This window comes from Mus musculus, chromosome 1 (assembly GCF_000001635.26).
Source record: "Mus musculus strain C57BL/6J chromosome 1, GRCm38.p6 C57BL/6J".
NCBI lineage: Eukaryota > Metazoa > Chordata > Mammalia > Rodentia > Muridae > Mus > Mus musculus.
This window is the reverse complement of record NC_000067.6, coordinates 177,962,728-178,539,443: the sequence shown is the minus strand read 5'-3', so window position 1 is coordinate 178,539,443 and position 576,716 is coordinate 177,962,728. Positions and strand designations below refer to the sequence as shown.

The 576,716-nt window shown below is 42.5% G+C and overlaps 6 protein-coding genes, 4 long non-coding RNA genes, 2 other non-coding genes and 2 pseudogenes across 31 annotated transcripts in view; 4 read left to right on the top strand and 10 right to left on the bottom strand.

Moving 5' to 3' along the window:
* Kif26b (kinesin family member 26B) overlaps positions 1-10,319 on the bottom strand; it is a 403,733-nt gene extending 393,414 nt beyond the window's left edge. Inside the window, exons 1-2 of the mRNA NM_001161665.1 lie at positions 9,819-10,319; positions 8,654-9,055 (exon numbers count right to left, since the gene is read on the bottom strand). Of these exons, the coding sequence (NP_001155137.1) occupies positions 8,654-9,055; positions 9,819-9,881 (465 nt within the window). The 5' untranslated portion in view covers positions 9,882-10,319. The remainder of the gene's footprint in view (positions 1-8,653; positions 9,056-9,818) is intronic.
* Positions 10,320-21,405: 11,086 nt separating this feature from the next.
* On the bottom strand, positions 21,406-25,212 carry Gm39709. The gene is made up of 2 exons (XR_865764.2): positions 24,994-25,212; positions 21,406-21,745 (listed from the first exon to the last, which is right to left on the bottom strand). It is a non-coding gene; the product is annotated as a predicted gene, 39709 (long non-coding RNA).
* Positions 25,213-25,504: 292 nt separating this feature from the next.
* Gm31289 lies at positions 25,505-35,348 on the bottom strand. Its single transcript, XR_373745.2, has 3 exons — positions 35,009-35,348; positions 26,111-26,288; positions 25,505-25,601 (listed from the first exon to the last, which is right to left on the bottom strand). It is a non-coding gene; the product is annotated as a predicted gene, 31289 (long non-coding RNA).
* A 19,582-nt stretch (positions 35,349-54,930) lies between these two features.
* Positions 54,931-133,426, bottom strand: Efcab2 (EF-hand calcium binding domain 2). Its single transcript, NM_026626.3, has 7 exons — positions 133,311-133,426; positions 101,958-102,042; positions 83,556-83,628; positions 64,483-64,562; positions 63,717-63,759; positions 63,553-63,619; positions 54,931-58,131 (listed from the first exon to the last, which is right to left on the bottom strand). Exons 1-7 carry the CDS (start codon positions 133,339-133,341, stop codon positions 58,016-58,018), a joined length of 495 nt encoding a protein of 164 aa, NP_080902.1. The 5' UTR covers positions 133,342-133,426; the 3' UTR covers positions 54,931-58,015.
* Positions 133,427-148,519: 15,093 nt separating this feature from the next.
* Positions 148,520-148,625, bottom strand: Gm24919. Its single transcript, XR_003949190.1, has one exon. It is a non-coding gene; the product is annotated as a U6 spliceosomal RNA (small nuclear RNA).
* A 51,927-nt stretch (positions 148,626-200,552) lies between these two features.
* Hnrnpu (heterogeneous nuclear ribonucleoprotein U) lies at positions 200,553-218,336 on the top strand. 4 transcript variants are annotated; one of them, NR_149827.1, is made up of 17 exons: positions 201,629-202,491; positions 203,286-203,397; positions 203,489-203,562; positions 205,418-205,557; positions 205,798-205,897; positions 206,335-206,447; positions 207,088-207,351; positions 207,490-207,609; positions 207,967-208,095; positions 208,183-208,351; positions 208,598-208,852; positions 209,098-209,279; positions 209,505-209,576; positions 214,131-214,201; positions 215,428-215,478; positions 215,731-215,824; positions 216,249-218,336. NR_149827.1 is itself a non-coding variant. In NM_016805.3 (14 exons), exons 1-14 carry the CDS (start codon positions 201,873-201,875, stop codon positions 210,088-210,090), a joined length of 2,403 nt encoding a protein of 800 aa, NP_058085.2. In that variant the 5' UTR covers positions 201,629-201,872; the 3' UTR covers positions 210,091-212,710. The 4 variants fall into 4 exon arrangements, 1 of the variants encoding a protein (NP_058085.2); XR_003956224.1 differs by lacking the exon at positions 215,428-215,478 and having other exon boundaries at positions 200,553-202,491; XR_003956223.1 differs by having other exon boundaries at positions 200,553-202,491; positions 214,131-215,824.
* Cox20 (cytochrome c oxidase assembly protein 20) lies at positions 216,751-221,349 on the bottom strand. 2 transcript variants are annotated; one of them, NM_025511.2, is made up of 4 exons: positions 220,236-220,291; positions 217,585-217,699; positions 217,439-217,502; positions 216,751-216,963 (listed from the first exon to the last, which is right to left on the bottom strand). In NM_025511.2, the coding sequence occupies exons 1-4, from the start codon at positions 220,272-220,274 to the stop codon at positions 216,828-216,830; spliced, it is 354 nt and encodes a 117-aa protein (NP_079787.1). In that variant the 5' UTR covers positions 220,275-220,291; the 3' UTR covers positions 216,751-216,827. The 2 variants fall into 2 exon arrangements, with proteins under 2 accessions (NP_079787.1, XP_017177451.1); XM_017321962.2 differs by lacking the exon at positions 217,439-217,502 and having other exon boundaries at positions 216,873-216,963; positions 220,236-221,349.
* Positions 221,350-223,547: 2,198 nt separating this feature from the next.
* On the top strand, positions 223,548-232,908 carry LOC115487370. The gene is made up of 2 exons (XR_003948789.1): positions 223,548-224,051; positions 229,681-232,908. It is a non-coding gene; the product is annotated as an uncharacterized LOC115487370 (long non-coding RNA).
* Positions 232,909-239,065: 6,157 nt separating this feature from the next.
* Gm46174 lies at positions 239,066-256,064 on the top strand. Its single transcript, XR_001779565.2, has 3 exons — positions 239,066-241,636; positions 251,681-251,812; positions 254,813-256,064. It is a non-coding gene; the product is annotated as a predicted gene, 46174 (long non-coding RNA).
* Positions 256,065-272,124: 16,060 nt separating this feature from the next.
* Gm8023 lies at positions 272,125-273,248 on the bottom strand (annotated as a pseudogene).
* Positions 273,249-286,845: 13,597 nt separating this feature from the next.
* On the bottom strand, positions 286,846-352,027 carry Desi2 (desumoylating isopeptidase 2). Of its 2 annotated transcripts, XM_030243714.1 has the most exons (6): positions 321,421-322,329; positions 320,901-320,990; positions 301,460-301,532; positions 296,739-296,832; positions 294,962-295,103; positions 286,846-290,209 (listed from the first exon to the last, which is right to left on the bottom strand). In XM_030243714.1, exons 3-6 carry the CDS (start codon positions 301,524-301,526, stop codon positions 289,976-289,978), a joined length of 537 nt encoding a protein of 178 aa, XP_030099574.1. In that variant the 5' UTR covers positions 301,527-301,532; positions 320,901-320,990; positions 321,421-322,329; the 3' UTR covers positions 286,846-289,975. The 2 variants fall into 2 exon arrangements, with proteins under 2 accessions (XP_030099574.1, NP_077244.1); NM_024282.3 differs by lacking the exons at positions 320,901-320,990; positions 321,421-322,329 and adding an exon at positions 351,487-352,027.
* A 14,709-nt stretch (positions 352,028-366,736) lies between these two features.
* On the bottom strand, positions 366,737-556,289 carry Catspere2 (cation channel sperm associated auxiliary subunit epsilon 2). Of its 15 annotated transcripts, none has more exons than XM_030255583.1 (24): positions 555,740-556,289; positions 536,401-536,449; positions 524,243-524,316; positions 523,460-523,529; positions 521,703-521,767; positions 499,111-499,135; positions 492,447-492,524; positions 468,891-468,915; positions 461,912-461,989; positions 442,748-442,854; positions 440,568-441,060; positions 435,343-435,820; positions 427,842-428,296; positions 426,272-426,330; positions 423,171-423,246; positions 416,632-416,684; positions 399,017-399,067; positions 398,002-398,035; positions 397,854-397,933; positions 390,462-390,561; positions 384,896-384,982; positions 382,643-382,800; positions 369,557-369,610; positions 366,737-367,292 (listed from the first exon to the last, which is right to left on the bottom strand). In XM_030255583.1, the coding sequence occupies exons 10-24, from the start codon at positions 442,828-442,830 to the stop codon at positions 367,139-367,141; spliced, it is 2,415 nt and encodes an 804-aa protein (XP_030111443.1). In that variant the 5' UTR covers positions 442,831-442,854; positions 461,912-461,989; positions 468,891-468,915; positions 492,447-492,524; positions 499,111-499,135; positions 521,703-521,767; positions 523,460-523,529; positions 524,243-524,316; positions 536,401-536,449; positions 555,740-556,289; the 3' UTR covers positions 366,737-367,138. The 15 variants fall into 15 exon arrangements, 12 of the variants coding, with proteins under 12 accessions (XP_030111443.1, XP_017177231.1, XP_017177237.1 ...); NR_160909.1 differs by lacking the exon at positions 555,740-556,289 and adding an exon at positions 547,860-548,046 and having other exon boundaries at positions 366,739-367,292; XM_017321742.1 differs by lacking the exons at positions 369,557-369,610; positions 555,740-556,289 and adding an exon at positions 547,860-548,241.
* Positions 394,502-396,286, bottom strand: Gm8010 (predicted gene 8010; annotated as a pseudogene).
* On the top strand, positions 511,305-511,411 carry Gm25312. Its single transcript, XR_003949340.1, has one exon. It is a non-coding gene; the product is annotated as a U6 spliceosomal RNA (small nuclear RNA).
* Positions 556,290-576,716: the final 20,427 nt, after the last annotated feature.

Below are 576,716 nucleotides of genomic sequence, written 5' to 3'. Positions count from 1 at the left end.
ATGGACACTTGAGTCTGTGCCTACTTGATTCCTTCAAAGTTCAGGGCTTACCATCATCCTGAAAATTCTTACTGTTTGGTTACCATGATGCCATATGCTCTCCCCTACTTTTTGTCTCCCTCTTTTCTAACCTGGGCTGTGGGAAGCCACATACGCCATTACAAGGTGGCGCTGGCTACCACTGGCCACCACGCATAAGTCTGGGTAAACAACCAATGTGTACATATGCAGTAAAGTTTTTCACCAAGTCACTGCCTGGCCCAGGCATGATAATGAGGCTCTGCAAGGTACTGAGAGAGAATAACCAATCAGATGAGAGACATGCAAATGAGGTATGATAATGAGGCTCAGTGAGGTACTGAGAGAGAATAACCAATCAGATAAGGAACATGCAAATGAGGTAGAATGCATAACCAATCCGGGTGTGAGACATGCCTCTCCTAGGCCTATATAAGCAGCACCAGTTCTGGGCTTCGGGTCTTCTTGCCTATGCAGTATAATGCTCTCCCAATAAACGTGTTGCAGAAGGATCCTGTTGTGGCGTCTGCTTTGCTGGCGAGTCGGGTGCTCACACTGGGCTATCTTCCTAATGCTTTGGGCTTCCTGTTCCTTCGAGGCCAATGCTTATGATTCATGCTCAGTTTACTAATGTGCCCACCTCAGATACACAGAGCTCATACCATCTGTGCATTCATTTCATAGCCTTTTTCCTTGTTGCAACTCCAAGATCCATGTCTCCACATCCAAACCCACTCTAAAGACCCCAGCTGGACCCTAGAGAATGCAGTTGCACCCTAGAGACACCAGCTGGAGCCTAGAGACTCCAGCTGGCCCCACTGGACAATTTAACCTCAAACTCTAGATAACTCCAACAAGTTCTGTTACACATAACCACTCCCACCCCCAGTAGCAAACTCTACTGTGTTATTAATGTGTTAATATCTGTGTTCTCTATCTGATGCACGGAGAATGAATACTTCCCGTGCCTTATATGAGCACCCATATATGCAGAAATCACGTCTTTCCTAACATCTCATTCATATCACTATCGCTTCAATTCAGTCCCCATAATTCAGCCATACCACTGTGGGAGACGCCCTAATGGGACTCTGTGACACTGGTACACAAGACACCCTGTCTCACAATACACAACTGATATTTCAACCCCCTTCTGAATACCTTCCAATGTCTGCCCATTGCTACAGAGAAAATCCTGATTCTTTTTTCCCACAAGGCTCCCAATTCCCTCCCTTAACACCTCTCCAGCCCATTACACACACACACACACACACACACACACACACACACACACACCAGAGAGAGAGAGAGAGAGAGCAGTATATCACTTAAGTTCTCCAGTGTATGTAACCCCCTTCACCCTTCCCTCTACCTGGAACATCTCCGCTTCAGTGTGTTTCTATCCGACCCATCTTTCTAAAGTCATTTCCTACCCATCCCCCTAAACTTCCTGAGCAATTCAATTGCCCTCTTGATATGCTGCAGTGTGACTCTCATGGTGTCTGTCTCTAAGAGCAAACTGTGTATTGCTCCAGGCAGGAATTTTAATACTTTTTCATATTTTATTTATAATATGATATAATACTACACTGGTACATGAATGAGAATCAGAAATGATCATTGGTATATGACTATCAAAGAACAAAACAATAAATAATGTATTATCAAGTTGAATCCAGTGGCATTTTTTTAATGCAGTACGACTGAGTCAGCTTGACAGCAGGAATTCAAGGAGAGCTCATGACCAGGAAAACAGTGATGGTGGTTTGCATTAGAAGTCCTTGGTAGGGCTGCACAGACAGCTCAGTGGTTAAGGCTGCTGGCTGCTCTTCCAGAGGTCCTGAGTTCAATTCCCAGCAACCACATGGTGGCTCAAAACTACCTATAATGAAATCTCATGCTCTCTTCAGGCATGCAGGTGTACATGCAGATAAAGTACTCAGACATTTTTAAGTCATTATTATTATTATTATTATTAAAGAACTTGGTAGGTTATGGTACCTGTTCCTTAGATGGTTCAGTCAGTGAAACCCTGCCCTAGAAGGATAAGAAGCTGAGTTTGAGTAAAGCACCCAGGCACAGTGGCAGGCGCAGGCCTGTAACCTCAAACCTGGTAAGGCAGGCACACGCCTGTAACCCCAGGCCTGGAAAGACAGGGGCAGGAAGTTCCACTGTCAGTCCAGCAGAGCTGATGAGCTTTGGAATGAGAGACCCAGGTTCAAAACCTAAGTCAGAAAGAGGCTAAAAAAAGACACCTAACATTGACCTTGACCTCTGACCCTCCTCACCCTTTCCCACACATGGACACAACATAAGGCACTAAACAAAGTGGAAATGTCTGAGGAATATTTGCCTGCAAAGGCTGGGAATGCAGCATAAGCCCACTGTTCTATAATACTTAGTATTTAGCTCTCTGACCCAATGGGAGATCTTCTGGGTATATAATGAACTATATAGATCAATTTCTTGTTTTCTAAAATATTGATCTGTTCAGTTTTCCCCAAATCTTTTAATAAAACACCCATTTCCCCACCACTGGTTGAAAACACTACTACAATCACAGACCAAATTTTCAGTTGTACTTAGGACAACTCCTATATTTTGTTTTCTATTGAATATTTTTCTGTTTCCTGTGTGCCAATACTACACCATTTAATTATTAAAAATTAAAATAATTAATAAAAATAACCTTTGCAATGTGTTTGGTCGGGATAGACCTTAGCTACATAGTGAGTTCAAGACCAAATGGAACACTTTTTCAAAAACAAAAAGAATAAAACGTTAATTAAGGAAGTAAAGAGAATCCCTCTGATGGATGCCTTTCTACTCATAATTCAATGGCCATTTTTCTTCAGAGGGGTTTCTTGAGAAGGCCCAGAGACAACAGCCAGAAGGATGATATATGCACACTGATGTGATGATGTTTCGATAAACATTCCAAACAAAACTAAGGATCCCAGATGTATCCCACCTTTGGCACCTTTACCAGTGGATGTAATGATGATGGTTCCTTCACGCTGATGCCCAGAAGTGAGGAAGTTCACCAGAGTGGCCATTCAGCGAGGAGTTCCTCAACCCAATGGGACCACTCAACAGGCTATAAGGAAAGGAAGGGTGCCTATGAGCTGACAATGGTAAAATAATACTGAAGGGAAGAGAGACCCCACACCACTCGCCAGCTTGGGTAATCTCTGGGGACAGAGTGGCAGGGAAGGCTAATGTATGCATGTGACCCTGAGTATCCAGCTATTGGCTCCTTTTCTTGGGTCAGGATGTTATGTGTGTAAGTGTACATGCATGCATAGGCGTGTGCTATGTACATGTGTGTGACTGACCATAATAACCACAATAATCGCCTATAACTCCAAGACAAAGAAATCACACGCGTCTTTATTTGGCTATGAAACTGTCTGTCAATCTTGGCACACTGTTCGGCACACAGAGTCAATAACTGTCAATCATCCATCATTGCTCTCACCATCGTGTTATCAGCAGATGATTGGTATGGTCTGTGACACCAAAGAGCAACTGACCTAAATTTTAATTGCCTTAATCATTATAAACCCTGACAAACTACCAGCCTCAGACATTTAAAAATCACATTTGTCATGTAATAATCTTGTCTAGAATGGGGGTGGGGGTGATTACTAGCCGGGGAATCTTTCAAATGAATTAAGTCACTCCCAAAACTGACCATGTTGGTATGGCTCTTAAAAGTCTAGCAAAATGAAATGTTGAGGAAGAGATTGGGCTCTGCCTGGCTCCACTGGGAATGTTTTGATAAACTCTGGAAATGGCTCTGAGGGTCTTAAATGATAAATGCTCCAGGACTTCTCCATCATTGTTGCTAGGCATCAGCTGTTCCTTTATTTCAAAGAGCCGGAAGACAAGAAGGGGCACTGTGAAATCCAGTCTTCTGGAGATACCGTGGCTATCACAACCATGAACTCAGAGCAGCTGTGACTACCTGCCCAGGACTTATACAAGGCCAAGACTGACAGAATTCAGGCCATCAACTGAGGTAGATGATTTCAAAGCTCTCCCTCATACTAGGGAGCTGTTGGCAGTGGGTAGTGGTAGGGAAGGGAGAATGTGGCTGCTGGTAGGTTTCCCATGCTCCGGTGGATGGCCCCACAGCCAAGCACATATGGGCAGCACTGACTGGACTTAGTGGTTGTCAAAATAAATAAATAAAAGAGGGTGTTGAGTTTGGGATGGGACTGTGTTGGGGAGAGGAAAAGAGTGGAGAGCTAACGGGAGGCAAATACGATCACATCCCACTGCACATGCATTTGAAAATGAGGGGAAAGTTTGCACATATGCCTGTGCACCTCTTGTGCCTCCAGAGCCCCGAAGAGTGCTGGAGCACCCCCCCCGGAAATGGAGTTATAGACAGCTGTGAGCTGGAAATTGAACCCCTGTCCTCTGGAAGAGCACCCAGTACTCTTAAACACGGAGCCATGCTTCCAGTCCCCCTGCCCCCTGCCCCCAGTAAGGAAATGTTTTTTTAAATACTTTCAAAATGAAAAGGATTCTGAAAGTGCTTTATAAAGAAGTGTTCTTAGAGTAAGGGAAATTTGTCTGGAATTCCTTTGTTAGAAATATTAGTAAATATTTCAAATGTAAAGTCTAGTTTATCTATACAGAATACTACAATGGCTTTAGGAGGTTACTTTTAAATGGGGTTATTTTTCATATTCCTGCCTCTTTTGGAACTGGCAAAATACAGAAATATTTATTTATATCTCCCAAAGTCTAGACTTCCTTGGGCTCTGGCTATTTAGAGCTCACGTTTGGTGTTTTTAACCCGGCAGACATTCTTCTCTTTCATCCCTGTTATTCCTGGGTCACCCTTCTCAGGATATCTGGCTAATCTTGCTGATATTTCTGGGGCATAGATGGAGTCAGAATATGTGACTGAGGAGAAAAAAAGTCAGATAGGACCGTAGTTCTGGACCTTTCTCTTACATAAGAGATTTTCTTTTGTGAGTATGGAAATGGGCAGATGTCAGATAACCTTTGCCCAACCTGGAACATTCCTGCTTTCTCCAGGGAATTTCCTCAGGCTGATGTGCCGTGGGCTTTCCACAGTCAATTCAAAGGTTCTGTCACAGCTATCAGAATGATCTAGGTTAGCTCAAAAAACGGAGAGGTTCGTTCCTTGGCTGCTCTTTCTGGCTCCCTGCCTTGACTGTCTATAAAAACGGGAAAGGCGTGCTCACCACGATGCAGGAAGTGTTTTATATTTACACAGTGAAACATGACAGTGGGAAAAGGACAACCCTCACCTAAAGACCCAGCACTTTTCCACAGCCCCACTCTTCTGTTTTATCTGAGCACTTCCACTTAACCAACGCTAAAAAAGAAAGGTTATAAACTGGCAAGCACTTTCTTACTGAGGCAGTAAAAGTCAATCAGAAGAGTTTACGGCCGACACCAGGATGGCACAGCTCCTTGCCCAGTTCAGTTGCTCCTGAGAGGGTGAATTCAGAGCAGAGGTTTCACTTTCTGGGTTTTGAGATAACCTGCAACAATCAGGTTTATAGCTCAATCTGCCTCTTCTTTTGATGCCCTCTCTAGGAAACTCAAGTTACTACTATCACCATCTTTCTCTCTTCTTGCTTCTGTCAACATTATCATCCTTTACCCGGTTACCCAGCTACATCCAAGTCTCATAATGGCCTAACATGAAGCCCTATCCTCCAGTGTCATAGAACTAACTGGTCTACCCGGAAGCCCAGAGCCCAGTCTTCCAGACGCCATACACTCTCGGGCATGCTGAGACTCAGAGCAACTCTTGGAACACCAAAGGCAGTCTTCAATCTGAGGGGACATCCAGATGCCCCTCCAGAGGCTGTCTAACACTTCATCACCCCACCTCATCCAGCTGTCCCCAAAATAAATGGAGGGCAACTCTCTAGAGCTTGCTACCAGCAATAGAGCATGTTGAGGGAAATCATCTGACAGCAGAGGGATGAAGAAGTGAACTCATCAGATTAGAACGTGACCGTGGGCATTACAACATCCTGATTCTATAAACCTTAAACCCCCGGGATATTGTCTACTAGATAAATGTCAATTTCATCTCTCTCTCGGAAGAAAAGAAGCACTTTTTGAACCTCGCCTTGTGACAGACACTCCAACCATCTGAACCATTGGTTTTCCATTGCTGTGTTGATGGGAACGTTAAGAACGGGATGAGATTCTAAAGAATTAATTTTTAAAAACACATTGTATTAAAATGTGAAACTGACTCACTAAGATTGCAAAATAAATCGGTCGGAAAAAAAAAAGCCAAACCCATTCTTAAGTAACGAATTTCAGGGCCTGCTCTTCTGCCTCTGACTTCTGAATGACTATGCAGAAGGTTTTTCATACTACCTAATACGATTTAATACTCTATTTGTGAAAATATTCCCCAAATATGGTTAAGCATCTTAAGTGAATTATGAAAATGACTTTTGCTAATTATCCCTCAAAAACATGTCTTTATCTTCCCAGACTCTTGTTCTCCGGAGCGAATTACACGTTGGGGTCACAATGACATCCCTTATTCTACTGAAACTTAACTCTTTCAGGGCCTGCAGGCTACAGAGGTTCCGCTCATAAATCAGCACTTACAGTTTGCTCATAAAGCTAGCACTGAGAAGAAATGCCTTGTCTCCATTGGACAGGACCCACCACGCAGAGGGCACCAGACAACGTGGCATTTGTTTGATTACAATGCTGCAAACATTAAAGATGTTATAGAAATTGTATCTAATTAGAAGGTGACAGCGACTACCATTTACACAATCCCCAAAGTTACCCTTCCCAAAGACAATCAGTAGGTGGTTCATATTAAGGCTCCATAGCTCACTCGCTATCAATGAGCTAGCCCAAAGCATCCTTGTTCCTGGCTAAACCCTGCAACTCTGGCAACTGTGTATGATGTTCTAATGTGTATAGATCAGTGACCGTCCCCAGACTCACAGCTCTCCTCTCAATGCCCCTGGATCATAGAGCAAGCACTGAGACTTGGCCTGTCCAGGACTTGGCTGCATCTGGAGCCATTGCCCCCTCTACAATATGATCAGTTTCACATCACTTTAATTTCATCCAATAAATAAAATCTGAACATTTATGGCACTGCCCTCTAAGCAGTGTGAAATGAATTTTCCAGGTGGCTTTAACAAAAACAAAGGCCCCCGTCTCTCGCATGACCCCATAAATCACCAGGCATGCGCATGCAGCTAAGCTTCAACCTTTGTTTCTTCCTGTCTGTGTTCCCGCACCCCTTCCCTTCTTGAAGATACGAGTTGGTGCTTCTTTACTCTTGCACCAGAGGAGCAAACAACAACACGAAGAACCCCTATGAGCATGTGACTTCAATGTTCTAAGATAATTTTGGTGGCCTGTGACTTATTAGGATTACAAATATCAGCCACTGTCACATCTCAAGCATCAGGATCTCTCAAATGTGTATCCATCAAGCCTCTCTCACCCCATTCCACAGTCCCTTCTTTGCAACACTTGACACAGACGAGGATACATGATGGACTGTGGATTCATCAGAAGATAAGCTCTCCTCAGAGAAGGATAGCGTCCAAGAGGACCTGCCGTCTCAGGGGCTGTACTTTGAACGGGGTGGGAAATCAAGTAATATTAATGGAAAAAAAGAAACTAGGTCTGTGTTTGGGGAAAGGTGTTAAATCAAGACAGTGTAAGGCTGAGAGAGGATCCTGGCCCTGAGATTTACTCTTGCGGTGTCCTGGAAGATTAATGAAGGAACGACAAAAATGCCAAATTGACAATAACCCAGAGTTAATTATTCTCGAGATTAAGTTCTAGATTTATAAAACCAATTCTCCCGGGAGCGACTTTTCCCGTTTTAAATTTTACAGCAGTCTATGGCTGTCTGTGTAATTGAAGCCTGGTATACAAAACATCCATGTGTGTGCATGGATAAGCAGAAGAGGCAAGCAGATGTGGCTACTCCTAAGCCCTGCTATTCGGAATCACAATATTTCATTTCAAAAGTCACAAAAAAATAAACCAGAAAATGTCATTGAGCAGTGTCAGCAACCTCCCCCCCAGTAATGCGGTTTTCTTGATGTTTTTCTCGAACCACTGATAAAAACTCTTTGAAGTGGATGAGTAAATATTATCATGTGATAGTACTTGGACCCAACTGTGCAAATACAACTGCATTGTGTTCCGCTCTGGGGGCTCCAGGCCGGTCAAACCACGCAGACGGGGTTGCTATGGAGGAACCAATGTGCTTATTAAATAAGCCCAGGAGCAGGTCAGGATGTAGCTCAGCTCTTACAGCGGGCCACCTCTTAATCTTCCTCACTTAGACACATGGAGTGTTAAGAGAGAAATGCTGGCTTTGGAAAATATGTTTCTGTGATGCAGGGAAGGTAGAGCCACAAATAAGCCATTGGAACCTGGAACTCGCAGCAGCTGGCTGTTAGTGCCCCCTTTGGCATGCTGCTGCAGACAGGGTAGGGAGAACCTGTATGGCTAACCCACTGGGGGCATCCCCTGGCGCCGCGAAGCCGGGTGCTCAGCTAGGGGCCTTACACCCGGGCGCCTCGAGGCAGCATCCTAAGGTGGGGCGCATCTTCCCGCAGAGCACCCCGCAGTAGCTCACCTTTCCCGGGAGGGGTCCCGGCAGCAGCAGCTTGAGAGCCTGCCTCTTCAGCTCCACCAAGCGGGCGTTACAGTTCTCGCACCAGACGCCGCGGTCGGAGCCGGGGGAGGAGCCGCCGCCGCTGCCCGAGCCAGGGGAGCCGGTGCCGAAGCCGGGTGAGCCGCCCAGAGAGCCGGGCGAGCTGGTACCAATGCCCGGAGATGCAGGTCCCGGAGAGCCGGTGAAGGAGCTCGGGGACGAGGTGCCCGAGCCCGGGGACGGGGTGCCCGATGAGCCCAGCGCAGAGCCTGCTCCCTCCGGGGTGGGCCGGCTGCCGGCGCGCGACTCCTCGTAAGCCTTGCGGTACCAGCTCTCAGGAGAGCAGGGCGCTGAGGGCTTGGTGGGCGAGCACATTTCGTTCACCTGCCGGAGAGACGCGCGGCGTCAGGCCCTGTAGAGCCATCAGTCCCCCGTGCGGCGGAGGGCTGGTGGGGGGGGGGGGTCGCCGTCCTGCCCGCACTGATGCAAACCTGCCCTCCATCTATCTCCATCCTTCAAGTGACCAATCCTTAAGGAAGTCCTGTCCCACCCACCCTCGCCAGAGTGACCCGCACGCAGGTCCCCCTCCATTCCTCCTGGGGTCAGCACAAGAGCTTGCGGGGTGTGGATATCCTGCAGCTTCTGCGAGAACACCCAGAAATCCAGCGCCCTACTCTTTCAAACCCGGTACCCACCCCAGCAAGGGCCTAGGTACACAGTCCTAGAACACCCTATCGCAGGGTGGGTGACTGTGACTTCTGGATGTTTACTCATTCGGGGAACAGCCCCCACCCCAGGTCCTGCAGGTAAAGCAAACGGGCTCCCCGCTCCAGGGCAGCGATCCGAGGGAAGAGCAGAGGAATTCCTGGGAAATGCTCCCCCTCGGCTTAACTCTGTCTGCAAGTCCCGAAATACTGCAAAAGTTAAGGGTGTGAGGAAAGGGAGGAACCAAGGGCTGAAGACATTCCCGTAGCCAGGCGAGCTGCAGACCCGCCTCCATGCACGCACGACCCCGCCGGCCGTGGGGACGCCGGTGCACCCGAGAGCTGGGGACCCTGCATCCGCCGCCGGCTCCCGGGAAGCAGAGGACACCCACTCAGATGAGTCCCTGGAAACGCATCTCCTCGTGGACACCGCCACAACTTACCCCGTATTTCTTGCCCCTGGTGGAGACCGCAAGCCTCTCTTTATTTCCGGCTACCGAATTCATGGTGGCTCTTCCAGAGGAAAGGGTCTAAATGTTCCCACAAGGCTACATCCAAAAGGTCTGCCAACCCAGACGCGTCCCCCCTCGTGGTAGGGGTTGGTCCTCAAGTCAAGATTTCTTAATGGGGGGTTGGGAAGAATGAAAGCAAATGGACCCCAGAAGTAATAGCACCAATTTGCAGGAAAGGTTGGAACGGCTGGTGGTTCTCAAATAATGGGTCTTCTCATCTCTCTGCCTCCTCCAGCCACGCGTCCTCTCTTCGCGGTCACATCCAGATCGCTAGCATTTTCCTCCACCCGGCCAGCGCGCGTTCTCCTCTAGCGGGGCCGAAACGGAGGAGGACGGCGGCGAGGACGCAGGGAGGCTGCAGGGAAGGTGGGCGAGCCCTCGCCGAGCCGAGCCGGCGGTGGGAACTTGCCTCCTTCCCCGAGCTCGCTAACTGAGTTCAAAGAAATTCTCCCAAAATATAAGGATCCAGACTCGGGGAGGAGCCACGGCGTGTCGCCGAGCCAATATGCGCCGTCCCGTTTTCTCCTGACAGTTGCGCGCAGGGCAAGGAGAGGGCGGCTGTACGCGGCCGGAGAGCAGCCCGCGGTCAGGACGCGTGTGTCCGTCCGGGAGCAGCGCGGAGCCTAGGGAACCTCAGCCCCGCCGCCTCGGAGCCCGCCGGGCCGCCGCCGCCGCCTCGCCTGCCGCGATCCATTTACGGCGCGGCGCTTGGGCCTGGCATCGCCAGGCGCAGCCGGGGCGGGGGTGGGGTCGTAAATCTGGCTCCGGGCGGGGAAGTTGCTGGCGAGGGGCCCACAGCCCCGGGCTCCGGTGCTATCCAGCGCGCGAGCCTGTAGCTCGGAGTCGGCCGAGCTGCGCTGAAACGCAGCACCCAGGCCTCCCCGCCCCCCTCCCCGAGAGCTGGTCTCTTCCTGGCAAGGCGTGCAGGTCTGCCTTTGAAAAGCCGTGCAAACGGATTGAGTCACAAACAAGTCCGCAAACAGGCCGGGACCAACCCCCCCGCCCTTTGTTCTCCCAGACCTGCCTGGCAAACCTTGTCTTGATTCGCCCTCCTAGCCCCAGCGGGCCAGGGGACCCTCCTCCCCTGGACCCCGATTTGAGCACCGGGAGCCTTGAGCCCCCCTTCCCGCGCCCGCCCACGGGCCCAAGCCCCTGTTAATGAAGGGAAAACCTCCCGAGACCTGCACAGGTGAGCCCGAGACCCAGCCTGTAGCTGCCAGGCTGGGGAAACTGAGGGATTGGTCGCGCCGAACGCGCGCGGAAGGACTGCGCGGGCCTGGAGAGGGGGTGTGGCGCGAGCTGATCGACCTCGGGGACTGGGATCGTCCCCTTGCCCCTTTGCACGGTTGCCTGCCAGCACCCGGACCTGTGGGATCTCCAGAGCACCCAGCTGTCGCCCGCTGTCTGATTCCCGTCCCCCGCCCGGCGCAGCGCCCAGGAGCGCAGGAAGCCGGCGTACGCCGGGCTCCACACGTGGCTGCTCCGGGGTGTCATTTTTCATTTCCCGGGAGGACATTTCTTCTGGTGAGCCGGCAGGTCTATTTTGTTGTGACCTTTAATTAACACCCCACGAGACGCCTCCTGCGGGACCAGCCGGGCGCGGAGATCACGTGTGGTGTAATGGCATCTGGGTACCCCGGAAAGACCTGGCCTGGGGCTAGGCGGGGGCAGGAGGACATTTCGGGCTTCCCTAGTCGCTGTCTTCCTTCAACATATGCAAGAGAAAGGAGGGGGCAGAATACAACAATTGGGGTGCTAGAACCCGGGGCAACGCCCCCCCCTCCTGTCTTCCTGTGTGAACCTTCGGCGCCTCCCGGGCATCGCCATCCCCGCCCAGCGCCCTCTGCAGCTGGTGCACCCCGGATATTTCATAGCCTCTAAAGCGAGGCGAGAAGGTCAAAATGAAGATGTTGAGAACACTGTGGAAGTTTCCATTACGTTCCTACTTCCAATTTCAACGCGATCATATCTGCCGAAGACCTTAGGGGGACTGGTAGCCTCCAGGCAGCCCAACTGCAGCCGCATCTGTATTCTGCCTAGGTGCCGCGGAAAATATCGTCGCCATTAGCTACGCGCGGCTTATCAGCCTCAAAGCAGCATGTGGCCAGGTGAAATGGACGAGCCCGTGAAGCCCGAAGTGGGAAAGGTGGGGTGTCGAAGGGAGAGCCATTGCGGAGCTGCACGATTCGTCCTGAAGAATGATGAGCCCTGAGATCTGATGTGCATCTCAAAATATCTTCGGTCCCCGGCGTTTGATGGGCTCGGAGCGCCCTCTGTTGGTGAAATTTTATAGATGGCGGCTCCTCAAGAGAGTTGATGTAAAATCTACATACAGTGAAATGCATAAAATTTAAGTGTAAAATTCCATGAGTTTCTATAAATAAATACATACACGAATATATCTATATATGTATATATATACAATATATATATACAATCTAATATATATATACAATCTAATATATATAATATATATATAATATATATACATACACAATCTAATATATATATATATATACAATCTAATATAGTCCCCAAATTAAGGTGTAAATTCTTCTCACTGACCCGCCCCCCCCCTTCCCAGCAGTCCCACCCCACATTAACAATTAGCAGTTACTGTTCCGGCCTCCATCACCACAGTTCACTTTTGACTGATCTTGATTTTTTATTTTTATTTATTTATTTATTTATTTTTGGTCTAGAGAATCCGAATATCTTTTGTGTTTGGCTTAACATGGTTTGGGGTTTCCTGTTACTGTTTGCATGGGTCTGTTTCCTATTTTGCTGTCTTACACGCCCCCCCCCACTTGCCTTTCTTTTTAATTGAATAATGTTTTCATATTCTCTGGTCCTTTGACTGAGCCCCTAGCTCTAATGACTCTCATATGAATCTTTGACTTAGCCTGGGCTGTTCAGAAGTAGCATGGCAGACTTCATTAAAATGTACACTTTTGGCAGTCCCAAGTCTATTTTACCTCTGTCCTTTGAGCTAATGGTTTAAATCTACACATTAAAAAAATCCTCAATATGATTGTTTAAATTATGTGTTAAACAATCTGTCTTCCCATAGAACTATGAAAATATGGTTCTGTTCATGTATTTACCCAGGTTTTTTGTTTGTTTGGTTGGTTGGTTGTTTGGTTGGTTGGTTGGTTGGTTTTGGATTGTTTGTTTGTTTGTTTGTTTGTTGCAAGTCTGGATTTTTCTCCTCCTGGAGAACCAAAATTCCAGCTAAATTCTTTTCTTTCAGCCTGGAGAACTCCCTTTAGCCTACCTGCCTGGCTGCCTGTCTTCCTTCCTTCCTTTCCTTCTTTCTTTCTTTCTTTCTTTCTGATTTATTTGTGTTTATTTTATAAGTGTTTTTGCCAGGGTGTGTGTGTGTGAGAGAGAGACGGGGGGGGGGGGGGAGTGCCATGTGCACAGCGGGTGCCTGCAGAGGCCAGAAGATGGTTACCAGATCTGGAGCTGCAGATTGTGAGCTGTCATGTGGGTGCTGGGAACTGAACCCAGGTCCTCTGCAAGAGGACCCATCTCTCCAGCCTCTCCTTGCTGCAACAAATACTCTCAGATTTGCTTATCTACCTTGCCTCTCCATTTAAGGACTCGATTAACTGGATGTAGAATTCTCAGTGGTACTTTTAGTGTTTTTAGAACGACTTCTCTGCCTTCGACCTGGGTAGAGGTGACCTGTCGTCGTCATGGGTGTTCCTTGGTCTGGTATGTGTTCCTTTTTTCCCTGGGTGCTTTGAAGATCTTCTCTTTACATTTTTCTTTCTTGGGAGTTTGACAAAGATGCTTCTGGGTGTGGGTCTGTGTTCATTCTACTTAGAGTTTGCTGAATTCCTAGAACCTGGAAGTGTGTATTAGTTACTATTCTGTTGCTATGACAAAATACCCTGACCAAAGCAACTTTAGAAGGAAGAGAGGCCATTTTGGCCTATAGTTTCTGAGGAAGTTATGGGGAAGGCATGGTGGTGTGAACAACCGATAGATCACACTTCATTCCCACGCAGGAAGCAGAGAGAAAAGAAGTGAGGCCAGCACACAAAGCCTCAAACCCTCCTCCCACCCCCAGTGATGCCTTTTCTCCAGCAAGGCTCCACCTTTAAAGGTTCTATAACCTTCCCAAACAGTGGCACCAACTGGGGATCAAGTGTTTAAATACATGAGCCTATGGAGAGCGTTTCTCATTCAGTTGACCATAAAGTTGATCTATAAAATTTTCACCAGGTTTGAGACTTTTTTTTAGGTATTTTCTTCATTTACATTTCCAATGCTATCTCAAAAGTCCCCCATACCCTCTCCCCCCCACTCCCCTCCCCCCCCCACTCCCATTTCTTGGCCCTGGCATTCCCCTATACTGAGGCATATAACGTTTGCAAGACCAATGGGCCTCTTTTTCCACTGATGGCCGACTAGGCCATCTTCTGATACATATGCAGCTAGAGACACGAGCTCCAGGGGGTAACTACTACTTATTCAAATCTTTTTTTTTTTAGATTTATTTATTTATTATATGTAAGTACACTGTAGCTGTCCTCAAATAGAAGAGGGCATCAGATTTTGTTACGAATGGTTATCAGCCACCATGTGGTTGCTGGGATTTGAACTCGGGACCTTCGGAAGAGCAGTCTGCGCTCTTAACCACTGAGCCATCTCACCAGCCCTATTCAAATCTTTTTACCACCCCATTCTGTGTCTTTCTGTCTTGCTGGGACTCCAATAGTGTGTATGTTGTCCTCATGTTCTTAGGTCATGACACATGGGTTACTGGCTCACTTTGGGCATATTCTCCCTGTTCTACAGGCCAAATCATTTCCATCGATCCATTATATGTCAACTGGCTCTTGTTTCTGCTGTTTAACCACTTGTAGAAGGAGTATCTTAGGTCTGTATGGATGTAGCGCCTGTCAATAATAAATCTGATCGCCTATGGGTTAGGCAGAAAATAGAAGGTGGGACATCTGGGAGGCAGAAAGAATTCTGGGATAGAGCCAGGTAGGAGATTCACTCTGGAAGATATGAGGAGCCTAGTACTTGATACCTGAGCACAGGTAACCAGCCATGTGGCAGTGTGCATATTAAGATAAATGTGTTATCTTAAGTTATGATTCTTGTCATAGAAGATCCTAGCTAAATGGCCAAGGTATTTGTGAATATATTTTGAGTCTGAGTCTTATTTCTGGGAACATGGGGTTAGGAGGTAGAACCAGGCCCCTAAATTCTACTCTGGTGGACATTTCCCGTGTGTGTGTGTGTGTGTGTGTGTGTGTGTGTGTGTGTGTCTGTGTGTCTGTGTGTCTGTGTGTCTGTGTGTGTGTCTGTGTCTGTGTGTGTGTCTGTGTGTGTGTGTCTGTGTGTGTATGTGTGTGTGTGTGCACATGCGCCTGTGTATGTATGTATATGTGTGTGCCTGTGTGTGTCAGTGTGTATCTGTGTGTATGGCTGTGTCTGTGTGTGTCTATCCATTTTACTTAAATTATTTAACATAGAATAATTTCATTTTACCCTTCCTTTGTTAGGGTAGCTCTATTGAGTTATTTCCTTTACAACTAATAAAACCGTCCTGATACTTGTTCTTCATAACTAAGATGTGGCCCTTCTGGGGTTTCAGTAGAAAGTGCCACAAGTTTTCCAAGCATGTGGAACTTGAGACTGAGCTCAGCTCCCCTGCAGCAGGGTAAAGCACTGTTCACTCTCTCGCCATCTGCATGTCATCTTTCCTAAACTTCTTGGAGATCTTCTCTGTTCCAGAATGCCAGTTAAAAATCAGAAGGAATGTATGGCAGTCTTCAAGGTAGCCTCCTGTGGCTGGCTCTGCTCCAGGATTTCCCTGCTCTCTTTCCATCCAGACACCCCTGAACCCCAGCAAGTACAATCTCAAACCATGAAGAGTGTTTTACTCTACAGCCAAGCCACTGGACTCAGCAGAACCTTTCTCCTGGGTACTGAGTGCCCCGGGATCTGCTGATTGTTCTTCTCAGGAGCTTTAAATTGGTTTGTGGTTGGTGTTCTTGTTCATTTTTACCATTGTTTTTGTTGAAAATCTTGATTTTGTATCTAAGGTGCTTGCTCCATAATTCTATTGTCAAGGGTTTCTTCAGCATACCTTAAGCCTTTAGAATTCTTCCCCCACCCCCCACCCCCGTGGTGAAACCCGAGACCTCATACTCACTGGACAAGTGCTCCACCGCTGAGCCACACGCCAGCTGAGTGTGGCTTACACAGTTTCAAGGGGAGACTAGCCAAGACTAGCTATAGTTTCACTTTCTCTTAAACTGAAGATTCCCAGTGATACAACTAAACCTTTGCAAAGAGGAATGGGCCAGACCTATGCCGTGTTTCTCATTTCTTCAAATTCAAGGATGTTGGTAGTATTTCTTCAAGATTTAGCTTGCATTTAGTGACCCTTATGTCAGGAATGAAAAGTAACTGTACATTGGCTTGTAACAGCACATGCCTTCTATGAAGAGTAGTTAATTGAGCCCATTGACACCGTTGGGTGAGAACAGGGTCGGTCTCTGGTCCCTGTATGATCACAAAAATACAAAGGAGTGAGAATGGGACCCATGATCCGCCTTGCTTGTTACTTAATTATTAAAGGCACATAAACTTCCTCAGGAGTGCTTCATGGTGCATTCGTATTTCACAGCATTCAATTTAGCTTCCTCTTTGTTTATATCTCAAATATGAATGGCTCATAAAATTTATAGCCAACATACATTATGCCGTTGTGCGTTGGAGAGCCTAAAAGTACACGTCAGAAATAAAAGCCCCAGATCAGCCTGGCAATTCCTAGTTGCTACACAGAATATAACAGATTCCACTCCTTTTTAATATCTTTCCTTTGAACTAATTTCCATTTCAGTCCAGCCAGCAACATGCCAACGGAGCCAGTCGAGTGCCTGTGCCAGAGGCGGCTGGGTTTCTCCTTGAAAGATAATTAAAGCAGCTTACACTGTCCATGTGGCATCTTGATGAATATGCAGGCAATATTTGCATATGATCTACTGGTGTTCTGGGGCCATATGACCATGTGTGCGGGCTGCCAAGCTGATGATTTTAATTTGTGAGTTTGGTCACTACTGTAGTGGAAGAGAAGAGTCGCTATCCTGTGAGCTAAGAAGGCTTTCCACTCTTAGAATATTGTTTCAACAGTTAATTACATTACCCTTAGAAATTCTTTGGGTGCTAAATTCCAAATCCCCCCCCTCCCCAGTGCTGGGGATAGAACATAGGTTTGTCCAAGCTAAGCAATTATCCTACCTGTGAGGTATGCTTCCAGCCCAATTCCCAGCCTTGACCTTAGCCTGAAATTGCCAACTCGGAAGACAAAGGGGAAGGGGAAGAAAATGTGAGCAAATGCCATGTAAATATAGCAGTCCTTCTTATCAGATGAAGAGCTGTCACTTAAAGGTAAGGGACAGTGGGACACTGAGGGTCAGCCTGCCAACCTCAGGACCTGCCAGCCCTGGGCTGTGGCTCTGAGGATCACAGGAAGTCATCTGCTTTGAAAAAGTATAACAGCATCCTATGTGTCATTGTTTACAGGAACCAAGGAAGAAAAGTAGCCCAAGTCAGCTTGGATAGGATGTTGGGGGGGGGGGGAGGCATGCTTGTGATGTCTGCACTTGGAAGGTGAAGGTGTTTGGGGTTATCCTTGGCTACATGGTGAGCTTGAGGCCATGTTGAAATGAAGCAGAAGGGAGAGGGAGGGAAGGAGGGAGGGAGGGAAGGAAGGAGGGAGGGAGGGAGGGAGGGAGGGAGGGAGGGAGGGAGGGAGGGAGGGAGGGAGGGAGGGAGGGAGGGAGGGAAAGTAAAGAAACAGAAAAGCTGCAGAAGTTCAAGATACAAATAAAACCAACTCACTATGTGGCTAACAGACCGGAACACCCTCCTCTAGGACAAACCTGGAAACATTCTTATATAAATAAGACGTAGGACATCAGAGGAAGTGGCATTCCCAGTGGAGGGATCACCAAAAACTGATGGGGGTGGTGGCTTTGAGCTGGGGCTTTTAAACTCCAGGATTGAGAAATGCAAAGGGAAGACTTTAGACAAGAAGCCAACACCCAGAAGGAAATGAAAGGGAGACCCAGCTGAGCCACAGGCCAATGGGAATACATAAGGGCAAGATGCTCCCTGTATTTAAATTTGTCAAGTTGGGAATTTTTAACTTGAGGCAATGAAAAACTCACAGAGGTTTTGAGTAAGTGAGAGTCTCTGCTGAGGACACGTTGTCTCTTTGAGCTGGTAGTGTTTTAAAAGGCAATTTGAAGTGAGAATTGGTCGAGAATGAAGGGTTGAGGGGAGTGAGGTTACGATTCAGTGATTAGAAAACAACCTAACCCGAAAATGGGCCCCTAAGCATGTGGAGTGACAGTCAGCAGCACTGCCACTCAGGACTCAGAAAGCCAACGTCACAGTGAGCTAGGCTTCACATTAGAGCAACCATAATCCAAGAGACAGTCAGCAGCGTTGTGGGTGAGAATGTGGACAGATGAGAATATTTGAACAGTTTGGTGGTGTCTTAGCTACAGTTTCTATTGGTCCAATATGAAATATGAAATATTATGGGGAGGAAAGGGTTTATTCAGCCTACACTTCCACGTTGCTATTCATCACCAAAGGAAACAAGGACAGGAGCTCACACAGGGCAGGAACCTGGAGGCAGGAGCTGATGCAGAGGCCATGGAGAGGGGCTGCTTACTGGAATGCTTCCCCTGGCTTGCTCAGCTCAGCCTGTTTTCTTATAGAACCCAGGACCAACAGCCTAAGGATGGCACCACTCACGGTAGGCTGGGCCTTCCCCTCTTGATCTCTAATTGAGAAAATGCCTTACAGCTGGATCTCATGGAGGCATTTCCTCAAGGGAGGCTCCTTTCTCTGTGATAACTTGAGCTTGTGTCAAGTTGACACACAAAACCAGCCAGTACGGGAGATAAGTAGATATCACAGCCATCTTGGAAAACAGTTTGGCAGTTTTCAAGAAGTTAGATGTAAAATTACTCTATGTCCATTAGTTCCCCCAAGTATCCACTTCATCACAGATTAAAGATGTTCGTCTCTACAGGGATTTGTCCAGGAAAAGTTCTAGGGACAGTCACTCATGAGTAGCAAAGGAGGGAAACAGGCGCAGCACCCTTACCTGGTAAACAGATGGACAGACTGTGACATAGCAAACGATGGGATATTATATGTCAATTAAAGAAGAATCAACATATATGCTACAACATTGGTGAACCATAAGAATTGTCAAGCTAAGCGAATGAAACCAGAGGGTAGTATGTGATTCCGTTGGCATGAAATGTTCAGAGAGGTCTGAAGGCCAAGTCACATAGCAGTTGCTTGGGACTGGGATGGGATCAGAGATGGACCAAGGAAAACGTTGCAGTGTATAAGTGAATGAGAGTAGATTTCACGTGTACACATAGCTGAAGAACTAGGGAGGGGGCGTGTTTTTGGGTGGTGGTGATGTTGGTGCTGCTGTTGTTGATTTTAATGAGATGGGAGAGGGAAAAGAATTAAGAATACGGGACCACTCAAGAGTCATCAGCACTCCGTCAGATGAAAGCTGAGTGGAGGGGCCTGGAGGAGTCCAAATGATTTCCAGATTCTTAAAATGAGTAAGAGGGATGAAAAAGGCGGAGGAGGGAGGTGGTGTGCTTGATTGAGAAAAGACAATGAGCCAGTCGTTTGTTCCTCTGAAGCAACCATGTCAGGATTGAGCTGTGTGGTCATTTCAGGAACTCCAGTGTCCAGCCCCAGCCCCATGAATGCTGTCTTCACAAGGACCTTGGGACTCTGAACCCCAACTCTGGGAAGGGTGTCAAGACACCGGCTGACTTCTGGTAAGAATAGAAGAGTCCTTTTTAAAAAACTGAGGATGTGTAATTAATTTAAAAGTTGTGATTTCTATAAGGAATTGCAGAGAAAGCCCTTTGTGACCAGGAGGAGGGGCAGCTGCCTCCCATTCAGCCACATGACCCTCAAGAAGCAAGAGTGGAAGTTCAGGCTGTGGAAATGAGAACCAGGAGAGACAGCCATAGGGTGGTAGATAGAGAGGCACATGCAAGTAGGCTGGAGACAGCTTCTAGAGTCATTCCAGAGCTAGAATCCAATGGATAGACAAAGGAGGAGGGAGTCACCTGAGGACCTGCTAAGGACCTAAAGGGACTTGTAGAGAAGGTAGGAACCCAAGAATTGCTCCAAACAGGACTTAGAATCAAGCCAGTGTTTGTAAACAGGGATGCTGTTGCTTGTACCCTTTATTTTGTGTTCCTTGAACCAAGAACCAGCAGAAGCAGGGCCTGTGGTAGAGCAAACACACCTATTGTCACTTCTCACTTTTCTCAGGGTCACAGACATCTGCCGTCACACCTCAGTCTGCCATGACATCTCCACCAACCCACAAGTCTTCTCCATTCAAACTGCACTAGAAAGTCAGCAGTCCTGACCAACACTCCTGTGGCCCCTTCAACCCATGAATTAAAACTGTGTGTGTGTAGGAATGGATGGGTGGGTGGGTGCATGGATGGATGGATGAGAGGATGGATGGGTGGATGGATGGATGGATGGATGGATGGATGAGTGGATGAGTGGATGAATGGGTGGAGAGATGGATGAGTGGAGGGATGGGTGGAGGAATGGATGGGTAGGTGGATGGATGGATGGATGGATGGATGGATACATGCATGCATGGATAGGTGGAGGGGTAGGTGGAGCAAGGGAGGGATGAAGGGAACAGATGGATAGAAAAAGTCACTTATTGCTGTATGCATGCATGAATGAAAGACATCCATCCAGTTGGGAAAGAAAAGAGATGGAATAGCTTGATGCTCCTGGGTAGGGGAACAATAGCAATTCTTTCAAGTTCCTTTATTTTCACACTTACTTATGTAGACTATATGTGTGCACAAGCATGTGTATATGCATATGTGTGTATGTGTGTGTATATGCATGTGCGTATGTGTGTGCATTGTGTGACTGTGCATTTGTGCCTGCATGTATGTGTGCATGCATGTGAATGTGAGTGTATTCGTGTATGTGCATGTATGAATATGTGTGTGCATGCACACATGCTGTAGTGATGTGCATGCTGGCCCATTCCACAGTTTCTTTGAGAAGGCAGAGGTGTATCGAGTTCTAATCCTCCTTATTACTTTTCCAATATTAAAATGTTTACAGTAAGCCAGGCATGGTGGGGACTGCTTTAATCCTAGCACTTGGGAGGCAGAGGCAGAAGCAGAGGTATACAGGTCTCTTCAAACTCAAAGCCAACCTGGTGTACATAGCCAACTACAGGCCATCCAAAACTATGTAACTAGACCCTGTCTCCAGAAAAAAACAAAAAACAAAACAAAACAAAACAAAACCACAGGATTTAAATGTAAAATTTCATTTTAAAACAATAGCACAGATAAGTGTCAAGAAATTGAGAAGTTAGAGTTTCCACAGCAACTGAACTACTATTAAATAAATGAAATTAAGCATTTATATTACCCTTGACATTCAGCCATATGCTAAGCAATCACTTTATTGGTTTATAATTCCTTGCGGCCACCTGTGAGGGAGGAAACAGTCTCATTCCCACACTGAGAATGGAGAAACCTAATCCCCAGAGAATCGTGGTCCTGCTGTGTGCTTGCCAGGCAACTGAGGCTCCAGGGAACAGCAGGCAGCAGGGCAAGATGTCGTGGAATCCTGGAATCGTTGCTAACTGCCTCCTAGGTCCTGCTACTGAGTTCAAGAACAGCCGAAGAGTGAGTGGGAAGAAACCACTACGGCCTCCAATCAGTCCACTCCATTGTATTCTCCCGCGGCCAAGTTCACTGCCTCCACAGAACAAGGAACATACACTGTGAAGAGAAGAAACAGGAGAAGGAAGCAGAAGAGGGAGGAGAAGAAAAGGAGGAGGTGGGCAGAAGGGGGTGAGGGTGGAGGAGGAGAGGGAAGGTAAGGAGCTGTAAACACCTGGGTCCTGCAGTGAAGGTGCATGCTTCGCATCCCAAACCTTTGCACGGTTTCACTTTTAGGCAGCTACAAGACTTCATTATAAGCCAAAAAGATTTACTTTGGTAAAACTTTCCCCATAGGGAATTTTAGGGGAATCTCAGCTGAAAAGAACACAGGTGCATGGACTCAAAGCTACAGTTCTAACACAAGGCCTAGAGCAGCGTGAAGCTTGCAGCCAGCACTGACTCTGGGCTTAGCTCTCCCCTCTCCCTCTCTCCCTCTCTCCCTCTCTCCCTCTCTCCCTCTCTCCCTCTCTCCCTCTCTCCCTCTCTCCCTCTCTCCCTCTCTCCCTCTCTCCCTCTCTCTCCTCCCTCTCCTCCCTCTCCTCCCTCTCCTCCCTCTCCTCCCTCTCCTCCCTCTCTCCCTCTCCTCCCTCTCCTCCCTCTCCTCCCTCTCCCCCTCTCCCCCTCTCCCCCTCCCCCCCCCCCCTCTCTCTCTCTCTCTCTCTCTCTCTCTCTCTCTCTCTCTCTCTCGGGTCCCCTCACTGTGTTGCCTAGGGTGGCACTGGAATCCTGGGCTCAAGCAATCCTCCTGCCTCATCTTCTGAGAAGCTGGGGTCACAGTTGTGCCCCAGTGCCTAGTTTTACCTGCCGGCTTCTAAGGCTTCAGCTTCTAAATGATCGTTAAGAAGAAATGGGAGAAGCTGAGACAAAACAAGCAGACTTTCGCCACCACCCTCTCAGTGGGAATTTAAGTGTGAAAACTAAGAAGGCCAAAGGATAAGAAAGGCCAAAGCAGGAAAGTGGGCTGGAGCACACGTCTAAGAACTGGGTTCAAACTCCCAATCTTCTAGCAGACATTTAGAAAGTGGTTCTCCCTAAAGAGAAACAAGAAGAAATAGGGTTGGAATGTCAGCATGGCTCCGTGGGTAAAGGCACTCTGTTGCCAAGCCTGACAACCTGGATATGATCCCATTGCCCACAAGGTAGGAGAGAACTATTGCAAGTTGTCCTCTGACCTCCACACAAGTGCGGGGTCATGTGTGCCTATGCGAGCACACACACACACGCGAATGAATGAATGAATGAATGAATGGTGTAATTTTTAAAATTTTTATTTTATCTTTTACTTACTTTATATCCCTCTCACTGCCCTTTCCCAGCCACGCCCTCCCACAATCCTTCCCCCCTCCCCTTCTCCTCTGAGCAGGTGGAGATCCCCCACCCTGGCATTTCAAGGCTCGGAATTACCACGAATTTTTGCTCCTGTAAGGCCGGCCCACTTTCTAGAAGACTCTTTCCCCAGCTCATTTCATGCCAGTCTTGTCCATTGCTTTGGGACTGTGTTCAAGGTTCCCCCTAATCCTTAACATGTAGCCAGCATGGCTGTCCACACATCTGCCTGACAACCCCCTTTCCCTTCTAACTATATTGCTTCTTAAAAAAAAAAAAAGTCAACAGCCACCATGCAATGCTAGGATACACAGTGATTGTGAATTAGAAATGTTCAAGTTTAGAGATGAAGTGGCCATTTAGAGGCTACATACCTCCTGCATGAGATCATGTGTTCCCTAGTCAGAGGCCACCTTAACAACCTTCTAAGTCTCTAGTACTCATTGTGTGGCGCTTGTTAGATGTGTGTGAAGGAAATTTCTGCATCATAATTCAGACTTTTGGAAGGGGGTAGTGTTGGGAGGCAGAACCCAAAGTCTCATGTGTCCTAGGCAAGAATTCTGCCACCGCATCACTCTCAACCAATGACATATTTTGTTTGTATTTTTTTCTGTGAAATTGCTTAGCAGAAACTTAATCTACAATATTACATTCTGCTGTGAACATTGGATACAGCCCATTGGCAACTTCAGTCTGTAATCACAGGAACTTAAACACTTACAGGAGGCTGATTGGGGCTGGCGAAGTTCATCATTTCAGTTGGTGAACTGCTTGCTGTGCGAGCATGAGGGCTTGTGTTAAATCCCCAGCACCCATATTAAAAAAAAAAAAAAAAAGACATGGTGCTTATAACCCCAAGGCTGGAGAGGCAGAGAAGGACAGATCTCCAGTGTTCCCCCAACAAGCTAGCCTAGTCTACTAGGCAAGCCTCAGGCTAAACAGAGGCCCTGTTTCGATAAAACCAAGTGGATTGCTCCTGAGAGTGATCATCTGGTTTCTACAGACGCATGTGTGCTCACACAAAATGAAGACTAAAGCAGGCAGACCCTAGACTCTGTAGGAAGTCTTACAACTCTGATTAAAAGGGCATCGCTGAGTTCATTTCTTGAAGTAAGAGCAAAAACAGAGATGCATTTAGTGGGAGGGGGTTAAAATTAGGAGCAATGGATTCAAATTAATGAACGCGCAGGCAAGAGTCCTAGATGGAAATAATGCCTATTTATAAGACAGTGCTGGGCTTGTCGTGGACAGTGAGGAAGATGATTTCAGTCAGCCGGCTTTGGCAGTTGCTACCTAGGGGCTCTTCTAGCGCAGTGTTCAACTCTCTGCCAGTGCCCAGCATCAGGGTTCAGCAGATGGATTTTCAGAGTGGTGTGTACTAATCAACTGCCATGTCCCCGCTTCTACTCTCTCCTGGGTAAAGTTCACATACTTGTTTTACTTCCAACTAGGCGAGGGCCCCAAACACAAAACGGTTAAATAATATGCTCAACCTCATAAGAAAGCAAGGTGTTCTAAATTAATTATCAAGTTGATAGAGATTGGAATCACCTGGAGAAGGATCTCGGGGAGACATTTCTGTGGGAGATTGTCTTGATTGCATTAGTTGAGGTAAGACGACCTACCCACTGTGGGTGATGGCAGTCCCTAGCCAGAATCCTGGTCTGTATAACTGGAGAAACCTAGCTGAGCATGTGTTCCTTGCTCTTCTTCCTGACTGTGGCTGTAATTTGGACAGCCGCTTAAAACTCCCATTGGATTCACAGCTCTGCCTTGATGGATACCTTGTACTGTGAGGCAGAACAAACCCTGTGAGTCAGGGTATGTTATCACAGCAACTGAAAAGTGATGAAGACAGACTCAAATCCAGATCACAGAAAAAAACAAAAAACAAAAACAAAATAATAACAACAACAAAAATACCACGCTTCTTTCTGCCTGCCTTTCTTTTGGACCCACAGACCCCAGGCAAACTTTACCATATTCTGTGACTGGCTTATTCCACGTAGCATAGTCTACTGGGTTCAACCATGTCGGCTGGTCACTTGCAGGAGAATGTGGCAAGCCAGATGAGGGCTGAGAGAAGTAAGGAAGTGAGTATTTTCCCAGGATCCAAAGCCTGAGCCAGAGTCGACTATCCTGTGAAAAGCTGAGTTAGCACATCAGCCCATGTGATGTTCCACTTCCGGTACGTTCCTCCATGCCCTCGGAGCCCGCCCCCCCCCCCCCCCCCCCCCCGCCAGTTCCTGGCTCTTAGTGGGCTGGGAGTCTGTGGCCCTCAGTGAGGCTCGGGTGTCAATGGAACCAGTGAAACACTGCCCAATGGGAAGGGGATCTGGGTATCATCCTCCCTCCCTCCCTCCCTCCCTCCCTCTCTCCCTCTCTCCCTCTCTCCCTCCCTCCTGAGTAAGAGAAACAGAAGACAGCCAGAGGAGATGCCCTGGGAGAACACACGAGTGGCCCAGGGCACCCTGGCACACACCAAGGAATGCCTGGAGCCCTGGGAACCGGAAGGGATAGGAGAGATCCTCCCCAGACTCCAGAAGCATCATCGCCTTGCTCATACCCGAGGCTTGAATTTCTGGATCTAGATTTTGAGAAAGAAAGTTTGTTTACTCTTAAGATATCAAGTTCATGAGTTTGATATTTCTTGATACCTCTGGAAGCTGTGGGATGCTGACATGTTGGCCAAACCCAGACCTCAACAGCTCCCTCCCCACGCCTATGTGACCTGCCCCCTTTTTATGTGCCTCAGTTATTGATAACTGATTGGCTCTCCTCTCTCCTCTCACCCATCTCTTCTGCTTTGCAGCTTTCCTGTCCAGCCTCTCTTCATCGCACCAGGGAATGGCTGAGCCCCCTCACCACCACCCTGGGAGCCTGCATTATCAATGCTGGATTTATACTTGGCCCTGCACCGTGTGACAGCCAGAACTGCTCATTTGGAGTAAAAGCCAGGAAAAAAAAAATAAGCAAACAGCTCCGCATCGTGTCATTACCGAGTCGCAGACACCTTCACCCTGCCCTCCCCCACATCTACTTTCTCACACAGGTCATCATCTCTCCTGATACCCAGTAATTTCAGTCATTTTCTACCTGCATTTCTGTTCATCTCCAGAGAATCCTCATTTACTAATGCAGGAAGGTCTTTTCTGAGCCTGGGTGTTACAGAGTCGCTTGTCCTGGGAGACGGTGGGGTGGTAGGGGCAGGTAGAGCTATGGCAGCTCATTTGCTACCCCATTCCAGCAGCAGAGAGTAAGCAGAAGAGACAGCCTGAGAGAAAGAGATCTAATTACTTCCTTCCCTTAGAGCCTGGGTCATTCCTAGCCTTCTCAGGGCAGGGCTCCTGTCACTGAGCCAGCAAAGAGCCTAGTGGGTAAGAATAAGATGCCTTAGGCTCAGGCAGGATGCATACAAGTTCAAGGACAGCCTGGGCACCCTAGTGGTACCCTGTGGAGTCGGGTGGAAGGATACAGCTCAGTAACAAAATGCTTTCCTATCGCGTGTAAGGCCTGTGATTCACTCCCCAGCAGGACAAGCAGCAGCAAGAATGAAAGATTAAATCAACCTGCACTAAAGCATGGGTCCTTGGACAGGAGACCAACAGCCACACAGGCCTCTGCAACACTGTGAATCACCCTCCCCTGTGGTGTGAGCCCATGCACAGAAGTCCTCTCAGTGTCCCTTAAATTCCTCACAAAAGAATTGCATACATGATAGATTAAAAAAAAAATCGAATCACAGCAAAGGCTCACTTCTGAAATCCCCTGTCCTGGCTGTGCATCCTCTGCCCAGCCTCTCCTCCAGGCAACTGTTTGGCCCTTCTGGAGCTGCTTTTCTGAACTGTATGTGCTTAAGCAGCAGTTTCATGATTTACCGTTTGAGAATCAGCTCTTTACTCTGTGTGATGGAGCATGAAGGCTTAGCATTTGTCACACTCCTGACTCCCTCCTCACAGTGATGGCATTTATAAAAATAAGAATGGGCTCTCGTTTACTGGGCTGTCGTAGGTGGGGCCAGCACTGGCTGCCAGATAGATGTTGGTTCTCTTTGACATGTCTAGTCACCCTTCCATCCCTGATGCTTGTCCCTCACTGGACTCCTGGACCCCTCTTCTAGCTTCTCCTTCCCCCATCACCCCCTCTTTGTATCCTTTACTGATGCCCCTCTTCCTGTCCTTGACAGAAAGAATTCTGCAGCTTAGTCTGCCAGCTACTTTTCCATCCATCCTCCATCTTAGTGGCTTTCCCTATCTCATGGTTTTGAGTACCTGCTGGTGATCCCCAGATTCTTATCTCCAGCCCTGAGTACTGCCCCACTCCCCACCTCGTGTCCAACTTTCTACTTGATATCTGTACTTAGTTGCTAAATGGGCATCTTTAACTTACCACATCATTAACTTATCACCCAGCTCAGAATGATCAACCTTGAAGGTCACCCCTGCAAGCCGCCTCATCCCCTCCCATGGCACTTCTGTACTTTCACGTACGGGTCCAGTATCAGAAGTCATCTTTGGCTCCTTTTTCTTTCCTTCATCCATCCCATCAAGAAATCCCAGTGGCTCTCCTCTCAAACTGTCCCCACATCTGAGCATTTCCCAGGACCCAGCTACCACAGTGTCTGTAGTGGATCGATGGCTCCATCTGCTCTTCGAATTCAGTCCAGGTCCCATTCAATAGCTAAAGGGAGCCTTCTAAAATGTAAGTCAGATCACTCTTTCTCATCTTGTATATTGTCCAGGTCAGTCCTGCCAGAGCCTCCAAGCAGCTAGGACTGCAGGTACGCTGCAGCATGCGGGACCCTGGCATCTCTCTGAATGACTCTGCCATAAAGTACTACAGAAGAGGTGACTTATGGACCCGCTACTTACTGTCATGTTTCTAGAAGTTGGAAGGCCAAGATCATCCAAGGTCAAGATCCAGCAGTGTTGGTGCCTCTAAGGTCTGGGAGGGAAGGGGCTGTTTGAGGCCCCACCTCCTGCCTCATAAATAGCTATCTTCATTTATTTCGATTCATATCATCTTCTTCCTATATGTGTTGTGTCCATTTCTCCCTTCTTATACAGACACCAGTGATATTAGGCTGAGACAACAAAAGCCTCGCTCAGTTATCTTTATAAAGCCCTAGCTTCAAATATGTTGCTGTGTTAGTCAGTTTTCCCTTGTTGTAAAAAGTACCTGAGATATTCAGCTTATAAAGCAAGGCTTAGCTGGCTCGGCTTTAGAGGTTTGTCTTTAAGCCTTTTAGGTTTCCAGTGTGGGTGCACCATGGTGATGCCAGGGAACATGTGATGGAGCCCAACTGTACCATCATTGACATCCAGGAAGCCAAAGAGAGAAAATTAAAGGGGCCGGCGTCCCATATCCCCTCCAAGGGTACTTCCCAGAACACCCTAACTTCCTCCAAACAGGCCCCACTTCTTAAAGTCCCTTTAGCCCTATAACACTAAGACCAAGCCTTTAACCACCCTATACAACTCAGGTAGAGCACACCTGGATATATACTGAAAGGAATCTAAGTCAGCATACCACAAAGACATGGACCATCAGGTCTTATTGATCTTCTATTGAACAACTATGTTATTGATGGTGTACTATTCACAATAGCCAAGATGTGAAACCAGACTAATGACCCAACAACAGATGAATGGACAAAGAAAATATGTGTACTAGCTGGTTTTGTGTGTCAACTTGACACAAGCTGGAGTTATCACAGAGAAAGGAGCCTCCCTGGAGGAAATGCCTCCATGAGATCCAGATGTAAGACATTTTCTCGATTAGTGATCAAGGGTGGGAGGACCCATTGTGGGTGGTGCCATCCCTGGGCTGGTAGTCTTGGGTTCTATAAGAAAGTAAGCTGAGCAAGCCAGGGGAAGCAAGCCAGTAAGTAACATCCCTCCATGGCCTCTGCATCAGCTCCTGCTTCCTGACTTGCTTGAGTTTCAATCCTGACTTCCTTTGGTGATGAACAGCAACGTGGAAGTGTAATCTGAATAAACCCTTTTCTCCCCAACTTGCTTCTTGGCCATGATATTTTGTTCAGGAATAGAAACCCTGACTAAAATAATATGATATCACACACACACACACACACACACACACACACACACACACACACTGGAGTTATAGTCAGCTGTAAAGAAGAAAAATTATGTCATTGCAGGAAAATGGATGGAACAAGAGATTGTTGTGTTAAGGGAAATAAACCATACTAAAAAAGACAAATATCAAGTGTTTTCTCCCAGTTCCAGAATTTCCATTTAAAAAGACATGAAAGTAGAGGGAGTCTATTTGAAGATAATAAGGCTACCAACAGAAGAGAGAAAAAAAGAATTGGTCATTGGGGTTAAATATGATCAATGTATATTGTGTATATGTGTAAATGTTATAATAAACCCATTGGTTTATACAAATTCCATACACTAATTTAAAAATATACCGCATATGGTCGAAGAAGTGGCTTAGTCTAAAGTACCTCCCAGAAAAACATGAGGGACCAAGTTGGATCCCCAAAACCCATGCATGGGGGGAAAAGGCAGATGTGGTAGCACACACTTTGATCACATCACTGGAGAAGCAGGGACAGGCAGATCCTTCGGCTTGCTGACACTCTAACCTACCCTCTTCAGTGAGCTCCAGCCCTGTGAAAGACCCTGTCTCAAAGGACAAGGTGAAGGGGCTGGAGAGACAGCTCAGAAGTTAAGAACACCTACTGCCCTTCCTTCAGGTCCCAGCACCCATGTCTGGTAGCTTATAGCCTCCTGTAACTCTAGCTCCAGGAGATACGGTTTTCTCCTCCGGCCTACGTGTTTGCTACCTGCAGACATACCAGAAGAACAAAGGTTTCTGACCAAAGTCCAGTGTCTTTGCTTATTTGAGCAAATGTGGAAAAAGTCAGGCATGGCAAGGTGCAGAGAAGAATCAAGAATTAAGGAAGCCATCAGTTGTAGTGGCACAGGCCTTTAATCCCAGTACTAAGGAGACAGTGGCAGGTAGATCTCTGATCTCTGTGAGTGTATAAGCCCAGCATGATCTACAAAGTGAGTTACAGGCCAGCCAGAGCTGCATAAAAACACCCTGTCTCAAAGAAACAAACAAAGCAAAAAAGGAACTAAGGAAGTGAAAATTAGATCAAGAAGGGGATGCTTCTGTGGAGTTCCGTCTGGGTGTGTGGGGTGTGTTTGGAAGGTGGGTGATACTTGGAATGAAGCTCAAGGCTCATGCATGCTAGGCAAGTGCTCTTCCACTAAGTTACACTCCCAACCATGCTGATAACATGAGGGAAGAAACTTTCTTTCTTTTTTTAATATTTTTTATTAGGTATTTTCCTCATTTACATTTCCAATGCTATCCCAAAAGTCCTCCATACCCTAACCCCCCCCCCCCACTCTCCTACCCACCCACTCCCACTTTTTGGCCCTGGCGTTCCCCTGTACTGGGGCATATAAAGTTTGCAAGTCCAACCGGCCTCTCTTTCCAGTGATGGCCGACTAGGCCATCTTTTGATACATATGCAGCTAGAGTCATGGAGCTGACACAAAGTAGCAGAAGCAAGGCTTGGATTCGGATGGCCTGTTCCCCTATATCAAACTGTGTCCAAAACACTGCCCCTGTTCAGCCAAATGGAAACCTAGGAATTCCTCCTTAGCAAGATGAGCTTCCTCTTACTTGCAGTAACAAAGATTACTCTTGTAGCTCAAAAAGTCTAAAATGTAAAAGCTGTGCAGAATACAGCTGTTTCTCTGTTCCATTACTTGTTTATTAAACCATCATAAAAAGTTAAATTTTGAAAATACACTAAAAATAGTTGTTCCTTAACTAATAAAATATGCAGTTTTTCAAAACTGAAGAAAAAAAATGTAGGAGGCTGGAGAGATGGTTCTGTGGTTAAGAGCATTTGCTGATCTTCCAGAGGACCCAGGTTTGGTTCCCAGAATCCAGGTCTGGTGGCTCACAGCTCCATGAGACCCAACACACTTTTCTGGCACTGAATGCCAGTGGTACATGCATAAACACTCAGGCACATAATAAATAAATAAATAAATAAATAAATAAATAAATAAAATTTTAAGAAAACTGTAATTAACAAGAATAATTCTAAATTATATCTGCTCTAAACATATTTGATCTGGCTGAACATCATTTCTACCAATAATTCCTTCCTCTGTGTGTGTGTGTGTATGTGTGCATGTATGTGTATGGTTTTTAAAATTATTTTATTTATTTACATTCCAGACATTTCCCCTATTCCCAGTCCCCCCTCCCACAGGTCCTCATCTCATTCCTCCTCCTCCTTGCCTCCAAGAGGGCGCTCACCACCACCACCAGGCCTCCCCCTTTCCTGCAGCCTCAAGTCTCTCAAGGATTAGAAGTCTCTTCTCCCACTGAGACCACACCAGGCAGTCCTCTGACCAGCTCCTGGTTGGTGGTCCCTGAGAGCTCCCTGTGGTCCAGGTTAATTGAGACTGCTGGTCTTCCTATGGGGTTGCCCCCCCCTTCAGCTTCTTCAATCCTTCCCCTAATTCAACCATAGGAGTCCCCAACTTCAGTTCAAAGGTTGGGTGTAAGTATCTGCATCTGTCTCAGTCAGCTGCTGGTAGGACCTCTCAGAAGACAGCCATGCCAGGCTCCAGTCTGTAAGCACATCATGAGATGGATCCCAAGTTGGGCTGGTCACTGGACCGCCTTTCCTTCAGTCTCTTCTCCATTTTTGTCCCTGCAGTTCTTTTAGCAGAAACAATTCTGGGTCAGAAATTTTAACTGTGGGTTCGTAACCCATCCCTCTACTTGAGGCCCTGTCTATCTCCCCAATGTTGGGCATTTTGGCTAAGGTCACCCCCATTGAGTCCTGAGAGTCTCTCACCTTCCAGGTCTCTAGTACTTTCTATAGGGCCTCCCCACTTGCCACCCCCCCCCCCAAGGACGCATATTTTCATTCATTCTTCTGGCCCTTTGGGCTTCTCTCCTGTTCCCCACCCCCATTCTTGATCCTGTTTCCTTTTCTCCCTCTGCCTTCCACCCAGTTTCCTCCCTCCCTCTGCCTCCTGGGATTATTTTGGTGGGATTGAAGCGTCCTCACTTGGGCCTTCCTGCTTGTTAAACTTCTTATGGCCTGTGGGTTGTATCCTAGGTATTGTGTATTTTTTGCTAATATTATCCACTTATCAGTGAGTACATATCATGCATGTCCTTCTAGGTATGGGTTACCTCACTCGGGCGGGCGGGTGTTGTCACCCATGCCGTGGAGACGACTGAGGTTGTGTATTCAGTCTTGTGTACACCAGAGACACACCCAAAACCAGACGCTTCAGACACAATGAAACCTGAATCAGCAAAAAAGCACCAGGCGAAAGTCCGGAAGAGGCCAAGTTCTGGTTAGATCTGGACTGAGTGTCCCATGTCATTTAATTCACAGTTTCTGAAATGTTGAAAGCAATGCCAGTATTCCTTTAAATGTGAATGGTAGAATACAATATGGCAAAAGAGATGCTGTGCAAGGGGGTATCTCAGGAGCAGATCACTGGTCTAGCATGTAGGAAGCCCCAAATGCCACCCACAGCATGGCAAAAGCAAGCACAAACACAAAGCTATGCAGAGACTGGCCAGGGTTATGGCAGATGCTCAGACATAGATGGGCTGAACATATAGAATCTGTTGACCAGACATTTTTACTGTGACAAAGAAATAAGCTCCCCAATTTTTCATTATTACTTTCTGAAAAAGGAATTTGGGACCAGCTAACCTTAAAGGTTACACTCAAATTTATGTTGGTTATCATCATTACAATCATCAGAAGCAAGATACTATCTTATTGAAATATAGCTATGCCTTGGCAAAAAAAAAAAAAGTTCATGTTTTTTTTCTGCTTGGTAAGCATAAATACTCATTATAATAAATTTTAAAGCTACCCATTTTTTTCCATTATCGATCACTCTTGCCATCTGGAATTCTCAAACTGCCAGTAATAGCCAGAGGCATGAGTTGGTCTCTGCCTGCACGTCTTTGCCCCTGGGCTGTAGGTGCCTGAGGTATATTCAGGATTTTCATTGGTTGCTAAAGCCTTAGATGGTCACATCTGGGGTTCTCACTGCTCTTCAGAGGATGCTGCAGGGGTGAACTTCAAAGACCTTCAGGCATCTGAGCCACCTGCTCATGGATACTTATTGTGCTCTCTCTCTCTCTCTCTCTCTCTCTCTCTCTCTCTCTCTCTCTCTCTCTCCTACATTTACCATTCACAAAGAGGGTGCAGCTTAGGGGTTCAGCACATGTTTCCCATGCCTGAGGCTCCAGGTTCAATCCCTAACAATTCTCAGAACAAGCATGTATAAGGGTCAAGTGTGGTGGCGCACACCTTTACTCCCAGCACTTGGGAGGCAGAGGCAGGTGAATTTCTGAGTTCAAGGCCAGCCAGAGCGACATAGAGAAGCCTTATCTCAAAAGACCAAAACAACAACAAACAAACAAACAATCAGCATTACCCACATCTTCCTAGAAGAGGCTGCCCTGCAGTTTCAACCTCAGGCATTTCCCTTCATCTTTTTCTCTTACCGCTTTATGTCTGATCGCAGAGTCTTTCAGATGCCAGTGTGAAGGCGGTATGGAGGAGCCATGGCAGACAGGGCAGGACCGACCCTCTCATAGACTTAAGTGCTGGTAATTCTTGGGTACCAGGACTGAGGCTTTGGTTTGATTAGCTGTGCCCAGCCTGGTGACCATCATTCTCCACGTGGGGTATATTTTAAACTAAGTGAGGGGTTGGGGTACAGCTCAGTGGTATGTCGCTCACGTTGCATGCACAGGGCAGTGGGTTCCATCACTAACATGGGGGGAAAAACAACCATGTGGTTGTACTTTAATTTCTCTATCGCTTACTTATATATGCCAGACACAGTGACAGTCTTTGCAAACACTGCCCAGCCCTGACTACCTTTAGGAGTGTCTCAATATCAGAGGAAAAAATAAAGAAGAAAATTTTCTTTCCGGGGCTTAAAGGCTTTTACATTGATATTTCTGAATGTCATATAAAAATCTTCGCTGGCTTTGTAAGTATTAGCCTCAAGAAGAGAAGTAGGGGGAAAAAATACCCTGGCACTATCAGCTCACCGTCAGGAGCTGCAGAGCCAGGATTTTATTACACAGCTCTTCCCAGGCATTTAGTTGACAAACATTTCTACAAGACCAGCTTTTCTACCACTTCGACAGCATTAATCTCCATATATATAGTTCAAGACAAAGAAAGGTCTTAACCAGATACTCAAGGAGACTGAAAGCCTTAGGAAAATAAAAACAAAAGTTTTTAAATTTATGGTACAAAATATACAGAAGAAACACGGACACTTTCTCCTTGCCAGGGAGGATTTATGACTTTGAACTCTGTGTCTGTTTGAAGAAGCCTCAGCCAGATCCCTACAGTGCCGTGCCCCCCGCCCCCAGAGATGCTCTCTCTGAAACAGCCCCACTGCTGCTATTTAATTCAGAGCTTCTGAAAGATTGGAAACCTCAGTGTACCTTAAGAGGGGACTCAGGGAATAAAATATGATACAGTCAAGCATAGAACATTACACAGGGCAGCAGTTTGGGAAAATCCCACCGGTGCTCTGCAGCCCAGGTCACATGCCAGCTCCCTTGGCTTATGTGCCTGTTCTGGTCTGAATGCAAAATGCCTCCCACCCTCACTCCACGCTCATGTTTGCATACTCGGTCCCCAGCTAATGGTACTGATTTAGGGGACCGTAGAATCTTTAAGTGGCATCACTGGTAGATGTAGATCACTAGAGGGGTGTCTTGCCCCTGCTTCAAGATTCGACTGCTACATACAGGGCATTAGCATGTACTTTACCTGCCCTGCCCTGCTCTGCTCTGACTTCTCACCACAGTGGACTGTGTGTTCTAAAACGGTGAGCCCAAATGGGCTTCATCCCTTGTTTCTGTCAGGTATTCTGTCCCAGCAATGAGGGACAGCACGCTGCTCCACAGCACTTTGCCAACACTCACCCTGATGCTGGCACATTGGTTCTTCTCTCCCCCTCACTAGACCACGGGCCTGGGGATAGAGGGAAGCACAGTGGATTCGTCTCTGATCCCACTGCACAGTTTGGTGCACCATGTTCAGGGAGGGAGCCTGCCAAGGGACAAATAAAGGCACAAGATTACTGACAAATGGGAGAAGGCATACAGATCACAGCTAGCAAAGGACTGAGATAGAGAAAAATGAATCCATCTGTGTAGATTCCCAACTGCACCTCACGGCTCATATGCACCCTCTGGTGTCTCTGAAGAACCACTTCCCAAATGGACAGCGACTCTGGAAGATTCGGGACTGCGGTACATAGGGAAGCAGGCTACCCGGGCCTGATCTGGGGCACAAGTCCCTTCCGCTCGACTCGAGCCCCGGGCTACCTTGCCAGCAGAGTCTTGCCCAACACCCGCAAGGGCCCACACGGGACCCCCCACGGGATCCTAAGACCTCTGGTGAGTGGAACACAGCGCCTGCCCCAATCCAATCGCACGGAACCTGAGACTGCGGTACATAGGGAAGCAGGCTACCTGGGCTTGATCTGGGGCACAAACCCCTTCCGCTCCACTCGAGCCCCGGGCTACCTTGCCAGCGGAGTCGCCTGACACCCGCAAGGGCCCACACAGGATTCCACACGAGATCCTAAGACCTCTAGTGAGTGAAACACAACTTCTGCAAGGAGTCTGGTTCGAACACCAGATATCTGGGTACCTGCCCTGAAAGAAGAGAGCTTGCCTGCAGAGAATACTCTGCCCACTGAAACTAAGGAGAGTGCTACCCTCCAGGCCTGCATATAGAGGCTAACAGAGTCACCTGAAGAACAAGCTCTTAACAGTGACAACTAAAACAGCTAGCTTCAGAGATTACCAGATGGCGAAAGGCAAACGTAAGAATCCTACTAACAAAAATCAAGACCACTCACCATCATCAGAACGCAGCACTCCCACCCCACCTAGTCCTGGGCACCCCAACACAACCGAAAATCTAGACCCAGATTTAAAAACATTTCTCATGATGATGATAGAGGACATCAAGAAGGACTTTCATAAGTCACTTAAAGAATTACAGGAGAGCACTGCTAAAGAGTTACAGGCCCTTAAAGAAAAGCAGGAAAACACAGCCAAACAGGTAGAAATCATTAAAGAAAAACAGGAAAACACATCCAAACAGGTGATGGAAATGAACAAAACCATACTAGAACTAAAAGGGGAAGTAGACACAATAAAGAAAACCCAAAGCGAGGCAACGCTGGAGATAGAAACCCTAGGAAAGAGATCTGGAACCATAGATGCGAGCATCAGCAACAGAATACAAGAAATGGAAGAGAGAATCTCAGGTGCAGAAGATTCCATAGAGAACATCGACACAACAGTCAAAGAAAATACAAAATGCAAAAGGATCCTAACTCAAAACATCCAGGTAATCCAGGACACAATGAGAAGACCAAACCTACGGATAATAGGAATTGATGAGAATGAAGATTTTCAACTTAAAGGGCCAGCTAATATCTTCAACAAAATAATAGAAGAAAACTTCCCAAACATAAAAAAAGAGATGCCCATGATCATACAAGAAGCCTACAGAACTCCAAATAGACTGGACCAGAAAAGAAATTCCTCCCGACACATAATAATCAGAACAACAAATGCACTAAATAAAGATAGAATATTAAAAGCAGTAAGGAGAAAGGTCAAGTAACATATAAAGGAAGGCCTATCAGAATTACACCAGACTTTTCACCAGAGACTATGAAAGCCAGAAGAGCCTGGACAGATGTTACACAGACACTAAGAGAACACAAATGCCAGCCCAGGCTACTATACCCGGCCAAACTCTCAATTACCATAGATGGAGAAACCAAAGTATTCCACGACAAAAACAAATTCACACAATATCTTTCCACGAATCCAGCCCTTCAAAGGATAATAACAGAAAAGAAGCGATACAAGGACGGAAATCACGCCCTAGAACAACCAAGAAAGTAATCATTCAACAAACCAAAAAGAAGACAGCCACAAGAACAGAATGCCAACTCTAACAACAAAAATAAAAGGAAGCAACAATTACTTTTCCTTAATATCTCTTAATATCAATGGACTCAATTCCCCAATAAAAAGACATAGACTAACAGACTGGCTACACAAACAGGACCCAACATTCTGCTGCTTACAGGAAACCCATCTCAGGGAAAAAGACAGACACTACCTCAGAGTGAAAGGCTGGAAAACAATTTTCCAAGCAAATGGACTGAAGAAACAAGCTGGAGTAGCCATTTTAATATCGGATAAAATCGACTTCCAACCCAAAGTTATCAAAAAAGACAAGGAGGGACACTTCATACTCATCAAAGGTAAAATCCTCCAAGAGGAACTCTCAATTCTGAATATCTACGCACCAAATGCAAGGGCAGCCACATTCATTAGAGACACTTTAGTAAAGCTCAAAGCATACATTGCACCTCACACAATAATAGTGGGAGACTTCAACACACCACTTTCATCAAAGGACAGATCGTGGAAACAGAAACTAAACAGGGACACAGTGAAACTAACAGAAGTTATGAAACAAATGGACCTGACAGATATCTACAGAACATTTTATCCTAAAACAAAAGGATATACCTTCTTCTCAGCACCTCACGGGACCTTCTCCAAAATTGACCATATAATTGGTCACAAAACAGGCCTCAATAGATACAAAAATATTGAAATTGTCCCATGTATCCTATCAGACCACCATGGCCTAAGACTGATCTTCAATAACAACATAAATAATGGAAAGCCAACATTCACGTGGAAACTGAATAACACTCTTCTCAATGATACCTTGGTCAAGGAAGGAATAAAGAAAGAAATTAAAGACTTTTTAGAGTTTAATGAAAATGAAGCCACAACGTACCCAAACCTATGGGACACAATGAAAGCATTTCTAAGAGGGAAACTCATAGCTCTGAGTGCCTCCAAGAAGAAACGGGAGACAGCACATACTAGCAGCTTGACAACACACCTAAAAGCCCTAGAAAAAAAGGAAGCAAATTCACCCAAGAGGAGTAGACGGCAGGAAATAATCAAACTCAGGGGTGAAATCAACCAAGTGGAAACAAGAAGAACTATTCAAAGAATTAACCAAACGAGGAGTTGGTTCTTTGAGAAAATCAACAAGATAGATAAACCCTTAGCTAGACTCACTAGAGGGCACAGGGACAAAATCCTAATTAACAAAATCAGAACTGAAAAGGGAGACATAACAACAGATCCTGAAGAAATCCAAAACACCATCAGATCCTTCTACAAAAGGCTATACTCAACAAAACTGGAAAACCTGGACGAAATGGACAAATTTCTGGACAGATACCAGGTACCAAAGTTGAATCAGGATCAAGTTGACCATCTAAACAGTCCCATATCACCTAAAGAAATAGAAGCAGTTATTACTAGTCTCCCAACCAAAAAAAGCCCAGGACCAGATGGGTTTAGTGCAGAGTTCTATCAGACCTTCAAAGAAGATCTAATTCCAGTTCTGCACAAACTATTTCACAAAATAGAAGTAGAAGGTACTCTACCCAACTCATTTTATGAAGCCACTATTACTCTGATACCTAAACCACAGAAAGACCCAACAAAGATAGAGAACTTCAGACCAATTTCTCTTATGAATATCGATGCAAAAATCCTCAATAAAATTCTTGCTAACCGAATCCAAGAACACATTAAAGCAATCATCCATCCTGACCAAGTAGGTTTTATTCCAGGGATGCAGGGATGGTTTAATATACGAAAGTCCATCAATGTAATCCATTATATAAACAAACTCAAAGACAAAAACCACATGATCATCTCGTTAGATGCAGAAAAAGCATTTGACAAGATCCAACACCCATTCATGATAAAAGTGTTGGAAAGATCAGGAATTCAAGGCCCATACCTAAACATGATAAAAGCAATCTACAGCAAACCAGTAGCCAACATCAAAGTAAATGGAGAGAAGCTGGAAGCAATCCCACTAAAATCAGGGACTAGACAAGGCTGCCCACTTTCTCCCTACCTTTTCAACATAGTACTTGAAGTATTAGCCAGAGCAATTCGACAACAAAAGGAGATCAAGGGGATACAAATTGGAAAAGAGGAAGTCAAAATATCACTTTTTGCAGATGATATGATAGTATATATAAGTGACCCTAAAAATTCTACCAGAGAACTCCTAAACCTGATAAACAGCTTCGGTGAAGTAGCTGGATATAAAATAAACTCAAACAAGTCAATGGCCTTTCTCTATACAAAGAATAAACAGGCTGAGAAAGAAATTAGGGAAACAACACCCTTCTCAATAGTCACAAATAATATAAAATATCTTGGCGTGACGCTAACTAAGGAAGTGAAAGATCTGTATGATAAAAACTTCAAATCTCTGAAGAAAGAAATTAAGGAAGATCTCAGAAGATGGAAAGATCTCCCATGCTCATGGATTGGCAGGATCAACATTGTAAAAATGGCTATCTTGCCAAAAGCAATCTACAGATTCAATGCAATCCCCATCAAAATTCCAACTCAATTCTTCAACGAATTGGAAGGAGCAATTTGCAAATTTGTCTGGAATAACAAAAAACCTAGGATAGCAAAAAGTCTTCTCAAGGATAAAAGAACTTCTGGCGGAATCACCATGCCAGACCTAAAGCTTTACTACAGAGCAATTGTGATAAAAACTGCATGGTACTGGTATAGAGACAGACAAGTAGACCAATGGAATAGAATTGAAGACCCAGAAATGAACCCACACACCTATGGTCACTTGATCTTCGACAAGGGAGCTAAAACCATCCAGTGGAAGAAAGACAGCATTTTCAACAATTGGTGCTGGCACAACTGGTTGTTATCGTGTAGAAGAATGCGAATCGATCCATACTTATCTCCTTGTACTAAGGTCAAATCTAAGTGGATCAAGGAACTTCACATAAAACCAGAGACACTGAAACTTATAGAGGAGAAAGTGGGGAAAAGCCTTGAAGATATGGGCACAGGGGAAAAATTCCTGAACAGAACCGCAATGGCTTGTGCTGTAAGATCGAGAATTGACAAATGGGACCTAATAAAACTCCAAAGTTTCTGCAAGGCAAAAGACACCGTCAATAAGACAAAAAGACCACCAACAGATTGGGAAAGGATCTTTACCTATCCTAAATCAGATAGGGGACTAATATCCAACATATATAAAGAACTCAAGAAGGTGGACTTCAGAAAATCAAATAACCCCATTAAAAAATGGGGCTCAGAACTGAACAAAGAATTCTCACCTGAGGAATACCGAATGGCAGAGAAACACCTGAAAAAATGTTCAACATCCTTAATCATCAGGGAAATGCAAATCAAAACAACCCTGAGATTCCACCTCACACCAGTCAGAATGGCTAAGATAAAAAATTCAGGTGACAGCAAATGCTGGCGTGGATGTGGAGAAAGAGGAACACTCCTCCATTGTTGGTGGGAATGCAGGCTTGTACAACCACTCTGGAAATCAGTCTGGCGGTTCCTCAGAAAATTGGACATAGTTCTACCGGAGGATCCAGCAATACCTCTCCTGGGCATATATCCAGAAGATGCCCCAACTGGTAAGAAGGACACATGCTCCACTATGTTCATAGCAGCCTCATTTATAATAGCCAGAAGCTGGAAAGAACCTAGATGCCCCTCAACAGAGGAATGGATACAGAAAATGTGGTACATCTACACAATGGAGTACTACTCAGCTATTAAAAAGAATGAATTTATGAAATTCCTAGCCAAATGGATGGACCTGGAGGGCATCATCCTGAGTGAGGTAACACATTCACAAAGAAACTCACACAATATGTACTCACTGATAAGTGGATATTAGCCCCAAACCTAGGATACCCAAGATATAAGATATAATTTGCTAAACACATGAAACTCAAGAAGAATGAAGACTGAAGTGTGGACACTATGCCCCTCCTTAGATTTGGGAACAAAACACTCATGGAAGGAGTTACAGAGACAAAGTTTGGAGCTGAGATGAAAGGATGGACCATGTAGAGACTGCCATATCCAGGGATCCACCCCATAATCAGCATCCAAACGCTGACACCATTGCATATACTAGCAAGATTTTATCGAAAGGACCCAGATGCAGCTGTCTCTTGTGAGACTATGCCGGGGCCTAGCAAACACAGAAGTGGATGCTCACAGTCAGCTAATGGATGGATCATAGGGCTCCCAATGGAGGAGCTAGAGAAAGTAGCCAAGGAGCTAAAGGGATCTGCAACCCTATAGGTGGAACAACATTATGAACTAACCAGTACCCCGGAGCTCTTGACTCTAGCTGCATATATATCAAAAGATGGCCTAGTCGGCCATCACTGGAAAGAGAGGCCCATTGGACTTGCAAACTTTATATGCCCCAGTACAGGGGAACACCAGGGCCAAAAAGGGGGAGTGGGTGGGCAGGGGAGTGGGGGTGGGAGGATATGGGGGACTTTTGGTATAGCATTGGAAATGTAAATGAGCTAAATACCTAATAAAAAATGGAAAAAAAAGGGTGTAGTGAGAATTTTGTCATTTTTGTTTTTAAAAACACAGGAATATTATGGGGATGTGTTTTTTTATTAATCCCAGGTGTGGAATATGGGGCTGCTTCAGATTGCTCATTGACTATGATTTGCCTCATGCTCTAGGTGTGTGATTTTGCCAACAACAGAACATTTCTGTGAGTGTATGGTGTTTGGAATTCTGGGGACTCTTCAGAGGTACCCAAGAAACAAGGAGAGCTGTTGTTTGTTAATTGGTGGCTGTTGGTCTTACTTTGTTAAGTGGTTGTGCGCAAAGAAGGAAAAAAACAAGAAGAAGTTAGATATCCTGACATTGAAGATCAAACTTGCCCCAAAGAACACCCCTAATAAACAGGAAGTAGTCTAATGATAATGCCACCCCATTGTGCCTCTATCCTTCTTTCTCTCCTACCTAGTGTTAGGCCATTGAAAGGGTAGAATAAGGGTAGAGAAGGGTGGGAGAGAGAAAGAACCCATAAAGTCAAAAGAACAGCCACAAAAGGGGAGATCAGTACAAGGGAAAGTGGTTTTAAAAGATAGGGTCGGACCCTCTAAGACTATAGTCTATGAGTTGTGCATGCATGGATAAAGGCAAACATATAGTATATCGAGGGTTGTCTGACAGAAGGTCAGAGAGAGCCAGTAGGAGATAAAGCACTGGAGGACAGTTGCCTGGGAATTGTGGGAGGGGTCTAGGAGAGAGATCATGGGTCAATGATCTGGTGGTGGGCAGACCACACTGAGGACCTGGGTCAGGAGGGAAGCCTAAAGTGATTCATACAGGACACTTTGAGGAGAGAGCCAGCAGAGGGCAGTGCAGAGTCAACAGGTGCCCAATTTGCAGACAAGAGTCCCCTTGTGCATCCTCAGCTGTGACTGGAAGGTCTGGGGGGCTCAGGGCTTGCAAAAGGAGAAGAATGAAAGAGACCAAAACGTTACCACATCACCTTCTCCAGCATGGAGGCTGTGGTCATCAACTGTTCTGAGTTGGGGTTTTTTTGGTTCATGGTCTCCACCTAGGTCTGTGCCACCCCTGCACCACTGCCTGGTGGGTGCATGCACGACTAGAAGCCGTAGATGCTGGCCATGTAGAGAGATACTAGCCTTCTGGGGGGCACTAGAGAGCAGCTGTTTAGAAATACTTCTGTTCCATATATCAGATGAATTATGTTGCTAGATTAAGAAAATCTTGAGACAGTGACACACAATTGCAATCCCAGCCCTCAGGGTGGTTGATCTAGTGAATGGCCCCCATAGGCTCATATATTTGAATACTTGGGTCTCCAGTTAGTGGAACTGTTTGGGTAGGATTAGGGGATATGGTTTTGTTGGGGGAGGTGTGTAACCAGGGGACAGCCTTGAGGTTTAAAAGGTGCTTGCCATTCCCAGGGTTTGCTTTCAGCTCACAGTTGTGGATCAAGCTGTGTGCTCTCAGGTGTGCCTTTGTTCTGCCTTCACAGACTCTAACCCCCTGAGTCCACACATCAGGTTAAATGCTTTCTTTTATAAATTGCTTTCATCAGGGTGTTTAATCATGGCAATAGAACGGTAACTAAGACAAAGACCTAGAATAAATGGCCTGATTCACTCCGGTCAAGCAGGAATCAAACTCAGACTTCTGTCTGGATTACAAGTCTGAATTCAATGGCAACCTTTTTAGAACTTTTTAGAAGGATACAGAAATTTTAAGTTTAGCACATATAATTTGTGCACGCAGCTGTTTTTGTTGTTTTCTTGTTTGTTTGTTTGTTTGTTTGTTTGTTTTGTTTGGCTGGTTGGTTGGTTTTTCTAGACAGGGTTTCTCTGGTACTCATTCTGTAGACCAGGCTGGCTTGGAACTCAAATTCACCTGCTTCTGCTTTGAGTGCTGGGACTAAAGTCGTGTGCCATCACTGCCAGCTGAGCAATTTTATTTGTAAATGTATATTTTAACATATAAGTAAAATTTGTAAAATCAAAATACTATATATTATATGTATGTTACATATAATTAAACATGTCAGAATATATAAGTAGTAAGTTAATTGTTTAACTTGTTTAGGGAGAAATTGCTCCAAATTATAAACTCTTGCTGTACTGTGTCTTGTGAGATTATACTCAATCCTTGTTTTCTTCTATCCCCATGGGATTTGAAACTTGTTATCAATTTTCAAGCAGCTCATTAAATCAAGTGCAAACACTTGACTTCCACACACTAAGAATACAGAGGTGCTGTGCCAGAAATAGCCATATAACCGTTAATTCAAACACTGTGACTCACAACACAGTGAGGTAAGAAGATCACCAAAGTGACTCTGGTAGCATATGACCAAATGGGAATTTATAAGGGACATTGATGATGTCAGTGTCAAGACACATAGACAATGTCAATGTACAACTATCAAACTAAGGTGCATGTTTTTAAAAAGAAATCAAGAAACATTTATTTTTTAATTTCTAAATTATATTGGGTATAGCAGCTCACAGGCCAGCTTGGTTTAAAGAGAGTTCCAAGCCATCCAGAACTATATAGTGAAGCCTTCCCCCCTGGCCCCCCCCCCAAAAAAAAAGAAAAAAAGAAAAAAGAAAAAAGAAAAAAGAGAAGAAACAAAAAATCAAATAGTTGAGGCTGGGAAATTATTTTTACTTAAAGAATTCCACTGCGGGTAGGGGGATACCCAAGAGTCCCCACCCACTCAGAGGAGAAGGGAAGGAGAGATGGGGAAAGAATTGTGGGAAGGACTGACTGGGAGGGAGCAATGAATGGAATGTAAAGTGACCAAGTAAAATAATGATAATAATAAGCAGTTGTTTGAATCAAAGAAAGAAAGAAAAGAAAGGAAGGTTCCCACTGGGTGTCATAAGTCTGTCTTAAAGCTATCGACGGAGCTCCTTATAAACTGTCGTCTATGGCAGCTGGCACGCCCAGCCTGTGGCTCACTAACTACGAATACATTTGTAGATCATAACATTATGTCTCAACATCAAAAGGTGGGCCACCTCTGTTATGGCAGCATAAGGTGACAGGCTGATGGAGACGTTGTATTGGCTAGATCAAGCTGGCCACACCTGGGGCTGGATAGTAACAAAGAAATGGTCCAGACACACTGAGCCCCCTGGAGGAAAATAATTGAAATTGATCCTTGAAGTTGATTTATTTAAAAAAAAAAAAAGAAAGAAAGAAAGAATTGATCAAATCCCAAGATATAAGGGTTGGTCTACAGAAACACAGGGAATAGCTGGGCATCTTAATGCCACAAAAGCCTAACCAGATAATTCCAGAAATGGAGAGAATTCTTCTACATGAAAGACTAGAGTAACTTTAATTTTTTAATTTTTCCAAACCTTTTTTTTGTTTTGTTTTGTTTTGTTTTGTTTTGTTTGTTTTGTTCGAGATAGGGTTTCTCTGTGTATCCCTGGCTGTCCTGGAACTCACTCTGTAGACCAGGCTGGCCTCAAACTCAGAAGTTCGCCTGCCTCTGCCTCCCAAGTGCTGGGACCACCACTGCCAAACCTTATTTTTAATGACGGTTCTTAAAAGCTTTAACCTTCCTTGTAGCCCACCACCCACCAGAGGTAGTGGGAAAGAAATACATGGGAAGTGGACCTGTTTAGGAAGGTTCTTTGGAGCAACTCCTGTCTGTGTTGTCTGGAAATCAGCAGTTCAGTTTACAAGTTAGCAGGCAGTGAGTGGCAGTTCCATCTACTCACAAACACTTTACAGATACACCAGCAGTTAGTCCAGTTTGGTAGAGTTGGGTTGCTAACAGCGGTGGCACGACCTAGCAGAGACCACCAGGCCTCAGCCTCTGCTGGAGTCAGCAGGAGGGACCAGCAAGAACACCAGGAGACATTCTTGGCTGTGCCTCTCTCAGGGAAGTGAAGATCAGCAGACTTGAGACCCACAAGCATTGCACAGCTAGCTGTACCAGCAAGCCAAGCTCTGTCTCCATTGCTCCGTGGAGTCCTATTTATACCCTCCAAACATCACATGTCCTCCACGTGCCTTGACTCAGCCCTGGTCTTGCCTCAGCATGTGCATCGAATCAGCCTGAGTCCATCCCGACAAATGGAGCTCAACTACACACTGTAATGGCGGACCAATACATGTGTGTTGTTAGCAAAGAATCCTTCATCACATGTCCTTTCACGTGTTTGCATTAGCAGAACATCCTATCTCCTGTGTCTGCTTCAGCAAAACGTTCCTTCACGAGTCTGCCTTAGCCTTTCACACCTGTGACTACTTTAACACAATGTTCCTTCACGTGTTTGCCTTGGCAAAACACCATCCAACCAACTTTCCAAAGATACCTTAAGTTTCTGCTTCAGAGTAGGAGAGAAACAGTACAGCAAAAGAGAGGGAAGTGTCCAGGAGTGACAATGGCTGACCTTGGTTGGATCCTGATTGGAATAAAGCAACAGAAAGAGCACACTGTGAAGTCAGGGGTGGGCACTGGAACAGTGTATCTCAGGGGACACTGAAGAATTCTTCTACGTCTGACAGCTTCTAGTCAGCTAGAGAAAGGGAAAGAGCTCCCTATATAGCCAAGACGTCTCTCAGTTCTTACAGACAAAAATGAAGTAATGTCTAGAATTTGTTTTCAAAATAATCTGCAATGTGAGGCTAGAGGTGAAGAGAGACTAGATGAAGGGTGCTTAGCCATATATGCATGGGCTGATGTAGGCGTTCATGTCCTCTCACTTATTCTTCTTGGATTGAAGCTTAGCAAAAAGCCTTGTTTTCATCACCTAGTGATCACTGCCCTGCAGAGATATTTCCATAGTAACATAAGCATGTTTATACTCTACCCATAGGCTTTCCACCTTCAACCCCACCTTACCATCAGGGAAGCATCCATTGTCCAGAAAAGAAACTTTGAGCCAGCTGGGCACTGTCCAGTTGTGTGTTCAGTCTAGATTCTTCTGCCTCTTTTTGCTCTGCTCTGAGTCCACCCTCCATGCTTCCCCCATCTAGAGCAAGAATTTGCCTTCTTCTACAATTACCTTGTTTTAACTTAAAGCATTAGTATGCCCTAGGATCCAGACTCCTCACTGTGCCTGCCCACCTAACTGCAGAGCACGTAGGGTCCTCTCTCTAGCACAGATGACTTGAAGCCAACAAGCCTTGCCCTCGGACTATTGGCCTGCTGCTTCCCTTCTGTGGAGACTAATCTGGTTAGTCAGCCATGAGTCATGTAAACTTTGCCTTCCCTGCTTCCTGTTTAGCTGTTTTTCCAGAACTGCAACTTCCTGGAGGAAAGAGAGAGGCTCCTAAGACCAGGAAGTCAAAAACCTCACAACTGGAAACAAACAAACAAAATCCTGGAAACTTATAGGATTCATAAGGTTCCTTCCCCAATGTTATACAAACTGTAAACAAACTGAATTTGCTCAGGTCTCCCCAGAAAAAGTCACCTACCTCACTGTTTTTGTTTTGAAGACCCTACTGGGTTTTCTTCCTTAGTTTTGTGGTTTTGTTGTTGCTGCTTGCCCAACAAATGGGGATTTAAAACAAAATGATAAACCCTCCTACCACTGGGATTGAGTCATTGATTCCACTGCTTAGAACAAGATTAGAAGGTAATCCTGCCCCCACAGAAAGTTACCCTTATGTTGGATCAAGCCGTTAGGCAGCTGCTCCTGTTGGACAGACAGTGGAATATAATGTCCTCAACTGCATATGCCGTGCGGGTGCCACCAGCAAAACCCAGGCTGTGAGAACACAGGCATGTCTTGGACTCTTCAAAACACTCCAAAGGAGAAAAGGTAGTAGGAAATGAGAACTATGCATTAATGGCAGCTTTAAAAAAGTTAATCCAACATAATAGTGCCTTTTACTTCGTGTGTGTTCTTTACATTAGTGGGGAAAACGATTACTTCAACACTAGCTGGTAGCTGATAACAACTACCAAGAGTGACCACAGTGTTGTGGTCACCATGGCTTAATTGTGAAATGTTCTCCGTAGGCTCATGTGTGGGAACACTTGGTTCCCTTCTGGTGGCTTTCTTTGGAAGGGACCTTCAGGAAAGGTACGTTGCTGAGAGATGTAGGTTGCTGGACACTGGGCCTAATGGATTGGCGACCACCCCATTTCTACCTCAGTCTGCCTGCTTCCTGATGTGCTGAGATGCAGGCAGGCTACGCCACATTTGCGTGCCTTTGCAGCCATGATGCACTGTCACCTTAAACAACGGCCACAATGAGTCTTAGCTCCCTTAAGTTACTTCTTGTCAAGTATGTTATCAATGAGAAGAGGAACTGAGAGCAGTGGTTATTTTTAAAGATTTATTATATTTTAGATGTGCTGCATTTTTAAAATATACCTATTGAAAAAATTATGGGCAGAATCAAATAGTCTTATATTTGTTTTAAAATAATGAAGGGGTGACATTATTAAAATGCAGACTGGGTTGGCCTTGAGCTAATAGCCATTGGAAAGGTGAAGATATGTGAGGGCCCACCACACTGTTGTTTACCAATTCAGCATAATAAAACAGTTTATAAAATCCTATACACTTTAGCTTTAAAGGGGGAAATCTTCTCTGACAGAATAATTTAGTTATTTTTAGTGCTCTATTTTTACTTCTGTTAGGGAGGAAGAGTAATTCTCCTCTCCTTTGCCTCTCCTCACTGACCATTCTTGAAGGTAAACTGTGTTTTGAATCTTGAAGAACCAAGTCTTCTCAGGCAAACATGGAAGAAAGAGCAATTTTCAACAGCCTTTGTTCCTACTGACAGAAGCTGTGTGTCTGAGGAGAGCATGTGGAGTCCCTGCACTGGAGACAGGAAGACCTTGGAAGAAGACTTGTGCTTTCATCTCAGAGGGACTCCCACTCCAACCTAGGGCCCATAAGAAAGCCAGAAGTCGAGGACAGGCTGCAAGATAAGCTGTTGGGAGAGTGGAGCCTTCCTTAACGTGGACTGGCTGCCACACCTGTCTCAACTGTGCTGTCACCGTAGTCTAAGAACCGTAACTGCAGTACTTTCTCATCCAGGGGAACTCACTTTGTCTGAGGACATCAGGACTGCTGAAAAGGAAGAGTGGGCGATGGAGGACTGGGTAGGCCTGGGGGTATGGTCTAGTGAACCCCAGGTCTGTGAGCTCACTGTGTATCTCTTGTACTGAGCTTTCCTCTGTCTATAACCTGAAGCTGCCTCCAAGTTCTTAGACCATCCTGGCTGTAGAGTGTCATCTGCACGCTGACCCTTCACAAGCCTGTGTGATCAGTTAGCTTCTCCACATTAACTCACCCAAACCATACTCTTGTTTCCCCCCCAAACCTTAGCTGCCCTGCCAAATGCTGAAGTCATCCTTCATCTACCCTTTCCCCACGAAGGCCCAACACGTCAGGATACCCTTTTCATTCTACCTTCCAAATCCTATCACTTCTCCAGTATCTGAGATACCATCTTGCTTGTGCTAACTCAGTACTATCCAGTGCCTTCTCTTCTCATAAAACACATATGGAGCTCTCTTCCTGGCTACCTGACCCTTTTTTGTGCTGGGCTCTGCTTGCCTCTCCGTCTTAACCTCTTACTTCTCTCACTACTTGGGTACCACAGCCAGGGCGGCCTCTGTGATGTTCTTTCAGGCTCTTTAATGTCTTCTTCACAGGAAATGCTAGGATTTTTGATCTCACTCTAGGTAGAATAATACCTTTTCATTCTCTAACCACTCATCTTGTTTTATTTTTTTCCATATTGTTTGCCCTTATGTGACATATATTGATTTACATGTAATTTGACTTCTGAGATGAATTTGGGTTCTATAAAGTCAGGAACTTTGTATACCAGAACAGTTCTTAGCAGATATTGTTAAATAAGCATTGAATGACACAAATGCATTTTTCATAAAGATCCAAGTTCATGAAGTTTAGGGAAACAACCTTCATTCTAAGAAATACTATACCTGTACCTGACATTATATAATTGAAAAATAACTATCAAATACAGAAAATGTTTCCATTCATTTATTTAGCATATTTGTACTGAGCAACCTATGATGAGAGATATCTCTTACTGAGTCCCACATGAAGACATCAAATGCTCAGAGTGACCTTCCAAGGCAGCTGTGATTCTGACATTTTGTTGGTGGGAACAGATACCAGTAGATGATGGACTTTTACCAGGTCACATAACCTGTATCTGGAACAGCTGGGATTCAAAGGCAGATCCACTCTTTACCCTAAGCCATAAAGCTCTTTAGCCTTAGCCTCAAGCCATCTCATTATAGAATATTCCCTTCCCATCTGGAATTGGCAGTATTGCCAACATGAGCACAGGAAGCATTCGTGGCTCATGTCACCTCCCTCAGGAAGCCCTTTGTGCCACAGGCAGTTGGCTGCTGGCTGCTCCAACCCAAAGCATTTGTTAATGTGAACAACTAAGTACTGCTTGGTGTGTGTATCCTACTGCCTTCTCCCTAAGTCTGCAGTCTCTCAAGCACAAGGCTTGTCTTTCCCTGGAGCCTAACAGAGCAGCTGCCACGCTATGGGAGTCAGTGAATGTTCCATGAGGAGACTCCACCCTGCGAGCTGCTGATCGAGCAGATGGCCAGCTGGCCCCTCACTCTGCTCAGCCTTTCAGGACCCTTCTTGACTCTATATTTGCATATGCATTCTACACTTCCCATTTTCTTACATGAGTTTTTGCAACATTTCTGTGTCACAGAGGCTTCATTGCACTAACTGTCTCCTGGTGGTAACTGTTTTGAAAGATGATGTCTCTTGTAAATTCAGATTCTGCTGAAAACAAGCCTTGTGAGATCCTATTTCCCAGTGATCAGAGAAGTCCTTGTCTGAGGAAACAGTCAGGTTGAAATTTGATGCTTCCCAAAGCAATCCAATTAGATGCTTCAGTACAGTGCCATGAGTCTTTAAAAAGCTCCAGTAACATCAGAATTCAGCTTTTGAAGTGGGGGTGGGAGTGGGGGTAGGATAGTGTACATACCTATAATCTGATCTCAGAAGGCTGAGGCAGGAGAATCATAAGTTCCAGGCTAGCCTGGGCTACACAGAAGACTGTCTCAAAAAACTACATTTTAGGTAAGTATACATGAACATGTTAACTGTTTGCATTGTATTAATTTCTAACAGATTACATAATAACACTGTGGTTTGGGTCTGCAGTAAACACTTGTTTATTATTTCTCTTCCTCACAAAGACTCTGATTTCTTACCAGAGTATTTCCTCCTTCAGTTGAATGTGGTTGCTAATGATATCCTCAGGTGAGGTCCAGTTACCATCTGTAACAGATGCTAAGAAGCAAGGCTGTCCTCAGCCTGCACGGGACAGGCAGGTCCATGTAGATGGTGACTGGGACACTCTTGTTCCCTGTTGCTTTGCCCTCCATAGCCCTGTGGCTCCAGTCTGGCCCAAGCCTGCCCCACATGGCCCTCTGCAAGTACAAGCTTGAAGCCCTGTGGACAGCCCTTCCTCTGCTCATGTGTCTTCCCTCAGGTCCACCTTGCTTCCTGCATGTCTGTTGAGAGCCCTGACAGGCCCACTGTGATACTCTGAAGAAGTTATAGAGCCAAGTGTTAATACTGTAGCCATCTATAGAGCATTTTAAGCTTCACACTGTTTATTCCAAAGAGCCATTTCCCAAGAGAGCCTAAAAAGTGGCATGTGCCAACCTGCAGGGGAACACAAGAGAAAATACTAGACTCTGTTTCTATTTATATACCTTATATGTCAGAATCAGGTCTCGCTGACAGCTCCAGTGAGCTGTGGGTCAAAGATGCACATTCAGGGAAGGCAGGGCAGATGCTCTATAGGAGCTCCATGGGGTCCACGCCCCTGTTCATCCTTTACCTTGCTTACTGACACGTAACTACTAAATCTGTGATGTCTAGATAAGTGGAGAATTTACAGAGATTGTCTAGTTTTGATGAGAAGAACCTGAATAAATTGTGATTGGCTAAAGACTCTCTCAAAGTAACCTTGAATGAAGGCAAAAGTGATACTGTAAGCACAGTCAGCTTTAAGAAAGTGGTGGAGTGTACTGGGAGTGCAGCCCAGGGGTATAAGGCAAAGCTAATAAATCTACTCCTGTGAGCTCTTTGCCAGCTGTGATACAAGATTAATAATAATAGTATAATCAGACTTAATAAGTAATAAAAGAAATGTAAAAGTCATGGATCAAGAAGACTACCAGAAACAGATTTGCCTCCACAATCATTATCAACTTTGCCTGCATGAGCATCAGGCTCTGAACGGGCAACCAGAGCTGAAATACAGCTATGACAGATAGCAAGACATTTAAATACTTAGCATTTGAAACATAGAAACAAACTTTGGCATGCTTTAAAGCTACATGGTAGTGACATGATACTTAACCCATACTTAAATGTCACAAATAGCAGTAAATCTTTTCACAACTTCTTTCTGACTAGTTGAAAACCTTATAAACAGCATGGTAAATTTGATATTTGGACCAGAGAATTACATACTATCCTGATTTTATGTTCTTTTATTCTCTTGAGTTAGGAAGGTCTCTTGTATCCTAGGTTGGCCTAGAACTCACTACATAAACTTCTGGTCTTCCAGCTCCCTGCAACCCCAAGAACTGGGATTGGAAGCATGTCCCACCATGCCTGGTTTACATGGGTTGGAATCCAGGACTTAGCATGCTAGGTGAGCTGCACCCCCAGCCCCAGCCCCAGCCCCAATGAATGTCTTTTCTCATTAGATCAAGTGAATGACTCACGCTGCTATAAATGTACTATGATTGATAGCAATACAGAAATGGAGGGAAGGAGGGAGAGGGAGGGAGGGAGAGCAAGCCTTCTAAACCCTCCTACTTTCAAGTCCTTAACACAAACATAACAGATGATCATTCATAGTGCAATGACAGCAAACCTCTTGGTATCGCTCCATCAGCACCACCCTCATCCCACAGATGAATTTTCCTTCGGCTCCCTATTTTCCCACACTCCGGCTGTTTGCACCGAGGCAGCAGGTCTCCAGCTCCACTCCACCCCCTCCCTGCCTGCCTAGCTGGTTTTCTATAAATAACTGACTCCATCCATTAGAGCTTTTAAAGAATTCTCGCTTTATGATATCCATCATCACACCAGCCCTACATGGTAATTCTTTCCCCTCCCCATGTGAAGATGCAGAAGCTCAGCAATATTGGTGTCTGTGCCAGTTACACGCTCTGTAAGGCAAAGGCCAATTCCGAATCCCACCTGTGTGTATTCTTCTTCCCAGGGTAGAGGTTCTTGCATTTAAGTGTGCCTGAACCTCTCCCTCAGTGTCCATTACAAATGAAGATTTGGGAGCTATGCCTCCAGAAATTGTTCTGAGGATCTATCTGATCATCCTTGCCTACATAATTACTTTCTAACAAACACCCACCCCCCAGGAGCTTCTGAAGCAAGAAACTGACAGTAATACTTTTAGAAATACTGGAGACAACATGAGTCTGGAACAGGTCTGAATGTACATGACCAAGAGGCTGCTTATTCACACTGTAGCATAATGATGATGGTCTCCAAGAAATGTCTGTGTAAAAGGTGCTTTCTTATGTGGAAGAGTTAGAAAAAGAAAGGAAAAGAAGAAGACAGACAGGAAAGAACAATCCAAACATATTCTGGTCCATAGAAACAGGCTGTCCTTGACAACCAGTCACACTCCCAATTAGCCTGTCATCTCAGACAGTCCTTTTGGCTCTCTTAAGCCACGGGGCTTGTGATTATTGGTACCTACAAAGGAGGAGTCTCAGCCTGGGCTCTCTCGTTTCCAGGGTGCCATGCAGAGCAAGTGAGGTGCCTGGTCCCAAATGAATCATAGGCAAAGTGGGATCAGAGTGTGACCCCCAGACACACAGGCCCTGAGTCATGTAGCTTCCCTAGCCGAGAAGGCAGCTCTCAGAAGGCATGCAGGGCCAGGGATCCTGACGAAGCCAGAGGACTCGGATGTCCTAGGAAAACAAACTTTCTGCAAAGAGCCCAGTGTTCTTCATGCCAGGAAAACAGCATTGTGGTCCAATTTATAGGTTGGGCAAGGGGGGTTGAGTTAAGAGGTAAAACGCCCATCCAAGGTATAAAGGAAAGTATTGAGTGCAGGTGTAACTCACAGGTAGAAGCCTTGTCTAGCCTAGACTAGGCCCTGTATCCAACCCCTGGCACAGTGACAACAGCGCTCCTCTGGCAAACATGGGTATTTATTCTGCAACAGAGGACTAAAGCACACTTCCCTTGGTGTCTTGTGTTGCATTCTTTGGTGACCTTTAAAAAATGATGCTGAAAATAAAAATTACAGCTCCAAAAGGCAACCAAAGAGGGTGCTCTGGAGACAGGGTGTAGAGTGAAACAATAATCTGAACACTTAAAAGTTCTAGGTGGGAGCAGGGGTCCGATGTTAAGGCATCTTCTTCACTACCTTCTGTACATGAGCCTTTCCTTGAAGCAAGAGAATGAGGCAGCTCTTGGCTATCAAGTTATATACTCAGAGCCAGCTTGGATGACCCAGTCAAGTGCACACCTCATGCATTAGGCACTGGTGTAAGCTCTGTGATTGCATGGTACACTGGTTTGTACCATGATTCGCAGCTGGGGAGACTTCCACTTTGACAAGTATTTCTCATGTCTGTCATGTGTCGCCATTACAAAGCCTGACTGTGAATTACCACACCCTCCCTAAGGCCCCAGCCCTTACCTAAATGCTCAAGGCTCACTTCATCTGCAGATGGGGACCCCAGTATCCATGGTTCAGTGAGTGGCATGTCAATTTCCCACTTGGACTTTCCCTGGAGAAAACCTTAGTGTTCTAGGAAAGTCTGCCTTGTGAAACTGTTGAAGGAAGGGGTACTATTATTTTCACAGACCCTCCCAGGACTGTTTGATATGTGCTGGTGTACACAGTCATATTTTAAGGGTGTATATGCACATGTGTTGTCCAGAGGTTACACTCAGGTGTTCCTCAGGAGTCACTCAATGTTGGGGACAATGTCTCTTACTGGGACTGAGGTTCACCAATTAGGCTGGTTAGCCAGTACGTTCCAGGGATCTTCCTATATCTGCCTCCCCAGTGCTAAGATAACAGGTACCCAGCTTTTTATGTGGGTGCTGGAGATTGAACCCACACCCTCACCCTTGCTTATCATGCGCCTTTACCCACTGAGCCATCTGTCCAGCCCGCAACAGGGATTCCATTATCATTGTCTTTAGTTTCTGAAAGGGGTAACCACATGTGAATCATACAAATAAAGGCATTATAGGAGTAAAACGGAGAAATGTCAATGATTATATTGCAATAGCAGGTGCAGGCTGGGTCCACCCAGGGCAAATGGGGACATATAGCCATTCTACTCATGAGAAAAGTGACAAAAAGTAAGACACACAAAGCAGAGTCCCAGCTGACATGAAAAATTAGTTTTGTTGTGGTGAAGATTCAGCATCACAAAGCCTACAAAGGCTGATTAATGCAGTCCCTTATAGTTACAAAACTTCTTTGCCACTCCCTCATAGTAATGGTAACTACTTCACTGGGTCATCAGGAATTTTAAATGAGTAGGTTAAGTAAAACACTTAACAGTGCCTGACAGATAGTGAGAGATGTATATACACTGTATACTATTACTAATTAATAATAACACAGAGAAATGCTCAGTAATAGTACAGAGAAGTCAAACTGCAAGCAGAGCATATTGTTCTCAGGAATGACAGGCCTTCTCACCACACACTGTTTGCCCTTTGGAGTCTTACAATCTTCCATGCAAGTCTACTCCTAGCTGGATTTCCCTCCCACCTTTGCCTACAGACCATCAAGGTCACTCATTTCTGCTGACTCATCAATCTTGATCTTTTTTTTTTTTTTTTTTTTTTTTGTCTGTTCATTTCACCATCTTGACTCACTACAACACTCTACATATTTTGCTTCTGGGCCAGTGTTACTGGACAAAATCCTTGAAAATTCTTTTGTAGATTATTCCCCAACTCTCTCATTTCTCACAAAGCCCCAAAGCCCTTCAGATTTCTATCATCTCCTCTAGCTCTATAACCTACTATCTTCCTTCTCATTCATAGAGACAGTATAACTGGGTGCAGAGGTTCAGGCCTAGAATCCTAGCACTAGGGAGGCAGAAGCAGAGAGGTCACACGTTATAAGAGCTAGAAGCCACTAGGCAGGGACTATATACATTAGTTCATGTCCATGACCAAGGTCAAGACCTTTGTAGCCCTGGATCTCTGCCCCTCTGAGTGTCCTCTGCTCCTCTGCCATGTCTCAACTCTTGAAATACAAGCTTGCAGCATTCTTGCACCGTTTACATCTTCCAAACCCCTCCCCTCTACCTTCTCTCTCTTCACCACTCGACACGTGTCCTCCAGGCTCTTCCTCACATCTGTTTATTCCTGAAGTCACTAACTCTCCTGCCTGCCACTTCACAAATCTGCCCTGAGAGAGGTTCTCAGTGGATGTGTTGGTGCTGAAACTGAGGGATTTCCTCATCATCAGCGACCTCACAACTCTACCACTTCTGACTTGGTTCCTTCTTCCTTAAGAGACTCTACTGCCATGGATTCTCTTTCTTCAGCTTTTCCTCCTTTCAGGGCTTCTCCCCATGCTCTGAGGGGTCCTCTTCTGTACTCCCAGTTCTGTCCTGGTCATCTTTTATTTTCTTTCCAGAACACCGTGTGCTAACAACTTCAAAGCCTGTGTCTCTAGCAGATGTCCCCTTATTTATCCACTTGATCTTTTTATCTTCTACCAGCTCTTCAAGCTGGAGATGACCACAGTCAAGCCTATTAGCCTAAGCCTTGGGCATCTTATCTGAATGGCTGATATTATTATTTACCAAGTGTTCAAGCCAGACACTTAGGATTTGTGCTTGACTTTCCCTAGCCCATCTCTCACTGCCAACGAAGCAGCCTACCAGCTGGTCTCCTTCCCTCTGGCCTTGACCCTTCAAAGTATTTCTCAGGCTATTTACAACTCCAGCTCCTTTCTCTCTGATTCTCAGAGAAAGTTCACGTTCAAACACTGAAACCTTAACCCCAATTAGCTCATTATCTCTTAGGATATGGTTCTTATTTCAACCTCTCATCTCTCATCAGGTTCCAAATATCTATCAACCATACTTTCAATCCCAGATTCTTGCGTTTCAGGACACCTCTGGGGGTTTGATCTGCTGTCCTGCTGCTGACATGCTCTGAAGTAAACTGCTCAAAGAATGACTATTTGTCAAAACTTAAGAACTACTGAGTTTGTAAGTCATGTGTTACCTCTTTGAGTCTGCCCACCAGAAAGCACCCTCATCCCACCAGGCTTCTTTTGCTTCTTTTGTGCAACCTTCAGTCCCCTGAATGTGTGGTTGCTCATTGACTTACTTGCAAGACTCCCTCACTAAACTGTGACCTTGATTAATTAGAGGTTTATCCATCTTTCATCTCCAGCTTCCACCACATTATCTAATGATACTCAGCAAATGCTTTACCCATTGAGCCATCTCCCCAGCCTGGAAAGTAATTCTTATGAGAGGACTATTGTAAAAGGAACAGGCCTGACCCCTCCTCCCAGCCTCTCTGCTCTTGCTTGCTTGTGCTTCTGTCTGGCTAGCTGTACCTTGGTGAGATGCATACACGGGTGGCCCTAGCTCAGCCTGTACAATGCTGCCTGGACCTTGACCATCTATAACTGTGAGCTAAATGAATCTCTTTCTTCTGGAGTCAGCCCTTATCAGATACTACATTCTGGTAACAACAGATGAATACACGCAGTATCCAGGACAATATTCCCATGACAGATATTCTGAATAGGTGAGAATTCTAAAGAGCAAAAAAAGAAGTTGCCATTATCAGCTTTCATTCAGTCTTCCTTTCTCTGGATCCAATTATCTCACCTCCTTTAGCTATTCCATAAATGGCAAAATGCTGGATGAGCAATTTTCAATTTTACTCAAAGTTATTAGACTCTCAAATGAGATTTGTAATTGGCATTCATAAGAAATCAATTATTAATAGTTATTCTGGTCGCTCTCCCTCCATATTCTGCTTGCTGAAGTGTTTACTGCTGCTCTGAAAGGCAGCCATCACCAAGCTGCCACTCACATCTAGTCTGTGGCCATCCTGCCCTGCAAGAGCTTTCTATGGCAAATGTTAGGGGGTTAGGATCAATCTCACTTTCTAATTAGTTTCAATGTATCATTGGCCTAGTTGTGGAAAATAAGCAACGATACATTTAACATTAAAATACTGTACAATTCCTTTGAAATAATTAACTTGTCCTTCCATAAATCTGGTCATACTAAATAAATTTATGTTTTAAACTGATCATCTCTAGTAAACAAAATACCTTGAAACAATTATGTCATAAGGCACTAAATGTAGAAATTATACAATAAAATGTGAAATTAATTAGGACAAATTTTCAAATTATCATTTCAACTAGAAATTGAATGTTTACAGTTGTCTTAAAAGGAGAAAAAAGAAGTCTTTGCAGCATTTAATTTTCATCTACCACCATCATTGTTATGTAGTCCCTATAATTAATGGTGTTTGATTCGGGATCAATTGCAGCAGACAACATTTCTTCCATTTCCTCTTGGGAAAAAGGCTCACCTGGAGAGACAAGAAAGGATAGCATGATTTTACAGTCAGAGGTTTTGCTCTCCCCACTAGTCCTCTATACTGCCTTGCAACTATGTCCAGTTTTTTCTTCACTGGAGCTGTACAGCAACACTTGAGAACCCAGGAGTTCAAAATGCATGCTGCCACACATCTGCAAGGCTGTAGACTTGTTGCCCTGCTGAGACCTACAGAATACATCTCTTTAGTCAAGGCAGCAGGAGAACACCATGAATATAGTTGTTTAATTCACTTAAACTAAAATGATTGAAATTGCAAAAGTATTTGCTGGAAGCTAAAGTTGTATAAGTGAGCATAACTATTATCTTTATTAAAACTATGGGGAAATAATTAAAAGTTAGCTATTGCTGAAGAGAGACCAGACACTTGACTACTCTATCAGGACTGCCTCACTCTCGTTGTCTTAACCCTGCCATGGACAAAACTCGTCAAGCATCCTGAAAGTCCTCCTTCTTTCAATCTGGGCTTGTGTTGATGCAATGAAATCAGAAGTTGGGGAGAAAATCTGGGCTTTAGTTGGACTCAGGTAACATCTGAAAGATACCTTGGAAACTGGCTTCACAAGGTAGGACCCAAACTTCAGGAGAACATTGAAAAGGCTACAGACTGTTTAAGACACAACTATGCTCAGTGTTGAGGGAAAAGACAGGGCATCCTGGCCATCACCAGATGTCTGGGGAAAGTCTTGTGCTCACTAGACACAGCACCAAGGCTTGAGGAGAGTTGCTTTCCTTATGAGCCTAGGTTACTTCCCACTGTCTCCAGGACTTCCTATGTTAGGATTCAGCTACCAATTACAGAACTTATGCAGATAGGGACTCTGTGTGGCTTTTGTCTTTAAATTTTGTTTTTTTCTTCTTGTTGTGTTCTGAGACAGAGTTCTGGCATGTCCAAGAGTCAAACTTCAAACTCATGCTCTGAAATGCTGAAGTGGCAAACTCTGGCTGTTATCTGACTGGCTGTGGGGCCGTGAAAGGCGCCTGTTTTGGTTGAGAAAGGCTTGCTCTGGAGACCCAGTAGAAAACTCTACAAGGGACAGAACAGTGAGCCACATTCCCAGAGACGCTTGCCTGCATGGGAACCACCCAATGCCCCGTCTCTCCCTGCCCTTTCCTCTCTTCAGCCCTGGGGGTGACTGAGCTACCCCAGGGACCTCCACTTTGTTCTCTGCTCTTCCACAGTGTCCAGCGGTGTCTGGGATGCCCGAGACTGAGAACCTGTTATCTCTGGCCTCTGTGAAGCCCAGAGACCTCGGTCTGCCCCTTGTCCACTCCCCACGGGCTGGGGTCTGTGGCTTCCCACAACCAGACACCCAGTCCTCTGAGTCTGCCCACCCAGAGCACTGGAACTAGCTCTCTCCCGCTCCCTTTATTCCCCCACCCCTGCTGCCCTACAAATGACAGACACTAAATCCACTGCTACATGTACCTGGATGTAAGTGTCAAAGGGATGCTGACAATGGGTGCCACTTCAGTCCCAACACCCAGGGTGAAGAAGATAGTGAGCTTAAGGCTAGACTTAGCTTAGGGTGAGCAGGTTGCTTAACCTTTCTATCAGTCTACACAGTACAGACAATAGTAACACTCTCCACCCATGGGCTTGGTTTAAGGATTAAATGTGTTATTCAAATACCACTTCCACAAACATCTGACACATCCCAACATGTATTTGTTTTTAAAAGACTTGAGATCTTCCCTGCTACTAAATACGTTCTGATGCAATATACATCCTGGACTAACATGGATTCTGTCTTGTAGGCACTTGATTCAGTATGTTTTATGGTGTTTACCTTACAATCTCCTGGGCATTTAAAATGAGCATTCTCAAACTTAAAGATGTGTTAACTGCTCTGCAGATACTATGAAAGGATTGTAGAAGTAACTTTATAGTCCCAAAACTTGTATGTACTTAAAAAAGTTTTTAGAATTTTGAGAATAAAAACGTCACTTCTTAGCCAGGCAGGCCTGGTGGCACACACCTTTAATCCCAACATTCAGAAGGCAGAGGCAAGTGGATCTCTGAGTTCGAGGCCAGCCTGGTCTACAAAATGACTTCCAAGACAAAGAGTGATACACAGAGAAACCCTGTCTCAAAACAAAACAAAACAAAACAAAACAAATCACTTCTTAAGCAATCAACCATTTTCCTGAATTAAGCAACGGTAAGCACAATTAGAAGAAGACCATGCTATATACAATAATGATGATACATTAAGATATGATGGTGCATCTTACATGCACCTAACAAATGTACTGGCACATACAACATGGAAAAAATTAAATAATGTTGAATAAATAACTGAAACTATTTATGATCTCGGGGGAAAAAAAAAAAACCCCGATGCAGGCTCTGTCTATTAGGACATGCCACAACTGCCCTGGAAGTACAAGAACTCTGGATGTATGCTGTGTTGTTTGAATGGGAATGGCCCCCATAGACTTGTATTTGAATGCATGGTCACAGGGAGTGGCACTGTCAGGAGGTGGGTTACAAGGGGCTGACTTTGAGGTCTCAGATGCTCAAATGTGGCCAGTGTGTTTCATTCTCTTCCTTCTGTCTGCAGATACAGATAAAAAATTCTCAGCTCCTTCTCCAGCACCATGTCTACCTGCATGCTGCCATGTTCCCACCATGACGATAATGGACTGAACCTCTGAAGTATAAACCAGAACTAATTACATGTTTTCCTTTATAAGAGTTGCTGTGAGCCAGGCGTGGTGGCGCACACCTTTAATCCCAGCACTTGGGAGGCAGAGGCAGGCGGATTTCTGAGTTCGAGACCAGCCAGGGCTACACAGAGAAACCCTGTCTCGAAAAACAAAAATCAAAACAAACAAACAAACAAAAAAGTAGCTGTGGTCATGGTGTCTCTTCACAGTAACAGAAACCCTAGCTAAGACATACACCTTCCTGAAAATTCTCACAAAGGACCTTCCTATGAACCACACAGCCTTGTTGTCCCTAAACACAGTGCAGTCAGTGTCTAAGTTCACGGATTCAGCCAATAGTACTACTGTCATGATGATACTCATGGGCCATGGCAAGTCTTAGTGTTACTTTATACTCATCTCCCATCTTTGTCCCCTGCCCTCTATTGGTCGCCATGGCCCAGGGTGCTGTGATAGTCTTACGGCAACAGTTCCCTCTTCCCATTCACGCCAGGCCAGGCCATGGCAGAGAGCCTTGGGATTGTTCAAGGAGCCCCTAGCTCATCTCCTGCCTGAAGCTTCCTTACTCAGCCATAAACTGACCAGCACCAGAACCACTTCCCACAGTATCACCACACTGAATGACTCTTCTCTACCACCCAGGGATGACCCACACTCAAGGGCAGGCCTCTACAATTCAGCCCCAAGACATCCACCCCCATGCCTTTCCTACTGGGGCCAACAAGATCCCCAGGGCTGCCTGAGCTCACCTTCTTCCACATGCCTGGCTGCCTTCCTTCCAGATTTTGTTCCTATTCCTTGATCCATTTCCCTCAAACAGTCCCCCGCCTGTCTTCATTCAACTACCCATTGGTTTATCCGTAGCTCCACTGTTACTACTCGTATGTTGATACCCATGGCATGTGAGGGAGCTGTAACATATAAAATCTTATTAAGCCTGCCCTCAATCTCAAGCAAAGCACAGTGGCTCCCATCTGTAACCCCATCTAGGAGGCTGAAACAGGAGAGCTGCTGTGAGTCTGCTGTCAGCCTGGGACGTGTACGAAATGCCAGATTCACCTGAGTTACAGAATGTAACCCTGTCGAAAAGTAAAGCAAAAACAAAACAAAACAAAATCAGATCTATCTTCTCAAGGAAGCTATTTTCTCTATGGCCTTCCCAGGCTAAGCTTCCCAGGCTAGTTTAAGCTTGCACTGATCTTCTGAGAGTTATTTTTTCTAATGTCTCATATCTATCTAGTTTACATGTTACCTTTGCTTCCCTAATAAGACTGTAATATGTTCAAGAAAGGCATCAGATTCCAGTATCCTTACCACCCACTGTGCTGTAAAAACACTAAATACACAATTGGCACACAGTAGGAGTTACTGAACCTCTTTGGCTGTTTTTATTAACTTTATGTGACACAATATAATTTAGGGTTTGTGTCCCTTCATCCTTAGGATTTGAAAGTCATAACACACTGAAGTGAACTGCTTAGATGATTTTAACACTGTACGCTACCCTGAATGGCATCTATGATTTTCATATTTCTCCCCTCTCATTCCTGTTCCCTAATGGTGAATTGGGTCAAAATGGCCAAAGCAGGTACATAGAGTCAAACTGCTGCCTATGTCCATGTTCTCAAGTGATGTGTGACAGCTGCACCACTCAGGACTCAGCCTGAACAGAGGAAGCAGAACTCCTCCCTTACTACAGGAGTGATGGGGTGACAACAGCATTAATGACTGCCCAACAAGCCACTTACAGTCAGGGGAATACATAGATAGACTGACCTAAAAAGACAGAGTTTAAAGGAAACACATAGGTATTCGTGGTGGAGGTCCCATTATCATAAGAAAATAGCTTTTGTGTGAATTCACATCCAATTTAGGCTATATTGTTTCAACCTTACCACCTAAAAAGGGTTTTTAAAAGAAATTTTTGCCAGGCAGTGGTGGTCCATGCCTTTAATCCCAGCACTTGGGAGGCAGAGGCAAGCAGATTTCTGAGTTCGAGGCCAGCCTGGTCTACAGAGTGAGTTCTAGGACAGCCAGGGCTACACAGAGAAACCCTGTCTCGAAAAACCAAAAAAAAAAAAAATTATACACTTTAACTCAAATCTTCTATTTAAAAAGGCATTGGTTTATGATTGACAGTTCATGTTCTTTAAGCTGCTTATCTTTTATTCAGGAAATATTTTAAGTAAATAAAGTAAGCACAATTTATGCAAGTAATCATTATACTTCTATTATTCAAAATCAAATACTAAACCAAAATAATAGAAATAATAAATAACTATGTAACCAAACAATTGTTTTTGAAGTACCATTTCCTATAAATTTTGCATAATTGTTAAAAACTTATTGAGGCTGAAGAGATGGCTCAGCAATTAAGGCGCCATGCTCTTGCAGTGAACCTGAGTTCAGTTACCATGTAACTCCAGCTACAGGGGGCCAGATGCACAGACACACACACACATGCACATGCACAGAGAGAGACACACACATGCACACACATGCACACACATATAACACAGAGAGAGAAAAAGAGAGAAACAAGAGATTTAAAAAATAAGCATCTTTAAAACGTATTGATCTTTGCATAAATTACCCTTACAAGAGATAAAGCCCTCGTTGCCCACTTCTGGTACATCCAAGGACAGCTACAGTGTACTCATATAAATAAAATAAATCTTTAAAAAAAAAAAGAAAGAAGAAGCAGAAAGAGATAAAGCCCTCCTACCTTCCTCAGTCATGTACTTGACAAGTTCATCCTTAGTGAGAAACCCGCGTTTAGCTGGATCCAAAACCTGAGGAAAGTGGATAGCATTTATTGTCCTTGTTGAATAAATCCTATATGATGAATTAATTTATCACATATACATGAATAATGTAGAGCTCACCCACCTCGAAAGCTCGCAAAAGGATATCTTCAGCAGCTGGTCTGTATCTGTAATTTTACAATAAAGTCAGTTAATATCAGCATATTTATCTCAGTCTCTATGATAAATGACTGCATAAAACAAAACAAAAGCTACTAATATCTTAGGCTAATGGCACTTCCCCCAATGACATTTCTTTGGATTTCTGGATATGAAAGTCAGCAGTACCTACTCCCCAGGAATGTTTGATATTACCTACTAGCAATATTTTATTGATATAAAAAGAAACTTGTTTAGAGCCAAAACCTCTACACTCAATCAACTGTGGTGTGTGAGCCAATGCTATACTTACACTAGAAAAGTAACTGGTGTTAATTTTTATCTTAAAATGATAATTCACAATTAAATGTTGTTCTTTTATGTAGCTCCTTTGCTATGTAATTATGCCTTGCTAAGATCAATAAATACTAGCATGGTTGGTATTTCTAAGCTTATCCCTAACCCAGCCTTAAGTACACTGAAAGGCTAGAGGAAGCCACCTGAGACACATGCTGGGTGAATAAAAGCTGCAAATCCAAGTGCTTTCTTTTGAAACAGGATCTTATTCTGTAGTCCAGGCTGGCTTGGACTATGTAACTAAGGCTATCCTGAAATTTGCTGCCATCCTCCTGCTTCATCCCCATAAGTGCTAGAGTCACAGGCATGAGGCAGCGCGTCTGGCCAAGTAGAATGTTTTCACATTAGTGTCATTCTGGTCATTATTTGCCTTAAAATTGGATTTCCTTCCTTACCTTCTTTCTACAAGGGCTCTGGTCATCACTGGAATAAATTTTTCAAATCGAATGTAGCCAGTGGGTTCTTCTTCCTCTATCTAAACAGTTAAAAATAGTCATTTATTCACTCAACAAATATATTAAGCAACTACTTTTTTTTCAAACCCTGAGCCAAATGTTGAATTTGATGAGGAGGTTCGGGGCATGCATCGTGCTCATGGCACTTGTTTTTGCTAGGAGAGACACATATAATTCAAAATACCACAGCACTAGCAGCTGAGGATAGCGCTGTGCTTGCCATGCAACCAGGGGCACCTGAACTCAATCCCGGGCGCCCACATTAAAAACAAGGTGTGTAATTGCACAGTGGATTATCACTTACAGTTAACCTCTGGCATGTGCATGCATGTACACACAGCAAACAATACCAAGTATCCAATCTGTTTCACTGAGGGAAAGACCCTGTCTTTTTAGGATGACCTAAAACTTGCAGTGATCCTCCTGCAGCCCCACAAATGGTGGCATGTCAGACCTGAACCACCATCCCTGGCTTGAATGTCTAATTCTGGATATGTACAAACATGCGGAGAAGGAGTGTGGGTCTAGAGGAGCACACAACACAGGAAACTTCTCTGGTCTGGGCATCAGGGAAGTCACTGAAGAAAGTGCTGTTTGCTCTGGTTTTCAAGGACAAGAAGACTAAGGCTGGAGTACAGATTCCAACAGGCTCAGTTCTTCAAGGTGATGCTGAAGAGTGACAAGGCCTTATCATTTACAAGATTTCCATTCCCTGTTATCCCGAGAACAATGTAAAATCACTGACAGTCTCATGGGTGGGTGTGTATTGGAAAGAACACTGTTGTGGGTGAGGCAGCTTCTTCAGATATAGAAAGATTGTGCAGACAGGAGTGAAGGCCATGAGGGCAGTAGATGTTATATCCAGGAGACCTTTGAGAAGACTTGACAGGGCTGACTACAGTCACATGTTATGGATAAGGGGGTACAGAAGTCTAGGATGACCCCCAATTCTGACTGTTTTTCTTTGAAATGAAGAATAGTGACTAAGATCAAATGATTGCCAATCAACATCTCAAGGACCAACCTACATCTCAAATCATTCTTATACTTATAAAGTGCTTACCTGAGTAATAGAACTTTGTTCTGCCCACTCTAAGGTAAGAGAATACGAATCTAAAAATGAGAGATTTTGGTATCCAGCATTGTAGGATGAGAAGGAAACAGGTCTTTTCACCTGCAGTTCAACTATGACAGACTGACTAACAAAGCTCTATTGACCTAAACTTCCGTGTCAGGCAATTTATAAGGAGCTATAAATTTTGCACTCTCTTTCAAAAATGCTATTAAAAGGCTCATAGATCCCAATTCAACAGATGAGCTTTAAGGAGATTTATTGATTCAACAAAAAATAAATCTATAAGTTGCTATTAAGTGGGAAGCCCTGCCATTCAAATGACAACTCTTTTTAATGTTCATATTAAGAGTCATACCTCATATGAGTAGAGTCTTCAGACTCCAGGATCAGAGAGTCAAACCTATCTAGAGACATCATGTTTCATAATTTCTGTACCCATCTGTACTGGCTAGTTTTGTGTCAACTTGACACAGCTGGGGTTATCACAGAGAAAGGAGCTTCAGTTGAGGAAATGCCTCCATGAGATCCAACTCTAAGGCATTTTCTCAATTAGTGATCAAGGGGGAAAGGCCCTTTGTGGGTGGGACCATCTCTGGGCTGGTAGTCTTGGGTTCCATAAGAGAGCAGGCTGAGCAAGCCAGGGGAGGCAAGCCAGTAAAGAACATCCCTCCATGGCCTCTGCATCAGCTCCTGCTTCCTGACCTGCTTGAGTTCCAGTCCTGGCTTCCTTGGTGATGAACAGCAGTATGGAAGTGTAAGCCGAATAAACCCTTTCCTCCCCAACTTGCTTCTTGGTCATGATGTTTGTGCAGGAATAGAAACCCTGACTAAGACAAACTGGTACCAGCAGAGTGGGGTATTCCTGTGACAACCTGACCATGTTTTGGGGAGGTCTGTGGAAGGACTTTGGAATTTTGGGCTTGAAGATCCATTCGTTGTTAAGAGCTCTGTCAGATGTTTTGTAGGAGCTTGGAAGATAATGTTGAGAACAGTGCAGAAGATGGAGGCCTGGCTTGTGAAATTTCAGAGGGAAAATTAAAGACTCTTTTCAGGGCCATTCCTGTTTTGATTGTGAAGATTCTGTAGTTCTGGTTAGCTGGGGCTGAAGAATCAGCTGTGATTAACAAGATACCAGAACTACTAAAGCAAAAACTTTGCATTACTGGGACTATTGATGCTGGTTAGCTGGAGCTAAGAAATTAGCGGTGATTAAGAAGAGACCAGCATCATTGAGGTGACATTTTCTGGGAAGTGTTTTCTGAGAGCACAGTGGCTGTGTTCCAGATATAGCCAAAGTTGTACATTGTGCTGTGGCTGGACTTGGTAATGTGTAAGGGTCACCCAGGTGGTACTGGTTTTGAAGGCATGAAGGAGTTGAGCAGAGCAGCTGAGGCTTGGCACTGTGAGAGGCCATGGAAGGCCATTGGTGAAAGTGCAGCCTCAGTTGCAATTGATGGCCCAGGACTGAAGGGGTCATGCAGTGTTTTGGAGATGCCAGTACCATGAGATGACCACCAAGAGCAGCAGCAGCAGTGGATTACAGGCATCTGGAGCCTAGAGGATGACGCGTGTGCTACAAAGGGCATGGCTGGAGAAGTGACCCAAGCCCTTGGAGGAGCCCAGAAGATCGTGAGTTGGATCCCAGACATTGGACGGTTGGAGATTGACTTTTGCTTTTGATTGTGACTGTGCCCTGATATTTTCCCTCTTGAAGGAAGAAACTGTTTTAGTGGAGCCCACAGTTAAGAGACTTTTAATTGTAAAAAGACTTTGGATTTTAGAAGATATTGGACATTTTAAAGGGATTGACTTTTAATATTAAAGACTGTGGGACTTTTAATGTTGTTTAGATCTTGGGGGTGAATAAGAAATTAAGGGTTGAGGCTTACTAGTGATGTGTTTGTGTGTCAAGTTGACAAGGGGTCAATTGTACTGGCTAGTTTTGTGTCAACTTGACACAGCTGGGGTTATCACAGAGAAAGGAGCTTCAGTTGAGGAAATGCCTCCATGAGATCCAACTCTAAGGCATTTTCTCAATTAGTGATCAAGGGGGAAAGGCCCTTTGTGGGTGGGACCATCTCTGGGCTGGTAGTCTTGGGTTCCATAAGAGAGCAGGCTGAGCAAGCCAGGGGAGGCAAGCCAGTAAAGAACATCCCTCCATGGCCTCTGCATCAGCTCCTGCTTCCTGACCTGCTTGAGTTCCAGTCCTGGCTTCCTTGGTGATGAACAGCAGTATGGAAGTGTAAGCCGAATAAACCCTTTCCTCCCCAACTTGCTTCTTGGTCATGATGTTTGTGCAGGAATAGAAACCCTGACTAAGACACCATCAGTATGTGAACAATTTCTTTAGAACCCTCTAAGGGCTGAGGTGAGCAGTTTGACAATTCATGTTAATGCAGCTGTGTTGTACTTGGGCAATAGTCTGAAAACCCAACACACAGAAACTTAAAAATTAAATATCTGGCACAGGTGCAGCTCAATGGTAGAGTGTTTATGGACTCTGTGGTTTAATCCTTGGAGCAGACTTTGTAAAAGTCAATCTCTTGTGTCTCCTAGAAACTTCAGAGACACTATACTCATGAAGTTTCACCAACATGGCTGCCTACACATGACCTGAGCAAGGACAACACCAACAGATATGCTAACATGGAAGAGACAAAGTTGAAGAAGCCTCAACCCTAGACAAAGCACTACAGGCACCTAATGACATTCTGCCACCCTCACAGATCAGTGCCTTGCTCAACCATCGTTAGAGAAGCACCCTTCTGGAGTAGATAGGAACAAACAGAGAACCACAACTAGACAATGTGCAGACAGTGAGAGACCTTGGAACACGCAGTCCTAAGTGGAATGTCTCCATCAAATCTCTCTCTTCAGGGCTCAGGGAACTCTGCTAAAAAGGAGGCAGGAGGAGTGTATGAGCCAGAGGAGATGGAGGCCACCAAGGCAACAAGGCCCTCTAAACACAGCAGGGCTGACACACATATGAACTCAGAGACTACGGCAGTTGCACAGGGCCTGTGTGGATCTAAGCCAGATGGGGTCTTGTGCTGAGAGGGGAAGTGGACACAGCACCCATCCCTAACTTATACACATCTCTAACTGATAACCACTCACAAATGAAAAATGAGTTTTGTTCAATGGAGTCTCACTGGAGATACAAACCTCTCTTAAGGATGGGCTCCATGCCCAGCAGTAGATGGCCAACACAAAACGAACTCAATGGCATTTTGGGAAGTTTCTTTTTTTTTTAACCTTACAGGTCATATATATATATATATATATATATATATATATATATATATATATATATATTACAATTTCTGATTGTTTTTTGTTTTTATTATAATTTTTAGATGCCCATTTGTTTTCTAAGGAAAGAGAGAAAGAAAGGAGTGCCAAATGAGGTAAAAGGGGGGGGGGGTGCAGAGGATCTGAGAGGAATCAGGGAACCACAAATCATAATCAAAATGTACTGTTTGAAGAAAGTTCTATTTTCTCACATACACAGGTAACTGAGAGATGCTGAAAATGGGAGAAATGGGCATCCAGGGAAGAACATGCTAACTGCTTACCCAATACCACATGGTCAGGTGGTCAGGCCTGAAACATGCATGCCAGTAACATCATATGCACTGTATTTATATATTTAGGAAAGCATATGTATGTAACAACAATTAAAGACAAAGAGGTCATAAACTTAGAGAGAAAGGGTTGGGTACATGAAGTGTTTAAGACTCTAAACTTTAGAGAGAGGAAAGAAGGGGAAATGATGTAATTATAATCTCAAACAAATAAAAAGAGTCTGTCCCAGAAGATCATTTATAGAGCAATAATTTGTTTACATTTATTTATCATGTATATGTGTGAGTGTGGGCATACTTGTGCCACGGAATAAGGAGGTCAGAGGACAATTTGCAGGAGTCAGTTCCCTCTTTCCACCATGTGGAAGGATAGGACTCAGGATCAAGCATCTCACTAGCACACAGTGAAAATATTAAAATTAACAGCTTGATTTTCCCTTCTTATTCCTTCAGAAATTGTTCCAGAGTAGGACAATTGTTTTCATGTCCGCTAATCCTTCTATGTCCCCTAAACAGCTCTAGAACAGACGACAGCTACCTTTACAAAATCAAATCCTTTATCTTACAACAGAGCTTCATCAACCTACTAACTTTAGTATTCCAAAGTGCAGTTCTGTAACTCCATCTGAATTATATTAGAGCTGACAAATGACATATAATATGTTCCTTATGCACCTCCCTGGGTCTCTCATCACTAACAAGCCCTCGGTGATGAGAACATTAAGGTTAAAACTCTACAGATGATTTTTGAGATTTTTTTTTAAAGTTTTTTAAACTGTCTTATTGTTCTATTGCTGTGAAGAGATGGAAACTCTTACAAAAGAAAGCATTTAATTGAGACTTGCTTACAGTTTCAGAGGTTAGTCCATTATCATCATAGTGGAGAGCATGGCAATATATAGGCAAATACCGGAGAAGTAGCTAAGCTACAACATGATCCACAGGGAGGGGGAGGGGGAGGGGGAGAGAGAAGGGAAGGGAAGAAGAGAGGGAGGGAGAGAGGAGAGAGCACACACACACTCTCTGGGCTTGGCATGTCACCTTCAATGACATACTGTCTCCAAGACCACACCTCCTTCAAATCCTTCAAATCCTTTCAAACAGTTCCACTCCCTAGTAACTAAACTTTCATATATATGAAACTATTAGGACCATTCTTATTCAAATCACCACATTAGTGGTGAATGTTAGAGACAAGCTCTAAACAATCAGAATAGCAAAAGCAGGTATAAAGTTTTTCTTTTCTTTTCTTTTTTAGATAGAGTCCTGCTATGTTACCTAGGCTTGCCTTAAAACTCTTAATCCTCCTGCCCAAGCATCTCTAGGTTGATATTATAAGTTTTTGCCATCATGTCTAACATAAATCTTCTTCAGTTTAAAGAGAAAGGATTATACATACACACACAGACAAGCACACACACATACGCACAAACGCACACACACACACACATGCATGCACACACACACACACACACACACACACGTACACGCGCGCGTGCACTTTACAATTTAAAAGTAAGAAAAGGGCTGATAAGGGACTCTGAGGGCGACAACATTTACTGCAAAAGGCTGGTAACTGGAGTTCAGTCCCAAAACCCCAGGAAAGGTAGAGAGAAAGGAACAGACTCCACAAAGTTGTCCTCTGACCTTCATATGTCCACCATGGCATACATGTGCATGCCCAAACACACCACACATATATACATGCACATAAGCACATGCACACAATTTTTCAGTCCATTTTAAATGTTTCTTAGTCCATTTTGAAAATCTAAAATTCTTTCCATGACTCGACACTGCCCTCTAGAGGCCATATCTATATTTCTCTAAATGTAGGTAAGCAATGACATTTAAAACATGACTATTCTAAATACGACATTCATGGAATGTTTCATGAGTGACAAGAACTATTTTATTATAAATGATTTTATATTCAAATAATTAATTTTATTTTAGTATAGTTTTTAACAGAAAGTTGCAAAGATAATAAAAGAATTTTCACCTGCATTCCTATTGCTTTAAATTCTTTAGATATTTTATTGAGGCAAGATTGACAAACTAAAATTATACATATTTAATGAATACTTTAATATACATATAGAGTGAAATTATACATATAGAGTAAAATACAAATAGATGCTTTAATATCCATATAAAGTGAAATTATTACTACAACTCAGGTAATTAGCATATTTATCACCTCGCTGATTTCCGTTTTTTTCTATAACAAGAACAATTAAGATCTATCTTATTTGACTCACTGTGAGTTGTTTAATGTCTACCTGATGAAGCAGTGTGAGTTTTATGAGATAGGATATGACTGCTTTGTGAACCCTGAGAGTTGATGATAACAGTAACACTACCCAGAATACAAACCCTTCTGCTCCTATGCTGTGCAATGAGACCTTTCTTAGAGGGCTCCGTGTAGAAGCTCCAGGCGTGAGTACACCTCACTAACCACACAAACCTGCTTCTTCGGAAGTGTGGCCTTGCCTCGCTGTTTACTGTTGCTTCGTTCTGTTTGTATGATGCTAGAGTCTGGGGAAATGGACCACTCTTAAGGCCAGGCCCCGTGCCCAGCAGTACAACACAAGCAAACTCAAGGGCATCTCTGGACATTCTTTGTCTCATAGTGCTTTGTTAGGGCCTGCCTGCCTGCCTTCCACTTACCTGACAAGTCTTTTGTGTATATATTATGGTTTCCCAGTTCTGTGGGTTTGGGATTCCTGTGTGTTGAGCATGTGTATCTCTGCATCTATAAATGTTTCTTGTGCTTTTTCTTTGGGTGTTTTTCTTCTGTTTGTTTATTTTATTTTACTTTATTTTTCATTGTATAAGCCTGTTAGTTTTCTAAGAGAGAAAGGGTGTGAGTTTTGAATAGGAGGGGAGGTGGTGATCTGGGAAGAATTGGGGGACAGAAAACCATATCAGAATATATTGCATAAAAAAGTCTATTCTCAATTTTAAAAAGTTGACTAGAACTATGTTTGAGCTATGATCTCATTAGTTCATTAACATTCAAGAAAATCTTCTCACAAAATAAACAACCAAAACAGACGTAGAGATCAACATGAAGAAAAAGGATCCTACACAGAGAACTCTGGGAGACAGGAAAGAAGAACATGAATCCAAGAACAAAACAAGTGCCTGGAAACCCATGCCATCAGAAGCAAGAAACTCAGTAAAAACATTACAAGAGTAAGCTAGGAAGGCTGCAGAGAGAAGACAGAGATGGAACAGTCTGGAAGCACACAAATGACCTGAAGAATTCTAAGAGATAACAAGAAGGAAAACAGGTACATAAAAATCAACGCCATAGCTGCAAGGCCTTTTTCTGCAGCAAAGGGATGTAAGTCACTGGTTTGAAGGCCACCAGGTCCTTAATACAAATGAAAGTGCATCTACATCCAGACAAACCATTATGAAATTTCAATTTCTAAAGACAAAGAGAAGAAAAGCAGTCCTCTCCTCCAGACAGGAACTTTTAATTAAGAAATCACTGGGACTGGAGAGATGGCTCAGTGGTTAAGAGCACTGACTGCTCTTCCAAAGGTCCTGAGTTCAAATCCCAGCAACCACATGGTGGCTCACAACCATCTGTAATGAGAAGACAGCTATAGTATACTTACATATAATAACAAATCTAAAAAGAAAAAGGAAGGAAGGAAGGAAGGAAGGAAGGAAGGAAGGAAGGAAGGAAGGAAGGAAGGAAGGAAGGAAGGAAATCACATACAAAGGATGGATCCAGACTATCTCAACAGCATCACCAGGAGTCTAACAACACACAGTGCTTGCTGTGTATTGATGTTTGGTTGGCTGGCTGGCTGGCTGGCTGGCTGGCTGGCTGGATGGTTTGCAGTACTAAGGACTAAACCTAAAGCTTCAGGTGTATTGGCAAGTACTTCATTCTGGACTATACCCTCAGCCCTTTTTGGTTTTAGTTCTTATAATTTTTTGAGACTCTAAATTCACTCTGTGATCCATGCAGCCTTAAACTTGAAATCCTTCTGCCTCAGCCTCCTGATTAACTAGAATTACAGGCCTGTACCACCAAGCCTAGCCCCAAACTCTTAACAAAATTCTATCCCCAGCAATAAAAAAATTAAAAAATAAAGAAGTCTCAAAAATATTACCTCCTTTCTAAGAAGTTATCAAAGAATGTGTCAAATATGAAAGAAATGAGAAATAATACAGAGTCTAGAGGGGAAAGAGCAGTTCCCAGAAACCCCTCCTGACAACTGTGTAGCACATGCAGAGGCTAAGCACCCACACTAGAGGGTTTTACTAAGGACATGGCTGCACTGAGGACCATCAGTATTACAACCCCTGCTATGATGCCATCATTTTATCCAAGATCAGGATTCTGGAAAAAGCCTGACCCAAGTCATCACTGGCGCATCTTTAACACGTGCTGAACAGCTTCTGCTCACTCTCCTGTGGTTCTCCTTGGTGATGGCACAGCCTTCCCTGTATTCCTAAGTAGATGTACTTTAACCTAATCCTAAAATCCAGAATGTAAGGCCAACTGAGCTTAGAAACAAAAACTAAGCATGGCTGACTCCTGATCATGGTGTTCTGCACATTTGACACCCAGTTCCCATCACAGCTCCTCTGGGTAACAGCAATACTGTCATAGTTACTATTCTATTGCTACGAGGAGACACCTTGACCAAGAAACTTAGAAAAGAAGCATTTAATTGGAGGCTTGCTTACAGTTCCATAGGGTTAGTCCATGATCCTCATGGTGGGGAACAGCGGCAGGCAGGAGGCATGGAGCTGGAGCACTAGCTAAGAGCTCACATCTGATCCCAAGTTGCAGGCAGGGAGAGAAACTGGATCTAGCACAGGTTTCAAAACTCACCTCCATGCCCCTATGACATACCTTCTCCAACAAGGACATACCTCCTAACCTTCCTAAATAGTCTATCAACTGAGAACCAGACATTCAAATAAATGAGCCTATTGGGCCATTCTCATTCAAACCACCACAAATGGCTCCTGTGAAAATGTTTTTCTATTTAACCTCTGTTTCTAAGAAATATCACCAGACAAGCTCTACTGCATGCTGACATTCTCCCACCTCCTCTGGCTCTGGCAGTCCCACCAAGTCTCTTGAATGTCTATAGCTTAGTGTTAGCTTCTTAGAGTATCCACAGGACCACACATGACATCCAAAGGGACATAAAGGATACGGGCAGTGAGATGGCCTTCTAAGTAAGGCTGACTCGTTGCTTTATAGGCCAAAGTGGGATGTAGTGCTGTGGACACAGATTATCTGTCTCTGGAAGTCCAGTGATAAAATTTTTATGAGAGGTAACTGAGAACATGCTATAGAGAGGATCATTCTTGCAGGAACCGACATGTCAGCATCCTGACAAGAAGGGAAGAACAATGTTATAAAGCAGCAGCATTTACAAGTGGTACTGAGGCCTGTGGGAGAAGGAGAAACTGGGGTTTTGTTAAGCAGTTGCTAGATGTTAAGGCCACATGGCTCCCTGGCAGCCTATAAAGAAGCACTTGCCTCTTAGAGTAAAAGGCAGACTCTGTCATACATCAATTAAACAGAAGTGGTATAATTCCATGAAGAGGGGTAATAAATAACTTAGTACTGTTGGATATACAAAATTTTTGATGCATATCTTTATTTTTTAGGACATTTTAAAAACATTAAACCATCACTGATGCTTAATCATCAAAGTCAACTTGCTTGTATTAAGAATCACACTGGAAGACAGGTGATAGTTCAGCAGTTAACAGCTCATAACCAAATATTAGAAATCATCTTGGAAACGCCCCTGTGGGTGTGTCTATCAGAGTGCTTCCAGAAAGGGTTAATCAAAGAAGGAAGACCCACCCTAAGGGTGGGCGGCATCAAAGGGACAAGGAGGCTGGGGGTAATGTGACCAGCTGTCACATGTTCCTGCCACCTTCATCCCCTTCCACGATGGACTCCAACTGTGCACCAAATGAGCCTGTCCTTCCTCAGGCTGTTATTGTTAGGTATTTTGTCACGACAAGAAGAAAAGTAACTTATAGACCATCCTTAGCCAAGGCTTCAAAAACAAACAACAAACAACAAACAACAACAACAACAACAAAACCAGGCTGTGGAAAGGCACATGCACTCCAGTTTAGCATCCCTGAAATAGAAAATGCAACAGTTAAAGAGGCATTTACATCATCTGGCAAAACAGGTTCTTATGGCCAGAGTCCTGGCTGCAAAGGCCTGGCATGTGGCCATGTTAGAGAAACCAAGCTGCAGGCCCCTTTCATGATGCTGACTAGGCAAATTCTCTGGAGGCTCTAGGCGTGCACCCATCCCTTTCTAACAGTAGGTGGCACTGTCGTGCTGCAGAAGACTCACCCTGGGCAACAGGCACCCCTTGGGAACTGCCACATCTCTCCTACAAGGTAGACTGAGAAATTGAGTTAAACTCCAGCATAACCCAGCTGGGGAGGCACTGGGCCTAGCAGGGGAAGAAAGTAAGTGCATGCTGAAGGGAGAAATGAAACCAGCTAGTGTGACTAGGAGGCAAGTGTCATGGTGAACAGAGGGCTAAAATACAAGACTGGGGAAGTAATATTGCCTCAGGTGCTTCCCATGACACAGGGCCCTCCCCTCTGGCAAGGAACCCAAGTGGGAAAGACTTGCTACCAGGGTGGTTCTCAGGGACCTGGAATAAATAACTGATAACTAAACAGCACATGAAACAGAAAGGTCCATTTTCTCCTTAGCATGGACTGACTGGGACAGATATGCATGAGCCAGATTATGTCCCTTGGAAGATGGTAGAGGAACAACATACTGTCCACTCAGGGCATCAGGGACATCAGGGACATGCTGCTGAAAACAGCCTAAGCAGCGCTCAGCTCCAAGATGCTCTCCTTGTCAGGGAAGTGTAACTTTAATTTTTTGAAGTGCCTAGTTTTAAAAAAAAAAGATTTATTTATTTTTATTTATATGAGTACACTGTAGCTGTCTTCAGACACACCAGAAGAGGGCATTGGATCCCATTTAGAGATGGTTATGAGCCACTATGTGGTTGCTGGGAATTGAACGCAGGACCTCTGGAAGAGAAGTCAGTGCTCTTAATCACTGAGCCATCTCTCCAGCCCTGAAGCACCTACTTTAAATGCTTTAACTTCCATTTTAGCCCACCACCCACCAGAGGTAGTGGGAAAGAAAGGATACAGGGAAAATAGACCTATTTAGAAAGGTTCTTTGGAGCAACTTCCATCTGTGTTGTCTGGAAATCAGTTCAGTTCACAAGTTAGCAGTGGCAGCTTGATCCACTCGCAAACACCTCAGGGATACATCGGCAGTCCAGTTCGGTAGAGTTGGGATAGCAAACATGAATCAGAAGAGTAGCACTACACAGCAGAGACAGCCAGGCCTCAACCTTGGCACAAGTCAGCAGCAGGAGGGACCAGCAGGAATGCCAGAAGTTCTTGGCTATATCTCACTCGAAGATGAGAGATCCACAAGCATTGCATACTAGTTCTATAAACAAGCCTAGCTCTGCCTCCATCACTGTCTGTCGAGTCCTATGTATGCCCTCCAAACATCACGTGACCTCAGCATGCGTGTCTGTCTCAGCTGACATCACTCTGCTAATCAGCCCAAGTCCACAAAAGCAGCAAGAAACTGCAGCACACCACCAGAAGTTTTTTGGCTCATTTCTCTCTATGGAGTCCTGACAAATGTAGCTCAACTATACAATGTAAGGCAGACCAATACATGCACGTCATTATCAAAGAATCCTTCATCACGTGTCCTTTCACATGCTTGCTTTACCAAAACACTCTTTCTCATGTGTCTGCTTCAGCTAAATGTTCCTTCACAAGTCTGCCTTAGCCTTTCACCTGTGTCCACTTCAGCTAAACATTCCCTCACATGTTTGTCCCAGCAAAACACCATCCAACTGACTTCTCAAAGAATGCTTAAGTTTCCATTTCAGGGAGGTTCACTAGATCACTGGGTACACAAACCTGCGCTGATTAACGTCTACAGGCTGATGTGCCAGCCAGCTCTCTCTGGCCCAAGTAATGGAAACCATGTGAAGCTGTTTAATCACAGAAGCTACGAGAAAACCAAAAACTGAAGTACGATGCTATTCTTGATTATCAACTTGACTATACCCAGAATTAACTAAAACCCAAATGGCTGGGCACATCTGTGATGAGTTTTTTGTTGTTGTTTGTTTTTTGTAATCATTTGAACTGGGAAGATACACTTTTAATCTGGATCTTTGATTTAGGAAGCTAGAACTTTAATCCACATCTTTTGAGGTGGGAAGACCTACTTTTATGTGGACCACATGTTCTGCTGGGCAGCAAACATAAGGGACATGGGAGAAGGAAGCTCTCTTTTTGCCTGCTTGCTCTCAACCTTGCTAGCAAGTCCATTCCATTGCTGGCATTAGAGCCCACTTCTTTGGGATTCTGGCATAGACTGAAAGACCAACTGAGACATCCAGCCTGATGGACTGGACCTACTGGATTCTTGGATGTTCCATTCATAGGCAGTCATTGTTGGATTAGCTAGACCATAGCCCAGCTGAAAGTTATTCTAATAAATATGATATGTATATATTGAAAGACTCCGAGAGGAGCCCCTCGCTCTGGCCTCGGGGATAATAGCGGACACCCAAGAACTCACGAGAGACCAAGCTTGATGCAAACCACATGAAGCTTTATTCGGGGAAAGCCAGAGCTCTGGGGACGACTCATATCCCACACAGGGGTAGAGGAGTTGACCACAAGGGGAAAGGGGTCCCAGTTTTTATAGGCCCTCAGGGGGGAGAGAAGAAGTGGGGAGTAGGGGATTTCCAGATCTAAACAATGTCTATTCTCAAGAAATGGGTATGGGAGGGGTACAAGGAAAGAGTCTAGTGCAGGTGTAGCAACTCCGGATTGGCCCCGGCTGTGGTTGCTGGGGAGATTTTCTGACTCTATCCCAGCAACCAATATCACAAACACCTGGCAATGGGCTTCATCAGTGGGCACACACATGGGTTCAAGGAGTGGCCAGAGCATTGTGCACCTCTATTTTTTCTAAATCAGTGAAGCTAGTTCTGCTAACAATGAAATCTATTTTGCCAATCTCCAGGCTTCTGTGACCTTTTACATTCTGTCAGGATCTTTCATATTATGTGTGTGTGTGTGTGTGTGTATATATATATATATGTGTATATATATATATATATATATACAAACATATATAAACACGCAATTATTCTGTAAAAACATTGAAACTTTTATCTGAAAATTAAATTCTCTTTCATGTGCATGAAATTTGCATCTCTAGCTTTTAAATTTCTCAGCTCTCTGCTTTCTGAAGATCAGAAATCTCCTGAAATAGATCAGTTTTTAAATTCTTCAACATTGATTCATTTGTTTAATATATACATGCATTTGTTTAATATATACAGATATGTATGTATATATAGTTGATATGTATATGAATATAGTATGTTATCATATACATGTATATATGTACATATAGTATATACATGTACATGCATATGTGCATTTATGTACATGCATATATAGATGATATGTATATGTGTGATATGTATGATATATACATATCATATATATGACATGTATGATACATACATATCACACATATATGTATGTATAATATAAACATATCACATATATGTATGTATATATATATATATATATATAGAGAGAGAGAGAGAGAGAGATTCTACAAATTCTGTTACTCTACAGAATACTGAGTAATACACAAAGAGATGCTGAGATATGTTTTCAAGAGCACAGAACATTAACAAAATAGAGGGGCCCAGAAAGACACTGCTTTCCACCCACAACAGGCAAATGTGGAGGAGAAGGCGGCTGAGGATGTCTCCCCAATAAAAAACACAGTTCTATCTTAGTCCTAAAACCTAAATCAATAGTCAATAACACAGGGCATTTTTTGAGACATCTTTTACCTTTCCTGTGTAATTAGTTTAAATTCTCTATAATTCTATTCAAGTTAGAATTCAAAGAACATAGATCTTTAAATAGTCTCTCTCCTCCCAGCTCCTTCGCATTGATGATCCTGGATAGCTCTGACTTAATACCAAGGGCAAGGCTGTTGAGTAACAACAGTGTGCAGTAAGATTCACACTAGCCTTCCTTGTCACAGCTGCTGGCTTTTATAACATCCTATACAGACAGGAATTACTTAAGCAAGCTGCTAATCTTAGAATATTAAACAGATGAATCAATGTTGAGGAATTTTAAAACTGATCTATTTCAGGAGAATTCTCATCTTCAGGAAGCAAAGAGCTGAGAATTTTAGAGATGTATCTGCTCTAAAATTCAAACAGATGAAAGCTACAGAATTTAACTTTCAGATACACATTTCAATGCTTTTACAGACTAATTGTGTGCGTGTGTGTTTGATGATCTAGGTAGGGTTTTTCAGATTCCTAATACATATTAAAACGCACATTCTCCTTTCCCGATCTTCAGTCTCACTTCTTTTCTGTTTACTGGGTACACACTCATTCTTTTTTTGTTTGTTTTAGTTTGATTTTCTAGAGACAAGGTTTTTCTTTGTAGCCCTGGCTGTCCTGGAACTCACTCTGTAGAGCAGTCTGGCCTTGAACTCAGAGATCCACCTGCCTCTGCCTCCCAACACTGGGGTTGACTCCCTCTCTTCCTCCCAGTGTTCCTGCCTTTCCCAGCACCAGCTCCAGCTTAATGAGTAAACCATTTTAAACCAGTCATCTGGAACAAGAACTTTGGGTGGGGGGTAGGTGGATTCACAGGAAAAACAGGCCTTCTCCTCATTTTTATTCAAAAACTTTTAAAATTCTAAAGTAGAAAAAAATGTTTTCTTAGAACTTAGAATTTCTTACTAAATATTTCAAAATAGTAATGAGAAGCTGATGCTACTGCTATGGTTTGTGTCTGAAATCTCCCCACAGGCTCATGTTTCCCACCCTTGTTACCTAACTGGTAGCACTATTTGGGGAAGGCCATGGAACCTTTAGAGAGTGAAGCTGGTAGACACAGGTGGCCAGAGGTGGCCCTTTGAAGGTTACACCCACCCTTGCTTCCAGCTTCTCTGGCACACCATGACCTGAGAGGCTCTACCACGCTTTTCTGGCCACAGTGGACTGGAGCCTTCTACAACAGTGGTTCTCAACCTATGGATGGTTACCCGTTTGGCAAACCTCTAGCTCCAAAAAAAATTTGCATTATGATTCATAACAGTAGCAAAATTACAGTTATGAAGTAGCAACGAAGATAATTTTATGGTTGGGAGTCATTAAAACATGAGGAAATGTATTAAAGGATCAGGGTCACAGCACTAGGAAGGGTGAGAACTACTGCTGTTTTAAAACCATGCACCAAACAAGTCTTTGCTCCCTCAGACAGTCTCTGTCAGGTACTGTGCTCACAGCAATGTGAAACAACTAAGAGTTGCCAAGGTGCTGCTGTCTGAGCAACAGTCCTCCTAAGTTTAAACTACCTGCCTTTTACAGTGTTTGAAAACTGGTTTGTGATATATTATTTAATGTATCTTTGAGATAACTCTGAAGTAGGCATTACTATGGAGAGGTTGATAGTCATAGAAATGAAGTGGCTTGCCCTGTTCTAGAATTAACTGCCTTCCCCATCACTCTGCACACTTAGGACTCATAAAGGAAAGGCATCTTTAATATAGCACTCATGCAGCTCTGGCTAATGTGCAAAGAGGAGCTGGCCCTGAATCGACAATTTGACTAACTTACACGATCTTACAACGCTTCTGCATCTCACATATGCTATTTTCCTTAAACCTCTTTACGGTCCTGACCTCACGTTCCACTTTAAACAATTTAAACAGAGACAGGAGAATGCAAGTCTGACCACTTGGACAGATGGGAGATTTACACAGCAAACGTACTTCCAGAATTATTCTCACTATTTCTTAAGTACACCAGTGTTGCTCTTTTTGAACAGTTGCTACCCAGGTTCACCTTGTCCATCTGGCAGAACTGTGCTTTTCCTGATAAGAGCACAGAGCCTTAATGGCAGGGTGGTTGTGACCCTGTGCCACCCCTTGAACTGCTACTTAGAAATATGTTCTTTGAAATGGGATGAGCCTAATGGCCAGTTCTAAATCAATTTTCTTCTTTTGCTATAGAAATAGAGCCTAACTGAAGGTCAATCTTGGTAAATTAATGTTGGATAAACTTTTTAAAATGTATTTATTTTATGTATATAAGTGCTCTGTCTTCTGACACACCAGAAGAGGTCAGCAGATCCCGTTACAGATGGTTGTGAGCCACCGTGTGGTTCCTGGGAATTGAACTCAGGACCTCTGGAAGAGTAGTCAGTGCTCTTAACCACTGAGCCATCTCTCCAAGCCCTGGAGAAACTTTCTTCACATCCCTAAACTTCCATTATAGTACAAGTTTTTCATTCCTACAGTTTCTAACAAGTCTGGTGAGTATAGCTCTTAACTTATAGTCATATTGGAGGCACTCCTTTAGCTAAATTCCACTTTGTGTAACTTAATATTTCCTAAGCAAGCTTATTAGTAAATCCTTTGTAGCATCAATTTTACTACTTCAAGTTTATCTGCATCAACCTAAAATTCCAAACTCCTTCTTTTTAACATAGCATTGAATAAACAAGGACTCTACCAAGTATAAGGAGCAAGAAGACAGGACAAATTCTACTTCGTTGCTTTTCTTTCTCATTCCTTGTTAATATTCCAACAACCTCTCACTGCCCCCAAGCAAAGAAAAGCAACTCTCTTACATGTTTCTCCAACTGGTGGTCTAGGCAGCTTTTTTCCCCCCCCGAAGGTCTCTCTTTGTTCAACTAAAACTTTCATTTCATGTTCAACCAGAGATCTTTCTGGAAAGCAAAATGGAGTATGAAGCTCCAGGGGCATGGACTGTCCATCCACGCTTCCTTTCTCCTAGCCTCAGCTCACACAGCAAATGATTACAAGAGACTTTTGTTTTGGATTAAGCTCCTATACTAGGTCCCAAAACAGACTTAAAAAGAAAAACTGGAGTCACCCATAATAAAGTTAAACACAGCCAAACAGAATTCCCCGCGAAAGCCAGTTTCAATGGGCAAGATAATAGAATCCTTCTGTTTTAATCTTTGGGGGGAAGGGGAGGACTTGCCTGGAGTAACTTGTTAATGATTCTCCTATTGTTTAGCATCTCTCTTCCCTGCCTTATAAGGAAAGTAACTCAAACCAATCAGATCTTTGTTCCCTAGGGTTGAGGAAGGCAGAGCCACCAGTCTCCTCTGGTCAGAAATGCTTACCCATTTCAATTAATCTATAAACACAAAGAAAAACCAATCAAAATCTTTTAACTAATGTGGTTAATTTTTGTTGTTATTATTATGAATAATAGTAACTTTTAGAATTTTAGACTGATTAATATTCTTATTAACCAGATTAAAATTGAAGGATTTTATTTTCATGCCCATTGAAACTGGCTTTCCCTGGGCAGTGGTGGCACACACCTTTAATCCCAGCACTTGGGAGGCAGAGGCAGGTGGATCTCTGAGTTTGAGGCCAGCTGGCCTACAGAGCGAGTTCCTCTGTGCCAGGACTGCACAGAGAAACCCTGTCTCAAAAAAAACAAAAAAAAAAGGGCTGGTGAGATGGTTCAGCGGGTCTTGCTGACTGCTCTTCTAAAGGTCCTGAGTTCAAATCCCAGAAACCACTTGGTGGCTCACAACCATCCATAAGGAGATCTGACTCCCTCTTCTGGAGTGTCTGAAGACAGCTACAGTGTACTTACATATAATAAATAAATACATCTTAAAAAAAAAAGAGAGAGAGAGAGAAACTGGCTTTCCTGGAGAATTTGTTTGGCAATGTTTAACTTTATCATGTGTAACTCCATTTTTTTCTATTTAAGTTTATTCTTTAGTCTATTGTTATTGTTGTTGTTGTTATTATTATTTGTTCTGAAGCTTAGTTTTATTTCCTCAAATAAATAAAAACTAGAGTCTCTCTGTATACCCTTGAACCAACATTATTATTAAATACACCTGTTACTGGTCTTTCTCCACGTGATCAGACTTCTTTGTCTTCACTGGCTTATTTTCAACTAATTTAAAAACTATCAATAGTTGCCTTCACAACTTGATCAAAATGCTTACGGGTTCCATTGGTTGACTTATGTGCACAGGTATTCTAACACTCTCAAACAACACCCTCAGTAAGTTAGGGCAGTTTCAGTTTGAGGTAAGGGTTTTTGGGTTAGTTGTTGGTTGGTTGGTTGGTTGGTTGGTTGGTTGGTTGGTTGGTTGGTTGGTTGGTTTGTATTACAAGTTCTAGAGTCAGCTCAGTGACACTTTCTCAACCATGTACCTACCTCTGCAATGAAATCATGCAGCTCTCCTTCAGTCGGGCAGCATCCTAATGACCTGATAATTGTCCCAATCTCTCTAGAAAAAAAAAAGTTGTGAAAAGTTTTAGAATATAAATTCTGGAGAGGCAACTGTAGTATAAATTATCAAATAATTGTTGAAATTATTTCAGATTACAGGTAACATAGCAAAGCACCTCACTTAAGTACTGGCTCACAAATACATGAGAAACTTCCTGGGAAAAGAAAAGGTTGCAAGAAGCAAAGCAGCCCAAGGTTTTCAATAACTAGCAAATCAAGCCCTGACTAGTTCAAAATCTCAAAGCTCCAGAAAAGGAATAAGGACAAAATGAGGGGAGGAAGAAACAATGTCTGCCACTTGATGGCTGGTTTTAACTGTTGTTTAACTCTGATAGAGAAAGAAAGAGAATATAGGTTAACCATTTAGTACATTAATACACTCCAGCACAATCTAACTGTAGCCTTGCACTGTGGTAGCTTGGGGGCTACAGGAGGAAGAAGAGACAGGCTGGGTTAAATTTTCCTTCACTCTGCTTATACTCCTACTTGTTTCAGTTGAATTCTGTTCTCTTATCTTGCAAAAGCAAATGCTTACAAAGCTATCTGTAGAAAGTTGACTATGTTTGCTAACGAAAGAATGTCCCAATGGCTACCCACATCTGCTTTTGTAAACACACTTAAACTACAATAGAAACATCCTTTTGGTGTTCATGAGACCCAGAGACCACCCTCACAAGGTCTGTGCAGACAGGAATCTTCACATTGTTACTCAAACTATAAAACCTGTAAGAAACTGTGGGATGGAATCAGACTTTGCAAAACACTAGCTTTGGTCTATGTCCACTGCACTAGAAAGTTTGGAAGTTCTGAATAGAAAGATCTACAACAGTGTTCTGTCATAGGAAAGTGAAAATGGGCCTGGATACGATCTATTACTCCTTGAAGACAGAAAAGTATATGAAAAGGATAGAGCCCCTTTTTCTTCCTCTGGAGACATCAATGAAGGCAGCAATGTGAACTACTGCCTCTACTATGCTAAGAGCCAAGTTTGTAACTCATTGGTTGAGCACTGGGCTTGTGTCTTGGGAAGCATAAGTGTCTGTCTCTCTGAAGATGAGTAGCATGCCCAGCTAAATGCCCAGCTAAATGGCAGACAGACACATGGCCAGAGAGAGTAGCTCACTAAGAGTTACCTTTAGCGACATTGCAATGAAGGCAATGCAGAGGGTGGCTGATAGGAAGAGAGAAGGGGAAATGAGGAAGGGACAAGAAGGTGGTATTTAAACGCCAGGCTTTCTAAATGTTTCTGTAGATAGTAATGAAGTGAGATGAATCTATTTCAAGAGCTCTCCATGTGTGAGGCCCTTAGTTCAAATCTGAACACCAGCAGGGATGGAAAGTACCCAAGTCCATGTGGTGGGAAGAAAGGGCAATCACAGTAGATGCCCTGGTGACTCAGAGCTTCCCTTGTTTCCCAGGCTGGATACACAGAGCCTAAGCAATCCTCCATGCTACTCTCACACAAAGCACTGGTGAGAGAGGAGTGATGGGAGCCAGGAGCCTGGGAACACAGCAGAAGGGGCCAGGTGGGCACCGCAGAGCTCCAGATGGCTTCTAGACGGGCTGAGATGCTGGCCGTAGTGAGGAAATCAGGCTGCTGATGCTACAGCCCCAGGAACAGTGATGCTCCTGGGGATGAGAAACAGAGAAAAGAAAACTCAGGCAAGAAAAGGGTCAGGTCTTTGCACTGAAAGAGAAGGAGGCTTAGGAAGAAAGAAAATTGAAAGGGAGATGTAGGAAAAGGCCAAAAGAGATGAAAACACCAGATGTAGCAGCACACACTTGCAATCCAAAGCATTTGGGAAATGTAGGCAAGAGAATCAGCAGCTCAAACCCTCTCCTACACAGCAAGTTCAAAGCCAGCCTAGGCTACATGAGACCCCCATCTGAAAGCAAACAAAAAAGAGATGAAAATGTAATTTCAAGAAACACAAAACAGAAGTGTCAACAACGAGGACAGAGTTCAGAAAAACCAGCAAATGAAACAAAATTCTGAGATAAAAAAGCATCGTGGGAGGGTCATCTAAGGAAGGGAAATGGAATATAATGCTATAAGTGAATAAAGGTGGAATTACAAGGATTACATGGGGTGGGGGAAGGGAGGACAGCATAGAGGAGGGAATATGGGGGTGAACAACTAACATTATAAATACCTTTAGAAAAGCTATTTGAAAATCTACTACTGTAGAAACTTCCTAAAATATATACATGTATAAAAGGAATTTAAATAGAGTCACTATATTATGGGGGAGACAATACCACAAGTAGATATTATTTGTTGCCAAATAAAATTTTCAGTATCAAGAATGGGTTACATCTTTCTGAGTCACTAGCCAAAGGGGTCCCACAGGCTCCCCAAACACCACAGGCTATTTCCAACTTGATGGTAAGATGTTATTGCTGAAGACACCACACACTTCTACCATAGAAAGTGGAGAAATCTAAGTGGTACTCAACTAGAAGATTCACCCTATTGGCTAGTGTTCATAGTGTTAGAAGATTCTAAGCACAGCACCAGAAATCTCATCAAGCTCAATCTCACCCGGCTACAAACCCTGTGAGCTTTAGTGATGACCTGCCTTCAAGATGTGCTTGCTCATTCAATAGTGGCATGAATGTTATGGAATTAACCAATCACTTTTTGGGGGGGGGGGCTTAAGGCCCACTCAAGTCATGGACCCTCTGGAAAACCTACCTCTATTATTTTGCTAAATGAGCATATTCAGGAATAAAATGATTCCTAATGATATATTGGTATGCCCTATGTCTTAGTTAGGATTCTATTGCTGTGAAGAGATGCCATGACCACAGCAACTCTTATAAAGGAAAACATTTAATTGGAGCTGGCTTACACTTTTAGAGGTTTAGTTCATTATCATCATGGTGGGAAGCATGGCAGCATGCAGGCAGACATGGTGCTGGAGAGGTAGTTGAGAGTTCTATATCTCGATTAGCAGGTAGCAGGAAGAGAAAATGCCACTGGACCTGTCTTGGGACACACTTCCTCCAACTAGGCCACACCTACTCCAACAAGGCCACACCTCCCAATAGTGCCACTCCTTATGAGTGTATGGAATCATTTTCATTCAAACCACTATGCCATAGACCAGTGAATTATTCTCAACCTTCAGTAGAGAAGCTTCCTGCAGGAGATGGTCATTAATGCAAAGACAGACAGCAAGACAACATGCAGAGAGGGAGAGGACTTGGAGGACTCAGTCCTAAATGGGCTCTTTGTTTCACCCGTCTGTAGAGGGTCAGGGATCCATGTGGAAAGGGGTGGGGTGGGGCTAAAGAGTAAGAGGTGGTGAATGATTTCTTTAAAATAGCATTTTCCAGACACAAGAGTCAATGTGCACATAGGAACTCACAGAAACTTTGTCAACATTTCCAAGACTTAGACAGCTCAAACCTGACAAAACTCCCAATACAAAAGAGGGAGAGTGAGCACAAGGTGCCACTCCTAGCAAAGAAGCCATTCAAAATGATGGCTTTGGATGAGGGGAATCAGTTTTCTCCAGTGAAATATTCTGATATACCCAGTAAATACTGAGTCTATAGCCATACTCAGTAGAAGATAGCTAACACAAATGAGATCTATGGTTTTTTATGGCTTTTTTTTTCTCTTACAAGAGAGAACATAAAGATAGGTGGGTAAGGAATAGAATTCTAGTGAGAATCTGGAAGTAATTGGAGAATGGGAAAAAAATAAAAATATACTGTAAAGAATAAATACCAATTACTAGAACACTACCCAATTCATTCTATGAAGCCACAGTTACGCTGTGTATTCTCCCTTACAGATGGGACAGTTTCTGTCTAGTCATGAACTTGTCATAACTTCCTCTCCTAGAGGACTTCATGAGAGGTTTTATTTTTTCAACTTCTATCATGTTTAATGTTCCAAATAGACTTTAAAAACTGGTTGAGTGCATATTACTTTTAGCTTCAGAAGATAGCATGTATATTTAAGAGGCATTTAACTATTATAAATTATTTTTGATAACTTAAAAAATGTTAATATAACTGAGTTGTATATTTTAAAATAAATTTTATTAGTAAAAACATCAATTACTAAATAAAAGCAATAGGTAAAATGATATAAATATTAAAAGTTGGCTGAGCCTATTTCCAACAAGTAAGATTTTTAGGTCAAGTAAACTGACTGAAAATTATTTTGTTTTTAATTTTTCTTACACTTCTTTGTTGATTTATTGGGGAGCTGAATGGGATGTGGGAAGGGTACAGGTTAGAAGTGCGTGCTACTGTCCACATGTGGAGGTTAGAAGACAACTTATGGGAGTCAGTTCTTTCTGTCCACTGTGTGGGTCCTGGGGATTGAACTCGGGTAATCAATATGGTACTTGGCAGCAAGTACCTTTACCCACTAAGCCATCTTGCTGACCCTGAAAATTATTTTAAGAACCCACTTAAACCTATTTTGGGGGACAGAGGATTTAAGACAGGGTCTTGCTATAGATCTGGCTGTCTTGGAGCTTAGTTACGTAGACCAGGCTGCCTTTGAACTCACAGAGATCTGTATCTATCTGCCTCTGCCTCCCAAGTGCTAAGATTAAAGGTGTGTGCCACTACACCTGGCTCCTTCAACCTATTTTTAATGAGCTGGGTATGGTGGCCCATACGTATAATTTCAGCACTCAGCAGGCTGAGATATAAGATTACTACAAATTCAAAGCCAACCTAGTCTACATAGCAAGTTTTGTCATAGTCAGGGCTACATAATGAGACCTGGTCTCAAAAAACAAAATAGCAACAATGTAAACCTATTTTTGTAAGTGCACATAAACATAGAGGCCAGAGGTCTATGCCAGCTATCTTCCTCTCGCTCTCTACCTTAGTTTTGAGATAGGGTCTCTCACTGAACTGGAACATACCAGTTGACGAGCCTGGCTATCAGTAAGCCCAGAGAGTCTCTTGTCTCTGCCTCCCCAGTGCTGGAATTACAACAGTCACTGCCACATCCAACTTTCTATTTAGGTGCTAAGAATCCAAACCTAGGTCCTCAGTCACAAAAGCACTTTTCTACTTAGCCATCTCACTGCTCCAATCAAACCTTTTAATATCATTAAAATCATTAAGGCACTTTTAAATTTTATTTGTATTTTGAAAGAGTCTTTTTATGCTATCCCTGAACTCAAAGCAATCCTCTGTCTCAACTTTCTATGTGTTAGGATTATAAACATGTATCATTGTGCCTATCTAATATTTAAAACTTCTTATGATAGGTATGGTAGCATACACCTGTAATCCCAACACTAGGGAGACAGGAGGACTGTCATGAGTTCAAGACCAGCCTAGTCAACACAGTGAGATTCAGGCCAGCCAGGATTACATAGTGAGGCCCTATCCCCCCCCCCAAAAAAAAACAACAAATGCTGTAGAAACAGGCAACTCTGGGGTGTTATTTGTTTGTTTGTTGTTTTTTGAGGAAGGGTTTCTCTATGTAGCCCTGGCTGTCCTGTAACTCACTCTGTAGACCAGGTTGACCCCAAACTCAAATGCAAATATCTGCTTGCCTCTGCCTCCTAAGTGCTGGGATGAAAGGTGTGAGCCACCATGCCTGGCTTGTTTGATTTTTTATAAAAGATTTATTTACTTATTTTTATGTGTCTCTGTGTATGACTGTGTCCCATGCATGTGGATACACAGGAGGTCAGCTGAGGGAATTAGATTCCCTGAGTTAGAGTTCAGGTGGGTGTGGGCTCAACATGAGCTCACTTATTGGTTCAGTATGTGTGTTGGTCCAGTAGGTGTGTGGTCCAACACGAGTGCTGGGAACCAAACCCAGGTCCTCTGCAAGAGTGCCCTTAACTGCTGAGCCGTCTCTACTGCCTGACCTCTTTAAAACAAGTTAAAATGATTTTAATATCAGCTAGTTTTTAACAATGGTTTCAGAACGCTTTTCTAAACTGGCTTCTGCACATCAGTCACTGATATTGTGGCTACTGCTATTTCAAACAGCTGATGCAGGAGCCTGTAGACAAGTTAATTTCCTCCATTGACTAGAGTGGTTAGAACCAACTCACTTAGTAATCTACTATGCAAATAAAGCAGAAATCAACAAAAGTCTTATTTAAATTTTTTAAAGCTTTTTAAAATATTATTTTCTTCTCTATAAATCGTTTATGGGATTTTTAATAAACTGACAAATGAAACAACTATTTTATATAAATGTTTTAAAATATGGAAACTTTCATGTATTTTATTCAAATGCATAGATTCCTTATATTGATAAATACAAACCAGCTCTAAAGGCTTTTAAACAGAAGAATTTATTTCTTCATGTATACCATTCAGAAAGAAATGTCACTTAGACAAACAGGTCATGAAGAGCAACCCAACAGAAGAATGGGATGGGTTCCTGATGGACATTCAGTGGGTGTAGTACCCCACTGCTGACACGGGGTGGCAGCAGAGCCACTGAGCTAGACTGAGTCATCCATAAGGGCAGTCAAGGTCACAAACAACAGAGAGGACAGACCAGGGACATCTGATGCACACACCACCACCACCACCACCACCACCACCACCCCCCACCCCCCCACCCCGCCCATCCCCAGTGAGAACAGACAGAGGGCATCTGATGCAATTATGAGGGGCAAAAGGTGCAAAACCGTTTACCCTCTATAATATAACTGCTGTTACACTAAGTATCAGTAAGCAAAACACAATTTGGAAATTTCTAGAACAAAGCAGAATTTTGGAAAATGGGTTCCCATTCATTTAACAAACATTTACTGAAGACTGCTATGCCGGGTACTTACAGAAGAGTAGAGAACAAAACGAAGACCCTGCCTTCTTCCCCTATGAGGGCATTTTTCCTAGATCCAAGTTATTTTAAAACCAAATAATAAAATAAATCTAAAACAAGGGCAGATTTTCTGTTCCAAAATGGCCTCAAAGGCCTTCCTAATCAACTGAAGAGCCTGTAAAAGAGAAGAACAAGGAGTTTCTGCCTCTTATTTGCTGCAAAGCTATTTCTTCTTAGTCTCTGTGCTAGAAGTTACAGTCCCAAAAAGAGCGCTGGCTCTGTAAAAACCCGGACACTGCAGAGACAGAATCAGTAAGTTAATGACACAGCTACTTTTGCTCAGTGCTGTGACTGCTGTGGGGATGAGAAGGACGAGCCCCTGTTCTCGCCTTGGAGCTTACTACTGGGAGGAACAGAGCACAAACATAACTGAGCACAAGCTAATTTTAGTCAGTGATAAGGGCTCTGAAGAAACCGCATCATCATTGCTGCTTTTGTGCCTGTATTAGCTTGCTGAAGCTACCTTGAGAAAGTATCACACGGTGTGGGGGTAGGGCATGGAAGATAAACACTGTCAGCAACTTCTTTTCTCACGGCTCTGAGGGCTGGAAATCTGGTTTCACCCCAAAGCCTCCCAGCTTAACTTGCAGAGAGAGCCCTTGCTATGTCCTAACGGGGCATCCCTCTGAACACAGACACCCTGGCATCTCTCCTGGTATAAGCCAGTGGTAAGCCACCTGCCTGGCATGCACAGGGTGAGAGAGCCAGAGAGAGCAATTAGGCCTCTCTCTCAGCACCGGTTTTAAATCCAATCATCTCTGTAAACACCTGACTTGCAGATAAACTCACATTTTGAGCTAGCAGATACTAAGATTTTGAAACACTTCAAGTCCAGTACAGGCAATAATTTGCGTCTTCATTGTTGTTGTTGCTGTTATTGGTGGTGGTAGTTAAGATCTCAAAAGCACAGCCAACAAAAGCAGTGATAGGCAAATGGAATTATGCCAAACTGAGACTTTCTGCACCAAAGAAAGAGACGACAGATGAAGAGACGAATATAGAATAGAGGAAATATTTGTAAATGATGTATCTGAAAAGGGATTAATATCTAGAAAATATGATGGGTTTGAACAACTAAAAAGTCTCTGGATTAAAAAAAAAGCTAATGATCTGAACAGACATTTTCTAAGATGAGATATACAAATGGTCGACAGACAAACATGAAAATATGTCCAGTGTCACTGCTTACTAGGGAACTGTAAAGCCAAACCACAATGAGATATCACCTCACCCCTCAGAATGGCAATTAACAAAACACTGAAAAGTACAAATGCTGGGGAGGGGAGGGGAGGGAAGGGGAAGGGAGGGGAGGGGAGGGGAGGGGAGGGGAGGGGAGGGGAGGGGAGGGGAGGGGAGGGGAGGGGAGGGGAGGGGAGGGGACGGGAGGGAGACGAACAGACTATTGATGGGAATGTAAATTAGTGCAAGACTAAAACTGGAGATACTGCCATAGCTAGGAGGAAGAGGTTGGAAGACAGACAACCCAGGGGTCTGGTCTCTCTGGCCACTCTGTGGGACCCAAAGATTTCTCTCAGGTTGTCAGGGCTACTACACACAAGTGTTTCTCCCTGTTGAACCATGTCACCAGCCTTCTGTATAAGAATCTTGCTACTTTACTAAAATTCATTTTTCTTTGCAATAGTTTTCTTATCAGTTCTTCTGGGTTCTCTAGATATTTAGTTTTCTTTCCTACAAATAGTTTTTCTTTCTCCTATCTTTTCTACCTCCTACCATATCATGTCCAGTACTTATGTCCATGTCACTGCTTGCCCAATTATGTTAATATTAATTGACAATGGTTAATGTAGATATCCTTATCTTGTTCATAACTTTAACAAAATGGCGCACTTGCCTCCTCTCTAAGGAAGAACCTCAGCTTGGGGCTAAGGAAGCATTCTCTAGTGACTGCTTTATTGAGACTTTAGAATTATCAACATGTGCTGAATTCTGTCAAATGCCTCTTAACTATCTGCATACTAATATGATGTGCTACATAAGTAAATGTCCAGCAAAGTAATACTTTTACATTTCTAGGAAAAACACAATTTGCATTAATGTGCTACTAAATTTTGTTGCTTGTATTTGCAATTTTGTATAGCTATGCATAAGAAAGTTGTGTTGTAGTTTTATGCAATCTTTATTAGGCTTTCAGTGTTAGAATTATATACACTTTGGAAAAATAATTCAGTAGTTTTCCTTTTAGTCCCATCTCCTGAAAGAGATAAGTTCCATAAAGACAACATTTTAAATTTTAATATGCAGCCATCTGGACTGAAGCCTTTTAGCAGCAGAACCCCTTGAAATCCTGGCTACAGAAAGAAGTACATCTAGATTTTCTAGGATCTGTCTGGTTGGCTTTTTACTTCAATTGATTTTCTTAAATATGTATTTTATTCTTCTATGTGTACATGTGTGTGTGAGTGGGTACCTGAGGAGGCCCGCACAGGGAGCTGGAGTTACAGTGGTTATAAACCACATGGGTGGGTGCTGGGAACTGAACTTGGGTCCTCTGCAAGGACAGGACAATCCCTTAACCACTGAGCCACCTTTCCAGCCCTTTTCAGTTGACTTTTTAAATATGTTTTTGAGACTATAATTACATTATTTCTCCCTTGTTTCTTCCCCCCTTGTTCTCTTTCAAATTCGTGTCCTCTTTTTTCTTTGTTGTTACAGACACACACACACATCCCTAATATATAAAAAATACAATCTGCTCAGTCTATTTAATGTCACTTGTATGCATATTTTCAGGAGTGGCCATTCGGCATTAGACAACCAGATGGTGAGTCCTCCCTGGGGAGGACTACTTCTCCCACTCCCCACTCCTCTCATCTGTGGTTCCTTGCCTTTGGTTGAGGTCTCTTGAGCACCACCATTTCCAGGTAAGCATGTCTGTAGGTGCTGTCCTTGTTCAGGACATGTTTAGGCAGCCATAATGGTGAGAAATCATGGGTGAAGCTTCTGTGGCATTTCTAGGAGACACAATCTCTTGACAAACTTGCTGCTCTTCAGGCTCTGGCAATCTTTCTGCTTCCTCCTGCAGTGACCCCTGAGCCTTAGGTGCAGGAGTTCTGTTAGAAACTTATCAGTTGGGACTGGGCTCCACAACTTTGCACGTTGACAAGTTGTGGTTTTCTATACTACTCTCCAAACTAGGAAAGTAAAAAGTGGCCATTCCTGAAGGTGGGAGGGAGAGCAAGACAGAATGGAATAGCAGGGTGCAGGTGCTCTGACAAAGGAAATGGGAAAAACGAGAGGACTTCAATTAGGGAAGGAGGAAAAGGATAATTCAGGAGGGAGGAAAGTAAAATAACAATAAGGATGTCTGAAAAGGAATCACACTAGTATCTACCTAAAACTGCCAACAATACATGTAAGCTGGTGTCTAAATATAAATACATAGTTTAAATGAAAATTTCCCATCTGGGCTGATAATAGTTCCCTCAAGAGCCACACATTACTTAACAAAAGCCCCAACACCACACATGAGAAGTCCTCCTTTGAGTTATCAGGACTGTCCAAGGGATTCCCAAAGCATTACAGACTATCGCTATTGCACTCCCTTAGCTGCCTCCACCCACTAAGGAACTATCCAATCCAAACTTGCTAGATTTATACCAATGTTTCTTTCCAATTTTATAACTAGGTCTTACATGTGATTTTTTTTTCCTTTGAGTTAGTTTGTATACGTAGTGTGTGGGAGGGATCCAACATCATTTCTTTAAAAACCCTATTCGGTTATCCTTGCTCCACCTTTACTGGAGATCAGGTAAAGAACAGTCTCAGTTAGTGTGGCTCTGAAGTAAATTTTCAAAACAGGAAGTAGGCATCCAACCTTCTTTTCTACTTCCAAGGCTGTTTTAGGTCACACCAAGTCCCTTGCAGATAAATCATAAGCTTTAGAACCAGCTTGTCAGCTCAGGGGGAGAAAGGTTGGTAAGGACTGGGGCTGTAATTCAGTGAGTGACACAGTGTTTACCTACCATTCACAAGGCCCTCCATCAAATTCCTAGCCTATAAGGAAAGGAGGGGATGAGGAAGGAAAGAAAGACTTGCTAATAACTCCACCCAATTTGATATGTGCCTCAAGTGGCACATCACCTTGCCCCACAGCCCACTGACAGACTCCATTACATAATCTACTAGACCACAATCCCAAATCCCCATCTATCTCTGAGGGAGTCTGAAAGTTAGAACAGGGCTACCTGCTCAGGCATTAATGGCTAGCACAACCAGAAAGGAATGGTAAGAAACCACAAAGTTCCAACTGCTAGTCTAGAAATGGGGTCAGAGTGCCTATTGGGCTTAACTACCAAGCCAGGGTTTTGGGAAGTAACTATACCACAGAGGAAGCAAGGTCCCTGTCAAATCCATGGGCCTCTGTTAACGGTTTCTTCCTGTACAGATTGCTGCATTTTGTGATGTTTGATCTGTCACCCCAGGCACAACTGATTGAACCAGAGGTGGCTACTTAACCCTGAGGTTACACGTCTCTAACAGCCTTCTGGAGAGGCCTCCGAAGTCTAGCATGAGCTCTGCTCTGCAAAGGCACCCTCTGCAGAATATTAATAAGTGATCAAAGGAGGATTTCCCTTTTCTTCTCTGGAAGTTCTGAAACAAGACATACAGAGGGCTACACTTGAAAGAGGAGTAGCAGAGCAGGCAGTAAGCAAGATCCTAAGACTGCAGAAGCCATGAGTAACAGGCAGAAGGGGGAAGAGGCAGGCAATAGAGACCTGGCAGTAGCAGGGAAGACCCTTGAAGTAGCTGTCACCAGCATGTTAGCTGAGCAAAGCCTATGTGCAGCCACAACAGTGACATGGAATACAGAGTCCCTGAAGCCTTTCAATGACAACAAATACCAACCCGGGGCCCATGAAGCTCAAGTGCCACTGAAGTGAGTTTTCCTTTTTCTTTCATGTGTGTTTGTTTGTGTGTGTGTGTGTGTGTGTGTGTGTGTGTGTGTGTGAGAGAGAGAGAGAGAGAGAGAAGGAGGAAAAGGGAAAGGGAAAGGAAAAGGGGGAGACAGACTGACAGACAGGTTAAGTGAATACTCCAGTGTGAATAGGCTATCTTGTAGGTTAAAAAATAATAAGATAACTTGAAGAAATGCAAGGGATTTTTAAAATATTGATTTCCTTATCTTTTATAGTAAAAAGCTAAATGGTATTTTCTATATTTGAAGTAGTTCATGTGCCTAGAGTCTCCTAAGAGCTTTTCTAAACTTAATGATGTCTTACATGACAAACATTTGAGACTCCACAATTTCTTCCTTCCTTCCTTCCTTCCTTCCTTCCTTCCTTCCTTCCTTCCTTTCCTTTTCTTTCCTTTCCTTTCCTTTCCTTCCTTCTATCCTTCCTTCCTTCCTTCCTTCCTTCCTTCCTTCCTTCCTTCCTTCCTTCTTTCTTTCTTTCTTTCTTTCTTTCTTTCTTTCTTTCTTTCTTTTTTTTTTGTGGCTTTTTGAGACAGGGTTTCTCTGTGTAGCCCTGACTGTCCTGGAACTCACTCTGCAGACCAGGCTGACCTCGAACTCAAAAATCTGCCTGCCTCTGCCTCCCAAGGGCTAGGATTTAAGGCGTGCACCACCACTGCCCAGCGAGACTCCACAATTTCTTTAATGGAAATTAATTTGTTGTTAATTCGATTGCTTTGAGACAAGGTCTTATGCAGCCAAGCTAGTCTAGAACTTATGAGCTGAGGATGACTCTGGACTCCTGACCTCCAGCGTTTACCTTCCAAGTGCTTTTGATCACAGATGTGAGCCACCATGTCCCACTCAAGCAAAGTATTTTTATTTTTAAAAAGCATGCTCTTATGATCATATATCTCGAGCCCACTACTCATCCTAAGTTCTACTGACAAACTAAGGTACAATTCTACTAAAGTTCACCATGGGGGACTAAAGGGAACCTCAAAGTCGGCTCAAGATACCCAAGACCAAGTTTTCAGCACAAAAGAGACTTATTTGCCCCAGAGGGACAGAAGAAGAAACCAGTTCGAAATGTTTCAGGTAGTAACAAGCAACCCACTGTTCACTTAATACTCACAATATCAGACTTCTTTTCTATATATTATGACAAAAATTAAAATAAAATCTTTCAATTTGTGCACAACAGAGAGAAGAAGAAAGGAAAGAAGCCACCAAAAAGGTATCCAAGGCAACCTAGGTCAGTCCTGTGGGAAACAACTCCACACTTTCTCTCTGAGGCAGTCAATGCCCTGGCTTCCTCCTAAGAGAAAAACTTTCTTACTGTGGAATGCAGGCCCTCTTACTACCACACAAACACTTTTTGGGGGCTTGAGGGGTGTCTTTTGAGTTTGTTTCTTTTAACCAAGTTCTTACTCTCCTGTCCAGGCTGGCCTTGAACTTGTATCTCTCCTTCCTGCCTGGGATTACAGGCATGAGCCGCTTCTCTCCACCATTCAGTCTATAAAATACTGCCTTCAATCCTTAACTGTTTGAAGAGTAATAAACCATTTTATAAATCGATAGCTCTTAATAGAGTATTGAACTTCAACATAATGCAATAGATCAGAAACCAGTTCAAACTGGATCCAGTCATACAAAAGTAAGCATGTTATACAGTAGGCCTAACAATTCAAACAGCAAATTTAAACTGTTTAGTAGGTTAAAAATAAGCATCTATTTAGCCTTTCCCTTTTAATCATAAGTCACAATAAATTTCAGACAGATCAACTGCACTTATAAATGGAGAGAGAGAGAGAGAGAGTTGGCCCTGCTCAGCACAGCGTTCCCAGGGTCTTCCTTGAGGCTGGTATGCAGCCAACTTGGAAAACACTACTCAACGAGAAAACTACCTCGACTTCCAACTTGGCTGCTCACTCTTGTGCAACCCTCGGCAAGGTTTTTTGTGTCTGTCCTTCACATCCAGTTTACAAAGGTTTTCAAATGACACCAGACGCATGAGGATACAGTTCCATGTAACTCGTATAAGGCGGCAGGCAGGGCAACATACGAATTTGCAAGTCCAGTGCTCAGAAGCTGAGGCAAGAAGACTGCAGTGAGTTTGAGCCCAGCCTAAGTAACACAGTTACTTGAAGGCCAGCCTGCACTACAGAGTAGGACTGCCTCAAAAGGAAAAAACTAGCATAAGGAATCAAGTTTAAAGGCTGACATCATCCATGTCACTATTCATACTACTTAGCATTCATATTTTAATGCCAAAAGCAATGCCTATTCTCTTAAAACCCATCTTTGTTTAATAAAGTAGACTAAGTTATAAGAACATACACTTTCCCTCAGGGTCTCAGTTCAATTATTTTAATTTTGAATGGGGGAAAGCTGCAGGCCATAAACACACCCCTTCTTCCTAAATTGGCCCTTCTACCAAAAAGGCCTGGTGCATCCTTGCTGCATGGGATGCGGGGGTTCCTTTCACTCTCACTGTCAAGAGCACAGAAGGCAAGAGACAAGCCCAGGGATCTGCGAGAGGCTGCGACAGGGGAATGAGAACATGCTCCCAAGCACAGCCAGAGACTTGGAACTGAAAAAGCCACCTATCTCCAAAACCAGAGGTGCCAAACCTTCACACACAGCTAAAGACGTTAACATGAGGTGATGGATGCAAAGCTCCTACATGTCAGTTACAGGACAGCTGGACTGCCAGAGAGCAAAACTTAAGCAAGTGCTTTTCTCTCTTCCCCTTTGTCTCACAAAGCTGCGGTAGGCCAGGGGTGTAGCTCAGCAGGAGAATGCTTGCCTGGTGTACATAAGGCCTTGGAATCTGTCCCCAGAAACCACAACCAGACAGACCCTAAAGCTAGGCCCTCCCTGACTTTTCTAACAATACTTCTCTCCTGGCCCAGGAAGAGAACTATCCATATTCAAGGAGAGATCAGTGACAAGAACTTGTCCATCATAATTTAGTCTGCCTAATTGCAAAATAGTGCTACAAGCTCCATGCTACTCATCAAACCCTGGAACCAACACCATCCCTGCCCACTCATTTTCCCAAAGGACACATATAAGGTTCAATACTCTGTGAGCTGCCAGGCCACCCTCTAAGTTCCCAGCCTCACTCTGCCCATGACGGTTAACCTTGACTATCATTTTGATAGGATCTAGAATCAACTAAGGGACAAGCGTCTTGAGCATCTGTGGGATAAGATGAGGTCAGCTTCTGGTCACACCTGTGAAGGCTAGCCAAGGTTAACCAAGGCTAACCAAGGCTAACCAAGGCTAACCAAGAACTTTCTACAGGCTGGCTTCCAGGACTGACCAGAAAGTGAGCTGAGCTTCATACTTCTCTCTGTGTGCTTCAGGACTATGGATATAATGTGACGAGCTGCTACCTCAATCTCTTGCCGCCACGACATCCCTGCCATGACAGGTTGTACTCTCAAACTCTGAGGCAAATAACCCCCCCATTCCTCTGTTGAGGGGCATCTGGGTTATTTCCAGCTTCTGGCTATTATAAATAAGGCTGCTATGAACATAGTGGAGCATGTGTCTTTCTTACTAGTTGGAACATCTTCTGGATATATGCCCAGGAAAGTATGGCAGGATCCTCCGGTAGTACTATGTCCAATTTTCTGAGGAACCGCCAGACTAATTTCCAGAGTGGTTGCACAAGCTTGCAATCCCACCAACAATGGAGGAGTGTTCCTCTTTCTCCACATCCTCGACAGCATCTGCTGTCACCTGAATTTTTGATCTTAGCCATTCTGACTGGTGTGAGATGGAATCTCAGGGTTGTTTTGATTTGCATTTCCCTGATGATTAAGGATGTTGAACATTTTTTCAGGTGTTTCTCAGCCATTTGGTATTCCTCAGGTGAGAATTCTTTGTTTAGCTCTGAGCCCCATTTTTTAATGAGGTTATTTGATTTTCTGGAGTCCACCTTCTTGAGTTCTTTATATATATTGGATATTAGTCCCCTATCTGATTTAGGATAGGTAAAGATCCTTTCCCAATCTGTTGGTGGCCTTTTTGTCTTATTGATGGTGTCTTTTGCCTTACAGAAGCTTTGCAGTTTCATGAGGTCCCATTTGTCAATTCTCGATCTTACAGCACAAGCCATTGCTGTTCTATTCAGGAATTTTTCTCCTGTGCCCATATCTTCGAGAGGCTTTTCCCCACTTTCTCCTCTATAAGTTTCAGTGTCTCTGGTTTTATGCCCCTCAATAGAGGAATGTATTTTAAAAAATGTAGTACATTTACATAATGGAGTACTACTCAGCTAATAAAAAAATAAATTTATGAAATTCCTAGGCAAATGGTTGGACCTGGAGGGCATTATCCTGAGTGAGGTAACCCAATCACAAAAGAACTCAAATGATATGTATTCACTGATAAGTGGATATTAGCCCAGAAACTTAGAATATCCAAGATATAAGTTACAATTTGCAAAACACATGAAACTCAAGAAGAACAAAGACCAAAGTGTGGACACTTTGCCCCTTCTTAGAATTGGGAACAAAACACCCATGGAAGGAGTTACAGAGACAAAGTTTGGAGCTGAGACAAAAGGATGGACCATCTAGAGACTGCCATATCCAGGGATTCATCCCATAATCAGCCTCCAAACGATGACACCATTGCATACACTAGCAAGATTTTGCTGAAAGGACCCTGATAGCTGTCTCTTGTGAGACTATGCCGGGGCCTAGCAAACAGATAAGTGTATGCTCACAGTCAGCTATTGGATGGATCACAGGGCCCCCAATGGAGGAGCTAGAGAAAGTACCCAAGGAGCTAAAGGGATCTGCAACCCTATTGGTGGAACAACATTATGAACTAACCAGTACCCCGGAGCTCTTGACTCTAGCTGCATATGTATCAAAAGATGGCCTAGTTGGCCATCACTGGAAAGAGAGGCCCATTGGACATGCAAACGTTATATGCCCCAGTACAGGGGAATGCCAGGGCCAAAAAGTGGGAGTGGGTGGGTAGGGGAGTGGGGGGGAGGGTATGGGGGACTTTTGGGATAGCATTGGAAATATAAATGAGGAAAATACCTAGTTAAAAAAAAAAAAAAAACCCTCCCTTTCTTGAGCGCCTTCTGTTAGGTACTGTTTTAGCAAAACAAGTAACTACCAAGCCCACTACAAGTAAGGTGCTAGAGGACAAATTCAATTCTATCTCCATCTTTTTTATCAAACAGGCTTATACACAAAATTAGAGTACAAAACAAAACTTCATAATGTCTTATATGTTAATATGAAGACATGAAACTTGTTACATTGATTAATCTCAGACCGTGAGGTATGAGAAACTAAGCAATGCATATGGTAACAACTTATAAATAGTCTCATATTGTTCATTCCGTTTGACTTGAGTCTGAAGCACTTGGGCCCCTGGCTAGTACAGGAAATGACGGATGGCCTGGTTTGTAAACAGTTCCTTGCTGTGCTTTAGACTCCCCCGCTGTTTTGCTGGCCTTAGTAGTAGAAGCTCTTGAGACTATGAACCCATGAAATAATCCTCACTTCTCCTGGCCTCCTGGGAGAATGGACTCCTGGATTTCCTATACTGAATTTGGCACAAATCCCACAATTTCTGCTAGTCTCCTGTGTGATTTCCTCTACCTTCCACCAACACCCCAAAATACATAGGCAAGGCTGCCTTCAAATTCATAATTTTCCTGTCTCTAGGACTTAAGTGTTACCCTTACAGGTGTGCTCGGCCACACCTGTATTCTACCCCAGCTCTCCCAATATTTATCACGTCTTTCCATTTCTCATGTTCTGTTTAGCCCATTTTTATCTTACTTGGGAAGTGTATCACTCTATAAACATAACTATTCTTTGTAACATGTAGCTTGATAATACACATCTGTTTACTTTTTATATTTTTTAATAGTATGTGTATGTGTGTGTACTATAGCATTACAGAATCTGTGGTGTGTCTGTGTGTGCACAGGTACATGCAATCAGAGATCAGGAGAGGACAGCAGGTCTCTTCTTCTATGGTTTCTTTATTCCCTTGCTACAGTGGGGTCTCTCTCTGCACTTGAAGCCTGCTGTTCAGCTAGACTGACTAAGCAATGACTTCCTGGGATCTGCTTGTCTCTGCCCTCCAGTGCTGGGGCAGAGGTTTGTGTAGCCATGCAGCTCTTACATCAGCAATGGATCCAAACTTGAGCTCTCATGCCTGCATGGCAAGCACTCTGACAAACTGAGTCATCTCCCCAGTTCATACTTGTGTATTTTAAAATGCAAATTCCATTTGCTCACTAAATAGAGATTTACTGAGTACCAAACATGTGGCATCACTAAAGCTATAATGAAGTTCATCTTACTCAGTTCAGTACAATGAAAATATAGTCTCTCCACTAGACTACAAAGAATAGGAAACAGAATTTATCTTGAAGTGGTAGTTAGCAAAAACATAGAGTATAAGAAAATAAATAAATAGCACACCAAACTTAGTATAGTGCAAAAAAAGGAGAGAACATCCCCTTCTCTTTATGAATTGTATCCACAATTTAGAATTATAAATATTTATAGAATTATAAATATGAATATTTCCAAACCTCACATCTACTGTATTATTCGATTCATGGTCGAACACTTCAAATGCGTCTTTGATCTTCTTATGAAGTTCTGCAATTAGTGCCTCTGAAAAAGACAAAGGAAAGAAAATCACTTTAATTATTAACTCAAAACAAAAATCTAATAAGCTAACTAGAAGTTTTTTGGGGGTTTTCTTTTTTTTTCTCCGAGCATCCACCCATCCATCTGTCTGCTGTGAGACAGGTCTCACTATCTCCAACATAGACCAAGCTGCCTTTCAATCTCAATGCACAGACTCCGGGCATGGACCATCCTGCCTGGCTAAAGCAGAAAGCTAAATGAGGAAGAACCTGAAAGAGTCCTCCTTGGTCTCCTTTATAAATCACATGCCATGTTAACTCCCTGAAGAAGTGCAAAGAATAGATCTGACAAAAGCAAGCTAAGAATGGAAGGGGCTGCTCTGGCACACTCCCTCTTGCTGAAAAACTCATGGCACCAAACTCATGGCACCAAACATTTTGTGTGTAGGTAAGGATGCATACATGTTTGTGAGAGAAACAGAGAAATAGGGAGGGAGGGAGGGAGGGAGGGAGGGAGGGAGAGAGGGAGGGAGGGAGGGAGGGAGGGAGGGAGGGAGGGAGGGAGGGAGGATATCACTATCAGCTCTGACAACTTATTTTTTGAGACAAGTTCTCTTAGCAAACCTAGAGCTCACTGTTTCAAATAGATTGACAAGCAAGCCCCCAGAATCTGCCTGTCTCTGCCCACCGCCCCCTACCCCCACATACACCACTGCAGGAGATATAGATATACTGCTGCCCCTGGCTATTATGTGTTGCTGGGGATCCAAATTCAGATCCTCTTGTTTGTACCAACCTCTTGTCATTTTTGTCACTGAGATATCTCCCTACTGAGTAATCTCTGAAGCCCCTAATTTTGATCTTAAATACAGAGTTCATATACTACAAAAAGCCAACACAGATCTAAATGGAGACTTCCAGCTACTTTCTATCTAATGTAGTTTGGGGGCCATCCTAGCTCAACAAGAAATGCCATCTATCTATTAGTAGTAGGCCTGCTCATGATCTTGCTCTGTTCTTGAGGCGGACTGAAAGTGAGCAAGAGGCATATAACCCACCTGTGCATCCTTTGGGGGGCTTTAAACAAGTGTGAGATTAAAGCCCACTTCCATGGAATAGTGAAGCAATCAATAAGCATTACTGAGAACTTACTAGGCTCTACACATTCAAGGCCATAGCAAAGAGACAAACAGATAAAATTCCTGCCTCACAGCTATTTTTACTAGATATATATATAAATGTCTACATATTTGCCAACATGTACAGTAGGACCTTAAGTACGGGGTGGGGGGTAATTAAGAGATATGAAGAATCCCAATGAAAATGCCCACCTCGGTGACAAGATGACAGGGACAGACTGTCAGACGGGAAGAGCCAATCTGTAAATATCTCCAGAAAGTTTTCAGACAGAGAGAACAGAAGTGCAGAACAGCAGGCTAAAGAGCAGATGGCTGTGAGCTGCTGTGTGAGGAGCTGAGTCCTTTCCTCTGGATACAGTGGAAAACCACTGGAAAGTGCTAAGCATTGTGGTGACCTGCTCATCTTTTCATCTGCCACTGTGCTGAGAAGACACTGGAAAGGGAAAGGTGCTCAGAGACAAGTGCCAGAGGTGGCTGCAGTATTATGTACAGTGGCCACGCCCAGAAGGGGTACAGGGGACATGGACAGAATGAGAGGTCTCAGTTACAATTTGAAGGCAGTTTCACTAAGATGTGCTGACAGAGCTGATGCAGGAGTAGCGAGGGGTGAGACTGGCTTCAGAGTGTTCTGATGAGTAAAGAAGGGGCATCGAGATGCACAGCTCCGTGACAGAGTAGAAATGAGATCCCCCTTATAAAAGGGGGCATCATCAAGGCTCGACTTTTTACACTGATACAGCTATGTAATCAGGTCTCAAAGTTTGCAAAGCAATGCATACGACAGGACACCCAGAAAGGAAGAGAAGGATAAGGTCTGAGCATAGTTTATCACAAAGATAAAACCACCAAACATGGGATGAGACCTCATACCTCCCCCCCACACCTTAGGTAGAAGTCACAGGAAGGAATACTAAGTTAAAAGTCAACAGAAAACATGGGATGTTTGTGATACTCATTCTCCCTATTCTAATGTAACCACTAATCTTGTGGCCGTGTTTTCCTCCAGGCTGTCTTTGTCCACACCCTTTTGTACGTGGCAGTTCACGTCATGGTTCACTCACTCGAGTAGTTACTGGTAAGTAGTGGGGTCTGGTTCCAGCTCATTCTTAGAACTAGAGAAACCAAGGCTTGGTGAAGTTCAGCAGCTCACCCAAGGTCAGAGTTTATTTAGGGATTGAACTGGATGGAACACAGGTCTTAATGACTTGAATCCTGTTCCTCTGTCACTCCCTCCATCTGACTATTAGCATTCATAACATAAGAACTATAACCTATAGTTCCTTCAGGTAAATGTACTTTTCCAGATTGCAGCATAATCTCCCATCTTTAGCAGCACCAGAGGAATACAACAGAATTTATTAACATAATTAAATTTTACTATAACATGGCAATAAAAAGCTTGCTAATTTTATAAACAAAACATGAATGTTGCTTCAGTACTTAAATTTACATTTCTCTGATTACATGTGAGTCTCACTAATGCTCCATGTGTTTGCTTGCCACCTGTTTTCAGTTATTAATCATCAGCTCAAGTTCTTTACTCAGTCCTTACTAGGACCTTCTATTATCCCTTACAGTTTCTGCTTGGAAGCAGACTCAGCCCCTGTTAAAAGCACTTCGAACAACTTTCAAGGTCACTTGTTTAATTTGGTTTTATAAAACAAGAGCAGATACTCTTTCCAGACATCAAAATCATCCATTCCCAGAAGCAGGGCAAAGAAAATGGGAGAGTTTAAATTAGCTTAAAATCGCCTAAATATCTCTGCCTTCTCCACCCAGAACTAGTTACTCTTGATATTGTGCTTTAGCCTTTCACTCAAAAATAACTTGTAAGTATTCTTCCTTTTCAAAGTTATTACATTAGATACTTTTGTGACTGCTTGATATTCAAGTAGAGGTCTTTACCAAAATCAGTAAGACCCACCCCTACATGTGGACCTTTAGGTTACTCTCCTTATTAGAGTAACTTACTTAGTGAACATGCTTGTCTGGCTCATGTCTGTGCATTTGTAGTCCACTCCAATGAAATTCAATGATGGAGGAGGCTGGGGAGATGGCTTAGTCTGCAAAGTTCACTGAAGAGCATGTGGACCTGAGTTCTATCCCCAAAACCCATATAAAAGCTCAGGCCATCACCAATTCTTGTATTTTCAGGGCTCTGGAGGCTGAGACAGGACACTCCCAAAGGCTTGCTCACGAGCAGTCTAGCTGAATCAGAGAGCTCCAAGCTCACAAAAGTGGACAGCAATGGAGGAAGACACCTGATATTGACTCCTGACCTATACACACACACACACACAAAGAGAGAGAGACAGAGACAGAGACAGAGACAGAGAGACAGAGAAATTGGTTGAAGTATATGACATATGAGAAAGGTCCCAGGTGACCTAAAACTGACTAGATAGCAGAGGATGACCTTGAACTTCTGATCCTCCTCCCACCACCTCCTGCGTGCTGGGAGTAGAAGCATGTGCCACCACACCCAGTTTACAGAGTATAGGTATCTGATCCAGCACTTCATGCATGCTAGGCACATACTCTACCAACTATCCTCCATCCCTAGTCCCAGCAAAGTTCCTATTAGTAATATCCATAGGAAATCTGAAAGAGAGCCCACTGTTGCCACTCTGGAAAGAAATTCAGGGAGCTACTGGAGAAATGGGTTGATAGTCCACAAACCCAAAGAGCCTGCATTCATCTTGAAGTACAACCAGTTGGGACTGAGGGGCTGGTGGCTTACAAGGTAGTAACTCATGATCACACATAGCAGCCACTTTTGTCCTTGGGTAGCTGCAGTGCCCTTTGAGCAGCAAAACAAGCTCACTGTATTGCTCTGATATCATGTACATGTGTACAGACTAAATATTATTATTATTTTGATAGGCATTTGTTTGTTTTGAGACAAATCCTCACTATATAGCCCAATGAGATCTGTAACTCTAACAGCTCTTGCATCCGTCTTCTGATTGCTAGGATTACAGGTATGGGTTACCACACCCACCATTGGTTTTCTTGTGAAATCATTTTTTAAGTTATAGTTGTCAGTTACAAATTTATAACTTTAATAATTGCATTTTAACATTTTCAAAAATGCCTTCCATTTTTAGGTGAAGTTTTTTATTGGTAGAATACTATCAAAAACTGAGAGACTTGTACAAAAAAATGTATCAAGAAGTGCATCTCCAGACAGGTATGGTGGCTCACCCCTTTAATCCCAGCACTTGGAAGGCAGAGGCAGACAGATCTCCATGAGTTTGAGGTCAGCCTGGTCTACAATGTGAATTCCAAGACAGCCATGGCTATATAGTGAAGCCTTGTCTCAAGGGAAAAAATTGAATTTCCACCATGGGTAGTGGCACACATTCGTATCTCAATACTCAAAAAGGTGGAGTCAGGGAGATCAAGAGTTCATAGTCCTCCTCAGCTAAACAGTGAGGGCTTATCTTTTTTTTAAAAATAGCTTTAAATGACTTTATTTTTACTAAAAGTGTGGGGCATTTTCAGATCCGAGTACAGGTGACCACAGAAGGCCTCTAACCTCCTGGAACTCAAGTTACAGGTGGTTAGGAACAATCTGATGTGGGTGCTGGAATTCAAACTTGGGTCTTCTGAAAGAGCAGCAAATGTTCTTAATCACTGACCCATCTTTCTAGCCCAGAAAATAAATTTCAAAAAATAAGTAAAAGGAATTGAATATTTTAGATATTGTAGCCATTTGGAAGGTTTTTTTAATTCAAGGTCAGTCTCAGCTACACTTTGAGACCCTGCCTCAATAGCTAAGGAGGGCTGGTAGGACAGCCCAGTGGGTGAAGGTGCTTACCATGGAAGGCTGACAGCCTGAGTTCAGTCTCTGGAACCCATTTAATGGTGGAAGGAGAGAGAACTGACTCCCCAGAGCTATCTTCTAGCCTCTATACATATACCACAGCACAACCTCAATAACAATTAGTAAAAATGACAAAAATAATAAATTAGAGACAGGGAGATGTAGCTCAATAGTAACAGGCTTGCCTAGCATCTGCAAAGCAAGATAAATAAAAGTTTATCTCCACCACTGCTCAACAAAAGGTTATCAAGTCACTTATTTACTTCCAAAACCTCTTCTAGTTATTATTCCAGTATATTAACCAGTACTATTTTCCATGGTTATGCTTTGAGTGATAAACCACTTGTTGCCCAGAGGTCATCACTTTAAACTTTTTCATGGTCCTATGGCTCAGCTATCTGAGGGACTCCAGACTCACCTCCTGCCTTTTTGCCTATGGTCACCTTTCCCACGCTACTCCTCAAATAACCACGAGCTATAATCTGCTCCCCAGTGCAACTAGAAACTTCCTACTCATAGCTCATCTTTTCCATTTTCTTCAATTAAGAAACTTTCAAACACAGAGAAGAGTTGAGAGCTCAGCAGCGCCCTGTGCTCACCACCGAGACAGAAGAACTGTTAAGACTGCCATTTGTTTCTATCCTCCCTGCTATGTAAGTCAGGCACAATGACCTCAATACTGCAACATTCATCTCCTAAAAATAAGGACAAACTCCTATATCATCTCAAGCTATTTTAATATCCTCAAAAATAACCAAATTCACTATAATCATCTAGTGTCTGTTCCATATTCAAATGTCTCCATCTGTCCCCAAATGTCTTTGCTACTTCCTTTAACCTAAAATTTCATAAAAGTTTATGTACTACATTTAATGTGTATATGTGTGTATTTTTCTACAGTCTATCGTTCACATTCCTTCTCACACCTATGAAATGAGCTTGTTGTCGACAGTTCTACACACTAGCTTACATAATGTTCCCTGTAACCTGGACTTGACTGATAGCTTTCCTTTCCATTACTGATCCATCAAAATCCATCCCTTCAGGGAATGCCACCTACAGTTTCTCACTGATTCATTGCTGTCAGTTGATTCCTGATATCTCTCTCTCTCTCTCTCTCTCTCTCTCTCTCTCTCTCTCTCTCTCTCTCTCTCCTTCCCTCTTTCTCCTTTCCTCCCCCTCTCTCCAAGGTCCCCCCTCGCCCCCTTCCCTCCACCAAGTTTATCATTCCAACTTCCAACTCATTCAGTTTACAACAAGGCATGTCCAAAGTTCTAGATGACGACAAATGCTTCCTCATTCTATTTACTAAACACTCTAAAACATGTCCCCATTTCCCTTCCATCTGCACTGCCACCACTTGAGTTTAGAGGCTCACCACTTCTGAATGGATTAAAGTCATTTCCTGCCTCTCTGCCATTAGCTTCCTTTCCCATTCCACTCCTTAGCTTCTCTCCTCTCTTCTTTCTCCCTCCTTTCTTGTTGTCTATCATGGATTGCAGAACAAGAAAGCTCTTGTCACATTGTGATTTGATCTTCAACTTCCTAATCCCTGGACCTTGCAGGAAATAAACTCCAGTTCTTTATAATGTAGCCAATATTTTGTTATAGGAGCACAGACAAATAATCTAGACTATGTTAATGTAGAAAATTAAATCTTTGTGAATGCTTCTGGGAATATAAAATGGTACAGATGCTATTTAAAAAACAATATGGCAACTCCTCAAAAATTTAAACATTTCATTTCCATTGCTCCAACAATTCTGACTCAAAATCAGGGATTAGAATTTCCAACAGTCAAAAGATAGACTCAATCCAAGTACTCAGTCAAATGGAGAAATGAAATGGGGGCGACACATTCAATGAAGACCATTTGTTGCAGGATGGTTTTGTCATTTTGGCATTGGCATTGTCAGCTATTTAGAGCATGGAGAATGTGTAAAAATTATTTTCCATCACCTCTGATTGGTTAATAAAGAGCTGATTCAGCCTATGACTGGGCAGAAGAGAACAGAGTGGGACTTCCAATCTCAGTAGTGAGGGAAAGAGTCACTGGCAAAAAAGAGAGGAGAAGAAGAAGAGAGGAAAAGAGGAGAAGGACCAGAAGGATTTGCCATGAGGGCGCTATGAGAGAGCAGTCATGAGGACACACATGGAACAGAGCAAGCCAAGGCTTGACTCAGATTCAGGTAAAGGACTGGGAAGTAGGCAGTCCTAGAGGGTTACAATAGATGAGTATCTGTCCAGCATGGTACCTATAGCTTGTTAATAGATGTATTAGGTCTACATGTCATTTATTCGGAAGCTAAAGTGGGCTAGAGTGGGCATAAAAAATGGGGCAAATTCCTAAACAGAACAGCAATGGCTTGCACTGTAAGATCAAGAATTGACAAATGGGATCTCCATAAAATTGCAAAGCTTCTGTAAGGCAAAGACACTGTCAATAAGACAAAAAGGCCACCAACAGATGGGGAAAGGATCTTTACCAATCCTAAATCTGATAGGGGACTAATATCCAATATATACAAAGAGCTCAAGAAGCTGGACTCCAGAAATTCAAATAACCCCATTAAAAATGGGGTTCAGAGCTAAACAAAGAATTCTCAACTGAGGAATACTGAATGGCTGAGAAGCACCTGAAAAAAATGTTCAACATCCTTAATCATCAGGGAAATGCAAATCAAAACAACCCTGAGATTCCATCTCACACCAGTCAGAATGGCTAAGATCAAAAATTCAGGTGACAGCAGATACTAGTGAAGATGTGGAGAAAGAGGAACACTCCTCCACTGCTGGTGGGATTGCAAGCTTGTACAACCACTCTGGAAATCAGTCTGGGGGTTCCTCAGAAAATTGGACATAATACTACCAGAAGATCCAGCAATACCTCTCCTGGGCATATACCCAGAAGAAATTCCAACTGGTAATAAGAACACATGCTCCACTATGTTCATAGCAGCCTTATTTATAATAGCCAGAAGCTGGAAGGAACCCAGATTTCCCTCAACAGAGGAATGGATACAGAAAATGTGGTACATTTACACAATGGAGTACTACTCAGCTATTAAAAACAATGGATTTATGAAATTCTTGGACAAATAGATGTATCTGGAGGATATCATCCTTAGTGAGGTAGCCCAATCACAAAAGAAGTCATTAGATATGCACTCACTGATAAGTGGATATTAGCCCAGAAACATAGAACACCCAAGATACAATTTCCAAAACACAAGAAATTCAAGAAGACGGAAGACCAATGGGTGGATACTTCATTCCTCCTTAGAATAGGGAACAAAATACCCATGGAAGGAGTTACAAAGTTTGGAGCTAAGACGAAAGGATGGACTATCCAGAGACTACCCCACCCAGGGATCCATCCCATAATCAGCCACCAAACCCAGACACTATTGCATATGCCAGAAAGATTTTGCTGAAGGGACCCTGTTAAAGCTGTCTCATATGAGGCTATGCCAGTGCCTGGCAAATACAGAAGTGGATGCTCACAGTCATCTATAGGATGGAACACAGGGCCCCCAATGGAGAAGCTAGAGAAAGCACCCAAGGAGCTGAAGGGGTCTGCAACCCTATAGGTGGAACAACAATATGAACTAACCAGTATCCCCAGAATTCGTATCTCTAGCTGCATATGTAGCAGAAAATGGCCTAGTCGGCCATCACTGGAAAGAGAGGCCCCTTGGTATTGCAAACTTTATATGCCCCAGTACAGGGGAATCCAGGGCCAAGAAGCAGGAGTGGGTGGGTAGGGAAGCAGGGCAGAGGGAGTGTATAGGGAACTTTGGGGATAGTATTTGAAATGTATATAAAGAAAATATCTAATAAAAATGCTTTAAAAAAATAGAACAATCTAACAAGAGGGCTGGAGAGATGGCTCAGTGGTTAAGGGAACATACTGCTCTTCCAGCAGACCTGAGTTCAATTTCTAGCACCACATCAGCTTTGGTGGCTCACAACCACCAATACCTCTAGCTCCTCTGTCACCTGCATACACACACACACACTCACAAATTAATTAAATAACTAGTTAATTAATTAATTAAAAGTAAGTAAATAGCCGGGCGTGGTGGCACACGACTTTAATCCCAGCACTCGGGAGGCAGAGGCAGGCGGATTTCTGAGTTCGAGGCCAGCCTGGTCTTCAAAGTGAGTTCCAGAACAGCCAGGGCTATATAGAGAAACCCTGTCTCGGAAAAAAAAAAAAAAAGTAAATAGGGTCTAGAGAGATGGTCCAGTGGTTAGGAATGCTTGCTGTTGTCCCAGAGGACCTGAGTTCAGTTCTCAGCACCCATATCAAGCAGCTCACAACTGCCTGTAACTCCAGCTGACTTCCAAGAGCATGCACACACACAGGTATGGCATATGCTTGCAAAGACATACAGACATAAATAAAATCATTTAAAAATAAGTCAGTAAGTACATAATTCGAATAGCCTAAGACAGGGTTCTTATCTATTCTATAATTAAGCAGTAAATTGAAAGAAGCATGTATTTCTTCCTAACATGGAGAGAAGCCACACACCACACTGCAGCCAAGTCATCACTGTATACTTATTATATGCATATACTTTTATCTTATGTCCAAGAGCTTCAGTTTAAGATACAAACAGATCCACCTACACACAACGGTGCATGCAGATAGTCTATAAAGAAAATCTGGAGGCAGAACTGCTTGGGTCCACATGTTAGAAGCTAGTCTAGGCAACATGGCAAGAGCATGTATGGGGGAAATGCAGCATGTATTTTGCACTGTCAACAGTGAATGGAGTACAGAAGGACTAACCCCAAACTGTCACAAACTCTTCCAAAACCTGAGTCTACAGAAACTCCTCTCCACTCAGTGAGGGTTAAAATAAACTTGACTTACGCATTTTTCCTTTTCATTCTTTCTCTTTTCTTTTTAAAAATGATTTGTTTTTATTTTATGTGCATAGGTGTCCTGCTTGTTTATATGTGTGTGATGGTCAGATTTCCTGGAACTGGAGTTATAAATAGTTGTGAGCTGCCATGTGGGAGCTGGGAATTGAACCCAGGTCCTTTGGAAAGCAGCCAGTGCTCTTAACCACTAAGCCAACTTTCCAGCCCCTCTTTCTCTTTTCTTAAATGTGATCACTCTATGTGATCCAGGTTGGTCACAAACTCTTAGGTTCAAGTGATACTCCCATCTTATCCTCCAAGTACATGAGCATACAAGGCACATCTAGCCTAAACATCATTTAAGAAAAAAAGAAAGAAAAGGGGAAAAAACAATGTAAGAAATAATGGTCTGTAGCATCCCTTTTTTTATTTTTGTTTTTTCTTCCTTTAGAGTCACAAAATCCTTCAAAAACATTAATAAGGGACAGAAATGATGGCTCAGTAGTTAACAACACTTGTTGCTTTTGCTGGGCAACTAGGTTTGGTTTCTAGAACCCACACAGTGACTCAGAACCATTTGTAACTCCAATTCCAGGGGATCTTTCACCTTCTGCTGGCCTCTGTAAACATCAGGCACTCACACTGTACACAGTCAACATGCTTTAATCCTAGCACTCAAGAGGCAGAGGCAGGTGGATATCTGAGTTAGAGGCCAGCTTGTCTACAGAGTGAGTTCTGGGACAGCCAGAGAGATACACAGAGAGACCCTGTCATGAAAACCACATTTTTAATTATTTGTTTATGTGTGTTGGTGTTTTCCCTGCATGTATGTCTGTGTGAGGGTGTCAGATCCCCTGGAACTGGAGTTGAGAGCTGCCATGTGGGTGTTAGGAATTAAGCCTGGGTCCTCTAAAAGAGCAGCCAGTGCTCTTAACCTCTGATTAACCATCTTTCCAGTCCATTAAAATTGTTTTTAAAAGAAGAAAGAGAGGAGAAGGAGGAGGGGGAGGAGGAAGAAGAGAAGGAGGAGGAAGAAGAGGAGGAAACAGGGAAAAGCACATTTTAGAGTTGCATTTCAATATTCAACATCTTTTCATGATTAAAAAAAATCTAAAAACTAGGAATTTCTTAACATTCTTCAGCACAATAGGAGCCTTTATGGAAAACCTAGAACTGAAGTCAGACTTTCTAGTGAAAGGTAGTCTGTATGCCTAAGAATCAGTGTGGACAAACTGTCTCCTGTGTATCGACCTGGCATACACGTTCTAAGTGAGAGCCTCACTTTCTCTCTAAGGATAATTTGATCCAAGTTTACAGCACTGAAGCCAAAAGCAAGCAGCTTGGGGAATACTAAAGGCAAAACATCTTTTTACCTTGTTTTATTTTCTCATGATATTGTCCACGCTACCCACCAGCTAACTTCCAGCTTAGCAAGCCCTGCTGCCTCAGCCTGAGTAGCCGAGCCTTACAGACAAGTAACAGCACAGACAATACCCCACTCACTTATTACTGACATTCTGGGCTGGTCCCTCCTGCTGACTTGTGCTGAGGATGAGGCCTGGCTGTCTGCTAGGCCATGCCACCACTGCTGATTCAAGTTTGCAACCTCGACTCTACTGAACTGGATTGCCGGTGTATCTGTGAAGTGTTTGTGAGTGGGTCAAGCTGCCACTGCTAACCTGTGAACTGAACTGCCAATTTCCAGACAACACAGATAGGACTTGCTCCAAAGAACCCTTCTAAACAGGTTCCCCCCACCCCTGCCCACCAGCCCCATGTATCCCTTCTTTTCCACTACCTCTGGTGGGTGGTGGGCTAAAAAGGAGGTTAGAGTGTTTAAGAACCATCATTTTAAAAAGGCTTTAAAAAAACTTGATGTTATACCCAACAACCTCCTTTGGCCTCCACATGACTATCAGAGGTGTAAGCACCCTCACACATCCATGCACATACACTACACACACTCATATATACAGACATATGCAAATAAAATTGAATTTTTAAATACTTCTTGCTTCACATTTGTGTAAATACAACATGGTAAGTTGGTACTGTCTGTGTGATGCTCTCTTTTGTAATTCCAACACTCAGGAGGCTGAGACCCGAGAATCACTGAGTTTAAAGCCAGCCTGGACCACAGAAAAAGAGGGCAGGAATTTTGACTATAACTACAACTAAGTAGAAAAATGTGGTTTTTAAAATAGACATATTCACAAGGCAGTCTTTGTGTTGTTGCCCCTCCCGTATGTGTGTTTGTGTGTTTGTGTGTTTGTGTGTGTGTGTGTGTGTGTGTATGAGGAGAGAGAGAGAGAGAGAGAGAGAGATTCCAGCCACAATCTATCTTTCTTTCTTTCTTTTTTTTTTTTTTTAAGAACAGAGTCTCAAGAAGCAGGCTAGGCTAGCTGCCCAATGAGCCCCAGAGATCCATCTCTCTTTGCCTCCCCACTCCATCTCCCATCATTACCCAAGTGCTAAGATTATGAGCCTAAGCCAAGAAGCCTGGCTTTTTTTACATGTGAATCCTAGGAATCACACACTGGCCCCTTCAAGTAGCTTACTGACAGCTATCTCCCCAGCCCACAAAGTCTTATTTTAGCTTTAATTCATTAGTCATAGAAATAAACAATACCATAATTCATAAGTTTGCTAGAAATACCAACTTCTTGCTAGAGAAAATGTTTAAACTATAACTTTAGCATATATGAGAACATGATTGATTCGTAATAGAATTATACCTATTTAACTCATTATTATACCTAATTTAATTCCAGAAATATTAAGTTAATTAAATAAAGTTAAAACTGTAGGGCTTGAGTTTTCAAATAACTATGTAATTTTGCTGAGCTTGAAGGACAATAGCAACAATTATTATTTATTCATTAATTTATTTTCAGATAAATGGCATGTTCAGCAAATGTTCTAGTAAATGTTACTTTACATAGGGTTCCCATTTCCAAAAACTAAAAATAAAAAGAGAGAGAGAGAGGTGGACCACGTGTGCATGTAAGCACTATTATATGCTGGCCAGATGCTACAACAATACCAGAACTCCCAGTTAACCTAAGTACTACAGCAAGCATACAGTTCATGTCAGGCTGTTTTCTACTTTACACATCTTAGTATACTGGTTTTGGCCAAGAGTACATTTGTATCTACTTTGGAAAAGAAAGAATCTTAGTGTTTTTAATGTCAGCAGACAGGTCACTTCTCAGTTCTTGCTACTCCCTATCCCCATGCATCCCCAGGTGCTTACTACATCCTAACTCTTACTCGAGTGTCTCAGATTAATTAATTACTACATCCTAACTCTTACTCGAGTGTCTCAGATTAATTAATTACTACATCCTAACTCTTACTCGAGTGTCTCAGATTAATTGTCCTTTGTACTAACTTAAGCATGGTTTCTCTTTTTAAAACAATTCAGAATATTTTTTAATAGGATGATGGGCTAGTGAGGTAGCTCGGTGGTAGAGTGCATGTCTATGGCTGAGGCTTTGGATTTGTTCTCCAGCACCACCAAAAAAGAAAAAATAAAGAGAGAGAAAGAAGGGGAATGAAAAAGCAAGAGAAGAATTAAAAAGTACAATTATACAACACAGTTGCAGAAAGGGAACTAAGCATGAGGAACAGTTTGGTGGTTTGCTCCTGCATGTCCCTTCAGTGAGATATTGCTGGAAAAGAGAACCCAGCAACATTCAGGCAAGTTTAAGCTTTTTAGTCAGCCACCCCAAGGAGGCTGGATCTTATCTAAGAGCAACAAAGCAGCTGGAGAGACTTTAAGTGAGTATCTGTGGGTCCCATATATGGACACTAAAGAAAAAGATTTGAGGGGCTAGGAAGATGGCTGAGCAGCCAACAACACTTGCTGCTCTTCCAGAGGACCCAAGTTCAGTTCCCAGCGCCTACAACAATCAGAGCTCAACTGCCTGTGACTCCAGCTCCAAGGGATCCGACACCCTCTTCTGGCTTCCATGGGCACACACACACACAGCATCAGCATCAATATTGGGGTTTTTTTTTGTTTGTTTGTTTGCTTGCTTGCTTTTTGAGAAAGACTCTTAGTATGTAGCTCTGGCTGGCCTGGGATTTACTATGTAGACCAAGCTAAATTTGAATTTACAGAGACCAATCTGCCTCTGTGCTAGGATTAAAGATGTGTGCCATCAGTCCTGGCATATATATTTAAGATTTTTTTAAGATTTATTTTATCATATCTCTGTGTGTGTGTGTGTGTGTGTGTTTTCTTGTGGGAGCCAGGGGAATTGGAGTTCCCTGGACATAAAGAGACAGTTGTGAGCTGTCCAACCATGGATGCTGGGAATCGAACTCAAGTCCTCTGCAAGAGCAGTATGTACTTTTAACCGTTATGCCATCTCTCCAACCCAATACAGATAGAATTTTTATAAAATTATTTGAGCTGGGGCTGGAGAGATGGCTCACTGGATGTTCTTCCAAAGGACCAAGCTTATATTCCCAGCACCAACATGGCAACTCATAACTGTCTGTAACTCCACTCCCAGGAGATCCTCACACAGACATACATGCAAGCAAAACACCAATGCACATTTTAAATAAAGTAAGAAATATAAATTTTAAAAGATTCTTATTGAGCACCTAACTTCTCAAGATAACTCCTGCTGCTAGAAGGTAACTGAGCTGGAGGAAACAATGCTGTAGGCAGAGAGACCTGAGGACAGTGAAGAGAAAAAGTATCAAAGGCATTGTCCCTACTTTGCCCTGTGTCACCAGGTCACAGTGGACTTGTTTGCCTGCCTCGCATTGCTGGTGCCCCATTAGATCGTACAGTCAGTTAAATGGAAGCCTGACCTGCTCACATCACTGCTGTTTTCCCCAGGCCCTCCATCGCACAAAGCAGACACATGGAGGCTATTTATCGCTCAGTAACGTTTATGGCATGAATGATTAAGTGTTGAAAAAGTAAAAAGACCCAAGTTATCTTCATTCTAAATCAAAGTCTTGGAAAGGCCTCTGCTTACAAATAACTTTTTTTTTTTTTTTTTTTTTTTTTTTTGGTTTTTCGAGACAGGGTTTCTCTGTATAGCCCTGGCTGTCCTGGAACTCACTCTGTAGACCAGGCTGGCCTCGAACTCAGAAATTCACCTGCCTCTGCCTCCCAAGTGCTGGGATTAAAGGCGTGCGCCCAGTTACAAATAACTTCTAAAAAGTAACTATTGTGTGGAAAGCTAGCCTTAAGGAAAACATAAGATGATGGACCAGAAAGCTCAATTGGACAGGTATGGCAACCGTGATGAAAATGAAAAGTAGTATTTCTTGAGCTGATTGAAACCCAGAATTGAATACAAGTGTTTCTCTAAAGAAATTAGCTAGAAAAAAAAAAAAAAAGAACCCACACAAATGAAAGGTTATTAACAAAAGAAGAAAAGGCAGATGATTAAAGAATGTTTGAGGACAAAAAGAAATTGACTAACATAGCAGTATACAACCCCATCCATTCTCCTCCCTTGCTTTGCTGCTAAAGAGTTGTGCATAAAGTGTCCATCTGGTTATGCTACTCCTCAGCCTTCAGCAACTCCCTGGTGGCTGTAGGCTAAAGATGTCAGACAGCCAAGAGAAGTTCTAGTAGGCCAGTCCCTGTGAGGAACCCCGGAGCTAACTTCAGATATTGAGCAGCTCTGCTCCTGGGACAGAATTCTGGTTCTGTGGGTATGAGAGGGTGGCAGGGAGGGGGTCCAAGAATCTCTTCCCCAAAGCTTCCTCGGGGGATTCTGATGAGCAGCCAAGTTTGGGAACCATAAATATACCATTGCATAAAAGAACATCAGACTGCAACCAGAAGGATCCCACAGTAAATCAGGAGCTTACATTATTGGCTAAGGGAACTTGGGCAAATTATGTTCCTTAAGGACTGTAGAGAGTTCTGCCTTCCTTCTCCATGCTGGGAATCAGGCTCAGGGGCTACCACTAAACTTCACTCACACCCTAAAACTTTTCTTCTAAAATGGAAACTATTCCTTACATCAAGAATTCTGTACTAATTCCTCATTTCTCCCCTGCCAGCTCCTAACACAATTAATGCAGTCTCTTCCAGCAAATCTCCACTTCCCCTTCTTCCTTCCCTCATTTTCTAGGTTGTGCCACCTACCTGCCCTCTGGAATTCACTAATTCAAGTGAGAACTTATAAGGTACTGAACACCAAAGATAGTAGTGAACAAAGTAGACAGATATGTGTTACCATTCTAATGGAAAATCAGACACTAAACAAATGACACAAAGAATTGAATGTGATCAAATCCTTATACTGAAAGTTGTTTACATTTTACCTCTACTATACATTTCAATGCCATTAAAAGTTCATCTTTATATCTCCTGTATTCAGTAGTATCCAACATAAGAGGAAGAATTAATAAATCCATCTAAAAAAGAATGATTATGTAATGGAGGAAGGTCCTAGAGAAGACAAGGTAGATGAGATCCTAGATATGAATGGGGATGATAGCTTTGAACAACAGAAGAAACAGATTATCTACCAAGATGGCTATGGGAGGGTAGGGCAGAGGTATGGCTCTGTGCTACAGCACTAGCCTAACACATTCAAGATTCTGGGCTCCATCCCTGGAATACAAAAACAAAACTAATGGCCTTCCTACTTTAAGGAATGCAGAAAAAGGAACATTCAATGAAGATAGGTTTTAAGGCAACAATGGAGCTCATAGAAGCCTATTGGCTACCATTTTTAAACATAAAGCAACATCATCCATGGAAAATAAGAAAGTTAAGGTTGGAACAGAGGCTTAAAGGTAGATATTTCTGCCATTCCCAAACCAAAAGAAGGCTAGAATGCATACCTTCCAGGTCTGTAGTCACCTCTTCCCTTTCCCCTCCTCTTCCTCTTCTTCCTTCTCCTCCTCCTCCTTTCTTCTTCACTCTTTCTGAACATCCATGATCTCAACACTACTCCTATTAAGAAGGGAATCCCTATTGTATAAAACTCTGACAGAAAATAGTGTCTACTTCTCACTAGAGAAGACAAATAAAGTAGATATGCCCTCTCCCAGGTCGCTGACGACAATAGAGTAGGCATGTGACTTAGGCTGGGTGGGACAGATGTTTTTGTGCAGGACTGAATCTCAAGAAGATAATTTTAAACCAGGAGGTAGTGGTGGATAGCCTTAATTCCAGCACTTGGAGGGACTGGGGTGAGAGCTGTCAAGAGGCAGGCAGATCTCTGGGTTCAAGTCAAGCCTGATCTACATAGAGTTCTTGGACAGCCTGGTCCACATAAAGAGACTCTGTCGAAAGAAAGAAAGAAAGAAAGAAAGAAAGAAAGAAAGAAAGAAAGAAAGAAAGAAAGAGAGAGAAAGAGAGAGAGAGAGAAAGAAAGAAAGAAAGAAAGAAAGAAAGAAAGAAAGAGAAAGGAAGGAAGGAAGGAAGGAAGGAAGGAAGGAAGGAAGGAAGAAAGAAAGAAAGAAAGAAAGAAAGAAAGAAAGAAAGAAAGAGAGAGAGAGAGAGAGAGAGAGGAAGGAAGGAAGGAAGGAAGGAAGGAAGGAAGGAAGGAAGGAAGGAAGAAAGAAAGAAAGAAAGAAAGAAAGAAAGAAAGAAGAAAGAAAGAGAGAGAGAGAGAAAGAAAGAAAGAAAGAAAGAAAGAAAGAAAGAAAGAAAGAAAAAGAAAAGAGGAAAAAAGAAGAAAAAGAAAAGAAAGAAATGCTGAAAAGGAGCAGCGTGGAAGTGAAAGTCACTAGAGTTAAAGAAAGGAGGAAATGGGTGTCCTGGATAAAGTCCACATGGTTACTGAAATGATTACCAAAGTCACCCAAAAGGATGATGGGATTTAGAGTGAACAGAAAAACTAACAAAGAAATGACAGCCATTGGTCAACAGGAGTAATCTAGAGAGATACTGAAAAACATGACAGTGCAGAGTGACAAGGTGACTGAGGTAGCGTAGATACCAATGTTTGCTGTCATATGCAGAGTTTAGATTTGAACACATATTTAGATATATCCACATATGTGCTATGAAAACAGAAAGAGGACTACATGGGTGACATGGGTACGGGAATGGAAGAGAGTAGAGAAAGAACAAATGAGTAAGACTCAATGATGTGCCTATAAAAAGGTCATAAGGAAACCCAAGGTTTTGTAAACCAACTGCAAGTTTAAAATTAGAATTTCCATGATGATGTGAAGAGCAATAATTTTTAATCGAGTTGTATTGCAGTAGTGCATAAATGTAATCCCAGAACTGGGGAGGCAGAGGCAGGAGGATTGCAAGTTTCTCCTTAGCCTGTACCACTTAGCTTGGCTCAAAAACATATTTAAAATGTTTCAATTGGGAATAAAATAACTAACTTAAGGTCTTGAATTAAAGAAGACAAAAAAGAATGAATACCTTTCTTCAAGATCCCAACAGCAAATGCTAGGATACAAACAAAGGAGTGAGATGGACATTTTATAAAACAGTGTTTGTAAAGATGCTTGCTTATGGTAGAAAAGTCTGAGGCCCCAAAGAGCCCATGAAAAGTGCTCAGGGGAAGTCAGTAGAAGGATGAAAAAAAAAACAACAACAACAACAACAACAAACAGAAACAGTGGGGCTGTGGAGAGAATGGAATGGAAGAGATGAGCTGACAAGAGATAGAAAAAAAATGGAAGCAGCTTGCTCTTCCTTTTGAATCCCAAAGTTTAAAAAGTTCCCAACATTTGCCTACCTCGGCTTTATGAACTATTAACTAACTCTTGGGTGCCTCTTCCCTTCCCCTTTTTTAATGTGATGTCTCTATGGGTGGTAATCTTTGCCATCAAATACTGGGGTGGTAAGGAATAAATAACTGGTCTCTTTAAGATTATAGTTCTTCACACTTGAGAAAGGCTGTTCTCAAAGAGTTGTTAAGTAACTGCAGCAAGAAATCTCTCTCCTGGACCTGCTTTTGATCACTTCTGAGCTGATGCTCAGCAAGGCCAGGAGCTGGTGCCACTGGAAGCTGTTTTTATGCAGCACTGACACTTCATCTGGGCTCACCAAATAGCTAACAGAATGAAAGTCTGGCATCTCTGCTCTCACCCAGTGTCTATTTCCTTCAAAGAAAAAGAAAAAAAAAAAAGAAAGAAAGAAAGAAAAGAGGGGAGGGGGACTGAGGCCTTCTGCCAACAGGCATACAGTGAGCTCCAGAGTTATGTCAGAGCCAGGATCACTCAGCAAAACTATGTCCAGAAGTTGTGTGAGGAAAATGTTTGTAGATTGGAGCCTGTTGATGTGGGGTAACCGGTTGCACATTAATAATTAGCTAATCCAAGGACTATGACTAATTTATTCGTTTACTTCTGAAATATTCGTTGCTTAAAATATTTTACTAAGTTTGATTAGCTTTCCTTTCTGTTACCATTCTCATCTGCATTTTTTATGTTTTTAATTTATAAATAGTTTAAAGTTTGAAAATTATTTTGTAGATAGTCTAAAAAAAAAACCTATCCTCACTAAAAATATACTTGTGTTCTATGTTGCTGCCATCCCCACCTTAAGAGAAATGTGGTCCAGATGAGCCGTAAGATTAACAGGGCTGGTTTCTATCTTGTCATAGTTTGCTATTTTACTGTAAATGGCTTTTATAAATTTGAAAGAAAAACTTTCATTTCTGAAAAAATTTATCAAGCCTAAAAACAGTGTGCAGTCACAGACATCTCTATAAAAAGATGTCTGTCAACTGTATTTCTTACTTTAGAGGAAAGATTGTTGCAGTTTTAGCTCACTGTCAGCTATTTCCAAGGGCTTTTTTTTTTAAGTATGGTGTAAAAACAGTCATAAAATGTTAAAGGTCTTCTACAATCCAGCTGATTTCTTTATGATTCAATCACTCCAAGAAGTCAGTTTAACAGCTTTCTTTACATCCCATACTAGGAAATTTAGCAAAGCCTTCCTTTAAAGAATAAAACTAGATGAAAATACTTTGAAAGGCATTGAACGTCAAGAAAAAGCATAGAGTTGAGTCAAGGTGGCACATACCTTTAATCCCAGCACTTGGGAGGCAGAGGTAGGTGGATCTCTGTAAATCTGAGGCCATCAGCTTGGTCTAAGGAGTGAGTTCCAGGACAAACAGAACTGCATAGGAAGAGGAGGAGGAGGAAGAAGAAGAAGAGGAGAAGTAGGAATATAGTTTTGTTATGGATATTTGTTTAATGATTGAATAAACGTAAAGATCCTTATTGGTTTTCAAAATTTTTAAATCAATAATATAAAATTTTGAAATAGCAAATACATCCAGGCATAGAGGCACATGCCTGTAGTCCCAGCACTTGGGAGGCCAAAACAGGAAGATCATGAGTCTGATGGCAACCCAAGCCACACAGTAAATTCCAGTCTAGCCCAAGCTGTTTAGAGAGAACTTGACCACCAAATAAAGATAAATAAACAGAAAATAGCAAGATGCTGCCAAATAAGCCCTTCTACAACCAACTACGTATGCACACATGTATGTTTGTTCACTGATACAAGGCCCTGCTATATAGGCCAGGCTGACCGAGAACTTTCTGTGTAGTCCAGGCTTGCCTTAAACTTAGGATACTTCTGCTTCAGTTTCCCAAGTACTGGAAATACAAATTCAAACTACATCTACATGCCTTGGAAGGCAAGCAGTCTGACACTGAGCTATTCCCCCAGCACTCTGTATTTAATCAAACAAGTCCTTTAACTAGGCCACTTCTTCACCTGTAAAATAAAATAGCATCCCATACAGCTGTTATGAAGATTAAATAAAATTAAGCCCATAAAATAATTAACATAAAATTTGATCATAGGGAACAAGCCCTTGGAGAGTGTGACCAAAGTAATAATCAGAAAGACTAACACCCAACAAGAAACTAATAGAAAATTCAGCTCAGTCCTTAATCTCCAAAGGGAGATGAAGGGGTAGGGAAGAGGGCCAGTCATCCATGAGCAACTATAATCAACCACACCTACACAGTGAGACCACCATGAAAACTCTAAAGAGTTTTGGAGAACTCCTGGACTGACAAACGTATCCACAGACCAAGAAGACAGTGTACCCCAATTGTTCAGGGACTGAAGATCCTGGGCTCAGAGTCTTAGCAGGCCTCTTCTTTGTGTCTTTTATAAAAGTCTAGTAAACATAATCAGTGTTGCCATCAGCTCTGAGATCGATTACAGCAAATTAGCAGAGTGAGAAGGGAATGGGAGGAATGCTCAACTTGTAGCCAAGTCAGTCAGAGGGATGGGTAGCCTCTGCCTGCAACTCGCATATTTCCATGGGAACAATGCTGTGGGCTAACACTTAACCAGTATAGTCTGCACTAATTCCAGTAGTGCCGGAACACCCACTGGTGTCCACAAAGAACTAGAGAGCTGTTTGGTATAGAAAATCCATACACTTGGCCTCAACAGTGCTGGGGAATAGAAATATTTTAATTTTGGGCAATCAGAATACTAAGAAGACTAAAAGTGTATTTTAACAGGTTTAAATCAAATGGGGGCAGGAATTAAGCTTAATTTGGAAAGAAGAAATTAATGGGACTCTACATAGAGAAAGCAGTCCTAACCAAACAGAAGTCAAATCACCAAAGGATACAAGAGAGTTTCAAATAAAAATGCAGCCGAGATTTTTCTGATACTGAGGTGTCTGTGTACATGTTCAAACACTTAACTAGGTGTCCAAAACCCTAACCTGCAGAAATGAAGACAAAATAATAAGTCCCAAGAGAAGCATTTACCATGAGAACTGTTCAAAGTATACGAGGGAGAAGGTGAGAAATGCCCTGAAGGTTAATTAACTGGAAAGTATGTGTTATTGTCCTGCTTGACTCAAGTAATGCCAACATCTATTTCACACACACAGTGTTTAAAAACAGCCAAGGAACCAATTCTTGCCTGTTTGGAGGAGGAAGTTCTTAATGATTCATATTTTATGAATAACTTTTCCCAAAGAGAATGTATTAACAAACATCCGACCAAAAATTTAAATCAATCATCATTTAGTTTTATACACTGAGCTTTTATATGAAATGCTTATTGGGGGCAGTAAAACACAAGCCTTGCGTGCCCTGAGTTCAGTACTTAACGAGAACACACGCACACACGCACGCACAGACACACGCACACACGCACACACACGCACGGTACTAAAAATCCACTTATAGTAGGTCCAATCTAGTTTAAAAGGAAAACAGATGAGCTACAACAAATCATAACAGGTCAGTGCTGAAACTCAGCGAGGAGCAAGTGGTTCTGTAGAAATTTGAGTAGCCTCCACCTCAGACCTGAGGCCAGGTCCTAGATATTCAAAGTCTGACTCATACTATCCGAGGTGAGTATGAGGGACTAAACCACCAGCCATAGACTACACATGGTGGGACTCATGGCTCCAGCTGCATATGTAGCAGAGGATGGCCTAGTTGGTTATCCCTATAGCTCTCCTCCTAATAGTCTCCTCCAACTCCAAGAAATCTAGACCCACTAGACTAAAGTCTCTGCTAATTTCTGTTAGCACCTGTCCTTGTTTGGTTTCTGCTGCTGTGATAAAGACCACGACTAAAGCAACTCAAAGAGGAAAGGGTTTATTTGGATTACATATCAGGGGTCACAGTCCATTGAGAGAAGCCTAGGCAGGCCAGGACCTGCTTGCTTGCTTGCTTGCTTGCTTGCTTGCTTTCTTCCTTTCTTTCTTTCTTTCTTTCTTTCTTTCTTTCTTTCTTCCTTTCTTTCTTTCTTTTTTTATTAGATATTTTCTTTATTTACATTTCAAATGTTATCCCCTTTCCTGGTTGTTGGGAGCCGCCCTCACATTTGCCATTATAAGATGGCGCTGACAGCTGTGTTCTAAGTGGTAAACATAATCTGCACACGTGCAGGGGCAGTTTTCCCGCCATGTGTTCTGCCTTTCCCGTGATGACAACTGGGCCGATGGGCTGCAGCCAATCAGGGAGTAATACGTCCTAGGCGGAGGATAATTCTCCTTAAAAGGGACGGGGTTTTGCCATTCTTTTTCTCTCTCTTGCTTTCTTGTTCTTTTTCTTGCTTTCTTGCTCTTGCTCTTGCTCTCTTGCTCTCTTGCACTCTTGCTTTCTTGCTCTCTGGCTCCTGAAGATGTAAGCAATAAAGCTTTGCCGCAGAAGATTCCGGTTTGTTGCGTTCTTCCTGGCCAGTCGCGAGAACGCGTGTAAGACCTGGTTTCCCCTCTGAAAGCCCTCTATTCCCTCCCCTTTCCCCCTGCTCACTCACCCACCCACTCCCGATTCCTGGCCCAGGTATACCCCTATTCTGGGGCATAGAGCCTTCACAGGACCAAAAGGGCCTCTCCTCCCATTGATGACTGACTAGGCTATCCTCTGCTACATATCCAGCTGCATATGTTCCACCATGTGTACTCTATGACTTGTGGTTTAGTCCCAGTAAGCTCTGGGGGGTACTGGTTAGTTCATATTGTTCGTCCCATGGGGCTGCAAACCCCTTCAGCTTCTTTGGTCCTTTCTTATAGCACTCAGCACCACCTGTCCACGAGTGCCTGCCCACAATGAGCTGGGCCCCCACATCAATTATCAATGATGAAAACCACAGGCTTGCCCACAGGACAATTTGGTGGAGACATTTTTCTCAGTTGAAGTTCCCTCTTCCCAAATGATGTTAGCTGTGTCAAGTTGACATAAAAACTTGCCAGCACGGCTTGTTTTTTTTTTTTTTTTTTTGTGGTCAGAATATATTGTGTGAAAATAATTTCATATTCAATAAAAATTAAGGATAAGTTAAAAAGCCATTCCCCTTTTAACTGTTTTCGACCTGTGTCACAGCAAGAGAAAACAGAAGCCTATCCACTTTTAGCTTTTCTCCATACTCTAGCCTCATTGACCATTTAAGAATATAAATCCAGGCTGGTGAGGTGGCTGCGGTGGTTTGAATAAGAATGGGCCCCATAAAGATCCATATATTTGAAAGCTTAATCATCAGGGAGTGGCAAGAATTGAGAAGATTTACAAGGTGTGGCCTTGTTAGAGGAAGTGTTGCAGGATACATACTTTGAGGTTTCAAAAGACCAAGCCAGGCCCAGTGCTTCTCTCCTGCAGTCTTCAGATCCAGATGTACAACTCTCACTTCTCTAGTGCCTTGTCTGCCTGCTTGGAGCCAGCACGGCTTTTTAAAAGATATTTTCTAAAACTGTATATAATAAAAAGTCCAAAGGTCAAAGTAAATTTTCATACAACATATAGATGAATAGATTCACTAATAACATTGAGCCCTAGGTATGAAAAATTCATCCCATACTTTGTGTTTCTCATCAAACCCACACTTAAATTTCACTATGTGAAATAATAGTTTTCTCAGAGAGAATGGGGAAGATGTGAGAACTGACCGATGGACACTAAACTACCATTACACAGGTACAAACTGTGCTGTGCCAGCACACAAAGCACTGACTACAGCATCAAGTCTATATTCCAAACAGCCTAGAGGAAGGGGCCTGATGTCATAGCAACAGATGAAAGAGGAGTCAGGTATAACTGACCTCTTAAGGCAGAAGCCGTACTGTCCCCATTTTAAATGCTCCAATGGTTTCCTGTTGATCTAAGATCTACCTCCTATGGCCTGTTTTCAAGGAGGGCTTCCCTGCCTCCGCTATACACCGGTTTCACCTCTCACCCTCCCCTGCCCATCCAGCCACACAAGCCTACTTAGCTTCTCTCATAAGCCAGTTTCCTTCCTGACTTACAGCTTTTTTATGAGTTTTGGTTTTGTTTTGCTTCAAGCTTTTGAATTTCAGCACATGGAAATGTCACATTCAAAGCTCCCGAAGAAAAAAGAAAAATTACATCTATGTTCCTTTGCTGTAGCCTTGAGGTTTTTGAACAATTTATCCTATATGTAATTAAATAATTACATAATTCTGTAATGGTTCTCTCAACAGTAAGTAATCCCAAAGAGGACAAGGCTGACATCTTTTTACTCCTCACTGAGCACAATGCTAACACAGCAAGGGCATTCAGAGCTCTAATGACACATGAACTTCTTGCTACATGTTCTGTCACTGAATGGAGTAGTTCTGCTACACTCATTTGACATGTGAATAAGTTAGAATACTGGGGTCCCCAACTCATGCATTTTACTGTAGAGTTCATATTCTGAGCTACGAACAAGTATTATTTACTAAGTGTAGGATGAAGAAATAATACATGCCCAGGCTAGAATGTTGCTTATAAGACTAGCAAATAATTCACCCCCCCCAAAACAAAGCATGCATAAAGGGTGCTACTAACCATGTGCCCAGAAAAAAACATGAAAGAAAAAAAGACTGCCTTGTTTGCTTTGCTAGAGAGTTCTGACTATTCTAAAGCAATGCAAACAAGAGTTCTGGGTAAATAATACACATCCAGATGAAAACCGGTAAATTGGTTATAATTAGAGATTTTTGCAGTAATCCAATAAATGCAGAGAAATGTGCCAAGAAACTGAAGGGCTAGGGATGTGGCTCTCTTGGTAGAGTACTTGCCTACAGTCTATAAAGTTCTGGTTGGCTTCCCCCAGCACTGCATAAACTAAAACTATATAACTTGGAATGTGCATGAAATATTAGCACTTGGGGGCTAGAGTCAGGAGGATGATAGCGTCAAGGTCAGCCTTGGCCACCCATCAAATTCAAGGCCAGCCTAAGCTATAAAACCCTGTTGAAAAGACAGGGAAAAAGACAGACAGACTGACCAATGCATTCTGCATTTTATGGCTTATCATTTCTCTGCCACATACGAAGCTGGCTCCAAATACAAGGAAGCTATAAATTTCTAATGATGCAAACTCTTTCTGAACCAATCAGTACTGACAATATAACAAAGAAACCCAAAAATACTATTTTAGATCAAATGAAGCCAGAGAGTCAACTATAAGTAACGTGGGCATCTCAGCTAAGGCCATCAACAGAAACAGACATTACTGACAACTGACAAAACTGAATCCAGGATGTGCCATTTACTGTATGGTAATCATCCCGTGTCACACCATCCATCCCCCATCAGCTATGCCAACGATCTTCAAGTCCTGTCTTTAAGTAAAAGAGATTTGAAGTGTATAGAAGGGTTAACTTTTAAAAACATTTTCTTCTTTAATTGCCTAAAACAGGAAGAATAGTTATTAAATGGCCTCAGAGATCTGCACAAATAATGTATGTATGATCAACAGTGGGCCTTAGGTTTGTTTTTCTTGCCCTCAGATTTCATGACAAGCACATACTAGTAATCACCAGGCCCTACAAAGCAAAGTGCTTCCTGCTTTCTCAGCATTCTCATGCCAGGCACCGAGGGTACTGGAACCATAATGAGGAATAAGAAGACACCATCTACTAGCCGTGATGCTGCATACCTTTAATCTCAGCCCTAGAGAGGCAGAGGCAGGCAGGCAGGCAGAGCTCTGTGAAGTTCTCAAAGTTAGCCTGATCCACACAGTGATCTACATAGTGAGCTGTAGAACAGGTGGGACTACTGTCTCAAAAAAGGAGAAGATACTATCCTCACCACAACATAAACAGGTATAATTCTTTTTGCTTTATTTTTGAGGAATCTGAGGCTCCTTAGGTTTAGCACCTAGGCTAAGATCAGATGATTGTAACTTGGGAAAGATAACATACAAATTCAGGTCTCCCTCCAAAGCTCACCTTTGTTAACTGTACTATCCCTCAGTTTTTAGCATATAATCAACACTTACTAAGAAAAAAAAAATAGTGCAGGGCGTGGTGGCGCACGCCTTTAATCCCAGCACTTGGGAGACAGAGGCAGGCAGATTTCTGAATTCAAGACCAGCCTGGTCTACAAAGTGAGTTCCAGGACAGCCAGGGCTACACAGAGAAACCCTGTCTGGAAAAAACAAACAAACAAAAGTACACACATATAAGTTCACTTTTAACTTCTCTATTTCCAATTTGCTCTGTGTGTGTGTGTGTGTGTGTGTGTGTGTGTGTGTGTGTGTGTGTATTATATGTATACAACTATGTGCATGTGTAGAGACCAGGAGAGGACACTGGTATCACACATACCCTGTCTTAGTCTTTTCAGAAAGTGCAGGGTCTCTCACTGAATCTGGAGCTAGGCTGGTAGCCAGAAGCTCCAGCCGTCCTCCTACCTCTGCCCCTATATTGTAGAGATTTGAAGAGCACACGCAGCAATGGCCTGCTTTTTACATAGGCCCTGAGACGCAAACTCGGGTCCTCCTGCTTGTGTAGCAAGAACTCTTACCTACGAACTATCTCTCCAACATCTTAATTTAGATTTCTAAATGTTTTGGTTTCAGAGTAGTACCATACAGAGAATTTAAAAAACACACACACACATACACAAAATGTGTTAAACCTCTTGTATAATTAGACTAGTCATTTTTCTAAGTAATGATATCAAAGAGTGAAAAATATCAAGTAATAATTTAGTATAGACCAAAAATAAGTTTGAAAGGGGATCTGTTAGAAAACTGACACAACTTCTAAATCTCTCTGGTCTGCCTAAAGTTACAATTCTATACCTAAGCAGTTGGTTCCCTGGCTCCAACTACAAACAGAAGAGCCTTCTGGTACTGTGTAAAATTCTCTAGGAGACATGAACACTGGGATTAAAAGCTCCAACCAAATGACAACCTCATCAACTATCCACTTAAGCAAACAAAACAAACCAGAAAGGAAAAAAAAAAAAAAAACTCAAACAAAAAATGCTGGGGAAACTTCAAAGAAATGATAAAACTTCAAAAAGAGAAGCTTTTTCTATCACATTTTAAATACTCTTTCAGTACAAAAAAAAAAGATAAATGACTTAAAATTAACTTGGTTTTAAATTTTTTAATTCATTTGCTATTTAGCTAATTACAGAAATCTAGGAAAAAGAAAATTATGCTGTTCAAACACAAAATAAGCTACAGGGAAACATAACATCAACATATATAACCACACAGAAAGTATTTTTTAAATACATGAAAATCCCAAATCATTCTTTTTTCCTTTTCTTTTCCTTTCTTTTCTTTTCTAAGTTTTGGGTTTTTTAGACAGGGTTTCTCCCTGTAGTCCTTTGTAGGCTAGGCTCTCCTGGAACTCAGAGATCCGCCTGCCTCTGCCTCCTGATGGCTCGGATTAAAATCCTGTTTCACCGCCAGGCCCCAGGCCATTCTTAATCCATATTATCCACTTGACTGGATACCTCTGGATGTATTTCAGGGGCTTTTCCAGAGACAACCGGATCTTGAGGGCACCAACCTAATCCGTTTCAATCCACTGATAGATTCAAATTTGAACAGAACCTTGAAAAGTAAGCTCTCCTAGAGGAAGCAGGACGCTGGACAGTGTGCCTTGAGGATCTTATCTTGGCCCTGGCTCCCTATTGCTCCTCTTGGCTTCTTGTTTTCCATTTCTTCCTCTCTTATCTCCCTTACTGATAACCTCCCCTTTGGGGAGGACAAAGACAATGCCTTCTTCATCTCGCTATTCACTAAAGTTCTGCCCTGATGTAAGGGCTAAAGTTAAGCTTTAAACCCCACTCGCCCAAGGACAGATAACTCCCAGGAATGCAGAGGGCTGTTGTTTTTGTCAGATAATGAATCCCTGTTCCCCTTCAATAAACAAAGTTTGTTGTCCCAACTGCACAGGATGTGCTTGGTCACATCCAGGCAGGAGACGCACAGGCAGGAAGGAAGTCAGGATGTATGCTTGCCCCAGTGAACCAAGGTGGAAAGTAAGGAGTTTCATGAGCCTGGCCTAACAGGCACCTGAAGGATGGAATTCATCACCATTTCTGTAAGAATCCCACATAGGGACATGGCCAGTGTCCATCTTCCTGGCCAGTATTTAATAAAGCTTACTTCAGTTGGACAACCATGGATTCCATCTTCCTCATCACAATTTTCAGGTTTAACATTCACCAGACTACTTTCCATGAAGCAAGCATTAAATATATAAGAAATTGAATATATGAAATCCAGCTTTCAACAGCCATTACTTCCACAGTTAGTTGCAGACTGAACTGTTTTTTCTCCTAAACTTACACTAAACATTAAAATATGTTTTGGAAACTAAAGAAACAGAAATTCTGTCTGTCTCTGTCTCTCTCAAGCAGGGATAACAACTGTAAAAATCAGGCTGGGTGTGGTGGCACACAGTTTTAGTCACAGCACTCACTCAGATGCAGACAGGTGCATCTCTGGGAGTTCCAGACCAATCAAAGCTACAAGGTGAGATCCTAAGTGTTGTGTGTGTGTGTGTGTGTGTGTGTGTGTATAATTTTACATTGTAAAAACTTGCAGTATACTCCAATGCTACCCTAAATAAGTCTTTAACTTAAAAAGAAAAGGAGGGGTCTGGAGAGATGGATATTTGTTCCCACTGTGTTAATAACACCTATTGTGTCTCTAGTTGTGGTGTGTTTCAGCTTTAGCATATGCATTTATCCAAGAGTTCTCTGCTTGAATATTATAAACAAAATTAAATAAAGTCAACCATAAGTTAAGAGGTGGAACAAGCAACCAATTGACAGAGAGTAAACATAGGATTATTTAAAAAAAAAAAAAAAAAAAAAAAAACAATGTCTGGGACACTGGCTGAGGAGCAGGGTCAGCTGGGTGCTTTCTCTGCTTCTCTGAGCTAGCAAACTTTCACCACAGATTCTGGCTCCCGGGTTTTCATTGGTAAAACCAAATGATTTAGATTTTGTTTAAAAAACAAAACAAAACAAAAAAAAAACCCAAAAAACAAAAAAACAGATGGCTCAGAGGTTAGAAGCACTACCTGCTCTTCCAGAGAATCCTGGATCAATTCCCAGAACACACATGGCAGCTCACAACCATCTGCAACTCCAGTTCTGGGGGATCCGACACCCTCACAAGGACATACACAAAGGCAATACACCAATACACATAAGGTAAATTAATTTAAAAAATAATTCATCCCCTAATGATTTTCTCCTTTACTTTTTTTGAGGGGGGTAATAAAAGTATAACTAAAAAAAAAAAAATACTTTCTGGGGAAGCTTTTTTTTTTTTTTTACCTAAAACTTTTTTTTTTTTTTTTTTTTGAGACAGGGTTTCTCTGTGTAGCCCTTGTTGTCCTGGAACTTACTTTGTAGGACCAGGCTGGCCTCGAACTCAGAAATCTGCCTGCCTCTGCCTCCCAAGTGCTGGGATTAAAGGTGTGCACCACCACCCCCGACTCACCTAAAACATTTTTTATACAACATATTTTGATCATATTCTTTCCCTTCCCCCAACACCTCACCGACACTCCCTGCCCTCTAACTTCATATTCTTTGTAAAAACAACAACAAAAAAGTAGAATAAAACCTTCCATTTCTAAAATAGCACCACAAAAATCTTGATACCTTAGTAGAGTTAAAACTCTATACTACAATGCCGACTTCTGAGATTAATTTTACCATCTATAAATCACAGGTCATCAATAAGATCTCTAGCTGCCAGGAGTGGTGGCGCACGCCTTTAATCCCAGCACTCCGGAGGCAGAAGCAGGCGGATTTCTGAGTTCGAGGCCAGCCAGGTCTACAAAGTGAGTTCCAGGACAGCCAAAACCAAAAAAAAAAAAAAAAAAAAAATCTAGGGTCTCAAGTTTCCCTGCTGGGTTCCTGTAATCACCATGACAATGGACTAAACAACTCGTGTAAATATTAGTTGTTAACCTAACTACTGTGTTCCAAACCAGAGGGTGGGGGTGGGGGTGGGGGAATACAAGAGGGAGGGGAGAGAGTCAGCAAAGATGGAGTGTTACTTTCACTTTTTTTGCAATGTTTGCCATTTACTATTTTAGGGCTTGCTTGACTATTTATTTAGCGGTGATGTTGTCAATTTATCACGTAATGGCTGTTGAGTCACAGATCCGATTTTAAGTCATTCGGCTGGGTTAGCAACAATTCAAAAGGTCTTGCAGTTCAACATGAAACATTAGTTTTTCGGGTCCCCTGAGGCCTCTCGGGTACCCGGCCGGTCTGGGCGGCCCGACAAGTCCCGGCTGGGTTTTCTTTAAAGTGATTAAAGTGCGTGTTCCTTATGCAAGGCTCTAGCGCGACCCGGGCCGCTAGGGCCCAGTCTGACCTGGAGGCTGCGCTCCGCCTGGCGGAGGAGGAGGCAAAATGGAGGCGGCTGGGGCCGGGTTGGGCCGGGCTGGGCGGGGTTTCGGCACAGCCGCAGAGGATCCCGCCAGGTTCTAGTCGCAGCTCCAGTCCTCCATGAGGCCGCCCTCCGGGTTACCCACAGCCCACCCAGACCGCGGCTGGCGCCCTCACGGGGAGGGGAGGTGCCAGGGACAAGGACGCCATTATGAACCTCCCCGGCGGGGGCTACAACAGCCCGCGCAGACCTCTCGAGGGGACGGGAGGGCGGACGGTGGGGACGCGGGCTGGCGCCGCTTTTCAGCCCACTGTCGCCACGCCGAGGGGCTCAAGATGTTGGCCGGGGGGCGCTTCCTCAGGCGCAGAGGCGACGTCGTGGCACCCCAGGCAGGGTCCTACCTGTCCCTTCCGCGTCCCTTTCCTCCGCCATCTTGGTGCGGAGCCGGTCGCCCGGGAGACATCCAGCACGAACCCTGCGGGACCCCGCGGGCGGAGAAAGCCCCTGGATGCACGGTGGCCCCCCGATCCCCGCCCCCACCAGAACCGAGGCCCGCGTTCTTTGGGCCTAGGGGCGTCATTTATTAACAAGGCTCCGGAACCCGCCTGGGCCTGATTGTGACTGTCAAGGACGTAGTGTGCCTTGCTTATTTCTTTATTCATTTCTTTAATTACTTATTTTATTCAGCTTTTTTTTTTCCCGGCCGTCTCAGGTGCGCCCCAGAACCGGGCGCAGACCTGGCGGCCCCTTACACGGTCCCTCCCCGAAAAGCGTCCGCCCACCCCAACCCCACCCGAGCCAGGCCTTGTGGCTCTCTGGCGTCACCCTCTCCTGAGCGGAGCCACTCTGCCAGTCACGGAACTGGAGCGAAAACGGACATGGGCCAGTGCAGGAGGAAGCCCAGCCTTTCCCCGGGATCGCAGAGAGAGAGAGAGAGAGAGAGAGAGAGAGAGAGAGAGAGAGAGAGAGAGAGGACTTGCTGTAGAAAAACATGTGCAAAATAGGCGCAAACACTGCGTCGCCAAGGCTGCAATTTCTGATACAAAATAGTGTTCTCATAGCAACAAATAAATTGACGGTCTGTTCTCAGGGATACACACATTTTGTATGTTGATGGTGCAATTTGGCATGACCTTCCGATGAGAATTTTGAGTACTGAGAAACTTGGCTATCGCGTGTTTTGTTATTTGATGGATAAGCTCAGAATACTAAGATTCTCCCTTAAATGAAACCCCCCCAAAACAAACAAACAAACAAACAAACAAAAAAAACCCAACAGTTTTGAAATGTCTAACAATGTGACTCAAATTAATATCTAGTTTTAATCTTTAATGATAATTTCATGGTATATGTGTACTTATTTAAATATTTTTGTAAAAGTAACTAAATGTAGAGGCCTTTGTTTTGTCTTGATTTTTCTTTAATATAGTTATTTATTCACTTTACATCTCAGTATTTTATTTTTTATTATTAGTTTTTATTCATCGAAGTTCTGTAATCTCAGTGAATGAACCCTCAAAGCAGGCCAACTGTACTCTTCATTAAAATATTTTTTTCTATAGGCAATAAAGATTTGATGAAGTGTCTAACTACAATTTGAATAATCAGAAAATGGTGCATATCAAGCAAATTTCCCCAGCACTCAGGAGGCAGAGGCAGGCAGATTTCTGAGTTCGAGGCCAGCCTGGTCTACAGAGTGAGTTCCAGGACAGCCAGGGCTACACAGAGAAACCCTGTCTCAAAAAAACAAAAACAAAAACAAAAACAAAACAATAAAACAAAAAGAAAGAGAAAGAAAGAAAGGAAAAGAAAGAAAAGAAAGACTTCCAAGATGAACTCAAGCATACAGTAAATTAATCACCCCAAAATATGGAAGAGTAATTTATATTAATATTTTATTTATTTTATATTAATATTTTATTTATTTTATATTAATATTTACATTCTGTGTGTTCCCCTTACTCTCCCTGAAGATGAAGGACTTTGTAGCAAGTATGGGAAGGAAGAGAACTGTCCCTTCCTGATGGAAGGTGACCCTGAGCATTGCCTGCCCCTTATCTTTACCTCCTCTTCAATGGTCCCATAGGCAAAGTTTTCAAAATGTTTATAGTGCTTTTATTTTATTTACTTGTTTCTACCACATACATTTCCAGCCAGTAACGTTGTTCTATACACTGGGACATTCTGACTGGAATTGTGTGTGAGAGATGTGTGTGTGTGTGTGCGTGTGTGCGCACGCACCTGTAGCTTGTAGTTTGTGTCTTTGCTTTAGTGTTTTGTATGAGGAAGGATTCTCTTTAGGTGCTCAGACTGGTCTTAAATTCCTGGGCTCAAGTGATGCTTCTGTTCAGCCTTCATGAGTTTCTAGAACTTCAGGTGCACACACTGACATCTAATCTGAAATAATATAGGTCTTAAAAATGAAAACAAGCTAGTGTTCTCAATGACTTTTCCAAGCCACTCAGATTCAATGAACTTACTGTAAGACAGATTTTCCTCTTGCTTTATATTTTTGTATCAATAAAAGTATTGGCAGCACATGGTAAAAAAATGGAATCCTTACATAAGCATTTGTTCATAGACCTAGTTAACATTTAAAAGTTAAGCAAATTTCTCTGTAACTCCCCTCCTAACATTTTGTACATTCTACTAAACTAATAAAGTATTTCATTTTAGTTATTCTAAATCATATTAGTTTGTACTCCTTTGAGTTCTTCTTGAAAATTTAAAACAATACCATCAAATCAGGTGAGGAAGTTGGGAGATGGAGGCAGGAGGATCAGGAGTTCAAGGTCACCCTCATACAGCAGTGAGTTCAAGGTCAGCATGATGATGGAGATTTTACTCAACTGTAAAAGGTACATGCTTACCATTCATAAAAGCCTAGGTCCAATCCCCAGCACCAATAAAAAGAAACTACAACCAAAAGGCTTGGACCTTAGGTAGTTAATACACTGTTGATCTAGGTTTAGCATTCACACCTATAGTCACAGCATTGGGAGGCTGGGATGAAGATTTCTGAAAGTTCAAGGTCTGCCTGCGCAATAGTCTAAGACCCTATAACAAAAAGCCAAATTAAAAAAAAAAAAATACTGCAGGGCAGGTAGTAAAAAAGAAAGAAAGACCAGGCAGTGGTGGTGCATGCCTTTAATTCCAGCACTTGAGAGGCAGAGGCAGGCAGATTTTTGAGTTCAAGGCCAGCCTGCTCTACAGAGTGAGTTCCAGGACAGCCAAGGCTACACAGAAAAACCCTATCTCAAAAAAACAAAAAAACAAAAAAACTACTCCCTCTCCAACTTTGAAGACAAGAGACACAACTTACCCATATTTACAGTACCTAGCCTCACTGGAGCCTATTTTAAGTATTTAATTTTCCAACTTGGTTAATGTACGCTTATTTTTTTTTCAAATCTACTTTTAATATGGATTCTTAAATACTTTAACCTCCCTTCTAGCCCACCACCCATCAGAGGTAGTGGGAAAGAAAGGTTATTAGGATACGGGGAAGTGGACCTAAACAGAATTGTTCTTTGGAGCAAATCTCAGCTGCGTTGTCAGGAAATCAGCAGTTCGGTTCTCAGGAGTCAGCAGTTGTAGCTCTATCCACTCGAGAACACTTCACAGATACACCGGCAGTAAACCAGCAGTGACGGCACTGCCTAGCAGACATAGCCAGGCCTCCTCCAAATTGGCAACGGGAGTGACCAGGACCAACAGAGACACTAGGAGAGGTTTTCTGCCATACCTCTCACAATGAAGTGAAGATCAGCGAAGACTTGAGACCAACAATGCATTGGTTTGAACAGCAATGGTCCCCGTAGGCAGGCTCGTATACTTGGGTGTTTGGCCATTAGGGAGTGGTTGCTAGATGACAGACATTAGAAGGTATCACCTCATTGAAGGAAGTGTTTCACTGGGGGTCTGCTTTAGGGTTTCAAATGCTCAACAAGGCTCAGTGTCTCTCTTTTCCTGCTGCCTGCCAATCTGGATGTAGAATTCTCAGCTACCTCTCCAGAACCATGTCTGCCTTCAGGCAACCATGGTTCCCGCCATGAAGATAATGGACTAAACCTCTGAACCTGTAAGCCAGCCCCAATTAAATGTTTTCCTTTGAATTAGTTATTGTAGTCATGGTGTCTCTTCACAGCAGTAAAACGTCAACTACAGTAGAAACCTTTGAAAAGTTTTAATAAGTTTGCTAGGAAATCCACCGTTTTAAGTGGATTTCATATATGAAGGAACATGGGAAGATCAAACCCCATCTCCCTCTTGAGATTCATCTTCCACTCAAAAGCGTCTACTCCCCCAGTGTTTCGAAAACACACAGGGGATGGGCTAACCACAGTGCTTATCACTGCTACAACCTGCTGCCTATATGCCAGGCGTGCGACCCATCTCATCACGGCCCTGGCATGCAGTCTATCTTATTTAATACAGCTTGACATCTTTCATCTGGCCCTTCTTGGTTCCTACTTTGCCATAATCCAGCCTCACTAAGCAGATGTGACCTCCACACAAAGGACAATGAGAAAAGGGCACCTACTACCCTGATCTAATCCCAGCTTCCTCATTGTGGGCACTAATCCCTTCCTTGTGTGATTAATACCAAGAATGTTCACACCACCCCTACAAATAGTCAATATCCTGATTCTGTGATCTCAAAGGCAAAGTCTTATCAGATGATGTCTGAGAAGGCTAGGGGTATCACTCAGGAGCATATATTCCAAATGCTAAACGTGCCAAAATACTGGGTTTGCACCCAGAACCACATACTCAAGTCAGCACAATAAGGATTGGATTCCTGGTGGAGCTATATGTTAAAGGTCGTTCTTTCCAGGCTGGAGATGTAGCAAAGCTGGTAGACTGCCCCTGTAGCATGGACAAAGCTCTGAATTCGATCCCTAGGGTCTCATAACGCAGGTGCGGTAGTGTCTGAGCACTAAGGAGGTAAAGGCAGAGCAGTGAGGAGTTCACCGCCATCATTCCTGAAATTCAAGGCCAGCCTGGGCTATGTGAGACCCTGTCAAGATTCCTAAGGAAGTTATGTGAAATAGTTCATATACAATGTCTTTTAATCTTTATGAGGTTGCTCACACTCCTGTTTTACAGGTGAAATGATTTGTATCTTTTAGCCAGGCAGTGGTGGCACATACTTTTAACCCCAGTCCTCCCGAGGCAGAGACAGGATCTCTGAGTTTGAGGCTGACCTGGTCTAGAGAGAGAGTGGCCAGGGTAGCCAGAACTACACAGAGAGATCCTGTCTTGGGGGTAGGGGTGGGGAAGATATCTTTATATAGATGGTATGCTATGGTATTGTAGATAGCTATGTGTCTGGAATGAATTACAGCTCATCTGGACTCCTCGTTTTTATGTGTGCCGTCGGGAGATGCAACTTAGTAACCAGAATACTTACAGAAGAACATTAAAGGTGAAAATTCTCCACAGGATTAGTCACCTCTCCTTGTGGGTTTTTTTTTTTCTTTTAAAAAATCTGCTTCAAAACATGAAGCAAAACATCTGGCAGAATCTCTCAGAAACACTGAAGGAAGCACACAGAGCCGTGCAATTTTTTTCTGTCTGGCCAGACGATGATTTAACTAAAGGTCTGGCCAGACTGTGGCTTCTCTCTCCTCCCCACCTTGCTGCTGACTGACATCTCAGGCCTCTGTCATGAAGGAGAACCAAAAGTTATAGCCCTGGACAAGAATATTTTCAGAGACAGGATCCTAGTATAGCTGCCCCCCCTCCCAGGGGCTCTGCCAGAGCATGACGAATACATACGTGGATGCTCGAAGCCAACCACTGGACTGAGCACGGAGGACTTAGGGGAAGGACTGTGGGAGCTGAAGGGGTTTGTAACCCCATAGAAAGAACAACGGTATCAACCAACCAGAACCCCTACAGTGCCTAGGGACTAAACCACCAACCAAAGAGTACACATGGAGGGATCCCTGGCTCCAGCTGCATATGTAGCAGAGGATGGCCTTGTCCGACATAAATGGGAGGAGAAGCCCTTGGTCCTGGCAAGGCTAGGTGCCCCAGTGCAGGGAAATGCCAAGGTGGGGAGGCAGGAGTGGGTGGGTGGATGGGGGAGCACCCCCATAGAGGCAGGGGGGAGGGGAGGAGAATGAGATAGGGAGTTTGCAAAGGGAGAACTGGGAAGGGGGATAACATTTGAAATGTAAATAAATAAAATAACCATAAACAAACAAACAAATAAATAAATAAATAAATAATTTCAGAACCTGAAGTAGCATCATCGTTCTGAGACAGCGGGCACAGAAAGATAGGCTATGGGCACCTTGAAAGCAAGCCTTGCAGAAACCAAGGCCTCTGGGAACAGGAACGGCCCTAAGCAGCCACGCTGCCAGCCTTTCTTCTCTTGTCAAAGCACTGTTCTTTCCACTTCTCTCTAAAACACAGCCCTGACACAGAAAATGGCTCTTTAATTCATTGCGTATGCAGCCCTAGCCCCTAAGCAACACTTGTCAAGGACTGTTGCCTAAGACTCTGTCCTTTATGTGCTGAGAATGAGACTCTAGTCTCCCGGAGCTGCTGCTCTGCTCTCACAGGTGAAGCCCAGAGAGAAATGGGGGAGGATGCTCAACATCCATGGGAACCAGCTGCTCCTTTCCTCCCCAAAACTCACTCCAGCTTCCCACTTCAATAAAGACATCAGGGCCCTATGAGACAGTAACAAGGGGTCTGGCAAGGTGGATCAGAAGGCAGAGGCACAAGCTCCCAAGCCTGATGACCTAAATTCAATTCCCATAACTTAGGTAGCCGAAGAAAAGAAACAACTGCTGTAAGTTGTTCTCTGGCCTCCACAGGAGCGCCTCCTGCGCGCGCGCGCACACACACACACACACACACACACACACACACACACACACAATTAAAAAGTACTTAAAATTATTTTTATTTTTAATAGTAACAAGTCTGGGGTTGTGGCTTAGTGGTAAAGCACTTGCCTAGATGCTTTGCGTTTGATTCTCAGCACAGCAATGAAGAGGAGGAGGGGGCAGGGGGAGGGGGGAGAGGGGGGAGGGGAGAGGGAGGGGGGAGAGGGGGAGGGGAGGGGGAGGGGGAGGGGGAGAGAGAGATGAATAAGACCACCTCTGGGTGTGGTGGGGGGGGAGGGGAGAGGGGGGAGGGGAGAGGGAGAGGGGGAGGGGAGGGGGAGAGGGAGAAGGAGATGAATAAGACCACCTCTGGGTGTGGTGTGGCATGGGCAAGGGAGAGATGACCCCTTGCCCCTTGAAGCCTCTAGCAGGTAGGAGAGCTAACTCCAAGATCATGAGAGTGGAGTGCTGGCCCTACCCCCTCACTGGCTGCAGCACTCAGGAGAGGGGGCATGAGAACAGGAGAGCTGGCCCTGCCCTCTGCAGCATTGGATGAGCTAGCTGGGGCAGTGCTGGAGAGATGACCCTGGGGGTTTGGGTGCAGGTGAGCTGGTGAGCTGATCAACTCAGGTACCTCCTAGGCTCAGATCCAAGACTTTGTGTTGTCCAACCCCAGCATCTACTCCATGGATGATTTGCTGAAGTGTGTAAAAAGGCTGGTCCTGCTGGTCCAAAGTTGCAGGATCTCCATGACACAGGGCAACAATAGAATATCTGAGAGAAGTCCCAGTGAGCATCCAGTATAGTGTAGCAGAATCCAGAGGCTTTGAAATAGACCAATGCTTCATTGCAATGAACATTAGCAAGTAAAAATGAGTGGACAAAAGGGTATAGTGTGTAACACACTGTGACACACTGTAGCTTCCATGATGAGATGGTGGTCTTTTGTTTGTTGTTGTTGTTTCTTAATTTTTATTTATTTTTTATTTTCTTTTTAGGGAGAAGTTGCAAGAGCAGAGGAGGGTTAGAATTTCATTGCTATGAAGAGACACCATGACCAAGGCAATTCTTACAAGGGACATCATTTAATTGGGGCTCGTTTACAGGATCAGAGGTTCAGTCCATTATCATCGAGGCAGGAGCTTAGCAGCATCCAGGCAAACATGGTGTAGGAGGAGCTGAGAGCTCTACATCTTGTTCCAAAGACAAACAGGAGAAGAGTGGCTTCGAGGAAACTAGGATGAGAGTCTTAAAGACCACACCCATATTGACACACTTCCTCCAACAAGGCCACACCTCCTAATAGTGCCACTCCCTGGGCCAAGCATATACAAACCATCACAAGGGTGGATATGAATGGATGAGGAGATGAGTGAAATTGGGATATATGATGTGAAAGTCAGCAAGAATCAATAAAGAAGGAGAAGGAGGAAGAGAAGGAGGAGGAGGAAGAGAAGGAGGAGAAGGAAGAGAAGGAGGAGGAGGAGGAGAAAAAAAGGAGGAGAAGAAAAAGGAGGAGGAGAAGGAGGAGATGACAATGTCACCACCTCTGGGCTTGAGAGATGGCTCACCACTTAAGAGCCCTTATAGCTCTTCCAAAGGACCTGAGTTTGATCTCCAAAAGCCACATCAGGCAGCTTACAACTACCTGTAACTCCAGCTCCAAGTGATCAGATGCCCTCTTTTAGCTTCTGTCCGTACCTGTGCACACCTGGAGTGCTCGAATGCGGGCACTCGGGCACACACACACACACACACACACACACACACACACACACACATAAAAATGAAATACATTTTCTGTTTAAAAAGTATAGTAGTTAGCAGACCTTAAAAATGAAGGGTAGTGGCTGACCCAAAATTGGAATAAATGTTTATGATTGGCTACACAACGGCTTCCCCCTCTAATGTGAAAGTGTTAAGTAAACCCACACTGCTAATTGATTATGTATTGTTTTGTTGATTGCACCTCTTTGTGGAGGGGATAGATAGAACAGCTTTTGTGGTGGTTTGAATGTGCTTGGCCCATAGGGAGTGGTACTGCTAGGAGGTGTGGCCTTGTTGGAGGAAGTGTGTCACTGGAGGAGTGGGCTTTGAAGCCTCACCCAGTGCAGAAGAGACAATCCTCTCCTGACTTCAGTTGGATCAAGATGTAGAACTCCCTGCTCCTCTCTTGCCACTCCTGCCTGGATGCTGTGATGATAACAATGAACTGAACTTCTGATCCTGTAAGCCAGCCTCAATTAAATGTTGTCCTTTATAAGAGTTGCCTTGATCATGGTGTCTTTTTACAGCAACTGGAACCCTAACTAAGACGGCTCCAAAGCCTCATATATTTGAATGGTTGGTCCCTATTTAGTGGTACTGTTTAGAAAGAATTAGGAGGTGTGGCCTGGTTGGAGGAGATGTGTCACTCAAGGTGAGGTTTGAGGTTTAAAAGCCCAGGCCATGTCTAGTCTCTTGATCTCTGCCTTCAACTTGTGGATCAGATATAAGCTCTGAGATATTGCTCCAACAGTATGCCTGCCACCTGCCTACTGCCATGTTCTATGACCACCATGATGGTCATGAACTCAGCCTCTGAAACTGTAATTAAAACCCCAATTAAATGCTTTCTTCCATAAGCCTTGGTCATGGTGTCTTCTGATAGCCATAGATCATGTTAACTAAGACAAGCCCCAAACTGTGATCTTTGAAATAAAGTTTTATTTATATTGACATTTGTATTGAGAAATAGCAAACACTCCAAGGAAAACTAAAACAATGTGTCTCTTGGGGGCAAAGGAATCCAAGGGTGTATTCCAATACACTGCTCACCGGCTACATCACTTTGCTTTGGTTTTATTTGCTTGCTTGTTGGTTCCACAATACTAGGAATCAAACCCAGAGCCTGGAGACTCCTAGGCAAGTGAGCTGTGACCCTGAGCGATGCCCCTAGCCCAGCTATAAAGATTTGGATATATAACTTTTTTCTAACCTATAACCTCAGTTTCAAATACGGATGCAGTCTACAGCTCTCCCTTTACATGTAGCTGGGTTTAATGTCTTTGGACTCTGTCCACATGACCCTCACATGACTCCAGGGCCAGGAATACTAATGTCTGGAGCACGTGTAGTGTTCTGGGAACCGTGCCAGCATTTCACATGGATAGCCTTGCTTCATCATAGCAAGTCTTATAAGGCATTCCTCATGTTAAGGTGACTCCTAAGTTACAGGTGAGGAAACCAGGGGAGAGAACACAAGGGGCTTCTCCAAGAAGAAAAGCATCTCTGTTTACCACTCAGGCCCTAGATCCTTTCCTGAAATTCTGCTCAAAATCTCAATCTGGAATTCTCTTCTCCCACACAAAGCCCCCACCCCCATGTTTCAAGCCTAGGGAATTAGCCTGCTACCCTCTCAAGGAGAGTGCATTATTCATCCCACAGGTAAAGAGAGATGCTCTGAAGGGACTAGATATTGCAGCCTTCCTAACTTCCACATTCCTTGCTGCCCTTAACTACAGCTAAGTACCTATTTGCTAACATTTGGAGGCATTGAAACTTCGGGTCTACAGAAAGGAACTGGTATGATAAGACTTGCAGGCATTATCAAAGTTCTGGGATCTTAGAAAATCTTCCCAGGCATGGCCCCTGACTCATAACGTTCTTAACTCTCTAAGATGGTAAGGAAGTGTCCTGGCATGTGTTTGTATAGCTCTTCTCCCTGCTAGCTCAGGATTGCTAGGACTACGATTAATTTCTCTACCCTAAGTTTGTGAAATAAATAATGATAGAGCATGAGACTCTTGAAGGACAAAGGGAAAATATTTTAGATAATAAAAAATATAGGCATATACTGCACAGTGACAGAACCTATGATTACAGCGATCCTATAAGATTATAGTACAGTTTGTTATGGTTTGGATTGGATATGCGGTATCCCCCCAAAGGCTTGTGTGTTAGAAGTTTGGTCACATCAGAAAGAAGTCTGACTTAACACAGAGATGAACATTTGCTGTGTCCTAGCAATGAGTAATGGTGTAATACAACCCACGATGACTAGGATGATAACATCATAATACTGGTATAAATGAATCTACAGCATGCCAGCAGGGCAAAGGCATTACGAAACAATTATGTATAGTACATAATACTTGTTTATACTTGTCGAATACTTGATAATAACAAATACACAAACATCACTAGTTTGTGTATTTACTGTTATTTTACAGTGAACTCCAACTTATAAAAAACAGTTTATGGTGAAACACTATGGGTTGTATTTTGAATGAGAAACGTCCTCTGTTGGCTCATCTATTTGAACACTTGCTCCCAAGCGATGGCGCTGTCTGGGGAGGTCATGGAACCTTTAGGAGGTGGAGCCATGAGGGAGGAAGTAGGACAGTGAGGGTGGGCTTTGGGAGATTATAGCCTGGCTCCACTTCTGCATATCTATATCTCCTGCGTGAGGATGAACGCAAGATCATCCAGCTTCTAGCTCTCACTGCTACGTCTCTTCTTGTCTGTTACTATGCCCTTCCTGTTACTATAAGCTCTGTCCCTCTGGAACTGTAAGCTGCCTTTGGTCATGGTGTTTATCACAACAACAGAAAAGTACCTAATGCATGTCCTATCAATAGAAGTCTTGAGTTTACTCCCTCTCCTCTTCCTCCTTTGTCTTCTTCTCCACCACAGAAAAGCAAAACGCCAGTGTATAATAAGGTCTGAGGAAGGCACATGCCACACAATGAAATGAAAGCCCAGTTGTCACACCTTAACAGATGTCTGGATTGTGACAGGATGCACAAGGGATTGTGTCCCTGGCATTAATGTAGCAATAGATAAGACACATATACGAGTAGTGTTTTATGGTCCTGGGTTCAAATTTGAGTTCTACTCTGATGCATGCTACTTCTGAGCCCCTTACCACTGATGCCCAAAAACAAATTTGTGTTGTTGGGGCTGTTTGGACACAAGGCTTCAGATAGTCCAGACTGGCCTTCAAGTTGATATACAACTGAAATTCCTTCTACCTCCACTTCCCAAGTGCTGAGATTACAGGGGTACCCCCACATACACTGATTTTTTTTTTTTTGTTGTTGATTTAAGTATAATAAACAACCCGGTACTAAAAATGGAATTTCTGTTAGACACTGTGGCACTCACTTGTAGTCCCAGGTGGTGGTTGGGGGTGAGAGTGGGGGTGGGGGTAGGGGGTAAGGAGGGGTATAAAGGGCAAGAGGATCATAAATTAATTGTGTTTTTGAGCCTGGGTCTCACTATGTATCCCAGGCTGGCCTGGAACCCAATCTGTTGACCAATCCAAGATCTGCCTGCATCCACCTGCTGAGTGCTGGGACTAGAAGTGTGTATGGCCACACTGGCAGGATTGTAAACTTGAGGGCAGCATTGTAACTTTGAGGGCAGCCTGGATCTCATGCTGAGACTGTCTCACACACAACAAGGAGATTTGTTACAGTGTTCTGGACTTGAGACAACCAACTATCACTTTTCAATTTAAACTTGAGCAGAAAAGTGACTTAGTGCAACACTTTACCTTAACTGTGGAAGCCCAACCCAAGATTATGGCCACTTAGCACATAGGAATCAGTTGAGACTAAATAGAAAACCTTTCCTAAATGATTTTAAATCCTATCCAGAATGAAGGATCATAAATATATTCTTTTAAATGATTTTTTTCTTTAAAAAAAAAGATTGTGAACTCTTCCTTTGTGTGTTCCTTATTTTTATTTTTTATTTTAAAAAGAAATTTATTTATTTATTTTAATACTTTTTTAAAGATTTATTTATTTTTATTTATATGATTACACTGTAGCTGTCTTCAGACACACCAGAAGAGGGCATTGGATCCTATTAGAGATGGTTGTGAGCCACTATGTGGTTGCTGGGATTTGAACTTAGGACCTCTGGAAGAGCAGTCAGTGCTCTTAACCTCTGAGCCATCTCTCCAGCCCCAATGTTCCTTATTTTTAAAGATTTTTTTAAAAAAATTTATGTGTGTGAGTATTTTACCTGCATGTATGTATACACTCCACATGTGTACAGTGCCTACAGAAGTCATAAGAAAGCTTTAGATCTCCTTGAGTTGCCATATGGCTGCTGATAGCCAAACCCAGGTCTTCTACAAGGGCAACTAGCATTCTTACTCACTAAGTCGTCTCTCCAACCCATGTTCCTTAATGTTAAATGAAATGATCTCAAAACATTCTTAAGACAGCTCTAATCAATTAATTAATTTTTCTTGAGACAAAACTTCGCCATGTAGCTCTGGCAAACTTATACTTGCTACACAGCAGAGGGTGGCCTCAAACTTGCAATAGTCTCCCTACGTTCACTCCCAAATTTTGGCATTACAAGTATATACCACCAGTTTTAATCTCATTTCTGTTGTCGTGATAAAATACCCAAGCAAAGCAACTTTAAGGAAGAAAAGGTTTATTCTGCTTACCGTGGATGCAGTGGAACATAGAGGAGAAGTCAAGGTGACAGGAACTGAGACAGGAAGTCACAGCCACAGTCAAGAGCAGAAAGAAGAAATGCCCATCTGCTCAGATCCCCTCTGTACTTCACACAGGGCTGTCGGTAGCTCTTTAATAAGTGTTCTTTGTTGTTTTCCTCTTAACCCAGTGAGCTCGCAAATAATTGAGACTGGACTATTGCATTCATAAACAAGTTTTAAGGGCACAACAACTAAGCAGTGTTACTCTATCTTAATCCTCTAAATTAATCCGGCTACTTCCCAGTCAAAATCCTAGTGATATTTGAATTTTAGTATTGATCTGGCTCTCTGGGCTACAGGTGTTTTCTCAAGGTCTCTCTTGAACTCTCTCCCTATGGCTAATCCCCACATCTTCTCTCTCTCCTTCCTCCCTCCCCCTAGCTGGAAGTGTCTCTCCTGCCCAGTCACTGGCTAATCAGTTTCTATTGACAAAACAGAGAATAAATGGGGAGCAAGGCTTACACAACATTGAGACAGGAGATACTTGGCATAAGGATTGCAACCAGATATAGGGGCACAGAAATCGGCATTTGAATGGTGCAGCCCTCAGTGAGTGGGTCTTCTCAGCTCAATTAAACAATTAAGTAAACCCCACAGATATACCCACAGGTGATGTACACGTACTGGAAGTGAGACTCTCTTCCCCCAAGGCTATGCCAAGTTGACAAAACAAACTATCTCAGGGCTCAGCCATTAAGAGCACTGACTTCTCTTCCAGAGGACTTCGGTTCAATTCACACAGCACCTACATGGCCGCTCACAACCCTGGCTGTAACTCCAACTCCCCAGGATCAGATGCCCTCTTCTGTCCTCAGCCAATACCAGACACACAGATGATACACAGATATACACACATAGGCAAAACACTCAAACACATAAAATAAAACTTTTTTTTTAAAAAATACATGCTGTAGCATGTATTTGTTGGCTAACCACTCTATGCTCCCAATAGGTCACACGGGCATACCTGCCCAAGAACTATCTGGATTCTTGAATAAAGGACACACACACACACACACACACACACACACACACACACACACACACACTAGTTAATTTTAAATATGCTTTGACTAGCTCAAAGGTTGAGTAGTCTAATCCTCCCTGTGGCTTGCACACATTTCATTCCAGTACTCCTGGCTTAACACCCTCTAATTCTATATTTTCTCTTTGTTGCCTAGGCTCCTTCTGGGCAGCCCTTCCGGGAGCCACATTCCTTCTCACCTACTTTTCGGATGACTTGCCTTCTGCAGTGCTAAATCTGATCCATCTCCCTCCAAATCATGATAATTCCCTTTCTTCCTTTCTTCCAGTTCCTAGCCTGTGCAAACCTCCAATTCCCTCCTCAGTCTACTTGCCCAACCATTGGCCATTGGCTCTTTATTAACTGACCAAAAACCAATTGGGGTCAAGGACCTTCCGCATTTAGACACACAGCTTCCCAATTTTGGGTGCCGGATTACTTCAAAACATTAAAACCAATCCCCACAGAAAGTAAGACACCTAATTTACTACCTACTCAGTTATCTCAGGAAGTGAAAGAAAGGAACACCATTTAAGCAACTGTTTCTGTGGTATATGATGCTGACATCTGAGACATGGCTATTCCAGCCAAAACTCCATGTATGAGTTTTAAATGTTCCTGGCTGAGAGCTTCCTGTTTTGTAGCCATCCTCCCTTTCAAGTTACTTAACTTTCCTTATTGCTGTAACAAAATAGCTCTTGGATATTTCCTTAAGAAGGACAGATTTTCTTAAAGGCCCACCATTTCAGAGGGTTCAGTCAGTTCTGGTGGGGATGCCCTGGTAGAGCAGAGAGAGTGTTCACATCACTGCACAGGGAGGCAGAACAGGAACGCTTGCTCTCCGCTGGCTTTCTCTTTCTCCCCTACCTCAAGTATTCAACAGTACTTATAGCTCTCTTAATTTCAGAAAGTCATAAGAGCTAATACATGGGGTCCCATGTGTTCCATCATATGTAACATACAGGAAGACTTTTACCATTCACAACTACACTAGTTAACCCTGCCACTTAACAATCCAGAAAGCTGTGCCAAGAAGTGAGGTCCCTCCTCCAAAGACCAAATGCAGGAAACCTGACTCCAAGTTTTATACTATCAGCTACTCCACTCCCGTGTGTTTGTAACCCTGATTTTCTTAATTCCCTCAGGACTTTACAAGTACTTTTCAAATTCTTTTTTAGAAAAAATAATGTTCATGAATTTGTAAATCAATTTTGTCCTAGTCCTTCTGTAAGATTTTTTTTCTTTTTAAATATGGAATGTTTCATAAATTGGCTTGTCAACCTTGCCAAGGGCCAAACTAATCTTCTCTGTTTTGTTCTAATTTTAGAATATGTGCTATCAAAGAGAGCACTCTAAGGAGCTTTTTTTTTTTTCTTATTCTTTTTATGGCACCCAACAAATTCATTCCTGTATTCTTATCAGAGAATTTTTTTTTTTAATTTGAGACAGGGCCTTACTGTGTAGCTATGACTGTCCTGGAAGTCTTTGTGAAAGAACAGGTAGGCCTTCAATTCACTAAGATCTGCCTCCTACCCTCGGCTCAGAACAAATTTTTTTTATATTGCTATTACTTTAAGTTATAATACACACCCATCTATCGTAATCGCTCTCTCTCGCGCTCTCTCTCTCTCTCTCTCTCCACCCCCCCCCCCCCGGGGAAGGAGAGGGGAGGGTGTTTTAAGATAGGATCTCACTCTGTAGACCAAGCCCATCTTGGTCACAGCAATTCTCCCTCTATTCCCCCAGTGCTGGGATTTACAGCACACGGCATAGTACCCATACCTGGCTTTCCCACTGTCTTCCTGATGGCCATAGAATAAGATTCTGATGGCTTTCTCAGGAAGTAATTGTGTCCATGGCTGAAGAACCCTAGAAATAGAGAGAAAAAGAACCAAGTGTTCCAAACCGCATTTGAAAGGGAAGAGACTGGGTGAGAACTTGAGCTTCTGCTTTTGGTTGGTTGGTGTACTGGCTAGTTTTGTGTCAACTTGACACAGCTGGAGTTATCACAGAGAAAGGAGCTTCAGTTGAGGAAATGCCTCCATGAGATCCACCTTTAAGGCATTTTCTCAATTAGTGGTCAAGGGGGAAAGGCCCCTCGTGGGTGGAACCATCTCTGGGCTGGTAGTCTTGGGTTCTATAAGAGAGCAGGCTGAGCAAGCCAAAGGAAGCAAGCCAGTAAAGAACATCCCTCCATGACTCTGCATCAGCTCCTGCTTCCTGACCTGCTTGAGTTCCAGTCCTGACTTCCTTGGTGATGAACAGCAGTATGGAAGTGTAAGCCGAATAAACCCTTTCATCCCCAACTTGCTTCTTGGTCATGATGTTTGTGCAGGAATAGAAACCCTGACTAAGACAGTTGGTTTTGTTTTTTTATGGTTTGGGGGTGTTGTTGTTGTTGTTGTGTATCCCTGGCTTTCCTGGAACTCATTATGCAGACCAGGCTGACCTCTCCCTCACAAGATCTGCCTGCCTCTGTCTCCTAGGTGTTGTGCACTACTATAGCCACCAAACGGCACAGCAGTTTTTGAGTCAACAGAGGTTCTGGAGAGGGAGTGCCTGGCACAGTGGGTACAGTTTTCATCTGCCTGCCATGCCAACTCTCAGGGTTTCAAATGACAGAACAAGTGTTAGCCCAGCTCTCCAGCCTACCACTGGAACTGGCAGAGAACGTAGGGAATAGTTACCCTCCTCTTTTAGCTGTTTACCAACCTAGGCTTGTAGGCATCTGCACCTCAGACACTTTAGACATTGATTGTTCCTGTTATTGAGTGTGGTGGCACACATTTATAATCCTAGCACTTGGGAGGATGAGGCAGGAGCCCTGCTGTGAATTTGAAATCAGTCTGCTCTACATATCAAGTTCCAGGCCAAACTCTACCACCCACCTACTGAGACCTAGTCTTTCCTTTTAATTATATAAATACATAAATCCTTTGTCCTCTACCTAAAGATTTTTTTTAAAGACCCGAATATTGCTGTACTATACCTGTGTTAGTATCAACCTTCAACATTAAGAGGTTTGTATATATTATTGCAGACAAATAGTAATTTATTATCTTAGTCTGTTGATTTGCATGTGTATGCATATGCATGCTCTCTCTGCTGTGGAAAAAGGCAGACTGAAACTGAACCGGAGATGGGTTAATTTCATGCAAATGCATAGTCAGTTCTCTCGGGCTCTTTTTATGTAGCAGCCATGATCACGGCTTCCCATGATATGGAAGATTGAATTTCTGTTCTTGCTGTGTTTAGAAGCTATTTTAAACTTGGCAAACTGACTTACTAGGGAACCATGTGAGTGTTGCTATTTTTAAATAAATAATTGTCCCTGAAATCCACTAACAGAAAAGCATGGTCCCTCTTTATTGCACATGTTTTGGGGTTTGTTGTTTGTTTTTGAGACAGGGTCTCATGTATCCCAGCTATCCTTGAACTTGCTATGTAGCTAAGGATATACTTGAACTTCTGATCTTCATACCTCTATCCCCCAAACTAGGAATTTACTGCCATGCCCAGTGTTGTAAGCCAATGGTTATAAATAATAATAAACACTAGGCAGGCATGGCCACTCATGCCTTTAACCCCAGCACTAAAGAGACAGTGGTAAGGGGGACTTCTGGGCAAGCCTGGTCCTAGTTTCAGATAGAACTACATAGTAAGAGCATCTCAAAAAGAAGTAATTCTTACCGAATTACCATATTCCTGGATTATATACTTACATAAATCTTCTCAGTTAATCCTCACACATGATTCTGTGTTGGCATAGACTTCTTGTCTTACTATACACATTAAAACCTTGCATAAAATTACAACAGAGTGGGCATGCATGACAGTCAGTCCCGAGTTCAAGTTCTAGCCTTGCCTCTTGTTGGCTAGATCATTTAGGCAAATCATTTAACCCCCTCTGAGTCTCATTCAGCTTTTCATCTGTTAAAATGAAGACAATTCTTCCTTTGAGGTTTTAATGTTCGCTGAGTTTCCAGTATGTTAGGCATTCTACAGAGTCTGGTGCAAGCAGCCACACTATAAAGGCAGTTACTGGAAGAGATAATTCAGTAGGTAAGAGTGCTTGCAGCCAAGCCTGATGACTGGAGTTGCCCACAAGGTGAACAGAAACAAGTGACTTCTGAAAGGGGTCCTCTGATCTCCACATGTGTGCCCCAAATAAGTAAAATAAACAAAAACTAATAAATAAATAAATAAATAAATAAATAAATAAATAAAATTTTGAGTCAAAGCCTCACTATATAGCCTCTGCCTAGCCTAGAACTTACTATGTAGACCAGGTGGCCTCAAACTCATGGAGATCTACCTACCTCTGCCTCCTGAGTACTGGGCCTAAAGGTATATTCCCTCAAGTCTTACTCAAGTATTTCTTTTTTGAGATGAAGTCATTGTAAGTAGCCCAACACACCACAGAAAATGTGCTGTTTTTAAAAAGCAATTTCTGGGACTGGTGAGATGGCTCAGTGGTTAAGAGCATTTGCTCCTCTTGCAGAGGACCAAGATTCAGTTCCCAACACCCACATGGGGACTCACAACTGTCTGTAACTCCAGTTCCAGGAGATCTGACACCCTCTTCTGATCTCTGTGGGTGCTGATAGGGGGTGTCAACCCATGCCTTTAATCCAGGCCTTTGGCCAGCCTAGTCTGCAGAGAAAGATCTAAACCAGCCATACCACTTGAGACCCTTTCTCAAAAATAGAAAAGAAGAGAAAACAAGGAAAGGAGAGGGGAGGGGAGGGGAGGGGAGGGGGGGGAGGGGAGGGGAGGGGAGGGGAGGGGGGAGGGGAGGGAGGGGAGGGGAGAGGAGAGGAGAGGAGAGGAAAGAAATTACTAGTTTTTGTTTTTATTCTGGTTTTTCTTTGTGAGGGTATTGTTTTTGTTGTTGTTGTTGTTGTTTTGGTTTGGTTTGGCTTTTTACATCCTGGGGAAGACTTTTTGAAGAGTTTGGGACCTCTTCATAGTTCCTTGAACTCCAACCTGGACAATTTCAACTTGAGTGCCGTGAGGTTGCCGCAATAACCCGGTGTGGCATTTGAACAACTGTCAGCTCTTCTAGTGGGTCCCTTTGCCCCAGAGGGCCCTCAGATGGCTGCCCTAGTGTCCTGTGTGAAGGCTGGTAGTCATTTCACAGGACAGGTGTGGCTTTTCCTGCTGGCCTGGACACAGCTTATGAAGCAGCAGCCCAGAGCTGACCTGTGAGAAAATCCCTCCTGGCTCCATCTGTCTGTGTCTTGTTAACCCATCAGAGATGGCATCCAGCCTGCTACACTCTTAGCAACTTAGGTTGCTATTGGATAGCTGTATTAGATGTTGGCTGTCCATCTAAGGTGAAGTTAAGAACTTTTGACTACTTAGGCTGCTGAGAAAGGAGGCAAGAAGTCTTACATATCCTGAGAAACATCACAAGGGAGAGACCGTTGCACCAGTGAGTTAGGAAGAAATTCCCTCCGTTTCCCAGAAAACATCATATATAGTCTAAAAGTAGACTGAATGCTAGACATAGCTGGATGCCCAGAACTGGGGTAGAGAGACAGGTAGATCCTGGGAGCTTGCTGGGCACACAGCCTCGCCTCAGGTGAGCTTCCCGTTCAGTAAGAGGTCATGTCTTAAAAGAAGGGATGGAGGAAGACATCTGGCATCTCCTCTGACCTCTGCATACATTTGCTGGGGTGCACAGCCCTGTCTCCCCATGACCCCTACACACACCATAAAACAAATAGTTTTATATGACAATTAAGTAATTTTCTCTTAGTTCTCCAAACACACTTAAAAATGTATGAGCCAACTTCTATTGGGTGCTGGCATATTTCATGCCTTTACTATATAATATACTTAATATCTGCAGAATGTTGTTGAGATTTCTGTCTCTGGCACTCACAGATGCTAATGGGCCCCCTCAAGTGTTGTTGGGTGTATATTGGCTCTCCCACTCCTCGAAGGACTTGGGCTTTCACTTTTTACTTCTGGTACTAAAGATAGAACCAGGGTCTCATACATGCAAGGCAACTGCTCTACCACTGAGCTAACTCAGCTCAGGCTTCCATCCTCTGGCATGTCATAAATCACATCCCACAGCCTCTGTCATAGTGAACACTTCACAGCAGTTGCTGGGACAACAAAAACTGCAACAGTGTTTAACATGTCAAAACTGGAAATGTTTCTCAAATAAGTAGCATGAAGTTTTCCAAACTGGAGAACTTTTGTTTTGCAGCATAAACTGAGTAAAACTAAAAAAAAGAAAAAGAGAAAAAAAATGTTTGGAGATGGCTGATATAGTTGGTCTCTTTCTCTTGCTTATAATCCCAGCTCTCAGGTGGTGGAGGCAAGATCAGAACTTCAAGGTCATTCTCTGTTCGTAGCAATCTTGAAATCAGCCTAGGCTACAGGAGATCCTGTCTCAGAACAAAACTAACAAGTAAAAAGGGGCAGGGAAGCTGCTCAGTGATGGGGCACTTGTCTGGTGGCCCCAGGGCCACAGGTTCAAGTCTCAGGACTAAAGAAAGAAAAGAGACAAAAATGTTAAAGAGCTTAAACATCTGGACCAGTGATTTGGCTTGGTAGGATAAAACAAGAAAACCAGGCACTTGCTATGCAAACTTGGCAACCACTTTGACCCTGGAACCCACAGAAAGGTAGAAGGAGAAGAGGAAAATATATTAAATGAATTCCACAAAGTTGTGTTCTAATCTCCATGTGCAAGCAGTGGTGCTCACACCCATCCACATTTCACATACACATACACATAATAATAATATATACATTTTAAAAACAAACAAGAAAGCTCTTATTTGGGTCTGGGTATGTTTGGGACTGGGTTTGGTGTGTCAGGTTTATAATAGGAGCTCTCAGGAGGCTGAGGCAGGAATATATAACTAGTTAAACGTCAGTCTGGGTTACATAGTGAGGCCTTGTCTCAGACATCCTCTGTCTGGTTGGCACACCCTTTAGTCCCAGCACTCAGGAGGCAGTGGCAAATGGTTGCTCGTGAGTCCAAGGCTAGCCTGGTCTACAGAGTGGCCAGCCTGGTCTACAGAGTGAGTTACAGTCCTGAGAGCCTAAAATCTCGATTGTCTTATGTATCAGGTTACTTTTCTGTTGCCATGATAAAAATACCATGACCATAAAAGTGACTTATGGAAGAAAGAGTATTGGTTTCTTGTTTTGATTTTGGGTTTTGGCTTGCAGTTCCAGAAGGGTAAGAGGCCATTACGGCAGGAAGGCATAGCAGCAGGCATCAGAAACAGGATGCTAAGGGATTCCCCAACTATAAACATGAAGCAGAAAGAGCAAATGGAAACTGGGGTGAGGCCGGGAACTCTCAAAGTCTCTCAGTGACAGACTTGCTCCAGCAAGACTGCAGCATCTCCCCAAACAGCCCCACCAACCGGGGGTCAAGTGTTCAAATAGAGCTCACAGAGAGCATTTGTCACTCAAGCCACCACACCTTGCTTTGAAAGCCTACCTCTCCTTGATGCCTATACACCTGGGCACACCTTTTGAACTGGTCCAACCAATAATCCAACTCAGCCTGAACAACTGGTACTTGTCTAATGTTTGGGCTACGTAGCACCCCAGATTCCTTTGTATTAGGGATCACCGTCCAGTTAATGAGTCACAAGATGAGGCCAAGTGTCCCACACTCTGATACCAAATGTCCAGCTAGTTACTCTTCCAGCCCAGGGAATGAACACATAGTTTAGGTGTCAAATGTCTCCCAGAGGCCAGAGATCAAATTTTCAGGCTGTATGGTTTGGCAACAGGCCCCTCTACCCACTGAGCCATCTTGGAGGTAAACTTCTAGTTGAAAGGTGGTAAGTTAACTCATTGTGTCCAGTAGTGAGAATTCTGGAATTTTGGCTTCTGAAACACATAGACACACACAGAGAGCGCAGTATTATAAGAATATGCTTTGTTTTCGTTTTAATCCCGGCTACAGGGATATGGGGCTGCTTCCCAGCAGCTGACTATGATTTGTTTCCTGCTCTAGCAGAGGCGTGGTTTTGCCAGCTGCAGATTGTTTCTGGGATTATGTGGCATTTGTAATTCTGGGAATTTTTTAGAGAGGATATATAAATGCTAGGAGCCCATAGGTGGAGTGGGTGGTTATTGGTCATTCACGGGGATTGGCTGCAGTTTGTTTGCAGCCATGCTCAAAGAAGAAACAAGAAACAAGATTTAGATCTTTCTCTTTCTCTCTCTCTCTCTCTCTCTCTCTCTCTCTCTCTCTCTCTCTCTCCCTCCCTCCCTCCCTCCCTCCCTCCCCCCCATCCTTCTTTCTCTCCTATCTATCCTATCTAGTGATAGGAGATGAAATCTCTGGGATAAAGAGCAGGGGAAAGAACCACAAGATAGTAAAAGTCCAGCTACAGTGTCCCGTGGGAGTTTGAAAGCCACCACCCCCATTTGTCAGCACAGTACCAGGAAATGGTTCTCTCTTCTCTGGAACATACTTTGTGACTTTGATATTTTTGTCCATTTCAGAATATTTTTTTCCTTTCTGGAGCTAAGCATGGTGGCATACCCAGCACTCAAGAGGCAGAGACACGTAGGTCTCTGTGAGTTCAAGGCCAGCCTGGTCTACATAGTGAGAACCTGTCTCCAAAATAAATTTAAAAGTGAAATAAAAAGAAATAAAGAAGATCAGATCATCTTTCTCTTCATTTTATAATCTTATAGTCAACTAATTATTTTATATTCTCTTACCTGGGCAATTTTTTTAAGATTAATTTTATTTATTTTTAATTATGTGTGTGTGTTTGGGTACCTTCAGAGGTCAGATCTACTGAAACTAGTTTCTGGGGATTGTGAGCCATCCGATGTGGGTGCTAGGAACTGAAGTCAGGTCCTCTTCAAGAGCTAAATGCTTAATCTTAATTACTGAGCCATCTCTTGAGAATTCTCGCCTCCAATAGTATTAGTTAGATGTATATACTGTTTCTATCTTCATAATGCTTGTTTTTAAGATTTAAATTTTTTGCCCATTGAGGTTTATGCTGTAATAGCAAATTTATAAAGGCATCATATCTCAAACACATTTCTTTACTTTGGAAGAGTGAGGTCCAGGCATAGTGGTTTCATGCCTTTAATCTCAGCACTCAGGAGGTGGATGCCTGTGACTCTGATCAATGTAGTGATTGCCAGCACCAAAATCAAAACAAAGAAAACAAAATGAGTCAACCAGCCAGCCCCCCACATTCTATTCTTTGATTTTATTTTTTAATGCATTTATTTTAGAGAGTGAGGGCTGGTGGCTATAAACTCTTGCCACATGTGACTTTGCAGAGCTCCTATGCAGAGGACTGGTTCTCACCTTTCACCATATGGGACCCAGGGATGGAACTCTGGCATCGAGCACCTTTACCCACTGAGCCATCCCACCAATCCCTCATACATTTTCTAAACTGGTATAGAGACAACTTCCCAGCTTCCTGCCCAGTGACTCTGCCCTGCCTCAATGCTTCTCCTGAAACTGCAGTGAAGAGGAGTCCTGAATGGTTTTAGACTGCATTGCTTTTCTCAGACTGTCCCCTCAACTCCACCCTCCTCTGCTGTGTCCGCCATTTGGCCATTAGCGACAGGCATAGAAATTCAGAAAGATAAGCTTCATTGTAAACAGTCACTTAAGAGCTTTCTATCTGTGGTTAAAACCTGTAGCCAGACTCCTGGGTTCTGGTTTGCCACTTATTTACTATGGAACCTTAGGCAATTAATTTAACTTCTCCTTCCTTATCTTTAAAATGAGGATAATGACAGCAACTTATGTTCCAGGGTTATTTTTGAGGTTTGCAGCTTTGAGATTGTTGGCAGATACACAGTGCACATGTTACTGCACATGAAGCTCATTTCTGTCAGCTGGGCTTTGCTGTCAGGACATGCCCACTGTTAAGCAACAAACAGCCCAGAGAGTCTGAAGTTAGGATTTTGATCTTGACTCTAAAGACATTGTTATTCAAGCTGCCAATATTCTATTCATATATTTGAGAGGGACCCAAGTCAACTATTACCTCATTGCTGTGTGTACAGGCCTGCAATCTCTTCTACTCAGAGACTGAGACAGGAAGATGTAAATTCAAAACTGGCCTGGTCTACAGAGTGAGTTCTGTCTGGGTGATTTAGTGACGTAGTATTTCAAAATAAAGAGCATGGGGACAGGAAAAGATGTCTTAGCAGTTAAGAGTGCTGTCTGCTCTTCCAGAAGTCTTAAGTACAATTCCCAGCAACTACATGGTGGCTCACAGCCATATATCCTGGTGTCTTAGTCAGGGTTTCTATTCCTGCACAAACATCATGACCAAGAAGCAAGTTGGGGAGGAAAGGGTTTATTCAGCTTACACTTCCATACTGCTGTTCATCACCAAGGAAGTCAGAACTGGAACTCAAGCAGGTCAGAAAGCAGGAGCTGATGCAGAAGCCATGGAGGGATGTTCTTTACTGGCTTTCTTCCCCTGGCTTGCTCAGCCTGCTCTCTTATAGAACCAAGACTACCAGCCCAGAGATGGTTCCACCCACAAGGGGCCTTTCCCCCTTGATCACTAATTGAGAAAATGCCTTACAGCTAGATCTTGTGGAGGCATTTCCTCAACTGAAGCTCCTTTCTCTGTGATAACCCCAACCTGTGTCAAGTTGACACACAAAACCAGCCAGTACACCTGGGATCTGATGTCCTTTCCTGGCATACAGGTATACATACAGATAGAGCCTCATATACATTAGATAGATAGATAGATAGATAGATAGATAGATAGATAGATAGATAGATATTTTTAAAAAGATTTAAAAAAAAAAACAAGTAAAGGCTGGGGTATATAGTTCAGTGGTTGTCTTAGTCAGGGTTTCTATTCCTGCACAAATATCATGACCAAGAAGCAAGTTGGGGAGGAAAGGTGCATCCAAGATCACATCCAACTCTGTCTGATTCCAAGATACTGATACTGATATTGATAACCAAGAACTTGTCCTTAGGGATGAGGACAGGAGAAAGAGGAGAGATTGGAAGAGATGGGGGAGGGGAAACATGGAAGTATAGAGAAAGGAAGGTTAACTGGGAGGGGGATATTTGGAAAATTAAACACAAAACCAGAAGTAGGTGTCTCCAGTGCAGCTGGCTTTGTGGCCCTCAAGACAATTGAAAATAAAGAACAAATGGTCTTAGAAACCATTTTAGAAATATCATGGCCATGTTGGTAAGAATCGAGTTAACAATCATCAGTCACCAACTGTCTATGAAGAAATCAGGGAGTCTTTACAGACATTATTTCTGCTATGAATATACATAAACTTGAGGAGAAATATTGATAAAGGCATAGAACCTAGAGAATAAGAGCTTCTAACACATAGGATTTGTATACTTCTGTTGAACTAATGACCCTAGAAACCCTTCAGTAATAAATATCCTCATCTGTCTTAGTCAGGGTTTCTATTCCTGCACAAACATCATGACCAAGAAGCAAGTTGGGGACGAAAGGGTTTATTCGGCTTACACTTCCATACTGCTGTTCATCACCAAGGAAGTCAGAACTGGAACTCAAGCAGGTCAGGAAGCAGGAGCTGATGCAGAGGCAATGGAGGGATGTTCTTTACTGGCTTGCTTCCCCTGGCTTGCTCAGCCTGCTCTCTTATAGAACCCAAGACTACCAGCCCAGAGATGGTGCAACCCACAAGGGGCCTTTCCCCCTTGATCACTAATTGAGAAAATGCCTTACAGTTGGATCTCATGGAGGCATTTCATCAACTGAAGCTCCTTTCTCTGTGATAACTCCAGCTGTATCAAGTTGACACAAAACTAGCCAGTACAGTGGTAAAGACTTGCTTAGTGCAATGGCTATTCCTGTTTGTCATCTTGACTATATCTGGAATGAACTACAATCCAGAATTGGAGGGCTCACCTGTGATCCCGATCTTGAGGCTGGCTTAAGGAGCAATAGTGCTGGATTTTTATTTTGTTTCATTCTGTGTACTGCTGATCTTTTAGTAAAGAGAAAATTTCAGGCCCTGGAGAGATGGTTCAGCAGTCAAAAGCACTGGCTTCTACAACCCACATCAGGAGGCTCAACTATAACTCCAGCTGTGGGGTACCTGATGCCCTCTTCTGGCCTCCACTGGCACCCACATACAAATAGCAATCGCTCATACAGTCACATATGCATACATATAAATAAAATAAAAATATGAGCCAGACAGTGGTGGCACACGCCTTTAATCCTAGCACTTGGAAGGCAGAGGCAGGCAGATTTCTGAGTTAGAGGCCAGCCTGGTCTACAGAGTGAGTTCCAGGACAGCCAGGGCTACACAGAGAAACCCTGTTTAGAAAAAACAAAAACAAGCTGGGCATGGTGGTGCATGCCTTTAATCTCAGCGCTCGGGAGGCAGAGGCAGGCAGATTTCTGAGTTTGAGGCCAGCCTGTTCTACAAAGTGAGTTCCAGGACAGCCAGGGCTATACAGAGATACCTTGTCTCAAAAAAACCAAAAACCAAAAAAAAAAACAAAACAAAAACCACACACACACACACACACACAAACCACAAAAACGAAAAACAAAGCAAAAAGTAGATAGTATGGAAAAGTTGCTTTTAGAATTTACTGTTGATCTTAAATAGGCATGGGGGAGTATCTGTAGGACAAACCAGATTACCCAAGAAGTCAGCTGTAAGAGAGAGATCTGTGGATTGGTCAAGGGTAAGAACCATACACAGCAGAAAAGATGAGTAAATGGGGAAGAGCTGCTGAGTCAGCTTTCATTACTGTAATATGCACCTGAAACCATCACCTCCTGAAAGACAAAAGGGCATGAGGAATGGTGGGGCACACACCTGTGAGCCCAGCACTCAGAAGGTAGACACAGGAGGTTGAAGTTCAAGCTGGCCTGGGCTACTCTCTCTTTCAGATAGCATGGGAGAGGGGAGAAGAATCATGATTGCTCACATGGTCTAGGGGGCGCTGGCCAGCGATCCACTGGCATCACTGCTTTGTGGGCCTGTGACAGTCAGCCCATCACAGCAGGAGTAGTGGAGGGACAAAAATCCTTTACCTCGGACTGGAGAGATGGCTCAGCGGTTAAAAGCACTGACTGCTCTTCCAAAGGTTCTGAGTTCAAATCCTAGCAACCACATGGTGGCTCACAACCATCAGTACAGCTACAGTGTACTCATATATATATCAAATAAATAAATACATCTTTTTTAAAAATCCTTTACCTCATGGCTAGTGAACAAAATGAGAAGAGTGAACTGAAACTCACTAGCCCAGAGGAGTTACCCTCATGTGATTGGGGAAATTATCTCGGTCATTCAAGAACTACTATATGGGGGCTGGAGAGTGGGCTCAGCCATGAGGAGCACTTGTTCCCAGCACCCACATGTTGGCTCACAGCCATTATGACTATAGGTCTATGGGATCCGATGCTTATATCTGGGCTCCTTTGGCAGCAGGCATACATGTGGTGCACAAACAACTTTACATGCACACAGGCAAAACATCAATACACGTAAAATAAAATAAATCTTAAAAAAAGAATTGCTATATGATGGTGTCTGTCCTCCTGAAAGGCAACCGTCCACAAGACACACATACTGACTTTGAAACATTCACTCAGTGGAACCCTGAACACTGATGCCAACTCCTTGGTCTTCTGTTTATGGTTTGAATATGCTGCCCCCAACAGGGTCTTGTACCTGAACACTTGCTCCTCAGCTTGAGGATCCTCTGGAAGTTGAGGATTCGGGACTGTAGCTAGCAGGTGTGGTTTGCAGTGGTGGGCTTGATGGTGATGCCCACATCTGGGCCAGAGTCAGAGGCTTAGCGTTTCTGGCCACCAAGATATGAACCATCCCTGAGGGAGGTTCCCACAGCCACAGATGGGGCCACACCATCCACCACACAAGAGTAGCACGTGCCTTAACTGCTCAGCCAGCTCTTCAGTCCCAAAGCCAGTTTTACAACAGCTAAAAAAATAAAATTGCACATAAGCTTCAATCAGAAGAAAACAAACTGCTAACATAAAGAAGAAAACAAAAACAAGCACAAAATATGCCTTTTGCTCACCTGAATATATCTAGACCTCAGCTTCTTTATTTAAAATATCAGTTTGTTTCACTAAACTCTCTAAAGGTGATTTTCCCATTTAAACTTTGTGTACACGTGAGTTTGTTTATTACATATATGAATGTCTGCTATTTATCAGATACTTATTTAGATGCTACCATGTGGCCTTTGTGCAAGATACAAATAATCTCTGACCATTGCATTGTGACAGTCAGTGGGTGTCTTTAAGCTACTTGCACACTATACCTACAAGACAAGTCACTTTAGCATCTGTGTTCTGGTTCCTCTGGTCACCATAGAGAGTTCATAATGCTTTAGCTTGACAACCACAGCTAATATGTACGTTGAGTGCTTGTGTAGATGGTCTCACTCAGTCTCACAGCTGTTCCATGAGACTGGGCTTCCATTTCTTTGGGAAAAGAGAAGAAAGACATTCAGGGCTGGGGATATAGTAGTAAAGAGCTTGCTCCGAATGCACAGGGCATGGGGTTCCATCCCCAGCATCACAAGAAAGAAAACAAGAAAAAGAATCAATGACATGATTTGCCCAACTAAGAGCCAGTCTTCAAACTCAACTTAATCAGACACTTTAAGAATTAAATAAAAATATTGAACATTGTTATCAGTTGCATACAACTTCCTTCCACAATAAAGGTCACTAGACAGAATAAAAACAAAGCTCTAAATAGATTGTGTGCTATCTCTAGACAGACCTAATAATCTTTAAAGATTTACTTTAATTATATGTATGTGTGTGAGTGAGTTTGTGTGCATGTGAGTATGTGGGTCTGTGCATGTGTAAGCAGATCTCTGCAGAAGCCACAGCTATCAGCTTTCCTTGTTGCAGATATTTCCAAACTGCTTGACATGGGTGCTGGGAACCAAACTCGGGATCTCTGAAAGAGCAGTTTGTACTCTCTCTTAGCCACTAAGCCATTTCTTCAGCCCCTAAAACTAATGTTTATCGCTTACTTCATGTCAGGAACATTGCCAGGGACATTTATGGCCTACCAGGAATCAAGTGGTGGCCTCTGTGCTGGTGACACAGAGGTCAGTAGGACAGATAGAGAAGAGACAAGGCAGCTGTCTTGGGAGAACTAGAGTAAAGTTAGCATTAAGCCTCAGCAGCCAACAGAACTCCCCTGTTTTCAGTAAGTCTCTGCCCACCCCTTCCTGGTTGGTTTACCATCTTAATTAGCTGAGGCTTTGCCCTAATCAATATTGTTAACATCGTGTCTTTTTTCCTCAGTCTTAGAAGAAGATAACTACCATGAAAGGACTGCAGAGAGCTGATGAGTCTGGTTAGCAAGGAAAGCTACTGCCTTACGTTCAGGATCTCTGTGATGGAGAGAGAGAACCACTCACCCAGGTTGTCCTCTGACCCCCACACAATACCATGGTGTATACACACACACACACACACACACTCACAAACACATACACACACATACAAACACACAGACACACACTCACACATACAAACACACAGACACATACACACAGACACACACACATACAATCACAGACATGGACACAAACAAACACACACAGAGACACAAACACACACAGACACACTCACACATACAAACACACACACACAAACACACACACACACACACACAAATAAAACAAAACAATTTTAAATGAACATAACTTATGTAAACTATGTCTTGACTTTTCCAGTTATCAAATGTGTAAAGTAAAATTTTTTCAGGGTGACTACAGTGGTTTGAATAGGTATGACCATATAGACTTGTGTTTGAATGCTTAGCCATAGGGAGAGGCATTACTAGAAGGTGTGGCCTTGCTGGAGTAGGTGTGGCCTTGCTGGAGTAGGTGTGGCCTTTTGGAGTAGGTGTGGCCTTGCTGGAGGAAGCGTATCACTGTAGGATCAGATTTTTGAGGACTGCTATGCTCAAGCTACACCAGTGTGACTTAGGGTCTCCTTCTGCTGCCTTCTGATCAAGATGTAGAACTCTTGGCTCCTCCTGCACTGTGTCGCCTACATGCTGCATCCTGCCATGATAAGGGACTGAACCTCTAAATTCTTTATAAGAAGTTGCCTTGGTCATGATGTCTCTTCACCGTAATAAAACTAAGACAGTGACCATAAAGTTTCCCCACAGTCTCTCTCCACCCTTCCCCCATCAAATATGTTGTTGTTTCTCCTGTCCCAGCATGGGTGCGGATGGGGTGGGGATAAACCTAGGGCTTTCTTTGAGCATGCCAGGCAAGCCCTTCACACTCTCTTTTATCCTTTTGTTTTTTTTGTTTTTTTTTTCTTTTGTTTTTTTTTTTTTTTGGCCTGGTCTGGTACTTGATATGTTCTTCAGGCTGACCTCAAACACCAATCCTGTCTCAGCCTCCTGTGTGCTGCAATTACAAGTATAATAATTAATTTGTTTCTATCTGTAATTTTGGTCCCAGTTAAGAACTATTTCTGGGCTGGAGAGATGGCCCAGTGGTTAAGAGCCTTGGCTGCCTTTCCAGAGAACCTGGGGTTTTTAACTCCCAGAACCTAGATGGTGACTCACAACCATCTGTAACTTCAGTCCCAGGGGATCCAATGCCCTCTTCTAGCCTACTTGGGTACTGCACATGGGCAGAGCACAGATGCACACCCATGTAGAACACTCATACAATAAATAAAATATTAAGAACCATTTCCTTTATCTTCCTCAACTATTTAACAACTATCCACCCAGTCTGCTGTGTCTTCTCTCTCCTGTCTGACACAAAGGCCTGCAGGAGGATGGCCCTTGGAGAAGGTTGTTCTCTGAGGACATGTTAAGAAGCCAATCAATAAAAGCAGTTATTGGAGCACCAAAGACTTGATAAGTGGGGCAGGAAGAGTTAATGGAGGGGCAGATGGTCCATGATTATGAAATGTGTACAAGAGAGCAAAGCCATAGAGACAGAAACTAGTTGCTAGGGGCTTGAGGGAGGGGTGAATGAGAGTTGACAGCTCATGGATATCAAATTGCTTGGGGATGGTTAAAGTATTCTGGAATTAGAGTCAGCAAGATGGCTGAGGAGGTAAAGGAAGCTAACACTGAACTTGACAATCTGACTTTGAGCCCAGGGCCCTCTGTGGTAGAAAGAGAGAACTAATTTCCACAGGTTGTCCTCTGACTTACACACACACACACACACACACACACACACACACACACACACGGGGGGTGGGGGGGTGGGGAGAGAGAGAGAGAGAGAGAGAGAGAGAGAGAGAGAATGAATAGAGAAATAACTAAAGAATAAACCTAAGAGGCCAGCAGAATGGCTCAGTTGGTGAAGTGTTTGTACCTGAGCCTGGAGACCTGAGTTCAACCTCCATGACCCACATAAAGGTGGAAGGAGAGAAGTCATTCCATAAAATTGTCCTCTAATCTCCACACCTACGCCACGGCATGTATGTACCCCCAACATATGAAATCAAACATACAAAAATATTTAATTAACTATAGTCAAGCTATTCTAGAATTAGATAACACCGAGTTTAATCCCAGCCTTGGTTAGACGAGACAGTGACATAAAATATTTAATTTTTAAAAATGACATGTGTGTAATACAGGTAATGAACACACTGAGATTGTTAGATAACAAGTGTGCAGTGTAGATAGTTAAGAACTAATTGGATTCATCCAACTCAAAAAGTCATTTAGATTCCAAAGAAGGGAGCTGGAGAGTTGGCTCAGTGGTTAAAAGCAGGCTAATCTTCCAGAGGACCTGGGTTCAATTCCCATCACCCACATCCCAGATCATAATTGTTTGTGATTCTAGTCCCAGAAGACTCAATGCCATTTTTTTTGCCTTTATCGGCACCTGGCACACATGTGGTACACAGTCATAAATGAAAGTGAAGAAAAAAAATACATAAAAAAAATTTAATGAATAGATAGATTCCAGAATAGGGGGTGCTGGGAGTGTAGGCAGAGTTGTCGAGCTAAATGACTCTAATAGGAGAGGGAAGGTTCTAGGGCAGAGATGAGCTTGCTATTCCAGGGTAAAGACCATGTTGCAGTGTGGTAAGATCCATAGGCAATACAGAGCTTAAGGCATGGGGTTCAGTAGAACCCTTTGTGGGGTGCTGATTGAGCTTTCACCAGCCCGAGCCTGAGTTTAACTCTGTCATCTCCTGACAGCTCCTCGGAGACTTTGCAGCTGGAAACCTTTAAGTTAACAAAAGAAGTGCAAAATCACCACACCTCAGATCTCAACAGATTCTGTCTCTTTCAGGTGCTCAATACACACTCAGTAGGACCGGGGTGATGCTCAGTGTTTGAGCTCAGCGTGCATAAGACCCTAAGTTCCATCCTCAGCACCAATCACACACACACACACACACACACACACACAGAGAGAGAGAGAGAGAGAGAGAGAGAGAAATAGAATGGAGTCCATGTGAGTGCTTGGCAGTGTGAATGCACGCAACACAGTGTAGGTGCCCTTGGGGGCCAGAAGAGAGCATTAGAGACCCTGGAACTGGAATAGCAGGCAATTGTGAGCCTCCCGATGTGGGGAGAACTGAACCCAGGTCCTCTGCAAGAGCAACAAGTGCTCTTACCAGCTGAGCCATCTCTCCATCCCCACCCCTCAATACCTTGCCTTTGGCAGTCTGACTTTGCAGCATGTTAGCTGTATAATCTTGAAGTTACTTCCTATCTCAGCATTCTCATCCGTGCGATGGGGCCCACGGTAGTATTTCTCTCACAGGAAGACTGTGATGAACTTTAAGAGAACGGACAGACAGTGCTGTCATGTGTTAAGAGAGATTTGTGCTGCTTTTTTTTTCCCAAGAACAGGAATTCTGTGAGTGGGGCTGTATCTAACTTCCTGGAGGCTTTGGGTTTCATCCTCCTCCCACTTGAGAATGTGCATGCTCGAACATGCAAACATACATACACGCACACGCACACATTGGCAAGGAAAACATACATACACGCACACACACACATTGGCAAGGAAAAAAATGTATGGGCTCCAGAGAGAAAGAATCCTATCCCTGTGAGGTATAGACCTGCAGTTTATCAGATGAGCAGTGTCTCCAGCCCTTAGCTCTTTCTGTTGTAAAGTGGGTGTTATGATGGCAGCCCCAATTCCACAGGCTTTTGAAAGAATAAGTGTGCTGACTGTGTGCCAAGCCCCCAGCACAGGCTGTGATGAACCCAACCACTGGCTCGCTTTGGTCACATAGCTCTTTCTTCTGACTCTCCTCCTGCAGCTGGCAGGTGGCTAACATGTTTCTCAACTAGGAAAGAGTATATTTATGGAGTCGGTGTGGCTCTGCCACAATCAGTTCCTCTCCCGCTTCCTTCTAAGGCGCTCTGCACTTTAAAATAAATGTCATACACTTTTGCAATTTTCTGTTCTTTTCTTTTTTTTTTTTTCTTTTTTTCCTAGATGAGGTTTCTTGTAATTTTCAAGCAATATAAAATCAGAGAAATGATCCTAGTGGCTCTCCTCTCCAGGGCTCATGACTCCCCTTCAATAACTATCCGTTTGAAGCAGGTGAAATTCTGTCATGTTGTACCTGCTTTGTGCACGGACCTCAACTAGATTATTTTTTGGGGGGGGGGAAGCCCTCAGATATAATTTTATCTATGATAGCTCAGCTTTTTATCTTTATTAGAAACATGTAGGCCTGGTGTGGCAGGGGCATGACTGTGATCTCAGCACTCAGGAACCGGAGGCAGGAAGATCAGGAGTTCAAGGCAAGTTTCTACTCTATAACAAGTTCAAGGCCGCTGGGCAGTGGTGACGAATGCCTTTAGTCCCAGCACTTGGGAGGCAGAGGCAGGCGGACTTCTGAGTTCGAGGCCAGCCTGGTCTACAGAGTGAGTTCCAGGACAGCCAGGTCTGCACAGAGAAACCCTGTCTCAAAACAACAAAAACAAACAACAACAACAACAACAACAAAAAACCCCCACAAGTTCAAGGCCATCCTGGCTACATTCTGTCCTTAAAAACACACAATAAAACAACTTGTATGCATATGTATCACTGAAGGTCCAATGCAGTGTGGTAGGCCTCACCCTGTACTACTGAACTACAAACCTTAACTTCACAAGGAATTTCTAAAATTAATTTTCAGATGTCTTTATTTTATGTGAATGAGTGTTGTGTTTAGCCTGCCTGTACATATGTGCACCACATGTGTGCCTGGTCCCCTCAGAGGTCAGAAGAAGACACTGAAACCCCTGGAACTGTAGTTGTAGGTGGTTGAGCTTCTATTTGGGTGCTCCAATCAAACCTAGGTCAACTGAGAGAGAGAGCAGCCAGCGCTTCAAACAGCTAAGCCATCTCCCAAGCCCCAGGAATATTTTTTAATTTATTACAGCATATTAACATACCTAAAGTAAAATTATGGTTATTGTTTAATACCATTAATGAAGTAGCAGTTGTCAAATTTCCTTGATATTTCTTGTAAGTTAGTTTTTCTTACATTATTTTTTATATGGATGTAAATGTGTATGGGGATGTATATGCCATGGTACATGCATGCACAGCTCAGAAGACAACTTTGTTTGTTTGTTTTTTGGTTTGTTTGTTTGTTTGTTTGTTTTATGAGACAGGGTTTCTCTGTGTAGCCCTGGCTGTCCTAGAACTCACTTTGTAGACCAGGCTGGCCTCAAACTCAGAAATCCGCCTGCCTCTGCCTCCCAAGTGCTGGGATTAAAGGCGTGTGCCACCACGCCTGTCTGAAGACAACTTCTTTTTTTTTTTTTAATTATTATTTATTTATTATATGTAAGTATACTGTAGCTGTCTTCAGACACTCCAGAAGAGGGCGTCAGATCTCATTACAGATGGTTGTGAGCCACCATGTGGTTGCTGGGATTTGAACTCCAGACCTTTGGAAGAGCAGTCGGGTGCTCTTACCCACTGAGCCATCTCACCAGCCCTGAAGACAACTTCTTAAAGTTGGGTTTCTTTCACTATAGGATCCAAGGATTGAACTCAGATTGACAGATTTGTGCAGCAAGTACTTTTATCCTCTGAGCTGTAGCACTTGCCGAACGAGTGAAGTACCAGCACCATAAAAAAACAAAACCAAATCCATTAATTAATAAAAAAGAAAAGAAAAATGATGGTCCAAACCAGATCTAGACAGCACAGTCATGTGATGTCTCTCTGGATTCTTTGTTGTTGTTGCTGTTGTTTAAGGGGATGGTGTTTTGAGACAAGGTTTCTCTGTCTAATGGTCCTGGCTTTCCTGGAACTCACGGTCTCTCTTGTTTCTTATATTCTGTAGGTTTCATGTCCTTTTTCCTCTTTGAACTTTATTGTTGAAGAACCCAAGTGGGCCCCGCCCACCCACCCTGTTAAGTTTCCTACCTTTTAAATTGTGTTACTTGCTTTCCCCTGATTGCTGAATTGTATTGTGGAGACTTAGGCTGTAGCCAAAAACTGTAACACCATGCATGACCCAAAAGCAAGTTGGGGAGGAAAGGGCTTATTTGACTTACACTTCCAGATCCCAGTCCATTATTGGAGGGAGGCAGGACAGGAACTCAAGCAGGGCAGGAAACTGAAGGCAGGAGCTGATTCAGAGGCCATGGAGGAAATGTTTCTTACTGGCTTGCTTCCTCTGGCTTGCTCAGCCTGCTTTCTTATAGAACCCAGGACTACCAGCCCAGGGATAGGTCCACCCACAATGGGCCCTCCCCTACTAATCACCAATTGAGAAAATAAATGCCTTACAGCTGGATCTCATGGAGGTGTTTCCTCAACTGAGGCTCCTTTCTCTCTGATGACTCTAGCTTGTGTCAAATTGACACACAAAACCAGCCAGTACAGGAAGGCATCCTGAGCATCAAATGTATGAATAAAATAACAGCTGCAGCATATTGAGACATAGCAATTATGGTGATTTTCATAAGCATTCAGAAAAAGATCCCTTGGTCACCTCTGGAGGATGTGGAGATACAACTTTTCATTCCAAAAATAAAGAGTCGAGCATCAATCCAGTGTGTCCTGGATGCACTGTAACTCTGGGCAACTAAATAACTCACCAGGAAAGAGCCTGCTCCTTAGAGAAGAGGAATTCAACTGCTAATGAAATAAAACCTCCAGCAAGGACTGTCAACGGTAGCTACATTCACAATTAAGATGATGGACAACGTTATAAAGGACTATTCCAGGTGGACAACACCTGAAGCCATTGATCACCTTGATATCATGGGAGGAAAGATAGTATAGGCTCTTCCTTTGATGCGCTAGGAAGTCTGCGCTGAATCAGCATCCCCAGCCAGTAAAGGAACATGACAATCAAGTGTGAGGATCTTACTTCAATTCCTGAGATCAGAGTGATGGAGGGTGTGAACAGACTTCTACACGTTGTACTCTGACTTCCAGACCCCAAAAAGTAAATATAGTAAGAACTTTAGATAAACCAAGATCTAAGCCTCCATATGTAAATAACAGTTTCAAAATTGTTGGTGCCTCTCCCTCAAACAATTAAATAAAACGGTCGTTAGAAATCAACGGGCATGTGTCAACCCAGGCACATCTTAACAGTGAGAATGACCCATAATCCCGTTAAGTAAACCCAGGCCTTCCCCCTCACTGTGCTAAGCGGTGGAGGAGGGGTAAGGAGCAGCAACTGCCGGGCAGAGAGGCATGTGTACTTTGGGACGCATCCATCCGGGTTATTTCCCTTATAGACCTTTTACCCTGTCCTTCCGGCTGCAGAGCACAGTCCTCCAGGCACAACATGCTTAGGTAAGCTTCCCATTATTGAGTTACTTCCCCCGCCCCCGACTCCCGACACTATTAATTGTTGGGTTTTTTTCTCCACTCACAGTTCCTGACACTTTATTTTTCTTTTACTTCATTCATCCATCCACTGTGTTGCTGGGGATCCCTGAGCTATGCCCCCATGCCCTATCCTCATCTAGAAGGTAAACCTGTCTTCTGTACATGACCTGGCTTTCCAAAACGGCAAGCATCTGTCGCGGAAGCAAGCGTCACGAGTCCCTCCCGTGCGGCAAGCCGGGTGGAGGTGGCTGTGCCTGGCCACCGCGCGCACGTGACGCGATGTGGACGCGCGCCCAGAGCGGCGCGCTGGGCCCCCGCGCATTTGTCAAGTGGGTTGGTGCCTGGCCCCGCCTGCCGCTCTGGGCTCGCAGTTCCCAGGAAGTGCAATGTGCGCACCGCCTGTCTCACGATTCCCCCGGGCCTGTGCGTATTTATAGTCCTAGCCCTGAAAGCCTAGGCCTCCTAGGCTTGCTCCTGACTTCCCTCCAGGATCCTGTTCCATGTCCCCCCAAAAAGACCACGCGGATCCACAAAGCACTTGAACAGACAATTGCACGCACTCCTAAATGCCCATCTCAGAGATTACACACCAGTCCATAGGGCCTAGCATATTGAATCAATCAGTACTGCTGTTCCACTTAAGAACACTACCGTGCATACACTATTACTGGGGAGGGAGGTGGGCATGCCACAGGAGTTTTGGAGGTCAGAGAAAAGCCTTTGAAGTCGATTTGCTCCTTCTACTGTGTAGGGCCTAGGGATCGAACTCAGCATTAGACTTGGCACAAGCACCTTTGCCCTATGAGCACCAGGAAGATTTCAAAACATGGTGGATTCTTTTATCTTTCTCTCTTTCTTTTCCAATGCATGAAAGGCCTAATAGTGCTCTTAAAATAATTTTGAAAAAAAAAATTATTTGATTCCTAAGAATAAAATTCACATCGTTTTCTGCTCTTTGGGTTACTAACACAGCCGGACAAATTGGTAAGAAAAGATGAATCTACAGTGTGTCCTGACCTTGGCCGTCACTTTTGTCATTCTCATGGAAATCCGGAGTCACTGTTCCCTCTGAGTGATGAAATAAAAACAAAGTTCTGAGATTCCCCGGATTTGCCCTTTTCTGTTTTCTTTTTTAAGGGGCTAGTGTTGGAGACACCGGGAACAATCTTAGATTTCTCAGCTTTACCAGATAAATCCAAAGGGTACTTAGCTGTGCAGGATGAAAGCTGACAGACCCCTCTCCTTGTTTACCTTCGGCTCAGAGGAGAATAATTATTCCAGAGTGACATTTAATACAGACCCGTGGTCACTGATACTGCAACCGAAAGCTTCCCCAGCAAAGTCCAACAGCATTATCTAACTTTTAAGTCCCAACTGAAGGGCAGAGCTTGGACATTCTGGTAAATAAAAGACCTGTAGGTAATCTCTTGAACAGGGGGGCACAATGGAGATGATGGGGGGGGCATTTGGAGAATGGGGGAGACTGTAGGGCAGTTGGCCAAACGGCAAAGCAAAGAGAACCTTGTATATGCAGTCAGCATGAGCTCTCTAGGCCCTGGAACATCCAAACAACAGACTATCTGTGAACAATAGTCCTTACATATGTGCAGCCTAGTGCAATCTAAACTCCTGGGAATGGCTTCTATGTTGCTATCTCTAAGCAAAGAAAAGACTGGGATGAAGTGAAAAGACAGAATTCCTTTTGTTATGTTGTATCAGCAATTATCTCTGTCTTTGTAAGTTGCCTTACCCAACAGCTTTTTTTTAGAAGTTCCCCCATGGCCACTACACCAACCCCCCCCCCCCCCCCCCCCCCCCCCGTTTGCTGCTTTGCTAGTAGTGCTAACCAAGATATTATTAAATACTTCAAAATGTTCATTATCTTGTTGTTTTTTAAAACTTGACTTGATGCCAGGCAGTGGTGGTCCATGCCTTAAATCCCAGCACTTGCGGAGGCAGAGGTAGGTGGATCTCTGTGAGTTCAAAGCCAGCCTGGTCTATAGAGTGAGTTCCAGGACAACAAGGGCTACACAAAGGGCTACACAAAGAAATCCTGTCTAGAAAACAAAACAAAACAAAAATCAAAATACAAAACCCCTTGTTTTAACAACCATGGTGTGATAATGTTAGGGCTTTGCTTCAAGCCAATATAATGATCCTTGAAATTCAAGCTAATATTTTAGAAGCAACTGTTGCTAAGAAATTTTTCCTAGAAAATTTAAATTATGGGGTTGGATCAGTTCTGCAAGCATGGGGACTGAGTTCAGATCTCCAGCACCTATTAATATACAGGCATGGTAGTTCGTGCCTGCAACCCCAGTGCAGGACAGTGAGTTCCTTGGGGCTAGACAGACAGACAGACAGCCTAGCCATCAGTGTCCTCCAGCTTCAGCTGGAGTCCCATCTCAGAAAATAAGATGGAGCTGAATGTGGCTTTGTAATCCTTTAATCCCTCTACTCAGGAAGCAGGGGTAGAGGCAGATACCTCTGAGTTCAAGACTAGCCTGGTCTATCTAGTGAGCCAGCCAGAGCTGCACAGTGAGAACCTGTTTCAAAGAAAGAAAGCTGGAAAAGCCACAAAGGAAGACACCTAACCTCTACATTTGCTCGCGCGCGCGCACACACACACACACACACACACACACCACACACGCACACATGTGCGTGCACACGCACCAAATCATCATCCATTAAATACTGGCTATGGTTCCCAGGTCGTTTGCTCTGGAACAATGAGGAGGCTGCATGCATGTCAAGCCCACACCCCGACCACTGTTTTGATTCCAGTGTCCTGATACACTGTTTCACGTGCTAGGGATTGTTTGTCCCCTGGATACATGAAAGACTCATGGCTCAACTTCATTCTTGTTATAAGCAAACAGCTAGATGAGAAATTACAGAGCAATGCTATAAAAAACCGGCATTGAGGTCCCAGCTCTGCTGTGGAGGTGGGAGGAGAGGAAAACCAAGAAAAAGGAAAGTTTCCCTACATTTCCTTAAAAAGCAGTAGTAAACCGGCACAGGATCTAAGTGTATGATCCCAGCACTTGGGAGGCAGGGGCAGAAGGAGCAACAGTTCCATCTAGAGACTGCCATATCCAGGGATCCATCCCATAATTAGCCTCCAAACGATGACACCATTGCATACACTAGCAAGCCTTTGTTGCAAGGACCGTGATATAGCTGTGTCTTGTGAGACTAGGCCGGGGCCTAGCAAACACAGAAGTGGATGCTCACAGTCAACTATTGGATGGATCACAGGGCCCCCAATGGAGGAGCTAGAGAAAGTATCCAAGGAGCTAAAGAGATCTGCAACCCTATTGGTGGAACAACATTATGAACTAACCAGTACCCCAGAGCTCTTGACTCTAGCTGCATATGTATCAAAAGATGGCCTAGTCGGCCATCACTGGAAAGAGAGGCCCATTGGTCAGGCAAACTTTATATCCCCAGTACAGGGGAACGCCAGGGCCAAAAAATGGGAATGGGTGGGTAGGGGAGTGGGGGGGGGGACGACATTTGGGATAGCATTGGAAATGTAATTGAGGAAAATACGTAATAAAAAAATTAATTAATTAATTAAAAAAAAAAAGAAAGTCAGCTTCAGCTGCGTTGTGAGTTTGAGTTCAGCATGAATGCACGAGGCTTAGTCTACAAACAAAACAAAGAACTAAAGCCCAAGATGGAGAAATACTGGGCTTCATTTAATTCCTCAACTGTGGCTGGATCATCCTTACAAGGAGCTGGTTTTCTTTCTCCCTTTTCCCTTTGCCCACTACAGCCTGACACCTCTGTGGATCTCACGGCGAAATGCACAAGTAGCCCAAACTGCCCTATCGCTGTGCTGTTTTCCAGTGCAGGGAGTTAATTTATCATTCTCGTGTTCAAAAACCAGCTGGTATAGTCTTGTGAGCCTGTAATCCCTAGCTTTAGGAAGTGGAGGCAGGAGGATCAGGAGTTCAAGGTCACCCTCAGTTACTTGTACCCAGTCTCAAAACAAAATAAAACAAAACAGGCTGCACCTGGAGGCCCTGCCAGTATTCTCAGCTACTTGGGAGGCTGAAGCCACAGGATCCAAAGCTCCAAGGCCAGGGTAGGCAGTTTAGAGCCTATCTCAAAACAAAAAGCATCATCAGGGTCGGGACTCTGTTCAGTGACAGCGTATTAGCCTAGCATCTTTGAGATGAAGGGATTGATCCCCAGAATCACTGTAAAAAACAGGGAAGGAAAGAAAAAGAATCTATCTATAATAACTTGATTTGTTTTTCCCTTAAAATAATTTGTTTTAAGCAAGGCATGTTGGCTTACATCATCCCAGCAGCACCAGAGAAGCTAAAGCAGGAGGTGGCAAACACGGTGGTAATGCATGCCTATAATCCCAGCACTCAAGCAGATTCCTGAGTTCAACACTAGCCTGGTCTAAAGATGGAGTTCCAGGACAGCCAGCTACATAGAACCATTAATAATAATAATTAATAATGATGATGATAATTTTATTATTACTACTTATTTTTATTTACACATATGTAGATACTTTTCATGCTGAATTAGTTAATTTCTAAATAAAATAACCTTAACATATACCAGTCCATACATTGTTCTATGCCTGAGAGCCAACAGTTTTTCATGTCTCTGAGTGCCTGAGGTAGTTTTCTATGCAAAAATGTCAGCTTTTAGAGCTGTAAGGAGTGAAATCTCAGGCTCCAACACCCTCAATTTACCAAGGAAGGAAGGAGACACAGAAGACCCATCACGGTGCTCCCAAATGAGCAGTGCTCCAGGCAGAAACCCCAGCACCTCCCTTAGTTCGACACCACAATCATTAGGTCTGGGGGTGGGGGGCGGGGGCTGTGTTAATTACTAATTAATTCTGTCATCTGGATTTTTGTTTGTTTTTCCTTTTCTCAAACTTTTCACATACAAGTTCTAGGGATTCTCTAGTGCATAATGATAACAAACAACAAGAGAATACCCTTAATTTGTAGAAACATTACATATGATAGGGAAAATCATGCAGTAGAGGGCTCTCTTCCTCTCTCCTCCTTTCCTTTTTGGAGACAGTTGTTATGCAGCCCACACTAGCCTTTGAACTCATGGTGTGATCCAGGCTGCTTTTGAACTAGAGATTCTTAGACCTTGGTCTCCTTAGTTTGGGGATAACAGGTCCCATGGGGCCTGGTTGAGACTCTGAACACTCTCTCTCTCTCTCTCTCTCTCTCTCTCTCACACACACACACACACACATTGCTGAATCACTTGGGAGATGGGCTCTGGGAATACCCGTAGTGAATCCTTTTGATTAAGCGAATGGAGGTGACACTGTTCCCTATGCAGGAGTCACAGTCTGCATAAAAAAGAGAACGTGCAGGGCAGTGGTGGCGCACGCCTTTAATCCCAGCACTTGGGAGGGAGAGGCAGGTGGATTTCTGAGTTCGAGGCCAGCCTGGTCTACAGAGTGAGTTCTAGGACAGCCAGGGCTACACAGAGAAACACTGTCTCGAAAGAGAGAGAGAGAGAGAGAGAGAGAGAGAGAGAGAGAGAGAGAGAGTGTGAGCTGAGTTTGTACTCATTCTTTCTTCCTTCAGACTGTGAAGCCAAAGCAGCTAGCTGCTTCCAGCTCCAGCTGCCTTCATTTCCCTGTCGCTGTGATGGGCTATGTCTTGAAATGTGATCCAGAATAAATCCTTTACCAAGACATTATATATCCCAGGATGCTCTGGACCTTGCATTAAAACCTCTTGTCTCATCCTTCGAGAGCAAAAACTCCTTAAAATATCCAAAGTGCTCTTTCTCTCCAAAGGGTTTGGCAGTGATCAGCAACAGCAATATGTGATACTTCTGAAGATAACATTGAATTCCTGGTGCTGGAATGTAGCTCAGTGGTAGGGTGTTTGCCTAGCATGTGCTCATGGGGCCCCGGGGTCAATCCCCACACCAAGAATAGGGACCACTGAAACAGTGTGTTACTGAAAGCACTGGATGATCTTGAAAGATTGAATTGTCAGTTTGTATGTACATTGATGAGAAGAATAACAGCACATGATGTTTGTTGACTGCTCACTGGGTACCAGGTATCACTCTAGTATTTTATGAACATTGACATCAGTAATTCTATTCCTCAGTCATGTTGTCACCCTCAAGCTACAAATTCAGGATGCAGGAGACAGAAGCAACCTGCTTGCAGTGTCCACAAGAACAACCAGAATAAAGCAATTGCTAAGTGACTAAGGGAGGGACCTGGGATGCGCCTTTCTCTTTGGATGCTGATTGCTGCTGGAGCGGTTGGTGGTCATGCTGTGCATGCATGTCGGAAAGCTGCAAGTTGCAAGTTGTAGAATTTCTTTAGACATGCTGTTTATGTTTACCCACAGTACTATACCGCCTTTGGAAAGCATATCTGTGCATTATGTGGGGCAGAGGTCATTGATGATATTAGTCGGGGTTCTCCTGTGAAGCGAATCAGTAGAATGAATATGTATTAAAGGTGGGATTTATTAGATTGGATCACAGATGCAGTCTATGAAATCCAACAGTGACCATCTTCACACTGAAGAAGTCAAGAACCCTAGTGTATGAGGCTGGTACCAACTTTTCCTGCTTGCTATCTCCTTCTCTCTCATATCCAGCTAGTTCCTTTCCTTCTGCTCTTTTCTTTTAAATGCTCAGCGTGAAGCCCAGTCACGTGCATGCCAGGCAGGTAGCTCTATCACAGAGCCTCAACCACTGCACATGGGATGGCCTTTGAAAGTCTTCCTACCTGGACATGGTCTTAGATTTCCATGGCAGATGCTAGCTACTGCCATGATTATTCTAGTCAATGGTCAACATTTCAAAAAGATGCTATGTGTATGTGTCCTGTATACAACTCAGGCGTGCTTTTCCCACATGGACAGGTGACTGGGAGAATGGATGATTAACAATGCATGTACAGCTCCTGATTCAGGTATAACATTCGAGTTGTGTTGACTGGCTCTGTTATATCAAAAAAGAAGACATTTGTTCTAGTGTTTTCTGCTGTCTCGTGAGTTTGAACACTTGATCCTCCATAGTGATGGAGTTTGGGAGGTAGACCCTTTGGGACATGTGACCTACTGTGATGGTTAGCTTTAAATATCAGCTTGCCACAGCCTAAAATTATCTTAAGATGAAAGTCTACATTGAAGAACTATTTACATCTGGTTGGCTTGTGGAAGGTTGTCATGATTATTAATTAATATAAGTGGTATCTTGCCCACTGTGGGCATTCCCTGGTTTGGGGCCCTGGACTGTATAGGAGTAGAGAAGGCAGAGTGTAAAAATAAAACAAGGATCAAGCTGGGCATGGTGGCACACAGTTGATACCAGCACTTGGGAGGCAGAGGTAGGTAAATACCTGTGAGTTGGAGGCCAGCCTAGTCTACATAGCAAGTTCCAGGACAGCCAGGGCTACACATAGAGAAACCCTGTCTCAAAAAAACATAAATCAATAAATAAAACAAGCAAGGATCCTCTTTGGTCTTGACTGCCCCTAAATGATGGGGTGTGCCTTGGAACTGTGAGCCAAATGAACTCTTCCCCTGATTTTTTGTTTGTTTAGTTTGCTTTTTTTTTTTAACTTTATTTATGTAATGTATGAGTGCTCTGCCTCATATACATCCGCCTGCCTGAAGAGGGCATAATATCGCACTATAGATGGTTGTGAGCCACCATGTGGTTGCTAGGAATTGAACTCAGGACCTCTGGAAGAGAAGCCAGTGCTCTTAACCACTGAGCCATCTCACTGGCCTGGTTTCTTTTTTGTTTTGTTTTTTTAAGCTTTATTTTATTTATATGAGTATACTTCAGATATACCAGAAGAGGGCATCAGATCCCATTACAGATGGTTGTGAGCCACCATGTGGTTGCTGGGAATTGAACTTAGGACCTCTGGAAGAGCAGTCAATGCTCTTCACCTGCTTTTAACCACTCAACCATCTCTCCAGCCCTCCACCACTGCCACAGGCAGACTCAGACGGAGTCCCTCAACCTAGGGGAGAATCAGAATTCCAGTACTCAGGTGGGCAAGGAGTCAGTGAGTGACAAACAGACACGAATACAAGAGAGTGCTGAATTTGAGTGTAATTTCTCAAAGTGAGCATCAGACGTATATTACAGAAGAAAACAAGGAAGTTAGGTGATACATCAGCCAAGATACACTGAGGTCATCTGATGCATAATATACTTTACAGAAAATAAAGAAATGCATACATATAAAGATTGTCAGGAACCAGGCAGTGGTTACAACTGAGATAAAAGCAGCCCTAACTAAAGTCAGCTATTCTAGGAGTCAGGTGCGAGGGTTTCAAACCCTAGTCACAATTCTAGTCTATTGTATAACCCACCACCAGGGGTCCCCTAGTAACAGCCTAACTATGCTATTCCTCTGATCCTTGTGGAAACTTGCACCAGGGGGTTCCGCTCTTGCTAACCTTTTCATGAATAATACATTACTCTAGTTCCTCTTTAAACCACAACCCACCTTCTTCTTAGACCATTGTAAATTCCTGCATATGGGAGTGACTTAGCAGTTATTTTAAGTATCAATGGGGAACCCTCCATTTATCAGAGGAGCCCACCAACTTTCTTCTATTATGTAATGTAGTCTGCCATACAAGACTGTAATGATAATTCTAAGTTTACTTTGTTGAACTTGCCCTGAGATTTCTAACTCTTATCCAGTAAAATACTGAAAGAAAGCACACAAAACCCTCCAACTATTGCAAGGGCAAATCTGGACCACATCCATGTTACGGGATGCCAGTTTCCATGAAACTTTTTGCCTCCGGACTGCGGCCAAGCTTTTGGACTTGTCACACAGACTCCACTGGAGTGGGTGTGACACACCACCACGCCCTCCTCCCCCCTCACCTCTCCCACCCTTTACTCCCGTTGCTTTTTGTCAAGGTATGTCATCACAGCAACAAAGCAAAACCAGAACATCAACCTGGCGGAAGTGGGCTGCTGAGGCCGAGCCTTGAGTGTTACTCCGCCTCTGATGCTGGATGGGTTTCTCGGATTCTGGATCGGCTAGGGTGTGGGGAGCCTGTGCTGTGACCGCCACAAACTGTGTCATGCCTTCCCTGATGCTGTGCACTGATGCGTTAGCCAAAATAAAACCCTTCCTTCTTGAAGTTGCTTCAGTCAGGTAGTTTGTCAACCACGACAAGGAAAGCAGCAGGCAACACTGTTTTGTAGACGGAGGCTGTGAACATTTGTGCGTGGGGGTCCGTGTACCTTTTCAGCTCTTCTCAGGAGCTCCTCTGGTTGACTCCCTGCAGCACTCGGTGACTTTAGGTTGGTTTCTGACGAGCTGCCAAGCTGTTCCCACAGCAGCTGCACCATGTTGCTTTCCCATAAGCACAAGGATTCTGATTGCTCCCCATCGCTGCCAGCACTCCTCATTTCTCCCTACCCTCTTTCTTCTAGCTAGTCTAGTGGATATTCAGCGAGCATTTCATGGTGCTTTTGATCTGTATTTCCCTGACTACTAGTGATGTTGAGAATCTTTTTCTCTTTTTTGTCTTTTCTGAGATAAGATCTAGATATGTAGTCCCTACTGAGCTACATTCTCATGGCTATTTGTTTTTTTTTGTTTGTTTGTTTTGTTTTGTTTTGTTTTGCGTGAGTGGTTTTGGGTTTGTTTATTTGATTGGTTTTAGTTATTTGGTTTGATTGTTGTTGTAGTTGTTTTTAAATTTTATTTATTTATTACATACACAGTGTTCTGCACATATATCTGCATGTCAGAAGAGGGTGTTAGATCTCATTACAGATGGTTGTGAGCCACCATGTGGTTGCTGGGAATTGAACTCAGGACCTCTGGAAGAGCAGTCAGTGCTCTCAACTTCTGAGCCATCTCTCCAACCCAATTATTGTTGTTTGAAATAGTCTCATGTAGCTTAGGCTGGCCTCTAACTCTTGACCCTCCTGACCCCACCTCCTCTATGCCAGAATCCCAGGCTTTTGCTACCATACCTAACAATGGATTTTTCATAGATACCCAGTAAAATATTAAATAATCAAATGCTTGTCAGAAGTAAATATATATGCAGTCTTGTGTCTCTCTGAAACCTACCATGCTCAAAACCCTGGGTTCCATCTCTACCACCATCTGCTGAGTGTGGTGGTGCACGCCTTTAATTCCAGCACTCGGAAGGCAGACACAGATGGATCTCTGAGTTTGAGACCAGCCAAGGCTACATAGTAAGACCTGGATTCATAAAAAAAATAAATAACAAAATCTAATTTTTACGACTAAACCTTTATAACTGGAGCCAAACCTTTCACAATAAAATTCTGGAATCTGAGTCGAGACTGAAGGCCAGAATCGAGATCAAGATATATCTGCTCCAAGGAGCACGAGTTTGGTGGATATTAGCTGGGAAATTACTTGGGAAATTCAGGAGTTGTTTTCATCTCTTCTTTTCTTGGAGAACTCTTTGAGGCTGCCCAGAGGCTCAAGTTCATTGCTAAGAGGGTTGACTGGTGTTAGCATTCCCAAGCTTCTATGAGAGTAGTTATCTTCTTTCTTCCTTTTTTACCCTCTCTTCCTTTTGACAGGGTTTGATGGAGCCCCAGGTAACCTTATACTAAGTAGCTGAGAATGACCTTGAACTCCTGATCTTTCGACCTCTACCACCCCGATGCAGGGGATGCTGGGGTTATGGGTATGTACTACCCTTCCAGGCTGATTGGTGCTTCTTCTTCTTAACAACATTCCAAGAAGCTCATAGGGACACACCTTTATCCTTCCCACTCAGGAAGCTGAGGCAGACGGATGTCTTTGGCTTTGAGACCAGCCAGTTTCAAGCCAGCCAAGGCCCATGGGAGTAATTTGAACATATTCTTGGAGAAGGTTCACAAGAGTTATTCAAGGTCATTGCTAATGTGGTCTTCACAGCTCGGTTTTCCCGCTCACTTCTTGCTTCCTTACCCACAGGCCTCTCTGCTTGCTTGTTGTTGCAGTTTCTGCTTTCAGCGCTACTGTCTTCAGGCTCTCCCCGTTCACCAGGAATTCTGGGTACTCTGCTCACTGTGGGGTGTCCCTTGGCAATTCCACACTGCTGGCTAAAGCCTCTGCCCTTCCAATGTGGTTAGTCCCCTCAGAGTCACTTCCATGTGAATAAGCTAGCTGGAAGTGTGCACAGCCACTTCTGAAGCTCTAAGCAAGCCTTGCTATCTCTGCAAAGAGTTGGCTTTCATTCCTTTTCTATTGTAGAGCAAACACAAGACCTTTTTAATGGTGTTGGGTTCGTTTTTCTAAGCTGGTTTCCTGACACTCCCGCCCTTCTCTACAGTCAAGGGAGTTCCTATGTTTTTGTGAGTGGGTGGGCCAGTGCTATTCTGGGTCTCTCTTTCCCGGCTGCCAACAGAGCAGGTGTTTTTCATAGAACACTAGCACTGCCAGGATCCTCGCTGCCTCTTCTTTGTATTTAGCACTTGTGGCGGGGCTGTCTGCTGCTGCTTCTGCCTGGGCTGGCATTTTATTACTTGAGTCTTCTTTTCTCATTACATGAGAAGATGAAAGTTCTTGGGGCTGACAAGATGGCGAAGAAGGTAAAGGCTCTTGCCACCAAGCCCAGTGACCTGAGTAGATCCTCAGAACCCGTGTGGTAGAAGGAAATTAACTCCTATAAGTTCTCTTCTGACCCCCATGTGCTCCTATACACACACACACCAAATAATCTTTTTAAAAGATTTATTTATTTTATGTGCATTGGTGTTTTGCATGTGTCTATTTGAAGGTGATGCCCTGGAGTTTCAGACAGTTGTAGCTGCCATGTGGGTGCTGGGAATTTAACCCAGGTCCTCTGGAAGAGCAATCAGTGTTCTTAACTGTGGAGCCATCTCTCCAGCCCCCTCAAATAATTTATTGAGAAGATGAAGAATCGGTCGGAAAGACATGCAGCATTCTTCTTGGACTTAACAGAGGATAAAGACTCCCCAATCTTTTCTCCTCCTCCTCTTCCTCCTCCTCCTCCTCCTCTTCCTCCTCCTTGTCCTCCTCCTTCATATATAGCCAGGCAGAGGGATAGATGCATGCTTCTGGTTCCAGACACTTTAGGAGTTTGAGGCAAGAAACTAGCTTGAGCCCAGGCCTTTGAAACTAATCTGGGCACTATGTCGAGTCCATTATCATAAAAAGTAAAGTCACAACAGAAAACTCTGCACAGGTGTCTTAGAAATCAAGTAACTATGGGGTACTTGTCTGACTCTTAGAGCCAGCAGAGCGCTTTAACTTCATACGTTATTTGGTACTGACAATAATCTTATAGAGTAGGAAGATAGCCCAAGTGGGGGCCTATGAGTTTTATCCTCAGCATATTAGTCAGGATTCTCTAGAGTAACTGAATTATAGAATGAACCTATATATGTAAATAAAAAGGGATTTATTAAAATCAGGCTGTGCTCCAGCATGTCCAACAATGGCTGCCTATGAACATACAGTCCAAGATCCCAGTAGTAGATTAGGCAAAGAGGCTGGATGTCTCAGCTGGTCTTCAGTATACTCTGAAATCCCAAAGATGTGTGCTCTAATGCCCATGAAGGAATGGACTTGCTAGCGAGGGCAAGAGCAAGCAGGCACATAGCAAAAGCTTCTTTCCTCCATGTCCTTATATGCTGCAGCAGATAGCCCTGGAGATAATTATATTTGATGTTAATTCCGTTCTCCAGGGCAGGGTAGCAAACAAGGAATGAGCCAACACTTGGGTGATTTCCTGTAAACCTGCTTCCACCTTAATTTGTAAAATAAAGGTGAGCTGATGATTGGGCAGATAAAGGGAAAGTGGGGAGAGAGAGAAGAAGGAGAAAATTGAAGAGGGGGGGATGCAGAGGAGGAGGAGGAAGAAGAAAAGCAGAGCAGAAGCACAAGGCCTGGAGAAACCGCAGGTTCTAAGGGGTCTCATAGATGTGGAAGATGGTAGTGTAGCGGTAGATCTGCCAATCTAGGTGCACAGCATGTATTCATATTAACTGAGTTGTGTTTTCATTGCTGGGGCATATCTGGGTTGGAGATTTACCGCAAGACTTATATAGCAGAAAGTGTGGCCCAGATTAGAAGTGGTTCTTCCCACCCCAAAGATCTGGATTAGAAATGTATCTTCTCGGGATGGCTCAGTGGGTAAGAGCACTGACTGCTCTTCCAGAGGTCCTGAGTTCAAATCCTGTCAACCACATGGTGACTTACAACCACCAGTAATGAGATCTGACGCCCTGGTCTGCATCTGAAGTCAGCTACAATGTACTTATGTATAATAATAAATAAATCTTTGGGCCAGAGCAAGCAGGTACTGAGCAAGTGGGGCCAACCACAGTGAGCAGAGGTCCTAAAAATTCAATTCCCAACAACAACATGAAGGCTCACAATCATCTGTACAACTACAGTGTACTCACATATATAAAATAAACAAATAAATCTTTAACATAGAAATGTATCTTCTCGCCGGGCAGTGGTGGCGCATGCCTTTAATCCCAGCACTTGGGAGGGAGAGGCAGGTGGATTTCTGAGTTCGAGGCCAGCCTGGTCTACAGAGTGAGTTCCAGGACAGCCAGGGCTACACAGAGAAACCCTGTCTCGAAAAAACAAAAAAACCCAAAACAAACAAACAAACAAACAGAAAGAAAGAAAGAAGGAAGGAAGGAAGGGAGAGAGAGAGAGAGAGAGAGAGAGAGAGAGAGAGAGAAATGTATCTTCTCACCAGGCAGTGAGGCAGAGACAGGTAGATTGTTGGAGGCCAGCCTGGTTTACAGAGAGAGTTCCAGGACAGCCAGAGCTGTTGCACAGAGAAACCCTGTCTCAAACATACATACATACATACATACATACATACATACATACAAAGTGTATCTTCTCACTTCAAATGATTTAACTAAGCAATTAAGCCATTTTGGGGCTTTTAGTTGATTCCAGATATTGATAACCAAAATAGCCATTGCACCCAGGTTTCACATAGTGGAAGGAAAACTGGACTCCCTCCAGTTATCCTCTGACCTCCACACATATGCCATGACATACACACATGTATGCACATATACACACATACCCAATAATTTTTTTAAATCTTTTTTTTTAAGATGGCCAAGTAGGCTAGAGGTATAGTTGTTCAGTAGTAGAGTACTTGCCTTGTGTACAGGCAAATCTAGGTTCCTGTACCAATGGGGAACAAATAGTCTCATGACTTGGGAAGTAAAAGCAGGATGATCAGGAGTTCAAGGACAGTCTCCAATACTTAGCAAGTCTGAGGTCAGTTTAAGATGCATGAGGCCTTAAAGCACTTGGGAGGCAGAGGCAGGCAAATCACTGTAAATTGGAGTCCAGCCTGGTCTACATAGTGAGATTTGAGATAGCCAGGGCTGCATAGAGAAACCCTATCTCAAAAAATAGGAAGAAGAAAGAGGAGGAAGAGGAGAAGGAGGTGGAGGGAAAAAAGACACACAGATACAAATGACAAGGTTGTAGGTCTGTTGGCAGAGTGCTTGCCTAGCATGTACAAAAACGAAGTTTCCACCCCTGACACTGAATACACTGGCCAGGGTGGCACGTGACCAAAATCCCAGCTCTCAGAAAGAGGAGTATCAGAAGTTCAAGGTCTCATCCTCAGGTACAGAGCGTCTGAGACCAGCTTGAGTTACTGTGTAAAACCTTGTCTCAAACAAACAAGAGGACATGACAGAGTCAAGGTCAGACAATGTTGGTTTCTTTCAGTGGCCTCCTGAAGTGTTGTCAAAATGTGTGTGTGTGTGTGTGTGTGTGTGTGTGTGTGTGTGTGTGTGTGTGAGAAAGAGAGAGAGAGACAGAGACAGAGAGAGAGACAGAGAGACAGAGAGAGATGGAACTAACCATATAGGGTAAAAGAAAACAAACAAAAAACTATCACACAATGAATAATAACACATTGAAAAAGGATTTGACTTTGGGAGTGAAGGTAGGGTGGGCTTAAGAGGGGTTGGGGGAGCATGGGAGAAGCTTCAGTATACCAAAATACATTGTATGCATGTTTGAAATGCTCCAAAAAATAATAAAGACACTACAGAAAGAAACATAAACAAAGAACAAAATGGTCAGAATAAGACTGTATGTTTTGTGACAGTGGAATCAGGTGAGAGTCTGGCTTATGAAGAGAGTGGGTTGGAGTGGGTTGGTGATTCTAGGTCAGAGGAGGATGGCTCCTTGAAAATGATCAGAGACAGAAAGGACCAACTTCTGCTGAGTGTTGTGGGAACTGAGGAGCTGTTTTGAAAGATGTAATAGAATTCCCACCATTTAGCTTTATCTTTTCTATGCAGCCAGAAGGAAAATGCCCTTGCCCCAAGAATCCAGAAGCTGATTTCTGGAGCAAGTGACTGAATAGGTCAAGACTCAGGCATACGTGCTGGGGAGGTGACTTCCCATGCAAGCATGACAACCTGGGGTCAGATCCTGAGAACTCATGTAAACAGCTAGGAGAGGTGCTCCTGCTAGTGCTCCCAGGGGCAGTGAGGCAAAGATAGAAGGATCCCTGGAACTTGCTGGGCAGTCATTCTAACAGGTTTGTTAAGTTCTGGGTTCAGGGAGGGCTAGAGAGATGTCTCAGCAGTTAAAAACAGTGGCTGCTCACCTAGAAACTGTGGGTTTGAGTCTCAGCAGCCACACAGCGGCTCATGACCATGTTGAATTCAGTTCCAGGGGTTCTGATCCTATAGCCCCCTCTGGCCTACTCAGGCACCAGGCATGCAAGTGGTAGATAGGTATACATGCATGCAAAACATTCATACACATAAAATATTTTTAAAAAGGTGGAAAACAAGACACCTAGTGTTCTACACACACACACACAAAGCACTTACATACACTCACACACAACACTTGCATATACACACATACAGAGAGAGCACTTGTACAAACACACTCACACATAGAGCACCTGCATCACACACAGAGAGAGAAAGAGAGAGAGTACTTGTACAAACATACACACATAGAACAACTGCATCATATACAACACACACAGCACCTGTATCTCACACACCTACACACACACAGTGATAGTGACAATGGTGAGACTCAGGGATAGGTGACATTCTAGAAAGCTAACAGCAACAGGAAGAAGTGCATCTCAACCCATCACCATGCTCCCAAAGTGCTGACATTAAGTATTCAACAGTCTGTCCTGCCCTCTGAAGGAAGGGTGAGCCTTCCTTGAGGGAATTATTCCGTTAAAATTCTGAATAGCTGGCTGGGGCACGGTGGCCCTATCACCCTGACTTGAAGTTGACATTACCAAGTCTTCCTATGCTTCTTTCAGCTGTGGCTGTGAGTCACTAATGTTCAGTGTGAATGGCCATGTAAGGAGGCCTCTTATGTGAAAGGAGAAGCTAAGTCAGTGGGACGGAAAATGCAGACAACCAAGACAGTGCATGAAATGGACAAAAAGTTTCAGTAATCAATGAAATTGGACAGTCTCCTTAAAAGGATCAGATAACAGCAAAAAAAAAAAAAATTCATGAGGAGACCTCTCATGATAGAGAAAAACGAGCAACAGTAAGAAAGAGTTTTAAAACAAATAAGATTTAATCCTGGTAGTGTCATATACAATCAGTAGAAATTTAAGAACTGAAACACCAGGAGGAGAAAAGCATTAAAGAAATGATAGGAAAAAATGTTCCTAGAAAAGGAGGCCGGAGAGGGGTACGGGGGACTTTGGGGATAGCATTTGAAATGTAAATGAAGAAAATACCTAATTAAAAAAAAAAACAGGAAAAAAAAAAAAACAGAAAAGGAGGCCAGAATTACAAATTCAAATAGCCTACGTAGGAAAGTGCTCAAACACATTTGACTAAGTTATCTCCCATCACAGTTAAGAACACTAGCGCTAGCTGGGCAGTGGTGGCACATGCCTTTAATCCCAGCACTTGGGAGGCAGAGGCAGGCGGATTTCTGAGTTCCAGGCCAGCCTGGTCTACAGAGTGAGTACCAGAGCAGCCAGGGCTATACAGAGAAACCCTGTCTCGAAAAACCCAACAAAACAAACAAAAAAGAACACTAGAACTAAAGAGTAGTATAATTAAAGGTTCTTTGAAGGGGGTATAAGACCTCATGTACACAGCTATCCTTCAGTAGCAATAGGAGTTGGTTCTGAGACCTCTGAGGATACCAAAGCCATTGAGTCAAATCCCTCACATCAGATGGAGTGGTATTGTGTCTTTACCCTTCCCATATACTTACCTCTAGATTTCTTAGAGTATGTGCTTTATCAATAATTGCTATCCTGTACTTCCTAGAGGATAATGACCAAAAGTCTATATGAATTCAGAACACATGCCACTTAAATTTTTTTTTCTAACCTGTGCTAGGTTGAACCTGCAGATGAACTCAGAGGCACAGAGGAACAAGTGTATAGGTTCTGGAATAAGCAGACCAATAAGGTCTCAAGAATGTCAGAGGGGCTAGAGAGAAGGCTCAGTGGTTAAAACAGCATTTAGTGCTCTTCCAGAGGACTTGAGAGTTCAGTTCCTGACAAGCACACCAGGTGGCTCACAGCACATGCAAGTCCAATTCCAGGGATCCACCATCCAATTCTAGTCTCCTCTCTCTCTCTCTCTCTCTCTCTCTCTCTCTCTCTCTCTCTCTCTCTCTCACTCACACACTCACACACACACACACACACACACACACACACAGAGGGGAAATGGGGGAGGGGAAAGGGAGAGGAAGAGAGAGAAACAGGGAGAGGAAGAGGAGACAGAGGCAGAGACAAAGAAACTTAAAAGAACATTAGAAACATGCAGACAATGGCACAAAACCTTCAACAGTTTGGGAAAATAATTCTTCAACCTAAAATTCTACTTCACTTTTAATCAAGTGTAAGTGCAATTTTATTCCCATGTACATTCCCCTGAAGTCACCAAGGAAGGACAGTGTTCTGCCCAGGTGACGGATTAACCCTGGAAAGAGTAAGATGGATTCCAGAGTCAGGAGTGAGAGGCTGGGACATCCCTTGGCTCACAACCTCCTTCTTCCATATTGAAGGCCAGCAGCCACACCCCCATTCTTTCTCACCTTGTATTCTTGACTCTTCTTCACAGTCACATCTGATCGTAGCCAGGAAAACTTCCCTTGCTGTTTGGCATTTTCTCTGGTTTGGGTTTTTAGACATCTTTATAGTTCTCCATGTTTAAGGACTCAGGATTAGACTCCCAGAGAATCTTCATATTTCATGGTCAGTAATGTTCATTTCACCTGCAAAGTCTTTTCTGCCATGCAAGACATTAGTACCCACAGGTTCTGGGGAATTGGAACACAGACATCTAAGAGAGCTGTTCTCCTTTCTATCAAAAGTATCATTTAATATGTTTCAGTTTTTTCCTTTAAAAGGGAAATGAAACTTAAAAGAGTAAAAGCCTACAATAAGGGTGTGAATCCTGGGGAAACGCCAGTTCATTTTTTTTTAAAGATTTACGTTTTATTGAGTTTGGTTATAGGTGTGTGTTTATATATCTATGTGTGGGCCAGTGTGGCTGTTGATGAGGTAAGAAGAGGGATTCAGATCCCCTGGAGCTAGAATTACAGGCAATTGTGAGCCACCATGTGGGTGCTGGGAACCGAACCTGGGTCCTCTGCAGGAGCAGCAAATAATCTTAAGCACCGAGCCATCACTCCAGCACCCCACCTTTGCATTTTTATGTATGTGTGTGTTGGACTGTGATGTAAAATGTATTTCTAACTGATCAAAAATATTTGAAGGGGCCAGGTGTGATAGTGCATGCCTTTGATCTCAGCACTTGGGAAGTAGAATCAGACAGATTTCTACAGAGTCTACAGAGAGTGTTTCAGGCCAGCCAACCAGGACTACATAGAGAGACCCTGTCTCAAAAAAAAAAAAAAAAAAAAAAAAAGCGGGGGTGGGGGTGGGGGTAAGAAACAGGAAGTACGAATTACTGCAAAACTGAAAACAAACTGCTCCCTAACTCCTGAGAGTATTAGGAGAAGACGGGAAAGATTCCATCTGGAGTATACCCTGAGCTCCTCAATAGGCCCACCAGTCAATGTATCCTAGAGTCAGAGTGTGACATTCACTATTAAGGCTAGTAGATCTTAAATCAAAATTACCTAAAGGTCCTTAATGGTCCTTAATAAGCCAACATACTTAGAAGAGAAACATGCATACATGCTATGAATGGTAACACTCAAACTATATTCTCTTTCTATAAATAGTATTCCATTTATTCTCATAGTAATCAAATACCAAGCAGGACTGGGAAGATGACTCAGCAATCACAAGCACTTGCTGCTCCTGCAGAGACCCTGGGTTCAATTCTCAGTACTTAATGCATCATTAGTACACCAATCTACAACTTCAGTTGCAGGGAATCTGGTGTCTTCCTCTGGCCTCTGTAAGTATGACCTGTATGCGCACAGACACGCATGCAGCCAAAACAACCCATACACATAAAATAAAAATAATTCTATAGGAGAAATGGCTCAGTGGTTGAGAGCACACTGACTGCTCTTCCAGAGGTCCTTAGTTCAAATCCCAGCAACCACATGGTGGCTCACAACCATTTGTAACAGAATCTGATGCCCTCTTCTGGAGTGTCTGAAGACAGCTACAGTGTACTTATATATAAATAAATCTTTAAAAAAATAATTCTATAGAAAAAACAAGTGACTATGCATATGCTCTTATCAAAACTATGCTCTTAGCCGTAGAAGCAGGAATCAGAACGGTGTTATCCTCTCTCTCTCAAAGAGAGAGGCATAATCATAAATGAAATCACATGAACTGTTCATTTTCCTCTCTGACCAAAGGGCTGGGGCTGTAGCTCAGTGGAGCAACATAAAGCTAGCATGTGTAAAGTCCCAGGTTTAATTCCAAGCAGTGCCAGGGGTTGGGGAGGCACCTCGCTTGCCTAAATAAATATTCTTTCTGACCAACTTTTCCCCAAAGCCATTACCTTAAAATATTTCATAAAGTTAATAGCTTTGGGGAAAATTCAATACAGTGGGCTAACCCAGGACCTTTGAAAACCTGATAAAGAAATAAACACTATAGGCTATTTTTATACTCGTATGATATTGAAACATGAATCTGCTGTATTTGCCAATTAGTGATAGGATCCTTCCTATATAAAATAGAACACGATTTTGCAAGGATTTACTTAATCTAAAAACTCTATGTGAATATCTTATTCCCATTTTGTGGATGATGAAACTGAGGTAGAGAGGAGTAGGAAAATATTTGTGTGAGGGGATATTATTTGGGACAGTGTCTTATTATGTAATCCAGGCTCATCTTAAAGTCGAAGCAATCCTCCTGCCTCAACCTCTCGAAAACTGGGATTACGATTACAAGTATGCACAACCATGCCCAGCTTTTTTTTTTTTTTTTTAAATCTTGGGAACCTAGCCTCGGTTTACAAACCCAGTAAGTAAGTAAGTGCTCTGAACCTAAGTGAAACCTCTGTGCAGAAGTCAAAGGCCCCAGTCACGTGGAAGCTGAGGGATATCTCCAGGTTCTTATCCAGAGACTGTCACCTCTCTGTCCCTTTCCTTTTTGCCTACCACCGGAAGCCAGGGTTCTGGGACAGGAGTGCTCAGCAGTGCAGAGTGTGTACTGTTCTCACAGTGGGCCTGAGTTCAGTTATCAGCGCGCGCGCGCGCACACGCACACACACACACACACACACACACACACACACACACACACACACGAACATCAGGTCATTAACTCCAGCCCCAAGGGAATTGGACACGCTCTTCTGGTCTCCCTGGGCACCTACACTCACATGCACATACCCCAGCAGACAGACACACAGAGCAAATGTTTTACCAATGACCAAAACCCCAACTAGATTCTCTGAATGACAGCAGGGTATGGTGACACAGGCATGGGGGTTTTGTACTTGGAAGATAAAGGCAAGAGGATCAGGAGTCCAAGGTCACCCTTGGCCAAGTAGTGAGTTGGAGGCTAGTCTAGGCTCTAAAAGATCTTGTCTCAAAAAAATTTTTTTCTTGATGTTTAATAATCACTCTATTTAAACTGAGTTTCTTTCTTGATGTCTCTTTATTACCATGGTGATATAGAACACTGCTAATTTGGACCTTAAATATCTTTCCAATTTTATATTTGAAATTCAGTTTGGGTGGGGCATGGTGGAACATGATTTTAATCCCAGCATTTAGGAGACAGAAGCAGGCAGATCTCTGAGTTTGAGGCCAGTCTGGTCGAAAGAAAGAAAGAAAGAGAGAAAGACAAAGATAGAAATAGAGACAGGAGGAGGTGGGGCAAGGGAAGGGTGGGGTGGGGAGGGGGAGGGGTAAGGAAAAGGGGGAGGGGACTGGAAATTCCAGTTTCAGGAATTCGCAAATGAACATTCAGTATTTCTCTCTCTCTCTCTCTCTCTCTCTCTCTCTCTCTCTCTCTCTCTCTCTCTCTCTCTGTCTCGGATCAAAGGCCCAGACATATTTCTTTAATATATAACCAGACTCTGAAGACATGACAAAGGGGGAAAATGAGAAATGAGTCCCGCTTTGCAGCCCATCAAATTTCCCAGGAATGGAAGAAATCACAGCCGGTCTCTGATAGACTCAAATCTGTGCCTAAAGCTTAACTGGCCTCCATCTCTCAGCGTGTTACTTCTTGCCTTCCCCTGGAGGCAAGAAGATAAATTCCCTCTGCTCCTCCCAGGCAGGCAAGAATGAGGATTCTGTTTACAAAGTACTTAATTAGCTGGTGATATTACTCATCTTAATTTGAGAGAATTAGCTTCAAACTCATCCACTGTAGGACTACTGGTCTACCCTACACAATACAGGCCAAGTTCAGTGTTCAGTTTCTGATGGGGAAGAATAGAGCAACTAAACTCTTCTAAAGTGAAATTGCGTTCTATGTCCTTTATGCACATCACCTGCCACCCATGTCTTTCTGTTGGTCGTTTCACTATCCAGGCAGGAGTGCACAATCATACCAATTCATCCCTTTACCAGGAAAAAAACTCTCTTACTCGATGGACAGTTAGTGATGTTATCTTCAATTTTTAAAGCCTAACATTAAGGCTAGAGAGATGGCTCAGTAGTTAAGAGACTATACTGTTCTTCCAGAGGACTCAGTGTCCACACTGGGCAGTTTACAATTGCCTGTAACTCCAGCTCCAGGGTAATTTGATACCTCTGTTCTCCATAGGCATCTGCACTCCTGTGCAATATGATAATTTATTTATTTATTTATTTATTTATTTATTTATTTATTGGCTATCCTGAAACTCTCTCTATAGACCAGGCTGGCCTCTTACTGAGATTCTCCTGTCTCTGCCTCCCAAAGTGCTGGGATTATAAAAGTGTGCTACCACACCTAGTAAAACTATTTTATCTTAAATTTATGTGTATGAGTATTTTGCCTGTGTTAGTGCGCCATGTGCACCCAGGGTCCATAGAAGTCAGAAGAGGGTCAGATCACTGGAGTTAAGGACAGTTGTGAAGCGTGTTGCTAGGAACTGAACCTGGGTCCTCTATAAGAGCAGCAAGTGCTTGCGATCACTCCTCAGCCTGCCAGAAAATACATCTCAAAGCATTACGCTGTTTTTAGAACTTTATCATTACTTATTTGTTTGTTTGTTTGTTTATCTATTTATTTATTGAGACGTGTCTCACTATGTAGACCAGGCTGCCCTGGAACTCACAGAGATCCATGTACCTCTACCTTCTGTGTGCTGGAATTAAAGATGTCTGCCACCACATCTGGCACACACTCCTGTATCTTTAAAAATAAGTTTGCATTACATGTTTTGGTGTGTATGTTAACGTATATGTGGGTGGCAAGCACCTTTACCCGCTGAGACATCTTGCTGGCCCCCAGTTTAAATTTTTTTGTTGTCTATAATAATTACAATGCTTTTGCAGAAGTAATAGGAATAGGGAACCTGACTGTCCATTTTCCTTGGGGGAGCGGGGGACATGTTTGAATCCTATGGAAAAGATAAGCACCCAGGAGTCAAGAACTTCTAGCTGGGCTCAGTGATGCATGCCTTTGATCCCAACACTCAGAAGGCAGAGACAGGGGGTTCTTTGAGTTCAAGGTTATCTTCGCATGCAGAGGACAGCCAGGCCTACACAGAGATACACTGTCTCCAGAGCCCAGGAGAATGGGGCTTGGTGTTGCTTTCTAATCAAAAGAAATGTCATTTCTTAAGCAGTCAATAGTGGAGTCTTCTCCATAGAGCTATCAAAATGAAGTTGCAAAGCCTTTTAATAAATAGTATATTGTCACTCAATTTCAGGAGCTGTAAACAAGACTTTTCCATCTCCCTTCACTCCGTTGTCTATTTGGTAAATAAATGGTAACCGGATGAATAGTATTCATTTCAGCATCATTTGATAGTTTAGAGCTTTCCTGTGTGTGACTTTTAATACTCTGGAGTAGTTAGGACCAAAGCGAATGTCGTTTTCTAGGTTAAAAGACAAAGTGGGAGGAGGGAGAAGGGAAGAAGGGAGGTTTTAGAAGAGGTTGGCTCAGTGTAGAATGTACTTATGTAAGATTGTCCATACATAACAGTGAATATACACAGTTAAAATGCATTGTTTTACATTTATTTCTTTTCTGTTGCTGCTGTTGGAGATGGTAGAGGGTGTGGCGTGTAAGTGCCGCAGCTGGAGTGTGGAGTTAGAGGATGTGCTTCATAGGCCATTCTGCCCCCTCTACCATAGAGGTTCCAGGGATCACACTCAGGCCAGTGGGCTTGTGGTGGCAAGTATTCTTACCCATGAGCTTTTATCTCACAGGCCCTCATTTAACAGAAAGAATTCTAAAATAAAATAAAATAAAATAAAATAAAATAAAATAAAATAAAATGACAGGCTGGAAACAGGTTTGCCTGAAGTTGCCTGGCAGTACAGGGTAGAGCCACTGGCTGAATGATCTCTGAGGCATACGGTCTCAACCTTCCCCTCAACTGGGATCCAGAGCCCTTCCGTCTAGCAGTTAGTTACCCACCATGAGAAGGCTGGTCAAAGAGAAGGACAGCCCCAGACACAAATAATTGCAAAACTATGGAGCAAGGATATTAGGGAGCTTGTGGAGCCTAAGAGAAGGTATACCTCATGCAGGTGGCTTGGAGTGGAGGTGAGGGCTGGAAGAATCGTTCTGGAGGAAGGGATGACATCAAACTCAAAAGCATTGTGAGGCCTAGCCTCAGAACTTCTTAGAAGTTTATATAATAGGATGCTACTCATATCTATACTTGGTAAGAATTTAACAGACAGTACAGCTAGTGTCTTTTTTAGAGTCCGTGTTGCTATGATAAAACACCATGACCAAGAGCAACTTGGGGAGGAAAGGGTTTATTTCAGCTTACAGATGCAGCACATCATGAAGGGCAAGGTAGGAACCTAGAGGCAGGAACTGAAGCAGAGGCAAGAAAGCTGCTACTGGCTTGCTCAAAATGTCTTGTCTTGCTAAGCTTGCAGGCTTATATAACCCAGGGCACCCTCCAATCCCCTTCTAGCCCACACTCCTGTAGGGAGGGTCAGCCTACATCAATCATTAGTCAAGAAAATTGTCTAATGGGCTGGGCATGTCTTGCACGCACCGGACTGGCCAGCAGTAACAGGATCCTTCTGCACAAGTTTATTGGGAGAGCTTGATTGCAGAGGCGAAGAGACCCTGAGCCCAGAACTCGTGCTGCTTATATAGGCCTAGGAGAGGCGTGTCTCACACCCGGATTGGTTATGCACTAGCCTCGTTTGCATGTTCCTCATCTGATTGGCTACTCTCTCTCTCTCTGGTCCTCACAGAGCCTCATTATCATACCTCATTTGCATGTCTTACATCTGATTGGTTATACTCTCTAAGCCTCATTATCATGCCCAGGCCAGGCAGTGTCTTTGCAAAAAACTTTACTGCATATGTACACATTGGTTGTTTGTTCAAACTTATGCGTGGTGGCCAGCAGTAGTCAGTGCCACTCTGCAACGGCACATGTGGCTTCCCACAGGCATGGTATCACAGGCCTTTTAATCCCTGCACTCAGGAGGCAAAGGTAGGTTGACCTCTGTGGGTTCAAGGTCAGCCTAGTCTACAATGTGAGTTCCAGGACAGCCAGGGTGGACTTGCTTGCTGGATACTGTTCAGATGAGCCAAATTTTAGCACTGCCAAGTTGAGTAAGGTGACTCACGCCTGTAATTCTAATACTTGGAAGAATTGCCACAAGGGTGAGGCTGACCTGGCTACAAGAGAGGCTCTACCTAAAAACAAAACAAAACAAAACAAAACAAAACCAAGCAATAAAAAAGGTGTGTGTGGGGCCACTTGACAGGACATTCCTGGGAATGTCCGTTGCTAAAGATGCCTCCCGTGAATTTGGCATTTGTCTAGTGAAGGAGAGGAAAGGGCCCAGTTCAAAGGTGAATGCAAATGAATTATCCTGAGGCCAGATTCTGGGTTCTGTATGGCCCCTTCCCCTGTAAACACTGTGCTGTGGCACTCCAACAAAACATCCAGGAAATTAACTAGATGTTTAGGCTTGCTCAGGATAGGCAATCCTGTCAGAGTCCACCCTGGGGTTTTTCAAAAAACCCCAGGAAGCTTAAGCAATTTTTCTTCATAGTCTCTTATCTTGTGTTAAGACTAAACTGATGGATCTGTCTGTCCTGACTTTGGCCCTTGCATCTCACTCCTTGTCTTAGTTAGGGCTTTACTGCTTTGAATAGACACTATGACCAAGGCAACTCTTAAGAGAACAATATTTCATTGGGGCTGGCTTACAGGTTCAGAGGTCCAGTTCATTATCATCAAGGCAACATAACAGCATCCAGGCAGGCATGGTGCAGGAGGAGCTAAGAGTTCTACATCTTCATCTGAAGGCTGCTAGCAAAATACTGACTTCTAGGCAGCTAGGGTGAGGGTCTTAAGCCCATGCCCACAGTGACACTTCCACTCCAACAAGGCCACACCTCCTAATAGTGCCACTCCCTGGGCCAAGCATATACAAACCATCACACTCCTCATATGTTAAAGAGCTTCCTAATGGTTATGCTAGTGTTCTCTAGAGGCTCAAGATTGAGAAAAGATCTTATATGCATGTATGTGTAGTATATGTGTGTATAATTATAAATGCAGTTAGGTTGACATGTCTGTATGATGATGGGAAGGCATCTCAGTTCAAGTTGCTGGAACCAGCACCAGCAAGATGGTTTAGGTAATAAAGGCACTTGCCACCAAGCCTGACTACCTGAGTTTGATCCCCCAATCCCAAATCATGGAAGGAGAAAGGCAACTCTCTCAAGCTGTCCTCTGCCCTCTACACATATGATGTGGTACACATGAGCCACCCCCCATATATACACATGTGCTCACAGCATAAATAAAATATAATAAAATTTTTAAAAGCTGGAACCCTAAAGTAAGGAGTACCGATAATGTAGCCTAGTCTGGTACTGAAAACCCCAAATCTTCTGGAGTCACTTTTGTGAGTCCAGCTGAAAGGCTGGAGAAGCTGGGGTCACAGAGGACAGCACGGGTTCGGGGGGGGGGGTGAGCTCACTCTTGACTTCCTCTCCTGCTTAATTTCACCCAGGCCACCAGCCTATTGGACAGTGCTGCCTACAGGACAATACTTCCTGGTCTTGTCTTGCTTTTTCCTTTTTTTTTTTTTTTTTTTTTTTTTTTTTTTTGGTTTTTCGAGACAGGGTTTCTCTGTGTAGCCCTGGCTGTCCTGGAACTCACTCTGTAGACCAGGCTGGCCTCGAACTCAGAAATCTGCCTCCCAAGTGCTGGGATTAAAGGCATGTGCCACTACTGCCCGCCTCTTTTCCTTTTTCTCTTTTCTTTTCTTTTTTTCTTTTTTCTTTTCTTTTCTTTTCGACAGAATCTCATGATCCCAGGCTGCCTTCAAACTCCCTATGGAGTCAAAGATGACCTCGAGCTTCTTCTGTTCCTCCTTGTCTCTACCTCTCAAGTACTGGGGTTACAGGTGTCTACCACTATGCCCAGGTAGTTCAGTACTTGGGTGCTTATGATTAAATGTAAGGCTTTAGGCATTGGAGGCAAGGCACTCTGCCAATTGAGCTGCTTCCCCACCCCTTGGGTTGAAATCTTTGATACAGGAAACAGAACTTGAACACATGATTTAACATCTCAGCTTCATCACTTATTAAGCCTTGGGCCAGTATTTAAAACACCCTGATTCTGTTTCCTCTTTTCTTTTTTCTTTTTTTTTTTTTTAATCTTTGTAAATTGAGGAGGTTAACATTTCCCATCTTGCAAGATTGCCATGAAAGTCAGAGCTATTTTGTGCAAAATGCCTGGTACCCAGCAGGTACTCAGCTATACCAGGTAATAATCACAAATGAATCAACTCAGACGAAGCACGTACGAGTCACTTATAGAGCATTATTGGTGTGACTGGATGGAGCGGTTGAGAAGGAAGGAGTTACACAGGGGCAGAGTGTGCATGGTGTCTTGGCAATTAGGACAGAGTTCAATTTTACCCCTCAACCCCAGGTAGCTTTTCTGTGTGATTGACCTCGGCATGCTCAACCACTGAACACCACCACTAGCCCCTCTCCCCCAGCTTTTGATGAAGGACTTACTTAACAATCACTTAGCAGCATTCTGAATATAAAATATGAATACAGGACGTGATCTTGGCTAATTACTGCCTACTAGTGAATGACATACAACTGGCTTCATGAGTGGGGAGGGTGACATTTGAGGAGGGCAAACATGTGTGCAGAGCTACACCACAGGAACCACGCAGCTGGCCAAGAAGCCTGGCTTCTATGTGGATGTCTTCAGGTCTTACGGCATCTCAGTTACAGCATGCCTCTCTCTCCAAACTAGTGTTGCATACATCTTTTTTTGGCTGCATACTATATGGTATTGAATACACAGCAAATATCCAATAAATACTTGTGTAACTTTAATTTTTCAAATACCTATGTTTAATGATGGTTTTAAAACGCTTTAACCTCCCTTGTTATAGCCCACCACCCACCAGAGGATGGAAAAGAAAGGATACGGGGAAGTGGACCTATTTAGAAATGGTTCTTTGGAGCAATTCCCATCTGTGTTGTCTGGAAATCAGTGGTCCAGTTCATAGGTTAGCAGCAGCAGCTCGATCCATTCGCAAACACTTCATAGATACAGTCCAGTTCGGTAGAGTCAGGATAGCAAACACAAATCAGCCATGGTGGCACTACTTAGTAGAGACAGCCAGGCCTCAGCCTCTGCTGGAATCAGCAGGAGGGACCAGGGCCAAAAGGAACAAGGAGAAGTCCTCAGCTGTGCCTCTCTCAAGGTATCCAAGATCAGAGAAGACGCAAGACCCACACGCGTTGCACAGCTAGCTCTATAAGCAAGCCAAGCTCAGCCTTTACCCATGTCCATTAAGTTCTATTTATTCCCTCCAAGCATCAGGAGTCTTCCATGGGTCTTGCCTCAACATGTGCACCTGTCTCAGCTGACATCACTTTGCCAATCAGCCCAAGTCCGAGGAAGTGGCAAGAAACTGCAGCACACCACCAGAAGTTTTTTGGCTCGGTTTCTCTCTATGGAGTCTCAACAAATGCAGCTCAACTACGCAATGCAAGGTGGACACAATGCATGTGTGTCGTTAGCAAAGAATCCTTCATCACGTGTCCTTTCGCGTGTTGCTTTAGCAGTACATCCTTTCACCTGACGTTCCTTCGAGAATTTGCCTTAGCCTTTCATACCTGTGTCCACTTTAACAAAACGTTCCTTCACGTGTTTGTCACACGTGACACATGACAAACAAAAACAAGCAAAAACACAATCCAAATGACTTTTCAAAAAACCCTTAAGTTTCTTCTTCATACTTGTTACACAGATTGGGAACTGCAGACACATACACGTATTTGTCTATCAATGGATCTGACATACTTTTATCCCCATTCCTGGGGCCAATTTTCCATGTAGCCTGGCAATTGAGTCATATCTAATTGCTGCTTGGCCTTTTGGCTAAAATCAAGTGTTGAGTCACAGCTAGACTATATATAGCTGTATCCTTGCTCTAACTGTTGTCCCAAAGAAGTCTGTGAAGGAAATATGTTATACAGGCGACTGGCTGTGAAGGATATTGAAAAGTGCTTAGTGTGACTGAAGAATGAATTTTCATTTTGCTTTCATTAGGCTAGATTTAGGTAACTATATGTGTCTAGTGGTTATTTTATTGGCCATCTCTAGTCTTTGAGAAGCGTTGAGACAGGACCTCCTGTAACCCAGACTAGCCTTAAACTCACTATGTATCTGACAGTGCCTTCACCTTATGATCCACCTCCCAAGGGCTGGGGTTATATACATGCGTGACGTCCTTCCTGCTGTCTCTTGTGGTGGCCAGCTCTTGTGCTTTTCTACACCACAATCAACTGGTATATGACAGATAACACTTTTTGATAGTGTTTATAGTTGGCGGGCTTCTCTAGTAGTCTTATCCCAGCACTTGGGAGGCAGAGGCAGGCTGATTTCTGAGTTCGAGGCCAGCCTGGTCTACAAAGTGAGTTCCAGAACAGCCAGGACTATACAGAGAAACCCTGTCTCGAAAAACCAAAAAAAAAAAAAATTAATTTTTTTTTAATGCATGAGTATTTCATCTGCATGCACACCTGAATGCCAGACGAGAGTATCGGATCCCATTACAGATGGTTGTGAGCCACCATGTGGTTGCTGAGAATTGAACTCAGGACCTCTAGAAGAACAGCTAGTGTTCTTAACTGCTAAGATGTCTGACCAGCCCCCCAGGGATAATGCTTTTTAAAAATGGTTGCAGCAGGGAGCAGTAATGCATGCTTCTAATTCCAGTGCATAGGAGGCATAGACAGCCAGCCTTGGCCACAGAGACCCTTCAAAAAAAAAAAAACCAAATAAACAAATCATTTTATTAATTGGTTAAATTATATTGGACAGATAGGTTTCATTTCTGTACCGTTAAGTTTCAGATGAACAGGAGGAATACAGGGACCACAGCTTTACTGCCAGAGCACCAGTGCACCAGTATATATAGTTTCACATTTTGGTGTGCTTGGTTTTTGTAAAGACAGGGTCTCAGGTATCTCCTACTGGCTTTGAACTTTTGTAGCCAAGGATGACAATGAATTTTATTGACTGAGTTGCTTAGTTGCTTAGCTTGAGACAGGGTTTCTTTGTGTAGCTCTGGCTGTCCTGGAACTGGCTTCATAGACAGGGTGGGGGTGGGGGTGAGGGGATGGGGGTGGGTGGGTGGGGTGCCTCTGCTTCCTGAGCGCTGGAGCCAAACTTGGGTGTCACCACTGCCTGCCTGGCTGACACTGAATTCTTGATCATCTTACCTGTATCTCCCAAGTGTTGAAATTATACACATGTACCACCAAGCATAGCTTGGGTGCAATCTACACAGGAAGGCCCCAGTGTAGAAATTAAATTCTATATAAAAGTTTCAAGAACACAACATATTTAATGCCAGAAAACAAATCATAATTTTTTTTCTTTTCTTTTTTGAGATAGGGTCTGGTATTCAACCCAGATAAGCCTGGAATTTACTAAGTAGCCCAGGCTAGCTTTTAACTCTTGATACTTCTGCCTCACTCTGCCAAGTAATAGAACTACAGGTGTTTTCTTTTTTTACTAAATCCCAGCCTTTTGTTACTACCAGTTTGTAGACAAGTCAGCAGGTATACAAACATGTTTAGAGTGGCTGAAAAAACAGGGAGAGGATCAAAGTGCATAATCTAGCTGGGTGCTGGCTGTCTTCCTCATCTGTAATTAAAGGGTCTCCAAACTGGTGGATCAGATTTGCAGGGGACAGAGGCCTATCTTTATAGTACAACGAGGGGAACTTCCATGAAAATCTAAGGCTTACTCAAAGGTCAATAGAAAATACGGTGAGTAGCAACACAAGGCCCGCTCTATATGGCTGTTAGGCATGGTGGAGTACAGCAAGCCTCTTTCCCAAACCTTGCACCACTGGTTGGGGAAGAGACAAAAGAAAGGCTCTGGCCTCGCCCTTGCGGAACTTAAAATAAGTCCGACTGGCAAGGCAGGACTTGTAAAATTTAAAAACGCAGTTAAATGGTGGAAAAACTAAACAAAACACCACCTTTGCATAACAATCGCCTATGGGTGTTCTACAGGGCAGCGGTGGAAACTTGAAGAGTTTTTTAAACCTAGAGCCGGAGGGACAAAAAAAAAAACAAAAACCAAAACAAAAAAAAAAAAACCCAAGAAACAACAACAAAAAAAACAACCCGAAAACCAAAAAACTAAACTAAGATGGAAGAAAGGAGGTTGTTCTCGAGTGGAAAATGCCAGGTGAGGACTGAAGGCGGGTGGAGGAGAGCCTCCGCCAGGACACAGAAGGCAGAGCGCCGGTGGAGCGCGGCGGCTCAAGAGCCGGAAAGGCCGGCGGCCACTGCGGCGGGTCCGTTTAACCGAAAGGTGGCTTCTAAGAGCCTCCATTTGCGCGGTCCGGCCCAGCGCGGAGGTCGCGCAGTGGGGGCGGGGCGGGGCCTGCGCGCGCAGCCGCTCTAGCGGGCCTCGCCTCGGCAGGGGGCGGGGCGCCTATATTACGTGCGCGGCGCCGCCCCTGCGAGAGGACGTTGCGTGCTCGCTCGCGCCGGGCGAGTCTCCGCGTCTTGCCTCGCGAACTCGGTGAAAGGAATTGGCGCCGTTCGACACCAGGCGGGTCCGTTCTGCAGCAGCACTCAGCCATCTCCAGCCGCAGCCGCCGCCCGGGCCGACCAGCAGCAGCCGCCGCCGCCACAGGCCGAGGGAGCCAGCAGTCAGCGGGGAACCGGGGCCCTCAACATGAGTTCTTCGCCTGTTAATGTCAAGAAGCTGAAGGTGTCGGAGCTGAAGGAGGAGCTCAAGAAGCGGCGCCTCTCCGACAAGGGCCTCAAGGCCGATCTCATGGATCGACTCCAGGCCGCGCTGGACAACGAGGCAGGAGGCCGCCCCGCCATGGAGCCCGGGAACGGCAGTCTCGACCTAGGTGGCGATGCGGCCGGGCGCTCGGGAGCGGGCCTAGAGCAGGAGGCCGCGGCTGGCGCCGAAGACGACGAGGAGGAGGAGGGCATCGCCGCTCTGGACGGCGACCAGATGGAGCTGGGCGAGGAGAACGGGGCGGCGGGGGCGGCTGACGCCGGCGCGATGGAGGAAGAGGAGGCAGCGTCGGAAGACGAGAACGGCGACGACCAGGGCTTCCAGGAGGGGGAAGACGAGCTCGGCGACGAGGAGGAGGGCGCGGGCGACGAGAACGGTCACGGGGAGCAGCAGTCCCAACCGCCGGCAGCGGCGGCGCAGCAGCAGCCTTCCCAGCAGCGTGGTGCCGGCAAGGAGGCCGCGGGCAAGAGCAGCGGCCCCACCTCGCTCTTCGCGGTGACGGTGGCGCCGCCAGGGGCGAGGCAGGGCCAACAGCAGGCGGGAGGTAAGAAGGCGGAAGGTGGCGGGTGAGTGTTGCGTGATGGGTGCGCGTGGCGGTGGGGACCGTGCCCCAGGCCTGCCGGGGCCCCTCGGGGCGAGCGCCGCGGGAGGGTGGGGGCGGGGGAGCCCCGGGAGGCTCTGCTCGCCATGCCGGCGGCGCCTCCATTATGTATGTCGGGCGCCGGGGTGGGGGGAGCGCTGCAGCTGCCGCGGTGGGGGGGCCGGCCGGGCGGGAGCGCCGGCCGCTGGGGCGCTGCGTGCGCGCGGTCCGGGCACATGTCGGCGGTGGGGGGAGGGGAGAAGCCCGAAGGTCCCGGAGCGGGCGGGCTTTGGCGGCTTAGCGCCGCGGTATTGTGCAAGGAGCGCAGGGGCTCGTGGTGACGTCACTTCCGGCGGCAGGCGCGGGGAGCGGGGCGGAAGCTCAGTACAATGCGGCGGCGGGGCACGCGGGCTCGTGTGGGGGAGGGGAGGTGGGCCCAGGCTTCCCCCCCCCTCGTTTGAGCGCGGCCGGCGCACGTGGGCCCGGGCGGTGTCCCGCTTTTTTTTTTTTTAAACTCTTTTTAAAAAATGCTTTCTGGAAGGTTGCGGTAGGCTGGCAAGTTCAGTCTTCAGACTGCGTCACTGTGTCCAGTCCAAGTCCAGACTTTTTTATTTTCATTTGTCGATTAAAAAAGTCAAAGAATCAGTCAGAAAAAAATAATCAGTAACAGCTCTTGAGGCTCGAAACACAAAAGGTGCTTAACTGCATTATTTAGTTTTCGGCCTGATGCTTTAAGGCGGTGTTCTGTGTCGTTATAGGAGACGGCAAAACAGAACAGAAAGGTGGAGATAAAAAGAGAGGCGTTAAAAGACCGCGAGAAGATCATGGCCGAGGGTATTTTGAGTACATCGAAGAAAACAAGTACAGCAGGTAGAGGCTCCTCACCCAGTTTTAACAGTCGCCCGCTCTTTTTGTATACAAGGTGGGGAAAGCTTTATCAGGAGACAATTCTGTCTTTCAGAGCCAAGTCTCCTCAGCCACCTGTTGAAGAAGAAGACGAACACTTCGATGACACAGTGGTTTGTCTTGATACTTGTAAGTGAGGCGGACTTTCCCGCTCTTTGCTAGTTTTCAAGTGCAGTGTTAACATTGGTTTTAAGTGTTAGGAAAAATGTGTTGATCTTAAAGTGGAAAAAACCAGTTAAGAAACTTATTTTAAAGCAGGAAGGTAGTAGCTTAATGCTCAGGCTACAGTAGTTTAATATTAATACCACTTCAGTTGTATTGATTTAACAAGCTCTAGTAATTGGTAATATTTACGAGTTGAAACTTCTCAGTACTTGGGGGATGTAAAACTAAATAATTTTTGCTCGGCTATCAGAAACTTGTTTTTTTAAAAACCTGCCTGTAACTTGTCCTTAGATTACATGATTTAGTTTTTTCTCGTGGAACTATGTTAAGTGAGCTATTTGGGCTAGTTGAATACTTACTGATTTTCCCATTAGCACACAAGTGTATTCCCTATTCTAAGGATTGTAATATTAACTTTCAATAACTGCTCTTTTGTTCTCAATTCCAGTTCAGTAGCTGCTGCTTTAACATAAGTTGATTTCTTCCAAAGACCTGGGGCAGCAGCAGTGGGCTATCTGAGCCACTAGCTTTCTTCAGCAGCGAATGGTATCAATGGCAGCACTGTAAATATGCTACTTAACCCAGTTGGGTTGCAATTGAATATGAGGAAGTATTGCAAACCATGAAATGGGCTTTAGCTGTCAGATTTGTATTTTTATCCTTTAAAGAAGTCAGTTTAGTATTTAATAAGAACATATCTTTTGGTGTGAGCAGAACAAAAAAAGTACAAATCAGTGCTTAGTTACAGGATTTCACTTGGTAGAAGGGGTTAAAAGCTTGGATTCTCATGTTTTCCCTGTACAAATTGTTCAGAGCCCTGAGAGTTAAGTGTAAAACATGGCTGCTTTCTAACTACATACCTTTTACAGTCAGTTAATGACCTGAAAGAAAGGAGAAAACAACTTTTTTTTTTTTTTGGAAGTTTTGGTCTTTACTGAAATGTAAAATACTTTGAAATTCTTAAGGTAGTTATAGGAATGATTCAAGAGAAGAGTTAACATTGCTACTTAAAGGAATTTTGAGTCCAGTCAGATAATATTTGTAATATACGAATTTTAATTCTGTCAGCAGTCAGGAATTTTATGAACAAAGCTTAAGGAGAATATCAAACTGCAGATAAGTTCAATAAAAATGAACCACTCCCTAATTTAAACATTAGTTGCCAAGTGAGAATTCTGAGAAGCTGCCAGTTAATGAGCCCTTGTCACCCAAAGATAGTAAGGTTAAGACTGGATTTGTATAATCCAGGCAATAGTTAATTCCTAGTTGTGACACCTTTTCAGATTGGGTAAAGGAACCTTAAAAGGCTACACATTAACATTTGTTAGACTTCCAGGTTTATGGGTTCAAGCTGGCTTAGTGACAACTTTTCAGAATTAAGGTTCTGGAACCCTAATGTTAGTTTACAAAGCACAGAATCAGCAGCTCTCTTTAAATATTTGGTGGCTTCCCTTCAGTTTTTAATTGTCACTGGTAATTCTACCTGGTTCTGGCTTGCTACACTTTGATTTCCTGCTGTCCTCTACTGCTTGCCTCTAAAACAAGGTAAAGAGCAGAGCAGGTATGTATTAATGTTGCGTTGTTTAAATCATTTAACATACTTTAAAAGCGCTGCAAATTTTGGCTTTAATTGGCAATTGACTTAAGTATATGGTCAGTGAAGGCTGCCTTGGGGGAGTGGGGCTTAAAATGAGAATAGGAAGGAAAGCATGTATTAAAAGTTCTGCAGTAATAAATTAGATGGGAAAAAAGACTAAATTATGTCTTCAGAGCTGAAATAGTTTGGATATCAAAAGGATAATGTGTGATGTAATTTCAGATAATTGTGATCTGCATTTTAAAATCTCGAGAGACCGTCTGAGTGCTTCTTCCCTTACTATGGAGAGTTTTGCTTTCCTGTGGGCTGGAGGAAGAGCTTCCTACGGTGTGTCAAAAGGCAAAGTCTGCTTTGAGATGAAGGTAAATGAGTTTTGTGACTTTTGAGAACCTATTTGTATTCAGTGGTTATATAGGTCAAAAGGAACTCTGAAATAAAAGTGGGTTCTCAACAGACTTGGTTAAAATTTTTTTTTTTTTGATAATAATACAGTTAGTCTACTTACAGCCCAAATGAAGTAAGCTAGAGTTCAAGGGGATTGTCTTGTGTTTTACAGCTAAGTCATGGCAGTTGTCTGATTTTTTTATTTTATTTTTTTTTAGGTAACAGAGAAGATTCCAGTAAGACACTTATATACAAAAGATATTGATATACATGAAGTTCGGATTGGCTGGTCACTAACCACAAGTGGAATGTTGCTTGGTAAGTTTACATTTGAGTATAACATAACATTTAGGATCTGGTTATAGTATTACGTGAGACCTAGAGTATGTTGTAAGCCTTGACCTGGTTTTACGCATTCAGTATTGATATTTTAAAGCTATCATATACAGGCAAGGATAGGGCTATTTTTGTTTTTTTCCTTTTGTAGGTTTACAGACAGTTGAAATAGATTGCTTTTGACATGCAGATTTTTTTGTCTGTTTTGGTTTTTCTATGGCAGGGTTTCTCTGGGTGTCCTGGAACTCAATCTGTAGACCAGGCTGGCTTGAAATCAGAAATTCACTTGCCTCTGCCACCCAAGTGCTGGGATTAAAGGCGTGTGCCACCACTGCCTGGCTAGATGGTCAGTTTATGTATCCAGCCTGACCTTATGTCACTTACGCATCTGTTATATATGTTCCCCCTCCTCCCCCAAGGTGAAGAAGAATTTTCTTACGGGTATTCTCTGAAAGGAATAAAAACATGCAACTGTGAGACAGAAGATTATGGGGAGAAGTTTGATGAAAATGATGTGATTACATGCTTTGCTGTAAGTTACCTGTAAATGTCGTTAGCTATGTGTGTAAAAGATTCTTACCAGTGTGGTTAAATGTATGCTGCTGGCTCTAAGTTACAACAAGAGAGGCTTGGGACAGGCTCAGTGGTTGGGTTTGTGGTGTGTAAGGTGAGGGGACCTGAGTTTGGATATCTTTCACTAATGTAAAGGCTTGAGATTCATCTGGGAGGGAAGAAGCAGCAGCTTCAACTAGCTCCAGCTTTAGTGACAGGAAGTTGCCTAACATGGAACCTTGGACACACAAAAGCAGTTGAAACTGGGAAAATAGAAGACTGTTGTTTGAAGGATCATTAACACATTTTAAAAGGAAAAAAATTGGTCTGAAAATATGTATCTAAGGCCTGATTCTTGGGATTTGTTGTTTATAACCATTAGTTCTTAGCATTAACCTAAACATGGTAACATGTGTGTCTTGGTGAGTTGAGAGACCTTACAGGGAGTTTAAAACTGATCTTTTTTAGAGCTGAAGCGATGGCTCAGCAGTTAAGATTATTGACTGTTCTTCCAGAGGTCCTGAGTACAAATCTCAGCAACTATGTAATGCCTCAAAACTATCTATAATGGGATCTGTTGCTTTCTTCTGATCTGATTTTTTAAAAATTCTATTCAACAGAACTTTGAAACTGATGAAGTTGAACTCTCTTATGCGAAGAATGGACAAGATCTTGGTGTTGCCTTTAAGATCAGTAAGGAAGTTCTTGCTGACCGGCCACTATTCCCACATGTTCTCTGCCATAACTGTGCAGTTGAATTTAATTTCGGTCAAAAGGAAAAGCCATACTTTCCAATACCTGAAGACTGTACTTTTATCCAAAATGTCCCCTTAGAGGACCGAGTTAGAGGACCAAAAGGACCTGAAGAGAAGAAGGATTGTGAGGTAAGTTTTATTGTGTGATGGTGTGGATTGTGTTGCAGTTGACATTAGGAGAAGGGTAAAAAATGAGTGGGTTATAGATTTGTTACTATTTACTGCTGAGAGACAAAGTCGTGATGGCGCTTCTTTTTCTCACTGTAGGTTGTAATGATGATTGGCTTGCCAGGAGCTGGAAAAACTACCTGGGTTACTAAACATGCAGCTGAAAACCCTGGGAAATACAACATTCTTGGAACAAATACGATTATGGACAAGATGATGGTAAGTAACAATTGAAATGAAAGTGTTGAGAAGGCGTGGGGAGTAGAGCAAAGGGCGAGCAAAACACTATACCCTGGCTTTAGTCTTCAGCACTATGACAAATAAACAGGGTCAGAAATTATCCTGGGTTAATGTTGGCTTGTGTTTTCATTTATTTTAATATCTTAGAGGAAATGATTTTTGCTAAAACAAATTGGGAGTACTTTTTATATCTTCCAGTGACTGCTTTTTCATAAGTCATTAACAGCAGTACCAAAAACTATGTATTTTTTGGTTACTATTGAAAGGATACAACTGAGTATTTATAAAATGATGCCTGGTTCCTGTAGTTCTAAGCTTTTTACAATATTTTGTTAGGTGGCAGGTTTTAAGAAGCAAATGGCAGATACTGGAAAACTGAACACACTGTTGCAGAGAGCCCCACAGTGTCTTGGCAAGTTTATTGAAATTGCTGCCCGTAAGAAGCGAAATTTTATTCTGGATCAGGTAAGTAGTAGCTTTGAAGTTAAAGAGAGAAATCAACTGATAATTGGTAAGGTGTAACATTAACGTCTTTAACATTTTCCCCTCAAGACAAATGTGTCTGCTGCTGCCCAGAGAAGAAAAATGTGCCTGTTTGCAGGCTTCCAGCGGAAAGCTGTTGTAGTGTGCCCAAAAGATGAAGACTATAAGCAGAGGACACAGAAGAAGGCAGAAGTAGAGGGGAAGGACCTACCAGAACATGCTGTCCTCAAGATGAAAGGCAAGGAATTCACTTTATTTTTACTGTCTTAAGTACGGTTTGGGGATTTATACCTAGAAAATATCTTCACACTTAGAGATTATATTAATCTGCTAAATAGAAACTTGTATGGTTATTATACAAAGAATGTGATGAAGGCCGTGACCAGATAACTGAAAGTTGAAAGAATTAAACACATTCAGAGATAAAGTTTATAGAATTTACATGTTCATAATTGATTTATAAGTTTGACTTGATTCCCTGTAGGAAACTTCACCCTTCCAGAGGTTGCAGAATGCTTTGATGAAATAACCTATGTTGAACTTCAGAAAGAGGAAGCCCAAAAGCTTTTGGAGCAATATAAAGAAGAAAGCAAAAAGGCACTGCCACCAGAAAAGAAGCAAAACACTGGCTCAAAGAAAAGCAATAAGAATAAGAGTGGCAAGAACCAGTTCAACAGAGGTGGTGGCCATAGAGGCCGTGGAGGATTCAATATGCGAGGTGGCAATTTCAGAGGAGGAGGCAAGTTAATTTTGCCTGTTGGTATTTGGAATTTGAAAATGAATGAGTTTATTTTTTAAGTTAAATAGGAAGTTAGTTTCTTTGATAATTTGCTGCCATGTTTGACTAATACACAATGAGGGGAGTGTATTGGGTATACTTAAAACTGGGCATTGCTTACTTTTTCATTAATGATAAGAGATAACTGTATGAACTCTTCCTTAAATGTGTGACAGCTAAACTAAACCCTTTGTGCATTTATTTAGCTCCTGGGAATCGTGGTGGATATAATAGGAGAGGCAACATGCCACAGAGAGGTGGTGGCGGTGGAAGTGGTGGAATTGGCTATCCATACCCACGTGGCCCTGTTTTTCCTGGCCGAGGTGGTTACTCAAACAGAGGGAATTACAACAGAGGTGGAATGCCCAACAGAGGGAACTATAACCAGGTATTGATTTGCCCTGAAATGTTGTAGATGAATGGATGTTGGGAGTCTTAACTGGCGGCGTTGACATAGTTGTGAAACAATTTAGTTATTGGACTTTGCTTTTTCAGGTCATTAATAACAGCAGTGAGCTTGGGGAATAAGGGTTTCTGCTTACCCCTCCCTAAAAAATAGCCAACCATTGCTTGAGAGCTCTTAACAGATTTTTTTTTTTTTAAACTTTCATAGAACTTCAGAGGACGAGGAAATAATCGTGGCTACAAAAATCAATCTCAGGGCTACAATCAGTGGCAGCAGGGTGTAAGTAGTTTCTTAAATGCTTACATAAATTATGTGTTATGTTTACAAGATTGAGACGGAAGTTCTTACCTAGGAATTGAAGAGTTTTATACTTTAATAGGACAAGGTGTCTATAAATTGTTACTGTGTTATTGTTACTGTAACCATGGATAGGCTGGATTTTAACATTACTTTAGATAAAGTAATATTTAATACATATGGTTGTTTTACTACATGGTCATTTTTAATAGTTTTAATTACATAAACTAACCCTAAGTCTTGTGTTTCCTTTGGTAATGTGTATTGGTAAATAATATGGGTAATTGGTAAATTAAAATTAAGTCTCTGATCTGATGTAGAAATTAAGTGTGATAAATTTGTTTCCAGCAATTACTCTGAATTAGATCATTGTCATTTCCTAAAAACAATTTGAGTGGCTTATTGATGTTTTTTTCTTTAAAAACAAAATTTTCTCTTACAGCAATTCTGGGGTCAGAAGCCATGGAGTCAGCATTATCACCAAGGATATTATTGAATACCCAAATAAAACGAACTGATACATATTTCTCCAAAACCTTCACAAGAAGTCGACTGTTTTCTTTAGTAGGCTAACTTTTTAAACATTCCACAAGAGGAAGTGCCTGCGGGTTCCTTTTTTAGAAGCTTTGTGGGTTGATTTTTTTTTTTTTCTTTTCTTTTTTGTACATTTTTAATTGCAGTTTTAAAGTGAATCGTAAGAGAACCTCAGCATTGTGCACGATAAGAGAATGTGTCAGTATTTCAGGGTTCTACATTTTATCTGTAAAATGTGACTTTTTTTTTTATCACAACAAAAGTAAAATGTTGCTTTGTACCTGGTGTCTTTTATTAAGCATTTACTCCCCCATTTCTCACAGAGAATAACAGTCGGGAGTCATTGTCACAATAAAATAGCAATGTTAGCAGCCAGATTCATGGAAGGACTAAGGGGTCCTCATGAATTGCATTAAGATTCTGTACTGCTCATGATACACTCCATCCTCTCTAGACTGCCTGCCGGGTAATAGTGGACGGGTAATCTCTGACAAAACGGGAAGGCTATTTTTTTTCTGTTTGACAATGGAATTGGCATAATTGGGAATGAAGATAAAATTTGGAACCAAGATTGAGAAGATGGAGTGTATGTAGAAGGGCTGTTCAAAAATGTAAACTTGGTTGCATTATATGTGGAGGCTCAAACTTGTGAAGGTTAAATACCATAAAATTTTCCATTTGTTCTGCATTTTGATTCTGAAAAGAAAGCTGGCTTTGCCCATTTCTTATTAAAAAAACTTGTTGTAAATCCAGTTGTCTAATGGGATCTATATGAAGTTAGCTATGTCTGTATGCCCTTCTCCCACAAATACTGTATTACTAGTGTGCTTGTAGTAGTTAACTCCACCATCTTTGTAAGCTAATGAAATTGTGAGTCACCCATTTATATCTTAATTTTTAATCATGTCAGTTCTTGAATGGGTATCTCCTTAGCCTGCTGATTTCTTTTTCTTTCTAAAGAAAGTGGGTGGAGAAATTAATTTAGACGTTTGTTTGCAATAAAAAGAATTCATTTTACTCTTGTTTGGGATTCTCGCCATCAAGGTCTAAATCCCTTTATAGTATGACTCCCAAGAGGAGAAACTTTAAGTGTGTGCTTTCTGGACAGCTTATTCTTTACTCTGTACTTCGGAACATTTAGGTTTTAAAAACTTAAATGTATACTGATGATTGATTTTATAATATAAAGTTGAATTCTTCCCTTCCCCTCCCCCCAAGACTGCTTTTAACATTTATGAGGGGCAAAGGTACTGGCTGGGAGAAGTTAATGTTCAGTTGACCATGTTTATGAAATGTGAGTGGCTGTCCTCACCTGATAATAGACATATAATACATGAAACTTTGGGAACAGATGCTTTTAGAAGCCATCATGCAAGCCAGTCATTGATTTCACTACTACACAATGCTGCTAACTTAACTAGCTATGTGATAAATTAGATCCCCTAATTGTAATTTTATTGGGTTTGCACAGAACACTTAAATCTTGTAAAGGAGCCTCACTGTGTGAAGTGAGGAATCAGGAGTCAAACTGTAGAACTAAAATTAGAATTTAGTCTAGTTGTTAGTGTTTATAGCCTGCTTCTGGTAAGTTCAGGTTTTCCTGTATTATTAATTGCTGTAGAACTTTGTTTTAAATCAGATTTTTTTTTTAATACTTTATTATACTCTAGGAATTACTACAGGCTAGTTTCTGCAATCAGGTTGCCTCAGAAATAACACTACAAAGTAGTATCTTCTCGGCTTAGTTAACTGCTATAAACCATTGGTATGAGTATCTGCCCTACATACGTAACATTATGATTATATATTCCTAACTCTGGGAGTAATTCAGTTCAGTGGTTATCCTAATATTTTAATCTGTGCCTTTCAAAAATCTTGTATAGACCTAGTACTAGAGACGCATGGCTACAAAAAAGGGTCAAATGACAAAGTAGAACATGATACATGCATTGCCTGAAAAATTGGATGGGAGGGAAAGCTTGCTATCTGAAGTGATCTCACTAGTTACATCTGTACATGAAAGTTTTCTTTAATGGAAAAGAGGCAATCCATTCAGAGGGGGAAAAATGGCTTAAGTTTTTGAAAGAATCCCAAATATTGATAGGATCAGAATTGACTTGATAATCAAGCTGGGCATGACAACACAGGGGCTTTTAAAAAAGATACAAGCTGGAGGGCAGCCTGGGCTATATTCTATATTGTGAGGTGTTCTCTCTGTAATTAAGTACCAGCAGAGCCAAAAGCTGGGGAAGGTGGCTGCCATTGTAGATCAGTGGTAGAGCACTTATTATCAGCACCTAAGAGGTAATAAATTAGTTAACTTTGTTACTGAGAAAATGGTGTAGATTAATAGTAGCAAAGAGGCGTTCTCACTAATGTCTATAGACTATTTTAATGGCAAATATTTTAATCACATTTCAATGGCATTTTAGGTAGTATGCACTTGGGTGTGAAAGACTAGTTCTGTGTACATCAATGTGAATATAATTGATTTTTTTAAAATGTAGAATAAGCTTAAACTAATTTCTTTTTTACATAAATGTAATATATTTTTTATTAAAGTGAACAAAATTTGTAGCAGATAACTACACTCCAGCTTTCATTCTTAAGCTGTTTTCCATAGACAGATTAGCAACAGTACTTTAACCTAAAGCTACTTTTGGGTAAACTTCATTAAGAGTCTTTCTTTTCCTTCTCTATATTAAATATTCTGGTGCCTGGGTCAGTACTTGGCAATGCTTGATAGTTTTGTGGTTTGTCCAAAACACTCCGTTGCTCTCATGGAGAGCCTTTTCCTTGTATGATTTTTAGCTTGGCATTTGAGCAAATAGAGTAGATACAAGGCATGCTTCAAATAAAAGGAAGATGGAAAGTTCTAGGCAGTTTGAGTTACAGGGTTTTTTGTTTTGTTTTTTGCTTACTATTAATACTTGGTATGGGTACATGTTCATAAGAGAAGTATTCAAAGAACTTTGTCTAGTTGACCGATATTGTCTCATCAATCCTGTCACTAACCTTTTTTTTCTGAAGACCTTGGAGCTGTAGTGCTTATTGAAGGAGATAATGCAGCATTGGTATAGAACAGTGGATAGAATCAGGAATTCTTAAGTGGATGCTACTTTATTTGCAAATTCATGGGTTTGATGCCAAATAGGTTGAAAGAACGAACTTAGGAATGATATAGCATTACATCCTTAACTCCCATAGCATAAAAGTATAGGAGATTGAATATTGAAATGCTCTAGAATTTCACTTAATTTGTAAGGTGGAATTCAGAAGGCAAAATTATATATAATCACTTAGAAAATGAGTCATCTTACAAACCCAGTGCTGGTAGGCTAGTATGTGTTGAAGATAGTGATAGGTAATCTGTTTGCTACCAGGACATTAGCCTGTAGTTACCTTTCTGCCTAAATACAAACTTGGGAAAGAGGTCTTTATGACAAAATTTAGTATATACCTGAACCAAGAGAAGTGAGTGTAGAGGTTTACTTTTTAACTTAGCTGAACATGCATATATAGGGTAGTGTATATTCTGTAAAAACCTCCAAGAGGTTCTAGGCATTTATTTCTTTGGACAACTGAACACCTTGTGTAGCAATGGCATAATTCTATATCAGTATAAGTTAATCTATGAAATCTACTTGGGTTTGAGTCTGAATTAACAGCTGAACTGCTGTTGGATTATTAGTTAACCTGTTTTCCTTTAAGACTGTCTTTGAGATGATAGAAAATAGTTTATCCACTTAAAAGTCTTAACATTTTAACACATATTTGAACAAGTTGATACTGGCCAAAAATTGAAGCCAAATCAAAATTTGATGGGAACTGAGATGCTAAAGGCATACCTAAATGCTTCCAGTTTGTCAGCTAAGTACTTAGCTAATTGAGATGGAAGAATCATGGACAATAAGAATTCAAGTGATCCAGCATACTACATTTTCTTGTTAGCTTAGAAATAAAAGCAATGTGTTGATTTAAATTTCATCTCCTTTTTCTTAGTCTGTCCATGTGAATGTGCTGTGTGAAGAGTAAAAGGGGCCCAACTAAATGTGTTCCAGTGATTCTAATAGGTATTCAAATTAATTGCTGCTTGTATGTTTACCAATTACTGCTAGGTTTCCAGGACCACCTTATACAAAGCTATTGGCAACCAAATGGACAGGAAAATCCTCTGAAGGATTTTCTAACTTTGCCTTTGTATATCAGAAGTAAAGTGTAAAAGACTATAATCAAGTCTAAGCTTTAAAGACATTTACCCTCAACAGTGATCTTTAAGGGGACTTTTCTGCCCTTGCTTACCAAATTTTTTTTTCCTGTCTTGACCAGACTGGTAGTAAAGTGAATAAAAATGAGATGAAGAAAGTCAGATGCTGAAGTTAATGGGAAACTTGGTGTGAGCTTTGGTTATGCCATCCTCAGAGCTTTTACTATTGTAAAACATAGATTAAGTCTAGGTGAAGTCCATGAGAGGACTTGTTTTCATTTCAGTTTTGATGGCAACAGTTTGGGTTTGTGCAGTAAAAATGGCTGTACCCTCAAAAGGCAACCCAATGGCTTTCTAAGAGTAGGCAGCCAAAGGTTCATTGAGAAAAACAAAAGTTGTAGGAAATCTATTAAATATGCTTTAAATTTGAGTGGCAAAGCATGTTGTGTCTCCATGATAGAGAAGCATTTGTTAGGGAACATGTTTCCTTACAGCACACGCAGGTTATTCTCTTAAGGAGTATGCCATAAACAGGTAGTTTAGACACAGTAAGCTTTGTTACAGTTAGAAATGTTTTAACATTTAATTTTAGTCAATGTCTTCATTAGAAACTGGAAGGGTAGAGTTAAATATAGTGTTAAAATACAACTTTTTACCTAGTAGTACTTATGCTATAAACTGTAATACATTGGAAAATATCCTAATTTTTCCTTGCTGCAACAGCTTTGTTCTCAAATAGTTTAAAATATTAAAAATTGAACTTAATATAACATGTATTGTAGTACCAGTATTTGGGTGGTAGTAGTGGATTCTGGCTATTCTATTGACCTGATATAATAATTACTAGAACATTAACCTGCTTCAAAATTGATTTTAAAGGACTGTTACAAGTCAGACTTTGAAAATTTGTTTAATTTTCCTATTTACTAAGGTCTGCGTACCCAAAGAATAGTATATATTTAACATGATTTCTAAAGGGGTGCGTTGACACCTGTCAGATTTCTATCTAGGAATAGAAGGATTCAAACCCTATTTGATCCTTAGCTCTTTGCTGAAAAGTGCATAAACAGGAATCCTGAATTTATTATATAGACCTCCGCATTATATAATCGAAGCAAAGGGAAACCATCGATGGAGTTAGAGGTACGTAGACTATAAAGAGATGCTTGCAAATCAAATACTGGTTTTAGCATAGTTGCCAAACTCAGTAAGTCACAAGTCCAGAAAAAAGCTGTTCCTATTAAATCTCCCTGAGGTCCTTTTACTAAGATAGAAAAATAAGGAGTCAATGAGGGGAGGGGTTGAGGGAAATGGGAAAGGAATTATAGCCTAGGAATGGTAGATAGCTACCCCAGAACTTTAAAACTACTAACACTACAATTCTATTTTAATCAGCTTTTTGGCTGGTACCTACTGCTATACCACCTAGTATGACATTTCGGGATTATCGGGACAATGACAGAAGCGGTGTACATGGAGGGTATAGAAGGTAGGTTGAATTTTAAATTTTCAGTGTAAAAGTTTGGGTTGGGGTGGCCATATTGTCTTATTTTAGAATTTACCTAGTAGTATGTTGCTATGGAACTCAATTATGCCTGACCTTATGAGAAACACAGGGTTTATGTGGTACATAGGCTGTGACCAGTGTTAGCTACCACAGAAGATACAACACCCAGAAGTTTCTGGTGTGCAGGAGGCTCAGCTTAATTGTGTAGATGGGATGAGAGTAGGTTGAAATACGCTGGATATGGCTCACACCTATAATACCAACACTAGGATGCTGACCTAGGCTAGGTTACAGTGGAATTGTCAAGTACAATATTAAAGGGTTCAGTGGTCAGGGGATTATATATATAATGGCATGTCCCAAACAAGTGAAGGAAACTAAATGCTTTGTGACTCTCTTTATCCAGTTGTGCTGCTGTGAAAATGAGTAGTGAAGATGTTTCCAGCCAAGAGAGGTCTCCCTTTCATGGTAAGATATAACTGCAGAATGGATGATAAAGCTGGAAGGAATTAAAATACCTGCTTTTTCATAGCGATATGGCTAAGACCATAAAAATAAGTACACTGTCCACACAAACTCAACAAAATTGTGGTTTCTACCAGATGAGTAACTTTTCAGTGCCCACCACTGACAGTTACACAATTCTCTACACCCTGTCTTTACTGTTTGAAGGATAGGTGAAGAATAGAATTGTCAAGGTTGGCTCATCTTGACACAAAGTTCTAAGGCCAGTAATGGATATATATCCTTGCTTGGGTTTGATTTCTCCTTCAGGCTGATGGTACTTTTTTGTGAACATGTAATTAAGCTGACACCTTGGGAGGGTTTTACATTCCATGTTTTTGGCATGGTCTAACAAACATACTGTACTGGCAGTAGAGAACAAAAGGATTTCATGTAAAACAATACAGTTTACACACGTTTGAGTTTTTTAATCTATGGTTGATTTACAAGTTGTTTGGGTTTTAAAGCTGATTGAAGTTGCTTAGCTGCTGTTGTTGGTCTTCATTTTTCTTTCAGGATCAAGGTGGGTGCTTTCATATAAAATCTTATTTTTTATTCCTTCTCTGGCAATTCTTTCCTGGATCCTCTGCTTAGCGAAATTATACCTACAGTGGAACCTTGTAAGAATGAAAAAGAAAGTAAGCTACTAGTTCCTATATATGAGCAACCTAAGGAATTTTAATTCACAGATTTCCAAAATGCTTATAAAGGACTATCCCAAAACTAAATTTAAAGGTGTTTATACAAATGTTCTTTATAACTACATAAAACATAGATTTCTGTCTCCTTAGAATAATTATACCTGTTGTAGAACAAACACTGTAGGAATCTCTTGGGTCTGACTCACTCAAAACTTAATGGAATTCTGCCACTCGTCTGTTAAACATTCAATGGGTAATAATGGAGGTTTATATATTGCCATAGTTTCCAGCAAAAAACAAAAACAAAACAACTGGTGACTCATACCTTTAATCCCAGCACAACTACACAGTGAGAGACCCTGTCTCAAGTGCGCGTATATACACATCCATGTTTATTGAATGAGTCCTGTTACTTTATCCTGACTTTAACTGCAATATCCAGCAAACATACCAGCATCCTAAAGTCACCAGGATAAATCCTCCTACTCCAACATCACATGATCTTCTAATTCTACCTATTGGAAAAAGCATGGTCAGCATAAATTCTGTGTAGAAAACATTATAATAGAGCTGTTTTAATTTAAGGAAAATACTCACTGGTCACCAAGAAATGTCCAAGTCCAGTCACAATAGATCCTAATGAGCCATAGAGTATAGATTCTCGAGCACATGGAGTGTTCTCAACATCTAAAATACCTAGGAGCTTGAAGGGCTAGGATAAAATGAAAAAGAATTTAGCCTGAACAAGAAAATAGTTAGGTTCCTATTCAATTTTTAATTACCAGTCAGCCAACTTAAAGTGTTCTAATCTGCCACTTCAGGATTTACTTCAGCATTTGAAATAATGAGCACAGTGATTAACCTCTAGCATGAAGTGACCAGTCTTCCAAGGACATGTCACTCAGCACTGGCTCAGAGATGGGGGTCAAAACATTTTTCACACTCTGTTCATGCAAGTCTTAGACATCTGGTGGTTTGTGACTGTAATGTAATCCCAGCAATCAGGAAACCACAGCAAGAAGAACCACAACTACATTGCTGTGAATTGGAGGTCAGTCTGAGCTTGAGGATGCAAGACTACACATAACTTATATGACAGAGCATGTGCGAAAAGAAGCCATTCTCTATTTGTACCCCAGCCCTGGAAGCACAGATGTTTTCTGCAATGCCACTCAATGCTTCTAGAGGATGACTGCATAAGAGATGAAACGTAACACTGGTGGGGAATGGAGTAAAAGACATGTTAGGTTCGGTTAAAGATAGGGTAGAGCTGCACTCCCCTTAGCTCAAGGATCTGCCTGAACGTGTGTAACCTGGCTTTCATTAAAGTAAAATTGTTCTTTCACTGATGACTTGCTTCTCTTGTTTTTAATCATACACCCAATCAATCATTGTGGGCTGTTCTCATCATCAAACTCTCAAATAAGAAACTACAGGTCTACTGGGGAGTTCACACCATCTCTGGAAATTACTCCTATGCCAACTAGCATCCAGTACATGATGAACATGGAGACATTCTGGTAGCGTTAGTGAAACCAGTTGTACCTATGTACCTACCACCTGTATTCTTGCCTAGTTCAGATAGCTTAAAATTGGGTTTCTTGTGAGAGATTCCTTGCTTATCCTATCACCTACATGGTGGTTTCATAACTCCAGTTCAAGAGAAAACTAGGATTCAAGTTGACTGTCCATCCTTTTCCATTAAGTGTGTCATTGCAAAAGGAGACCTGGTTGGCATTAAATCTTTCAAGCTTCCTGTGGCAAGCTCATCAGTGGTCCTAAAAGCCAGTTTTGTATTGTACTCAACCAGTCTCCCCCCCCAAAGGACTGCTTTGTAATCCTTTCATTTGAAAGGATTTTAAATTTGAAAGGATTTTAAATTCTGTAAGTTATATCTGTGGGTGTCTGACTTGGGCTGCCACAAGAGCTCCAGAGACTTGAACAGAGGTGGTAAATAAGCACCTTTACCTTCTGAGGATTGCGCTTGCTTCCACATCTTAAGTCCTAATACTACCATTTTTCTGTTGCCTTGCAAGACTATATTAACTAGATGCTCCTGATTTTACTTGAGTACCCACACGCTCATGGCCACTGTTTAGGCAAAGATACACTTAGATTCCATCTCACCGGGAATCTTGAGAAAACATTTACAGTAATTGGCTTGCTGTTCCACTGGCCTGGGGATTTGGCAGTAGCAACGTTCCAGTAGCAGTGTCCCCTCCTTTTACGGATTTAACATTTGTGACCTGTTATCAGCTGAATACCATTTATTCGACTCCCTGTTTGTGAGACTATTCATCTGCTTATTTGGTCTTAGTCGGTTTTGCAAACCGACCAAAGTATCAAAGTATTTTCAAGTAGTTTCTCTTGCTTCCAAAATCTTTTCTGAGACAGGTTTTAGGTTTACTTTGTAGCCCTGGCTATCCTGGAACTCACTGCCTCCTAAGTGCCTGGTTAAAAGGTGTGCCCATCCCAAGCCTTCATGGCTTTATTTTTCAGAGCAGAGTCTTTTTGTCAAACCCACTGTTCAATTTCAGCAAGTCTAGATGAGCTATGAAGCAAACACTACATTTGACCTTACTTGTGCTAGCAAGTTTTCATTTGATAGGTAGTGTTTTAGTTGTTTAACAAAAGACATCTTTAGACACTTGACCATGGCTTAATTAGTCTCCACTTGGGACACCTTCCTGTAGCCATTCTATCAGGCCTAGCAGTTCATGGCCAAACTGCAGTTTTATCCCGGCTGGCTTAAATGGATGAAATTCGACTGTCCCGTTACCCCAGTAGGATGTCGGCTTCATGCAGAGTGGAGATTTCGTCTTTTTTAATAAGAGGTCAAACTGCAGTTCTCACATTGAACTAACAAATCTATACCTTACCTGTGAGTGTGCGCTCCTGTGTTGTGCAAGGAAAAGGACTGATTCACTTGCTGGCCCAGAACTCACCCCTGCCTCAGCCCTCAAAGTGGAGATTACTGGCATGCACCATCACGCCCAGCTCTCCAGAGTTTTCATTTCCCCTTTATTAGCCCTTTCTACCAAATCCAATGCTAGTTTTGGATTAGTCTCCGTTTTCTGACCCTGCAGGCCTGCTCTTCACTAGTTTAACTGGCAATTTAGATATATCCGGGATATGAGGACTAGATCGCTGATATACCTCGCGGCTATGGGATGGGTCTAGGAAACCGGGTCGCGGCCTGCGCACTGCACACCTCCCCCCACCCCCCCTTGCCCCATGGCGAACATTACCTTTTTCTCCGTCTCGTGGGGCTCCGGGGCGGCCGCCATGGGCACCAGTCCTCTCCATCGCCCCGCCCAGGCCCGCGACGGGAGCAACACGGGCTCCGCCCACCCCATCCCCGCGCGGCGGCGGCCATCTTAGGGAGCGTTCCTGGGGCTGTCCGGAAGCCCGCCCTGGCACACTCCTTTGTTCCATGGAACCGGCCACACTGTTTTCCAACCCGCAACCGACCATGAGGAACGCGAGTGGTGGCAACCTAGAGAAGCGCCACCGGTTCCTGTCTCGCAGGCAGGGTGGCCCGAGTCAAGGAGCACCGAGAAACTCGCTTCCCTCAGCCCCTCCTCCGCCTTAACCGCCATTTCAACCGTTGTGCGCGTCCCCGTGCTGGGCGCTGAGGGCGGAGCCGGGGCCGCGCGTCGCGCGCCGCTTTGTCCTCTTAGAGGGCGGGAGTCCGGGTTTGACGGCCCCCGCACTGCCGGAAGTCGCCTGGCGCTGTTTCCGCGGGCCTCGTTCCCAGCTTGTCCTTTGTCCTAGCTTTGGTGACCTTGACAACCTCCCGCACCCCCGCCTCGGTCCCTCGCGGCGGCCTTCCAGCGCCCGCCAGGCCCACGCCCCTCCCCCTCCGGCCCGCAGATTTAGGTTAAAAATAGCGCGCCGCTCGCGTGGAGGAGACTCAGGACAAAATGGAGGCGGCCGCTACCTAGGGGGCATGCGTCAGGCGGCAAGTGCCTTCCTTCGGGAGGGAGGCCGTGGGTGACGCGACGGTGACATAGCGGGTAGAAACCCAGACCGTGGGTCGTTTGGGTCCAAGTGTCAGCCAGTTCAGCAGGCGATGGCGACTCCGTTTTCGGGTTAATGTCCTGGCCCCGGCCTTTTGCCTTTCTTTGTTTACCTATTTCCCGATTTGGCCTCTTCCGTTCCAAACGGCCCTTCCCCGGAAAATGTCCCGGCCTGTCATTGTGCAGAGTCATGCCGCCTTTCATGTAACGTGCTGCACGCTACTTGCCCGTCAGTGTTAGCTGGGAGGGTCTCATCTTAATTACCATGCGGACTGCTTACTGTCTTATTCTTCATGCTCATTAACTGCTTTTCGCCAATCCCAGGGGGTAAAAGTGATTTATATTTCTCTTTATGCGTAGTAAGTTGTTTTTTGTTTTTAAGGAAGCTGAACAGTTACAAAGTGTATAATGCTCTAATATTACTAGGACTAGAAAAGGAACTGTTATCTTGACAGTTTGGGATACTCTACTGAAATTCTTGGCTAGCCAGGCTTTGAATTTTTGTCTGGAAGGTAATATTTAAGGTTGTAATATTCCATAAAGGAGAGAGGAATTCTTTTGCATTCCTAATTGCGGTATAAAGGACGTAACGGGAAAAATACCGAGGAAATGGCGTTACCGTTTTACTTGTGACTGAGACGTTGCTAGAGTATACTGAGTTGGAGTCCATTTCACTTGTTTGAAAAATGTCATGGATTCGATAAAGTTTCTTAATTTAACGAAAATAGAATATTTTTCAGTTTTGTCTTTTAACAGTTAATAATGAAAAGTAACAAGCTCACCCTTCTCCTTCTCCCTGAAGGTGTGGATGAAAGAAAACGACTTTGAAGAGAATAGAGTTTATTCTGTAGTAAAATGTAAATGATCATGACCCAAGGACAGGATTCAAACTGCCCCCAAACCATATTCAACATAAAAGTGTTACAGTCTTATGAGTTTTATATGGTAACAAAAGAGATAAGACACTTCAGTTTATGGAATGTCTCTGGCTATTGGCCTTAGATTTCATCTGATGACATTCTCAGTCTTTGGGATTGGTGGAAGTTAGTGTTCTGTTTATACATTCCAGAAGGACAGTCACAAGGATAGATGCTAAGCTATACATAGAAGTGGGCAATGAATGGCTATTAAGGAGGCCAAGGATAGCCTAAGATAATTTAGCTCCAGGCTTGCAGCATTCCAGGTCTCTCCTGTCACAGTAGAATCAGCCTTGTAGAATTTTTAACTAAGGATTGGGGTGAGTGGTTGTGTGGTTTCCCCCTCATAGGAACTATAGTTAACAAAGGAGTTAACTGTTGTGTTCTTCCAATCTGTTTTCCTTCTCTTAATTAAAATTATTATGCAAATACATTTTGGAGTCATTTAAAATAACATTAGATGCAGATGTGTTGGCTCTGACCTAAAAGCCCAGCATTCTGGTTGAAAGAGTAGGTTTCTTGTGACTTCAAGGCCAGCTACAAAGTGAGGCTCTGTCTCACAAAAAACTGATAATAACAATGGAGGGTTTGAAGGTATAGCTCAGTGGGTAAAGAGTACCCAAGGCCTTGTTTTTGATTTGATACCCAGAACTGTTAATATATGCACAAAAAAATTTTAAAACCTACCAGAATACATGGATACATGGAGTAAAAACTAAAGCCTCCAATCTCCTATAAACATCTTTTTTACATTAACCTGATATGACCGAAGTGGGCCTGCTGCACCAGCGGCACTGTTTTCTACCTTTGGTTATTCTTGACCTGTGTGTGTGTGTCTGTAAGCACCTGGAGGTCTACTCCCTTCAATGGCTGCACAGTGTCCCCTTAAGCTTTTTGCTGCTGAATGACGTTTCTTTAGAAAGCTGCACATTTTTCTACTAATCCAAACCCAAAAAAACGTCAGCAAACATCTTTGAGCACACGCTAAAGATTTTCTGTAGAACACATTTCAAGATGAGGAAGCTGGCTCAAAAGCCTTGGACACGTTGTTAGGTCCTGCTGTTGTCCTCTCAAAAATGTTGCCCTTGTGATTCCCATGAATAAGCATGAGAGTGACTTTCCTCACTGATTTTTAGAATCACCTTTTGTAATGTTTGATAGTTTCTGGATCTGATGGAAGAATTTAAACTTCCCTATTACCAGAATAATTGAGTACTCTTTCAAGTGCTACTTTGTGCTTTAATCTTTTTATTACCTTTAAGTGTGTGGGTGTGTTCTACAGTTTAGGTGTGGAGATGAGAAGATAACTTGCAAGGGCCCTTCTGTCCTGTTATAGGGTATCTGAAGAGAACAGCCCAAGACCTGAATAACTTGAATGGAGTCTTTATTTAACCTTGGGCAGGACTGCTCCAAGCGAATTATTGGGAAGTATTGTGGAACTCCAGTTGGCTTGATTTTTTTTTTTTAATTTTTTTTTTTTTTTTTTTTTGGTTTTTTGAGACAGGGTTTCTTAGTGTAGCCCTGGCTGTCCTGGAACTCACTCTGTAGAGCAGGCTGGCCTTGAACTCAGAAATCCGCCTGTCTCTGCCTCCCAAGTGCTGGGATTAAAGGCGTGTGCTACCACTGCCTGGCGTGATTTTTATTTTTATTTATTATTTTTTTAAAGATTTATTTATTTATTATATGTAAGTACACTGTGACACTCCAGAAGAGGGAGTCAGATCTCATTACGGATGGTTGTGAGCCACCATGTGGTTGCTGGGATTTGAACTCCAGAGCTTCGGAAGAGCAGTCAGGTGCTCTTACCCACTGAGCCATCTCACCAGCCCCATGATTTTTATTTTTTAAGGGGGAAAAAATGCAATTGTGACATATACAGAAATCGAGTATTGCTTACAGAAGTAGAGAGGTAACAGTTTATGGTCAGGCAGGTAACATTTAGCTCACAGCCCCATTATACAGGAATTTGGGACTAGTCCAGAGACCAGTTTTATCCAAGATAATTTAGCACTTAAAAGTATTCTTAAGAATATTTTGTCCCTTTTCCCTTTCTGCCACGCCATGCCATCCAGACTGAGGAAGACCCGGAAACTCCAGGGTCACGTGAGCTGTGGCCATGTGAGCATAGGTAAGCACCGCTGCAAGCACCCAGGAGGCTGTGGGGAGGCTGGAGGCATGCATCACCACAGGATCAACTTGACAAATATCATCCAGGTTACTTTGGGAAAGTTGGTATGAGGCACCAGAGCTCCTGCCCAACTGTCAACCTAGATAAATTGTGGACGTTGGTCAGCGAGCAGATGCGGGTCAATGTAGCAAAAAATAAGACTGGAGCTGCTCCCATCATTGATGTTCGATCAAGTTACTACAAAGTTCTGGGCTCGGATAGCTCCCCAAGCAACCTGTCATCGAGAAGGCCAAATCCTTCAGCAGAAGAGCTGAAAAGAAGATTAAGGCTGTTGGAGGTGCCTGGGTTCTGGTGCCTTAAAAGCCATGCTGGAGGTTAATTATATGCTAACATTTAAAAAAAAAGAATATTTTGATGAGCTGTTGTAACTATAGCTCTGTAGCCTACTACAATTCTGCTCTGTGGACTGTAGGAATTGAATCTAGGTCTTTGGGCAACAAGCTGTTGAGCTGCTTCGCCACCCCCACTTATTCCTTTCATAAGACTCAACTTCAACAGTAAGCTTTCATGTGCCTAAATAAAATGGGCTGCTTAGTGCTAGGTAGAGCCTTGCTTAGCATGAGTGATGTCTTGGGTTGCATCCTCAATACCACAAAAATGAATAGTAGTTATGATTATTTTCTTAATTCACAGCTTCTCTTTCTAACTCTGTAGAACAGTTTTCTTCTAATCCAGTTGCTTTGGCAATCGTGCTTATGGAATTTTCGGTTATCAAATATTTAACTTTTCCTGTAGAGTCACACCTGCCAATATATTCTCTCACAGTTCTTTTGAAAAAAGGGTTTATTTACTTACTTATTTGCAGGCATGTGTGCTTTGTGATGTTAATACACATACTGTGGTGTGTATGTGGAAGTTGGTTCTGTCCTTGCACTATGTGTGAACCCAGGTTACCAGGTTTGGCAGCAAGCTCCTTTACCAGCTGAGCCATCTGGGCAGCCCTTCAGGTAGTTTTGAATTGATTGTGTTGCTAGATGCCAAACTTTGGGTTTGGCAGTTATTTATTTAGTGGGCTTGAGATACATCTTCTGCTTTCGTGAATTTGAGAGTCACTAATAAGAGATTTGGTGTTCTTATGTTTCTGCCTTTGTAGCAGATTATCCTATCCCCTTCCTGCTCTTGTAGCTCAGTTGACATGTCCTCTCCTGTCCCCAGCTCCTCATATTATTTCTTTGCTCTGTATCCCTGATATCTTGACTGTAATGTATTGTGGAGAAGTTCTTTTCTAGTCATGTTTATTTAAGGTTCTAAGTGTATTTCTAGAAAAAAAATAGATATTCACACAGTAGAAAATTTGTTACAATTTCATTGAATAAATCTATGCCATTATTATATGTGTAAGCTCCTTCTAGCTGCAGACCCTTGGATTTGATCTCTTATTCATAGCCTAGAATGTTTGAACCTTGTGGTCATGATAATTATTTATTTTTTCTTATTGATATATTTTTCTTTTCTTTTCTTTTCTTTTTTTTTTTTTTTTTTTTGAGACAGGGTTTCTGTACATAGCCTTGGCTTTCTTGTAACTTTCTCTGTACACCAGGCTGGCCTTGAACTCAGAGATTCATGGATTTAAAGGTGTGTAGCAGGTTGTAAAAAAATTTTGATTGTATCTGATCAAGTTTGTCATCTGGGCTTATTTCCTAGGCTTCTGATGTCCTTCTCAGAAGGTCCTGTCCTCTACCTAGATCTTGAGGCATTTTGCCTAAACTTTTCTTTTTAGCAGCTTCAGAGCTTCAACCTTTACATTCAAACCATTGATCCATTTGGAATTGATTTTTATACAGTGTGAGAGATAGGAATCCACTTCCATTCTTTTACATGTGAATATCTAGTGTTCCCAGTGCCATTTGTTGAACAGGCTACCTTTACTCCAATATATATATAAATAAAAGATAACTGGGGCTAGAGAGATGACTCAGCAGTTATAAGCACTTGCTGTTCTTAGGATCTGACACCCTCCTCTGGCCTCCACAAAGACACCAGTAAACATAAAAATTATCTTTTGAAATATCAGTGGTAAGTTGTGTGGGTTTATTTCTGAATCCTTTCTTCTGTTCTGTGTGTGTCTACTTATGTGTCAACACATGTCGGTGTAGCCCAGGCAGGGTTGGATGAGGCAAGAGGCTTATTGAGATTGAGGCAAGTTTGGGCTACAGAATGAGGTTTAGATCAACCTGGGCTGAACAGGGAGTCTCTGTCTTTAAAAAAAAAAAGGGGGCTGGAGAGATGGCTCAGTGGTTAAAAGCACTGGCTGCTTTTCCAGAGGTCCTGAGTTCAATTCCCAGCAACCACATGGTGGCTCACAACCATCTGTAATGGGATCTGATACCTTCTTCTGGTGTGTCTGAAGACAGCTACAGTGTACTCATACATTAAATAAATAAATCTTGCTTTAAGGAACTTTATTTTAGGAAGAAAATGAAAATAAAAAGTTTTAATGTAGATTTAAGTACAGGAATTAAGAAAGGCATGGTTATTAAAAAAAAAAGGATAGTTGCACACAAGTACAAATTTGAGCGGAGAGAAAGGGCATTTAAGTAACTGAACAATAACAGCACATGATTTTGGTGACCTTTGAAATTATATTGTCCATATCATTAAAAGATTGAGTAAAATGTTTCAGCTTGCTTTTATTTGGTAAATAAGGCCATAAAGTAGTTTATGAAGTGCACTGTACAGGCTTACAGGCTGTCAAAGTCAAAGCATAAGTCAAAGAGAATCAAAGGACTCCTTGCTGTGCCCAGGTCATGAGGAAGCCAGGGCACATATTTTTCTGGAAACATGGTTGGTACTTTTGTCTGTGAGACCTTCAGAAAAGCACAAGAATGAGAAATGGCACAGCGTCATACCTCTATACCTTAAGCACCGTTCACTAATATTATTTGAAATATCTCTCAGAAATGAGTGCTGAGAAAATGTCTAGTCATCTTCATAGCAATTTTTGTTAGCTATATAGATTTCTTGGTTCTCTACAGGCACAACTTAAACTAGATCCTGGGCCTGTTTTCTCCTTCCTGTACCCCTTAATGCTATGATGGCGCCCACACGTGGGTCCCTGAGGAGAGCTAGTGTCTCCATGGACAATGTGGAGTACCTTGGTACCTCTTCTTGACTAGCTGTGAGGAGCATTAGCTGTGACAGTGACAGGCATGGTGGCTTGTTCCTGCCACCCCAGCACTTAGGGGCCTGCAGGAAGATCATCATACGTTTGAAACCAGCCTGGGCTACAGAGCAAGATCCTGTTACAAATAAACAAATATCTGGATATAATAATAGGTATTTTACTTGCAAATTAAAAAAAATTCCTAGCCTAAGACCTGTGCAAAATTATAAAAATATAGTCTTAATATAGTTAAAATAAAACAAGATTATTTTCAAAGTAGAAACAGGGACATTGGGGGTGGAGAGCAGGGTGTGACATGTGATGTCCTGGATTAGGTTCCAGAACCAAAAAATCGATAAGCAGATCAACAAGGTAAAGTTAGAAATGTAATTTTAAGGACTGGAGAGATGGCTCAGCAGTTAAGAGCACTGACTGCTCTTCCAGAGGTCCTGAGCTCAATTCCCAGCAACCACATGGTGGCTCACGACCATCTGTAATGGGGTCTAATGCCCTCTTCTGGTGTGTCTGAAGACAGCTACAGTGTACTCATATAAATGAAATAAATCTTTTTAAAAAATTTAAAAAAATGTAATCTTAGGAGTTAGATAAGCCTCCATTTTCCCTAGCTCGGGTGAATGGTATTATAATGTAGATTAAGTCTGGATAGTTTTATTTCAGAAAATTCACATAAGCTGTCAAGTTGACAGGATAACCTAAAGCTGTCCTCCCTTTAGCTTCAGCAATGACCATTGGGCCTATTTTATTTCATCTGTCTCCATCACGTATGTGTGAAAAAGAGGTATGTGTTTTGGGGCAAGGGGAGTGAGTATCTGTGAACACTGTGGCCAGCAAAGTTGATCCAAGGGAGGCAAGAAGGTGGTTTGATTCAACAACACTAAGTAGCCTGTGCTGGCTCAGACTTTGGGACCCTGAGTGGTTTATGCTAGGTATATTTACAGCACAATTAGGTGAAAAGTTTCCTCCTGATAATTAACACAGTCTCATGTGTACAATAAAGCGTACAATAAGCTAGGTAACGATTAGATGTTGCTGGGCTGGAGAGATGGCTCAGCAGTTAAGAGAACTGCCTGCTCATCCTGAGTTCAATTCCCAGCTTCCACGTGGTGGCTCATGCCCGTCTATAATGAGATCTGGGTTGCATGCTAGAACGCACTGACCTCCCTCAGTACCTGTGTTCTTAGCAACTGTTGATAATGTCAGATTAAGCCATTTCTTGTGTGATTACTTCCATTCCTCCTACATTGATTAACTGGAATCTGTAGTGGAGAATTGGGGTTACTGTAAAGCTCTTTCCAAACACAAACGGTGAGTCTTTGGGGTGAGAGGAGCAGTGTTAGAGCCACCTGAATGTGTGAGCATGCCAGACAAGCACTGGTGTCTCTCCTTAGCTGTTCTTTTAAAAATTTATAGCCGGCACAGGACTTTAATCCCAGCACTCAGAAGGTAGAAGTAGATGGATCTCTGACTTTGAGGCCAGCCTGGTCTATAGAGTGAGTTCCAGGACAGCCAGGGCTACACAGAGAAACCCTGTCTTGAAAAAACCAAAACCAACCAAATGAAGACAAAAAACAAAACACAAACAAACAAAACCCCAAACCATTCATTCATTCGTTCCCAAGCCTTTTTCCTTTTGGTCTCCATTTATTAAATTCTGAGGTTATAAAGGTTTATGACGTTTTGTTCCAGGCTGGAGACATAACTCAGGTGGTAGAGTGCTTGCCTAGTTGCAAAGCCCTTGGGTTCCATCTCCAGCACTGACAGGCAGGGCATAATAGTGCCTGCCCAAGAGCCCAGCAGTTGAGAGATGGAGGCAAAAGATTTCAGAACTTCAAGGTCATCTTTGGCTATGTAGTGAGTTTGACAATCTCCCTTACCACTTTGAGCACAGATGCAATTGGGCAACAAATTGTGCTCCCTAGTGGGCAATCTGTTTATTATACTGTTTATTGGGTGTGCAAAAGCAACTAACAAAACTCCACTGAGTATTTGTGTTTCTAAAAGATTCTACAATTAAATGTTTTTGTTTTTATGCACGTGTGTGTGTGCTAGTGGAATGTGGTGTTCATTTGAGTGCCAAGGAGCCAAGATGGAAAGGTGGAGGTCAGAGAACAATTTGAGACGGTTCTCTTCTTCCTCCTTGTGGGTCCCAAGGATAGAACTGGCAGGCTTGGCAGGGAGTTTGTTTTCCCACTCACACATCCCACTGGCTCCAGATTCTGCAAATTTTTGTCAAGAATTTTTTTGTTTGTTTTAAAATAAAACACAGGTGTGGCTAATTGCACACAACCAACTATATAGCTGTTAGGCCCTCTTACAGAAAATACCCCTGTAATTACCACCTGGGTCAAGAAATACAATTTGACAGCTTTGAAGAGGACCTGTGCTCTACCAAGCACAGGTAGGCAGCCATGCAATTAACAAATGTATTTATAACTCCTGAACCAGGAGAGGGAGCCCCTTCCAGAGGGAGGCTCAGGACTGGATGTCACCAACAGCTGTGACAGTGGGATTCCAGCAAGACTTCTGAACTGTCAGGCACGGGGAGGAGGGAAATGAAGAGGAGGAAGAGAACTCCTATGAACTGCTGCCAAACTTCGGTCAGCTCCAGAAACACCCAAGGAAAAGGCTAAGGAGCAAGGGGATGGCAGACTTGGTGATTACTCTTGCTTGGGACTCTGGGATGACCTGCTCCTTGGGGATATTTTTCCTGCCTGTGCCTCCCCAAGAGTCTGGGAGGTTTGCAGGGACTGGTGGGTTTCTCTGGCCGACCTTAGACTTCATCCAGATAAGACTGCTTGCATTGGTTAAGCATTTCAGCCCTTTTCATGCACATCTGTTGAACTGACTTATAAACGTGCCAACCCTTTACAGCACTTAGTTTTCCAAGTAGCAGAACCTGCTAAGCCCCCAGGAGACCCACAGCTTTCAGATACCATGGTTGATAATCCAGTGTGGAATGAAAATGTTCTGACTCTGACCCTAAGTGTTCTGATGTGGAGGGCCTTTTGGGGTGCTGCTTGGCAGGAGTCTGACATTGGCCAAGGACAAGGAAATGGGCTTCAGGCAGGAATCTGACATTGGCCATGACAGGGATGTAAGCTAAGGCCGGAATCTGACGTTAGGGCATGATAAGGAAGTAAGTTTCTGCAAGAATCTAACTTTAGGCTATAATAGGGAAGTGGGGTAAGGCAGGAATTTTAATCCTAGGATGCAACAAAAGAAGTAGGCTTCAGGCAAGATCTTGGGCTTGGACGAGGAAGTGGGCTCAAGTATTTTGGTCATTATGTTTTTTTTTTTTTTCTTTTTAAAGATTTATTTATTTATTATATGTAAGTACACTGTAGCTGTCCTCAGACACTCCAGAAGAGGGAGTCAGATCTCGTTATGGATGGTTGTGAGCCACCATGTGGTTGCTGGGATTTGAACTCCTGACCTTTGGAAGAGCAGTCAGGTGCTCTTACCCACTGAGCCATCTCACCAGCCCAATTTTGGTCATTATGACAAGTCCTTTTAAACAACTGTCATGGGAGTATGGGACTTTACTTTCTGCCTTGTTAGTTCCTTATTGTACTGCTTGCCCAAAATACTTGCATGTAATTAAAATGGTATAAAGAGTGGATTGGGAAAATTAAATTTGCCTTCAGTCTCAGAATTGACTGGGGTCATGCTACAATGTTGTCTTTTTTCTTTTTACTCCTCACTCCCACGCTGGAGAACCTGTTGACTTACTGAGCAGGCTTAGTCATTCTGTGCTTTCTGGATTCTCCTTGAAGACCTCACCAAGCAGTTGCTTCAGACTGGGTGAGTTGAACCTCCTTCACCTGGAGCTACAACTCTATTGCAGATCACCCGCAAGTGGCTATTCACATGTGTCAGAGAACATCACCCAGCTGGAACTCAGTGGCCACCAAAAACATCTCCAGAATTCTGATGTCTCTGCCTTAGTTAGAAGATACCCCAGCATTGCCCAACTCAAACTAAGTGATGTCATGCTAACGATTCTGACTGTGCGATGGTTTGTCCAAGACCCCTATAGGTTCCCAGTCGATGTTTGGGGAAATGGTCCAGTCTTGCTGGAGGAAGTTCATCAATTGGAGCAGGTTTTGAGAGTTCCTAGCCTTGTCCCACTTGCAGCTCACTCTCTTTGCTTCCTACTTCTGAAGATGTGATCGCTCAGCTTGTTCCAGAGTTTTGCTGTCCCCACTATTAAGGACTCTAAACCCCTGGGAGTGTAAGGCAAAATAAACTTTCCTATAAACTGCCTTGGCCATGGTGTTATCCAAACAGCAGAATGCTAACTAATGACAGACTGCTTTCTAGAGTTCCCCAAACAGAGCTACCTGCAATGCTTATCAGGCACCAACTGCTCCTGTTAATCCAGCATGCAGGAAGGCTTTGGCCTCAAGATGAGCCAAGAGCTTTTAAGGTAAAGAATGCAGAATTGCAAAAGCCCATTGTTTAGGAAGTATAAGCACAGGGTGTGGCCTCTTTTCATGCAAATGTAGGAATAATTACAATTGATAAAGCACTTGGCTTTATTGTATCAATAAAAGTGATAAAACATTTCATTACTGGCTTTCCCTTACCCTTAGTTATACAAGTTTTTAGAGAACCACCCAAGGGAGATCTCTCTCTCTCTCTCTCTCTCTCTCTCTCTGTGTGTGTGTGTGTGTGTGTGTGTGTTTGTGTGAGTGCACCAGAGTTTGACACTGGATGTCTTTCTGTTTTTGGCTTTTCGAGACAGGGTTTCTCTGTGTAGCCCTGGAACTCACTCTTTAGACCAGGCTGGCCTCGAACTCAGAAATCCACTCTACCTCCCAAGTGCTAGGATTAAAGGTGCACGCCACCACTGCCTGCCTAAAAGTCCCTTTTAAAAAGCCCAAGCCTGTGGTTCCTACTGTGGTCTGAATGAGAATGTCCCCCACAAGCTCAGTGTAACTTGAATGCATAGTTCCCAGCTAGAGGGGCAGATTGGGGATGCTTGGGCTTGTGTGACAGAAGAAGTGTGTCACTTGAGGTGGCCTTTGATTGCTTAGGGCCTACTCTTCATTTGTTCCCTTGACCAAGCCAGCTCAGCCAGTCAACAGGTTCTCAAGGGCAGGAGAGAGGATTAAAAAGAAAAAAGACAATTAGACCACATTGTAGCAGGGCCCCAGCCTTTTCTGAGGCTAAGGCATGTTTATTTTTTCCCCCCATCTCCTTTTATACCATTTTAGTTACATGCAAGTTTTAAGGTTGGCTAGCAGTTGAGGAACAAGCAATACAATAAACACAAATAGTCAAGCAGCAAGCACAGCAATAAACAAAGTCCCGCGATCACTCCTGAGATTCCTGTTTCTCAGGGCTTTTCAGGATGGCCAAGATATCTGAGCCTGCTTCCCTGTCACATTCATGCCTGAAGCCCACTTCTTTGTTCTAGCCTAAAATCAGATTCTTGCCTGAGCTTATTTCCTTGTCATGGACCAATGTCAAATTCATGCCCGAAGCCTATTTCCTTCTCCTGGCCCAATTTCAGATTCCTGCCAAGCAGCCCCAAAAGCTCTCCACACTCCCCCTGCCACTTGAGGTTCAATATGCGCCAGCCATGACTGCTTCCTGCTTCCTCCCACCAGAATGGTGAAGTGCTCTTGCCCATCTGGGACCTTAAGGCTAAATAAACCCTTCCTCCTATAAGGTGTCCTGGTCATGTCTTCTTATTTCAGCCATAGAAAAGTAACGAAAAAGTAAGTAAAAAGTCAGGGCCAGCTGGTGAGATGCCTCAGCAGGTAAAGGTCTTCATTGCCAAACCCAATGACTTGAATTCAATACGCAGGACCCACCCACATGGTGGAGAAAGAGAACACAGCACCCTCTCCCTGCACACAATATGTCACGTGTGCATCCAACACACAAAAGAAAACATAACTAAAAACGTGATGTGTGACACAGTGATATGAAGTGCCTGTATTGGCTTGGACTTCAAGGTATGTCCTGGAACTCACTCTGTAGACCAGGCTGGCCTCAAACTCAGAAATCCGCCTGCCTCTGCCTCCCAAGTACCTGGATCAAAGGTGTGCACCACCCCTGCCCTGTGTAATGTACTAGTATCTGTACTAATGTACAGTGTCTGTTTGCTCTTTGATGGACTCACACATGCAAGCAATACATTCCGATGATGTGCACCTTCAACGTCCTCCTCCCACCCCTACTTGGGAACCTCAACTCTTCTGTTTCTCCCCAGTCCCCCCAGTAGGGGCCTCCTGAAAGATCCTGACAGAATGTAAAAGGTCACAGAAGCCCTGAAATTGGCAAAATAGATTTCATTGCTAGCAGAACTAGCTTCACTGATTTAGAAAAATAGAGGTGCACAATGCTCTGGCCCGCTCCTTGAGCCCGTGTGTCTGCCAATGTTTTGATCCTTCCTTGAACCCATGCATGTGCCCACTGATGAAGCCCATTGCCAGGTGTTTGTGATATTGGTTGCTGGGATAGAGTCGGAAAATCTCCCCAGCAACCACAGCCGGGCCAATCCGGAGTTGCTACACCTGCACCAGACTCTTTCCTTGTACCCCTCCCATACCCATTTCTTGAGAATAGACATTGTTTAGATCTGGAAATCCCCTACTCCCCCCCCTTCTCCTTTCCCCCCTGAGGGCCTATAAAAACTGAGACCCCTTTCCCCTTGAGGTCGACTCCTCTACCCCTGTGTGGGATATGAGTCGTCCCCAGAGCTCTGGCTTTCCCCAATAAAGCCTCATGTGGTTTGCATCAAGCTTGGTCTCTTGTGAGGCTTGGGTGTCCGCTATTGTCCTGAGGTCTGAGCAAGGGGCTCCTCTTGGAGTCTTTCACTCCCACTTCCTATCCTCTCCTTAATTTTAATTAATTACATGATTTTTGGTTTTCTGAGAAAAGGCTTCTTCTCTGTGTAGCCCTGGCTGTCCTAGAACTCAGTCTGTACACCAGACTAGCCTTGAACTCAAGAAACCTACCTGCCTCTGCCTCTTGCTGAGATTAAAGGCTTGCGACACCGCTGCCCGGCCTTATTTTTACTTTTTTAAAAATAATAGTCCAGCTGGTCGTGGTGGCACACGCCTTTAATCCCAGCACTTGGGAGGCAGAGGCAGGCAAATTTCTGAGTTTGAGGCCAGCCTGGTCTACAGAGTGAGTTCCAGGACAGCCAGAGCTATACAGAAAAACTCTGTCTCAAACAACAACAACAACAAAATAATAATAATAATCCACTAGGTCCAATCATGCTGCCTGTTGGAATATTGGCTGATCTTGTCACCTTGGTCTTGGTTACAATAAGCTCATAAGTGCAGTAGGTCTGTTCACAGCAGTGCTGTCTACTCCCCAACTCTTACCTTCTTCCTTCCTCCTCTTCTGCGATGTTTCTAATCCCAGGGGTGGAGTGGGGGTGGGTGCATCTTGATATAGAAGTCCCATTTAGGGATAAACACTCAAAAGACTTTTTTTCTTAGCCTTTCGGTCAGTTATGAGTCTTGCATTAACTACTGACCACTGCAGAGAGAATTTCACTGGCCAAAGCCAAGGATAGCGCCAGTCTATTGGTATAAGTATAAATATTTCAGAAGCATTTGACATCATGTCATGTAGTAAAACAGTAGTCGTAGTTTCTTTCTAGCCATGGACTTAAAAAAAGGATGTATCTTAATTATGTGAATACACGTGTGTTGGACTGATTCTGTATATATGTGTACAAGGTCCAAAGAGACCAGAAGATGGGAGAAGATGCCCTGGAGCTAGAGTTATGGGTAGGCAAGACACCTGATGTGCTGCTGCAAACTGAAATGAGGTCTCCACAAGTGTATCACATTACTGTTGAGCCATTTCTCCAGCCCCAAGCCATGGGTTTTGGACCAGCTTTACAACTCTGGGCCTGAATTCCTTCCTGTGGAATAGTCCTTTCTGCCACTCTGCCTCTCTGCTTCTGCCTCTCTGCCTCTCTGCCTCTCTCTGCCTCTCTGCCTCTCTCTACCTCTCTGCTTCTGCCTCTGCCTCTCTGCCTCTGCCTCTCTGCCTCTCTCTGCCTCTGCCTCTGCAATGCTGGAATCTTTTCTTCTTCCTTCTCCTTTTCTTCCCCTTCCTCCTCCTCCTCCTCCTCCTCCTCCTCCTCCTCCTCCTCCTCCTCCTCCTCCTCCTCCCCCCCCTCCTCCTCCTCCTCCTTCTCCTCCTCCTCCTTCGTTTTTCAATAGGGATTCTCTCTGTAGCCTTCTTGGCCTTAAACTAGAGATGTGCTCGCCTTTGCCTCCTGAGGGCCAGGATTAAAGATGTGCACTGCCCCCCCCCCCGAAAACTCTTCCTATTTTAAAGTTATATATTTAAATTATCTTACAAAATAGTAGTGGGATTCCATAGAGTTTGGAGTTTGTTGGTGTCTTGTTTTATTTTTGTTTTGAGACAGAGTCTTGGCTGTGTGGCCCTGGCTGACTTTGAACTCACAGAAGCCTGCCTGCCTCTGTATCGCAGGTGTATACAGGGCTTTTCTACAGCCTGAGCTCTTGTCCACTCTCCTAGCCCCTCCTCTACTCTTTATAGTAGTTAATTTTATTCCAAGAAAAAAAATGCATATGGAAGTCACTTCTGTTATAGGAGTCTTGTTTTGCCTATTTCACCACCAGGTGGCGCCACAGCACACTTACCCGTTGCTGCTTAGATGGACTTCCTCCTAATTTACTAAATGGGGCAAGTTCAGTTACTTAAAAACAAAGAACTTGTATTTAGTTGCATCATGAAACCCTAAACATCCTAGAGAATGTAATGAAGACTAAAAATAAATAAACATATTGGTCTGGTGTAGGGGGAAACATTGGAAAACTGGAGAAATGGAAGGGGGGGGGGTCATCTCACTGTTGCTTTATGAAGTTCACTTACACCAGGAAGATGTGTAGTTTTCTTTGCAATGATCCTTTCCCAGAGACTCCATCATGGTTTTCAAATGTTATTGATTGAAAATTTTAAGGCACTGTGTGGTATCACAAGCCTTTAATCCCAACGCTAACAATGAAAAGGCAGGCAGATCAGTATGAGTTCAAGGTCAGCTCAGTCTACATATAGAGTTCCAAGCCAGCCAGGACTACATGGTGAGATGCTATCCCTAAAACAAACAAACAAACAAACAAACAAACAAACAATAAAATCTCTTGGACAATGTTTTTTTGGATCACTAAAGTGTGGGGGTTTAACTCAGAAGAGAGTCCTGAGATAGAGGGTACAGACAAGTTCTGCTAGTCTTCTGTGGAGATTAAAAAAAAATCCTTTCATGAACAGAGATGTACAGGGCAATTTAGGGTCAAGGGTCAAATGAGTTTTCAGGCTGTGAGTGCTGTGCTCCAGGCTCTGAGATGGACAGAGGCTTAAGAAGCCTCCTGTGATCCTCAGCCACAGAAGCCAAGCTGTGGTTCAGGCCAGTGACAGCCCTGGCAGAGCCCCTGGAGGCTAATTTGGGCCTTTCATTCTCATGGAGCCTCCAGTAGGCATATGACAGCAGTTTTGCTGTGGAATGGTCACTGGGATCGTGGAGAACATACCAAAAAGACCAGAGAGAGTGGGGAAAAGAGACCAGTTTTCACCTTGAACACTTGACGTGTCATTTAGAGGCTTGTCTGAGCTTCCCACGGTGTGAGTAAGCATCAGCAAAGGTGAATGACTGAGAGGACAGACGATCCACTCTGGGATGGGTCTACTGCGGGGAACACTGCACACTTGATGCACATGTGCAACCTTGTGTCCACAGCTGTGCTGGCTGTGGGATTGCAAAAGGACTCTTGGCCTGGTGAGCAAACCTGCTCATTTGGTTTCAAGGGAATTTGTTAGTACTACAACATGGGAGAAGAGAGACAGGTAATTTGTGTCAGGGTAGGCAGGGGAAGTGAGAGCATGCGCGTGCGTGTGTGTGTGTGTGTGTGTGTGTGTGTGTGTGTGTGTGTATTATGAGGGAACAGGGATGTAGCTATAACCCCACCTCATCATCTAAGAATGGGTTCAATGTCCATTGGAACAATTTGAATTTGCCCTCCAAGGCTGTCCTTTCATGGAGATTGGCTGACCTCACACCAGGTAGCTCTCACCTGCTTGGGTGTTGACTGAACTCCCCCCCGCCACACACACACACCCCTCCTATGATGTATCTCTGATCACAAAAGACGCCCTCTGTACTGTACTGTCTCAGTGTGACACCCCTTCAAGCTGGTGCCCAACAAGCTAGTGTGGGATTGGCTGTTGTTGACTGTGTGGTGGCTAAACTTGGTAATCAACCTGACAGGATTTAGATACCATTTAGCAGCCCTGTGAATGCTACATCCACTCCAGTAGTGACTCGAGTGACAGGCCTAGAAACCTGGATGCAGTCCCAAGGTGAAAAGTTCACAGAAACTTAGCCTCCTGGAACCTTGGCATTCCCATAGCATGTATGCTCCAAACCTGTCCCTGTGTTAGTCTGGTGTATGGATCTGTGTGCTCTCTTTCAGTACTGTTTTATTATAAGTGCCTTTAAGGATTGATTTTGACATATAGCTAAGCCTCCACCAGTGTTCCAATGTCCTAGGAAGTCCTTGAGCCGACCCTGAGCTTGGAATTCAGTAAGAATGTTACCTATTCAGAAACATTCAAATTTACCTCTAGTAGAGACAGTGAAAGTAATCAGGCATTACAATTTACTTGAATAGAGCTAGAAAGCCTAGAGCTAGTCTACATCATAATTACTTAGAACAACAGCCGTGTCACACCCATACACAGGAATGCACAATGGCCTAGGAAGAAGGTGGGTTGTGGTTTTAGGAGGAACTGTAGTATTACTCATGAAAGGGTTAGTAGAAGGGAATTCCCCTGGTGCAGGTTTTTTTTCACTAGGCCCTGAGGAATAGCATAATCAGGTATTTATTTACTAAGGGACCCCTGGTGGTGGGTTTAACAATAGATTATCATTGAATCAGACCACTCACCTGGCTCCTGTGTTTAGCTGATCTTAATTAAGGGTCGTTCCTATTCTCAGTTGTAAACATGGCCTGGCTGCCACTAGCTTTTTATGTATGCATTTTCTTTGTTTTGTGTCGATGTACCTTGGTGAATGTGTTCACCTAGCTTTCGTGTTTTTCTTCTGTATTAAAAGTCTAGTGCATAGCCGGGCTTGGTGGCGCACACCTTTAATCCCAGTACTCAGGAGGCAGAGACAGGCGAATTTCTGAGTTCAAGGCCAGCCTGGTCTATAAAGTGAGTTCCAGGACAGTCAGGGCTATACAGAGAAACCCTGCCTCCAAAAACCAAAAACAAACAAACAAACAAACAAACAAACAAAAAAGTCTGGTTCTTGATTGGAAAAAACCCAAAACATTCAGAAACACACTCTCTCTGTGTTGGTGTCTGTTTGTCATCCATGCCAACTCCTTGCTCGCCTGTAACCAGAATTCCGAGTTTTCCTGCAGATCGAGGACCAGACTGAGGTCCGTCTGCAGCACCTGAAGGCATTCCAGAAGGGTTTAACTGAGGAAGGAAGACCCACTCTAAAGAGTAGGCAGCACCATCCCACCACCTGGGGTCCCAGACAAAATAAAAAGGAGGCGCTGAACTGAGCACCAATGTTCATCTCTGTTTCCTGACTGTAGATGGAGATGCCCACCTACACCCCCTCCTGCCATTATAGACTGGGCCCTTAAAATGCCAGCCAAAGTAAAACCAACCAGCCTTTCTCCCTCCCTCCCTCCCTCCCTCCCTTCCCTCCCTCCCTCCCTCCCTCCCTTCCTTCCTTCCTTCCTTCCTTCCTTCCTTCCACCTTCCTCCTTCTTTCTTTCTTTCTTTCTTTCTTTCTTTCTTTCTTTCTTTCTTTCTTTTTTCTTTTTTTTGTGAATGTAAAACATTTAATTTAAAAATGTTGAACACTACAATATATAAAATAGCTATTATAAATGCACATAGTGTATTCTATAGCTGCCAGGTTTACTTTTTATTTTTAAAGGAAACTGTTACACTGTGGCTAAAACTTGTATCTTCAACCTTTGAAAAAGCCCACATTCTATCACAGTGATGTATGGTTAAACACTTGGATCAAGTCATAACCAGTTTTATTGCAAAAGGACCCTGTACACATTTATCAATTCTAGTACCTTAATAGCTACCCAACAAGTCATTAACATACAGAAACATGCACCATGAAAAGCAAGAAGTATCACCCATCCCTTCTGCGTATTAGCAACTTGTCACTCCTGAGCCACAGTGCTCACATCACTGAGGTCTGTGAACAGTCAGTCACTCTTTCCATTCATCCTGAGTGAAAGATGGAATGACTTACGTACAAATGCAACATATTATAAACAATTTCTTACAAAAAAAGTCACAAATTAAACCAAAGTATTTTACAGAATTTACTACAAAATGCCATAAAAACCGCCTCAACTTAAGCTGCCCCCCCCCCCCCCGGATCCGGCGAGCCAACTGGATTGTCTTTGGGCATGATGGTGACTCACTTGGCGTGGATGGCACACAGATTGGTATCTTCAAACAACCCCACCAGGTATGCTTCGCTAGCCTCCTGAAGGGCACCGATGGCTGCACTTTGAAACCTCAAGTCAGTTTTGAAATCCTGGGCGATCTCCCTCACCAATCTCTGGAATGGCAGCTTCCGGATGAGCAGCTCAGTCGATTTCTGGTAACGAAGGATCTCTCTCAGAGCCACGGTCCCTGGCCTGTAGCGGTGAGGCTTCTTCACCCTGCCGGTAGAGGGCGCGCTTTTCCGAGCCGCCTTAGTGGCCAGCTGTTTGGGGGGGGGGGGGCTTTCCCACCGGTGGACTTCCTAGCGGTCTGCTTGGTTCGGGCCATTTTTTTTTCACCCAAAGCCGAGTCTGGGGCCCTTGCTGAGACCGAGGCGATGCTGGAAGCGCTCGAACAATAGCCGCAATCAGCTTTCTTTAGCCATTTAGTCAGTGATGAAGAAAGTCACCAACACTTGGTATAACCAATACTGGATCATGGGAGGTTCCCTAACCTCTCTTGGGTTTAGGTTCAGTTCACTGATCTGTAGAAATAGGAATTATTTTCTGCCGGGTGTGGTGGCATATGCCTTTAATCCCAGCATTTGGGAGGCAGAGGCAGGCGGATTTCTGAGTTCGAGGCCAGCCTGGTCTACAGAGTGAGTTCCAGGACAGCCAGGGCTATACAGAGAAACCCTGTCTCGAAAAACAAACAAACAAAACAAAACCAAACCAAAACAACAAAAAAAGGAATTATTTTCTATCAAATTACTAAAGTGTTCTGTTGTGGATAACCCTGGTGCTGTTTGTATTTCAAATTTCCTGGATTCACCACTGGAGGATTTAGATTTATTAGGGCTTGCAAGATTAGGATTCTAGATGATGCGCCCAGTGACTGAGTTACCCTTGATTCTGAACTAAGTTTGTGTGGTGTTTTCCTTCACATGGCAGCTTGACTAGGTTCCAGAGAGAAAGGTATGACGGCAAAGTGTGGGTTTGCCAGAAATGCACCCCAAAAGGCTGTGGGGATTTTGAAGCATGGGGCTGGTGTGGAGTGACCCACCAGTGGGAACGTAGCGAGCTGGGTGGAGAGATTTTAGAGTGCTGAGTCAGTCTCCACAAGATGAGAACTGGCCGGCCAGCTCACTCGCCAGGGCTTGCCAGCATAGCATGAATTGCATTTTTAAAGATATTTCCCGAAACAGTGTTCAGATATGTATGAAGGTGTTTTGTAAACTGTAAAGTTCTAAGGAATGGTATTGCTTTAACCTTGCAGAGATAACGCAACGAATGAATTGTGTCCTAAGTGGAAGACTCTATATAATACCATCATTAACAGAGGCAGCCTTCCTAGACCAGACTCCCATAAACACCAAGCTGAGAAGAAAGAGATACAGAAACAAAGTTAAAGTTCACTGTTGGAAAACCATGTATTTTATATAGCCCTCAAGGGGGTGGGTTCGAATGAGCTCACACAGGCAAGAAAAAGACTATAACTCAGCTCCCCCCATCTAAGCCTTTTGATGTGTGTGTGATTCATGAGCTGTGACACACATGTTACAGCCCTTAGTGGTGCCTCACTAGTAGTAATTCTTTTAACAGGGGATAAGGTGAAGGCGATAAGTTACACAATGCTCTTCTTCAGTTTAGACTTCTGGGAGCTGGGAACATGGCCTTGCTCTGTCCTGGCTGGCCTTGACCTCACCCAGCTTAACCTCAGCACCAAGTGAATGAAGGCAACCAGGGATGGGATTCTAAAGTGGGCACTAAGGAAGGGCAGGGTGTTCTTGGGTTCTGATAGGGAATTTACTAACCTTTAACCAAACCTGATTGCCTCTTTCTGTTATAGAGGCAGGCAACACACTACAGTGGATCAGTTCTGGGATCCTGTCATCAGCAGATGCCGCTTAAGTATCTCTGCGTGTGCAAGGGTGCAGGTATCCACATGTCTTTTGAGACAGGGTCTCTTAAAGACCCTGGAGCGCGACAAATAGGCCAACTGTGGCCAGCAAGCCCGAGAGATCACTTTCCTCTGTCTCCCAGCTTTGTGATAACAAACATGTACCCCGATGGCTGGCTCTTACACATGTGGCTTCTGAGCCTGGAGCTCAGGCAGCAGTGTAGCCAGCACAGCTGTCTCTGTATCAACCTGGCAGCTGCCTTGTAAGAACTGCTCCTTCATGGTACTGGTAGTTACATTTATTATTATTATTATTATTAATTATTATTATTATTTAGTACACTTTATTATAGTTATGGTGTTATTATTGAATGTGAATTAATCATATGTCTATAATTATTTGAGGACTGAATAGACGACACAGTAGCTAAGAACACATGTTGCAGCATGCAGTGGTGGCCATTAATCCCAGCACTAGGGAGGCAGAGGCAGGGGGATCTCTTAATTCAAGGCCAGCCTGGTCTACAGAGTGAGTTCCAGGACAGCCAGGGCTACACAGAGAAACCCTGTCTTGAAAAAAACCCAAACCAAACCAAACCAACCAACAAACCAACCAACCAACCAACCAACCAACCAACCAACCAGAGTACAAATTGCTTTTGCAGAAGACCTGAGTTCAATTCCCAGCACACACATCAGACGACTTACAACCACCTGTAACTCCAGATCCTAGGGGTCCAATGCCTTCATCTGGCCTCCAAGAACAAGTGCACTCACATGGTGCTCACCCCACGCAGACACATATGCATGCATGAAGTGAGTTTGGCCTCATGTCGTTTGTATTATAATGCTAATTTTGGTCCCCAGAACTGTTTGTACAAGTGTCTGTATGTATGTAAGATGCTGAAGGACCCTGTCCCCAGTTGGTTTTGACTGGTAAATAAAGATGTCAGCAGCCAATGGCTGAACAGGGCAGACAGAGATGACACTTTAGGATTCTGTGATGGTTTGTATATTCTCAGACCAGGGAGTGGCACCATCTGGAGGTGTGGCCCGGTTGGAATAGGTGTGTCACTGTGGGTGTGGGCTTAAGACTCATCCTAGTTGCCTAGAAGTCAGTCTTCTACTAGCAGCCTTTGGATGAAGACATAGAACTCTCAGCTCCTCCTGCACCATGCCTGCCTGGATGCTGCCATGTTCCCACCTTGATGGTAATGGACTGAACCTCTGAACCTGTAAGCCAGCCCAATTAAATGTTGTTTTTTTTATAAGACTTGCTGTGGTCATGGTGTCTGTTCACAGCAGTAAAACCCTAACTAATACAGATTCTCAGACTTGGAACAGAAAGGAAGGAGAGAAGGGGGCCAAATTGCCATGAGAGGGGCTTAGGATAGACCATGCCGTAAACCGGGCGTGGTGGTATACGCCTTTAATCCCAGCACTTGGGAGGCAGAGGCAGAGGCAGGCGGATTTCTGAGTTCGAGGCCAGCCTGGTCTACAAAGTGAGTTCCAGGACAGCCAGGGCTATACAGAGAAACCCTGTCTTGAAAAACCAAAAAAAAAAAAAAAAAAAAAAAAAAAGATAGACCATGTCTTGAAGGAGAGGAATCTGAGATGGCCAAAATGTAGTATAAATAGGGGACGGGCTGTCAAGAATGTAATAGGGCAGCAAAGATAAAATGTAGATTTGGAGGGTGTTAATTAAGGAATACCAGAGGGGAGTGTGTGCTAGTCACAGGGAGGTTTGGAAGTGGCCAGCCATTGAGCTAGTTCAGGTACAAGGTATGTCAAAATTAATTGGTGTGTGTGTTTCATTTGTGAATCCAGAGAGCTCCTGGGTGGGTACAGCCCGAACACCACCTGCTGAGAGCTCAGAGCAGGATTAACTAATTATCACTACACACATACATAATCTTAGAAATATGGGCTGGAGAGATGACTTAGAGGTTTAAAAACTGACACTGCTCTTGCACAGGACACACAAGTCCACTGGCTCACAACCACTTGTATCTTTGGCTCCATGGGGTTCTGATGCCTCTGGTCTCCATGGGCATCTGTACACACATGTACATCCCTGTGGGACTGTGAAAGGCAGTCTGTATTTTAGTTGAGCAAGGCTTAGTCCGGAGACCCAGTAGAAAACTCTACAAGTGAACTATGCCCCCAGACACAGACGCCTGACACCATAAGCCCTCAACTCCATCATCCTGTGACTATCAGTCATGTAGACAACGTCCCAAGCTCCTGGTATTCTGGCTATAGCCAGGTATGCTCCTTCCCACAGTTACCTGGCAACAGCAAGGTAGCCCAGCCCACTATAAAAGGGGCTGCTTGGGCCCCTCCTCTCTCTCTTATGCTTTTGCTCTCTCCTTGTCTCTTAAGTCTCACTCTCCTTCTCCCCTTCCCTTCCCCCTCTCTCCATATGGCCATGGCTGCCCTCTACTTCCCTCTTCTCCCTTCCCTCTACTCCCTTCCCTTTCTTTCCCTTCCCCTCCCCCTCACCTCCCCCCTGCCCCTTTCTCTGCCTACAATAAACACTTTCAAACCACGGACCATCTCTGCTTATTGAGATTGGCCATGTTAGAGCAATGGAGCAGGCTTCCCTCTAACCTCCTGCTGGGAGGCCTTCCTGCGCTCCAACCAAGGCTGCCAGACAACCCAAGCCACCCCCAAGCTAGCAGCCTGAGCTAGCCAGACTCTATCATCCTGTGGTAACCTTCTAGAGCTCTCCCCTTACCTTCCCCTTCGGTACCTGGGCCAGCTTCTGTCCGAGGGCCTGTTCTCAGCTCTTCATACAGAGGTCTGGGATGTCTGAGAGGGAGAACTAGTCCTGGGCCACTGTGAAGCCCAGGGACCCCAAAACCGGCTATCCTGTGGTAACCAGCGGTCTGTGGTGCCCAAGAGTCAGAGCCAACACTGTGTCTTCCCTACCCCCTAGAGCAGGGTTGTTTGGCCTGTGAAGCCCCACACCCATCCTGGGTGGTTCCATGGGGTCCCGAAGTAGTCTATCCGAGCTCTGGCGGGACGTGGGTTCCCCACCCCTTTATTTCCCCACTCGAGGCGTCCCATAGATCCACCCACACAGATATACACATAACTTATAATAAATCTTCAAAAATAATAAGACAGGACAAAAGACTCATTTTATTTGCTATGATTTGTTTCCTTTGTGATTCTTGTGTTTGATTGGTTTTGTTTTTCCAGTGCTGGGACTGAGCTAGAATTTCACACAGCCTACCACTGAGCTTTTTATAGAGTCCTAAATAATATATCAGCCCTTCATAGGTGATGCTCACAACCAAAACCATACAAGTGTCGTTCCTAGAAGAGGTCATAGCTGGTGTGGTGGTGCATAACTATAGTTCCAGGTGCCGAGGCAGGAGGATCACTTGAACCCTGGAGCCCGCCAACATCTGGAAACCCTGTCTGAAAATAAATAGATGCATAGACATCACCAGACTGCCAAAGAAAGTTAAAGGCACCAAGATACCATCAACCTGTTCCAAAGCTGCATTTCTTTGCAGAAAGTTTTTGCAATACACTGTTAATATGACTCACACATCAAAGAATTGTCAAAACATGGGGGACTCAATGGAACATGGTTGCTAGGGAACCAAAGCCCAATGATAGGGTTACTTCTTTAAAATGAGGAAGGAAAGCATGGGATACCCATAGAAGGCTGAAGATGGTTTACTTGCTCTTGTTAATACCTTAAAAAAAATTTAGGGCTAGAGAGATGGCTCAGTAGTTAAGGGCACATACTGTTCTTGCAGAGAACTAGAATTCAGTTCCCAACATTGATGTTAGCGACTCACAATCTCCTGTAACTCCAGCTCCAATCTGGATCTTCTTTTGGACTCCATGGGCAACTGTAATCACCTACAAATTACAATACCACCCTCACCCCCTACCACCACCACCATATACGTGTAATTAGAAATTTAAAGTTTCGCAGTGCTGAAGATGGAACCTAGGCCCTGGTACATGCTAGTAAGCCTTTATCACTGAGCTATGTCCCCAGCATCCTCCACACAGGAGCAAGAGGGAGCCAGGGGAACAACACCTTCTGAAATGGTCATACTTAACCTCCTGATTCTCAAATGCTTGCTAAATAATTTCTGCATGATGACCCTCTGCTGGATATTAAAATGTCACACAGTGTCTTAGGGTTATTATCACTGTGATAAAGCACCATGAACAAAGTAACTTGGGGCAGAAGGGGTTTCTCTGGCTTACACTTCCACAGCACTATTCATCATTGAGTAACGTCAGGACAGGAACTCAGTCAGGGCAGGAGCTGATATAGTAACCATGGAGGGGTGCTGTTTGTTGGCTTGCTTCTCATGGCTTGCTCAGTCTGCTTTCTTATAGAACTCAGGGCTTCCACCCCAGAGATGACACCACCCACAATAGGCTGGGCCCTCCCCCATCAGTCACTAATTATGAAAATGTTCCACAGGTTTTCCTATAGCCGGATTTTAAGGAGACATTTTCTTAATGGAGCTCCCTCCTTTCTGATGACTCTAGCTTGTGTCAAGTTGATATCAAACCAGCCAGTCAGTTTCACTATAGCACCTCACTTTTCATGGCCCCTGTCGAAGGTCTTTCATACTTCCCATTTAATCTTGTGTATTTGAAGTTGATATTATAATAATCCAGGTTTTATAACTGAAGAGACTGAGGCCCAGAAAAGGGAGGAATCTTGCCCTTGGCTCACAGTAGCTTGTGACTCGCAGTGTATAAGGGCATGAAAACACTACCCATGCTTCTGCTTCTGTGGGTCTGGGGACTTGTCTGGTGCTCTGGGGTGGAGATGGCTCCTTCAGCCTACTGCTGGGTCTGCTTCTCTGACTGTCCCCCCCCCTCCCCCCCCCCCCGTGATCAGTGGCATACTCAATGAAATGGTCAGAAGATGGGGGTAGCCTGTGGCCTTCTTACCTTGTCTGCAGCTTCCCTGAGTGGCCCAGAATCAGAAGTGGGCCACTGGGGACTCATGAGGTGTGTTTTCTCATGCTTTCCTGAAAATGGCCTATATCATATCCTCTGCAGAAAAAAAAATCCTTGGAATGTTCTGTGAAGTTACTGTCCTAGACCAGTGCCCACTGACAGCTCAGGGTATGGGGAGGTAGCCATGATCCCCAGAAGGGTGCATCACAGTGGAAGACACTCATTTCTCTGGTCCCCCTATAGGGCAAACATCTCACCTGAATCCTATAGTTTGTATTTTGAATGTTTTCTGAAGATCTGTGCGTTAAAATCTTGATCCCTGTGCTGGAGAGATGGCTCAGTGGTTAAGAGCACTGACTGCTCTTCCAAAGGTCCTGAGTTCAATTTCCAGCAACCACATGGTGGCTCACAACCATCTGTAATGGGATCTGATGCCCTCTTCTGGTGTGTCTGAAGAGAGTTACAATGTACACATATAAATAAAATAAACAAATCTTTTTTTTTTTTTTTTTTTTTTTTTAGTCCTGATTCCTAGGGTGGTTCCACAAGAAGATGAGAGATGAGGCTTAGTGGAAAGTCTTAGGTCTCTGGAGGGAATGTCTTCAAAGGGAATTATGGAACCTGGCATCTTGTTTTTTTCCTTTCTGGCCACGGAGCCAAATTGCTCTTTATGCTCCCATCACAGTTGACTGTGGATATTATAATAACCCCAATTTTAATATAATATTTATTTATTTGGGATCTCCAAAACTATGAGCCAAAATAAACCTTTCCTCTTTTGTAAGTTGATTGTCCTTGGGTATTTTGTTACAGTGTTAAGGTGACCTTACTGACTCCCTCAATTCCTGTTTCTTCTCAGCCAACCTTCTAAGCAGGATTTTAATTTTTGTAAGTCTTGACCTCTCAGTGACGGACTCTTGTAGATGAAATGTCTGTGCTGCTATGGCTAGAGTGGAGCCTGGGGCGGTTGAGTTTAAGAAGACTCACAGGTGACTCATTTCCTTTGAGGATGGAACCTATCACTTACCAGGAAACAGGAATGCAAATGCAGATGCTTTCCCTGTAGAAATCCAAGCTGTTAACTTGATACTTTGTTGCAAACTTGAAAAAAGACTATGTGTGTTAATGACTTAATTCACATGCTGGAATGTTCCAGTTACAAAGTGTTAAGACGTCTACAATAAAAAGGTAACACCTGTAGCAGGGATGTGGCTCAGCTCACTGAGAGCTTGCCTGGCATGAAGGTAGCCCTGGGTCCAATACCCAACACCTCCTAAGCCAGGCATGGTGGCACATTCCTGTAATCCCAGCACATAGCTGGTAGAGGCAGAAGGATTGTCTAAATTCTAGGTCAGCTTTGGGCTACTAAATAAATAAATGAATAAATCCATTTAGATTGACTGCTTCCCAGAAATTCTATATTGAAAAAGGAGCAAGCTGAGAGATTACACTGTTTTGTCTCTGTCATGCTGGGTGGGTAGGTCACACTTAATAGAGTTTAAGACAATGTGTTTTTCTGTCCTTGCAAATGCTTTTGTAAGAATATAAAGCTAAAAATAGAGGTATTCATTAGGTAGAAATACAGTAATTTAGAAGGTCTGTCGGGTACTGTGAGTTCTAGGAAGGGCAATTTTCTGCTGAGCGCTGCTGTTCTGACAACCCACTAGATCCCTCTGGTAACAGGGATACTTGGCACTTAGCACCATTGTGCATGTTAGCTCACATTGTCTCAGTGATTGACACTAGACACAGCTGTCCTTCAGTATCCATGAGGGATTGGTTCCCTATGCATATCAATCAGAATCCACAGATTCTGAAGTCACATATAAAATGGTTTCTTATTTGCCTACAACCTATTCAACTTTCTCATGTACTTTAAAAAAAATTTTTTTTTTTTGAATATGGACTAGAACTCATCCTTTGAGTGGGAGAGCGAGCGCAGGTGCCCACAGGGGTCAGAAGAGGGTGTCAGATCCCCTGTAGCTGGGGTTGCAGGCAGTTTCGAGCCCTCTTGTGAGTGCTAAGAACCTGACTCAGGTCCTCTGCCAGAACCGCAGCGCTCTTACCAGCTGTGTCTACCTCCAGCTCCCCCTGTCACATTGGACTGGTAAGATTGAATGTGTCTGAGATTGGAACGAATGATATGTTTCAATTCTTTTTTTTTTTAAGATTTATTTATTTATTATATGTAAGTACACTGTAGCTGTCTTCAGACACACCAGAAGAGGGAGTCAGTTCTCATTACGGATGTTTGTGAGCCACCATGTGGTTGCTGGGATTTCAACTCAGGACCTTTGGAAGAGCAGTCGGGTGCTCTTACCTGCTGAGCCATCTCACCAGCCCCGTACTTTAAATTTTTAAAGCACCTCTGGGTTACTTATGATAACAACAATGTGCTTGCTACCTAAATCATTATAATGATTTGTTTAGGGAAGAATGTTTAAAAAAAAAAAAAAAGGATGCTCATGCTTACCACAGACAACAAAAAAATATTTTTTTCAGTCTAGAGATGGTGATTGACTCCATAGCAAGGAGGGTGCCACGGACACAGGGGCTGACTGGCTGTTTATGTAACTCGCCAAAGAGAGGGAGCAGTTCTCTCTCATTCATAAGGTGTAAGCTGACTTTGGAAATGAGAGAATTAAATTCCAGTTAAATTTCCTTATCTAAGCCAGGCAGTGGTGGTACACACCTTTAATCACAGCACTTGGGAGGCAGAGGCAGGCAGATTTCAGGACAGCCAGGACTACACAGAGAAACCCTGTCTCGAAAAACAACAACAACAAAAAATTCCTTATCTATCATTGTATGACCCCAACAAACTGTTACATCTTTGTCTGCTCTACCAAAGAGGATGGATGTTCTTGCCTCAAACAGGTTTGCACAAAAGTGATGCTATTGCAGTGTGTGTGTGTTTGTGTGTGTGTATCCATTTGTCTGTCTACATGTACTGGCTAGTTTTGTGTCAACTTGACACAGCTGGAGTTATCACAGAGAAAGGAGCTTCAGTTGAGGAAATGCCTCCATGAGATACAACTGTAAGGCACTTTCTCAATTAGTGATCAAGGGGGAAAGGCCCCTTGTGGGTGATGCCATCTCTGGGCTGGTAGTCTTGGTTCTATAAGAGAGCAGGCTGAGCAAGCCAGGGGAAGCAAGCCAGTAAAGAACATCCCTCCATGGCCTCTGTATCGGCTCCTGTTTCTTGACCTGTTTGAGTTCCAGTCCTGACTTCCTTGGTAATGAACAGCAGTATAGAATTGTAAGCTGAATAAACCCTTTCCTCCCCAACTTGCTTCTTGGTCATGATGTTTGTGCAGGAATAGAAACCCTGACTAAGACACTACACTAGGTAGCTTGTTACTGTTATGCGCGCGGGGGGGGGGGGTGTTGTACATATTTATTTCAAGTATGTATATGTTTCTGCTTTCTTCTATTCCACATCTGCAAAGCTTGGATGTAGGAGAAAGTACAGTGAAGCTCCTCCATCTCTGAGTCAGCGCAGCCTCCCAGGGCCTGTGCCCCCCACTACCTAGCCAGAATCTCCATCTCAGTTCTCAGTTTCTGTGAGAAAGGACTTTTATGTCTCACTTTTTTGGGCTGGGGTGGGAGTAGATTATTAAATGTGACAGCTGATGGGTAGCAAGATGGCTCAGTGGCACTGATGACCCATGGACCCACCTGGTAGAAGCTATCCTTTAACCACAACTTCACTGTGGTGTGTATGTGCATGGGAAATAAATGTAATAAAATTTATAAATTACAGTGTGACATCTGAGGCCTGGCCCTCCTTAGAGGAAAGGTGGGTTAGACATGAGCCAACCTCCATCTTCCTCCCTGAGATTTAAAGAATAGTATCTTTGCCACAGACTGGGTTCACTCAGACACAAGAATCCTTTACAGGGAAGGTATAGTGGTCCATGCCTTTAATCCCAGCACTTGGGAGGCAGAGGCAGGCAAGTCTCTGTGAGTTCAAGGACAGCTTGGTCTACATAGTGAGTTCCAGAACAACCAGAACTATCAAAAATATCAACAAAAGAAAAAAAATCCCAAATACTTATACTGTTAGAGAATATGGATATGTTTTGGCTACCCACCACCCACCTTGAACAGTCAGCTGAGTGCACGCTGGGTTCACTTATGTCCTGCTTCCATTTCCACCCAAGACACTTTAAATTCCAGAAATCACAGTGTTTCATACTTAAATTCTTCAGCACAGGTTTCCAGATGACAGTGACTCCCATGTATGGCCTACCAGAGTCTTCAGGGAATAACATGGGGAAAGCTCAGAAAGACCTACCAGAAGGGCTGTGGAGACCCAGAATAACTGGGGAAAGGCCACTCCCAGGGCTGAAGCAGCAGTATTAGAAAGAGATGCCAGGAAAATAATGCATTAAAAATTTTTTTTAAAGATTTATTTATTTCATGTATGTACTGGCTGGTTTTGTGTGTCAACTTGACACAGCTGGATTTATCACAGAGAAAGGAGCTTCAGTTGAGAAATGCCTCCATGAGATCCAGCTGTAAGGCATTTTCTCAATTAATGATCAAGGGTGGGAAGGGCCCCTTGTGGGTGGTGGCATCCCTGGGATGGTAGTCTTGGGTTCTAGAAGAGAGCAGGCTGAGCAAACCAGGGGGAGCAAGCCAGTAAGAAACATCCCTCCATGGCCTCTGCATCAGCTCCTGCTTCCTGACCTGCCTGAGTTCCAGTCCTGACTTCCTTTGGTGATGAACAACACTGTGGAAGTGTAAGCTGAATAAACCCTTTCCTCCTCAACTTGCTTCTTGGTCATGATGTGTGCTCTCCCCTCCTTCCTCCCCCTTCCCCCTCAGCATTGAGCAGGCTGGCTCAGACCTGGTTTGTCACAGTTGCTAGCCTACCTAGGGTAGAGTCTTCCAACCTAGGTAAAGTCTATTGCCCTGCCTCATCTGTGGCTTCCTCCAAAACGCCACTACCTGCTGAGAGGCTGAACCTGTTCTCCTGACAAAGCAAGGAGATCCTGGTGTGGTGGGGGATGGGTTCCCCCCCTTTTAAGCTCAGACTCAGAAGTAAACATCGACCTTGATCAGAGAACTTTGTCTTGGCTCGTTATGTCTCTCACCGTCCTTTCCATCCAAATCCTATCTTTCGTTTCAGGAACCCAGTAACCCGTGGCCGCTGGCAGCTACAGGTGGTGCCTGACAAGAGGCCTGAAAGCAGAAAGGACGACTGGGGGTACACTGTCTTGGTGGGGCTCCATGGAAAACAGAAGAAGATGTATCTTGCATGGTAAGTAACACACAGCATTAATGTTACTGCTACAAATTTCGTGTTTTGAAGGCTGTTGATCGGAAGGGTGCAAAAGGGATACAGGCTAGATTGAGTCAGTATTGGCCCAACACTGATATCAGCTAGAGGTTGACAGTGGAAAATGGGACTGGAAAATTCTAAACAGGCATTTGTCTGCAGTCAAGAATTGCATCAGGCAGGAGGAATAGAGCTTAAAATAATAAAACAAAACAAAACAAAATAAAATGAGTTAAAAAAAAACAACAACAAAAAGGGGGAGACACTAGATATACAAATGACATGAGAGAGAGAGAGAGATCAAGAGAGAAGGAAAATGAATTTTGGAGCTCTCTCAGGGACAGAAGGAAATCAGGAGATGTCCTGCTTTGTCTCTGGCCCCTACAGGAGACATCCTTAGTTCTGGTTACATCAAGTTCCCTACCCTCTCTGTATTGTTTGGTGCACCAATCTGTCCACGTGTCAATTTGTGTCTGTTTTTGTTTCGTTGTCTGCATGACTGTTGTTCTATGTATCATGATGAAAAGAAAAAATGGTTAAAACTTTATCTGCTGGCTATCCATCTCTTGATCCAGTTTCAGTTTGCACAGTGGAGGCTGATTTAAGTTACCCCACACCCTTAGCCAGGAGTCAAACACAGCAGGAGAGGCCCTGCTGAAAAGCTGCTTTTAAAAGGGGCCAGCAGCTTCTTAGTTGTAAGGCAAATAAGCTGATAGCTGTTTTTTCCTAGAAAAATCTCTGCAATTGTGATTATTGGGTTCAGCAAATGACAAAGTGATTTTTCCTCTTAAAATTGTAGCTAGAAAAAGTAAAAATTCTTTGATTGGTATTTGGCTTATTGCATAGTGAACTTTTTAGGTAAAATTGATAATCATTATCCAAAAGGCAAGTTGTTGAAAATTTCTTTCTATGCATGCTTTTGTATTTTCTGTAAATTTATGCATGCATGTATCCCATAAATAATATATCTACTTTATTTATAAACAGCCCTTCTACAGGAGAGAAGTATATGTAATTGGATCACATGTTTATTCTTTTGAGTTTCCTCCTGCTCCAGCAAAGATAATTGAATTGTGTGCTGTGGCCAGTGTTTTGAATTGTTGAAAAATCAAACTTTAATTTGTATACTCATAACTTACAATTGCTTGAAATTGTTCCTTTTTTAGATATTGCTAATTCTCAAATTTGCAACTGTTTATGCATATACAACTCAAGTTAAGAGAAAGTACTGTTCCTTTAAAGGACTGTCTTTAGACATTTAAGAACTCATTCTAGATTGCCTGGACAAGACCCCTTAAGGAGATGCCACCCCAGATTCATATCCCAGGCAGATTATAGGCCTTACACAAGAACAATTGGCCACATAATCTCATTCTTTACATCATCAAAATAGTAATGGCTTGAGATAGTAATTTGGTATTGTAAGGTAAAAATTTAAGTTTGACCTCCTAGACCAAGTTGGAGCCAAGAAAGAAAAATAGGCCCTAAAGCAGCCTGTTCTAAGAACTGGATGACCACAGAACAAATGATTATCCAAGCTAGTCCAGCAACTAAGAACTAATTTAGATCAATATCTTAAAAACAATCGTGTGATTACCGGTGCTTCTCCTTGTGACTCTTCACTGATATCTTCTTATTTTCAAATGACGCCATCCCTATCCCCTTGGGTTGTGGTTTCTTCCTTTAAATACCCCTTTGCCCAGCGACTCGAGGTCGAACTCCTCTACCCCTGTTTGGGATACGAGTTGACCCCAGTGCACTGGTTCCTGTCAGTAAACCTTGTGTAATTACAGCAAGGACAGTCTCTTGTGAGTTCCTGGACATTGCAAACTCCTGAGTAAGGGGCTCCCCACTATGGCGTCTTTCAGTATTTTTAGAGAATGTGCATGTCAAATTGTAAAGATTTGTTCTCAGTGTCCTCAGTTTCTACCTGTTCCACATAATGGTATTAATTATCGAGGACTTGTACTTAATCAATTATTGCAAATGGATACTCATATTTCTGATTTTAGAAAAATAAAATATGTACATGTGACTATTGATATCTTTTCAGGCTTTCTAGTTGCAACTGCTCTAACAAGAGAAGCAGCTAAAAATGTAATTAGTTACTGCCTATGTTAATTTTTTTTTTATGCTTGGTGTTCCAAATCAGATTAAAACAGCTATTGGAACTGGCTATTACAGTCAAGCATTTGAGATGTTTTGTCAACAATTTAATGTTACCCATGTTACTGGGATTTTTTTTTTTTTATAATTCTCAAGGACAAAGTATTGTGGAACTTTTTTTTTTTTTTTTGGTTTTTCGAGACAGGGTTTCTCTGTATAGTCCTGGCTGTCCTGGAACACACTTTGTAGACCAGGCTGGCCTCGAACTCAGAAATCCGCCTGCCTCTGCCTCCCAAGTGCTGGGATTAAAGGCGTGCGCCACCACGCCCGTATTGTGGAACTTTAAAACAATATCTTCTTAAGAAACAAAAAGGGGGGAAATTATATCCCCATGCACATTATTTAAATAACTCTTTTTATTTAAAAAAATTTTTTCTTTTTAAACAGATGCTGTCTCCTATTCTGAGGTAGGTCATACGCAGAGCAGTAACTACCAATACATGGTATCCATACTTTTTTTTTAAAAAAGATTTATTTATTTATTATATGTAAGTACACTGCAGCTGTCTTCAGACACACCAGAAGAGGGAGTCAGATCTTGTTATGGATGGTTGTGAGTCACCATGTGGTTGCTGGGATTTGAACTCAGGACCTTCGGAAGAGCAGTGGGGTGCTCTTACCTGCTGAGCCATCTCACAAGCCCCTATTTTTAAAATTTTAAAATTTGGATGCCAAAGAACTCTTTGCTGAGTGTCTATAGCATCCTACAACTACCCACGCCTAGGTGAGATGGAAGGATCCACTTATTGGCATATGGCATGATCCTGATCAGGTACTTAATATGGGGAAGAGGACATATTTGTGTTTTTTCCACAGAATGCTGCAGGAGCACACTAGCTGCCAGAATGATTCCTGTGACATTCTGACCCATAGGCTTGCTGAGTGCTCTGACGATGGTGACAGGAAAGCTGTATTGGGTATGTGTTCTTGACTCACCTTTGCTTGCCTGTGTCCCAGATTAGACAAGCTAAGTTGCCTTGCTTCAAGCTTTTAAACATTGTGGGACAAAGAACATAGAGACTGTGAAAACTGATTTAGAAAAATTAATCAAGAGGACTTATAATGACTTTTCTCTTTCCTTTAATGTGACCAGTTATTCTGACTCAATCATGGACTGATCTAGAAATAAATCCAATATTGAAGATTCCTATTATGAAGATAGCTAAAACTCTTTATCAGCCAGCAGAGTTAACTTGGAGCACAGCCTCCACTATTTACATGAGAACTAACAGTTTTTCTGTTGATTCTCAAAGCCACCTCCTTCACTCTGGGAGGCCAGACTTGGGTCTGATTGTTGCTAATTTGCAACTGAATTAAGTGCCTGGGACATCCCCACAGACAACCTTAATCCTGTTGCTTTCAACTTTGACTTTCTAGTTCAAGAAGATCAGTTACCTCCAAACAGGCTCGTCTTCAGCAAAGCTCAGATGGCAGTGATTCATTGTTATGAAGAGATGAATTGAGTGCATATAGTGGCTTTGGTCTGAATGGGAAAAAAGTGTGCATTGAGGGCTGGAAGCCAAAGATGGGCCACTGATGATGCGATGACTCTTATCAACCTAAGACAGAGGCATGTGCCAAAAGGCCGTGTTTGTTCATAATAAACACTAAAATGCCATATTTGTGCAAATAAACACAAACAAGCTGCACGTGTTCTCCAGGACGGGTCAGAAGGAGTATAGACATTCAGACCTAAGCCAGGCACAGCCACTAGCCACCATAATCCCCAGGCAGGACCATGGAGCATAAGTAAATTTTATGCCCCAGTCCAGCTAAGTTTTAATAAATAAAAAGGGAGGAATTGTGCCCCTCCCCAGCCTTGAGCAGGCTGGCTCAGACCTGGTTTGCCACAGTTGCTAGCCCACCTAGGGTGGAGTCTTTCAACCTAGGTAAAGTCTATTGTCCTACCACATCTGCAGTTTCCTCCAAGACGCCATTACCTGCTGAGAGGCTGAACCTGTTCTCCTGACACTATCCAGACAATGCAAGGAGATCCTGGCATGGTGGGGGGATGGGTTCCCCCCTTTCTAAGCTCAGACTCATAAGTAAACATTGAGCCTTGATCAGAGAACTTTGTCTTGGCTCATTATTTCTCTCGCCGCCTTTTCCATCCAAATCCCATCTTTCCTTTTAGGAACCCAGTAACTTGTGGCCGCTGGTGGCTACAGTGATGTTTTGTACAGGTATAGAAACCCTAACTAAGACAATGTATACGAGTATATTTGTATACATGAGTGTATACACACACACACACACACACACACACACACACAGACACAACATATGCTGTCTTCAAGCACACCAGAAGAGGGTGTCAGATCTCATTACAGATAGTTGTGAGCCACCGTGTGGTTGCTAGGAATTGAACTCAGGACCTCTGGAAGAGCAGCCAGTGCTCTTACTGATGAACCATCTCTCCAACCCCAAATAGCTCTCTCCTATGCTTGGTGATGGGCACTGGGCAATAGACAAAACAGAAGCAGGATGCCACAGCAGCCCAGAACCCTCTGTGAACTGCACTCTGGGGAAACTCAACCAAGCATCATGGGGTTGACCATATACTGAAACCTGCCCAACATAATACAATGAAACTGCATTTAGCAAGCTGAAAACCTGGTAGGAACCAAAGTATACAAGGAAACTTTCACAGAGACTCAATGTAATAAGAATTCTGAGCCAGGTAGTGGTGGTGCATGCCTTTAATCCCAGCACTTGAGAAGCAGGGGCAGGTGGATTTCTGAGTTCCAGGCCAGCCTGGTCTACAGAGTGAGTTCCAGGACAGATAGGGCTACACAGAGAAACCCTGTCTTGGAATACAAAAAAACCAAACCAAAACAAAATAAGAATTTTGGAATTTTAGTTTCTTTAAAAAACACAGGAATATATGTTTCCATTTTAGTCCCAGGTGTGGGATAAGGGGCTGCTTCAGATTGTCCACAGCAGCTGACTAAGATTTGCCTTGTGCTCTATCTAGCAGGGGAGTGATTTTGCCAGCTACAGATAGTTTCTGCCATTGTGGAACTTTTGGAATTCTGGGGACTTTTGAGAGGGTATATAAATGTTAGGGCCCCAATGTTGTGGATGGCCTTGGTGCTGTTTGGATTTTGATGTTAATCAACTTCTCTAAGAGGGGTTGTCTGGAAGGAGGAATGAGCCACATACTGTACTCATGTGACTTCTTGTGAACCTTCCCCTAATGAATAAAGGAACTAATCACTGGGCGAGTAGGTGGGACTTCCAGGTTGGACAGAGGAAGAGAGGAGGCAGGAGAGAGATAGGGGCTTTTTGACAGGGACAGTGAGAGGAAAAGATGTAGCTACTAGTGACCCCCCCCCCCCATTTAGATGGTAAATTCTGGTGGATTTGCCACCAGAGAATTTAGATTTAATATGGCTTTACAAGATTAGGATTCTAGTTGTTGTGCTTAGCAATTGAGTTACCCTTGGTTCTGAACTAAGTTTTTGTGGTATTTTCCTACATGTGGTGGCTCAACTGGGTTCCAGAGAAAAAGGTATGGCGGCAAAGCGTGGGTTTGCCAGAAGTGCACCCTAAAAGGTTGTAGGAATTTTGAAGCATGGGGCTGGCATGGAGTGACCCACCAGCGGGAACTTAGAGACAAGGGTGGAGAGGTTTCAGAGCTCTGAGTCGTAGAGTCTCCACAAGATGAGAACAGGCTGGCCATTGCCTGCCAGTGCCTGGCCAGTCAGTTCATTGGTGTCTTGCCAACAATATCGTGGATTCTTTTTTAATATTTCCCGTAACACCCCAAGAGGGAGAGTGGGTTGTTGGTTGGTTTTTAGTTGTTGTTGATTATTGTTGGGTATGGTTTATTAAGTAGCCACACACAAAGAAGAAACAAGATGAAATTAGATATCCTGATGGTGAAGATTAAACTTTTCCTAGGAAACCCGATGCCCCTAATCAGAAGGAAATACTCTAATAATGATGTCATCTCCTTTCCAACCCCTGACTCTATCCAAGGGGTTCTATCCTTTTTTCTCTATTATCTAGTGTTTGGGGGTTGAAAGGGTATAAGAAAAGGGTGAAGAGTAGAAGAAAAAAGAACCCACAAAGTAGCTAAAGACACTCCAGGTAGTAATCAGGGCCTTGTGAAGCCCTGCCTGGGCAGGACAGAACTCTGAAGGAATGCACAGAGGTGTGAGCAGCTCTGAGATCCTTCTGTGAAGCATGGACTGAACCAGCATCTCTAATCTGACCTTATAAAGGAAGACCCAGAGGGGAGGACAGAACTGCTCAGCACAGAGGAACCCCCAGGGATGGTACAGGACTTTAGGGAAGGTCTGTCAAGACACTCAAGACTAAATGCAGCAATCAAGTCTCTGTTGGTTACTTTTCTATTGCTGTGATGAAATTCCATGATCAAGTCAGGGGAGGTATGGGACATATTATAATATTTCTGTATTTTTATTTAAAGAAACCAAAATTCCAGAATTCTCACTACACTGGAGTCCCTGTGAAAGTTCCCTTGTATACTTTGGTTCCCACCAGGTCTTCAGATTGCTGAATGCAGTCTCACAGTATGGAAGGAAGGGTTTATTTGGGGCTTACAGTTCTAAAGGAACAGGAGTCCATGACCATCATGGACAGGAGCAGGGCAGCAGGCATGGTGCTGGAAGAACTTCTGAGAGCCCATATCCTGATCCACAAACAAGAAGCAGAAAGCACATTGGGAATGGCTTGAGACTCCTCAAACCTCAAAGCCTGCCCCTAGCACTATACCTCAGTGTTCTATGGCTATGAGGAGACACCATGACCACAGTAACTCTCTAAAGAAAAACATTTAACTGGAGCTGGCTTACTGTTTCAGAGGTTTTGTCCATTATCACCATGGCAGAGGGCATGTCGGCAAGCAGGCAGAAATGGTGCAAGGTGTGTGTGTGTGTGTGTTGGGGGGGGGGTAGCTCAGAGTTCTATATTTGGATCTGTAGGCAGAGACAATCACTGAGCCTGGCTTGGGCTTTTTAAAACCTCAAAGCCTACCCCCAGTGTACTGGCTAGTTTTGTGTCAACTTGACACAGGTTGGAGTTATCACAGAGAAAGGAGCTTCAGTTGGGAAAATGCCTCCATGAGATCCAGCTGTAAGGCATTTTCTCAATTAGTGATTAAGGGGGAAAGGCCCCTTGTGGGTAGTACCATCTCTGGGCTGGCAGTCTTGGTTGTATAAGAGAGCAGGCTGAGCAAGCCAGGGGAAGCAAGCCAGTAAGGAACATCCCTCCATGGCCTCTACATCAGCTCCTGCTTTCTGACCTGCTTGAGTTTCAGTCCTGACTTCCTTGGTGATGAACAGCAGTATGGAAGTGTAAGCTGAATAAACCCTTTCCTCCCCAACTTGCTTCTTGGTCATGATGCTTGTGCAGGAATAGAAACCCTGACTAAGATACTCAGTAACATGATTTCTTTGACAAGGTTACACAAGTGCCATTCCTTGGTGACCAAGCATTTAAATCTGAGTCTATGGGTGGGTGCCATTCTCATTCAAGTCACCACAGTCTTCCAACAAGACCACAACCCCTTAATCCTTCCCAAGGAGTTCCACTAACTGGGGACCAAACATTCAAACATAGGAACCTATGGGAACTTTTCTTTTCTTTTTTAAAAATTTATTTAAAGATTTATTTATTCATTTTATGTATATAAGCACACCATAGCTATCTTCAGACACACCAGAAGAGGGCATCAGATCCCATTACAGATGGTTGTGAGCCACCATATGGTTGCTGGGAATTGAACTCAGGGCCTCTGGAAGATCATTCAGTGTTCTTTTTTTGTTTTTTGTTTTTTGTTTTGTTTTGTTTTGTTTTTTTTTGAGACAGGGTTTCTCTGTATAGCTCTGGCTATCCTGGAACTCACTTTGTAGACCAGGCTGGCCTCGAACTCAGAAATCCGCCTGCCTCTGCCTCCCAAGTAGTCAGTGTTCTTAACCATTGAGCCATCTCTCCAGCCTCTATGGGAGCCATTCTTATTTAAACCAGTATAAACTGGCTGTTTTCATATCCTGTAGCACTGCCCAGTTCACTCACCCCTCTTCATCTCTTTCTTTCTTTCTTTCTTTCTTTTTTTTAGATTTATTTGTATATTATATGTAAGTACACTGTAGCTGTCTTCAGACACTCCAGAAGAGGGCGTCAGATCCCATTACAGATGGTTGTGAGCCACCATGTGGTTGCTGGGATTTGAACTCAGGACCTTCGAAAGAGCAGACAGCTCTTACCCGCTGAGCCATCTCTCCAGCCCAATAAATCTATTTTTATTTGTTGGAGTTTTGCTTGCATATTTATCTGTGTGAGAGTGTCATATCTCCCAGAACAGGAGTTACAGACAGCTGTGAGCTGCCATGCAGGTGCTGGGAGTTGAACCCAGGACCTCTGGCAGAACAGCTAGTGGAGTGTTCTTAACCACGAAATCATCTCACAAGCCTCTTTCTTTTCTTAGTAGCTGATGTCAATTTGATAGGAACTCAAAGAAGACAAGCACTGTGCTTCTTCTAAGCCCTGAACAGAAGTGGGTTTTCATCGTACCTTGTCCTAACTTGACCCACATCCATGATGATTTTTGTTGATTTCGTGGGATTGAGAAGCACTGTAGGAAAGAAACACAGCTCTGCAAGGGAAGTCATGGAGCACAGGAGGCCCAGAGTCTTCAAAGCCAAGAGAAGCCCGTCCGGTAAAGCGGTGAAGCGGTGAAGGCGAGGCCTGATGGAGCATGCCTTTAATCCATCGTGGGGAAGGCAGAAGCAGGTGAAGTCCTTCCTTGGTAAGGGACAAGCCAAGGACAGCCAGCCTGTGCTCAGAGGTAGCTGGAACTAAAATGCTACCCTTCAAGGGACTACAAATGAAACATGGCATCCCTAAATTTGCCTCTTTGCATGAGGATTAGTTTTATTCAGGAAAACAGAAACAGCAGAAGCTCAGGGAACAAGAATGTTTACTGCTGCTCTTTCTTAAAGGAAATTTGAGTGAGCTCCTATGGTTTGGATTCCTGGCCCTGGTGGTAAAGGCTTGCTCTCTACACCCACCCTGAAAGCAAGCACTATTGGGAGGTGCAGGACTTGGTGGGAGGTCCTGGGCTTTCCTTTGAAGGGGAGTTATTGTCTTATTTTGCTTTGGGACCATGCGGTGACTTGTATCACAGTGTGCTGTGAACATCTAGGGGCAGGAGTTGGTGTGCTAGTGGTGTAACCCCCGAATCTCTGCGGATATTTGTTTCTTAACACCCCCACCCCACCCCACCCCACCAGAAGCTCCCATCCTCACTCCAGCCCGCAGCAAGCATGATATGCAGACAGCTGGTTTCTGTGCTGTGTCCTCCTGCAGCAAGCCCTGGGCTCCCTCCCCCTCCTTGGTCCCTCCCCCAGTGTTAGAATGGCACTGCCCATAAAACTCCCCCTTAATGGAGATATCCTGAGAAGATAGCTCAAGACATCCTCCCTGCCTCTGCATCTCCAAAAACCAGCACTCTTCCTGATAAGCAGTGAACCCTCCAGGTGTCCTTGAGACCTTAAAGAAATAACAAACTCAAGGAAGATTAGGGTCCAGTGTTTAAGTCATGGAGAAAAGGTAATCAGAGGTCACAGACAGTTAAGACCAGCCATAAAATTAGTCCCTGAACAGACACCCATTATCCCCCCTCCTGGCTTCAGTTCCATCTCACCAAATGATTACAGTCCTCCCCTCCCCTTTTCTGTGAACATTCAGGGGACTCCTAACTATACTGTATATAAACCCAGCGTTTTTCAGACTCAGGGTCACTTGCCAGCATTCACCGGAGGGTGCCAGGCTGGTGATCAGGGTTCGAACTTGAAACAATAAAAGACTCTTTTGTGAGTTGCAGTAGACTTTGCAATTATTGGGCTCATCTGGATTTCCCATGGATTCAGGGCACAACTCTAGAAGACATGGTAATGGTGGATACTATAACACTAGGGCTGAGATGAGGATGGCAGGTACAGGGCCACCTTTTCACTCTTACAACAACAAAGTGCTTTTATTTGACACTCTGATTTAATTACAACTCTGTGTGTGTGGGTGTCTAGGGGGACTTACTGGTCCCCACACCTTTGTCAGAGAAAGTGGCCTTCTGAATATCAGTCTATGCCACAGAATGAGAGGTTTATGGGCACTCTCATTCCCGCACTGAGGGGAAGCTAAAGAGGTTTTCCTGAACATTCAACTTGCCTCGGGAGCAGATTTTGGGACGACGCTTTCTGAACCTGTGGCATCTATGTGCCCTATTACACCGAGTGGATGGTTTTACCTATCTTGAGTTTCAGTGTTCCCAATTAGTGAAAACGAGACTTTTTCTTCACTTGGGAGTCACTTCTTGTGAGGATTATGTAGTAATTTATTCATGGCACATTTGCTTTTTGCCAAGCGCATGCTAAATTATATACACATTCTATATATATCGACAAACCATCCATAAGGCCTAAATCTCCAGGCCAGGACAGCCAAAGACCCAGGGCTCTGTCCAGTGTGGGTTAATAGTTAAGAGGCAGCTGAAGCCCTCAGGGCGTCAAGATCCCTTCTCATTATGTCTGAAGTCATTTTGTAAGGGAAGAGCTCAGGCCCCACACCCCTTCTGCTTCTTTTGGTTGAGAAAGAGGCTCACTAGATATCCTAGGCTGACCTTGAACCCATGAGTGCTGTGCTTGGCTATGGCACATAGACTCCTGGACCGCAGAGTGCTTCCTCCAGAACTAGGCTGCTATTGTGGAGTCATCCTCCACGTTTCCTTGGTAACTTAACTGGGGGTGGGGGTGGGAGTGGAGGGCGGCTAAGGGCACACATGCCCTGAAGGCCACCCACGGAGAGACGCTGGTCCTTTGGGGTCCTGGAGGGCACCGCAGAGCTGCACCGCTGGTGGCTTCCCGAATCGACGGCCCCGAGCCAGCCCATGGCGGAGGTGCGGGGCCTGCGGCGCGGGTGGCGTGCAGCACGAGCTGCTAGAGAAGGTGGCGCGCCTGCAGCGGGGCGCGAGGCACGCGGAGCCCGAGGCGGCGGCGCGCAGAACCGCAGGCGACGGCGGCTCTGGCTCCGGCTCGGGCTTCTGGTGCTGGCGGCGGCTGTTCGCGCGCGGAGCCCGCGGGGCGCGCCGGAGGAAGGGCAAGTTCTCGCGGCCCGGCGCCGCGGCCACGTCGGAGCGCAGCGTGTGGGCGCCCCCGGGCCTGCAGAGGCTGTTGCAGAGGTTGGCGACGTGGCGGCGGCGTTACCTGCGGCGAGGGGAGCGGCCCGAGGGCCTAGAGGAGATCCCGCTGCTCGTGCTGGAGCGCGCGCGCGCCGCCGACTAGGGGACGCCCTGTCCCGTCTCGCGCGCGCGAACCCCGGCGGCGGTTAGGTTTTGTAAATGAATTTAAGAAGTGGAAATAAATCCCCCGCACTGGATGAATGAAAGGAGGTGGATTTGGGGGACCAAGCGCGCCCGAGACGCTGGAGGGAAGAAATCAGCTTTGTTGAGCAGGTGGTGAAGTCACCAAGGGTCTCCAGGACCGTCCCCCCTGGGCAGCGCGACACGGTGTAACATTGACTTCGGGATACTCCTCTCCCACTGTTCCCTGCCCTCTGGGTGTTATGGAATTCCACCGTCATCCTTGGTTTTACTTGTTACTTATAATGAGCATGTTGAGCGAACCCTGCTTTTTAAATTTATTTAGGGTCCTAGAGATGGCTCTGTAGGTAAAAGAGCCTATGGTGCAAACCTGGGAAGCCAGTCCAATTCCCTGTGGAGGGTCCTCTGACTGGCACACGCACAATAGTAATACTTGGTTAAAAAAAATTGTTTCACAATTTCATATATATGCACACACACACACACGTATATTTAGTTCATACGTTGACCATATTCATGCCTCTTGTCTTTCATTCTCCTGCCCACTCTCTGGAATCGTTCTTTTCCCAAGTCTTTAGTGTGGGAGTGTGAGAATTGCTGTCAGAGATAAAAGCAAAGGCGCCTCCACCAAAAGATTTCCGCCTCCAACACCCCCCCCCCCCCCGCGTCCCCTCCACCCCTTGGGGTGTGGGGTGACCTTTGACTCTTCTTCCTCAATAAAAACTTGTTAATGATACTCTGGCCTGGCATACCTGTCAGGATGAAAGTGAAATGTCACCAGCGAAAGTGCTAGAAGCACTCTAGAGGGCTTAGAGGTTAATAAGCTATTGGGATGGTCTTTGCTTGGGCTGTTCTCCTCCTCCTCCTCCTCCTCCTCCTCCTCCTCCTCCTCCTCCTCCTCCTCCTCCTCCTCCTGCCCCCTCCTCCTCCCCCTCCTCCTCGTCCTCCTCCCCCTCCTCCTCTTCCTCCTCCTCTTCATTCTTTACTGCTCCACAGATAGGAGGGGACCTGCTAGCAAGCGAAAGGAGTTGTGTTTTGGAGTGGCTATCTCTGTAGTGGCTTTGGAGTTTCCTCTCCCATGCTTTTCAACATTCCTAACTCTGTGACCCTTTACAACAGTTCCTCATGTTTCAGTGACCCCCAGTTACAAACTTAACTTCATTGCTACTTCATAATTGTAACTTAGCTACTGTTACGAATTGTAACAAATATCTAATATGCAGGGTATCTGGTATGGAACCCTATAAAAGGATCATTAGCCTAGCCAAAGGGGTCGTGACTCACAGGTTGAGAAACACTGACCTACTCATGCTTCCACTCATGTGGAGAGAAAAGCCTAGAGAGGACTGTTTTGCAGTTCTACGTCATCCATTTTTTGGGGGGAGGGGGGAGCGGGGGAGGGGTGGGCAGAAAGTGTCAAAAAAAAAAGCACAATTATAGCACTTAGAATTTAGTTGTCTCTGAGGTTCTACGAGCTGAGCAGAGGTAGACTTTTGGGTGGAAAAAGGGCTGAAGCACACAGAACACACCAGACTACCCATTTCAAAGCTACTTTCCTACAATGTATGGTGGTGGGAGAAAGCACAGAGAAGACTGGACAGCGTGGCTTCTTTCTGTTGTAAAGAAACGACACCAGGAAAAATGGCACAGTCATGAGTCAGACAGCAGAGGGAACTTTATATTGAGTGAAGCTGGCCTGGTTTGAACATTTTGTTAGCCCCTCGGAAAGGCATCAGCAGGTTTGCAGGTCATAGAGAGTGGACTCCACCTCCATGTGCCTGGTTATACCAATTCTAAGTAAGGGAAACTTCACAATTGCACTTCCTTAAAATTTAAAATACCGAAGACAAAGGTGGAGGCATTGTAAGGGTCCATGATTCAACAAAGAATGATACTGAAAGACCCACAATGTGAGGACTCCCCCACGTTCTGACTCAGGAGAAGCGACACCCCACATCATGAGAACGCTCTTGATGCAAACCACAAGAGGACTTTTATTCCAGATGTGCTCTGGGGCCCACAGTCGTACACCATGCAGGGTTAGAGGACCGTGGAGCCCCGAGTAGCTGGGTAAGGGGGTATTTAAAGGAAAAAAACACAACTCAAGGGAGTGGGGAGGGAGTTGTTGGAAAATACCAACAATACCGGTTAAGAATCACGAGGGAGTACCGGGTGTGGTGGCGCACGCCTTTAATCCCAGCACTCAGGAGGCAGAGGCAGGCGGATTTCTGAGTTTGAGGCCAGCCTGGTCTACAAAGTGAGTGCCAGGACAGCCAGGGCTATACAGAGAAACCCTGTCTCAAAAAACCAAAAAAAAAAAAAAAAAAAAAATCACGAAGGAGTGGAAGTCACAAGAGACACAAGGAATACCTGGTAATTGTGTGGGTTATTTCTCAAGACAGTTTCTATGAGCCTCTTAACAATAGCACATTTGCATAGTGGGTTCCATGAATGGTCAGGGTGACCCTTTTCGAACAAACACTCCCTGAACCCAGGAATTGGGTAGGTGGAGGAATGTTGCTATCTGTTTTATGATTAGCATGCCTTGGAGCATTGAGTCACAAAGGTCACATTCTCAAGCCTGGGCCTAAAGGCCTAGGTTTTTGTTTTTTTTGTTTTTTTTTTTTTTTATGTTACACTTTTTCAATACCCCGGACTCAAATACTCAAATAGCATATAAATGTAGAGTGCTTTATTCTGCAGAAATCCAGCACACTGGGGTCCAACATCTACAAAGATGGAGACATGAAGTGGAAACTTCTAGTTATGCCAAATGATGTTTTGCCAGGGCACACAGGTGTAAGGATGTCTTACTAAAGCAAACATGTGAAAGACTGCTTTCCTGAAGCAGACACAGGTGAAAGGATGTTTGGATATAGCAGACACGTGAAAGGACTCTTGATGAAGGAGTATAAGTATGATCCCACAGACAGTGGGAGACGAGCACTGAGCCTTGGTTTGGTTTGCTCCACCTCACTAGTCTTTGCTAACGACACACGTGTATTGGTATGCCTTACATAGTGTTGTTGAGCTCAACCTGTGATAACGCTGCCATTGAAAGTCTTCCAAGAACTGCTTATGAGGCTTCCGTGGCAGCTTGCTTGTGGCCTCACCTCAGTCTGGTTGGCAAGCCTGAAAGTTTCTTCAGGATTGAATTAGTTGCTGGTTTGTGCCTGCTATCTGCTTTCTGAAAGGACTGGACTGTAGCTGCTGGTTCGCGCCTGTTGTCTGCCTGCCTAGAGAACTGGTCTGCAGCTGCTGAGTTGTATTTGGTGTTTGCTACAAGGCTGAACTGCTGACCAAGAAGATCAAGCTTACCCCTCAAAGAACTATTGCTGAACAGGTCCACTTCCCTCATATCCTAATAATTCTGGGTGTTGGGCTAGAGGAGGTCGAACCCTTTTAAAAATAGGTTGCACAGCCGGGCGTGGTGGCACACGCCTTTAATCCCAGCACTCGGGAGGCAGAGGCAGGTGGATTTCTGAGTTCGAGGCCAGCCTGGTCTACAAAGTGAGCTCCAGGACAGCCAGGGCTATACAGAGAAACCCTGTCTCAAAAAACAAAAAAACAAAAACAAAACAAAAAAAACAAACAAAAATAGGTTGCAAACATTTTATGCCTACAGAGACACCACAGTAAGTCTGAAGTCCTGATTTAAAGCACATTAGGGGATTTCTGGAGAGGCCAGGTGACAGAGCAGCTTCTGAGGCCTGGACTTGCCCAGTTCTTGGAAACAAGATTTAGGCCTTATCTTCTGAACTGCCAGTTTGAAGCTTGTCTCGTGAAGTCAGCCTAGCCTGTCTTAGCATCATAATTTTGTTTTGTAGGCCTCTTAAGGGAAAGCTACTTTGATTAAAAGGTCAGAATTCAGAGCCAGGCATGGTGGTCTTTAGTCCCAGACTCTGGAGGTAAAGGCAGGCATATCTCTGTGAGTTCCAGGCCAGCTCGGTCTTACAGAGTGAGTTCCAGGACAGCCAGAGCTACACAGAGAAACCTTGTCTCAAAAAAACCAAAAAGCTTGGACTCTGAGTTCTACCTGGGGCTATGGGTGGAGCCGTGGATTTTAATTTGCCTTAAAGATTAGAACATTACATAATAAAGCCCCTTCCCTTAAATGTTATTCCACCTGGGCCTGTCAATCAATCACCTAGCCAGGAGAGATCACCTCTAAGATGATTCAGCGGAAGACTCTAGGAGGCAGGAAGCATGATGAAGCAGTTGCTTTCAGATCCTCATTGCTAAGCCAGTCTGCTTGCTGAGCTGTAACTCAAAACCTTTATGTTCTTTGAGACAAAGTTTGTGTGACAGAGCCCTTGCTGTCCTGAACTCACTTTGTAGACCAGGTTGGCCTTGAACTCACAGGACTCTGCCTGTCTCTGCCTCCCAAGTGCTGGGATTAAAGGTGTGCGCCAGCCTGCTCAAGGCTGGGGGAGGCTACAATAGCCCCCCCCCCATCCCAGTCAGATGTGTGCCAAGCTGGACACCCCCTTGGTTGTTTGTTTGCCTCTATACATGCTTGTTTGAAACTGGGCTGGGGGCTTCACCCTCCCATCCTGTTTCGTCAGTGACATCCTGTAGTCCAAGCTGAGCTTGAATAAAGACCTAGTGCAACTACATCAGAATCAGCTCCTTGGTGGTCTTTTGGGATTCATGAAACAGGCACAACAGACATAAAACTAGCCAGTTGACTGGGTCTCATCAGACTTAGGATCCTTATGCCTTGGCTTCCCAAACAGAAACAGTGAGTTTACGGCCACAGTGTTGGCTAGCTTCTTCTTTTAGACATACTGCATGTCAGGTTCCCTCAGGGAACTGCTACAGAAATGGTAGCTGTAAGAAAGGAGGTAGAATAAAAAAAAAAAAAAAAAAAAAAAAAGAAAGAAAGGAGGTAGAGCTGGGCATGGTGCCGCATGCCTTTAATCCTAGCACTTGGGAGGCAGAGGCAGGCGGATTTCTGAGTTCCAGGCCAGCCTGGTCTACAGAGTGAGTTCTAGGACAGCCAGGGCTACACAGAGAAACCCTGTCTCGAAGAAAAAAAAAAGTGACTAGCTTCTTAACGGGCAGGCCCCTGCATGTTCTAACAGACATAACTGTCATCAGTATAATGGATCTGCGTTGGACGTCATCCTGGAAGAGACGAGCGATCAAGATCTCTTTGAATTGAGTTGTGACACAGGGCTGAGAACAAATTGCTTCTCTTAGGCATTATGGACATTTATGGAGAAAAAAGCATTTGCAATTAATTTCCAGGACTTGGGGCTAGGGAGTGTGACATTTACAGCACATCTGGTGTAGCAGCTGCAACAGAATTGCCACTTGATTAAACTGACGGTAATTGACTGTCTCCAGAATCCATTCATCTTCTGCAAGGGCCAAAGAGGAGACAGAGTTAAGTAGAGATATGGTAGCAACCACCGAACCTGCATCTTTCAAGTCTCTTCTTGGCACTAGTTTCTTCAGTCCCTGCAAGGGTTCCATTCTGGTTCCTTGTTCACTGTTTCCCAGGGCAGAGGCAGCTTTAATGGCTCCCTTTGGTCTTTTCAATCATAATAGTCCCCATGCCCTCCACAGATCAGGGAACCAATGAGGGAATCTTGCCAAGTCTTAAATATATTTGTCCCAATTATGAATTTCAGGACTGAGGAAGCAACCACCACAGGATGAACTTAGGGACCCATAGTGTAAGGGAGGCATCCCCCTTCTGAGACAGTATAGGACATACCCAGAGACCAGATTCTCAACACAAAGGAGATTTCTTACCCTAGAGGGGCAAGGGGGGAGGGGGGGTTGAGACTGCAAAGGCAGACAGCAAGCTGCAACAGCAGCAGCAGCATCGTAGGTTAGCTGCATGAGGAGGGGTTTTTCAGCAGTTCTGGCTCATGGCTGCAGGAGAGAAGGGTCTTAAGACACACTTAGAAGCCTCACAGGCATGTCCAACCTTTCACGTTGCCACAGAAGTCACCTGCAAAGTTCATGCTGGGAATCACACATAAAACCAAAAATTACACACACACACAGCCTCATAGTGTTTTCAGTAAGCTTATGATTTTATATTGGATTGTGTTTTTACCTAACATCTGGTGAATGGGAAAAAGAAAGAAAAAGGAAGGATGTGATTTCTTCTAGGCACTGTGGAGGAGAAAGTTTATAGCAGGAACAAGGGAGAGCACAACCAGAGGTGCAGATACCGGGAAGAGTCCGGGGTGGACATGACCCTGAGCCATTCGAGGAGGGGGGAAGAGAGAGGAAAGAGAGAGGAACCAGGTGCAGCTGCCAAGAGGGCAAGAGGTAAGAAGGGGCAGTAATCAAGATGCCTGGATTATCCAGGGAAGAGCCTCTGGGGGAAGGGTAACCCAGACCCTGGGCTGGAGAGTTGGGAGGTATGTCGGGGGAGATTGCTGGGTATGCCAGCCATACCCTGTAACAGGTAGAAACTGAGAGACGCTGAAAGAACCTGGTGGCCAGGTCTGCTTGGAAATATTAAATAAGCCCCTCGGCCATTTCTTCCAGGGTTTGAGACGTATATCTGTCCATATGAGGCCTGTGGCTATGGGTTGTCATGTCTTCATCTGGAGCTGGGAAATTTGTCTAAGTTAATTTCCTTAGAAATGGTTTGAAAGAGCCGGGCATGGTGGCACACACCTTTAATCCCAGCACTTGGGAGGCAGAGGCAGGTGGATTTCTGAGTTTGAGGCCAGCCTGGTCTTCAGAGTGAGTTCTAGGACAGCCAGGGCTACACAGAGAAACCCTGTCTCCAAAAACCAAAAACCAACCAACCAACCAAACAAACAAACAAAAAGAAAGAAAGATAGAAAGAAAAAGGAAATGGTTTGAAAGAAAATGGCCCCTGTAGGCCCATAGTGAGTGGGACTATTAGGAGGTGTGTTTTTGTTAGAATAGGTGTAGCCTTGTTGGAGGAAGTATGTCACTGTGAAGGCGGGCTTTAAGGCTTTATATGCTCAAGCTATGCCCAGTGTGGGACACAATCTCTTTCTGCAACCTGCAGATCCAAATGTGGAACTCTCAGCTTCTTCTCCAGCACCATGTCTGGCTGTGTGCTGCCATGCTTCCTGTCGTGATAACAACAGACTCTAAACATCTGAGACTGTCCAGCCCCAATGAAATTGTTTCTTTTGTAAGAGTTGCTGTGATCATGGTGTCTCTTCACAGCAATAAAACCCCAAGAAACTTCTTTCGTTTATTTATTTTTTATTAGATATTTTCTTTATTTATATTGCAAATGCTATCCCGAAAGTCCCCTATACCCTCCCCTGCCCTGCTTCCTTACCCACTCACTCACACTTCTTGGCCCTGGCGTTCCCCTGTACTGGGGCATATAAAGTTTGCAAGACCTAGGGGCCTCTCTTCCCAGTGATGGCCGACTAGGCCATCTTCTGCTACATATGCAGCTCTGGGGGTACTGGTTGGTTCATATTGTTGTTCCACCTATAGGGTAGCAGACCCCTTCAGCTCCTTGGTACTTTCTCTAGCTCCCCCACTGGGGGACCTGTGTTCCATCCTATAGATGATTGTGAGCATTCACGTCTGTATTTGCCAGGCATTGGGATAGCCTCACACGAGACAGCTATATCAGGGTCCTTTCAGCAAAATCTTGCTGGCATATGCAATAGTGTCTGGGTTTGGTGACTGATTATGGGATGGATCCCCGGGTGGGGTAGTCTTTGGATGGTCCATCCTTTCGTCTTAGCTCCAAACTTTGTCTCTGTAACTCCTTCCATGGGTATTTTGTTCCCTATTCTAAGGAGGAATGAAGTATCCACACGTTGGTCTTCGTTCTTCTTGATTTTCTTGTGTTTTGCAAATTGTATCTTGGGTATTCTAAGTTTCTGGGCTAATATCCACTTATCAGTGAGTACATATCTAGTGACTTCTTTTGTGATTGGGTTACTTCACTAAGGATGATATATCCTCTAGATACATCCATTTGTCCAAGAATTTCATAAATCCATTGTTTTTAATAGCTGAGTAGTACTCCATTGTGTAAATGTACCACATTTTCTGTATCCATTCCTCTGTTGAGGGACATCTGGATTTTTCCAGCTTCTGGCTATTATAAATAAGGCTGCTATGAACATAGTGGAGCATGTGTCCTTATTACCAGTTGGAACATCTTCTGGCCCAGGAGAGGTATTGCTGGATCTTCCAGTACTACTATGCCCAATTTTCTGAGGAACCGCCAGACTAATTTCCAGAGTGGTTGCACAAGCTTGCAATCCCACCAGCAATGGAGAAGTGTTCCTCTTTCTCCACATTCTCGCCAGCATCTGCTGTCACCTGAATATTTGATCTTAGCCATTCTGACTGGTGTGAGGTGGAATCTCAGGGTTGTTTTGATTTGCATTTCCCTAATGATTTTTTTTTAATTTCTCACATGCATATTGCTAGCTAAAAGCCAATCTGAACGGTAGCATACTATATGATTTCACTTGTCAATACCCAGATTGTTTAGCACAAGCAATGAACTCTATACTAGTCAAACATATATCAGTACTGGCTAGGCGGTATTGTACAGGCTTGTAAATCCCAACACGTGTCTGGTCTACCTAGAATTTCCAGGTCCACTGGAATTGCTACATGATAAAGCCATACTCTATATATATATATATATATTTTTTAAGTACTTTCTGCTTTGCTAATTTGAAACTGCTCCCCACCACCCCACAAAAAAAACTATATAAAAAAAGTACAGCAAAACAAACCCAGTAAAACCAAATCATTTCTCAGATAGCTAAGCATTTAGCCAATCCAGCACAAGGCCATGAGGAGCTGTCAGAGATGTTAAGATGCAGCGGGCTGTTAGAGAGATGGATGCTGATTTGTCAGCAGAGTCTCCACTCTGCTGGGAGACAGGAGGAGGGGCTTCTGATGACTGACAGCCAGTTTTTTTGTTTGTTTTGTTTGTTTGTTTGTTTTTAGCCATTATAGGGATCACAGAATATTCTTCCATTCCCTTTAGATCAGAGTAAAATCTTGTCTAAGGCGGCATATTTGGGGGTAGAGCATTTTTCTTTGCACGGCTTCTAATTTTAAAGTTTCTTAGGATCTTCTTGTTGCTGTGAACACATTCAGGACATAGCAAATTATCTTCCACTCCTGGTTCTGGGATAATACAGGCCGGTAACAGGAAGAGAAAATTCATCCTTTGGGGAGTGTCTGGAACCCAGGTCTGTCCAGCAAGAAATTGCAGGCGAACCCAGCCTTTCTTATCTGCAGGAAGCTGCCTGCCATGGACAACACACCATCTGGATCCAGTGGCTTGTGGCAGAAAGGCCTCCACATTAGACGGAAGAGGACATCGATTCTTAGACATTGACTGAGCTGCTCTCATGGCAATCCTTGCCCAGGCTGCAAATGTGGACTCCTTAGGTGAAGTTAGAATTTCCAGGACACCACTCTCCTCCTTTCTCCTTTGGCACCTGCTTGGAGGCCCGATTCCTCGGTAGACTATCTTGGATTTCTTGGGACCCTGCTTCATTCTGGCCTCCCGAGATGTATTGGGAATATAACATTCTTGTTTAGAATAGGAGTGTCTCCGAAGTCTCAAATAGACCTCAACTTTCTTGCCATCCGTACTCAAGTTATGATACCGACACCACTCCCGAAGAGTGTTCCGGGACACGTCCCTAATAGGAGGCAGGCTGGGCAGAGGACAGGTGCTTGGTATGGTTCTGGTTGGGTGTTTGATTCCCGCATGCCTCACCAGAGAACGAGCTGGTGGTGTGTGGTCTAAGGTTGAAGAAGAAACATTTGATTGCGTAAGTTAGACTGTGATTGGCTCCCCCTCCTTAAATTGGACCAGCGTTAAAATCACACTTTCTTCATCCAAGTTTTCCTTAGATAGGTTCTCATTGAAAGTCTCCAGGCCGAAGTATGACATTTTCAGGCAGGCTTGGGAAGAAGACTAAGGCAGCATATTTCCCTAATGATTAATGAACATTTTTTCCAGGTGCTTCTCAGCCCTTTGGTATTCCTCATTTGAGAATTCTTTGTTTAGCTCTGTACCCATTTTTAATGGGTTTATTTGAATTTCTGGAGTCCAGCTTCTTGAGCTCTTTGTATATGTTGGATATTAGTCCCCTATCAGATTTAGGATTGGTAAAAATTCTTTTCCAATCTGTTGGTGGCCTTTTTTGTCTTACTGACAGTGTCTTTTGCCTTACAGAAGCTTTGCAATTTTATGAGGTCCCATTTGTCAATTCTTGATCTTACAGCACAAGCCATTGCTGTTCTGTTTAGGAATTTTTCCCCTGTGCCCATATCTTCAAGGCTTTCCCCCACTTTCTACTCTATAAATTTCAGTGTCTCTGGTTTTATGTGGAGGTCTTTGATCCATGTAGATTTGAGCTTTGTACAAGGAGATAAGAATGGCTCAATTCGCATTCTTCTACATGATAACTGCCAGTTGTGCCAGCACCATTTGTTGAAAATGCTGTCTTTCTTCCACTGGATGGTTTTAGCTCCTTCGTGAAAGATCAAGTTGACCATAGGTGTGTGGGTTCATTTCTGGGTCTTCAATTCTATTCCATTGATCTACCTGTGTGTCGCTGTATCAGTACCATGCAGTTTTTTTTATTATTATTATTTTTTATCACAATTGCTCTGTAGTACAGCTTGAGGTCAGGCATGGTGATTCCACCAGAGGTTCTTTTATTGTTGAGAATAGTTTTTGCTATCCTAGGTTTTTTATTATTCCAGATGAACTTGCAAATTGCCCTTTCTAACTCAGTGAAGAATTGAGTTGGGATTTTGATGGGGATTGCATTGAATCTGTAGATTCCTTTCGGCAGGATAGCCATTTTGACTGTATTAATCCTGCCAATCCATGAGCATGGGAGATCTTTCTATCTTCTGAGATATTCTTCAATTTCTTTCTTCTGAGACTTGAAGTTCTTATCATACAGATCTTTCACTTCCTTAGTTAGAGTCACAACAAGGTATTTTATATTATTTGTGACTATTGTGAAGGGTGTTGCTTCCCTAATTTCTTTCTCAGCCCGTTTATCCTTTGTGTAGAGAAAGGCCATTGATTTGTTTGAATTAATTTTATATCCAGCTACTGCACTGAAGCTGTTATTAAGGTTTAGGAGTTCTCTGGTGGAATTTTTAGGGTCACGTATATATACTATCACATCATCTGCAAGTAGTGATATTTTGACTTCTTCATTTCCAATTTGTATCCCCTTGATCTCCTTTTGTTGTCGAATTGCTCTGGCTAGGACTTCAAGTACTATATTGAATAGGTAGGGAGAAAGTGGGCAGCCTTGTCTAGTCCCTGATTTTAGTGGGATTGCTTCAAGTTTCTCTCCATTTACTTTGATGTTGGCTACTGGTTTGCTGTAGCTTGCTTTTATTATGTTTAGGTATGGGTCTTGAATTCCTGATCTTTCCAAGACTTTTATCATGAATGGGTGTTGGATTTTGTCAAATGCTTTCTCAGCATCTAAGGAGATGATCATGTGGTTTTTGTCGGTGAGTTTGTTTATATAGTGAATTTCGTTGATGGATTTCTGTATATTAAAGCATCCTTGCATCCCTGGGATGAAGCCTACTTGGTCATGATGGATGATCGTTTTGATATGTTCTTGGATTCAGTTTTCGAGGATTTTATTATTTTTGCATCAATATTTACAAGAGAAATTGGTCTGTAGTTCTCTTTCTTTGTTGGATCTTTGTGTGGTTTAGGTATCAGAGTAATTGTGGCTTCATAGAATGAATTGGGTAGAGTATCTTCTGTTTCTATTTTGTGGAATAGTTTGAGGAGAGTTGGAATTAGGTCTTCTTTGAAGGTCTGATAGAACTAGATAGATGAAATGAGTTCATCTGGTCCTGGGCTTTTTTTTTTTTTTTTTTGGTTGGGAGACCATTGATGACTGCTTCTATTTCTTTAGGGGAAATGGGACTGTTTAGATTGTTAATCTGATCCTGACTTAACTTTGGTACCTGGTATCTGTCCAGGAAGTTGTCTATTTCATCAAGGTTTTCCAGTTTTTTTTTGAGTATAGCCTTTTGTAGTAGGATCTGATGATGTTTTGGATTTCCTCAGGTTCTGTTGTTATGTCTCCTTTTTCATTTCTGATTTTGCTTATTAGAATACTGTCTCTGTGCCCTCTAGTTAGTCTGGCTAAGGGTTTATCTATCTTGTTGATTTTCTCAAAGAGCCAGCTCCTGGTTTGGTTGATTCTTTGAATAGTTCTTTTTGTTTCCACTTGGTTGATTTCAGCCCTGAGTTTGAGTATTTCCTGCTGTCTACTCCCCTTGGGTGAATTTGCTTCTTTTAGTTCTGGAGCTTCTAGATGTGCTGTCAGGCTGCTAGTGTATGCTCTCGCTTGTTTCTTTTTGGAGTCACTCAGGGCTATAAGTTTTCTTCTTAGGACTGCCTTCATTGTGTCCCATAAGTTTGTGTATGTTGTGGCTTCATTTTCATTAAACTCTAAAGAGTCTTTAATTTCTTTATTTCTTCCTTGACATCATTGAGTATCATTGAGTAGAGTGTTGTTCAGTTTCCACGTGAATGTTGGCTTTCTATTATTTATGCTGTTGTTGAAGATCAGCCTTAGTCTATGGTGATCTGATAGGATGCATGGCATAATTTCAATATTTTGGTATCTGTTGAGGCCTGTTTTGTGACCGATTATATGGTCAGTTTTGGAGGAGGTACCATGTGGTGGTGAGAAGAAGGTATATCTTTTTGTTTTAGGATAAAGTGTTCTATAGATACCTGTTAAATCCATTTGTTTCATAACTTCTGTTAGTGTCCATGTGTCTGTTTAGTATCTGTTTCCAGGATCTGTCTATTGGTGAGAGTGGGGTGTTGAAGTCTCCCACTATTATTGTGTGAGGTACAATGTGTGTTTTGAGGTTTACTAAAGTTTCTTTAATGTATGTGGCTGCTCTTGCATTTGGAGCATAGATATTCAGAATTGTGTGTTCATCTTGGTAGATTTTACTTTTGATGAGTATGAAGTGCTCCTCCTTGTCTTTTTTTTTTGATAACTTTGGGTTGAAAGTCAATTTTATTCTATATTAGAATGGCTACTCCAGCTTGTTTCTTCAGACCATTTGCTTGGAAAATTGTTTTCCAGCCTTTCACTCTGAGGTAGTGTCTGTCTTTTTCCCTGAGGTGGGTTTCCTGTAAGTAGCAAAATGTTGGGTCCTGTTTGTGTAGCCAGTCTATTAGCCTATGCCTGTTTATTGGGGAATTAAGTCCATTGATGTTAAGAGAAATTAAGGAACAGTAATTGTTGCTTCCTGTCATTTTTGTTGTTAAAGTTGGGATTCTGTTCTTGTGGCTGTCTTCTTTTAGGTTTGTTGAAGGATTACTTTCTTGCTTTTTCTAGGGTGTAGTTTCTGTCCTTGTGTTGGTGTTTTCCCTTTATTATTCTTTGAAGGGCTGGATTCATGGAAATATATTATGTGAATTTGGTTTTGTCATGGAATACTTTGGTTTCTCCATCTATGGTAATTGAGAGTTTTGCTGGGTATAGAAGCCTGGGCTGGCGTTTGTGTTCTCTTAGGGTCTGTATAACCATCTATCCATGATCTTCTGGCTTTCATAGACTCTGGTGAGAAGTCTGGTGTAATTTTAATAGACCTGCCTTTATATGTTACTTGACATTTTCCCCTTACTGCTTTTAATATTCTGTCTTTATTTAGTGCATTTGTTGTTTTGATTATTATGTGTCGGGAGGAATTTCTTTTCTGGTCCAGTCTATTTGGAGTTCTGTAGGCTTCTTGTATGTTCATGGGCATCTCTGTCTTTAGGTTTGGGAAGTTTTCTTCTATAATTTTGTTGAAGATATTTGCTGGCCCTTTAAGTTGAAAATCTTCATTCTCATCTACTCCTATTATCCATAGGCTTGGTCTTCTCATTGTGTCCTGGATTTCCTGGATATTTTGAGTTAGGATCTTTTTGCATTTTCCATTTTCTCTGATTGTTGTTCCCATGTTGTCTATGGAATCTTTTGCACCTGAGATTCTCTCTTCCACTTCTTGTATTCTGTTGCTGATTTCCTTCCTAGGGTTTCTATCTCCAGAGTTGTCTCACTTGGGTTTTCTTTTTCTACTTCCCTTTGTAGGTCTTGGATGGTTCTGTTCAATTCTATCACCTGTTTGGTTGTGTTTTCCTGTAATTCTTTAAGGGATTTTTTTTTTTTTGTGTGTGTGTGTTTCCTCTTTAAGGACGTCAACCTGTTTAGCAGTGTTCTCCTGTATTTCTTTAAGTGAGTCATTTATGCCCTTCTTAAAGTCCTCTACCAGCATCGTGAGATATGATTTTGATTCTGAGTCTTGCTTTTCAGGTATGCTGGGGTATCCAGGACTGGCTGAGGTGGGAGTGCTGGGTTCTGATGATGGTGAACGGTCTAGGTTTCTGTTAGTAAGATTCTTACGTTTGCCTTTCGCCATCTGGTAATCTCTGGCACTAGTTGTTATAGTGTGGCAGTGACTAATCTTGTTTATTTTTATAGCAACAGTGAACATCATTCTATTCTTTAGTTTCCCTGAACTGTTCCAAAAGTTTATATGGAATCACTAAATTCTATGCCTCTCACAAATGGAGAATCAGGAGCAGCAAATGCATTTTCTCTGGTAATCTCTTTACCTCTGTCTATAACCCTTAAACTCTGTATACCAAGAGAAAGACTTGAGCAATGTTGGCTGTAGCTGTAGAATAAGAGAACCCACCAACCCTGTTAGAGAACGTCACCCTTACAATTCTTTCTAGAGTCAGTCATGGTGACACAGATGCTCCAAAGTGCTATTCTCAGAGCAACACAGTCACCTTTATCAGATCAGGCCCACCACTGGGCCTGCTGGCTGTTGATGGTCCTCCACAGAAGGAAGGCGTCCAGCCACTCCCAGATATTTGTATGTTTTTCTGATTTGCAAACCCTGATTGCATTGTGTCTAGGGAGGTGCCAGAGTATTTAGGCTGAGGAAGGTTAACAAAACAAAACAAAACAAAACACTCCATCCTTGTAGCTAGAGGGAAACCTTCATACATACTGAAGACTTCCCAGTGGGGCTGCTTTGGGCTCCCCATGCTCCTGTATCTTTTCTTATGCTCTTGAGAGGGAAGGATTCCCACTACCAGTCACAGGTTTAATTGGAGCAGGCTGCATGATGGCCCAGTTGGTGCTTGTGCTTAGGACTGAGAATCTGAGCTCAATGCCTGGATCCCACAAGGTGGCAGGAAAGAACAGATCTATGATGTCTTCTGACCTTTTCATGTATGTGTGTGTGACTTTATCATGTATGTGTGTGTGCCATAGTATGTAGGAGCATGCGTGCATGCACGTGGGCACGTGTGCACACACACATCCGTAAACTTTTCAAGTTAATTAGAGTAAACAAAGAAGCAAGAATATACTCTTTAGCAAAAAGTAGCTTGGTCCTGGCAGCCATGGGGACTTAGATTTCTCCTCTCTCTGCTAAAGTGTCCCTCATGCCTCCTTCAGGCTTAGACATGGCCAGGAAAAGGGTGTGCTTTCCTTGCAAGCCCATTTTACTCAGAATTCTAAAGTATAGATATATAGGCTGAAAGAATATGTAGAAGGGTTTATGTTATTCTAAAATTGAAAAACTTGCTAGGGGAAAAAGGTAACAGGTTTGCATGTTCCCCAGTGAGGAAGTCTTGAAGTTGGTCTGACCCCCCCCCCCCATCCTGTTTTGGGGCCCTGGTCTCTCTCTCTTGGTTCTGTCTTTTTAATGTCTACCTATCTTGGGTAACCCATTGACCAGTCCTTCTCAGAACTAACCTCCATGCCTATCACCTGTACCCAGATCTGTATTAGGAAGGATTATGTGGCTGTTTGTATTATGTCAATTTGGGCCCCAAAATAGTTTATATGAAAATCTGTATGTCTGTATGTAAGACATTGAGGGAACCCAGAACACTGGGGCAGACATCAAAGAATGCTCCGCCACCAGGATCTATTTAAGTATTTAACTGGGTATTATTACAGATGGCTCCCTGGAGAGTGTTGTTGGAGTTCGAGGGCAGGGACGCATAGGGACTTTTTTTGGGTATACTTTACTGGGTTCTTATACCTATCCCCCTCTCAACCCTATTCCACCCCAATTCCTTCCAACCTCCCAACACTAGGTTGGAGAGAAAGAAGACTAGAGGGGAAAGGGGGCATAGACTTCTTTAGACTACTTCCTGCTTATTAGGGGTGTCAGGTTTCTAGGGGCAAGCCCAATCTTAGTCTTCAGAATATCTAGCAATCCAACAAATGCTGCAGCAGCTGCTGCTACACTGCCACAGGCCCTCTTAGGGCTCTCCCATTTATATTCTTTCCACAGTTCCCAGACTTAAACTATTTGCAGCTGGCAAAAAACATGCCCCCTTGAGGCATGAGACGATCATAGTTAATGACTGGACAAACTGAGGCAGCCACATATCCCATACCTGGGGTTAAAGCAAAAACATATTCACGTAACAAAGTGGTTTTTTTTTAAAGATTTATTTATTATTATACCTAAGTACACTGTAGCAGTCTTCAGATGCACCAGAAGAGGACATCAGATCTCATTATGGATGGTTGTGAGCCACCATGTGGTTGCTGGGATTTGAACTTAGGACCTTCGGAAGAGCAGTTGGTGCTCTTAACCACTGAACCATCTCTCCAGCCCACAAAGTGTTTTTTAAGAAAGCAAAGCTCTCACTACATAGACACACTGCCTTCCCTCAGACCATCACATCTGGCTACCCTTTGGAAGTTATGACCTGCTTTGAGGGTGGGACTTCACCTGTTAATGCTCTCTGGAAGCACTGTCACAGACATACCCAGATCATGTCTCCTAGGGTGATTTCAAAAGCAGTCAGACTGACAATGGATAGCAACCATCACAGGTAGGAAGCACCTCTCAGTGACTTGCAATTGCCTCTTTGGCCCAAAGCTTTTGGCACTGTTTAGGCAGGTTCTGACAAAGTGGAGGCAGAGCCTTGCTGCCAGTAATAGCTGCTGGGGGTACATCTTGTCTATAAGAAAATCAACTAACTTATTAATAATCAGAAACACATAAATCAAAAGTGGGAACAGGTTTGCCTACACTCAGCTGACTTGGGTACAGTGTCACCTAACAAAGATACAAAATACAGATTGTGGGACTGGCAAAGCTACAAGAAATTTAATACCTCTGGTGACTTGGATACTATATGGACTGTGATGAAATGCTTTGATCTTTCCTGCCTGTTTGTGGAAGATGACTAGCCAGTCCTTGACGGGCGGATCAGAGAAACTTTTTGAGCTTGTGTAAGTTTTAGTACTGTTGGTACCATGTATGAGCACTGCAGCCAAAGCCTGCGGGTTATCACAGATGACACAGGTTTCTCTGGGGTTATTTTACCTGATTTTGAAAACATTCACTTGTGTGTAAGGCACATGTGTGCCACAGTTTGCACATGGAGGTCAGAGGACAATTTGTGGGAGTCAGTTCTAGCATGTGGGTCCTGGGGAATTGAATTAAGATAATCAGGCTTGGTGGCAATCACCTTTACCTGCTGGGCCATCTTGCAGGCCCAACAGATACTTTCGTTTTTTTTTTTTTTTTTTTTTTTTTTTAAGATTTATTTAGTTTATGTATATGAGTATACTGTAGCTATCTTAAGACACACCAGAAGAGGGCACCAGCTCTCATTATAGATGGTTGTGAGCTACCATGTGGTTGCTGGGAATTGAACTCAGGACCTCTGGAAGAGCAGTCAAGTGCTCTTAACTGCTGAAGCGCTCTCCAGCCTTCATTTTAAAATTATTCCTTAAAGCTTTGAAAGTCTAACCAGGCTCTGCTGCTCACAGTTTTGAATCATGATATTAATGAGTGTCATTCTATAGAGACCAAGGTGTGCACTTAGTTTATTGACTTACACATTTTTTGAGACACCTCTTCCGGTGTGTCTTTCAGTTGGCCTCAACTCATGGCCCTGTTTTGGTTTGTTTAGTCAGGGTTCTCTAAGAGTCACAGAACTTATGGAATGTCTCTCTATACTGAGGGAATTTATTGTGATGACTTACAGTCTGCAGTCCAACTATGGTCAGTTGTGAATGGGAAGTCCAAGAATCTAGTAGTTGCTCAGTCCCACAAGCTAGTTGTTTTAGCTGGACTTCTGTAGAAGTAGGTTCCAACAGATACGCTGGCAAGTAAGTGCAAGCAGTTGAAGAGTGAATCTTCTCCTTCTAATGTAGGTCTCTAGCAGAAGATGTGGCCCAGATTAAAGGTGTGTACCACCGCGCCTGGATCTAAGACTTGCTTTGTCCCAGGCTGACTTTGAACTCAGAGATCTCCTGGGATTAAAGGCCTGTACTGCTTTGCCTGGGCCTAAGCTTTTCATGGCTACTGTGCCTCAAGATCTCCATGCCAAGATCCAGGTCAAAAACTTGTGTCTTCCAGCTTCAAGATCTGGATCACAGGTGAGCCCTCCAATTCTGGATTGTAGTTCATTTCAGATAGAGTCAAGATGACAATCAGGAATAGCCATTATAGTCTCCCAAAAGATTATTGGCATGAATACTGTGTCTAGCTCAAACTTTTTTGTTTTGTTTTGTTTTGTTTTTTTGGTTTTGTTTGTTTTGTTTTTTTGAGACAGAGTTTCTCTGTGTAGTCCTGGCTGTCCTGGAACTCACTCTGTAGACCAGGCTGGCCTTGAACTCAGAAATCTGCCTGCCTCTGTCTCCCAAGTGCTAGGATTAAAGGTGTGCGCCACCACCACCCGGCTTCAACTAAACTTTTAAAAAAACTATGTTTGTCATTGTGATATTATAAGAAAAAATGGATCACAGTTTTATGATTAGCAGATGGGGAGAGGGCTGAACAGGATTTTATTTAATAAAGGTGTAATAAAGACTATATTGTTCTTCTACATCAATAAGTTTGAACACACACATTCCTAGAAGTTCCTAGAGAGATTCTCAAAGCACAGACACACCTTACAGTGTTCACAAAGTACTGCTCATCAGAGTAAGAGAGCTGCAACCATTCAAATGTCCACCAAAGGGGAAGGGTGTAAACAGAACCATGGCATCTGTAGAATACAGTAGAATATAGGAGTGGAAACTAGTTAGAATTATATATATCAATATGCATTAATTATAAAAATAGAAACTTTTAAAACTATGGTATATATATATGAGTTCATTTATACAAAGGTCAAAAATAGGCATATGCCAGTGATAAAGTCATCAAGAAAAAAAAGACAATGGAACAACGTACACAAACTTCAAGATGGTGGTCCTCTTCTGGTGAAAGGAAGAGTATTAATGAGGGAGGTGCCTAGACATGTTCTCCAGACCTACTATTTGAGTGGTGGGTACAGGATGCTATTCATTTCATTATCCTTTAAACTGCACACACACATTATATGTATCCTTTCTCTCCCTAACTTTTCAAACAGTGCTGGGATGGAACTCTGGGTTTTGCATACACTAGTCACTTGTTACACCAGGACCTACACTCCCAGTCCTAAATTCTATTGTATTCATCACTAAAACCAAAGTGATTTTCAAAATAGCGGATGGGACACGGAGTTGGCAAATTCTGATTGTGGAGATGGAGAGGATCCACTCTGTCATAGCAAGACTCCAGGGAATATTATAGAAGAGATCCCATGAGCTCTCTGCTGACGGGAAAGAGGGAATGGGCTGTTGAGGAGCATGGGAAATAATTGTTAGTGATAAAGCCTGGAGAGGTGGGGTAGGGGAATTGGACGAAAGTAGCAAGCACCTCCTATGGTAGTCTCTGGATACAAACTTAGCAAATCTGTAGATTAGGAGATGAGAGGCCAATTGATGTGACATCTTTTACTGAGGTGTCAAGTGAGGGTCTTAACTGAGGTATATGTGGGAAGCTGACTTCTAAGGGACCAAGAATAGACTATGATGCAGTGTAAGTACCTGATGCTTTGTGGACAGAAACAAAGTGGTTAAACACACATCAGCAGCCAGACTCTGATAGGCTAGATCCCATTTGGGCTAGCTTGCCAGAAAATTTTAATAAAGGGATATTGAAGTGGCAGAGACACCAGAGGGGGAAATGACTTAGTTGCTGGCAATGGGATTTGGTGTGAGAGGGGGAAATATGTGGGTTAGGGAGGATACATTAGTAAGTACTAGTTTTAATGGCTTTGAGATCTTAGCCAATGATTTCTTATAGTGCAGTGAGTGAGTTGGGGTAAGCCTAAAGTTAATGGCCAGAAATGCTTGGAATGAAGATTGCAGAAGTGGCCAGACATGGTGGCGCATGCCTTTAATTGCAGCACTTGGGGAAGCAGAGCAGATGGATCTCTGAGTTCAAGGCTAGGCTGGTCTACAAAGTGAGTTCCAGGACAGTTATGGGGAAACCTTGTCTTGAAATAACAAACAAATTCTGAAGTGGTCTAGTAATAGGTCTAAGGTCTAAGACTGGGACAATGGTGGTTGTTATTAACTAGGGAAGGATGCTGAACTGTGTGGGGGTAGAGTAACTATGAGTATGAGGACTGAGTAGGAGGTGCTGGCAAGGTGCCAAGATGGCAGAGGCAAATGGCACCCACCATCTTCGTGGATGTGGTCACTGGGAATGAGAACAGGAAAAAGCTGTAGAGGAAGAGCAGAAGAGTGTGAAGTAGCAAGTGGCACCTGGCAGGGCTGGAGATTGGTAGTGGAGAAATGTCGGAAGCAGCAATGGAAATGGAGAACACAAAGGTTCAGAGGACTTCTCAAGACACAGGGTGTGGTGGAGAGATGCTTCTTGGAAAGTGTCAGGTACTAAAGCATTTTTGCCTGCCACATTGGAAGTGTCAGAGGGGACAGTAATCATGAACATCTAGCAAATAAGGCTATGTGCAGGGTCCCTGGGGATGGTGGCCTGAGCAGTTTGGGTCTTCAGTTGATGACAGACTTATACATGGAAGGTTGGTTGATGGACCTCTTCTTGACAGCTCTTGTGGCAAGGTGGTTCTTGGATAAAACAGCCCAGCCTCAGCCCAGGGTTTAGAGGCTTCTAGACGATCTTCTAGAGTGCTCAGGTTCATATTTTACTTTGTGGTTCCTTCTTGAATATTTGTATGGGTTGACTCAAATCCATTAAAAACTCAGGAAATCCTCCTTCCAACTCTACTGATTTTGAGGGGAACCGATGACCAAATCCTTCAGTGGTTCACCTCTCCAGGCTGTGGGCAGAAACTCAGAGTCAAGCCAATGCAAGCAGCATCAGCGTTATCTAGGAAATCTGTGTGATTTCAGGCGAATTGACCTCTCCACTGTCTTTGTGAAGCACAGGATGCTGTGATAAATGTATTTAAGTGACCCAGGACAGCTCCAAACACACGGCAGAGGTAGAACAAAAGGAATTCCCTTTTTCATTGTCTTCAATATAAAGTAGGTTGCTTTTTTTCCCATTTGTTTGCTTCAGGTTGTTTGTGTTTTGTTTTGAACTTGTTGGGAGCCACACTAGGGTACCCCTGTGGTGTCTGCTTATAAATGCTGACAGAAGAGGAAGGCCTTTTCTACCTTTCCTTATGGCCAAGTCTGTGGTCTGCTTCCCTAAAGAATATTCCAGCTTTGCCATTGCAAAGTTCCAGCCCATTTCTGAAGGATGACTACAGGCCACCTAGACCAAGCACCTCCAGGTAGAGGAAAGTGCCTTGATTTTTTTAAATGAGTGTTTTGCCTACATGTGTCTGTGCATCATATGAGGCCAGAGAGGCCAGAAGAGGCAATCAGATCCCCAGGATTGGAGTTACAGGAACCTGCGTCCTCTGGAAGGGTAGCCAGCGTTCCTACCAGCCAAGCCACCACTCCAGCTCCAAACTGCCTTTCTTAATTTGTTATTCACACCACATGTATATTTAGAACAGTCAAGCTGCTTTGAGGACAAGTCTGGCTTAGCAATCTGGGCAACCATACCCAAGCCCTCCAGCTTACATAGGGCCTAAAGGTGGCCTGAGGGTTTGAGAAGCAGATGAGGACTGTACTGACAATAAATCCCACTGCCTGTCTGTGATTTTGGGATGTGAGAGAAAACAAGGTGACGGACAATGTCTTCCTTCCTTCAACTGGAGGTTCTCTGTGGATCAGAGTGAGTGCTTTCCATGTGAGGGCTGGGGAAGGGCTTGGTGATGGCAGCCTAAGTATCCCTTGCCTTAACAGCATGGGTGGGAGTCACTTCCAACTGCCATTCTCAAATTCTCCCCAGCCAGGGCACAAGAACTTCAGAGCACATGGAGGCTTATCTGGTTTCCATAAATAAAGGGCTCCCCAAGCCAGTAAAGAGGTGACTTCTAACAGTTTTTTTTTTAAGTGTTCCCTGTTTTGTTTCAATAGGAAAAGAAGCTGTTTGCTACTAAATTACTTGTCAGAAAGCATAACAAGTCATTAATCTTCCTTAGCATGGATTCCTGAAAAGTTAGAGCAAGAACAAGGTCAATACATGGGTAAACTTAGGGACAACTAAAACAAACAAACAAACAAACAAACAAACAAACCAACCAACCTGTCCCTCAGTATTATTGGCACTCTTTTTATAGGGGAGACCTTTAAGTTGTTCTTTAGCAGATCTGAGTCTATTAGGAAATTATGGTAGTAAGAGACCTACAGAGTGTCCTTGAGGTAAGAACAGCCTGGTTACAGTGAATCACTTTTTTTTTTTAAAGATTTATTTAGCTGGGCAGTGGTGGCGCATGCCTTTAATCCCAGTACTTGGGAGGCAGAGGCAGGTGGATTTCTGAGTTCAAGGCCAGCTTGGTCTACAGATTGAGTTCCAGGACAGCCAAGGTTACACAGAGAAACCCTGTCTCAAAAAAAAAAAAAAAAAAAAGAAAAAGATTTATTTTATGTATGAGTACACTGCAGCTGTCTTTAAACATTCCAGCAGAGGGAATCAGATCCCATTACAGATGGTTGTGAGCCATCATGTGGTTGCTGGGAATTGAACTCAGGACCTCTGGAAGAGCAGTTAGTACTCTTAACTGCTGAGCCATCTCTCCAGCCCCAGCGGATCACTCTTATTTGGCAAAGAGTGGACAAACCTTGTTAGATCATAAAATTACTATTCATTTACTTGATAACACTTAATTTTAGAGAAAAACTTAAATTAGTGGAGGTAAATACTGAGCTAGGTACAAAGGGCCAATGGAGGAGAAAGGCAAAGGTTCAGGTTGGAGGTGCAGCAGAGGTTAATGGGACATGAACATAAGCACACAGGCTCAACCGCTGAAAGGAGATGGGGAAAGCCTTCCAGTCAGCACAGTTTGCCTCCGTTCCCCAGAAATCTGGGCTGCTACTTGTCGCTTGTGCACTCCTTGATAGCTAATGTGTTGGCCCAGGGGCTGAGCACAAGAGTAATTATTGTTTGAGTAAGGGAAACAGTGAATACAAGACATGGTACAGACGGGGCTGGCCACATTCCTGCAGAGCAGATCGAACTCTTGGATTGTACAAATAACCCCTTCCCAGCACAAAATACAGAACAGTGTTGTCTCTTAGAGGTCAGAAAGAACTATAAAACATTTCTTATAAAAGTAGTTTTTAATAAATTGATGTATTTCAATGTTGTAACATGATAGTCCAATTCTATATCAAGGTAGCAAAAGTGAAGGTTCCTGGTGTTTTATAAACACTGTGAATGACAGTACACTTGCATTCAACTTCACAGAAATTCTCTTCAGATCCATGAAGATTTGTTGACAGCTGTCCCACTTGTTGACAGTGGAGATGTGTGTGAATAGACTGAGCAGACAATGAAAGTCTAACAATCAAGCTACACTCTCAAACCATACCGGCAAGAATAAGATGTAATGAGAGGATGGCTAACTGCTGAAAAACTAACTTTTAACATTAGTCATTTAAAAAGAAAACATAGCATACACCAAAGCTATAGTAAATATATAATGGAGCCATAAGACAACACATGGGTTAGAGCTGTGAAGCAGTGAACATGGTTCTACCCGACTTATGATGGAAGAAGCCATGGAAACAGAGTCCTGCAGCTGTCTGCAGTGCTTAATCTACACACACACACACACACACACACACACACACACACACACACACACACACACACGGCTATCAATGGACTAACCCTGGAATTCCCTGCTCTGTAAGATGCTGGTGATGGTAGGTATGCTATTGCTGTGAAGCAGAGCAATAGTTGGCCGGAGTTCAGGCCTGGAGGTGCTCTAGGACAGTCACCACTTTCTACAGCCTCACAAGTCACACTTCTAAAGCCAATGCCACCAATGAGGATTTAAAAAGCCCAAGCATATTTAAAACAAGCACCAGAAACCAACTATCTGATCTATTACTGCTATTATTGTTCAAACACCTACCAGAAGAAACAGTTTCACTTGGTTACAACTACAAAATATGTAAACTCATGTAAATTCATGACTGGAGTTCTGACTTGTGGTTTTTCTTATGAGTTCATGTGGAGAACTCATTGTTACCTTCTGAGGGCAAGAAAAGCAAAGTTAATTAATCCATTGCTAATCTACACTGTGGAGAAGGTTGGTCTCACTAAAGAGATTTTCTTCCTTCCAACCTCAGGGACACCAAAGTGCAAGGAATCTTGTGTCCTGACTCTCAGGTGACCTGCACATGAGCTGTTTATTTCCTAGAAGACTTTTACATTTCTTCAAACGTCAAATGTCCCAGTCAGGCATGAGAACAGCAAGTCACTTGTGTGCTGAGCTGCTGAAATGAGGGTAAGCACAGAGATGTACCTGGCTATTTACCCAGAAGTGTCTAACTGAGGGGCCACTCCCTTGGGTCAAAACATTTATATCTCAATGGATTAGAAAACACCATGATCCACACTATTAATAAAACAACAACAACAACAAAAACCCAAGTCAACTGTACCAAGCATCTCTTTCTTACCAAGCTGGGCTGAGGGCTTGGGCTCTCGTGGTGACACCTCTTGGGGAGCATTAGTGTTTTGTCCTAAGTCTCATTTTCAGACCTGAACTAAGTTGACTCTTCATAAAGACCACATATTCTGTCTTGCTGCACCGTTCCTGAAACAAATGCTCTGCCCCACCCGGCACGGGTAGAGTAACTTGCAGCAGCTTTCTTCTCTGGAAACAGAACAGTCAAACAGTACAAAGTGACTTCGTTTTCCTCAGGCCAGTGTTAAATAACTCAAGGTTTACTTTCCCTATAAAGAGGGTGTGCTTACGTTAAAAAGTATCAATCAAAATCAGCTCATGGAAAAATTAAAGATGAAATTTACTCAAAGACATGTATCTTCACACAGAGAATGTGACTCTCACACTAATCACGTATCTAAAGCTGCAGTCAGTACCTTGGATGTTCCTATGTTGTATCCACTACTTACACAGGACACTCACTCTTAAGGCAGAACATTGATTGTGACATGTAATGATTGGTTCTACATCCAAGGGTCAACTGGGGTTGGACTCTAACAGATGACTTCCTCACTAAGACTTCTCTGTAGCACAACCTCATTCCCAAGAGTATGTTATGTAAGAGAGATACATTTGAGAACATAAAAAAATGAATTTAAGACACACAAAAGTATAATTTTCAACAAGATATCAATGAAAATAGAATCTCTATTATGAGGTGCGGCTACTCCCATCATGAACTAAGAAACTCCAATAAGCCATTTCTGATACGGTGTACACAAACTATTAAAGAATTACCTTTGGGGTGTGTTTTAGATTCTAGGTTTCAATATCCAGTACAAAAGGTAGCCTGGCTAGTTTAAAAAGCAGTTCAGTGTCAGCTTGTACTGCTGCTCAGGAAGCTAGGTTAGGATACTCCCACCCCACCAAAATATCCTGTACAGGGAGGAGTTAGAATGTATTAAAATAAAATGAAGCCCCTCTCCTAACACATGTGCAAAAACACTCATCAGTTATAAGAGTATCTTCATTAAAGAATCAGAGGCATCAAGCCAGGCAGATACAAGAGTACCACCCTGCTGAGGTGGGCATATCTGGGGTGAGACCAGCTGCTCCACGGGCACCTTGGGAAATGTGCTACTCAGAATGGGAAGAAGGGTGTGGAGAGGAACTGACCAGGACCCAAGCCCTCTGGCTGTGTGTGTGCTCCTTCATGTCAGGCCAGTTTGGATTCCGGTATCTGGGTGCCAACATTGGTAACAAAACAAATACAGATCTCCGGGACAGCTTGTAAGCAGCGATGAGGACTGCGGCTGTGGAAGCCTTTCCTTGTGCCTACTACCTATGCTGTAGCTCTGGCAACTGTCAGGAAGTGTACAAAGATCATCTGCCTAATATTTGAAGATGAGGATATTCTTCTTTCATGGTGGCAGAAGTCCATGCAAGATTTGTAAACAGTGGTACAAAATACTGTAAACGTAATTTAACAGAGCTCGTATAAAACAGAGGAAGTGAATCCAAATTTACAAGTGGGTTAAAAAGAAAAGAAAAGAGGGCAGCTTCATACAAAGTTCTCCCTCCTGCGCCAAGCTATTTTTCTTCTTTTTTGTTTTTTTGTTTTTGATTACAAATATAATCCTGAGCTGAAAAACTGGGATTTGGGGGAGAGCCATCTTTGCATACAAAATATCCAAAGGACATTTAACTCTATTTTCTTTTTCTCTAGTGATACTCAACTGCCAGAGACAGTTCTGAAGGCCTGACTTCAGAGGTCTTATAGTTTAGTGTGACGCCCAGTTCTGGCACCAGCTGCAGCACTTGCCATGGCACTGGATGCGGCTGCATCCTCTGCTTCTTCTAGTTCATCCTGGAGTTCTTGGCTGACACTAGACTGAAGTGCAGCAGGAGTGAGCCACTCCTTTGGCAGGCAACTCTGTAGAAAGGGTATACAGGAGCTGAAGTAGGCCAGCCGGTTGATCCAGCGAGGAATCTCTTTCCCACAGAGAATCTAAGGAGGACAGAGCTCTGTATTAGGAAAAAGAGATCAATGCTGATGGTACTATTAAAGGGAGGGGGAGATGGAGGGGGAGGAGGAGGGGGTGGCTGTAGAGAAAATATACTGCAGACCAGCTTGCCCTGAGAAGCAGACTACTCCAGTCTGCTGAGAAGCAGTGCCTTAACTCAGGAGCCGGACACTACCAAGCCCCAATCCTTTCTTTCAGCCATGTACTTTTTACATTTGTGAAGTCAAGCCAATTCCCCTTGGTTTCTGTCTGTCTTGGATCATTGAGCTACTTTGAAACATGTAAAATTACTTTTAAACAAACAGAAGGAAAGAGGCTTGCTAGTACAGGTGTTATTAGAGTAGAGAAGCCTCATGCTGTTAGAAGAGTCAGTCTTTGGTATCTTCTTGTTAATTCTTTTCCCAGGTTCTTTCATACTTTCTTCCATTTCTACCACCCCACTTTCCCTTCAGCTGCATTCTGTCTTTGCTTTCAACCATGACCCATTTGTTTCAAGGAAGCTCATATGGTTCAGAAAGAAGAGTCGACAAATGAAGACAAGCTCCATAATATCCTGACAGAAGAGGGACTATGGTCAGGACAAGGCATGGAGGCCTAGCTAGCCTTTGGCCTGAGGACTCTAGGGGGTACAAGTGGGTGCCAGCTGGAATTCTTCTTGGCTGATAATCTGCTGCATTTCTCTGCCCACTTCTTATTCTTACAGGTCCTTAGGACTGGGGAGTCTTGTCCCTCTTATTTCAGAGAGTGAGAGGCAGTTCAATTACAATGTTGACTTTACCCTCTTATCATCTACACACACACACACACACACACACACACACACACACACACACACACAAATGGGCTCAACTGAATCCATGCTCCACTGCCAGAGTCTTGTCCCTCTTATTTCAGAGAGTGAGAGGCAGTTCAGTTACAATGTTGACTTTACCCTCTTATCATCTACACACACACACACACACACACACACACACACACACACACAAATGGGCTCAACTGAATCCATGCTCCACTGCCACTTTGATGGTTTGTCTCTAGTCATACTAAAGATTATGATCATGAGATATGAAACTACTGTTTTTAAAATATTTGAAACTATTAGAGGTTTCAAAGTTTCTTACTTTGGTTGTCAAAGAGGTAGTTGACATTTAAAAAGCTGGCAATTGTGCAACACTTTCCCTAAGATTCAGCAGCATTCCTTAATCCTTTTTCTCTTTTAGCTAAAAGGAAAATCAGGTGGCTTCACTTATGGACAGGTAATATGTTCTCTGATTACTCAGCACCTATCAGATTCCCTAAAACTTTAGTGCGAACTACCATGTGGGTGCTGAGAATTGAATTTTGGTCCCCTTGAAAGAGCAGCTACTCATCTTAACTCCTAAGAGTTAAAAACTCTGGGTCAAATCCCATTAGTAGGGTATTTAACATTGTAACCGGATTTAAAAAAAAAAATGAAATAGACTATTACTAGTGAGGTAACTGTGATATTTATCTTCTGTGCATTTGTAAAAACAGGGTCATAACATTTTTTTTTTTTACTATGGCTATCAGATAGTATTTAGTTTATACTGTGGGATGCATAATGTTGTCAACTGGACCAACCACCAAACAAAGGTTTGTGAGGGATTATCTAGCAGGTTAGATCATTAAGGTGAGAAGACATATCCTCAATGTGTACAGCACCACTCATGTGCTGGAAAGCCAGACACTGCACAAAAAGGTGAAAGAAAACTCAGCACCAGGGTTTATCATTTTCTGCTTCTTGACTGTACATGCAGGACAACTGTGGTCCAAGAAAGCAGGCTGCCTCCTGAGCTGGCAGCAGAACCTGGTAATATGATCCACATAAAACTGGTTCCTCAGGCATAAGATGTATAATTGTGTGGATCATGGTGTCTTATTCTATGGTTTTATAAAACTGACGAGGACAGGCAATGTATGGCAGGGCAGAAGACCCTGAGAGGCCAACCTGTATGAAGCTCGGAAGGTGAACCCTAGTTTGCAGTAGAGACCCCAGTTAGTTGGAGATGCCAGAATCATGGCTGTTTGCTAAGGAAAGCTGCATGCATGAAGTGAGATAATATATGTGCTGAGGCAACAGAGCTGGGAGAGTGGAAATATCCAAGCCTCCAAGCCCTTAAGGTCACAAATGGGTCCAACAGGAGCCCCAAATGGCAGAAATAGTGCTATGGAATTTGGTGTTTTCCTTGATGGTTTTTGGTCTTTGCTTTGGTTCTGATTTTTTTTTTTTTTAGTTTTTTTCAAGACAGGGTTTTTCTGTGTAGCCCTGGCTGTCCTGGAACTTACTCTGTAGACCAGGTTGGCCTCAAACTCAAAAATTCTCCTGTCTCTGCCTCCCAAGTGTTGGGATTAAGGTATGCGCCACCATGCCCGGCTGGTTCCGATCATTTCTTGTTATGCTCCATTTTAAATTAGAATGCTTACTCTGAGCTGCCCCATTGTATGCTTAAGTAGGCAACTTAATTTTATGTGAAAAGAGCTCACAGTTAAGAGATCAGAGTTACACTTTTAACAGTGTTGGAACTACTAAAGACTATATATAGGGACTTTTGAAGTTGTACTTAATGCATTTTGTGTTATGAAATGCTGTGAGCTTCTTGAGACAAGGAATCTGAGTATCAATACAATAAGGAATAAACAAATGAAAATTAATATTGTCAACTTTATAAGACAAATAGAAGATAAGCAAACAGATAAACCTCTAGGCCTGTCTTTGAGGGGTTGTTTAGGTTAGGTTACTGGGGTAGGAAGAACCCCCTCTCCCAATGTGGACAGCACAATTCATGAACTGGGCTCTAGGATATCTTAGAAAGGAGAAAGTGAGCCGAGCACCAGGGTGCACTTCTCGCTCCTTTACTATGGATGTAATGTAATCAGCAGCCCCAGGTTCCGGCTGCCATGCATCCCTTGCCAGGAGGGACTTGCACTTGAACTAAACTATAAATCAAAATAAATTCTAATTTCATTTACTGATTGAATGATTAATTGACCGAGTCTCTCTAAATAGTCTTGGCTAGCCTGGAACTCACTATATAGACCAGGCTCGCCTCAAACTCACAGAGATCCCCCTGCCTCTGCCTTCTGAAGCCAGCAGTAAGAAATTATATACTGCTGCTGAATGACCTCTAGGATGTAAACGGCCCCCTTATCTGGGGTTTTATGGTTGTAGTTTCAGTTCTAATTTGTCAACTTTAGTCCAAAGAATGCTTTTAAGAGGGGTTGCATCATGCTGGGCCTGGTGGCACATGCCTTTAATCCCAATATTGGGGGGGAGAGGCAGAGACAGGCAGATCTCTGTGAGTTCAAAGCCACCCTGTCAAAAAAAAAAAAAAAAAAAAACCAACAGAAAACAATGACTCTATCTGTATAACTACCTGTATAGCATTATGATGTTGTTTTGTTGTTGTTAAATTTCATTGCAGATGTGTAATGGTTTGAATGAGAAATGTTCCTTATAGTCTTGAGCACTTGAATACTTAGTCCTATTGGTGGTAGTGTTTAGCAAGGCTCAGGAGGTGTGGCCTTCTGGAGGAACTATGCCATAAGGGGTGGGTTTAGAGCTTAACGCCTCACCTACTCCCAATGTGCTTTTTCCTGCTTGGAGTTTGTGGTTCAAGATGTGAGCTTGTAGCATCCAGTTCCTGTCATCATGCCAGCTTCTTGCTGCCATGTTTCCCTACCACAACGGACTCTTACTCTCTGGAACCGTAAGCCAAATAAGCCCGTCCTTCTAAGCTTCCACAATCATTGTGTTTTATCACACTAACAGAAAAGAAACTAAAACATCATGGATACAAAAAAATACAATAAAAGCCAGGTATGATAGATGACTTTTAATCCCAGCACTCAGGAGGCAGAGGCAGACAGATCTCTGAGTTCAAGGCCATCCTGGTCTACAGAGAAAGTTCCAGGACAAACAGGGCTACACAGAGAAACTGTGTTGAAAAACTGAAAAAAAAAAAAAGTTTCATCGTGTTACGGTTTGAATCTTAAACATTCCCCCAAGGTTCGGGCACTAAGTGCGGTTGCTAGGGCATTACTGAAAGGTCCAGCACTTAGCAGTGAGGTTGTGGGTGGTAGGGATGCCTTTTGGCAGATCCCTCCTCAGCCTTTCTCTTTCTTGGTGGCTTATGGTAAACTGCTTTGTTCTGTGTAGTCCCCACAAAGACAAACTGGGACCAAAGGACACAATGGCACTCCAATATGAATAGAAATGTCTTTTCCTCATGTATCTGCCACAGTCAGAATGCTAGCATAGGACGCAGCCAATTGAATAAGGGGCAGTTATCTGTAGTCACTCTTCCTACTACAAAAGAATGACCAGAATTGCCACTTCAACTTAGCTGACTCTATGAACTGCCAACTCTGGAAAGATCAGCCACACTAGATAAAGAAATACAATAATTTTATGCACGAAAAATTAGGGGAAAACACCAAGGTTGAATACAGTGATACAGAAAGCACAGGAAAGTGTCACGTGAAGGGCTTAAAGAATGAAGTTGAGCTGGGCTGTGGGGGTGCACACCTTTAATCCCAGCATGAGAGGCGGGCACAGGCGGATCTCTGTGAGTTCAAGGCCAGCCTGGTCTACAGAATGAATTCCCGAACAACCAGAACTACACAGAGAAACCCTGTCTTGAAAAAATAAAAACAGAAAAACAAAAACCAAACCAAACCAAAAAAACACCCCAACCAAACAAAGAAACTAAATTTACCTCTGATAAAGCTGAAGAAAAGTGATTGCAGTTTTTGTGCATCAGATGGTAGGCGTTGCCCTTATACTCTTTCCCCAGTTCTTCTACAATTTTCTCTATATCATCTTCTAGAAAGTCCGTACTTCCTAGAACAACAGCTTCTCTTAAAGAACAACCACAAAAAAAAATCCAAAATAAACAAAACAAAGCTGTGTGAGTTTTGCTCATATATTTTATTTATAATAAGCATAATTAAACACTTGCTTACTTAAAAATTTCAATGATTTTAGTTTCTATTTTGCTTTATGAAACATATTAGAGAATCATATTCAAAGCTAAAAATATCCCTGCTAAATACTGGGGTTAGCCATATTTTCATGAAGAAAAAATCTTTGGCAGTAATTGTTCTTGTGCTGCAGTGAGACAGACCACATTTTAAAACATCATTCAAAACATCAAATAAAACACTTCAATATGTTTCCTGGAAAATATAGCAGATATTTCTCAATAAAAGGCAGAATTTTAGATATAAGCTAGTTGTAAACAAATCTAAAAATTATTAGAAAATCATTTTATTTAGCACAGTTTGTACCATTTTATCTGGCATTATTATATACAAATGCTTTAATTCAGTGCCGAGTTTTGAGAGCTATGCACTCAGAAGTGTTGTAGCCCTATTCTGAATTTATTATCTGTTTTACACTGGGAAAATTCATTAGTATAGACCCAGAAGTTCCTTTAAAGTTTCCTGAAATGAAGACTCTAAACATCATTTTAGACGTAACAATTAAGGAATAAGAAGACTGACTGAGAGAGGGAAAGGCCCAGGACACCCTGTTGGTTCAGGGTTTCCACGACACTGATGCTATTGATAGTAGTTTCCAGGATAAACAGTTCAGTTATTTTGAATTTACAAGTGTTTCTTTCATTGGGGAAAGAGATTTTATAGTAGGTCATAATAAAAATTCCACCTTGTCTATTCTCCCTCTGAAATAGGGAGCCTAGGCAGGAGATCATTAGGCAAGGGGTTTCCTAAGGCAGAATGTAAGCTAAACAAAGACAACTATATTTGAAAAGCAGACAAAAAACAACTTAGAGATCCTGAACAAAAGTAAGACAAGCTTTTTCAGACATTATTTGAGTTTCCATTTTTATATAACTCAGTTCAATTTAATTTAAAAACAAAGTATCAGTCATTAAACCAAATTTAAGATATTTAATTTTCTAAATTTTTTTGAAGATTTATTTATTTTTATATATGTTGAGTATATTGGTGCTGTCTTCAGACACCCCAGATGAGGGCATCAGATCCCATGACAGATGGTTATAAGCTACCATGTGGTTACTGGGAATTGATCTCTGGTAGAGCAGTTAGTGCTTTTAACCTCTGAGCCATCTTTTCAGCCCAATTTTCTTTTATTTATTTATTTATTTATTTATTTATTTATTTATTTATTTATTATATGTAAGTACATTGTAGCTGTCTTCAGACACTCCAGAAGAGGGGGTCAGATCTTGTTAAGGATGGTTGTGAGCCACCATGTGGTTGCTGGGATTTGAACTCTGCACCTTCGGAAGAGCAGTCGGGTGCTCTAACCCACTGAGCCATCTCACCAGCCCTCAGCCCAATTTTCTAAATTTTTATTTTTTATTTTATTTTTTTGGTTTTTCGAGACAGGGTTTCTCTGTATAGCCCTGGCTGTCCTGGAACTCACTCTGTAGACCAGGCTGAATTCTTTATACCCCAAACAAGCTCTGCCGCCTACTACAGTGTAATAGAAATTACCCTCCTACTTACTTAAATTTAAATGTTTCTCCTAGCTCAGAAGCATTTCCTGGGGAAATTTCAAATATTCCAGAAAAAGGATATGGATGGCCACCATAAGCAAACTCTGAAAAGATACAAGGCAAAATTTTTAGTATGTATTGCATAAAATGTAATCAGAATGCTAAATCAGCCTTAAAATACTACAAAAATAATATAACTTGAATATTTTTCAGCATATACAGTGCTTTTTGCAAAGTCCTGTTTATGTATAACTCATACAGACTCATACATATTATTATTATTTTTTTTTTTAAACTTTATTTAATGAATTAGTGCTCTGCTGCATATACATCTGCCTGCCTGAAGAGGGCATCATATCATATTTTAAAGTTATATATGCAGTGTTCTACCTGAATGTATGCCTGCAGGCCAGAAGAGGGCACCAGATCTCATTATAGATGGTTGTGAGCCACCATGTGGTTGCTGGGAAATGAACTCATGGCCTCTAGAAGAGCAGCCAGTGCTCCTAACTGCTGAGCCATCTCACCAGCCCCAGATTATCTGTCTTTAAAATGCTAACACTTACAGACACTTCAAAATGCTTGTGACTGCTCTGTATACTGCTCTGAGCCTAGGAGAGTGACCAGCTCAAAAGTGATTTCTTTCTGTGGTGCCATCATACCAGGAGGCCAGCAGCTCAGCACCTGGCCACTATACTTACTGGAGAAACTGAGATGAGTGTTGTTTTGTTTTTGGTGTGCTCTGCATTGGGCTGCATGCATCTACCCAACCTGGAAGACTAGGATGTACACCGAGTTAGGAGTGAAAACACTACTGCACCAAGCATAGTGTGTATGTCTGTATTCTTAGCTCTCAGGAGGCAGGAAGATCGTTGAGTTCTAGGCTAGACTGGGCGGCTCCTAGTGAGTTCCAAGGCAAGTCTGAACTATATATATAAACCAGGACTCTGAAACAAAATAAACATCAAATCTGAAACACAGTAAGATGCCAACTACTATTACACAGCCACCCCCATATTCTTCACAACAAGTCTTATACTAGGAGGGCACTATCTGTACGTTCTCCTAATACAGGTACTTCTGGCTAAATAAATACATGTACTTATATGCACATCTACAACATAAATGCAGATAGTTTCAAATCAGGAAAGAACCAAAATTTTTGGCTTCAATTCTGGTATCTCATTTAGATATTAAGTATTAAAATCTTAGTAGAATAAGCAATTCCAAATAAATGCTTAAATTAACCCTATCATTTAAGGTTTACTAAATAACTAGACATGTTGGTACATGCCTATAACTTCAGTGCTAGAGAAGTAGAGGCAGGAGGATTACTAAAGCTTGAAGACAGTTTGGTCTACAATGTGAGTTTCAGATGGGTCAGAGCTTCATAGCAAGATTGTCTCAAAATACTTAAATAAATGGATAGATTTGTTAAATATATAGTCTTAAGTTTTAAGACAAAACATAGGAAAGAACAAGGTAGATGAGGTTTAGTTTTTCTCATTTAAATTTTACTTGAATATGTGTGTGTGTGTATATCTAGATGTATATGCCACTGGATATGTGCTAATACCTGCAGAGGCCAGAAGAAGACAATGGGTTCTTCTGGAGCTAGAGTCCCAGTTAGTTACTAACTGGAGTCCTCCATCTCCACACGGTTTTCTGGAATAGCAGGAAGTACTCTTTTTTTTTTTTTTTTTTTGGTTTTTCGAGACAGGGTTTCTCTGTATAGCCCTGGCTGTCCTAGAACTCACTCTGTAGACCAGGCTGCCTTCAAACTCAGAAATCCACCTGCCTCTGCCTCCCAAGTGCTGGGATTAAAGGTGTGTGCCACAGCAGGAAGTACTCTTAACCATGAAGCTTGAAGCTTAACTTGTCATTCACACATTCTGTAGACATTTTTAAAAAATGATGCAGACTAGGGTGCTTAGTGCTTAATTTTGAAATATAAACTACTTTTTCTCTTCTTTCTTTTTTTTTTTTTCCTTCTTTTTCTTTTTTTGGGTTTTTCGAGAAAGAGTTTCTCTGTGTAGCCCTGGCTGTCCTGGAACTCACTTTGTAGACCAGGCTGGCCTCGAACTCAGAAATCTGCCTGCCTCTGCCTCCCGAGTGCTGGGATTGAAGGCGTGCGCCACCACGCCCGGCTCCTTTTTCTTTTTAAAGGAAGGATTTGGTTAGGTACCCTAAGCTGACCTGATTAACCATGTAGCCCAGGCCAGCTTTGAACTTGTAGTTCTCCAGTCTCTGCTCCCTAAATGCTGACATTGTAGGTATCCACTTCTATGCCTGCTTTAAATTTTGTCTATTTGGTCTTCAGGTAGAGATTCATTCTGGCCTCAAACCCACAATCCTATTTTCGTTTCCTAAATGCTGGGATATAAACACATAATATACCAACCACTACACCCTGCTTCTCTTTAAGATCAGTAAATTTTGCTATATAACTTTTAATTAAAATATTGTATATACTAAAATTGTATTTGGCAAGAATCATTGTTTTTTTTTTTTTGGAGACAGGGTTTCTCTGTGTAGCCCTGGCTGTCCTTAAGAGCTCTGCCTGCCTGTAACTTCCAAGTGCTGGAACTAAAGGAGTGCACCCCCACCATCTGGCTTCATACCTGCATGGAAGATAGAAGTCCTTTTACTTATGTTTATTTACTTTTGTACAAGAAAAAATTATTTCTCTGAGGTTTCATGAACATGTTTTGAATCATGTTTTTGTTTTAAAATTGTTTTATTTTATTATTTTTTTTCCTTTTTTCCCCTTTTATTGAACAGGTTCTTTTCTCATACAGTGCATCTTGACTACTGCTCTCCTCCCTCTTCTCTTCTTAGCTCCTCCCACCTCCCCTCCCACTCGGATCCACTCACTTTTCTGTCTCTAGTTAGAAAAGGACGGGGTTCTAAGAGATAACAATATAACAAAATACAGTAAGATAAAACAAAAAAAATCTCATCAAAGTTGGACAGGCAAGCCAACAGAAGAAAAAGAGCCCAAAAGAAAGCACAAGAATTAGAGACCTTTCGCGCACACTCAGAAGTCCTGAAAATACTAGACGGAAAGCTGTAACATCCTGAATCGGTCTGAGTCCTGCAGACTCTACCTCCCCCACACGATGACACCACTTGTTTTAACTGCGTACAGCTCCCACACAGACCAGACCACCACCTCCCCTGAGTGCCAGGTAGCACTCAGACGTCTCCTAACTATCCCAACCAAAATCTGTTCTCCACTCAACAGTTTCAACAGTATCATTCTGCAACAGACATTCCGAACTCCCTGTGGTTTGTCTGGCCAAGCAGAGCGATGACCCCAGTGCCCCTGGAAGCCTGGGATTAAAATTATTTTATGAGACGAATATAGGTATAGAGCAGTGAACTGTGTAAGAACATTAGAGTTCAAATCCTAGTTATTAGCAGTATGAATGGTGGCAAGTTAGAACCTCAATTTCTTTTTATAAAAAAAGCCACATTCTCTTTACCTTACAGCATGATCACATGGTTGCAAAGTTCACAGCACTATGGAAACCATAACATAGTATTTAGATTTAACCAAAAAGAAGTCACACATCTTAGGCAAAGGCCAGACAGGAAACCTACAGCCTATAATCCCACCTACTGTAATATTCTAATCACTGAAGATTTCAGCTGAAGCCCCTCATTGTTTCTTAGGGGTAATGAGCATTCCCATTTCAAATAAAGTAAAGCCTAATGACAAATCTTTATAGTCAAGACTGAATATGCTAAACTGCATTTGGAAGTAACTAATATAAAAAAAAAAAATAGACAGGGGCTAGGGACATAGCCCAAAGGCACAACACCTGCTTTGGCAAGTGTGAGGTCCTGGCTTCAACTGTCAGCACCTCCCCACTCCTACACAAAGGCAGCAGAAACAGGACACTGAAACATTTACTTAAGTGGAGTTATTCTTTAAATTTAGTGAACAGATAGGTAGGCCGTTTACCCTGGGCAAACTAGATAATGTATTTTAGGTTACAAAGACTACCTAGTTCAAAGACTACCAAGTACAGGACCTCCTGCTAAAGGGCAAGCTTATAATTCACAATGATATTTCGCTATAACTCTGAGAAAAATGCTAGATATTACTGAACACAAGATTTTCTCAGCAATGTCTTAGACTTTATTGATGCTCACAGGCCTGCCAAATCCAACATTCTACTGAAACTCCCTCAGAAAATGGTATTTAAAGTTTGACACTTCTACTAACTAAAATGATTATTTTTGTTATGTAGTTTTTTCAAAGTGTACAAGTTTCTTAGAAACTCTGATACATAGTAAAGAAAAACAATCATGGTTTAATAACTTCATAAACAATGGCTTCTTTGTTTTTGTTTTTAAGACAGAGTCTTACTGTGTAGCTCTGGCTGTCCTGGAACTCACTCTGTATACTAGGCTGGCTTCAAACTCACAGGAATCTCTCTGCCTCTGCCTCCTGAATACTGGGATTAAGTGTGTGCCACCAGAGCTGGTTAAGAAAATGTTTTAGAAGACATAGTAATTAGAAAAAAAGATAATGGAACAAATGTATGCTACCACAGACAGTTTTTGAAACAGTATAAACAAATGGGGGAGTTTTATTCTACTTTCTACAACATATGTAAGTTACTTAAAAGAAAAGAGACAAAAAGACCTAACATCATGATTCTGTATTTCTTTTAAAGCTGGCAGAATCCTCAGAAAACATATTTAAGCTATGTGCACACATACCTCTGCCATATACTTCAATTCCAGAATGAAAAACTCCAATTCCAATAGATGAGGTGTATTCATTCATCCAGTACTAAAGAGAGAAAAAACAACTTTAGCATATCATCATTTATAGCCTAACTCTACAGGAAAGGACAAGTATAAATCCAAGTCTTGGTATTTTCCTTTCCAATGCTGCACTCTACCAAGAGCAGCCTACCTCGCCTATTCTCCCACATCTAACTTGGAAGGCTTTCCTGTGTATAGACAAAGGTTTCATTTTACTTAGGGTTTAGCACATAATAAATAAAATGTAAATGAAACGAAATCTAAATTTCAGTCAGGTTGATAACAAGATTGACATAAAAGTGCCATTAGTGATCAAAACAGCACACACACAGCCCCAGAGCATGATGTGGCATGCCTTTGATCCCGGTGCTTCAGTCAGGTGATCTCTATCACTTCCAGGTCAGTCAGGTCTTTATAGTGAGTTCCAGATTAGTCAGAGCTAAAAAGTGAGACGATATCTCACAAACCAACCCAACCCAACCCAACCCAAACAAACAAACAAACAGACAAACAAACAAACAAAAAGTACCACATAAAGACACAAACATCTGTTTTTTTGTCTAATTTTCTTCTGCCCTAAACTTTTTCTTTCATACTTTAGGGAGTTCTCTGAAGGTAGGATACTTTATTCTTTGTAAAAATTTATGGCTTTTATTCTATCCCAATTCAGCCTAAAAATCGAAACTAGGAACAAGCATTATGAAACATAGAGAACAACCTTCCTACAATCAGCATAAAGACAAACTTCCTAAGGAGGTAGGTACTATATGAAATGGAGCAACAAGAACAAATACAATTTCCTCAGATACAAAGATTGGATTGGAAGAGAGGGAAAATGAGAATTAAACAACTAAGAACATGGAAGAGGAGGGCATGACTATGACAGGGGTTAAAAAGGTGGGCTAGAGAGGCTTGAACCTAGAGGAAGGTAAACGAGTTATCAGACATTAAACAAACACCTAGGCAATAAATCTAGAGTGTTAAAAAATCTATTGGACCCCTCCCAGATTAGACTGATGATGTGCCTTTAATATTGCATGTGATATATACCTCTTTATGTATGTGTACCTATGAACATGCACACATGCCAAGGTCAGGCATCAACATTAAGTCTTTCTCAATTGCTTCTCCATTGTATTTTGTTTTACTCTATTACATTGTAAGACAGGGATCTCTCACTCATTCTGGAGTCTACTGACTGGCTGGACTGGTTGGTCAGGAAGCTCTGGAGATCTGCTTGTTTCTTCTACCCTTTTGGTCCTGGAGTCAAAGACATCAAAATCCCCAGCTTTTTATTTAGGGGCTGGGGATTTTAATTCAGGCCCTCATGCTGTGCAGCAAGCACTTTACCCCCTGAGCTACCATGCTGGCTACTTTTAGGTAATTTGACATAAGCTAGAGTCACCAGAGAGAAATGATGGAGCTTCATTTAAAAAAAAAAAAAAAAGAAAAGAAAAAGAAAAAAAAAAAGCCTCAATAGGCTGTAGGCAGGCCTGTAGAGCATTTTTTATTTAGTAATTGATGTGGGAGGGTCCAGCCCTTTGAGGGTGGTACTACCTTTGGCTTAGAGATCCTACATTATATAGGAAAGTAGGCTGAGCAAGCTATGATGAACAAGCCAGTAAACATACCCCCTCCCCCAGCTTTTGTATCATCTCCTGCCTCTAGGTTCCTGCCCTGTTTGAGTTTCTGTCCTGGCGTGCTTCATTGATGAACTACAACGTGGAAGTGTTAAGGCAAATAAACCATTTTCTCCCCAACTTGCTTTTAGGTCATGATGTTTCATCACAGTAACAGAAATCCTAACCAGGACAAATATTGATACCAGGGCAGTGGGGCACTGCTGTGAGATCTCACTATGCTGTTCTGGGGAGGATTATGTAAGGACTTTGGCATTTGGGGCTAGAAGAGCCATTGAGCATGCAAAGCTTTAGTGGGCTGTTCTATTGGAGTTTTAAGATAAGAACATTGAGAGGAGTGCAGAAGATGGAAGCATGGCTTGTAAAGTTTCAGAGGGAAGCAAAGACTCTCCCGGGCCATTTGTGGGAAGAATCTGTGGTGTCTGGTCAGCTGGAGCTGAAGAATCTCAGCTGCGATTGACAAAAGACTAGGATTACTAAAGTAAAACCTTTGCTTTACTGGGACAACTGATGCTTCTAACTGGGGCTGAGAACTTAGCAGTGATCAGGAAGAAACCAGTATCACTGAGCTGATGTCTTCTGGAGAGTTTCCAGAGTCAGCATGCACACAGAAGCTGTATTCCAGAGGCAGCCAAGGTTGCATCTCGCACTGGCAGCTAGACCTGGCAGTCTAAGAGTCACCCAGGTGGTACTGGTTTTAAAGGCATGAAGGGGTCATGAAGAGCAGCTGAGGCCTGGCACTGGGATTGACCAGGGGAGTCCATTGGTGGACTGCAGTGGCAGTTGAAGCCCCAAGATTAAAGGGGTCATAGAGAGCAGTTGAGACTTAGCATCATGAAGAAAGCCTAGAAGACTATTGGTAAAAGTGCAGCCCACTCGCAGCAGAAGAGTCCAAGCATTCTGGAGACACCAGTGCCATGGGATGACAACCAAGAGCAACAGCAGCGGTGGAGTGGAGCTGGCCTGAATGTAGAAGACAGGCTGGGTGTGCTGCTAAGGGAGCCAGAGAAATGACCCAAGCCTTCTGAAGAGACTCAGAAGATAACTGGACACTGAGCAATTTACACTTCTGCAGTTTGATTTTGTTTTGTTCAGATTGTAACTGTGCCCTGGTTCTTCCTGCTTGACATAAGAATTTTTTTTTTTTTATTTGTCTGGAGGCCAGAGTTGAGAGACTTTGAATTTTAAAAGGGACTTGGCTAATTTTAAGGGACTGTATTTTTAGTTGTTTGAATTTTTAAAGACTGTAGAACTTTAAAAATTTACAATATTTTATATTGTGATAGTCTTATTATTGTGAGGTCTTGGGGATGAATAAGAAAGGAAAGGTTGCCAGGCAGCAGTGTCCAGTCTGGTCTACAGAGTGAGTTTCAGGACAGCCAGGGCTACACAGAGAAGCCCTGCTCTCTACGACCCCTTTAATCCTGGGGCTTCAACTGCTACTGCAGTCCACCAATGGACTCCCCTGGCTTCTCACAGTGCCAAGCCTCAGCTGCTCTTCATGACCCCTTCATGCCTTTAAAACCAGTACCACCTGGGTGACTCTTAGACTTAAAAACCTTAACCCCCCCCCCCAAGGGTCAGTTGTGTTGGTTACTTTTATGTCAACTTGACATTAGTTTGGAGAGGAAGGAGCCTCAATTAAGAAAAATGCCTCAAAAGCTGGGCAGTGATGGCACATGACTTTTAGTTCTAGCACTTGGGAGGTGGAGCCAAGAGAATCTCAGAGTCCTTAGAGCTACTTAGAGAAACCCTGTCCTGCAGAGGTTGGAAGGAAGGGGCGGGGGGAAGAAGAGAAAAATGCTTCAATAAGATGGGGCTTTAGGCAAATCTACAGAACATTTTCTTAATTAGTAATTGATGGGGGAGGACCTCCCTTGGGCTAGGCGGTCCTGGGTTCTATAAGAAAGTAGGCTAAGCCAGCCATGACGAGCAAGACAGTAAGCAGAACTCCTTCAAGGCCTCTGTATCAGCTCCTGCCACCAGTGCCAGTAGGCACTGTCCCAGCCACTATTAATTTTTTCCAAGATAAGCTTTGTTATATACTACAGGCTGCCCTTGAACTAGAGATCTTTCTGCTTTAGCCTCCTAAACGCTGGGATTACAGGTTCATACCACCACATTTGTATCTTTTTAAAATTTAGTCATGTACTTGGCTTTATAACATACATTCTAACACATTACTAGAAAAAGCAAAAATGGAAAGGCCATTTCCTTCCTAAATTATACTTGGGAAAAAAATTAAGCAATTTAGAAATATTTGGCAATGGGCTGGTGAGATGGCTCAGCAGTTAAGTGCACTGACTGCTCTTCCAGAGGTCCTGAGTTTAATTCCCAGCAACCACATGGTAGCTCACAACCATCTGTAATGCCCTCTTGTGGTGTGTCTGAAAACAGCTACAGTGTACTCACATACATAAAATAAACAATTCTTAAATCAAAAAAGAAATCTCTCTCTCTCTCTCCACACACACACACACACACACACACACACACACACACACACACACACAATATATATGTATATATATGAGCCCTCAACTGCTCCAGCTAGCATGCCTTTGAAAATGTAATTGCAATTAAATGCTTCCTTTTATAAGCTGCCTCGTTATGGTTATGGTGTTTTATCACAGCAACAAAGAAAACTGGGCCACTTCCCAACTAGATAGCAACATATTCACTATAGCTGAGGATATAGTTGAGTTGTAGATGTGTCAGGCCCTGTTTTGGAGTCTCAACATTGAAAAATTCATCACAACAATATAGGATGTAGTAAGAACATCTTAAAATAGTTGTTTAAATGTACATATAGAAAGTGGCTGTTAGCCAGGCAGTGGTGGTGCACGCCTTTAATCCCAGCACTTGGGATTTCTGAGTTCAAGGCCAGCCTGGTCTACAAAGTGAGTTCCAGGACAGCCAGGGCTGAACAGAGAAACCCTGTCTCGAAAAAACAAAAACAAACAAACAAATAAAAAGTGGCTGTTTGTCAAAGGTAGTACTTAAAAGTCAATTAGTAACAATGGATAAACTACTAAAGTAGGCATGGTGGTGAGTGCCTATAATCCCAGCATTTGGGAAGCTGAGGCAGAAGGGTAGTGAATTTAAAACTAGAATTGGCTGCACAGCAAAACCCTGTTTCGAAAAAAAGAGAAAAGAGAAAGAAGAGAAAGAAGGTAAGCAGCTGGGGATGGGCAGGAGACTCAGTGACGGCAGTGGGAGAAGGTAATGGATGAGAAGCAAGTATAATGGAATATATGAAGATACCAGATGAAACTCACTACGTTGTATGCTAATCTAACACAAAATGGTGGCACATACCTTTAGTCTCAGCACTCAGGGGGCAGAGGCAGGCAGATCTCTGAGTTTGAAGCCAGTCTGGTCTACAGCGATCGTTTTAGCACAGTCAGGGTTACACTAAGAAACCTTGTCTCAAAACAAACAAACAAACAAACAAACAAAAAACAAACAAGCAAAAAATGTGTTTATGTACATAAATAATATCAAAAGATTAAAAACACACATAGGGAAAAATGCAACAAATATAACAAAGCTTAATATACAGCTTTGAGTATCTTTCAAAGGCATGAAAGCTCACATCTTAATCCACAAGTATGATGAGGCAGGGAGAAAGAGCACTAGGGATATCCTTCTCTACCCAAATCTACTGGATTTTGGACAACCAGAAGTTGGAAGGCAAGAACATGAGGGATAAAATTTACTGGATTAATATAATTTGGGAAGGAAAGGAGCTTCAGTGTATGCAGTAAGGGACTCCACAAAACATTTATCCAAGTATATCTATCATCTCACTCCAAGAAAACAGAAGCTCAGGATGGCCAGCTATAGCTATAAACAAAACTCCATTAAAAAAAATACACACACATATGTATGCAACCACAGACATGGAAGGAATTACAGTCACAGAAAGGATTTAGTGTCAACCAACATTAATAATGTCACTAGCAAACAGATAGTAAATAATATTCATTATCACCTATTCTTTTTAAAATATGACCATCAAATAATTTGTGTTAGGAAAAGGATAAGGGAGAATGCACATTTATGAAACAATCTAGGTACTTAATTACTCTGTCTCTTGGAATCTACCCTACAGAAACACTTGTACACATACAGAAGCGCATTCTAAAATCTTATTATTGTCCATAATGCCAAAAAATTTGAAATAACAAGAATCAGTAGAGGAGTGGTTCATGTTGTTAGTTTTTTTGTCAGCTTGACACAACCTAGAGTCATCGAGGAAGAAGAAAACTCAATTGAGAAAATGCTTCTATAAAACTGGTCTATGGGGCTTTTTTCCAACTAAGGACTGATGTGGGAGGGTCCAGTCCATTGTGGATGAAGCCACACCTGAGCCACACCACAGCTGGCAGGCCTGAGCTGTATAAGAAAGTAGCCTGAGCAAGCTGTGGGAAGCAAGCCAGCAAGCAGCGCTCCTCAGAAGTCTCTGCTTCAGTTCCTGCTTCTAGGTCTCTTCCTTGAATTCCTTCTCTGACATCCCTCAGTGATGGACTGTGATGATGGAAGTGTAAGTCAGACAGACCCTTCCCTCACTGCTGCTTTTGCTCATGGTGTTTTATCAACGCAACAGAAACCTAACAATGACAACTGGTTAAAGAACCCATACAAATCTGTATTATGGATTATCATACAATTACTAAAAAAGAATGAGATATATAGTATATATAGTTACAGATTGGCTGTTGCTCATTTGCATAGCTGGGAGCTTGTTCCAACATGTTGAATCAAAATTTAAAAAGTCATATAAAATGAAAAAAAATCAAATTATGAAATATCTGTAGATGACTGATCAACTATAACAAAAGAAAGGGCTGGGGACTGATGATGCAGCTTCAGTTGTTAGAATCTAGCATGTGCATAAAGCCTGGCATTTATTCCCCACAAATAATGAGCATAGAGGCACGTGCATGAATCCAGTGATGGTAAGTGGAGGCAGAAGAATCAGAAGTTCAGTCACATTTGGGAACACAGTAAATTTGTGGCCACCCTCGGCTATCTGAGACTCTGTCTCAAAAATAAATAAGACCCGAAATACATCAAATTGTTAGTTCTGTAATAGACTGACAGGGCTTTGGGAGGAGTGGTATTTAAAATGATCCTTTCATTTTTATAGTTCAGGTCTGTTTTCCTAGGTGTTATGCATCACTTTGACAATTAGAAAAACAGCTGAGGGTAGTGGCGCACACCTTTAGTCCTAGCCATCTGGAAGGCAGAAGCAGTGGATCTCTGTGAATTCCAGGACAGCCAGGGCTACTATAAGGGAAGCCCTGTCTTGAAAAGGGGGAAAAATAGAAAAGGTAGTTATTTTCAAGTAGAACATTACAAATGCTCAATTTCTGATAATGTAATGCACTGAATACTACTGTGATGGTTTGTATATTCTTGGACCAGGGAGTGGTACCATTTGGAGGTGTGGCCTTGTTGGAATAGGTGTGACCTGGTTGGAGTAGGTGTGCCACTGTGGGTGTGGGCATAAGATCCTCACCCTAGTTGCCTGGAAGTCAGTCTTCCACTAGCAGCCTTTGGATGAAGATGTAGAACTCTCAGCTCTACCTGCGCCATGCCTGCCTGGATGCTGCCATGCTCCCACCTTGATGGTAATGGACTGAACCTCTGAACCTGTAAGCCAGCCCCAATTAAATGTTGTTCTTATAAGACTTGCCTTGGTCATGGTGTCTGTTCACAGCAGTAAAACCCTAACTAATACAACTACCTTCCAGAACACCATAGTTTAGCCAGACTGGCTGTGGCTCATTTGCTGGAGCTTTGACCCATTACAATTGTTGTCCAACATGCCAAAATCTAAATTCAAATTTTCAAATCCAGTTTTGAATGATTGCACAATGCTTTTGCACTGCTGTGAACTCAAAAACTAACTGAGATGAAGCAGGCTCACTGGGGAACTGTCTGATGGAGACATGTCAAAATGATACAGAAGTTAGGCACAAGTGGTTTCTATACTGTGAAAAAAAATTAACATCAGAAACTTTTTTTGAGACAGGGTCTCACTATGTAATGCTTGCTGCCTGTCCTGGAACTCATTCTGTACCAGGCTGGCCTCAAACTCAGAGATCTACCTGCCTCTGTCTACTGAGTGTACTACCACTTGCTGCTTTGACCACCAGAAACTCTTAATAATGAATGAGTTGTGGTTGTTTGGATAAGAATAGCATTCATAGGCTTATAGAGTAAGGTGTTTTTAAAAAGCATTTTATTAGTTTTCAGGTTTTGTTTTCTGTTTTTTAAGAAAATTAGGCAGTAAAATGTAGGTGCAAGGCAGAATTGGGTAATTATCACTTTGCAGCCCTAATTTGAGTCAGATAACAAATGGATGATAAAAATGAAAGAGAGATGGGTGAAAACTGATAATCACATGGTCTTAAAGTAGTCCCTCTTTTCCCACAACCCCTTAAGTTTCAAAGAAAAATGATACATCTGCAATGGAAAAGTGTGGTGATATCACTCTATTCAAGTGACTTAAAGTGCTTAGAGGAGTGGGACTAGCTGCTGTCATATGTCATACTTATAAAGGCTACACGTCCTTTGGTTTTTCTTGAGAATGTTTTAAACAGAATAATAGCAAGGAAGAATCATCCAAGTCTGGATGTAGTGAGACTATGAGAAGTGAGACATGGTCTTTTAAATATGACAGGAAAAGGCAAATGACTAATCCTAGAAAACATCATTAATGAATGAACCCTAAGTCCTACACTAAAAAGTATAAAAGATAAAAAAAAACAAAAAACAAAAAAAACAAACCACTATTGGGACAGCCTGAAGAAATATGAATATAACCGGATTAAATAGTATGATAGTAATTAAAATTTTCCTGGGTATGACAAAGAATTGTGGTATCGTCTCCATAGATATTAGTTGCTATATTTGTCATTCATTTCCTATGAAAGACAGAAGATGGAAAGAGCAAAACAAAACAAAGGATAGGGAAGGCTAGGTATGGTGGCACACACTGTAATTCTAGCCCTCAGGAGACCCAGGCAGAATGACTGGGAACAGGAGTTCAAGACCCCGATGAAAATGAAAGAAAACCAAATTCAAGGTCCCAGACAGGCCAGCACAAAGGCTGTTAAGTCATTCCAGGAACTGACTGGCCATAAAGATAAGAGAGGCATGCAAGGACAATCTCTGGACAGGCTCAGTTGAGTAATGGGCCACCTGGTCTGGTCTCCTTCTGATATGGTTTGAGTTTAACCAGATGCTCTGCCAACATAGATAAGCACCCTCCCTCTAGAGTTGCTCTTGTCCCAACTTGCATGTACCGCTTGCTGATGTTTAAACTGTCCAATTGTGTGTAACCACGCCAATTTCCCCAACTTTTTTCCTATATAAACCGCTAACTTTTGTGCCTCAGGGTCGATTCCTCTGTCTCCTGTGTGAGACACGTGTTGGCCCGGAGCTCCGTCATTAAACTGCCTCGTATGTTTGCATCAAGATGGTCTTTCGTGTTTCCTTGGGTGTGCGCCATCCCAAGACTTGAGTGCGGGGGGGGTCTCCCTATGGGGGTTCTTTCATGTGGGGGCTCATCCGGGATTTGCGTGACACCCAGGAACCCCGAAGACCCCTTGGAGGTACGTCTGTGTGAGTCTTATATGTTGTCTGAGTGCGGTGCTCCTGGGTTTGTGTCTGGTTTCAGTTTTCTGGCAGCTGCCACTGTGGGCTGTAAGGACCCAGTGGCTGTGGAAGGAGACGTCCTAGGGCCACAGGCTGCAACCCTGGAAGACGTTCCAAGGGTGGAAGGAAGTCAGGAGAGCCTGGCTGTTATCTTTCAAAACGAAGGAGACAGAGTGCTCCTTCTACCGAGAAGGGAGTGGAAGTAGAATCCCACCCCGTCAGAGGTCACATTTGGCTGGTTGTTCAAGTCCAGACGTGGTCGAGTGTGCTTAGACGTGTTGGTGTCTCTTGTCCTTGTTTTGTTCTTGTTTTTTCTGATCTTTGTCATGGGACAGGCTGTGTCGATCCCTTTGTCTCCGACTTATACCATTGGACTGACGTTAGGGTGAGAGGACAGAATTTGTCAGTGGTAGTTAAGGAAAAAACCTGGCGGACTTTTTGTACCTTGGAATGGCCTATCTTTGGGGTAGGATGGCCGCAGAGGGAACTTTCAATTTACCCTCCATCAGGGCTGTAAAGGCCGCTGTTTTTCAGGAAGGACCAGGATCACGTCCAGACCAGCAACTGTACATCATGGTGTGGGAGGACCTGGCACAATCCCCACCCCAGTGGGTCTGGCCATTCCTCCCACCCTGTCTTCCCGGCTCCAAGATCCTAGCTGTTCGAGAGAGTGCTGCAAAGGAGAAGCCGAAGCCACAGCCTAGTCCCTAAGATGTGCCCTGAGATAGAAGAGCCTCCTGAGTGGCCTGCTCCTTTGCCCCCACCCTATCTTCAAGCCCCCCAACCTGAACCCCAACCCTTGACCCCTCTGGCCCCTTTTCTGGCCCCAGTCTCTAGGACCAGAGGAAGAGGTCCCTCGACAGGAACAAGGAGCCGATGAAGAGCCACCCCTGAAGGACCGGTCAACTACACCATGGTCCTTCCCCTTAGGGCTGTTGGGCCACCCTCATCTGATCAGAATGCCTTACAACTCTTATAATATTGGCCCTTTTCTTCCTCTGATCTTTATAACTAGAAGATTAATCACCCTCCTTTTCCAGAAAATCCTGTTGGCCTTACAGGCTTGGTAGAGTCCCTGATGTTCTTTCTTAGCCTACTTGGAATGACTGTCAACAGCTTTTACAGACCTTGTTCACCATCGAGGAGAGAGAGAGAATTCTCCTCGAAGCTCGGAAGAATGTCCGGGATGATGCCGGACACCCTGTCCAGACCCCGGCCAAGATAGATGAAGGATTCCCCTTGACCTGCCCTCAATGAGATTATAACACGGCACGAGGTAGGGACGGCTGTCCAATTACTGATGGGCTCTAGTGATGGGTCTCAGGGATGCCATGTGTAGGCCCACAAATTTGGCTAAGGTAAGAGAGGTTATGCAGGGGACGACTGAGCCCCCTCAGTCTTTTTTAGAAGGACTCATGGAGGCTTACAGAAGGTACACCCCTTTCGACCTTATGTTGGAAGGACAGCGAGCTTCTGTGATTATGGCTTTTATTGGGCAGTCAGCCCCCAATATCAAAGAAATTGCAGCAGACTGAAGGATTACAGGACTATACTATAAGGGATGTGGTTAAAGAGGTTGAGAAAGTGTATCATAAGAGAGAGACAGAAGAAGAAAACAGGAAAGAGAAAAGAGAAGATGAGGACAGGAGAGACAGGAAACAGGAAAGGATTCTGACTAGAATACTGGCTGCAGTAGTAGATAGAGATGAAAGAGGCAGGACGAGGCAGACAGGGGACCTGGGAGACAAGAAACAGCAGGGGCCAAGGAGACCCAGAAGAGATAGACCACCCCTAGAAAAAGATCAATGTGCATACTGCAAAGACAAAGGTCACTGGGCCCGCGAGTGCCCCAAGAAGAAGCAGGGGATGAAAGTGCTGTCCCTCAAGAGTGATGAAAAATAGGGGAGACGGGGTTCGGCCCCTCTCCCCGAGCCTAGGGTAATGTTAGAAGTGGAGGGGACCCCTGTGAGCTTCTTGGTCGATACAGGCACAGAATACTCAGTGCTCAAATCACCTTTGGGCAAGATAAAAAACAAGAAGATGATAGTGATTGGGGCCACAGGGCAAAAGCCATACCCATGGACCACCTCCAGAACTGTGGACCTAGGAAAGAGCCAAGTAACTCACTCATTTTTGGTCATATGGAGTGCCCTATGCCCTTACTGGGAAGAGACTTATTAACCAAATTAAAGGCACAAATAACATTTGCCCTCTCTGGACCAGAATTGTCCTGGGGGACTAAGACACCTTGGACCTTAGTGTTGTCTTTACAATTAGGAGAAGAGTATCAGATTTATCAAAATGAAATGAACCCCCCTGAGGGACTACAGGACTGGGTTACTCGATTTCCTCAGGCATGGGCCAAAACAGGGGGAATGAGAATGGCGAGACTAGTTCCCCCGGTGGTGATTGAGCTTAAGTCTGGGGCCACTCCCACTGGGGTCCGACAGTACCCCATGGGCAGAGAAGCGCAGGAGGGCATAAGCCTCCATATCACCAGACTGCTCCAACAGGGAATCCTATTCCCATGTAAGTCTCCATGGAATACCCCCCTACTCCCGGTAAAGAAACCGGGGACAAATGACTATCGCCCCGTACAGGATCTTAGAGAGGTTAATAAAAGAGTTCAAGATATCCACCCCACAGTGCCAAATCCTTACAACCTGCTCTGCACTGTCACCCGAACGAACCTGGTATATGGTCTTAGATCTTAAAGACGCTTTCTTTTGCCTGAGACTACACCCAACAGCCAGCCCTTGATTGCCTTCAAATGGCGAGAGCCAGAGAACGGGAGAACTGGGCAGCTCACATGGAGGAGACTGCCTCAGGGATTTAAGAATTCACCCACCTTGTTTGATGAAGCTCTACATTGAGATCTTGCCTTCTTTCGGGCCAACAATCCCCAGGTGACTCTCTTACAATATGTAGATGACTCTTTAGTGGCCGCAGAAACATGCGAAGAGTGTGAACTTGGGACTCAGAAAATCCTGGCCGAGTTAGGTGAGTTGGGGTACCGGACTTTGGCTAAGAAGGCACAGTTATGCCGGACTGAGGTGACCTACTTGGGGTATACCCTGAAGAATGGGCAACAATGGCTCACAGAAGCTAGGAAGCAGACAGTGACACAGATCCCGACCCTAACCACCCCTTGCCAGGTAAGAGAATTCCTGGGGACTGCGGGATTCTGTAGACTCTGGATCCCAGGGTTCGCTACTTTGGCATTATACCCCTTAACAAAAGAAAAAGGAGAATTCATTTGGACTAAGGAACATCAATTGGCTTTTGAAACTCTCAAAAAGGCACTGCTACAGGCCCCTGCCCTAGCACTGCCTGATTTAAACAAGCCTTTCACCCTATACATGGTTGAGAGAAATGGAGTAGCCAGAGGAGTCCTCAATCAAACCCTAGGACCCTGGAACCACCCAGTAGCCTATCTGTCAAAGAAATTGGACCCTGTGGCTAGCGGATGGCCCTCCTGTCTACAGCAAAAGCAGCCACAGCTGTGTTGGTGAAAGATGCTGATTGACTATGGGCCAAAATGTCACAGTGGTAGCCCTGCACACCCTTGAGAGCATTATTCAGCAGCCACCAGACTGCTACATGACTAATGCCTGGATGACCCACTACCAGAGCTTGTTGTTGACTGAGCGGGTGACCTTTGCTCCACCCGCCATTCTTAACCCCTCCACCTTACTGCCTGAAGCTAACGAAACCCCTGAACATCACTGTGGGGAGATACTGGCAGAGGACACTGGCACTCGGCCAGACTTAACTGACCGACCATGGCCCAGAGCGGTGGCCTGGTTCACCCATAGAAGCAGCTTCATGGTAGAAGGTAAGCGCAAAGCCGGGCAGTGGTAGTGGACGGGAAGTCTGTTATATGGGCCAGCAGCCTGCTGGAAGGAACGTCAGCCCAAAGAGCAGAACTTATTGCTCTAACTCAGGCTTTAAGGCTAGCAGAGGGGAAGGCTATTAATATTTACACTGATAGATGGTATGCCTTTGCAACAGCTCATGTTCACGGGGTGATCTACAGACAGCGTAGACTATTGACTTCCGCTGGAAAAGACATCAAAAATAAAGAAGAGATTCTTAGCTTGTTAAAAGCTGTCCACTTGCCCCGTAAGGTGGCGATCATCCATTGCCCAGGAAATCAAAAGGGAACCAGACCAATAGAAAAACAAAATCAAGATGGCAGACCAGGTGGCTAAAGAGGTGGCACAGGGATCAATGACTTTGGTAATTAAAACTACACCCCAGTTGGTTGAGGAAATCACAGAAAAAAAGATCCTCACAGAAGAGGAGGGGCTAGAATACTTGACTAATATACACCGCTTCACTCACCTGGGACCCAAAAAGATGACAGAACTAGTCAATAGATCCCCTTACCATATCCCTAGACTACAAAAGAAAGTAGAGGACCTAGTGAAGAACTGTTGAGCATGTGCCCTCACCAATGCCGGGTCCAGCAAGTACCATGGTAGAAGATGCTTATGAGGAGATAGGCCTGGGACTTACTGGGAGGTCGACTTTACTGAGGTCAAGCCAGCACGATATGGGATAAGTAACTTCTAGTTCTTATAGATACCTTTTCAGAGTGGGCTGAAGCATTCCCCACCAAGAGGGAAATGGCTAATGTGGTGGCCAAGAAGATACTCCTTCCCCGTTTTGGGATACCTAAGGTAATCGGGTCAGACAATGGGCCTGCCTTCATCTCCCAGGTAAGCCAGGGATTGGCCAGACAGCTGGGGATAAATTGGAAGTTACAGTGTGCTTACAGACCCCAAAGTTCAGGACAGGTAGAAAGGATGAATAAGACTCTAAAAGACACCTTGACTAAATTGACCTTAGAGACCGCCGAGAGTGATTGGATAGCCCTTCTCCCTTATGCCCTATTCCGGGTCTGGAACACTCCTGGAGCCTCAGGTCTAACACCTTTCGAACTAATGTTTGGGGCACCCCTGCCTATCTATGTGACTATAGAAAATAGAACTTGTCCTGATGTTTCCTCCATTCCCTCATTTTGCCTCCTAGTCCGGCTGAAGGCTCTCAAAATCGTGAGGAAAGAAACCTGGGAGCAGTTGAAAGAAACCTACACCTCCGGTGACTTACAGGTTCCACATCAGTTTGAAGTGGGAGACACAGTCCTGGTGAAGAGGCACTGAGCAGGTAACCTCGAGCCACGGTGGAAAGGACCCTACCTGGTACTATTAACTACACCCACCGCCTTTAAAGTAGAAGGAGTCCCCTCTTGAATTCATGCCTCACATGTTAAGAGGGCTCCCCCCTGAGACTGATCGTGATGAGTGGACTCTGGAAAAGACTAATAATCCTCTTAAGTTGCGCTTGTGTTGCAAGAGCAACTCAGAACAGAGACTTCAACCCTCATACTCCAATTCAACAAACTTGGGAAGTGCTTAATGAGGAGGGGGACATTGTATGGTTTACCACCGCAGTACAACCCCTGTGGACCTGGTGGCCCCACCTCACACCTGATATTTGTAAGTTAGTAGCAGGGTCACTTACCTGGGACCTCCCCGACCACACCAACCTTCATTGGGGGGGGGGTCTTTCAAAAACAAAACAAAGGAAAATGGGGACTAATGAAATGCTTAGCTCTTTGCCTCCTTGCAGCAAGGTGCCTTCCTAATTTTTCACCTATTTTCCTTTTGTTCCCTTTTCATATAAAGAAAGCAGAAACACTACAAAGTCTCAGGATTATCTGCTTGTCTTTTCCAGTTGAGCACTGAATTGTTGATACAGTCTGGAACCAATACTTTGGCTATGTGCTAGTGGCACCTTTCACAGCAGCACCAAAGGCCTTTATTCTGGGTACAGACATCTTTACTTTAAGGTAACTGTATCTCTTTTTTTCATGTGCATTTCTTTCAAAATACAGAACATTTTCCAAAAAGAGATATATGTGTAGTGCTTGTGGCACTCAAAAAGATTTTAAGCAAATACTGAATGAACTATTTCCATCTAATGCTCACTATTAATTATAACTTCTCTTTTAGGTAGACAATAGATAGTTTTTCAAGAGGGCTTTGTAATACATTTCTTGATGGGAATCTAAGTGTTTTATTAAAAAGGTAAACAATGCACTCAGGAGGCAGAGGCAGGTGACCATATCATGTTTAAGTTATTAGGTTCAGAGTATTTGTAACTTATTGTTATTCAGCCTGCCATATGGCTTAGGGTATTTGAATAATCATATATTTATCATTAAAACTGTGATTTAAAGTTAAAAAAAAAAAGATAAACAATGTTGTGAAAAAGGTGATACTCAAAAACGGTAACTCCTGGAAAGCACTTGGCAGAGTGAGGTCCCTGAACTCAGCAAATCTTTTATTTTATTCTCATCCTTTTCCTTTTTTTTTTTTTTTTCTTCCCGAGACAGGGTTTCTCTGCATAGCCCTGACTGTCCTGGAATTTACTTTGTAGACCAGGCTGACTTCAAACTCAGAAATCCGCCTGCCTCTGCCTCCCGAGTGCTGGGATTAAAGGCGTGTGCCACCACACTCGGCTTCTCATCCTTTTCATAAATTACTTTTTTCACATACTTAAGGATTCCACGCTTGGAACTAATATGTACTTGTGAACTCTATAAAATCAATCTAAACTTCAAGTCTTTACATCTAAAAATAGTTGCTATGTTTTTGACACACTTTTTTTCATAAAATGAGAGACTCTTAAAAAGGAGGAACATATATCCTCAAAATCCGGACAGAACTTTAGAATTCATAATAATGACATGTGGCCTACATAAAGCATCTGAAGAATTGCTGAGGCAACACAACGATGAACAAATAAGGGAGAGCTTTCTTTGCAAGGGGTAGTGCTACTTTTAGATGGAAAGTTAGATAATCAAGTTGGTTTTGCTTAAGGGTCTAGAAAGCCACAATTTGCTAGAAAAGGATTTTTTTTTTAAACAAAAATATTCCTTGGGACAGAATTAAACAACTTAAGCACAATTCTCATTCCTAACATCCTTTTTTTTTTTTTTTTTAGCTTTTAATACTGTGTAAGGCAGAAATTAATCCTGTTGTTGCTTAGACACTGCTTGCAACAACAATAGATTACATGACTCATATGAAAAGGCCGGAATAAGCAAATCTATACAAATAGAAAATTAAAAAGTGGCTTACACACTGCTTATAATTGCAAAGTTTGGGGTATGAGGAATGATTGCTGATGGATATATGTTTTCTGCTTATGGTAATAAAATTTTTGTAAAGTTCTCAATGTATTAAAGACTCCACTAATTTGTAACAAATGACCCAAGAACACATTTACAAGCACATTTTGAGAAAGGGTCTTGGTACACACCACAAGCTAGTTGGAACTCACAATCTTCCTGACTCACCTCCTGAGAGAGATTACAGATTTGTGACACCACATTTGGCTGAGTATATTGTTTCATAAATACAAACTAGAGTTATCTGTTTTGACTAAACAAAATCTACTTTATACATGCATGCTATGAATCCCTCAGCAGTAAACTTTTCAAGTATAATGCAGATTTTTTTAAATTGGCAATACAAAATTTTTCCTTGTTAGCAAACTAAGAACAAAACAATCATGAGAAAATTTCTATTTCCTTATTCTTATGTTATCTAGTAAAAGTTTATGATGAGAGGAACATTCATGTGCCACAATTATGCTTTAGTCAATGACAGTTCTCATATGATGATCCCATAAGATTGTAACAGAGCTGAAAAATTCCTATTGCTCAGTAATGTAGTAGCTATAGTAATACATTATTCATATGCTTGTGGTGATGCTGGCATGAACAAACCTGCAAGTATATATAAGATATAACGTATTTTATATAAGTATAGCATACATAATTGTAACAGTACAAATGACTTGATAATGGTACTGGTTTATGTATTATTACTACACTTTTTGCTGTTATTTTACAATGTACGTCTCATATTTATTAAAAGAAAGGGGGTAGAGGGAAGCTCCCTGTAAAGCTAGATGCTTTATTTGAGCAAGAGTCTTACACATCTCATTTTTACCTTGTCTTTTACTGTATTCATATGTCACATGTACTATGTGCATTGGGTTTCAACCACAGCACCAGGCCATAATGAGGTGACTGAACTATTCCATGTAGGTGTGAAAGTATGTACCAAAAATTACCTGGTAACACAAACAGGAAATTAATGTATGTCCTACCTTAATTGATTCATAACTCCATACAGGTTATGGATATGACTCTCAATGAAAAGAAACAAAATATAAAATACAAATACCCTAAAAAATTTTCTAGCAACATCAAAGTACAGTTTGTTCTTGAACTTTATAATCCTAGTCAAAGTGTAAATAGATTATTTCTTAAATTATAGACTGCACTTCTAATTCTAGGTAAGTCGCCTTCTAAATGTGTGATTTTAGTTATAAGGAAAACAAGATATAAAAAAAGTAGCAACTCAGTGTGTGTGTGTACGGGGGGGGTGAGAGGGGATGGGACCCAAGTACGTATTCTAGTCAGCCACCTCTTTGTACACAGCAGCAGCACATTTCTGAAAACTGTTTTGTTTCATTACCAAATGTGTAAACAGATGCTTTTTCATGATTGTGAGCATTTTTCTGAATATATTCATCACAAAGGGTAAGCCCTTCCTTGGAGAGTTGGTAAAAGAGAGATGCCCTCCAAATGTTTCTGCTCTTCCTTAGGCTTCCTAGATCTATTATTAGAGAACAGGCCTGGAAGGCTCACTCTTTACATAAGTGGCAGGCTGCCTGGGCAAGACAGAAATTTAATTCAAGGTCAGCATGCCGTATCAAGCCCTGCCCCAGCTATGCAGACAGTATGGATGAGGCCCTGTTATGAGATTTAATGAGGTAACTGTAAACAAGTTAGGCAAACTGAGCCTTTTACTGAATTATTTCAGTTGTGAAATCTCTGTAATGATTTATCATTCCAACTAGTCATGCTGAAGAAACTAGTATCCTTTCACAGGTAAAATCTGTAAAATCAGGAGCAGCGTTTCCAATGCGTTTTCTAACTCACTTCTTCCTGTCATCACTTTTGGGTCTTTGTTTTTCTGAGCAAGGCAGGCCTTGAATGTGCTAACTAGGTAGACCAGGAAGCCTCTGGGGTGTTAGGATTACAAGTATGGGCCACCAAGCCTAGCTCTTTTAATTCCTTTTATTAGTCCTTATTTTTAGAAGGGGGGTGGTGTTGAGACACAGTTTCTCTGTGTGACCCTGGTTGTCCTGGAACTTACTTGGTAGATTAGGATGGCCTCCAACTCAAATATTTGCCTGCCTCTGCCTCTTGAGTGCTGGGACTAAATGTAGGCACACACTGCCCAGTTTTATAGTTCTTATCATTACTTCTGAAAAAGTTATTTCGTTACCATCAAAACTTATTTTACACACCATCTAGAGCAAAATCTCGCTACAAAGTTCACAGAGCTTCTTAAACCTGAAATATGAAAATTCATACTTTTGTAGAACACCAAGTATATTGTATCGGTTTAAATCCATTTTATAAACTAGAAACATTTTCCTAACAGAAAATATTATAAATATGCAAAGATGAAATCACAGCCAAGAACAAGCATCTATGAAAAACAAAACAAGCTGCTGAGTTAGATTATGACTGGATGTTAGCAAGATTTCTGTTAATTTGTGTTGAATCTGTCTTTATTGACTTTGTTGTCTAAATAGTAACAGATGCCAAAAGTTTAAACAGAACATACCCGAGAAAAAAAAATGGATTATCCGGATATTTCATCCAAACAAAAGTCTTAGAAGCTGGATTTTTATTTGAACCAAGGGAAGGCCACTTCTCCTTCCAGAGTATGGGTCAACTAGAGTTGAGTGGACTAAGAACTCTTGCTGAGATAACTGCCAAAGGAGGGATGAAGAAGTACATGTGACACTAGGAGTCAGTCCTGCAAAGAAAACCCATCACAACAAGTGGTGCTGTACAAGGGAGGAATAAACCCAAAATCAAGAGGGCAGATCAACTAAAGGAAGCTCCATACTAAGTTTATGCTATGCTGGCTCAGAACATGATTCCCCAGTAATTGAGGGAGAAAAGGCAAACATTTTTATTTGAAACTTACACTTTGTTTATCCTCAAATCCTTGGCATACCCAAAGAAAAGTCACAAAGTAGTCACTCTATGACTCACAGAGGTTTACAGCAAGTTGTCTCTGAAACCACAGAACAGAGGAGTCACCACACATGCCATGTCAACCACCTCTGATCAACATAAGGATCTTTTCAGTGACCCCTGAGAGTCAATGATTGGCTCACAATCTTCAATTCTAGTTTGGAGCACACAGGAATTTCTTCCTCTAAATTTGAATTAATCAAGTTAGAAAATGTATCCAAATTTTACAACTAGCAGAAATAGCACAGAAGACCCTGGATTTAGTGAAGATCTAGCTGTCTGGCCCTGGTTTGTTAGTGGATTTGTTAACTTTTTGAGGCATTCAATCTGTATCCAAATAAAGAAAACAGAAGGGAAAGAATAAGAAAGAAAGAAAGAAAGAGAGAGAGAAAGAAAGAAAGAAAGAAGAAACGTTAATTAAAAATTCTAGAGCTTTATACTTTAGTGTAAATATTGGTTTTGTCACTTACTAATTCAAATTGGGAGATGTCTAACTCCTTGTTTCTTGATGTCCATGTGTACATGCTGAGGTAATAAACAATCATCTTAGAGAGCTGCTGTATTAAATAAATCAATAATATGTGTGCTTAGAAGACCGTATGACCCCTTCATAACATTAAGTGTCAGACACAACAAACTTGGAACAAATCTATAATAGCAATCAGGAGAATTTAAAGTCTTTGAGGCTACAAAGCCAGTTACAAATAGAAAAAAAAAATTAAGAAAAAAAGGAAAAAGGATGTACTTTCTATATTGGAAAAAAGGTATCGGGCTGGAGAGATGGTTCAGTGGTTAAGAGCACTTACTGCTCTTCCAGAGGTCCTGGGTTCAATTCCCAGCAACCACATGGTGGCTCACAACCATCTGTAATGGGATCTGATGCATGGTGTTGGTCTAAAGACAGCTATAGTGTACTCATATAAATAAAAATAAATAAATCTTTTTAAAAAAAAGAAAGAAAAAAGACCTATTATTTTTCAGCACACTAAGAAAGGCTGATGCACAAGTAGAATAGTTCTGGTTATCTGCCAATCTGTGAATTTTTAAGAATGTTCATGATTCAGAGTTGAAGTCAAATTACCAAGTGTGGTGAGTCACTAAATTGAAGAGCAATGTTAGAGTTAGTCTGACCCTACTTTATGACTTCTACAAGATTTATTTATATTTTGGAGAAGTACAGGCTGAGTACAAGGCCTCTTGAAGTAAGGCTGTATTTTATAGGCTGTTTATATCTGTGACAGGCATGAGAAGGCTAGCAACCCAAATCTCATTTTTGTGTAAGATCTTTACTTCCTAAAGTCTAGGGAAATAGCAAGCTTACAGACAGGGGCCAAGGCTGGGAAACTGATGTACATTTTACCTTCTCTGATACCATGAAGCCGTATTCATTCATATCTAGAAAACTTTGAAAGAAAAAAAAGTGTTGCACAGTATTAACAAACAAAGGAAACAACTGAAAAGATACATAGGAAGGCAATAAATACATAATGATTACTTTGGGCTCAATTTTGCTTCAATATAAAAATTGGCCTAAATACTTCTATTTATTATTTTAAACTACTGTATACTCAAATGAATTGAGTTATTGCCCTTTTATTCTTTTGACAAGAGACCTTTCATTAAACTTCACTTAGTCAATGATTTGCCTTATCAATTTAAGAAACCCTTATGCTTCCAGTTTGAGATTGACAGTGACAATGACATATGCTATTTCCCTGGTTTGGAACTTGCAATATGTAATACAGCCACTTCGGACTTGGAACCAATTTCTGTACATAATAGTGTTAAACAATCTGTACACGTGTAAAGCATGGCTGTTTTCCTCCAAAGCTATAGAAAAGTGTTTATGTAAGATACTGAGTGGAATGTTTGACTTGCTTCCCCAGCCCCGTCCAAAAGCTCAGGGAATACAAAGTATTTTGTTTATTGAGTTTTAAAGCCCCAAATAAACTATGAATAATGGAGATTGTAGGCTACTTAATTATCAAAGTACTATCTCTTATAAACTGTCCTTGGTTATCAAACAATATCTTACAAGTTATTATATAAAATCATTTCATTATAGTATCAGTCAGTATTAAAAAACCTTGAAATTTAAAAGTACTAATATCCTTTTTGCTTTTGTTTCAGTTTTTGGTTTCTCAAGAGATGGTTTCTCTTTGTAGTTCTGGTTGTCCTGGAAAATCACTCTGTTGACTAGGGTGGTCTTGAACTCACAGAGATTCACCTGCATCTGTCTCCTGAGCACTAGCATAAAAGGTGTGCACCACCACTGCCCCTCGTGAGAATATATTTTAATTGGAGATTCCTAGTCCTGAATTGTTTTAGTGGGTTACACCATTATTTTAAATGAATGAACACTACACAATGGTAATCATGAGGGCATAGGATAAAGTCCATCCTAAATATGCAGTTTTAGTTACATGTGTGCATAGATGGTATTATATAAAAAATATTTCTTAGTTGATTTCAGATAAATTTAGAAACATTTTTCTAGAAGAGACCTCTGAATTGTACCTCAGTTTAAAGTTTATTTTACACTGTTTGTGTTGTTTTGAGATCGGGTTTTAACTCTAGCCCAGTCTAGCTGAGAACTCAGAATGCAGTGAAGGTTAGCTTTGAATTCATGGGTAAGCTGTAGCTATTTAAGTACTGGAATTACTGTTGTAAACTACCATATCTAGATGTAAACTTTACTTTAACTGTACACCTACTAGTACTGGCTTGTTTTGTGTGTCAATTTGACACAAGCTGGAGTTATCACAGAGAAAGGAGCCTCCCTTGAGGAAATGTCTCCATGAGATCCAGCTGTAAGGCATTTTCTCAATTAATGATCAAGGGTAGGAGGACCCATTGTGGGTGGTGCCATCCCTGGCTAGTAGTCCTGGTTCTATAAGAAAGCAAGCTGAGCAAGCCAGGGGAAGGAAGCCAGTATGTAACATCCCTCCTTGGCCTCTGTATCAGCTCCTGCTTCCTGACCTGCTTGAGTTCCAGTCCTGACTTCCTTTGGTGATGAACAGCAATGTGGAATTGTAAACTGAATAAACCCTTTCCTCCCCAACTTGTTTCTTGGTCATGATGTTTGTGAAGGAATAGAAACCCTGACTAAGACACTACTTGTAAAGTAATTAAAGGGGGGGGGGCAACTTTGATTCAAGAAAATATGTAGCCAGGTGTGGTGGCGCACGCCTTTAATCCCAGCACTCAGGAGGCAGAGGCAGGCTAATTTCTAAGTTCGAGGCCAGCCTGTTCTACGAGTGAGTTTCAGGACAGCCAGGGCTACACAGAGAAATCCTGTCTCGAAAAAAAACCAAAAAAAAAAAAAATGTGCATGTCTCCTAAGTTATGCTAAGAACTGTGTGAGATTCTCAGCACCTCATGGTACCTTCTCCAAAATTGACCACATAATAGGTCACAAAACAGGCCTCAACAGATTCAAAAATATTGAAATTGTCCCATGTATCCTATCAGATCACCATGCACTAAGGCTGATCTTCAATAACAAAAAAAATAATAGAAAGCCAACACTCACGTGGAAACTGAACAACACTCTTCTCAATGATACCTTGGTCAAGGAAGGAATAAAGAAAGAAATTAAAGACTTTTTAGAGTTTAATGAAAATGAAGCCACAACGTACCCAAACCTTTGGGACACAATGAAAGCATTTCTAAGAGGGAAACTCATAGCTCTGAGTGCCTCCAAGAAGAAACGGGAGAGAGCACATACTAGCAGCTTGACAACACATCTAAAAGCTCTAGAAAAAAAGGAAGCAAATTCACCCAAGAGGAGTAGACGGCAGGAAATAATCAAACTCAGGGGTGAAATCAACCAAGTGGAAACAAGAAGAACTATTCAAAGAATTAACCAAACGAGGAGCTGGTTCTTTGAGAAAATCAACAAGATAGATAAACCCTTAGCTAGACTCACTAGAGGGCACAGGGACAAAATCCTAATTAACAAAATCAGAACTGAAAAGGGAGACATAACAACAGATCCTGAAGAAATCCAAAACACCATCAGATCCTTCTACAAAAGGCTATACTCAACAAAACTGGAAAACCTGGACGAAATGGACAAATTTCTGGACAGATACCAGGTACCAAAGTTGAATCAGGATCAAGTTGACCTTCTAAACAGTCCCATATCCCCTAAAGAAATAGAAGCAGTTATAAATAGTCTCCCAGACAAAAAAAGCCCAGGACCAGACGGGTTTAGTGCAGAGTTCTATCAGACCTTCAAAGAAGATCTAATTCCAGTTCTGCACAAACTTTTTCACAAGATAGAAGTAGAAGGTACTCTACCCAACTCATTTTATGAAGCCACTATTACTCTGATACCTAAACCACAGAAAGATCCAACAAAGATAGAGAACTTCAGACCAATTTCTCCTATGAATATCGATGTAAAAATCCTCAATAAAATTCTGGCTAACCGAATCCAAGAACACATTAAAGCAATCATCCATCCTGACCAAGTAGGTTTTATTCCAGGGATGCAGGGATGGTTTAATAAACGAAAATCCATCAATGTAATCCATTATATAAACAAACTCAAAGACAAAAACCACATGATCATCTTGTTAGATGCAGAAAAAGCATTTGACAAGATCCAACACCCATTCATGATAAAAGTTCTGGAAAGATCAGGAATTCAAGGCCCATACCTAAACATGATAAAAGCAATCTACAGCAAACCAGTAGCCAACATCAAAGTAAATGGAGAGAAGCTGGAAGCAATCCCACTAAAATCAGGGACTAGACAAGGCTGCCCACTTTTTCCCTACCTTTTCAACATAGTACTTGAAGTATTAGCCAGAGCAATTCGACAACAAAAGGAGATCAAGGGGATACAAATTGGAAAAGAGGAAGTCAAAATATCACTTTTTGCAGATGATCTGATAGTATATATAAGTGACCCCAAAAATTCTACCAGAGAACTCCTAAACCTGATAAACAGGTGAAGTAGCTGGATATAAAATAAACTCAAACAAGTCAATGGCCTTTCTCTATACAAAGAATAAACAGGCTGAGAAAGAAATTAGGGAAACAACACCCTTCTCAATAGTCACAAATAATATAAAATATCTCGGCGTGACTCTAACTAAGGAAGTGAAAGATCTGTATGATAAAAACTTCAAGTCTCTGAAGAAAGAAATTAAAGAAGATCTCAGAAGATGGAAGGATCTCCCATGCTCATGGATTGGCAGGATCAACATTGTAAAAATGGCTCTCTTGCCAAAAGCAATCTACAGATTCAATGCAATCCCCATCAAAATTCTAACTCAATTCTTCAACGAATTAGAAGGAGCAATTTGCAAATTCATCTGGAATAACAAAAATCCTAGGATAGCAAAAACTCTTCTCAAGGATAAAAGAACCTCTGGTGGAATCACCATGCCTGACCTAAAGCTTTACTACAGAGCAATTGTGATAAAAACTACATGGTACTGGTATAGAGACAGACAAGTAGACCAATGGAATAGAATTGAAGACCCAGAAATGAACCCACACACCTATGGTCACTTGATCTTCGACAAGGGAGCTAAAATCATCCAGTGGAAGAAAGACAGCATTTTCAACAATTGGTGCTGGCACAACTGGTTGTTATCATGTAGAAGAATGCGAATCGATCCATACTTATCTCCTTGTACTAAGGTCAAATCTAAGTGGATCAAGGAACTTCACTTAAAACCAGAGACACTGAAACTTATAGAGGAGAAAGTGGGGAAAAGCCTCGAAGATATGGGCACAGGGGACAAATTCCTGAACAGAACAGCAATGGCTTGTGCTGTAAGATCGAGAATTGACAAATGGGACCTAATGAAACTCCAAAGTTTCTGCAAGGCAAAAGACACCGTCAATAAGACAAAAAGACCACCAACAGATTGGGAAAGGATCTTTACCTATCCTAAATCAGATAGGGGACTAATATCCAACATATATAAAGAACTCAAGAAGGTGGACTTCAGAAAATCAAATAACCCCATTAAAAAATGGGGCTCAGAACTGAACAAAGAATTCTCACCTGAGGAATACCAAATGGCAGAGAAGCACCTGAAAAAATGTTCAACATCCTTAATCATCAGGGAAATGCAAATCAAAACAACCCTGAGATTCCACTTCACACCAGTCAGAATGGCTAAGATCAAAAATTCAGGTGACAGCAGATGCTGGCATGGATGTGGAGAAAGAGGAACACTCCTCCATTGTTGGTGGGATTGCAGGCTTGTACAACCACTCTGGAAATCAGTCTGGCGGTTCCTCAGAAAATTGGACATAGTACTACCGGAGGATCCAGCAATACCTCTCCTGGGCATACATCCAGAAGATGCCCCAACTAGTAAGAAGGACACATGCTCCACTATGTTCATAGCAGCCTTATTTATAATAGCCAGAAGCTGGAAAGAACCCAGATGCCCCTCAACAGAGGAATGGATACAGAAAATGTGGTACATCTACACAATGGAGTACTACTCAGGTATTAAAAAGAATGAATTTATGAAATTCCTAGCCAAATGGATGGACCTGGAGGGCATCATCCTGAGTGAGGTAACACATTCACAAAGGAACTCACACAATATGTACTCACTGATAAGTGGATATTAGCCCAAAACCTAGGATACCCAAGATATAAGATACAATTTCCTAAACACATGAAACTCAAGAAAAATGAAGACTGAAGTGTGGACACTATGCTCCTCCTTAGAAGTGGGAACAAAACACCCTTGGAAGGAGTTACAGAGACAAAGTTTGGAGCTGAGATGAAAGGATGGACCATGTAGAGACTGCCATATCCAGGGATCCACCCCATAATCAGCATCCAAACGCTGACACCATTGCATACACTAGCAAGATTTTATCGAAAGGACCCAGATGTAGCTGTCTCTTGTGAGACTATGCCGGGGCCTAGCAAACACAGAAGTGGATGCTCACAGTCAGCTAATGGATGGATCACAGGGCTCCCAATGGAGGAGCTAGAGAAAGTACCCAAGGAGCTAAAGTGATCTGCAACCCTATAGGTGGAACAACATTATGAACTAACCAGTACTCCGGAGCTCTTGACTCTAACTGCATTATGTATCAAAAGATGGCCTAGTCGGCCATCACTGGAAAGAGAGGCCCATTGGACACGCAAACTTTATATGCCCCAGTACAGGGGAACGCCAGGGCCAAAAAGGGGGAGTGGGTGGGTAGGGGAGTGGGGGTGGGTGGGTATGGGGGACTTTTGGTATAGCATTGGAAATGTAAATGAGCTAAATACCTAATAAAAAATTAAAAAAAAAAAAGAACTGTGTGAGATAGTGAGACAGGAAGATGATGAATTTGATTTCTGTGTATAAAAGCCCATTAAGAATGTAAGTCAATTCCAATTTGGTAAATGTTAAAAGTGAAACATAAAGAAGCAAATTTTGGAGGTTTTTCTGAAATGTGCTTTCACTTATTTTGTCTTTCATACTAATAGTCTTTGTGAAATAAATAAAGTGTAAGCCAGATGTTGTGGTGCATGCTTTTGATCCTAGCACTTGGGAATCAGAGTAGTTTGCTGCCAGCCTCCCAGCCTATTCTACAGAGTTATAGGAAATCCTGTGTCACCCTGGCTGGGCTGGAGCTCATTATGCAGAAACCCCCACCTAGAAGAACAATCACCAAAAAAAAAAAAAAAAAAAAAAAAAGGTATATAGGTACATTTTGTCAGGGAAATAACTTGTCCAATGAGTGGCTGTCAGTATTGATCATAGTGGCTAGCCTTATGTCATAACAACTCTACTTCCTAATAACTATCCTCATGTGGCCCCAGTTTTTCCTATATGATCTTGAATTTCTCTCAGTTTAAATGGCTCTGCACTGAAAACATTTCAGCACATATACTTGTTAATTGGAATGATGCAGTTGAGGGGGAAAAAATGACACTGGACAGTGATAACTATTCTGAAAGAGTTGTGTTTACACTGGGAGACTAAAGGAGAAAGGGGCTCTAAAACAACAAGGTAGGAAGTTTGCTTGACCACAGCAGAGACACAGGCAGTCCGTTTACTCCATGCAACAGGTGGAAAGGAGTAGTTATAGGCCAGTGGTGGTACAAAGAGAACACTTCATTTTTTAAAATCCACCTTTCAGTGAAATAAGCTGTGAAGTCATCTTGGAAAGCAAGCTGAGAATAAGGAGCTCCTAAAAGAGGGTATGAAATTCTATAGCTGTCTTGGAGACTGGGGAAGTTGACTGACCAGAAAAATAAAGCAGCACTGCCAGAGAGCATTCAAGGGCCCTCTTGAGATGTGTGGTCACAACTTCTAAGTTACATCAGTCAGAGTGCTATGTGTTTTTCTCTAGCCATGTTCAGCTGCTGAAGCATGGAGTAGATAGAGGTGTTTGAATTAGAGCAGCTACAAGTGTAGCAGAGAGTGACTGATGCAAGGCTGTGGAATCTAACCCCACTCCATGGGCAAGTGTGAAAGAGTATTTCAAGGAACTCCTAAGACTGTGGGGACCAGCAAATCTGGGACCTAGGGCAGCAACATGGACTGCTACCATGGCCCAGATAAATTGACAATTAAAATTAACCACCACAGAAAACCAGTTTAGGATATATGATTTTGTTTTATGTTTTAGTTCCTATTCATCTGAGTTACAGAGCGCACCGAGGAAATTGAAGTTCAGAGAAGTGTGAGAGCTGGACAGACTGAGAAACATGGTCCTTTCCTTTGTTCAGTGCAACAGATGGAATCCAGGGCCTTGTACATGCTGGGTAAAGATGTTAAGTCGGTGGTTCTCAACCTGTGGATGGCGACCCTCACCAGTCACATCTTAGATATCCTGTATATCAGACATTTACATCAATATCTATAATAGTAGCAGAATTACAGCTATGAAGTAGCAATGAAATAATTTTTTGGTTGGTGTCACCACATCATGAGGAACTGTATTAAAGGGTTGCAGCACTAGGAAGGTTGAGAACCACTGTAATCCACTCCCCAGCCTTATAGGGAGAAAATGTGCTGGATGAGAGTACTGTTTGAGTACATCTGTGCCCTACCACTTCATTCTGGGCAGGTTTTTCTTCTTTCTAGGTCCCCATCCTTTGAGTTTCTTTGTGACTACTTGTTTTAATTTAACATAAGATGTATCATGTGGCTTCCTTTCTCCTTACAATGGCTGGTAAACAAAAAACTCTTAAAAATGTTGGCTCTTAAAAATATTAGCTCTTGTTATGAAGACTCCTGTATCTATGAATTATCGCCCTCCTCTAATTATTAAGTATTATTACACTTAAATTTTTCATTTTATTTATCTATTTATTTTTTACAGACTTCTTCAGTTAGCTTATTGCCAAGTCAATATGGAAGTGTGGGTTATTTCATGAGCTGCTTGAAACAAGTAGTTCTCTACTTGGGAACAAACATACAGACTATTTCTAAAATTTTATGTAAGTATATTCTACTTTGATTTCTGTTGTTGTGACAAATATCCTGACATGAAGCAACTTAGAAAACGGAAGGGTTTATTTAGCTTACACTCCCAGGTTACTGTTTATCATTGGAAGGAATTCAAGGCACATATTCAAGCACATGTACCGTCAAAGCAGAAAGAGAAACAAACGGATATTTGCTTGCTCTCCCCTAGCTTTCTCTTACATAGTTAAGGACCATCTGAACAGGGAATGATGCCACTTACAATTGATGTCTTCCAAAATCAAGTAACAAACAAGATGATCCCCCACAGACATGACCGTAAGACAACTTCATCTAGAAAATTAATTTCTAGTTGAGGCTCTGAAGTGACTCCAGATTATGGCAAGTTAAAAATTATTAAAAACTGGGCTGGAGAGATGGCTCAGTGGTTAAGAGCACCGGCTGCTCTTCCGAAGGTCCTGAGTTCAAATCCCAGCAACCACATGGTGGCTCACAACCATCTGTAATGAGATCTGACACCCTCTCCTGGTGCATCTGAAGACAGCTACAGTGTACTTAGATATAATTGTAAATAAATAAATCTTAAAAAAAAAAAACTCAACAAAACAAAACAAAAAAAACACCTTACAAGTAATTAAAAAAAATTATTAAAAACTTAAACTAACATCAAGAATTAAGGCTGAGTGTAGTGGCACATGCCTTTAATTCTACCACTCAGGAGGCAGATCTATGAGAGTTTGATCTATATTATATTATATATTGATTATATATTATACTTATAAAAGTTTTTTGTATGAATTTCCTGAATAAAAATGTTAAAGCAAAAAACCCCTCTATTTTTATCAATAAAGAGGAAAAACAATGATTTAAAATGTTTATTTGTAGCCTCCCCCAGTCTTGAGCAGGCTGGCTCAGACCTTGCTGCCACTGAGAATGAGACCACCTGGGGTGGAGCCTTCCCACCTAGATGGTTCTATTGTGCTGTTCTTCTCCAAGACACTACTACCTGCTGAGAGGCTGAGAGACTCCTGGGAGACACCAGGCAACCCAGTGATTGACACCTTCTTGCCAAACTAGTGCTGTCAGACAAATTGCTTACAGGCTGGCGACAGGCATCAAGAGTGGACCTGTGAGAGATGGGCTTTCTCCCTTTATAAGCACAGCATTTCAGTAAACGTTGGGGTTTTTCTTTGTTTTTTTTTGTTTTTCGTTTTTCGAGACAGGGTTTCTCTGTGTAGCCCTGGCTGTCCTGGAGCTCACTTTGTAGACCAGGCTGGCCTCGAATTCAGAAATCTGCCTGTCTCTGCTTCCCAAGTGCTGGGATTAAAGGCGTGCGCCACCACGCCCGGCAACTTTGGGTTTTGATCAGCATTTGTCTTGTCCTCTTCCTTTTCTAGCCCTTTATTCTCTTTTAGCCCCAGTCTGCTTTTTAGGAGGACCTGGTTCGTGTGGCCCTGGGTGGTCACAGTTTGGTGCCCCAACGTGTAGCAGAATCAAATGAGGGAACACTGTCTTAGGTAGAGTTCCATGAGAAGGGAAAAACAAGAAGATCGTATCTGGCACAGTAAGCAACAGGTATTCATGCTAGCATTGGCTTTAAATTTCGTTTTTTAAATTGTTGCTGTAGGTGCGATAGAATACGGGCTAAGTTTGGACAGTGTTGACCAGGCGCTGATTCCACTTAGGGGCTGACAGCGGAAAATGGGAATAGAAAATTCTAAAGAGGTATTTGTCCACAGTCTTCAAGAGCTGCTTCAGGCGAGGAGTAGGGTTTGAAGAATAATTGTTAGAATTTTCAGATCAGATAGATTTTTGCTGCCCATGGTTCAGAGAAGAAGAAACTTTAGATAAGAAAATTTGGGAGAGAATTAGAGAAGCTCTGAGAAACACCCAGGCAGATAATTTCACCCTCTGCCTCTGGGCACTTGTAAAAGATGATATTGATGAAGAGACCTTGCAGGCGTCAGATAGTACCCAGGCAGAGCTTGAAGAATCTCAGGAAGAATGCCTGCCAGAGAGGACTTTCTCAGAAAAGGGCCCTCTCAACCCTAAATTAGAAAGATATAGAGACTCTAATGATGAGCATGTTAGACAAAGAAGATCATTCAGAAAAAGGAGCTGCCAAATATTTTGATGAGGATTGCCTCCTTGTGAACCTTCTGCTCCACCTATGGCCTCCACTATAGGAGTTGCTACATAAATGGACATGCACTAAGTAAATTAGAGTTTGAAATTAAGTTACAGAAATTGACTAATGAGCTTCGGGAGCTAAAAAAGATATCAAATACAGGGAAGAACAGCTATTCTGAAATGTACCAATCCCCGCTAGAAAGAGCTGTGAGTCAGGCTCTCGGGGAAAGGGCAGGACACATCTGATGCTAACCTTTCCTGTAGTTGAGATAATTGACCAGCAAAACAATAGTCAGACAATACCAGACTTTGTAGTTCAAGGTGATAAAGGAGTTAAAAACAGCTGTTGCACAATATGGCCCTATAGCTCCTTTTACACAAGCATTATTGGATACTGTCATGGAGTCAAATTTAACCCCCCAAGATTGGAAGACTCTATGTAAGGCTACTTTGTCAGGAGGAGATTTCTTACTTTGGAGTTCTGAATGGCAAGAAGCCAGTAAGAAAACTGCTGCTTTGAATGCTCAGACAGGAAACCCAGACTGGGATATTAACATGCTTTTAGGAGAAGGTCAATATGAAAGCAATGCTAATCAGATTGGGTTTCCTGTTGGGAGTGTACTCGCAGGTTGCTATGGCTGTCAGCTGTGCTTACCTACTAAAGGGGATCTCAGTGGAAGTGTAGCCAGTATTCGACAGTGTCCTGATGAGCTTTTCCAGGACTTTGTGGATAGGCTATTAAAAACAGCTAGTAGAATTCTTGGAGATTCTCAAATGGGAATTCCTTTCATTACGCAATTGGCTTATGAGAATGCTAACACAGCATGTCTGCGCCGCTATTCGGCCACAAAAAGGAAAGACTTAGCCGGGTATATCCGTCTTTGTGCAGAGATTGGGCCTTCATATAATCAGGGCTTGGCCTTGGCTGCTGCTTTGCAAGGAACCATTGCTTGCACAGAAACGAGGGAATAATGCATGTTTTAAGTGTGGAAGTTTGGGTCATTTTAAAAATGATTGTCCTAGGAGTAGAGGTGCCAAGAGCAGGCAATCAGGCCGTGCTCCAGGAGTTTGTCCTCAATGCAGGAAGGGCAACCACTGGGCTAGGGAATGTAAATCCAAGACAGATATTCAGGGCTGTCGGTGCCAGGAAATGAGAAGAGGGGCCAGCCTCAGGCCCCAAGATACCCACAGCAGGCAGCTTATGGGGCCATGAAGCTGCTGCCCAGCCAAGTAAGTCCATTTTTGAACTTATCAGGGCAACACCAGGAAGTGCAGGATTGGACCTCTGTTCTACCACCCACACAGTATTAACCCCAGAAATGGGAGTTCAAACTCTGCCTACAGGAGTTTTTGGACCTCTACCTGCAGAAACTTGGGGATTTCTTTTAGGCCAAAGCAGTTCTATTGTAAAAGATCTGCAGGTTTATCGAGGTGTTATAGATAATGATTATGAGGGAGAAACTAAAATCATGGCTGCTTCCCCTCATGGTATTATAACTGTACCTGCTAATCAAAGAATTGCTCAACTTATCTTAGTTCCCTTACATCTGCTACCGTCCAGATTTGTTAAGAATGAGAGAGGACAAAGTGGCTTTGGTTCCTCTGATGTGTACTGGGTTCAATCTATTACTAATCAGGCCTAACCTTAAATTGATAATTGAAGGAAAAAAGCTTTGAAGGATCTAAAGTAACAATTATTAGAGGACAAGATTGGCCTTCACCTTGGCCTTTGTCTGATATGCTTACTCACCTCCAAGGAATTGGTTATGCCAATAACCCAAAACAAAGCTCTAAATTGCTAACCTGGAGAGATGAGGAGGGCAATTCAGGACAGATTCGGCATTATGTTATGACAAATTTGCCTGTTACTCTCTGGGGAAGAGATCTCTTGTCACAGATGGGCATTATAACATGCAGTCCTAATGAGGCAGTTACTAAGCAGATGCTAAGACAAGGATTTTTGCCTGGTCAGGGGCTAGGAAAGGAAGGACAAGGTATTAAGACTTTTTTTTTTTAAGATTTATTTATTGTTATGAATAAGTACACTGTAGTTGTCTTCAGATGCACCAGAAGAAAGCATCAGATCTCATTACAGATGGTTGTAAGCCACCATGTGGTTTCTGGATTTGAACTCAGGACCTCTGGAAGAGCAGTCAGTGCTCTTACCCACTGAGCCATCTCGCCAGCCCCGAGTATTAACGCTTTTGAAGGTCCTAAACCTCACTCTAACACAAGAGGCTTGGGGTATTTTCAGTAATGGCCACTATCTTGACTGCATCCTATGCTGATAAAATTCAATGGCTTAATAATATTCTGGTGTGGGTTGATCAGTGGTCTTTACCTAAAGAGAAAATAGAAGCCGCCTCTTCGCTAGTGCAGGAGCAATTAGAGGCAGGGCATTTAGTAGAATCTCAGTCTCCTTGGAATACTCCAATATTTGTTACCAAAGAAAAAATCTGGTAAATGGAGATTGTTACAAGATCTAAGAAAGATTAATGAAACCATGGTACCTGTGGGAGCTTTACAACCTGGGCTTCCATCTCCGGTAACCATTCCTAAAGAATATTATAAAATTGTGGTAGATCTGAAGGATTGTTTCTTTACTATTCCTTTGCACCCTGAGGATTGTGAAAGATTTGCTTTCAGTGTTCCTTCTATTAATTTCAAGGAACCTATGAAAAGATATCAATGGACAGTTCTTCCACAGGGCATGGCTAATAGTCCTACCTTATGTCAAAAGTTTGTGGCACAAGCCATTCAGCCTGTAAGACAACAATGGCCTATGATATCATTGTTCATTACACAGATAATGTATTATTAAAGGGAAAAGATCCTCAGAACTTGCTTTTATGTTATAGAGATTTACAACAGGCCTTAGAGGATAAAGGACTGCAAATAGCTCCATAAAAGGTACAGACTCAAGATCCTTATAATTATTTGGGTTTTAGACTTACAGATCAAGCTGTTTTTCCCCAGGATATAGTTATTTGCAGGGACAGCTTAAAAACTTTAAATGATTTTCAAAAATTGTTAGGTGATATTTATTGGTTTTGCCCCTATTTAAAGCTTACTACAGGGGAATTGAAACCTTTATTTGATATTCTTAAAGGGAGTTCTGATCCTACCTCCCCTAGATCTTTAACTTCAGAAGGATTGCTGGCCTTACAACAAGTAGAAAGAGCTACTGAAGAACAATTTGTTACTTATATAGATTACTCTTTACCTTTACATCTGTTAATTTTAATACGATTCATATGCCTACAGGATTGTTGTGGCAAAGGGCTCCTCTAATGTGGATACATTTGAGGATATCTCCTAAACGTAATATCCTGCCATATTATGAAGCAGTAGCCCAGATGGTTATACTTGGAGGGAAGCAGGCACTAACTTATTTTGGCGAAGAGCCAGATATCATTGTTCAGCCTTATAGTGTAGATCAAGATACTTGGCTGAAGCAGCACAGTATGGATTGGTTGCTTGCTCAAATAGGATTTATAGGAACTATAGATAATAATTATCCTCAAGATAGGCTGATACATTTTTTTAAATGTACATGAGGTGATATTTCCTAATATGACCTCAGCCTTTGTATAATGCTCTTTTGATTTTTACTGACGGTTCCTCTAAAGGGCGAGCCGGATATCTTATGAATAACCAACAGGTAGTCATAGAAACTCCTGGGCTCTCAGCTCAGTTAGAATAGCTGACAGCGGTACTGAATGTTTTTCAGTCTGTGAATGATGCTTTTAATATTTTTACTGATAGCTTATATGTTGCACAATCAATTCCCTCATTGGAGACTTGTGGTACATTTAACTTTAATATGCCAGCAGGATCTCTGTTTTCACAATTGCAAAACATCACTCTTGCTCGGGAAAAAATCCGTTTTATATTGGTCATATACGAGCTCATTCTGGTCTTCCTGGACCTTTAGCTGCAGGCAATGATTGCATTGATAGAGCTCTAATAGGAGAGGCCTTAGTTTCAGACCCTGTTGCATTGGCTAGATGTGATCATGATAAATTTCATCTCTCTAGACATACCTTAAGACTCCGACATAAGATCACTAAGGAGCAGGCAAGAATGATTGTAAAACAATGCCCTAAATGTATTACATTATCTCCAGTTCCGCATTTAGGAGTAGTCCACGAGGCCTTATGCCCAATCATATTTGGCAAATGGATGTAACCCATTATGCAGAATTTGGAAAATTAAAATATATACACGTTTGTATTGACACTTGTTCAGGCTCTCTTTTTGCTTCTCTACATACGGGAGAGGCCTCTAGAAATGTAATTGATCATTGTTTACAAGCCTTTAATGCTATGGGATTGCCTAAAGTCATTAAGACAGATAATGGGCTATCCTATACTGGCGACAATTTTATTTCATTTTGTAAGGAATTTGATATCAAACATAAAACTGGAATTCCTTACAACCCAATGGGACAAGGAATTGTTGAACGTGCTCATCACATTCTGAAAAATTGGCTTTTAAAAACAAAACAGAGGCAATTATATCCCCCAAGGTCACCAAAAGCACATCTCGCTTTTGTCTTGTTTTAAATTTTTTGCAAACTGATGTTAAAGGTCAGTCTGCAGTAGCATCCTTACTTCCAGTTCTTATGCCATGGTTAAATGGCGGGGCCCATTAACTAATATGGGGAATGGTCCAGACCCTGTTTTAATTTGGGGAAGAGGTTCTGTTTTTTTTTTTTGTTTGTTTGTTTTTAACAAAAAGAAGACAGAGCGCAATGGCTGCCTGAAAGATTGGTTCGTCAAGTGGACACAGACCCTGAATCTTCTAGTAAGTATGATTCCAACCTTGATGATGGCTAAAAATCTTTTTTAGCCAGAAGAGTTAATTTGGAGCAAAGCCTCCACTTCCAGAGAATTTACAGCCTTTCTGTTGATGAGGCCAGAGTTTGAGCTTGATCATTGCTAATTTGCAACTGAATATAGTACCTGGACTTCCCCCAAAGAAGCCTTTATCCTGTTGCTTTTCAATTCTCTGCTTTGTATTTCAAGTAGGTCAGTCACCGCCCTACAGCCTGTCTCCACCAAGCTTGAAACCTCGCCTCCACCAAGCACAGGTGGCAGAAATTCATCGATATGAAGAAACATATTGAGTATATATTGTGGCTTTGGTCTGATTGGGAATAAGGTGTGCTATGAAGGCCGGTTAGTCAATGATGGGTCACTGAGATTTCTGGACTATTTCAAAATCTAAGACAGACATATGTGCTAAGAGGCCGTGGTTTATTAATAATAAACCACAGAGTCATGTTTGTGCAAAATAAACACAAGCAAGCTGCACATACTCTCCTTGACAAATAGGAATAGTTCATAGAAAATCTAAGTTCCAAGCCAGGCATGGACGCCAGCCACCATAATTCCCAGGCAGGACTATGGAGCATAAATAAATTTTATGCCCCAGTCCAGCTAATTTTTATTATATATTTAGGGAGGAATTGGAGCCTCCCCCAGTCTTGAGCAGGCTGGCTCAGACCTTGCTGCCACAAAAATGAGACCACCTGGGGTGGAGCCTTCCCATCTACCTAGATGGTTCTATTGTACTGTTCTTCTCCAAGACACTGCTACCTGCTGAGAGGCTGAGAGATTCCTGAGACAGCAGGCAACCCAGTGATTGACACCTTCTTGCCAAACTAGTGCTGTCAGACAAATTGTTTACAGGCTGGCAACAGGCATCAAGAATGGATCTGTGGGAGATGGGCTTTCCCCCTTTATAAGCAGAGCATTTCAGTAAACTTTGGGTTTTGATCAGCATTTGTCTTGACCTCGTCCTTTTCTCACCATTTATTCTCTTTTAGCCCCAGCCTGCTTTTCAGGAGGACCCGGTTCCTGTGGCTGCGGGCAGTCACATTTATTCTTAAAAAGTTTATTCTTATCAAGCTTATGGGTTTAGTGAGCACCCAATTAAAAAAGAAGCAACATATAATCAAAATATTTAAAAGCTAGGGATCAGGGATCTCCACATGTTTTTGTAGCACTACTAATCATAGCCAAAAAGTAGAATTAACCACCAAGAGATGAATAGAGAAACAAACTGTGGTACATAACTACAATGAATATTATTCAGCCTTAAAAGGAGAAATTCTCAAACATAATATTAACAGACACCAAGGAATCAAAAAAAGGACAGAAACATATATGAAGTGTTTAGTCAAATTTACAGGGCAGGAAGCAGAACAGATACTTTCTCTTTTGTAAGATGAAAAATGTTCTGGAGGATGTTGCAAAAATGATGTGTGCATACTTAATATTACTAACTACATAGTTAAAAATGTCCAAGATGGTAAATTTTACATTATATTTTTAAAAACTCAAAAATCTGTAGAATTGCTTTTCTAAGACTTAAAAAAAAAAAACCAAAAACACCAACCACTTCTAGAAAAGAAAATAAAGCCAAGAAAACTTTGAAATGATAGTAAAGAGAAACTAGTGTAGTTAGATAGTAAATATAGTATGAAATTGCAATAATTAGAATAGTGTGGTAGTGAAATTAAAATTAATTGTGTATTAGCAAAAACTCAGTATTGAAATGGTAACACCATAATTTAGTGAGGAAAGACAATTCTGGTGGGAATTTAGAAGAACAGGACACTGTGTTGCATTGTTTTTATTATTAATTTAATATATAACCTGGAGTTAACTAGGAAAAGGGTACCTCAATTGAAAACCTGCATTGATCAGATTGGCCTGTGGATATGTCTAGACCATTATCTCAATTGCTAACTGATGTTAAGAGCCCAGCCCAACGTGGGTGGTGCTACCAGAGGCAGGGCTGTATAAGAAAGGTAGCTAGCTGCCCATGAGCCACACAGTGAGCCAGTAAGTAGTGTTCCTCTACAATTTCTGCCTGACTCCCTTCAATGATGAATTGTGACCTGTAAGTATAAGCCAAATAACACACTACACCCCTGCTTTTGTTTCGGTCAGAGTGTTTTATTACAGCAACAGAAAAGTAGCTAATACAAATGCCAAGAGAAATGTAGTCATTTTGGAAGCCCAAGCCCTTGTTTCAGAGGGAAATAGGAGCCCTACTGAGATCTGGGCTAGAAGTCATTTCTATCACAGCCTGGTAAAGAACCTAGCTCCACTCTGCCTCTGTCCTGAAAATATAAGTGAGAATGGCTTAAAAGTAGTGGACTACTAAGTTGTTTGGCAGGTAAATTTCTAGACAGCATAACATTCAAGGCGGTGGCCTAGTTACTACTGTTTATTGCTCTTAGAATGATGCACAGTTACAGAAGAGAGCAGGGAAACATGGAAAAAGTCCATGTTTGGCAAGGAAAGGATTGTGAGTTTAAGAATTCAGAAAGGGGCCAGGGAGAAGCCTATGTGGTAAACATGCTTGCCACAAAAGCCTGGAAATCTAGTTTGGTTCCATAACTCATGTAAAGAAAGAAAAAAGGAGAGATCTGAGTGCACAAAGCTCCTCCTACCTCCAAATGTATGCTATAGCATGACCTCATGGTAACCCATCATGCAACACACATAATAAAGATGCAGAAAAGGCACAAGTGAAGACAGCAGCTGCAATTGTTAGAGACTAGTGCCTTTAAGAGAAACCTTGCATTCTGTAATGACATAACCAGGAAAGGTGTCCTTGACTAAGAAGATCATTATCATCACCATCTCTGCCCATTGAAGGCTATTGTGAAAAAGGCAACTTTAAAAGGAGAGAGCCTGAACTGGAATGAAAGAGGAGGTTCCCTGATCAAACAAACAAACAAACAAACACAAAACAAACAACAACAAAACCCCACATGCCTATGAAAGTGTGTTCTCAGCCTGAATCGCCTCACTACAGTAGGAAGTCATATCTGTGGTATATAAGGGAACCAGCTACATCTGAAGCTAGCAGCAGAACTTGGCATCATTATTTAAACAGTACTAGTTTTGCAGGCATGCAAAAGAAGAAAGCATTGTGTGTCCCGCACCATGGTTCCAGAAGGACGCTGAGGCCAGGCAATTGTGTGTCAGGGTTAGAGTCTCTACATGGTGGCCCTAAGAAGTCACAGTATAAAAGCCGAGAAGGTGGAGCCAGCTACAACAGAGATCCCCAGGACTATAGGGTCTGAGTATACCTAAGAAAGCTACAGGCACTGAGTACAGCTGGCCCAAGAACAAGGTCCCATTTGCTGTAGGCAAACCTGGAGGGAAGGGACTACTCAAGGCTACTACAATCTAAACTATCTTAGTTAACTTCTATTGCTGTGCTAAAACACCATGATCAACACAACTTAGAGAAGAAAGTGTTTATTTGGGGCTTTTGGTTCCAGGGGGATAAGACTCTATCTCTGTCACAGTAGGGAAGCAAGGCAAGAGCATCTAGAGAGCTGATGAGAACTCACATTTTGAACCTTAAGCTGGAAACAGAGAAAGCAAACTGAAAATGACACATGGCTTCTGTAACTTCAAAACCAGCTTCCAGTGACATATTTCCTCCAGCAAGACCACCTCATAATCCTACCTAAACAGTGCCAGAAACTGGGGACCAAGTATTCAAATGCCTAGGAGTATGGAGGGGCATGTATCATTCAAACCACCACATTCCACTCTCTGACCCCTATAGACTTGTGGCTATGTCAATAACACAAAAGGTATTTAGGGGATCCCAAGATTCAAAAGTCCCCTTACTCTTTTAGTTGCAATGCTGCTTAAAAGTCCAGAGTCTCTTCTCAGACTCCACAATCTCTTAATTGTAACTCCCCTGTAAAATAGAAAAACAATTTACTTCCAAAATACAGACACAAAATATACACTACTATACCAAAAGGAAGGATCAGGATATAATGAGAATACTGGACTCAAGGAAGACAAACAGAAATTCAGCAGGACAAACTCCAAACCCCATAGTTCCATGCCTGATGTCAAAGGGCTTAGATCACTCTGCCCTTCCAGTTCTGCTGCTGGTAGCATACTTTTGTCCCTTGGGCTGGTTTCCTTCCCTGTGCACAACTCTAGGGAGAGATGTCCCATGGCTCACAGCTCCAAAACCTTGGGTTCTCTAACATAACAGAGATTCCCTTCCACGGCTTCCGACAATGGTCTTTATGGAAGGACAGCCTTGCCATATACTAGTTGGCCTCATATATTAGCTGACTCTCTGAAACTGGGAAATTCTATTATCCTTCGTGACTCGAAAAGCAGTGTCCACATGGACAGCCAAGTTTGGCTGTCAGTTTGAGACAGATACTTAGTCGTTCCATTCATTGATTCATTGATTCATTCATTCAGTCTCTGTCTTTATACTTTTTTAAAATTACATAGTCTCTATATTTACATTTCAAATGTTATCCCCTTTCCTTTCCAAAAACATCCTATCGCATCCCCCCTTCCCCTGCTCACCCACCCACCCACCCACTCTCGCTTCCCTGTCCTGGCATTCCCCTACACTGGGGCATCCAGCCTGCCCAGGTCCAAGGGCCTCTCCTCCCACTGATGTCTAACAAGGCCATCCTCTGCTGCATATGTAGCTGGTGCCATGAGTCCCACCATGTGTACTCTTTTGTTGGTGGTTTAGTTCCTGAGAGCTCTGGGGGTACTGGTTAGTTCATATTGTTCTTCCTCTTATAGGACTGCAAGCTTGTTCAGCTCCTTCTGTCTTTTCTCAAGCTCTTCCATTGGAGACCTGTGCTCATCCAATACTTGGTCACTTTAAATGCAGAAGCTTCTGTTTATCCTTTCTAGGAGCAGAAAATTGCTTAGGCCGTTTCCATTTACAAGTTGGTACCCTTCCCTGTATTTCAATATAGATCGGTTATTCATCTCATTATCTCTTACAGCATTAGCTGAAACAGTAAGTCTCCTGGTGCCTTTTTTTTTCCTCTTCAAAAAGTATGTTTTCAAGCTGGAGAGATGGCTCAGCAGTTAAGAGCACTGACTGCTCTTCTGAAGGTCCTGAGTTCAAATCCCAGCAACCACATGGTGGCTCACAATGATCCATAATGAGATCTGATGCCCTCTTCTGGTACATCTGAAGACAGCTATGGTGTACTTAAATATAATAATAATTTTTTTTTAAAAGTATGTTTTCTTTTTGCCCAGTTGCTCCTTTCCCTGTAGATTAACTTAAGAGTAATTACTAACAACTGCATGACAAGTAATTATTAGGCTATCTTGAATTCTCCTCTGCCAAAGAAATTAGTCCATTACTTTTAAATTTAGCCTCAGGTAAGTTCTTAAACCATGGGCAGAAAGCAGCTACATCTCCCCCCCCCCCCCACATAGCATAGGAATGTTTTGTAGCCCAGTAGTTAACCTTGTTCCCTTCTAAACCTGTTGAGCTGGGCCTCCATGGTTTGCAAAGCTCCTATTAGGATGAGCTGGTAAGCCTATTTACAGCATTCTATGGCTTATGTAGTACAATGTCGCAAAGCCTTCCACATTCCACCCAGACCCCACATGTTAGGGTTCTTCACAGCACCAGGCCACTCTCTGGTATCAAGTTCTGTTCTGTATTAGATACTTTTGCATTGCTGTGACAGAATACCATGGCCAAGGCAACTTACACAAAGAAGGGTTTATGGCTTATAGTTCTAGAGGGGTAAGAGTTTATCACTATTACAGGGGCAAAGCATGGCAGCAGGCAAGCTAGATGGCCAAGAGCTTATATCTCAAAGTGTAGGCAGAAGGCACACTCCAACTGCCTGAGTCTTCAAACTCTTCAAGCACACCTTCAGTGACATACTCTTCCAACAAGAGGACACCTCCTATACCTTCCCACAGAACACCACCAACTGGAGACCAAGTATTCAAAGGAACAAAATAGGGGGTGTTATTTCAATCAAACCACCACACATATGATGCTATCAAGATCTCCAGACAACAAATAGAGCTTCAGGTCTTGGGGTTTGGATTGAGTCTTCTGTCTTGCTTTAGCCTGATTTGTCCTGTAGGGCAAGTGGAACCATATCACCAGAAAAAACTGGGAAGGTTGAGAGGATTCAGAGACCCCAGTACTTTTTGTATCTGAGAAAGGTAGGTGTTATCATCTACTGCCTATCCGGTTCATGCCCTGGAGCCCATGACCACGACACCCCACAGGAACAGCACAGAATACAGAGTACGACATGCTAATGAGGTATCTAGATGGGCTGGCTCCAAGGGTTTAGCCAAAAAGCTTCCCCCCCCCCAACATTCCTTCCTGCAAAAAGTACTTAATCTTTGATCCACCCTCAGTAAACCATATGCACCCATTTCCCATGATGAACAATAAACAAACAGATTGAACAAGCAAGGGCTGTCTCTCTCATCAAGAACCACAGTCCAGGGACTCACCCTTGAGCTAAGCCAGAGTCCTCTAACCCCCACTCCTGGGCTTGCTGCCGTACTGTCCAGCCTCCTTGTTCTGACTCTGTAAGGTTCCCACTGGTGACTAGTCGCCTGGGAGTTTAGGGATTCTTGCCTCCTCACCCTCAGCCTGTCTCCTTTCTTACCTGGGCTGGGGTCCCCATCTTAAACTGTGTTCTGCCATGCCCATACCCCAAAGGCAGTGAGGGAATGTAACCTAACACCTCTGCTTTTTGTCAGTCCCAAAGGCAAGGCGAAATGCGGAACCACACTGTCTTTGCTATGTTCCTATTCTTTTCTTTTGGAAATAGCTTTTCTTATCCTGTACCTGGGAAATATGCAACTTGTTCTTTAACTCTGTGGTGGTTAAGAGGACTCAAGAGTCTCAGAAGAGACTCTGGAATTTTCAACAGTTTTGAAATTTGATATTGATATGAATGAATTCTGCATTAAGGTGAGCATGAGCCTATGGAGTCCAGAGGCAGGAAATTTTGACTTAAAAATATGTTCGGATATCATGCAGACAAAGGGTTGACTTGTAATAGTTAATCTTGATTATAAGCTTGAAAATATTTAGAATCACCTGGGTGATATACCTCCCATGCCTTTGAGGGCATTACCAGAGAGGTTGAACTGAGGAGGGAAGACCCATTCTGAATGTGGGCGGCATCATTCCCTATATAAAATCGCTAGCTGTTTTACAACAGTAACCAGTTCTCTAAACTCCCTGCCAGCCCTCCTCCCAGTTTCTTACCCAGCCCCTTCAAACATTTCTTCCCTCAGCTTCCCAACAGTCTGATTAAACCGTCCCTTCTCCCAGTTTTCCCAATAGTAGCACCTCCAAATTATAACAGCTGTTCTAGCCTATTTGCTCAGATCAGCTTCTCCCACTTCAACTGTCTCCTAACAATATCTTTTCCACTAACTGCCTTCTCTTCCCACTCTGGTAGCCCAGTTCCCGTTCTCAGCCTCAGCTGGCTTTTTAATATCCGATCCTGTTCCCAGAAATTTAGGAGGCAACTAACACTGAAAAGTTACAGATAGACTTCTTCTTTTTAAAATCTTTGTCTTTTTCTTAAGATTTATTTATTTTATGCATATGATTACACTGTCCCAGTCTTCAGACACACCAGTAGAGGTCATGGGATCCCATTATAGATGGTTGTGAGCCACCATGTGGTTGCTGGGATTTGAACTCAGGACTTCTGGAAGAACAGTTAGTGCTCTTAACCCCTGAGCCATCTTGACTAGTAACTGGGGATCCTTTAAAGGATCAGGCACTCACACTATACCCTGGGCCAAGCTCCTGGACCAAATGGCAAGAAGAAAGCAAATGCAACACCAGCATTCATCCCTCTCTCCTTTCTAAAGATGAAATGGGACTGGACACTCATGTATTTGCTGCCAAGCTGGACTGGACTTTCAAACAGTAAACCAAAGTAAGTCCTTCCCTCAAGTGTTTCGGGTTTTTTTTTTTTTTTTTTGGTTAGAAATTTTACTACTGTAATGAGAAAAAGTAGCTAATACAATGCCCCTACACCTTTAGTTACCGATATGCTTGCAAATAATTGACCTCTGAGTACTTCCCAATCATAAATGATTTCTATATTAATTCTTTTGTATGCTTCCAAATTCTACTTTTAGTTACTAGGCTAAAAGTCACTCTATGAAAAGTCAAGGAACTACTAAGAGGAACACTATTTGGGGATTATAATTATATCTTTCATTGATAGTGTGGTAGGTGCAATGACTCCCAAAGATAACCACAACCTAATGCCCCAAATCTGTGAATATATAATATGGCAGAAGACTATAGATGTAACTCAAAGTCTTTCTATAGTGAAGTGACTGAAATTTATAGATGGGTCCCTGTTTAGTGAGACAAGCCCTTAAAAGACACGCCAACTTAAGGAATAAAGATCAGGAATTCAGGACAAGCTTGGCCAACATCAGATTCTGTTTCAAAATCAACCAATCAACTAAACAATGGAGCAACAACAACAACAACAAAGTACATGCTGGCAGGTAAAACAAGAATAAAGAAAAACAAATCTAATTTGAAAATTTTTAAATATTCAAAAAGTTGGGGATAGCAGAGTGGCTCTGTTGGTAAAGCGCTTGCCTGGCAAGCATAAGGATCTGAGTTCACTCTCCAGAGCCTATGTTTAAAACAACAGCTGGAGGGCATGGAGGCACACACCTTGAATTCTAGGACTCAGAAGGCAGAAACAGGAGATTCTCTACGAGTACTAGGCCAGCCTGGTGTGCTACATAGTGAAAGACTGTCTTACCACACTCCCCTCAAAGGCAAGCATGATAACATTTGGATTTTTTTCCTAAATTTTTATTTTTATGAACATTGGTGTTTTACCTGTACGAATGTCTTTGCGAGAGTACTGGATCCCCTGGAACTGAGGGACAGTTGTGAGCTGCAATGTGGGTGCTGGGAATTGAACCCAAGTCTTTCTGAAAGAGTGGTTAGGGCTCTTAATCACTAGGCCATCTCTCCAGCCTCAAGCATGATAGAATTTGTAATAGAAACACAGGACAGGCAGAGACAGATGGATCTAGGCCAATTAGAAACCTCATCTTAAAAAAAAAAAAAAAAAGTAGAGAGCACCTGAGGCATGACACCTGAGGCTGTTCGACCTCCACATGTGCTTGTGGGCAAACAATTCAGAAAGTCAAATGTATGATGGACAAAGTTGCCTATAGAGGCAAGAAGCCAGCAATCTACTTATTCAGGTGCAGCATAGTTACACCGAAGTAAATTCTGAACAATCTCTGGAAGGAAAGACTCTCTTAGAATAGAGGTACAGGTAGAACTGTCCCCATCCTCAATACATTGAACTTCCACATTTTGTTATATGATGACACTAAATTTAGTGACACTAAATCATTATGGCAGTAACTGTGAAGGCACAAATCAAAGAGAAACGCCAGCAAGTTGAGCAGAGATGAGTAGAAGGTTGCAAAATCTTAATATGACTGAGCTGCTAAACTATCTCTTTTTTTTGGGGGGGGGAGGGGTTGAGACAGGGTTTCTCTGTATAGAAAAACTGTCCTGGAACTCACTTTGTAGAACAGGCTGGCCTCGAACTCAGAAATCCGCCTGCCTCTGCCTCCTGAGTGCTGGTATTAAAGGTGTGTGCCACCACGCCTGGCCTAAACTATCTCTTTTTAACCTCTGGATTTAAAACAGTATCTTTCCAATTTAAGCTGCTGATTGTCAAGTTCTGTTACTTTTACACTGACCAACCAAAACTAAGTTGGACCAGGCCGAGTGACTGACTGTGAAGGGTTTATAATAGCTACTTAGGCTTACGTCCAAGTTTTTGGTTTGAGATGCTGAGTAGAATGTTGGTTATAAAAAGTAGTAGAGGTGGAAATTGGGGCTGGGGGGGTGGGGAGTACATAGTGGGAGAGAAAAGCATAGGAAGGCATAGAAAGGAGGGAGGGAGGAGGGGATGTCTGCTGCTAGACATGTGGATTCGCAGATTTCATGGAACTGATTATCAAAGAGTGTATTTAGTATATAATAGATGAGTGTACACAGACCTCATTTAGTAAGTTTAATTTCAATCTACAGATGTATGAAAAGACATACCTTATCACACCTTCATAACTTCAAACTCTCTTGGAGGAGTCTGAGAATCAGGCCAAAACAATGGAATCCAGGCAGAAATAAATGTCCTAATTGGAGGAGTTCTAGGGTGCCTGTTTTCTATTTTTTAAAGACTTTGAAAACACATAGGCACTATTTTTAAAAAGGAAGAACCTTAACTTCTTTCTAGATTGTATAAACTTATTTTGACTTGCATATTTTAATTTTTAAGAAATACATTAGTGGCTGAGATAGGCTGAAATATACAAATTCTGGATCTATGAAAAATAAAGACTGTTAAAGCAATGTGTTAGTCAGGGTTTCTATTCCCGCACAAACACCATGAGCAAGAAGCAAGTTGGGAGGAAAGGGTTTATTCAGCTTACACTTCCACACTGCTGTTCATTACCAAAGGAAGTCAGAACTGGAACTCAAGCAGGCCAGGAAGCAGGAGCTGATGCAGAGGCCACAGAGGGATGTTTCTTACTGGCTTGTTCAGCTTGCTTACTTATAGAACCCAAGACTACCAGCCCAGAGATGTTACCGTTCACAAGGGGTCCTCCCCCTTGATCACTAATTGAGAAAATGCCCCACAGCTGGATCTCATGGAGGCATTTCCCCAATTGAACTCCTTTCTCTGTGATAACTCCAGCCTGTGTCAAGTTGACACACAAAACCAGCCAGTACAAACAACTATGACAGAATTTTTTCCAGTAGTTGAAAGAAATCTGAGTCATCCATTAGCTATACATATAGGTAGATTAGGAATATATGAGTAATCCATTGCTAAGTTTCAAAGAATTACTCCTGGCCATATTTTATTGGTAGTAGGTTGTCCCAAAAAATTCAGAGGACTCTAATCACCAAAAAGAAAATAAGTAATACAGGAAAAATAACCTTTTGAGGAATATATTAGACCTCAACAAAAAGGAAGATAAGGGCAACCCTGCTGGTAATTACGTATGTATGAGGCAGAGAGGAGTGATCGCCTGCCATCCAATCTATCGAAAAGAAAAAATTGTCATAGCTGAAGCAGGTGACAAAAAGACACAAGGACCTATGAGAATTGACTGATGATTCTAAAAGGAAGAAACAGTGGTTGGCTTTGGAGCAGCTGCTGTACTAGGCTTATAAACAGCAGCATTTATCATCAAAGGCATGTATCTACAAAGAACAGAAATTATAGGCAAAGATAAAAGGAAACTACCTGAGCATCAAGCAAAATACATCACAAAGTAAAACTGGTTTGTGAAAAATGGGTATAACAGGAAAAAATGTATACCTTAATCTACTTGGCTTTGTCCTAATGGAACTGTGGTCACTCCCTTGGCACAGTGTCCCTACCATCCTTCACTCACTTGATATAGTTTTCTTTCATGCATCCTATCCTCCAGTTAAACTGGACTAGATCAAAGTTCCCAGTTCAGCCTGGGCTTCCCTACTCTTGTTCTCTGTTCATGCTGACTGATCTCTGCCCTTGAAGAGTCTATCAATGCTTCTTGTTTACTTTTTTTCTCTTTCATTATTTCCTGATTCTACAACCACAAAATAGTCTTTGGATCCTCTTCTGCTCCTATTAAAATAATGCTACTCTGCTCTAAATTATAATTCTTCTTATGTCTTCCTTACGATATCCCAAATTCCTTAAAGCAGACAGGTAATGGATCCTGCCTCTGATTTCAATGTCATCAAAATTAAATGAGTAATGGAAAGTTTTTACATTAGTGATAAAAGCATTCATAGACAAAAGCCTTTAAAAGAACATACAAGAGTAAGTCTCTTAAATAAACATTTTTATTCAAATGTTTCTCTTCCTGTTGATGAAATAAGGCAATTTGTAAGAAATAACTAGGAATTATTCAATAGAGACAATAGTGAATCAAGACTGTCATCTAGAATTTCTAGATCCTGCTTTTTAGTCACTTAGGCTTTTTCTGGCTGCTTTCTCTGTATTTACTAGAGTGGCAAGAAGAATAAGCTCTTTTGTGAATATTTCATATTTTAGCATCATTCAAAACTGTCTTCCCCTAAAAAAACATTCGTTTGAATATCATCCCTAGCCCTTACAACTTCACAATCAGTAACGATTTTCCTGATTCATAGAACAGGAAAACACTATATGCCATGTAATGCATATTCAATTTAATCTAAAAAGCAAAACTCTATTTGACAGATTTCTTTGGGTTATGAAACTATAGCCACTGGTCACTACATAATTCCAACTGATTAAAAATATAGACGATGGGGCTGGAGAGATGTCTCAGTGGTTAAAAGCACTGACTGCTCTTCCAAAGGTCCTGGGTTCAATTCCCAGCAACCACATGGTGGCTCACAATCATGTACAATGTGATCTGACGTGCTCTTCTGATGTGTCTGAAGACAGCTAGAGTGTACTCATACACATAAATCTTTAAAAAATATAGATATTTCAATATATATTCTCCAGAGTAAAACATATCCTGAGGAATAGTTTATAAGAGTCTTCACCAGTTTAAAAAAATCCAAAGTCTGATAGGCAAGAGGCAGTGAAATACTAAAAGGGCAATATTAAAGCTGACAATGGTGGTGTAGACCTTCAATCCCTGCAGAGGGGCAGAGGGGCAGAGGGGCAGAGGGGCAGAGGGGCAGAGGGGCAGAGGGGCAGAGGGTCTCTGAGAGTTTGAGGCCAGCCTGTTCTACAAAGATAGTTCCAAGATAGCCAGAACTACACAAACTCTGCCTCAAAACAACAACTAAACAACAACAGGGGGCAAAATTAATTAAGAAAAGATTCCCATGGAACACAAAAAGTTTAAATCCAGAGAATAATTTATTAACCAGTAGAGTAGGCTGTTAGTCATACAATACGCATGCTCTTCTCGAATCTCCTGCTCCAGTTATCCAACTTTTCCCTTCATGATTAACTTTTCCTAGTCTGTTACTCTACCTCTCATCTCCAGACTTACACTGGAACCTACTAGAAGAGAAACCTCGCTTCTAGTTACCAGCAGACCATGCCCTGTCAACGTTAACTTCTAGATATAGCATGAGGAATCCTTTTCTATCAATAGCTCCCTGTTCATTTAAAAATTTATAAACAATACAAAGAAGAAAGAGCTTAGAGCTGTAATTAAGAGCCAAGACTTCTTACTGTTGAATTTCTTCTAAGTACTTTTAAGCCAACAGAAATAATGCTGGAGAAATTTCATGTGTCAATGCATAGCCAAGAAATTTCAGGCTTTTCAGGGGAAGGCTATCCTTTACAAAACAAAAATTAAGTAACCAAAGGAGAGTGAACACACCCAAACGTAGCCTCCCTGCGGCGATCATTCTCTACCAGGTGCTTCTTCTAGGGGTATTATTGCACTTGGAACCTGAGGGGATCCAGCCTTTGAACCCTAGCCTGAATGTTTTCAGTTCTTCAAAGTTAGATGACATAATAAACAAGGCTGTCTTTCCCTCTCTAGCGGTCACGTCATCCACCTGTTGCATCACCTGGAAAGTGGCCTTCGGATTCTAGGATCACCTCTGTGATCGCTAAATAATTCAATGGCGCTATTTTCTACATAAATTTTCGCTTCTTTCATTTTTATGAGGATGCCTTGGAGGTGAGGGTGTATTGGCTCCGGTTCACCTCTGGGGAGACGCTAGCATCCGCATCGAAGCTGTGACTTTCTAGACTTGAAGGGCTTGAGAGTTGTCGGAAGCCTCGAGCATTTGGAGACAGACAAGGGCCAGCAGGAGCAGGGCAGAGGGGAGCTGAGCAGCTTAGAGGCCAGGTGGCAGTTGGGAGGGAGGTCGCCCTGCGACCGAAGCTTCGCGGATAGGACACGGCTCATCCGCCCAGGGGTCGGGCCCACAGCCAGGGGAGCTGAGGGCTGGGACGAGGCTCGAGCCCAAGCCCTCTTTCGGACTGACTGGGACACCTCCAGGAGGCGCGCGGGCCAGTCTCGGGATTAGAAGACAGCGCGACTGTCCCCTCCCCCCACCCCTGAGAACTAAGCTGGAGGCGGAGGCGCGAGGCAGGAAGCACCGGGCCGGGGTCCCGACCCCTGACAGGGCCGGCCAGCGCGGGCCGCCAGGGGACGCACTCACCATGTCGTAGACGTTGAGCACCACTAACTGGTTAGCCCCCATCCTTCTCCCCACGGCCGCCGCCTCGTCCTCCAGCCGCTCGGTCTCCGCGGGGCGGAGGCCGCTGCCACCCCCGCGGGCGCCTCAGGCAGGGCTCGAGCCGGGCACTAAGCGTCCAGCCCGGCCCACCGCAGCCGGGGCGGAAGCATCCGGCAGCCGGGACCGCTCCCGGGAGACGCTGTCAGAAACCTGTACGAGGACCCGGCCAGACAGGTGGAGAGGCAGCTCCAGCTCAGGCGCCTCCCCTCGGCCGCAGACACGTGGGGGAAGGCGGGGCCTGGGCGAGGGGCGGGCTTTAGGCACCCTGGAGGCGGGGCCGGCCAGGATCCAGGGATGAGCCCGCCTGCGCGTTGAGGCTCTCAGGCTCTGCAGCTGGAGACCTAAAATGGCGACAGGCCGGATGCCTCTTCACCCTGGTGGCTCGAGGTCGCAGAAAGACTACCGTTCCCAGAAAGCAGAGGGAGAACCCGCGATTCCTATTGGGCGTGTAAGCAGTCTGACTACATATCCCAGCATTCACCAGGATATTGTAGGCACTCACGTCTCCCTGGGAGACTACAGTTCCCAGAAAGTCCTGCGAAGAGTTTGTCAGGGGAACCTTCGCTGTTCGTCCTTGGCGAGCAGAGACTCCATTTGCCTTTTAGTTTTCAGTGCTGTTTCTGGTGTTTGTAGCGTGAGATGTGAATCCAACGCAATGTGAAGAAGTGATGACTAAGTTTTCCAAAGCCCTTCTGCTTTTTTTTTAATTTTTGAAAATATAGAAGTGAGGCAATAAAGGGAGGAAGGTTACCCTTGTAAAAGTAGGATGTAAGAAAGTCTCCTTTAACCCTCAAAACGGAATTCACATTTCGTGAATGACAGAAAGCTAGTCAAATATAAGAGAGCCAAGAATTCCAATTAGAGGAGACAAAAGTACATAGACATAAGACATGTTTTTTGTACTTAAGGAACAAAATAAAAGTTCTCTGTGGCTAGAATATAATGAGCAAAGAGGTGATCTGTGGACAGGCAGTTAACTGGTCAGAAGACATCCTGAGTTTTCAGTTAGCTGAGATTGAATATCTATTTTACATTTTAGATTTATCAATTGTGTGTGTGTTTGTGTGTCTCTGTGTGTGAAAGAGTGAAAGAGACTGAGAAAGACAGAAGACAGAGACAAAGACAGCAAGGGGTGCAGGTGACCAAAGAGGACAGAGGGCAGGGATGCTCTGCAACCGAAGTTATAGGCTGCTGTAAGTTGCTTGACCTGAGTGTTGGGAACCAAACTGAGATCCTCTGCAGAGCAACAAGTACTTTTAGTGGGCAAGCCATCTCTCCAAACTCTGAGGTTGGATTTTAAATGAAGAGTTGGTAGGGTTTGAGCCAAGGAACGACATGAATATGTACATAAGTCTCTTAAAAGATTGCTTGAGAGCTAGAGAGAAAGCTCAATGCTTAAGAGTACTGGCTGCTCTTCCAGAGGTCCTGAGTTCAATTTCCAGCAAACACATGGTGGCTTACAACCATCTATATTTGGGATCAGATGCCCTCCTCTGATATGTCTGAAGACAGATATGATGTACTCAGATAAATAAATAACTTTAAAAAATTAAAAATTGCTTGAGTTTCTGTGTGAAATTTTAATGAGGCAAGGGAAATAGAAACATGACCATTAACGTGGTAAATTGTAAAAGTGGCTTCTCAAATTATATATGACCTTTGATGCCTCTCTCTACTGTCTTTAGCAAGCTTTGGCTTGATTTGGTCAATGGGTTATTAACAGATATAATGCAAGAGATTTAAAAGGCACTTTGGATTTGTGGCTTGGTTTCTTCCTCATCTTGGGAGTCTAGTGACCAGCCTTATATTAAAAAGTGTGGACATTAAATTTGTTGGGGGAGTTAGGGGTAGTCTCAAAAATAGGTCCTGGATGTTTGACAAATTTGGGTAGATAGTATGTTATTCATAATATATCAAACATTTGAGGGAGAAGCAGGTTAGAAAGGGAAATGAAATTACTGTTAGGTCATGTTATATTTTCAGTGCCTTTTAGAGTCTCATGAGATGTTGAGTAGGCATTTGCATAAATGAAATGGAGTCACAACCATTAATCTGACTAAAATAAACATTTCAGTAGAACTTAAAGCCTAGAGACTTGTTGGGCAGTCTTTCTGTTGCTGTGATAACACCTGCTCTGACAGAAAGCAGCTTAGGGCAGAACAGGTTTAGGGGTCACAGTCTATCACAGAAGGAAGTCAGGACAGGGCAGGAACTTAAAGCAAGCACCTTGGAGGAGCAGTGCCTGCTGGCTCAATCACTGGTTTATGCTTGGCTAGCTTTTTTAAGAAACTCAAGACAACCTCTCCAGGGGATGTAACACCCAGGGTATACTGGGCCCTCTTATATCAATTAGTTAAGACAATACCCACAGGCTAATTTGATAAAGGTAATCCGTTAATTGGAACTTCTTTTGCAGATGACTATAGGCTATGTGAAATTAAGGGTTGAAGCACTAGGAAATATTGAAAAAATGCAGCTGGAAAGAAATATTAAAAGGGGGAGGAGGTGGGAGGTCAGGCTAAAGAAGGCAATATGGGGAGGACAACTAACATGAATAGCCTTTGGAAAAACCATATGGAAATGTACTATTGTAAAAGCATCATAACATTATTTAACATTACTCTAACATTACACTATTGCCAAGTCTATTGGTTACTATTTTTGTTTTGTTTTGTTTTGTTTTTTGAGACAGGGTTTCTCTGTATAGCCCTGGCTGTCCTGGAACTCACTTTGGAGACCAGGCTGGCCTTGAACTCAGAAATCTGCCTGCCTCTGCCTCCCAAGTGCTGGGATTAAAGGCGTATGCCACCACCACCTGGCTTGGTTACTTTTTTTAAAAGATTTATTTTTTATGTATGTGAGTACACTGTAGCTGTACAGATGGTTGTGATCTTTCATGTGGTTGTTGGGAATTGAGTTTTAGGACCTCTGCTCACTTGTGTCAGCCCTGCTAGCTCAGGCTCTGCTTCCTTCTACCCAAAGATTTATTTATTACTATACATAAGTACACTGCAGCTGACTTCAGATGCACCAGAAGAGAGCATCAGATATCATTACAGGTGTTTGTGAGCCACCTTGTGGTTGCAATGTGGTTACTGGGATTTGAACTCAGGACCTTTGGTCAGTGCTCATATCCGCTGAGCCATCTCGCCAGCCCTATTTTCCATAGCCTTACAGAAAGGCCTTATGGCCAAAAGCACCACTTATGTCATCAAATGTCAAAAATGGATCTGGGGCTGGTGAGATGGCTCAGTGGGTAAGAGCACCCGACTGCTCTTCCGAAGGTCCGGAGTTCAAATCCCAGCAACCTCATGGTGGCTCACAACCATCTGTAACAAGATCTGACTCCCTCTTCTGGAGTGTCTGAAGACAGCTACAGTGTACTTACATATAATAAATAATTCTTTAAAAAAAATGGATCTGTTGGCCAACTAGAAGCTTCCTCCCTACTGACTCATGTTCATGGTACTGAGGTGTACTGGTCATGATACCAGAGGAGAAAGGTAACCATCAGTCTCACCTAGGTGCAATCCTGGTTGCCACAGTAGCAGCTTGGCTACAAGACACATGATGTAATGAGGCAGCAGTGGCACAAAATTACAGGGGCAACCAACCACAGTTTTCTTCTTTCTTTCTTTCTTTCTTTCTTTCTTTCTTTCTTTCTTTCTTTCTTTCTCTATCTATTTAACCTGGGTTTATGGATTGCTCTGTGAACTGGAACTCAAACCTCAAACTGTTAAAGTGGCTAAGAAGCTGCAACTCAATAGATCATGGATGGACCTAGGGGAAAACCCTACTACTATCACTTTGCAAAGGAACAAAGTAATAAAATGAGCCCTGAGGATAAACTGTTATGTCCATAGATCTGTGCTTTACTCAGCCCTAATCTCAGAAGTTTCTTCCTGCAGTAGATGGTAATTGATACCCATAAGTGAGCAACACACAAATTGACATGGACTAGCAATAGTAAAGCATAGGATGAAAGAATATTTGTGGTGGTTATCAAGAGACAGATCAATTTCTGAATGTTGTGGCTTAGGCATGTAATCCTACCAGTTGGGAGCCTGAGACAAGGGAGTTACCAGGGAGTTCAAGGCCTGCATGAGCTATGTAGTGAGTTCCAGACCAGTCTGGAATACAGTGTGAGATCCTATCTCAAAATAAATTGAGTAGAGTAATACAAATCTAAAGAGGAATCTGAGAATGTGGTTCAGTTGGTAGAGTGCTTGTCTAATGTACATAAAGCAAGTGTGTTTGATCCACAGCATTGTGTAAAACTGGGTATGGTAGCTCCCTGCCTAGCACTCGGTGTGGGGAGGAAGTAAAGGCAAGAGTATCCAGAAGTTCAGGGTCATTTTCAGCTCTCTAGTAAGTCTGAAGCCTGCTGAGGTCTCTGTGTGATCTTCTCGAAAGAGGGAGGGAGGGAGGGAGGGAGGGAGGGAGGGAGGGAGGGAGAGAGAGAGAGAGAGAGAGAGAGAGAGAGAGAGAGAGAGAAAGAGAGAGAGAGAGAGAGAACTAAGGTGTGGGAGATCCAGAAATAATTGACACACCTATTATATATATATAAATATACATTATATGTAAATATATATTTGTGTGTATATATATATACATACACACACACACACACACACATATATATATATGTATGTATTCAGTGCCATTAGATCTTGGAAGTATGTAACTTTCTTTTTAGTTTTACAGGTGTTTACAGTTAAGAGATTTCCTTAAGTCTCAGAAAACTTTGGACTTTGGATTTTCAACGTGTTGAGACTGTTGTAGACACTAAGGACTTTTGAAGTTGTACTAAATGCATTTTGCATTACGATAATTACTATAAGTCTTTTGGGGTGGGGGAGGCAAGGGAGTGAAAAGTGGTGGTTTGAAGGAAAATGGCTTCCATAGGCTTATACATTTGAATGCTTAGTCTCTAGTTGAGGATGATTAAGCTGTGGCCTTAATGGAGTTGGTGTGGCCTTGTTGAAAGAGGTGTGTCACTGGGTCGGGCTTTGAGGTTTCCAGAGACAATGCTAGGCCCATACCCAGTTTTACATCCTATGCTTTACTATTGCTAGTCCATGTCAATTTGTGTGTTGCTCACTTATGGGTATCAATTACCATCTACTGCAGGAAGAAACTTCTGAGATTAGGGCTGAGTAAAGCACAGATCTATGGACATAACAGTTTATCCTCAGGGCTCATTTTATTACTTTGTTCCTTTGCAAAGTGATAGTAGTAGGGTTTTCCCCTAGGTCCATCCATGATCTATTGAGTTGCAGCTTCTTAGCCACTTTAACAGTTTGAGGTTTGACCACCTCAAATAGTGTGATGGTTTGTGTGGGAAATGGCCTCCTACGCATTCATGATATGAATATTTGGTCCCCAGCTGGATGCACTGTGGTAGAGTGCTGTGGAGCCCGTATGAGGCTGGGTCTTACTGGAGCAAGTGGACTTCTGGAGAGCAGGTCTTAGTGACCATAACCTGGCTCTACTTCCATTTCACTTTCTGTTTCCTGACCTACTGTGATGGGAGTGGTGACACCCACACACTTCTACTGCTGGGAACAGCACCATACCTGCCTGTCATGTGGGCAGCACCTCTCAAACTCTGAGTAAAAAATGAATGTTTCCTTCCTCAGACACCTGTTGACTGGTGTTTGCTTATGCTTATAGAAAGCTCTGCCACCCCCCACCAAGGGAGTGACTGAAATGCAGACTAAGGCCTTCCAAGTTACTGGACTCCTTTCTGACCAATCCTGGGGACTATTTGGGAGGTTGCCTGTGCTCCTCTTGGCTCCCTATGGTTCATGCTCTGTTTTGATTCATCACTACTGGCTGAATTCACTGACTAACTCAGTTGAATTTGAAGCCAGTATTGAAGAATAACATCCAGTTTCACTAGTAGATCTTGAGACTGTCCATTTTCCATTTCCAAAGTACCAGCCACCCAAAGAGATAGCACAGCTTGGAATGTCAAGGGATCCCTTTTAATCTGCATGTCTTTAGTTTTGGAATGACTTTTGTTAGTGATGACCACCAACTTGTGTCTTCCCAGATGGAAAGGAAAGTGTTTGGCAAAGTCTTTGAAAATAGCAGCTCATGTTACCACTACTGTCTGTGTTTGATGGCAGTGATGGCTATAATCAACTCCTCTAGGCTAGTGGAGTTTTTGTTGTTGTTGTATTGTTTTTAGAAGCAGGGTTTCTCTTTGTAGTCTAGCCTTTGTTTGAATTCCCCATCCACTTGCTCTGTCCTGATCCTGAGAAAAGGGATTAAACCTTTTTTTAAAAAAAGTCCTACAGGGCAGTGGTGGTTCAAGCCTTTAATCCCAGCACTTAGGAGGCAGCGGTCAAGGCAGGCAGATTCCTGAGTTTGAGGCCAGCTTGGTCTACAGAGTGAGTTCAAGGACAGCAGGGCTACACAGAGAAACCCTGTCTAGAAAAAACAATAAAAAAATTAAAAATATAAAAATAAAAATAAGCCCTTTGTTTATATTCTTTTATTTTTAATTTTCTGTGTATCGGAGTGTTAGCTGTATGTACATCTGTTATCACATTCATGCAGTAAGTTAGTTCATATTGATGTTCATGGCTTGTGCTATAAGATCAAGAATCCACAAATGGGACCTCATAAAATTGCAAAACTTCTGTAAGGCAAAAGACACTGTCAATAAGATAAAAAGTGTTATTAGACGCGTTCTCACGACCGGCCAGGAAGAACACCACAGACCAGAATCTTCTGCGGCAAAACTTTATTGCTTACATCTTCAGGAGCCAGAGTGCAAAAAGCAAGAGAGAAAACGAAACCCCGTCCCTATTAAGGAGAATTTTCCTTCGCCTAGGACGTGTCACTCCCTGATTGGCTGCAGCCCATCGGCCGAGTTGACGTCACGGGGAAGGCAGAGCACATGGAGTAGAGAACCACCCTCGGCATATGCGCAGATTATTTGTTTACCACTTAGAACACAGCTGTCAGCGCCATCTTGTAACGGCGAATGTGGGCGCGGCTCCCAACATCTCCCCCTTTCCTTTTAATAAGAGCAAATAGGCCACCCATATTAATGAGAGTGGAGATAGAGGTCAAATCCCCAGTGTGTAGGTAAAGGAGCCATGTACAGGATTAGCTCTTAGGCTCACAGGCTTTTACCCAGAGCAACCCTGACCTGCTCCCGTGTCGTTTTGCCTGGGGGAAGGGAACTAGGACACTGAACCTTCATGAAAGATGACATGTCTCCCTAGAATAGGCTCATATATGCCGCAGAGCCTTTCCATTGCAGTGCTTAGCCGTGCAACTCTCTCGGGCTGCTGAAGCACACTCACTCTATCCCGTGCAATGAGACTAGCCTCGTGGGATATAAGAGCTGAGTGGCCAGCGACCTATTGCCTAAGCATAGATAACCATATATCAGGGGGAGCACCATGTTCTAGAGCTGCAAGCGCCTGGGCAATAACTACCTTGTCTCTCCTAGTTTAGGCCTTAAGCTTACAGACCAATCAAAGAAGCAACACTAATCCACAGCAAAGTGTATCTCCAAATAATATTAATCCCACCCATTTTTTAAAGAAAGAAAATGCTGAGGAGATCCAATTGGGTAATCCTTTGGTCAGGGACAGGTCCAAGCGCGTGGAGTTGACCTGAAGTCTCAATTCCCGAAGGGATCTGTTCAAATTCAGCCATCCAATTCTGTAACATATACTGAAAAAGACTTTTTGACAAATTAGCTGCCCTAGTAAATTTAACATACTGAATGGAAGTAACACACAATCCCGGAAACTTTTGTTTACATCCCAGCTGAGTTATTTGTCATAATACATCTAGTTGTATCTGGACAAGATCTATGAGTTGATTAACCAGCATGAGACCTCTCTGTATCTTGACATTAGCTGAGGCCTGTTTATCTATGACTGTAGTCACTGAGGCTGACAAAGTGTTAATGGTGTCAGTCGTCTGGACCTGTCCAGACAGAGCCAAGGCTGTCTGAATCAAGGCCAAACCCAGTTCCCAGTTAGTGGTAAAAAAGCAGGAGAATACTTGAGCATTATACATCACCGTCATTGGGAGTGGAAATGTCGACATTATCCCCCAACGCTGCTCTCTTTTTATTATTGACGCCCTGGACATCACCAAGACGAGGGACATTAGTATTCCCTTGGTCAGTCTGGATTTTTCGGGTGAGTCTTTCTGGTAACCAAAATGGGTTGTCTTCATTCTGTGGGAAAACACAGGTAGCTCCCCTGGATCTTATCAAAATAGGATCCGGGCCATACCATTTATTATCAAGGACATTTTTCCATTTAACCATCTCATTGGGCCTATCTGGCTCTGTACAATGACGTTCAGCCGCAGTATGGCCATGAGCATCAATATTTAAAAAATTGAGTGTAAAGAGTGCCAAAGACACAGACACTCTTGGTGCTCGGGGTACAGTCTCCTCAAAAGTTCCCCTCTTCTGTTTTATAAGATAGGCTTTGAGGGTGCGATGCGCACGCTCAACAATACCCTGTCCTTGAGGGTTGTATGGAAGTCCAGTCAGGTGGGTCACGTCCATCTGACGGCAGAACTGTTGGAATTTTTGAGACGTATAAGCTGGTCCATTATCAGTCTTAAGGAGTCTGGGTTTCCCCCAAGCACTCCATGCCTCAAGGCAATGTTGAATCACATGTGAGGCTTTTTCTCCGGTTAACGGAGAAGCAAACATGATGCCAGAACATGTGTCAATGGACACATGGAGATATTGAAGTTTTCCAAAGGAAGAAACATGTGTAACATCCATTTGCCAGACCTGTAGAGGTCGAATACCGCGTGGGTTAATTCCCACATGAGGAACTGGCAAGAACTCACAGCAGCTTTGACATTGAGTAACAATGTCACGGGCTTCTTTTCTTGTCAAGGAGAAACGACTGCGTAATGTTTCAGCCGTCACATGAAAATTGTTATGAAAATTTCTTGCAGCCTCTACCGGGGATGATAGGGCAGCAGCCACCACTTTAGTGGCCTTATCTGCCAAATCATTTCCCAGAGCCATGGGGCCAGGTAGGCCTGAATGGGCTCTAACATGAGTAATATAAACAGGAGATCTTCTAGATAACAAAACTAATTGTATCTGCTGAAAAATATTGGCAACTCTACTGGAAGGCTTAATCACTCCAGCCACTTCTAAAAGATTTACTGCATTAACCACATAACAGGAATCTGACACAATATTAAGGGGTTCTAAAAAGGTTTTTAAAACTTCTAAGACCACTAAACATTCTACCACTTGAGGTGAATTTTCATTATACTGTTTGGATACCACTTTACCATTAGCCACATAGGCACCTATGCCAGTTTTTGATCCATCAGTATATACCACAATCCCATTTTTAAGTGGGTTTCTTACTGTTATTTGTGGAAACACAACAGATTGATTTTGGGCAAACTGTAAGATTGGATGTTTTGGATAATGGTTATCTATTTTTCCTGAAAAGGAGGTAACTAAAACTGCCCAATCATTAGATGTGGCTGCCAAGGTTTGAACCTGTGCAGCGGTATAAGGTACAATTAAAAGATATGGACTTTGCCCAAAGTGGGTGATTGCTGCTTTTAGACCTTTAAGGGCAAGCTGTGCAATTGCATCAGGATACCAATCTATTATTTTAGCTGGGGATACGTTTGGATGGATCCACAACAATGGCCCATTCTGCCACAAAACTGCAGTTGGCAATTGTGCTGTCTTAAAGACACACAAACTGAAAGGCTGCGAATCCTCAATACGTTGTAATTGTGCATTCTGTAAGGCTTTTTCCACCTTTTGTAAGGCCTGGTTAGCAGCTAGAGTAAGAGTCCTAGGGGAGGAGATATGAGGATCTCCTTCTAAAATACTAAACAAAGGCCTTAACTCAGCGGAAGGAATCTTTAAAAAAGGTCTGAGCCAATTAATATCTCCCAACAGCTTTTGAAAATCATTTAAGGTATGGAGGTGATCTCTTCTTATCTCTACCTTTTGGGGCACAATCTTATCTGGGGACACCACAGAGCCCAAGAATTGTCCTGTATCAGAAATTTGGACCTTTTCTGTGGCTATCTGTAAACCCCACTGACTTAAAGTTTTAAGTAGAAAAGGATATGCCTTTTGTAGCATGGTAAGGTCTTTATGGCACAGGAGGATGTCATCCATGTAAAGGAGCAAAATTAAAGAGGGGAATTGTTCCCTCACTGGCAAAAGAGCTTCTTGCACATAAAGTTGGCACATTGTAGGACTATTGGACATTCCCTGTGGTAAGACCTTCCATTGATACCTCTTATTAGGTTCCATGTGATTAATAGAGGGGATGGTAAAGGCAAATCTGGGCCTATCTCTTGGACACAAAGGTATAGAAAAGAAACAATCTTTAATATCTATAATAATTAAATTCCAGCCACGTGGTAAGGCGGAAAGTACAGGGAGACCCCTCTGTACTGGGCCAAATAAGTTCATTTGCTCATTAATGGCTCTGAGGTCATGGAGCAGTCTCCACTTTCCTGACTTTTTCTTAATTACAAAAATTGGAGTATTCCAAGGTGAGGTAGATGGCTCAATATGGCCTAGTTTTAATTGTTCCTCTACCAGTTGAATCACAGCTTCTAGTTTTTCAGAGGATAGGTGCCATTGAGGAACCCACACTGGGTCCCCTGTTTTCCATGGTATGGGTCGTGCTGCCCCAATGGCCGCTAAGGAAAACCCAGACCCTGTCTGTCTTGGTTTCCATTAGGTGAGATGGGCTCTATCCTTCCCTGTTCTTGATGTCCTAACCCTTTTCCTTCTTTATAACCCATCTTTGCCATGATATTTTTTGCTTTAGCTGAATACCCTCCCGATGGGGCGTTTTCATTGGACAAAATAAGGCCCAAATGCTGCATAATATCCCTTCCCCAGAGGTTAACCGGGAGTGGGAGCACATAAGGTATGAATTTCCCTTGCTGCCCTTCAGAGGATTCCCACGTCAAGGCAATGGAGCTTATAGTGGGACATGATTGATATCCTAGGCCCTGTAATGAATGAGATGACTCTGTGGTGGGCCATGCTTTGGGCCACCAATGTGTAGAAATTATACTTTTATCTGCTCCGGTATCAAGGATGCCTTCAAACTCTTTTCCGTTGATCTTAAGGCGGAGCTTAGGTCTATCATTTAAAGATACAACCAAATAGGCAGAATCATTTCCTGAGGAGCCCATTTTCTTTATCTCAGGTCCTGCAGATTTTTCCCTGGTATTATCAGGGAGGAGCAGCAGCTGAGCTATCCTATCTCCTTTACTAATAGAAAAAACGCCTTTAGGGCTTGAGCACAGGACCTGTATTTCAGGGGAATGTTGACAATCCATAACTCCAGGGTGGACTACTAAGCCCTGCAAGGTGAGTGAACCCCGGCCGAGAATAAGGCCCATGGTTCCCGGGGGCAAGGATGGTATAGGCTCCACTGGCACCGGCTGAATACTCATTTGAGGCATTAATAGGAAGTCGGAGGCGGCACGCAGGTCCACCCTTGTGGGTCTTCCTGGGTCGCCTCTCTGACTGCTTCCTGGGTCCTGACAAACCGGTTCCCATATCTTTGAGGGCCCTGGGACCGAGGGCCCGATGACCCGTTTTTTGGCACATCAGTTGATTGACTATCAGGTGGGGGAAGGACTCTGCCCTTTATATCCCTCACAGAGCGACACTGGTCAGCTCTATGATAACCCTTGCCACACTTAGAGCAAAGAGTGAGAGTCCCTCCCTGTTTATCTGGAGCTCTGCAATCTTTCTTAAAATGCCCAGGCTTTCCGCAGTTAAAACATGTCCTCTGATTATTTCTGCCCATGGAGCGGTTTTGGGATTGAAGGATGGCAGCCGCTAAACCTGCATTGCTGAGAGGTCCCCCAAGCTCTCGACAGACCCTGAGCCAGTCTTGTAAGCCTTTGTTCTTTCTTGGGGCTATGGCCGCTCGGCACTCCTTTGTGGCTTGCTCATAGATTAGCTGTTCTATCAGAGGCGCAGCTTGCTCTGAATCTCCAAAAATACGCTCTGCTGCCTCTGTCATTCTGGCCACAAAATCTGAGAAGGATTCCTGAGGTCCCTGGACAACTTTTGTTAATTGACCAGTGGTTTCACCTGCTCGAGAGAGCGCCTTCCAGGCCCTAATAGCCGTGGAAGAAATCTGGGCATAAGCTCCCCAATGGTAGTTTGTCTGATCAGCAGAATAAGCTCCCTGACCCGTTAACAAGTCAAAAGTCCAATCTCTCTGCTCTGGAGTCAAAGCAGCTGCGTTTGCTCGGGCCTGCGCTTGTGCAGCTTCGTGCCAAAGCGCTCTCCATTCCATATATTTGCCCATACTAGGGAGAGCGGCTTTTACAACCGTTTGCCAGTCGGCAGGAGTTAGTGCCATGCCGGCGAGCCTGTCTAACTGCACCAAGGTAAAATTAGCATTGGTTCCGTATTTACGGACCGACTCGGCAATTTCTTTAATTTGTAAGTATTCTACCGGAGCGTGGACACGCCCACCCTCGGCTCCTTCAAAGACCGGAAATGCCTGTTGTATTTTCCTTTGTTCCTCTCTGGGAATGAATGAGTCTGCGCACTGCCTCTCTGCGCACTGCCTCTCTGCGCATCTCTCTGCGCATTGCTGACGCACTACGCAGGGCGGGGACTCCGCATAGGGCGGACCTTGAAGCCGACTGCCCTGAGGCCAATCAGCAAACTGGCCTTCGCCAGCCGCTTTTGGCTTCCTTAACTGATTAGCTAGCACTTTACCTGGCTGGTACCCTTTTTTCTCATAATGAGCTGCTTCTTCCTCCCAGTCTGTTTCTTCAGAGGAGAATTCTTCATCTGCTTCAGAGCTACTAAGAGCTGGCTCCCCGAGCCCATCCAGCGATGAGCACAGGCTCCTTTTCCTAGAGACCTCCGCTAATTGATCTTTCTTCTTTTCCCTTTTTCCTCTTTTTCTTCTAATCTCTCTCCAGGTATTCTTACCTGACCTAAACTTTTCCTCGGGTTCAAGACCCTTGGAAAGGCCTGTATACTTATTTTGTGTACCATATTTTCTCTTTGCTCCTACTCTCTCTCCCCGCTTTACTTCTGATAGATTGTCCTGAATTTCATCTAGAATCCGCCCTGCCTTAACCACTTGATAACATGTGAAAAGGAACAAAAGGGCTTCTAACACTAGAAAAAATTCAAGGCCAAACATATTCCACTTTACTTCTGATAGACTGTCTTGAATTTCCTTAGAAAGTTCAAGGCCAGGCTTACCTCGTAAAGCTATACTTACGGATACTCTCGTTCCCCAGCTGAAAAGTTCTGAATTCATACAGTTGAATCCTTCTTAACAGTCTGCTTTACGGGAACCTTTATTACCGCGACCCGCAGTTCTGGTTCTGGAATGAGGGATCTTCCTTGCGCCAGTCCCGAGTTTTTTCTCGTCCCGGAATTCGGCACCAATTGTTATTAGATGCGTTCTCACGACCGGCCAGGAAGAACACCACAGACCAGAATCTTCTGCGGCAAAACTTTATTGCTTACATCTTCAGGAGCCAGAGTGCAAAAAGCAAGAGAGAAAACGAAACCCCGTCCCTATTAAGGAGAATTTTCCTTCGCCTAGGACGTGTCACTCCCTGATTGGCTGCAGCCCATCGGCCGAGTTGACGTCACGGGGAAGGCAGAGCACATGGAGTAGAGAACCACCCTCGGCATATGCGCAGATTATTTGTTTACCACTTAGAACACAGCTGTCAGCGCCATCTTGTAACGGCGAATGTGGGCGCGGCTCCCAACAAAAAAGGCCACCAACAGATTGGGCAAGGATCTTTACCAATCCTAAATATGATAGGGGACTAATATCCAATATATATAAAAACTCAAGATGTTGGACTCCAGAAAATCAAATAACCCTATTAAACAATGGGGTACAGAGCCAAACAAAGAATTCTCAACTGAGAAATACAAAATGGCTGAGAAGCACTTGAAAAAAATGTTCACCATCTTTAATCATTAGGGAAATGCAAATCAAAACAACCCTGAGATTCCACCTCACACCAGTCAGAATGTCTAAGATAAAAAATTCAGGTGACAACAGATGCTGGTGAGGATGCTGAGAAAGAGGAACACTCCTCCATTGCTGGTGGGATTGCAAGCTGGTACAACCACTATGGAAATCAGTTTGGTGGATCCTCAGAAAATTTGACATAGCACTACTGGAATATCCTGCAATACCTCTCCTCGGCATATATCCAGAAGATGTTCCAACTTGTAATAAGGACACATGCTCCACTCTGTTCATAGCAGCCTTACTTATAATAGCCAGAAGCTGGAAAGAACCCAGATGTCCCTCCACAGAAGAATGGATACAGAAAATGTGGTACATTTACATAATGGAGTACTACTCAGCTATTAAAAACAAAAAATTATGAAATTACTAGGCAAATGGATGTATTTGGAGGTTATCATCCTTAGTGAGGTAACCTAATCACAAAAGAACTCACATGATATGCACTCACTTCTAAGTGGATATAAGCCCAGAAATGTAGAATACCCAAGATACAGTTTGCAAGACACATGAAACTCAAGAAGAAGGAAGACCAAAATGTGGATATTATGTTCCTTCTTAGAATGGGGAACAAAATAACCATGGAAAGTGTTACATAGACAAGGTTCAGAGAAGAGCTTAAAGGGATGACTATCCAGAGACTGCCCCACTTGGGGATCCACCCCATAAATAACCACCAAACCCAGACACTAGGCAAATGCCAACAAGAGCCTGCTGACAGGCAACTAATGTAGCTGTATCCTGAGAGGCTCTGCCAGTACCTGGCAAATACAGAAGTGGATGCTCACAGTCATCCATTGGATGGAGCACAAGGTCCCCAATGAAGGAGCCAGAGTAAGAACCCAGGAGCTGAAGGGGTCTGAAGCCCCATAGGACAAACATAAAAAATTTTTTTTAAGTTCCAATACAGTTTGGATAAATTAAAAAGCAAAATTTGAACATGAGAATTAAAGGTTAAAAGATCATTAAAATGTAGACTATTAGCTGCCCCGTTATATATTTTTTGTTGTGAACCTCGACTTTAATTAATGGCTAAGCCGTCTCTCCAGCCCATGATGACCTTTTCTATATAACGTCTGCAACTCATATGTGAAACCTACCACTAGAAAAGCTTATGAAATCTATTTCAAAACAGATGACTAAATACATATGCTTTTATTGAGTTCTTATATATAAATTAACCACAATAATAAACAGTTCCATATGATCCAATAAAATAATACTTGACACATTTATTCTCTGTCAAAAACTTTCATTGTTAGGAAGCAGAGCCAAAGGTAACTGGATGTTTTTTTATGGTTTTTTAAATTCAAATGTAAGAGTATATATGCTACCATTAAAATGGAATAACAAACACAATAATACAATGTATGCTAGCTATTTGGGGGAGTAATGTAACAATATTTTTCAGATATCGAATTTAATAATAATATGAGCTTATATTTAATGCTTCTTAGGCAAGTATACATTCTTAATATAATTACTTAAATGTATATTATCTAAATACATATATGTATTCAGAGTTAATCTCCAGTTTCCTAATTTTTCTTCTGTTTTTCAGGAGGCTTGTGAAGTGGCTCAATAATGAACTGCCTGTAAATCTTCGAGTACCAGAAGTAGCTCAGAACTAGAATGCTGATGAATGTGAGCATCAGGACAAAAATGAAGGCAGCTACCAGGTAGACACTTGATCTGGAATAACAACAACAAAGGAGCCATAAGACAGTCACTCTCCATGTTCTGCCTGTTAATCTACTCAATCCCACTGTCTTAGAACAGCTCCCTCCCTTGCTGGTGGCAGAAATGGAGTAAGAAGCCCCAACATCACTCCTCAACATGGTTAAATAGCTTTCCCGAGGCTTCCCAGGGAGACCTTGTGTGATCAGCTGGAGAGAAGGAAGCATAAAAGGACCCCTTGGAGTGGTGCAGAAGATGGACCCAAGAGTAGATAAGAGTCAGCCAGTGAAGCCTTGCAGAGGAGGAAGTGGCTGTGGTTGAACAGTGTTTTAGGGAAGGAAAGACATGTATGCAAGGCCATGGACACATGAAGAAGCAAGGAGGACCTCCTGGGTCATTCTGGAATGTAACCTAGTTCTGTGTGGCTGCAACTGTAGAGCCTGCAGGACAGTGTGGGTAGAAATGAGGAGAGACAGCCAAAGGCACTGGGGATGGGACTCAATGGCAGAGGCCTTGTCTACCAGGAATGAGGTCCTTGGGTATGCTTTCCAGCACTGAGAGAAAAATGGAAAAGGAAAAAAAGACATCCCCGCCCCCACCTGCTGTGAGAATTTTGTTTTGTGTTGTTTTTTTAAAAAGCAAAACACAGAAATAGAACTATGCTTTTGTTTTAATCACAGGTGTAGAATGTGGGGCTACTTCAGATTGACCACAGTGCTGCCATTTTGGGATGTTTGGAATTCTGGGGACTTTTCAGAGGGTATATAAATGCTAGGACCCTGAGAGTTTGGTTGTGGTGGGTTGTAGGTTGGTTGTGGTCTATTAAGTAGTCATTCACAAAGAAGAGGACGAGGAGAAACAAAAGAAGAAGAAGAAGGAAGAAGGAAGAGTAAGAGAAGGAAGAGGAGGAGGAGGAGGAGGAGAAGAAGGGAGGAAGAGTAGAAAAATAAGATATACTGATGGCAAAGATCAAACTTGCCCCAAGGAACTTGATGCAGGAAATAGTCTTAATGATAACATTGCCCTCCCCCTGTCCCCTTTATGCTTTTTTTTTCTCTCTTGTATCTAGTGTTAGGGGTTAAAAGAGTGGAAGAAAAGGAATCAAGAAGGGTAGATGAAGAACTCACAAAGTAGCCAATGTCTATCTAAATACCTCCCCCTAAAACCAACACTCCCAGCCCCAACTAAACAAACAGAAACCAAAACAGGTGGGCATGCATCAGAAAAGAGAAAACATACAGTAAGAAAGAGTTGGAGTTTAGGCAAAGAGCAAGTGGAGGAGTTTAGTGGGTATGAGACAGGATGGGAGAAGGACATGATGATGTGGGTGAGGAAATGGAGAGAAGGGATTAGTCCAAGCTATATTCAAAAGTCTCAGCATTTGTTAACAGGCGACATTCCAGGAAGGCAAAAGAATAAGGAGAACTGCCCACTCTGGGCATTGTCAGCATGAAGATGTTGTCATCACTCACTGACACAAATACAGAGGGATGGGTGGGGACACAGGGAGACATGGCCTTAGTGTGCTTCTTTGCTGGCCTGGAACTCCTGGGCTCAAGTGAACCTCTCACATCTGGCTACGGAGTATAGTGAGCTACCCTTCCAGTCTTATGGCTTGATTACATGGCTGGTGGTAACTGAGCATTTGTGATTGTGTGTGAGAGCATGCATATGTGTAAGAGTGTGAGTGTATTTGTGAGAGAACAGGTGAGCATGTGTCTGACCGTGTGTATATGAGTATATGAGCATGTGTGTAAGTATGTGTATGACTACGTGAGCGATTGTGTATATGTATGAATGTGTACGTGTGAGTGAGTATATCTGTGATAGCACGGAAAGGAGTGTATGTGTGTGTGAGCATGTGTATGTGTGATTGTGAGTGTGAGTATTTGGATATTGGAAGCTACTCTGTGCTGAGGGCCCTTCACTTCAGGTCTCTTCATCTGGGATTCTGTGGAGGCACCTCCTACGAGAGGGCTTACATTTTAATCCAGACACTTAAGGGTTGTTTTCTACTTGAGGTCTCAGTGTCTGCTTGGAGCAGATCGCTGTACTGTTACTTTCTCTGGGCCTGCAGTTATCTCAGTGTGATTCTTCTCCTCTGTGACCAGGCAAAGGGTTGTCTTTTGAACCATGATCAGCATAGACTTTCTACCAGGCATTGTGCTAGATGTGGGGACCAAGAGTCCTAGGCCAGCCTGGTTTACGAGATTTTGTCTCAAAAAAGCCAACACAGGAAACAGAATAAAACAAGCAAACAAAGAAAAACTGCCCATTACCTGGGAATCATTCCTAAGCTCTCAATCGCAAAAATAGTTGTTAGGTTACAGAAGCTGCAAATTAGAAAAGGCAGTATTAAAGATTAAGTTAAAGGTGTTTAAAATATCCATATCTATGCTTGTGGGAAGCCACATATGCCATTACAAGGTGGTGCTGGCTACCGCTGGCCACCATGCATAAGTTTGGGTAAACAACTAATGTGTACATATGTTTTTTGCGGAGTCACTGCCTGGCCTGGGCATGTTAATGAGGTTCTGTGAGGTACTGAGAGCATAAACAATCAGATGTGAGACATGTAAATGAAGTGCTGAAAGCATAACCAATCGGGTGTGAGACACGCCTCTCCTAGGCCTTTATAAGCAGCACCAGTTCTGGGCTCTGGGTCTTTTCTCCTCTGCAATCAAGCTCTCCCAATAAACGTGTGCAGAAGAATCCTGTTGTGGCGTCTCTGCAATCAAGCTCTTCCAATAAACGTGTGCAGAAGAATCCTGTTGTGGCATCTGCTTTGCTGGTGAGTCGGGCGCTCACAAGTGATGCCGAAAACCTGGGACGAGACATCTTCAGGCACGAAAGAAGACCCCCTGTTACAGGGAGGATTCAGAACTGCATCACGGGGAAGGAGCGGTCAATGAAGTGTTCCTGCAACACAGACTGTTGAGAAGGATTCAACTGCATGGATTCAGAACTCTTCAGCTGGGGAAAGGTGGTACCGATAAGTAAAAAGAAATTAATGTCAGTCTCTGAGAGGTATGCTTTCCTATGGAATAGATCTGGTAATTGTCGCTGGGGTTGTGTTGCTTGCTTGCTTTCTTGCCTTGATATTATGCCATTGCCTTAATTGTCATCGCTCTGGGGAAGAGTGTATCTGCTGGGAATAATTTCACGTAGATAACACTTTAGTCCAGGACGATCATGGGTACTGGCCAGTCTATGCCATTAGTAGGGCCGGTGCAAGCGTTGCTCAAAGAACAGGGTTTAAAATTTTCTGAAAGTACAGTGAGCGGGTTTTTAAAAGCTATAGACAGACTTGCTCCTTGGCTTGCCTCCACTGGGTCGCTGACGCTACCTAGTTGGAAAAATAAATTAGGGGGAGATATAGCGAGAGAGGAAGCAGACGGGAAAGTGAAAGCAGGAACAAGACCGTTATGGAAATTGATTAAGGCTTTTATTCAGGACAAGAAATGTGAACTAGCTGTTAAGGAAGGGCAGCGACTTTTACAGGAGCAACAGGAAAAGTATGTCAGAAACAGAGAGATATGAAAAAGAAGGCGCGTGCAGAAAAATAAGTAATATAAAAGACATAAAAAGAGAAAAGGAAAAGAACCTAAAATATAAAGATACAAAAAATAATAAAGATACAAAAGATAATATAAGATATAAAGATACAAAAGATAATATAAAATATAAAGATATAAAAGATAATATGAAAAATGAAGAACAGAAAATTAAGTCAATTTACTCTCCTCTCGAGGACTTTGACTAAAGAGGCAGCCTTCATCAAAGGCTTAAAGATAGCTCTCAGGGAAAGAGGAGTAACTATTAGAAGCAGCCACTGTGCAGAATTCCTAGAAGAAGGAGAAAAAATGAAAATAAGCTATTTCAGAGCTCTCCTAGGGACAGAAGGAAAACGGGAGATGTCCTGCTTCCTCTCTGGCTCCTATGGAGATATTCTTAGCTCTGGTTAGGATATCTGTGTCCCTTTGAGACATCAAGTCCTATTTCCTGTCTGTCTAACATCTGTTTTTGGTGCATCAAATTGTCCATATGTCTGTCAATTCATGTTTTTTTTTGTTTGTTTTGTTGTTTGAATGATTGTTGTTCTGTGTTTCATGTTGAAAAATATAATTGGTTAAAACTTTATCTGCTGCCTGTCCATCCTTTCAATTTGCACAGCAGAAACTGATAAGTTAGCTGCACTGTGGCTGGGAATCAAGTACAGCTGAAAAAGCCCTGCTGAGGGTCAATTGCAAATGGAGCTCATAAAGGGGCAGGCAGCCTTTTACTTGTAACAGAAAGTTAGCTTAAAATTGGAAACTCAGGGTTGGAGTCATTCTAAACAACATGAACGAACCCAAGAAAACAGATCATATGCAAAAGCAGTGTACAAAGGGCAGAAAGAGTAGGTTTGAAAAGAAAGTACATATCTTTAGATTTGGATAATCGTCCCACTTTACAATTATAAATAGAAGGAAAAACCTTTCAAGGTATAATGGATACAGGAGCAGATAAAAGCATTGTTTCCAGTAATTGGTGGCCTGCTTCTTGGCCTGTTAATCAATTGTCACATAGCTTACAAGGATTAGGATATGATGCTACCCCAACTATAAGTGCAAAATTCTTACAATGGAAGGATAAAGAAGGAAGGACAGGGCTTTTTCAACCTTATGTGCTCCCTTTACCTGTAAATCTATGGGGAAGAGATGTGTTGTCAGCCATGAACTTTATACTGACTAATGATTACTCTCAGAAAAGCAAGGAAATGATGAAAGCAATGGGATATATACCTGGACTGGGTCTTGGAAAAAAATTACAAGGTAGAATTTCATCAGTTGAAGCCACAGAAAAAGCAGATAAGAAAGGGCTGGGTTTTTTCTAGGGGCCGCTGAGGAACCTTTGCCCATTCTGTGGCATACGGAGGATGCGGTGTGGGTGCCTCAGTGGCCTTTACCCTCTGAGAAGTTACCCCTACTTTTGTTGTAAAGAACAAGTCAGGTAAATGGAGATTGTTACATGACCTACGAGTCATTAATGCACAAATGCAAGTTATGGGTCCTGTACAAAGAGGACTCCCCCTACTCTCAGCTCTACCTAAGGATTGGAGAATTATAGTAGTAGATTTTAAGGATTGTTTCTTTTCCATTCCATTAAATAAGAAAGATAAACCTAGATTTGCATTTACCCTGCCTTCTATTAATCATATGGAGCCTGATAAAAGGTATCAATGGTGGGTATTACCCCAAGGAATGGCAAATAGCCCTACCATATATCAGTTATATGTAGGAAAAACTTTGCAACCAGTTAGAGATAGTTTCCTCTCCTTAAAAATTTGTCATTATATGGATGATATTGTGATTTGTGGACCTGAAGAAGAAAGTATACAGCAGGCTTATGGCTTGCTTAATGAAACTTTAAAAAATAATGGCTTGATTATTGCACCAGAAAAGGTACAGCAGTCTAATGTTAGTCATTTTTTAGGAGCCACTATTACTTTACGGTGTGTCACCCCACAAAAGATTAGTATAAGAAAAGATCATTTAAAGACACTAAATGATTTTCAAAAATTATTAGGAGATATAAATTGGATTAGACCTTATTTAAGAATCCCTACTTCGGAATTAAAACCTTTATTTCAAATTTTAGAAGGAGAATCACATATTACCTTATTGAGACAATTAACACCTGAGGCTTCTGATGTTCTTAGGAAGGTAGAAAGAGCTATCCAAAAAGCACAGTTAAATCATATAAATGAGCAAGAACTTTTGTACCTATGCATATTAAGAACCATAAATTTGCCAACTGCTGTGTTATGGCAAGATGGTCCTTTAGTATGGATACATCCACATATATCCCCTAATAAGACTATAGAGCATTATCCCACCATGGTGGCAAATATGGCCCATAAAGGTGTAAAAAGTTCCATTACTCACTTTGGAAAAATGCCTGATAGCATAATTATCCCATATACTGCCACACAAATACAAATATTGTGTGCTACTATAGATGAATGGGCCATTCTTAGATGCAGTTATTCTAGTTTCCTTGATAATAATTATCCTAAACATACTTTATTACATTTTATGTTATTGCATCCAGTGATATTTCCAAAGGTAATGGCTAATACCCCTATAAAGGGAGCCATTGATATTTATACAGATGGATCCAAAACAGGAATTGGAAGTTATGTGATTAATGAAAAGGCTGTAAGGTTGCAATTTACACCAGGAGCTCCTCAATTGGTAGAATGGTTGGTGATTTTAGAAGTTTTTAAAAGATTTCTTGTGCCCATAAATATTATCTCTGATTCTGTTTATGTGGTTAATGCTGTATTAGCATTAGAGACTGCCGGAAATTTTAAGCAGTCTAGTCCAGTATTTGAAATTTTGATGAAAATACAAGATTGTATTTTGATGTGTGAGCACCCCTTTTATATTCAACATATTAGAGCACATACATCATTACCTGGACCTATGGTTAAGGGAAATGCAATTGCTGTCAGCCACCAGAGATATGGTTTTCCTATCACAAAGTTCTATAGGAAGTGCTAAGAATTTTCATCAACTTTACAATATGTACATGTGTCCATCGATACCAGTTCTGGTGTCTTACATGCCTCTCCATTGACAGGGGAAAAGAAGTTCATGTCATATCCCACTGCTTAGAGGCTTGGGCCGCAAGGGGTAAGCCCTTGCTGCTAAAGACAGATAATGGTCCTGCACATACTTCTTCTAAATTTACTCAATTTTGCAAACAAATGCAAGTGAAACATATTACTGGGTTGCCCTATAATCCACAGGCCAAGGCATCATTGAAAGAGCCCATCGATAGAGGCTATGACACCAAAGATGGCTCTATCCCTTACAATATTTACTCTTAATTTTTAAAAATTGGATGATGCTGGAAGATCACCAGCCGAAAGGCATGGACAATAGCCTCAATCGCCCAATAAAATGGTCAAGTGGAAAAATGTCCTTGATAATAAATGGTATGGCCCGGATCCCATATTAATCAGATCCTGGTGAGCTATTTGTGTTTTTCCGCAGGGTGAAGAAAATCCACTTTGGGTTTCGAAGTGACTGACAAGGACCATGAAAGATCAAGATGAATCCCAAGATGATCCTGTTATTCTTACTCCTGACGATTGAGACAGGGATAAGTATACCTTTGTGGGCCATAGTAAGATCATGGCCAGTACCTTTACTGGTACATTCCAATTCTTCTACCTTGCCTTTGTTTTTTTTGCAACGGAATGTTTTTTGGATGTGCCTTGTACACAACAAACTCAAGAGCCACGGGTCTATAATAGTATGAGTTTTCATTTAAATTATACACTATGCTTTGTGCATAATGTAGATAAACCTTTTACACCCTGTATGTTTTTAAAGAAAAAGATTATCTCTAATTGGGCAGATCCCATTAGCCAAAATAAAGTGAGCTCAGGAGTGTTGTTTAATGCTTTAACGCAAGTTGTTCAAGGATTGCAGTCAGGCTCAGGTGATGTTGGAAATAATGTAACTTCACCTATAAGCATCACCACTATTATGATAAAGGGAAATGTGACTATTATCACGATGGCCTGTTGGCAATGCTACTGACGAGTTTTCATTTAAATTATACGCAGCATGCCTTGGTGTCATCCGGACCTCGCATTTCCTATAGTTTTTTCACCTTGTCAATCAAAAAATTTTCCTTGGAAAGAAATAGCAAAGGGTTTTGTTTTGTCACCTCCACTAGATTTTGCTGTAATGAATGATAAAGGAGATGCTACAGGGAAAGAAAATATTTGGCCATATTACCAATGGATTTTAAGTAATGAGGCAGGTGTTAGTACCAGTTTGTCAGCCTTTGCATTGCTGACGGGAAACTTTTATGAGATATTGAATGTTTCTGCCACACTTTCCAATACCTCTGCTTATTTAGATAATGTGACATCTAATAGAGTTATCAGAAATATGACTACTTCTCCATTAGAAGTTTGTGTTAATCCTCCATTTTTCTTTATATTGGTTGAATTTTAAAATAATACAGAATGGTTAGATTGTACAAATGTCACTTGTCTTTTGACTCAATGCTGGAATGAAACCAAATTCTTAGCCTTAGTGGTACATCTACCAACCTTTGTCCCTGTGCCTGTTGAGGCAGATCCAGAGAAGTTCCCAATAATGAGTCTTGTTCGGCAAAAGAGAGGTTTTGGAATCACAGCTGCCATTGTTACAGCCATTGTGGTGTCCGCAGCATCAGCGGTTACCGCAGGAATTGCTATGGCCAATCAAGTTAATACTGCTGACACCATAAGTCAGATAGCAGAAAAAACGTCTGAGGCATTGCTTATCCTGCAAAGGGCAGATTCTTATATCGCCTCAGGGTTAATGTTAGTGAATCAGAGAGTGGATATTTTACAACATAACATGGAACAGATGATGGATGTCATACAAATGAGTTGTGTGGCATCAACTCCGCATGTGTGCATTACTCCCATTAGGTATATTAAAAATTCTTTTATTAAAAGTACAGATTTATCGAATTATCTGAAGGGGACCTGGTTGCAGGAGCTGGAAAGGTTGTAGACGAAGCTGCAGATACAGATCCTGAACCTTAATGGAACCAGAGTGGAACCAGTGACCCTTGGAGACTTTACCTCTTGGCTTACCTCTGCATTTTCTTACTTTAAGGAATGTGTGGGAGTGATTTTGTTTGGTGCTGCCATATGCTGTGGACTGGTGTTCATGCTTTGGTTGGTTTGCAAATTCAGAACCCAACAAAAACGTGACAAGGTGATTATAACTCAGGCACTCTTAGCCATTGAAAATGGCGCCTCCCCTGAAGTTTGGTTATCTATGCTCAAGAATTAGTCGGCATCTGAGTTCTCTGCTTTTGCACCCCACAGATTTATGGATCCATTGCACTGGGATGAGAGAGACTCAACGATCATTGATCAGCCCTTGCACATTGTAGGGTGATCATGATTTCCCTGCTAATTCATTCCCTTAAAACTTAGCTGGCCTCTTTTGTAGAGTTCACCCTAGGCCATTTAGCAGTTACTGTCACACAGCCCTGCGGTTTCCAGAGACGGGCAACTTTCCTCATGCACTGACCAATCTAAGACACGGGGCCTGGTGGCAATAGGGTTACCCTATGACGGGTAAGGCTGTGACACTAGAGGAACGACCTAACACAGGAGCCATGGCAGATGGACATAATTGCATAGGCCTAGTCCAGCTTCCTTTTATTAAAACAAAAAGGGGGAGATGTGGGAAGCCACATATGCCATTACAAGGTGGTGCTGGCTACCGTTGGCCACCACACACAAGTTTGGGTAAACAACCAATGTGTACATATGCAGTAAAGTTTTTTGCCGAGTCACAACATGGCCCGGGCATGTTAATGAGTTTCTGTGAGGTACTGAGAGAATAACCAATCGGGTGTAGATATGTAAATGAGGTATGTTAATGAGGTTCTGTGAGGTACTGAGAGCATAACCAATCAGATGTGAGACATGCAAATGAGGTGCTGAAAGCATAACCAATCGAGTGTGATACACGCCTCTCCTAGGCCTATATGAGCAGCACCAGTTCTGGGCTTGGGACCTTTTCGCGTCTGCAATCAAGCTCTCCCAATAAACATGTGCAGAACGATCCTGTTGTAGTGTCTGCTTTGCTGGCGAGTCGGGCGCTCACATATGCTCACAATCAGGTCATATGGAACCTTATTAAGGTGTCAGTTTCTTGACAAGGACACAGCAGACATGCATTTACAGGACAGTTATCGTTTTTTACAATGCAGCATCTTCAGGCCATTGTGAGAGTCCTCAGAGGTTCTGTCCTCACAGCATTACACACTTTGGGTGGTAGTTTTCAAGGCAACAGTCATAATGACTTTAAAAATACCGACCAATCATAAGTATCTTCAGAGGTATAACACAGTGAACCATTGCATGCAGAGGTGCTGTTTAAATGAGCATTTACTATGCGCCTAGTGTGCAGAGTGTATACATGCTCTATGTTAGTCCTCACAAGAACCCTTCCTGCCAGATGAGGGAGCTGAGGCTCAGGTCTTGCATTGCTATGGCCAAACTCCCGATGAAAACAACTAGAGGAAGAAAGGGTCTGCTTTGGCTCACACCTCAAGACATACAGTCTATCATGGGGAGGAAAGCATGACAACTGGTCACAGCTGACCCACACGAGGAGGAGGAGGAGGAGGAGGAGGAGGAGGAGGAGGGGGGAGGAGGAGGAGGAGGAGGGGGGAGGAGGAGGAGGAGGAGGAGGAGGAGGAGGAGGAGGAGGAGGAGGAGGAGAGTGATGAGTGCTGTGTCCAGCTCACTTTCCCTTTTTGTCCAGTAGTGGACCCTAGTCCATGAAGTTGTACAGCCCACATTTTCAGAGAGGGTCTTCCCTTCCTCAATTAACCTAATCTAGAAAAATTATTAGAAGACATGTCCAGAGACTTATCTCTTTGGTGATTCTGAATCCTGTCATGCTGACATTATCAGTCATGCATGACAAAATGTAAAGACTGTTTAAAGAGGTCTGCTGAGGTGAACTTCTTAGATTTCTGTTGCTCTTCCACCTTCAGGCAGGGCCCAGAAGAAACTGTTTGTGACAGCACTGAGACTGTTATCAGTGTCCGAAGCCAAGTAGAGTCCCGAGGTCTCAGGAAGGGGACTCTGCGATAGGAATGGGCTCTTCCATTGTGTATGGTATCAAGGAAAAGCGAATTGATTTATAATTTGAGCAAGGAAGTATGGTTACCATGAGAGATAATGCTACTCAAGGGACTGGGTATGGATCGTTGATGTTGGACCCTCTTTGTCTCTCATGACAAGGGCTGGGGTTGTAGCATAGTGGTAGACAGCTTACCTAACATGTGTGAGGCCTCAGCTCAGTTCCAGTATTGCACAGACATAAACAAATGAAGTTAAATAAATAAAATCAACAAGGCATACCTGAAATGGGACCTCACAGGAAGAGGCACAATGGCGACATGGCCAAGCATTTGGCATAGAGAGCTTACTTTCTGGATTGAAGTACTTGTTTCCTCAAAAGGAGACAAAAGTCTGCCAGGACCTGCCTTCTGCCAAAGTCACCTCTAGCTGGAGAAAGTCTGCTCCAAAGGTGAGTGTCCCATAGGCCCAAAGACTTTTCCCTGTCTCAGAACAGTTCTGCCAGGCACCCCTGCTCCAGTGTCCCTGTGAAATCAACTGAAGGCTTCACCGGGACTGGAGTTACCTGTTTCCCCCTTTCCCTGTTCTGACTTCCTTTACTTCTTCTAGGGCATTTTAAAATTAACCTCATGAGGGTTGCTGTCCTTTTCTTTTTCCTCTGGAGTTAGGACTAAACTTAGATACAAACTCCATCATCTTCCCACTCACTGTCATAGCTTGTCTCATCTAATCTCTGTCTGCTAGTCTGTCTGTCTGTCTGTTAAACCCTTTTATATCACTAAAATTATTCTCCTATTTCCTATTTCCAGGCTTATCCAGGGTTGTGGAACATGTAAGAACATGTAAGAACAGGCGATCATAATTTTATTAGCTAACCCCCATAGCACCCATGCCGCCATTGTACCACTGTGGGCATAGCTTGTCAGGCTCACAGTGTTTTAGAGTGCTGCTGACATTGCCACAAGCAGCCTGTATAGCACCTTCCAGTAATATGAAAGTTAATCAATAGGGAGGAAGCTTCCTGGTCAATATCAATTTGATTTCTCTGCGTCCTGTGGCCAAAGTGTGTGGGGTCTTCAGCTTTAGAGTCTAACTATCCAGTTCTTCTGGGTAAAGAAAATCAATGACAATAGGTTGTATTCATTTGGGGTCTCTAGGTTGTCCCTGATCATACAGCTCAAGGAGAGGTATTCAAAACCTAGCACTGGGCTTTTTATTGGGCAAATTATGGCTTCATTAAGGAGCATTATACCCTGAGTAGGGGCATCTTCAACTAAACTCACATATGTTTATAAACATTAACATATATTTATATATAGTGACAATATATTATATAAATTATATACTTTTATATGATTATATAATTTTAATAATTATATATATTTTATATATAACATATATATACGGGTTGGAGAGATGGCTCAGCGGTTAAGAGCACTGAATGTTCTCCCGAAGGTCATGAGTTCAAATCCCAGGAAACACATGGTGGCTTACAACCATCCGTAATGAGATCTGACGCCCTCTACTGGTGTGTCTGAAGATAGCTACAATGTACTTACATATAAATAATAAATATTTATTTTTTAAAACCATATATATATATATATATATATATATATATAAAATTTGTCTATGTGTTCATGAAGTTTCTAAATGGCCTTTTCAAAATCGTCAGTGTTAGTTATTGTTTTCCCCACCTCCTCTGCCTTATCCTTCTGCCCCTTGCCACATTTAAAACTCCTTCTCCTTTCCACCTTTCTCTCACCTGGGTTCTATTATCCCAGCGTCATTAAGACCACCCCTACCCTGCCTCCCACTAGTTGTCCCATTGTACTTTTAGGCCCATGCCACAAGAAGAAATGCTGTCTGGTACTGTAAATCTGGCCAAGAACCTCTGGTAGGGAAACATATCTGTCTCAGGTGTGAACTTATGACTATTATCTTGCTGAACAGACATAGTACTGAATGCCTTCTAAGTTGTATATCTATACCCATAGATTAGTGCAGCACTCAGACCTGAACACAGATGTTTGTGCAGTGGATGACAGTTAATAAAGAAACTTATTGTCACAATGCAGAAAATAACTGTCTGTGGGGTGATCAGCCACAAATAAGACATCTATATCATATTCCTTTCCACCAAATCCAGAGACTGTTGAGGAGGGGAAGAGTCAAAGGACAGGAAGTACTGTCGATGTAACAGGCACGCTATACATACGAACTCACGGCTGCTATGGTTGTCTGCATAAGGTCTGTACAAGATCAAGACAATCAACATTTCATTATGGGGAGAAGAGAAGATCTATGAACAGTTCATGGCTTCTGAGGGAAGGAGAGCCAGTTTCCTTTAATGGTATGGCTCCAGTTGGTTAACTACAGTGGGGTAAATTGACCCACACCCATGAGTATGCAGGTAGCACAAACTGGATTCAGTGGGCCAGCTAAGGAAAAGAAAACAAAGACATGACTGTGGAGCAGGGTTAGAGGAGGAAGCAGGGCTTGGGTCTGGAAGGAATTAGGATGATTATGATCAAAATCCATTGTATGCATGTGTAGTGGCTATTTGTGGTTGCCAACTTGACTATATGTGGAAGGAACTACAGTCCAGAATTTGAAGGCTCACCTGTGATCCTAATCTGGAGGCTGGGAGATATAAGTTTCTGACCTGGATCTTGGCATTGAGATCTTGAGGTTTAGTGGCTATGAATCCCAGAAAACTAAGACAGGAAGATCTCTGAGTTCAAGGTCATCTGGGACAAAGCAAGTCCCAGATCCAGGCATGGTGGCACAGACCTGTAATCGGGGCCACACCTTCTGCTGGAGATCTATATAAGGACATTGGAAGAAGGAAGATTTGCTCTCTTCTTTGCCTGCTTGCCTTGTGAGACTGAACAACTGCTAGATCCTTGGACTTCCATTCACAGCTGCTGCTGCTGCTGACCATTGTTGGGGAGTTGGGCTATACAGACTGTAAGTCATCAACATATCGGCTTACTATATACAGACTGTGACTCTACAGAACCCTGACTAATATAACATGTATGAAATTACTAACAATGAGTAAAAAATATGTTAAAAAGTTTACATGGCCATTTTAATAGTTGAGAATCCTATGTACTGATTGTCCAAATATTAGCTGTCAGCACCCATTACATGGACTGTCTTAGACATGCCATCTCATTGCTGGTCCCCCAGCACCTTCCAGGATGCAGGCTACTTCGTCTGCTTGATCAGCTATTAATCATTTCTCATGGCCTGGATCCCTTGTGGCTTTTACACTTATCCATTTCTCTGGGATTATTTCACTCTTGAAGCCTGATTTCCTTATAGTTTGTTATTTTTGAGAATCTCTTCCAGACTGTTCTTGAACTCCTGGGATCATGAGATCTAGTGGACTCGGGCCCTCAGAGTAGCTGGGATGACTGGCTTGTACTTCCATCAGAATGGTCTGGATTGTCTCCTTACATTGGCAAGAGTCCCTTTGTGCTCTGACATTACATCATGCATTGCTGTGCATCAGTTAAGCTGCCCATCACCTATGAACAGGAGAGGTTCCTTTCCTTAAGGCTTCTCCTTGCTTGTGAGGAAGCATTCTCTTCCCTGTGGGCAGGGCTGGGAGATGTGCAGCTCTCAGAACTCCTTTGGAAGGAAATCCTCTCTGTTGCCCTTCTTAAGAACTTTCAGCCTCCTTGGAAATAAATACACTGGAGGCTTACAGGCATAGGAAAATCATAAATCTCTTAGTTTTGCTTTGGTCTTTCCATTCATCAGTCTGTATCCCAAAACTACCTAAGTCATCAGTGAGCCTTTTAGCATACCAAAAGTCACATCTTCTGGGGGGAGGAGGGTGGCAGTCAGGTAATGTTTGTTTGCCAGGTAATAGAGGGAAGAACTCAGATCTCAAAAGATAATGTCACATTACTAGACTATTACTCAATCCTCCAATATAATCATTACTAATTGTTCCAGTCCACACTGTATTTTATGAATCTGTCTCCCCCAGGGCCAAGCACATGATCTCATGGGCTTTCATTTCCTCTGCTGTCTTATAGAGCTAGGAGGGAACCCAGGGCCCAACACATGATAGGTGTGATGCTTGGTCTTCATTGTCAGGCTGACTTCATTTTGAGTCACCATGGAAACACACCTTCTGGGACTATCTGGGAGGCTGTTTCTAGAAGTGCCTGACTGGGGAAGACCCACATCAAACCCACTCACATGGCTCACACAGTTGCACGGACTGGGTCTGTGACTGGGAAAGAATTGAGCCTGACCGCCATTGCTCTGTGCTTCTGACTGCAGTTCTTCCCTAGCCGCTTCCCTTTCCCCTCACTATGCTTTTTCTACCACAGTAGATTTTACTCACAAGACTTTGAGCCACAATCCATCCCTCACCCATTATGTCCTCTCTTGTCAGATGTTTGGTCATGTCAACAGGAAAAGTAGCCAATATGTATGTCAAGGGGACAAAATACCAGAATGGAATTTCAAACTGAGTGATCCAATTACTAGGTGACATGAGATGTCCTGCTTTTATAGCATGTTTGCTGATTGCTAGAAAATAAAAATGAAACTTATAAATAACAAGAGTAACAAAAATGAGATATTTAGATGGCATCAAATTAAACCAAAAGGCAAAAAAGGCAAAAAAAGAATCATAAGGGGGAAACTATCATCTTATTCTTACTTAAAATGTTATTCTTACCTATAGTTTGGATCCAAGATCTTCAAGCGATACACATACATTCCAGCATACGTCATGGGCCATTTTATGTGGTTTTTATTAGAATAGTTTAGAATCTCATATGGTTGGCCTAGGTCTCCTGGCTTCCCAATAGCATAAGAAAAACAAGGCCTATAGTTCTGAGTACAAGCAAAGACAGAAAAAGGTTATTTCCAGACTTTAATACAATCTGATTCATATGATGTATGAGAAGTCTTGTGTATTTTAATTTTATGTGTATGAGTATTTTTTTTTCTGTATTCAAGTGCACCACCTAAAAACACTACCTGTGCAGGTCAGAAAAGGGCATCAGAACCCCCACGAACTGACATTAACAGGTGCTTTTGAGCTGTCTTGTGGATGCTGGGAGCAAAAACCAGGTCCTCTGTTAAGAGCTGGTGTTCCTATCCGCTAACCATTCTCAACAGCCCCAGATTCTCATACATTCATTTTGGAAACATCCTTAAGAGATGGATGGTTACACCTTTCTACTTGCAGCTGCAGTAGCAGAGAATGCCTGGCAAATCCCCTACCAGCCCTCACCCGTGGTTCAGAGAGGACCTTCTGGGGGATCCCTCACTTAGTCCAAGATATGTGGGTGCAGGAGCTCAGTTTAGTTTTCAGAAGGGATTACAGCTGAGAATGGTGCCCATGTTTCAGTTTGCTATGGATATAGTCATAGTAGCAGGGCAGAGATCCAGCCCTGTGGGTGTACATGTGAGTGAGGAGTGACAAAAGGTTCATGGATTTTCAGTAAACCAACTTGGAAATGTACACTATGGAGGGTGTGGTGGTACACACTTTAATCCCAGCACTTGGGAGGCAGGGGTAGCTATATAAGTTTGAAGTCAGCCCAGTCTATATAATGAGTTCTAAGATACCAAGGGCTATGGAGAGAGACTCCCTCCTGGAAAAAGAAAATCCAAAATATTTTCTGGGTCAACAGTGGGCTATGAGAATTCTTGTTTACTGAGTTGGTTAATACATGGAGCCATGAACTTGATTAAAATAAAAGCAGACATTTGCACTATGCCTGGGAACTGAATATCTGCCCATCACCTGATTTCCTGGTATCACTGTGTTCATTTTCCTAGAGAGACATGGGAATATCTTTGTTCTTTCTAATTTTCTCCTTTGTTATTTTTTAATATGGAGGATGGTATTTAATATGGAGGAGCAATGGTTGCTCCTCTTCCTGTCTTCCATTTGATTCATTCTGTCATAGTATTGGGCTGCCTGGTTATTATTATCTTTTCCCTCTCTTTCTGTATTCTTTTTTTTTTTTCATTTTTAAGCCATCACTTTGTCACCTACCTAGTCTTCAAGAAAACAAATCTCCCCTAGAATCCAGATCTCACTCCATTTCTACTCAAGGAGTGCTTTGTCTAAGATTCTTGTTCACATTCAGAGACTCAAATCCCATCCTGTATCACAGAAAAAATCAGCCAGCCCTGCAGTGCCCACCCACTCCCTATCTATTCCAACACCAACTTCAAGAACCTGCAGAAATGCCACTTTTCCTTTCAGACATTTGTCTCTGACAACTTAGAGTTCCAAGAGCTACTTCTCAGAAGCAGAGCTGGCTCAGGCTGTCCTTCCTTTTCACATGGTAGACCGAGGATTGAGGGCCTGAAATGTTCCTTCCAGAATCTTCGATGGTTGTAAGCTACTTCCATGGTTTCCAAGGTATAGGGCCAAGGCCCAAGTTAAGCAATGTCACCTATATCTGGGGACTTTTAGAAACGTGACTTTAGAAGCTGGTTTGTAACCCAGATGCTTACATAGTTCACACATTGTCCTGGATTTAATCTCTAGTGCTGGGAAAAGAAGGGAATGGAAAGGTGGGGAGGAGAGGAAGGGAAGGGAGAAGAGTGGAGCAGAGTAGTGGGAAAAAGATAAGAGGGGGTGCAAAAAATTTTGGACCTTGCTTCATATTTACTGAATTAGAAATTTGGGTGAGACCAAGTTGCCTAGCTCAGAAGTAGTGTTCAAGTCTCCTAAGCCATTTAAATCAAAGTGTTTGCATCAAGATTTTGTTACTCTGAATGTCAAATTTAATCTTTTTGTTTTTGTTTTGTTTTTTTTTTAAATAGGGTTTTTCTGTATAGCCCTGGCTGTCCTGGAACTCACTTTGTAGACCAGGCTGGCCTCGAACTCAGATATCTGCCTGCCTCTGCCTCTTGAGTGCTGGGATTAAAGGGATGCACCACCACCCGGCTTTAATCCTTTTCTTACCTGAGGCCCCCAGACATCATCCAGTGGGATGCCAGGGTTTTCCTCTATCATCGCGTCCCACGTCTGTGCTTCATTTATACAACCATTCTGCCAAAAGATGGCAACATGCCGTTATGGAGAAGTCTTTGCATTAGCTTATGTTTGAGCATCTAATATATCTTAATGGCACTGGAAAATTTATCTTCCTCAAGAAACCCTTACATTTAAATATAGTGCTTTTCTTTTTCACTACTTAAACCAATACAGTTTTAAACACTGGGGAGGCTCAATTCTGTGGCCTTGATTTTGTTCACACACTGTACCACAGCCACTGCGAGGACCCAGTTGAATAAACCCTCACCTCTGACAACCAACATCCTACTATCTACTGAGACTTTTAACTAACTATATAATATTTACAAGTGAAATAGTTCAGTATTTTGTGTCACCAAACTTGCTTGCCTTTATTTAGTAAAACATCTTCAGGGGCCATCCTTGATCTAGCATTTATGAGAATTTCCTTCCTTTTGACAGCCTGTGTGTGTGTGTGTGTGTGTGTGTGTGTGTGTGTGGTGCGTGTGTGGTGCGTGTGTGTGTGTGTGTGTGTGTGTGTGTGTGTGTGTGGTGCGTGTGTGTGTGTGTGTGTGTGTGTGTGTGGTGCGTGTGTGTGTGTGGTGCGTGCGTGTGCAAGAGCATGCTGCTGGGTGAATGTAGATGCCAGAGGACAGATAACCTGTGGGTTCCATGCTTTTTCCATATGGAATCTGAGGGGATTGATTTCAGGTCCTTCAGGCTTGACAGTTAGATCTCTGTCACCTGATGAGCCATGGTCTGAAACTAAAACTGCTGGATCATATGAGAACTTGTGTAGAATTTTGTGAAGAGTTACTGGACTACCTTCCATAGCACAAATCCATCCTTTTATTTTAATTCCCTTTTAACTTGAAAACAACCAAAACCATGCAAAAAACAAAACAAAACAAAAAAACCCACATTGATGCTAAAACAAACACAATAATGAAAACCTTCCTACTCCTGATTCAAAACATAACCCAGAAAGTCTCCAGGAGCCCTACAAGCCTCTCAAAGTCTCCACAGCTTCCTCATGTAGCCAATAACTGCTGCCCTGGCTTTTCTAGGCTCCATCCCTCACAGATCTTGAGTTCCGCATCAGAATGTGCATCCCTGCACACTGTGGTCTCTGCCCTTAACACCTTCCGATTCATCCACCTTTTCCTGGCTTTCCCACAAGACTCCCCTCTTTCCAGATCCTTACAGCCTTGGCTGTTGTAAGTAGCTCTGTCAATGTGGTATGCAAATCAACCCTGGAGAACTTCCTTTCCACTCTTTTGAGCACGCAGGCATGGAGGATGAGAACTGGAGACTGTGCTTTGAGTCTCTAGTCTGCACCGTACGTTCCCCAGGGTGGAGGTGCCGTGCTCTTTACACCCCAGCAATGTGAGTCTGCTTTTCCCTCCATCACCAACCCGTATTGCCAGTTGTTTATTTTTATTCTTGCCATGCTAGTGTATGTGAAATAGTGTCTCACTGTGGATTTCATTTAGGTTTCCTGAATGTGCTCCAATGTCAACTACACATTTTCTTTAGAGAAATATCCATTCAAGTCCTCCCTCCCCCTTTAATTTGGGCTGTTTTGTTGTTGAATTATGGGAGTTTTCTGAATATGGTGGGCACTCTACTATCAAATATATGACCTTCAAATACTTTGTTCCACTCCATAGGTCATCTTTTTATTTGCATTTTTTGTTTTGTTTTGTTTTTGAGATTTCCTTTTATTATTTTTATATCCCAACCACAGCTTACCATTCCTCTTTTCCTCCCAGTCCCTCCCCTATTCACTTCTCCTCAATTTCTATTCAGAAAAGGGCAGTTCTCTAATGGATATCAACAAAACATGGCAAAAGTTACAGCAAGACTAGGTACCTCTCCTTGCATTAAGGCTGGAAGAAACAAGTCAGTAGGAGGAAAAGTGTCTGGGATAACCCCTGCTCTCACTGCCTGGCAACCCACAAGAAGACCAAGCTACACAACTATAGCATGTATGCAGAGGGCCTAGGTCGGTCTCTTGTAGCTCTCATTCACTTCAGTCTCTGTGAGGCCAGGTTAGTTGAGTCTGTGGGCTTTCTTGGTGTGTCCTTGACCCCTCTGGCTCCAATATGCTTTGCTGCTCTTCTTGCATCAGTTGCTATGTGAAACCTCTCTGATGAAGCCTGGGCTAGGCACCAATTCCTGTATCTTTTGATGCATACTGTTTTTAGGTTTTCATCAAGTCCACCTTTACTCTCCTTCCCTTTCCTTCCTTCTCCCTCCTGTTTTCCCTCCCTTCCTTTTCTCTCCTATCTCTTCCTTTCTTTCCCCCTCTACCCTTTTAGCCTCCCTCCCTCAATTCTTTCTTCCTTTCTCTTTCTTTTATCTGTGACTTGATATCATAGCCATTATATAAATCACTGCCCAAGCCCATGTTAGGATGATGTTACCCTATTTTTTTTCTAAGAATTTTTTCTAGTTTGTGATCCTAAATTTCGACCATAGACCAATTTTGAGTTACCATCTGCACATGATGGCAGGTGGGAGTTACATTTTACTTTTTTTTTAAATGTGTATTCATGTTTGCCTGAATGTATATCTGTGCATCATGTGTGTGCAGTGTTCACAGTGGCCAAAAGGGATCGGATCCCCTAGGCCTGGATCACAGATGATTGTGAGCCACCTTATGGGAGCTTGGAACTGAACTTGAGTCCTCTGAAAGAGCAGCCAGCACTCTTAACCACTGAGCCACCATCTTCGGAGCTCAGTCAAAGGATGCTTAGGATGCTTTGAGCTCCTCCACTTGACTTTTGTGTGTGGTTTCACTTTACCCAGTACTGTTTGTTGAGTAGGGTGACTTTCCTCATTGGGTGGTCCTGTATGAAACAATCGTGTGTATGTGCTCTGGAGGAGACACACTCTTCACATAAAATGTTAAGTACAGTGTTTTACGTTGTCAGTTATTGTGTTGAAATCACTTTTAATTCAATGACCCAGCTGTCCTAGTTCCTAGGCATTGTCACAAATGTCCACTGTGTGTGACCTGCAGCTCAGACACAGGCCAGGGCAGGGTAAAGGGAAGGCAAGCATTTACAGTGGCCATAACAGCTTGCAGCGATCACACCTGGGAAAGGAAGGCAGTGGCTGACCAAACTGTGGAGCAAGCTGGAGAGCTAAAGAAGGGAAGAAAACTGGAAATGATAGAGAGGGAGGAGGAGCAAAGCTTTCATTTTGAGTGTCCCAGCCATGTGACCACTCATAAGAAACAGTCCAGGAGTAGGACTGCCAAGAGGGGTACAGCAGTGTGGGTGAGCTTAGGCACATGTTTAATACACGTTGCATTGTCCTGGGTCTTTGCATTGTTCACAGGGTCAGACATGATCAGAACCTGACTTTTAGTATCATGGTTTTAGGAATCTTTGTTTGCTTGCTTGTTGGTTTTTTTGGTTTAGTTCTTTGTTTGGTTGGTTTTTTTTTTTTTTTTTTTTTTTTTTTTTTTTTTTTTTTTTTTTTTTTTTTGAGAAAATGTTTTCTGTGTAACCCTGGCTGTTCTGGAACTCCATCTGTAGACCAGGCTGGCCCTGAACTCATATTTACCTGCCTCTACCTCTCTGAGTACTGGGATTCTAGGATTAAAGGCATGTGCCATCATGCCTACCTTATGATGTTAAGAATCCAACCCTGGGCACTCGGCAAGAGCTCTACCACTGAAACCAAATGGCTCATCTGTTTGTTTGAGATAAAGGTAGCCTAAGGTTAGCCTACAACTTGATATGTTGCTATATTTTGAACTGGTCTACCTTTCTCCATCTCCTAAGTGCTGAGATTCCAGGTGTGTCCTATCCTGCCCAATTGAAAGTTTGATTCTGGGTCATACAAAGCCCAACTCAGTTCTCCCAGGTTACTCTCCTTGAAGCATGAACTTGGAGGTCAGGCTTTTTCATGACAGCTCCTTGAAGTTCCTCCTCTGGACTGTTTCTTTCAGCTCTCAACCAGTCCATCCTCAGCTGCTGCTGTCATGAACTAAGGGGACAGGAAGAATGGAGGTCCATGGGAGAATGGTAGAATTTCTGCTCACTTTGCAGTCACAAGAGCCAGGCATGGACTCACCGAGGTGATTATGGGAAATGTAGTTCTTGTGAAGTTTTACTTCTCAGCAATGCCTCTATGCAATGAATGGAAGGGTTGTCTTCTGGGCTCTACACACATGTACTCTGGTGCTTGCACACCCCCATACAAATGTACAGACATACACAGTTTGTTGTAGTCATCTTCGTCATTGTCATCTCCCCTTCTTCTTCGTCTTCGTCTTCTTCTTCTTCTCTCCTCCTTCTGCTTCTTCTTCCTCCTCCTCCATTTTCTTTCTTCTCCTTCTCCTCCTCCTTCTCCTCCTCTTTTATTCCTTCTCCTCCTCCTCATTCATTCTCCTCTTTCTCATTTATTCTTGTCATACATTGTCTTCCTCCTCCTTCTCCTCTTCTTCTACCTCTTCCTCTTCTTCCTCTTTCTCTTTTTTTCTTCCTCTTTTTCATCTTTTTTGTTTGTTTGTTTTTGTTTTTGAGACAAGTTTTCTCTATGGAGCTCTGGCTGTCCTGGAACTCACTCTGTAGACTGGGCTGTTCTTGAACACAGAGGTCTACCAGCCTCTGTCTCCCAATGTGCTGTTATTAAAGGTGTGCACCACCACTACTCAGCAACAAGTACTTTAATGATGAATCAATGGGGATGAAAGTCTTTCATCCTGGTTGTAGAACAATTACAGGAATCTCTGACATGATGGATTTATTTAGTTATGTAATTGAAAGACGCTGCCTTCTGAGAGTGGTAAAGTGTAATTCAGTTCTTGTTGGCTTCTAGGTGATTGCTATATTCAGATAAATAATCTCCAATAAGAAAAAAATGTCACATCGAAAGGAGTCACTCTTTCTTTGAGCCTGTGATCTCAAGGAAATCTTAGGAAATCCTTCTGTTAACTTCTAGAAGGCTCTATCTCCATGGGAAGGCTTAAAGACATAAATGCCCACAGTGGCTGGAAAGAATAATTACAAAAGGCAGAATAGTGGGGTGAACCAGGAGATCCAGATCGGCTGGTCTTGGAGGTTAGAAGGAAGGGAGAGGGCAGAGACACAGAGGCTGAGGCTAGTACAGTAAAACGGTGCAAAGGTACAGAGGAAGATGAAATCTGGAGAGCACCCATTTCATAGAGCACCAATGTCTTAAAGCCAAAAGCAAACCCATAATGAAACACTCAACACAGTTAAGATAGACAAGAAAATGCTCATTTAGGACTGACTGAGTGGCCTTCCCATCACACTATTTTATTTTTCCTGACCTTTCTTTCGTCTGTTTTATAGACAGCAGCTTCTTCTTTTTCAGAGATGCATCTCAGAAGTCACTGGCTTTAATATAGAGTGGGCTTTCTTTACTACTTATGGCTTGGTTTCACTTCCCTTAGATAATTTACATACAAATTAAAAATCAAAAGGATACCTTTAATTGTGTGTTTAATAAGTTCGGTTTAAATTCAAAGATGTCCTACCTGCTCCATCGTAGAATTAAAGGTGTAGTCATTCCTGCCATGGATTTCCCACAAGATAAAATTTGCGTCAACTATTTTAATAAATCCATTTTCATCATACCTGAAACAACAAACACAAAAATGACAGCTTAGTGTCAAATAGAGGGCCTGCAGCTTGCAAGTCTCATGGTCTTAAGTGTAAATCTTTTTTTGTTGACTTATTTTTGAGATAGTATCTCAAAGTGCCCAGGTAGGCTTCAAGCTTACTATGAAGTGAAGGAGCCCTTGAGATCCTGGTTCTCTATCTCTACTTCCCAAGTGCTGGGATCACACGAACGTGCCATTCCTGGTGGTTGAATCCTGTCTTATCGTTTCTTAGCCTCTGACCCCAGGGAAGTTACTGGAACTCCCCGATTCTTACAGATATTGATCTGTGATTTGATTGTATCTGATTGCTAGGTCTACTTCCCCCAACTGAATGAAATAAATGAGCCTTGTTTTGAGACAGGATCTCAATGCAGCCGCTGCTCATTTTGAACCTTGGAGTTCACTTTGGAGCCCAGGCTGGACTTGAACTCCTGCTCTTGGCGTGTACACCTCCCGAGTGCCAAGATTACAGGTGTGCACCACTAGGTCCAGCCCCATGGAGTAAATTTTATTCAAAACAAAAACCTAACAATAGAGAAGACGTAGAATGTGAACCTTAAGTCTTCTCCATTGCCCTAACGACCACATATTGATAAAATGGGACTGGTGGGGTCCTGATGACATGCAAAAGGGGATGGGAGAGGTGGAAAGACAAAGCAAGGGTCTCATGGTGTCATTAAATCACAAGTCATGTCGTGGACAGTGAGACCACAGGGTTATGTACTGAAGGTTGGACTTCCTACCTGCTTCCTAGGTGGGGCCAGCTGGAATATGGACTGAATCTTGTAGTCAGCAGCCAAAAGAGCTGAGGTAAGGCAGGGAAGACTCTCCACAGCAACAGTAGACATAGCCACCCTCCCGCATGGAGAGGGTACTCCCTCGTGATACTGGCACAGGACACATTAGCCACACAAAGCTGAGAGCAGTTCCCTTAGACCCATGCAGTTTTGAAAGAAAGCTGGTACTTATATGAAGATTTTTTTTTTTGCTATTTAATAATAGATAGATAGAGGCTTGAGAGCAAAGATATAGTTGCTATTAATAACTGTTCACCTTTGCATTGTAGAACTTAAATGGTTACACTACTGCCTCCTCTCCGCACCTCCCTCTCCTGGCTTCCTGCTCTCTCTTCCTTTCTCCTTGCCCCTCTTCTCATTTTAGAGTCTCATAGTTCAGGCTGGCAGGCCTCAGACTCACTGTGTAGCTGAGAAGGGCCTTGAATTTTGGAACGCCCTGTCCCTACTTTCCAGACTCCTTATTGCTCACATATCTGAATGAAATTGTCCCACTCATTGGGTGGGAATTTCCCTGGAGACTCAGATTGTAGTGTCCAGTTTTTGCTTCTAGGCTCCTCCTGATTCTTGAACTGTACCTTCACTTTCAAATGACAATTTGTCTCTTGAAAGCTCTGTGTTGGTTTACAAAAACCACAAGATCCTTGTTTTAGCTGTTCCTTAACAATACTAAATCCTTGTCTTGAATACCTTGAAAATTCTAGATCCTCGTCCTGTTCCTCGCTCAGATCTCTGATTTACTTCAAAGCTATTGGAGCCAGGTTTCAGTCTGGGTAAGGTATGCTGGTCTCCAAACGCTGTTAGCACAACTGGTCATTGTCCAATTCTCTCAAAGTGCGGAGGAAAGCTTCAGTGTTAAAAACAATTCCTGGGAGACCATTTCTGCTTCTGCGTTAACTAGTTTTGTGAAACCATGAAGAGCTCAGAAGCTCAGTTCTCAAACAGGCATGCTGAGGAGGGAGTGGCTTGGTGTCTGAGTCAGGGAGAACCACAGAAAATTAAAGACAACAAAACAAAGAAAACACCCTCACTCGAGTGCTCTGGACTCTTGCCACAGAAGAAGCCAGGACACTCACAAGTTTGTAGTTTGAGGTGGAAACAGGAGTTTGATTGCATCTTAAGTTATCAATAGAATTCTTGATTTCCTAAGAGCTAGGGTGGCGGTGGGGGGGGGGGGGGTTGAAAAGGAATGGCTGAGCAGGAAAAGACACTGCTTTGGAGCCTGATGACCTGAGTTTGACCCCTGCAACCCAGGAAGTGGAAGGAGAGAACAGGGTCTGAAAGAGGTCTGACAACTTAACTTCCCCCTCCAATAAATGTTAAGGTTTGGTTTTGTTTCTTTCCTTTTCTAAAGAATTGAGTGTAAAAATGCTTAAGGACAAAAGGGTCACTAGGAGAATTTGTGAAGGCCCACAGTGCCCTCTTGTGGAAAAAGCATGCATTGCATGATATGTCATTTTAGAGTTTTGCTTCACTGTGAATAAGTGCCAGAGAGACTTCCTTCCATGGGCTTATTTTAATACATTTTCGTTAGGGTTGACTAGAATTCTAATTAAATCCGAGAATGCAGGAATGTCACTAATTGGCATCTAGATTCGCTACTGTTGGTAATTTTCCTATGGAAATCCTACTTTGGGAATTGAGGAGCCCTCCTTACTGATCTCTTGGAGGATCCCTTCTGTTAACTCGTTCTTCTATTAGCTATGTTTAGAGCAGCATAAAAGCTGGACAAGGGAAGAATCTCACAGTGTGCACAGTAGCTGCTGTTTCATCAAGAGGGCCCTTTTTGCTGCTCCATTCTTTACTGAATGCACGTTTGCATGATGATTTAGGACAGGGGGTGTCATGGTTGATACTGGTTGCCACCTTGCCAGGAAGTAGAATCATCCAAGAACAAGGCTCTGTGCACATCTGTGAGGGGTTAGTTTAGATTAGTTAACTCATCTCCAAGCATGCCTGTGAAGGATTTTCTTGGTCACCACCCGAAGGTGGGCAGTAAGTAACTTCCTCCAGTGACACAGACTTAAGGACACCCAAGAAGGAAACATTTTCCTTTTCACCTCTTAGCCTTTGTGTCTTGGGGGTGTGTTCATTGGCCTTATTTGCTCTACTGGTGAGCTGCCTCTGCCTTCCTTCGCTGACATCAGAACTAAGCTGCTTCAGCCTTCTGGTGTGGAGTGAATCCTCCGTGTCTTTACTTATAGACTTGGATTGCAAGGCATCCGGTCTCTGGGCCTGTGCAGCTTCTGGGTTCTCATGCTCTGTAGTGTGAAGACAGCCACTGCCAGACTACCCAGGCCTTATAGTGTATGCAATTACCCCTCTTTCAACATATATATTCATTATGTGCACTCTGTTTCTCAGACTCTAATGTGAGGGGACTCTAATAGAGACAGGAGAGATGATATGGGAGAAAGAGACCATCCAGGAACAGTGTTCTCAGTTAGTGAAGGGGATACTTCATCAAGGCTGTGCTGGCTAGATTTTATGCAATTAGTTCAGACTAGGTTCATTTTAGTAGAGGGAGTCTCCATTGGACAAATGCAGCCACCAGATTAGTCTTTGGATAAGCCTACAGTACATTTTCTTGATTGATAATTGAGATAGGATGGCCCAGCTAACTGTGGGCAGTGCTGGTGATCCTCTTTTTTTTTTTTTTTTTTTTTTTTTTTTTTTTTAACTTACCAGGCATGTATACACTTTATTTTACTTTTGGTGAGACTTTTTGGAAAATTACACTTTCAAAGAACCAGCCTTACAATTAGATATTCTTTCCAAAAATAAAGCCCAGTATCTAAGTTGTGAAAAGTCACAGAACTCGTTGAAAGCATGTGGTGTTGTCAGCCGTAGGCCATGCTCAAGCCAGGCTCTCACCACAGATGACTCTGACTGACTGGGGAGATGAACCCATGCCCAACACTCCCTCCAGTGTTGGCCATTGTCTTATTGCTGAATTACACATAATTCTTTTTCTTTGGCAACATCGCTAGCTAACACCAAGGGCAGGGTAAAGGCTTGGGTTGTCAGCACTGGGAGCACTGTGGCTGCTCCTCTGCGGGTCCCAGGACGGCTGGGGTAGGAAAGTGCACCACACCTAACACACGACAAAGGGCCTGGCTGCTCACAACCTACACACGAGTGTAGAGTCAGTTACTCAGCGTCACCAGTGATGACCAGTGTCAGCTCCTTCCTTTCCACATCTGTGAGAAAGGAGAAGTTGACGTGGGAAAGTGAACATCCAGATATCCATCAACTCTTCAGAACTGCTTCCTACGAATTCAAAACGACCTAAACTTTACCAGAATTTTAAGTGAATTCTCATTATACTACCACCAAAACTTGCACTTAGAAAACACTGATAACTTAACATATTTAAACTGCTGTTTCATGTACTGAGCCCACGTTAAAGGCCTGCCATGATACTGCTGAGGAAGCTCACTCTAGAAGTTTCACCACACTTTTCCCTCCATAGACAGAATCACCCACTTAAGAGACTTCCTTCCACCCAAAATGTCACTCCAAGTTCAAAGTGAACTAAAGTAGGTGTGGCAGAAAGTGCAATCGGAAGCATGTTCACACAACAATAGAGCAAGCACATATACAAACACTGTATGCAAATGCGAGTGAGTGTAAGAAACAACATCCCTGTGGACAAACTTATATACAGCTGTTTACAACTTCAAACTAGTACAACTGGGAACGTCTACAGAAGCCACAATAAACTCAGATGCACACTCAGAACAGTCTCACCAACTGGTTGCCCAGGAGCTCCTTAGCAGAGTGGGGCTGCTTAAGAAATGCTCTCTTCCTGATCAATCATGTCTGTTTTAACTGAAAACACGTCTGCCAGCATGTGCTTAGGAATCTCGGAACCCCGGACTTTAAGGGCATAGCAAGCATTCTCCACTTTGGCCAGGCTCTGTTTCAAGGTGTATAGCTTCTTAGAGACCTCATAGGCCCCAGTGTTGCCAATGAACGATCATAAACCTGGCCCTGGCGTAAAAACTGGCTCACTTCAAAGGGGGTGTCGATGTCCCCGTTCCCCACACTGTTAATACACATCCGCATCAACTCTCCAGTTAGGTCGGCCACGCCCAGCAGGTAGTCAACAGGGGTGAGCTTCAGTCTCCATGTAACCAGCTGCTTCTCTTGTCCGTCCACGGGAGGCAGTCATCTTAGTCAGGCTGCAGTGGATTTCCTTATTATTTTATGTGTATGCATATTGTGCGTTCATGTATGTCTGTGAACCAGGTTCATGCCTAGAGCAGTCTTGCTCTCTTTCCCACTGTCTTCTGCTGTAAATGCCAACTGCTTGTTAATCTCTTCCATACTGATCAATGAACGAGTTTTGATGAAGTGTTGAAAAGAGACAGCCTCCACATATTCCTGCAGTCCTGTGGTGACGGCTCAATGGAACTGGTGCATGTCTTCCCCCGACAGGTCTTGGGCTACCTGCAGGATCTTCTGTCTGACACCATCCAGCTTACTTTCTGATTCAGTCAGTATCTCCCTCCATATCAGGAGTACTTGTAATCCTATGGAGAAGAAAAATTGTGCTCTTACTTTCCACAGTAATATCCCGGCTTAGCTTCACAAGTCTCTCATATTTGTCGTGCCTGGTGTCCAGCTCCTGCTGAAGTGATTTGAAGGCCAGCATCACCGGCGAAGACAAACTGGCATCCTTCTCCTCTCTCCTTTGGTTATGTGGGAAGGCGTTATGTTTCATCTTCCTGAACCCTCCTGGTCCTTCTTTGCCGTTCATGGCCGCGGGGCCTCGGCTTGCACGCACAGGGATCGCAGCCTCCGGGCCAGCTCAGCGAAAGGCCGTCGCCGACGCCGCGCTGATCCATGGGTGACAGTGCAGACCACCCTGGTCGCAGTAGGCGGCCGCCGGAAGCCGATCCTGGGTTTTTTAACAAAGCAGATCAAGCAAACCAGGCAGCTCCCGCCTCCAGGTTCCTGCCTGACATTGCTGGATGATGTACTAAAAACTATAGCTGAACCAACCTTCTTCCCGCCCCTCATCCCCCACCCCCACCAAGTTGCTTTTGGTCCTGACGTTTCCTCATAGCAATAGGAATCCTAAGACATATGGTGGCTATGAGCTTCTGGTTCAAATGTTTGAAGATATATAGATGTGCTGTGGACTTTTGACTGATCCATCTTCATTGTCTCCCTCACCACTCACACATATCAGTTGTCAACTCTTTCTGACTACAGTAACACAGTTGTAACAGAGATGTACTTCTTGGTCCAAGTTACCCTTTCAATCATTCCCCACCTCCTGAATAGTATTTTGCCATCAGGTCTCCCTACTTAGATGTCTTCCCCTAAAATCCAGAGAGCTACAGCTAAAGCAAATGCTCACTGTCATGACCGTCCTAAAGGAAGGGAACAGATGGGAGCCTTGCATGGTCTTGACCCTTGATCACCTTTCCAGCCTCTTCTGCTGGTGCTCTTCACATGACATGCGACCTAACACTGTACGTTTATACATTTTTGTCCTCAAACTTCCATTCTCATTGAAAGGCTTCTCCGATAAAATTCACTGATATCCAGGCTCTTTTGACCTTCCCTCTGGGTCCAGCTAAGTATTTGTTCGTCATCCTTTAAGGGTCCAGTACACGGTTCCAGAATATCTTCCAGAGCCAGGAGCAGGACCCCTCATAGCTAGGGTGGATTCTTTCCTTTTGTGTCCCAATACCTACTACCCACTTCATTCTTGTCTATAAGACAACTTGGCATATCAGCTTTTGTATTTACTTAGTCCATCTTTTGAGGGCAGACATCCCATCCTCAATCCTTAAATTCTTAGTGCTTGGCCCAGTACTTGGGGGAAGTATCTGATGTGGTAATTGTTGGGAAATGGGTGCTGAATGCTGATAAGCTGAATTAAAGAGCTTTATTGGGAAAGAACATGTGACTTTTACCATTTATTGTGCATTTATTTTAACTCTGGAGAAACAAAGACCTTGTTATAAAACAAGGAAAAAAAAAAACCTACAAAACTAGGTCTCAGTAGGGGGAGGATGAGCCTTGGTGCCCAGGAAAATTAGAAGGTATAAACCAGAGAGGATTAGGCCTATAGCACAGAGGGTTTCAATGAGTGATGTGGGTAGATAGGCACCTGACAGACCTTACAAGCAGGGTGGGTTGCAGAAGTAAGGCAAGCAGCAATGCATGAGAGCAGAAGCCTTCTGGACCCCAGTAGGAACTCTCTGGCAGCAAAATAAAGTGAAGCACTAAGCTACCACTCTTGCCCTCCCCACCTGAGAGAAGCCAAGCCCTTCCCAGCCCAAGGAGGCCAGATCAGGACATCAGATTCCCTGGACCTGGCATTGTAGGTGGTTGTGAGCCACTGTGTAGGAGCTGGGGACTGAACTCAGGTCCTCTGTAAGTACAGAATGATCTCTTAACAACCAAGCCATTTTTGCAGCACACAAACTAATTTCCCAAGTGGGTATGAACTTACAATTCTACTATGGGTTGAAACATTTGTCCCAATTCAAGGGTGAGAGGGCAGCCATATTTTGCCACGTCGTACCTTACTTTCTGTAGAAAGAAAAATGCTTCAGTTGTTGTGTCCACTTATCACACAGACACATTTATAGGTTTCTTACCAAATTGTCAGATAGACTTTCTCTCAGAAGTTCCCTGTTTAAAAAAAAAAAGACATGTGTTATTTTCTGCTTATTCTTCCCTTCCATTTTAAAAAGTAAAGGCTGGAGAGATGGCTCAGAAGTTAAGAGCACTGGCTGCTCTTCCAGAGATCCTGAGTTCAGTTCCCAGCAACTGCATGGTGGCTCACAACCAACTCTAATGGGACCCGATGCCCTCTTTTGCCATGCATATATACATGCAGATAGGACACTCATGTACATAGAATAGATAAATAAACATTAAAATAAATAAAAACGAAAAGCATAATTTATTTAGGGTGGTGTTGATTGTGGGTTTATACATTTGTGTGAATGTGGCGTGTGTATATGTGTGTGTGTGTGGCATGCATATGCAGGTCAAAGGACAACCTCTAGAGTTGGTCCATCCCTTCCACATTGCTGTTTGTCACTGCATATGTCAGTCCAGCTTGTCTGCAAGATTCTCTTGATTCCTCTCCCTGTCAGCACACTGGAATTTAAGATGGATGCTACTCTGCTTGGATTTCCATAGGTTTGGAACTTTATCCACTGAGCCGATTCTCTGGGTCTGACAAGTGTATTTTAAAACCCCAGTTATTCCCTACATTTAATTTATTCCTATAATGGAATCCTTCTCCTCTGTGAACTCAGGGGACATGTAAATTCTAATTAGGTTCATTACACAGTCGTGTAGAGAAGAGAGGTGGGAACAAATACTCTTATTTGGCTATCTTAAATCAGAAGGAACAGATAAGAGATTTGAGTCTAAATGATACTTGGTCCGTTTAACCAATTGAAACAGTGAGGATAATGCTAAGTGTGTCTTAGAAGTGTTTCAGCCAAGGTTACTTACTGGTCATCTCTACAGCTTTTCTTTTCTCTTACATTTGGAAACTGTGTTTAAATATGCATGCCAATAGTGTTACAAACACTAAGTACTTGCTGATTATAAACTACTAGGGGCAATATAATTGACTATATTAGGAGTATTTCTTACTTGTCGATCACATAAGAGAAATCTCGACGTTGACATCCACTCCTATTAAATCTACAAAAATGAAAAAAATTAATGTCGTTGTAGGTCATTGCTCCTGCATTTGCATAAACATTTCATCACTGCACACGGTGGTTCTTCAACTGGAGATTGTTAGATAGTTCATTTACTAAATCAAAGTCTCTGGGATCAGTGTGTGGCCTTAACAATGATCTTTTATTAATCAGTTTTATAAATATTTATGATTTACCTCTTATATTCGGTATACTCCTTTTTTAAAAAATATTTTTTATTAGGTATTTTCTTCAATTACATTTCCAATGCTATCCCAAAAGTCCCCCACACCCTCCCCCCCCACTCCCCTACCCACCCACTCCCACTTTTTGGCCCTGGCGTTCCCCTGTACTGGGGCATATAAAGTTTGCATGTCCAATGGGCCTCTCTTTCCACTGATGGCCAACTAGCCCAGCTTTTGATACATATGCAGCTAGAGTCAAGAGCTCCACGGTACTGGTTAGTTCTGCACCTATAGGGTTGAAGAACCCTTTAGCTCCTTGGATACATTCTCTAGCTCCTCCATTGGGGGCCCTTGTGATCCATCCAATATCTGACTGTGAGCATCCACTTATGTGTTTGCTAGGCCTCGGCATAGTCTCCCAAGAGATAGCTATATCAGGGTCCTTTCAGCAAAATCTTGCTAGTTTATGCAATGGTGTCATCATTTGAAGGCTGATTATGGGATGGATCCCTGGATATGGCAGTCTCTAGATGGTCCATCCTTTTGTCTCAGCTCGAAACTTTTTCTCTATAACTCCTTCCATGAGTGTTTTGTTCCCAATTCTAAGAAGGGGTAAAGTGTCCACACTTTGGTCTTCGTTCTTCTTCAGTTTCATGTGTTTTGCAAATTGTATCTTATATCTCGGGTATACTAATTTTCTGGGCTAATATCCACTTATCAGTGAGTACATATCATTTCAGTTCTTTGTGATTGTGTTACCTCACTCAGGATGATGCCCTCCAGGTCCAACCATTTGCCTAGGAATTTCATAAATTCATTATTTTTAATAGCTGAGTAGTACTCCATTGTGTAAATGTACCACATTTTTTGTATCCATTCCTCTGTTGAGGGGCATCTGGGTTCTATCAAGCTTCTGGCTATTATAAATAAGGCTGCTATGAACAGAGTGGAGCATGTGTCCTTCTTACCAGTTGGGACATCTTCTGGATATATGCCCAGGAGAGGTATTGCGGGATCCTCCAGTAGTACTATGTCCAATTTTCTGAGGAACCACCAGACTGATTTCCAGAGTGGTTGTACAAGCTTGCAATCCCACCAACAATGGAGGAGTGTTCCTCTTTCTCCACATCCTCGCCAGCATCTGCTGTCACCTGAATTTTTGATCTTAGCCATTCTGACTAGTCTGAGATGGAATCTCAGGGTTGTTTTGATTTGCATTTCCCTGATGATTAAGGATGCTGAACATTTTTCAGGTGCTTCTCAGCCATTTGGTATACCTCAGGTGAGAATTCTTGTTTAGCTCTGAGCCCCATTTTTAAATGGGGTTATTTGATTTTCTGGAGTCCACCTTCTTGAGTTTATATATATTGGATATTAGTCCCCTATCTGATTTAGGATAGGTAAAGATCCTTTCCCAATCTGTTGTTGGACTTTTTGTCTTATTGACGGTGTCTTTCACCTTACAGAATCTTTGCAGTTTCATGAGGTCCCATTTGTCAATGCTCAATCTTACAGCACAAGCCATTGCTGTTCTATTCAGGAATTTTCCCCCTGTGCTCATATCTTCAAGGCTTTTCCCCACTTTTCCCTCTATAAGTTTCAGTGTCTCTGCTTTTATGTGGAGTTCCTTGATCCACTTAGATTTGACCTTAGTACAAGGAGATAGGAATGGATCAATTCGCATTCTTCTACATGATAACCACCAGTTGTGCCAGCACCATTTGTTGAAAATGCTGTCTTTTTCCCACTGGATGGTTTTAGCTCCCTTGTCAAAGATCAAGTGACCATAGGTGTGTGGGTTCATTTCTGGGTCTTCAATTCTATTCCATTGGTCTACTTGTCTGTCATTATACCAGTACCATGCAGTTTTTATCACAATTGCTCTGTAGTAAAGCTTTAGGTCAGGCATGGTGAATCCACCAGAGGTTCTTTTATCCTTGAGAAGAGTTTTTGCTATCCTAGGATTTTTGTTATTCCAGATGAATCTGCCGATTGCCCTTTCTAATTCGTTGAAGAATTGAGTTGGAATTTTGATGGGGATTGCATTTAATCTGTAGATTGCTTTTGGCAAGATAGCCATTTTTACAATGTTGATCCTGCCAATCCATGAGCATGGGAGATCTTTCCATCTTCTGAGATCTTCTTTAATTTCTTTCTTTAGAGACTTGAAGTTCTTATCATACAGATCTTTCACTTCCTTAGTTAGAGTCACGCCAAGGTATTTTATATTATTTGTGACTATTGAGAAGGGTGTTGTTTCCCTAATTTCTTTCTCAGCCTGTTTATCCTTTGTGTAGAGAAAGGCTATTGACTTGTTTGAGTTAATTTTATATCCAGCTAGTTGATTGAAGCTGTTTATCAGGCTTAGGAGTTCTCTGGTGGAATTTTTAGGGTCACTTATACATACTATCATATCATCTGCAAAAAGTGATGTTTTGACTTCTTTTCCAATTTGTATCCCCTTGATCTCCTTTGCTGTCAAATTGCTCTGGCTAGGACTTCAAGTACAATGTTGAAAAGGTAGGGAGAAAGTGGGCAGCCTTGTCTAGTCCCTGATTTTAGTGGGATTGCTTCCAGCTTCTCTCCATTTACTTTGATGTTGGCTAGTGGTTTGCTGTAGATTGCTTTTATCATGTTTAGGTATGGGCCTTGAATTCCTGATCTTTCCAAGACTTTTATCATGAATGGGTGTTGGATCTTGTCGAATGGTTTCTCCGTGTCTAAGGAGATGATCATGTGGTTTTTGTCTTTGAGTTTTTTTATATAATGGATTACGTTGATGGATTTCCATATATTAAACCATTCCTGCATCCCTGGAATAAAACTTACTTGGTCAGGATGGATGATTATTTTAATGTGTTCTTGGATTCGGGTAGCAAGAATTTTATTGAGTATTTTTGCATTGATATTCATAAGGGAAATTGGTCTGAAGTACTCTATCTTTGTTACATCTTTCTGTGGTTTAGGTATCAGAGTAATTGTGACTTCATAGAATGATTTGGGTAGAGTACCTTCTATTTCTATTTTGTGGAATAGTTTGTGCAGAACTGGAATTACATCTTCTTTGAAAGTCTGATAGAACTCTGCACTAAACCCATCTGGTCCTGGGCTTTTTTTGGTTGGGAGACTATTAATGACTGCTTCTATTTCTTTAGGGGATATGGGACTGTTTAGATCGTTAACTTGATCCTGATTTAACTTTGGTACCTGGTATCTGTCTAGAAATTTGTCCATTTCGTCCAGGTTTTCCAGTTTTGTTGAGTATAGCCTTTTGTAGAACTATCTGATGGTGTTATGGATTTCTTCAGGATCTGGTGTTATGTCTCTCTTTTCATTTCTGATTTTGTTAATTAGGATTCTGTCCCTGTGCCCTCTAGTGAGTCTGACTAAGGTTTTATCTATCTTGTTGATTTTCTCAAAGAACCAGCTCCTCATTTTGTTGATTCTTTGAATAGTTCTTCTTGTTTCCACTAGGTTGATTTTGCCCCTGAGTTTGATTATTTCCTGCAGTCTACTCCTCTTGAGTGAATTTGCTTCCCTTATTTTCTAGAGCTTTTAGATGTGTTGTCAAGTTACTAGTGTGTGCTCTCTCTAGTTTCTGTTTGGAGGCACTCAGAGCTATGAGTTTCCCTCTTAGAAATGCTTTCATTGTGTCCCAAAGGTTTGGGTACGTTGTGGCTTCATTTTCATTAAACTCTAAAAAGTCTTTAATTTCTTTCTTTATTCCTTCCTTGACCAAGGTAACATTGAGAAGGGTGTTGTTCATTTTCCATGTGAATGTTGGCTTTCCATTATTTATGTTGTTATTGAAGATCAGCCTTAGTACATGGTGGTCTGATAGGATGCATGGGACAATTTCAATATTTTTGTATCTGTTGAGGACTGTTTTGTGACCAATTATATGATCAATCTTGAAGACGGTCCCATGAGGTGCTGAGAATAAGGTCTATCCTTTTGTTTTAGGATAAAATGTTTTGTAGATATGTGTTAAGTCCATTTGTTTCATAACTTCTGTTAGTTTCACTGTGTCCCTGTTTAATTTCTGTTTCCACGATCTGTCCTTTGATGAAAGAGGTGTGTTGAAGTCTCCCACTATTATTGTGTGAGGTGCAATGTGTGCTTTAAGCTTTACTAAAGTGTCTTTAATGAATGTGGCTGCCCTTGCATTTGGTGCTTAGATATTCAGAATTGAGAGTTCCTCTTGGAGGATTTTACCTTTGATGAGTATGAAGTGTCCCTCCTTGCTTTTTTTTGATAACTTTGGGTTGGAAGTTGATTTTATTCGATATTAGAATGGCTACTACAGCTTGTTTCTGCAGATCATTTGCTTGGAAAATTGTTTTCCAGCCTTTCACTCTGAGGTAGTGTCTTTCTTTTTCCTTTAGGTGGGTTTCCTGTAAGCAGCAAAATGTTGAGTCCTGTTTGTGTAGCCAGTCTGATAGTCTATGTCTTTTTATTGGGGAATAGGCTTCTTGTATGTTCATGGCCATCTCTTTCTTTAGGTTTGGGAAGTTTTCTTATATAATTTTGTTGAAGATATTTGCTGGCCCTTTAAGTTGAAAATCTTCATTCTCATCAACTCCTATTATCCGTAGGTTTGGTCTTCTCATTGTGTCCTGGATTTCCTGGATGTTTTGAGTTAGGATCCTTTTGCATTTTGTATTTTCTTTGATTGTTGTGCCGATGTTCTCTATGGAATCTTCTGCACCTGAGATTCTCTCTTCCATCTCTTGTATTCTGTTGCTGATGCTGGCATCTATGGTTCCAGATTTCTTTCCTAGAGTTTCTATCTCCAGCATTGCCTCACTTTGTGTTTTCTTGTGTCTACTTCCATTTTTAGGTCTTGGATGGTTTTATTCAATTCCATCACCTGTTTGGTTGTGTTTTCAAGCAATTCTTTAAGGGATTTTTGTCTTTCCTCTTTAAGGTCTTATACCTGTTTAGCAGTGTTCTCCTGTATTTCTTTTTTTTTTTTTTTTTTTTTAAGATTTATTTATTTATTATATGTAAGTACACTGTAGCTGTCTTCAGACACTCCAGAAGAGGGCGTCAGATCTCGTTACAGATGGTTGTGAGCCACCATGTGGTTGCTGGGATTTGAACTCCTGACCTTCGGGAGAGCAGTCGGGTGCTCTTACCCACTGAGCCATCTCACCAGCCCCATTCTTTAAGTGAGTTATTAAAGTCCTTCTTGATATCCTCTACCATCATCATGAGATATGCTTTTAAATCTGGGTCTAGCTTTTCAGGTGTGTTGGGGTGCCCAGGACTGGGTGGGGTGGGAGTGCTGCGTTCTGATGTTGGTGAGTGGTCTTGGTTTCTGTTAGTAAGATTCTTACATTTTCCTTTCACCATCTGGTACTCTCTGGAGCTTGTTTCTCAGGTGATAATGTTAGCCTCTATCAGCAGATCTGGGATACTAGCTCTCTCCTTAGTCTAAGTGGTCAGAGTATTCTCTGCAGGTAAACTCTCCTCTTGCAGGGAAGGTGCCCAGTTATCTGGTGTTCGAACCTGCCTTTTGGCAGAAGTTGTGTTCCAGTTGAGTCCCTGATCAGGCCAGGTTTTCTGCTTCCCTAATTAATGCAGTCTCAGGGCCCCCACGATTGGTTTGGAGCAGACGCTGTGTTCCACTCATCAGATGTCTTAAGATCCCATGGAGGCTCCTGTGGGGACCTTGTGGGTATCCGGAGACTCCGTGCCCAAGGTACCCCGCGGCTGGTGTGGACCGGAAGAGACTTGTGACCCTGATCAGGCCGGGTTTTCTCTGGTATACTCTTATTATAATTTTGTAAGAAAGAAAGTGAGAACGAACATTTGTTCACAAACTACAATGAATAGTCTTTCGGAATAATAAGCATAAGAAGTTTATTATACCACATGGTGACCGGTCAGCCACAAATTGAATTTTTGAAGCCTACTGTAATGGCAATACACAATGGTTATTAATTTGGCTGCATTTGGAATTAATACCCTACTGCCTGCACAAAATGTAGGGACCTGTCAGTGAGGGATTTTTGCTTAATTTGAAATGGAAAGATCTACTGCTGAATTGATTCTTTGAGACAGGAAGACACAGCTTAATCCAGATCTTGAGGTGGGAAGAACCACCTCTAATCTGGGCCACACCTTCCTTGGAATCTATTGCTTTTGCCTGCTTGTTTTTGCCTCACTAAGCAAGTCCATTCCTTCACTGGCATTAGAGCCAACTTTTTCAGGATTCCAGCGTTTATGAGAGACAACATAACTTTTTTTTATTTTTTATTTTTAGGTATTTTCTTTATTTACATCTCCAATGCTTTCCCAAAAGTCCCCCATACTCTCTCCACCACTCCCCTACCCACACACTCCCACTTCTTGGCCCTAGTGCTCCCCTGTACTGAGGCATATAAAGTTTGCAAGACCAATGGGCCTCTCTTTCCAATGATGGCTGATTAGGCCATCTTCTGATACATATGCAGCTAGAGACATGAGCTCGTGGTGGGGGTGGGTACTGGTTAGTTCATATTGGACAACATAACTTTTAATTAGCTAGATTTAATCGTTCCATAATGACTTCAAAACACCATGGTGTACTTAGCAAATACACAATTTTATCTAGTTAAAATGTAAAACCCAAAACAGAAATCAACAAATCTTGGAGAGGTTATGGGGAAATTGGGACCCCCATACATAGATGGCAGCACTGCATCCACAGGTCAGCCATTGTGACATTTTTTTCAATAAATTAAAGCTTGGACTGACCACTCTGTAGTACATACCTGAAAAAATCCTAAGTATGTTTCAATAGAAAATGAGTAAGCAAATATTTACAAAAGGCTAAAGGTAGAATCTCATCCCTAACACTGTAACAGAATACCAGCTTTAGACACTCACCACTGCCCCATCTCCTGTAGATCCCACAGCCTATCTCCTCCTAACCCCCCTTTCCCCTCATCACTACACGTCAGCCTCTAACACTAGCAGGCATTTCATTTGAGCACCTGAGTAGACCAGGAAAACAGGCAACACATAGCCCATCACACTCTCCAAAACACCCAAAGAGGAGAAACCCAAAAACAAAACACCCACCCAACAGAGACAAACTCACATACTGTCATCTGGATCTATAATCACCGCAAGCCCAGATGCCTAGATGCCAGCATAAGAACACAATCAATAGTAGCCAGGGAAATGTCTCCACCAGAGCTCAGTCATCCCACTAATGCAGGCCCTCAATATTCCAACATAGGTGAAGCACAAGAAAAAGACCTTAAAGCCAACTCCATGAGGATGGTAGAAATCTTCAAAGTGGAAATGAATAGACTGCTTAGAGAAATCCCAGAAAACACAAACAATTGGAGAAAAAGAACAAATCTTTTAATGAAAACCAAGGAAACAGTCTGCAGGTGAGAGTGGGGACTATAGAGGCTCGCAGCTTCTGGGACAGGCAAGAGCCACAGAGCTTCTGAGGCAGCGCCATTTTCGGTTCCAGACAACCGGCCACCTTCAGGGCCAGAGGACAGGTGTCCGCCCGGCCCGAGAGGCTTCTGCCTCAGGTTCCGCGGAAGCCATCTCAGTTCCAGGACTCCGCGGCAGGCAGTCTGCAGGTGAGAGTGTGGACTACAGAGGCTAGCAGCTTCTGGGAGGCGAGAGTCACAGAGCTCCTGAGGCAGTGCCATTTTCGGCTCCAGACAACCAGCCACCTTCGGGGCCAGAGGACAGGTGTCCGCCCGGCCCGGGAGGCTTCTGCCTCAGGTTCCACGGGAGCCATCTTGGTTTCAGGACTCCGCGGAAAGTAGTCTACACAGGTGAGAATGTGGACTACTGAAACAACGGCTTCTGTGACAGGCCAAAGCAACACAGCTTCTCAGAAAGATCCTGTTTTGGGCCTTTCATCTTTGGCCAGGAGGAGGTCCAAACACCAGATAACTGTGCACCTTTCCTGAAAGAGGAGAGCTTGCTTGCAGAGACTGCTCTGACCACTGAAACTCAGAGGAGAGAGCTAGTCTCCCAGGTCTGTTGATAGAGGGTAACAAAATCACCAGAGGAACAATCTCTAAACAGAGACAACTATAACAACTAACGCCAGAGATTGCCAGATGGCAAAAGGTAAACTTAAGAATCTTACTAACAGAAACCAGGACCACTCACCATCATCAGAACCCAGCACTCCCACTTTGCCCAGTCCAGGGCACCCCAACACACCTGAAAAGGTAGACCTGGAATTAAAAGCATATCTCATGATGATGGTAGAGGACATAAAGAAGGACTTTAATAACTCACTTAAAGAAATACAGGAGAACACTGCTAAAGAGTTACAAGTCCTTAAAGAAAAACAGGAAAACACAACCAAACAGGGAGAAGTCCTTATAGAAAAACAGAAAAACACATCCAAACAGGTGATAGAAATGAACAAAACCATACTAGACCTAAAAAGGGAAGTAGACACAATAAAGAAAACCCAAAGTGAGGCAATGCTGGAGATAGAAACTCTAGGAAAGAAATCTGGAACCATAGACGCGAGCATCAGCAACAGGATACAAGAGATGGAAGAGAGAATCTCAGGTGCAGACGATTCCATAGAGAACATCGGCACAACAATCAAAGAAAATGGAAAATGCAAAAAGATCCTAACTCAAAACATCCAGGAAATCCAGGACACAATGAGAAGACCAAACCTACGAATAATAGGAGTGGATGAGAATGAAGATTTTCAACTCAAAGGAACAGCAAGTATCTTCAACAAAATTATAGAAGAAAACTTCCCAAATCTAAAGAAAGAGATGCCCATGAACATACAAGAAGCCTACAGAACTCCAAATAGACTGGACCAGAAAAGAAATTCCTCCCGACACATAATAATCAGAACAACAAATGCACTAAATAAAGATAGAATACTAAAAGCAGTAAGGGAAAAAGGTCAAGTAACATATAGAGGCAGGCCTATCAGAATTACACCAGACTTTTCACCAGAGACTATGAAAGCCAGAAGAGCCTGGACAGATGTTATACAGACACTAAGAGAACACAAATGCCAGCCCAGGCTACTATAACCAGCCAAACTCTCAATTACCATAGATGGAGAAACCAAAGTATTCCACGACAAAACCAAATTCACACATTATCTTTCCAAGAATCCAGCCCTTCAAAGGATAATAACAGAAAAAAACCAGTACAAGGACGGAAACCATGCCCTAGAAAAAGCAAGAAGATAATCCTTCAACAAACCTAAAAGAAGACAGCCACAAGAACAGAATGCCAACTTTAACAACAAAAATAACGGGAAGCAACAATTACTTTTCCTTAATATCTCTGAATATCAATGGACTCAATTCCCCAATAAAAAGATATAGACTAACAAACTGGCTACACAAACAAGACCCAACATTTTGCTGCCTACAGGAAACTCATCTCAGGGAAAAAGACAGACACTACCTCAGAGTAAAAGGCTGGAAAACAATTTTCCAAGCAAATGGTGTGAAGAAACAAGCTGGAGTAGCCATTCTAATATCTAACAAAATCGACTTCCAACTCAAAGTAATCAAAAAAGACAAGGAGGGGCACTTCATACTCATCAAAGGTAAAATTTACCAAGAGGAACTCTCAATTCTGAATATCTATGCTCCAAATACAAGGGCAGCCACATTCATTAAAGAAACTTCAGTAAAGCTCAAAGCACACATTGCACCTCACACAATAATAGTGGGAGACTTCAACACAACACTTTCACCAATGGACAGATCGTGGAAACAGAAACTAAACAGGGACACAGTGAAACTAACAGAAGTTATGAAACAAATGGACTTAACAGATATCTACAGAACATTTTATCCTAAAACAAAGGGATATACCTTCTTCTCAGCACCTCATGGTACCTTCTCCAAAATTGACCACATAATTGGTCACAAAACAAGCCTCAACATATACAATAATATTGAAATAGTCCCATGTATTCTATCAGATCACCATGTACTAAGGCTGATCTTCAATAACAAAATAAATAATAGAAAGCCAACATTCACGTGGAAACTGAACAACACTCTTCTCAATGATTCCTCGGTCAAGGAAGGAATAAAGAAAGAAATTAAGGACTTTTTGGAGTTTAATGAAAATTAAGCCACAACATACCCAAACTTATTGGACACAATGAAAGCATTTCTAAGAGGAAAACTTATAGCTCTGAGTGCCTCCAAAAAAAAAAAAAAAAAAAAAAAAACTAGAGAGAGCACACATTAGCAGCTTGACAACACACCTAAAAGCTCTAGAACAAAAGGAAGCAAATTCACCCAAGAGGAGTAGAAGGCAGGAAATAATCAAACTCAGGGGTGAAATCAACCAAGTGGAAACAAGAAGAACTAATCAAACAATCAACCAATCAAGGAGCTGGTTCTTTGAGAAAATCAACAAGATAGATAAACCCTTAGCCAGACTCACTAGAGGACACAGGGAAAGCATCCTAATTAACAAAATCAGAAATGAAAAGGGAAACATAACAACAGATCCTGAAGAAATCTATAACACCATCAGATCCTTCTACAAAAGGCTATACTCAACAAAACTGGAAAACCTGGATGAAATGGACAAGTTTCTAGACAGATACCAGATACCAAAGTTAAATCAAGATCAGGTTATGTGGGGAGCCGCCCTCACATTCGCCGTTGCAAGATGGCGCTGACATCCTGTGTTCTAAGTGGTAAACAAATAATCTGCGCATGTGCCAAGGGTAGTTTTCCACCCCATGTGCTCTGCCCTCCCCGTGTCGACAACTCGGCCGATGGGCTGCAGCCAATCAGGGAGTAATACGTCCTAGGCGGAGAATAATTCTCCTTAAAAAGGGACGGGGTTTCGCCATTCGCTCTCTTGCACTCTTGCGCTCTTGCGCTCTGGCTCCTAAAGATGTAAGCAATAGAGCTCTTGCTCTCTTGCACTCTTGCTCCTGAAGATGTAAGCAATAAAGTTTTGCCGCAGAAGAATCCGGTTTGTTGTGTTCTTCCTGGCCGGTCGCGAGAATGCGTGTAAGAGTTGGTGCTGAAACCCGGGACGAGAAGACCTGGGACGAGAAATCCCGGGACGAGAAAACCCGGGACGGTTACCATCACCGGCGCAAGGAAGATCCCTCATTCCGGAACCAGAACTGCGGGTCATGGTAATGAAGTGTTCCCGTAAAACAGACTGTTGAGAAGGATTCAACTGCGTGGATTCAGAACTCCTCAGCTGGGGAACGGTGGTAATGAAGTGTTCCCACAAAACAGACTGTTGAGAAGGATTCAACTGCATGAATTCAGAACTTTTCAGCTGGGGAACAGGGTACCCGTAAGTATAGCTTTACAAGGTAAGTCTGGTCTTGAACTTTCTAACGAAATTCAAGACAGTCTATCAGAAGTAAAGTGGGAAATAGCTTTACAAGGTACGTCTGGCCTTGAACTTTCTAACGAAATTCAAGACAGTCTATCAGAAGTAAAGTGGGAAATAGCTTTACAAGGTATGTTTGGCCTTGAACTTTCTCTAGTGTTAGGAGCCTTTTTGTTCCTTTTCACATGTTATCAAGCAGTTAAGGCAGGGCTGAAAATTCTGGATGAAATTCAGGGCAATCTATCAGAAGTAAAGCGGGGAGAGAGAGTAGGAGCAAAGAGGAAATATGGTTCACAAAATAAGTATACAGGCCTTTCCACGGGTCTTGAACCCGAGGAAAAGTTTAGGTCAGGTAAGAATACCTGGGGAGAGATTAGAAGGAAGGAAAAGAAAAAAGATCAATTAGCGGAGGTCTCTAGGAGAAGGAGACTATACTCATCACTAGGTGAGCTCAAGGAGCCAGTTCTTAGTAGTTCTGAATCAGATGAAAAGGCTATTAGGGCCTGGAAGGCGCTCTCCCGAGCAGGTGAGGCCACTGGACAACTAACAAAGATCGTCCAGAGACCTCAGGAGTCCTTCTCAGATTTTGTGGCCAGAATGACAGAGGCAGCAGAGCGTATTTTTGGAGATTCAGAGCAAGCCGCACCTCTGGTAGAATAGCTTATTTATGAGCAAGCCACGCAGGAATGCAGAGCGGCCATAGCCCCAAGAAAGAACAAAGGTTTACAAGACTGGCTCAGGGTTTGTCGGGAGCTCGGGGGACCTCTCACTAATGCAGGATTAGCGGCCGCCATCCTCCAATCCCAAAAATGCTCCATGGGCAGAAATGAATCAACGCATAGATCTTGTCCAGGAACAACTAGATGCATTATGGCAAATAGCTCAGCTGGGATGTGAACAAAAGTTTCCGGGATTGTCCGTTACTTCCATTCAGTATGAGAAATTTACTAGGGCAGCTAATTTGTCAAAAAGTCTTTCTCAGTATATGTTACAGAATTGGACGGCTGAATTTGAACAGACCCTTCGGGAATTGAGAATTGCCATCATTCAGGTCAACTCCATGCGCTTGGACCTGTCCCTGACCAAAGGATTACCCAATTGGATCTCCTCAGCATTTTCCTTCTTTAAGGAATGGGTGGGATTGATATTATTTGGAGATATACTTTGCTGTGGATTAGTGTTGCTTCTTTGGTTGGTCTGTAAGCTTAAGGCCCAAACTAGGAGAGACAAGGTGGTTATTGCCCAGGCACTTGCAGCTCTAGAACATAGTGCTTCCCCTGATATATGGTTATCTATGCTTAAGCAATAGGTCGCTGGCCACTCAGCTCTTGCACCCCACGAGGCTAGTCTCATTGCACGGGATAGAGTGAGTGTGCTTCAGCAGCCCGAGAGAGTTGCACGGCTAAGCACTGCAGTAGAAGGGCTCTGCGGCATATATGAGCCTATTCTAGGGAGACATGTCATCTTTCAAGAAGGTTGAGTGTCCAAGTGTCCTTCTCCCCAGGTAAAATGACACGGGACCAGACCAGGACCCCTCTGGGTGATAAACCTGGGAGGAGGTTATGTGTACAGCTCCTTTACCTGCACACTGGGGATTTGACCTCTATCTCCACTCTCATTAATATGGGTGGCCTATTGCTCTTATTAAAAGAAAAGGGGGATCTGTGGGGAGCCGCCCTCACATTCGCCGTTGCAAGATGGCGCTGACATCCTGTGTTCTAAGTGGTAAACAAATAATCTGCGCATGTGCCAAGGGTAGTTTTCCACCCCATGTGCTCTGCCCTCCCCGTGACGACAACTCGGCCGATGGGCTGCAGCCAATCAGGGAGTAATACGTCCTAGGCGGAGAATAATTCTCCTTAAAAAGGGACGGGGTTTCGCCATTCGCTCTCTTGCACTCTTGCGCTCTTGCGCTCTGGCTCCTAAAGATGTAAGCAATAGAGCTCTTGCTCTCTTGCACTCTTGCTCCTGAAGATGTAAGCAATAAAGTTTTGCCGCAGAAGATTCCGGTTTGTTGTGTTCTTCCTGGCCGGTCGCGAGAACGCGTGTAAGAAGGTTAATAATCTAAACAGCCCTATATCCCCTAAAGAAATAGAAGCAGTCATTAACAGTCTCCAAACCAAAAAAAGATCAGGACCAGATGGGTTTAGTGCCGTGTTCTATCAGACTTTCAAAGAAGATCTAATCCCAGTACTTCACAAACTATTCCACAAAATAGAAAAAAAAAGGTACTCTACCCAACTCATTCTATGAAGCCACAATTACTTTGATACCTAAACCACAAAAAGACCCAACAAAGATAGAGAACTTCAGACCAATTTCCCTTACGAATATCGATGCAAAAATCCTCAATAAAGTTCTTGCTAACCGAATCCAAGAACACATCAAAACAATCATCCATCCTGACCAAGTAGGTTTCATCCCAGGGATGCAGGGATGGTTCAATATACGGAAATCCATCAACGTAATCCAGTATATAAACAAACTCAAAGACAAAAACCACATGATCATCTCGTTAGATGCAGAAAAAGCATTTGACAAAATCCACCACCCATTCATGATAAAAGTCTTGGAAAGATCAGGAATTCAAGGCCCATACCTAAACATGATAAAAGCAATCTACAGCAAACCACTAGCCAACATCAAAGTAAATGGAGAGAAGCTGGAAGCAATCCCACTAAAATCAGGGACTAGACAAGGCTGTCCACTCTCGCCCTACCTATTCAACATTGTACTTGAAGTCCTAGCCAGAGCAATTAGACAACAAAAGGAGATCAAGGGGATTAAAATTGGAAAGGAAGTAGTCAAAACATCACTTTTTGCAGATGATATGATAGTATATATAAGTGACCCTAAAAATTCCACCAGAGAACTCCTAAGCCTGATAAACAGCTTCAATCAACTAGCTGGATATAAAATTAACTCAAACAAGTCAATGGCCTTTCTCTACACAAAGGATAAACTGGCTGGAAAGAAATTAGGGAAACAACACCCTTCTCAATAGTCACAAATAATATAAAATACCTTGGCGTGACTCTAACTAAGGAAGTGAAAGATCTGTATGATAAGAACTTCAAGTCTCTAAAGAAAGAAATTAAAGAAGATATCAGAAGATGGAAAGATCTCCCATGCTCATGGATTGGCAGAATCAACATTGTAAAAATGGCTATCTTGCCAAAAGCAATCTACAGATTAAATGCAATCCCCATCAAAATTCCAACTCAATTCTTCAACGAATTAGAAAGGGCAATCGGCAGATTCATCTGGAACAACAAAAAACCTAGGAGAGCAACAACTCTACTCAAGGATAAAGAACCTCCAGTGGAATCACTATGCTGGACCTAAAACTGTACTACAGAGAAATTGTTATAAAAACTGCATGGTACTGGTATAGTGACAGACAAGTAGACCAATGGAACAGAATTGAAGACCCAGAAATGAACCCACACACCTATGGTCACTTGATCTTCGACAAGGGAGCTAAAACCATTCAGTGGAAAAAAGACAGCATTTTCAACAAATGGTGCTGGCACAACTGGCGGTTATCATGTAGAAGAATGAGAATTGATCCATTCCTATCTCCTTGTACTAAGGTCATATCTAAGTGGATTAAGGAACTTCACATAAAATTGGAGACACTGAAACTTATAGAGGAGAAAGTAGGGGAAAAATCTCGAAGATATGGGTACAGGGGAAAAATTCCTGAATAGAACAGCAATGCCTTGTGCTGTAAGATGGAGAATCGATAAATGGGACCTCATAAAATTGCAAAGTTTCTGCAAGGCAAAAGACACCGTCAATAAGACAAAAAGACCACCAACAGATTGGGAAAGGATCTTTACCTATCCCAAATCGGATAGGGGACTAATATCCAGTATATATAAAGAACTCAAGAAGGTGGACTCCAGAAAATCAAATAACCCCATTAAAAAATGGGGCTCAGAGCTGAACAAAGAATTCTCACCTGAGGTATACCAAATGGCTAAGAAACACCTGAAAAAATGTTCAACATCCTTAATCATCAGGGAAATGCAAATCAAAACAACCCTGAGATTCCACCTCACAGCAGTCAGAATGGCTAAGATCAAAAATTCAGGTGACAGCAGATGCTGGCGAGGATGTGGAGAAAGAGGAACACTCCTCCATTGTTGGTGGGATTGCAAGCTTGTACAACCACTCTGGAAATCAGTCTGGTGGTTCCTCAGAAAATTGGACATAGTACTACTGGAGGATCCCGCAATACCTCTCCTGGGCATATATCCAGAAGATGTCCCAACTGGTAAGAAGGACACATGCTCCACTCTGTTCATAGCAGCCTTATTTATAATAGCCAGAAGCTTGATAGAACCCAGATGCCCCTCAACAGAGGAATGGATACAAAAAATGTGGTACATTTACACAATGGAGTACTACTCAGCTATTAAAAATAATGAATTTATGAAATTCCTAGGCAAATGGTTGGACCTGGAGGGCATCATCCTGAGTGAGGTAACACAATCACAAAGAACTGAAATGATATGTACTCACTGATAAGTGGATATTAGCCCAGAAAATTAGTATACCCGAGATATAAGATACAATTTGCAAAACACACAAAACTGAAAAAGAACGAAGACCAAAGTGTGGACACTTTACCCCTTCTTAGAATTGGGAACAAAACACTCATGGAAGGAGTTATAGAGACAAAATTTCGAGCTGAGATAAAAGGATGGACCATCTAGAGACTGCCATATCCAGGGATCCATCCCATAATCAGCCTCCAAATGATGACACCATTGCATAAACTAGCAAGATTTTGCTGAAAGGACCCAGATATAGTTGTCTCTTGTGAGACTATGCCGGGGCCTAGCAAACACAGTAGTTGATGCTCACAGTCAGCTATTGGATGGATCACACAGCCCCCAATGGAGGAGCTAGAGAAAGTACCCAAGGATCTAAAGGGAACTGCAACCCTATATGTGGAACAACAATATGAACTAACCAGTACCCCGGAGCTCTTGTCTCTAGCTGCATATGTATCAAAAGATGGCCTAGTCAGCCATCATTGGAAAGAGAGGACCTTTGGATTTGCTAACTTTATATGCCCCAGTACAGGGGAACGCCAGGGCCAAAAAGGGGGAGTGGGTGGGTAGGAGATTGGGGGGTGGGTATGGGGGACTTTTGGGATAGCATTGGAAATGTAAACGAGGAAAATACCTAATAAAAAAAATGAAAACACAAACAGTTGAAGTAAATGGATAAAACTGTTTAATAACTAAAGAAGGAAGTAAAAGCAATAAAGAAAATATGAACTGAGAGAATTCTGGAAATGAAAAATTAAGAAATGTGAGCAGGAACTACAGAGACAAGCTTCATCAGTAAAATACAAGAGATGGAAGAACAAATCTCACGCATTGAAGATACAATAGAAGAAACAGAATCATTGGTCAAATCCAAAATCTCCAAATCCACATTCCTCCAAACAAAAGCATCTTCAGCCCTGCCATGTTAATACCTCAGTCCCTGGTACCAACTGCTGTCTTAGTGTTTTACTGCTGTAAAGAGACACCACACCAAGGCAACTCTAAGGACAACATTTAATTGGGTCTGGCTTACAGTTTTGGAGGTTCAGTCCATTATCATTGCAGCTTTCAGACAGACATGGCACAGGAGGAGCTATGAGTTCTACATTTACATCCAAGGGAAGCCAGGAACAGACTCTGCATCCTTAGGCAGCTAGGAGGAGGGTCTCCAAGTCCACCCTCACAGTGACACACTTCTTTCAACAAGGATGCTCCTCCTAATAGTGTCACTCCTTAGCCCAAGCATATTCACACCACCACACTCCACCTACCTCAATTCTTCCCAGTTATAGGCTGTAGGAATCTTTATTCACCAATCAGGGATGAGTTGCTGGGCAAGGTCACATAATGTTCCTCGGGTTTATATGTGGATTCTCTTGTCCCTCGGGGCAACCAGGCTCTGGGGGCCACTATGTAGCATTGCAAGACATAGCAAAAGGCCAAACCTCAACAGTGTAAGCCCCAACAAATAGAAGTAATATACTTACCCTTGAACCATAATGTGTTTACTTGAATCGCAGCCAACATCGATTTCGAACACCTAAAAATGAAATAATTTTACAAAGTGAACTGAGCAGCTCTGACTTTGAATGATATAAGCTAGAGGTCGAGCCAAAGATGGTTATAGTTCAGGTTAGAAACACAGACTGAATTTCTTCCCTTGTCTTCTACCTCTTCTGCTGCACCCCTATCTACTCCATGGTTGCAGGCATCTATCATGTGCTTAATTCAAGTGGCAACTTGTCAGGGAATTGAATGTCCTTGCATGTAGCAGTCTCTCTTGCTTTGCTCCTTCTGGTTTCCCTAGCCCTCGTGTATAATCAGAGGACTAACAGGTCATCTACTGATAGGCTGTGTACACAGCCTATGGTATTTGTTTTAAACGCCCTAACCTCACATGTGTGATATCCTACTGTTTCCTTGCACAGGCTGTGATTACAGGAAACCCTGTGTCCCTGCATCCCCAGCATCTGTATTTATTTGTTTAAAGACAATGAACTACCTGTGGATAGGGTAGCCTAGCAGCCAGCACAGAGTCTGTTATATGTATGTATGTATGTATGTGTATGTATATATATATATATATATATATATATATATATATATATATATATATATATATATATACTCTCCCTTTTTTCTTTGGATATAGGGCATTGTTATACTGTTAAGTTTGTCTCTGCACTCTGGACTCAGTTAATCCTCCTGTTTTTTGCCTCACCATGACTTGGTAAATATATTGTATTTGCCTCTAAATCCCTCCATTGTTGAAGAGATCCAATGTTTTTCCACAAAGGACATGACAGACTTACGACTGTGCTCTGAAAATAAGAGAACTTTTTGCTTTTCCAACTAGACACATTAGGTTTACAGTTCAAACGTTAATGTCATCAAGTCTCTTGACCAACACTTTACTCTGCTGTCAATGTTTAGAAATATATTGCCTAAAAATTATACACAGCTTCTGTAGCTAAAATAATGTTTGTGTCAGCCTTAAAAGAAAGCTTAAGAAGACATGGTTGAGGGCTGGAGAGGCTGCTCAGTGGTTAAGAGCACTGACTGGTTTTGCAGAGGTCCTGAGTTCAATTCCCAGCAACCACATGGTGGCTCACTCACTTCTGTAATATTATCTGATGCCCTTTTCTGGTGTGTCTGAAGACAGCTACAGTGTACTCATATACATAAAATAAGTAATTCTTTTTTAAAAAGTTCATTCTTAGAATGGGGAACAAAATATCCATGGAAGGAGTTATAAAGTTCAGAGCAGAGCCTGAAGGAAGGACCATCCAGAGACTGCTCCACTTGGGATCCACCCCATAAACAACCACCAGACCCAGACACTAGGCAGATGCCAACAAGAACCTGCTGAAAGGAGCCTGATATAGCTGTATCCTGAGAGGCTCTGCCAGTGGCTGGAAAATACAGAAGTGGATACTCAGACAGAGCACATGTTCCCCAGTTTGGAAGCCAGAGACATACCCAGGGAGCTGAAGGGGACTTTAGCCCCATAGAAGGAACATCAATATGAACTAACCAGTACCCCCAGAACTTCTTGGAACTATACCACCAATCAAAGAAAACATATGGTGGAACTTGTGGCTCTAGCTTTATATGTAGCAAACATATGGTGGAACTTGTGGCTCTAGCTATATATGTAGCAGAGGACGGCCTAGTCGGTCATCAATGGGAGGAGAGAACCTTGGTCCTATGAAGGCTGTATGCCCTAGTATAGGGGAATGCCAGGACTAGGAATGGGAGTGGGTGGGTTGGGGAGCAGGGGGAGGTAGGAGGGGAAAGGGGATTTTCAGAGGGGAAACTAGAAAAGGGGAAAACATTTGAAATGTAAATAAAGAAAATATCTTATGAAAATATAAAAGCATGAAGCAAAGGGGGGAAAGAAAGAACAGGGTTGAAAATATAGATTAAAAAGAAAAACAAAACCCAGCAGATGACAGCTTTCAATTTGCAGAACAGCCCATGTTTCTATCAGAGCCAGGGGCCTGGTTGTCTTTCCCCTGCCTCATAAAACCTCTTGTCTAAGGGGAGACACAAGGGGAGCTCCTGGGTTTCATTTGTTAACCATCTGAGATGCAGTTTATTTTCTCACAAAACTGACTTGCATCCCTTATTAACTACAATCACTCCATTTTTTCCCCCTGGGAACTACGTTCAGAAGCATGGCCCTGCCCTTGATGTTTATTAAGCAGTCCAGATGACCATAAAAGGGCAGCTCAATTTCTCAGCTTTGTCATGGTCAGGACAAATGGTGTTTGTCCTATAATGATTTCACTTGTAATACCCTGTTGTCATCCTGGTCTTTGTTGTCAAAATCACACCAATGACCACAGCTAGGATTAGAATCTGAATTGTCTTGAAGATGGACTTGGAAAAGGAGCTGAAATGAGAGGAAGCTTGCAAAAGCCTGTTTTCTAAGGAAACTACAGCTGCTGGCTGGGCACCTGGCCTTCTGGACAGGCTTGGGACAGTCCCACCCAGAGCTAAAGGGAAACCATTTCTCCTCAGTTCAGGGACAGGGCAGGATTGTTCCTTGTTGAGGTTTGGTCTGTTGTCATGTACCATAAGGCTAAATGTGGGTCCCTAAGGCCTAGCTGCCCCAGAGACAAGTGAGTCTGTACCTAGCAGAAAACTCTGTGACCTTGCTCCCAACTTATTTATGATTGGTAAATAAAGATGCCTCCACCCTATAGCTAGACAGAATTGAGATAGGTGGGGCTTGGTGATCCCAGGCCTGGGGTTGGAGGAGACCATGAGCAGAGAAGAAGGTGGCAAAAGGAGAAAGACACTGGAGGGTTAGGAGTCAAGAAAGCATGGCCAAGAGTGCTGTGCAACTGGAGTTGAAAGCAGCCCAGATGAAACATAGTAACTCCGGGTCTTAGTAGGAAACAGATTTTAATAGAATAGAGGGTAGATATCGGCCCAGCCTTAGTGCTTATAAAGGCTTATTATAAATGTAGAGATTGTGTGTGTCTGAATGACTGAAGGCAGGGCAGGAGCCCCAGATAGTGATTAAATATTTACTACAATAATTCCTGCCTCCTTAGGTTAGGTTGAGGGTGAGCAAATGTTTAATTTATGTTTATGTGTTTCTGCCTGCTTGAATGTGTGTGTACCACATGTATCTAAGTGTTTACAGAGGCCAGAAGAAGATGTGGGATTCCCTGGAGCTAGAGTAGCAAACAGTTAGCCAGCCAATAGGGGTGCTCTGAACTGAACCCTGAGAACTGAGATTATACTACTGAGCATTCCCTCAGCAGCAGGCCCAGCAAACTCACATGGAACAATGGATCCCACATGGGAATTCCAATGGCCTTTGTCACTGGCATGCTGGTGGGTGAGATATTAGAGTTGTCATCCCCTCATGAGGCAATTCTTCTCCCAAAGAAATAGCAGGGACTTCTGGGGGCTGGGTTACACTACTGCACGTTCAGCTCTTGAAAGGTGACATGATGCCTTGTTGGAAATGACAACAGGCAACCAAACAACAAAGTGACAAAGATGCAAGTTCCAATTCAAATGGCTCACTCCAGCCCATTTGGCCTGGCAGTTTTAGGAAGAGCCTGACATCACTGGATGGAGAAGAACAGAGCTGGTACTGTCTGTCTCTGGACTATTTTCCCAGAAGGCTGATGGCTTGCTTATTCCTAAGCATGGCTCGAGAGTGCAAAGAAAGGAACCTGTGCTTGAGAGCATATTCTATACTTGGTAAACAGGATTTGACTTCCATGGCTAATAAGATAACCTGTGCTTTCTACAGCACCATGTTTCCTTGTTGCTTAGTAGGGATTTGCACTGGATTTCAGAGATAGGCCACCATACACTGCAGTGGGCCCAGAAGGTTAGGTCTGAAACAGGTCTGCTTTGGAAAAGAAAGAAGGAGAAACTTTCCTTCCCCCGGGTCTTACTAGATAATGATTCTATGGCAGGCACTGTTTTTTTGCATACTTTTCATAAATGACCCCATTTATTACTCCAGCAACTCAACAAGAACATGTTTCCTTTTACAACAGGGCCAAAAAAAGGCCTCACAGGGCTTAAAGAAGCCAGTGAATGAATGGAGTAATTGAGACCTGAAGTTAGGTGAGGGAGGTCTGTTGGGTAAAGCTGGACTGGACAGGGTCAGGCAAAGAGGAAGTTATGACACATTCATGGATTGAGAGGGACATGAGAAATCCCCAATTCCAGAAGATAGCTGCAAAGGTCACAGCCAAAACTCTGAAAGCAGAAAATGCAGACTCAGGCTAGGGTGCAGTTTTGTGCTTCAGCTGCAGGATGCAGTTAGTGAGTAGGGGTGGGGAGGTGGGAGTGGGGCATGCAACTAACACAGCTTCTAGGGAGTGTGTTCGGACAGTGCTGAGGATAGGTCACATTTTCCCAGTTAAAAGCTCTCAAGTGGAAACTTAAGTGTTCTTTTCAAAGTTGATTGGATGGTGTTTTGCTGGGGCAAACACATGAAGGAATGTGAAAGGCTAAGGTAGATATGTAAAGGAATGTTTCACTGAAGCAGATACAGGAGAGAGGATGTTCTGCAAAAGCAAGCACATGAAAGGATATGTGATGAAAGGTTCTGTTCTCTGCTAAGGACACACATGTATTGGTCTGCCTTACACTGCAGAGTTGAACTGCCTTTGTTGGGACACCACAGAGAAATGCACCAAAAAGCTTCTGGTGGTGTGCTGCAATTGGATGCACGTGCTGAGGCAAGATCCATGCTGAGACAAGGCCTGGGCTGAGGCAAGACAAGTGGAGGACACATGATGTTTGCAGGGTACAAATATTAGTCCATGACATGATGGAGACAGAGTTTGGCTTCGTGGTATAGCTAGCTATGTAAACACTTATGGGCCTCTTCCCTGAGAGGCACAGACTAGCATTACCCCTGGTGTTCCTGTTGGTTTCTCCTGCTGACACGAGCCGAAGCTGAGACCTACCTATGTCTGCTATGTTGTGTCACCGATGCTGCTAATCAGACTCTACAGAATTGGACTGCTGGTGTATCCTCAAAGTGTTGTGTGAATGGACAGAACTGTGCTGCCCAATGACCTGTGAACTGAACTGCTGATTTCCAGATAACACAGAGGGGGGTTGCTCCAAAGAACTTTTCTAAACAGGTCCACTTCCCCTGTATCCTTTCTTTCCCACTACCTCTGGTGGGTGGTGGGCTACAAGGACAGTTAAATGTTTAATCATCATTAAAAATAGGACTTGAAAAAACGAAAGTTACAATGCTCCCTTAAAACTCATGAAATCTTGCCCAGGTACCAAGAGGGTCCTGTTCTACAGCCAAAAGGAGAGGCATCCAATCCCCACTCCATTGTATATGTCTGTGTTCCTCATGTGCTCACTGTGTAATAACTGGCTGTTGGTGACACTCAGATGGACCAAGAGTAGATGCGTGATTCCAAGGAGACAAGTGAGCACTAGTGTGGCTGCTGGAACATTCTGGGCCTGTTTCTCACCTCGGTGCTCGATGTTAGCTGTGCCTGGTCTTTGAATCCCTCTGCCTGCTGAGTCTACTTATTCTTCAGTCATAAATTTCACCTTTTTTTTTTTTCACCTTTCCCTTCTCCATCACAGTGGCCTACACTTTCCTCTGAGCTACTCAGTAACCGTGCACCATGCTATCTTGTACCGGGTGTGTTTCCTTCCAGGGAGGCCATTTTATAACTCCTATCACCAAGTGCCCACATTGAAAGCCAGAAGTACAGCAGAGATATAATAAGCTCTCCTGGGGGGGAAAATGACAAACAAACAAGCAAACAAGCAAACAAAATCCATCTGGAGGAATGGACATGCATGATCCACGTGGGCAGGTCTGGTAGACTCATTTGACACACACCACCCATGTGTACTTTTCCCCATCAGTTTCAATCTCCCTTCAGATAATTGATTTTCAAACCTTCAAAGACTAATTATGGTACCTTTTTGTATACATTCATCCAATCCCACTTTAGGGGAGAAGCTCAGAGAAGGCAGAACTTCTATCCTCTGCTTTCAAACCAAAGGATGGCTATTTTCTGCTGATAAGGGCAAAGGACAGTGAAAAGATAGTATGTGTACTTAATTTACTAACTGTACATTGTTTTAGTGTGTGCATATTTATGTTCTGTGCTGCATGTGTGCCCATGTTTATATGGGTACATATATGTTCACGTACATATGCATGTGCCTGCTTATGTGTGTAGACATGTGCATGGTATCAGGAGTAATCCTCAATTGCTCTCTGCCTGACCCTTGGAGGCAGGTCTCTCTATAGAACTCAGAGCTCACAGCTATGATTAGTCTATCCACCCACTTATTCAGGGTATCCACTAACTCTACCATCCAAGTACTGGAATTTCAGGTGGGCTGCTATACCCACCCAACAGGTATATGAGTTCTGAGGTTCCAAACTCCAGTTCTTACCATTGTGTGGCAAGAGCTTTATCCACTGACACATCTCCCAGTCCCTGACTAGATTTTATTTTGAAGAACAAAAGTTTGATTTTTTTCACCACATGGCACCTACCGGTTTGGCTGTTGGACACATTCTTGAAAATTCACTAGGTCGGAACTGAAAAACCAGGAGACCTGTGTTCTCTTTTCTAGGACAAACAATCCACATAGGTTATTGTAGAATGAGAACAGGTAACAGGATCAACTGTGAAGTCCTATTGCATGATGGCATTGATCCCTCTGAGGAGACAAAGAGGCTCGAAGGACGGCTAGGTCCATCAAGGTAGCGTTTCACTGTTGTACTTCTGTATTCTGCTCCCTCCTTTGGAGCCCACCCACACCTTGATCAGATGTGGGGCACAGCAGGAAACAGAAGAGAGCATCCACCAGCATTTTCGGGGCATCTCACCCCCTTTACAAGTATCCTCAGTCCCTGAATACTGAGGTTCTGCACCTGATACCTTCCCTCAATGTGCTCTTCCTTTTCCCCATCGGGGTTCCTACCCCACGGGCAACTCCTTTGAAACAATGATGAATAATTCACCTCCTAACCACATTAAACTCTGTAAACAGATTTGAACGCCAAGAAAGGTTAGGAATAATGCCTTTCTTAGTCACCGAGTGTACACAGATCATTTTGCATTTGGGAAAAGTAGAGGTTGCAAAAACAACAGGCACAGAATGTCTGAAGGCATGATTTAGATACTCCCCTTCCTGACAAGATTCTACTTTTGGAGGTGTTAGGTTGGACCAGGGAAAAGAAAGTACCTTAGATAACTTTGTGTGGTCTACAATATAATTCTCAGCGAACATGTACAATTACCAAGGAGACCAGTACCTTTCATAGGCACATTAGTTATTTTTCAGTGATATGCTATAGTGCCCTGACAAAAGTGACTTCAGGGAAGTAGAGTCTGAGCTCTCAGTTCCTAGGTGCAGTCCATCTCCATGAGGAAGTCAAGGCTGTCAGAAGTTGAAATATCAGATTGCCACACCCACAGTCAGGGAGTAGAGCAGGGTGAATGCTTGTGCCTGGCTACCTTTTCCTTCTTACATGCTGGGTGTCTCAGTCAGGGTAATTATTATTACTGCTGGAGTTAAGCTCTGTGTCCAAAGTGGAGGAAAGGATTTATTGGGCATACACGCTCACAATGTTAACACTGCTGTTCATTGTGAAAGGATGTCAGGATAGGAACTCAAATAGGACAGAAGTCCTCAAAAGGGGGCTGATGCAGAGTCCATGGAAGGGTGCTGTTTACAAGCTTGCTCCTCATGGCTTGATCCTCATGGCTTGCTCCTCATGGCTTGCTCAGCCTACTTTATCCTATAGAACCCAGAACCACCAGCTCAGGGATGAATCCACTCACCATGAGCTGGACCCTCCGCCATCGCTAATAAACAAAATGTCCCACAGCTGGATCTTATGGGGGGAATTTTCTCAATTGTGGTTCCCTCCTTTCAGTTGACTCTAGCAGTGTCAAGTAGACAGAAGCCAGCCAGCCAGCACACCTGGGAATGGTCCCACTCAGAATGGTCTGATCTTCCCACCTCAGTTAACCTAATCATGATAGGCATATTCAGAGAGCATCTTCCAGAGGAATCCAGAATGCATCAAACTAACAGCCAGATTATCCATCTCACAAAGCCAGAGAGAAGAGACAAAGGGTGAACAGGAAGGGGTGATAGCACCTCTTCTGACTTCTGGGTAAAAGGAACATTTCCTCCTGCTTCTTTCTGGCTACTAATCTGTCATCTTCTTTTCTTTCTCCTTTGTAGTGAGTGTGTGTGTGTGCGTGTGTGTGCGTGTGTGTGCGTGTGTGTGTCTGTCTGTCTGTCTCTCTGTCTTTACACATGTGCATTTGTATATGTATGTGCACATAAGTGTTCACTTACACATGCACATACAGGTGAATGTACATGCATATGTGTTCACATGTATGTGTTAGTGGAGGCCAGTGGAGGATGACATTAGATGTCTTTCTTGATTACTGTCTACCTTAATTTTTGAGACATGGTATCTTACTGAACCAGGACCTCATGATTGGACTAGGTTGGTTGATCAATGAGCTCCAAGGATATTCCTGTGTCTCCCTGCCCCCAGGGCTCAGGTTACAGATCTGTGCCACCATGCCTGGCTTTTATGTGGGTGCTGGAGGTGCAAATTCAGGTCCTTGTGTGTATATGGCAGGCACTGTGCTGACTGAGCTGGCTCCCTGGCCCCTATTTTATTAACAGTGCTCATCAGCACTTGGAATGTTCTAATTTGTTCCTTGTTTGGTGTTGGTCATTGGAAATAGGTTCTGATATGCAGCTACTCCATCTTTGTGCTCTCAGCTAAAGACTCTCTCGAGTTTTTCTTTTTGATTGAGGATAGTATGTAGCAACTTTCAGTTGGGAACTCATGATAAAGCATGCATGGAAATGAGTGAGTTAAGAAGTAGCTGGTTTTGGTTTGGATAAGAATGACTTAACAGCTCACATTTGACATGGACCACAGGATGATGGACCTGAGGGGTTGGAATCCTTAAAGGGAAACCGGAACCTCAGTTTTTTCCTCCTTGGTGTCTGACTCATGGACCCTCTTCTCCTCTTCTCCTCTTGTTCTGATGCTACTGCCCTGCCACAGTTCTAGAAGCAATGGGGTCTCCTCTGTGGGACCTCAAAACCTCAAAGTAACTCCTTCCTTCTTTGAATCTAGGTTTTTTTTTTTTTTTAGGTGTTTTATTACAGTTGCAAGGCAAGCTAAGACAGAGAATTCTTGCCATCTTCAGGGGCAAGAAGAACCTTCAGACAATTTTTACTGATTTATAAAAACTGTTTACCTATAAGAAAAAAAAAAGTGTTTACGAGCTGGTAGGATCACTCATTGGTTAAGAGAACTGGCTGTTCTTCTGAGTTCAAATCCCAGCAACCACATGGTGGCTCACACTCATCAGTAATGAGATCTGATGCCCTCTTCTGGTGTGTCTGAAGACAGCTACAGTGTACTTACATATAACAATAAATAAATCTTAAGACAAACAAAAAGTGTTTACATTTTAAAGGTGAAATATTAATTTCTCACATACCAAGACATGCAAAGAATTTGAAATTTGGAGACCTAAAAGGGTGGAAGTTCATTTAATTGAATAAAAGATATATATCAAATAAATAACATTTAAAATCTATACTTACTGTAACTGATAATAATTATCCACTAATTCATAATTTGTTGTCTGAAAAAATCTTGTTATCTGAAAAGAAAATTGAAAAGTTTGTGTAGAGCAGAAAAGGTAGAAATTTGATCTCATATTAGCATCATATAGGTTTGTAGGTCAAGGTATACTAGACCACTGGCTCACAGTGCTCATTCCTACAAACTCACTGTATGCTTTTAGACATTTAAATCTTACACAGGAAAAACAATATCCTGGAGGTTCATTTTCTCTCTCTCTCTCTCTCTCTCTCTCTCTCTCTCTCTCTCTCTCTCTTGTCTTTCACATACACACACACACACACACACACATATATATGAAAGACAGGATATATATATGTGTATATATATATATATATATATATATATATCACACACACACACACACACACACACACACACACACACATATATATATATAAAACCTGTGTTTTTGTGCGTGTTTTGTGGTGTTGTATGTGTGTGTGTGTGTGTGTGTGTGTGTGTGTGTGTGTGTGATAGGCACAGGGGTAGGCATAGGCACAGAATACATTTAGAGGTCAGAGGACAACTTGCAAGTGTTGGTTCTCTCCTTCTACCTACCATAAATGTCTTGGGGATCAAATTCAGATCATCAGCCTCAGTGAAAAATGACTTTGTAGCCTGAGCTATTACAGGCTTCACCCCCAACCAATTTGTAAAAATCTCAATTATGTATGCATTATTTTACTTTGTTACATTTTTACTCTCCTTTAATTTGGGGAGTGTTTATATGCACCCCGTTGCTTGTTGATGCCAGAGAACAACCTCAGGTATCATTCGTGTTTCTAAACAAATTTTTTTGGCTCTTTTATTTTATTTGTCTGCCTGCATGTTTGTATGTGTGCTACGTGTATACAGCAACCTCAGAGCTGGTAAACGCATTAGACCCCCTAGAACTGGACTTACAGATGGCTGTGCGCTAATATGTGGGTTCCAGGATTGGTGCCTAGGTTCTCTTAACCACAGAGCAGCCCCTCCAGACTGTCCCTTCTTACTGGCTTACTGAGTAGGCTAGGCTAGCTGCTAGTGAGCCCTAGGGATCTGTCTGTGTCTAATAACAAAATGCTGGGATTTAAAACATGTGCTATCAAAACTGGGTTTTTGAAATGTGGGTTTTGGGGAATCAAACTCACATCCTTGTTCTTTGTATGGTGAGCACCTCACTGACTGAGTCCTTTCTCTACCCCTTTTAATTTTAAATGACCTTGACCATACTTGTTCCACCCCACCCCCATGAATAACATACTTAGGTTTTTTTTCACTGCAGGACCCTTGTTTTGATTATTTACTTATTTCTTGAGCTCCAGAATCATGTCTCACAAGCATGCTCAGAAACTAAACTAATCTAGATACTTCCTAACAGGTGTGCAGAGTCCAGTTCCACCCTCAGGCTCAGCCGACAACTAGCCCAGCCTTCGTGTCCCTCAAAGACAACAATAAACATGAAAACAAAATTAAAACTCCCAAAACAACCTAATGTTTTTACATTTATTCAAACCTAAATAAATAAAGAAAAAAATACCAACTTACCAAAGTTTTAGTACAGAATCCTGATGCAATCTCATACTCAATGTTTTGTGTCCAGGTCAGTATACGCATGCCATAGTGTTCCAGAACAATGTAGAGACCCCGATTTTCTGGGTACACTATTTGACTCCAAATTGTCAGGCTTTCTCCTTTATCCATATGGTAAAACTGACTATGAATATTGTGCTGAAATGCCAGATATGGGCACCAGTCTCCTAAATCTTTATTTATACTTTGTAACTCCAGAATTAAGGGATATGGCTGTGTCTGCAACTGGTATTTCTCGTCGAGATTTTCATTATAGTATAATATACATACTTCAAAAGATTTGTCGAAGAAAAGCCCTGTCTTTGCAGTCGTGTTTACCCATGTATGTAGTATAACTGCCTCTGTAATGTCAGCCTTGATGTAGAACATTACATTATTTTCCATTTTTACCACAACATTTCCAATACTATCTGGAAAGATAAAGACAAATATTTGTTATTTAATGTTTTAATGTTAATCTACTTGAGCGCATGTGTGTGGCATGTGAACATTTGCGTGCTGCAGCACATGCCTAGAGAGCAGAGGACAATCTGCCGAATTTGGCTCTCTCTTTCTACCATGTGGGGTTCAGAGGTCAAACTCTAGACTGTCTGGCTTAGCAGCCAACACTTTTACCTGGTGAGCCATCTCACTATCCCAGGTTTGTGTTATGCTGAGGAAATCACAAATTACGTTGTTTTATTGAAGTAGATTTTTAATGAAGATAACTTATTGTATACTAAGTATATGTATCATGACAAGAATTAGAGTGAACCACCATGAACCTTTGCACTCCCTGAAGGACTTCTTATTCTTGAGTACATTTCTTTTCATATTCACAATGCCTCCTTTATAAATCATATCATATGCACAGCGCTTTAGGTAAAGAGCAAGAACATAGCAAGGACAGCACTACCAGGGAGGATGGTGTTATAGCCAGATATATGTTCCCTTCAAGTTCACATCATGGAGCCTTCATCCCCAACTTAACTACACTGGGGAATAGAGATGTCAGAGACTTTAAGGAGATTATTCTAGTTAAATGAAGTCATGAGCACAGGGCACTAACATAGTGGGACAGGTATTCTTGAAAGAGGAGGAATATACTCTTTGGGGAGATCTCTATCTCTACACACACACACACACACACACACACACACACACACAGAGAGAGAGAGAGAGAGAGAGAGAGAGAGAGACAGACAGACAGACAGACAGACAAACAGAGACAGAGACAGAGAGACAGAGACAGAGAGACAGAGAAAGAGAGACACAGAGAGAGACACAAAAAGAGGAGAGAGAGAGGAGAGAGAGGGAGAGAGAGAGAAAGAGAGAGAGAAAGAAAGAGAAACACACAGAGAGAAATATATATAGAGAGGGATCCTTCGAGGAAACAGTGAGCAGAAAGCTCGCTGTGGGCTCACTGGAATTCATTACTGATGGCGCTTAGATCCTGGACTGGCAGAAATGTCAGGTACCTTATGTTTATTGTTTACAGTCCCCGGCCTCTATGGTATTATGTAGGTCACCAGAGTAGAACAATGCATTCCTTATTGGGATGGGAAAATGACTGGCCTTCTCACCATAAATGAGTGCTTTGCCTAAAACAGGATAGGTCTTTGGCTCTGTTGCTGTCTCTGGCCAGGCTGGATGTGCTGATTTCCCAGCTCTCTTTCAAGACAAAGTCATTTATTCACCCTCTATGGACATGCCCTTCCTACTTTTCAAAAGGCAACACTCAGATGCCTGGTTAAAGGAAGGAGGTGGATTCATGGAGTCAGGGGTCCGTGGTGCTCAATATATCTTACATTTGGAAGCAGAGTAAATCATTAATTCATAAATACTAATCAAATCTGCATAATCAGAAATGTATGCACTTGATCAAAAGGTGGAATGGAAAGTGTGTGTAGGGATGACACAAAAGATCTCTTTGTTGAACGGTTGTGGAGAGCTTGTTGGGGCTGCTTGGCAGGAATCTGAAATTGGGCCAGGAGAAGGAAATAGGCTTCGGGCATGAATTTGACATTGGTCCATGACAAGGAAGTAAGCTCAGGCAGGAATCTGGTTTTAGGCTAGAACAAAGAAGTGGGCTTCAGGCATGAATGTGACAGGGAAGCAGGCTCAGATATCTTGGCCATCCTGAAAAGCCCTGAGAAACAGGAATCTCAGGAGTGATCGCAGGACTTTGTTTATTGCTGCTCTTGCTGCTTGACTATTTGTGTTTATTGTATTGCTTGTTCCTCAACTGCTAGCCAACCTTAAAACTTGCATGTAACTAAAATGGTATAAAAGGAGATTGGGAAAAAAATAAACATGCCTTAGCCTCAGAAAAGGCTGGGGCCCTGCTACAATGTTGTCTAATTGTCTTTTTTTTCTGTTTAATCCTCTCTCCTGCCCTTGAGAACCTGTTGACTGACTGAGCTGGCTTGGTCAAATGGTTAAGCAATTATAGGATACAATTGTATGAATCTACTTACAATTAAAAATTTCTCCAAACAAAACAGAAGATGGGCTGGATAGATGGGCTAGTGGGTAAAAGGCTCCTACCACCAAACCTGTTGGCCAGAGTTTGGTTCTGTAATCTACACAATGGAGGGAGAGGACCAACTCCTGCCAATTGTCCTTTGACCTCCACCAGCTCTCATACACACCCACCCACCCGTGAATTAAAACAAAACAAAACAAAACAAAACAAAACAAAATAAAATGAGTAAAACAGGCTGTTTTAGGACAATCAGAGGTGTCAGTCCCCACATTCCGTTTTACTGGAGTTATTGACTGTTATTGTTCACTACTGTATATATCAGGCTAGCTGGCTCAGGAGTTTCTGGAGATAGTCTGGGCTCTACTTCCTATCTTGCCATTACAGATGTGTACTACTGTTTCTGGCTTGTGTGGTAACTGCTCTACTCAGTCCTTATTTACAGCTTTTAGTGAAGATAAAGAAGGCTAAGAATAAGTGATTTAATGATGTCACTTAAGAAGCAGCTACAGGCCTCCAGAGTTACAGACAGACACTGTAACTAAGGGGCTGTTCATGATAACAGGACCAAAAGAAGGTAACTAAATAGAAAGAGAAACTTGGATAAATAAAATTGAGTTATATTCAAAAGGGGAGAAAAAAGGAAAACCAGAAACACACACACAGACACACACACAGACACACATACACACAGAGACACACATGCACACACACAACAATGTTTTGCAACAAGAGAGAGGAGGGGTGTCAACCAAATTAAAGATGGCAAATAACATATCATTACAGGCTCAGAAGAAATGTGGATGTTCAGCTGAGAGGCCCAGGCCAATGAGTCTACATGTAGGTATAAGACTCTGGCTAGTCTTAGGTTCCTAGGACCCCCTGAGTGAACCATGCCCAGCCATAATCTATGCAAAAAGCAAAAGGTTTATTGTTCCAGTGCACTGGGGTGGTCCCAGACTGAAGGAGAGGTGGTGACCCCTCCAACAGCCCTTTTGGAGAGTTTTAATATGGTTTCCAGGGTAGGCATAGAGCATCAGCAACTAGACACAATATGATTGGTAGAACAGTGCACCTTTTAAACTGGTCTTTAGGGAATGAGGTAGTAGAGGCTTACTCAGCCTCTCCCTTCTGGCCTAGGTACTCTCTGACCTGTCTCTTCCAGGGTGGGTGGGCCATGGAATTTTCTAAAGGCTGAGCTGACCTCTTCCATGGGATTTCTAAAATGTGCCAGGCTTTCAAACCAACTTAAGCAGGATGGTGATCAAAGAAATGGGGGCCGGGGGAGAACAGGACAGTCAGATGGGGCACTTCTGGCAATGCTGGTAAATATCAGTGAGGTACACAGCTGTCATATGCTGGCCATTAATACAAAGTTCACTGACATCAGCCTTATACTGAGAAGGCTAGACTGATTCCATGACAGACTTCAAATCAGCAGTTAAGGAGACAAGGACCAAAAACTGGGCAAGCAAGCCCAGGCAAGCCCAGCCATGTGGCCTGAAGCAAGGACCCCGGGTCAGCAGTAGTTTCCAGACTTCCTCAGCTACTCCCTAGGTAGTAGTTCCCAGTCTTCTGCTACTTTCCAGCTCCCAGTTCCCGGTAATGGAATCTCTGTCTGTAGAGAAGGACCCCACATAGAGGTCACCTACCCCAGAATTCCCTAATGTGCTTTAAATCAGTGCCTGCAAGCTCACTTGGATGTCTATCTTGGTAAGGAGAGACCTTGGTGGGCTGGCTCCTCTGCTCTTTCTTCAGAGTAGTCTGTGCTCTGTTCCCCTCATATCTCCTACTTACCACAGCATCTGAAGGCAACTTCTGACTTACCAGCTTCTCCCAACATTCTGTTCCCTAGTTCTCTCAGTAATACCTGCTTTCTTTTTTTTTTTTTCTTCCCATTTTGCCATCTGAATGCAATATGTCTTCAATTTTACACTCAGCCTCTGCCATTCTGTTTTCTGCTTGGCCTGGTCTACTTTCCACCATGGCCATTTCCACCCATTCTGTTTTCTCCTTCCCTTGCTGGATTTCTCATCCATGGTGGTTTTCTTGCCTTCTATTTATTTCTCTCTCTCTCTTTTTTTTCCTTTTTTGGTTTTTAGAGACAGGGTTTCTCTGTATAGCCCTGGCTGTCCTGGAACTCACTTTGTAGACCAGGCTGGTCTCAAACTCAGAAATCCTCCTGCCTCTGCCTCTCAAGTGCTGAGATTACCATCACTGCCCGGCCTTCTATTTATTTCTTTGTTTCATTCATTTGCTTGTTTGAATTACCTGTAAGGTTAGTGACTGAAAACAAAATAAAGCAACAACAGAAAACTAGATTCTTGAGTCCTTATCTGGCATTTCAACTGCTTCAGCACCCTGGACCCAGTTAAGGACGAGGTCAGGGAGAATGTCTAGTGGGATGTTTTCCCCTTTACTTCATCTGGGACTCCAACCTATGGGATGGCACTGCACCACTCAGAGATGCATTTCCCTGGAATCCTACCTGGAAATACTTAACGGCCTGCTTTACTAATCTCCGTAAGCACTCTTTAGCCAAGTCAGCAATCATAATTAACCATCAAAGTCCTCTTCTTGACAACTTGGCATTCAGCCTTAAACCAAAACTCTCCACTACTGAACTGCCCTCTCCCTGCAATGACCACGTCTGACCATCTTACAATCAAAATACATTGAGTCCGTCTCTTTACATTTATTCCAGTCTTAAACGTCCCAAGTTTAGTTTCTTCTGAGATTCAAAGCAAACTCTTAGCTATGAACATGAACAAAATATATACATTTTCAAGGGACATTAGCACATAATAAACACTCCTATTTGGTGGGGGGAGGGAGGACAGGAAAATGGGAAAGATGTCAAGGCAAATGTTAAATCCTTCAGCAGTATTCCCAATTTTTGAGGCCCATTGTGGTGGTGGGATGTGGTCTCAAAAAGTCGGTATTCGTAAATGATAGGTATTGGTAAATGATAAACTTATAAAGGTATTGTAAATGTCAATAAGAGCAGTAGTAGAGTTTCTGGGAAGCTCTGGAGTTCAGAAAGGCCAGAGGTCATGCTCAGCTATTTCAAATGACACTTGCTGATCACGCAAGACAACCTGAAACTGACCTCAAGTTACCAGTGTTGACAAGTTGAAAGTCTGATAAATATTGATTCCAAGGGAAGTGCTAGGAAAGGGGGCAACATGAAGGAAGAAAATTGAAGTGCATGAATTAAAGGGTAACTCGAGGCCAAGAAAAAGTGATTGCAAGTTATGACATTTAATCTACAGGATTTCAAAGCTGAGGCTTAGAGGGGTTAAATGTCTTGAATGCCTTGATTGTGGATTTGAACAAAGACCTATATAAACCTATGTTAAATTATGAATTGAACTGTATACATCCAAAAGGATATGTTGAAATTTTAATACCCAGGACCAAGAACTTCAAAATATTATTTTTTGAATATTTATATATTATTCGGATATAACTGGCCCCTAATCCACAATGGCTATGTCCTCTGTGTGTGTGTGTGTGTGTGTGTGTGTGTGTGTGTGTGTGTGTGTGGTTTATGAGGGTAATGGGTATATGTATATGTGCTTATTTGTGAATACCATGATATATTTGTAAAGAAAGGTCAGAGGACATGAAAACAGAGGCACACATGAAGAACACAAGTGTGGTAAAAGAAGTAGACACTGAATTGATGTGTGTGTGAGAAAAATAAAGGCAAAACAAACAAACAAAGAGAAAAACAAAAAGCAGTAATCAAGAGACCACCCCCTCCTCCACTGCAGGTTGCAGAAGAACATGTCCTATTGGCACCTTGACTTCTGGCTCCTTGCTTGTAGGTCTGTGTTATGAGGCTACAGATGGAGGTACTTAGTTGTGTGAACTTTAGGAACATTAAACAGTACAACTCCCCTCACTGCAGCAAATACATAAGCTGCTTTGTTAGTATCTGGCAATCAAGTGAAATGAATCTTTTGAGTTTGCCCTTCTGCCCATGGGATCATGGTTTAATGAAGTGGAAACTTGAGGTTTCCTTTGGAGAGTCAATTGTGATGGATGGTGTTTTGCTGCGATGAACACCTAAAGGAGTGATTTCCTGAAATGGACACTGGTGAAAAATCTAAGGCAGACTCATGAAGGAACTTTTAACTGAAGCAGACACAAGAGAAAGGATGTTCTGCTAAAGCAAACAGGTCAAAGAACATGCAATAAAGAATTCTTTGCTAACAACAGGCATGTGTTGGTTTGCCTTACATTGCATAGTTGAGCTCCATTTGTTGGGACTCTGTGGACTCCGGATGGTTGGACACATGTTGAGACAGGACACGAGGAGGACAGGTGATGTTTGGAGGGTAGAAATAGGTCTCGAAAAAGTGACAGAGACAGACCTTGGCTTGCTGGTACAGCTTGCTGTGCAATGCTTGTGGGTCTGAGTCTTTGCTGATCTTCACTCTGATGAGAGAGGCACAGCTGAGAACTTCTCCTGACATTCCTCCTGATCCCTCTTGCTGACTTGAGTGGAGGCTGAGGCCTGGCTGTGTCTGCTAGGTGGTGTCACCACTGTTGCTAACCCAACTCAACCAAACTGGACTGCTGGTGTATCCATGAAGTATGTGTGAGTGGATTGAACTGTGCTGCCTAATGACCTGTGAACCTAACGGCCGATTTCTAGACAACACAGAGGGGAGTTGCTTCAAAGAACCATTTCTAAACAGGTCTACTTCCCCTGAATCCTTTCTTTCCCATTACCTCTGGTGGGTGTTGGGTTACAAGAAAGGTTAAAGTGTTTAAGAGACATCAATTAACAAAGGTTTTGAAAAAAGTAAAGGTACACTTTAATATTGGTCAAATGTAGAATCTATTAAGCTTTAGGTGCTAGCTAAAGATATATATAGATATATAGCAATAGCCATCAAGAGTACCACATATTGGAACATTCACAATCTCTATATAACTAATATAATGAGACGCAGAATACTTTTAGCAGGATTGAGAATACCCTACCTGTAAGGACTTGGTGGATGTTGCTGCCCTGTGATAACGATGACAGATTGGTCTCTCCTGAAGCTGTTGTTATAGTTCCAAAAACAGCAAAATTTCTGTAGCCATAGTAAACCTGGTGTTCGTCCCACACGATAATATCAGGCATGGCAGAGTAAAGAAAGCGATACTCTAACTTGGCCTCCTTGGGCACTTGTAGTTCAAAGTCCTGGAGTTTCCACGAAAAATATGCAGAATTAAATATTACCATGCGAATGTTCTTGGTGGTGGTGCAGACAGAGCAGTGTGACAGTAAAGCAGCAGCCTCCAGCGGATGCCATGAATACTCAACAGTAATTATTTCCAGGGTGTCAGTGGGAGGGAGCTTTAGAAGATATTTTAGCCGTGAAGTAGTTGTGAATCTCATAAATTTAAATTTACCAAATCCACCGTAAACTTCACTTTTTGTCCAAGCTAACACAAAAGTTCGTCCTGCTGCACTCTAGCAAGAAAAACAAATTGAAAAAAAAAGTCCTTAGTGATAGAGAGGTGATCTACCAATTTCTGTCTTCTATTTTTACTAGACTGGCAGTGGAAAATAGAGACTGGAAGAGTAACTCTATAGCCACACAAGCCCTGGATTCCACCCCAACTACCAAAAATAATAAGAAGAAAAGGAAGCAATTACCAAAAGTAGTAAGAGGGAAAGACATTAATTACCAAGTTTTCTTTAAGTGTATTTCAGAGTACTTCATGTACTGAGCTCCATTAAATAAAAACACATCATATCACATATTATGAAAAAAAATCTAAAATTTTTCCTGATATTTCTAGCAGTAGAAAGAATAACTATTATTTCCTTTAAAACTTTAAATATATTAGCCTTTCTTTGCTTATTTATTTATCCCTCTTGCTAGGCATGGTGGTGTACACTGAAAATCTCAGGAGGCTGAAGAAGAGTTTGAGTTTGAGGCCAGCCTGGGCTATATAGTGAGACCTTGTCTCAAAAACAAACAACCATCAAACCCAAATATCCCATGGAACAACAAGATAACAACAACAAAAATCTTTTAATTTTTATCATTATATAATATATCCATGAGTTTCTATAAAATAGTGTTAATTAAAGTGTAATGTTAACATGACAATGTGTTATCAGATTTGTAGCATATTTAGAAGTAGAATGATTCACAGCATTGAGGTATAAGTAGAAAGGCATAGTCATAAGGTCCTATGGGAGTATGCCCTAATTATTTAAAATGAAACCCTGGTAGCTTGAAGTTGATTATTTTAAATCCAAGGATGGCTGCACAAAGCAGTTTTTATTTTAAAAGGTCTCTATGTGAGACAACATAGAAATACTAAAAACATTGCATGATATATTTAGAATGAGGCAAGAATAGATGAACAAAGGACCAAAGAGCCGGTTCAATAGATAGGTAATTGATGTTGTTTTATGGAGGTGCAGATCACTGGTACAACACCTGATTAGCATGCATGGGGGCCTAGGTTCAATGCCTAGTAAGGTGGGAAGAATCCAAAATAGTGAAATTTTATTCCCTGTCTCCAAAGGCTTAGTGTGTGTGGGAGTGCGAGTGTGTTTGTGTGGTGTCCATGTGAGTATATTCTCAAAGGTGTTCCTGTGCCCAGAAAGGCCAAAAAAATAATTTGATTCCTCACTCCTGAGTTGTAGGCCTTTGAGAGCCACCAGTATGGGTACTTGGATCCAAACTCTGGTTCTCACAGTTAAGAAACAAGCACTCTTAAACATTAAGCAATCTCTCCAGCCACCCAAATAGTAGTCGTAATTTATTCAAGCCCTAGCAATAGTTAACAGTACATCTAAATAAGACTCTACTCAAAAGCAGAGATTAACACTATGGATTAACAACAACACAAGAAAGGTTAAGTCTATAAAAAGTATTCCTTAAGTACAAAGTCATAAGAAGTCATGGTTAAAGAGAAGACATAAGCAAGAAATAGATCAGAGCTAGGGGCTGGGTGTGCTTAGTATATGTGAGGTCCTGGGATTGAACCCCAGCACTGGAAATTAAAAAAGAGGATGTCTCTTTAGAAGATTAAAATGAAATGCTGATCTACACCCTCTGAGAGGTGAAATGTTGAAAGACTGAATATGTCAAAGGTTGGTATAAAGTGTAACCACTATGAAAAACATCTACCATAAATATTTCATAGTCACTACAGCTTTTAAAATCAATATTGATATGTATTAGAAGAAGACACTACTGTGGACTACCTTCCCAGGCTTCTGCTACTTTTCTAATGTGGAAACAGAAATGTTTGACTTGAGATATCTCTCCTTTTATAATACAGAAATGTGTCTCCCCAGTTCATACGACCAAAAACTCTAACCAAAGCAACATCAAGGGAGAAGGGTTTGTTTTCTTTTGGCTCAAAATTCCAGGTGATCGTCCATCATTGTAGAGAAGCCAAAGCAAGAGCCTGAACCAGGGTCACACTCACAGTCAAAGCAGTGAGAGTCAACACATGCTCACCAAGGCTCAGGCCTCTCTCTACACGAAACACAGTCCAGGGCCTAAACCTAAAAACTGGTACTGCCTACTTTTAGGCTGGACTTTCACTGTCAATTAACAATAAAGATGCCCCCAGAGATCATTCTGATGAAGATAATTACTTAATTCAGACTTTTCTTTCCACCTCTCAAATGAGTAACTCACACAGCTACTGCAAATTCAAATTCCTACAATACTGTGAGTTCGCTATCTACAAGGACTAGAGTAAAACAATTCTAAAAAATATTTTTTATTTTTAAGATTGAAATTACATCATTTCCCCGTCTCTTTCCTTCTTCTAAATCCTCCCCATATCCCCTTCTTCCCTTCTTTCAAAATCTTGATTTGTGTTTCCATTAGTTGTTGCTTCATCAATGTGTGTGTACATGGATATTCTTAAATATAACTGGTTTGGTCTGCATTCTTTTAAGTATTCTAGAATACAGACCATTTAATTTTTACATTTTTAAAAAAATTTTTATTTTTTTATGTGTGTGAGTGTTTTGCATAAATGTATGTCTGTGTAACCATTTGCATGTCTGGTGCCTAAGGAGGTCAGAAGAGGGTGTTGAATTCCCCTGGGACTAGAGTTACACATAGTGCTGAGATGCCAGTTAGGTGGCTGGGAATCGAACTCAGGTCCTCTGGAAGAACAGCCAGAGCTCTTACTGCTAAGCCAACTCTTCAGGCCCTTCTCTTTTTTTAGAATAAAAGGCTGACTGACATAAGTTGGAATGTGGTAGTGTTGAGGTTAGGTCTTGCTGTTTATTGTAATGATTAAGTGCAGGTCCCCAAGACCTAGAGTCTTGGGTAGACCCAAGTGATGCTATATGACTTTGCTCCTAAGTTATTTCTGAATGGTAAATGAAGATGCCGACAGTTAATAGTTGGGCAAAAGAGACCTAGGTGGTTTCATGGTTTGAATGTGCTTGTCTTGGGAAGTGGCATGATTTGGAGGTGTGTCCTTGTTGGAATAGGTGTGTCACTGTGACTTTGGGCTTTAAAACCCTCAACCCAACTTCCTGGAAGTCAGTCTTCCAATAGCAGCCTTCAGTTGAAGGTGAAGAACTCTCAGGTCCTCCTGTACCATGCCTGCCTGGATGCTGCCATGTTCCTGTTTGGATGATAATGGACTGAACCTCTGAACCTGCCCCAGTCAAGTGTTGTCCTTATAAGACTTGCCTTGGTCATGGTGTCTGTTCACAGCAGTAAAATCCTAACTAGGACAGGTAGGGTTTAGGATTCCTGGGCTTGAGGTTGGAGAAGAAGAAGGTAAAGGAGGAGGAGGAAGACACTATGGGTTAAAGGTCAAGAAAACATGGGCCTGAGGGCTGGCAAACTGGAGGCAAAGAGCAGCCCAGATGAACTACAGTAGTAACTCTGGGTTATCAATAGAAAAGTAGGTTCTAATAATGTAGGGGATAAATATCTGCCCAACTCTTGGGCTGTTTAAGGCTTACTGTAAACATGAAGGTTGTATATGTCTTTTATTCGGGAACTGAATGATCAAAGGCGGGGTAGAATGTCCAGATCCAGACTAAAACTTTCAACAACACATTAGCTCTTTTTGAAGGTCATTATTTTATGCAAAAAGCTTGTTCCAGGTTCCTCCTTTGCCCTTTGCCACCTGATATCTGAACTCTGACCATCAGAGGTCACTTCTGAGTATAGCTACCTTGCTGGAATTTGCATTTTCCTTTGAGTCAGTCCTTTGGGACAGCTTTTATTTGTCTCAGAATTTCTCTTGTTGTAGCAATATTTGGGTGCAGAGTTAGGGTCTGAGTGGTGGTGTGACCCTTGATGCTTGTCCTCTTGAAGGAACAAATTCAGTCAAGACATAAGTTAAGCAGAGGCTTATGTCCTGAAGCATCAGTGTAGCTGGCGAGGCTAGCCAGAGTGGAGTGGAACAGCTTGTTTGGCTCCGTGTTGTGGAGTTACAAAATGTTTTATGAGTGTTTATAAGGTGGCCGTTAGAGCATCTGGGCTCTTTAGGACATAAGAAGAGAATATTATAAGAAAGCCCTGCCCCATCTTTGCTACCATCAGCAGGAACAACCCCACCCCCAAGTGGCCAGGATTCAAGACAACTGCAATTGTCTGTTACACATTACTCAGCTCTATCCTGGTCATCTTGGCTATCACATATATTCTAACAGCTTAAGAGACTTGTTTTTGCTATGGCATATTTCCTTAGGAGCCCAACAATGTAGTTAAAAAACATTTAAATGTTTGTGCAATATTTTTAATGTTTTGTAATAAGAATTCTGTGATGTTCATTATATATACTATGGTAATGATTTGATTAATTTTGAAAGCTCACTGGGAATTGGGGAGAATATATAAGGGAGCTTTTGTCCCCACAATATGACTGCACTGCTTGCTCTGCATGATGCCATAAAGTACCGATTTTACTCTTTGTCACTGAGGATGCATCTTTACTGCTAAGAGACCCCAGAAACCAAGACTTGAAACCAAGAGATACAACTGTTTACATATTTAGATAAATAACTGTGCCTATAGGACAATCTAAGTTTGAACATGCTGAATCTTCGCTGATCCTAAAAGCTAAGAGGGTCAGTACCTGTCTGGGAGCAATAATAACCATGCAAAATGCTGGGTAATAGATCCCTGATACATTCCTGAACAAATAGTATAGAAAAATATCTAATTATATGTAGGTAATATATATACTCACATATATCATCTTTCACTAACCTTGTATAAATATCTAATCTGACACCATCTTCTTTTTGACAAGCCAAGAATTCCAGTTTCAGAAATACCTCTGCTTTTGTCCAGTTTTATAAATTCATTGTCTGTTTTTAGGTAAACAGTAGTTTCTACTAGAAACAGAATTCCTGTTCTGAATACGAGCACATCCCTCAGACTGTGCCTTTGAGCATCACTCAGGATACCTGGAGGGGCTCTTACTCTGGTCCAGGTTTGAAAGGAATCATTTGTTTGAAAGGTCTCCTGGTCAGTGGCCAAGAGAGCAAATGTAGAGATACAGGTATCCCAGCTAAGCATCAATGGACTTCCAGGTGGCAGGGTGAGTGGCAGATATCCAGGAGGCTCCAACACAATCTCCATGGGAAAGGTCAGTAAGAAGTGGAGATCTGCAATGCGACAGTCCTGGAAATCCACATTGTTACCTTGTATCACTTTGGCTATATCATCTGTAGACATTGGCAGGTGAATGACCCAGGTTCTAAGGAGAAGAAAAATGAGAAATAGAAAAAACAGGAGTTGGCACCCTGATCCTTCCTTTCTATGATTTATCTCAGAGCTTATACTTAAAAAAAAAAAAGTTTAAGCTTTTATCAGCAAAAGCTGCTATGGCTCCAGTTTTCATTGTTCACTCTGACAGAGGAATGTAATATGGACTTTTGATATTCTTTCTCCTGTAATGTGTCTCTCTAACCACAAACAAAGTTTCATAACCCTGTTTCTTAACATACAGTTTCAAACATCATCTATTTCTTCAGTGGCAAGCACATCCATTAGTTACACCAATGGCTGCTTCTATGTGTAAGGCAAATCATGACAGGTGTTATGCAATGGGTGTAGAGAAATAGGAAACTTCATCTACTGCTGAGGGAAATCTGAATGGTGCAGTGATTTCACAACTATGCATATCTAGCCATTTCTAAAAAATCCAAAGTGGAGTGTAATGTGAGACTCCAATCTCACTTCTTGATATATACTGAGGAGAAACACAACTTGTTGTCACTTGAACATCTACATACGGATGCCTCCTGCAGCATTATCCTAAACAGACCTGAATAAGAAAATAACCAACATATTTATCAACTTTAGAATCATTGAACAATGTGCCATGCTTGTGTAACAGTGGCAGCACCGATGGGCCGCTGTCAACATACCGAATTCACAAATTATCAATGTACACATTGAATTAGTTTAAATTACAGCTTAAAAGGGTGAGGCTATGTGGCACGTAAATTATCTTCAACAAAGCTTGTTAAAGACAGGAAAGGAAAATGTTCTCATAACCTTCCCACCTTTCTGCTACAACAGAGATGGCCTTCAGTCTGGTTTTGTAGGGACGGCTTCTGCTGTCCCACTTCCCAAGTGTTATAAAAGCAGGAAGAATTTGAGTTCTGGCTTATTAATGTTCTGAAGATCCTTTGAGTGGTAATTCTTATTCTTCCTACTCATGACAGTTTTCTGCATCTCTCAGAATTTGTCTGTTCTCTTAGGTTCCAGTTTGAAGGTTCTTGTATGCATGCTCCATCCACCCATTCTTACAAGGCTCTCCTGCTAACTCCACTTTCAGGCACTCGTTTTTCCCCTCTTCTGCAGCCAGCATCAGGCATTGCTATGTTGTACAGTAGAACCTCTTTCAGAACATGTCTGTTCCCTTGTTGAGAACAGTAACTGTATCCTACCTTCCATAGTTAACATGTTACCACCTCTTTCAGAACATGTCTGTTCCCTTGTTGAGAACAGTAGCTGTATCCTACCTTCCATAGTTAACATGTTACCTGTCAGGTTCAAATTTATGGGTACGAGCAAGGGTGTCCTAAGCAAACTGGTAGAGGCTGTGATCACTACATCTTTCACACCACAGCAGCTCACTTTCACGGCTGAGGTAGGGACCCTTTAGGGATATGGTCACCCCCAATCAGGCTTTTAGATTGAGGGTTAGGCTTTTAACTGCATAGTGAAACAATCATCCAAGGATGTGATTGCTATTTTTTGAGATGATCCATCATTTGGAATTATCACAGAAAAAACTTTTTTTTCCTGTATCATAAAAAGAAATCTTTCCTTAAAAATCCCATGTGAGGTGCATTTCATAAAAGTCGAATAATGTTTTCAAATCTCTTCTGAAGCTTCTGTTTTTAAAATTCAAAATGAATTAAAAAATTAAATACCCTTCTGAAGTTAAGGGACCTGGGTGGTACGCGAGCCTCTTCTCAACTGTGAATATGAAAGGACGCTGCCCCAAGGTATTCATCTGCTTGGTTAGTACCAAGGAATTCTGAAAAAAATAAAAATAAAACAAGGTTTCTCTTTTATTATTTTTCATAGCCAAAGGTATTTGGAAGTACTTTCATGTGTTCAATTCTGTATTAAATTAGATATTTTAGTTAAGAAATTATTTATGCTTATATATTCAACATGCTTTCATTATTTATGTTTGTTTCTTTTAACCACATAGCCTCCTCTCCACGACAGTGTTATGAACTATTAAGGTCACAGAATATGGGTACAGTTTAGCGGTAGAGGGCTTGCTCCAGGCTATAAAGAAATATAAGCTATAATAAAGAATGTAACATACTGAAAACATTCTTGTACTATCAGAATCTTATGTGAATGAAGACCATGGAAATCCTGAAATACAGAAACCTAGGTTTTTAAGTGTTTATTTTGTATTGCTGTTGTGGGCAGGAGGTGGATATCGCCATGATAAACATGGGAAAGACACAGGACAATTTGAGGGAGCCACTCTTCTCCTTCCTTCACCTAGGTCCCAGGGATTCAACCCTAGTCATTCAGGCTTGGAAGCAAAAAATGTCATTGGCTGATCAAGCTCAATGGCTCCATAATTTGAAAAAAAAAATGTCTGTCTGTCGGCATCTGAAATACTTGGGTGCCCTTCCCATCTGAAGCACTTCTTGATGCCAATGCCTCCTCCTTATTTCCTCCCACAAACACTGAAGGTCTCCAGAATGTGACCTTGAATCCTTTGCTCCTCATGTACATTCTTCTGGCCTCCATGGGCACACATACAAACACATCATACAGTCATATACATACATAAAGAAAAGAAGACAAATTGATACTGCAGTGAATAGAAGGTCAAATACCTTTTATCAAAGTTAAAAGCTTTTGTGCACCAAAGGACACCATCAACAAGGTAAAAAGACAATTCGCATATGAAAGAAAATATCTGCACATCGCATCCAGTATGATATTAATATTCAGAATATATGGATGTTGTGGGTTTGATTTAAGGTGTACATTATGGGTTCCCAAATTTTATTGGAATTTACACTTCTTCATGTGAGACACTATGGGTCCCTGCCCCCAGTTGGCTTTAATTTGTAAATAAAGTTGCTGATGATTCATGGCTGGGCAGGAAGACTGAGACAGGACACTGAGGTTCCCTGGCAAGACTTGAGGGAGGAAGAGAATTGCCATTGTCAGGGAAGGAGAAGGTCTCAGACTGAGAAGTGTAGGATAGAGAGACAGTGACACTACCAACATGTTAGAGACATTTTCAGTATCAGTGTTCATTACAGAAACGCAAATCTGAACTACAATGATTCTGGGAAATGTAGAGCACACTCAGAATCCACATTTAGGATACAAATTCAAGTGGATTCCTGAGTTGGAGGCCAGCTAGATCTACATAGAGAGATAATGCCTAAAGAACAAACAGGCAAACAAATGTCACAGTGAGATTCCCCTACTCTTAAGGATGACTATTTAAAGAAGAGAACAACAGCACTGAATCCACAAAAACCTAGAAAGTATAACTGAGGCTTTGGAAGAATTGGAGCCTTTCTGCACTGCCAGAATATAGGACAGAGATAGCGCTATAGGAAACACTGCATGGTTCTAAAAAAATTTAAATAGAATTACTAGCATAGTTCATAATAGCCTATAAGTAGAAACAGCCAACTGTCATTGAGAGAAAAACAAAATGTGGCATGTGGTACAATGGACTATATCTAAACCTTAAAAGGGAGCGAGGGAGAAAAGACAATGTTGCATGAAGATCTTATGCCTGCTGAAGAAAGTCACAAAAACACAACCCATGTTCAAATTAAATTCTACTATCATGCATAATCTACATGCCAGGGCGAAAGTTAACAGAAGGAATGAAGTCCTTTGGAAAACCTACTCTTGAACATGTAGCTTCATAAATGGAGGAAAACAAATCTGTTTTCTTTTGTTCTAAAGTCAATCAATATAAGGCATTTTGTTAAGACAGCCCAAGCAGACTGAAAGAAAATATATATTTAAAATTAAATTAATGAATAACAGATAATAAAAAGTTGACTTCTTTTTTGTGGTTTTGAAAATAGTTTAAATGCACGAGTGCTTTGCCTGCATGTATGACTGTATGACATGTACATTTCTGGTCCCCACAGAGGCTACAAGACGACTCTGACCCTAGAAACTATAGTTAGTTATGAACTGCATGTGGGTGCTGGGGAAAATACCCAGGCCCTCTGAAAAAGCAACCAGTTCTCTTTAACTGCTGAGCCATCTCTAGATCAAGGCTGATTTCTTATAAATAGAAAGCCTACGAGATTGAATGATTTATAAGATAATAGACTTAAGTTGGAGAATATGAACTAAAGTTTAGGTTAACATACTACAGGTATGTTGTGGGTTGCCCTGGTGCTGTTTTTAATTCTGCTTCCTCAAGAGGGGTTGCCCTGACAAGGAAGTAGATGATGTATTCAGGTGATTTCATGTGAACCTTCTCCTGATTCTAACTGGTTAAATAAAGGCTAGAGCCTGTGGTTGGACAGTGCAAGGGAAAGGTGGGGTTGGAGGTAGAGAAACGGAGGGGAAGGACTGAGGAAGAAGGGGAGGAGGGAAGATGGATCAGAACCACATGACTTGGAGAAGCTGCAAGTATCAAGGTATCTCAGAGCTGCGGAAGAGATTAGTGCCCAATCTAGGTAAAGAGCTTATAAATATAATATAACTGAGTTGTGTGGTTTTTACACAGGCTTATTGGGGTTGCAGAGTTACTGCAACACAGGTGTATAGAAAAATTTATACATATATGTGGGCATATGTGTATGGATTAGTATAGTGACTTATGTTTGTTATACAATCTGAAATGGGACACCCCTCTATTGCTATGAAGAGACACCATGACCACAGAAATTCTATAAAAAAAAGTATTTAGCTGGGGATGGCTTACATTCAGATGTTTAGTCTATTGCCATCATGGTGGGGAGCATGGCAGCAAAGGGCAGTTTGGTATTGGAGAAGGTGCAGAGTTCTACATGTAGATTCATAGGGAGCAGAAAGAAAAGTGACACAGGAGCTAGCTTGGACTTTTACAACATCAAAGCCCACCCCCAGTGGCCCACTTCCTCCAGCAAAGTCACACCTACTCCAGCAAGGCCACTTCACCTAATCATCAAATAGTGCCACTCCCAGTATCTAAGCATTCACATATCTGAGCCTATGGGGGCCATTCTTATTAAGATTACCATATTCCACTCTCTGGTTCACATAGGCTTATAGTCACATCATAACATAAAATGTATTTAGTCCAATTTCAAAAGTCTCCAGGGTCCTTCACACTCTCAACATTGTTTAAAAGTCCAAAGTTCAAAGTCTCTTCTTAGACTCATGGCAACCTCTTAACAGTAAGGGCTATAAAAATCAAAATAAAAAAGCAGATCGAGCTTCTGAGGCGGCGCCATCTTTGGCTCCAGACAACCAGCCACATTCCTGGTGAGAGCACAGGGGTCCGCCTGGCCCGAGAGGTTTCTGCCTCAGGCTCCGCGGAAGCCACCTTGGTTCCGGGACTCTGCGGAGGGCAGGCTGCACGGGTGAGGGTGTGGAATACAGAGGCCAGCAGTTTCTGGGACAGGCGAGACCAGAGAGCTTCTGAGGCGGCGCCATCTTCGGCTCCAGACAACTGGCCACCTTCCTGGCCAAAAGCAACACAGCTTCTGGGAAAGATCCTGTTTTCGGCCTTCATTTTCAGCCAGGAGGAGGTCCAAACACCAGATAACTGTGCACCTTCCCTGAAAGAGGAGAGCTTGCCTGCAGAGACTGCTCTGACTGAAACTCAGAGGAGAGAGCTAGTCTCCCACGTCTGCTGATAGAGGGTAACAAAATCACCAGAGGAACAATCTCTAAACAAAGACAACTATAACAACTAACTCCAGAGATTGCCAGATGGCAAAAGGTAAACGTAAGAATCCTACTAAACGTAAGAAACCAGGATCACTCACCATCATCAGAACCCAGAACACCCACTTCGCCCAGTCCAGGGCACCCTAACACACCTGAAAAGGTAGGCCTGGATTTAAAAGCATATCTCATGATGATGGTAGAGGACATAAAGAAGGAATTTAATAACTCACTTAAAGAAATACAGGAGAACACTGCTAAAGAGTTACAAGTCCTTAAAGAAAAACAGGAAAACACAATCAAACAGGTAGAAGTCCTTATAGAAAAACAGAAAAACACATCCAAACAGGTGATGGAAATGAACAAAACCATACTAGACCTAAAAAGGGAAGTAGACACAATAAAGAAAACCCAAAGTGAGGCAACGCTGAAGATAGAAACCCTAGGAAAGAAATCTGGAACCATAGATGCCAGCATCAGCAACAGAATACAAGAGATGGAAAAGAGAATCTCAGGTGCAGAAGATTCCATAGAGAACAACGGCACAACAATCAAAGAAAATGGAAAATGCAAAAAGATCCTAACTCAAAACATCCAGGAAATCCAGGACACAATGAGAAGACCAAACCTACGAATAATAGGAGTGGATGAGAATGAAGATTTTCAACTCAAAGGACCAGCAAGTATCTTCAACAAAATTATTGAAGAAAACTTCCCAAATCTAAAGAAATGCCCATGAACATACAAGAAGCCTACAGAACTCCAAATAGACTGGACCAGAAAAGAAATTCCTCCAAACACATAATAATCTGAACACCAAATGCACTAAATAAAGATAGAATACTAAAAGCAGTAAGGGAAAAAGGTCAAGTAACATATAAAGGCAAGCCTATCAGAATTACACCAGATTTTTCATCAGAGACTATGAAAGCCAAAAGAGCCTGGACAGATGTTATACAGACACTAAGAGAACATAAATGCCAGCCCAGGCTACTATAACCAGCCAAACTCTCAATTACCATAGATGGAGAAACCAAAGTATTCCACGACAAAACTAAATTCACCCATTATCTCTCCACGAATCCAGCCCTTCAAAGGATAATAACAGAAAAACACCAATACAAGGATGGGAACCACGCCCCAGAAAAAACAAGAAGATAATCCCTCAACAAAGCTAAAAGAAGACAGCCACAAGAACAGAATGCTAACTTTAACAACAAAAATAACAGGAAGCAACAATTACTTTTCCTTAATATCTCTTAATATCAAGGGACTCAACTCCCCAATAAAAAGACATAGACTAACAAATTAGCTACACAAACAAGACCCAACATTTTGCTCCTTACAGGAAACTCATCTCAGAGAAAAAGATAGACACTACCTCAGAATGAAAGGCTGGAAAACAATTTTCCAAGCAAATGGTATGAAGAAACAAGCTGGAGTAGCCATCCTAATATCTGATAAGATTGACTTCCAACCCAAAGTCATCAAAAAAGACAAGGAGGGGCACTTCATTCTCATCAAAGGTAAAATCCTCCAAGAGGAACTCTCAATTCTGAATATCTATGCTCCAAATACAAGGGCAGCCACATTCATTAAAGAAACTTTAGTAAAGCTCAAAGCACACATTGCACCTCACACAATAATAGTGGGAGACTTCAACACATCACTTTCACCAATGAACAGATCATGGAATCAGAAACTAAACAGGGACACAGTGAAACTAACAGAAGTGATGAAACAAATGGACTTAACAGATATCTAAAGAACATTTTATCCTAAAAGAAAAGGATATACCTTTTTCTCAGCACCTCATGGTACCTTCTCTAAAATTGACCACATAATTGGTCACAAAACAAGCCTCAACATATACAAAAATATTGAAATTGTCCCATGCATCCTATCAGATCACCATGGACTAAGGCTGATCTTCAATAACAAAGTAAATAATAGAAAGCCAACATTCATGTGGAAACTGAACAACACTCTTCTCAATGATACCTCGGTCAAGGAAGGAATAAAGAAACAAATTAAGGACTTTTTGGAGTTTAATGAAAATAAAGGCACAACATTCCCAAACTTATGGGACACAATGAAAGCATTCCTAAGAGGAAAACTCATAGCTCTGAGTGCCTCCAAAAAGAAACTAGAGAGAGCACACATTAACAGCTTGACAACACACCTAAAAGGTCTAGAAGAAAAGGAAGCACATTCACCCAAGAGGAGTAGAAGGCAGGAAATAATCAAACTCAGGGGTGAAATCAACCAAGTGGAAACAAGAAGAACTATTCAAAGAATCAACCAATCAAAGAGCTGGTTCTTTGAGAAAATCAACAACATAGATAAACCCTTAGCCAGACTCACTAGAGGACACAGGGAAAGCATCCTAATTAACAAAATCAGAAATGAAAAGGGAGACATAACAACAGATCCTGAAGAAATCCAAAACACCATCAGATCCTTCTACAAAAGGCTATACTCAACAAAACTGGAAAACCTGGATGAAATGGACAAGTTTCTAGACAGATACCAGGTACCAAAGCTAAATCAAGATCAGGTTAATGATCTCAACAGTCCTATATCCCCTAAAGAAATAGAAGCAGTCATTAATAGTCTCCCAGCCAAAAAAAGCCCAGGACCAGACGGGTTTAGTGCAGAGTTCTACCAGACCTTCAAAGAAGACCTAATTCCTGTTCTTCACAAACTATTCCACAAAATAAAAGTAGAAGGTACTCTACCCAACTCATTCTATGAAGCCACAATTACTCTGATACCTAAACCACAAAAAGACCCAACAAAGATAGAGAACTTCAGACCAATTTCCCTTATGAATATCGATGCAAAAATCCTCAATAAAGTTCTTGCTAACCGAATCCAAGAACACATCAAAACAATCATCCATCCTGACCAAGTAGGTTTCATCCCAGGGATGCAGGGATGGTTCAATATACGGAAATCCATCAACGTAATCCAGTATATAAACAAACTCAAAGACAAAAACCACATGATCATCTCGTTAGATGCAGAAAAAGCATTTGACAAAATCCACCACCCATTCATGATAAAAGTCTTGGAAAGATCAGGAATTCAAGGCCCATACCTAAACATGATAAAAGCAATCTACAGCAAACCACTAGCCAACATCAAAGTAAATGGAGAGAAGCTGGAAGCAATCCCACTAAAATCAGGGACTAGACAAGGCTGTCCACTCTCGCCCTACCTATTCAACATTGTACTTGAAGTCCTAGCCAGAGCAATTAGACAACAAAAGGAGATCAAGGGGATTAAAATTGGAAAGGAAGTAGTCAAAACATCACTTTTTGCAGATGATATGATAGTATATATAAGTGACCCTAAAAATTCCACCAGAGAACTCCTACGCCTGATAAACAGCTTCAATCAACTAGCTGGATATAAAATTAACTCAAACAAGTCAATGGCCTTTCTGTACACAAAGGATAAACAGGCTGAGAAAGAAATTAGGGAAACAACACCCTTCACAATAGTCACAAATAATATAAAATACCTTGGCGTGACTCTAACTAAGGAAGTGAAAGATCTGTATGATAAGAACTTCAAGTCTCTGAAGAAAGAAATTAAAGAAGATCTCAGAAGATGGAAAGATCTCCCATGCTCATGGATTGGCAGGATCAACATTGTAAAAATGGCTATCTTGCCAAAAGCAATCTACAGATTAAATGCAATCCCCATCAAAATTCTAACTCAATTCTTCAACGAATTAGAAAGATGTCCCAACTGGTAAGAAGGAAATATGCTCCACTATGTTCATAGCAGCCTTATTTATAATAGCCAGAAGCTGGAAAGAACCCAGGTGCCCCTCAACAGAGGAATGGATACAGAAAATGTGGTACATTTACACAATGGAATACTACTCAGCTATTAAAAAAATTTTATGAAATTCCTAGGCAAATGGATGGACCTGGAGGGCATCATCCTGAGTGAAGTAACCCAATCACAAAGGAACTCGCACAATATGTACTCACTGATAAGTGGATATTAGCCCAGAAACTTAGGATACCCAAGATATAAGATATAAGATACAACTTGCCAAACGCATGAAATTCAAGAAGAACGAAGACCAAAGTGTGGACACTTTACCCTTTCTTAGAAATGGGAACAAAAAACCCACGGAAGGAATTACAGAGACAAAATTTGGAGCTGTGACGAAAGGATGGACCATCTAATGATTGCCATATGCAGGGATCCATCCCATAATCAGCTTCCAAATGCTGACACCATTGCATACACTAGCAAGATTTTGCTGAAAGGACCCAGATATAGCTCTCTCTTGTGAGACTATGCCGGGGCCTAGCAAACACAGAAGTGGATGATCACAGTCAGCTATTGGATGGGTCACACGGCCCCCAATGGAGGAGCTAGAGAAGTTAACCTAGGAGCTAAAGGGAACTGCAACCCTATAGGTGGAACAACATTATGAACTATCCAGTACCCGGGAGCTCTTGTCTTTAGCTGCATATGTATCAAAAGATGGCCTAGTCAGCCATTACTGCAAAGAGAGGCCCATTGGACTTGCAAACTTTATATGCCCAAGTACAGGGGAATGCCAGGGCCAAAAAGGGGGAGTGGGTGGGTAGGGGACTGGGGGTGGGTGGGTATGGGGTACCTTTGGGATAGCATTGAAAATGTAAACGAGGAAAATACCTAATAAAAAAAAGAAAAAAAACCAGATCACATACTTTCAACATTAAACAGCACAAAATATAAATTATCATTCTACATGGGGAGAAATAGTGAGGGAGTACTTGAGCAAAACAAGATAAAAACTAGCTGGGAAAACTCCAAATCCTCCATATCTCCATAGCTGAGGTCAAAGAGCTCTTAAGTATTTTAACTCCCTCCAGCTATGTCAAGTGGAACACTCTTCTGTCTTGGGCTGGTTCCACTTCCTGTATGCAGCAGCTGTCCTTTGCCCAATAACCCTGGCATCTCCAAAGTCTTGGGGTCTCTAACAACAATCCAGGCCTCACCCTTACAGTTTCATGCAAGTGACTCTCTAGGCCTCCTTGCAGGGACATCCTTGACACATGTCTGGCCTCAGCAGCTTTCATTAACTATGGACGGAGACTCTAAAATCCATTTCCTATATCCTTGACCCTAAATCAAGAACCACACACATAAGCTGCCAAGCTCCGCTGCTTCGTAGGGCTAGAACACGGCTTCTAAATCCAACCATATCTGTATTACCTTTCTATTGTTGCTGGTTTCTCTTTCACTAAATTTCTTTAATTTCTTTTCGAAGATGGAAGCTTGGCTGGGTGGGGTCTTAGCCTAAGGTCTCCATTATTCCAATTAGCGTGATGCTCTCTTTAATATTTTTGCCTCCTTGAACACTGGATTTAAGCTCAATTACACTTCCTGGTGTTCCTTCCCTTCTCAAACGATACATTTTGTATTTTTCCTTGCACAGCTTGCTCTTTTTCATTATATATCTGCATAAGACTTACCAGTAATAACCACATGACAGGAGTTAATGCTAGGGTATCTCAAAAACTCCTCTGCCAACACCATTAATTTAAAACTCCTCCATTTATCCCCAGGCAGAATTTTCAGGAAGGGACAAGAGGCATCCACAAACTTCACCAAATAGTACAAGAGTGGTCTCTTGGCCACTTACTAGTATTTGTCTCCTCTCAAATATCTTGAGCAAGGCCATCATAACCTACATTGGTCTCAGCACCCCTGCCTTTTACATTCCTAACAATTGTGGCTTGTTAAGCCCAGCTTAAAACATTCAAATGCTTCTCTAGTCCAAAGTGCAGTCCCAAAGTGTACGTTTTCCAACAAACAGCATCTTCATGCCTATCACAGTACAACTCAACTCCCTGGTACCTACTTCTTCCTTGGTCACTGTTCTGTTTCTGTGAAGACACACCACAACAAGGACAACTCTTGTAAAAGACAGCATTTAGTTGGGGCTTCCTTACAGTTTCAGGTGTTTACTCCATTTTCATCACAGGGAGCATGGTTGCTCATAGGCAGACATGATGCTGAAGCAGTTGCTGAGTGCTCTACATCCAGAGTCCCAGAGGCAGCAGGAAGAGAGACACTGGGCCTGTGGTGGGCTTTTGAAACCTTAAAGCTTACCTCCAGTGACACAGTTCTAACAAGGCAACACCTATTCCAACATGGGCACATCTCCTAATTTTTCTCAAGTAGTGCCACTCCCTGATGACTAAGCATTCAAATGTATAATCCTATGAGGACCATTCTTACACAAACTCCACAGCCACTAAATATCAACACAGGCACTTACCAGCCCATCTTGATTCATCATACAAAAGATAGACTTGAGCAATTCGGAGTGCCAACGTGTAGAAAAAAAGGGTTGTGTTAGTTAGGGTTTCCATTGCTGTGAAAAGACGCCATGACCAGGACAACTCTTTTTTTTTTTTTTTTTCCATTTTTTATTAGGTATTTCGCTCATTTACATTTGCAATGCAATACCAAAAGTCCCCCATAGCCACCCACCCCCTCTCCCCTACCCACCCACTCCCCTTTTATGGCCCTGGCGTTCCCCTGTACTGGGGCATATAAAGTTTGCGTGTCCAATGGGCCTCTCTTTCCAGTGATGGCCGACTAGGCCATCTTTTGATGCATATGCAGCTAGAGTCAAGAGCTCCGGGGTACTGGTTAGTTCATAATGTTGTTCCACCTATAGGGTTGCAGATCCCTTTAGCTTCTTTGGTACTTTCTCTAGCTCCTTCATTGGGGGCCATGTGATCCATCCAATAGCCGACTGTGAGCATCCACTTCTATGTTTGCTAGGCCCAGGCATACTCTGACAAGAGACAGCTATATCAGGGTCCTTTCAGCATAATCTTGCTAGTGTATGCAATGGTGTCAGCATTTGGAAGCTGATTATGGGATGGATCCCCGGATATGCTAGTGTCTACATGGTCCATCCTTTTATCTCAGCTCCAAACTTTGTCTCTGTAACTCCTTCCAAGGGTGTTTTGTTCCCTCTTCTAAGGAGGGGCATAGTGTTCACACTTCAGTCTTCATTTTTCTTGAGTTTCATGTGTTTAGGAAATTGTATCTTATATCTTGGGTATCTTAGGTTTTGGGCTAATATCCACTTATCAGTGAGTACATATTGTGTGAGTTCCTTTGTGAATGTGTTACCTCACTCAGGATGATGCCCTCCAGGTCGATCCATTTGGCTAGGAATTTCATAAATTCATTCTTTTTAATAGCTGAGTAGTACTCCATTGTGTAGATGTACCACATTTTCTGTATCCATTCCTCTGTTGAGGGGCATCTGGGTTCCTTCCAGCTTCTGGCTATTATAAATAAGGCTGCTATGAACATAGTGGAGCATGTGTCCTTCTTACCAGTTGGGGCATCTTCTGGATATATGCCCAGGAGAGGTATTGCTGGATCCTCCGGTAGTACTATATCCAGTTTTCTGAGGAACCGCCAGACTGATTTCCATAGTGGTTGTACAAGCCTGCAATCCCACCAACAATGGAGGAGTGTTCCTCTTTCTCCACATCCACGCCAGCATCTGCTGTCACCTGAATTTTTGATCTTAGCCATTCTGACTGGTGTGAGGTGGAATCTCAGGGTTGTTTTGATTTGCATTTCCCTGATGATTAAGGATGTTGAGCATTTTTTCAGGTGCTTCTCTGCCATTCGGTATTCCTCAGGTGAGAATTCTTTGTTCAGTTCTGAGCCCCATTTTTTAATGGGGTTATTTGATTTTCTGAAGTCCACCTTCTTGAGTTCTTTATATATGTTGGATATTAGTCCCCTATCTGATTTAGGATAGGTAAAGATCCTTTCCCAATCTGTTGGTGGTCTTTTTGTCTTATTGACGGTGTCTTTTGCCTTGCAGAAACTTTGGAGTTTCATTAGGTCCCATTTGTCAATTCTCGATCTTACAGAGCAAGCCATTGCTGTTCTGTTCAGGAATTTTTCCCCTGTACCCATATCTTCAAGGCTTTTCCCCACTTTCTCCTCTATAAGTTTCAGTGTCTCTGGTTTTATGTGAAGTTCCTTGATCCACTTAGATTTGACCTTAGTACAAGGAGATAAGTATGGATCGATTCGCATTCTTCTACATGATAACAACCAGTTGTGACAGCACCATTTGTTGAAAATGCTGTCTTTCTTCCACTGGATGGTTTTAGCTCCCTTGTCAAAGATCAAGTGACCATAGGTGTGTGGGTTCATTTCTGGGTCTTCAATTCTATTCCATTGGTCTACTTGTCTGTCTCTATACCAGTACCATGCAGTTTTTATCACAATTGCCCTGTAGTAAAGCTTTAGGTCAGGCATGGTGATTCCACCAGAGGTTCTTTTATCCTTGAGAAGAGTTTTTACTATCCTAGGTTTTTTGTTATTCCAGATGAATTTGCAAATTGCTCCTTCTAATTCGTTGAAGAATTGAGTTGGAATTTTGATGGGGATTGCATTGAATCTGTAGATTGCTTTTGGCAAGATAGCCATTTTTACAATGTTGATCCTGCCAATCCATGAGCATGGGAGATCTTTCCATCTTCTGAGATCTTCTTTAATTTCTTTCTTCAGAGACTTGAAGTTTTTATCATACAGATCTTTTACTTCCTTAGTTAGAGTCACGCCGAGATATTTTATATTATTTGTGACTATTGAGAAGGGTGTTGTTTCCCTAATTTCTTTCTCAGCCTGTTTATTCTTTGTATAGAGAAAGGCCATTGACTTGTTTGAGTTAATTTTATATCCAGCTACTTCACCAAAGCTGTTTATCAGGTTTAGGAGTTCTCTGGTGGAATTTTTAGGGTCACTTATATATACTATCATATCACCTGCAAAAAGTGATATTTTGACTTCCTCTTTTCCAATTTGTATCCCCTTGATCTCCTTTTGTTGTCGAATTGCTCTGGCTAATACTTCAAGTACCATGTTGAAAAGGTAGGGAGAAAGTGGGCAGCCTTGTCTAGTCCCTGATTTTAGTGGGATTGCTTCCAGCTTCTCTCCATTTACTTTGATGTTGGCTACTGGTTTGCTGTAGATTGCTTTTATTATGTTTAGGTATGGGCCTTGAATTCCTGATCTTTCCAAAACTTTTATCATGAATGGGTGTTGGATCTTGTCAAATGCTTTTTCTGCATCTAACGAGATGATCATGTGGTTTTTGTCTTTGAGTTTGTTTATATAATGGATTACATTGATGGATTTTCGTTTATTAAACCATCCCTGCATCCCTGGAATAAAACCTACTTGGTCAGGATGGATGATTTCTTTAATGTGTTCTTGGATTCGGTTAGCGAGAATTTTATTAAGGATTTTTGCATCGATATTCATAAGAGAAATTGGTCTGAAGTTCTCTATCTTTGTTGGATCTTTCTGTGGTTTAGGTATCAGAGTAATAGTGGCTTCATAAAATGAGTTGGGTAGAGTACCTTCTACTTCTTTTTTTTTTTTTTTTTTCCATTTTTTATTAGGTATTTAACTCATTTACATTTCCAATGCTATACCAAAAGTCCCCCATATCCACCCGCCCCCACTCCCCTGCCCACCCACTCCCCCTTTTTGGCCCTGGAATTCCCCTGTACTGGGGCATATAAAGTTTGCAAGTCCAATGGGCCTCTCTTTCCAGTGATGGCCGACTAGGCCATCTTTTGATATATATGCAGCTAGAGTCAAGAGCTCCGGGGTACTGGTTAGCTCATAATGTTGTTCCACCTATAGGGTTGCAGATCCCTTTAGCTCCTTGGCTACTTTCTCTAGCTCCTCCATTGGGAGCCCTATGATCCATCCATTAGCTGACTGTGAGCATCCACTTCTGTGTTTGCTGGGCCCCGGCATAGTCTCACAAGAGACAGCTACATCTGCGTCCTTTCAATAAAATCTTGCTAGTGTATGCAATGGTGTCAGCGTTTGGATGCTGATTATGGGGTGGATCCCTGGCTATGGCAGTCTCTACATGGTCCATCCTTTCATCTCAGCTCCAAACTCCGTCTCTGTAACTCCTTCCATGGGTGTTTTGTTCCCAAATCTAAGGAGGGGCATAGTGTCCACACTTCAGTCTTCATTCTCCTTGAGTTTCATGTGTTTAGCAAATTATATCTTATATCTTGGGTATCCTAGGTTTGGGGCTAATATCCACTTATCAGTGAATACATATTGTGTGAGTTTCTTTGTGAATGTGTTACCTCACTCAGGATGATGCCCTCCAGGTCCATCCATTTGGCTAGGAATTTCATAAATTCATTCTTTTTAATAGCTGAGTAGTACTCCATTGTGTAGATGTACCACATTTTCTGTATCCATTCCTCTGTTGAGGGGCATCTAGGTTCTTTCCAGCTTCTGGCTATTATAAATAAGGCTGCTATGAACATAGTGGAGCATGTGTCCTTCTTACCTGTTGGGGCATCTTCTGGATATATGCCCAGGAGAGGTATTGCTGGATCCTCCGGTAGTACTATGTCCAGTTTTCTGAGGAACCGCCAGACTGATTTCCAGAGTGGTTGTACAAGCCTGCACTCCCACCAACAATGGAGGAGTGTTCCTCTTTCTCCACATCCTCGCCAGCATCTGCTGTCACCTGAATTTTTGATCTTAGCCATTCTGACTGGTGTGAGGTGGAATCTCAGGGTTGTTTTGATTTGCATTTCCCTGATGATTAAGGATGTTGAACATTTTTTCAAGTGCTTCTCTGCCATTCGGTATTCCTCAGGTGAGAATTCTTTGTTCAGTTCTGAGCCCCATTTTTTAATGGGGTTATTTGATTTTCTGAAGTCCACCTTCTTGAGTTCTTTATATATGTTGGATATTAGTCCCCTATCTGATTTAGGATAGGTAAAGATCCTTTCCCAATCTGTTGGTGGTCTTTTTGTCTTATTGACGGTGTCTTTTGCCTTGCAGAAACTTTGGAGTTTCATTAGGTCCCATTTGTCGATTCTCGATCTTACAGCACAAGCCATTGCTGTTCTGTTCAGGAATTTTTCCCCTGTGCCCATATCTTCAAGGCTTTTCCCCACTTTCTCCTCTATAAGTTTCAGTGTCTCTGGTTTTATGTGAAGTTCCTTGATCCACTTAGATTTGACCTTAGTACAAGGAGATAAGTATGGATCGATTCGCATTCTTCTACACGATAACAACCAGTTGTGCCAGCACCAATTGTTGAAAATGCTGTCTTTCTTCCACTGGATGGTTTTAGCTCCCTTGTCGAAGATCAAGTGACCATAGGTGTGTGGGTTCATTTCTGGATCTTCAATTCTATTCCATTGGTCTACTTGTCTGTCTCTATACCAGTACCATGCAGTTTTTATCACAATTGCTCTGTAGTAAAGCTTTAGGTCTGGCATGGTGATTCCGCCAGAAGTTCTTTTATCCTTGAGAAGACTTTTTGCTATCCTAGGTTTTTTGTTATTCCAGACAAATTTGCAAATTGCTCCTTCCAATTCGTTGAAGAATTGAGTTGGAATTTTGATGGGGATTGCATTGAATCTGTAGATTGCTTTTGGCAAGATAGCCATTTTTACAATGTTGATCCTGCCAATCCATGAGCATGGGAGATCTTTCCATCTTCTGAGATCTTCTTTAATTTCTTTCTTCAGAGATTTGAAGTTTTTATCATACAGATCTTTCACCTCCTTAGTTAGAGTCACGCCAAGATATTTTATATTATTTGTGACTATTGAGAAGGGTGTTGTTTCCCTAATTTCTTTCTCAGCCTGTTTATTCTTTGTATAGAGAAAGGCCATTGACTTGCTTGAGTTAATTTTATATCCAGCTACTTCACCGAAGCTTTTTATCAGGTTTAGGAGTTCTCTGGTAGAATTTTTAGGGTCACTTATATATACTATCATATCATCTGCAAAAAGTGATATTTTGACTTCCTCTTTTCCAATTTGTATCCCCTTGATCTCCTTTCGTTGTCGAATTGCTCTGGCTAATACTTCAAGTACTATGTTGAAAAGGTAGGGAGAAAGTGGGCAGCCTTGTCTAGTCCCTGATTTTAGTGGGATTGCTTCCAGCTTCTCTCCATTTACTTTGATGTTGGCTACTGGTTTGCTGTAGATTGCTTTTATCATGTTTAGGTATGGGCCTTGAATTCCTGATCTTTCCAAAACTTTTATCATGAATGGGTGTTGGATCTTGTCAAATGCTTTTTCTGCATCTAACGAGATGATCATGTGGTTTTTGTCTTTGAGTTTGTTTATATAATGGATTACATTGATGGATTTTCGTTTATTAAACCATCCCTGCATCCCTGGAATAAAACCTACTTGGTCAGGATGGATGATTTCTTTAATGTGTTCTTGGATTCGGTTAGTGAGAATTTTATTAAGGATTTTTGCATCGATATTCATAAGAGAAATTGGTCTGAAGTTCTCTATCTTTGTTGGATCTTTCTGTGGTTTAGGTATCAGAGTAATAGTGGCTTCATAAAATGAGTTGGGTAGAGTACCTTCTACTTCTATCTTGTGAAATAGTTTGTGCAGAACTGGAATTAGATCTTCTTTGAAGGTCTGATAGAACTCTGCACTAAACCCATAGACTAACAGACTGGCTACACAAACAGGACCCAACATTCTGCTGCTTACAGGAAACCCATCTCAAGGAAAAGGACAGACACTATCTCAGAGTGAAAGGCTGGAAAACAATTTTCCAAGCAAATGATCTGAAAAAACAAGCTGTAGTAGCCATTCTAATATCGAATAAAATTGACTTCCAACCCAAAGTTATAAAAAAAAGACAAGGAGGGACACTTTATACTCATCAAAGGTAAAATCCTCCAAGAGGAACTCTCAATTCTGAATATCTATGCTCCAAATGAAAGGGCAGCCACATAAATTAAAGATACTTTAGTAAAGCTCAAAGCACACATTGCACCTCACACAATAATAGTGGGAGACCTCAACACACCACTTTCATCAATGGACAGATCGTGGAAACAGGACAACTCTTAAAAGGGACAACATTTAATTAGGGCTGGTTTACACATTTCAGAGGGTGTAGTCCATTATCATCATAGCACTAAGGCAGTGCTCAGGTGGGCACAGTGCTGGAGAAAGAGTAGAAAGTTCTACCTCTTCCTCCAAACAAAGCCAGGGACAGACTGGCTCCCACACAGTTAGGAGGAGGGTCTCACTGGACACCCCTACACTGACACACTTCCTCCAACAAGGCCACAGCTCCTAAATAGTGCCACTCCCTGGACCAAGCTTATTCAAACCACTGCAAGGGTTAAAATCAGACCTAGGCAAACCAATGTTGAAAATATGTCAAGGGGGATGCATAGGTCTAATGAACGGGTTCCAGAGAATGGCAGCATTGTGCTGTGACCCATCACATGTAATAAGTACACAAATCTACACTGATGTAAACAAAGCAGTGAGCAAATAAATAGGTCAGAGTAACACGGAAATCTTCCACACAGAAAAAAGCTTTACAAAATTATATTATATAAACTGCTTTTAGAACTTGAGTGTGGGCTGGAGAGATGGCTCAGAAGTTAAGAGCACTGACTGCTTTTTTAGAGGATCTAGATTCAGTTCCCAGGATCCACATGGCAGCTCACCACTGTCTGTAACTCCAGTTCCAGGGCATCTATCTGACACCATCACACAGACATATACGCAGGAAAAACACATTTAAAAAAAACAAAAAAGTAAGTGGAGTGTGAACACAAGAAATGGCTTCATGGATAAAGGAACTTGCCCCCTAAACCTGATGACCTGAGTTTAATCCCTGGGACACAGATGATAGACAAGAAATTGTCCTCTGATGGCCACATGTGAGCTGTGCCTAGCATTGCATACACACACACACACACACACACACATTGCTAGGCCACAATGAAAGGACAGACCCTCAGCGTGATATGTTGGCAAATGCTCTGTACCTTTGTGGTATTTCTCCTTGAGACATCTAACTCCAGTCTCATGAGAAAAATCTGTTTATTGACATTCTGCAAAATATGTGCCTGGGAATCTTCAAACTTGTCCAAGTCACAGAAAACATGTAGCAACTTACAACTTGGAAACTGGACAACCAAATGTAAAGTGCTACCACAATAGGATTAGCAAACACAGGAGAAAGGATTGGAGAAAACTGAGGTAAGACAATATACGCCTTAGGATCAATGTATCCATAGTTCCTAACTGGTGACCAATATTCAAGTATAAGATAATAAAAGAGGAACCATCTCAGCAATAATAGTGTAAATGTAAACTATTTTAAAAGTAAAACTTATTTAACAAATTAATGGAAGGTAAGAAAATAATATAAGCCTTGCATTTTTAACTCTCCAAAGTTTCACATTAAGTGCCTGTATTTTAAGGGCAGACAAATAGTTAGATATTTTCATATTTCCATCTTACTTGTTAACCAAGAAACAAAAACATACCCCACTAGTTTTCTATTTTAATATGGATACCATGCTCATTTAGAACACAAATATGAATACAGTTTTAAATAGTAGGAAGCTTTGAATGTGAAATAGGAGTTTTGTTAAACAACCAAATTAAGAGATAACTGGGCCAATGAATGACTTCGACAGGATCAGAAAAAGCTAAGGACCGATGCCTGGGGCCATTCAAAATAAACCTCTGTAGCCTGGCAACCAAAGTTCAATCCCTGGAATTCAAATACAGGAGTAAGGAGAAAGAGGACCAAGTGCACTAAGCTGTCTCCAGGCCTCTACACACATACCCTGGCATGCCTCCACCCCAACATATCTTGTGTATACACACTCACACATCCTACATCAGAGAGTTCCTGACAAGTCACTAAGGTAGCAACAGGCTCATGAGAGCAACTATCTACACTGATATTTCTCTGTTAACATTGAAACAGAATGCAGAACTCAAATCTTCAAAGCAGTAAATTTGTAATGAATATAAGAAAGGACTGGCTTATTTGCTGTTTTACCCTAGCTATGTTTTGGAGGCATGGCTTCAATGGAGATACTCGCAGGACATCCTTAAAGCACACAAAGGATCCATCTCTTCACCAATGATCAGAAGAATGCTCAGTGGAGAGGTATATAATTGCAGAGATCAAGAGCAGTTCAAAATACCTATGATGACTAAATGGAACAAAGGGACAAAGGGGTTTTACACTGGCTTCAGTAAACTTAAAATACTATCAATTGATTATAGCGTAAACTCAGTCCTCAGAAAAAGACTGGCAGCCTGTGTGCTCCAAGGAATTATGATATTGGTACTTACCAGTGAAGGTTTCTTTGCGGTCCATATCAGCTCTTCAGTGCTGGCACTTTCTGGATCATACACCCATATGGTGACAATCTATAAGAGAAAATATGAAAGGAACAAATTGAACTCTGTGGATTATAAGAGAGAGGAAGAGAGGGAGGGATGGACAGAGGGGGAGAGAACTAAGTTGGGGGTGTGTGGGCTAGAGGGTAAATCTTGGAGTAGTTAAAGGATGGATAAGATTGAGTGCAAACAAAATATATTTATGTATATATAATTATCAGAGAATTAAAAATACTTGAATAAAATGTAATCACATTCCTCCAGTTTTATACTAATTTCCTTTTTTTCATAGCAAAAACCACTCAAAATACTCCTTTCATTATTGGTACTGGAGCAATTAAGTGGTTAAGAGTACTGGATTTTCAGAGGGACTTGGGTTCAATTCCCAGCACCTACATGGTGGCTCACAACTATCTGTAACTTCAGTTCCCAAGGATCCAATGTCCTTTCCTGCCTCTACAGGAGCCAGGCATGGAAATGGTACCTGGCAATTCAAGATTCATATAGGTAAAATATGCATACTAGTAAAATAGAAATGAAAAAATTTTCATTATTTTCTATTTTAAAACACCAAAGCAGTGTTTGTAGTTTTAAAAACTGGAACAATGCTGTCTTAGCTAGGGTTTTACTTATGTTGACAGACACCATGACCAACGCAAGTCTTTAAAGGACAACATGTAATTGGGGCTGGCTTATGAGTTCAGAGGTTGAGTACATTATCATCAAGGTGGGAACATGGCAACATCTAGGCAAGTATGATACATGCAGAGCTGAGAGTTCTATATCTTCATCTGAAGGCTGCTAGGAGAATACTGACTTCCAGGATGCTAGGGTGAGGATCTTAAGCTCACACCCACAGTGACACACCTATTCCAACAAGGCCACACCTCCTAATAGTGCCACTCACTGGGCCAAGCATAAACAAAGCATCATATGCCACTCCCAGGCTCTCATAGGTCTGTTCAAAATTTTTTCATTTCTATTTTGAACAAAATTTGGGACCATACCTAAATATAACACAATGCAAAATATTTAGTCCAATTTCCAAAGGCTGCATAGCCTATAGCAGTCTCAACAATGTTAAAAGTCCAAAGTTCAAGGTCTCTTCTAAGATTCATCCAATCATTTAACTGTAATCCCCAAAGCAAGACAGGAAACAAAATAGACTAATTCTAAACTCTGGGTTATGTCAAAGCAGTTTTCAGATCTACAACTCCTTTTTCATCTTTGTTACCTGCCACAAAGTGCTTTTTCCTAGGCTGGTTCCACTGTTAGCAGCATTCCTATGGCTCTGGTATGTCGAAAATCTTGGGGTCTCCAAGGCAGCTACGATGTTACAGCTTTTGTTTCAAAGTCTGGGATCCACATATGATCTTCTGGGCTCCTCTAAAGGGCTGGCGCCACTTCTCCAGCTCTGCCCGCTGTATCACTCTAAGCTCAGGTTGATCCACTCCACTGCCACTGCTGTTCTTTGTGATCCACCCAAGATACTGGCATATCTAATACACTGGGTTCTTCTGCTGCAACTAGGCTTCACCAATAGACTCTCATAGGCTTTCTTCATGATACCAAGCTTCAACTCCTTTGGATGACCCCTTCAGTCCTGGGCCATCAACTACAACTGAGGCTGCACCTTCAACAACAGCCTTGCATGGCCTCTCACAGTGCCAATCCTCAGCTGCTCTTCATGACCCCTTCATGCCTTCAAAACCAGTACCTCCTGGGTGATCCTTACACATTACCAAGTACAGCTGCTGCAGGAGGTACAACCTAGGCTATCTCTGGAACACAGCTTCTTTGTGCTCTCAGAAAACACTTCCCAAAAGATTTCACCTCAGTGATGCTGGTCTCTTCTTAACCACCGCTAAATTCTTAGCTCTAGCTAAACAGCAGCAACTGTCCCAGGAGTCCCTTCTATTTTTCACTCTAAATCCAGAGCCACTTGGTCAAGGCTGCCAAGTTCTGCTGCTTGCTAGGGCTAGAACATGGCCCCCTTGTTCTAGTACATTATTACCAGTTCTCTGTTTTTCAACTCCTCCTCTGTCCTGGAACTTGCTCAACGTAGATCAATGTTGAACTCAGAGATCTGCATGCCTGTCTCCTAAACACTGGGATTAAAGGTGTGATCCACCAACCCAGGATTTAACTTTTTCTTCACCTAGAACTTGGCTCTGTCCCAGACTGGCCTTGAATTCAGAGATCTGTTTGGTTTTATCTCCTGGGATAAAGGCTTGTACTACCATGACCAATACTAGACGTAGCTGGGTAGGATCTGTTCCCCAAGTTCCAAGCTCTTAATCTGCTATCTCCTAGAATATAGGTTTTGGCTCCATTTCCCTTCCTGGTGCCCCTTTAACACTCAAACCATATATTTTATATCTTTCCTTTCTAAGCTTGCTATGCTTGTTCAAAATGCTCTTCATGAGACTTAACCAGAGAACAAAATCTCTACTGGAATTTTTTGAGACTTCCTTTTTCAATCTGAATCTCATCACCTTAGCCTCAGGGCAAAGGGCAAAAAATAGCCACATTCTTCACCAAAACACCACAGAACAGTTTCTAGGCCACATGTTGAAATTCTCCACTGAAACCTCTTGGGCCAGGTCCACACAATTCAAATCACTTCAGTAACAAACTCTTCCATAGTCCTACTAGGATAGCCCATTAAGCCCCATCTAAAGCAGTCCACTGCTTTCCAAATCCTAAGTCCCAAAACCCACATTCTTCCAAAGAAAAGCCTTGTCATTACTATCAGAACAATATCCCCAGTGCCTGGTACCAACTTCTGCTAGTGGAAAACTGACTTCCAGGCTGCTAGAGTGAGGGTCTTAAGCCCATGACCACAGTGACATGCCTACTCCATCAAGACCACACTCCTAATAGTGCCACTCACTGGGTCAAGCACATACAAACCATCACAAATACAAAGACCCATCACGTGTTCAAAAAATTCTTTTTATACCTTGAAGGAACTGATGACGACATTCTGTATTAATGATCATGCATTAATACAGAATGCATAATACACACACACACACACACACAAAGTCCCTCTCTTTTCTAGCATCCAGTTCCCATGAGTACACAGGTATCTGACTAGTGATTACCTCTGTGACTGTAAATTCTGAAAACCTTTGTATAAATCAGTAAAGATAACATCTTTCCTCCTTTTGATGCAAACACATGCTTTGTAATATTCCTTCAAATGTTTCTTTATATCTGTAAACCAGCATGACTGTTTTCCTACACACTTCCATATGTTTTTTAACAGAAAATGAAATCAGTTCCCATAAATCTTTTGTAACTTATTCTTAGTATCTGACATACAGGGTACTTCAATAGAATCAGATACAATTGGTGGTTTATTGTTTTGTTTTGTTTTGTTTTGTTTCTATACAGGGTTTCTGTTTTCTTATTTTTTTCCTGAATAGTTTATTTATACAGTCAAAAGCAAATTATATATTTTTAAACGTATTTTTTTCAAGACTTTATTGGCTACCATCATACACATCAGAAGAGGGCATCAGACCACATTACAGATGATTGAGAGCCACCATGTGGTTGCTGGGAATTGAACTCAGGATCTCTGGAAGAGCAGTCAGGATGCTCTTAACCGCTAAACCATCTCTCCAGGCCTCAACAATTAATACAACAACAACAACAACAACAACAACAACAACGACCACACACACACACAAAAAGTCCCTCTCTTTTCTAGCATCCAGTTCCCATGAGTCCACAGGTATCTGACTAGTGATTACCTCTGTGACTAAATTCTGAAAACCTTTCTATAGAATCAGTAAAGATAACATCTTTCCTCCTTTTGATGCAAACACATGCTTTGTAATATTCCTTCAAAATCCAGCCAATCTGGTCTAGGCAGGGTCTGGGTGACAATGCTAACTGGGACACTTGATTCTGGGGATCAAACCCAGGTCACCGAGGTGTGAAGCAACTCCCCACCTCACCCCCACAACACACACACACACACACACACACACACACACACACACACACACACACACACAGTACCTTCTTGTTAGCGCCATATTCTAATTTTCCACAGCAAGATGTGAGAGCTCGTTCCCTCTCTCCTCCCACCCTCACCCCCTGTGCCATTCAGTTGGACAGAAGTGGGTTTTGGTGTGGTTTTGCTCTGTCGTATGAGAAAATATCAGGGTCTCTCCCTGTGTTCAAGGTCCACTGTCACTTCCTGTGCACAACTTCCCCTGGGTTGTTGTTAAGATGGGGAGGATTGTCCTTGTCCTTCTATACCTGCCTGGAGATCTTCATTATTTCATTTAAAATACTTTACATTTTCACTTTCATTTCCTTCATGACCCATGAACACATGTACTTAAAATCTCCATCAATATGGGGACTGGAGAGGTTGCTTAGTGGTTAAGAGCACCAACTGCTCTTCCAGAGAGGCCAGGTTTAATTCACCCAGTTGGTGGGTTACAACCATGTAGAACTTAGGGGGCATGCGCGCCATCTTCTGGCAGCCACCGGCACTGCATGTGCATGGTGCACATACATACCAGCAGGCAAAACACCCACATATGAAAAATAAGGTGGAGGTTGGTTGGAATGGTATACGTCCATAGTCCCAGAATTCTAGAAGTAGAGACAGGAGGATTGCTAAGTCCAAGGCCAGCTTGTGTTTCCTAGGGAGTGAGGAAAACAAAACAAAACCAAAATTGAACCTTAACATTTTCTAATTAATTTCCAAGTTAAAGACCTGCTGGTTACAGAATACATGACCCACTGTCTTAGTCTTTTGTCCAAGTATATATCCTTCTGAATGCTCTCCGTGCTTGAAATGTGTACACAATATGATACAGTAGTTATTATATTAAATTTATTACTGCATTTAAATATTTGCTGATTGCTGGTGGTTATTTTAGCTACATCTGAGCTAGATATTGAGGTGGTCTGACCTTTGAGAGCTTCTCCTGGCTGTTCTGGCTGTTTTGTTATGGAAAGCTGAGCTGTAGGCTTCTCTTATTTGCTTTTGTTGTTTGTTTGTTTTCTTTTGTTTTTCTAGACAGGGTTTCTCTGTATAGTCCTGGCTGTCCTGGAACTTACTCTGTAGACTAGTGTGGCCTTGAATTCAGAAATCCGCCTGCCTCTGCCTCCCAAGTGCTGGGATTAAAAGCATGGGCCACCACTGCCTGGCTTGTGGTGGTTCTTAAATATGGGAATGAAGGCTTTCTTTATGAAAATTTTGGTAAACGTTCCTAAGTACTGTGATGATGTTTTGTATCTTCTATTTTGATGATATTCTAGGTAATACTACAGATTCCTGGGATGTGTAATATTAACATATCATAGCATATTATTGGTTTAAATCTTTTAGACATTTAAATTTGTATTTATTACTGTGCGTGTGTGTGCGCGCGTGTGTGTGTGTGTGTGTGTGTGTGTGTGTGTGTGTGTGTGTATGATATGTGCAGTTGGTGGTTGTATGTGTCGTGGTGCACATTTGGAGGTGAGAGGACAAGTGAGATAAACTGACTCTCTTTCTGGGATTGGTCACCAGGATTTTGCAGCCTCTACTGGTAGTATAGGCTTCTTGTTGCTATTTTATTCCAAATTTCTGAATATTTTAAAAGAACATGTCAGTAAGTTTTAGAACTGTGTCAGGTTTTAGAAAGTTCCTATAATGATTTAAAACAATCTGTGACAACACAAAAGCGAGGGTAGGAAGGTGTGCTGCTCCTGCCACGCACCCAGCACACAGACTGAGATGACTGAGGTTAGGTTTTCATAATCGGCCAAACGTCATGAGCATCAGCTGGTTTTCAAAGCAGGAAGAACTCAGAAGACACCATCTTTTGTAGGTGCCTTTCAAGATTTTAGTAAATTTTCTTCCCAATCTCTTCAGTAGAATTTGGGCTTGCCATAGCTCTACTTGCCCTGGCTGTCCCAGAACTTGCTCTGTAGATTAGGCTGGCCTTGAACTCAGAGATCTACCAGTCTCTCCCTCCCTAGTGCTGAGATTAAAGTGTGTGCCATCAGTCCCCAGCATGCAAAATTTAGACTTAAAAAGGTATTAGAGTTTCACGCATTATATACTTTTCATAACTGTAATTAATATCTCCTTTGTTTTTTTTTTTTTTGGTATAGTCTTTTAGACTGGGTCTTGCCACGCCACCCAAAACTGATTGCTCCATGTCCTAGATGACATTTGACATTATCAGTTGACTGAACTCACTGTGAAGCTGAAGATAATCTGGAACTCTGGACCTGCAGTGCTGACTTTACAGGCATGGACCAGCTACCACACCCAATTTATGTGATGCTGGGGAGTGACCTGGGGGCTTGGTGCTTGCCAGCAAAGTGCTCTTCCAAATAAGCTACATCTTCCGCCTCCAAAACTTAAAATTATATATATATGATCTTACTTTGTACTTCAGGCTGCCTTCAGTTTTATGATGGTTGGGCATCATCCTTCTGAATAAACAGAGTACTAACCATGCCTAGCTTCCATAAGGCTTTTCTATTAACTGGGTTAGATTTGTCAATATGCACCATGTAATGAAACCAAGAACATTTAACTGATAAATTAATACAGCTTCGATAAGCATATTACATGCTAAAGTATTTTGTAAACAGCCCCTGACCCCAACGTCTGCTAATACTTTCAAATCTCTGTAGTGTTTCAAAAGAAGACACTTGAGTAATCCTCTCTGTTTCTACTATTTAGGAAGAATATTGAAGGGAAGCCACCCTTGCATAGATATATGATCGAGCCTCCCTGGCCAGGTCTCCTCCCAACCCAAAGGATCTTCAAACATACTTTGAGCACAGCCACTCTAAGGGACACTTATGGCAAAAACACGTTGGGGAAATTCCTGGAAACATAAATAATGACAAGAGACCTTGGAGTAGTAACATTCTCGAGAGATGCAAAGCTGTCAAACGTTACCTGGCTTAAGTTGTAATAAACGTCTCTGAGGAGAGAAAGGAAATACATTTCAGTAAACATCATATGAAACATTAGCTAGAATGCTATATCTTCAATAGACATGTTTTTTCTTTATTTTTTCAAAAGAAAAATCCATTATTTATTTATTTACTTCTCATTAAGGTAAGTCCGGGATGGGTACAAGCATCACCCATTGGACAAATTCTGTGTCCAATGGCCTTTCGCAGGAAGGTTGCTTAAGGATGTGGCACAAACCACGCCACTGTTTCTCTGGCCAGAGTTAACTGGATCACTCTGGTTGTGTTTGGTTTGCCTCCAGGAGTCACTGCACTGATGATAAACATACGCACACCTCTTGGCCAAGTGCAATCCAGTTTCATCTCGGGCATAAACACCTTCAGCTTTATGAAGAGCCCTCAGAGACCTTCCTCCTAGCCAGGACAAATGGCTTTGCACCGCAGCCTTCCAGGTGTACTCACCTTTCAGAAGTCCTGTTCCCAGCAGGCCTCCACAGGGCCAAGGTGGCAGAAAGCAAGGTACACTGTTTCTAAACCTTTGGGTATTCTCTTTACATTTTGGTACACAGATATAAAGAACTTGATGTTAAATGTAAAACAAAAACAAACCCTATATATCATGCTGACTATGGACCAAAGGGCCTATCACTCATTCCCCATCACGGAGGGACGAGGTGTTTGTATCTTAAAAGTATATTACCAAGTAAAGGAAGCCAGTCTAAAACATTTATATATTATAGATTCCAACTATATATCATTGTAGAAAAGGAGAACCTATAGGAAGAGGTAATTTTTTAAAATGTGATTTCTGTGGGCCAGGTAGGAGAGAAGAATGCACGTGTGGAAAGCAAGCACCTTAGGATGGTGAGAATACATGGAACCAGGATGATGGAGACCCACCATTACGCATTTGTCTATGCTCCTGGAAAATACAGTACCAAGACTGGACTGATGATGCAAGCCCTAGACTTTTGGTGCTCAAGCACTGATGTTGGCTTATCAACTAAAAGAAATATGCCACTCTGGGAAGCCATATTGATAATGGGGATATGTGTGACTACTTACAATATAAATGAAATGAAAAGTCAGAAAAATTAATATAATATTCACTTACCTTAGTAAAAAAAATCAACAAAAATTGACATATTAAATGAAGAAAAATATAGAATTTTATATTATTCTTGAGTGGTAATATTCCTCAAGTAAATTAAAATATTAAGATACAATAAATTACAATACAAACCCTGGGGCACAGGCACCGTTGGGTGATAGAGTATCTGTCTAATAAATATGAATCCCTGGCTCAATCCCAATACCACAGAAATAAAATGAAATAAATGAAAATAAAATTCCAACAAAGAATATTGTAGAATTTTACAAACCAATTCCAAAGATTTATAGGGAGGAAAACAAATATGTTTGGATGTAGCTAGGGTAAGGTGTGGCAGCATTGGTCTGTAATCCTGCCATTAAGGGCACAAGGCAGAAGAATCATGAGGTCAAAGCCACATGGTACTACATACCAAGACCTTGTCTCTAAAAACCCTGGAGGGTGGAACTCACTGGCAGACTGTAAAGGGCCTTAGGTTAGATTCCCAGCACTACAAAAACCAAGAGATAAACAGCAATAAAATAAAAACATGGGTTTCCCAATAAAGGATGAGGGTGACCACCAGACAAGAGTGGGCACTTACGCTCATACTTGCCAGATTTTCTAATTAAAATGTGAACTCAGAAAGAGACATACATGACATTGTTGTTCATATGCAGATCTTAGTTTGGAGGGAGTGTGTGTGGAGAAAGGGCCCCACTGTGTAGCTTGGGCTGTCCTGGAAAGCACTCTATAGACCAGGCTGGCCTTGAACTCATAGAGATCTACCTGCCTCTGCCGCTCAAGTTCTGGGATTAAAGGTGTATGCTACCACTCTCTGTGCAGATTAAGAATTTTATAGAAAAAAATATAAAACTTAATGTAGAATACTGTGATCTGGCAGGTAAGGAAATCTTTCTGTCTTTCTAATATTTATTTATGTATGTAAGTAAACCATTGCTCTCTTCAGATCAGAAGAGGGCACCAGATCCCGTTACAGATGGTTGTCAGCCACCATGCAGTTTCTGGGAATTGAACTCAGGACTTCTGGAGGAGCGGTCAGTGTTTTTAACTGCTGAGCCAAATCTCCAGCCCCAGAAATTTTCTTTAAATGGATTTTAGTCAACAAAAACTTGCAAAGGACGAATTTAAAATAAATTTGCAATAGGAAGGGCCTCTGTGAATAAGAGGGAGCAGAAGTAATGATGTACAAAAACATGAGCTATCGCTCCAGCCATTTCAACCTGGTTTCTTATAGAATCCATGACACCTGCCCAGGAATGGCACTGCCCATGGTGGACTGGGCACTGAACCATCAATAACTAAGAAAATGCCCTACAGCCAGATCCTACCGAGGCATTTCTCAGTTCAGGTTCCCTCCTTTCAGACAACACTTGCTTGTGTAAATTGACATAAAACTAGCAGCACGCTTGGTGAGATCTAAAGGAAAGCAAGGGTTCACCCATCACCAAGGATTGTACAGAGTCTCTGGGCTACTTCCTGGATAGCACTTCTCTTTTGGCTGTGTGGAGGAGACAGAGCTAGCTCAGGGAGGTTGGAGGTTCGTCTTGGTTATTGTCAGCTCTTGGGGCTCAGTGTACATAAGTAAGAACAGTAATCCATTACGTGACCCTCCCGTTTTCTTGGAATATATCTTAGTTCCTTTCACTATAATGAAACCACCCTATGGTGACTTTATCCTTAATTTCTCATTGCTCTGGTGGCTGGGACAAGCACTACCCAAGTAGAGTCACCTTCACTCAGCTTCATGCCCTAGAGTAGGCCATGCCCTGGCTCATAGATGATAGTGTTTCACTCTGAATAGTAGGGAGTTTCTATCATAAGGCACTAATCATATCCATAAGGGTTCTATCCTTAGGGTCTTATTATGTTCCCAGAGCCCCATACCGACTACCACAATATGAACTTGGGTAGGGACACAAGAGCTTAGTTCATTGAGATAGATTTTTCTCTCAGGTAGCTCTCAAGTTCTTCTCTTTAAAAGAAGCAAAAAACAGTCAATAAGGTCACAGTGGCAAGTTTAATTTCCCAACACAGCTCTATCAGGAGTTTTTATTTGCAATTTGCCCTTGTCAATTGCTCCGTGGTTTCAGAACCCATGGAAGATGGCCAGTGACTAAGAACGAAAAGATCCTTGACATTTTCATGAGTGTCAGAGGCTCAAACCATGCTTCCTAGTGAGACTCTGGAGAAGTCGATGTTAAAGAATCACACGAAGAAGAAAATGAAGCTGCTGTCAATAATCATACCTTACTACACACGTGAGTGTTCTGATTGCTTCTGCCCATGGTACATGCTGACTGCTAATGCAGCCAGGGAAGTGTGGATTACAGCATTATCACATGTAAAAATAAATCACATGAATAAAATGATATTACTATGGAAGTGGGAGGAAGGTCTCCTCTAACAAAAACAGATGTACTATAGATTAAAAAAAAAACGCAAAATTCATTCTGCCTTCTTCTTGATGCTAAAGCATGCCTATGCTCACCAATTTTTTTTTACTTATTGAATAACTTTACAACACAATTAATCAAGTATTATCAAGGGCTTCCTCCTTTTATAGACATCAGTTCTTGTGTTAAGCAGTGACTGAATTATTATACAAGACAGAGACTTTGAAAATAGATGAGAATCGTGCAGAACCTGAGACTGCGGTACATAGGGAAGCAGACTGCCCGGGCCTGACCCGGGACAAAAGCCCCTTCCGCTCCACTCCAGCCCAGGGCTTCCTGGCCAGCGGAGTTGCCTGACACCCGCAAGGGCCCACACAGGATTCCCCACGGGATCCTAAGACCTCTGGTGAGTGGAACACAGCGCCGGCCCCAATCCAATCGCACGGAACCTGAGACTGCGGTACATAGGGAAGCAGACTACCCGGGCCTGACCCGGGGCAAAAGCCCCTTCCACTCCACTCGAGCCCCAGGCTTCCTGGCCAGCGGAGTTGCCTGACACCCGCAAGGGCCCACACAGGATTCCCCACGAAATCCTAAGACCTCTAGTGAGTGGAACACAACTTCTGCCAGGAGGCAGGTTCAAACACCAGATATCTGGGTACCTTCCCTGCAAGAAGAGAGCTTGCCTGCAGAGAATACTCTACCCACTGAAACCAAGGAGAGTGCTACCCTCCCAGGTCTGCTTATAGAGGCTAACAGAGTCACCTGAAGTACAAGCTCTTAACAGAGACAACTATAACAGCTAGCTTCAGAGATTACCAGATGGCGAAAGGCAAACGTAAGAATCCTACTAACAGAAATCAAGACCACTCACCATCATCAGAACGCAGCACTCCCACCCCACCTAGTCCTGGGCACCCCAACACAACCGAAAATCTAGACCCAGATTTAAAAGCATTTTTCATGATGATGATAGAGGACATCAAGAAGGACTTTCATAAGTCACTTAAAGAATTACAGGAGAGCACTGCTAAAGAGTTACAGGCCCTTAAAGAAAAGCAGGAAAACACAGCCAAACAGGTAGAAGTCCTTAAAGAAAAACAGGAAAACACATCCAAACAGGTAATGGAAATGAACAAAACCATACTAGAACTAAAAAGGGAAGTAGACACAGTAAAGAAAACCCAAAGCGAGGCAACGCTGGAGATAGAAACCCTAGGAAAGAGATCTGGAACCATAGATGCGAGCATCAGCAACAGAATACAAGAAATGGAAGAGAGAATCTCAGGTGCAGAAGATTCCATAGAGAACATCAACACAACAGTCAAAGAAAATACAAAATGCAAAAGGATCCTAACTCAAAACATCCAGGAAATCCAGGACACAATGAGAAGACCAAACCTACGCATAATAGGAGTGGATGAGAATGAAGATTTTCAACTCAAAGGACCAGCAAACATCTTCAACAAAATAATTGAAGAAAACTTCCCAAACATAAAGAAAGAGATGCCCATGATCATACAAGAAGTCTACAGAACTCCAAATAGACTGGACCAGAAAAGAAATTCCTCCCGACACATAATAATCAGAACAACAAATGCACTAAATAAAGATAGAATATTAAGAGCAGTAAGGGAGAAAGGTCAAGTAACATATAAAGGAAGGCCTATCAGAATTACACCAGACTTTTCACCAGAGACTATGAAAGCCAGAAGAGCCTGGACAGATGTTATACAGACACTAAGAGAACACAAATGCCAGCCCAGGCTACTATACCCAGCCAAACTCTCAATTACCATAGATGGAGAAACCAAAGTATTCCACGACAAAACCAAATTCACACAATATCTTTCCACGAATCCAGCCCTTCAAAGGATAATAACAGAAAAGAAGCAATACAAGGTGTTATTCGACGCGTTCTCACGACCGGCCAGGAAGAACACAACACCCAGAATCTTCTACGGCAAAGCTTTATTGCTTACATCTTATGGGGCCAGAGTGTAAGAAGCAAGAGAGAGAAGCAAGAGAGAGAGAAAAACGAAACCCCTTCTATTTTAAAGAGAACAACCATTGCCTAGGGCGCATCACTCCCTGATTGGCTGCAGCCCATGGCCGAGCTGACGTTCACGGGAAAAACAGAGTACAAGTAGTCGTAAATACCCTTGGCTCATGCGCAGATTATTTGTTTACCAACTTAGAACACAGGATGTCAGCGCCATCTTGTGACGGCGAATGTGGGGGCGGCTTCCCACAGTTCCCCCTTTTTCTTTTAATAAGAGCAAATAGGCCACCCATATTAATGAGAGTGGAGATAGAGGTCAAATCCCCAGTGTGTAGGTAAAGGAGCCATGTACAGGATTAGCTCTTAGGCTTACAGGCTTTTACCCAGAGCAACCCTGACCTGCTCCCGTGTCGTTTTGCCTGGGGGAAGGGAACTAGGACACTGAACCTTCATGAAAGATGACATGTCTCCCTAGAATAGGCTCATATGTGCCGCAGAGCCTTTCCATTGCAGTGCTTAGCCTTGCAACTCTCTCGGGCTGCTGAAGCACACTCACTCTATCTCGTGCAATGAGACTAGCCTCGTGAGATATAAGAGCTGAGTGGCCAGCGACCTATTGCCTAAGCATAGATATATCAGGGGAAGCTCCATGTTCTAGTCCTGCAAGCGCCTGGGCAATAACCACCTTGTCTCTCTTAGTTTGGGCCTTAAGCTTACAGACCAATCAAAGAAGCAACACTAATCCACAGCAAAGTGTATCTCCAAATAATATTAATCCCACCCAATTTTTTAAAGAAAGAAAATGCTGAGGAGATCCAATTGGGTAATCCTTTGGTCAGCGACAGGTCCAAGCGCGTGGAGTTGACCTGAAGTCTCAATTCTCGAAGGATCTGTTCAAATTCAGCCATCCAATTCTGTAACATATACTGAAAAAGACTTTTTGACAAATTAGCTGTCCTAGTAAATTTAACATACTGAATGGAAATAACACACAATCCCGGAAACTTTAATACATCTAGTTGTATCTGGACAAGATCTATGAGTTGATTAACCAGCATGAGACCTCTCTGTATCTTGACATTAGCTGAGGCCTGTTCATCTATGACTGTAGTCACTGAGGCTGACAAAGTGTTAATGGTGTCAGTTGTCTGGACCTGTCCAGACAGAACCAAGGCTGTCTGAATTAAGGCCAAACCCAGTTCCCAGTTAGTGGTAAAAAAGCAGGAGAATACTTGAGCATTATACATCACCGTCATTGGGAGTGGAAATGTCGACATTATCCCCCAACGCTGCTCTCTCTTTATTATTGACGCCCTGGACATCACCAAGACAAGGGACATTAGTATTCCCTTGGTCAGTCTGGATTTTTCGGGTGAGTCTTTCCGGTACCCAAAATGGGTTGTCTTCATTCTGTGGGAAAACACAGATAGCTCCCCTGGATCTTATCAAGATAGGATCCGGGCCATACCATTTATTATCAAGGACATTTTTCCATTTAACCATCTCATTGGGCCTATCTGGCTCTGAACAATGACGTTCAGCCGCAGTATGGCCATGAGCATCAATATTTAAAAAATTGAGTGTAAAGAGTGCCAAAGACACCGACACTCTTGGTGCTCGGGGTACAGTCTCCTCAAAAGTTCCCCTCTTCTGTTTTATAAGATAGGCTTTGAGGGTGCGATGCGCACGCTCAACAATACCCTGTCCTTGAGGGTTGTACGGAAGTCCAGTCAGGTGGGTTACGTCCATCTGACGGCAGAACTGCTGAAATTTTTGAGACGTGTAAGCTGGTCCATTATCAGTCTTAAGGAGTCTGGGTTTCCCCCAAGCACTCCATGCCTCAAGGCAATGTTGAATCACATGTGAGGCTTTTTCTCCGGTTAACGGAGAAGCAAACATGATGCCAGAACATGTGTCAATAGACACATGGAGATATTGAAGTTTTCCAAAGGAAGAAACATGTGTAACATCCATTTGCCAGACCTGTAGAGGTCGAATACCGCGTGGGTTAATTCCCACATGAGGAACTGGCAAGAACTCACAGCAGCTTTGACATTGAGTAACAATGTCACGGGCTTCTTTTCTTGTCAAGGAGAAACGACTGCGTAATGTTTCAGCCGTCACATGAAAATTATTATGAAAATTTCTTGCAGCCTCTACCGGGGATGATAGGGCAGCAGCCACCACTTTAGTGGCCTTATCTGCCAAATCATTTCCCAGAGCCATGGGGCCAGGTAGGCCTGAATGGGCTCTAACATGAGTAATATAAACAGGAGATCTTCTAGATAACAAAACTAATTGTATCTGCTGAAAAATATTGGCAACTCTACTGGAAGGCTTAATCACTCCAGCCACTTCTAAAAGATTTACTGCATTTACCACATAACAGGAATCTGACACAATATTAAGGGGTTCTAAAAAGGTTTTTAAAACTTCTAAGACCACTAAACATTCTACCACTTGAGGTGAATTTTCATTATATTGTTTGGATACCACTTTACCATTAGCCACATAGGCACCTATGCCAGTTTTTGATCCATCAGTATATACCACAATCCCATTTTTAAGTGGGTTTCTTACTGTTATTTGTGGAAACACAACAGATTGATTTTGGGCAAACTGTAAGATTGGATGTTTTGGATAATGGTTATCTATTTTTCCTGAAAAGGAGGTAACTAAAACTGCCCAATCATTAGATGCGGCTGCCAAGGTTTGAACCTGTGCAGCGGTATAAGGTACAATTAAAAGATATGGACTTTGCCCAAAGTGGGTGATTGCTGCTTTTAGGCCTTTAAGGGCAAGCTGTGCAATTGCATCAGGATACCAATCTATTATTTTAGCTGGGGATACGTTTGGATGGATCCACAACAATGGCCCATTCTGCCACAAAACTGCAGTTGGCAATTGTGCTGTCTTAAAGACACACAAACTGAAAGGCTGCGAATCCTCAATACGTTGTAATTGTGCATTCTGTAAGGCCTTTTCCACTTTTTGTAAGGCCTGGTTAGCAGCTAGAGTAAGAGTCCTAGGGGAGGAGATATGAGGATCTCCTTCTAAAATACTAAACAAAGGCCTTAACTCAGCGGAAGGAATCTTTAAAAAAGGTCTGAGCCAATTAATATCTCCCAACAGCTTTTGAAAATCATTTAAGGTATGGAGGTGATCTCTTCTTATCTCTACCTTTTGGGGCACAATCTTATCTGGGGACACCACAGAGCCCAAGAATTGTCCTGTATCAGAAATTTGGACCTTTTCTGTGGCTATCTGTAGACCCCACTGACTTAAAGTTTTAAGTAGAAAAGGATATGCCTTTTGTAGCATGGTAAGGTCTTTATGGCACAGGAGGATGTCATCCATGTAAAGGAGCAAAATTAAAGAGGGGAATTGTTTCCTCACTGGCAAAAGAGCTTCTTGTACATAAAGTTGACACATAGTAGGACTATTGGACATTCCCTGTGGTAAGACCTTCCATTGATACCTCTTATCAGGTTCCATGTGATTAATAGAGGGGATGGTAAAGGCAAATCTGGGCCTATCCCTTGGACACAAAGGTATAGAAAAGAAACAATCTTTAATATCTATAATGATTAAATTCCAGCCACGTGGTAAGGCGGAAAGTACAGGGAGACCCCTCTGTACTGGGCCAAATAAGTTCATTTGCTCATTAATGGCTCTGAGGTCATGGAGCAGTCTCCACTTTCCTGACTTTTTCTTAATTACAAAAATTGGAGTATTCCAAGGTGAGGTAGAGGGTTCAATATGGCCTAGTTTTAATTGTTCCTCTACCAGTTGAATCACAGCTTCTAGTTTTTCAGAGGATAGGTGCCATTGAGGAACCCACACTGGGTCCCCTGTTTTCCATGGTATGGGTCGTGCTGCCCCAATGGCCGCTAAGGAAAACCCAGACCCTGTCTGTCTTGGTTTCCATTAGGTGAGATGGGCTCTATCCTTCCCTGTTCTTGATGTCCTAACCCTTTTCCTTCTTTATAACCCATCTTTGCCATGATATTTTTTGCTTTAGCTGAATACCCTCCTGATGGGGCGTTTTCATTGGACAAAATAAGGCCCAAATGCTGCATAATATCCCTTCCCCAGAGGTTAACCGGGAGTGGGAGCACATAAGGTATGAATTTCCCTTGCTGCCCTTCAGAGGATTCCCACGTCAAGGCAACGGAGCTTATAGTGGGACATGATTGATATCCTAGGCCCTGTAATGAATGAGATGACTCTGTGGTGGGCCATGCTTTGGGCCACCAATATGTAGAAATTATACTTTTATCTGCTCCGGTATCAAGGATGCCTTCAAACTCTTTTCCATTAATCTTAAGGCGGAGCTTAGGTCTATCATTTAAAGATACAACCAAATAGGCAGAATCATTTCCTGAGGAGCCCATTTTCTTTATCTCAGGTCCTGCAGATTTCTCCCTGGTATTATCAGGGAGGAGCAGCAGCTGAGCTATCCTATCTCCTTTACTAATAGAAAAAACGCCTTTAGGGCTTGAGCACAGGACCTGTATTTCAGGGGAATGTTGACAATCCATAATTCCAGGGTGGACTACTAAGCCCTGCAAGGTGAGTGAACCTCGGCCGAGAATAAGGCCCATGGTTCCCGGGGGCAAGGATGGTATAGGCTCCACCGGCACCGGCTGAATACTCATTTGAGGCATTAATAGGAAGTCGGAGGCGGCACGCAGGTCCACCCTTGTGGGTCTTCCTGGGTCGCCTCTCTGGCTGCTTCCTGGGTCCTGACAAACCGGTTCCCATATCTTTGAGGGCCCTGGGACCGAGGGCCCGATGACCCGTTTTTTGGCACATCAGTTGATTGACTATCAGGTGGGGGAAGAATTCTGCCCTTTATATCCCTCACAGAGCGACACTGGTCAGCTCTATGATAACCCTTGCCACACTTAGAGCAAAGAGTGAGAGTCCCTCCCTGTTTATCTGGAGCTCTGCAATCTTTCTTAAAATGCCCAGGCTTTCCGCAATTAAAACATGTCCTCTGATTATTTCTGCCCATGGAGCGGTTCTGAGATTGAAGGATGGCAGCCGCTAAACCTGCATTGCTGAGAGGTCCCCCAAGCTCTCGACAGACCCTGAGCCAGTCTTGTAAGCCTTTGTTCTTTCTTGGGGCTATGGCCGCTCGGCACTCCTTTGTGGCTTGCTCGTAGATTAGCTGTTCTATGAGAGGCGCAGCTTGCTCTGACTCTCCAAAAATACGCTCTGCTGCCTCTGTCATTCTGGCCACAAAATCTGAGAAAGATTCCTGAGGTCCCTGGATTATCTTTGTTAACTGACCAGTGGTTTCACCTGCTCGAGAGAGCGCCTTCCAGGCCCTAATAGCCGTGGAAGAAATCTGGGCATAAGCTCCCCAATGGTAGTTTGTCTGATCAGCAGAATAAGCTCCCTGACCCGTTAACAAGTCAAAAGTCCAATCTCTCTGCTCTGGAGTCAAAGCAGCTGCGTTTGCTCGGGCCTGCGCCTGTGCAGCTTCGTGCCAAAGCGCTTTCCATTCCATATATTTGCCCATACTAGGTAGAGCGGCTTTTACAACCGTCTGCCAATCAGCAGGCGTTAGTGCCATACCAGCGAGCCTGTCTAACTGCGCCAAGGTAAAATTAGCATTGGTTCCGTATTTACGAACCGACTCGGCAATTTCCTTAATCTGTACGTATTCTACCGGAGCGTGGACACGCCCACCCTCGGCTCCTTCAAAGACTGGAAATGCCTGTTGTATTTTCTTTTGTTCCTCTCGGGGAATGAATGAGTCTGCGCACTGCCTCTCTGCGCACTGCCTCTCTGCGCACCTCTCTGCGCACTGCCTCTCTGCGCACCTCTCTGCGCATTGCCCCTCTGCGCATTGCTGACGCACTACGCAGGGCGGGGGCTCCGCATAGGGCGGACCTTGAAACCGACTGCCGGGAGGTTGAACAGTACGCTGACTTTCGCCAGCCGCTTTTGGCTTTTTTCTTGACCAATTAGCTGGCTGGTAATGGGCTGCTTCTTCCTCCCAGTCTGTTTCCTCAGAGGAGGATTCTTCACTTGCTTCAGAGCTACTAAGAGCTGGCTTCCTGAGCTCATCTAGTGACGAGTATCTCCTAGAGACCTCCGCTAATCGATCTTTTTTCTTCTCCCTTTTTCCTCTTTTTCTTCTAATCTCTCTCCAGGTATTCCTACCTAACCTTAACTTTTCCTCGGGTTCAAGACCCTTGGAAAGGCCTGTATACTTATTTTGTGTACCATACTTCCTCTTTGTTCCTACTCTCTCTCCCCGCTTTACTTCTGATAGATTGTCCTGAATTTCCTCTAGAATTTTCAGCCCTATCTTAATCACTTGATAACATGTGAAAAAGAACAAAAGGGCTCCTAACACCAGAAAAAATTCAAGGCCAAACATACTCACTGGTACTCTCGTTCCCCAGCTGAAAAGTTCTGAATTCATACAGTTGAATCCTTCTTAACAGTCTGCTTTACGGGAACCTTTATCACCGTCGTTCCCCAGCTGATGAGTTCTGAATTCGGCAGTTGAATCCTTCTCAACAGTCTGTGTTACGGGAACCTTTATAAACGTGATCCGCAGTTCTGGTTCTGAAATGAAGTATCCCTCCTGCGCCAGTCCGGAGTTTTTTCTCGTCCCGGAATTCGGCACCAATTGTTATTCGACGCGTTCTCACGACCGGCCAGGAAGAACACAACACCCAGAATCTTCTACGGCAAAGCTTTATTGCTTACATCTTATGGGGCCAGAGTGTAAGAAGCAAGAGAGAGAAGCAAGAGAGAGAGAAAAACGAAACCCCTTCTATTTTAAAGAGAACAACCATTGCCTAGGGCGCATCACTCCCTGATTGGCTGCAGCCCATGGCCGAGCTGACGTTCACGGGAAAAACAGAGTACAAGTAGTCGTAAATACCCTTGGCTCATGCGCAGATTATTTGTTTACCAACTTAGAACACAGGATGTCAGCGCCATCTTGTGACGGCGAATGTGGGGGCGGCTTCCCACAACAAGGATGGAAATCACGCCCTAGAACAAACAAGAAAGTAATCCCTCAACAAACCAAAAAGAAGACAGCCACAAGAACAGAATGCCAACTCTAACAACAAAAATAAAAGGAAGCAACAATTACATTTCCTTAATATCTCTTAATATTAATGGACTCAATTCCCCAATAAAAAGACATAGACTAACAGACTGGCTACACAAACAGGACCCAACATTCTGCTGCTTACAGGAAACCCATCTCAGGGAAAAAGACAGACACTACCTCAGAGTGAAAGGCTGGAAAACAATTTTCCAAGCAAATGGTCTGAAGAAACAAGCTGGAGTAGCCATTCTAATATCGGATAAAAACGACTTCCAACCCAAAGTTATCAAAAAAGACAAGGAGGGACACTTCATACTCATCAAAGGTAAAATCCTCCAAGAGGAACTCTCAATTCTGAATATCTACGCTCCAAATGCAAGGGCAGCCACATTCATTAAAGACATTTTAGTAAAGCTCAAAGCACACATTGCACCTCACACAATAATAGTGGGAGACTTCAACACACCACTTTCATCAAGGGACAGATCGTGGAAACAGAAACTAAACAGGGACACAGTGAAACTAACAGAAGTTATGAAACAAATGGACCTAACAGATATCTACAGAACATTTTATCCTAAAACAAAAGGATATACCTTCTTCTCAGCACCTCACGGGACCTTCTCCAAAATTGACCATATAATTGGTCACAAAACAGGCCTCAACAGATACAAAAATATTGAAATTGTCCCATGTATCCTATCAGACCACCATGGCCTAAGACTGATCTTCAATAACAACATAAATAATGGAAAGCCAACATTCACGTGGAAACTGAACAACACTCTTCTCAATGATACCTTGGTCAAGGAAGGAATAAAGAAAGAAATTAAAGACTTTTTAGAGTTTAATGAAAATGAAGCCACAACGTACCCAAACCTTTGGGACACAATGAAAGCATTTCTAAGAGGGAAACTCATAGCTCTGAGTGCCTCCAAGAAGAAACGGGAGAGAGCACATACTAGCAGCTTGACAACACATCTAAAAGCTCTAGAAAAAAAGGAAGCAAATTCACCCAAGAGGAGTAGACGGCAGGAAACAATCAAACTCAGGGGTGAAATCAACCAAGTGGAAACAAGAAGAACTATTCAAAGAATTAACCAAACGAGGAGTTGGTTCTTTGAGAAAATCAACAAGATAGATAAACCCTTAGCTAGACTCACTAGAGGGAACAGGGACAAAATCCTAATTAACAAAATCAGAAATGAAAAGGGAGACATAACAACAGATCCTGAAGAAATCCAAAACACCATCAGATCTTCGTACAAAAGGCTATACTCAACAAAACTGGAAAACCTGGATGAAATGGACACATTTCTAGACAGATACCGGATACCAAAGTTAAATCAGGATCAAGTTAATGATCTAAACAGTCCCATATCTCCTAAAGAAATAGAAGCAGTCATTAATAATCTCCCATCCAAAAAAAGCCCAGGACCAGATGGGTTTAGTGCAGAGTTCTATCAGACCTTTAAAGAAGATCTAATTCTATTTCTGCACAAACTGTTCCACAAAATAGAAGTAGAAGGTACTCTATCCAACTCATTCTATGAAGCCACAATTAGTAATACCTAAACCACAGAAAGATCCAACAAAGATAGAGAACTTCAGACCAATTTCTCTTATGAATATCGATGCAAAAATACTCAATAAAATTCTGGCTAACCGAATCCAAGAACACATTAAAGCAATCATCCATCCTGACCAAGTAGGTTTTATTCCAGGGATGCAGGGATGGTTTAATATACGGAAACCCATCAACTTAATCCATTATATAAACAAACTCAAAGACCAAAACCACATGATCATCTCGTTAGATGCGGAAAAAGCATTCGACAAGATCCAACACCCATTCATGATAAAAGTCTGGGAAAGATCAGGAATTCAAGGCTCATACATAAACATGATAAAAGCAATCTATAGCAAACCAGTAGCCAACATCAAAGTAAATGGTGAGAAGCTTGAAGCAATCCCACTAAAATCAGGGACTAGACAAGGCTGCCCACTTTCTCCCTACCTCTTCAACATAGTACTTGAAGTCCTAGCCAGAGCAATTCAACAACCAAAGGAGAAAAGTGGATACAAATTGGAAGCGATGAAGTCAAAATATCACTTTTTGCAGATGATATGATAGTATATATAAGTGACCCTAAAAATTCCACCAGAGAACTCCTAAACCTGATAAAGAGCTTCGGTGAAGTAGCTGGATATAAAATTAACTCAAACAAGTCAATGGCCTTTCTCTACACAAAGAATAAACAGGCTGAGAAAGAAATTAGGGAAACAACACCCTTCTCAATAGTCACAAATAATATAAAATACCTTGGTGTGACTCTAACTAAGGAAGTGAAAGATCTGTATGATAAAAACTTCAAGTCTCTGAAGAAAGAAATTGAAGAAGATCTCAGAAGATGGAAAGATCTCCCATGCTCATGGATTGGCAGGATCAACATTGTAAAAATGGCTATCTTACCAAAAGCATTTTACAGATTCAATGCAATCCCCATCAAAATTCTAACTCAACTCTTCGATGAATTACAAAGAGCAATCTGGAATAACCAAAAACCTAGGATAGCAAAAACTCTTCTCAAGGATAAAAGAACCTCTGGTAGAATCACCATGCCTGACCTAAAGCTGTACTACAGAGCAATTGTGGTAAAAACTGCATGGTACTGGTATACTGACAGACAAATAGACCAATGGAATAGAATTGAAGACCCAAAAATGAATCCACACAACTATGGTCACTTGATCTTTGACAAGGGCGCTAAAATCATCCAGTGGAAAAAAGACAGCATTTTCAACAAATGTTGCTGGCACAACTGGTGGTTATCATGTAGAAGAATGCGAATTGATCCATTCCTATCTTACTAAGGTCAAATCTAAGTGGATCAAGGAACTCCACATAAAACCAGAGACACTGAAACTCATAGAGGAGAAAGTGGGCAAAATCCTCGAAGATATGGGCACAGGGGAAAAATTCCTGAATAGAACAGCAATGGCTTGTGCTGTAAGTTCGAGAATTGACAAATGGGACCTCATGAAACTGCAAAGCTTCTAATAGGCAAAAGACACTGTCGATAAGACAAAAAGGACAGCAACAGATGGGAAAGGATCTTTACCTATCCTAAATCAGATAGGGGACTAATATCAAATATATATGACGAACTCAAGAAGTTGGACTCCAGAAAATCAAATAAACCCATTAAAAAATGGGGCTCAGATCTGAACAAAGAATTCTCACCTGAGGAATACCGAATGGCTGAGAAGCACCTGAAAAAATGTTCAGCATCCTTAATCATCAGAGAAATGCAAATCTAAACAACTCTGAGATTCCATCTCACACCAGTCAGAATGGCTAAGATCAAAAATTCAGGTGACAGCATATGCTTGGCGAGGATGTAGAGAAAGAAGAACACTCCTCCATTGTTGGGATTGCAAACTTGTACAACCACTCTGGAAATCAGTCTGGCAGTTCCTCAGATAATTAGACATAGTACTACTGGAGGATCCCGCAATACCTCTCCTGGGCATATACCCAGAAGATGTTCCAACCAGTAAGAAGGACACATGCTCCCTATGTTCATTCCAGCCTTATTTAAAATAGCCAGAAGCTGGAAAGAACCCAGATGCCCCTCAACAGAGGAATGGATAAAAAAAATGTGGTACATTTACACAATGGAGCACTACTCAGCTATAAAAAGAATGAATTTATGAAATTCCTAGGCAAATGGTTGGACCTGGAGGATATCATCCTGAGTGAGGTAACACAATCACAAAAGAACTCAAATGACATTTACTCATTGATAAAGGATATTAGCCCAGAAACTTAGTATACCCAAGATATAAGATACAATTTGCAAAACACGTGAAACTGAAGAATTGTATTAGGGTTTTAATGCTATGAACAGACAACATTACCAAGGTAAGTCTTATAAAAAACAACATTTAACTGGGGCTGCCTTACAGGTTCAGAGGTTCAGTCCATTATCATCAAGGTGGGAGCATGGCAGTATCCAGGCAGGCATGGCACAGGAGGAGCTGAGAGTTCTATGTCTTCATCCAAAGGCTGCTAGTAGAAGACTGACTTCCAGGCAGCAAGGGTGAGGATCTTATACCCACACCCACAGTGACACACCCATTCCAACCAGGTCACACCTATTCCAACAAGGCCATACCTTCAGATGGTGCCACTCCATGGTTCAAGGATATACAAACCATCACAAGAATGAAGACCAAAGTGTGGACACTTTGACCCTTCTTAGAATTGGGAACTAAACACCCATGGAAGGAGTTACAGAGACAAAGTTTGGAGCTGAGTCAAAAGGATGGACCATCTAGAGACTGCCATATCCAAAGATCCATCCCATAATCAGCTTCCAAACGATGACACTATTTGATACACTAGCAAGAGTTTGCTGATAGTACCCTGATATAGCTGTCTCTTGTGAGACTATGCCGGGGCCTAGCAAACACAGAAGTGGATACTCACAGTCAGGTATTGGATGGACCACAGGGCCCCCAATGGAGGAGCTAGAGAAAGTATCCAAGGAGCTAAAGAGATCTGCCACCCTATAGGTGGAACAACATTATGAACTAACCAGTACCGTGGAGCTCTTGACTCTAGCTGCATTTGTAACAAAAGATGGTTTAGTCGGCCATCACTGGAAAGAGAGGCCCATTGGACATGCAAACTTTATATGCCCCAGTACAGGGGAACGCCAGGGCCAAAAAGTGGGAATGGGTGGGGAGGGGAGTGGGGGGGATTGTATGGGGGACTTTTGGGGTAGCATTGGAAATGTAATTGAGGAAAATGCCTAATAAACAAATATTTAAAAAAAAAGAAATGCAAATCTGAACTACAATGATTCTGGGAAATGTGGAGCACACTCACAATCCACATCCAGGAGACAAAGTCAAGTGGATCCCTGAGTTGGAGGCCAGCTAGATCTACATAGAGAGATTATGCCTAAAGAACAAACAGACAAACAAATGGCACAGTGAGATTCCCCTACTGTTAAGGATGGCTATTTAAAGAAGAGAACAATAACACTGAATCCACGAAAACCTAGAAAGTATAACTGTGGCTTTGGAAGAATTGGTGCCTCTCTGCACTGCTGGTAGGAATATAGGACAGAGATAGTGCTATGGCAAACACTACAGGGTTCTAAAAAAATTTAAATAGAATTACTAGCATAGTTCATAATAGCCCATAAGTAGAAACAAGCCAACTGTCATTGAGAGACACAGTAAATGTGCCAGGTACAACAGACTATATCTTAGCCTTAAAAGGGGGAGGGGAAGAAAAGACAATGCTGCATGAAGATCTTTTGCCTACGGAAGAAAGTTATAAAAACACAACCCTTGTTCAAATTAAATTCTACTATCATGCATAATCTACATGCCAGGGGGAAAGTTAACACAAGAAATGAAGTCCTTTGGGAAACCTACGCTTGAACATGCAGCTTCATAAATGGAAGAAAATAAATTTGTTTTCTTTTGTTCTAAAGCCAATCAATATAAGGCATTTTGTTAAGACAGCCCAAGCAGACTGAAATAAAATACATATTTAAAATTAAATTAATAAATAACAGATAATAAAAAGTTGACTTCTTTTTTGTGGTTTTGAAAATAGTTTAAATGCACCAGTGCTTTGCCTGCATGTATGACTGTATGACATGTACATTTCTGGTCCCCACAGAGGCTACAAGATGACTCTGACCCTAGAAAGTATAGTTAGTTATGAACTGCATGTGAGTGCTGGGGAAAATACCCAGGCCCTCTGAAAAAGCAACCAGTTCTCTTTAACTGCTGAGCCATCTCTAGATCAAGGCTGATTTCTTATAAATAGAAAGCCTATGGAATCGAACAGTTTATGAGATAATAAACTTAAGTTAGAGAATATGAACTCAAGTTTAGCTTAACATACTACAGGTATGTTGTGGGTTGCCCTGGTGCTGTTTTTAATTTAATTTAATTTTAAGTAGATGATGTATTCAGGTGATTTCATGTGAACCTTCTCCTGATTCTAACTGGTTAAATAAAGGCTAGAGCCTGTGGTTGGACAGTGCAGGGGAAAGGTGGGGTTGGAGGTAGAGAAACGGAGGGGAAGGACTGAGGAAGAAGGGGAGGAGGGAAGATGGATCAGAACCACATGACTTGGAGAAGCTGCAAGTATCAAGGTATCTCAGAGCTGGGGAAGAGATTAGTGCCCAATCTAGGCAAAGAGCTTATAAATATAATAACTGAGTTGTGTGGTTTTTACACAGGCTTATTGGGGTTGCAGAGTTACTGCAACACAGGTGTATAGAAAAATTTATACATATATGTGGGCATATGTGTATGGATTAGTATAGTGACTTACGTTTGTTATACAATCTGAAATGGGACATCCCTCTATTGCTATGAAGAGACACCATGACCACAGAAATTCTATTAAAAAAAAGTATTAAGCTGGGGATGCCTTACATTCAGATGTTTAGTCTATTGTCATCATGGTGGGGAGCATGGCAGCAAAGGGCAGCTTGGTATTGGAGAAGGTGCAGAGTTCTACATGTAGATTCATAGGGAGCAGAAAGAAGAGTGACACAGGAGCTAGCTTGGACTTTTACAATATCAAAGCCCACCCCCAGTGGCCCACTTCCTCCAGCAAAGTCACACCTACTCCAGCAAGGCCACTTCACCTAATCATCAAATAGTGCCACTCCCCAGTATCTAAGCATTCACATATCTGAGCCTATGGGGCCATTCTTATTAAGACCACCATATTTCACTCTCTGGTTCACATAGGCTTATAGTCACATCATAACATAAAATGTATTTAGTATAATTTCAAAAGTCTCCAAGGTCCTTCACACTCTCAACTTTGTTTAAAAGTCCAAAGTTCAAAGTCTCTTCTTAGACTCATGGCAACCTCTTAACAGTAAGGGCTATAAAAATCAAAATAAAAAAGCAGATCACATACTTTCAACATAAAACAGCACAGAATATAAATTACCATTCTACATGGGGAGAAATAGTGAGGAAGTACTGGAGCAAAACAAGACTAAAAACCAGCTGGGAAAACTCCAAATCCTCCATATCTCCATAGCTGAGGCCAAAGAGCTCTTAAGAATTTTAACTCCCTCCAGCTATGTCAAGTGAAACACACTTCTGTCTTGGGCTGGTTCCACTTCCTCTATGCAGCAGCTGTCCTTGGTCCAATACCCCTGGCATCTCCAAAGTCTTGGGGTCTCTAACAACAATCCAGGCCTCACCTTCACAGCTTCATGCAAGTGACTCTCTAGGCCTCCATGCAGGGACATCCTTGACACATGTGTGACCTCAGCAGCTTTAATTAACTATGGATGGAGATTCTAAAATCCATTTCTTATATCCTTGACCCTAAATCAAGAACCACACACCCAAGCTGCCAAGCTCCGCTGCTTGGGCTAGAACACAGCTTCTAAATCGAACCATATCTGTATCACCTTTCTATTATTGATGGTTTCTCTTTCACTCAATTTTCTTTCATTCCTTTTCAAAGTTGGAAGCTTAGCTGGGTGCGGTTTTAGCCTAAGGTCTCCATTATTCCACTTAGAATGATGCTCCCTTTAATATTTTTGTCTTCTTCAACACTGGGTTTAAGCTCAATTACACTTCCCGGTGTTCCTTCCCTTCTTAAATTATACATTTTGTATTTTTCCTTGCACAGCTTGCTCTTTTTCATTATAGATCTGCATAAGACTTACCAGCAATAACTACATGACGGGAGTTAATGCTAGGCTATCTTGAAAACTCCTCTGTCAGCACCATTAATTTAAAACTCCTTTATTTATTCCCAGGCAGAATTTTCAGGAAGGGGCAAGAGGCATCCACAAACTTCACCAAATACCACAAGAGAGGTCTCTTGGCCACTTACTAATATTTGTCTCCTCTCAAATATCTTGAGCAAGGCCATCATAACCTACATTGGTCTCAGCACCCCTGCCTTTTACATTCCTAACAATTGTGGCTTGTTAAGCCCAGCTTAAAACATTCAAATGCTTCTCTAGTCCAAAGTGGAGTCCCAAAGTGTACGTTTTCCAACAAACAGCATCTTCATGCCTATCACAGTACAACTCAACTCCCTGGTACCTACTTCTTCCTTGGTCACTGTTCTGTTTCTGTGAAGACACACCACAACAAGGACAACTCTTGTAAAAGACAGCATTTAGTTGGGGGTTCCTTACAGTTTCAGGTGTTTACTCCATTTTCATCACAGGGAGCATGGTTGCTCATAGGCAGACATGATGCTGAAGAAGTTGCTGAGTGCTCTACATCCAGAGTCCCAGAGGCAGCAGGAAGAGAGACACTGGGCCTGTGGTGGGCTTTTGAAACCTTAAAGCTTACCTCCAGTGACACAGTTGTAACAAGGCAACACCTATTCCAACAAGGGCACATCTCCTAATCTTTCTCAAGTCATGCCACTCCCTGATGACTAAGCATTCAAATATATAATCCTATGAGGACCATTCTTACACAAACTCCACAGCCACCAAATATCAACACAGGCACTTACCAGCACATCTTGATTCATCATACACTCTACAAGATAGACTTGAGCAATTCGGAGTGCCAACGTGTAGAAAAAAAGGGTTGTGTTAGTTAGGGTTTACATTGCTGTGAAAAGTCGCCATGACCAGGACAACTCTTAAATGGGACAACATTTAATTGGGGCTGGTTTACACATTTCAGAGGTGTAGTCCATTATCATCATAGCACTAAGGCAGTGTTCAGGTGGGCACAGTGCTGGAGAAAGAGCAGACAGTTCAACCTCATCCTCCAAACAAAGCCAGGAACAGACTGGCTCCCACACGGTTAGGAGGAGGGTCTCACTGGCCACCCCTACAGTGACACACTTCCTCCAACAATGCCACAGCTCCTAAATAGTGCCACTCCCTGGACCAAGCTTATTCAAACCACTGCAAGGGTTAAACTCAGACCCAGGCAAACCTATGTTGGGAATATGTCAAGGGGGATGCATAGGTTTAATGAATGGGTTCCAGAGAATGGCAGCATCGTGCTGTGACCCATCACATGTAATAAGTACACAAATCTACACTGATGTAAAAAAAGCAGTGAGCAAATAATTAGGTCAGAGTACCACGGAAGCCTTCCACACAGCAAAAAGCTTTACAAAATTATATTATATAAACTGCTTTAAGAACTTGAGTGTGGGCTGGAGAGATGACTCAGAAGTTAAGAGCACTGACTGCTTTTCTAGAGGATCTAGATTCAGTTCCCAGGATCCACATGGCAGCTCACCACTGTCTGTAACTCCAGTTCCAGGACATCTATCTGACACCATCACACAGACATATACGCAGGCAAAACACATTAAAAAAAAAAAAAACAAAAAAGTAAGTGGAGTGTGAACACAAGAAATGGCTCCATGGATAAAGGAACTTGCCCCCTTAACCTGATGACCTGAGTTTAATCCCTGGGACACAGATGATAGACAGGAAATTTTCCTCTGATGGCCACATGTGTGCTGTGCCTAGCATTGCATGAGCACACACACACACACACACATACATTGCTAGGCCACAGTGAAAGGACAGACCCTCAGCATGATATGCTGGCAAATGCTCTGGACCTTTGTGGTATTTCTCCTTGAGACATCTAACTCCAGTCTCATGAGAAAAATCTCAGTTTATTGACATTCTGCAAAATATGTGCTTGGGAATCTTCAAACATGTCCAGGTCAAAGAAAACATGTAGCAACTTACAACCTGGAAACTGGACAACCAAATGTCAAGTGCTACCACAATAGGATTAGCAAACACAGGAGAAAGGATTGGAGAAAACTGAGGTAAGACAATATACGCCTTAGGATCAATGTATCCATAGTTCCTAACTGGTGACCAATATTCAAGTATAAGATAATAAAACAGGAACCATCTCAGCAATAATAGTGTAAATGTAAACCATTTTAAAAGTAAAACTTATTTAACAAATTAATGGAAGGTAAGAAAATAATATACGCCTTGCATTTTTTACTCTTTCCAAAGTTTTATATTAAGTGCCTGTATTTCAAGGGCAGACAAATAGTTAGATATTTTCATATTTCCATCTTACTTGTTAACCAAGAAACAAAAACATACCCCACTAGTTTTCTATTTTAATATGGATACCATGCTTATTTAGAACACAAATATGAATACATTTTTAAATAGTAGGAAGCTTTAAATGTGAAATAGGAGGTTTGTTAAATAACCAAATTAAGAGATAACTGGGCCAATGAATGACTTCGACAGGATCAGAAAAAGCTAAAAACCAATGCCTGGGGCCATTCAAAATAAACCTCTGTAGCCTGGCAACCAAAGTTCAATCCCTGGAATCCAAATACAGGAGTAAGGAGAAAGAGGACCAAGTGCACTAAGCTGTCTCCAGGCCTCTACACACATACCCTGGCATGCCTCCAGCCCAACATATCTTGTGTATACACACACTCACACATCCTACATCAGAGAGTTCCTGACAAGTCACTAAGGTAGCAACAGGCTCATGAGAGCAACTATCGACACTGATATTTCTCTGTTAACATTGAAACAGAATGCAGAACTCAAATCTTCAAAGCGGTAAATTTGTAATGAATATAAGAAAGGGCTGGCTTATTTGCTGTTTTACCCTAGCTATGTTTTGGAGGCATGGCTTCAATGGAGATACTCGCAGGACATCCTTAAAGCACACAAAGGATCCATCTCTTCACCAATGATCAGAAGAATGCTCAGTGGAGAGGTATATAATTGCAGAGATCAAGAGCAGTTCAAAATACCTATGATGACTAAATGGAACAAAGGGACAAAGGGGTTTTACACTGGCTTCAGTAAACTTAAAATACTATCAATTGATTATAGCATAAACTCAGTCCTCAGAAAAAGACTGGCAGCCTGTGTGCTCCAAGGAATTATGATATTGGTACTTACCAGTGAAGGTTTCTTTGCGGTCCTTATCAGCTCTTCAGTGCTGGCACTTTCTGGATCATACACCCATATGGTGACAATCTATAAGAGAAAATATGAAAGGAACAAATTGAACTCTGTGGATTATAAGAGAGAGGAAGAGAGGGAGGGATGGAGGGATGGACAGAGGGAGTGAGAACTAAGTTGGGGATGCGTGGACTAGAGGGTAAATCTTGGAGTAGTTAAAGGATGGATAAGATTGAGTGCAAACAAAATATATTTATGTATATCTAATTATCAGAGAATTAAAAATATTTGAATAAAATGTAATCACATTTCCTCCAGTTTTATACTAATTTCCTTTTTTTTCATAGCAAAAAACCACTAAAATACTCTTTTCATTACTGGTACTGGAGCAATTAAGTGGTTAAGAGTACTGGGTGTTCAGAGGGACTTGGGTTCAATTCCTAGCACCTACATGGTGGCTCACAACTATCTGTAACTTCAGTTCTCAAGGATCCAATGTCCTCGACTGCCTCTACAGGAGCCAGGCATGGAAATGGTACCTGGCAATTCAAGATTCATATAGGTAAAATATGCATACTCGTAAAATAGAAATGAAAAAATTTTCACTATTTTCTATTTTAAAACACTAAAAGCAGTGTTTGTAGATTTAATAACTGGAACAATACTGTCTTAGCTAGGGTTTTACTCATGTTTACAGACACCATGACCAAGGGAAGTCTCTAAAGGAGAATATGTAATTGGGGCTGGCTTATGAATTCAGAGGTTGAGTCCATTATCATCAAGGTGGGAACATGGCAACATCTAGGCAGGCATGGTGCATGCAGAGCTGAGAGTTCTGCATCTTCATCTGAAGGTTGCTAGGAGAATACTGACTTCCAGGAAGCTAGGGTGAGGATCTTAAGACCACATCCACAGTGACATACCTATTCCAACAGGGCCACTCCTCGTAATAGTGCTATTCACTGGGCCAAGCATATACAAAACATCATATTCTACTCCCAGGTCCCCTGGTCTGTTCAAACACACATATCTATGGGCACCATTCTGAAACATAACACAATGCAAAATATTTAGTCCAATTTCCAATGGCCACATAGCCTATAGCAGTCTCAACAATGTTAAAAGTCCAAAGTTCAAGGTCTCTTCTGAGATTCTTCCACTCATTTAACTGTAATCCCTAAAGCAAGACAGGAAACAAAATAGACTAATTCCAATATCTGTATCTCCATGGGTTATGTCAAATCAGTTTTCAGATCTCCAACTCCTTTTTCATCTTTGTTACCTGCCACAAACTGCTTTTTCCCAGGCTGGTTCTACTCTGTTAGCAGCATTCCTATGTCTCTGGTATGTCGACAACCTTGGGGTCTTCAAGGCAGCTTCAATGTTACAGCTTCTTGTTTCAATGTCTGGGATCCACACATGATCTTCTGGACTCCTCTAAAGGGCTGGAGCCACTTCTCCAGCTCTGCCCGCTGTATCCCTCTAAGCTCAGGTTGATCCACTCCACTGCCACTGCTGTTCTTTGTGATCAACCCAAGATACTGGCATATCCAATACACTGGGGTCTTCTGCTGCAACTAGGCTTCACCAATAGACTCTCATATGCTTTCTTCATGATACCAAGCTTCAACTCCTTTGAATGACCCCTTCAGTCCTGGGCCATCAACTACAACTGAGGCTGCACCTTTAACAACGGCCTTTCATAGCTTCTCACAGTGCCAAGCCTCAGCTGCTCTTCATGTCCCCTTCATGCCTTCAAATCCAGCACCACCTGGGTGACTCTTACACATTACCAAGTCTAGCTGCTGCAGGAGGTACAACCTAGGCTATCTCTGGAACACAGCTTCTTTTTGCTCTCAGAAAACACTTCCCAAAAGATTTCACCTCAGTGATGCTGGTCTCTACTTAACCACCACTAAATTCTTAGCTCTAGCTAAACAGCAGTAATTGTTTAGCTAGAGCTAAGAGTCCCTTCTATTTTTCACTCTAATTCCAGAGCCACTTGGTCAAGGCTGCCAAGTTCTGCTGCTTGCTAGGACTAGAATATGGCCCCCTTGTTCTAGTACATTATTACCAGTTCTCTGTTTTTCAACTCCTTCACTGTCCTGGAACTTGCTCTGTAGACCAACTTTGAACTCAGAGATCTGCATGCCTGTCTCCTAAACACTGGGATTAAAGGTGCGGTCCATCAACCCAGGATTTGACTTTTCCTTCACTTAGAACTTGGCTCTGTCCCAGATTGGCCTTGAACACAGAGATCTGTTTGGTTTTATCTCCTGGGATAAAGGCTTGTACTACCATGACCAATACTAGACGTAGCTGGGTAGGATCTGGACCCCAAGTTCCAAGCTCTTAATCTGCTATCTCCTAGAATATAGGATTTGGCTCCATTTTGCTTCCTGGTGCCCCTTTAACACTCAAACCATATTATTTTATATGTTTCCTTTTAAGCTTGCTATGCTTGTTCTAAATGCTCTTCATGAGACTTAACCAGAGAACAAAATCTCTACTGGAATTTTCTGAGACTTCCTTTGTCAATCTGAGTCTCATCACCTTAGCCTCAAAGCAAAGGGCAAAAAGTAGCCACATTCTTTACCAAAACACCACAGAACAGTTTCTAGGCCACATATTAAAATTCTCCACTGAAACCTCTTGGGCCAGGTCCACACAATTCAAATCACTTCAGTAACAAACTCTTCCATAGTCCTACTAGGATAGCCCATTAAGCCCCATCTAAAGCAGTCCACTGCTTTCCAAATCCTAAGTCCCAAACCCACATTCTTCCAAAGAAAAGCTTTGTCATTACTATCAGAACAATATCCCCAGTGCCTGGTACCAACTTCTGCTAGTGGAAAACTGACTTCCAGGCAGCTAGAGTGTGTGTCTTAAGCCCATGACCACAGTGACATGCCTACTCCATCAAGACCACATTCCTAATAGTGTCACTCACTGGGCCAAGCACATACAAACCATCACAAATACAAAGATCCATCAAGTGTTCAAAAGATTCTTTTTATACCTTGAAGGAACTGATGACAACATTCTGTATTAATGTCCATGCATGTTTCTTTATATCTGTAAACCAACATGACTGTTTTCCTACACACTTCCCCAGGCTTTTTTTTTTTAACAGAAAATGAAATCAGATTCCATAAATCTTTTGTAAATTATTCGTAGTATCTGATATACAGGGTAGTTCAATAGAATCAGATACAATTGACAGGTTTTTGTTTTGTTTTGTTTTGTTTTGTTTTGTTTCTATACAGGGTTTCTGTTTTCTTATTTTTTCTTGAATAGTTTATTTATACAGTCAAAAGCAAATTATATATTTATAAATGTATTTTTTACAAGGCTTTATTGGCTACCATCATACACACCAGAAGAGGGCATCAGACCACATTACAGATGATTGAGAGCCACCATGTGTTTGCTGGGAATTGAACTCAGGACCTCTGGAAGAGCATTCAGGATGCTCTTAACCGCTAAACCATCTCTCCAGGCCTCAACAATTAATACAATAACAATAACAACAACAACAACAAAAACACACACACGCACAAACACACAAAATCCCTCTCTTTTCTAGCATCCAGTTCCCATGAGTCCACAGGTACCTCTGTGACTGTAAATTCTGAAAACCTTTGTATAGATTCAGTAAAGATAACATCTTTCCTCCTTTTGATGCAAACATATGCTTTGTAATATTCCTTCAAAAACCAGCCAATCTGGTCTAGGCAGGGTCTGGGTGACAATACTAACTGGGATTCTGGGGATCAAACCCAGGTCACCGAGGTGTGAAGCAACTCACCCCCACGTCCCCTCAAACACACAATACCTTCTTGTTAGCGCCATATTCTAATTTTCCACAGCAAGATGTGAAAGCTCGTTCCCTCTCTCCTCTCTCCTCCCATATTCTAATTTTCCACAGCAAGATGTGAGAGCTCGTTCCCTCTCTCCTCCCACCCTCACCCCCTGTGCCATTCAGTTGGACAGAAGTGGGGTTTTGGTGTGGTTTTGCTCTGTCGTATGAGAAAATATCAGGGTCTCTCCCTGTGTTCAAGGTCCACTGTCACTTCCTGTGCACAACTTCCCCTGGGTTGTTGTTAAGATGGGGAAGATTGTCCTTGTCCTTCTATACCTGCCTGGAGATCTTCATTATTTCATTTAAAATGCTTTACATTTTATTTTCATTTCCTTCATGACCCATGAACACATGTACTCAAAATCTCCATCAATATGGGGACTGGAGAGGTTGCTTAGTGGTTAAGAGCACTAACTGCTCTTCCAGAGAGGCCAGGTTTAATTCACCCAGTTTGTGGGTTACAACCATGTAGAACTTAGGGGGCATGCGCGCCCTCTTCTAGCAGCCACTGGCACTGCATGTGCATGGTACACATACATACCAGCAGGCAAAACACCCACATATGAAAAATAAGATGGAGGTTGGTTGGAATGGTATACGTCCATAGTCCCAGAATTCTAGAAGTAGAGACAGGAGGATTGCTAAGTCCAAGGCCAGCTTGTGTTTCCTAGGGAGTGAGGAAAACAAAACAAAACCAAAATTGAACCTGAACATTTTCTAATTAATTTCCAAGTTAAAGGCCTGCTGGTTACAGAATGCATGGCCCACTGTCTTAGTCTTTTGTCCAAGTATATATCCTGCTGAATGCTCTCCGTGCTTGAAATGTGTACACAATATGATACAGTAGTTATTATATTAAATTTATTCACTGCATTTAAATATTTGCTGATTGCTGGTGGTTATTTTAGCTACATCTGAGCTAGATATTGAGGTGGTCTGACCTTTGAGAGCTTCTCCTGGCTGTTCTGGCTGTTTTGTTGTGGAAAGCTGAGCTGTAGGCTTCTCTTTCTTGTTTTTGTTGTTTTTTGTTTTCTTTTGTTTTTCTAGACAGGGTTTCTTTGTGTAGTCCTGGCTGTCCTGGAACTTACTCTGTAGACTAGTGTGGCCTTGAATTCAGAAATCCGCCTGCCTCTGCCTCCCAAGTGCTGGGATTAAAAGTTAAAAGCATGGGCCACCACTGCCCGACTTGTCATGGTATCTCAATATCTTCTAGACATTTAAATTTTTATTTATTACTGTGCGCGCGCGTGTGCGTGCGTGCGTGCGTGTGTGTGTGTGTGTGTGTGTGTGTGTGTGTGTGTGTGTATGATATGTACAGTTGGTGGTTGTATGTGCCATGGTGCACATTTGGAGGTGAGAGGACAAGTGAGTTAAACTGACTCTCTTTCTGGGATTGGTCACCAGGCTTGTGCAGCCTCTACTGGCAGTATAGGCTTCTTGTTGCTATTTTATTCCAAATTTCTGAATATTTTAAAAGAACATGTCAGTAAGTTTTAGAACTGTGTCAGGTTTTAGAAAGTTTCTATAATGATTTTAAACAATCTGTGACAACACAAAAGCGAGGGTAGGAACATGTGCTGCTCCTGCCACGCACTCAGCATGCAGACTGAGATGACTGAGGTTAGGTTTTCATAATGGGTCAAACGTGATGACCATCAGTTGCTTTTCAAAGCAGGAAGAACTCAGAAGACACCATCTTTTGTAGGTGCCTTTCAAGATTTTAGTAAATTTTCTTCCCAATCTCTTCAGTAGAATTTGGGCTTGCCATCGCTCTACTTGCCCTGGCTGTCCCAGAACTTGCTCTGTAGATTAGGCTGGCCTTGAACTCAGAGATCTACCAGTCTCTCCCTCCCTAGTGCTGAGATTAAAGTGTGTGCCACCAGTGCCCAGCATGCAAAATTTAGACTTAACAAGGTATTAGAGTTTCACGCATTATATATTTTTCATAACTGTAATTAATGTCTCCATTGTTTTCTTGGTATAGTCATTTAGACAGGGTCTTGCCATGCTGCCCAAAACTGATTGCTCCATGTCCTAGATGACATTTGACATTATCAGTTGACTGAACTCACTGTAAAGCTGAAGATAATCTGGAACTCTGGACCTGCAGTGCTGAACTCTGGAGTGCTGACTTTACAGGCATGGACCAGCTACCACACCCAATTTATGTGATGCTGGGAGTGATCTGGGGGCTTGGTGCTTGCCATCAAAGTGCTCAAGCTACATCTTCAGCCTCCAAAACTTTATATATATATATATATATATATGATCTTACTTTGTACTTCAGGCTGCCTTCAGTTTTATGATGGTTGGGCATCATCCTTCTGAATAAGCAGAGTACTAACCATGACTAGGTTCCATAAGGCTTTTCTATTAACTGGGTTAGATTTGTCAATACGTACCATGTAATGAAATTAAGAACATTCACTGACAAATTAATACAGCTTCGATATGCATATTACATGCTAAAGTATTTTGTAAACAGCCCCTGACCCCAATGTCTGCTAATACTTTCAAAATCTCTTTAGTATTTCAAGAGAAGACACTTGAGTAATCCTCTCTGTTTCTACTATTTAGGAAGAATATTGAAGGGAAGCCACCCTTGCATAGATATATGATCGAGCCTCCCTGACCAGGTCTCCTGACAACCCAAAGGATCTTCAAACATACTTTGAGCACAGCCACTCTAAGGGACACTTATGGCAAAAACACATTGGGGAAATTCCTGGAAACATAAGTAATGACAAGAGACCTTGGAGTAGCAACATTCTTGAGAGATGCAAAACTGTCAAACGTTACCTGGCTTAAGTTGTAATAAACGTCTCTGAGGAGAGAAAGGAAATACATTTCAGTAAACATCATATGAAACATTAGCTAGAATGCTATATCTTCAATAGACATGTTTCTTCTTTATTTTTTCAAAAGAAAAATCCATTATTTATTTATTAACTTCTCATTAAGGTAAGTCCGGAATGGGTACAAGCATCACCCATTGGACAAATTTTGTGTCCAATGGACTTCGCAGGAAGGTTGCTTCAGAACGTGGCACAAACCACGCCTCTGTTTCTCTGGTCAGAGTTAACTGGATCACTCTGGTTGTGTTTGGTTTGCCTCCACTGATGATACACATACGCACACCTCTTGGCCAAGTCAATCCAGTTTCATCTCGGGTATAAACACCTTCAGCTTTATGAAGAGCCCTCAGAGTCCTTACCCCTAGCCAGGACAAATGGCTTTGCACTGCAGCCTTCCAGGTGTACTCACCTTTCAGAAGTCCTGTCCCCAGCAGGCCTCCACAGGGCCAAGGTGGCAGAAAGCAAGGTACACTGTTTCTAAACCTTTGGGTATTCTCTTTACATTTTGGTACACAGATATAAAGAACTTGATGTTAAATGTAAAACAAAAACAAACCCTATATATCATGCTGACTATGGACCAAAGGGTCTATCACTCATTCCCCATCACGGAGGGACGAGGTGTTTGTATCTTAAAAGTATATTACCAAGTAAAAGAAGCCAATCTAAAACATTTATATTCTATAGATTCCAACTATATACCATTGTAGAAAAAGGATAACCTATAAGAAGAGGCAATTTTTTAAAATGTGATTTCTTTTGGTCAGGTAGGAGAGAAGAATGCACGTGTGGAATGCAAGTACCTTAGGATGGTGAGAATCCATGGAACCAGGATGATAGAGACCCACCATTATACATTGGTCTATGCTCGTGGAAAATACAGTACCAAGACTGGACTGATGATGCAAGCCCTAGACTTTTGGTGTTCAAGCACTGATGTTGGCTTATCAACTAAAAGAAATATGCCACTCTGGGAAGCCATATCGATAATGGGGATATGTGTGACTACTTACAATATAAATGAAATGAAAAGTCAGAAAAATTAATATAATATTCAATTACCTTAATAAAAAAATCAACAAAATTGACATATTAAATGAAGAAAAGTTGGTTTTGGGACTCCACCGAAAGTAATCTGCCCAGGTGAGAGTGTGGACTACAGAAGCTAACAGCTTCTGGAACAGGCGGGAGCCACAGAGCTTCTGAGGCAGCCCCCTTTTCCGGCTCCAGACATCTGGGCACCTTCCCGGCCAGAGGATAGGTGTCTGCCCAGCCCTGGAGGGCTTTGCCTTAGCATTGGCATGAGACATCTTGGTTCCGGGACTCTGCCAAAAGTAGTCTGCACAGGTGACAGTGTGGACTACAGAAGCTAAAAGCTTCTGTAACAGGATGAAGCAACACAGCTTCTGGGACAGGTCCTGTTTGGGCCTTCATCTTTGGCCAGGAGGGAGTTCCAAACGGCAGATATCTGTCCACCTTCCCTGTAAGGCGAGTGTTTGCTTGCAGAAAGTACTCTGACCACTGAAACTCAGAGGACAGAGCTAGTTTCCCAGGTCTGCTGATAGAGGCTAACAGAATAAGGAGAGGAAAAATCTCTAACCAGAGACAACTATAACAACTAACTCCAGAGATTAACAGATGGCGAAAGGTAAAAGTAAGAATCTTACTAACAGAAAATAAGACCACTCACCATCATCAGAACCCAAAACTCCCATTTTGCCTAGTCCAGGGCACTCCAACACACCTGAAAAGCTAGACCCGGATTTAAAAGCATGTCACATGATGATGGTAGAGGACATCAAGAAGGACTTTAATAACTCACTTAAAGAAATACAGGAGAACACTGCTAAACAGGTAGAAGACCTTAAAGAGGAAGCACAAAAATCCCTTAAAGAATTGCAGGAAAACACGACCAAACAGGTGATGGAATTGAATAAAACCATCCAAGACCTAAAAAGGGAAGTAGACACCATAAAGAAAACCCAAAGTGAGGCAATGCTGGAGATAGAAACCCTAGGAAGGAAATCTGGAGCCATAGATGCAAGCACCAGCAACAGAATACAAGAGATGGAAGAGAGAATCTCAGGTGCAGAAGATTCCATACAGAACATAGGCACAACAATCAAAGAAAATACAAAATGCAAAAGATCCTAACTCAAAACATCCAGGAAATCAGGACACAATGAGAAGACCAAACCAACGGATAATAGGAGTTGATGAGAATGAAGATATTCAACTCAAAGGAACAGCAAATATCTTCAACAAAATTATAGAAGAAAACTTCCCAAACCTAAAGCAAGAGATGCCCATGAACATACAAGAAGCCTACAGAACTCCAAATAGACTGGACCAGAAAAGAAATTCCTCCCAACACATAATAATCAGAACAACAAATGCACTAAATAAAGATAGACTATTAAAAGCAGTAAGGGCAAAAGGTCAAGTAACATTTAAAGGCAAGCCTATCAGAATTACACCAGATTTTTCACCAAAGACTATGAAAGCCAGACGAGCAGGACAGATGTTATACAGACACTAAGAGAACACAAATGCCAGCCCAGGCTACTATACCCATCCAAACTTTCAATTACTTAGAAAGAGAAACGAAAGTATTCCAAGACAGAATCAAGTTCACACATAAACTTTCCATGAATCCAACCCTTCAAAGGATAATAACAGAAAAAAAAAATACAAGGACGGAAACCACGTCCTAGAAAAAGCAAGAAGGTAATCCCTCAACAAACCTAAAAGAAGACAGCCATAAGAACTGAATGCCAACTTTAACAACAAAAATAATAGGAAGAAACAATTACTTTTCCTTAATATCTCTTAATATCAATGGACTTAACTCCCCAATAAAAAGACATAGACTAACAGACTGGTTACACAAACAGGATCCAACATTTTGCTGCTTACAGGAAAATCATCTCAGGGAAAAAGACAGACACTACCTCAGAATGAAAGGCTGGAAAACAATTTTCCAAGCAAATGGTCTGAAGAAACAAGCTGGGGTAGCCATTCTAATATCGAATAAAATCGACTTCAGACCCAAAGTCATCAAAAAAGACAAGGAGGGACACTTCATACTCATCAAAGGTAAAATCTTCCAAGAGTTACTCTCAATTCTGAATATCAATGCTCCAAATGCAAGGGCAGCCAAATTTATTAAAGAAACTTTAGTAAAGCTCAAAGCACACATTGCACCTCACACAATAATAGTGGGAGACTTCAACACACCACTTTTATCAACAGACAGATAGTGGAAACAGAAACTAAACAGGGACACAGTGAAACTAACAGAAGTTATGAAACAAATGGATCTAACAGATATCTACAGAACATTTTAACCTAAAACAAAAGGATATACCTTCTTCTCAGCAGCTCATGGTACCTTCTTCAAAAATAACACATAATTGGTCACAAAACAAGCCTCAACAGATACAAAAAATATTGAAATTGTCCCATGCATCCTATCAGATTACCATGGACTAAGGCTGATCTTCAATAACAAAAGAAATAACAGAAAGCCAACATTCAGGTGGAAACTGAACAACACTCTTCTCAATGATACCTTGGTCAAGGAAGGAATAAAGAAAGAAATTAAGGACTTTTTGGAGTTTAATAAAAATGAAGCCACAACATTCCCAAACTTATGGGACACAATGAAAGCATTTCTAAGAGGAAAACTCATAGCTCTGAGTGCCTCCAAAAAGAAACTAGAGAGAGGACACATTAGAAGCTTGACAACACACCTAAAAGCTCTAGAACAGGAGGATGCAAATTCATCCAAGAGGAGTAGACAGCAGGAAGTAATCAAACTCAGGGGTGAAATCAACCAAGTGGACACAGGAAGAACTATTCAAAGAATCAAGCAAATGAGGACCTGGTTCTTTGAGAAAATCAACAAGATAGATAAAACCTTAGCCAGACTCACTCGAGGGCACAGGGAAAGCATCCTAATTAACAAAATCAGAAATGAAAAGGGAGACATAACAACAGATCCTGAAGAAATTCAAAACACCATCAGATCCTTCTACAAAAGGCTATACTCAACAAAACTAGAGAACCTGGATGAAATGGACAAGTTTCTAGACAGATACCAGGTACCAAAGTAAAATCAAGATCAGGTTAATGATCTAAAACAGTCCTATATCCCCTAAAGAAATAGAAGCAGTCATTAATAGTCTCCCAACCAAAAAAAGCCGAGGACCAGATGGGTTTAGTGCAGAGTTCTATCAGACCTTCAAAGAAGATCTAATCCCAGTTCTTCACAAACTATTCCACAAAATAGAAACAGAAGGTACTCTACCCAACTCATTTTATGAAGCCACAATTACTCTGATACCTAAACCACAAAAAGTCCCAACAAAGAAAGAGAACTTCAGACCAATGTCCCTTATGAATATTGATGCAAAAATACTCAATAAAGTTCTCACTAACTTAATCCAAGAACACATCAAAACAATCATCCATCCTGACCAAGTAGGTTTCATCCCAGTGATGCAGGGTTGGTTCATATACGGAAATCCATCAATGTAATCCACTATATAAACAAACTCAAAGACAAAAACCACATGATCATCTCTTTAGATTCGGAGAAAGCATTTGACAAAATCCAACACCCAAACATGATAAAAGTCTTGGCGAGATCAGGAATTCAAGGCCCATACCTAAACATGATAAAAGCAATCTACAGCAAACCAGTAGCCAACATCAAAGTAAATGGAAAGAAGCTGGAAGCAATCCCACTAAAATCAGGGACTAGACAAGGCTGTCCACTGTCTCCCTACCTCTTCAACATAGTACTTAAAGTCCTAGCCAGAGTAATTCGACAACAAAAGTGGATCAAGGGGATACAAATTGGAAAGGAAGAAGTCAAAATATCACTTTTTGCAGATGATATGATAGTATATATAAGTGACCCTAAAAATTCCACCAGAGAACTCCTAAACCTGATAAACAGCTTCAATGAAGTAGGTGGATATAAAATTAACTCAAACAAGTCAACTGCCTTTCTGTACACAAAGGACAAACAGGCTGAGAAAGAAATTAGGGAAACAACACCCTTCTCAATAGTCACAAATAATATAAAATATCTTGGCGTGACTCTAACTAAGGAAGTGAAAGATCTATATGATAAGAACTTCAAGTCTCTGAAGAAAGAAATTGAAGAAGATCTCAGAAGATGGAAAGATCTCCCATGCTCATGGATTGGCAGGATCAACATTGTAAAAATGGCTATCTTGCCAAAAGCAATCTACAGATTCAATACAATCTCCATCAAAATTCCAACTCAATTCTTCAAAGAATTAGAAAGGGCAATCGGCAGATTCATCTGGAATAACAAAAAACCTAGGAAAGCAAAAACTCTTCTCAAGGATAAAAAAAAAACCTCTGGTGGAATCACCATGCCTGACCTAAAGCTGTACTACAGAGCAATTGTGATACAAACTACATGATACTGGTATAGCGACAGAGAAGTAGACCAATGGAATAGAATTGAAGACCCAGAGATGAACCCACACACCTATGGTCACTTGATCTTTGACAAGGGAGCTAAAACCATCCAGTGGAAAAAAGACAGCATTTACAACAAATGGTGCTAGCACAACTGGCGGTTATCATGTAGAAGAATTCGAATTGATCCATTCCTATTTCCTTGTACTAAGGTTAAATATAAGTGGATCAAGGAACTCCACATAAAACCAGAGACACTGAAACTTATAGAGGAGAAAGTGGGAAAAAGCCTCGCATATATGGGCACGGGGGAAAAATTCCTGAATAGAACAGCAATGGCTTGTGATGTAAGATCGAGAATCAACAAATGGGACCTCATAAAGTTGCAAAGCTTCTGCAAGGCAAAAGACACCGTCAATAAGACAAAAAGACCACCAACAGACTGGGAAAGGATCTTTACCTATCCTAAATCAGATAGGGGACTAATATCCAATATATATAAAGAACTCAAGAAGGTGGACTCCAGAAAATCGAATAATCCCATTACAAAATGGGGCTCAGAGCTGAACAAAGAATTCTCACTTGAGGAATACTGAATGGCTGAGAAACACCTGAAAAAATGTTCAACATGCTTGATCATCAGGGAAGTGCAAATCAAAACAACCCTGAGATTCCACCTCACACCAGCCAGGTGACAGCAGATGCTGGCGAGGATGTGGAGAAAGATGAACACTCCTCCATTGTTGGTGGGATTGCAAGCTTGTACAACCATTCTGGAAATCAGTCTAGTGGTTCCTCAGAAAATCGGACATAGTACTACTGGAGGATCTCGCAATACCTATCCTGGGCATATATCCAGAAGATGTTACAACCAGTAAAAAGGACACATGCTACACTATGTTCATAGCAGCCTTATTTATAATAGCCAGAAGCTGGAAAGAACCCAGATGCCCCTCAACAGAGGAATGGATACAGAAAATGTGGTACATTTACACAATGGAGTACTACTCAGCTATTAAAAAGAATGCATTTATGAAATTCCTATGCAAATGGATGGACCTGGAGGACATCATCCTGAGTGAGGTAACTCAATCACAAAGCAACTCACACAATATGTACTCACTGATAAGTGGATATTAGTCCAGAAACTTGGGATACCCAAGATATAAGATACAATTTGCTAAACGCGTGAAACTCAAGAAGAACGAAGACCAAAGTGTGTACACTTTGCCCCTTCTTAGAATTGGGAACAAAACACCCATGGAAGGAGTTACAGAGACAAAGTTTGGAGCTGAAACGAAAGGATGGACCATCTAGAGATTGCCATATCTAGGGATCCATCCCATAATCAGCTTCCAAACGCTGACATCATTGCATACACTAGCAAGATTTTGCTGAAAGGACCCAGATAGAGCTGTCTCTTGTGAGACTATGCCGGGGCCTAGCAAACACATAAGTGGATGCTCACAGTCAGCTGTTGGATGGATCACAGGGCTCCCAATGGAGGGGCTAGTGAAATTACCCAAGGAGCTAAAGGGATCTGCAGTCCTATAGGTGTAACAAAAATATGAACTAACCAGTACCGCCCCCCCCCCCGCCCCCCCCGGTGCTCGGGTCTCTAGCTGCATATGAATCAGAAGATGGCCTAGTTGGCCATCAGTGTAAAGAGATGGCCTTTGGTCCTGCAAACTTTATATGCCTCAGTACAGGGGAACAACAGGACCAAGAAGTGGGAGTGGGTGGGTCAGGGAGTGGGTGGAGGACTGTGTGGGGGACTTTTGGGATAGCATTGGAAATGTAAATGAAATAAATACCCAATAAAAAAAGAACATAAAAAAAGAAAGAAAAAAATGAAGAAAAATATAGAATTTTATATTATTCTTGAGTGGTAATATTCCTCAAGTAAATTAAAATATTAAGATACAATAAATTACAATACAAACCCTGGGGCACAGGCACCGTTGGGGGATAGAGTATCTGTCTACTAAATATGAATCCCTGGCTCAATCCCAATACCACAGAAATAAAATGAAATAAATAAAAATAAAATCCCAACAAAGAATAATGTAGAATTTTACAAACCAATTCCAAAGAGTTATAGGGAGGAAAACAAATATGTTTGGATGTAGCTAGGGTAAGGTGTGGCAGCACTGGCCTGTAATCCTGCCATTGAGGATGCAAGGCAGAAGAATCATGAGGTCAAAGCACCTGGTACTACATATCAAGACCTTGTCTCTAAAAACGCTGGGCTGGAGGGTGGAACTCACTGGCAGACTGTAAAGGGCCTTAGGTTAGATTCCCAGCACTGCAAAAAACCAAGAGATAAACAACAATAAAATAAAAACATAGGTTTCCCAATAAAGGATGAGGGTGACCATCAGACAAGAGTGGCCACTTACGCTCATACTTGCCAGATTTTCTAATTAAAATGTGAACTCAGAAAGAGAAATTCTTCACATTGTTGTTCATATGCAGATCTTAGCTTGGAGGGTGTGTGTGTGTGTTGTGTGTGAGTGTGTGGTATGTTTAGGAGTAGGTGGTGTGTATGTTTGCATGTACGGTGTATGTATAAGTATATGATAAGTCTGTATATGTGTGTGGTGTGTGTGTGGTATATGTGCATGGTGTGTTTATGATTATACAGTGTGTGTATTGTATTCATTAGTATGTGTTATATGTGTATTTTTGAGTGGTGTGTATATTTATGTGATTGTGTGTATGATATGTGTGGTTTCTATCTGTGTGAATGTGTGTGGTATGTGTGTCTGTGAGTGTGTAATATGTGTGATATATATGTGTATGGTGTGTGTGTGTGTGTGTGTGTGTGTGTGTGAATGTGTGTGCAGTATGTGTAGGGTTTGTGTGTGTTGTGTGTGAATGTGTGGTAGATGTGGTGTATATATGTGAGAATATGTGTATGTGATATATGAATATGTGTATGTCATTGTGTAGTATGTGTGATGTGCATGATGTGTGTTTATGCATGTGTGTGTGTGTGTGTGTGGTGTGTGTTTGAGTGTGTGGTATGTATTTGGTGTGTGTATGTATGGTGTGTGTGAGTATGTGGTGTGTATGGTGTGTGTGAGTGTGTGGTATGTGTGGTGTGTGTGGTGTGTACCTGTGTAAACCCTATTAAACTAGAAAGATGTCAAGAGAGGGTTTCAAACAGAGTGGGATGGGAGAGGTAGCAAAAGGAAACATGTGACATGAAAGTGAAAATGCGCTTTGGGGAGGCCACATGGGAATGAAAAGGAGGGAACAGGAGGGAAAGGGGAGGAGAATCTACTAAAATCCACTTGAAAAGGTCACAAAGATGCCTGCAAAGATAGCTTAGTGCTTAAGGCACTGGCTGCTCTTTCAGAGAGTAGGCTTTAGTTCCCAGCACCCACAAGGTAGTTCACAAACATTTGTAAGTGCAGCCTCAGGGGATCCAATGCCCTCTTCTGGATTCCTCAGATACTGCACATGTGTGGTGCACAGAAATACATGCACACACAACACCCATACACATAAAATACAAAAAGAAAGTGTCATAAAGATATCTAATACCTTGTAAGTGGATTAAAAAACTAAATTGAAATCAAACAAGCAGTAAAGAAGATAACAGAGGCAAATAGATGAGCTAAATAGAACAGCCAGCTGAGGAGGCCAGGCATATATAGAAAACTCAGCTATGAACGAGAAGATACTGTATATACATTGTGCAGAAAATTGGTGTGAAAATTAATTATTCATGTTTAAAAACAGAAGTGAATTTCCACCTGGAGGCTTGTTCAGAACTCATTCCAAGAGGAATAAGAATTTTTTTCTTCGGGCATAAGTGATGGTTTAGTGATTAAAAACACACTGAGTATTCTTCAGAAGGTCCTAAGTTCAAATCCCAAAAACCACATGATGGCTCATAACCATCCGTAATGAGATCTGTGGCTCTTTTTCTGGTGTGTCAGAAGACAGCTACAGTGTACTTACATATAATAAATAAGTATTTTTTTAAAAAGACTTTTTTTTTTCTGTTGGAGGAGATGGTTCAAGACAGGGCTGCCATGTGTAGCCTGGGCTGTCCTGGAAAGCACTCTATAGACCAGGCTGGCCTTGAACTAATAGAGATCTACCTGCCTCTGCTGCTCAGTGCTGGGATTAAAGGTGTATGCTACCACTCTTTGTGCATATTAAGAGTTTTATAGAAAAAATAAAATAAAACTTAATGTCGAATACTATGATCTAGAAGGTAAGGAAATCTTTCTGTCTTCCTAATATTTATTTATGTATATGAGTAAAGCATTGCTCTCTTCAGACACACCAGAAGAGGGCATCGGATCCTGTTACAGATGGTTGTGAGCCACCATGCAGTTTCTGGGAATTGAACTCAGGACTTCTGGAGAAGCAGTCAGTGTTTTTAACTCCCGAGCCATATCTCCAGCCCCAGAAATTTTCTTTAAATGGATTTTGACCAACAAAAACTTGCAAAGGACAAATTTAAAATGAATTTGCAATAGGAAGGGCCTCTGTGAATAACAGGGAGCAGAAGTAATGATGTACAAAAACATGAGCTATCGCTCCAGCCATTTCAACCTGCTTTCTTATAGAACCCATGACACCTGCCCAGGAATGGCACTGCCCATGGTGGACTGGGCACTGAACCATCAATAACTAAGAAAATGCCCTACAGCCAGATCCTACCTAGGCATTTTCTCAGTTCAGGTTCTCTCCTTTCAGACAACTCTTGCTTGTGTAAATTGACATAAAACTAGCAGCATGCTTGGTGAGATCTAAAGGAAAGCAAGGGTTCACCCATCACCAAGGATTATACAGTCTCTGGGCTACTTCCTGGATAGTACTTCTCTTTTGGCTGTGTGGAGGAGACAGAGCTAGCTCAGGGAGGCTGGAGGTTTGTCTTGGTTATTGTCAGCTCTTGGGGCTCAGTGTACATAAGTGAGAACAGTAATCCATTATGTGACTCTCCCGGTTTCTTGGAAGATATCTTAGTTCCTTTCATTATAATGATACCACCCTGTGAGTGACTTTATCCTTAATTTCTCATTGCTCTGGTGGCTGGGACAAGCACTACCCAAGTAGGGTCAGCTTCACTCAGCTTCACGCCCTAGAGTAGGCCATGCCCTGGCTCATAGATGATAGTGTTTCACTCTGAATAGTAGGGAGTTTCTATCATAAGGCCCTAATCATATCCATAAGGGTTCTATCCTTAGGGTCTTATTATGTTCCCAAAGCCCCATACCAACTATCACAATATAAACTTGGGTGGGGACACAAGAGCTTAGTTCATTGAGATAGATTTTTCTCTCTGGTAGCTCCCAAGTTTTTCTCTTTAAAAGAAGCAGAACATAGTCAATTTGGTCACAGTGGCAAGTTTAATTTCCCAACACAGCTCTATCAAGAGTTTTTATTTGCGAATTTGCCTTTGTCAATTGCACTGTGGTTTCAGAACTCATGGAAGTGGTTAAGAATGATCAGAAGCCTGACATTTTCATGAGTGTCAGAGGCTCAAACCATGCTTCCTAGTCTGGAGAAGTTGATGTTAAAGAACCACACGAACAAGAAAATGAAGCTGCTGTCAATAACCATGCCTTACTACACACATGAGTGTTCTGATTGCTTCTGCCCATGGTACATGATGACTGCTATTGCAGCCAGGGAAGAGTGGGTTACAACATTATCACACGTAAAAATAAATCACATGAATAAATCGATATTACTATGGAAGAGGGAGGAAGGTCTCCTTTAACAAAAACAGATGTACTGTAGATAAAAAAAAAAAACAAAAAAACAAAAAAAACTCGAAATTCATTCTGCCTTCTTCTTGATGCTAAAGCATGCCTGTGCTCACCGATTTCTTTTTACTTATTGAATAACTTTACAGCACAATTAATCAAGTATTAGCAAATGGCTTCCTCCTTTTAGTTATACACATCCATTCTTGTGTTAAGTAGTGACACATTCTTGTGTTAAGATTTATACAAGACAAAGACTTTGAAAATAGATGAGAGATGCTCTGGTAGGGGCTACTCCCGCCATCTTCCTTCTGAGCCCAGTGGAGGTCGCTAAGGGCTTCAGAGTGCTCTTCATGTTGCAGGACCTGGGGATCACCTTGGGATCATGGGTGGGTGGAATGCAACATCAGCACCAAAGAACTGAGGAGGGTCTTGTGCCAGCAGGAACAGGGACAAAGGAACCCTGCCCAACCAGAGGCTGGGATCCATTCAGGTTAGGGCCAGCCCCGCCATCTTCTGTGTGAACACGGCCGAGGACCCCTAGCAGACTCAGGACCCCCTGATCACCTGAGAGCATGTGGGTGATAGAACCAACAGAGCTTCTGGGTCAGGGTCCAGTTGGGCCTTCATCCTTGGCAAGGAGGCAAAACTGAGACCCAGACCCCTGGGCACATTCCTTGCCAGAGGAGAGTCAGCCTACAGGGAGAGTTCTGATCCCAGAACTCAGGAGGTGGATCAGAGCTCCAGACTACTGGACAGCTGCCCTGAAAGAGGAGAGCTTGCTTGCAGAGAGTGCTCTGACCACTGGAACTCAGGTGAGAGTTGGAATCCCAGGAGTGCTGACAAAGGCTAAAAAAATCACAGGAGGATCAAGCTCCAACCAGAGACAGCTTGAACATTAACACCAGAGATTTCCAGATAGGAAAAGGCAAACTTAAGAATCTTACTAACAGTGCTCGCTTCGGCAGCACATATACTAAAATTGGAACGATACAGAGAAGATTAGCATGGCCCCTGCGCAAGGATGATACGCAAATTCGTGAAGCGTTCCATATTTTTTTGGTATAGCATTGGAAATGTAAATGAGTTAAATACCTAATAAAAAATGGAAAAAAAATGTCCAATTAAAAAGAAAAAAAAAATCCTAACTCTTTTGTCTACTTCAAAATTTAGGCAATCCCCCCACCCCCGACAAAACATTAAATAAAACAGTGTTTATATTAAATTTAAAAAAAAAAAAAAAAAAGAATCTTACTAACAGAAACCAAGAACACTGGGCATCATCAGACCCCAGTACGCCCACCACAATGAGTCCTGGATACCCCAAAACACCGAAAAGCAAGATGCAGATTTAAAATCATATCTCATGATGGTGTTAAAAGATTTTAAGAGGGGCATTAATAACTCATTTAAAGAAATACAGGAGAACACTGCTAAACAGGTAGAAGCCCTTAAAGAGGAAGCACAAAAATCCCTCAAGGAATTACAAGAGAATACTGCTAAACAAGTAAAAGCCCTTAAAGAGGAAACACAAAAACACCTCAAGGAATTACAAGAGAACACTGTTAAACAGGTAGAAGTCCTTAAAGAACTCAGGCAAACATTGCTAAACAGATAGAAGAAACACAAAAATCCCTTAAAGAATTACAGGAAAACACAACCAAACAGGCAATGGAATTGAACAAAACCATCCAAGATCTAAAAAAGGAAGTAAAAACAATGAAGAAAACCCAAAGGGAGACAACTCAGGGGATAGAAACCCTAGGAAAGAAATCAGGAACCATAGACGTGAGCATCAGCAACAAAATACAAGAAATGGAAGAGAGAATCTCAGGTGCAGAAGATTCCATATGGAACATGGACACAAAAATCAAAGAAAATGGAAAATGCAAAAAGATCCTAACTCAAAACATCCAAGAAATCCAGGACACAAAGAGAAGACCAAACCTACGGATAATAGAAGTAGATGAGAATGAAGATTTTCAACTTAAAGGGCCAGCAAATATCTTCAACAAAATTAGAGAAGAAAAACTTCCTATACCTAAAGAAAGAGATGCCCATGAACATACAAGAAGCCTACAGAACTCCAAATAGAATGGACCAGAAAAGAAATTCCTCCCGAAACATACTAATCAGAACAACAAATGCACTAAATAAAGACAGAATATTAAAAGCAGTAAGGGGAAAATGTCAAGTAACATATAAATGCAGGCCTATTAGAATTACATCAGACTTCCCACCAGAGACTATGAAAGCCAGAAGATCCTGGACAGATATCATACAGACACTAAGAGAACACAAACGGCAGCCCAGGCTACTATACCCAGCAAAACTCTCAATTACTATAGATGGAGAAACCAAAGTATTCTGTGACAAAACCAAATTCACACAGTATCTTTACATGAATCCAGCCCTTTAAAGGATAATAAAGGGAAAACACCAACAGAAGGACGGAAACTACACCCTAGAAAAAGTAAGAAAGTAATCCTTTAACAAAACTAAAAGAAGATAGCAACAAGAACAGATTCCCAACTTTAACAACAAAAATGACAGGAAGCAACAATTACTTTTCTTTGATTTCTCTTAACATCAATGGATACAATTCCCCAATAAAAAGACATAGACTTACAAACTGGCTACACAAACAAGATCCAACATTTTTCTGCTTACAGAAAACCCACCTCAGGGATAAAGACAGACACTACCTCAGAGTAAAATGCTGGAAAACAAATTTCTAAGCAAATGGTCCAAAGAAACAAGCTGGAGTAGCCATTCTAATATTGAATAAAATTGTCTTCCAACCCAAAGTTATCAAAAAGAAAAAAAGACAAGGAGGGGCACTTCATACTCATCAAGGGTAAAATCTACCAAGATGAACTCTCAAGTCTGAATATCTATGCTCCAAATGCAAGGGCAGCCACATTCATTAAACAAACTTTAGTAAAGCTCAAAGCACACATTGTACCTCACACAATAATAGTGGACACTTCAACACCCGACTCTCACCAATGGACAGATCATGGAAACAGAAGCTAAACAGAGACACATGGACACTAACAGAACTTATGAAGCAAATGGATTTAACAGATATCTACAGAACATTTTATCCTAAAACAAAAGGATATACCTTCTTCTCAGCAGCTCATGGTACCTCCTCCAAAATTGACCATATAATTGGTCAAAAAAAGGCCTCAACAGATACAAAAATATTGAAATGATCCCATGCAGCCTATCAGATTACCATTGACTAAGGCTGATTCTCAATAACAGCATAAATAATAGAAAGCCAACATTCACGTAGAAACTGAACAAAACTCTACTCAATGATACCTTCGTCAAAAAAGAAATAAAGAAAGTAATTAAAGACTTTTTTTTCCATTTTTTATTAGGTATTTAACTCATTTACATTTCCAATGCTATACCAAAAGTCCCCCATATCCACCCACCCCCACTCCCCTGCCCACCCACTCCCCCTTTTTGGCCCTGGTATTCCCCTGTACTGGGGCATATAAAGTTTGCAAGTCCAATGTGCCTCTCTTTCCAGTGATGGCCGACTAGGCCATCTTTTGATATATATGCAGCTAGAGTCAAGAGCTCCGGGGTACTGGTTAGCTCATAATGTTGTTCCACCTATAGGGTTGCAGATCCCTTTAGCTCCTTGGCTACTTTCTCTAGCTCCTCCATTGGGAGCCCTATGATCCATCCATTAGCTGACTGTGAGCATCCACTTCTGTGTTTGCTGGGCCCCGGCATAGTCTCACAAGAGACAGCTACATCTGCGTCCTTACAATAAAATCTTGCTAGTGTATGCAATGGTGTCAGCGTTTGGATGCTGATTATGGGGTGGATCCCTGGCTATGGCAGTCTCTACATGGTCCATCCTTTCATCTCAGCTCCAAACTCCGTCTCTGTAACTCCTTCCATGGGTGTTTTGTTCCCAAATCTAAGGAGGGGCATAGTGTCCACACTTCAGTCTTCATTCTCCTTGAGTTTCATGTGTTTAGCAAATTATATCTTATATCTTGGGTATCCTAGGTTTGGGGCTAATATCCACTTATCAGTGAATACATATTGTGTGAGTTTCTTTGTGAATGTGTTACCTCACTCAGGATGATGCCCTCCAGGTCCATCCATTTGGCTAGGAATTTCATAAATTCATTCTTTTTAATAGCTGAGTAGTACTCCATTGTGTAGATGTACCACATTTTCTGTATCCATTCCTCTGTTGAGGGGCATCTAGGTTCTTTCCAGCTTCTGGCTATTATAAATAAGGCTGCTATGAACATAGTGGAGCATGTGTCCTTCTTACCTGTTGGGGCATCTTCTGGATATATGCCCAGGAGAGGTATTGCTGGATCCTCCGGTAGTACTATGTCCAGTTTTCTGAGGAACCGCCAGACTGATTTCCAGAGTGGTTGTACAAGCCTGCACTCCCACCAACAATGGAGGAGTGTTCCTCTTTCTCCACATCCTCGCCAGCATCTGCTGTCACCTGAATTTTTGATCTTAGCCATTCTGACTAGTGTGAGGTGGAATCTCAGGGTTGTTTTGATTTGCATTTCCCTGATGATTAAGGATGTTGAACATTTTCTCAGGTGCTTCTCAGCCTTTCGGTATTCCTCAGGTGAGAATTCTTTGTTCAGCTCTGAGTCCCATCTTTTAAGGGGGTTATTTGATTTTCTGGAGTCCACCCTCTTGAGTTCTTTATATATATTGGATATTAGTCCCCTATCTGATTTAAGATAGGTAAAGATCCTTCCCCAATCTGTTGGTGGTCTTTTTGTCTTGTTGAAGGTGTCTTTTGCCTTGCAGAAGCTTTGCAGTTTCATGAGGTCCCATTTGTCAATCCTCGATCTTAAATCCTCGATCTTAAAGCACAAGCCATTGCTACTATACCCTGCCAAACTCTCAATTACCATAGATGGAGAAACGAAAGTATTCCATGGCAAAACCAAATTCACACATTATCTTTCCACGAATCCAGCCCTTCAAAGGATAATAATGGAAAAAAACCAATACAAGGACAGAAATCACACCCTAGAAAAAGCAAGAAAGTAAACCCTCAACAAACCAAAAGGAAGACAGCCACAAGAACAGAATGCCAACTCTAACAACAAAAATAAAAGGAAGCAACAATTACTTTTCCTTAATATCTCTTAATATCAATGGACTCAATTCCCCAATAAAAGGACATAGACTAACAGAATGGCTACACAAACAGGACCCAACATTCTGCTGCTTACAGGAAACCCATCTCAGGGAAAAAGAAAGACACTACCTCAGAGTGAAAGGCTGGAAAACAATTTTCCAAGCAAATGGTCTGAAGAAAGAAGCTGGAGTAGCCATTCTAATATCGAATAAAATCGACTCCCAACCCAAAGTTTTCAAAAAAGACAAGGAGGGATACTTCATACTCATCAAAGGTAAAATCCTCCAAGAGGAACTCTCAATTCTGAACATCTATGCTCCAAATACAAGTGCAGCCACATTCATTAAAGACACTTTAGTAAAGCTCAAAGCACACATTGCACCTCACACAATAATAGTGGGAGACTTCAACACACCACTTTCATCAATGGACAGATATTGGAAACAGAAACTAAACAGGGACACAGTGAAACTAACAGAAGTTATGAAACAAATGGACTTCAGAGATATCTACAGAACATTTTATCCTAAAACAAAAAGATATACCTTCTTCTCAGCACCTCACGGGACCTTCTCCAAAATTGACCATATAATTGGTCACAAAACAGGCCTCAATAGATACAAAAATATTGAAATTGTCCCATGTATCCTATCAGACCACCATGGCCTAAGACTGATCTTCAATAACAACATAAATAATGGAAAGCCAACATTCACGTGGAAACTGAATAACACTCTTCTCAATGATACCTTGGTCAAGGAAGGAATAAAGAAAGAAATTAAAGACTTTTTAGAGTTTAATGAAAATGAAGCCACAACGTACCCAAACCTATGGGACACAATGAAAGCATTTCTAAGAGGGAAACTCATAGCGCTGAGTGCCTCCAAGAAGAAACGGGAGACAGCACATACTAGCAGCTTGACAACACATCTAAAAGCCCTAGAAAAAAAGGAAGCAAATTCACCCAAGAGGTGTAGACGGCAGGAAATAATCAAACTCAGGGGTGAAATCAACCAAGTGGAAACAAGAAGAACTATTCAAAGAATTAACCAAACGAGGAGTTGGTTCTTTGAGAAAATCAACAAGATAGATAAACCCTTAGCCAGACTCACTAAAGGGCACAGGGACAAAATCCTAATTAACAAAATCAGAAATGAAAAGGGAGACATAACAACAGATCCTGAAGAAATCCAAAACACCATCAGATCCTTCTACAAAAGGCTATACTCAACAAAACTGGAAAACCTGGACGAAATGGACAAATTTCTGGACAGATACCAGGTACCAAAGTTGAATCAGGATCAAGTTGACCATCTAAACAGTCCCATATCACCTAAAGAAATAGAAGCAGTTATTAATAGTCTCCCAACCAAAAAAAGCCCAGGACCAGATGGGTTTAGTGCAGAGTTCTATCAGACCTTCAAAGAAGATCTAATTCCAATTCTGCACAAACTATTTCACAAAATAGAAGTAGAAGGTACTCTACCCAACTCATTTTATGAAGCCACTATTACTCTGATACCTAAACCACAGAAAGATCCAACAAAGATAGAGAACTTCAGACCAATTTCTCTTATGAATATCGATGCAAAAATCCTCAATAAAATTCTCGCTAACCGAATCCAAGAACACATTAAAGCAATCATCCATCCTGACCAAGTAGGTTTTATTCCAGGGATGCAGGGATGGTTTAATATACGAAAATCCATCAATGTAATCCATTATATAAACAAACTCAAAGACAAAAACCACATGAACATCTCGTTAGATGCAGAATTAAAGACTTTTTAGAGCTTAATGAAAATGAAGCCACAACATACCCAAATTTATGGGACACAATAAAAGCAGTACTAAGAGGAAATCTCATAGCTCTGAGTGCCTCCAAAGAGAAACTAGAGAGAGCATACATTAGCAGCCTGACAGCACACCTAGAAGCTCTAGAATGGAAGGAAGCAAATTCACCCAAGAAGAGTAAACCGCAGGAAATAGTCAAACTCAGGGCTGAAATCAACCAAGTGGAAACAAAAAGAACTATTCAACGAATTAAAAAAACAGGAGCTGGTTCTTTGAGAAAATCAACAAGATAGATAAACCCTTAGCCAGAATAACTAGAAGACACAGGGACAGTATTCTAATTAACAAAATCAGAAATGATAAAGGAGACATAACAACAGATCTTGGGAAAATCCAAAACATCATCAAATCCTACTAAAAAAAGGGTATATTCAACAAAACTGGAAAACCTGGATTAAATTGACAACTTCCTAGACAGCTACCAGGTACCAAAGTTAAATCAGGATCAAATTAATGATCTTAACAGTCCCATTTCCCCTAGAGAAATAGAAGCAGTCATTAATAGTCTCCCAATCAAAAAAAGCCCAGGACCAGATGGGTTTAGTGCAGAGTTCTATCAGACCTTCAAAAAAGACCAAATTCCAACTCTCCTCAAACTATTCCACAAAAGAGAAACAGAAGGTACTCTAGCCAATTCATTCTATGAAGCCACAATTACTCTGATACCTAAACCACACAAAGATCCAACAAAGAAAGAGAACTTCAACCAATTTCCATTATGAATATCGATGCAAAAATACTAAATAAAATCCTCAAAAACCAAGTTCAAAAACACATCAAAACGATCATCCATCATGACCAAGAAGGTTTCATCCCAGTGATGCAGGGATGGTTTAATATACAGAAATCCATCAAGGTAATCCACTATATAAACAAACTCAAAGACAAAAATCACATGATCATCTCGTTAGATGCTAAGAAAGCATTTGACAAAATCTAACATCCCTTCATGATAAAATTTTGGAAAGATCAGGAATTCAAGGCCCATACCTAAACATGATAAAAGCAATATACAGCAAACAAGTAGCCAACATCAAAGTAAATGGTGAGAAGCTGGAAGCAATCCCACTAAAATCAGGAACTAGATAAGGCTGACCACTTTTTCCCTACCTATTCAATATACTACTTGAAGTCCTAGCCAGAGCAATTCGACAACAAAAGGAGATCAAGGGGATACAAATTGGAAAGGAAGAAGTCAAAACATCACTGTTTTCAGATGATATGATAGTATATATAAGTGATCCTAAAAATTCCACCAGAGAACTCCTAAACCTGATAAACAGCTTCAGCGCAGTAGCTAGATATAAAGTTAACTCAAACACATCAGTGGCCTTTCTCTACACAAAGGATAAACAGAATGAGAAAGAAATTAGGGAAACAACACCCTTCACAATAGTTACAAATAATATAAAATACCTTGGTGTGACTCTAACTAAGGAAGTGAAAGATCAGTATGACAAGAACTTCAAAAGTATCTAAAGAAAGAAATTGAAGGAGATCTCAGGAGATGGAAAGATCTCCCATGCTCATGGATTGGCAGAATTAATAAAGTCAAAATGGCTATCCTGCTGAAAGCCATCTACAGATTCAATGCAATCCCCATCAAAATTCCAACTCAATTCTTCACTGAGTTAGAAAGGGCAATTTGCAAATTCATCTGGAGTAATAAAAAACCTATGATAGCAAAAACTATTCTCAACAATAAAAGAACCTCTGGTGGAATCCTCTATGCCTGACCTCAAGCTGTACTACAGAGCAAATGTGATAAATACTGCATGGTACTGGCACATCAACAGACAGGTAAATTAATGGAATAGAATTGAGGACTCAGAAATGAACCCACACACCTATGGTCAATTTATCTTTGACAAGGGAGCTAAAACCATCCAGTGGAAAAATGACAGCATTTTCAATAAATGGTGCTGGCACAACTGGCGGTTATCATGTAGAAGAATGTGAATGGATCCATTCTTAGCTCCTTGTACAAAGCTCAAATCTAAGTGGATCAAAGAACTCCATATAAAACCAGAGACCCGGAAACTTATAGAGGTGAAAGTGGGGGAAACCCTCGAAGATATAGGCACAGGGGAAAAAATTCCTAAACAGAACAGCAATGGCCTGTGCTATAAGATCAAGAATTGACAAATGGGACCTCATAAAATTGCAAAGCTTCTGTAGGGCAAAAAATACTGTCAATAAGACAAAAAGGCCACCAACAGATTGGGAAAGAATTTTTACAAATCCTACATCTGATAGGGGACTAATATCCAATATATACAAAGAGCTCAAGAAGGTGGACTCCAGAAATTCAAATAACCCCCATTAAAAATGGGGTACAGAGCTAAAGAAAGAATTCTAAACTGAGGAATACGGAAGGGCTGAGAATCACTTGAAAAAAAATGTTCAACATCCTTAATTATCAGGGGAATGCAAATCAAAACAACCCAGAGATTCCACCTCACACCAGTCAGAATGGCTATGATCAAAAATTCAGATGACAGCAGATGCTGGCGAGGATGTGGAGAAAAAGGAACACTCCTCCATTGCTGGTGGGATTGCAAGCTTGTACAACCACTCTGGAAATCAGTCTGGCGGTTCCTCAGAGAACTGGACATAGTACTACCACTAGATCCAGCAATACCCCTCCTGGGCATATACCCAGAAGATGTTCCAACTGGTAATAAAGACACATACTCCACTATGTTCATAGCAGCCCTATTTATAATAGCCAGAAGCTGGAAAGAACCCAGATGGCCCTCAACAGAGGAATGGATACAGAAAATGTGGTACATTTACATGATGGAATACTACTCAGCTATTAAAAACAATGAGTTTGTGAAATTCTTGGGCAAATGGATGTATCTGGAGAATATCATCCTGAGTGAGGTAACCCAATCACAAAAGAAGTCACTTGATATGCACTCATTGATAAGTGGATATTAGCCCAGAAACTTAGAATACCCAAGATACAACTTCCAAAACACAAGAAAATCAAGAAGGAAGACCAACATGTGGATACTTCATTCCTCCCTAGAATAGGGAATAAAATATCCATGGAAGAAGTTGTAGAAGTTTGAGCTAAGACAAAGGGATGGACCATCCAGAGACTGCCCCACCCAGGGGTCCATCCCATAATCAGCCACCAAATGCAGACACTATTGCATACACCAGCAAGATTTTGCTGATATAGCTGTCTCCTGTGAGGCTTTGCCAGTGCCTGAAAAATTCAGAAGTGGATGCTCGCAGCCATCTATAGAATGGAACACAGGTCCCCCAATATAGGAGCTAGAGAAAGTACCTAAGAGCTCAAGGGGTCTGCAACCCTATAGGTGGAACAACAATATGAACTAACCAGTACTCCCAGAGCTCGTGTCTATAGCTGCATATGTAGCAGAAGATGGCCTAGTCGGCCATCACTGGGAAGAGAGGCCCCGTGGTCTAGCAAACTTTATATGCCCCAGGACAGGGAAACTCCAGGGCCAAGAAGTAGGAGTGAGTGTGTAGGGGAGCTGTGCAGGGAGAGGGTATAGGGAACTTTTGGAATAGCATTTGAAATGTAAATGAAGAAAATATCTAATAAAAAATGTGGGAAAAAAATAGATGATAGCCATGGTCTGAAAGGTCAAGTCTAGTGTTGTCTTCCAGCACCTTTGCAGTTTGGATCTCATATTCAACCCACCCAATCATACCATCCTTATCTATTAAATAAGAATAATGGTTCTTACATGCCTATCATCATTATGAAGACTGAGAGAAAGAATATGTGTATAAAGCTGAAGCTGGACATCACTGGACACTTCATGGTCACATCCCTCTAGAAGGAGATGCAAAAGGATAATCACAGGATGGAGACCATCCTGGTCTATAAGCTAAGTTCAGGCTAGCCTGAGGTTTACAGGGAGATCCTGTATAAAAACAGACTGAGGGGGCTGGAGAGATGGCTCAGTGGTTAAGAGCACTGGCTGCTCTCTCAAACAACCCGAGCTCAATTCCAGCACCCACACGGCAGCTCATACCTGTCAGATACTCCAGTTCCAGGAGTGCTCCCTCACACAGACATATATGCAAGCAAAGTACCAAGGAACATAAAACTAAAAATAGAAAAAGAAAAACGAGAAAAAAACAGACAGATATGAACCTTCAGTGAGTCCTCAAATTGTAGTTGATATTTTTAAAACTTCTAACTCAACACAACTTTGACAATACATTCGAGAATATCTTGGTTGGTGAATAGATGTATGTACGCAAACCATGATGTAGATCATGCAGCTTTGTGATTGATTTTCTTTTAAGCAAGAGCTAAATACTCTGAAAACCTTAATTATATTTATATTATGTTCCACTTACACAACTGTGAAATACCACAAGTAGCAAATATAAGAATTATCCACAGTCAGATGCCGTTCCACTTCCTGGATGGAAGAGAAAATACAAATGAAAAATTATGTAATATTTGAAATAGATTCAGATATCGGCATGAGCCTAAATGTCACAGAGGGCTGTTTCTTACCTAAGAATAAAGCGAACTAGATTTCAGACTAGAATTAATACCACACCTACAGAAGGTTCTTGAGGTTTTTGTCTTTTACTGTTTACTGTAATGCTAAGTGCTGGCCTCCAAAATATGGTGTCTGCAAGTAGCCTCTGGGACCCTGCCCCCAAGTTAATCCTGATTGGTGAATAAATATACTGGCAGCCAGTAGCTGGGCACAAGAGAGATAGGTGGGATCTAGATTCCTGGGCTTGAGAACCATGAGGGAGAGGGAGGGAGAAGGAGAGGGAGAGGGAGAGGGAGAGGGGGGAGGGGCAGGGGGAGAGGGGGGAGGGGCAGGGGGAGAGGGAGAGGGGGGAGGGGCAGGGGGAGAGGGAGAGGTGACACACAGAAATAATGAGCAACAGCTTGGGGTTATCAACAGGCGAATACATTCTAACAGCATGAAGGGTAGGCAGTTGCCCAGCTAGTGTGCTTCCTAAGGCATGTTAAAAAACAGAAATATCAAGAATGTGTGTATACTTTCATCTGGGAACAGAAATGTTCAAATGCGAGAAGATACCCCACGTCAGGATTTATTAACAGATTTTTACTGCAGCAGTTGTTTAACTCCTCAGCTCCTCTGTATGTACTAAACTAAGTGGCAAGTCAGGCAACTTGCCCTCCTCACTGCCTCTATCATGTCTTTCTCTCTTTTTCACACTCAACTCTTATCACTCATCTGGCTCAGCAGTTCTCAAGGGCCCAGGGGACGGAGAATGTTGACAATGTGTGGAGATGCTTTAGGTAGTCACAAGTCTCTGTCTGTTTCACACACCAGCAGACTCATTGTCACTTTCTTTTCTTTTTCTTTGGTTTTTCAAGACAGGGTTTCTCTGTATAGCCCCGGCTGTCCTGGAACTCACTTTGTAGGCTGGCCTCGAACTCAGAAATCCACCTGCCTCTGCCTCCCGAGTACTGGGATTAAAGGCGTGCACCACCATGCCCAGCAAAAATCATCTGCGTTCATGTGTTTTCTTGAATTAAAGGAAAATAAGTGGAGGAAAGTCTAAGTATGGAGTTTGCCTTTGGTTTCCCATTGCCATCACCATGTGTAACTGAGACTTACTCATCCAAGTGTACCATTAACAGACTCTAGCAGACTAGAGAATGAAGAAGCTAAGTAGTAAGGATTTGGGTGCTAGCTAAATGATGCAACATTTCCAAGCATGTGCATGGCCTGGTATCTAACCCTCAGCAAAACGAATGAGTGAGTGAAGGAGGAAGGGAGGGAGAGAGGGAGGGAGGGAGGGAGGGAGGGAGGGAGGGAGGGAGGGAGGGAAGCAAACAATTAAAAATGGAAACTGAAGTAAAAATCAGATATCATTTCACAATTTATATTGATATGAAAAATAGTGACAGACAGGCAGAAACTTTCAAATAGGTCTTCTTTTTATTTCCGACTAAAATTGTTTAAAGCAATTTATGACAGGAGAGCTGAAGGAGAATGCTACTGTGGTCTCTTTTCTCTTTTTCCTTTCAATATGTAAGCCTTTTGTTATCCCAAAAGAGCCCAAACTGTACTTGTGATGGCTTTTCAAGATTCAATGAAATATCACTGAAATCAACTTACTTGGTTTCTGGCAATTGGCTCTATCGTGTGAATTCCAGCCCTTTTGCAGTGTAGTGTTGTCTTGGGTGATCTAGTGTTCAGAAATGGCAAAGAAGAGGAAGAAGTTACAAATGTATATGAGGGTGATTAAAAATCCACCCACAACTTTTAAGCTTAGGCAATTCAACTGAGTGCTAGAAAGAGAAAACAAGAAAAAAAAAAACCCTCTAATATAGCAACTGTCTAAGATGCTGTTCCATTGATGTGAAGAGATGCCCGGACCAAAGACAATTCAGTATAAAAGAAAGCTTTTAGTTGGGGTATGCTCATAGTTTCAAAGGCTTAGTCTACTATCACGGTGAGCAACAGACAGGCACTGAATCAGTAGCTGAGAGCTGTGTATTCTGATCCATGAACAGCAGGCCAGGAGAGACACTTCTGCCAGGCATGAGCTTTTGAAACTTGAAGGCCCACCCCAAGTGACACACCTCCTTCAGTAAGGACACACCTATTCCAACAAGGAATATCTTGAATACCTCCTAATCCTTCCAACCAGTCAGCTGGGGACTCAACAGGCAAATGTAGAGCCTATTGGAGAGCAGTGTGGGGGTGGGGACTATTTTTATTCAAACCTCCCTAGGGCTTTTTCCTTCTGCTTTCCTTAAGCTAGCCTTTCTTTGCACATAGGTTTAGTGGAAGGAAATTTACTGAAGTCAGAACATTATGTGAATGAATGTCATTTTTGTAATGTAGGAACAAATGGACGTATATATAAGACAAAACAACAGCAACAAACATACTTACGTATTGTTTTCAACTTTACAGCTTTCTGGTATTTTCCATGACACAAATGAGTTTCCTTCATACTCTAATTTAATCTAAGAAATGAGACAGAAGTTCATGTTAATAAAAACAACAAAACACTGTTCATCTCCGTGTTAGGTTGTGGATTCAACTTTCTGGTTTCTATTGTTTTAAAAAAAACAACTAAACTTCAGTTCCTTTGATATCATGCATAGTTGACTGCTTCCCTCGAATCTGTTAGCCACAGAGAGTAGAGAGTCTGCAGGTAACACACTGAGGAACTGTGCACCCAGTTAATTCTGACTGATAAGTAAACAAGTCAGCAGGCAGTAACCGGGGAGAAGGGACACAGGCAGGGTTTTGGTCCTCTGCTAGGGCCATGAGGAAGAGGAAGGAGATGCAGAAAGCAGCCACCATGGAAGAAGACGAATAAGCAAGAGGGAGGAGAGCTGTGCCATAAAAACATGTCCATGTGGGCTGGCCAACTGCAGTTAAGAGCAGCCAAGATGGAACACGGAAATTTTAAAGTATTAACTCCACATTATGAGTAGTAAAGTAGATTATAACAACGTGGAGGGTGGATAGTTGCTGCTGCCTAAGGCATATTTAAAAATAAAAGGCTGTGTGTGTCTTTCATCCAGGAACATAAAAGGTCAAAGGCAGGAAGAAACCCTGTTTTAGATGGAGTTTCTATTCCTGCACAAACATTATGACCAAGAAACAGGTTGGGGAGGAAAGGGTTTATTCAGCTTACACTTTCCACATTGCTGTTCATCACCAAAGGAAGTCAGGACTGGAAATCAAGCAGGACAGGAAGCAGGAGCTGATGCAAAGGCCATGGAGGGATGTTCTTTACTGGCTTGCTTCCCCTGGCTTGCTCAGCCTGCTCTCTTATAGAACACAAGACTACCAGCCCAGAGATGACACCACTCACAGTGGTCCCTCCCCCCATGATTACTAACTGAGAAAATGTCTTACAGCTGGATCTCATGGAGGCATTTGCTCAAGGATGGCTCCTTTCTCTGTGCTAACTCCAGCTTGTGTCAAGTTGACATAAAACCAGTCGGTTCAAACCCCGTGTTGTGATTTTTAAAATATTATTATTCCTACAATTCAGTGAAGAAGAATATCAAAGGAGAATTCGTGACACATCGGCAGTCAGTACATCTGAGGTTGGAGAGATGGCTCCTCCTCGGGTGGGGTCAGTGTTGATTCCCAGAACACACATCAGGCTCATAAGGACCTGGAACTTCATTCAGTCCTGGAATCTTCCTTCCTCTTCTACCCTCCAGGAATACCAGCACACATCACAAACACTATCATGACTTTTGGGTTACCCTTTTCTACCTTTATGGGTTACCTATTTCTAAAGCTACACACACACACACACACACACACACACACACACTGTGGGGGTGAGAGGGAGACAGAGACAAAGAAAGAGGGGGATGGGGAAGAGGGAGAGAACAGAAATAGTAGTGCAACTCAGTGTGTCTGGGTCAAATATAGAACACCCAGACAAAAAGAATAAGCTATAGAAAGAGACTCCTGACATTAACCAATATAAAATATATACATTTTACTCTCACATTAACAAAATTGACCACACTTATAAAAAAGGCTTAACCAACCTCAATGAAGTATTGCTAATACATACTTGTCTTTGTTAGAATTTCTACTGATGTGATGAAACACCATGACCAAAAGAAAGTTGAGGAGGAAAGGGATTATTCAGCTCACACTTCCATATTGCTATTCATCACCAAAGGAAGTCAGGGCAGGAAGACAAACACAGAGGGAATCTGGAGGCAGGAACTGATGCAGAGGCCATGGAGGGGTGCTGCTTATTAGACTGCTTTACATGGTGTGCTCAAAGTGCCTTCTTATGGAACCAAGAACCACCATTCCAGGGATGGCACCCCCCACCATGGGCTTGGACCACCTCCATTGATCACCAAGTGAGAAAATGCTTTACAGCTGCATCTCCTGGAGGCATTTCCTCAACCGAGGCTCCCTCCTACCTGATTACTATAGCTTATGTCAAATTGATACAAAACTAGCAAGTATACTACTATTCTTTTCAATATTAGCAAAACAAAATGAAAAGTCCTCATAAACTTACATAGAAAAAACTCTAGAGAGTCTGTAATCTTAAAGCAAAAGTAAATCAGACAAAGTGGATTTCTGAATGATTCTTGGAAGAAAACAATCAATGTTAAGTCTAATAATACTTGAAAAAAATCAGTGGTAGCATTTTATGTTAAAATTTTACCATATGTCACATAAGTAATGGCTAAAAGGATATTAATAACATCAGATGTGTATAAAAGAAATATATTTGAAAACAAACCCAGTTGTCATTATAAGAATAAGAGAACATCTCCCTGAAGAAGGGAGACCTTTTTGAAAAGACAAAGAGGAGTTTGTAGAAAGAAAATAACATTTAGTTGTAGGAAAAAATATAATGTTTATAAACCTCTGTTGTCCGGGCGAATCTTGGTCATGAGCTTCATCATATCTAGAATCAAATATAACCTAAGGAGCTGGGCAGACAGGATGGGGTTTTCTTGATTGGATCAAGAAATGAATAAGAAAGCTATTACTTTTTACCTGTTAACTCTGATTCTTGGTGTTAAGTGAATCTATCCTGTTGCTAAGACATTCCTTTCCTGGTGTTAGACCTACTTCTTCAGGATTCCAATGTAGAGGGAAAACTTGAATGTCTCTAGGAATTCCCCAGGTCTCCAACACCAGAGTGTACTGCTGAGATACTAAGTGTCTTGTACTGAACAACTACTGTATTCTCGGTCTTTCCACCAGGAGCCAGCCAATGTTGGACTACCCAGACCACAGGCTGTAAGCCAGTCTGATAAATCTAATAAACTCTGAGTACATGTACTCCTATTGTGGTTTGAAAGTGAACTACACCCTCATTTGGCTCATGTGCTTGAACACTTGGATCTCAATGGTGGTGCCAACTGGAATGTCTATGGAGGACTGCAGTCAAGAAGTATTCCCCTAGTTCTGAGAAGGGATTGATTAGCTTCCATCCCCAAATGGGACACTTCAACCCTCCAGGGATCGAGGATATTGAGGCCGAAGCTGAGGCCATGGTAACAGTGTGAGAGCCAGAGCTGGAACTGAAGCTGGAGGGGAGACCCAGGACAGCACAGTTTCTACAATGTAATTGTGGTGGGGATTATGGGAAAAACATGTGATAAACCTGCACAAAGCTGGACATACAAACAAGTGCATGAGGAAACAAATCCACATGCTCTTGCAGCAGGATATTGATCACACTGCAGACCCTGAGATTGTGTACTGGAAAAATCTGGCTCTATTTGTGGTGTGGCTTATTCCTAGTGCACACCTTTAACCTAAGTGCTTTCTCTTTACTGTAAGAGGGAGTAAATAAAGTCAACCACAGGTCAAGAGACTGAGCAAGCAGCCAGTTGACAGAGAATGAACATAGGAAAACACCATAGAGAGTAAGAGGAAGATAGGAGAACAGATAGGCTCACAGGAAGTACAAAGGGAGGACATTGAGTTTGAAGGGTTTCTGAGACAATGTGGAGGAGAGCTGGCTCTTTCTTTCTGGAATGTCGGTTGAGGAAGGTCAGCTGGGTGCTTGTTCTGCATCTCTGAGATTTTTCATTATAGCATCTGGAACCTGGGTCTTCAGGGTTCATTTGGTAACATCAAATGATTGGGATTTTGCTTAAAAACAACATTCAATATTGTGCCAATTGTATAAGATGTTACTACTGAAAGAAGCTAAATGAAGGATGCCATGTTTCTATGCAGGTTCTCTTAGGCTTACAATTATTTGTAAAGAAAAACAAACAAACCTAGTAACTGTGGGAGAGAGACACAGAGACAGAGAGAGAGAGAGACAGAGACAGAGACAGAGAACGCTAGTTGATTGGCAAAGTGCTTACTGTGCAAACATGAAGACCTAAATTCAATCCCCAAGACTCATATAACAAGCTGGGTAGGGAATAACCTGTGTAATCGCAGCACTGTGGCAACAGAGACCAAAGAATCCCTGGTCCTTGCTGCCTAGCTATCTAGCCAATCAGAGAACTCAAGTTTCAGTGAGGAACTCTGTCTCAAAGGAATGAAAGTGGGCTGGAGAGACACTTCAGGGTTCGAACACTTGCTGCTCTTGCAGAGGAATCACCCCTATCTTCAGTTCTACGGCATCCAACATCCTCTTCTCACTTCTAGAAGCAAACATGTATCCATGCAGAAAACATTCGCACAAACAAACTGTTTAAAAAAAAAAATAAGGGGGTTCCGGGACTCAGCAGAACTTAGGAAATTAGTCTGAACAGGTTAGAGGGTGCGCCAGAGAACCGGACAGCTTCTGGGACGGGCAGAAGCACAGAGCCGCTGAGGCAGCACCCTTGGCGGGCCGCAGACAGCCGGCCACCATCCGGACCAGAGGACAGGTGTCCGCCTGGCTTGGGAGGCAGCCTCAGCCTCAGCAGCAGCGGTCGCCATCTGGGTTCCGGGACTCCGCGGGACCTAGGAAATTAGTCTGAACAGGTTAGAGGGTGCGCCAGAGAACCAGACAGCTTCTGGGACGGGCAGAAGCACAGAGCCGCTGAGGCAGCACCCTTGGCGGGCCGCAGACAGCCGGCCACCGTCCGGACCAGAGGACAGGTGTCCGCCTGGCTCGGGAGGCGGCCTCAGCCTCAGGAGCAGCGGTCACCATCTTGGTTCCAGGACTCCCTGGAACTTAGGATTTTAGTCTGCACAGGTGAGAGTCCGCACCACAGAAGCTGACAGCTTCTGGGAACTGCCAAAGCAACACAGCTTCTGAGAGAGGCCCTGTTTTGGGCCTTCTTCTTCGACCAGGAGGAGGTCCAAAAACAAGATATTTGCGCACCTTCCCTGTAAGAGAGCTTGCCAGCAGAGAGTGCTCTGAGCACTGAAACTCAGAGGAGAGAATCTGTCTCCCAGGTCTGCTGAGAGACAGTAACAGAATCACCAGAAGAACAATCTCTAAACAGAGTCAACTATAACTACTAACTCCAGAGATTACCAGATGGCGAAAGGTAAACGTAGGAATCCTACTAACAGGAACCAAGACCACTCACCATCATTAGAACCCAGCACTCCCACTTCGCCCAGTCCAGGGCACCCCAACACACCCGAAAACCTAGACCTAGATTTAAAAGCATATCTCATGATGATGGTAGAGGACATCAAGAAGGACTTTAATAAATCACTTAAAGAAATACAGGAGAACACTGCTAAAGAGTTACAAGTCCTTAAAGAAAAACAGGAAAACACAATCAAACAGGTAGAAGTCCTTACAGAAAAAGAGGAAAAAACATACAAACAGGTGATGGAAATGAACAAAACCATACTAGACCTAAAAAGGGAAGTAGAAACAATAAAGAAAACTCAAAGTGAGGCAACACTGGAGATAGAAACCCTAGGAAAGAAATCTGGAACCATAGATTTGAGCATCAGCAACAGAATACAAGAGATGGAAGAGAGAATCTCAGGTGCAGAAGATTCCATAGAGAACATCGGCACAACAATCAAAGAAAATGGAAAATGCAAAAAGATCCTAACTCAAAACATCCAAGAAATCCAGGACACAATGAGAAGACCAAACCTACGGATAATAGGAGTGGATGAGAATGAAGATTTTCAACTCAAAGGACCAGCAAACATCTTCAACAAAATTATTGAAGAAAACTTCCCAAATATAAAGAAAGAGATACCTATGAACATACAAGAAGCCTACAGAACTCCAAATAGACTGGACCAGAAAAGAAATTCCTCCCGACACATAATAATCAGAACAACAAATGCACTAAATAAAGATAGAATACTAAAAGCAGTAAGGGAAAAAGGTCAAGTAACATACAAAGGCAAGCCTATCAGAATTACACCAGATTTTTCACCAGAGACTATGAAAGCCAGAAGAGCCTGGACAGATGTTATACAGACACTAAGAGAACACAAATGCCAGCCCAGGCTACTATACCCAGCCAAACTCTCAATTACCATAGATGGAGAAACCAAAGTATTCCACGACAAAACCAAATTCACACATTATCTCTCCACGAATCCAGCCCTTCAAAGGTTAATAACAGAAAAAAACCAATACAAGAACGGAAACAATGCCCTAGAAAAAACAAGAAGGTAATCCCTCAACAAACCTAAAAGAAGACAGCCACAAGAACAGAATGCCAACTTTAACAACAAAAATAACAGGAAGCAACAATTACTTTTCCTTAATATCTCTTAACATCAATGGTCTCAACTCCCCAATAAAAAGACATAGACTAACAAACTGGCTACACAAACAAGACCCAACATATTGCTGTTTACAGGAGACACATCTCAGAGAAAAAGATAGACACTACCTCAGAATAAAAGGCTGGAAAACAATTTTCCAAGCAAACGGTATGAAGAAACAAGCTGGAGTAGCCATCCTAATATCTGATAAGATTGACTTCCAACTCAAAGTCATCAAAAAAGACAAGGAGGGGCACTTCGTTCTCATCAAAGGTAAAATCCTCCAAGAGGAACTCTCAATTCTGAATATCTATGCTCCAAATACAAGGGCAGCCACATTCATTAAAGAAACTTTAGTAAAGCTCAAAGCACACATTGCACCTCACACAATAATAGTGGGAGACTTCAACACACCACTTTCACCAATGGACAGATCATGGAAACAGAAACTAAACAGGGACACACTGAAACTAACAGAAGTGATGAAACAAATGGATCTGACAGATATCTACAGAACATTTTATCCTAAAACAAAAGGATATACCTTCTTCTCAGCACCTCATGGTACCTTCTCCAAAATTGACCACATAATAGGTCACAAAACAGGCCTCAACAGATTCAAAAATATTGAAATTGTCCCATGTATCCTATCAGATCACCATGCACTAAGGCTGATCTTCAATAACAAAAAAAATAACAGAAAGCCAACACTCACGTGGAAACTGAACAACACTCTTCTCAATGATACCTTGGTCAAGGAAGGAATAAAGAAAGAAATTAAAGACTTTTTAGAGTTTAATGAAAATGAAGCCACAACGTACCCAAACCTTTGGGACACAATGAAAGCATTTCTAAGAGGGAAACTCATAGCTCTGAGTGCCTCCATGAAGAAACGAGAGAGAGCACATACTAGCAGCTTGACAACACATCTAAAAGCTCTAGAAAAAAAGGAAGCAAATTCACCCAAGAGGAGTAGACGGCAGGAAATAATCAAACTCAGGGGTGAAATCAACCAAGTGGAAACAAGAAGTATTCAAAGAATTAACCAAAGGAGGAGTTGGTTCTTGGAGAAAATCAACAAGATAGATAAACCCTTAGCTAGACTCACAAGAGGGCACAGAGACAAAATCCTAATTAACAAAATCAGAACTGAAAAGGGAGACATAACAACAGATCCTGAAGAAATCCAAAACACCATCAGATCCTTCTACAAAAGGCTATACTCAACAAAACTGGAAAACCTGGACGAAATGGACAAATTTCTGGACAGATACCAGGTACCAAAGTTGAATCAGGATCAAGTTGACCTTCTAAACAGTCCCATATCCCCTAAAGAAATAGAAGCAGTTATAAATAGTCTCCCAGCCAAAAAAAGCCCAGGACCAGACGGGTTTAGTGCAGAGTTCTATCAGACCTTCAAAGAAGATCTAATTCCAGTTCTGCAAAAACTTTTTCACAAGATAGAAGTAGAAGGTACTCTACCCAACTCATTTTATGAAGCCACTATTACTCTGATACCTAAACCACAGAAAGATCCAACAAAGATAGAGAACTTCAGACCAATTTCTCTTATGAATATCGATGCAAAAATCCTCAATAAAATTCTCGCTAACCGAATCCAAGAACACATTAAAGCAATCATCCATCCTGACCAAGTAGGTTTTATTCCAGGAATGCAGGGATGGTTTAATATACGAAAATCCATCAATGTAATCCATTATATAAACAAACTCAAAGACAAAAACCACATGATCATCTCGTTGGATGTAGAAAAAGCATTTGACAAGATCCAACACCCATTCATGATAAAAGTTCTGGAAAGATCAGGAATTCAAGGCCCATACCTAAACATGATAAAAGCAATCTACAGCAAACCAGTAGCCAACATCAAAGTAAATGGAGAGAAGCTGGAAGCAATCCCACTAAAATCAGGGACTAGACAAGGCTGCCCACTTTCTCCCTACCTTTTCAACATAGTACTTGAAGTATTAGCCAGAGCAATTCGACAACAAAAGGAGATCAAGGGGATACAAATTGGAAAAGAGGAAGTCAAAATATCACTTTTTGCAGATGATATGATAGTATATATAAGTGACCCTAAAAATTCCACCAGAGAACTCCTAAACCTGATAAACAGCTTCGGTGAAGTAGCTGGATATAAAATTAACTCAAAAAAGTCAATGGCCTTTCTCTACACAAAGAATAAACAGGCTGAGAAAGAAATTAGGGAAACAACACCCTTCTCAATAGTCACAAATAATATAAAATATCTCGGCGTGACTCTAACTAAGGAAGTGAAAGATCTGTATGATAAAAACTTCAAGTCTCTGAAGAAAGAAATTGAAGAAGATCTCAGAAGATGGAAAGATCTCCCATGCTCATGGATTGGCAGGATCAATATTGTAAAAATGGCTATCTTGCCAAAAGCAATCTACAGATTCAATGCAATCCCCATCAAAATTCCAACTCAATTCTTCAACGAATTAGAAGGAACAATTTGCAAATTCATCTGGAATAACAAAAAACCTAGGATAGCAAAAACTCTTCTCAAGGATAAAAGAACCTCTGGTGGAATCACCATGCCTGACCTAAAGCTTTACTACAAAGCAATTGTGGTAAAAACTGAATGATACTGGTATAGAGACAGAAAAAGTAGACCAATGGAATAGAATTGAAGACCCAGAAATGAACCCACACACCTATGGTCACTTGATCTTTGACAAGGGAGCTAAAACCATCCAGTGGAAGAAAGACAGCATTTTCAACAAATGGTGCTGGCACAACTGGTTGTTATCATGTAGAAGAATGCGAATCAATCCATACTTATCTCCTTGTACTAAGGTCAAATCTAAATGGATCAAAGAACTTCACATAAAACCAGAGACACTGAAACTTATTGAGGAGAAAGTGGGGAAAAGCCTTGAAGATATGGGCACAGGGGAAAAATTCCTGAACAGAACAGCAATGGCTTGTGCTGTAAGATCGAGAATTGACAAATGGGACCTAATGAAACTCCAAAGTTTCTGCAGGGCAAAAGACACCGTCAATAAGACAAAGAGACCACCAACATATTGGGAAAGGATCTTTACCTATCCTAAATCAGATAGGAGACTAATATCCAACATATATAAAGAACTCAAGAAGGTGGACTTCAGAAAATCAAATAACCCCATTAAAAAATGGGGCTCAGAACTGAACAAAGAATTCTCACTCGAGGAATACCGAATGGCAGAGAAGCACCTGAAAAAATGTTCAACATCCTTAATCATCAGGGAAATGCAAATCAAAACAACCCTGAGATTCCACCTCACACCAGTCAGAATGGCTAAGATCAAAAATTCAGGTGACAGCAGATGCTGGCGAGGATGTGGAGAAAGAGGAACACTCCTCCATTGTTGGTGGGATTGCAGGCTTGTACAACCATTCTGGAAATCCGTCTGGCGGTTCCTCAGAAAATTGGACATAGTACTACCGGAGGATCCAGCAATACCTCTCCTGGGCATATATCCAGAAGATGCCCCAACTGGTAAGAAGGACACATGCTCCACTATGTTCATAGCAGCCTTATTTATAATAGCCAGAAGCTGGAAAGAACCCAGATGCCCCTCAACAGAGGAATGGATACATAAAATGTGGTACATCTACACAATGGAGTACTACTCAGCTATTAAAAAGAATGAATTTATGAAATTCCTAGCCAAATGGATTGACCTGGAGGGCATCATCCTGAGTGAGGTAACACATTCACAAAGGAACTCTCACAATATGTACTCACTGATAAGTGGATATTAGCCCAAAACCTAGGATACCCAAGATATAAGATACAATTCCCTAAACACATGAAACTCAAGAAAAATGAAGACTGAATTGTGGACACTATGCCCCTCCTTAGAAGTGGGAACAAAACACCCTTGGAAGGAGTTACAGAGACAAAGTTTGGAGCTGAGATGAAAGGATGGACCATGTAGAGACTGCCTTATCCAGGGATCCACCCCATAATTAGCATCCAAACACTGACAACATTGCATACACTAGCAAGATTTTATCGAAAGGACCCAGATGTAGCTGTCTCTTGTGAGACTAGGCCGGGGCCTAGCAAACACAGAAGTGGATGCCCACAGTCAGCTAATGGATGGATCACAGGGCTCCCAATGGAGGAGCTAGAGAAAGTACCCAAGGAGCTAAAGGGATCTGCAACCCTATAGGTGGATCAACATTATGAACTAACCAGTACCCCGGAGCTCTTGACTCTAGCTGCATATGTATCAAAGGTGGCCTAGTCGGCCATCACTGGAAAGAGAGGCCCATTGGACACACAAACTTTATATGCCCCAGAACAGTGGAACGCCAGGGCCAAAAAGGGGGAGTGGGCGGTTAGGGGAGTGGGGGTGGGTGGGTATGGGGGACTTTTGGTATAGCATTGGAAATGTAAATGAGCTAAATACCTAATAAAAATGGAAAGAAAAAAAAATAAGGGTGTAGCATGATTGCAGAAGACAACCAATGTTGCTCTAGTAATAGATTGGTTAAAAAACATAGAAAATCTAATAATACCTATTTTTTGTCAAAGATCTACACTAGGTGAGAGTATAAGCTTAATTGTCATTTTGGGAAGTGTCTTATAGAGTCTCTGTGATCCATTAACTCTGCTCTTGGCTACATAAAGAAAAAACAAAACAAACAAAAACAACAAAACCTCCACAAACAAAAAACCTGCAGAGATTCATGGAGAAGAGCATTCCTCACAGAGTTGTTCGTGGTTGTAAGAAGTTATATGTCCATCAGCAGGGGACATCTAAATACACTTGAATTAATACATTATCACTCTAAGTAGACAGCATTAAGAGAAATCAACTATGGGGCTAGAGAGGTGGCTCAGCCATTAAGAGCCTTAGATGCTCTTGCAGAAGACCCAGGTTGGATCCTCTGCATCCTTATGACAGCTCACAATTAACTGCCTGTGACTCCAGCTTCCAGTCCCAAAGACTTCTTCTGGCTTCCAAGGCTACTGCACAGGTGGTACACATAGTTATATGCAGGTAAATACTCATATACTCATAAAGTTTTTTAAAAAGAGAAATGAAGTAGATATGGTGTTAAACATTTTTAAAAGTAATACAGAGACTGAGGTTTATACCTGAGAAGAATTTATATCTGCAGCTCAGGCTTATATCTGTTGTAAACTTACAATTGTTGAATGACAGTTACTATTTTCTTCTCAATAATTAGGCAATATAAACACATAAAATAGTCCCCTCTTTTGTTGTTGTTGTTCTACATTGTAGGGAACATAGAAAGCCCCTGTTGATTGTGCACTGCAGAAATAGGCACAGCCATGACAAAAACCAGGATATTTGAAGCACAGGCAATTAGCAGAGTTTGTCTCCATATGGGTCAGGCTCATAGCTGGCAAAATGGTCTTCCTCTGGTCTATGTGAGTGTTCACAGGTAATTAATCACTGTGTGAAAAGCATGGCAACTAACTGCAGCTTCCTCCTCTCTTGTTTACAGCCTGAGGCTGCTGACCTACAGAGATCTCCTAACCAGACTAGAAACCCTTCTCCTGTGTTGTGCATAATGAACATGTCGGGTGCCAGGTTGGTACATTAGTAGATGTGACTCCATTTGAGTGTACAACCCACCCAACCCCTAGCTTCACCAAATATGTTTGTCCTTTCTTCATTCCCTCACCTTACTGTGAATCAGAATTCCAGATCCACTCCACATGGGTGACACTATGAACATACTTAAGGGCATGTATCAGAGGGGGTAACAATAGAAGGGTAATAATGAGAAGAAAAAGAAGATGCAGGGTTAAGCATCTAGTAAACAGAGATAAAAGCCAAGTTATGACTAACTCTTAGGAAATACTAAACTTTTTAAAGATATTTGATACTTACAGAACTCCTGGTACTAAAAATGGAATAGTCTTGGCTATTTATGTAGTACCTGTAGAAAAAAAAAAAAGGCAGGATGTGAATATTAACAGCAGTTTCTCCTTGACATATGAGAGACTCTACACATGGTTAGGACATGCCCAGGCTTCCAAGAGCTCTGCCCTCCCCGGGAAGTAAACCTAGAGCTTAAAAAAAAAATTCAGAGATCGCTAGCCATTAGTCTGGCTGGTCAGGGCTTGCTGAATTTAAGCTGGCAACCACGATGTAGTCCAGGTTAGCCTCAAATTCCTGGTAAACCAACTGCCTCACCCCCGAGTGCTTGAATTTCAGACACCCACTTGCCATACTCGTTACATAAATTTGGTAGAACAAATGCCACTGTTTATATTACGCTTGACTCTTTCTTTCATGTAATGAACTCAGCTAGAATTTAGAAAACCAAAGACTGGAGTTTCAGAAACCATTAGTTTTCATCTTAGCACATGAAAAATAAAACTCTTAAGTCCTAGTTCATGATCATTTTTATACTATTCATTATCAAGGATACCTTAATTTCAACATAACTCACCCATCTCAAGAGGAATTGTGGACGAGAAATAAGGCACTGTGTACATGTAATTTATTAAATGTTGTCAAGAAATCACAAAGTAAAAGAAGGATAAAATTCACTTTCATAATATATTCGAACCCAAATGTAATTGATGTAAAATAATGAGCAGCAAGGTATTTTTACATTCTTTTTTAATAACTCCTTGAAATCTGTTGTATCCATCTCAATTTGAAATGTATTTTTAAAAGCTCACAAGTAACACCTGTCAGTAATAAATCTCATGGCCTATGGCTTAGGCTGAAATAGGGGGAACATCAGGGGATAGAAAGAATTCTGGGATAGAGGAAGGCGAGGTGAGGCAGCACTGAAGATTTGTGGGGAAATGTGATGAGATGGACACATGGCACCTGAGCACAGGTAACCAGACACATGGTAGAATGTAAATCAGAATAAATGGGTTAATCTAAGTTATGATCTAGTCAGAGAAGAGCCTAGCTATATGGACATGGTATCAGTAAATATATTTTGAGTCTGATTCTTAATTCTGGGACCATGGGCCTGGGAGGTAGAACCAGACCTAACTTCTATATAAAACATCTTAATATTTTTCTGCCTTCCCATCTGTTTGATGATCTATTTCACATCTACCCTGCATATAAATTGCCATTGGAATATGTCCACTCCTAAACTTTTAAGTCAGACACGATAAGAAACTGGAGGCAAAGGCTAATGCTTTAGAAGTAGTAGTTTTAGCAATGGGACAGGATATAGGAAATATTAAAATTAGGTTAGCTACTAAATGTCATGCTTCATTTCAATATTTTTGTGTTATGCCATTACTTTATAATGCAACCATTGATTGGGAAAAGACTAAGGCTCATTTGCAGGGAGTGTGGAAAGATACAGATATTTCACATTATATGGAGCAATTGAAGGCAGAAATTTCAGATATTAGAAGAAGTCATTTGGATACTTGGAACATTGATGAATTGGCCAGCGATTTAAAAAATAATCTTAGTGTATTGAATCCCTTGGATTGGGTTCAATATATAATCTTGCTTGCTATTATTATTGGCATTATTTTATTAGTAATTGTTGTTTCCACTCATCTTCAGGGTTCTTCTGAGATGCCTATCCATGAAGAGGTGGGATGTTCTGGAACTTTCTCTAAAAATAAAAAGGGAGAAAATGCCACACCCACTCCAGTGGAGTCTCGGTGACAAGTCTAAAAGCTTGGTCACAGTCTGGAGGCAAAAAGTTTCATGGAAACTGGTCACCTGGAAGTTCTTTGGCATTCCCTTACACAGATGTGTTTCAGATTTGTCTCTGAGAGTTTTGCATGCTTACCTTCGGTATTGTTTTATTATAGGTTCCCCCAAGGAATGATCTGACAAATAGCTAAGTTAGATTGAACATTGCTTCCTGGCCTCCACCAGTATCCTAGTCAGTGTTGAGATTACCCTGGGCTTGGAATTTCATAAGAATGTTACTCATTCAGATGAAATACCTCCAGTGTTGATAGTGAAAGAAATGAGGCATTGCAGTTTCCTGGATAGGAGCTAGAAATCTCAGGACTAGTTCAACAAAGTAAACTTAGAATTCTCATTAGACATGAATGGCAGCCTACATTACATAATAGTAGAAAGAAGGTGGGTTGTGGTTTAGGAAGGAACTAGAGTATTGTATTATTCATGAAAAGGTTGGCAGAACAGAACTTTCCTGGGGTATGTTTTTCACTAGGCCCAGAGGAATAGCATCATTAGGTATTTGCTAAGGGAGCCCTGTTGGTGTGTTAAACAATATACTAGAATTGCACCTGGGTGTATTAGCCCTTTCATCTGGCTCTTGAAAATAGATACCTGACTTTAGATAGTGCTGATCTTATCTCAGTTGTAAACACTGCCTTGTTCCTGCTTTTATGTATGCATTTTCTGTTTTGTGTAAAGAGCCATTATGCATCTCGATGTACCTTGGCTGATGTATTGCCTAACTTCCTTGTTTTTCTTTTGTATTATAAGTCTGATGCTTGCTTTTGAGAAATTACATTCAGATACAGCACTCCCTTGTGTCTGTGTCTCTTTGTCATTTGCCAACTCCTTGACCACTTGAGTACCAGGACCCTGAATTCTCCTGAGGGTTGGGGGACTGCTGACTGAGTCCAGTTCCTGGCAGTGAAGTTGCTGCAGGATCATCTTGTGCACTCTACATTCAGATGCTCATTTCTGAACCCTGAGATCTGGTTGCAGTGACAACAGGGGCACGGCCATGATTATTAAAGAATCTCCTGTCTATACTGTGTAAAGAATGCTCTCCAATTATCTGTGATTGGTTAATAAAGAGCTGATCAGCCAATGACTGGGCAGAGAAGATAGGAAAGCTGGAATTCTGATTCCCAGCCAGGGGGAGAGAAAGGGGAGAGGGAATGGCAGATGGAGAGGAGAGGAAGAGAGGAGAGAGAAGAAAGAGAGAAGAGAAAGGAAGCAATCTGCCATGAGGCAGGTGAGATCCAGATGTAGGTCACCATGAACAGGTGTGTCAAAGAGAGTTTGCCCTGAGGAGAGACAGACAGAATAGGAGTAGCCAAGGACAGATTAAATGCAAGTAATGAATGTGTGGTTGGGAAGTAACCAGACTAGCGTAGAGGGTTTAGATAAATGAATATATGCCCAGGTATTGTTCTTAAGACGTGTTGATTAAATCTAATAGATCTCTGTGTCTCATTACTTGGAAGCTAGGGCAGGGATTAGAAAAAACTAAAACACCTTTAAATTTTCTCCTACATAGGGGAAGTTGTTAGGATGCTGTTATTTAATCCTTTTATCAATATTACACAGGCCTTTAATAGTTCTCTGAAGTCTTTCAACAGATATTCACCATCAATAGAGATTTGCACCTTTTTATGGACATGTACAGATCAAAATAAGAAAACGCATGCTTTTATATTGCACTATAAAACTAAATGAGAGATTTCACCATAGGTTTTTACCCCCAGTAACTGCAAACCATCTCTAACTTCCTATGGATTTAATATAAGATCCTTTACATTGTATTTGGAATTGTTAGGACAGAAGAAAAATACAAGTGGCAGTTTTGGCATTTTAACTAACAGAGTTGAAGTATCCATGTAATTTGTGATTGTGCTAGTGACTAAGTGACAGTACTCTCTTTCCTTGTCGATGTGCTGGTGACTAAGTGACAGTGCTCCCTTTCTTTGTGGATGTGCTGGTGGCTAAGTGACAGTGCTCCCTTTCCTTGTGGATGGGCTGGTGGCTAAGTGACAGTGCTCCCTTTCCTTGTGGATGTGCTGGTGGCTAAGTGACAGTGCTCCCTTTCCTTGTGAATGTGCTGGTGGCTAAGTGACAGTGCTCCCTTTCCTTGTGAATGTGCTGGTGGCTAAGTGACAGTGCTCCCTTTCCTTGTGAATGTGCTGGTGGCTAAGTGACAGTGCTCCCTTTCCTTGTGATTGTGCTGGTTACCTGATCCTCTATCAGCTTCACCTCACCTGGGGCTGGCATCAGGGAATGGGATCAAGGGATTCTATAAAGGTTGCATGTACCTTACTAATCTAGACAGCTTTGTTAATGATAATGCCTTCTCCTTCCTGCTTCCTTCTTTTTGTCAATTACTTAATGTGTTAATGTCAGAAATGGATCTCAGAAGACTTATACATGAGGGATATGCAGATGAGTTATAGCCCTGACTTTGATTTCTAGCCCTGTGCTCCTCTAAAAAGTGAAAGAGCATTAATTGACTAACTTTAACCTTCCCATCTGTTAATAGAAAACTCCCTTCCTAGTTTCATGGTCCCCCACCCCCAATTTCTACAATTTATGGATTATGCCTTTTGGGTGAATCATTTTATCTCAAACTCTATGCCTATTTATGCATAAACTGAGAAAACATTTTGGAGACTAAAATCATTCTACTTATAACAGGTTCGATTCCGTATACCTGCTGGAAAACTAGAGGAAACATTCTCTTTTGAAGCACACTCAGAATATTTATAAAACGTCATAACTTAGTTGGCTCAACACAAGCACTAACATATTTCCAAGAACAGACATCATGTGAACATACTCTGTGGATATGTACCCCGGTTAAGAAGTTATTACAAGGCCAGGCATGGTGGCACATGCTCTTAGTCCCAACAATCAGGGGACAGAGTCAGATGGATCTCTGTGGGTTCAAAGTCAGCCTGGTCTACAGAGTGAGTTCTAGGTCAGCCAGGGATATGTACAGACCCTGTCTCAAAAATCTATTACAAGAGAAGAAAGCAAAATCTATATATACTTGGGATTTAAAAACAAACTGCTGGATCTGGGCATGTTCACACACACCTGTGGAGCCGAGGCTGGAGAATCAGGAGGTCAAGCCCAGTCTAGCCTAAAGAGTGAGACCTTTTCTCAAAGGGCAAAGCAAAACCACCCCACAACTTACTGATTAATAATTCAAGCACGATAGAGAATAACATAAATTAAAACTACCAAAAAATAAATTTTGGAAGGATTTCATGTTACTTTTTGTGAGGTGTGATTGAACAATCCTATAAGGGGAACCCATTCTTTAGAGAATCCAATGAGGAAACTATTAGTTAAATATCTGAAGACCTTAGAGCTGAATGTGGTGGTAAATGCTTCTAATCCAGTGCTTAGGAAACTGAGGCAGGAGAATCAGCCTGTGCTAAACAATGAGACTGTTTCAAAAACAAAGAAACTGGGAGAGGATGCCAGTGAGCTAGAGAGAGAATGTTATATCAGAAGAAGCCCATCAATACAGGAGGGATTAAGCTGGGTTTTGGTGGCGCATTCCTTTAATGCCAGCACTTGGGAGGCATAGGAGGCAGATTTCTGAGTTAGAGGACAGTCCGGTCTTCAGAGTGAGTTCCAGGACAGCCAGTATTATACAGAGAAACCCTGTCTAGAAAAACAAAAATAAATAAATAAATAAAATAATAAATAAATAAAAAGCTATAAGGGATTTTAAAATATACAAACAGAAAACATAGGTACAAAGATGAGTATGGCAAGAAAGCTTATGACAAGATTAAGATTTTTAAAAGACACAATTAAATGATATTAAGCAAAAGGTGTCATAGTTAGAGGATCAAGCAGATATTAAAAAGGTAGTCACTGGGCCAGTGAGCTGGCTGTCTTAGTGAGGGTTTCCTTATGCTGTAAAGACACCATGACCATGGCTACTCTTATAAAGGAAAACAGTTAATTAGGGCTGGCTTACAGTTAAGAGGTTTAGTCCATTGTCATCCTGGTGGGAAGCATGGTGGCATGCAGGCAGACATGGTGCTGGAGAGGAAGCTTAGAGTTCTACATATGGATCCTCAGGGAGCAGGAAGATAGTCCAACAAGGTCACACCTACTCCAACAAGGCCACACCAACCAGTGCCACTACCTATGGGGGCCATTTTCTTTCAAACCATCACAATAGCTGAGCAGATTGAAAGAGCTTGCTGTGTAATCCTGAAAACTCAGGTTTGGTCTCTAGAATCCATGTGAGAAGCAGGTCCAGTGCCTCTAGTCTACAATTCCACACTGTTATGTATGGCAGAGACAGAATAAGCTGGAATGCTCTAGTCATAATATAGTAACACAGTAACAAGATGGATCCTGCCTCAAACAAGAACAATACAAGGTAGAAGGAGAGAACTGTTTGGAGGTTTATGTCTATAATCTCAGCATTTTGGGGCTTCGGCAGAAGATCGTCATGATTGGAGATCAGCCTGAACTACATTGTAAGTTCGAGGCTGGAGTGGGCTATAGAGTGAGACGCTGTTTCAAAGAGCAAACTATACATACATACATACATACATACACATACATTTCAAAGACCAAACTATACATACATACATACATACATACATACATACATACATATATATATATATACAAACGTGTCTTGCTGTGAGGACATAGAGGCTGACAAAAGGAACGTAAATGAGTTAGAGCTTACTTTTTCACAGTTTGAGGGTTGCAGCAGGAGCTTGCAACATCTGGTCACATTGTATGCATTGCTAGGAAACAGAGGGAGATGAATGCTGATGCTCACCTCCCATATTTTTTGTATTATTTACTAAGGATGTCCCCATATCCCATCCATAAGAGTGCTCCACCCATATTTAGGGTGAGGCTTACTATCTGAATTAACTTAATCTAGAAACTGCCTCACATCTGACCCAGAAGCTTGTCTCCTAGGTGATTCTTGATTGTCAAGTTGACGATATTAAACACCATAACTCCCACAACACCCTTTATTTTCTGTTCAGAATTGAACCCAGGGCTACATACTAAGCGCATGCTCTATTGCCTGAGCTATGCCCCAATCCTATGTTTTTTTTTTTTTTTTTTTTTGGTTTTTCAGCACAGGGTTTCTCTGTGTATCCCTGACTGTCCTGGAACTCACTCTGTAGACCAAGCTGGCCTCAAACTCAGAAATCTGCCTGCCTGTGCCTCCCAAGTGCTGGGGATTAAAGGCGTGTGCCACCACTGCCAGGCAATCCTATGATTTTATTTTACTTTTTAATTATTGAATTTCCTAGTAACTCCAAGTACTCTCTCTTACTCAGGATTTCTGGTGGAACTGCAACTCATGTTTTCCAGTTCATTTTAATAGGAAAATTTAGTATTCCTAAGGATGTCATTTTGAATCACTGCAATTCAAATAGAAAAAAATCCCAAAAGAATTTTCATGTAATACTTGATAGCCTATTTTTAAATTTATGCAAATATGTATAGGTCCCAGGGTAACTAAGACTTCTGGCTATAGAATGGAGGACCTTCCTGGGAGGGATCCAGGTTTATGAAGTTATGGCACTAGATGTAGGGCTGACGCAACACTAGGCACACTAACCAATGGAACACAACAGGACATTTAGCCCAGAAACAGACTCAAGTCTACAGTGAAGACTTGTGTGAGACAGATAGTATATGTCTAATCAACTGAAAAAAAAAGGAACTATATATATAGTAAATAGTGCTGGGTTCAAAATGTATATAGGGACTAAGGAGATGGCCCAGGGATCAAGAGCATGGATTGCTCTTCTAGAGGAATGGGATGAGATTCTTGGTACCCAAATGGTGGCTCACAAGTGTCTTTAACTCCAGTTCCAAGTGTATCCAGCAACTCCTTCTGGCCTCCGCAGGAATTGCACACATACAGCCTACAGAGAATCATGCAGGCAACAAACCGTGTATGTATGTATGTACGTATGTATGTATGTATGTATGTATGTATCTAAAAAATGTTTCAAAAAAAGATCTAGATGACATGGAAAAAGGAAGTTAGGAAGAACCATCTCCACTGGATAAAGAACTCATCAAAAGACAGAACTGTACCAACTGGGACATCTTAATCAGTTGTATTTGCAATTCCAGAATCAGACAATGCTCTTTTCATGAAATAGCACCAATTTTCTGGTAAGCTGAGTAGAGCAGGTTGGCATCATAGAAGTGTGGGTGAGGAGAGGAACTAAGAATAAAATGTGGGTTGGTTATTTCAACACTCTAAGACATGAACAGGGATACAGATGAAAAACAAGAGTAGGGTCAATATCCAGTCACTTCCAGGTACTTTTTCTAAGGACAAAAGCAGAGGGAAAGTCCTTATGGTAACAACTGAAACTGGCTTCTTTGGGAATTTGACTGTTTTTCTCTCTCCTGATGTTTTAGCTCATTAACCTCTTTGATTCTGGTCAGGTAAGAGAGGGAAATTATCACCTCCATTTTGGTTCATTCTGTTTGGCGCAGCGCAGGAGCTCATGTCCAAACTAAAGCTTTCTATGGATTTTATTTAACAAACATGATAAAAACACAATGTTAGTGGAAGAAGGATCTTGAGGTAGAGAAGAATTACGCTACACAAGACATCTTTCAAAATAGCTAACAATGAAACAGTTTCAAATCCATCTTGTTAAATTTTGGGAATCTACTGTTTGTCTTTTCCACCCGTTACCTTTTAAACCTATGGTCTCATGCATGTCTAGCATTAAGCTATACCCCTAGGCCCTAAATTTTATCCTTTAAAAACATATTAAGGCTGTGTAGGTATCTCAGCTAATAAAAGTCCTCTCCTTGCAAGCAGGAGGACTTGAGTTCAATGCCAGGTGCCCACACAATCAAAATCCAGGCTTGTGGGTATCTACTCTAAGCTCACTAGAGGTTACACATTAGAGATCACTGGATAGCTAGCCTAACCAACATGTTGAGTCCCCAGACAGTGAGAAAACCTGTCCCAAAATAAAAGTAGACAATGGCTAGGCATGGTGGCACTTGTTTTTAAATCTCAGGTCCTTGGAGTCAGGGACAGATGGATCTCTGTGAGTTTGAGAGCAGCCTACTCTACATAGTGATTTCCACACTATCCAGGGCTACACAGTGAGACCCTGTCTCTAAATAAATAATCAAATTAAATAATGGTGGGCAGTACCACTAACTTTTCACTCTCCAAATCAATTCTTTGTATGGGAATTATATTTCCTTACATTTACATAGCATTTCTGTTTCCCCAGCACTCTTTCCCAAAGCACACTGCTTCAGCCCTAGCACACAGAAACAAAAGGGGGAGGAGAGAGGGGGAGAGACTTTAGCACTCCCTTACTCATGAATATAAATAAACCAGGAATGTCTGACTGTATCTTACAGTAAATCCATTTTTATCATATAACCATACCCAGAGTGCTTTCCTCTAGTAGGGCAAAAGAATCAGTAGATACAGCATAGATATTATGGCTAGGAAACATCTAATGTATTTCCTACTGGGTCCTTTTAATAATCAATGGAAACTTCTCTCTCTCGTGTTAACAGAGAACAAATGAACAAAATATCAATAGAGCTCACAAATTCCCTGTGTTCCCAGGCTGTCCTTAGTGTTCTCTGTTATCATCAGAAACATAACACTGAGCACTTGACACATAACACTGCATTAGACTCAGAAAACACGTAATCTTCACTGTGAAAGAGAAAAAGGCTTACGAAGTTATCAGAGCCTTTGCTCTTTCTCACAGATCTCTCCACAACGGCTACTCTTTTTAATATTTAATTTAGAAATTTTAACATTAAAAAAAAAAAAAGCCGGGTATGGTGGTGCAACCTTTAATCCCAGCACTCGGGAGGCAGAGGCAGGCCGATTTCTGATTTTGAGGCCAGCCTGGTCTACAAAGTGAGTTCCAGGAAAACAGAGAAACCCTGTCTCGAAAAAACCAAAAAAATAAATAAATAAATAAATAAAAAATTAAAAAAGTATATTGTGTCTTGTATTTCCACATACCACCTATATGCAATGTCTATGGAGGACAGAAGAGGCCAACAAATGTGCTGGCACAGGAGTTGCAGACTGTTGTAAGCCAGTGCTCTTAACTACTGAGCCATCTCTCCAGCCCCTACATTTCATTTTCAATTCAGACTTTATTTTTTAACAGGTCTAACTATAATCCCAAGTTTGCTTTGACTTGTTGGCCCCTGGAATGCTGGGACTCACACGCACCAATTCACATAATATATCCCTTGGGAAAAAGAACCCCTCTGTCCTTGTAAAGAAAACTTTACAATTATTTGATCTTTTTTTGTTGTTGTTGTTATTTTTTTGTTTGTTTTTTTTTTATATATATAGGGTTTCTCTGTGTAGCTCTGGCTATCCTGGAACTCTCTCTGTAGACCAGAGTGGACTTGAACTCAAAGATCCTCCCAAGTCTAGGATTAAAGGCATATGCCACCACAAGCCTGGCTTGATTGTTTGAATCCTTGTTGGCTGTTTTAAAGGGTAAGGGGGGGGGATAATTCTTTTTCTATGATTTATTTATTTATTTATTTATTTACTCATTTTATGTATGAGTATACCATTGCTCTCTTCAGACACACAAGAGGCATTAGATCCCATTACAGATGGCTGCAAGTCAACATGTGGCTGCTGGAAATTGAACTCAGGTCTTCTGGAAGAGCAGGCAGTGCTCATAACTGCTGAGCCATCTCTCCTGCCCCTAATTCTTATTTTTATGTAGCATACTTGAAGAATGTAATTTTCTAGTTTATGGTACTTTTTTTTTTTTTTTTTTTTGAGAAAGGGTTTCTCTGTACAGCCCTTGCTGTCCTTGGAGCTCACTCTATAGACCATGATGGCCTCAAACTCAGAGAGATCTGCCTGCCTCTGCTTCCGGAGTGCTGGGATTAAAGGCATGAGCCATCATCATCTGGCTTAAGGTGCATTTTAACCCATGTGAAATCTAAAATATTTTGATATCCCTTTCAAGGTAGTGATTACTGACTGAATACTGAACCATCATACCTGCTTTAAGGATCTCTCAGAACTTCATAGTATCTTCAGTATCTAAATCAATACTCCATATGGAAATTAATCTCTTTACGTTTATACAGTATTTTAGGAAAAAAAAAAAAAAAAACAAAACTCTGCTTCAACTCCTCAAGTCAGAAGCAATGTGTCCTTCCCTAGCCATCTCTGGTTCTACTTTGGGGAGGAACAGGATCCAGGTACAGGTACAGGAGGAACTTAGGAATTCATCTGGGAAGGGAAAGCTGGGCTTCAAAACCCAGCAGCAAACGGAAAAGAAAAAGATTAGTGTATGGTGGGATATGCTCAAAACAAATACATTACATTCATATATATATATATATATATATATATATATATATATATATATATATATATATATATATATAGTTATCATCCATCTGTCTGCTGCCCACCCCCTTCTTCTAATTTTCTTTTAAATAATCTAAGGCAGCAGCAAGAAGGTGCCACTGCCCTTCTGCAGAACAGGTTTTCAGAGGGCTGACTCATCTCTAAATACTCCAGAGGGAACTCAGGCCATCTGCTGGGGAGGTGGAGACCAAGCCGGGGGGAAGGGGGGGGGTCTTCAAGGCCAGTGTCCAGGGATTCATCTTTCTACCTCCACAGAGCTGAGACACAGCAGCTCAGCCACAACAGCAGCGCCGCCACCACCCGCCGGGCTAACATGGCGCCAACTCCTCCTCTAAGCAACCACTTCTGCAAGGCCTGCAGGGCTAGCAAGCTCCCAGGCTTCCGTTGCCCTGCACTGGGCATGCTGGGCACGCGCAGGGAACAAGAGCTTAACTGCTCATGCGCGCGCGGGGAGTCTCCTGTTTTACCCTGAAAGTTAGCTACTGGGTGAACGCATGAACCCAATTTTCAGAACAAAAACTCAATCTTAAAAAATCCAAGGAGACCTATAAGAGATAATAATTATAACAATTATATTGATTACAAATGATTATCGTTTTGTTTTTCGATGCAATTAGACTGGCCTCCAACTCTGTGTAGCCTAGGATGGCCTTGAACTCAGGAACTGGAGTATTAACCAAGAAAGGCTACTTACTGGCTTGCTCCCCAGGGCTTCTTTCTTATACAGCTCAGGACCACCTGGCCAGGAATGGCACCAGCCACAGTGAGCTGGGCCCTCTCACATCAGCTGAGATGCTTCAAAGTCTTGCTCACAAGTTATGCAGTTACTTCCTCCATTGAGATTACCTCTTCCCAGGTGCCTCTAGTTTGTGTCAAGTTGACAAAAAGCTAACGAGGGCAGTTCCTATGAAACGCTCAAGTAATTAATAAAATATTATATCTAATGTAAAAGATAGCACGAAATTACTTTTCTTGCTTTCATGGGGAAGAATGAACAGAAATGAATAGTCATGGCTGTTCTTGCAATTAAAAGCCAATACCAGGGATAGCGTTTTTGCTGTCAAAGGCTTTGTAAACGTGGGATAAAATTGAGAACAAACTCATTTATCACCTAGCCATATGATTTCCATGTTGAAGGGAGCAACTGAATCTTCATTCTTTGTATGTCACTCTAAGAGGAAACAGCTCAATGTTGCTAGCAGTGCAGGTACACTAAGTCAATTTAATTCGCAACTAAAGTTTAGTATAAGGAAAGTGTGGGCTGGTGTATTTGTCTTATCCACTGAATTCTATCTCTGAATAGACTGTCTTGGAATGTGTTAATCCCAACGATGGGAGGAGAAAAACCACCCACCCAAATCAACACAATCAATTAAAGAAGGCAACGAATTAAACAAATTTTTTATTTGTATACATTGCCTCCCCCAATCCACAGTCGTGTTCGAGAGGTCAGTGTTGGACATTATAGAGCTCGGGTAAGGGGGTTACTGAATGGGGGGGTCTGGTGAACAAAACAGGTGGCCTTCCTCGAGGAGAAAATAAGCATAACAAGCAATAATTTAGTCCTAAGGACCTCCGGGAACAAAGACGTGATTCTAAGGTGGGTGGAATCGGGTAGTCAGAGGGTTGTGAGACAGTTGGGTTTTGAAACAAAGACATGGTTGTTTCCTGGAACATACAGTACAGAACCATTTGAAGTTAAGGTTACAGGTGGGGCCTAGACCTGTCTTTGAGAAGCACAGGTGTAACCATAAACAGGAATGAACTTACTTTGTCTTTAACTATAAGATGACTTCAAGAGGCTGGTGAGATGACACAATGGTTACAATCACAGCAACTATCTATAACGGGATCTGGCGCTCTCTTCTGGCATGAAGGTATGCTAGCAGAGCAGAGCACTCCTGTTTCCCCCATTAAAAAGAACAGAAAAATCATTGACTTACTTCATTATCACAACTGTGATTCTCCATCATCAACAAAAGCTGGAATTTTGAAATGCTTGTTAAACCTGCAAATTCAACATATCAGTGCCAGGATTGCTGTCTTCCTAACAGACAAGCCCACAGTTTCCACAGAAATCTTTGAAAATAATGGAATCCTTGTTACAGATGTAAACTACTTCACTGAAAATATACAAAAGATAGCAGCTACTTTTGGAAGTAGCTATTGGTAATTTTGGGAGTTGACTATACATGGAGTACAACAACAAGAACTTCGTATTATCCTGTGTCTAAAAAACTCCAAACACATACATACAAACAATTCTCATTTGAATGTTTTGTTTCTCATACTGTGCTGTCATGTCTCATTTCATCATGGAAGATAGTTGTATTAGCTTTGGGTTATAATGTTGAATATTGTTGTAGATTATTTTCAACTTAAACATAATGCATTTAGAACTATTAATCGAGCTAAATATTAAAACTTGAGACCCTCACGTTTATGTGACTAAAGCTAAGTCTATTTTGAGAAATAGCTGTTTTTGCATATGGTCGGAGGCTTATGAACTACAATGTTTCAGGTTTTACCCCATTGTAGAAAGTATAATCTGTAATGGTTGTTTGCTGTTACATACGAAACACTACATTGATAAAAAATTTTTCTTTTCTAAATGACAAATTTCTACACTTTTACACTTGGGTTTTTTAATGCTGCACTACAAAAAGTCAATTGAGGAAGAAATCCTTTATTTATGATATAAGAAATTTCTTAAATCTTTAAAATACAAACAAGAAAAAAACCATTTGTATACTATTTGGAACAAAGGCTTTTATACCTAGTTTGTTTTGTTTTTGTTGTTTTGTGTTGTATGTTTTTTTTAATGAAGACACTGAAATTGCAAACAAACAAACAAACAAAAAAAAAACAAAAAAGAAAAAGAAAAAGAAAAAAAAAAAGATGGCCTTTAAACCCAAGTGGAGGCAGGCTGGCTCATCATAGGTACATTGTGCAGGCTTAAGGTGGAGAAAGAAGTGCTAGTGGAGAGAAAACATGGATCAAAGGGATCCTGACACTGTCATACTTAAAACTTAAGGCATAGTTCATTAGCAATTTAACTGTCTCCTTTGTAGAGCTCAGAAATGTAAGTGCCAGCAGCTCTGGTTAAAATGACAGAAGGAAGGCAGAAAGCCTTGAGCAGCTTCAGACAGGATAACACCATTACTTGGGAGGAAAGGCTGCAGAGGGATTCCTGCAAGGGTCAGAGTATATTTACTTATCACCTGAGGTTGTTACAGGGCAGAAAGTAGATGGGCAGGTGCCTTAGTTAGGGTTTTACTGCTGTGAACCAACACCATGACCTAGCCAACTCTTGTAAAAACAACATTTAATTGGGGCTGGCTTACAGGTTGAGAGGTTAAGTCCATTATTAAGTCAGGAACCTGGCAGCATCCAGGCAGGCATTGTGCAGGAGCAGCTGAGAGTTCTACATCTTCATCTGAAGACTGCTAGCAGAATTATGACTTCCATACAGCTAGGTTGGGGGTCTTAAGGCCCTCACCCACAGTGACACACGTACTCTAACAGGGGTACATGCTCTAATAGTGCCACGCCATGGACTGAGCATAAACAAACCATTACATTCCACTCCCTAGCCCTCATAGGCTTGTTCAAACATGTGAGCCTAAGGTGGCCATACCTAAATAGTATAATACAAAATACATTTATTCCAAATAGAAAGGTCCCCATAGTCTATAGCAGTCTCAACAATGTTAAAAGTCGAATTTCAAAGTCTCTCCTGAGATTCATCCAATCACTTAATCCCCAAAGCAAGACAGGAAACCAGCTGGGCAACCTCCAAACTCTACATCTCCCTGTCTGATGTCTACGTGGTCTTCAGATCTCCAACTCCTCTTTCATCTTTGTTGACTGCAATAACTTCTTTCTCATGGGTGGGTTCCATTCTCTGTTAGCAGCTTTCCTCAGCAGATAGCCCACGGCTCTGGCATCTAGGACATCTTGGGGTCTCCAAGGCCACTTCAATGTTACAACTTCTTGTTTCAATGTCTGGGATCCACACATGATCTTCTGGGCTCCTCCAAAGGGGTGGTGTCACTTCTCCAGCTCTGCCCTCTGGAGCACTCTAAGAGCAATTTGATCCATTGTGTTGATTGCCCAGGTGCAGTTTGTATTTTGATGCTAATTTCACTTCCCCAAAAGGAGCTGCCTTGAAAAAGGGGTGAATCAAGTACTCAGGTGACTTCATGTAAACCTCCCCATTTTAACTTGTAAAATAAAGGCTAGAGACAGTGATTGGGCAGTGGAAGGGGAGGAGGAGCTGAAAGTTTTAGAGGGAGAGAGAAGAGGAGGGCGAGATGAGAAGAGGAAGGAGAGAGATGAAGAGAGAAGAGGAAGAGGTGGAAGGAAAATGAAGCAGAAGCACATGCCCTAGAGAAACTGCAAACTGCAAGGGATATCACAGATGGGGAATATAGTAGTGTAGTGGTAGATCTGCCCAATCTAGGCATGTAGCTTGTATTCATATTGAGTTGTTTTCCTTACATGGAGCTTATTTGGGTTGGAGATTTACCACAACAACTTGGCACCCAATGTATCGATTAGAACTCAACTATTAACTAACCTGACATAAAAGGAAACTGCCCCACCCCCCACCCCCCCACCCCCCGCCAACTCCCAATACCCAGTTGGGGCAGCAATCTACACTGTAGCAGTGTTTGGATTGAAAGCTGACTGGGTCTGAGGGGCCTACAGACAACTGCAGAGAAGCTTCTCCCAACCCCCAGGCAGAGAGCTATATCCAGGGGCAGCACTCCAGCCTGGAGCTGGACTTGGCAGTACTGTGTAAGAATCGAAGGGAGTGACAGTAGACCCTGGAGCACAACTGCCTGTGAGGTAATTTTCAGGCAGACACAATGAACTGATCAGGGCATCTACGTTCGAGAAAGCCTTTCTGTGTTCATTTCCCCATAAGTTCCCTTGTCTACACAGGAAATGGACAGTCAGACTGGATCTTCTGACTGCTTCCTTGTGCTGCAGGCTGCCTGAGATTAGCACACAAGCACACACAGCCAGCTGCAACCCAAACAGAAGCATAGAAGCCAAGGGTCTTTCTACTGTCAGCCCCTCCCAGTGAATAAAAGAATCAGAGGAGACTACAGTGGTCTGAATCAAACATCAGAGGGAGACAAAGGTACAAAGGGCTCCAGATCAGGTAATACATTGATAATAAAGAGAGATATATAACTTTTTGATACTTAAAGATGAGAAACACAATAAATAGCTTTTGGTCTTTATGTGATGATATTTTGAATGGCTTGACAGGGATGGATTTAAAGGAAATAGACACCTTGTCATTTACTGGTCTTGTGGTATGTGTTTTTCTCTAGCCACGTTCAGCTGCTGAAGCATGGAGTACATAGAGATGTTTGAATTAGAGCAACTACAAGTGTAGCAGAGAGTGACTGATGCAAGGCTGTGGAATCTAACCCCACTCCATGGGCAAGTGTGAAAGAGTATTTCAAGGAACTAACTCCTAAGACTGTGGAGACCAGCAAATCCGGGACCTAGGGCAGCAACACGGACTGCTACCATGGCCCAGACAAATTGACAATTAAAATTAACCACCACAGAAAACCAGTTTAGGAAATATGATTTTGTTTTATGTTTTAGTTCCTATTCATTTGAATTACAGAGCGCACCGAGGAAATTGAAGTTCAGAGAAGTTCGAGAGCTGGACAGACTGAGAAACATGTTCCTTTCCTTTGTTCAGTGCAACAGATGGAATCCAGGGCCTTGGCGCTAAGTTGGTGGTTCTCAACCTGTGGGTCATGAATCCCACCAGTCACATCTTAATTATCCTGTATATCAGATATTTACATCAATATCCATATTAGCAGAAGTATAGCTATGAAGTAGCAATGAAATAATTTTTTGTTTGGTGTCACCACATCATGAGGAACTGTATTAAAGGGTTGCAGCACTAGGAAGGTTGAGAACCACTGTAATCCACGCCCCAGCCTTATAGGGAGAAAACATGCTGGATGAGAGTACAGTTTGAGTACATCTGTGCCCTACCACTACATTCTGGGCAGGTTTTTCTTCTTTCTCCTTCCTCACCCTTTGAGTTCCTTTCTTTTGTTACTTGCTTTAATTTGACATAACATGTATCATCTGTCTTCCTTTCTCCTTAAAATGGCTGGTAAACAAAAAAACCCTTAAAAATGTTGGCTCTTAAAAATATTAGGTCTTCTCTCTCACTCCTTTGTTCTCTCACCTCTCACTTCTCTCACTCCTCACACTGCTTTCCTTTTTCTTCTCTCCTCTCTCCTTCCTCTTTGTCCTCTCCTCTCCTCCCTCTTACTCTTTTCTCTAGCCTCCCTCCCCCTTTCTACCTTCTCTCTTTCTCCCTGCATTTCTATAATAAAGTTCTTAAACCATTAAAACAAACAAACAAACAAACAAAAAAAATAGCTCTTGCCTGGCAGTGGTGGTGCATGCCTTTGATCCTAGCACTTGGGAGGCAGAGGCAGGTGGATTTCTGAATTCCAGACCAGCCTGGTCTACAGAGTGAGTTCCAGGAGAACCAGGGATACATAGAGAAACCCTGTCTCAGAAAACCAAAAAAAAAAAAAAAAAAGGTTTTAGGGCTGGTGAGATGACTCAACAGGTAAGAGCACTGACTGTTCTTCTGAAGGTCCTGAGTTCTGAAGGTCCATAACCACCTTTAATGAGATTTGATGCCTTCTTCTGGTATGTCAGAAGTCAGTTATAATATACTTATATATAATAATAAATCCTTTTTAAAAAATTAAAAAAATATGTTAGCTCTTGATAGGAAGACCCATATCCTATTTCTATCAACTATTTCCCTCCTCAAATTATTAGATATTACATTTAAATTTTCACTTTTAAATTTCAAATTCAAGTTTTCATTTCGAGCATATATCTCGAAGTGTAGGCAGAAGGCATGCTCCAAGTGCCTGAGTCTTCAAACTCTTCAAGCATACCTCCTATATCTTGCCACAGAACATCACCAACTGGGGACACTAAGTATTCAAAGGACCAAAACAGGGGGTGTCATTTCACTCAAATCACCACACATATGATGCTATCAAGATCTTCAGACAACATATAGAGCTTGGTGTTTGTATTGAGTCTTCTGTCTTGCTTAACCTGATCTGTGTTGTAGGGCAAGCGGAACCGTATCACCAGACAAAAACTGGGAAGGTTGAGAGGATTCACAAACCCCAGTACTTCTCCTATCTGAGAACCACAGGTGTTCTCATGTACTGCACCTGGTTCCTGTCCTGGTGCCCATGACTATGACACCCCACAGGAACAGCACAGAACAGAGTTCGCCATGCTAACGAGGTATCTAGATGGGTTGGCCCCAAGGGTTTAGCCAATAAGCTTCCCTCCTCAGACATTCCTTTCTGCAAAAGGAACTTAATCTTTGCTCCACCTTCAGTACCCTGGCCTGAGTGTTTGCAGTTCTTCAAAGTTAGATGACTTAATAAACAAGGCTGTCCTTCCCTCTCTAGCGGTCACGCCATCCACCTGTTGCATCACCTGGAAAGTGGTCTTCGGATTCTAGGATCACCTCTGTGATCGCTAAATAATTCAACGGCGCTATTTTCTTCATAAATTTTCGCTTCATTCATTTTTATGAGGATGCCTTGGAGGTGAGGGTGTATTGGCTCCGGTTCACCTCTGGGGAGACGCTAGCATCCGCATCGAAGCTGTGACTTTCTAGACTTGAAGGGCTTGAGAGTTGTCGGAAGCCTCGAGCATTTGGAGACAGACAAGGGCCAGCAGGAGCAGGGCAGAGGGGAGCTGAGCAGCTTAGAGGCCAGGTGGCAGTTGGGAGGGAGGTCGCCCTGCGACCGAAGCTTCGCGGATAGGACACGGCTCATCCGCCCAGGGGTCGGGCCCACAGCCAGGGGAGCTGAGGGCTGGGACGAGGCTCGAGCCCAAGCCCTCTTTCGGACTGACTGGGACACCTCCAGGAGGCGCGCGGGCCAGTCTCGGGATTAGAAGACAGCGCGACTGTCCCCTCCCCCCACCCCTGAGAACTAAGCTGGAGGCGGAGGCGCGAGGCAGGAAGCACCGGGCCGGGGTCCCGACCCCTGACAGGGCCGGCCGGCGCGGGCCGCCAGGTGCCTCACTCACCACGTCGTAGACGTTGAGCACCACTAACTGGTTAGCCCCCATCCTTCTCCCCACGGCCGCCGCCTCGTTCTCCAGCCGCTCGGTCTCCGCGGGGCGGAGACGCTGCCACCCCCGCGGGCGCCTCAGGCAGGGCTCGAGCCGGGCACTAAGCGTCCAGCCCGGCCCACCGCAGCCGGGGCGGAAGCATCCGGCAGCCGGGACCGCTCCCGGGAGACGCTGTCAGGAACCTGTATGAGGACCCGGCTAGACAGGTGGAGAGGCAGCTCCAGCTCAGGCGCCTCCCCTCGGCCGCAGACACGTGGGGGAAGGCGGGGCCTGGGCGAGGGGCGGGCTTTAGGCACCCTGGAGGCGGGGCCGGGCAGGATCCAGGGATGAGCCCGCCTGCGTCTTGAGGTTCTCAGGCTCTGCAGCTGGAGACCTAAAATGGCGACAGGCCGGATGCCTCTTCACCCTGGTGGCTCGAGGTCGCAGAAAGACTACCGTTCCCAGAAAGGAGAGCGGAAACCCGCGATTCCTATTGGGCGTGTAAGCAGTCTGACTACATGTCCCAGCATGCACCAGGATATTGTAGGCACTCACGTCTCCCTGGGAGACTACAGTTCCCAGGATGTCATGCAGGGGATGTCAACCTCCCTCTAGGTTGTGGATTTTGCCTTTATAAGCCTGTTGGAAAATAGGGTCAGGGTCAAACTCCTCTACCACTGCGTAGTGTATGAGTCTCAGCCTCAGCATGCTGGCTTGTGTGCCATTAAAAGACAAAAGTACATAGAGTTTGTCCAGGGAACCTTCGCTGTTAGTCCTTGGTTAGCAGAGACTCCATTTGCCTTTTAGTTTTCAGTGCTGTTTTTGGAGTTTGTAGCGTGAGATGTGAATACAACGTAATGTGAAGAAGTGATGACTAAGTTTTCCAAAGCCCTTCTGCTTTTTTTCTTTTTTAATTTTTGAAAATAAAGAAGTGAGGCAATAAATGGAGGAAGGTTACCCTTGTAAAAGTGGGATGTAAGAAAGTCTCAGTTAACCCTCAAAACAGAATTCACATTTAGTGAGAGTATCCTGCGCTGGTTGGAAGAGTGTAGCAACTCATAGATTAGCTCAGTCCTAGGACACAGTGTTTGCGCACCCATTCAACAAATATATTTTGTGTTCCTAGTGTATGCCATGTAATATGGTAGACCTGGGAATTCAGCAACTGAACAGACACGGGAGACAAACAAAATTCCAGCAATGAGTATTTTGTAGAAAAATTGAGATAATTTAGAGTTATCTTAGGATGTGTGGGCAATGACTAGTTTTAAGCTAGAATCTGAATGACAGAAAGCTAGTCAAAAATAAGAAAGCCAAGAATTCCAATTAGAGGAGACATAAGTACATAGACATAAGACATGTTTTCTGTATTTAAGGAACAAAATAAAAGTTCTCTGTGGCTAGAACATAATGAGCAAAGAGGTGATCTGTGGACAGACAGTTAACTGGTCAGAAGACATCCTGAGTTTTCAGTTAACTAAGATTGAATATCTATTTTACATTTTAGATTTATCAATTGTGTGTGTGTTTGTGTGTCTCTGTGTGTGAAAGAGTGGAAGAGAGAGTCAGAGAGAGAAAGACAGAGACAGAGACAAAGACATCGAGGGGTGCAGGTGACCAAAGAGGACAGAGGGCAGGAATGCTCTGCAACCGAAGTTATAGGCTGCTGTAAGTTGCTTGACCTGAGTGTTGGGAACCAAACTGAGATCCTCTGCAGAGCAACAAGTGCTTTTAGTGGGCAAGCCATCTCTCCAAACTCTGAGGTTGGATTTTAAATGAAGAGTTGGTAGGGTTTGAGCCAAGGAACGACATGAATATGTACATAAGTCTCTTAAAAGATTGCTTGAGAGCTGGAGAGATGGCTCAGTGGTTAAGAGCACTGGCTGCTCTTCCAGAGGTCCTGAGTTCAAGTCCCAGCAACCACATGGTGGGTAACAACCATCTATATTTGGGATCAGATGCCCTCTTCTGGTATGTCTGAAGACAGCTACAATGTACTCAGATAAATAAAGTAAATAACTCTTTAAAAAAATAAAAATTGCTTGAGTTTCTTTCTGTTGGGTACACTCTCAAAAATAGGTCCTAGATTTTTCACACATTTGGGTAGATAGTATGCTATTCATAATATATCAAACATTTGAGGAAGAAACAGGTTAGAAAGGGAAATGAAATTACTGTTAGGTCATGTTATATTTTCAGTGCCTTTTAGAGGCTCATGAGATGTTGAGTAGGCATTTGCATAAATGAAATGGAGTCACAACCATTAATCTGACTAAAATAATCGTTTCAGTAGAACTTAAAGCCCAGAGACTTGTTGGGCAGTTTTTCTGTTGCTGTGATAACACATGCTCTGACAGAAAGCAGCTTAGGGTAGAACAGGTTTAGGGGGTCACAGTCTATCACTGAAGGAAGTCAGGACAGGGAACGAACTTAAAGCAAGCACCTTGGAAGAGCAGTGCCTGCTGGCTCAGTCACTGGCTTATGCTTGCTAGCTTTTTTACAAAACTCAAGAGAACCTGTCCAGGCAATGTGACACCCAGGGTAGACTGGGCCCTCTTATATCAATTATTTAAGATAATACCCACAAGCTAATTTGGTCAAGGTAATCCATTAACTGGGAATTCTTTTGCAGGTGACTATAGGCTATGTGAAATTAAGGGTTAAAGCACTAGGAAATATTGAAAAAAATACAGTTGGAAAGAAATATTAAATGGGGGAGGAGATGGGAGGACATGCTAAAGAAGGCAATATGGGGAGGACAACTAACATTAATAGCCTTTGGAAAAACCCATATGGAAATGTACTATTGTAAAAGCATCATATATATTTAAATAGAGTCACCACAAAAATGGGAGAGACACTGGACCAACTAGATGTCTTAGGCAAATGAAACCATCAGTGCCAAAATGGATTACATCTCATTATTGGCCAGAAGGGTCCTGTAGAAACCTCCCTCTAAAATTACACTATTGCCAAGGCCATTGGTTACCTTTTTTTAAAAAGATTTATTTATTTATTTATTTATTTATTTATTTATTTATTTATTATGTATGTGAGTACACTGTAGCTGTACAGATGGTTGTGAGCTTTCATGTGGTTGTTGGAAATTGAGTTTTAGGACCTCTGCTCACTCATGTCAGCCCTGCTAGCTCAGGCCCTGTTCACTCCTACCCAAAGATTTATTTTTTACTATACATAAGTACACTGCAGCTGACTTCAGATGCACCAGAAGAGAGCATCAGATCTCATTCCAGGTGTTTGTGAGCCATCTTGTGGTTGCCATGTGGTTGCTGGGATTTGAACTCAGGACCTTTGTTCAGTGCTCTTATCCGCTGAGCCATCTCACCAGTCCTACTTTCCATAGCCTTACAGAAAGGCCTTATTGCCAAAAGCACCACTTATGTCATCAAATGTCAAAAAATGGATCTGGGGCTGGTGAGATGGCTCAGTGGGTAAGAGCACCCGACTGCTCTTCCATAGGTCCGAAGTTCAAATCCCAGCAACCACGTGGTGGCTCACAACCATCCGTAATGAGATCTGACTCCCTCTTCTGGTGTGTCTGAAGACAGCTACAGTGTACTTACATATAATAAAGATAAATTTTTAAAAAATGGATCTGTTGGCCAACTAGAAGCTTCCTCCCTACTGACTCGTGTTCATGGTACTGAGGTGTACTGGTCATGATACCAGAGGAGAAAGGTAACCATCAGTCTCACCTAGGTGCAATCCTGGTTGCCATAGTAGCAGTTTGGCTACAAGACACATGATGTAATGAGGCAGCAGTGGCACAAAATTATAGGGGTAACCAACCACAGTTTTCTTATTTATTTATTTATTTATTTATTTATTTATTTATCTCTTTAATCTGGGCTTATGGATAGCTCTGTGAACTGGAACTCAAACCTCAAACTGTTAAAGTGGCTAAGAAGCTGCAACTCAATAGATCATGGACCCAGGGGAAAACCCTACTACTATCACTTTGCAATGGAACAAAGTAATAAAATGAGCCCTGAGGATAAACTGTTATGTCCATAGATCAGTGCTTTACACAGCCCTACTCTCAGAAGTTTCTTCCTGCAGTACATGGTAATTGATACCCATGAATGAGAAATGCACAAATTGACATGGACTAGCAATAGTAGAGCATAGGATGAAAGAATATTTGAGGTGGTTATCAAGAGACAGATCAATTTATGAATGTTGTGGCTTAGGCATGTAATTCTACCAGTTGGGAGCCTGAGACAGGGGAGTTACCAGGGAGTTCAAGGCCTGCATGAGCTATGTAGTGAGTTCCAGGCCAGTCTGGAATACAGTGTGAAATCCTGTCTCAAAATAAATTGAGTAGAGTAATACAAATCTAAAGAGGAATCTGAGAATGTGGTTCAGTTGGTAGAGTGCTTGTCTAATGTACATAAAGCAAGTGTGTTTGATCTACAGCATTGTGTAAAACTGGGTATGGTAGCTCCCTGCCTAGCACTCGGTGTGGGGAGGAAGTAAAGGCTAGAGTATCCAGAAGTTCAGGGTCATTTTCAGCTCTCTAGTAAGTCTGAAGCCTGCTGAGGTCTCTGTGTGACCTTCTCTAAAGAGGGAGAGGAGAGGAGAGAGAGAGAGACAGAGAGAGAGAGAGAGAGAGAGAGAGAGAGACAGAGAGAGAGACAGAGAGAGACAGAGAGAGAGAGACAGAGAGAGAGGGGGAGAGAGAGAGAGAGGGAGAGAGAGAGAACTAAGTTGTGGGAGATCCAGAAATAATTGACACACCTCTTATATATATAAATATATTATATGTAAATATATATTTGTGTGTGTGTGTATATATACATACATATATACATATATGTATGTATTCAGTGCCATTAGATCTTGGAAGTATGTAACTTTCTTTTTAGTTTTACAGGTGTTAACAGTTAAGAGATTTCCTTAAGTCTCAGAAAACTTTGGACTTTGGATTTTTAACGTGTTGAGAATGTTGTAGACTCTAAGGACTTTTGAAGTTGTACTAAATGCATTTTGCATTATGATAATTACTATAAGCCTATTGGGGTGGGGGAGACAAGGGAGTGGAATGTGGTGGTTTGAAGGAAAATGGCTTCCATAGGCTTATACATTTGAATGCTTAGTCTCCAGTTGTGGATAATTAAGCTGTAGCCTTAATGGAGTTGGTGTGGCCTTGTTGAAAGAGGTGTGTCACTGGGTTGGGCTTTGAGGTTTCCAGAGACAATGCTAGGCCCAGTGTGTGTGTCTCCCCCTGCTGCCTGTGGATCAGGATGTAAAGCTCTCCACTACTGCCCCAGCACCATGCCTGCTTCTGTAAGTTGCCTTGATCATGATGTTTTATCGCAGCAACAGAAAACTAACTAACACAGGTAGAAAACAGGAACTTCTTTCTCTTCTCTCCTAGTCTCTTCCTAGAACCTAGTCCCAGAGGAAGCATCCAGAGAGACACAGGGTGGCAGAAATGAAGTTTGCCCAGTACTGGACACCTGCAACAAAGAGTAAATCATAGAATGATATTTCAAACAGAAACAGTAGTAGTTTTGAGTAAACTATTTCTTATATCCTGGAAGAACCAATTCCTTATGTCCAGGAGGAAACTGTGGGGAGTGTGTCTAGTCCTGAGTGAATATGTATTGAGCATGTCAAATATGCCAATGCCATGGGAATGGAATGTCTTCCCCTGGCGTGTGCATGTTGACAGAAAATACAGACTACAGTTTTCTTGCCCAGGTGAACGGAGGCTGACACTGTCCACTACATAGACCTCTACAGCGATTAGCTAACTTGCTGCCTCCTTGTTTGTGTGGTACATAATCAGTGTGCTGTGTCTCTAAGCCACTGCTGCTATATCTCCCCCTGAGCACACGGCCCATCTGATACTGGTTCTTCTGTATTTGTATCTGCTGTTGCCTCAACAGGTCAACCCCAAAGCCATGACGGTTTCAAAAGCTGGTAGAATTTAAGTCTATTGCCTGCTGTGCTTTCCTGTAAAGCAAATCAGCCCGCATGGACAGCAGCTTAAAGTGAACATTATTTCTGTTTCCAGAGTCAGGGAGTAACTAGGGCAGTTTAAGTGAATGCTTCCTACCCACGTCTCTTGAATTACTGCCTTCTGCACCAGCAGAGTCTAATACCTATGGATTGGCTGAGGAGTAGAGACAGGCCTTCATGCTCACCATGTTGCTCGGTAAGTGGGAGGTTTGAATTTGATGCCTACTGGCCTCTTTGTAAGGCTGCTCCTGAAATAATAGCTTTTTATCTCAGAACAACTGTTGCAAAAGGCAGTAGGTGAACAACCAAGCAGGAAGCCCCATATCAGAAGTGACCTGGAATCCCTTCTGCTTTATTCTAGTGGTTATGCTAAGTGTGAGCAAGGTGAAGGGAGAGACTACCAAAGTGCATGGATACCACAAGGCAGGTCCCCTAGACCACCTCAAATAGTGTGATGGTTTGTGTGGGAAATGGCCTCCTATGCATTCATGATCCTGAATATTTGGTCCCCAGCTGGATGCACTGTGGTAGAGTGCTGTGGAGCCCTTATGAGTCTGGGTCTTGCTGGAGCAAGTGGACTTCCGGAGAGCAGGTCTTAGTGACCATAACCTGGCTCTACTTCCATCTCACTTTCTGTTTCCTGACCTAATGTGATGGGAGCAGTGGCACCCACACACTTCCACTGCTGGGACCAGCACCATACCTGCCTGTCATGTGGACAGCACCTCTCAAACTCTGAGTGAAAAATGAATGTTTCCTTCCTCAGACACCTGTTGACTGGTGTTTGCTTATGCTTATAGAAAGCTCTGCCACCCCCCACCAAGGGAGTGACTGAAATGCAGACTAAGGCCTTCCAAGTTACTGGACTCCTTTCTGACCAATCCTGGGGACTATTTGGGAGGTCGCCTGTGCTCCTAATGGTTCCCTATGATTCATGCTCTGCTTAGATTCATCACTACTGGCTGAATTCACTGACAAACTCAGTTGAATTTGAAGCCAGTATTGAAGAATAACATCCAGTTTCACTAGTAGATCTTGAGACTGTCCATTTTCCATTTCAAAAGTGCCAGCCACTCAAAGAGATAGCACAGCTTGAAATGCCAAGGGATCCCTTTTAATCTGCATGTCTTTAGTTGTGGAGTGACTTTTGTCAGTGATGACCACCAGCTTGTATCTTCCCAGATGGAAAGGAAAGTGTTTGGTAAAGTCTTTGAAAATAGCTGCTCATGTTACCACTACTGTCTGTGTTTGATGGCAGTGATGGCTATAATCAACTCCCCTAGGCTAGTGGGGGTTTTGTTGTTTTTAGAAGCAGATTTTTTCTTTGTAGTCTAGTCTTTGTTTGAATTCCCCATCCACTTGTGCTGCCCGGCTCCTCAGAAGAGGGATTAAACCTTTTAAAGAAAAAAAAAGTCCTGTATTTATTTTCCTTTATTTTTAATTTTCTGTGTATGGGAGTGCTAGCTGCAGGTACATCTGCTATCACATGCATGCAGTACTGTTAGAGGCCAGAAGAGAGCGTTGGATTCCCCAGAACTAGAGTTACCATGAATAATCATGTGAGCAATGGGAATCAAATTATTCTTTTTTTTTTTCTTTTGATTTTTCAAGATAAAGTTTTACTGTGTGGCCCTGGCTGTCCTGGAACTTGCTTTGTAGACCAAGCTGGCTTCCCACTCATGGAGATCCACCTGCCTCTGCCTCCCAAGTGCTGGGATTAAAGACATGTGCCACCACCACCAGACTTTTTTTTTCTTTTTCTCTTTTTTTTGAAATGAGTTAAAACTAAATCAAGGGCTGAACAACCAGCAGATAAAGTTTTAATGATTTTTTTTCTTCTAAACATGAAACACAGAACAACAAACAATCAAACAATGAAACGAAATCATTAACTTAAAAGTCAGTTTTGACAGATATGGGCGCATTGGCGTGACAAGGACAGACAATAGACAGAGAGGAAAGAGAATTAGACGTCCCAAGGGGACCCAGATATCCTACCTAAGAGACCCAGAACCAAGCATTCCTCCAGTAGGAGCCTGAGAGGAGGCGGGACTTCTCATGACCTCCTCCTGTTCCTAGGAGAGCTCTGAAGCAGCTTACATTCATTTTCCTTCTCTTTTACCCCACTTAGTGGAGCTCCACGTTGGGGCACCATCTGACCAAGCTTGCTCAGTCAGTCAACATGTTCTCTAGCTTGGGAGTGAGGATTAAAAATAAAAAAGACAGTTAGACAACATTGTAGCATGACCCCAGTCATTTCTGAGTTCGAGGCCTGCCTGATCTACAAAGTAAGTTCCAGGACAGCTAGGACTATACACAGATAAACCCTGTCTTTAAAAAAAAAAAAAAAAAAGGCAGTATCAATCGGCCTTTGGAGCCCTACACCTGTAGTTAGGAGTAGCCAGCAGAGAAGCGCTGACAGCGGCTTCTGTGGTAAGGAACCTGGTAGCTGTCTCTCCTAGAATCATCTCTGTGACTGTGATTATTTGGTTCAATAGGTAACAATGAGCTCCCCTCTTGAAATTACAGCTAGAAAAATTAAGAATTTTGTCTGGTTTAAATAAGTAAATGTATGCAGCCATTTTATCATTTTTGTTTCTGGCTGGTTTTAAAAGTATGTTCTACATGTCTTGGTTATAGATTGTTGGCTTACAAGTTATTGGGTATGATTAAAAATTTGTAACATTGGTAACAGAAAGTTGGCTTTAAACTAGTAACTCTGGATTGGAGTAATTCAGAACTACAACATGTGGCATGAGCCAACCCAGGGAAGCAGATCTCTCAAGATACGTCTAAATTGGGTAATATTTTATGTAATTCTTATCCTAGAAATCAGACTTATAAAAGATAGGATTTAGGGCAGTGTCTCATTGAGGTATTGGAGGCTGCACCATCTTCCCTTCATGTGCAGGAACGGGCAGCCAAACTTTGTAGCATGGAGGTGATTCACCTGGTGTTTTTTGGAGAGACTGAATTGTTGAAGGTTGAGTTTTGCTTTCCAAAGTTCTGGTGTGTTCTGGGCTGCCATTTCAGAATGACTCAGGCTCACTAACCACAGTTCAAATGTATGGAGACACTTAAAAACTTTTTAATGAGAAAGTAATGCTTTTGATGCTTTTGGTGTTGATTTGTTGTTGTCGTTGTTGTCGTTGTTTTCCAAGACAGGGTTTCTCTGTGTAGCCCTGGCTGTCCTGTAACTCACTTTGTAGACCAGGCTGGCCTTGAACTCAGAAATCTGCCTGCCTTTGCCTCCCAAGTGCTAGGATTAAAGGTGTGCGCCACCACCACCTGGCTTTGGTGTTGATTTTAAAGAGAATGGATTGTTTACACCGTTAAAATTAGGTTTTGCTTCCCAAAATTGTGGTTGTGCTCTGGTGTTACAAGAAAAACTTAAAATTCGAGCACAGGCTCAGGATTCTGATTTGCACATATTTGTAATTAAGAAAAAATCTGACAGGTGGAGATTGTTGCAGGGTTTGTGAAAGGTTAATGAAACTATGGAACTTTAGTGGCATTACAATCTGGCCTGCCTACTCCATATGGGATTATTATGGATTTGGAGGATTGTTCTTTATTCCTTTGCATCCTGATGATTGAAAAGGGTTTGCTTTTGGTGGGCTCGCTTGTAATTTTAAAGAAGCCGTGAAGCGATATCATTGGAAAGTTTTGCCTCAAGGAGTTGCTAACAGCCCTACGTTATATAAAAAGGCTTTGTTGCTGTTTCAATACAAGAAGTTAGACCTTTGAATCTTCCAGTGTATATTATTGATTATATATATATATATATATTTTATTAGCTGATCCCTCTGATGCAATTTTACTATGAGGTTTTGTTCATATACAATAAGCTTTACAATTTTGAAGTATTTGTTGTTCCAGAAAAGATTCAAAGGCAATTTTTTTTCAATATTTGGAACATACGTTATATCCTAAAGAAATTGCAGCATAGAAAATTCAAGCAAGAAAAGATAATTTACTTACTCTGAATGATTTCCAATGGTTGTTAGGAGATATTAATTGGCTAAGACCTCATCTTAAGCTTACTACAGGAGAATTTAAACCTCTGTTTGATACCCTCAAGGGGACTTCAAATCCTAAATCCCCTAGACATTTACCAGATGAGGGACTAATAGCTTTGCAGAAAGTAGAGGAAGCTATCAGCCAACAACAGGTACATAACATATACTATGATCAATTGTTGGCTGCTTGCATTATTGCTACAACACTATGTGCCCACAGCAGTCCTTTGGCAAAAGGGACCATTAATGTGGATACATCTTTCTTCTTCTCCAAAGAAAGTTTTGACACCTTATTATGAAGCTGTTGCCATCTTAATACAAAATCGTAGGATAGAATCATGGAAATATTTTGGGGAAAACCTGATGAAATATTTATTCCTTATTCCAAACAGCAATTAAACGGGTTATTGCAAAATACTGATCTTTGTGGCCTATTGCATATGCAAGTTCTTTAGGCAAAATTGATAATCATTATCCAAAAAACAAGTTGTTAAATTTTCCTCTATGCATGCTTTTGTATTCTCTGAAAATTTACACATGGGGCTCATAGAAAATGTGCTTACTTCTAATAGGAAGGCAGCATATGTGATTGGATCACATGTTCATTCTCTTGAGTCCCCCTTCCCCACTTTAGCACAGATAATTGAGCTACATGCTCTAGCTGCTGTTTTTGAAATGCTGAAAAATCAAGCTTTTTTTTTTAAATATTGATAACCAATACATAGCTCATGGTTTGTAATTGATTGAAACTGTTCCTTTTCCAGATATTCTCAAAGTTTGCAATTATTTATGCAAATGCAACACAATTTAAGAGAACGTACAGTTCCTTATTTTGTAGGTCATTTAAGCTACATTTGTAGCTCATTGTAGCTCATACTGGATTGCCTGGACCCCTTGGTGCAGGCAATAACACAGCAGATTTGTATACCAGAAAGGTTATAGCCTTACACAGGAACAATTGGCCAAACAATCTCATTCTTTACATCATCAAAATAGTAATAGCTTGAGACAGTAATTTTGTATTTCTAGAAAATGTGCAAGTCAAAACTGTACAGACTTGTTCTCAATGTCCTCAGTTTCTACCTGTACCACATAATGGTGTTAATCCTCAAGGACTTATACCTAATCCATTATGGCAATAGATGTCACTTATATTTTAGATTTTGTAAAATTAAAGTACGTACATGTGACTTGACACCTTTTCATGGTTTCTAGTTACAACTGCTATAACAAGAGAAACAATTAAAAATATAACTAGTCATTGCCTATATTGTTTTTCTATGCTGGTTGTTCCAAATCAGATTAAAATAGATAATGGAAATGGCTATTACAGTCAAGCATTTGAGACTTTCAGTTGGCAATTTAACATTACCCATATTACTGGGATTCCTTACAATCCTAAAGCACAAAGTATTGAGAAACAGGTATTGTAGAATTATCTTCATAAAATAAAAAAGGGGGAGTTATATCCCTGTACACCACAAATTTATTTAAATTATGTTCTTTTTATTTTAAATTTTTAAAAATTTGGATGCTAAGGAATTCTCTGAGTTTCTATGCCATCCTACAACCAAGCATACTTATGCCTAGGTAAAATGGAAGGAGCCACATACTGGCACATGGGGAAGAGGGCAAGTTTGTGCTTTTCCCCCAGGATGCTAAAGGAGCATGCTAGCTGCCAGAGTGATTGGTGAGACATACTGATGCTGGGACAAAGAATGATGCTGACCTCTGAGCTTGCTGAGTTGCCCTGACAATGGAGACAGGAAGGCTGTTTTGGTCATATATTCCTGACCCACCTTTGCTTGCCTATATACCAGATTAGACAAGTTGCCTTGCTTCATGCTTTTAGACCTTTTGGGACAGAAAACATGGAGACTGGAAACTGCCTTCAAAAATTTAATCAAAAGAAAAGTTATGATGACTATTTGCTTTCCTTTAATGTGACCAGTTATTCTGACTCAATCATGGACTGTTCTATAAATCAACCCAATATTGGAAATAACAGCCTTCATTTGGAAGTCTGGCACTGGATACTTTTAGAGACATCTTTGAAATGTATCTGCAGTTCTCTATGATGCTATGTTAGCAATAGATCATTGGGACAGGGTCTAGATTTAAAAAAAAAATGTTAGTGCTTGTGTTAAAGCTCCTGATCTTTTATTAATTGGTCATGTTGAAATTACTTTGTTTCTTCCATGGTATTTAATGTAAGTTGTATTGGTTGTGCACTTTCTAACTGTGTTAGTGTGTTGAAACCTGGCATGTCTGTTATGGTGGTCTATCAACCAGGTTTTGTTGTATTGCCTGTGAATATTACAGGGCCCTGGTTAAAAAAAAAGTTTTTTTGAAAAAAATTTGCAGATACTGGAAGAACTGAGTCAGTCTTTAAGCAGAAACAAGAGGATAGTGGGCTTCATTATTGCTGGTATAGCAGCTTTAATTACATTAATAGCTAGCACCACTGCTGCAATTCCTTTGACACAAGAAGTTAAGACAGCTACTTTTGTTCTGAGTATTCAAGAGTATTTAGACAGGCATTTGGAGCAGGGGATTGACACTCTTTATGATACTATTCAAATTATTAGATAGGAGGTTCAGTGCTTAAGAGTAGGAAGCCATCTCGAGTGTCATGCTAAATACCAATGGATTTGTGTTACTTCTAAAGTTTACAATAATATTCAATATAATAAGAAAAAGTTCAAAGACAATTACAGTGTGTTTGGCATATAATTCCAACACCTCTCTGGATGTTTTAACTTTGCATACTGAGATTATGAATTTGATACTGCTGATATTGCTGGTAGAATTATTCAAGGCCTGAAGTCAGTATTTCCATCTTGGTCAAACTTTGAGAATGGGATATATGGCTTGATCATGATAGCCCTTCTTGTCCTGGGAATACTTTCATTTCTGACCATCGAGTTAAAGCTTGCCTTTAACAACAACATCATGTTAGAAGCCCAAGTACATGGCATGAAACTAAGAATTAACCCCCAAACAGAGTTATTAATTTAACAGGCTGGCAAGCCAAGGACAGGTAAGATTCTGCACAAGGGCCTTTCCAACCTAAGACAGGCATGCACCAAAAGGCCATGTTTATTACAAACACTAAAAGGGCATATTTGTTCATATAACACAAACAAGCTGCGCATGTCTTGAGGACGGGTAAAGAAGAAATTCTTGTCAGAACAACCTAAGACAGGCTCAGCCTTGTTTATTAAATTAAAGGGGGGGAGATGTGGAGAGCTTTTTGGGGTGCCGCTTGACAGGGGTCTGACATTGGCCAAGGAGAAGCAAGTGGGTTTCCAGCAGGAATCTGACATTGGCCATGACAGGGACATAAGCTCAGGCAGGAATCTGCCATTAGAGCAGGATAAGGAAGAAAGTTTCAGCAAGAATCTAACTTTCTCAGCTATAATAGGAAAGTAGGGGAAGGCAGGAATTTTAATCTTAGGGTGCAACAAAACAACTAGGCTTCAGGCAAGATTTTGGGCTTGGACAAGGAATGCACTCAAGTATTTTGGTCATTATGGCAAGCCCTTTTAAACAATTGTCTTGGGAGTAGTCACAGGAATTTGCTTACTGCCTTTTAGTTCCTTGTCGTAATGTTTGATCTTAATACTTGCATGTGATTCTGCACAGGCCCCAGACATCCGGCCACTTTCCCGGCCAGAGGAAAGGGGTCCTCCCGGGCGCGGGAGCGCTTTGCCTGAGCATCGGCAGCAGATATCTTGGTTCCAGGACACCGCCAAGCGTATTCTGCACAGGCCCCAGACATCTGGCCACTTTCCCGGCCAGAGGAAAGGGGTCCATCTGGCGCGGGAGCACTTTGCCTGAGCATCGGAAGCAGACATCTTGGTTCCAGGACCCAGCCGAGAGTATTCTGCACACGTGAGAGTATGGAATACAGAAGCTAAAAGCTTCTGGGACTGGCAGGAGCCACAGAGCTTCTAAGGCAGCCCCCTTTTTGGGCCCCAGACAGCTGGCCACTTTCCTGGCCAGAGGATAGGGGTCCGCCCAGCACGGGAGTGCTTTGCCTGAGCATCGGCAGCAGACATCTTGGTTCCGGGACCCAGCCAAGAGTATTCTGAACAGGCCCCAGACATCTGGCCACTTTCCCGGCCAGAGGAGAGGGGTCCGCCCAGCGCGGGAGTGCTTTGCCTGAGCATCGGCAGCAGACATCTTGATTCCGGGACCCAGCTGAGTGTATTCTGCACAGGTGAGAGTATGAAATACAGAAGCTAAAAGCTTCTGGGACCAGCGGGAGCCACAGAGTTTCTAAGGCAGCCCCCTTTTCGGGCCCCAGACAGCTGGCCACTATCCTGGCCAGAGAATAGGGATCCGTCTGGGCCTGGAGCGCTTGGCCTGAGCATCGGCTGCAGACATCTTGGTTCCAGGTCTCCTCCGAGAGTATTCTGCACAGGTGAGAGTGTAGAATATAGAAGCTAACAGCTTCTGGGACAGACCAAAGCAACTAAGCTTCGGGACAGGTCCTGTTTTGGGCCTTCGTCTTCGGCCAGGAGGGAGGTCCTAAGGCCAGATATCTGTGCACCTTTACTGTAAGAGGAGAGCTTGACTGCAGAAAATGCTCTGACCACTGAAACTCAGATGGGAGATCTAGTCTCCCAGGTCTGCTAATAGAGGCTAACAGAATCACCTGAGGAACAAGCTCTAACCAGAGACAACTATAACAACTAACTCCAGAGATTACCAGATGTCGAAAGGCAAACTAAGAATCCTACTAACAGAAATCAAGACCACTCACCATCATCAGAACCCAGCACACCCACCCACCTAGTCCTGGGCACGCCAACACAACTGAAAAGCTAGACCCGGATTTAAAAGCATATCTCATGATGATGGTAGAGGACATCAAGAAGGACTTTCATAACTCACTTAAAGAAATACAGGAGAGCACTGCTAAAGAGTTACAAGTCCTTAAAGAAAAACAGGAAAACACAACCAAACAGGTAGAAGTCCTTAAAGAAAAACAGGAAAACACATCCAAACAGGTGATGGAAATGAACAAAACCATACTAGAACTAAAAAGGGAAGTAGACACAATAAAGAAAACCAAAAGTGAGGCAATGCTGGAGATAGAAACCCTAGGAAAGAAATCTGGAACCATAGATGCGAGCATCAGCAACAGAATACAAGAGATGGAAGAGAGAATTTCAGGTGCAGAAGATTCCAAAGAAAACATCGGCACAACAATCAAAGAAAATACAAAATGCAAAAGGATCCTAACTCAAAACAAACAGGAAATACAGGACACAATGAGAAGACCAAACCTACGGATAATAGGAGTTGATGAGAATGAAGATTTTCAACTCAAAGGAACAGCAAATATCTTCAACAAAATTATAGAAGAAAACTTCCCAAACATAAAGAAAGAGATGCCCATGAACATACAAAAAGCCTACAGAACTCCAAATAGACTGGACCAGAAAAGAAATTCCTCCCGACACATAATAATCAGAACAACAAATGCACTAAATAAAGATAGAACATTAAGAGCAGTAAGGGAGAAAGGTCAATTAACATATAAAGGCAGTCCTATCAGAAGTACACCAGACTTTTCACCAGAGACTATGAAAGCCAGAAGAGCCTGGACAGATCTTATACAGACACTAAGAGAACACAAATGCCAGCCCAGGCTACTATACCCGGCCAAACTCTCAATTACCATAGATGGAGAAACCAAAGTATTCCACGACAAAACCAAATTCACACATTATCTCTCCATGAATCCAGCCCTTCAAAGGATAATAACGGAAAAAAACCAATACAAGGACGGAAATCACACCCTAGACAAAGCAAGGAAGTAAACCCTCAACAAACCAAAAAGAAGACAGCCACAAGAACAGAATGCCAACTCTAACAACAAAAATAATAGGAAGCAACAATTACTTTTCCTTAATACCTCTTAATATCAATGGACTCAATTCCCCAATAAAAAGACATAGACTAACAGACTGGCTACACAAACAGGACCCAACATTCTGCTGCTTACAGGAAACCCATCTCAAGGAAAAGGACAGACACTATCTCAGAGTGAAAGGCTGGAAAACAATTTTCCAAGCAAATGATCTGAAAAAACAAGCTGTAGTAGCCATTCTAATATCGAATAAAATTGACTTCCAACCCAAAGTTATAAAAAAAAGACAAGGAGGGACACTTTATACTCATCAAAGGTAAAATCCTCCAAGAGGAACTCTCAATTCTGAATATCTATGCTCCAAATGAAAGGGCAGCCACATAAATTAAAGATACTTTAGTAAAGCTCAAAGCACATTTTGCACCTCACACAATAATAGTGGGAGAATTCAACACACCACTTTCATCAGTGGACAGATCTTGGAAACAGAAACTAAACAGGGACACAGTGAAACTAACAGAAGTTATGAAACAAATGAACTTAACAGACATCTACAGAACATTTTATCCTAAAACAAAAGGATATACCTTCTTCTCAGCACCTGAAAGGACCTTCTCCAAAATTTACCATATAATTGGTCACAAAACAGGCCTCAAAAGATACAAAAATACTGAAATTGTCCCATGCATCCTATCAGACCACCATGGACTAAGGCTGATCTTTAATAACAACATAAATAATGGAAAGCCAACATTCACATGGAAACTGAACAACACTCTTCTCAATGATACCTTGGTCAAGGAAGGAATAAAGAAAGAAATTAAGGACTTTTTGGAGTTTAATAAAAATGAAGCCACAACATACCCAAACATAAGGGACACAATGAAAGCATTCCTAAGAGGGAAACTCATAGCTCTGAGTACCTCCAAAAAGAAACTGGAGAGAGCACACACTAGCAGCTTGACAACACATCTAAAAGCTCTAGAAAAAAAAGGAAGAAAATTCACCCAAGAGGAGTAGACGGCAGGAAATAATCAAACTCAGGGGTGAAATCAACCAAGTGGAAACAAGAAGAAGTATTCAAAGAATTAACCAAACGAGGAGTTGGTTCTTTGAGAAAATCAACAAGATAGATAAACCCTTAGCTAGACTCACTAGAGGGCACAGGGACAAAATCCTAATTAACAAAATCAGAAATGAAAAGGGAGACATAACAACAGATCCTGAAGAAATCCAAAACACTATCAGATCCTTCTACAAAAGGCTATACTCAACAACACTGGAAAACCTGGATGAAATGGACAAATTTCTAAACAGATACCAGGTACCAAATTTAAATCAGGATCAAGTTAACGATCTAAACAGTCCCATATCCCCTAAAGAAATAGAAGCAGTTATTAATAGTCTCCCAGAAAAAAAAAATGCCCAGGACCAGATGGGTTTAGTGCAAAGTTCTACCAGACCTTCAAAGAAGATCTAATTCCACTTCTGCACGAACTATTACACAAAATAGAAGTAGAAGGAACTCTACCAAACATATTCTATGAAGCCACAATTACTCTGATACCTAAACCACAGAAAGATCCAACAAAGATAGAGAACTTCAGACCAATTTCTCTTATGAATATCAATGCAAAAATCCTCAATAAAATTCTCACTAACCGAATCCAAGAATACATTAAAGCAATCATCCATCCTGACCAAGTATGATTTATTCCAGGGATGCAGGGATGGTTTAATATACGGAAATCCATCAACGTAATCCATTATGTAAACAAACTCAAAGACAAAAACCACATGATCATCTCGTTAGATGCAGAGAAAACATTTGAAAAGATCCAACACCCATTCATGATTAAAGTCTTGGAAAGATCAGGAATTCAAGGCCCATACCTAACCATGATAAAAGCAATCCACAGCAAACCAGTAGCCAACATCAAAGTAAATGGTGAGAAGCTTGAAGCAATCCCACTAAAATCAGGGACTAGACAAGGCTGTCCACTCTCTCCATACCTATTCAACATTGTACTTGAAGTCCTAGCCTGAGCAATTCGACAACAAAAGGAGATCAAGGGGATACAAATTGGAAAAGAGGAAGTCAAAATATCACTTTTAGCAGATGATATGATAGTATATATAAGTGACCCTAAAAATTCTACCAGAGAACTCCTAAACCTGATAAACAGCTTCGGTGAAGTAGCTGGATATAAAATTAACTCAAACAAGTCAATGGCCTTTCTCTACACAAAGAATAAACAGGCTGAGAAAGAAATTAGGGAAACAACAGCCGTCTCAATAGTCATAAATAATATAAAATATCTTGGTGTGACTCTAACTAAGGAAGTCAAAGATCTGTATGATAAAAACTTCAAGTCCCTTTAGAAAGAAATTAAAGAAGATCTCAGAAGATGGAAAGATTTCCCATCCTCATGGATTGGCAGGTTCAACATTGTAAAAATGGCTGTCTTGCCAAAAGCAATCTACAGATTCAATGTAATCCCCATCAAAATTCCAACTCAATTCTTCAATGAATTAGAAAGAGAAATCTGCAAATTCATCTGGAATAACAAAAAATCTTGGATAGCAAAAACTCTTCTCAAGGATAAAAGAACCTCTGGTGAAATCACCATGCCTGATCTAAAGCTTTATTACAGAGCAATTGTGATAAAAACTGCATGATACTGGTATAGTGACAGACAAGTAGACCAATGGAATAGAATTGAAGACCCAGAAATGAACCCACACACCTATGGTCACTTGATCTTTGACAAGGGAGCTAAAACCATCCAGTGGGAAAAAGACAGCATTTTCAACAAATGGTGCTGGCACAACTGGTCATTATCTTGTAGAAGAATGCAAATCGATCCATTCCTATCTCCTTGTACTAAGGTCAAATCTAAGTGGATCAAGGAACGTCACATAAAACCAGAGACACTGAAACTTATAGAGGAGAAAGTAGGGAAAAGCCTTGAAGATATGGGCACAGGGAAAAAATTCCTGAATAGAACAGCAATGGCTTGTGCTGTAAGATCAAGAATTGACAAATGGGACCTCATGAAACTGCAAAGCTTCTGCAAGGCAAATAACACTGTCAATAAGACAAAAATACCACCAACAGATTGGGAAAGGATCTTTACCTATCCTAAATCAGATAGGACTAATATCCAATATATATAAAGAACTCATAAAGGTGGACTCCAGAAAATCAAATAACCTCATTAAAAAATGGGGCTCAGAACTGAACAAAGAATTCTCACCTGAAGAATACCGATTGGCATCGAAGTACCTGAAAAAATGTTCAACATCCTTAATGATCAGGGAAATGCAAATCAAAACAACCCTGAGATTCACCTCACACCAGTCAGAATGACTAAGATCAAAAATTCAGGTGACAGCAGATGCTGGTGAGGATGTGGAGAAAGAGAACACTCCTCCATTGTTGGTGGGATTGCAAGCTTGTACAACCACTCTGGAAATCAGTCTGGCAGTTTCTTAGAAAATTGGACATAGTACTACTGGAGGATCCATCAATATCTCTCCTAGGCATATATCCAGAAGATGTCCCAACCGGTAAGAAGGACACATGCTCCAGTATGTTCATAGCAGCCTTATTTATAATAGCCAGAAGCTGGAAAGAACCCAGATGCCCCTCAACAGAGGAATGGATACATAAAATGTGGTACATTTACACAATGGAGTACTACTCAGCTATTAAAAAGAATGAATTTATGAAATTCCTAGGCAAATGTATGGACCTGGAGGGCATCATCCTGAGTGAGGTAACCCAATCACAAAGGAACTCACACAATATGTACTCACTGATAAGTGGATATTAGCCCAAAACTTAGGATACCCAAGATATAAGATACAATTTGCTAAACGCATGAAACTCAAGAAGAATGAAGACCAACGTGTGTACACTTTGCCCCTTCTTAGAATTGGGAACAAAATACCCATGAAAGGAGTTACAGAGACAAAGTTTTGAGCTGTGACGAAAGGATGGTCCATCTAGAGACTGCCATATCCAGGGATCCACCCCATAAGCAGCTTCCAAATGCTAACACCATTGCACACACTAGCAAGATTTTGCTGAAAGGACCCAGATATAGCTCTCTCTTGTGAGACTATGCTGGAGCCTAGCAAACACAGAAGTGGATGCTCACAGTCACCTATTGGATGGACCACAGGGCTCCCAATGGAGGAGCTAGAGAAAGTACCCAAGGAGCTAAAGGGATCTGCAACCCTATAGGTGGAACAACATTATGAACTAACCAGTACCCTGGAGCTCTTGACTCTAGCTGCATATGTATCAAAAGATGGCCTAGTGACATTACTGGAAAGAGAGGTCCATTGGACACATTAACTTTATATGCCCCAGTACAGGGGAATGCCAGGGCCAAAAAAATGGGAATGGGTGGGTAGGGAAGTGGGGGGGGGGAGGGTATGGGGGACTTTTGGGATAGCATTGGAAATGTAATTGAGGAAAATACGTAATAAAAAATATTAAAAATTAAAAAAAGAATAAAATGCAAAGCTTTAAAAAATACTTGCATGTAATTTATTTAAAAAGATTTATTTATTGTATGCTTTAAGTACACTGTAGCTGCTTCAGACACTCCAGAAGAGGGCTGCAGACTCATTACAGATGGTTGTGAGCCACCATGTGGTTGCTGGGATTTGAACTCAGGACCTTCGGAAGAACAGTCAGTGCTCTTAACCGCTGAGCCATCTCTCAAGCCCCCTTGCATGTAATTAAAATGATATAAAAAGCAGATTAGGAAAATTAACTTGCCTTCCGTCTCAGAACTGACTGGGGTCATGCTACAATGTCGTCTGTCTTTTTTTCTTTTTAATCCTCACTCCCAGGCTGAGAACATGTTGACTGACTGAGCGGGTTTGGTCAACACATATAAACACATACACATGAGAATCAAAGTTGAAAAGAGCATTAAAATGTAGACTATTAGCTGCCCTGTTATATATTTTTGGTTGTGAACCTTTAATTAATGGCTAAGTCATCTCTCCAGCCCAAGATGACCTTTTCTATATAACGTCTGCAACTCGTGTG

What these genes read in the sequence shown, in the direction of transcription:
- Hnrnpu (NM_016805.3), top strand. Translation starts at nt 201,873, where the DNA reads ATGAGTTCTTCGCCTGTTAATGTCAAGAAGCTGAAGGTGTCGGAGCTG. An exon ending in GAAATTTTATTCTGGATCAG is followed by an intron (nt 208,096 to 208,182) that starts GTAAGTAGTAGC and finishes TTTCCCCTCAAG; the next exon opens with ACAAATGTGTCTGCTGCTGC. An exon ending in TGCTGTCCTCAAGATGAAAG is followed by an intron (nt 208,352 to 208,597) that starts GCAAGGAATTCA and finishes GATTCCCTGTAG; the next exon opens with GAAACTTCACCCTTCCAGAG.
- Cox20 (NM_025511.2), bottom strand. Translation starts at nt 220,274, where the DNA reads ATGGCGGCCGCCCCGGAGCCCCACGAGACGGAGAAAAAG. An exon ending in CCCACGAGACGGAGAAAAAG is followed by an intron (nt 217,700 to 220,235) that starts GTAATGTTCGCC and finishes ATTTTATCCTAG; the next exon opens with CCCTTCAAGCTCCTAGGTAT. An exon ending in TGGACATTTCTTGGTGACCA is followed by an intron (nt 217,503 to 217,584) that starts GTGAGTATTTTC and finishes TTTTTCCAATAG; the next exon opens with GTAGAATTAGAAGATCATGT.
- Desi2 (NM_024282.3), bottom strand. Translation starts at nt 351,528, where the DNA reads ATGGGGGCTAACCAGTTAGTGGTGCTCAACGTCTACGACATG. An exon ending in AATTGAAGTATATGGCAGAG is followed by an intron (nt 296,833 to 301,459) that starts GTATGTGTGCAC and finishes GTATCTTTTCAG; the next exon opens with AGTTTGCTTATGGTGGCCAT. An exon ending in TTTCTTCAGCTTTATCAGAG is followed by an intron (nt 290,210 to 294,961) that starts GTAAATTTAGTT and finishes TGTCCTCCTTAG; the next exon opens with ATTCTCTGTGGGAAAGAGAT.
- Efcab2 (NM_026626.3), bottom strand. Translation starts at nt 133,341, where the DNA reads ATGGCGGAGGAAAGGGACGCGGAAGGGACAG. An exon ending in AGAGCCCTTGTAGAAAGAAG is followed by an intron (nt 63,760 to 64,482) that starts GTAAGGAAGGAA and finishes GTAAAATTACAG; the next exon opens with ATACAGACCAGCTGCTGAAG. An exon ending in CAAGTACATGACTGAGGAAG is followed by an intron (nt 58,132 to 63,552) that starts GTAGGAGGGCTT and finishes TTGTCTCTCCAG; the next exon opens with GTGAGCCTTTTTCCCAAGAG.
- Catspere2 (NM_001368822.1), bottom strand. Translation starts at nt 547,927, where the DNA reads ATGTTAGCCCGGCGGGTGGTGGCGGCGCTGCTGTTGTGGCTGAGCTGC. An exon ending in CCGCAAAGAAACCTTCACTG is followed by an intron (nt 461,990 to 492,446) that starts GTAAGTACCAAT and finishes TTTCTCTTATAG; the next exon opens with ATTGTCACCATATGGGTGTA. An exon ending in TGTGTCCAACAGCCAAACCG is followed by an intron (nt 416,685 to 423,170) that starts GTAGGTGCCATG and finishes TTTCATTTTTAG; the next exon opens with GTGTTCGAAATCGATGTTGG.